Source organism: Sorex fumeus, unplaced genomic scaffold, assembly GCF_029834395.1.
Source record: "Sorex fumeus unplaced genomic scaffold, SorFum_2.1 ptg000002l, whole genome shotgun sequence".
Lineage (NCBI taxonomy): Eukaryota > Metazoa > Chordata > Mammalia > Eulipotyphla > Soricidae > Sorex > Sorex fumeus.
Window position 1 is genome coordinate 5,223,576 of NW_026606059.1, and position 576,716 is coordinate 5,800,291.

At 43.0% G+C, this 576,716-nt stretch overlaps 1 protein-coding gene across 1 annotated transcript; it reads left to right on the forward strand.

The window, feature by feature from the left end:
• Positions 1 to 57,664: 57,664 nt before the first annotated feature.
• XKR4 (XK related 4) lies at positions 57,665 to 451,561 on the forward strand. The gene is given in 4 exon segments (XM_056109320.1): positions 57,665 to 57,875; positions 57,877 to 58,559; positions 304,404 to 304,603; positions 450,588 to 451,561. Coding segments are annotated over 4 exon segments (1,992 nt in total). The 5' UTR covers positions 57,665 to 57,740.
• Positions 451,562 to 576,716: the final 125,155 nt, after the last annotated feature.

The following is a 576,716-nucleotide window of genomic DNA, read 5'->3' on the forward strand; positions in this document are numbered from 1 at the left end:
TGCCAGGCTAATTCCCACACTCCATGGGCTGCCTACCAAATGGGCATAGAGAGAAAAAGGGCTCTTAAAAATACTCTTCCCCAGACCTATAAGGGCCAACTGCTATCATGGAGCACAGGACTGGGGCACTGGAAGAAGTTTCCACTATTGTAAACCCTAAGGACATTCCTCAGCCCTCAAGAGAAAAGAGTTTGGGGATTCCCCCTAGGGATAAAAACCAATTAATTAGCATCCTGGAGCTCCAGTCTGCTAATTGGGGCCCACAAGCCTTATTTTACATCTTCATAGATGAGAGATGCCCTTGGCCCTTCCCCATAGTCCAAACAAGGGTCCCTCTGCTTAAATGTAAAAGCCAGGTCCAGTTCTGATTAGAAGGAATGGTCAGCCTAAGAAATAACAAAGTTCTTAATTTCACTGTCACTGCCACTGTCCTCCCAACACCCCTTATTTGGTGCTCCCTTCTCTTATTGATGAACAATGGGAGGACAATGCTGAAAGTAGACTCTAGACTGAAGATGATTGCCACTCAATGCCTCTTTTGCAAACCACAACACCCAAAGAGAGAGAGAGAGAGAACAAAATGAAATGTCCTACCACAGAGGAAGGGTGGGATGGAGAGGATGGGGGGTGGGAGGGATACTGGGACCCATGGTGGTGGAAAATGGGCACTGGTGGAGGGATGGGTACTTGATCATTGTATAAATGAAACCCAAGCACAAAAATTTGTAAGTCTACAACTGTACCTCATGGTGTCTCACTAATAAAAATTTAAAAAAAACGACAACTATGAAGGCTACTCAAGCCTGAAAATTCTCCTCCAATTTATTTTATCCCTTTTCCTTTTCTCTTTATCCTTTAATTTTTTAAAATTTATTACAAAATTATTGATAGTTAAGACATATCATGTTTTAACACCAATCCCACCACCACCAGGGTGAACCTCTCCCCATCAGTGTTCAAAGTTTCCCTCCCACCCTACCAGCCTTCACCTTGACCAGCACGTTTTTCCTTAACTCGGTTATATACCTAGACCACTCCCCCACATTACTGATGTGCCCAAAGCCCCTGACCCCTACTGCCCTGTTACTTTCATTTCTCAACTTCTTGCTTCTTCCCTTGATCTTTGCCCTTCTCTGTCCTCTCCCTATTCTCTGGGGTCAAGAGTGATCTAGGCACTGCTCTTATTTATATTGCATTTCCATTCCCAATTCTTTATATAAATGAGATAACCTCTTCTGATTGTTTCTTGTTTTGAGTCCGTACTCTCAGTGCTTATACCTGACTCTGCACTCAGGTATCACTCTTGGTGGGCTTAGGGGAGCATATTGGTGATGAGGATTGAACCCAGGTCACCTGCTTGCAAGGCAAGTGCCCTAGCCATTGTATTATCACTCTGGCCCCAGGATCATCGTCTCTTTTGTAACCAGGCCCCCAAAGAGATACTGAGTATCCAGCAGGACGCATTCTGACTAGAGCTCCAGGTTGCTCAGTCCAGTCTCTAGGTTGAGCTGAGAGGACAAGGCTCCCCCATCGACGTAAGCCAATCAAGCCCTGATCCCAGAAATCTAGAATCTAAATTCGAATGATATAAATTGCCATTTTTTCATTGATCGCTTCACAGTTGGAAAAGTCCTCTTCTGTCGACTTATTACCCATTTCTCAGAGCACTGTAATGAAAAACAGTTTACGTATTAAAAGAGAGAAACATCTGATTGACTAAATTTCCTGGTGAGGAATTCTTGGTCAGTTGTCTACCACCATGTGTAGATTGAAGGAATAAGTCTCATCAAATTCTCCAGTTCAGTTTTCACTTAGTTTTCCCTTACGCCCTCCTACGCTCCCGACCATTCAGCCAAACATAGGCGCACAGCCTATGTACAAGTAAACAACCCCAAGCTCTAGCAATTTCCCTTTCTCACCAGAATGACTGGTTCTACTCACAGTTTTGCCCACTGAGGAGTTTCCCTTTTTCCACTCTCCTCAGGCATATTTCAGAAAAGAACTCTACTGCCGAAAGGAACCAGTTTCAGGTGCTAGACACCACTTCCTGGCCACGACGTACTCGTGAGACCCGAGTGGGAGAGAATGGGAGAGAAAAGGTACTGCAGAAAGAGTTGGGTTGGCAGTCGGGTTGTTTGGGCAAAGATCCCCTACAATTGTGCCTTTAGGCCTGCTTGGGTCTGCCCTCACATCTGTGACTTTCATCTGAAGATTCTGTGCTTGCTCGGATATACCTCAGTGGGTCAATACACCCAGATGATGATGGGAAGCGGAGCTTGCTTGGTAACTTAGAGACTGCTGTGGTCTGGATGATTCCGCTTCCCAGCCTCTCCCAAATATGCACATTGAGTGACTGAAAAAAAAACATAGTACAGCTGGTAGGAAGCTTGCCTTGCACTTGGGTCCTTGACACCCATATATGGTCCCAAAGTCTGCTCAGGAGTGATCCCTGAGTCAGGAGCAAGCCCTGACCACCGGATTCATATCTTGAAATTCTCAAGACCAATGTGGTAGTAATATTAGGAGCTGAAGTCTTCATGTGCTCTGATTTTATATTATGGTCACAATGCTACAGTAAGTACAACAGCTAGTATTAGTATTAAAAACAGATTCATGTTTCAGTGAAACAGAACAGAAACCTAGTGCACGCACACATACACACACAAACACACTTGCGTGCACGCACACATGGTCAATTAATTATAACAAAAGAACTGAGAATAATCAAACAGATGATGATCTTTTAAATAAACAGTGGTGGAAAAATTGAACCACTTCATATCAAAAAACCATAAAGCTGGACCATTATTTTATATAATAAAGAAAAATCAATTTAAGCTTAAATATTGGGCCTATAATATTAAAATACATAGAAAAAGTATATAGGCATTAAGCTTGTCAACACTGGCCTTGTAAATGTTGGTCCTTGTGGATTTATCACCAACACAAGGGAAACAAAAGCAAAAATAACAAATTGAACTACATAGGACTAAAAAGCTTTTGCACAGCAAACAAAATCACCAAGTCAAAAAAAGCAATTACTGAGTAGAGGATATTTGAAAATAATATATATGATGAGTGATTAATATTTAAAATTTATAAACAACTCATAAGCTCAACTATAAAAAAGCAAACAGCCAGATTTTGCAACAAGCATTTAAAATACATGTCACCAGTGAATGCATACAAATTGCCAATAGCTACATAAAAATTTTCTCAACATTACTAATCAATCAAAACCACTATCAAATATAACATAACACATGTCTGAATAGTTATTATCATAGAAGTTAAAATAAATATTGGTGAAGATGTAGAGAAAATCTACATTTCTTTATCTCACACTGATACACTATTAGAGAAACACAGATTGGTACGGCCACTATGGAAAATGGCATATTTTTTTTTAATTTAAAGAAAACTACAATATGATCTAGCAATTGCACTACTGGGTATTTATACAAGGCAAAAGGAAACACAAACTCAAAATATAACATATCATGCTCATAGTAGCATGATTCACAATAGCTAACAATCTAACAATAGGGAACACTATAAAGTTATTAACGTATGAATGAATAGTGAGCATATGCCATATATAACACACACATATAATAACTGAACTCTTGTATAGAAGCAAAAAGGAAGGAAATTAAAGAAAAAACTGCTAATTTATTTGAGAGAACTAGTATAAAAAAGTGAAACTCTCTAGGTTGATGGTCTATGTCACAGGTCAAAAGTCATACAAATGTGAAATGAAGAGTAATTCATTTCTTATGCAGTAAATGCCATTAAATATTGCATAATGAATTTTATTTCTGTCACTGAAAGTAGAATAACACTGATATCCGCTGCTTAACTTTTCTATCATCTGATTTCTTTTTCGTTATTTCTATTGATTTGTACTTTACCTACCCCCAACTTTATGAATAAATGAAAACTCCATTTATTTTTTAAGAAATGAAAGCTACAGGTGACATCCAAAACATTTTCCCTTTCCAAAAGGGCTTGAACCAGTTGGCATTTCCACCAGCAGTGAAGGGTAGTCCCTTTCTCGCCACATCCACGCCAACACAGATTGCTTTTGTTCTTTTGGAGGTGGGCCAGTCTCTGTGGTGTGAGATGATATCTCATTGTTGTTTTGATCTGCATCTCCCTGATGATGAGTGATGTGGAGCATTTTCTCATGTGTCTTTTAGCCATTCAGATTTCTTCTTTGGAAAAGTTTCTGTTCACTTCGTCGCCCCATTTTTTGATGGAGTTAGATGTTTTCTTCTTGTAGAGTTCAACCAGTGCTTTGTATATCCTTGATATCAACCCCTTATCAGATGGATATTGGGTAAATACCCTTTCTCATTCTGTAGATTGTCTTTGTATTCTGGTCACTGTATATTTTGAGGTGCAGAAGCTTCTTAATTTAAGATAGTCCTATTTGTTTATCTCTGTTTCCACTTGGTTGGAAACAGTGGAGTGTCATCTTTGAAGATACCGTTAGCCTCTATATCATGGAGGGTTTTACCAACCTTGTCTTCTTATGGATGTTGGCATGATGTTGAGATCTTTAATCCATTTTTATCTGATTTTTGTACATGGTGTTAAATCAAGGTCTAAGCCCATTTTTTGGCATGTGGTTGTCCAGTTATGTCAGCACCATTTGTTAAAGAGGCTTTCCTTGCTCCATTTCACATTTCTTGCTCCCTTATCAAAGATTAGATGTTCATACATTTGGGGTTGTGTGTACAGGTATTCCACCCTGTTCCATTGGTCTGCGGCCCTGGCTTTGTTCCAGTACCATGCTGTTTTAATTATTACCGCTTTGTAGTAAAGTTTGAGGTTGTGGAGGATGATGCCTTCCCAGGTCTTTTTTCCAAGAATTGCTTTATCTATTCATGGTTGTTTGTTGTTCCATATGAATTTCAGGATTGCTTGTTCTATTTCTTTGAAGAATTTCATGGATATCCTTATAGGGATTGGAAAACAGCATGGACAATTCTCAAAAAAATTAGAAATTGAGCTCCCATTTGACCCAGCTATACTACTTCTGGAAATATATCCTGGAGAGGCAAAAAAGTACAGTCAAAATGACATTTGTACTTCTATGTTCATTGCTGTACTATTCACAATAGCCAAAATCTGGAAAAAACCCGAGTGCCCAAGAACAGATGACTGGTTAAAGAAACTTTGGTATATCTACACAATGGAGTACTATGTAGCTGTTAGAAAAGATGAAGTCATGAAATTTACATACAAGTAGTACTACATGGAAAGCATCATGTTAAGTGAAATGAGTCAGAAAGAGAGACAGACATAGAGAGATTGCATTCATCTGAGGAACATAAAGTAACAAAATAGGTAGAAAGATTGCATTCATCTGAGGAACATAAAGTAACAAGATAGGAGACTAACACCCAAGAATAGCTGAGTTAAGTACCAGGAGGTTCACTCCATGGCTTGGAGGCCAGCCGCACACTCTAGGGGAAAAGGCAGATCAAGATAGAGAAGGGAGCACCAAATAAAGGATGTTGGGAGGATCCTCTCAGGATGGGAGATGCGTGCTGAAAGTAGACTATAGACTGAACATGATTGCCACTCAATGCCTCTTTTGCAAACCACAGCACCCAAAAGGAGAGAGAAAACAAAAGGGAATGTTCTGCCACAGGGGTGGGGTGGGATGGGGATGATGGGGGTGAGAGGGATACTGGAATCACTGGAGGTGGAGAATGGGCACTGGTGGAGGGATGGATACTCAATCATTGTATATCTGAAAACCAAGCACAAAAAATTATAAGTCTACAACTGTACCTCATGGTGTTTCACTAAGAAAAATAATTTTAAAAAATTAAAAAAAAAACATTTTCCCTTTCATATTCTCCTTTTGCTGAGTTATGGACACTGTGTTTCATTCTCCAAACTGATGTTATCTAGGACCTTTAACTCATTCTTTAAAATTCAGATCAACTTAATCCGATTCCTTTCATGCCTTCAAAACTGAAATCAGACTTGCTAATGCCATTCCATTTCCACTGGTCAAGTTTTAGTAGCTAAGGGAACGTTCAGTGTGGATTGCAGCCACCAGCCCATGTTAGATGCAAAAAAGGACAAAGCCCTAGAACCTCTGTAGTCTGTGTACACGAAGAGCCTCATGGAGAAGGCTCTTTCCAGCAAATGGGGCTCTTCCGGAAGACCAGCTGTGCTGCAAGGGGCCTGTTTGCCATTATTAGCTGTAAGAGATAACAGACATGAGGCCAAGAGGAGGAAGGACCTAGGTAGAGAAAAGGGAGAAGAACAAAAAAAAAAGGGCAAAAATGACATTTTAGTTTCTGTTTATGCCAGTTATCAAGATTCTGTCACCAGAAAATTTAAAATGCATTTGGAGGAAGTTTCCCATAAATAGATGAGCTGCAAAAATATTCCCACAACTATGCAGACTGCCTCGTCTTGAAGAGCTTCTGAAACACTATTTTTCTTACTACCTTTGGAAGCATTAAACGTAGACAACACTAACCCTCAGGACTTCTTTTTCTCTCTGGTATCTTTAGTAGATATTTAAATGACATTTGAAATTTCTAGTTTCTGCAGTTCTGCTATGTAATAGGCGTCTGGTCTAGGTGAGATTTTCTAACCAGAAACTCTACACACTAAACCCAGGGCTTGTAATTTCCAGGGAAAGACCCAGGAAGAGCAACGTTTTTTCTTTCATTTGCTTTTGTCCAAGATCCAACTGAATTTCCATCTCCAGGCTCTGCCCATTCCAAGTCAGCTGATCTCTGGAGCTAGCACTCTTTCTTGTTTAACCAGATGGGACGTACAAACGCCATGACTGACCAGCCTGCAATTGCTTTTGCAGCTTGAGGTACCTAATGGGAAATGACTTTCACCCATCTGTGAACAAGCTTCCTTCCAAAGCTCTACTCTCTTGAATAAAAACATGTCTATGGGTCATCTAACTTGCTCTGCCGTTTGAAGCTCCTAAGAGATTTGATCTCAATGAATACAGTGAATTTCAGTTTGCTGAACACGGGTTTATCATTCTAAGAAATGGGGATTTGGAAGGGATTCCACATCTTTAATCTTCTTACAAAAGTCATAGTTGGATGAACTCGGGAGTTGGAACGAGGAGCTAAACGCAGTCTAACACTCAAGGCAAGAGTGCGTTCTCTGCTATCAAACTACTGATTTAGTCTTGAGTTTCTCTTTGGCCTCTTACCCCGGCGAGTCTGAGTGGGTTCTGATTAGACAAGGAAGGGTGATACCATATTCCGCATCTCTGCAACCCCATGGAACTCCCAGGAGAAAAACGAATTATCCGTCACGACCCTGTGAGAGGAAACCTATTTACATTGATTGCACTAAATTAAGAGTAAATAAATCCATTTGCAATTTCAGACTCCGTCCTAGTTTTGTTTGTCTTATTCAACAGTGGGTTAGGGTTGCCACCTTTCTGGATAAGTTGCATGCTAAGACACACACACACACACACACACACACAGATAGATAAAACCCTAAAAAATGATTAAAAGTTCTAGAAATCAGGAATAAAAAGATCTCTTGGATTAGCTTTCGAGTAGAAACAAAACTTTTTAATTTGTTGTTTGGGGACCATACCTCCATTGCTCAGGAGTTATTTCCCCCAACTACTCCTGACTCAGTGCTCAGAGGACAAGGCAGTGCAGGATGACTGCGTCTCCTATAAGCAAAGTCTCTGGCCCCAAAGCTTTTTAATTTTGGTCCATAGCAATCTTCTTTTATTAAGGCAGAACTGACTGGTAGAATAGTGGTGGGAAGGGGGAAAGAATTTTGAGCCTCCACTCTTCTTAGGTGCATAAGTAACCATATATAGCTCCTCTGTCATCATTGTATTAAAATTACTATTATCTTTATCTTAATGATTAGGATACTGACAGGCAAAATTTTCATCTCGAGGTCACAGAACCAGTAAGACTCAGAAATGTCTTAGAAAGTGACCACAACCATAATCTGCTGCTTCCACACAACTTTCAATAATCCCCTCGACACAACAGCTACCAGTGAGCACTGCTGATCATATAATCTACAAGCTAATGAGAAAGCCCCAGCCCTCATCCCACTGTCCTCACATTTTTCCTGTACCTGCCCCCCCTCGCCTCCAGCAGACAGGTACTTGGAACAATACGAAGACTCATCTTGTTAGAACAACCCATGGTTCTACTGGGAAATTTTACAAATAAAAATACCCCTGAAAATAACAAAATTCTTTTCTCATCCAAACCTTAGCTTTTTCCCCTACCTGAGAAATGGCTTTTCTCGGACCCAACTAACTTCAACTTTATTTTTTTTTAATTTTTTTTCCCTTTTTTGGGTTACACCTGGCAATGCACATGGGGTTACTCCTGGCTCTGCACTCAGGAGTTACTCCTTGCGGTGCTCAGGGGACCATATGGGATGCTGGGAATCGAACCCGGGTCGGCCGCGTGCAAGGCAAACGCCCTACCCGCTGTGCTATCTCTCCAGCCCCCTAACTTCAATTTTAGACTAGAATGAGAGAATGAGTGGAAAGGTGAGACTGACCTCAGCCTCAAACCCAAGCTATGTGCTAGCTTGCCGAAGAAGATTGTCCCATGAGGGTAGGATTGAGCCGGTTCTAGTCTCTTCTCTTTGCCTCACGTTAATGGACAAGCACCTGTGCCTATCGGGGTTGATGGCCAATTGGTATAGAGCAAACAGGATGAATCTGGGGTCTCAGACTAGAATCTTTTTTTTTCCTTGATAATTTCATTTTTTTAAAAAATGAATCACCATGAGATACAGTTACTGACTTACAAACTTTCATGTTTACGTTTCTGTCACACAATGATGGAGTACGCATCCCTCCACCGGTGCCCAATTTTCCACACCAATTTTCCCAGTCTCCCTCCCACCATCCCCATCCCATCTTCCACCCCTGCCTCTGTGGTGGGGCAATAGTCTTATGCAGAGAATGAAAGACACATTCCCTTTCATTCTCTCTCTCCTTTTGGGTGTTATGGTTTGCAATACAGGTAGCAAGTAGTCATCATATTTAGACAATAGTCAGAATCTTAAGTTGAAGTTCTCATTCCCTCTGGTGTAAGAGAAGAGAGCGAAGTTCTGCTAGAAAAACAAACCACTTCCTGAAGGCAAGTTTCCAAGCTTGTTATGGGTTTGGGGATGTTTTTTAGACAAAGAAATTTTCTTTCTTCAGACAAAGTACCAAAAAATCTTATTTAGAAATTGATTTTCCTGCTTGGAAGAAAGTTAATTATGAATAAGTTTTAAGTACAGGAAAAAATGTCTTAATTCTTTTTTCCATTATTGATTTAAAAGAAGAAACCGAACTGCCTCTGTTTCTGAAACCATTCTAAATTTTCTGAGGCACAGGAGCTGGATGCAATATGACTGAGTATCCAATTAAGTCTGGTGATGCTAAAGGTACTCCTATGACTTCGTAGTCTCAGGACATCTCAAAAGAGGAGCTTTGGTAAGCCCGTGTATTAAAAAAAAATCAGTGTTGCTCACATAGACACCGTCACTCTCTGACTTAAAAGAAGCATCTGAGGCAGTTACGTTCCTCCTCTTGTAATAGAACTCACACCCAGAAGCACAGTGTTAGGTGAAGGGGCTTCCGGGCATGTGGGTGCCATTGAACTCAGGGACAGACATGTACTCTACACAGGAGCAATGCACCTAGGATTCTTTCCCCACTTTCTAAGACAGACATGGAAGTGCCTAGCTGAGTGCAAGTAGAGGAATGCCCTGTTTTAAAAGCGTGAGTGGGTGAGCATTCACTCCTCAGAGTCAAGCTCCCATGTCTTCATTCTCTGTTCTATTCAGTCCTTGATTCTGACACCACTATTCCACTGATAATCTTACATGCAGGTAAGACTCTTCTGGGACTATTTTATTGGTTTCACTCCCACATTATACCACATTATACTGCTGTTCAGTTTCCAAATCCTTCAAGATTTTCTTTCTTTATTAGGACTCTTTACTTTGACAACCACATTGGCAGACTTCCTTTGCAAAAATCGTCTTATGGAGAGGAAACACAGAGATAATGACCAGTTAAGGGCTTCTAACCCTGCTAAGGTACTTTTAAATGTCAAAAGCACCACTGGAAAAATTTCCAGAGGAAGGGACCATAAAGAGATGTTCAGAATAGGCCACAAATACAAGCAATGAGCCCAGAGGAAGTGGTGGACAGGAGCAGGAGCTGACCTCTGAAAGAGAAATCTGACCCATCCTGAAAGTGAAGAGAATCACCATCAGTTCAGCTTGTGTCAGAATTAATAGTGTTAATTATCAATATTGATTCCCTGTGAAGACAAACTTACAGGCTTTCTTATCTCTAGGCTTACAATACTCCAGGAGACTTTCATTCTTCTTGTTATTAACCAATTATGAGAAAACGTTCAAACTAAAATGGGGAATCAACTTAAACAATATGACAAAATCCAAAGCACTTATTCTACTTACCTTTTAATGACAATGCTTTACTTTTATATTTAAAGGGTAGCAATAAGAAAAAGTGAAATATTTGATTTTATTGGATATTTTTTTAAAATTTCAATATGCCTCCCTCCCTTCCCCACTCAAAAACCCTTCACCCTGGAGTCCAAGTTCCTTCTTCCAGGGTTTTGTCTCACTTTCTCCCACTGTCCCACAACCCCCCAGGTTATTTCTTTTAGGAAATTGATAACTTTGTGGGTCATACATGTTTATTTCTCCCCTGCTATCCCCAAATCTTCATCTGCTCAAATCCTCTTAGTTCTTCAACACCCATCTCCAAGTCACTTCTTAATTCCTGTTCACTGATACAAACTCTTCTCTTCTACCCCTTTTGAATATGTGTGAGTTGATATGAGTGTGGATGTCCCCTTAATCCATTCCCCCCTTGTATTATAAATGATCTGTGAACCAGTTAACTGAGTGTGACCAGCTTCCTAGGGAAAAGATGGGCGTTTTCATCATCTGTTCTCCTGTCTGCACGAAAACTACAGATTGCACAACTTGGATAGCACCTAAGTTCCGTTTGCCAAGTTTTTCTGTCAAATTAGAGGGGGATAAAGACCTCCTTCCCCCATATACCCCAAATCCTAGTGACAAATTGTCAATTGATAATTATTTCCCCTGCTGCAAAACCATAGTAACTCCAAATACACAAACATCTTGCCATTCATCTGTGAATGCAGCCACAGACCTGAGTTCACTCCAGATCGCGATTTTGAAGGCTCTGCCTTATTCTACATTTGAATAAACCCATCTCTTCCTATTTTATGTACTGCCACATTCCACATTAAAACACAGAATCTGGGGCAACTCAAGAGAACTGAACTTGAACATAATGGAAAAGGACTTAAGTTCTCCATATGGAAAATTTAGCTGCAGTTATCCCAGAGATCTGTCCGTGTCTTTTATATTCAGAGATGCGGCACTGTCTGTGTGGCAGAGTACTGGAGGAGGAAGCTGAAAAGACCAATGTGACCAGCTGTCTCCTCGGCAGCGCGTTTGAATGAAGGCTGCTCCTTCCTAGCAGCTGTAGACGCTGTTTGCTGAGTGTGTTGCTATTTTTGATTCTGCCTTCTTCAAAAAAGAAGAAAAAGGAAAGCAAGAAAGAAAAAGTCACACCCTCTCTCGTGGCCCCCACCATCTCTGGTTTTCCTGCTGTTAGCTAACTACCTTCTCCATGCTTTGGACTATAAATTGGCATATAAGTGTTTTCTATGCCCCAGTTTCAACTCACTCCTTTATAATTGGTGCTTCCTGGGCCCAGGGTGGGACGACAATCTCCTCTCTGGAGCGGTCAACGAGTGCCAAGCATGGTTTCAGTAGAGCAAGTTTACTGGTGGTCCCCCGGGCTTCATTCTTTCCCTCCCAACTAGAGATTTATTAATGAGCAATGAAAACCAGGTAATACTGCTTAAAATATTCAGAAGGGTGCATGCAAAGCTTGAGGTGAATCCAAGCCTCTTGGCGGCAGCCCTTGGAAATCTCATCTTGCCTTGGCACTTAGACCTCGAGGCATTTAGCCACTATCTCGACCCGGGCAATGTCGCTGCTTCTGGGACATGGGGCCTCTGGGAGCACTGTGAGAACTGCTTCCGGAAAACCCTGGCTTTATGCAGATGATTACATCATTTCTATTTCCGACAAGGAGACTGTCCCTCTGTGTGACTGACCAATAGAATAGCTTCTTGCATAATCCCCCAGGCTCTAGACATTATGCCACTGGCCTCCATTTACTGAGACTCATTAAAGAACATACACTTTTAAGCACTGGAATCCTGCTACAGCCCGAAAAAAACTTAATTTCACTCAAGTGCACCGTCTCTTAGCCAAGCAGTTCAAATGTTTCATGTTGTGAGCTCTCTGCAGCTTCCCTATTCTTCTTGTCTACCAGGGTCTTGGAGGAGAGAATAAGTGGTCCCTACTATTTTCTCTTAAACAACAACCAATGGATGCAATTCTAAAACACTCAACACTCAGCTACGAAACGCACATGGTTCAATCACTACAAACATACAAGATCCCCCCAAGTCAATTCCAGTTCTCTGGTGGAGGAGATTTGTAGAGTCAGGGTGAGGAAGAGGTACGAGTTTGGTGTTCATCATCCTTCTCTGCCCCTTGGTGCTGTGTTTTAGAAATGATTTTTCTCCTTCCTCCTTTGCTTAAACCAGCTGTACAATGAAAATAGCAGTAGTATCTGGATCATAAAACTGCCGTGAGAAAACAATGACTGACCATAGGAACATCATACAAATAAATTTGAATCAGTGAAGTCACAGAAACCTCTCATTCATGGAAATAATTTTGTGCATAGCTATCATGTTCTATACAATATAATAACTCCAAATCTCTTCAGAGTGTTTCAACTGGCCAGGAACCTGCAACACTGGACAGTAGATACATGAATTTTAATCAGATTTTAAAGAACCTATTTATTAACTGGATCAGAACATTCCTGGTTGTCATCATGAGAAGCATTTCTTATCCTTTTTCCAGCAGCTTAAATATCATAGAAAACCTTTTTTTTTCTTTTTGGGTCATACCTGGCAATGCACAGGGGTTACTCCTGGCTCTGCACTCAAGAATTACTTCTGACTATGCTCAGAGGATCATATGGGAATGCTGGGAATCAAACCTGGGTTAGCTGTGTGCAAGGCAAATGCCCTACCCACTGTGCTATCACTCCAGCCCCAATCATAGAAAAACCTAGATAGAGACATCTCCTCTGTGCACAAAAGAGTCCATCAAATTGACACCTTTCCTCTCTTTCCAGCACTGTTGGTCACCGAGAACAACGACTGTGGCTGGTGCAGGGTGCAAGCTCACCTCAACCACCCTCAACAAGGTCAGTTATTAGTGACAATTTCTACTACCCACCTTGGATTCCTAGCTCCATCAAGTGAGGACAGTTAGCAGGAACATTCAGAGTTTACAGGTACCTCAAGAATTAGTAGGGGCTGGAGCGGTAGCACAGCGGGTAGGGCGTTTGCCTTGCACGCAGCCAACATGGTCGACCAAGGTTCAATTCCCAGCATCCCATATGGTCCTCCGAGCACCACCAGGAGTAATTCCTGAGTGCATCAGCCAGGAGTAACCCCTGAGCATCGCCGGGTGTGACCCAAAAAGAAAAAAAAAAACCTAGAAATTTAACTATTAAGAAAAAAAAGAATTAGCATATGGTAAAAACAAGGCCTGGGATGTTGACATCACTGGCCCTAGGGTGTTAAGCAATCAACAAGTACCTTTCCTGGATAGCATTGAAGTTAGGGTGATCTATCCTGGTGCACATTTGAAGCTCTCATTGTCTAAACCAAACTAGTTTGACCTAGGGGATTATCCTCCCTCGAGGGTTATTATTAAGGAGTATGATTTCCTACACCCTCTACTGAAGATCTGAAAGTATCAGGGAACACCTGTCTAGTTCAGAAGCCAGTATATCTATCCATACTAGATTTTACTAAAATATGAGCCTGCAGAAATCATACATTTCAATCAAATTTCAGTGAGTGTTTATACATGCACTTAAATATGCTTGGATCTACTGATTTCTTCATGTGTTTTGTCATAAGTCAAATCAGTAAATCACATGTCAGTATTTCTCCTGGGGATGGTGGTAGAAATGTATAGCTTTAGGGTTTCTGAACACAAATCAGCTAGGCTGTCACAAGTAGTTAGGCTATGAAAACAACGACTGGTTTATGAAATGCCGAAACGATGCAGAAACACTAATGAAAAATGAGCTAGTTGTGTTTAAGTGGGAGTAATACATACATTCCCTTAGGATTAATATTGGCATTTTTATTAGGAGTAAGGCATGGTGGGAGGCTCTGTAGATGAGTTAGAACAACTTTTATGGTTTTATCTATGAACTAGAGCTTAGAGGTCAAGGTTGAAAAAAATCTAGTTATATCTCACCCAAGTTCATTGTCATGCTCACTACGCTACTCAAGTCTGCAAAGTAATCCTCAGGCAGAAATTCCAGCTAGTTTGAAGGGTTCAGATGGTAATCTGGAATGACTATATAGCTACCAAAGATCTCAGTTATATTCTATGAATGAATGTAACTAAAAGACTGAAGTTCATTAAGAAGTTTCTCTGGGGGTATGGTGCTGCCAGCAGGTCAATCTGTACCTATGAGGCGAGTGCATCAGCAGCCTGATGGCGCCTTCAGACTTCCAGATACCCCCAAATTGCTACTGTGCCTTTGTCCAGACCCCAAAACCTTGGGGAAAAGTTTACCAAGAAAGTAAACAGCCAAAAGTTAGGTATGTGGGAAACACACCCACAAACCACCTCCGGCTCAGCTATATAATTGGAGGCAAGGCCTCTCTGGTTCCTGATTGAACTGCATAATGGCCATGATCCCAGAGACTCAGACACAAATCTCAAAACCCAGCAGCTTTTGGCAGAAATGCGTCCAGTCCCTGTAGTAGGTTACCGGTGCTGGGCCAACCCAGGTGGGAATAGGTTTTGTGCCTTGGCCTGTTCCTCCTGGTGGCCCAATGGCCACCATCCTTCAGAGGCCACTGGACAGTCAGGTTTGGGCCACCAGTGATGAGACACACAGGGCCTCATGGGATGGGGGTGGAGCCGGTCCTGTCCTCCCCACCACAATGAGACCCCAAGTCATTACCCACGAACAGCCTCTCTGACTACTGATCAAGCTGCTTAACGGCCTTGATCCCAAAGACTCAGAAACAAATCTTGAAACCAAGCAGCTTTGGGGAGAAATGTGTCTGAGCCCACAGTAGGTTACTGTCACCAGGCTGCCCCAGGGGGGAAAGGGTGTTGTCCCTCCGCCTGCTCCCCCTTGGCGGTTCCGGTGGCCGTCATCCTCCAGAGGCCATTGGACAGTTAGGTCTGGGCCCGCAGTGAAGAAACTTGTTGGGCTTCACAGGATGGGGGTGGAGCCAGTCCTGGTCTCCCCGTCCCAACGAGATCCCAAGTTATTGCCCACGAACGGCCTCTCTGGCTCCTGATCAAGCTGTTCAATGGCCATGATCCCAGAGACTCAGGAGCAAATCTCGAAACTCAGTGGCTTTTGGCAGAAATTCCTCCAGATTTAAGTGTTAGAATTTCGGAATTTCAAAATCGCAAGGCCCTACTGCAGCCACGTGACATCATATGTTATTCATAACCAGCAATAGAACACAAATTGTCTACTGTTGCCTTTTCAGCAGATCTGAGTGTTGGGCTAAAATCTCAAATAATAATGGTGGGTCTGGTGTCAAAATATTGAATGTGATCAAAGTAGAGAGAGAGTAATGTGGAAATCATGTACCCCACAGGTAGGAAGAGGGTGTGGAATGGGGGTATACTGGGGTTTTTGGTGGTGGAGAATGGGCACTGGTGAAGGTATGGGTGTTTCATTGTATGACCGAGACTTAGACCCGAAAGCTTTGTAACTGCTCTCATGGTGAGTCAATAAATAAAATTATAAAAAATTTAAAAAAAAAAGAAGTTTCTCTTCTTTATCTATACAGAACCTGTTTGCTGGGGGAATATTATTCTCTTGGGGCTAGCAGTCCCAGCACATGGTGAGCAAGCCCAGGGAGGGGGTGTGAGTCACAAGACCACAAGGTCCCTGGCTCACACTCGGTGTCGGCTCAGAGGCCTCCAGAACCATGTCAGGGCATGAACGACACTGCATCTTCTGTCACTGATGCTGAGCTAGTGGCCTGGTTGGGGGCCCTGGTCCTCCTGAGCACTGATTGGGAGCACCTCCAAAGAAAGGCTCTTGAGACTGCCTCTCTTTCTGGCCAGAGAAGAAACAGAAATAGAAAGTGTAGAGACTGGTCTTGTATTGCCTAATATTAATTTCATTTGATTCAGTAAACTGCCTTTTGGATAGACTTATGTTTTTGTTTGGTTTAGGGCTCACTTCAAACTGTGCTCAGTGCTTACTCCTGACTTTGTGCTCAGGGATCACTCTTGGTAGACTTAGGGGCCATATGTGATCAAACCTGGGTCAGATGCATACATGACACACACCCTACCCTCTGCAGCACTATCTCTCTCCTCCCTTCCCCTCAACTTCCACCTTCCCCTTCTTCTCCCTCCTGTCCTCTCCTCCCTCCTCTCCCCTCCCCTCCCCTCCCCTCCTCTCCTCTCCTCTCCTCCCCTCTCCTCCCCTCCCCTCCCCTCCCCTCCCCTCCCCTCCCCTCCCCTCCTCTCCTCTCCTCTCCTCTCCTCCCCTCCCCTCCCCTCCCCTCCTCCCCTCCCCTCCCCTCTCCTCTCCTCTCCTCCCCTCTCCTCCCCTCTCCTCCCCTCCCCTCCCCTCCCCTCCTCTCCTCTCCTCTCCTCTCCTCTCCTCTCCTTTCCTCTCCTCTCCTCTCCTCTCCTCTCACCTCCCCCTCCTCGCCTCTCCCCTCCTCTCCTCTCCTCTCCTCTCACCTCCCCCTCCTCGCCTCTCCCCTCCTCGCCTCTCCTCTCACCTCCCCTCTCCTACTCTTATCTCTCCTCTTCTTTCCTCTCTTCTCTCCTCTTTTCCTCTCCCTCTCCCTTCCTCCTATCCCTTCCTCCTCCCTCCCCTCCCACTTCCCCTCCTTACCTTTCCCCTCCACTCCCCTCCCCTCCCCCCTCCTTCTTTTTGCTCTTCCATCCTTTCGCTCTCCTCATTTATTTTATCAACTCCTCCATAATGTTGCAATGTTTCTCTTCTGAGTTTTATTTTATTTTCACAGCATGGAAGGTGAACAGGACCTCAGATTCACAACTTTTCACATCTCCAGTCAGAATCCTGGCTACAAAGAGACTTAATTTCTTACCCCTACAAATATCATTGCAAGGAATAAACCCTGTCCAACCTTCTTGAATCAATTCCCTAGACAGAGATCAATAACTGCTGCCCCTATCTTTCAGAGAGAGATTAAGATTTGGCCCCTCATCTGATAACCTCATTTAAACTTCAAGGACTTCACAGAGGCCAGAACATGTAATCAACCTAAATTCTTGTCAACAAATGGCTGGATAAAACTCTTTAATATCATAATCTAATGGCAAATGAATAGCAAGCCAAAGCCCAAACCCTCCAGGAATGAGAAGGGGTTCTGCATACAAAAGAAAACTATAATCACAAGAGGAAATTTGGCCCCTGAAAGGCAGTTGTTAGAGTTCTGCATATCTGCTCTGTGGTTCAGCAGGAATCTGAAGCCAAGATGCACACAACCTTCAGCTGTTTATCTATCTCAAATGACAAACCCTCATCTGAGAAATCACCACATTCCTTAGGCCCTCCTGGATTTTTTGATTCTTTGATCACTTGCCCTGATATGAGTCCCCACACTCTTTTATCCCTTGGGGAATGGGGTGGTGGTGCAGTTTTCCTGCAAGATTCTTTTTCTTTTTGGGTCACACCCAATGATGCTCAGGGGTTACTCCTGGCTCTGCACTCAGGAATTACCCCTGGTGGTGCTCAGGGAACCATATGGGATGCTGGGAATAGAACCTGGGTCAGCTGCATGCAAGGCAAATGCCTTACTTGCTGTGCTATCGCTCCAGCCCCAGACCACAAGATTTTATATCAGAGATAAAATCAGTTGTTCAAATCCCAATTTGACAACCTCATGCTTTTGTGACCCAAACTTTTCTGACTTCAATTTCTACGTTATTGACTTGTCACTGTCACTGTCCTCCCGTTGTTCATCGATTTGCTCGAGCAGGTCCAGTAACGTCTCCATTGTGACAATTGTTACTGTGTTTGGCATATCGAATATATCCCGGGGAGCTTGCCAGGCTTTGCCGTGTGGGCGAGAGGGCGAGATACTCTCGGTTGCTTGCCGGGCTCTCTGAGAGGGGCAGAGGAATCGAACTCGGATTGGCCATGTTGGCCGCTTGCAAGACAAACTCCCTACCCGCTGTGCTATCGCTATTGTAAGCATTTATTAAAACTAATTCTTCTTATTAGTTCCCTTCCTTTGTTTCTCAAGCTGAGTAATTTGGGATGATGGGTCCCTCTTTGATTAAGATCCCAGAGTCACAGTGATCTCTACATTATTATGTCGGTGCTAAAAACATTTCCTAGGAAAGCACCATATTCTCCAATCTAGCCTTCAAAGCCCCCACTGACTTAGATGTCATTAATATCTGGTTTTTAGGTAAGAAGATAAAATCTCAGTGGGACTGTGATTTTTATCAGGTCACATAACTTGTAAATCATTGACATGAAATTCAAATGCAGCTTTTCGGACCCCAGATTCTGCTCTCTCTTAATTATACCACATTGTAAAGACCAATTTTTCTGAGGGCCCAGCATGACTTGGAATATGGGCTTGCTAATCAGATGCCATTATGGGTAAGAACAGTGGCCTGACAAGACCCTGAGATTTCTCCTTTGGTCACCAAAGTTTTGAACATTTTGCTGGGGTTTGTCTCCAAAGGTGATAATGACTGGCAAGCTGTGACCTGTTTGAAAGAAAAAGACAGAGGAAAGTTAAAAAGGAGGAAGAGAAGCCGAGCAAAAGAAAGAAAAAGATAAAGGTTGGGGCGAGGAAAATTAAAGTCTGCCTGATTTTGGAACTCAGGAAACCAGAGTTGTTATTCGAAATTGTTGTGACATTTTTAATGAAAGAAAATAATTGATCTTTCCTGCAAGATCCTTGCCCACAGAAAAGGAGAAGGTGAAATGATATTGTCCATTAAAACAATACATTTTCTCTCTGAATCTTTTAGATTTTTTTTAACACCCAGAAAGCTCAATCCTTGAAGATTTCTATAATTGCAGATTTACTTTGTGTATTTACAATGTGTTTCCCTTTTCATGCACAATTATCAAATTTTAGCTTTATATTCTATTACTGAAAATGTCTCTGAGAATTCTACCCAATATTGACCTAAAGATTTTCTTTTATTTACTGCCAAGTCCCAATGTTCACCTTCCACTAGCTTGATTCTTTTTTTTTTTATTTTTATGGTATTCCCACCCTCTTTTAGGGTAGGGTGTTGAAAATCTCACAAAGAACAAGCATATAGATGAGATAAATGCATAACTTGAACTTTAAAAAATGTCAAAGATTAAATAAATAAAATAAAATAAAAGCAAGATAAAAATTTTTTAAAAATCTGTTACCCGGACTATTTATTTGCACTTAATTTCATTTTTACCTTTTGATACGTAGCTGTCCTATTTCCTACTTCCACAGGTAAGAGCTAGAGGGGACCATATGGGATGCTGGGATTCGAACCCAGGAGAGGAAAACAAGACAGAGATGTAGACTCTCTGAAATGGAGCAGTATGCTCTAGAGTGAGAGAGAGGCATTGGGAAATGCAATTTGGAAGTGGACTTTTAAGCAGTGCTCAGGGTACCCTGGAACATAGCCAGTGATAGCCAGTCAACCAGGCCACCCAGTTCAATACTTGGGCATGGTAGTCCTGGGGACTACCAGGACCACCCTATCAGTGCTCAGGGGTCTTCAGGCTACACCTGGCTGTGCTGAGGGTAGCTCTGTGGTACCAGAGATCAAACTTGAAGCCGCCTACCTGCAAAATATATACTGGGGCCCTTTGAACTCACTCCCTTGACATGTAATTTTGAGATTAAAAAAAAAAAAAGAAATCTTCAAATGAATGTCTGGGTTTGCTATTGGGACCATACCTTAAAGAGTTATTTCAGGACTGGAGTGATAGTTTAGCAGTAAAGTTGTTGCTTTGCACACGGCAGACCTGGATCCCTGCATCCCATAAGGTCCCCTCCACCACTGCCGGGAGGGACTTTGGAACGCAGAGCAAGAAATGACTCCTGAGCATTGCCAGGTCTGGTCCTCAAATCAAAAATAAACAAATAACAAGGAATTGTTTTCATGATTTTGGAGAAGAGTGTTTATAAAAAACAAAGGGCCAGCTTCCCTTCTGGTTGAAGTGACCTGTCATTTGAGAGTTGAGGTAGAGGTTAGAGAAAGAGTTTGATTGCAATCAGCAGGCAGTATAACCTCACAAGAATAAGTTTGCGTCGCAAAGGGTCTGGAAAATCTGTCCTTAGAAGGGGCAGGTTAGAAGGATTAGTGGCACTAGGGTAGTCAATGCATTCCTACAGGGCTGGGCAGGTCTTCCGAGGCAAAGGTTGTAACTAACTACACATTTTCCTCCTTGTCTGGGAAGATAAGGTAAACATTCTTGATAGTCTCAACAGGTCCAGCCCAGAATATTTTCCAGACTTAATTTTTAGTCCTACTCCTCATTCCCTTGGAAACAGTTTCAAATTCCCACTTTCACTTGTTCTTTTCCACAGTCTTGAGAAAAACAAGGACCTCTCCTCAAACCCCGTTACTATCTGCTAGCTTTGGTTCTTTTTTCTTTTCTTTTTTGGGTCACACCTGGCGATGAACAAGGGTCACTCCTGGCCCTGCACTCAGGAATTACTCCTGGAGGTGCTCGGGGGACCATATGGGATGCTGGGAACCAAACCCAGGTAGCCCGCATGCAAGGCAAACTCCCTACCCGCAGTGCCATCACTCCAGCCCCAAGCTTTGGTTTTTAAGTAAAATGGAGTAGAATAGATGTCTAGCTGTGGAAAATATCTTTTCAAAGGTTATTTCCATTGTGCCTCCAGGACACCTTTTATGAATTGAACTTTCAACCTGCTCTTTCTTTAAAGTCATCTTTATTGAGGATAAACAATAGAGCTGATCACTCTTTTCCATATACCATTCCAACACCACGCCAGAGAGACCACTTCCCTCCAGCAGTGTTGGACTATAGTTCTAAGCATTTTAATAAGTGACATTGGTTTGTCCTTGCTCCTCCCTCAGGAAGCTTAGTTTATTGAGTTACTCCAAACACAGTGTTCCCAAGTCACACCCAATTCCATCAGGCACTCCCAATCTTCTGTGTTTATCTTTAAACCTCTCTTTTGTGTTCTCACCCGCTGTCACCTATATCTCCAAATCAGACCCTGTAACTTGTAAAGTCAAATTCTTGTGAGAGCTCTGTATTTTGTATGTGTAAGCGAGATATTGCTCTTCTCTTTCCTTTATTTTCTTCGCATCGTTTATTTTGTATAGATGCAGGAAGACAGTTAATACTATGCTTTTGTAACCTGGGAATTAATTGACTCCAAATATTTACTCCTGGGTATCTGTCATATTTATTTGACTTAAGCCTCAGTTGCCCTTAGTTCTTAACACCCCAATAGAGGGGTCCCCATGAGGGACAAGGATTAACCCAGGGCAAACCTTAAATTACCTTGGCATCAAAAAGAGACAAGCTAAGTGCCATAAAAAGTATAATAAGTAAAGAGCATGATCATGGATCAAACTCTGTCGTGAACCAAAAAGCAAAACAAATAACTGAATGAAGACCCTGCTGGGGTTAAGAAAGACTAACCTGGTCTGAGGACTGTGGTCTGGAATATATAGTGAGATGTTCCCAGGAGGAGCCCACCTTTAAGCTTAATATATCTCTTACTGTGTCCATACAAAATGACTAGAAATATTATTAAGAAGTAAATTTAAGATGAATATTTAAATGAATACTGGCTAAAGAAAGGAGAAAGCGATACACCCTTGGACATACCTCCTAGCGGAATCTAAAGTGCGGAGCACTTAGATGAGAGTTTGTCCCTGAGTAATTCTCCAGAAGAAGTTCCCCTGACAGCAGGTCTTTACATCTGTTCATCGTTTATGATATCGTTCAGCCGCACCTATGTGAAATTGCTCAATAGTTCTGAATACTTTGACTGTTTGTTGTTCTCCTACTCTGTTTCTTTATTTTCCCCACATACGGGAGAGTTTTCTGTGTGTTTGGAGGAAGAGATGCCTACACACATATAGATGAATAAAGCTCATATAAAATTCCACAAAAGAGGAAGTCAAAAAAGTATTCTTTTCAAAACGGTATTATTTTTTAGAGGCATATAAATTTAAAGACTTGATATTCTAGATAGTTCTGTGTTGATACATTTTACTATATAAAAATAGGCAAATTCTGTAAAATATGGTAAAATGAAGAGAACTGAGAAAAGTTAAAGGGGAAATCCAGCAAAGGCCTAAAAAGTACAAAGTGTGTTTTTTCTAATAAAGAAAATATTGGTGCTATATTAGATAATATTACATTATAGATACTGTTTAAATGTATAATAATAAAATATTGCTATAAAAATGCATGTGTTATAAAAAACTTAATGAAACATAGTGCATTCAACATAAATGAGATGTTAATTCATTATTGAAAATGTATAAAATTTCTAGAAGTAAACCAGCCTTTCTTGATCGAATAGAGTATACCATGAGTGAGTACCACACTCAATCTCACTTATTATAAAGTTTGTCTTGTCCTTTAAAGAAGCTTCTTTAGCACTTCTTATAAAACTGGGTTCAAGGTTGAACGGTTTCCTGTCTATGAAATTCTGTATCATTCCTTCAAATCTGAGGGATAATCTAGCTGGATAGAGTAAACTTGGCAAGGAGTCAATTTTACTGATTTTTTTACTACATCCCTCCATTCTCTTCTGGCTTCAAGAATCTCATTTGATAGGTCTGCTGTGAATCTTCTCGGTTTTTCTTTGTACATAAGTTCCTTTTCTGACCTTGCTGCTTTTAATATGCTTTCTCTGTCTTTGGTTTTTGCCATTCTGAGTACAGTGTATCTTGAAGTTTGCCCAGTTGGTTTTGCCCATTCATCTTGGTAGATTTCTATGTCTTGGTGTGCTGTGGGTGAGCCTTTGTGAGTCTAGTTAGACCCACTAGAGACGGAAAAGGATTTGGCTTGGAATGCTCTTTTCCTTCATTGACCATCTTCATCCAGCGACAGGAAGTATACTCGGAGCTGTGTGAAAACTTGCAAAGAGTCTGGCAAACTCCCTGTGGTGTACCAACATGCCAAATACCAGTAACAATGAGGGGTCTCATTCGCCTAAACCTGAAAGAGCCTTGAATATGGCACTTTTTAAAATCTCAGGGCTAAGGCAAAGGAGACGTTACTGGTGCCTGCTTGAGGCAATCGATGAACAGCATGATGATCGTGATTGTGATCGTGTGAAAATTTGCAGGGTCTTCAGGAACTGTGGTGTGGACCCATTGAAATGGCAGAGGTCAGGGTGGAAGATGCAGGGACTTAACCTGAAGGTAGGAGTCCTGCTTTCAGATGTCAGTAGGACCAATAATGTCAACCAGAAATTAATCTCATCTGGAAGTGTGGAACAGCAAGCAGCAAACTGTGATGTGGGCCCATTAATATCTACCCATGATATTTTGAAGGTGGTAGATATTTTTCTTTTATAATTTTGCCTATAGAACTTTTGAGAAGTTCCATAATTCAGAAGTTGATTTGTTACAATTATTTCATAGGAGCAATTCTGAAAATAGATGAATCCAATTAAAGAGCTGTAGCTGGAAAGGGGGAAAAAAGGTGAAACAAGCCCAAAAAAATCCAGTTGAGAGCTCAAAGATGCCTGTGGAGAGTTATTTCTAAAAGAAAGCCTTTTTCAATGGTAGGTTCTCCTGGATTACAGTGTTATAGATAGTCCAAGATAGTTAAAAAACAGAAATAGCACAACATTTGTCAAGGTACAAATCCTCTCATGGGCTTTCTGGGCTCTATTAGAGCCATCCACAGCATGTTATATTTTGGGAGGTCAGCCTCAGTTCTTAGTCAACATAAGTCAACAAGAAAACAGTTTGGAAAGTTAACATTAGATGTTAGAAAAATTTAGAATGCATTCTATTTCACCAGTAAAAATAAAAAACTATCAAAATGCATAAAAGATCTAGATGCCAAGGGTCTGTGAAAAGGTCTGTAACTATGCCGGAGAGATCGTACAGGAGGTAAGGAACTTACCTTGCATACAGTATAACTCCCCCCCTCATTCGATCCTCAGCACCACATAGCCCCCCACATCACTAGATACAGACATGGAGACCCCCAAGCACTGTCAAGTGTGATCCTGGAGGTCGCCAAGTACCACTAGGGCATCCAGGAAATGCCTTATCCCAAAGGGTCGCATCCATGGACCCTTGCATCGAATCACCAGCCAAGTGGGCAGATAATCACCAGAGAGAGCCCCAACTTTTTCTGAACACTTGGGAACTCACTCCCTGTCCACAACAAATTACTTTTAGGCTCAATAGTTTTCTCAGGCCCCACACAAAAAATCTTGGTCTCTTGTAATTTTTAAGGTTTCACTTCTGCAATTACATTGGATAGGTCTTGCCCATCCAATGATGTGGGAGAATTATTCCAGTGCAGGGAGTCTTTGGGTCCAAACATGAAAGCTAGCTAGCTTCCAGATTACCCAGAACGAATCTATCCAATGGCTCTCCAGAAATGACCCATCTAGCTCTATTAGCCAGTTAAACCAGATAAACTGAGCACCAATGTTTCTGCTTTCAGACACATCAGGTTTCAACCTTCCATAGCTCCAGAATTTCCCTTTTCCATAGGGCATTTTTGGGACTAGTGGCTCAGAGTTACCAGAATAGCAGACAAGATAGTGTACAATGATAGGAAGTGGCACACATCAACTGATGAACCAGTTCCTAGATTCCAACGATAAGTTCTGCAATATGAAGAGAGTTCTCCATCTCCTAGGGGTAAAAGAAGTTCAATGGAGGGGAAGGACAGATAGCACAATGAGGAACGTGCTTGCTTGGCATGCAGCTGATCTGGGTTCGATCCCTGGTACCACCTCTGAGCAACGCCAGCAGTCAGCTCTGAGCAGAGAGCAGAAATAGTCCCTGAGCACTGCTGGGTGTGGTCCAAAAGACAAATAATGTAGATAAATTTAGAGGGCTCAGTGTTGGAGCACATGTCTCATATGAGTAAGATCCTGGTTTGATTCCTGGCATAAGTGACACGGTCCTCCCATTGTTCATCGATTTGCTCGAGCGGGCCCAGTAACGTCTCCATCGTGAGACTTGTTGTTACTGTGTTTGGCATATTGAATATGTCACGGGTAGCTTGCCAGGCTCTGGAGCGCGGGCGAGATACTCTTGGTAGTTTGCCGGGCTTTCCAAGAGGGGCAGAGGAATCGAACTCGGGTCGGCCATATTGGCTGCATGCAAGGCAAACGCCCTACCGCTGTGCTATAAAAACACATAGAGTGATATCCTACTTAATACATATACTTACTACATGCATCAATATGATCTTGAAGGAAACACTGTTACCAAAGCAGATTTAAGAGCTTAAGCTGAGCAGTTAAGCCAGAAGCTACACCTAAGAATGTTGTCTGTTAACCCAAACATGAAAACTTATAACTATCTCACGGTGATTCAATAAAATCTAAAAAAAAAAAAAAGAATGTTGTCTGTTTCTGATTCTTCCAGCAGTGCCTTCTTTAGATACGACATAAGAGTTGCTATTTGCACATGAAATGCTCTTCAACTTTTTTCTCCAATGAGGTTCTCAAATTCGCATTGATTGTCTCTTCTGATTGCCATCCAAGAAGTTTATGAAGCAGAAATGACGCCTATAGCTCAAGGACTTTCTCATTTATAGGATGCATAAAAAAGGAACTTTTCTCTTGTCCTGAAATATAAAAAAAATCCAATCTCCTGAAAACAAAAGAGAGAGAGAGAAATAGTAAATCTCTCCCTTGCTTCTTTGCTTTTTTGTTTTGTCTTGAGTTTCACACATCAGTTATCTTACCTTGGTACAGATGTATCAAAATTAGAAAATAATCTATACTTGGATGAAATACAGGAAGGAAGGGAGTGAGCATTTTAATAGCACCTTAATAACAGACAAATCAGATACTTGATAGGTTTTTCATTCAAAAACAATAAATATTTCTGCAGAGAGTGTGTGTGTTTTCACTGGGCAAATGGGGAAACAGATTGTGAGTTTATCTGAACTCTTGGACAAGTCAAGAAGCCAGCTGGCGTCAGGCTCCTGGGAGCATTGTCAGTCCCCTCGGGGCATCATCAGACCCCGGGAGCATCATCAGGCCTCTCAGAACATCACCAGTCCCCCCCACCCCACCCCCCGGGGAACATCACCAGGCCCCTGGGAGGATCATCAGGCCCCTCGTTTCATGGGTCCCCAGAAAAGTCACTAGTAGGTGTCAAAATGTACATTCCACATCTACTCAGTTATTGGTTGCTCCTGGACTCTAACTCTTCTTCTGCTCTTTGGCATAATATTCCTATATTTTTTAATTTGTTGACTTTTTCTCCCTCTTTCACTATCTTCACCCTTGGTCTGTACTTGCTGTCCACCAATATGATGAACACTATTGAGGTGTTAAAGGAGCCAGATACTTACTCAAACTGAAGAATTTTATACCAGTCTCTGTGTGTTTTTTAAAAAGAACAAAAGCAGGGGCTGGAGCAAAAGCACAGCAAGGTAGAGAGTTTGCCTTGCACAAGGTTGATCCGGATTCAATCACCGGCATCTCATACGCCCCCCCCACCCCAGCACCGCCAGGAGTAATTTCTGAGCAGAGCCAGAAGTAACCCCTGAGCATTGCTGTGTATGACCCAAAAATCAAAAACAAATAAGTAAATAGCACTGTAGCACTGTCCTTCTATTGTTCATCGATTTTCCTTGAGTGGGCACCAGTAACGTCTCACAACAAATTGTGAGACTTGTTGTTACTGTTTTGGTATATTGACTACATCACGGGGAGCTTGCCAGGCTTTGCCCTGCAGGCGAGATACTCTTGGTAGCTTGCTGGGCTCTCTGAGAGGGGCTGAGGAATGGAACCCGGACTGGCTGTGTGCAAGGCAAATGCCCTACCCGCTGTGCTACTGCTCAGCCAAATAAGTAAATAAAAGCAAAAAAGATGTTTTCCCCCTTCTAGCTTCTCCTGGGTACCTAAAAAGACTAGAAGCAAAAGATCTATGACAGGAATCTGTTGCATGTGTATCTTGGGGAACATCTAGAAAACAATTAATGATTTGTTTCCTAGTGTGGAAAATAAATAATAGGAGTAGCAACTAGCTTTATTTCAGATTTGCAGAATGAATGTGTTTATGATCAGGGGGGTGGGGGTACTTCTTAAAATTTCTGGAAGTGTGCGCTTATTGCCCAGGGTTTATGTTGTGTTGTTGTGAGGGAGGGCTGTTTCTTGCCCTGCCCTCACACAGGTTGGTGATGAAGTATGATAGCAAAACTCTTTGTAATGAATTTTTGCCAGTGAATCTGCTTTCAATTTTTCCAATGTTCATCCTCTAGCTCCATTCTTATCTCTATTTTAAATAAGTGCTGATCTTATTACCCAGATTTCTTCATCAGAATGTATAAGGCCACCACTATTATTTATGATGAATATCAAGAGCGGGTTGAGCTTTCCTCCCTGCCCCGACCAGGGCTCCGGCAGCCGAAGACCTCCAGGACCAGCCACCACCATGCTGAGACCACTCTCCGCACACATGAAGGTACTGGCAGAGGGACAAAGTCACGCGGGTTCCGGGGCCGAGATCTCCAAGCCTACTCAGATTTGGGCCGAGCATCCTCCACCCAGATCCTCCATCTTCCAGTAGGCAGGGGTCACACCCACCAACTGGCCCCCTGGCGACGTGTAATCCCATCAGTGGCCAAGACTCAGAGACTATAAAAAACCAGCTCATTCGCGGCCGCGCGACATCTTATTATGACATCTTATTATCTCATTCCTACTTTGGACAAACTGGCAGGCCACCAAATGTAACCTGCCCACAGGGCAGAGTCTGGCAAACTCCCCGTGGCGTACCCAATCTGCCAAATACCAGTAACAATGATGGGTCTCATTCTCCTAAAGAGCCTTGAATATAATCTCAGGGCTAGGATGAAGGAGACGTTACTGGGGCCTGCTTGAGGCAATCGACGATTAACAGGATGATTTGTGATTTGTGATCAAGACAATACATTAATAACACTGTGAAGTTTAAAACCCTTGAATCAAAGCTGTCCATAGGTAATTCCAATTGATTGGCCAGAGTGATGTGTAAAGAGCACAAATATTTATGTTGTGAGCCTCTTATCTCTGCATATTTTGGGCATGATTAAAGTAGCACATATGAACTAGATAGGATTAATCCAATCAATGGCCAAGACCCAGAGACTATAAAACCCTGCTCCCAGAAGAGGACAGCACAGAGTCTCCTGCCTCCGAGCCTGGCTGTCCTCACCGGGGCTCCTTGGAGGAGGGTGGGTTGAGTTTCCCTCTCTGCCCCGAGCAGAGCCCCGGCAGCTGAAGACCTCCAGTTCCAGCCACAGCCATGTTTAAGACCACTCTCCACACGTTCGGACAAGCCTCAAGCATGGAGAAACTGGCAGAGGAACCCAGGCGTGCGGGATCCGGGGTGTAGATCTCCAAGCCTGCTCGGACTGGGACCGGGGCCTCCTTCACCCAGATCCCCCATCTTCCACTATGTAGGTGTTACACCCACCAACTGCCCCTGGTGCTGTGTAATCCCATCAATGGCCAAGACCCAGAGACTATAAAACCCAGCTCCTGGAAGCATGACATCTTATTATCTAGTTCTTACTCTGGAGAACCTGGCAGGCTACCAAAAGTATCCTGCCCACACGGCAGAGTCTGGCAAACTCCCCGTGGTGTATTCAATATGCCAAAAACCAGTAACAATGATGAGTCTCATTCTCCTGATCCTGAAAGAGCCACTTTTTAAAATCTCAGGACTAGGACAAAGGAGATGTTACTGGGGCCTGCTCGAGGCAATCGATGAACAACAGAATGACAGTGATACAGTGATATGAATAGATTATTACCCCTTCATCTATTATCTGATTACTCATGTGGTGTTTAATGAGATGATCTGAGGGGCTGGGCAGGTAATTCAAGTGCTAAACAGGTTCAAGGCCTTAAGTCTTATGCTGGAAACCATGTGGCCCCATTCAGAACTTCTGGCTGACTCCTGAGCACTGAATCTCGGGCTCACACAATGCAGCTAAGCATTGCCAGAGGGGCTCCTGGTCCCCACTGCACTTCTGGAAATTGACCCTACTCAATGAAAAGATTAATATGAGAATGATGAGCATAGGTAGGTAAAAATGAAAATATTTTCCCAATTTTACCAAGTCTATATATAGAGAGAGCTATTAAAGTACATTAAATTTCTCAGATTGTTGCGTGAATATCCGTTCAGTCAGAGGCTCTGAGACACGGAAGACGAAAGAAATTTATGTCATGGAGGGCCCCGGTTCTCTCTGAAGAGCCACCAAATCTCCTTTTATTACCATCCTACAGTTCATACTCTGTGTAAACACACAAAAAATAAAAGGCCGGCGGTCTTGCCGTTTCCCCACTCCAGGGAGGTCGAAGGCGATGGTCAGGTGAAGGAAGGAAACGAGGCCAAGCTAGTTGGTCTTAGTAGCCGTTTATTACACGGAAGAGATGTATGTCATGGAGGCCTCAGGAATCCTCGAGCATGTGCGCCTTTGTTCTCTCCGCTTCTGTCCTCAGCCCCATCTTCCCAGGTCCTCTGATGCACGTGTCCCCCCAGAGAGCCCTGAAATCTCCCTTATATAGATCATAGTACCTCTGAAGGGCGCAATATAGTGATGTCATCAAAAGGAGTTACAGAAAGAACATTGAGGTGGCAAACATACATTGTTTCCTTACATCCGCAGGCCAGTAATCCTGGCCTCACCTTTTCACAAGCTACAAGCACTTAGATTAGCACAACAAAGACCAGTCTGCTAGAGCTTGGAATCTACATCTCCAAAAAAGCAGTCTCATCCAAGCTAGTCAGGACACACAGGAAACTGCTTCTAGGACGTGTTTCTCCTCTCCTTGTCCAAACAACATATAAGCATACATAATATTAATCATTTTGTATGGACACAGTAAGAAATACTTTGAGCTTATAGAATTGCTCTCTTAGGGACATCTCGATCTCAGACTGCAGTGCTCAGGCCAGATATCTTTCCTATTCCTAGCAGCAGGGCCCTAGTCTCGTCGTTACTTTTGGATCATGACATCATTTGCCTATGATCAAACTCTTAACTTATAGTTAAGAATCGTGGCACCTTGGCCTGGCCCATCGCGATGCCAGGGTAGCACATAACTTACCGGCTTGCCCTGGTTCCATCCAGTCCCACGTCGGGACCCTGCCCTTGGAATGCTAAGAAGTGAGGGCAACTGAGGCTTAAGTTGAGAAGGCAGATGCCCAGGAGTGAATAATATTCAAAGCCAATCAATTCCTAAGTTATAAAGCATAATATTAATTAATTGTCTTCCTGTATCTATACAAAAGGACATTGCATTAAAGTAAACTGCTCAAAGACATAAGGAGAGGAGAAAGGCAATATTGACTTACAGTACAGCTTCAGTGTCTAAGAAGGATGAGACCTTACAAATTGGTTGGGGAAGAGAGCATAGAAGAGGTTTCAGACAGACAAAGTAATGGGAGTGACTCGGGAGCACTGTGATGGGTACAATCTGATAAACCTAAGCTCCGTGTACTCCAACAATACTCTAAAAGGCTCAGTACAGTGAGGTCATCAACAAAGGAGTTACAGGAAGAACACACAGAACAGACCGCTTTTCTGCATACTAAAAACAAACAGGCTAAGTACCTAGGATCTGCATACCGACAACAAACCAGCTAAGTAAGCACCACGGATCTGTGAGAAAAGGACAACTGACAGTTTCAGTAGACCGAAATTTATGAAATTTACTAAGGCAGCCGAAAGAAAAAGATGTTCAGCCTCATCCAAACAGGTCAGGACACACGAGAAATCTCACCCATTTTCATGGGTTCCGATGTTTCTGCCTGTTGTACAGTACAGTCTACATGGGTTCACCTGATGACTCAGTTCAGTCCCAACATCAGATTAATAGCTGAACACTTACTTGAAAACCTTTTCTCCTTCGCTTTTCATGAACTCCCAGCTGTGTCTTTGAGTGTGACTATCCGTGTTCCCCTGATGCAGTGAATGTTAATTCCGCTCGCTATAGATAAATGTCCAACTGGGGATTGTTCTGAATGACAAGGCTTGCAAAGCCCATCGATGCCTATGGAAGGGACTCTGCTAAAACTAGCCATCTCTTTCTTCTTCTGGGGTCTCAGAAGAGTGAGAGTTGATTTCTCTGAATCATGTGCTGAGGATTTGGATTTCTGCCTATTTTGAGGCTTGGAGGTTGCAAGCAGGCTCTGAGGTAGTGACCACAACCAGAGGAAACCAACACTGACCTTAAGGAAGCCCAAACTCAGCAACCCGAAAGCCTTTACATTAAGTCTCTTCTGAAGCCAAATAAACTCTTATAAAGTTATAGTAAATGATATAGTACCAGTTTTGTTTAAATTAGCCTCCATGCTTTTTATTTCTGTCAGCCAAATCATGCCAATGAAAGCATCAGGCTCCTAGGAGTCACTATCTACCATAGTTTAGTGTAGTTTTCTAGAAACTACACTCTTCTTTGACTCTTTTGTGTAAAAAAAAAGCTTTCATTTTTTATTAAGATTGAAAATTAATATTTTATCTAAGATGCTCTGGATTTATATATCTTCTTTCAAGGAATTTGAGTTAGTAAATTAATTTGTATGATATTAATTTCAGAATTAGATGAAAAATTTTAATTACATTCAGGAACTATTATTGATTTATTATTATCTTTAGGTCACATTCTTCCTTCCAACAGCAAATCTCACTGTTTTCCCAGAAAAAGGTGCAATGAATGGTCTTCCTTGCATATTTCTGTGCCCCAGTAAGTAACTTGAGAAGATCCAAGAAGATAAATTATGACATAATGTTAATTATTCATGAATTGTCTTTGGGGTAGTAGCTTTAGGTTTTTAAATACATTGAGGACCTAATTTTGAACAAGTTGTCCTCTTTTCAAAATTACTATACTTTTATCTATTTTGTTACTTGATATTCATATGATATTTATCTGAGTAGAAAAAACTATTAAACCCTTACATATTATGGGATATGAAATTTCATTAAAAGATTGCAAGGTTAAAAAAACCCTTAAATATAGTAACTACTAAATAAGCCTTTCCTGATCATCTTAAAGATTATAAATTGTGTATAAAGGTGACTTCTCCAAGTTATCATATTCAATTTTATAGTGAGAATTTGTTCCTCATTTCGTTAGCTTTTACTAAATCCATACATTTGTTTCTACCATTTGATACAAATACAATATTATGGCTTTCCCCAAACTTTAGTTATCAAATCACTTTGGTCTGCAAATAATTGAAACAGAATGCTAACAAGAACTGATTTTCCTGCAAAATTTCTAGCACTTCCTATTTTCAGCAAGGCTACAAATACCCTGTGAACAGAAGATTTGGCATCTGCCTCTGACTGTGATAAGAAGTATAAAGTGTAGAGATGGGAGAAAATTAACCAGAAAAATATACCTGAAAAATCTGAGATCTCTATCCATATGAATGAAAGTTTCCAAATATCAAACTCGAGTTCTCTTGATTTTTTTCTATAGATTGAATGTTTATTCTGACCTGATCCTGTTGTTACAGTTGTCATTTGCTTCATTTGTTTACTATATATATAATCTGCATGTGGTATGATATTAATTTCAGAATTAGATGAAAAAATTTTAATTACATTCAGGAACTATTATTGATTTATTGATTATCTTTAGGTCACACTCTTCCTTCCAACAGTAAATCTCACTGTTTTCCCAGAAAAAGGTGCAATGAATGGTCTTCCTTGCATATTTCTGTGCCCCAGTAAGTAACTTGAGAAGATCCAAGAAGATAACTTATGACATCATGATCACGATCATGATCATGATCATCCTGTTATTTGTCGATTGCCTCGAGCAGGCCCCAGTAACGTCTCCTTCATCCTAGCCCTGAGATTTTTAAGAAAGTGCCATATTCAAGGCTCTTTAGGAGAATGAGACCCATCATTGTTACTGGTATTTGGCATATTGGGTTCGCCACGGGGAGTTTGCCAGACTCTGCCGTGTGGGCAGGTTACATTCGGTAGCCTGCCAGTTTGTCCAAAGTAGGAATGAGATAATAAAATGTCGCTTCCGGGAGCTGGGCTTTATAGTCTCTTAGTCTTGGCCGTTGATGGGATTACACGGCGCCAGGGGGCCAGTTGGTGCGTGTGACCCCCCCTACTGGAATTTGGAGGATCTGGGTGGAGGATGCTCAGCCCCAATCCGAGTAGGCTTGGAGATCTCAGCCCCGGGACCCTCATGCCTTTGTTCCTCTGCCAGTACCTTCATGTGTGCGGAGAGTGGTCTCAGCATGGTCGTGGCTGGTTCTAGAGGTCTTCGGCTGCCGGAGCCCTGGTCGGGGCGGGGAGGAAAACTCAACCCGCTCCCCTCCAAGGGGCCCTGGCGAGGACAGCCAGGTGCGGGGGCAGGAGACTAAATTATGACATAATGTTAATTATTCATGAATTGTCTTTGGGGTAGTAGCTTTAGGTTTTTAAAGAGAAAGAAAATTTTTAAGTATTTTGTAAGAAAGGATGTTGGGGGTAAAATCAGTTGAACAAAAAAACTAAAAGGTTTCATCTGAAAAGGGGACTGGAGGTACAAAAAAAGATTGGGCGATTCAATTTTAACACAAGAAAGAATATTTCTCCTCTTGCTTCCTAAGCTTTCTTATGCCTCATGCATTAGATATTCAGTAAAGGAGAATTTGACTAGGTGAAGAAGTAGGTAGATACTCCCATAAACATCTTTATATATTTAACTATGAGGAATTATTAGTAAATAAATCACTCTGGAAAGCTATTCTAAGCCAGGAAGCAAACTGGATATTTTAAAATTCATCAGGGACAATGATCCACAGAGAAATGAAAATGTATTTGTATACTGACAAGTATTCATTGAACTAATTACATTCCCTTTGATCCTGTCTCCATTAGCACTCATTGCTGCATGAGGAAGTTGCTTCCACTCTTGTCTATAATATTTAGATGATGAATCAGATGCCACAAGGAACTAAGTTTTGTTCAATTGAGCTTCTTCCAGCAATGCACACTTGTACATATTCATGTTAGTTATATTACAATTATTACAAGAATTGTAATATAATATATATTATACATTGGTTATATTGCAATATAACACTTTGGTTGTATTACAAATATATTACAAGAATTATATTACAAGAAAAAATGAGCATGACTCAAGTTTTCTAAGGATGAAATTGTGCCAATCATGTATGGCATAAGTGTACTCAGGTTTTCCCGACACAGCTTTCGTGCAAACTAAACTCTGTTCCTGATACTGTTTCTGAATTCTCATAACACTCATCCACATCACTCATAGGTTGACCTCAATCAATTGTTGAATGGTAGCATGGCCATCGCCAAATCATGCTTCAGAGTTGAATTGACAATTTTGATTTTTTTTCATCCTCATCTTGGTTGGATTCTCTTTTTCTTTTTTTGTTTTTTTTGGCTTTTGGGGTCACACCGGGCGATTCTCAGGGGTTCCTCCTGGCTCTACACTCAGGAATTACTCCTGGTGGTGCTCGGGGGACCATATGGGATGCTGGGACTCGAACCTGGGTCAGCCGCATGCAAGGCAAATGCCCTACTCGCTGTGCTATTGCTCCAGCCCACCCGGATTCTCTTTTTCTCTGTGAAATATCTCTTGTACCTGTAACTATCTTCTATAAAAACAATAAAAATAGTGTTGAGTGTTGATTTTCCTTTTTTTTTTTTGAGTCAGAGAAATCAGCTAAACATTTTCATATTCTGAGAATGGGAAATCTAAGCCTAGTTTCTGAAGAACAAAATCCTCTGGCCACTGGGCTCCATGAAACTCCAGGCTCAACAAGAATCAGATTCTTTGTGAATGAAGCACAAACCAATTTTGTTTATTACTAGCCTGTTCAAAGACATATTGTTGAATATACAATAGGATATGTACTCAAATTAGTTACTTTGGGGACTTTGAAGTTAGAGACACTATAATGAGTGAATAATCCACAAAATATCTTTTATGTATCTCTGATATGATTTAGCTAAATCTCTTATTTGTAAGTTATCTCAAAGGAGATAAAATTTCTTGGATTTTTGTTTCTAGGTGAAATAGAAAATTCCATTTAACACTTAGAAATTTAGAAAATAAAAATCTGCATTTGGGTAAAGAAGTCATTTTCTAGGGTTTTAGTGCTATTTATTCATTCACATTAATCCTATGTACATATCAAATATATTTATGAAATTACCTAAGATCTTCTCATTGACAAATTAATATCTATATTTTCCAGTGGATATTTTAGTAGTAATATCTACTTATAGTCACCTTAACTTTTTTCATGATACAACTTAATTCATATTATCCTGAGATTTTTTATGTAAATAATTATCACATCTTTATTCTGTCTGACACATGATTTATTATATTCTACAATTTTTTTTTGCTTTTTGGGTCACACCTGGCAATGCACAGAGGTTACTCCTGGCTCTGCACTCAGGAGTTAATCCTGGTAGTGCTCAGGGGACCATATGGGATGCTGGGAATCGAACCCAGGTTGACTGCATGCAAGGCAAACACCCTACCCACTGTGCTATCTCTCCAGCCCCTATATTCTACAATTTATCCGTAGTATACTCTAGAAAATTTTCATAGCGGCACAACTATTAAAGCATTTAAATACCTATTATATTTTTGACTGAGAGTTGCTGCATATTTTTGTTTATTTGCTTGTTTGGTTTGATTTGGATCATTTTTTGTTTTGTTTTTGCAGATGCAGCATAAAGTTGAAGATGAGAGATAAAGTAGAATTAGTCTGGCATTGTTCATACACCTAGTCACATATTTATCAGAATAACTAAAATAATTTCTATTTCTGTCAATTTATGAAGAAGTAAGTAGAAGCATAAGTCACTGGGTTTTTAATTTCTTCCAGTTTTATTAGAAAAAAAATAGGGAATTTTCATTTCCACCACCTTCCACACCTTCATGTTTTCAAAACCAGTCAGGAATCATTTCAGTTTGCCATAAGACCCTTCTTCAAGGTACTTGGAAGCTTAATTAGAATGGAATTCAGCAGCTACTGGATCTGGGCCCAATTCCCTCTCAAACTTCAAAGGGAGCAGCACCTACACAGGAGTGATTGGGGAGGATTCAGGGGATGAGGGTGAAGTGGATCTCTGGACACCCAAGATCTGTTCGCTATACCCCCTTTAAGCAACCTGAGACTCAGACATCCCCTCTAGGGGAGGGATGAAGGGAGGGATCTCAAATTCGATGGGATAGAATCTGCTTGTGTCAACATCTGTAGTGTGAACATTAAGATACTGGTGGACCATTTTTTTCACTAGTGTCTTGATTATATTCGGCTTAGAATCTGTTTCCATTGGCTATATTCCAAACATATCTGTGGTACTAAAAATTCTTTTGTTGCCATGTATACTTCTTACAAACTTTAATTGCAAATAGCCTGGGAGAAGTGCCTTGCTATTTCCAGTCTTTGGCTTTGGAAATTGTATGTGTTCTGCATGGAAAGCAGCTCCCCATTGCATGCGTCTTAGGAATTCCCGCTACTTGGTAAGGTAGCGTCAGCATCATCTCCCTTGATTCCAACGAGGATTTTTGCGTTTGGTTTTAAGGTCACACCTGGTGGTTCTTGGGGCTTTTCCCTGGCTCTGCACTCAGGAATGACTCCAGGTAAGGCTCTGGGGATTCTATCTGGTGCTGGAGGTCAAACCTGGAGCAGTAATGTGCAAGTTTCAGCGTCTCTACTTCTTATGGAGAGATAGCACAGAGGGTAGGGCATTTGCATTGCATGCAGCCAATCCCGGTTCGATTCCTCCACCCCTCTTGGAGAGCTGGGCCAGCTACCAAGAGTATTTCGCCCGCATGGCAAATCCTGGCAAGCTACCCATGACATATTTGATATGCCAAAAACAGTAACAACAAGTCTCACAATTTGTTGTGTGACGTTACTGGTGCCCGCTCGAACAAATCGATGAACAATGGGAGGACAGTGCTACAGTGCTTATGCTCATTTTATGCTATCAAATTTATTGAACACGTACCCAAAAACTTTGTTTATAGACAAGTGTTTTCTTATATGTAGTTTTGTATGTGGACATATATATACATTATATATATATGTATATAGTAGTATCATCTCAAATTTTTACAACCCTTTTACAGCAATCATATGAAGAATATACAGTATCTAGTCGAAGTGACATCTGCACTTGTTTGTTCATTGCAGCACTCTTTACAATAGCCAGAAACTGGAAGAAACCTGAGTGCCCAAGAACAGATGACTGGTTAAAGAAACTTTGGTACATCTACACAACGGAGTACTATGTAGCTCTTAGAAAAGATGAAGTCATGAAATTTACATACAAGTGGTACAACATGGAAAGTATCATGCTAAGCGAAATGAGTCAGAAAGAGAGGGATAGACATAGAAAGATTGCATTCATCTGGGGGATATAAAGTAACAAAGTACGAGATTAATATCCAAGAATAGCTGAGATCAGCACCAGGAGGATTACTCCATAACTTAGAGGCCAGCCGGGTATCCTAGAGGAAAGGGCAGTTCAGATAGAGAAGGGAGCACCAAATAAAGGGTGTTTGGAGGATCCTCCCAGGAGGGGAGATGCATGTCGAAAGTAGACTATGGACTGAACATGTTTGCCACTCAATGCCTCTTTTGCAGACCCCAACACCCAAAAGGAGAGAGAGAACACAGGGGATTGCCCTGCCACAGAGACGGGGGGATGGGGGGATGGGGGTGGGAGGGATATTATCCATGGTGGTGGAAAATGGGCACTGGTGGAGGGATGGGTATCTGATCATTGTATAATTGAAACCAAAGCACAAAAAATTGTAAATCTACAACTTTAAAAAAAATAAAATAAAATAAAGGGAAAAAAAAAGAATATACAGTATCTCCAACATTACCATAGATAAGCAACCAGAATTTCAATCTGGAGCAAAATTAGGATCAGTTGAACTTCAAAAGCCCAAGTTCACTTAAGGCACATTTATGCTCATTAGCATAATTTCAGACACCGAGAAAGCACGCTATAAGTCTTTGTAGAACCAGTGAAATTATTGACTTGAAGAATTCCGTCCACTATTGATATTTGTGATTTGCAAGAGGATCCGTTTTGCAGTCCCTACAAGTGACAATCCTCTTTACAAATGACAGAGACCAGAGGGCGGTGCTACTGCATTTTTCTTGTTCCCCAGAAAGTTCTGGAGTTAGATATACCCACACATCACTGAGCATCACCTCTCTGTGTTCGCTTAACACAGAGAGAGCTTTCCAGGCTTATGTGACTTGTCTCGCGTTAACCAGCTGACTAACAGAGGAATTAGGGAAAAAGTAGCTTAGACCCAAATTGACATGATCTGTCTGTCCTGTGCCAGATATTTCCATCATGAAGCCAATGAATGCTATGGTTAACACTTATCCACCCTGCTCTGCCTCACTAGGCAAAGATTATCCTTTTATTTTCTTATATTTTAGGCTTTATTAAAGGGGATCAACCTGTCACCACTTTTCTTAGAAATTGTTGTGACTGGCTTATGTCCTATGCTCTTAGACACACACTTGGCTGTGATGCTACATGCTTGGTTGTGGTACTTGGTTGTGGGGTGCAGCCCAGGTTTGGGTGATCACACATTGGGCCTTGATGCTCGCAAGAGGCGCTCCTTCAGTGGGGTGCGCATACACACCCAGGATGCAGCGCTGGCTGGAGGTCACACCAGGACACTTGAGTGGAGGTGATCTCACACTTTTTTCAGGGACTCTCATTTCTAACTCCAATGCTATTAGTTGTGGGACTCACTTTGTGTCATGTCCTTCACTTGTACTGCTCACACTAGCCTAGCATGTGCAGACAAAAATGACACTTCCTGGAATTCCCAGGAATTCCAGGAGTGATGAGTCAATCACTGGAGTTAGCCTGGTACATGCTGAGACTCTGGGTTTGAACTCAGCCACATGCTGCCCGGCAGGCAGGTGAATCGCTGATCCACCTCCCAAGCCTTCAGGCACTAGCTGGAGAGGCTTGGGGTTTTGTTTGACTCTTTGATGTTCAGTACAGGGATCGGAGGCCAAGACATCTCACCTGACCTCTGTAGGTTCCAGATTGTAAAATACAACCCAGGTTCACTGCCAGTATTTCTGAGCTCCAGGTGGTATATGATGGCAAGAACTCGCAAGAAGAATGTACAATAATGTGTCCAAAGCAGACTCCACAGTGCACTTGGTATTACCTGACGGGTTCCAGCTGCTGGTTACAGGTATGGCTTGCTGTGTTTACAGGAGGCCATGTGCAGGAGGGCAGAGAGAAAAGCCCTGTAGCTCTCCAGCATCCCTGGATGTGTCCCTGAGCATCTCGGACAGCACAGGGCCTGAGACTGTGGCATCCTCTGGTCCTCACAATAAACTACCTGTCCCGGAGTCAGCAGAGAACTGTGGGTGGAGCTTCCGGGACCCCTGAGCATCACATGGGAACCTCCCCCCCAGAATTAGAAAAATAATTTTAAGGATATATTCTTAAATGTAATTGATATGCATTTTTTGTTTAATTGTATGGAATTAAGTTAGATATAATAGACTTAATTCTAAGTCAGCACTCTCCTTAAACATTATTGATGTCATTTTTTATTAAAAATTTACTTTTGTATTTCTATTAAAATGTTCTACATATTTTAACAACGTTATCCTTATTTCCTGTTTATCATTTTTGTTTTAATGATTTCTGCTCAAAAAATTTTTTTTGTGGAGCTTAGTTATTATTACATGACTTTGAAAGTTCAAGACAAGTCATTATTTCAAGAGCCAAACTCTGGCCACAACCTGTGTCTCCAAAAACAGATGACAGGTGAAGGAAACCTTGACACATATACACAATGGAACACTACTCAGGTATAAGAAAAGATGATCACGATCACGATCATCCTGTTGTTCGTTGATTGCCTCGAGCAGGCCCCAGTAACTTCTCTTTCGTCCCAGCCCTGAGATTTTAAAAAGTGCCATATTCAAGGCTCTTTCAGGGTTTGGAGAATGAGACCCATTATTTGGCATATTGGGTATGCCACGGGGAGTTTGCCAGACTCTGCGTGTGGGCAGGTTACATTCAGTAGCCAGCCAGGTTGTCCAAAGTAAGAATGAGATAATAAGATGTTGCTTCCGGGAGCTGGGTTTTGTAGTCTCTGGGACTTGGCTGTTGATGGGATTACACGGCGCCAGGGGGTCAGTTGGTGGGTGTGATCCCTGCCTACTGGAAGATGGAGGATCTGGGTGGATGATGCTCAGCCCTGATCCGAGCAGGCTGGGAGATCTCAGCCCCAGGACCTGCATGCCTTTGTTCCTCTGCCGGTACCTTCATGTGCGTGGAGAGTGGTCTCAGCATGGTTGTGACTGGTTCTGGAGGTCTTTGGCTGCCGGAGCCCTGGTTGGAGTGGGGAGGGAAACTCAACCCGTTCCCCTCCAAAGGGCCCTGGCAAAGACAGCCAGGCGCAGGGGCAGGAGACTCTGAAAAGATGAAGCCATGTAATTTATTGCCACATGGATGAAATTAGAGAGAATCATCTTGAATGAACTCAGACAGAAGGAGGAGTCAGGCACAGAATAATCTGTCTCATATGTGGGATACAAAGTAACAGTAGGGGAATAACCAGAACCCCAAAGCAGAAGGAACTGAAAACTTGTCTATAGAACTGAGATTACCAAGGCAGGGAGCAGGGGTGAAGTGGGTTTAGGAAAGGGGAGGAGTGACACTCTGATGGAGATTGTGGTATTGCAATGTTATATGCCTAAAACCCGATTATTAAATCAAGGTATCTCAAATGAAAAATGGAAACATGTTTACAAAAGCACACAAGGATGAAACAAGCAATTACTTCAACTGAATGGGATGAACACAGTACAGGGAGAAGGAGAAAAGTATATGAAAAACACATTATCAAGTGAATACAGGAGTGCTTCAGAGAATCTGACTGACTTCAGTTTCTTGCACAGACCAACCCCCGGATGTCTTCAGGGTGATGGCTCTTCAGTTATAGCACAAATAGGAACAGCTCTGAAGACTGATGAAGTCAACAGCAGCAAGAATAATTAATGAGTTCAACCAGAGTTCTACAACAGGCACCTCCAGAGAAGCCTACAAATCAATAGACAGTGACCTACAGGGTCTGACATATATCACAGCATCCTCACTCCTGAAATACTTGGTTACAGCTTCTCCCCAACTCTGCCGATTGGTTACAGATGTAATGAGGACTTGTGGGACCAATAGGGTCAGCCTGTAAAAAAGTTACCCATGGTTATCCCTTCCTTCTCACTTCCTCCCTAACTCAGGAAGAATAACCACAATAAGACTCTGCAACTGATCATCAAACTCTGTTCTGCTATATTTATACAAAGGGGGATGGGGTGTGGGAGGGATGCTGGGACCCGTGGTGGTGGAGGATGGGCGCTGGTGGAGGGATGGGTACTGGATCATTGTATAACTGAAACCCAAGCACAAAAATTTGTAAGTCTATAACTGTACCTCGTGGTGTTTCACTAATAAAAAAAAATTTCTGAAGAGATTACAAACAACAACAACAACAAAAAAAATCCTATAATCAGGTGTTATTTCTTAGCATTATGTAAATATAAGTAGGGATTAATGTAAAATGACTTTTCTGACATTGGAAGGCCTAGAAAATATATTGGGAAAAGTTGGTGATATATGACATTAAAATGTTATACCTAATGATATAAGTGGTTCTGAGATTTCACCTTTCATATAGAAACTTATGTGTATATGGAAGGAAATTACCTGACTCTGAATTTATTTGTCTATCCTATGATATAGGTATGGTGATGTCAAAATGCAGCATGTGTATTCACTCAAGAGCACACATATGCAAATAAGTTTTAGTTTGATCTTTTCTGTATTCTTTGCTTCTTTATTCAACCTATCTTCCCCGTGTTTTTCTCGTGCATGTAAAAACACGTTTGACCCAATCTACATCAATAAAATTTGTGGCCCAGTGAATGCAAGAGTTTAAACGGTAATTAATTCCAGCTTCTGACACATCACCAAAATGCCAAACAAATTCAGTTTGAAGGAGTCAGCTTCAGTATCCTTCCAGTGCAGTTCTGGTTTCTGTGCATTTTGGATGACTCCGGTCTTGAGCTGCTCAGGTGGTTTTTAGAATGCCCCTCCAAATGCTCTTTGATGTTAATTGCAGGTGTTTGGGGGGAAGGTCCTCTGAGTTCTGTCCTCGGCCACATTTTCTGGGTTACTTATTATCAACGTGACTGCTGGCGCCGACCCAGATCACTGGGCCACAGGAACACCTGCCAGGTCCCTACACGGGGAAATCACTCCCTCACACCGCACACTTGGCTCTTCAGCAGCAAATTCATCTACTCACTGTGGAGTATAGAGAAGAATTCAGCTCCTCCTTCAGATGAGGTCACGTGCTGATTCTTGGGCCTTCTCTGGTCTTCGTATCTAGTCGATGCAAAGCTCATTCTCATCCAATACCATTAGATTTTTAGAATTCATCAGAGTGCTAGTCTGAAAATGATACTTTCTTCTTTTTTTTGAATGGCAAACGACTATGTCAATTATATTAGAGTCAAATAGGTTTTCATTGGCTGGTGTAGGGATTTCATGACTATTGTGATTTCATATGAGAAGCTGTATTTTAAGACTTAAGTGACCCACAGACATACTTCAGAAACAAGCACACATTTATCAGCCTGAGGCTGTGAAGTGGAAGAAAATGTTTTCTCATGAAGTATAAGAAAAAAAAGGCCAGGATACTCCGTCGGTCTTTTTGCATCAAATCTAACTCTACGTTCTCATCTTCCAGACACTTCATTTTGGTCCCACATTGCATCTCTTGGTGTTTTCCTGTTCTCAGTAGGTGTCGCTATGTCAATTTGGAAATTAAGACGCAAAAATATTCCACCTTCAAATTTCTTTAATGGACATTTTGTCCCAATCCCTTAGCTCTTGTCTGCTCTTCCACCAATTTGCTTCAAAACTTTAAAGTCCTTCATATGGAGCCGGAGAGATAGTACAATGGATAATCTGATTGTCTTTCACTCAGGCAACTGAAGTTTGATACCCAGCACCACCAAAGGTCCCCTGAACCCCACTAGGAGTGATCCCTGAGCACAGCCAGACCCAAAAATGAAAAAGAAAAATTCCTTTGCAATACTCTAACTTTTGTTTGTTTTTTTTTTGTTTTTATTTTGAAGTCATTTTGGAAATTTCTCTGCTTCTGAAACTCTAGACTTTTGAAATTTACAGCAACATTTTTGTTGGTTTTCTTTATTTGTTTTGTTTTGATTCAATTTGGAGGCCTCACTGAGTTTACTCCTGGCTCTGTGCTTAGGGATAATCCTGGTGGGACCCCGGGGACCCTGTGGGGTTCTGGGGATTGAATCAGGGTAGACTGCATGTAGGCAGGCACCTTACCTGCTGTCCCATCGCTCCAGCCCACCATGTTTACGTTTTAATGGAGCTCAGAGTCCTTTCCAAAGGCCTGTTGTTGGGTCAGACCCTGTGTTAGGCTCCAGGCATAGAGCATGCATGAAGGATTTATGAAGCACCGTTTAATCACAAAGGGTGTACATAGAAGATGTCCTTCTACTTCTCCAGTGCTGCTAGAAAGTTCATTCAAAAAAGTAATACAAATCCCATCATTTAAATTTTTTTATTTTATAGGGGTGTGTGTAGGGTGTTTGCCTTGCATGTGGCGACCCAGTCGGCCCAGGTTCGATTCCTCCACTCCTCTCGGAGAGTCCGGCAAGCTACCGAGAGTATCACACCCGCACAGCAAAGCCTGGCAAACTATCTGTGACATATTCGATATGCAAAACACAGTAACAACAAGTCTCACAATGGAGACATTACTGGGCCCGCTCGAGCAAATCAATGAACAATGGGAGGACAGTGGGACAGTGCTACAGGGGTGTGTCCAGAAGTTCTGGGGAAGGTGAACCAGAGTCCCCTTCTGAACCCTTCCATGGCCGGCTGCAGGATTGATGGTCCAGTGCTCAGACCAGGCAGGACTCACACTCTGGGGGCATCAGGAGCAAATCCCATCCACCTGTCGGGGGTTGGTGCACGTGCGCGCAGTGTGCAGAGACTCTGCGATGCCAGGGGTCAAACCAGGGCCTTCCAGAAACCAGACTTTTAAGACCTTCGGGGGTTATTGGAGTTGGGGCAGGGAACTTGCACGTTCTTAACATATTCAACTACACCACAAGGCATTGCCCCGACCCGCGAGGTCTCCCTGCACTCTTTCACAAACCGAGTTGGATGCTTTTATCTGAGATCTCTCGCAAACAGGGTCTTAACAAAGTGGTGGTCTGGAAGATGCAGGGCCCAGTGACATTTTATTTCCTCTGGCTTGGAAACTTTTCCTTTCTAATTTTATGTGGTTAGTCTATTGATTTCAAAGGAAATCCGAAGCATCTGTAAGAGTTCCCTGGGAATATGGATCTTGGGGCATTAGCTGGAGCAGAGTGTAAAGCATCCCCTATCGCAGATGCTGGGAGTGAAGACATTGAAATGAGAATCACTGGCTGAGAGCAAATAAACCTGGCACCAAAGGGTTCTATAAACTCTCAATACATCCCAGAGCACAGCTGTACAAACCCAAAACGACTAGCTGAAGGCCTATGCAGTTCTCAGAATTTTGATCAATAGTTAAATGAAGGACTATTGATCCTTCACAGCGGGTAGGGCATTTGCCTTGCACATGGTGGACCCGGGTTTGATTCCTCTGGCCCTCTCAAAGAACCTGACAAGCTAACGAGAGTATCTGGCTTGCACAACAAAGCCTGGCCAGCTACCTGTGACGTAACAACAAGTCTCACAATTTGTTGTGAGACGTTACTGGTGCCCGCTCAAGCAAATCGATGAACGATAGGAGGACAGTGCTACAGTTAAGTGAAAAATCGGTGACTCCTACCATCTGGATTCCTTCAGAGAAAGATGCTGGAAAGTGTAGTACTGACTTAATCATTGTGGCAACTAAGTACCATTGTTACTTCAGCAATGTTGGGCAATGTTTTTAGAAACGAAACTAGTAAGTGAACAAAAATATCACAGCAAAAATACCAATCTATGTAGCTACCCTGTCTTAATTTGTTCAGGATGCTATTAAATGAACAAACAAACACAACATTCATGTAAATTGGACAGTTTAAATAGCAAGTTGGTTTCTCAGAATGGTAAAGGCTGGGGAATGCAAGAGCCAAGTGCAAGAGGTTTGGTTCTGATGAGAGTCACTCCTGGCTTGCAGACAGGAGAGAGTAAAAGAGAGAATGGAGAGAGAGAGAGAGAGAGAGAGAGAGAGAGAGAGAGAGAGAGAGAGAGAAAGGAGAGAAAGAGAGAGGAGAAAGAGAGGGAAAGAGAGAAAGAGAGGGTGAGAGAAATTGAAAGAGAGATAAAGAGAAGAGCATTTACTCTAGAAAGCTCTTGTTTCTCTTCCTCTTCCTAGAAGACCATGAACCCCATCATGCCTTCTGGAGAATTTCATCCTACGGTACAGTTTGGGTGACACAAACACCAACTTGAACCCTTAATTTGCTCCAATTTGTGCTTAAACAAGGAATTTTCTCGGTTCATTATTGACAGTTGAGTACAGTTCTTTCCTCCACTCCTTCGTTTTTCAAACCAAAATATTTTGGAGGGTATCTCTTGAGGGTTTGGAGGGTATCTCCAGGGGCCAACTCTTGCAATACTTGCCTGGGAATGTGGTCTCTGAGTTCAGTGAGGTGAGGTGACCATGAGGTGCTATTCAGAAGCAGCAAAGCTGCACCTCCCAGCGGGTGAGAGGTGGATGGGGTCAGGGATCAAATTTGGGGCTTGGCACATACAGACATATCAAAGCATGTGCCTCGAGCTGTCTCTGGAGCCAGGATATTTAACATTGACCTTTCATGCCCTAACTCTCCCCTGCATTCAAGAGTGAGGTCCCAGTGAAATCAAATCTGTTCTCTGTCTAAACTTGGTTTGTGAGAAAGGAGAGGTGTACCCAAGGTTGTACCCTTAAGAAATCCTGCTTGGGGCTGGAGTGAGAGCACAGCGGGTAAGGCGTTTGCCTTGCATGCGGCCTACCCAGGTTCGATTCCCAGCATCCCATATGGTCCCCCATATGGTCCCCTGGGCACCGCCAGAAGTCATTTCTGAGTACAGAGCCAGGAGTAACTCCTGAGCATCGCTGGGTGTGACCAAAAAAGCAAAAGAAAAAAAAAGAAAGAAATCCTGCTTGACAAGCATCCCCAAATTTACCTGCTATGATTTCATGGGGACTCATGTTAGCATGGGTCCATATTCTTATGTTGTGTCTCTGCTGGATAAAGCCTGGGCTCTGGTGGTGGTAAGTGAGGGGGCATTCAGCAGGAAAGAGAAGCCGTCCTGTATGGCCAACTGAGGCACCGTGAGGCCAAGACAACTCTTGGGTGTGAAGTCAGGATGGAGAGTTGGGACCTTGAGGGCCAGACAAAGAGATGCGGGATTCCTTCCTTGATCTCAGGTGAGATTGTGTGTGTGTAAGGAAGGGGAAGAGAGCCCTCCCTCTGCCCAGAATAAGGATGCTCGGGCTGCAGAGAAAGCTTTTATGAAGAAGCATTTCAAGACTTGAAGCAGCCTGTGGCTGCGTGGCGACGGGGGGTGGGGGGAGGTAGCCCAGCATGGAAGAACAGCGCATGCCAGGCCTGAGCTGGAGACCTCCGTGTGTGCGGGAAGGTTGAAAACAGCACACCTGGGGCAGAAGCGAGAGCACACCAGTGAGGGCATGTGCCTAGCCTGTGGCTGACCCAGGTTTGATCCTCGGCCCCACATCCGATCCCCAGAGCCTGCCGGGAGTGATGTCTGAGCACAGAGCCAGGAGTCAGCCCTGAGCATCGCCAGGTGTGCTTCCCCACTTACACAAAACAACCACAACAATGAAAATAAAACAAATCGAGCCAAAATAAAACGAAGAGGAGCTGGAGGAGAGGTCAGGAAATGGGCCTCCCCGAGGAATGAGGACACTGGGCCACGCACGTCCAGGTGAACTTTCTCTTCTTTTTTTTTTTTCCTTAAATTTTTATTAGTGAAACACCATGAGGTGCAGTTGTAGACTTACAAATTTTTGTGCTTGGGTTTCAGTTATACAATGATCGAATATCCATCCCTCCACCAGTGCCCATCCTCCACCACGAAGGGTCCCAGTATCCCTCCCACTCCCGATCCCCCCGATCCCACCCTACCTCTGTGTCAGGGCATTTCCTTTTGTTATCTCTCTCCTTTTGGGTGCTGTGGTTTGCGAAAGAGGCACTGAGTGGTAATCTTGTTCGGACTATAGTCTACTCTCATCACGCATATTCCATCCTGAAAGGAATCTCCCAACACCCTTTATTTGGTGCTCCCTTCTCTATCTCAGCTGCCTTTTCCCCTAACGTGTGCGGCTGTCCTCAAAGCCATGGAGTAATCCTCCTGTTACTTATCTCGGCTATTCTTGGGTGTTAGTCTCCTATTTTGTTACTTTATGTTCCCCAGATGAGTGCAATCTTTCTATGTCTGTCCCTCTCTTCCTGACTCATTTCGCTTAGCATGATACTTTCCATGTAGTACCACTTGTATGTAAATTTCATGACTTCATTCTTTCTGACAGCTACATAGTACTCCATTGTGTAGATGTACCAAAGTTTCTTTAACCAGTGATCTGCTCTTGGGCACTCGGGTTTTTTCCAGATTCTGGCTACTGTAAAGAGTGCTGCAATGAACAAACAAGTGCAGATGTCACTTCGACTATACTTTTTTGCCTCTCCGGGGTATATTCCCAGGAGTGGAATTGCTGGGTCAAATGGGAGCTCAATTTCTAGTTTTTTGAGAATCGTCCATACTGTTTTCCAGAAGGGCTGAACCAGTCGGCATTCCCACCAGCAGTGAAGGAGAGTCCCTTTCTCGCCACATCTGCGCCAGCACTGGTTGCTTTTGTTCTTTTGAATGTGGGCCAGTCTCTGAGGTGTGAGATGGTATCTCATTGTGGTTTTGATCTGCATCTCCCTGATGATTAATGATGTAGAGCATTTTCTCATGTGTCTTTTAGCCATTCGGATTTCATCTTTGAGGAAGTTTCTGTTCATTTCGTCACCCCATTTTCTGATAGGGTCGGATGTTTTCTTCTTGTGGAGTTCAACCAGAACTTTCTCTTCTTTATGCGGAGGTGTAGAGATGGATGGGTGCAGACCAGGCCTGCCCATGGGTGCCCAGGAGGGGAGCACAGGTCCCTTACAGGAAGCTTCACTCATGCCTGACTGCTCTGCAGTGGCTGTCCTGGCATCTGTCCCTTAAGACAGTGAAGTGAGCATGTGGGGGTGGGGGCTGGTGAGTCACTGAGCCCCCTGCTGTCCTGCTTACTGAGACATGCCCCCTGACGCCCATCTCCTGCTCCCACAGTCCTAGGCCGTGCTGCCCTTCCCCTCACTTCATTCCAGTCCCATTGTCACTGGCCTTTACCTCAAACGACTGGAGCACAGAGCAGAGATGCTGGCGTTGGCCAAAGGCTGTTGCCGTTTCAGATGAGGCCAGGCAGGGCCCTCTGCTCTGTGACTGGCAGTGCCACGGGGGCTACGTGCAAGGCATGGCTGGACATGCAGCCGAAGGCTCCTCAGAACTCACCCTAAGCACGCTGCCCTTTGGAGGCTGCCCAGGGACCCCTTGGCCACGGAGGATTGAGGCCCAGGCCAGGGAAGACTGGCGTCCCTATCCTCAGCCTAGCTCTTGCATTACATTCCCCACCAGACTCCACAGACGATGCAGCCAATGCAAATTAAAATAGATGGCCAGACTGGAGCGATAGCACAGTGGGGAGGGCGTTTGCCTTGCACACGGCCGACCATAGTTCGATTCCCAGCATCCCATATGGTCCCCTGAGCACCGCCAGGAGTAATTCCTGAGTGAAGAGCCAGGAGGAACCCCTGAGCATCATTGGGTATGACCCAAACAGAATATATATATGTAAAGGCCCTCCCGTTGATCGTCGATTTTGCTCGAGCGGGCCCAGTAACGTCTCCATTGGAGACTTTGTTGTTACTGTGTCTGGCATATCGAATACTCTCGGTAGCTTGCCGGGCTCTCCGAGAGGGGCGGAGGAATCGAACTCGGGTCGGCCATGTTGGCCGCTTGTAAGGCGAACGCCCTACCCGCTGTGCTATATATATAGCACTCAGGCACAATCTGTTTCTCTCCGGAAAGGCAATCTCTGAGGGGGGCGACATAGGACAGGGCAAGACGCTTGCCCTTGCACAAGGCTCACCCTGATTTGACCCTGGCACTGAGCCCCCAGGAGTGATCCGTGATTTCAGAGCCAGTAGTAAGCCCTGAGTACCCCCTGCATGTCACCCCCAGATGAAACAAACAAAACTAAATAGAGGAAAAACACTTTCTGATAAGCATGTCAGCCACAGGCTAGCCAGACTAAACACAGCAGGACGGCAAGAAGACAAGGATCAGGAGGGAGATTAGACAAATCAAACCAGTATCAGGGACAAGAGGAAGAAAGAGTCCAGCGGAAATAGATTTTGAAAGTAGAAACAGGATTTTATGGCATGTTAGATGTGGAGCATTCAGGGGATAAAGTGGTCTATAGTGATTCTGCCTTTTCACGGGCTGAGAAAATGAAGGAACGGAGCACTGGGGAGTGACATGAGGAAGGAGAAATGGATTATTTGGGGGCGGGGGCAGGCCAGGCGTGTCATTGCTAAGATGTGAGACTGTGTTGCCTCTTGATGCGGGGCAGGGAACACCAGGGCCACCAAGCAGACTAACAGCCTCCGGTTCCCAGGGTTCAAACACTGGGTCCCCAGAGAGTTTTGAGGGGGTAATCTACAGTACACAGTTGCATCCACTTACATGTGAAATGTCTACTAGGCATTCAAGTACTAATGTTGGGAAGATAGTTGGATACAGTCTAGGGTTCAGGGGAAATAAATATGGGAGTCATTAGCATATTGATACTATTTTTAAACATCCGCTTTTATGATATTACCAAGGGAGTGAGAGTACAGAGAGAAAGATTTGAGGGCTGAGATCATTTTAAGATAAAGAAAATGAGAAGAGCACAGAGCCCAGAATTAGCAAGTGAACAGTTATGGAGACAATAAAAATCACACATACGTGAAATGATGATAGGACAGCAAAGAGTTTATTTCAATGAGCGAGAGCAGACAAATGCTGTCGAAGGGGCTTAATAAATCAGAGACTGATGCTCGCCAAGTGAACACCAGGTAGGATCGAGCTGGTAAGGGCAGATGCAGAGAAGTAGTTGTCAGTTCACTGGAGTGTGTTCAAGAGGAATTAAAGTTAGCCAGGTTAGGTAACTATCAAGGAAGTTTGTTTCAGAGAAATACAGCGCTGGCTATAAAAAGAACAGGGAAACACAAATAAAAACAACAATGACGTAGTACCTCACACTAGTGAGAAGGACACATATTTAAAAATAAAACCCTGAAGACAACAAATATTGGTGGGAATGTGAAAAAAGAATCTTTATTCACTGCTGGTAGGAATGTCACCTGGTCCAACCTCTATCGAAAACAATATGAAGATTTTCCAAAAGAGGAATAAAGCTGTTACCATTTGACCCAGCCATCCCACTTCTTGGTCTCTACCCCCCAAAACACAAAGCCATTCATTTGGAAAGATAATATATACACCATGTTCATTGTAACTCTTTTTCTTTTTCTTTTTGGGTCACACCCAGCGAAGCTCAGGGGTCATTCCTGGCTCTGCACTCAGGAATCACTCCTGGAGGTGCTTGGGGGACCATATGGGATGCTGAGGATTGAACCCAGGTCGGCCGCATGCAAGGCAAATGCCCTACCCGCTGTGCTATCGCTCCGGCCCCATCATTGCAGCTCTTAGGACAATAGCCATGACATGGAAGCAACCCAAATGTCCAAAGAGAGATGAATGGATAAAGAAGTTGTGGCATAGATACACAACGGTCTACTATGCAGTCGCTACAAAACACAAAGTCACACAATTTGCAGCAACTTGGATGGGATTGTGCTGAGCGAAACAATTCAGAGACAGAAGGACAAGTACAGGAGAACCACTTGTTTATGGTACACAGAAAGGCAAGTCAAGGGTATGGACCATATCCACTGATAACAGACGTTGGATACGAGGTTACAGGCCTACAAGTGCGGGTGTAGGGGAGGAGGGTGAGGGGAATGGACAGGCTGGGAGGAGGGTGAGGGGAATGGACAGGATGACTGGAAGCAATGCAGGGTCAGAGCTCGAGGGTCTAGGGCACATGGGTGGGGGTAAGAGAGGCAGTCTACACCAGAATTATAACTGTCAACCCACAGAGAATAGGAGGGGATGGGATGGGAGGAACATTGGACATGTAGAGGTGACATGGGATGGAGGCAGGGAGGAGGGAGGATTTAGGACAGTCTGGTGGTGGGGATGTGTCTCACCAAGCAGCGGTCCTAAAGACTCAAATACTACTGTAGCCGTATCACATAACTTGCAGCACTGTAACACTGTCTTCCCGTTGTTCATTGATTTGCTTGAGCGGGCACCAGTAACGTCTCCATGGTGAGACTTATTGTTACTGTTTTTGGCATATTGACTATGCCACGGGGAGCTTGCCAGGCTCTGCCGTCATCACATAAATTATTACAAAAAATTAAATTAAGCTTTGAGGTGTAAGAAAAGAGAAGAAGAGGAAAAGGAAGAAGAGACAAGGAACAAAAGGGGGGGGGGGAAGCAAAGGAAAGAAGAGGAGGAGCCCAGGCCAAAGGGACCTGAACGGACCTTATCTTTGCTTGCAGCTTCCTCACATGACCTGGGCCGCCCGAAGGGAGGTCAGCCCCTGAGCACTGGCAGGTGTGGCCCTCACGCCCAATGCCACAAACAAAATGGAAGCAAGAAGGCCTTTGTCCTTGATTTTGGCGAGTGGTTGAAGGAGAAAGTGCTGACAGACTAAGAAGTTGCCTTGGCGGGAAGGAGAAATGATGGCCAGGGAGCCCAGTGTGAGCTGCACTCCTGAGCACTGAGAGAAGAGCACCTGACAGGGTTCTCAAGGCGGGAGGCGAGGACATGGATAGAGGGACCATGGGCACACAGGGTGCAGGGCTCGGGTTTGATTCTGACTGCTTGCCTTCCCCCAGGGAAACAGAGGCATAGACATTGGCACCTTTCTTTCGGGAAGGACCGGGGAAGTTCAGGGTCTGAGAGGGAAAAGAAGAAAGGAAATAATCTCCCCACAGAGCAGGAGAGCCGGGCCAGTGTGATTTAGTACAGAGGTTATGCCGCTTGCCTTGAAGGAGGTTGATCTTGGCCCAACCTCTCCACCAGTGAGTCCTGAGGGCAGAGCCAGGAGGAAGACCTGAGCACTGCTGGCGGTGCCCCATAAACACATGAACAAAAAGCAGTAGGACAGAAGCAAAGGTTGAAGGGAAATAGTGCTCGTGGCTTCCGCCTGCCGGCACAGACTCTCACCCTGTGGCTGGTGGAGAGTAGGGCGAGGCAGGGTTGGTGTTTCGTCAGGTTGGGAAGACAGTAGACAGATGGAGAGGCATGGCAGGGAGGGTGGGAGGTGGTTAGTCTTGACATTCAAACAGCAGGGAGAAAGAGGAGGGTAGGGAGGGGTGAACGGATGGGAAAGGAGATGTAGCTGATTCCTGACAAATGCAGATTCTGACCGGCTGCACACCAACAGCCCTGGCCCAGAGACTCCCAGTGGAATCCCCAAATGGATTAGTGCCATACAGAGATGTCTCTGGAACCCAACCATTGACAATCTAGAAATTTACATTTACAATCGTGGCTGTGGGAGCTCTCATGATATTCAGAATGAGCAATGGAAAAAAGAAACTATCTAGCGTCTGTCCCTGGCAGGTAGGCTTGAATGATGTTGGGAAAATTCAAGCAAAACTTAATGCCTAAAATTAGAGAGAGTATTGGGAAAGTTGTCTGCCATAGAGGCAGGGTGAGGACTGGGACTTGGGGGGTGGGAGGATACTGGGGACATCGGTGATGGAAAATGTGCACTGGTGGAGGGATGGGTGTTCCATCATTGTATGGCTGAATCTCAAACATGAAAGCTTTGTAACTCTATCTCACGATGATACGATAAAATTTAAAACAAAGTAATGTGGATTCATGCCCAATTCAATCAGCTTAATCAATGGCTGAACAAATAACAGTACTCCTACATTATTTTTTTAAAAAAATGCAAATTCTGAAGGTTCAGAGTATTGCTGAGTAATGACATTTGAAAGATCACAACAAAGAGAGGCAAAGTAGAGATATAAACTCTGGATTAGGGGCTGGAGCAATAGCACAGCAGGAGGGTGTTTGCCTTGCACACAGTCGACCCGGGTTCAATTCCCAGCATCCCATATGGTCCCCTGAGCACTGCCAGGAGTAATTCCTGAGTGCTTGAGCCAGGAGTAACCTCTGGCTGGGTTGCATTGCTGGGTTTGACCCAAAAGAGAAAAAATAAAGAAAAAAAAAACAACCAAAAAAAAAAAACAAAACACAAAGACAAACAAAAAAAAAACCCACGTCTGGATTAAAAACAAAGAGAACGAATTCTGACAGGGGGTGGAGGGGGTTCTGAGGACTATGGTGTGAGGAACTTTTGTTTTAGGGAAAATCAGTTAGCTAAGCATAAAGGCTTAGAAATACACACACACACACACACACACACACACACACAAATTGCTAAAAGGAAATGAAAGATACGTGAATAGTATTAACATCAGGGTCAGAAAGATTGTACAGGGGCTAAGGCACTCGCCCTGCATGCAGCTGACTGTACTTCAGTCCCGGGCACTGCAATGCACCCCCACCCCACCCCCTGCAGGGGTGATCCCTGAGCACAGAGTCAGGGATAAGTCCTGAGCACTACCCAGGGTTGGTATAGCTTCCCCAAATCAAAATGACTAAATAAATCAAATTAGCACTCTGTGATGTACTGGCTGTTTTTGACACAATATTACCAACTCACATGCTTCATGTTTTTTTAAAAATAATACCATTTTGCTTATTCTTCCGAACACCAAATGCTGGAGATTGCTATCATTTGTATTTTCCAAATAATAAACATGCACATGTGTGTGTGTGGTGAGGTTTTAGGAATATGCCCGAGACCTGACTCAAACTTTGAGCTCTCAACAATTCTGTCTGTCGGTCTTGACAGGTAAAGTGAATTCCACAGTGCAGGTGATATGTAGACCTGCACCCAGAGAGGTGAATCATACATTTAGGGGATTAGAGACTCCCTGGAACAATCTTATACACAGGAACGGGCATGATTTTATCTGCTCCTCACTTTAATCCTGGGTATTAAGTAATTTGCTAAGGTCAGACACACGGCCGCAGCAGAGCGTGGCCGCGACACTCATCCGTGACCTACTTGGCTGTGTCCTTCCATTCACTCCCATGCCCCTTTCCAGAAAACGCTTCCAGACAGAACCCAGAGACAAACTGCATGGAGCCGGAGTTTTGAATAGGTATTTTCATAGGGAAAGAGTTACTAGTCCTTTTTTTGCTCAGTACTTAATAGGATAAGTCTTATAATTCCTATGTTTCCATGGAAACACTAGTTAGTACAGCATGTAGTATTCCCCCCTATGGTGGAACGTTCTGTTCGTAAATCCGTGCCCTTAATTCAAGTAATAGTTATTGAGCAAGAAAGTCTGGGCAGGTGATGTGCTAGGCACTGGGGCTGCAAGGGAATAAGAAACACCCTGTTCCAAGGAGCAGGGTGAGTTGGGGGCCCCAGAGCCTGGCTCCTTTGGGACCTTTTCCAGGCCTCTAACTGCTGCAATTGCATCGCAGTTGACCTAGAATACACTCTGGCCCAGGGGGCTGGTTACCTAGAGATCATTTCTCCCCAGGGGTTTAGCGCAAAGAGCAAAGGGAGTGCCCTGGAGAGAGAATCTTCTAGTCAAACCTGGGGGATGGGAGATACGAGTCAGCAGTCTGTTTCCCCCCCAAATTTTCCTCCTTCCAGAAGACAGTTCTGTTCGAATGCGTGAGCTGGTATACGGAGTGGATCAGAGATGACGCACTGACCCTTCGCCTCTTGGCTATGGCAACGAGAAATAACGGATTTGCACACGCAATGCCAGGTTTCCTGGCTCTAGGGTCCCACATCCTCCCTGGCAAAGGACTTCTCTCAAGCAAAGGCCAAGGACTGACCACAATGCCCAGGGCCTTCAATCTGAAAGCAGAAGAAGGGCAGACTAAAAGACAAACAAAAAGCCCCAGACTGTGCCCCTGGACTACGTCTGCCGCTACCCTAAGGGAGGTGGCAAGGTCCAGTATGTGTCGCAGGATTCACAAACCCACCTCTGGCGCTCTTATTGATCTTGTTGCTTGTACAACACGTGTTGTGTAGCTCACTGGCCTCTGGTGTTTGAAAATGTGGGTCACGGTGTAATTTAGGATTTACGCTCCCTGGCTGACGTTTGCAAAACTTCAGTGAGACAAATTTATAATTTTTTTTACAGGGGGAAGGATGTTTGTATTGACTTGTAAATGGAATCTTCCCAAAGGTTGAAACTCTTTATATTCTTTATTTTGAATTTAATTCTGCTTCGCTTTATTTGGGGGGACACACGCCTGACAGTGCTCGGGGATTTCCCCGCCCCCCGCCTCTGTGCTCTGGGGGGTCTCGCCAGGAAGGATGATTTCCACAGGACCACGAGGGGCTCTGAGCCGGCTCCCATCCGCAAAGCTGAGGATTACGCTGTACGGTTCTCTTCACGCCCTCTGGAACCACAGCTGGACCGGGGATAAGGCTCACCTCTGTGCTGGCTGGACCTCACGCGGTGGCAGCTTCTACAGCTTTAAGAGAAGGTAGCGCCGAGGGGTGTGTGCGGGACGTGGCACCGCCCCCAGCCCCGCCCGCCCAGTCCCTGCCCCCGGGCCGCCCCGCCGCCCACCTGTCGGGGTCCCGGGGGGGCCCCAGCGCCCTGCACCCCGCGGTGCCTGCCGCTGTGGCAGCATCCCCTGCTGCGGGAGCAGATTGCGGGATCCCCCTCTTCTCTGTGCCTGGGCGTCCCGGTCTGTGGGCAGAAGCCGGGCGCGCCCGGGGCCGGATTCTGGGATCCCGGTGGGGCCTCGGGTCCCCGGGGGCGTGCGTGGCTCGGGCTGGGCACACCCACCGGCAGCTGGCCAGCCGCTCTCAGCTCGGCTGTGCGCGCAGACCCCTGGCGCCCCGCGCTAGCCTTCGTAGAGCCCCGATTCTCCCTCATCCTCCTGCCCCCACCCCCGGGAGTACCCACTCCATCCTCCGTGCGCACTGCACGCGCGGAACCCCGAACTCCGTGCGCGCTGCACGCGCGGACCCCATTCTTCCGTGTGTGTGCCTTGCACGGGCAGGACCCCCGTTCCTCCGTGCATTCATTGCACGCGCGGAGCCCGTTCTTCAGTGTGCATTACACGCGGGGGGACTCCGTTCTTCCGTGCATTCATTGCACGCGCGGACCTCCTTCTTCCACGTGCCTTGCGCGTTACGCGTGGGACCCCGTTCTTCCATGTGCCTTGCACGGGCGGGCGGGACCCCCGTTCCTCCGTGTCCTTGCACGCGAGGACCCCATTCTTCAGTGTGCCTCGCGCGCGCGGGACCCCGTTCTTCCATGTGCCTTGCGCGCGCGCGGGACCCCGTTCCTCCGTGTCATTCCTTGCACGCGCGGACCCCCCTTCTTCCACGTGCCTTGCACGGGCGTGCCCCCGTCCCTCCGTGTTCTTGCACGCGCGGACCTCTTTTCTTTTTTTTTTTTTTTCCAGGTGCACGGCACGCGAGGACCGCCTTCCTCCGTGAGCACGGCACGGGGCGGACCCCTTTCCCCCGCGCGCGTCGTCTCACGGGCGACCGCCCGCCCCCCGCTCCTGCGTGTCACTGGCCCGGGCGGCCCCCGTTTTCCTCCGCGTGGCCCGCGGGACCCCCTTTCTGGGCGCCCTGCCCCACCCCGGGGTGGGAGGGAGGGACGGAGGGCGGTGCGTGGAGAGGGAGGGATGCGCGCGCGCGCGCGCGCTGGGACGCGGGGTGGGGCGTGGAGCGGGGCGGCGGTGCTGGGCGCGGGGCCCCTCCTCCTCCTCCTCCTCGTGGTCCTCCTCCTCCTCCTCCTCCTCCTCCGCAGCCCCCCTCGCCGTCGCGGGGCGGGGGCGCGGCTGGCGGGAAGGGATGAGGTCATCCTCTCCCGCGGAGTGCGCTGCTGCTGCTGGGGGCGCGCGCGGGCACCAGGGGGCGCTCGGCCGGGCGCGGCGGCGGCGGCGGCGGCGGCGGCGGGGCGCGGCGGCGGCAGCAGCATCCTCGCGCGGAGGAGGAGGAAGAGGAGGAGGAGGAGGCGGCGGCGGCGGCGGCGGCGCGCGCCCAGGTGCGGGCTGCGGGCGCGCGGCCGGCCGCTCGGGAGGCATCATGGCCGCGAAGTCGGACGGGCGGCCGAAGCGCAAGAGGAGCGGCGGCAGCGACGTGGCGTTCACGCCGCTGCAGGACTCGGAGCACTCGGGCTCGGCGCCGGGCTTGGCGGCCGTGGGCGCGGGGCCGTCGGGGCCGGGGGGGCGCGGGCGGGCCGGCGGGGGGCGGCGGCGGCTGCTGCTGCGGCGGCGGCGGCGGCGGCGGCGGCTCCTCCTCGCCGGGCGCCGCGGGAGCAGGCGGCGCGGGGGGCATCGGCATCGGCGCGGGGGGCATCGGCGCGGGGGGCGTCGGCGCGGGCGCGGGCTCGGCGCTGTGCCCGCGCCGGGGCCGCGAGCGGCGGCGCTACTCGCCGTGGGACGGCCTGTGGGTGCTGGCGGCCGTGGCCGTGTACCTGGCCGACGTGGGCACGGACGTGTGGCTGGCGGCCGACTACTACGCGCGCGGGCAGCGCTGGTGGTTCGGGCTCACGCTCTTCTTCGCGCTGCTGGGCTCGCTGGCCGTGCAGGCGTTCAGCTTCCGCTGGTTCGCGCACGACTTCAGCACCGAGGACAGCGCCGCCGCCGCCTCGGCCGGCGCGGGGGACTGCAAGGCGCCCGGCGGCGACGGCGACTCGCGGCCCGGCACGCCGCAGCGGCCCGCGCCCGGCGGCCCCAAGGCCGGCCTGGCCACCCCGGCCGGCGGCGGCGCAGGAGGAGGAGGAGGAGGAGGAGGAGGCGTCGGCGGGACCCCCCGGCGGCGGCGCCGCTCGGCGTCCTGCGCCTTCTGCATCTGGCTCCTGCAGTCGCTCATCCACGTCCTGCAGCTCGGGCAGATCTGGAGGTAACTACGCTCATCATCATCATCATCATCGTCACCCCACCGCCCCCGGGTGGGGCGGGGGGCGCGGGGTCCGCTAGGTTGCGATGCAAAACGAAACACACACACACACAAACAAAAAATGATGTGTGTGGGTTTCCATGTGTGTTTGGGTGATTTTTCTTTTTTTTTGCATTGGACATCCCCGGCGCAGGCTGGAGGAGGATGCAAGTGAGAGACGCGAGACACGGCCAGGCTGGCCCGAGCTGGTCCCTGTGAACCGTTCCCGAGCTGGTGCGCCTCTCTCTCTCTCTCTCTTCCTCCTCTCCAGCGGCACGTTCCGCTGGGTCCCTGGTGCCGCTTCTAGAGGCCTTTTTTTTTTTGATCCCTGTGTTGGATTTGAGGTGGATGTGGCAGTTTGCCTGGCTTCTTTTGCCCCCCCCCCCCACCACCACCGAGCCAGAAAGTGCTAGTTCTAGAAGGGAGTGAGCTCCTGAGAAAGTCCTTGTTCTGGAAGGGAGGGAGCTCCTGAGAAAGTCCTTGTTCTGGAAGGGAGGGAGCTCCTGAGAAAGTCCTTGTTCTGGAAGGGAGGGAGCTCCTGAGAAAGTCCTTGTTCTGGAAGGGCGCTCCTGACTTGCTGAGAAGCGCCCACTTTCAGTAACCGCTGCTAGCTCAGGGCTGTCCTCCCAGTGAACTTCTCTCAGGACGTGGTTTTTCTCCCGAAGAAAAGAATATCCACCTCCCCCAGTGAGCAAGTCCACTACCTGGGACTCAGACTCACCCTTAGGCTGCGCTGTCTGGTTTTTCGGTGGTGGTTGCAATACTGCCAAGCCTGGTGTCTCCCTTTGGAAGAGGGGATCTGGTAAACTTCGATCCCACCCGGCATCTTTGGCTGCTCTGCTGACTGGCGTCTCATCTACCCAGTGGTTCCTTTCGCACAGATGTTGGTTCCACTCGCAAGGTGCCATCCAGGGCTGCACTGGGTAGGTGAGAACCCTGACGCGAGCAGCTGCAGGCTGAATTTGGGAATAGGATGGATCGAGATCATGGTCCTCAGAGTTCTCGGTGCTTTTCTCTGAAGCAACAGTTTGCATCTGCAGAAGTTCTTTCGTGATGTGCTTAGGTGACATACGTCTTAAGGCTTTTCTGATTTTCAAACGACCAGCTCTGTAGTGTTAGTAAAATGAGGCCATTTCCTGCAAGTCCACTCACTGCGACTATATTCTGCTGTGCCTGTGTTCTTTTAAACTCACTGGGAGTTATTTTTGTGATAAGAGATTCTAAGTCAGGCTGCAGAGACAGGACATCTGGTGAGGCACTTGCGTTGCACACAGCTGACGGAGACTTGATCCCTGACACCTCATATGGCCTTTCACGCTCACCGGGAGTGATCTCTGAGCACAGAGCCGGGAGTAAGCTCTCAGCACCGCCGGGCATGGTCCCCAAACAAAACAAAACAAGCAAAAATCTTCTAAGCTCTTAGTTCTACCAAAGTAGATAAGACCCAAATTGGAATGGAACTAAATACTAAATTCTTGGAGCCCTGCTCACCACTGGGTGTGGTTCAACACCCCCAACAACAACAACAAAAAGAACTTCCTCCTACGTTTGTGATCATAATGTTTTCATCTGGCAAGGTGCTTTCCCAGGACCTGTGCTTTGAGTTTCACCGTGAGCCTCTCCGGGTGGTGGCAAACCTGACAGAGCCTCAGAGCAGAGGAATCATCAGCAGAGAGAGTTTCTCTGCATCCCTGCTGGTCCCTACCAGGGAGGGCTGAGCTCACCTGCTCAGTCAGTGGGGGATGCTGGAGTTTTCACCTTCACCCACATTTCCGAGCTTGTTTTTACAAAATGAAACTAAGTTTTGCAAAATGATCAAGAATGATGGTGAAGCAATTTAACTTTGATTTGGTAAATGATAGAACTTAGGAGAGGAGAAAGTCGCAGAAGATGAAAGAAAGGGATCTCACATTCCTGCACCCCAAAAGGGAACAAGGGCAGCCCTCAGACTGGAAAGCACCATAAAGGAGAAGAGGGAAGTTGCACCCCAGACTCAAGGACTCTGGCCAGTCCCGGGAAGGCGAAGTTGCTGCTTGCTTTTGTTGAGCTGATTTTAGGAGCTTGCCCCCAAACCTGGGGCTCTCTGTGCTGGTTAGACTTCTTGGCCAGGGCCTTCCTTGCCAGGGAGAAAGGACTTTGTCCTTCCACATCTTTCTCAGGCTCCTGCTGGAATGGTCCTTTTTATTTATTTATTTATTTATTAACTCTTAATGGGAGTTTTAGAAGGTCTGTTCTATTGCCTCAGAAAAGATTAAATCAAATGCAGGATCTCTTGGTGAGACTTTGACAGCCTTGGAATGGTCCTTTTCAGAAGGGGCGTCCAGTCTCCTCTCTGTAGTCTAGCGTCATTCAGTCATTATCAGACCTCCACGTCTGTAGCAGCGTTTCCTAATGGGGTCTGACCTGTGCCCTACGGGGCTGTCCAAAGGCTGTGACAGCAACTCTTACCAGATCACATCTTGATTGGATGACGTGTGGAAACTACTCGTTGCCTAAGGGTTTCACTCCTTGACTTCCTACTTTCCCTTGCCATGGAGAGTGACTTTGAGTTTTGAAGCAGAATGTTCCCCTGGTGACCACAGCCAGTCGGATTGGCACCTTGGATCGCCATCCAGCAGGAAACGGTTGCAGAGGGTCTGGGCAGCAGGCTGGTCTCTATATATTCACTATAAAAGTCCCCCGTCTGCATTACCAACGCGTGAACCATCATTTAAGTTGAGAGGGACATTCGGACAGATAGTAGTTACATCCAAATTCAGTGAGCACAAGAATCGCAGAGCTGCGCTATCTCACTCAGCCCATCAGCCAGGCTCCTTCAAAGGAGGACAGTTTCCTAGTCTGTTTTTGCCCGAGTTGCCTTCTCTATCTAGGAAACCCCAAACTGCTTCATTCTTTTCTTTCCTGGGCACATTTTGGATGCCCATTTATGTTCTAAGATCTAAATCATTTTTGCCCAGAGGACTATCCTAGACCTTGGGGTTGGGTTTTTTTTTTTTTGGTAGGGGGACACTCTCCCATACCCTCGTAGATAATTTCCAGGAAAGTTGCGAGATTCTCAATTAGATCGATACTGAAGAGCTCCGTAACGTGGATTCGGGACTTTTGAAATGTTAGTTAATATGATAGTTGTGCCTCATGAGGGTGACTGTCATCAGGACATAGAGCTTGCTGCTCTTCTTCGAGTTTGATGAAAAACTCCAAGCGTTGATGGAATTGCAGTCACTGTGTATCAGCTGGGATGCAGCTCGTCAGCAATTTTAATCCGATAATGTGGTCAGTGGAGCTTAACGATCCACTGTTAGCTGTAGAAAATTTGGATGCCAAATTTGGAAATCACTTTCGAGATGTTTTGTAAATTATGCAAGCACTTCTTCATTCTCTTGACTGAAAACTAGACATATTTCTTGAAGATTGCTGCTTTATGAAAAATTTGATGGGGGATTTTGTGAGCTGAAGAAATCGTTATTTTTTAATGCTTAGTTGTTTTAGTCAGACCTCCTAAACCAAATATTTTCCTAATTGAAACATGTTGCTTGATGATATCATGATATGTGCTACAGAAAGTGTGAAATAGTTAAGAAGAAAAAAACGGGGCTGGAACACATTAGTGAGACTCAGCTGGACACTGAGGAGAGTTGTGCAGGGCTAGAGGGCTGGAGGAAGAAGGGGAAGCCACAGACTGTCAGACAGATGCGTTAGTCAAACCCTACCCTGGAGCACCTTGGGTCACACGTGGTCCATGATGTTAAACCTGTCTACATTGCTTTGTTTTCCTTAGAGTTTAAAGTTTATTCTGCCAACACATCTTAGAGTAATTTTGGAAGTATTTTTAGATGTTTGTCTCCATTTTCAGAGTCACCTGGTTATCATTTAAGTCAGAATTATCTAGAGTCTTTCAAATTTATTTGGCTGATTGCCCATTTTTAGTAAAAGAGCAGTTCATACCATACCCACCCATGACATACACTATGTTGAAGCAACATGCAGAAACACACCCTCTCCCAGGGGCCCAGGAGGACAGGATAGCCCGCTTTGGGACAACTTCACCTGACAGAACTTAATGCACTCTGAGGAAGATACTGGAGGGAGGAACTGAAGAGATCTCAAGGGACTGAGCGCAGGCTTTGCATCTGAGGGGGGGGATCAGGTTTGATTCCCAGCACTGCAAGTTCCCCTAGCACTGCCTGGAGTGACCTCTGAGCACAGAAGCCAGGAGCCCTTGCAAAGATATTTGAAAGATGATAGAATATTAGTGGCAGCACCCAGACTCAGCCCCATTTTCTCTTTATAAAGTACATTTTAAAAATAAAGCAACTTTAGCCTGATGCAGAAAATTGAAAAGGGGCCAGAACATTCATAGAATTTAACACTCTGAGGCTTTCTAAATTGGTTCGACTTCTCTGAGTGTAGCATCTCCGAATGGAACTTTGGGGGAATTCATCTCCGATTATTATCTCAGATAAGCCATTATATGAAGCCATTATGTTCCTTACTTTAGGAATATCCTTGTGCTACTTCTAGATTTTTATTTTCTTTCTTTTTTCTTTTTCTTTCTTTTTATTTTTCTTTGGATGGGGGGTGCCTGGGTCGGTTGGGGTGGTGGATTAGTGGGCCACACCCAGCCATACTTGGGACTCAGGGTTTCCTTCTGGGTCTGTGCTCAAAGATAATTTCTGGGGGGGGGCTCTGGGGACCATATGTGATGCCAAGGGTTGAATCTGGGTTGGCTGTGAACAAGCCTGGTATCTTTCTTTTTTTTTTTTTTTTTGCTTTTTGGGTCACACCCGGCGATGCTCAGGGGTTACTCCTGGCTCATGCACTCAGGAATTACTCCTGGCAGTGCTCGGGGGACCATATGGGATGCTGGGAATCGAACCAGGGTCGGCCATGTTGGCTGCGTGCCAGGCAAACGCCCTACCCGCTGTGCTATTGCTCCAGCCCCAACCCTGGTATCTTACCTGCTGTACTATTGCTTCGGCTCCTGGCTTATCTTCTCAATGCACTGTACACAGATGTTGCAGAAACATTAAGGAACCAAACGTTTCAAAGCTCAGAGACCATTATTCATATGTTAGCATGCTACTTTCTAAGCTCCATAAATGGATTTTAGCCAGGCTGTGAACTGTTCATTATATTTCCATGAAATTCAACTTCTGTTAGGTAAAGCCAAATTCTAAAAGTTTTTCTGCAGATAGAATTATTTAAAGTAACAGCAAGGCATTTGCTTGTTGAGGAATTGCTATTTGTAATAGTTTGGACAAGATATGAATTTTTTTCATTACAAATGCAACTGCTGGAAGCAGTGATACTTGTACTGTCACTGTACCACTGTCCTCCCATTGTTCATTGATTTGCTGGAGGGCCCAGTAACGTCTCCATTGTGACAGTTGTTACTGTGTTTGGCATATCGAATACGTCAGGGGTGTTAATTAAGTTTACTAATTAGAAATTAATGCCAGCTTTTAAAGTTGCAATAGTTGGTGCTAGAGAAAAAAATATTTGAAATTAGAAATTGAACTTTGGCTTTAAAAAAAGTAAGCATGACTTTAAAGTGCCTGCAAATGAATGAGAAGAGGACTTCTTTCTCATTCACTCACATGATTTCAGAAGTTACAACGAGTGCATTTAACCAGTGGATTTCACGGATAGCCAAGGAAAGCAGCTTTTAGTCTTCATACCTATGATCAGTCATAGCTAGATACAGATTTTTCCTTAGAACTTCATTTCATTTCATTTCATCATCCTGTTAATCGTCGATTGCCTCGAGCAGGCCCCAGTAACGTCTCTTTCATCCTAGCCCTGAGATTATATTCAGGGCTCTTTAGGAGAATGAGATCCATCATTGTTACTGGTATTTGGCATATTTGGTAGGCCACGGGGAGTTTGCCAGACTCTGCCCTGTGGGCAGGCTACATTCGACAGCCTGCAAGTTTGTCCAAAGTAGGAATGAGATAATAAGATGTCATAAAAGGATGTCCTGATAAGATGTCGCGCGGTTCCGGGAGCTGGATTTTATAGTCTCTGAGTCTTGGCCGTTGATGGGATTACACGGCGCCAGGGGGCCAGGTGGTGGGTGTGACTCCCACCTACTGGAATTTCGAGGATCTGGGTGGAGGATGCTCGACTCCAATCCGAGTAGGCTTGGAGGTCTCGGCCCCGGAACCCGCGTGGCTTTGTCCCTCTGCCAGTACCTTCATGTGTGCGGAGAGGGGTCTCAGCATGGTGGTGGCTGGTCCTGGAGGTCTTCGGCTGCCGGAGCCCCGGTCGGGGCGGGGAGGAAAGCTCAACCCGCTCCCCTCCAAGGGACTCCGGGAAGGAACACCCAGGCGCGGGGGCAGAGACTGCACTTTTCTCGTCCGGGATCTGGATTTTATAGTCTCTGAGTCTTGGCCGCTGATGGGATTACACGGCGCCAGGGGGCCAGGTGGTGGGTGTGACCCCCGCCTACTGGAATTTGGAGGATCTGGGTGGAGGATGCTCGACTCCAAATCGAGTAGGCTTGGAGGTCTCGGCCCCGGAACCCGCGTGGCTTTGTCCCTCTGCCAGTACCTTCAGGTGTGCGGAGAGTGGTCTCAGCATGGTGGTGGCTGGTCCTGGAGGTCTCCGGCTGCCGTAGCCCTGGCCGGGGCGGGGAGGAAAGCTCAACCCGCTCCCCTCCAAGGGACTCCGGGAAGGAACACCGAAGCGCGGGGGCAGAGACTGCACTGCTCTCGTCCGGGACCAGCCACCACCATGCTGAGACCACTCTCCGCACACCTGAAGGTACTGGCAGAGGGACAAAGCCACGCGGGTTCCGGGGCCGAGACCTCCAAGCCTACTCGAATTGGAGTCGAGCATCTTCCACCCAGATCCTCCAAATTCCAGTAGGCGGGGGTCACACCCACCACCTGGCCCCCTGGCGCCGTGTAATCCCATCAGCGGCCAAGACTCAGAGACTATAAAATCCAGATCCCGGACGAGAGCAGTGCAGTCTCTGCCCCCGCGCTTCGGTGTTCCTTCCCGGAGTCCCTTGGAGGGGAGCGGGTTGAGCTTTCCTCCCCGCCCCGGCCAGGGCTACGGCAGCCGGAGACCTCCAGGACCAGCCACCACCATGCTGAGACCACTCTCCGCACACCTGAAGGTACTGGCAGAGGGACAAAGCCACGCGGGTTCCGGGGCCGAGACCTCCAAGCCTACTCGAATTGGAGTCGAGCATCTTCCACCCAGATCCTCCAAATTCCAGTAGGCGGGGGTCACACCCACCACCTGGCCCCCTGGCGCCGTGTAATCCCATCAGCGGCCAAGACTCAGAGACTATAAAATCCAGATCCCGGACGAGAGCAGTGCAGTCTCTGCCCCCGCGCTTCGGTGTTCCTTAGAACTTATGACGTATTTTAAAAAAATGCATCTGATTTTTTCCCCTTCCAATGTAAATACAGAGTTAGATTTCTTTTTCTTTTTAGCCCAAAATCTCCTCATGAATAAAGTTAGTGGATGGTCAGGTTGGGAATAGTTTGACTTTTATTTCGGAATATTTGGCTTGAGGGCCATGTAGGAAAGCTTGGTGTAAGAGCAGTTGGCCATATGCTTCTCTGCTTGGTATTCCACTTGGTATTAGCCCGTGTCCAAAGAAGTTGGAAAAAGACAGGCAGAAGCACTTAAACAGACCCCCTTATGCACAGCAAGACACTTACTAACTGAATGCAGAAAGACACCTAGTTAGGAAGCACCGCAGCCCAGGGGCACAGGAACTGGAGATTTTTGCCTGCAGTGCTGAGCTTACCTGAGAGTGGGGGGAACTGGGAGAGACCCCTGGGACATTGATGGAGGGAGAGAAGAAGGCTGTCTGCTCTCTGGCATGGCCTTGGAGTGATGATGCATAAAAGTATAATTGACAGTATTGTAAATCCTGATTCTTCAACAAAAATTCTAAAAAAATTTACAAGTCTTAGAAAGCAAAAAAGAGTTATCAATAATTTTTTAAAGGATACTTATTAAATATTCTTGTTAAAATGTGGTGCATTAAATGTTTTGAGAATCACAAATGTTCTGTGCTCTTCTTTTTATTTTCCTTTTTCTTTTTGGATCACACCTGGTAATGCACAGGGGTTACCTCCTGGCTCTGCACCTAGGAATTACTCCATATGCTCAGAGAACCATATGGGATGCTGGGAACCGAACTCGGGTCGGCTGCATGCAAGGCAAATGCCCTACCCACTGAACTATCGCTCTAGCCCCTCTGTGCTCTTCTTAAACCGTTGTAAGACACATGTTTGACTTCTGCCTCATCCCAGTTGTCTAACAACCTAAGTGGAATTCAATAATATCTCTGTATGTTGAAATATGACTTGCAGAAATTAAGTAACGGGCACAATTTACCCAACTATAATGTGAGACACACAGTCATCAGGCCTAGATAAGCTTACAGTCTAAGCTTTCAGGCTGTTACCTATGTCCAGTTGGCCACTTGAATGATAAAGAGAACAATTTATAAACATGCGAATTAACCTGCAGTAAGCTTGGTAAAGTGGGAGAGGGAGCTTCAGTTTAAACACCTTAGGAAATCTTTCCAACAAAGCCCGAGAAATGAAATATCAAGGAAGGGATTGTCTAAATCCAGTGTGTCCAGATTATAACGTTGGGACAGGCTGAGGTGGTCACCTTCAATCCTTTCTTAGGCAACATGACTTTGTGGTGGCATTATTGATTTTCTAACATTGTGTGTATGGACATGCAAAAAAAGTACCTTGCAAATGATAAAGAAGTTCTAGATGTAAGGAATGCGTAGAAGAATAGCAAGCATATAGATTACACCTTCAACTGTTGAAAAAAGTATCTTATTGATCTAAATTCTGTATAAGTTTGGTGAGATGAGAACCATTTCCAATGTTTATTGAATGTTTATTTTTCTATATGTTTCTGTTTCTTCTGCTCCTAATTCGTAAGTTTATACTGAGCTCCTATTCTAAGCATATAAATGCATTTGTAAGTTTACACTGAGCACCTATTCTAAGCATATACTGTGCTAGTTACTAATTATTCTAAGATAATGTACACACACATATGTACATATATATGCTGTTGAGGAGAGCAGGAGGGCAAAGAACAATTTTAGTATAGGAATGCAATTACTGTGATAGAGACATGAAGTTCAAACTGTCGGAATGATGCAAATAAGACGCAGGCCGGGATTCCCTGAACAAAGTTTGAAAATGAGGAGATCATCTGAATGCAGGCAGGCATTGGGTGTGGAGTACTGGGAACTATGTCTGAAGACAGGAAAGAAAGAGCAATGCATTTATGGCAAGTGCCTTGAAGAGAAAGGGAGGAAGAAGCAGTTATAAATGAGGATGGGAATGATTGTACTAGGCAATGAAAAGACTCAGAATTTATTTCGAAGGTATTAAGGAGCCACTGAAGGGATTATAAGGGAGAAGGGGTTACTAACAAGTGTTAACGCATTGAAAGTTCAAGTTTTATTTTGTTTTTATTTTTTTATTTTTGCTTTTTGGGTCACACTCAGCGATGCACAGGGCTTACTCCTGGCTCTGCACTCAGGAATTACTCCTGGCTGCTGCTCAGGGGACCAAATCGAACTATGGTCGGCCGTGTGCAAGGCAAATGCCCTACCCGCTGTGCTCTCGCTCCAGCCCCGAAAGTTCAAGTTTTAGAGGATTTGAAATCACTCCCTCTGCCCAGAGGAATTTCCACCAAGCCCATTCATGAAAATTCATTGATTCCTACGAAGATTGAGTTGGATGTAGTTGAGTGCCTGTAACTAAGTTCAACGTGGGCAAGTAGGGAGAGTTGTTTTGCAGAAAAACAGATTGGTTGGAATTTTCTCTTATATTTATTAGGTAAGCTTTGGGCAAAGGTTGATCTGTACATTTCTGGAAGAAACTTTCCACAAGGATCTTCACCTTATTGGCCTTTGAGTTTCCTGGGCCGTAGTAACTTGTTCTTTTTGTTACTATAACATTTTACAATGTTCAAGAACATCCTTTCATACTCCCCCCCCCCCCAGTTTGATTTTCAGAATAATTTTTCAGTAACACTTTCATTTGAATCTGTGGGAATTGAGGCAGAGTTTTAACTGTTTCCCTCCTTAGGTAGCATAATTCTGTGAAAACTCTGAGCTAAAATTCAGTATTGATGTGTGTGTGAGGGGGTACATGAAAGTTGATTTTTGAGATCAAGGGTAAGTAGCTATAAGTGAAGCATGAGGGTTCTTTGGTATGTGCGAGAAGGTTCTAATATGGAGAAGGAATGGATGTTTGTATAGGCTCTGTGAGACACAGGAATGGAACTTGGAGGAAGAGTTTTTGAATGGACTCAAGGAAGAATTGTTTAAGAAGTCTAAGGGAACCAAAGAGAAACTCAGATCCCTTGGAAACAATGAGTTTCTCATCACAGGAATCTCATTGGGAAAACTGTTGTCAGATTGTGAGGACAATAACTATCATATGTAGTACTGGTTGAATTTGATCATCTTCTAGCCCTGAGAGTATATGACAGTTTCCATCGTGACATTTTTCTTAAAACGCAGTGGACTAACCTTTGCTTTTTCGTGGGCATGAAAGAAATAGGAGTTTTCATGAAATACTGTAGTTGTGTCACATGGAAATAAATTCACCGTTTATGGACCCAGTTTCTTCCCCGGAGTATCACAAATCTACGTAGCTTTCTTGAGTGCTAAGCTCGGTATCTAAATCTCCAAGTTAGCAGATATAAATCCACATACCGTCAGAAGTTCTCTGTGCACTTATTTGTATTTCTGTAGGAGCTGAAATAATTTATGCAAGAATCTATGTGACATATGTGTGTTTACATACATACATATACCTATTGCAATGACTATATTGCAATAAAAAGTTATTTTACAGTAACTATTACAAAAGTTGTGATTTTATTTAAATTATATGCTACTTGTAGATCCAGAAGGGTGAAAAAATTTATATTTCTTATGTGCCAAAGAAATTGCAATCTTCACAGAATAGTTGTGAGTAGTAGACAAGTATATATTCTCATTTAAAATTCTGTCCACAAATCAGAAGTTTTGAAGGTCTTGGCTCAAAAAAATTCCTTAAAATTTGAAAATTCAGATACACATACAACCTTCTATTCAATATGTCCTGCACTCAGAAGTTTGAATGTGATAGCCAACGCATGAATTTAAGGAGCACCAAATCATGAACAGACAGATTTCTTTATGTGGATTCACAGGCTAACTTGATCATTTCTTCGACTTACTTTAGAAATTGGAACGGCACACGAGGAAGGCCTACGGAGGGAGATTAGATATTAGAATTAGATGGATTGTTCTTACGCATCATCTAATATAAGGTGCAGCTGTAACAAGGTGTTTGCCAGGTGTTACAAAAAAGTTGCGATGTGCTAACAAGTTTCAGGGAAAATTACATTCAGGGATTCTCACCCTGGAGTATTGACTAGAGTGGCACTGAGTAATCTGATACTCCATCCTGTGGCTTTCTCCAGTCCAGTGGTGGGGCTTTTGGTTTCCTACAGCACAACTGGTCAGAAGCAGACTGGTCGGAAGGTCACAGGAAGCTGCAGTAGTAATTGCGTGGCTTACGTTATGGGAGTGCACGCTCGCTGACTCTGATCTGTGGTTGAAGTCTACTTAGGCTCTGTCTTCTATATGAGTGTAGCTCAACTTGCAAGGCTGATTTTTTTATTAGTGTCGCTGAAGTGCTTGGTTGATCTTGCGGGGGGGGGGGGGGTGGACGGGGGGCGGAGTGGGTTGGAGCAAGCCTGGTGGTACTTAGGGCTTACTCCTGGCTCTGTGCTCAGGGATCATTCCTGGAGGAACTTCAAGGACTATATGTGGCATCAGGGGTTGAACCCAGGTTGGCCACATCAAGATAAGCACCCTGCCCACTGTACTATCTCTCGAGTCCAGAAAGGGGTCAATGTTTATCTGGAAGAGATACCACCAATAACTTTTTAGACTGCTAGTGTTCAAAGGAAGTGAGACTAAATTTCACAAAGAACTATCTTAATTAATTGAGAAGCCCAGCTTTATATTTTTATTCCTGTGGAAAGTCAGATGGGAGAAGCTTTGGGATACATGTTTGACCTGCTGTACTTGTTCATCTGAGAACAGAGTTATAGACAGAGTTACTTTTGATGCTTTTGTCTACTCAGAGACAATGTGTAATCTACTAATACTACCACCACCGTGAACTGTCCCTGACAATGATCAATGGACTAAGACATTAATTACATGGCTCATATATGTAAAGATTAATGATTACTAAAGAAATTCTTTGGATTAACTTAGTCTTCTACATATGCTTGATTCTTTCCGGGTCTGTACTTCAGATCCTTCTCTTACTATAAATTTTCTTTTCTTTTTTTTGGTCTTCAACTCTCCAGATTGTAGCACCATAAATCTGTATGTGTTCTTCTAAAGCTCCTATTTCTCTGATTTCTATTTCTCTGATTACGTAAACCAAAGACATACAAAGGATTTTCCAAAGTTGGTAAAACTTGAATCTAAACCCCAGGAACTGGTATTGATACATAATGCACAAATCCTAAGTATATTTGTATAAGCAGCTCTGTTATTTTCAAATTTTGGTCATGAGTGAATTAAACCATTTCTCTGAAGTGCATACACGAGTATTTGAAGCTGCTATTGTAAGTGTTCCGTATCATCGATTCTAAGATAAATACCTCACAGGCTTAGGAAGCCAGAATTACCATCTGCATTTCATGTAGTAAGGTGTGCACAGCTGAATGGCTCTAATTAGCAGCTAGGAGAGATGCTTCCTGGACTGAAACAGTACTATCCATTATGTCGGCGAGAAGCTGTTGTCAGAGCTAGATTTATTTTTCAATTAGAAGCTTGTCCTAGGGTACATCGTCACTGATGGAATACTCTAGACATTGCATCTAAACTCTGTGCGGGCTGCTGTCCAGGTGTGGGCTTGTGTGTTAGGGATGAGGGGTGTGTCACGCTCTGCTCGCAGAGGGCATTGAGGCATTCTCTTTTTCACAGGAGAATTGCCTGCATCCCGGAGATGTTGGAGATCTGTCGTGAAGTGCAACAATTTTTCAACCCCCTGGAGAACATTCAAGACTTGAAAAATTAAAAGAGAGAAATTTTAAGGCTCTATTTTAAAATTCTCTGAAGTCTGTCAAACTATTTTCTCATCTCCGTGATTCATAAGTAGGCTGTTTGAATCAGCTCTGCTTCTTTTGTTAATTTATGAACTTGCCCTGCTTTTGCTGGGGGGGAATCCTTTTATATAAACAGAGCAGTGGGCAGTGTGTAGGGAGGCTGAGGATGAGTCACACCCAGACGCTGCAGATGCAGAAGAAGGTCTACAGGGAGCATGAGTCCAGGAAGCCTGGAAGTGACTGTGCTGACTTCCTGTCCAGAACACTGTGTCAAGCCGGACTGTTTCTGACCACTTGTTCTGGGAGATCAAATATGTGTCAAAGCTGTTTGAGTTCTGATTTCCACTCCCTCCATCTTAGGTGACCATCTGGAGAATGTGGTTTGGAGTTGAATTCTTGGTCTTCAGATTTTTTTTTCAGTAGCAGGGAGAGTCTTAATCAAAATCAGGTTGGCCATTGTTGCAGTAGTAGTAACAGATGTCTTGCCCGTGAGGGAGTTTATCCCTTAGCTCAGGGCACCATCACCACATCAGTGTAGCAGTGACAAAGAGAAGGAGATGAGCTGGGAAAGCAAGGGAAAAGATTGCTCAAGCCTTCTTTTGTTTCTGTGGAATTTTTGCTCATCACTTAAGTTCCTGCTTTACAAAAGTGAAATTAATATCAATCATGAAAGCCCCAAAGTAGGTCAATTCCAGAAGACACTCCAAAGCAATTTACAATGCTCGGGTTTATTATCATCACAAATTAGGAATCCTGTCCCGTGAGGGTTGATATTTCCAGGGGATACAGGACTATGAAGAGCAACCACTTTTTTTCCGAATTTAGAGATGATCAGATTGAAAATTGAGTTTTAGATCAAAACATAACAAAAAAAACAGTCCTAATATAAGCATAAATTGCCATGGTTTTGCTATATCGGTTTTTCTACCCATAATTTCTATTATGTATTCATACTTACACTATACTTATAATATCAACTTTCCAAAAACAATTAAAATCAAGTGAGCCAGGAGCAGAAGACGTCAAGTTTAGTGTCAAGGAAGCAAGTGCTAGTATTGGAACCTATCACAAAGCACCATTCTCTGATGGAAATGAGTGTAGTAGCTAATATATATACATATATACACACATATTATAATACACATGTCTAATATACATGACATATATATGATACATATGATATATAACATGTTTATGACATATACATGACGTATATACATGTCTATACACACATATATACATGCATGCATATGTATTAGCTCTAGAAAGAAACACTTATAATCATATGAGTAAAGAACAAAAATGGAGAACTCATTTCAGTATCAGTGGATGAATTTTTTTAAGTGCTTGTTAGTAGGAGGGATAAAATTAGACTGACCTCTATCATAAAATAAATCACAAAGAAGCTTAAAGTAGAACTTCAATGGCAATACTCAGCTTCCATTAGATGACTTTGACTTAGAGGTAAACAAGATAAAAGTCAAATTATGATAATATTGAGGTTCTTGGAATCGACTTTAATATCAAAGGAGCCGGTGAGCTCAGCAGTCTGTGTTGGATCTGAAAGTTTTGTTTTATCACACAGGTCAGAAACAAGCAAAGTATCAGTGGATTGAGGTTCAAGGCCAGGACACAACAGAACAAACAGGATCCCAGTGGTACTCGCAAGGATCAGAACTTAACTGACTGCTAATAAAAGTAGGAGAGAATCTGAAACCAAGGGTATTGAAGTCAGCTGTGGCATTCATGCTTCAAAATACAAAAGGAAAAGGAAATCCATTTTATTAATTTTCTCATATGATATATATGCATCTTGGAGAGCCTGACAAGCTACCGGGAGTATCCTGCCCACATGGCAGAGCCTGGCAAGCTATCAGTGGCATAATATCCGATATGCCAAAAACAGTAACAATAACAGGTCTCATCCCCCTGACCGTGAAAGAGCCTCCAATATGGCAGTGTTGGAAAGACGAGTAAGGAGAGGCTGCTAAAATCTCAGGGCAGGGATGAACAGAGACGTTACTGGTGCCCACTCAAGTAAATCGATGAACAACAGGTAGACAGTGATACAGTGATTTCTGCCAGCCCATGTATTCAGAATCAGGCCTAAATCTTGAGCTAGAAGGCCAGGAAGTCACTCTGAGGGCAGGAGTACAGACTCTGCATATAGGAGACCCAAGTCTCATTCCTAACACCAACAACCTCTGGGAGCTACACACACCATCATCATCATCATCATCCCACAGGTGTGGTCTCCAAACCAAGAAAACAATCCCCCAAGATACAAATGTGTGCTCGACTGTTTTTCCACGCTATCCTGGTGTAATGCACAGAATCACGGGCAGTTCCTGGTGTGGCCCATGATGAAATCATTACTTGGTCCCTTTAATGAACAGCCAGAAGAAAATGACAAAAATAACTGGTCAATGGTCATCTTTTCATCAGCATCCCATAAGCTCCTTCTTAAGTTCATAGGAAGGAGAATATATTAAAAATTTTTTAAATGCACTCTCAAAGCATGAGCGTCTAGGGAAGGGGATGGGGCACATCTCCGATGTTGATGCCACTCACGCTCAGGACAGGCAAAGAAGGGCTGTGAGTCACAACTCTGGCCGACCCTGCATCTTTCAAAGCTGTTCAGAGATGTAGCACAGCGGGCAGGCATACCCCACCTGCTGAGACCCATCATGCATTTCAACACGATCCCCTGGGGGTTACTACGTAGACTCTGTTTAAGAGGCAGCAGCAGTGACTGTTCCAGAAGGAGAAATCCCTTTTCTCTGAAAGGCCAAGCCAATGTGAGATGAACTTGAAGGAACAGCATAGTTGCTGAGGCTGGAGATAGGCTTGGCCACGTGTCTTCCTCATGAGGAATAAGCCATCGCACGGAGTGACAGAATGTGTCAGAATGTGCCCAGACTAAAGAGAGCATGGAAACGGTCCCTTACTATGTGCATGTACAGAGGTACTATCCGTTTCCTTCTTTTACATTCGGAATGTAATGCTACATTTTCCAAGAGTTTTGTGAGTTCCTCTTTGTAGAACAGCTGGCGTTGCTATGCTGACACTTCTGTTGCTAAGGTCCCTCCCCCATCTCTGTGCGAGGAGGTGATTGTTTGATTCAGTGTTCTTAAGTGTTTCCATGGAGAGGTACCAAGTTAATTTATCTCCATCTGCTTTGTCAGTGGTGCGGTCACAAACCCTCAGAGCTTTCGACCTGATCAGTTTTCCAGGATGCTTCTAGCATCAAGTAGCCAATGAACATTTGAAAACTGGCCATTTCCTGTGTGAGGTGTGTAAATGTTTAATACCCAGGATACTTTGAAGATTTGATAGAAAAACACTAATTTTTTGCATTAACTAGATATCGAATGTATAAAGTTTTGGATACACAAAGTCAAAATATATTATTATTATAATTTTCCCTATCTTGCCATTTTTTTCTATTTCAAAACAACTATCCAGTGTTTAAATCACATATGTGGTAAGAGCTGAAGATACAATAAAACAGTTAAGGCCTTGTATGCATCTTTTATTAATTAACTTCATAAAGTGTTCTTTCTGACCAACCATTCTGAGAGAACTTATACCTATATAAAGTCATTTGATTTCGTATTTCCTCTCCCTACAGATGACAGTCATGAAGAAAAACTGAACTCATATGTTATGCTATGACCTATTGTGGTTACCCCAGCACCCCATAAGGTCCCCTGAGCATCATCCAGACCAATCCCCAAAAGCAGATTCGGGGTAAGCCCTGAGCACTGCTGTCCCCAACCTCAAATAAATAAACTGCGTGTGTGGTTGTGCATTATATTTTTATTGGACTAGACTTGTTCCAGTGATGTCAGAACATAGTTCTCAACCAGTAGTAAAAGGAAATCTAAAGGAAAATGCTTCAGAATATCAAGATGAGGATTTGCTGGAAATTCCCAGGGAAAGTAGGGATTCCACTGTGGAGGCAAGTAAGTTGACTTAGTGAATTTAGCAAATATGATTGCCTGCCAGTAAAAATGTGAGTTTTTAGAAAATAATATCTCTAATGTGAATAAAGTTCATTGTCTCTCCTATTCCTGCCTTGCAAACTCAGCCAAGTAAGAAGCAACAGGAGGGATAGAAGACAATTGAACTTGGACTTACGACCTGGGAGACTTAACTCTGGGAGGGAGTTAACATGGTGTTTTATAACATTAAATGGAAAGACTTCTGCTGGACAGCTTTCTTCACCTAAACCAGCTCCTCACCCGTAACACATGTCCGGCAAAGATAAACCATGGGAATCACTAGGTGCTTCAGCCTGATTTCGGAGTGATGTGCTCTGTTTATTTACTCATAGTATTTGAGGATGCCGTTTGGGGTTAAGCTTTTCTAAGTACCATTGTAGCATATCAGCACATCACTCATATTAAAACATCCAGTCTTCTCATCAGCCTCTCAAGCTAGATTTTATCAGTTTCCATTTGCATCACTGACTGAGAACCAGGGAGGGCAGGAGACTTGTTAATAAGGAGCGAATGTCTGCATTTACACCCATTACTTCAGCTCCCAAATTTCTACCCTCCCTACTCCATGTTGCTACAAAATTAGTGAAAGAGAACCACCTGCAGACATAGTTCCTGACCTTTTAGACGGGGCACTGTGCTTATAGCTAGAAAGAGTCCGATTCTACCGTGACATTAGTGGGATGTAGTTGAGACCAAGTGTTGAATTTTCACAGACTCATGAGAGAAGACACAGCTGGTGGGGACATCAGATCGGTCTCTGTCTCTTCTGTGAACATTTGAAGGGAAAGGTGATGGGTAGGACCTAACAGCCCATTTCTGAAGTCCCTTCTGACTCATTCTGTGAATCCTGGGATCTGGACAGAACAACTCAGTGCTTCTTAATATGCCTCCTGGATGACCATTCTTGAGCAGTGCTTGTGTGTTGTTGGCCCATGCTACATTTCTGATAAACTACCCTAGGATGGATATTTCTACGCCAGACTTCAACCACAGAGGCTATGGAGTCTCCGCATCTATAATGTGTTGCTCTTAATTGATGCATTCTGGTAAAATACATGTTATTTCCTTTGAGTGCATAAGACCCTGCTGAATATTAAGTAGGCACGAGTCCCACGCGAATAGTGTGTAATTAACCTGTGCTTAAATCCTCATTTTGCATGCAGTCATGCTTTGCATACACAGCGTTCTAGCTCATATATGTTCATGAATTATGAATGTCACTGCAAGCATCCTCTGCCAGCTGTCTGTCTCAGAGACCTACATGGAGTAGGGAGGGTAGGACTTGCATCGATGTGCTGTTTACTCCTAAGACCTAGCTCCGAGGACCTGCTCCGTATTAGTTTAGCATATGCAAGTGCTAGAAAATTCATTAGCAAAGACCCACGATTCATAATGCTCAGAATTTTTCTTAACGAGTTGTTGTAAAAAGTGATTGCAGAATGCTCAGTTTTGAAAAATGAATCCACCCATACCCATTTCAAAGATGGTACCCCAAGGTGATATGATTTGCTTTGAAGACTGTACAGAGCACACAAATCACAAATCACAAATCATCCTGTTATTCGTCGATTGCCTCGAGCAGGCCCCAGTAACGTCTCCTTCATCCTAGCCCTGAGATTATATTCAAGGTTCTTTAGGAGAATGAGACCCATCATTGTTACTGGTATTTGGCATATTGGGTACGTCATGGGGAGTTTGCCAGACTCTGCTGTGTGGGCAGGCTACATTTGGTAGCCTGCCAGTTTGTCCAAAGTATGAATGAGATAATAAGATGTTATCATAAGATGTTGCACGGCCGCGAATGCAGACTGTACAGAGCACAGTCTGGTCATTATCATCATTATTATCAATCTTTACTGATTCACTGGCTGGAGCATCAGCACAGCAGTAGGGTGTTTGCCTTGTATGCGGCTGGCCTGGCTGACCCGGGTTCGATTCCTCCACCCCTTTTGGAGAGCCCGGCAAGCTGCTGAGAGTATCTTGCCCGTGTGGCAAAGCCTGGCAAGCTACCCATGAAGTATTTGATATGCCAAACTCTGTAACAACAAGTCTCACAAAACAGACATTACTGGACCCGCTCGAGCAAATCAATGAACAAAGGAAGGACAGTGCTACAGTGCTACTGATTCACTATGAACTGCCAAGGTCTTTGTGATTGGGTTTCAGGTATCTGGACACCAGTCCCTTCACCAGTGTCCCCTTCTCCGTACCGGTGTCATGGTTTCCCTCCTAATCCCCAGCCTGCCTCTATGGAAGGCATTCTTTCCTTTTTTTCCCCATTTTTTCCATTTTTCTTTTTTTTTTCCATTTTTTTTTCTTTTAGGTACTGCAGTTTTCACTGCTGTTGCTGAAGCCTGTCACGCATATGCACCCAGTTCTCATCCAGAGTGACGGCTTCCTCCTGTCTCTGTTGCCGTCCCTTCCCTGTCCTCACTTCCCTCCCCGCACAGTGGCAAACTCCCTCTGCGGGGCCAGTTCTCCAGCCCGTCTTTGATATTGTCTTGGAGCGTTATTTTCCACTATGTTTCTTTCTATCTCACAAAGGAGTGAGAGCATTCAGTGTCTATCTTTCTCCCTCTGACTCATTTCACTCAGCATGGTCCTTATTATTAACATTTTCAGGAGTGACATTCCAAGAAAGGTCTGCGGTGCCATTTTTCTTTTAGTCCAATGATGTCTTTGCCAAATCGTTTTTCTAGACAGACTGAACAATTTCCAGATAGATTTTTAATGTTTGTGACATCAAATATGTTCAGCTTTACTGAGTAATTATCCCCAGAAATATTTTCTAGGAAACACACATATCTCGACCATTGCTATTTTCCTCATGATTTTCTCCTTATGATTGAATGGATCTGAATGTTAAGATACGCTTAAAAAAGTAGATATAATTTTTTTAAATTTTATTGAATCACTGTGAGATAGTTACAAGTTTTCATGTTTGGGTTACAATCACACAATGATCAAACACCCACCCCTCCACCAGTGCACATTCCCCACCACCAATATCCCCGGTATACCCCCCCCTTCCCACCCTCTCTCTGCCTCCATGGCAGACATTATTCCCCATAATCTCTATCTGTTTGGGGGCATTGTGGTTTGCAATACAGACAGGATAGATATAATTTAATTGAACTCAGAGAGGCTGAGTTGAAAGTGCTTTCATTTATCCATTTACGTATTTATTAAACATTAGCTATGCACAGGTTTTGGATACGCCAAGATTAACTAAACACTCTTACAGGAGTTTAAGTCTTGGAAGAGAGTGTCTGATTCCAGACTCCGGGCCAGAGGCCATGAGAAGGGCAGAAATAGAATTGTTTGAAAGAGTAGGGCCAGAGTATTTCACAGAGGCAGTAGTATTTGCATGAGGCTTAAGGGAGTTCCAAACAGAAAAGGAGAGATAAAGGAGAGATATCTCTGTAAAGGCTGAGATAGAAAGTGTGAGCTTAAGAACTCACCGGGTTAATAAATAAATAAATAAATAAGTAAATAAATTTAAAAAATAGCACAGCGATAGGGCGTTTGTCTTACAAGTGGCCAACATGGCCAACCCGAGTTCGATTCCTCTGCCCCTCTCGGAGAGCCCGGCAAGCTACCGAGAGTGTCTCGCCTGCACGGCAGAGCCTGGCAAGCTACCCGTGATGTATTCGATATGCCAAGCACAGTAACAATAAGTCTCATGATGGAGACGTTACTGGGCCCTCTCGAGCAAATTGATGAACAACGGAAGAACTGTGACTGTGACCGAAATAAAAGAATGACAGCGGGTAATTTATATGTTTGGGGTCTAACTTGTGGCAGGAATTCTTTCCTGAGTAATTGAGACTTGGTCCCAAAGGCAGATGGAGACTTTGCGGATATGTTCAGGCAAGGACTTTGAAATAATTTAGCTGGGGACAGATTGTCTGGCATCCTGGAAATACTGGAGAAGAAAGTCCTGTGCACTTTTCAGAGTGTGGGAATGTGAGTGTGAGTGAGGAGGGGGCTTGGAAAATACTCGAAACTTAAAAAATGTCCTACAGTGAATGAATGAACTCTGGCATTTTGATGTGGTCGGTTCTCACAAATCCAGAAGTACTGGTTAAGACCTTTATTTAGTGAGCTATTGGAAAAAGCATAAACATAAACAGAGTGGGGAGAATGTTAAATACAGATGCTCTGTAAATGCAGGCTGGGCAATTAAGAGAGATTTAGCCGAGTAAAGCTAAATACAGTATAGTGGATAATTAATGGGCCCGTGACAACTCAGTAATAACTACCCTGAACTTTTACAATAGTGCATTAACTTACGCCTTGTCAGAGGGAGGGTTTGCTTTAACAACCAACAAGAGTTAGCTGGAAATTTCCCCACAGAAGCTAATGAGGGATTTCTGGTAACAGGGCCTGCTGATTAACCCCCAGAGCCAAAGGTGACGGCCGACTCTTTATTCCTGGGTTTTCTATGGAGTCTAAAAGGAATTTGGTTGTAAATTTCCTTCTCCCTCTCCTGATAGTGTCTCCAGATGCTCGTTTGTCTTTCGATAGGATTGACCTTTCTTACTCTGGAAATGTACTTCTCTTCTTGCTGTCGTAGGTGAATTCCAGCCAGGGAAAGGCCAGGCCACTGTAGGTGAGGGCCACAGTGCCCAGTTGGACAGGAACCCCCCAGCCCCGCATTGGGAAGAACCGAATGGTCCAGCTTTGAGATATGAGAAGACTCAGTAGAAAACTCAAGGAAAGGTTTTCTATGTAATTTTCCTTAAGAGAGCGTTGCTCTGTTAATTTCAATTTATCTTGGCTCAACAACTTATAAAGCTGTTTAGTTTTTATTTAGTTAATAGTTTTTACCTATTTGTTAATTTCAGACAAATTTTTGCTTGTTTGGGGGCCGCACCTGGCAGTGCTTAAGGTTTACTCCTGGCTCTGGGCTCAGGGATCACTTCTGGCATGGCTTGGGAAACTGCATAGTGTGCTGAGGATAGAACCTGGCTAGGTTGCATGCAGAGCAAGTGTTGACCCTGATTTCACACTCGTTAGGATTGTAGGCAAACCAGGATGCAAGGTGCAAAGATCCCACATACTCCCCCACCTCCAGGTTCCCCTATTTAATTTTTTTGTAGGATCTTCAGTACAATTCATGGCTCAGTAATTGTACACGGCGGTCATTTTTGACTGGTAATCCACCCTCCGTATTATTTGTGTCCTGAAGTCAGTGAATTCTAGTGTGTAATGGCATCTCGACCTTGACAGCGTCCTGCTGGATCTAGTTTTCACTGCTTCCAAATCTCTACTCCACCAATTTGTGTCTGCCTACCCTGTCCTCCCTGGAAACTCATCATCATCTTTCGTTATTTTGGGGGCCACACTCAGCTGTGCTCAGGGCTCATTCCTGGCTGCTTGCACAATATCATCGGGGACCATAGGAGATGTCAGGGATTGAACTTGGGCTGGCCGCATGCCAGGCAAGTGCCTTACCCACTCTCCCTCCCTCTGCCAAACATCATTTTATTGTCTCCATGCTTTGGTTCCTTCCATAATGCCAAGTTGTTGAAATCACATTGTAGGTAGCTTTTTAAGATCGGCTTGGTCTATTAAAACATTGTTCTTGGTTTTGAATTTTGGCAGTCTGGGGCCATATTCAGCAGTGCTGGAGGCAGTTCTATGCTTGGGGGTCCCCCACAGTGCCACTCAGGGCACCATGCCATGCCAGGAACCACGCTGGGTCTCTGACGTGCAAAGCCCGTGCTCCGACCCTTTGAGCACTTTCTGAGTCCTAAGGCTGGCTTGTGCTTAGCAAAGTTCATTTAGGATTCCTGCACATAGATTTCTGTGACTCGACAGTCCTTTTCCTTTAAGCTGAATCATGCTCGTGCATATGGGTTTATTCCAGTTCATCCATTTGCCTACAGGAGAGCATCTTGTAAAGTTCTAAATTCTGACAACTATGAATAAAGGTGCTATGAGCAGCTGTGTGCAAGTACTGTGTAAATAAAAGATTTAAGAGCATCTGAATAAATGCCAACAAACATGATTGTAGGACTCATTGTATTTCAAGACCGCACCCATTGTGCTTAGGGCTTATTCCTGACTCTGTGCTCAGGGATGACTCATGGGGTGCCAGTGACTGAAACTGGGCTGGCTGTCTGCAAGGCAAGTTCCCTCCTTGCTGTACTATCTCCAGTTTGGTTGTTAGATCTGATTGGAACGGTATGTTTTGTGTTTAATTTGGTAAGAAACCACCAAATGGGAATGAACAGTAAAGGAACACGTATGTATATATTTTTGCAATTAAAAAAATACAAAGAATTTTTTTTCATCAACTCCAACAGGTTTACCTGACTTAAATATTTAAACTTTGAAAAACATCCAATTTACAGGAACAATAAAGAGGAAAGAAATGTCTCATTCTCACGGAAGCTTTATTATTTTTTAAAAATTATTTATTTATTTATTCATTGCTTTTTGGGTCACACCCAGCCATGCACAGGGGTTACTCCTGGCTCTGCACTCAGGAGTTACTCCTGGCGGTGCTCAGGGGACCATATGGGATGCTGGGAATCGAACCCGGGCCGGCTGCATGCAAAGGCAAACATCCTACCCGATGTGCTATCCCTCCAGCCCCTCTCACGGAAACTTTAAACGCTGTGCTCTCTTCTTGTCAGGAAATAATCCAACCTATGGGGAAAGGGAGATGGCATGGATCCTGCCTGGGTCAGCTTCACTGGATGCTTACACACTACTTGGGGGGTTACACCCCAAAGCCAAAACAGATTTCAGCCAATTTTTCCCCCTTTAAGTGAGGTATGGCCTATTTCTGTGCAACATGTTGGGGAAACATCCCAGCTTGGGGCAGCATTTGACACTCAGTCTGGGCTTACCTGGCAGGGTCAGGCTAAGTCCATGGAAGGGCATTGACTGCCAGACTAAGGCCTGGGCTTCGGGTGAGCTGAGAGAGACACAGGTATTTCTAGCCAAGCAGGCAGTAGTTTTGTCTGCCTTGCTCATTCCTTTTGTCCAAATACACAGCCCTAACAGTGAGAATGATCCCTGAAAAAGAGCACCAACTTTATGGGAAAGGGAAATGGTCTAGATGAAGCACTGCTTAAAAATAAGAATGGCTGAGATTAGTACCAGGAATTTTACTCCATGGCTTGGAGGCCAGCCACACATGCTAGGGGAAAAGGAAGCTCAGATAGAGAAGGGAGCACCAAATAAAGGTGTTGGGAGGATCCTCCCAGGATGGGCGAAGCACGCTGAAAGTAGACTATAGACCAAACATGATTGTCGCCCATAGACTCTTTTGCAAACCACAACACCCAATGAGAGAGAGAGAGAGAGAACAAAAGGGAATGCCCTGCCACAGAGGCAGGGTGGGATGGGGGAGGATGGGGGTGAGGGATACTGGGATCCGTGGTGGTGAGAAATGGGCACTGGTGGAGGGGTGGTTACTTGATCATTGTATAATTGAAACCCAAGCACAAAAATTTGTAAGTTTACAACTGTACCTCATGATGTCTCACTAATAAAAATAAATAAATAAATAAATAAATAAACAAATAAAAATAAGGCTACCACAGAGGGGGCTGGAGCGATAGCACAGTGGTAGAGCGTTTGCCTTGCACGCAGCCAACATGGCCGACCCGAGTTCGATTCCTCCGCCCCCTTGGAGAGCCCGGCAAGCTACCAAGAGTATCTCGCCCGCATGGCAGAGCCTGGCAAGCTCCCCGTGATGTATTAGATATGCCAAACACAGTAACAACAAAGTCTCCAATGGAGACGTTACTGGGCCCGCTCGAGCAAATCGATGATCAATGGGAGGGCCTTTACTTACTTACCACAGAGGGCAGATACAGGGTGAAAGAACAACTTACTTTACACGTTTCCGTGGCTTGAATTGCTGTGCAGAGAACTTAAAGCGGTCAACACATAATTGGCTTCTCACATCACATGTAAGCAAGTTTTACTGTATAAGGGCACTCCAAATTCAACACATTTAGACCTTCTGGAAATGAATGTGTCATATATATGATTTGGCTGTGAATGGCGAGTTTCATAGATTTGGTGAAAGGGTAACTATGAAATGTGGACTGAGGTATTTGGTGTTTGTCTGTAAGTACAGGGTGACTGATTCTTGTGGCAGTTGATAGAGATTACGGAATAATAACACTCCAGGGCATCGGAAAACTAAGAATGTCTTTCCTAGCCAAAGTTGTCAAAGTCTTGAATTAGGTATTTTGATACATAATGGATGACGTTTGCTCCCCTCAGTAACTGTCATCAATTAAAAGAAGAGATGGATAGGGAGAATTATGTTGCACTTAATTTTGTCTGAATATTTAATCACAAATAATGGAGATAAAGATTTATAAGAGATATTTTGACATTCTGGAAGATGCAGCAAAGTTAATATGGTTGGAATATTTTCAGTTATAGATTGCTGAGAAAGTGAGCAAGGCCACAAGAGCTAGACTTACCTGAGACACAAATTCAGCCTTTCGGGGGTTTGGGGAAATGTTGTTCCCAGATAGAATCTCTGCCCCCCACCCCGCTCCCCACCCAAAATTATTTTGAAAGGAAACAGATCTGAAGGGAAACAAAAGACTTTGTCATGCTCGTCCAGGGGAAATATTTCCCTCCATGACATAATAGACTGATAGCTTTAATACACATCCAGACTTTTCTCACAAATGAGAGTAACTTTGATCAGTATGCATCCACTCTAGTAGTAATTGAGCATAGATTGTTGGAGGTAATTTGAAGTGGGGATGCTCTTCTTCCCTCTCTCAAAATTCATTGGATTTGTCTAAAATATTTCTGTGGTTAAACATGTCTGGGATTATAGATGACCGGTTGTGCTTGTTTATATAGGTGCAGAGCTGCAGCTTTAATATTACATGGGAATCACTTGATCACTTGATCCCCCGTTATTCATTGATTTACTAAAGCGGGTGCCATTAATGTCTCCATTCATCCCTGTTGCGTGCTAGCATGGCCCAATGGCATCTGTTTGTTCTAGGAACATGCAGAGCCTCAAATCGATCATTCAGGGTCTTGACGCAGAAGTCTGACCATCTTGTAGGTGGGCGTCCACGTGATCTTTTGACGTCCCGTGGAATCCAGTCAGTAATGGCTCTAGTCCAGTGGTTGTCTGTAAACCTCATTAGGTGTCCAGCCCATCTGAATTTTGATGCCTTGGCAAATGAGACAGCGTCCCTGATTCTTGAGCATTGATGGAGATCAGAACTCCGGATTCTATCTCTCATTTGAGTGAATCGTGATATTCCAAGCATAGTTCTTTCGATTCCTCTTTGAGAGACCCGAATAGCATTCTCATTCTGTTTTCGTAGGGCCCAGGTCTCTGAGGCATATGTTAATGCAGGAAAAACAGTGGAATCGAAGAGATGTGCTCGGAGCTGGAGGTTCTTTGTCCTCTTAGTTATTTCTTCAATGCTCTTGACGGCATTCCAAGCCGCTCTCTTCCTCCTGCGCAACTCAGGTGCCAGGTCATTCATCATGTTGATTACATGGGAATAATATTTAATATTTTAAATATTACATGGGAATGAATATGGTTTCCCTCAGCAGATCCTTCCTCTATTTGTAGCTGCAGAGAGTGATGATGACATCTTGAGATTTTCTGGTGACTCACTGCTGCAACCTCCAGGCCAAGATCAGGAAGGTGCAGGAAGAGAAAGGTCTTCAGCGCTGCTGGTCAAGCTCCCTTGACCCCAGGCCTGGAGGCAGATTCAATCAGACACTTCCGGTGTGTTGGCTTCTCATTCTCACTCTCGAAGGAGACAGAAAGCTCCTGGGGAAGAGATTGGGTATGAATGTTTCCCTTAATTTTTCTCCCGGGTTTTTTTTTCCCCACCATGCCTGAGAGTTTGCCTTTACATCAGTCAAATCACATGATATTTGTATGTTGCTATTTTATAATTGGGTATATTATTGGCTATGACTATGGTGAATGGATTGTTTGGGGCATGAGCAGTTGTAGCCGGCATTCTTTAGAGAGAATGTTCTAGAATTTCTAAATATTCACTTGTGGATTAGAGATGAATGAATTGTCCTTCAAGTATCTCTTCTGTTTAACTATTGCCTCGGAGCTTTCTATAAATGTATGCAGTTAAAATAAAGACTATGCACTTTAATTTTCTTTAGCACATCAGCAAATGTGTGTGTGTGTGTGTGTGTATGCAAGCTTTGAGTAAGTGGTAGTATGTGGGATAATAGTACATTAAAATACCATGAATGTTTCCAATAATAGCTTGAAAGCATTTACTGTGTGTATTATCAGAAAGGTGCCACAGTAACCTGAGCATAATAACTGGAGTAATTCAGATCTATAGGTCTTGCTAATTTTTGTTCCCTTAGATTAAGTAAATTGTAGGTTTTCCTTTGGACAGATCTTGATGCGTTCTAATAGATAAATTATAGGAATTATATTTCTTTAATTAACAATAGAGACTTTAAAGTGGTGGTTATAAATAGGTAAGGTAAGGTAAGGTAAGGTAAGGTAAGGTAAAGGCCCTCCCGTTGATCATCGATTTGCTCGAGCGGGCCCAGTAACGTCTCATGTGAAAAATCTTTAAATCACTTTAGCTTAAGTTTAAGGGACTTTGAGCTCCTAAAATAGCTTTCAGGTCTGAGATCTTGGAGGCCTGAGAGATAGTTCCGCAGGGAGGACACTTGCCTTGCACTAGGCCAACCCTGGTCTGACTGGCACTGCATATGGTGTCCTGAACACCACCAGGAATGAGCCCTGAGCACTGTGCCAGGAATAGCTCTGACCGCAGCTGGGTGTGGCTCCCAAAAGCAGTAAGTAAAATTACTCTCAGATCAGAGACATGGTTCAAGTAGCAGAGCCTTCCCTGGCATGTGAGGTTCTGAGTTGGATCCGGACACACATGTCCCTGGAGCATGGAAAGTCTGACTTTGAGAGGCCCCACCCCAAATGCCAGTGGGTGGCTTGAGCATTGAACTGTCACTGTCACGTCACCAGGCCAAGCGTTGCTGGGACTGACCCGATCCCCCTGGAGCACTGTTAGGTGTGGTCCCTATATAAAGTTGCCTTGTGGGGCCTGAGACATAGAGTGGGTCGGGCGTTTTTCTTGCCCAGGGCCAGCCCCGGCTTGGTCCCCAGCACCCTGTATGGTCCCCTGAGCTCTACTGGGAGCCATTCCTGAGCAGAGTCAGGAGTAATGAACTGCCGGGTTTTATCCTCAAAACAGCAAACAAGGAAAAAACAATAAATAGAAGTCAATAGGGAACAGAGGAAGATAAGAAAAGGAAGTAATAGGGGACAAGGTGAAGGACCTCAGGTACTTTGGTAATGGGGCGGGGGGGGGGGGGCGGGGGGAGATTATAACTGTAGATCCAAACCAGCGAGTCAACAACACTGAAAACAGGAGACCCTAACTACAACCACCCAGCTTTCAAGAGTGCCTTTGAAGGTAGCAGGCTGGGGCCCCTGGAGGAGCAAGGAAACACAGGTTGATACACATGGTGGGGTGGGATTGATCTTAAAACATCATATTTAAAACTGAAACAGCCACCACCATGCTGAGACCACTCTCCACACGCATGAAGGAACTGGCAGAGGAACACAGGCATGCAAGTCCCGGGGCTGAGATCTCCAAGCCTGCTCGGATCGGGGCTGAGCATCCTCCACCCAGATCCTCCATCTTCTAGTAGGCGGGGGTCAGGAACCCACCAACTGCCCCCGACACTAGGTAATCCCATCAACGGCCAAGACCCAGAGACTATAAAACCCAGCTCCTGGAATAGACATCTTATTATCTCATTCTTACTTTGGACAACCTGGCAGGCTACTGAATGTAACCTGCCCACACGGCAGAGTCTGGCAAACTCCCCGTGCCATACCCAATATGCCAAATACCAGTAACAGTGATGGGTCTCATTCTCCTAACCCTGAAAGAGCCTTGAATATGGCACTTTTTTAAATCTCAGGGCTAGGGCGGAGGAGACGTTATTGGTGCCTGCTCGAGGCAATCGACAAACAGCAGGATGATTGTGATCGTGATTTAAAACTGAACTATCAAAACTTTGTAAATCATAGTTCTTTAATGAAATATATTTTTTAAATGACATAGCCTTGAGCTTCTTCTTGAGTATTACAGATTGGATTTCACCATAGTTTCTATTTCTTGGGAAGAATATATACTAAAGAGAGCTTTAAAGGCACTCATCTTTGAGGAACAGCGAGCAGTACATAGCACTCAGTACAATAATAACATTTTAAAAGTCCCTTATTGCTATTGAGGACTTCACTGGAATCTCTGAAAAGTTAATTCCAGACCTCTGAGATCAAGTTTGAGGTCCTGGCGCTGAGCTCGCTATGTGAGCAGTTTATGTTTAGATTCTTTGAGACGAGGCTCTCATCTCAACTCCTGGGAAGGTTGCCAGAGTATCTGTTATGAAATAAGATTGGAAGGATCTCCGTGAAGTCAAAAGGAAGATTGTGGGGCTTGGAAGTGCTGGTGAGGAGGGGTTGGAAGGAGAGGAAAGAAGGAAGTCAATTGAGAATTTCTGTTTGGAGGCCTCTAAATCTCTCCCAGAGATCTTAAAATTGACCTTCAGCAAAGTGTGGAAGTCTCCTGCCCCCGCACCTGGTTGTCCTCGCCAGGGTTCCTTGGAGGGGGGCGAATTGAGTTTCCCTCCCACCCTGAACAGAGCCCCGGCAGCCAAAGACCTCCAGAGCCAGCCACAACCATGCTGAGACCACTCTCCACATGCATGAAGGTACCAGCAGAGGAACAAAGACATGCGGTCCCGGGGCTGAGATCTCCAAGCCTGCTCAGATCGGGGCTGAGCATCCTCCACCCAGGTCCTCTATCTTCCAGTAGGCGGGGGTCACACCCACCAACTGCCGCCCCCCCCCACCTCCCCCCACGCCGTGTAATCCCATCAATGGCCAAGACCCAGAGACTATAAAACCCAGCTCCGAGAATAGACATCTTATTATCTAGTTCTTACTCTGGAGAACCTGGCAGGCTACCAAAAGTATCCTGCCCACACGGCAGAGTCTGGCAAACTCCCCGTGGCATATTCAATATGCCAAATACCAGTAACAATGATGGGTCTCATTCTCCTAATTCTGAAAGAGCCTTGAAGGTGGCACTTTTTAGAATCTCAGGGCTAGGGCGAAGGAGATGTTACTGGTGCCCGCACGAGGCAATCGATGAACAACAGGATGATCATGATCGTGATTGTGATCCAAGTGCGAAGGTGTTTCTAAAACATTGTCTCAGAATTTCCCCAATAAAGCAAAACAAACAAACAAATAAATTTAAAAAAAAAACACCCCAAAACCATAAAACCCCCAACCCCTGTCGATGTCATAAGATAGCTGTCTGCTCTGCTTTGTGACTTACCCCTGGGTTCTGCTCATCACCCATGTACCCAGCAGGTGCTATTGAGAGCGTGTCATGTGCATCCATCATGTTGATGGACAGGAGAGAGAAAATTTTCAGCTGGGGTCGCAGGGGTGGGGACGGTGAGGATTTGCTTACGTTTCTTTCCATAGAGAGGACAGATTGATACTGATTGTGAAGGCGTCATGATAGACGGTATGTTTGACGTCAGTGGACCCCGCGGGTGGCTTATGTGAAGCGGGGAGGAGAGAGATGGACACTTTTCTGATCCACCTCTGCCACCTGGGACCCAGGGTTACTGGGTTCTTGTCTCGCCTCGTAGAAAAGAATTTCAGGAGCAGACAAGCAGTGAAGTAAAACAGATTTTATTTGGAGGTTCTGAAGGGGAGGAGGAAGAGAAAATGGGAGAGAGGGGAGAGTAATGTGCTCTCCAAGGGTGGAGAGAGCCCGTACAGAGATCCCAGCAGTAGATATGAAAGCAAGAAAATACACGTTTCAAGAGGGGAGATGCGGGCGACACATGTGCTCAGACACCACCTGTGCTCGGCCACATGGGCACAAGCAGCACGTGGGCTCGGGCAGCATCTGCACGCCCTTTTTCGCTACATCCCCACCGACACAGATTGTCCCCATTGTTTTGATAAGTGCCATTCTCACTGGCGTGAATGGTCTCTCCTTGTCACCTTGATTCGGATTTACCTGGTAATAAGTGATAATGAGAATTTTTTTTATCTGTCTATTAGCCCTAGCCATTGGTTTTCCTGAGAAGTCCCTGTTCATTTGCTGTCCCCATTTTTGATGGGCTTTTTGTGATTGATCATTGTGAGAACTTTCTGTGTCCTCAATATAAACCCATTATCTGATGTGTTGGCTGCAAATATATTCTCCTACTCAGTTCTCTTGTAATTTTAATTTTAAGAGACAATCTTTTTTTTCAATATCAAGATTTTATTTCCAGTGACTGATTTTCATAAATTCTTTTTTTTCAAGGTTAGCTCTGTCTTTTTATTTTTTTTAATTTTATTGAATCACCATGAGATAGTTACAAGCTTTTATGTTTTGGTTACAATCACACAATGATCAAACACCCACCCCTCCACCAGTGCACATTCCCCACCACCAATGCCCCTGGTATACTCCCCCTTTCCCACCCTCCCCCTGCCTCCATGGCAGACATGATTCCCCCATCCTCTCTCTCTACTTTTGGGCATTATGGTTTGCGATACAGACCCTGAGAGGTTATCATGTTTTGTCCTTTATCCACTTTCTGCACACATCTCCCACCTGGACCGATTCCTCCAGCCATCTTTTTCTTAGTGATCCCTTCTCTATTCCAGCTGCCTTCTCCCCTTTGCTCATGAGGCAGGCTTTCAGCCATGGAGCAATCTACCTGTCCCATGTATCTACTATCCTTAGGTGTCAGTCTCATGTTATGTTGTTTTATACTCCACAAATGTGATTCTCATAAATTCTTGTGTGGTGCTTTATTGCTGCTCCTGGCATTATAAAGGTGCAGGCAGATAGATAGTTTGGCACTTGTTTTCGTATTATTGAAATCACACGAAAGTGTTTCTTTTTATATTAGAACAAGGACAATTGAGCGACTAACAAGTTATAAACCTAATTTTCTTCTTTTTTGAATTTATTTTTTAGAGCATTACAAAGCAGTTCATTATTGGATTTCAGTCATACAGTATTTCTGGATGACCCATCCCTCCACCAGTGCACATTCCCCAGCACCAGTGTCCCCAGGTTCACTCCCATCACCCCCACAACTCTCCCTGCCTCTTTGGCAGGTGCTTCTCTCTCTCTCTCTCTCTCTCTCTCTCTTTCTCTTTCTCTCTCTCTCCCTCTCTTTCTCTCTCGACAGTCTTTTACACATTTACTTTCTTTGAGAAAATACAGAAAGAAATACTAAATTCATCATTCACAGTATTTGGCATTCCACTAGGTTTGAGAATACATTTCATGAGCTTGTATACTTAGTTTGTTAGTTTGCCTGAAATAGCATAGAATGTTTAGCCTTATTTTTTTTGTTATCTACATGAATTAAAAAAAAACAATAAACCCTTTACTTAATTGAATATATATCCCATTAAAACTAAATTCTTAATTTACCAAATTATGTATAATTAAAGTTAATGTATTTGCAAATCACTGACTCTTCTCCATTTCTATTAGCTAACAGTTGGTTTTTAAGCTGGCAATAGTTATGGAAGTCTTACTGCAAAATTCTCATTTTCAGGGGGAAAGAGATAGGATAGTGGTTTCTTTGCGTGCGGCTTCCCTGGGCTCAATCCCTTGTATCCTAACTGGTCTCCTGAGCACTGCCAGGGAGACCCTGAGCATGAGAAGAAGGAGGTCCGAGCACAGTTGGGTGCAGCCCCAACAATAACACAACTACAGCAAGTTCACATCCTCAATTATGTTAGAATTTAGATAAGTTTTTCTTATTAGAAGAGATAGTTTTGCAAGTTTGTGAAGTCTATCCTGAAAATAAAAGTTTTCTCTCAATTATTCCAGCTTGGTTTTATCTTGACAGAGTATCTTTTACTCTATAAATACCGCAAGGTTCAGTTTCATCTGCAGGTTTCAATAAACCATAATTAAATTTTAATGACAAAGTCCATTTCAACTCCCAGGAAAGGAATTGTGAAAATTCAGGAATCTGGGAATGTGGAGGTCTATAAAATTCTTTGTTTGGGTGTCATTATTTTGTTTGCAGATTGTTCTTACTTCAGATCGTGGTGATAAAATGAAGACGCAGTGATACTTTCATTTTGCTTATTAGGAAAATATTTCTGTTGCTGGTCTTCATTGTGTCAACAATTCAAGATCTCTGGTCAGCAAATGGCCTCACCTTAAGGATTAGTGCTATAGTCCCCAGCCCTTCACCCAATCCACCCTCTGTCCTCTTCTTCTCTTCACCAACTGCTTTGAGGATTACTGACCCCTTGGCCCCAACAACTGTGCTTAAAAAGCTGTGTTGTTCTGGGAGCTCTCAGCTTCTTTCTCCTGTATTACTTCATACAGAGCTGGACACAGTGTCTCAGAAGACACATGCATGTCAAGAACTTGCTGGAATACAGACCTGAAAGTGCTAGAATGGGGCACTTTTGTGCTCGATTGCTAAAAAGTAACACAGGAACATAGGTGGAGGGTGTGGAGTACACGGCTGATGCTAAAAGAGGTAACAGTTTGCACCCAAGCCATAACTATTACTCCACAAAGAATGGAAGCAAGGTGGGAGGGAAGGAATGTTGGACCAGAGGTGACATGGGTCAAGAAGGGCATGGGAGAGACTAGAGCAATGGTACAGCGGGGAGGGTGTTTGCCTTGCATGCGGTCAACCTGGGCTCAATTCCCAGCATCCCGTTTGGTCCCCGGAGTACCACCAGGAGTAATTCCTGAGTGCAGAGCCAGGAGTAACCCCTGACCATCACTGGGTGTGACTCAAAAAGCAAAAAAAAAAAAAAAAGAGTGTAGGCACATTGGTGGTGGAAATTGACTTATTTGTGGACATGTTTCTGGCAGGAATGTACATAATACCAAGAATTTGAATACTACTGTAACCCTCTCACCTAAAGTGTAATAATGAAAAGAATTTGTTCAAAAAGAAAGTATTCCTGTATTTTAAGATATTAATTCAAACCCTTATACTCAAATATATTTAGAACTTTTAATTTTGAGTGCCTCATAGGCAGATTTTCCCCTTAAGTCTTAGATTTGGAGCGTTAAAGTCCAGAGATTGAAATAAAGAGAAATTAAAAAAGCAGGGCCTCTTTTTTTTTATATCATTCTTAATATTCCATGCATTTTCTTCTGTCGAAATTCCCATTTGGGGTATGTAAATCCACAAATCTTCTGAGCTAAGAAGCTCTAGAGTTTGGATTTATTTTTTTCTGTGTGTTTTCCTAGTAGTCATTTATTGCATGCAAATATACATGAAATGAATAAAACGTAGCATATGTGCACAGAGAAATACAACTTCGACAATGCTCCCCAGAGGGACCGACTCTGTGAACAGTATTCCAGGAAACAAGCAGACTCTGGAATCCCTTTGCATCCCGATCGCACTCACAGGGCGACTGCTTGTGAAGTGGGACCTCCAGGGATGCGAGCACAGGGTCGCTAAATGAACTGACCCTGTAGAGAGGTGCTTGGGCAAGAGTGAAGACAGTTTATTGAAGGACACTCTGGTCAATTACAAAAACTGTGGAGACCCGTAAAGAGGTTCCAGGGAGAGGTTGGTCAACTTTGATGGTCTCTTGAGGAAGCTTCATTTCAGGAATGTCGGAGTTTGTGTTTTATGTGGGAATGTCACTGGTGACTGGTAACTGAATGGGAACCCTAGGCTTGGGGTCTTAAGTGCCCAGAACTTCACCTTCTTCAGCTCTTTAAGTGAGGATCTAGGCTGTATTGATGTCCAGCCTTCTCGGAACAGTGTTTCTGAGTGGTCCAGAATCTCTCACGCTTTATCTGTGTGGGATTTTCAGACCCTTCACAGAACCCACAGCCAAGGCACATGTAAGGGGGGGATTTGACCACTTTCCAGCAAAACTCCTGACATTCTGGGTTCATTTTGACTGTTTTTTTTTAAACTTTATCAAAATGGGTCATGTAATGTCCCTTTGTCGTGTCGGCTCTCTTTCATTCACCATGACGTGGGGGAGATTCATCCCCGTTCTGCGCTATCATACGTGATTTCTCACCGCCTTGTGGCATTTCACCTTACAGGCTGGCTATAGTCACTCAGTTCCTGCTGGTTGCTGGAAAATTCTCTCCCCTTTGGAAATACACTGTCAGCCAATCCTCAGTCGTGTCTCCTGAGAAATATATGAGCATGTTTCTCTTGGGAATTTCTGAAGGAAGCAAAGTATGGGCCCAGGGATGGGAGTCAGTTGGTGGAGAAAGTGCCTCCCCTCTGGGAGACCCTGACTCTGATTGTCAGGGCCGTGAGGCTGCCTGGGTGAGCCCTGCAGAGAAGGGCATAAGGCAAGTGTAAATTCAACCGTAGCTTTAATGGGCACTGGCCAGTGGCTCCCAGAGTTGTTTTACCTACTACTAATAATTAATTTTATTTTTAGTTTCTGGGTTGTACCCAACAGTGCTCAGAGGTCACTTCTGGTACTTGTTTGGGGATCACTCCGACAGTGCTCAGGGAATCACAGAGTTTTGGGAACAAACCCGGACCTCCTGCTTGCAAAGCACATGCTCAGCCCATTGACTCTGACCCTTAATGAGCACTTGTAAGTATGAAAGGAAATGAGCTCAGATATGGGAATTCTTTTACTTTGGCTTTTAAAATGTCAGCATTTTTGTGATTAGAAAAACTGAATTCTGTTCACTTTCATGAGAGTAGAAATCATTATTCAGACATGAAAACAACACAAAACACATTAGAATCTTTCAGCGAAAAGTACCATCGAGGTCACTGCAAAATAGAAAACACACAGCCAAAGGTTTGGTTGTATCCTGGTCATACCCTGAACATGTCCTCTTACTTGAAGGAGTAGCACGGCACCGCTGGCCTCTAAGTCCCTTTATCTATATGTTCCATGTTCTTTTCATTGTCATTTAATTCTCTAAACAAAGTTGGTATTTTCCTCTGTGAAGATTAATGATGTGGGAATTCCTAGTAAAGACGGACATGAACACAGTGGTGGAAAGTGTAAGTCTTAGTGGGAAAGAAATCCCTGCAGTATTGTTGCTGGAGTACTTTGACTCTGACCTGACTTTCATCTCTGGTAGCTACTCTATCATTATACAAAATGGATTTTTCTTTTCCTTTTTCATCACCTTTCCTTTAATTCAGAGCCTCATCACTCCATGACTAAACTATTGCAACCATTTCTTAGGTGCCTACCCTATATGTATCTTCTGCCCACTCTATTGTATTGCAGTATATTCCCGATTGCATTCGTTTTTATGAAACTAGACATTCATGTTGCATCTCTCCTGGCCAAAACTCTCTAATAGGAGTGACACACCATGAATACCCTTGGGTCCAGGTAATGCAAGTGCATGAAAAAAAAAATCAAATAATGGCCTTTGCACGTTACTTCCTTAGATCCTTAGATCGATGGTCCTCTTGGTCTAGATTTTATTATTTTCTAATCTGATAAATACTAATGGAAAAAGTCACTGCTCTTTAAATCCCACCATAAGAAAATGGCAATCCCAGCTAGAAATTGTGAAGGACACTAAGGAAATATCCAATTAAGTATAATTGTTTGTGGCTCTTCAGCCTTTGATAATTGTTGCCATACTAGATATTGGCTAAGTGCTTGAAGGTCTTCCAATTTTTCAAAAGTGATAAAGTGTTCCCCCCCCCAAAAAAATCTCTTATATCTATATTTCAGGATCTAAATCATTGTTTTTTCTTTTTGGGTCACATCAGCGATGCACAAGGGTTACTCTTGGCTTTGCACTCAGGAATTACTCCTGGCGCTGCTCAGGGGACCATATAGAATGCTGGGAATCGAACCTGAGTCGGTCATTTGCAAGGTAAACACCCTACCCTCTGTGCTGTCACTCCAGCCCCAACATCTAAATCATTTTGAGGGCAAAATCTTGCAAGTTGAAAACAAAGTAAGACAGCTTTTTGGGCTGCAAAGATTGGATACCAGGTAAAGTGCTTGCCTGCATATGACCAATCCTAGTCATAGTTTTCTTTGTATAAGTCTTTTATCTTTTTTGTTAAGCTCTCTCACAGGTACTTGATTTTCTGAGAGGCACAATTTTGAGTGGGATTTAAAAAAAATTTCCCTCTCTTCTATCTCATTATTTGCATTTAGAAAATTAGGATTGCAGTGCATTGATTTTTTTTTTAGTCCGCCACCTTACTGTACAAATCTCTTGTTTATAGGAGTATCTTTATCGATGGATTTCTAAATATGGTCTTATGTCATCTGCAAATAGTGAGAGTTTGACCTTTTTTTTCTGATCTGTGTGCCGTTAATATCTCTTTCCTACCTAGTTGCTATGGCTAGGTATTTCAATACTGTGTTGTATAGTAGGGGAGACTCAGCAGCCTTATCCTCTGCTTCATCTTCAAGGAAAGACTCTCAGTTTTCCCTGTTGAGTATGATTAACTCTTACTTAGAGAATTATCTGCTTTACTTCAGATTCATCTTTTACCCTTCCCTTGTGATAGTAGGCATGGCTTGTGACACACAGATTGTTCAAAAAGTGTGGGTGCTTATTTGTTGAATAAAATGTGAGGTAGCATCCACAGTTCCTCAAAATGATTCAATGAGTTTAGCATCTATTCAGGTAGTTGTAATGAATCCTTACTTTAATTCACAGTGTGTTTTATTTACGATTGAAGAACCTGAAGCAGTTCTTCAGGTTGAAATAAACTCTCTTAATTGTATGTAAGCTCATGATGGTACATTCCCTTAAGAAGTCCCTAAAAACAAGGTCATCAGTTTATCCTTCCATCTATTTTGCATTCAATGGCTGACAAAAAGAACAAGGAATACATACTATCTGGTTAGTTCATTCCAGTAGTCTTTTAAAGAGATTGAATGGATTTATTGTTGAAAACATCTGTTTGTGATACAAAGTTGCTATCACTTATTTTGGAGTAAAATTAGTTTTATGTTCCATGGTTAAGTAGACTTTAGCTTAGATTCATTTTCATTAGTTAAGGCAGGAAAAGTAAAGCTAAAACTTTAGAAATGTGTATCATGAATCCTCAGTTTTGAGTTGAGATGTTGGATGCATGAGACCCTCTTGTCGACAGTATTGTAAAGTAAAACAATTAAAAGATAAAGACTGGAGTGGTAAAAAGGACAAATAATCCAAGACTACCGTGTTCTTGTATCTTTCATAGTCTGTAAAATGGCTTAACTCCTTGGATTCTAGGGAACCTGGATCAGTTACTCCAAAGTCTTTCCCTGAGAGCACTTCCACACGGAAAATGTAAACTCAGCAGACAGCCATCTTGGGTCACTTGGAGTTTAAGATGAGAAATAAAGACCTTCAGTTTCCAAAACGTGGACGAAGGAGACTCTGTGAAACTGCCTTGATGATGTGCAATCACTCCAATGAGATGCAGACTTACTTCCCTTGTAACAAGTGGCATCCAATTATTACAGAGTACTACATTGCCTAGAGGTGCCCATTTCACGGCAGGATTTTCTTCCATGATAGAAAATTTTCTTTGTCTGTGGTGAACAACATGTGTGTTGATATAGCACTTTATTCAGCACTCGGAATAAGGTCAGTGGGGCCATTTTAAGTGAATACATTGAAAAGTTTTGTTTGAGTGTAACTGCTTATAGATGGAACTGAAGAGCTTTAGAGAACATCAATCCTTTTGCTTGTGTCTTTGCATTTCTGAAATTAGGGGTGTCTCCCAGTCATCTCCCAAGGAAGAGTGTCTCCCAAACATCGCTCAGGAGGCCCATACACTCCCCCTGGCAATAGTTGGGGTGCAAGGCAGTAGAATGCAGTGCTGTTCAAGCCTGGTCCTGCTGGGAGTGACAATGATGTGCAGGGAATTGAGCAGGGACCAAGCGCAGGCAAGACTGTGCCTTAAGCCTCCCACTGTCTCTGTGGACCCCGATGGTCTGCTCGCAGTAACTTTTGCGTTCCCCTCGACATCAAGGACCCCAGATGCCTTTATGGGTATCTTTGCTTCTGGACTTTTCATGCAGAAAAGTAGGGAGAGAGGAAATGAGTAGGAGAAACAAGAGACAGGAATGACACTGAGCAGGGCAGAGGGTGGTGGCATTTCTGTTGTCCCTCTGCTCAGACGCCTCTGGGTGGTAGGAGAGTGTCACTGTCCTTCTTGTCCCCAACAGCATGTCTTGGTTTTTTTTGTTTGTTTGTTTTTAATTTTTATTAGTGAAACACCATGAGATACAGTTGTAGACTTACACATTTTTCTGCTTGAGTTTCAACTATACAATGATTGAATACCCATCCCTCCACCAGTGCCCATTCCCCACCTCTAATGCTCCCAGCGTCCTTCCCACCCTCCAACCCCCCATCCCACCCCATCCCTGTGGCAGGGCATTCCCTTTTCTTCTCTCTCTCCCTTTGGGTTCTGTGGTTTGCAAAAGACACATTGAGTGGCAAACATGTTCATTCTATAGCCTACTTTCAGCATGCATCTCCCATCCTGGGAGGATCCTCCCAATATCCTTTACTTGGTGCTCCCCTCTCTATCTGAGCTGCCTTTACCCCTAGAGTGTGTGGCTGGCCTCCAAGCCATGGAATAAACCTCCTGGTACTTATCTCGGCTATTTTTGGGTGTTAGTCTCGCATTTTGTTACTTTATATTCCCCAAATGAATGCAATCTTTCTAGGTCTGTCCCTCTCTTTCTGACTCATTTCGCTTAGCATGATGCTTTCCATGTAGTAACCACTTGTATGTAAATTTCATGACTTCATCTTTTCTAATAGCTGCATAGTAATCCATTGTGTAGATGTACCAAAGTTTCTTTAACCAGTCATCTGTTCTCGGGCACTCGGTTTTTTCCAGATTTTGGCTATTGTGAATAGTACAGCAATGAACATAGAAGTACAGATGTCATTTCGACTGTACTTTTTTGCCTCTCCGGGATATATTCCCAGGAGTGGTTTTGCTGGGTCAAATGGGAGCTCAATTTCTAATTTTTTGAGAATCGTCTGTACTGTTTTCCAAAAGGGCTGAACCAGTCGGCATTCCCACCAGCAGTGAAGGAGGGTCCCTTTCTCACCACATCCATGTCAACACAGATTGCTTTTGTTCTTGTGGATGTGGGCCAGTCTCTGTGGTGTGAGATGATATCTCATTGTTGTTTTGATCTGCATCTCCCTGATGATTAGTGATGTAGAGCATTTTCTCATGTGCCTTTTAGCCATTCGGATTTCTTCTTTGGGAAAGTTTCTGTTCATTTCATCACCCCATTTTTTGATGGGGTTAGATGTTTTCTTCTTGTAGAGTTCAACCAGTGCTTTGTATATCCTTGATATCAACCCCTTATTGAATAGGTATTGGGCGAATATCCTTTCCCTTTCTGTAGACTGTCTTTGTATGTTGGCTATTGTAGCTTCTGAGGTGCAGAAGCTTCTTAATTTAAGATAATCCCATTTGTTTATTTGTTTCCACTTGGTTGGTCAATGGAGTGTCATCTTTGAAGATACCATTAGCCTCAATATCGTGGAGGGTTTTGCCGAAATTGTCTTCAATGTATCTTATGGATTTTGGCTTGATGTTGAGATCTTTAATCCATTTTTATCTGACTTTTGTGCATGGTGTTAGGTCGAGGTCTAAGCCCATTTTTTTTGCATGTGGTTGTCCAGTTATACAGGTACCATTTGTTGAAGAGGCTTTCCTTGTTCCACTTCACATTTCTTGCTCCCTTATCAAAGATTAGATGTTCATACATTTGGGGTTGTGTGTACAGGTATTCCACCCCAACAGCACATCTTGTGATTCAGAGATAAGCTTTTCACTGAAGGTGAAGCCACGCCATGTCTAATATGATGAAATGTTGCTTTCGACAGTCACTCGGGTGCTTCTTAAAGTCGAGGCAATACTATTTTATAAGTTACTGGGGTAAATATGGTTGTGCTTTTCTTGAGTATCTTGGATTTTCAAAGTTGAGCAATTACATTCCAGTACATACATCTTGATAAGTTTGAAAAGCAAGTAGATAAGAAATCAATTTACATCTGCTTCATTTTGTATTGTACAGCTTCAAAGAATATTGTCTTTCATTTAAGAAGAAAAGATTACATTTGGATTTGGAAAAACCACTGATCAGAAAATCACCAGTAATGGGTCAGAGAGGTTAGTACAGTGGGTAAGGCACTTTCCTTGCACTCAGTCGACTTGAGTTTGATCCCTGGCATCTCATTTGATCCCCCAGCACTACGAGGAGTGATTCCTCAGTGCAGAGCCAGGAGGAACCCTTGAGCATTGCTGGGTGTGTTCCCAAAATGAAACCATACCAAACCAAAAAAAAAACCAATGAAGTGATATATCAAATAGCAATTTAAACATAATAGATTGGGAATGCCCTGAAAGGTGAGATTTAAGAATGAGCAGAAAATGCTGCAAACAAGGAATAGCTTTCCTATTTGTAAGACCTGTTAGAAAAAATTCTAATAACCTCTTTTGGATTTTAATTATGAGACACATCCTTTTGTATGCTGAGCCTCGTGATTCAGAATCTAATTTACATGCTTTCCAGTTTCTCCAAACTCTAAAATGACAAACTAAATTATTTCCACTGCATCAGCAACAGACTGTGTGGCTTATCCAAGTCCCAGAAGCTCTGGTTCAGAATAGGCTTCGCTCATTGTTTTGAAACTCCTGCTGCGAAGAGGCAAGGGTCTCCTCTACAACCTACTCCTTTCTCATTCTCCTCAGCCCATGGGTTGGATTAGAAATGGTCTGACTATTTGAGCACTGATTCTAGAGTGTGGAAGAAACGGTCGACTGGCATGGCAGCTCGGTAAATGACGGGCATGAAGTAAAACCACAAGTCCTTTGGAGCCTGGTATTTGGGCTCCAGTTTGCTTGATTTATACTGTTGTGTCCTAAATAGAAAATCATGCTGAAGGGAAAGATATATCCAACAATGAAAATCCAGATGGTTAAAGCCAACTACAATTTGTGAGTCAGGTTCTCCTTGGAGAACTAGCTGACGAGGACCCCAGAGAGCGGTTCTGTGGGTGGGAAGGGAGGGATGGCTTTGAGCTCTCATTCATTCTTTTGTAATGTGTCTTAGAGGGTGATAGAGTTGTATGACAGGGCCTGGAGAGCTAGCACAGCAGGTAAGGCACTCGCCTCACATGCGACTGACCTGAGTTCAATTCCCAGTGCTGCATGCCTTCCCCTGAGGCCCTCCAGTCATTCAAGCAGTTTCAGAAAATCAAACTCCTGTGAATAAATGTTAAGAGTTTTGGTTTTAAGATGACAACATTTCACCGAGTCACGTAGCCTCTATTTCTTTGGATCTCTTGTAAGCTAGGTTATTCAGGAGCTGACTATGGGGTCATTATCAAACCATCAGTCCAATTTATGTAAAATAAACACCAAACTTATGGACTTCTACTTCTACTCCCAACAAACTGTTAGTTTCAATAAAATTAAATTATCTGGAGACTTGTAAGTCTTCCCATCACACACACTTTTTACCTTCTTTTGCAGTTCACACTTAAGCCTCAACCCACAAAGTGGTGGCTTAGTTTAAACATAGGTTTAAATTAGGTGCAACTACCTTAAAGTTGGCAATTTATTTTTCAAAACTGGTCATGGACTTCCTTGGCCCTGTCAACAAATATCCTTTAATAGAGAATGGGCTTTCCTTTGAAAGGTTTTCTTTCTGATTGTTAACCCTTTAATTCTTGAGAATGAAGGTGGTACTGATGATGCAGTTACAAGTAGACCAAATTATTGCTTACTGGGTGACACTCAGATATGCTTGGTGATAGATGCATGCACTTTTCCACTGTCCTTGAGATGTAATCCATTTTAGTTTTTACTCTGGAAAAGTGTGCAATGCATTCACTTGGTGTGTCTTCTCCTGGAGCATGGGCAATGTGCATTTACTGTTCTGTGTCTGCACCCACAGAACAGTAAGGTCCCGTGTCTTCTTTGTGACATACCTGGCCCGACCACTGATTCTGTTTGCCCAGGGACCGTTGAACTCACCTTTCCCTTCATGAGCCTTGGCCAACAGATGAGTCATCTTCACTGGGATTCCCTTTGTCCAAGTGCTTGTGAGAGGGAAGTTGTCGCCCGGTGGGTAGGAGCTGCTGAGAGCAGGCTGGAGTGGAGGAGAAGTAGGAGGCAGAGGTGGGAACAGAGCACAGAGATGGAGCTTTTGAAACATTGAACACACATGTGTAGGAGAGTGAGAGAACAGAGGGGAAAAGCGGGCCTGGATGCAGTTGGTGGAATTGAGAAAAAGCTTAAAGTTAAGCATTTTGTAATGCTTCTTGGAGGCGGGGAGGGAGTTGACAGCACAGGGAGTGTCTGATGACTTACAGGAGATCACCGTCAGCACGGCCACCCAATGGAGAGCTCATGCCAGAAGCATCTGGGCTGCCCTTTGCAGTATTCACAGCTGATGGGGGCTGGAGGCAAGGAGCAGCCGAGATACTGGAATCTGGACAGGATCGGTCTTTCTTTCCAGTCGACTGTGGGAATCAGGTACTGCCTTGAGGTGCAGGTATTGAGAAACCACTACCAGTGGCATGTGTGCCAGGGCGAGAGACGTTCATGGCCAAACCCAGACAGGAAACCACTCCATGCAAGGAGAACAGACCTAATATGGATCCTAGAAATACCTCCTCTGAGTGGTACTTTGTTTTGTTTTTTTGTTAGCACCACAGTAGGGTATTTGCCTTGCATGCAGCCGACCTGGCCAACCCAGGTTCGATTCCTCCGCCCCTCTTGGAGAGCCCGGCAAGCTACCGAGAGTATCTTGCCTGCACGGCAAAGCCTGGCAAGCTCCCCGTGACGTAATTTATATGCCAAACACAGTAGCCACAAGTCTCACAATGGAAACGTTACTGAACCCACTCGAGCAAATTGATGAACAATGGGAGGACAGTGCTACAGTATTGTTTTATAACAAAACGAAAGCTCCCAGATGACCTCTTATTGTCTAGCCCACTAATGTACCTACAGCAGCACACATGTGTTTGGTTTTAACATACTTGCTAGTATTCTCTTATATAGTCTCCGTCCCTCTTAGAGAGCATAACAAGATACCGAGAGTATCTCACCCACACAGCAGAGCCTGGCAAGCTCCCTGTGGCGTATTCGATATGCCAAAAACAGTAACAATAATGGGTCTCATTACCCTGACCCTGAAAGAGCTTCCAATATGGCACCGTTGGGAAGGATGAGTAAGGAGAGTCTGCTAAAATCTCAGGGCTGGGATGAATGGAGACATTATTGGTGCCTGCTTGAGCAAATCGATGAACAATGGGAGGACAGTGATACAGTGAGTGGTGCTATCGGCAGAAGCTGCCTTATCGAATCTGAATTTCATTTAGTTTTATTTTGGGGGCGGTCACACTCATGCTGTTCAAGAGGCCTTATGCAGTCTGGGAATCACCCGGGGGTCAGTCACTTGCAAGACAAACATCTTCTTTCTGTCTATGTCTCCCCCTCAAGCCCTGAAATCTAATGTTCAGAGCCTGTTCTACCTTTGGCTGTACAGTCTTGAATAATTGACTATAAAGCTTCCATTTTTAAATTTGTCAAATGCAGAACAGTATGACCAAGAGTATGCTTTACTCTTTTAGAATGATAAAAATAGCATTTCCTGGGTTCCTTGCTAAGCTTGTCATTGGTTTCTATAAATGAGTCTTGAAGTTTTAACAGAGAAATTGTCTCTTCATCAAAGACTTTTTTCCCTTTCTATTTATTTGAAATTAATTAAGGTGCCACGGTGCACAATGTCGTTGATAGCTGAGTCCTAGGCGTGCAGTATTCCAACACCTCTCTCACCGGCTCTGTCAGCCTCCCTCTACCAGAGTCTCCCACCCCTCCCGCCCCCTCCTGGCACCTCCATTGCCCACCAAGGTTTGGTGGTTGTGGTGTTGTGGTTGTGTCTGTGCTTTGGCTAAAGAGCTACACTCCCTCCCACATCACTGCTTTACCTGAGGCACTGGGCTCCTGTTCCCTTTTCACTCCTACATCTCCTCTTCTTGCTTTCCTTGGTTTCTTTCCTTCTCCATCTTCCTTCTTATATTGCAAGGTCAAGGGTGATCAAGGCATCCCTCCTTTATTATATCCTATCTCCTTCATCAGTGATTCTTTTGTTTTGTTTTTGCTTTTTGGGGTCACACCCGGAAATGCACAGGGTTTATTCCTGGCTCTGCACTCAGGAATTACCCCTGGCGGTGCTCAGGGGACCATATGGGATGCTGGGAATCGAACCTGGGTCGGCCGCGTGCAAAGCAAATGCCCTACCCGCTGAGCTATCACTCCAGCTCCGATCAGTGATTCTTTATACCACAGGGAAGGGATGTCGTCTTGTGTCTGTCCTTCTCCCGGCTTACTTCATGCAACAACGGTATCTTCCAGTTCCAACCAGAGTCATCATTCCTACAGATTCGGATCATATTCATTACACACACACACACACACACACACAGAGAGAGAGAGAGAGAGAGAGAGAGAGAGAGAGAGAGAGAGAGAGAGAGACTGCATCTTCATACTCCATTAATCTATTGTTGGACACCTAAGTTGATTGATTCCATATCTTATATCTTAGCTATCATCCCAAGTGCTGCAATGAAGAATAATGTGCATAGATCTTTTGGAATGAAATTTTTTTTTGTCTTGGGGGTAGAATTGTCTGGTCATTTGGAAGCTCAATCATTAGTCCACTAAGGATGATCTGTACTGTTTTCCACAGGGATCATACCAGACCATGTTCCTACCAGCAGTTGACGAGTTTCCTTTTCACCACCTCTGCACCTACACAGAATGTTCCCAGTATGTTTGATATGTGCCATTCTCCTGGTGTGATATGGAACCAGAAAAAAAAATCCAAAAAGCTTTTCAAAAACGGAGAGAGAAAATGAACAGACACTTCCCAGAGGGAGGCAGACAGGTGGCCGGTAGGCACATGGGAACTTCACAGCATCTCTTCTCGTTATGGAAATCCAAGACCAAACAAACACTTTGTAATTGAACTTGAACACTGGTTGGAACTGCATTTCCAGCCATTCCTTCCTTTTTTGTTTTGTGACAGTTTACACTGAAAACTGCGCTTCTAAGTGAAACACAGCAGACTGGGGCTGGTATGTTTGGGTGTACTGTACGAGTTGCCGAAGAAGGAAGTGGGAGGGAGAAAGTTGTTAATAGAAGGTTACATTGAGCTGTTCTAGACTATGGAGATAAAATATAATCCAGGCGTGCAGCAGTTACATGGAGATATTGGTGAAGACGTCACTCCTTCCAATCAAGATGCAGGATCCTTCTGAGACCCTGTTCCTCAGCCCTGAGCTCTGTGCCTCCTTCACTGCACATCCTCTGCCTGCAGTGTACTCTCCCACCTGCTCCTTTTTCACTCTCCACACCACTCTCCACCTGGAAATCCCAGTTCCGATATCACAGCTTTCTTTCTTTCTCTCGAGCTTGCATATCCCTTATATCTCCCGTATGGAATTGTTACCACACCACAAATGGGTGTGTTTATATTCCAGTACACTGAACCCCAGCGGAAGGGGCGTATGTCCTCTTTATAGAGATCTGCACAAAGTCTGGTGACAGGAGGTGCCCAGAGGCATTTTCATTTTAGTATTATTTCACTTGTTTGGTTTGAGGGTCACACCAGGTAGTGCTCAGGGGTTACTCCTGACATAGTGCTTTGGGATTGCTCCTAGAAGTATGCTGTGCTGTAGATCAAACCCAGGCCTTCCGTGTGCAAAACATGTACTCAGTCCATTGGATTATTTCTCTGTAGTCTTCCCTCACAAATAATTTTATTTTTGCTTCTGGGTCACACCCAGCTGTTTAAAGGGCTTACTCCTAAATCAGAGCTCAGAGGTCATTCCTGAAAGTTTTCAGGGACCATATGAATTGCCAGGAATTCAACCTGGGTTGGACTTGCACAAGGAAAGCTGTTCAATAGTACCAGCTGTACTATTGTATTATCTCTCGACCCCCCGCACCCCCCCCCCCACACAAGTATTTTTTAACAGTAGTGAGACGTACATCTGAAGAGACAATAGAGCTGGTGGGCACTTGTCTTATACATGACTGACCCGTATTCAATCTCCAACACCTGCATGGTCCCTAACCCTTACCAGGAGTAGTTACTGATTGCAGAGTCATGAGTAAGCCCTGAGAACCAGCCCTACGCCAAAAATAAATAAATAAGTGAAAGAGGTCATAGAGATGGTGCAGGGATTAAGATGTTTTACAAGTGGTCCCCCAAGTATCAGGAGTGATCCCTGAGTACCACCACCAGGTATGACCCAAGCCCTCCCTCTTCAAAACTAAAGTCAAAAGAATGAAGAACCGGATGGTTAGATGGAACATCGAGGGACTGTGTTTATCTAAGTTGAACTCAGTTATCAGGACAGCTGATTTTCCCACTCACGCTCAGGTTCATTACAACTCTGTAAGGAATAGATGCTTTAGTCCCGGAATAACAGGTCAATAAGAATCTGTGCTGGAGTTGGCAGTGACAAACTACACACCGAACTTAAGGAAGTTCTCAAATAGGACCGTCTTGTTCATTTCTGTCAGCAGGAGGTTAGCGTGTCTCAAGCCTTAGGTGATGCATGCTCAAACCCAGCATTTTTTTTTCCATCAACACCCTCACCGTTACCAACCTACTGATGTGCAGTGAAGAATAGAGTGCCCTCGATCTGCAATGCAGATCTGTTCAATGAAAATAGGGTGTGCTTTCCATCTGGACGGGAGGTCTGTGACCTAGAGAGCGTTTTCCATCTGGAATGTAGACCGATTTCAAAGTGAAATCCACAGGTGTGTTAAGAACGATCAGTTTGTGCTCAGATGCCAAACTTCACAGTCAGAGAATCTGGAAAAAGCATGAGGAAAGTGTAGTAGGAGCAAGAAGTAAGTTATCTGTTGTCTCTTTGAAGCAAAGGGTGTTCTTCCATTTGCTCTGCAAATTCCTGTCTCTCCTTGTCATGGAATATCTGCCATGACCTGGGCTGGAGCGATAGCACAGCAGTAGGGCGTTTGCCTTGCACGCAGCCAATATGGTCGACCCGAGTTCGATTCCTCCGCCCCTCTTGGAGATCCCGACAAGCTAGCGAGAGTATCTCGCCCGCCTGGCAGAGCCTGGCAAGCTACCCATGACGTATTCCATATGCCAAACACAGTAACAAGAAGTCTCACGATGGAGACATTACTGGGCCCCCTCGAGCAAATCGATGAACAACGGGAGGACCATGACCGTGAATAAGACATACATCAAAATACCTGGCCCATCTGTTTGAAAAAAAGCACAACTATCACTGGCATTGCACTTAACCTCAGCAAACTTCATATTCTGTTTGTCATGAGTATGAAAATAAGGCAGAGTTCTTACACAATTTAGAAAGATGTTTTTAAAAGAAAATTAAATTACATTATGCACTGTCAATTCAAATAATGTTATTGAAGTGAAAAAGCAGAAATGGAAGCAGAATTGGAATTGTGGGTCCCGCCTTGGACTTGGCATTACTTTCTGAGCGTTTGCTCATATTATTATTATTATTAGGGCTGGAGCATAGCACAGAGGATAGAGCGTTTGCCTTGCATGCAGCCAACCCGGGTTCAATTCCTCCGCCCCTCTCAGAGAGCCCGGCAAGCTCCCAAGAGTATCCCGCCTGCACAGCAGAGCCTGGCAAGCTCCCCATGGCATATTCGATATGCCAAACACAGCAACAACAAGTCTCACAATGGAGACATTACTGGTGTCTGCTCGAGCAAATCGATGAACAATGGGAGGACAATGCTACAGTGCAGTGCTATTATTATTTTTGTTTACGTTTATATTTTGGGCCACACCCGGCTGTGTTCAGGGCTCACTCCTGGCTCTGCACTCGGGAATCATTCCTGGTGGGCTCGGGGGAACAAAGGGTGCCAGGGATCGAGCCCAGCTCTGCCAAGGACACTGCAGGTGCTCTACCTGCTGGACTATTATTCTGGCCCCTGCAGTGTCTCACTGTTCTCAACAACTAGATTTTTATGCCTTCTTGATAGCCACTGATTTGCAGATGTGTCATGTTCTTTTTCATCGTACTAAAAACCTCTCTTTTTTACTGGGAAACGAAGGATGAATCTGTGATTTATCCTTGGTGTGTAGGTTTCCTTAGTGCAATGCCCAGAAGGGTAGTTGCGAGGTGTGGATGGGTAAGGTAGTTTTGGTTGCTTGTTGCGAGCAGGTGATGCGTCCCTCCCTCGCATGTTGTTGTTTGGGGGTACCTCGAACTCCTCTGGGGGGCTGCAGCGTGCCATCTCTGAGCACCAGTGTCAGAGTTCACACTCGGTGACCAGTAACTGGGGGTGGGGGGTGGAGGGGATGTTGCTGGGGATTTGAACCTTGACCTTCTTACATGCCAGGAAGGGGCACTAACATTGATCTATTTCTGCCCCACTCCCAAAGTCAGATGTTTTGAGCTCCTGATAGGATTTCAGTTTTCCCATCTTCTCTCAAATGTTTTCTAATAGCAACTGAATCTATTAAAATTGGCGGAGGGAAGTTGACACTGGTGGGAGGGGAAATGGGCATTAGAACATTGTCTGTCTGAAACTCAGTTGTGAATAACCTTGTAAATCACAATGCCATCATAAAAATTAAAAATTAAAATGAAATGAAAATCATCTCCATACAGGATCATTCTCTGGCACTGCATGGCCTCTTGAGTGTGCCCAGGTGGTCCCAGTACCACGGGGCCTGAGTAATACATCCACAGGCCCAGAATTGAACAGCTGCTCAGCGTGGCCCAGAATCGCCAGGAGTGGTCCCGATGTCCCCATGCACTGCTTGGGGGTCCTCTTCTAATTTTGACTTTGGCTAAAACACTTCCAAAGAATAGTAACCGAGTATGGTGCGTTCCGTGCAAGCTGTGTTTGTGAGGGAGGCTGAGCCTGAGCTTCTCCAGGGCGTCAGGAGACAGTGATTTTAATGGTTTTGTTGTCGTTTCTATCTCTACACTCTGTTTAAACTACACGATAGTTATTATGTCATTTTAAAGGACTCTCCAGAGTGTTTTAAAGCCTGATGTGTAATGCAATAAGTTGTTAATTGTGAGCCATTTATCTTGCCTTCACAAAAAGAGGACAGGTTTATAAAGAAACTTCAATGAGGTCAAAGTTATCCACATGCACAGGCTGTGAAAATGTTCCTTTGTCTTCTAGGAATGACAAACACGTGATCTGTACTTTAAATTCCTACATTCTTAATAGCTACAGAGGTGAATTAAAATGTTTTTCCCGCTTCTTATATCTGGAATTATATACCGAATCTGGCGATGATGGTACTCATTGAAACCAATGGTTAGAAAAAATTATTAGTCATGATTTATAAATTTGGAAGCATCTCGATAATTGGTTACAAGATGAAAAGAAAAATGTCGCCGGACTTGTTTTGTTGTCTATTCAGGGACATCATTGGTTGATTCCAGTGAGAAGTAATCGATATCGGAACACCAAATAGGCCCCGTAGCATCATGGGCCTGAGACTCAAGCTCGTTTCCTAAATAGAACTTACCCTTGGCAAGTAACATCCCCACTGCAGGCCTCAATTACCTCTGAAGTGCGAGGGGTACATGATGTAATGCAGTTGTGAGTCCTAACCTGAAATACAGTCCGTGTTCTTTTTAAATCTGACCCCGAGACTTGGAATAGAAATAGTACAGCTCTGGAGGTGAGAGTTCCTATTCCAGGGGCTATTTTTCAACCAGTATTTTTATGGTGCTGCTTTTAGAAAATCTGGAGTCGTCGTAGGTTAAGCTTTGTACTCTGTGGTTTGGAAGGATCAAGACTCAAGGTCCTCCCCAGAGTTTCTCTTAATTGCTGCTTAACTTATAGCCTCCAATTACCATCTCGAAGGACTCCTAGATCTAAAGGGGGAAGGTTATTTGTATTTATTCAACCTATGTACAATTCTTGCTCCAAAGGTGATACAGAAAAATGTACTGGATCTATGATTTTTAAAGGACAGCTTTTATGTTTTTGCCTGTTTGTTTTAGGAGACAAGTGTCAGTGATTTTTCAAAGCCGTGGGGTTTATAATGGTAAAAATTCAAAGGCAAGTCAATGGTCAGTGGACACTCAAAGAGTATATATGCAAAAGCTTTCGTAAAAGATCAGAAGGAAATGAGCACTGCTGTTGCTAGGGGAGAAACCTTCATAGATGCGTATCTACTTTATTGATGAAATAAAAACATATCAGATGTTGGTCAGGTTGGATTATTTGTCTCTTCATACTTTCTTATATATAGTGAGTGAAAGGGTGTTCTGTGAGTCCTGATACAAAGGCAGCATACTCAGATTAATAACATGTGCCACTCTTGAAAGACGTGTTGGACTGCTGAGCTGTAAACTAGTTGTTATATTAAATTATCTGCTTCTATTACTTTTCTGAACATAAAAACAAAGATCAAGTCCTGTATACTCACCAAGGAAATATTTCTTCCATCACTGCTAGTTTGAGTGTATGCTCGAGCTCGAGCGGGCCCAGTAACGTCTCCATTGGAGACTTTGTTGTTACTGTGTCTGGCAGAGTCATTTTAAAAAAAAAAGTAAACCGGTTTTGTTAATTCGTTAAGACATCAGACATCCAGACAAATCAAAGACACCAGGGAATTAGCAAAGTGTGTTGCCTATCCTTTCGATGAGCGTGTATTTCCAAGGAAGGGTAAACACATTGATAAACTCATTGGACTGATCTTCCAACCCTCCCTATTGACAGCTCTTAGAGCTCCGGGTACAAATTAGAAAGCATGTGGCCCATTGATCATTTAGGAATCTTGAAGACAGGGGCAAAGTTGAACTCTCCCTGATATGCAGGGAAGGTGAATTGTGTTTCCATAGTGCACTTAACACACCTCTAAATTTACAAATGAATTTTATATTATGTCATGAATTCAGTAATTATTTCTAGACTTGTTTTTACTGTGGTCCTTAAAAATATTTCCGATATGACAACTCAAGTTGTGTTTTCTGAACTTACGTACAAATGGAATTTTTTAAGATATGTGAAAAAGGTGACATCATTTTTGTGTTGTAAAATTTTCTGCATGTAGGATCTTTGGTGTGTATTGGAACCTTAAACTCTAGCATAAATAAGTTTGGGGGGTACTTTACTTGGGAAATTAAGGTGACCGGTAAAAATTAGAGTTATTATTAATGATGTCATATGTTAGTTTTCACCAAGTTAAGTACATGTTGGGTAGGAAATGGCCAACCTGCTTCTTTTGTCTTATAGATCTTCAAAACTTCCCTCTCCACCACCCCCCCTCCACTGACCTTACATATTCATGGTTCTGGGAAAAATTCTCTGGAAGGATTTTACTGGGATATTTTGGGTCCAAAGGCCTATTCATGAAGATACTGCATTAATATAGATGAAAAACTCTCATTTTCATCATTAGGTTTTTAGAAACCACAAATAACCTGTCTTCACTGAAATGCTTTAATGGGAAGTGGCATTGAGTAATTAAATTATCTCTTTATTAAGAAGGAAAATACATTGGTTAAATGGAGATTTGGGGGGGTCTCACTGGCCAAAAGGGATCCCTGTGAAATTCATATTCATGCAGTGTAGAAAATTTCTGTGGTGTGAAATGTTGGTAAAATGTGCCTGAAATTTGTAAGGCAACCTCCTTTTCCCCTCCAGATAACTTCTCTTCCTCACACTGGCAGCAGATCAGAAACTGATGTTCTGAGGAGTTTATTTAAGAAGCATAAGCTGGTGTGCACAGTTTTCGGGAAGATTAGGGTGTGAGGCGTCCGACCGAGCAGGGCGTGAAGTAGAGAAATGAAGAAGGAGAAGGGCTGGCTGCTCCCTGTTGTTCTAGAACATGCCCTCTTCTTTCTACTCTGCTTCCTTAAAGACTGCAACTCACTGTGTGCACCCTAGTCTCCGAAGAGATGAACAATCCCCAGAAAATGAAATAATGAATAGTCTTAAATGTGAAATGAGGGAAAATTGCCAGAAATTCACTGTGGGATAACACACACACACACACACACACACACACACACACATACACATACATACATACATATACATATATATGTATATATATATATACACACATATATATGAGCAAAATTACAGGACTTTTTAAAGGATAAGTTATTGCACTCTATATTTTTTTTGTATTCTTAGAACTATTTATTTATTTGTAATCAAAACACAGTGAGATACACAGCTCAAAGTTGTTCATGATTGGGTTTCAGCCAGATCACGTTCCAACACCCATCCCTTCACCAGTGTACATTACCCACTAGTGGGCATTGACCAATGTGTCCAATTTGCCTTCTGTCCCTCTCCTTGAATTGCCTCAATGGCAGGCACTTTTCTTCTCTCTCATGTGTGCACTCTCTTTCCTTATAATTTTATTTTTTACAGACATTGTACTATCAGCTTGCCCATAGTTCTTCCTCCAGCAGACAACCACGGTACTATTGATTTATAATGGATTATAAAGCAAGCTTTCTTGGCTTTTTTTTTATTAGTGAAACACCATGAGGTACAGTTGCAGACCTGCAAGGTGTTGTGCTTGGGTTTCAGTCATACAATTGATCGAGCACCCATCCCTCCACCAGTGTCCACTCTCCACCCCCACCAATCCCGGTATCCCTCCCACCCTCCCATCCCCCGTTCCACCCTGCCTCTGTGGCAGGGAACTCCCTTATCTCTCTTGAGGCGATTGTAATGAGAGGAATATTAATAAAAATACAAGCTGAAAGCACTGTATAGCACTATCCTCCCGTTGTTCATCGATTTGCTCAAGCAGGCACCAGTAGCGTCTCACAACAAATTGTGAGACTTCTTGTTACTGTTTTTGGCATATCAAATACGCCACCAGGAGCTTGCCAGGCTTTGCCGTGAGGGCACAATACTCTTGATAGCTTGCTGGGCTCTCTGAGAGGGGCGGAGGTATCAATCTGGGGTCAGCCCGGGTCGGCTGTGTGCAAGGCATAAGCTGAAAAAAAATTTTTTAAATAATAAATAACAATTTTAAAAGAGTTAAAAAAAATAAAATGATCTCTCCCCACTCAGGATTTTACCTCTGCCCATGACACTATATCCACATGTTGCTCTATATTGTTTTTATTGTTTTCTTAAGTATAGTGTTTATTAAATGTTATTTTATTTGAAAAAATATATAAGCTGCTGTAAACTTAAAATAAGTTTGAAATGTAAAAACTATTGACCCTTTGGAAGGAATAGATAAATCTGGACAGTAAAACAAAAAGATAAAGATATTAAGAGAGGAAACAAAATTAAGACTTTTGGGTGATTGATCCAAAAATTTTAACATAACTGAATTTTAAAAAACTTATAAATATAAAGGAATATGTTGCTCAAAGAAATAGCATGAAATCGTGGAGTATAAAGTTCTAAATTAAAGGAACCATCAAGTAAGAAGACCAATTATTTGAAAAACACATATATATATATATGTTAATGGTAAGTAAATCATTGTAAAAGTAATATTAAGAAAAGTTAAGAGTACAACTTTAAAATGTTAAAAAGGAAAAAAATTCATCACCCATGTGAACTCTCATAATAGCATTAGATAATAGGAAACAGTGGGACAGTATATTTGAATAAAAAATAACTTTTTAAAGTCATTTTTAAAAATAACTTTTTACATTTTTTAATGAGGACGTTATTTTCATATGAAATTCTATATTCAAGTGTAAGGACAGAACAAGGATACTTTCAGTAATGTAAGGATACACACTACTACTACTACTACTAACTACTACTACTACTACTACCCACTATTATCTCCCAAACAATCTACCTTAAGAAGCTGCTAGAAGTTGTTGTTCAACCAAAAGGAGAATTTCCCAGGAAGAAGTAGGATACAGATGCAAGAGACGGAGGGGAACGCAGAGAGAAGAGCATTCGCTATGGCTCTTATAATTTGGAAAAGTAGGGTGCTAGTCATTTGACAAATATGTTGGGACACTTGGGAAAATCATCAGTAGACATATAAAAAAAAGAAACCCGTCTGAAAGAGAACATTCTCTTCCATGTCCAGTTGCTAGATATGTATGGAAGAAGATGTGTAGTTGAAGTGTTGAAGAGCGGAATTATATCATCACCGTAGGAGATGATAAGGATGGAAGAAATACACAAAAGTATCAGACTCAAATACTCACTTTCTGCAATTAATAGATGTCTCTTTCTATAACAATGTCTAAAAATCCATACGGTGCTGAATAGAAAAAGATTTGAGGTAATTGCTTGAAAAAATAAAAGGATTGAAAGTATTTATCTCTTGAGTGCAGGTTGGGTATCCAAACAAGAAAACACTGGAGCAAAGGAAAATCTTATACTATTTTAAAACTCTTCTTATTGTTTGATTTTTAAAAAACGGTAGTGTTTAAACTTAATTTAAAAAGAACTAAATAAAGGTGTTGGGAGGATCCTCCCAGGTTGGGAGAAGCATGCTGAAAGTAGACAATAGACCAAACATGATTGTCACCCATTGCCTCTTTTGCGAACCACAACACCCAATAAGAGAGAGAGAACAAAAGGGAATGCCCTGCCACAGAGGCAGGGTGGGGTGGGGGGATGGGGGGTGGGAGGGATACTGGGATCCGTGGTGGTGGGAAATGGGCACTGGTGGAGGGATGGGTACTTGATCATTGTATAACTGAAACCCAAGCACAAAAATTTGTAAGTCTGCAACTGTACCTCATGATGTCTCACTAATAAAAATTTAAAAAAAGAACTAAATACTTCAACAAAGAGATAGGAAAAGAGTTAAACCAAACCCTCATATCTCCCATAGACATGGGTTGTGGTATATCCATTGGAAGCCCCCCTCAGATATATAAAACGTTTGTCCTAGCTTGTCTCCATAAGCATTCTGGGTAAATGAGGCTCGAAATTTTCATCAGTAGATCGAATGAGATCCAGAATTCCGAACATGGGATCAGACCGTCAGACACAAAGCGTATCTTTGCAGGGGAGCTTCACATCATTTTCTAAAGTGGTGCTCAGTGGAGATTATGTAATCATTTCCTTTGTGTTGGGAGGTGCGTGCTGTTCCTGCATATAATTCATTGTTCTGTCACCTTCACTCAGAAACTTCACAGAGGAGAACTGAAAAATTAAATCATCCCTGTTGTCATTCAGCCAAGTCCCCTTAGCGCATGCATTCGGCGTTTCTGCTCTCTTTACCTGCGCTTTCATCGTGTCAGAATATAGTGCAAGATCTGTTTCCTGAATCCCACCCCACCCCACTCCCACTGTTTGTTTTTCTTCAATGTTACTTCCTAGTCAGCTTGCAAACAAATGACGCTGAAGGTTTGAATTCTCACCGATGTTCAGGCAGTTACTTATTGCTGCTGCTACCAAGGACACTTGATCATTTCTCTTTCCCTAGTCTGGTTAGAACTGATGTTATTGCCACCACATTGCTAATTCCCATTCCACCATCACCGATGCCCTATTCCAACCCTCTGCATCACTGCCTACTCTGTAGATTCCATAGCTACTTTCCAAGACCTGATTGTCTTGTGGAATTCTAGAACAAGTCACCATTTGCATCGTGTGACATTGGGCAAATCGTGAACTTTACTGACTTTTAAAAATCTGTTGACTGACTATTGATCTTGCCCTACATTATTTATCGAGATATTTATGGGTAGGTTTTAAAAATAGACATAGCTGGAAAATTGCAAATCGAGTGTAAACAGCTACTGTGAATAATAAAGATCACCGTGAGCCAGATGAAAGAGCGAGATCATTGGGAATTTCTTGAGTTTCCTTTCACCTATTCATCCGAGATATATTCGTTTCGGATATTTCTAGTATAAAATGTGGAATTAACAACTCTGTCATTATCCTCTCTGTTAGACTTACATCACTCAGGAGCTTTTCTCTGTTATTACTGTTTTAATCCCATTGAATAATAGGAAGCTAAGTTCAGGGCAGCTGGGACTATTGGCATAAAAATATTCAGGAAAGAGTTGTCTAAGACTAGACACGCACATCTATTTTGACTGTCTAATTCTGTTGGAGCCAATTTCTTATTGTTTTCTTTCTTGGTGGTTCAAAATGAAAGTTTCCAAAGATTTTAGTTTGCAGTAGGAGGGGAGGAATAGGCCTTTGTGTAATATAGGGTATAGATGATCTTAGGTCTAATCTTAACTAGGCATTTTCTACAAATATGTCTCTTGTTTTGAGGCTATACTCCGCAATGTTCAGAGCTTATTCCTGGCTTTGTGCTCAGGGATCACTCCTGGTGGGCTTCGGGGACTATATGAGCTTCCAGGAACTGAACCTGGGCTGGTCGTTTGCAAGGCAAACACTCTGCCTGTTTTCTATAGCTCCAGCCCCTCTGCAAATATTTCTTAGTTGACAGAGAGCAACCAGTCCCAGAAAGAGGCCTTCAGATGACCTTTTTAGACTAAGTGCTCATGCAAGAGGCCTCCGAAAATGCTTAAGCAGTGGGTGCACAGACAGAAGCGCAATTGTTAAATTGTCTGTATAATGGCATAAAGTCCAATTAGGATTCAGGGATCTATTGGAACATAACAATTGTACCTCTACCCTATTGCAAATTTACTGTACATTCATTAGAAGTGGAATGATAAAGAAAAAGAAGAAATAACATAATAACATAATTAACCTAAGTAACGAAGTAACCTAAGTTACCTAAGTAACTGTTCTTTAGAGAGCATCTTGACTACCACTTCTTCTAGGAAGTCTTCCCTAAAGTTCACAGGGTCTGACTGTGGCCTTTCGCCTCAGAGCCCCAGAGAAGCTGGACAATCATCCTTCCTTGCTGGTCCTGACACTCTGAGAAAGTGTCTCCAGCCTTCTGCAGCCACTGCTCCTGTGTTCCAAGGCTCTGAGACTGTCCCTCTGCATCTTTCCACTGTCACTCTCTTCCTCTCTTCCGGGGGGTATAATGGCCATGTGCAGGGGAGACGTGCCCCGGGACAAAGTAGCCAGTCACCTCGGTCAAGCTAAGGTGCGTGTCTCCTGGAAACTCTAAAAATGTCAAATTTAAGTACTTTGAGGACAGAGAATGAGTCTTCTTGTTGTTGTTGGGACCATAGCTGGTGATGCTCCTGGATCCACACTCAGGGCTCCCTCCTGAGGCCGGGGGCTCCAGGGACCATACGGGATGCCAGGGATCAACCCTGGTCGGCCCTTTGCAAGGCCAGCTCCCTACCCATTGCACTGCCGCTGCAGCCTCAAGGTTGAGTTTTTTTTTTTTTTAATCTAAGCCCTGAGCACCATTCGGCATGGCCCCCAATCCCCCAAACATAAAAAAAATGAAAAGAAAAATTGCAGAGAAATATAAAGAGCAAGATCAGGTCATAGCAGATCCATATATCAACACTATTACATTAAAAACGGTGCATATATACATATATTTACATATATATAATGCTCAGGATGAAAATATAGGGTCTTTTTTTTTCATCCACAAAGCAGCACGTTCTGGTTGTTGGTTAATTCCCCTGAGACTGTTCTTGTCAACTGACTTTCTTGACACCCCACTTGCCCTGTCTCTTTAGTGTCCTTCGTGCCTGGGGTTCAGAACCAGTCCCTTTGAATTCCCATGAAGCAAAATGCTCATTTCTTGTCAAAGACAAGATCTGCACAATTATGGCTTTCGTGGGACAGAGGAAGTAGGATGGTCCGGTTGCGGGTTGCATGGAAAGTGAGACAATGAAGATTCAAAATGCATTCCCCCCCCCCATCCTTCCCTTTTGGGTGAAGACACGAAGTTGCTTAACTGGTCTTTATTTAAAATTAGTGTGCTGATTTGTAAGAACCCTCTCATTGCTAGACTAATGACATGCTAGAGGTGTATTAATGAATCCATGTTAGGGAAGACAAAAGAGGAATCAGAGCTAATCAAATGGCAGCTATTTTAAGATCTTTCCTTGACCATGTAATGACCTTCATAAATATTATGCACCATTAGCATTCGTGACAAATCATATATTTTTAATTTTCTCAATGTTCTACAACATTAATCATCAGTACCAGCAAATAAGATATTTTTGCTTGAATCATTTATATAAATTTTTGGCAGTACTAAACTTGCAAATTTACTGAAATATGTTTTTTATGGCCCTGAAATGAAAATCAACAAAATATTCACTCCATTTTAAACATTAGCAATATTGGTGTCATAATTAAAGTCAGAAAATAGGCATTTCAGAATCAAAGTGAGGTAAATATTCATTTTTTTCATCTAAAGTTCATAAAATACAGTGGTTAAGAGTCGACTTTATGGAAAAATAGGGGTTGATGAGTTTATGACCCAAGGTAAAGTAGCTACAAATATTTAAATACAAATAAAATGAATCCAAATATTTTTCTACTTTGCTCTTTGCATATTTTTCCCACTCAAGATCAAGTATGATATTTTTCCATAATCATACTTTCATAATCATAATCATACTTGCAGCGTTACTCTGAATAGCATTAGTAGAGAAGATGTATTTATTACAAGCTCTGTGCAGTTGACCGCCTCTGTGGAGCAAGTGAGTTGGAGAAGGGAGGAAGTAACTCCCTGGTGTTTCCCAAATGCTGGCTGAATATCTCCATAAATGATCAGCCACTCCAACTATCTCTCTGGCCATAGAAGTGATCCTCTTTTCTTTTGTCATGATTTGTGATACTGTGGTAATATTTAGGAATGTTTTACCCCACGTCTCTAGAGGAGCTCTGGCGTCTTCTACTGGTGATGGAGGATGAGAAAATTGGCCGAGTGAACTGCCAGTAGATACCCAGCCTGAGTTTGTAAAGAGAAGGTTTCCTTTCTGCCACACATCACCCCAACTCTGCAGCATGTAGCTGCAAAAACTACAAAGCTTTTGTCTTTCTGGAGCTGACTTTCTAATGGAAGGAAACAACTAAATGATTAGACAAGAAAATTGCCTAATGTGAATGATGATAAATGCTCTGCATAAAAAAAAAAAAACAAAGAACAGCACACAGAATTCTGTTCGGGGTAGGAGCAGTGATTTAAATCTGCCCAAGAAGATGTGATTTAGTGAGTTATGTGATATCTTGGAAACGTGCCAGTGGAGATAGAAGGCAGGTCTGGTACAACATGCTCAGAAGCTGTGAGAAAGCCGAAAGTGTATTGCACAACTCACATGTGAACCATTACAAATAAATATCTGTAAATGCTGAAGTGGATTAACCACTAAAATCCCCATCCAACCTACACCATAAACTTAATCCGTTTCACCATACTTACCAACCCCTTTCCTCTTTCCTTCTGAAAACCAGTAAATTGGTTTTGAAATCTAAATTTTTCTTTCCTTTAGTTTATTTGTTTTGTTTTGTTTCTGTATATCATAGTTGAGTGAAACTGCCATGCTTGTCTTTCTTCATCAGATTTATGTAACTAAGCATAAGATTTTTGACATTCCTCCAAGTTGTTGACAATAGTACAGTTCATCTTTTTATAGCTCTGTAGTATTCCGTTTTGTGTTCTTTGTCTAATCATCTGTTGACATTAGTTTAGGCTATTTTCCAAATTATGATTAGTGTGTTTAATACTGCAACAAAATGAGTATTCACAAATGTGTTTTTGAGTATTTAAAAGGGTATTTAAAACAGGTGTTCAAAGTATACGAAGTTATTTAAAAAAGAATAGAAACAGAAAACGTTCATCAGAGTTATAAAGGAAAAAGGATAAGAGCTTAGATTTTTGAGACGTGGTCTTCTTCTGTATGTATCTTGACAATAGAATCAATGTTTGTCTAGATGTATTGACTCTAAGTTGTGAGAGAAAAGAATCTGGGATGAACGTTTGTCTGGTCTAAGCAACTGGAAAAAGTCCATGAATATGACGGAAAAGATTCTGGGGGAAAAGATTTTTGTGTGGAGGAATGTTAACAGTTCTTTAGTAGACACTCTTTTATCCTTAATCATATGCAGCTCTGCTGTAATTCTTCACTTTTTAGAATTTTGTCTGAGTTTGTGGTGGAACTCTGGCCTTATATGTGAACACTCTAGATGTCTGTGACTTCCAGGCTGAAGCCATGGGAGCCTCAGAAACATAACCACAGCACCCAAAAGGAGAGAGAGAACAGAGAAGAATGCCCTGCCACAGAGGCAGGGTGGGATGGGGGGGGGGGGGTTGGGGGATGGGAGGGATACTGGGATCCGTGGTGGTGGGAAATGGGCACTGGTGGAGGGATGGGTATTTGATCATTGTATGATTGAAACCCAAGCACAAAAATGTGTAAGTCTACAACTGTACCTCATGGTGTTTCACTAATAAAAATTTAAAAAAAAAAGAAAGAAACATAATGCCCTAGCTCCTTCCCTCTCCTTGGAGACTTTTGTCAGCACAGGGTGGAACTGCAGAGAGCAAAACTTTTCTTGGTCTCTGAATAACCAATTTCAGGGCTTCCTGTTAGTTTCCACTTCTTGGGAAGCAAGAAATAAATTTGTTTATCTAATTAATTCATTTAGATATGTGATTTTGCCACTATAAAAAGTAGTGTTATTCTACATGGGGAAATGGGGCTCTGTCCTGGACTTTGTGCAGCCTCTTGAAGTCACAAAACAAGGAAAGAGTTGTTTCTACAGCCTCAGCAGAAATATAGCCAGGATGCTGGCTTGGTTTGACTCAGAGACTTGCCCCCACTGGCTGACCTATAACACCGGAGATGTTTTTTGTTGATTTGTTGTTGTTGTTGGTTTTTTCTTTTTTTTATTTTTTGAGTCACACCCCGGCGATGCTCAGGGATTACTCCTGGCTTTGCACTCAGCAATACTCCTGACGATGCTCAGGGGACCATATGGGATGCTGGGAATTGAACCTGGGTCGGCCGAGTGCAAGGCAAATGCCCTCCCCGCTGTGCTACTTGCTCCAGCACAGCACCAGAGTTTTCAACCCCGTGTTTCAACCCCGTGTGTTATCGCAGCAATGGGAAATTAATAGAGACACTCAGGAGACGTACGTTTATCAGTTTCTATATCTATTGATTGCACTCATTTTATTTTTAACACGACAACATTTATTATGCATGCATGAATATTTTAGGGACATTTCAGATCAAAGAAAGCTTTCTATACTGGCTTAATAAGAGGTGTATTTTAGGGTGCATGATTAGAGCTTCAGGTGATGTTTGCTTCGATTTGTTTGGTTTTAAATTTTTAGTTGAGGCACCATGATTTCTAATACTTTCAGTGATACGGTTTCATGTGTAAATCATTCCAATACCACCCCCCCCCCCATTTTCTGTGGCCTCCTAAACTCCCCACAAAGATGCCATCTACCCCCATGATGATACAGTTCTGTAGACCAGTTCTCAGGTTCTGTTTTTAGCTTTTGACCTTCTGGCTGACTTCACTCTGCATGATAACCCTCTGCTTTCATCCACATGACAGGGAACTGCACCATTCTGGGGAGCATCCCATTGTCTGCGTGTTCCGTAGTCTCTGTGTCTAGTCCTTTGTTCTTGGACATCCAGATTCTCGTAGATCTTGACTATGGTGAAGAATGATGCAGGGAACATAGGAGTGACTCCATTCATGCAGATCTCTGTGAAGACACAGAGACCAGGAAGGAAACATTTCAGTCAGTTGAGAAAAAAATGGGAGCATTTGGGGAAACAGCCTTTCTGCCATAGTCTGAACTTTGGGACTCCAAACTTTCTGTGTATTGGTGAATACTGATTGCTTGCAATGGGTGAGATGCTGTGATCCTTTCCCCATTCCTCCAGATCTGCTTCTCGGCAGTGAGTGTTCTGGTTCCTGGCACTGTGACCCATTATTTTTTTTCTTCAATTTCTTTGTGGTATTTTTGACATTCTGCTGGTCCGGCTGAGTCAGGTTCCATTTCTCCGCCCCTCTCGAAGAGCCCAGCAAACTACCGAGAGTATTTCACCCGCGTGGATATGCCAAACATCGTAACAACAAGTCGCACAATGGAGATGTTACTGGGCCCGCTCCAGCAAATCGATGAACAACAGGAGGACAGTGCTGCAGTGCAGTGCTTCCTTGATCTGTTCATCTTTGATTTTTGACATTACACATATATGATCTTGTGGAAATGGACATTTATTGAACATTGCTAATCTATTGCAGTGTCTGTATTTCTTTTCTGTTGTGAAGGCAGAGAAAGAATAAAATACTTATATGTAGATGCACTGGATAATGAAAAATAAACCAAGAAATAGTAAAGATAACTTCCAGTCGCCTTGATAAAAAAATTAAAGTGAGTTTCTAGTGATAAAAGAATAATTTTTTTGTGACAATGCTTTTTTTTAATATTTGAAAGAACATGATTTTTTACAAGCATCTGCTCTTGTGTTTAGTGGAAGTTAGGCTAGGGGAAGGCAAGAAAGTGTGGCTTGGAGCCAGGCAAGCCTGGGTTTGAATGTTACATTTAATACTGAGAAGTTTACATTGTGAAAGTTCAAGATCTCCAGGGACCCACCTCTAAGAATATAAAAGAAATGGAATATGATATGTAAGGATTAGAAAAATGCAATGCAGCTGGCTTTGGACATGGGGAAGGGGACCATGAGTCATGGACTCTCCCTCCTTTTAGTCACAACACAAGGCAACAGTTCCTTGAATATACTTCAGTGTAAATCACTTCACTTGTATCATCTCTTGTTCCATTGTTCAACTATTTGCTCAAGCAGGTGCCAGAAACGTCTCTATTAATCCCTGTCACGTGCTAGCATAGCACAGTGGCATATTGGGGGCTCTTTCAGGGTAAGGGGAATGAGATCCATTATTGTTACTGTTTTTGACATATCGAATATGCCACAGGGAGCTTGCCAGGCTCTGCCTTGCGGGCAGGATATCTCGGTAGCTTGCTGGGCTCTCTGAGAGGGAGAGTAAATATGTGTGTATAATTTTTAAAATACTGCCTTTTTTACACTAAGAAGATCAATGCTCAGTCAAAAACACTTGCAAAATAATCAAAACTAAGATGCAGAAATACAGGGGCTAGTTACATTTAAAAGAACATTTAAAATGCTTTGTGTTACAAAATTGATCAAGTTTGCTGTTTGTTCACAAGAAAAAACTCCACCCCCCACAATCCCCCGCCATCCGATTGCCATATCTATCAAGTCTATGACACAGATTCAGTCATCAGCAATGGAAAAACAAGGGATTAATGAAATGGCTTTGATTAGAGTATTGGCTTGTATAGGAAATGTTCACTCTCTCCTTTATTGTGGGAACTCGAGGGAGATTGGTTATGCCAACATTGGAGGGGTTCTCTTCTTTGGTTGTGTGGGTTTTAAGTACAGTGAGAGAAGGAGTCTTCCCACTGACTGCAGAATGCACTTTATTCAGGATGGCAGCAAGGAAAGATGTCAGTTTTTCCATCCCAGGTTTTGCAGCTGTTTGAAATACATTTGATACTTGGCTTCCTGGGGGTGCCCACCCTGTACCCTTTCCTAGGGTGACTTGTCACCAGTTCTCAATCTTGGTCCTGTGTCCCCTCCCTCAGCCCACAGCCCACCTGCACTCAGTTTAGCACCGTCTGAACTGTATTTTGGAGTTGCCGATGACAGTGAGATAGATATGGGGGTGTCTGTATGCCTTTCAGTGGTGATTTGAAAGAGAAATCATTTCATTTGCAGTATGTATGTTGTATAAGAATACAGGGATATCGGGATAAAAGGATATCATTAAAATAATGAGGACTGAGGTGCAATCACATTTGGCTTCAAATATGTCAGAAGATAACCTTTGGAACGTTATTAACATCTCCAGGGGATGAGTTGAGAAACCCAGGGAGGGATGCTAAGAAGAATTATAGATTTAGAACCAGAATTTCACCTGATGGTTAAGGAGGCTTTTAAAACTTTTATTTTATGAGAAGCTTAGGTTTTGTAATTCAAAGCCTTAATAGAAATTGACTTTGACAGAAAGCAGTTTTGTATCCAATATTTTGGTTTCTCTGGAATCCATTTGTATGGATATTGAATAATATAAGAATAATATAAGCTCTGACTTCCAAAGTCTTGGAACCATAGTTAAGAGGTGCAACTATTTTACCAGTGAATGTCAACTAATATTTTTAATGTACATGTTTATAATGAAAAATTCCTGCTGAAAAACATAGATTTATGTTCACTAGAACTTTAAAAATCAGCTTTAAGCAGTATCTTATGGAACTCTGAAGAAGCATGTCAGGATGCAAGGTCCATGAAGAAGACATTCTATTTCAAATTTGTGGGGTTTTATAAGTACGTCTATATCATTACTTTAAAAATTGTTTAAATGACTGAGGTTTTTTGTTTGTTTGTTTAGCTTTTTGGGTCAAACTCTGTGATGCTCAGGGGTTCCTCCTGGCTCTGCACTCAGGAATTACTCCTGGCAGTGCTCAGGGGACCATATGGGATGCTGGCAATTGAACCAGGGTTGGCTGCGTGCAAGGCAAACACCCTGCTATATCTCCGGCAAAAATAAATTTAAAGACAAAGAAGAAAAAGAAGAGGAGGAGGAGGAGGAGGAGGAGGAGGAGGAGGAGAAGGAGAAGGAGGAGAAGAAGAAGAAGAAGAGGAAGAGGAGGAGGAGGAGGAGGAGGAGGAGGAGGAAAAGAAGAAGAAGAAGAAGAAGAAGAAGAAGAAGAAGAAGAAGAAGAAGAAGAAGAAGAAGAAGAAGAAGAAGAAGAAGAAGAAGAAGAAGAAGAAGAAGAAGAAGAAGAAGAAGAAGAAGAAGAAGAAGAAGAAGAAGAAGAAGAAGAAGAAGAAGAAGAAGAAGAAGAAGAAGAAGAAGAAGAAGAAGAAGAAGAAGAAGAAGAAGAAGAAGAAGAAGAAGAAGAAGAAGAAGAAGAAACAACAACTTGAGATCTTTCCTGTGCTGAGCACAGGCATGTTCTGGCTGGGTGTGGCAGGGGTCACTGTGGCACTCACAGATGCGCTCCTTGAGGCTCATGCACCAGGGCAGTCAAAGGTTGCAGACTTCCACTGCCAGGCTTGTAACTGCTAGAGTAGCTCCATCACACACGTGGCTGTACGAACAGGTCCTGGGTACCAGGGCAGCAGGAACCAGCCCTGGCTCATGTGGGCAGCCCTGGAGAGTAGACTTGGACTTCAGACTGGAGAGACTGGTGTTTCTGGAATCTCGGGTCACTGCCAGACCTCAGAGTTACCTACTTTCTGAAGAGGCCAATCCTCTCTCATCAGAATTTTTGCTCTAAAGAACTTTAGCTTCATCAGAAGTAAAGTTGCTTGATTCATTGTTCTTTTTTTTTTCAATTTTTATTAGTGAGACACCATGAGGTACAGTTGCAGGCTTACAGATTTTCTGTGCTTGTGTTTCAATTATACAGTGATCAAATACCCATCCCTCCACCAGTGCCCATTCTCTAAAATATCAACTGCCCGGGGCCAGGAGGGAGGGTATGGCAAGGAAGGTGCTTGCTTGCACAGCGGCTGACCCAGGTTCAATCTCCAGCATCTCTTGTGGTTCCCTGCCAGGAGAGATCCTTGAGAAGAATCAAAAGTAAGTCCTAAGCACCCTTGGGTATGGTTCAAAAACATAAATAAATCTCTCTGATTTATCATCTAATTTGACTCATTAGTACCTCACAAGAACACACCAGTGCGTACAAGTATTTCAGACAAATGGTAAATAACCAACACCACTAAAGCATCATCTCTTTGTCTGGTACAGAAGTTCTAGGAAATGTCCGCATGTTTAGATGTTTGTGGGTTTGGTACTGCTTTCTATGAGTTGCTGTAGGAGGAAATAGGCTTAAGTGATCAAAAAGTCAGGACACACTCCTTAGAATGAAGTTCCTAATATCTGGGCACATGTGAGATTGTTTTGCTGTCTGTAGTCCGCTGATAGGAAGTTGAGACTCCTAAAGCTTGAGATAAGCGAACATCCGATTTCTAAATTTCCTGATACGGTAAATCATAGAGATGCAGGTGGTCCGGCAAAAAATGCAGATCTCTGTTGGCAGAATGAAAGAACAAATTGTGCACAACCACTCCTATTTATCTCTGGCACAGAAAAGTGACATAGCATCATTTTTCAAGGAGTGCCGAAGCGTGCACTCTATAAATATAGCATCTTGCATTGGGGATTATCACTGTGACACAGACATCACTGGTCCTTCAAGACTGAAAATACTCACTTGAGAACCAGTTCTGCAGACCTTGCTCAGTCTCTCAACCTCTAACGAGATGTGATGAGTAGGAAGCCCAGCTCACAGGTGGGGAGATCTTGAGAGAAAGAGAGAGAGAGAGAGAGAGAGAGAGAGAGAGAGAGAGAGAGAGAGAAAGAGAAAGAGAAAGAGAAAGTGTCCAAGTCAATTCTGAATCCCTGAACATTCTGGAAGGCAGCTATTTGAGTGATGGTCAGGAGTGGACATTCTCAGGGACTTACTCTCAAAACCACTATAATTGTCCAGATTCTCCAGTACAGAAGGTTCTCGACTTTGCTCTTACCTTCTTTTTGGTTGAGGATCCTGGATTATTTCCTGTTCATCAACCTCATAGTACTCCTTGCTTTTCTTCCCCTGGGTGCTCATTTTTCTCTCCCTCTCCCCCCCACTGGTGTTTCGTAGGAACCAGGAGCCCAGGGTGAGGGGAAGGGGTTGAGTTCCAGGAATGTTAATCTCACTCCCTGGTGAACTCACTTCTGCATGCCAGCATCAATGTCAGTGTGCATAAGGCAGATTTGTTCTCAGCCAAATTACAAAATAGCAGATGTAATTGCCTAATAATTTTTAAATAACCTCAAGCAGAAATGTGGCATCCATAAATGTCAGTTGTATGCCCTGCTTAACTCTCAGTCAACATGCTTCTCCTTGACTGTCTCTTACATTTCCCAGATACCCTAATAACACAGTTAAGCGTCGGGCTCCTATCCAGGGGTCGTTTCAATGACAATTTGGCAGACAAGATCTGAGTGTGGCAGAGCATAGAAATAGCAGGAAGAGGGACCCATGCCATCTTTAAGTTTCTGTCATCCCGAGCTGATCTTTGTAAAGCTAACCCAGGGCTCCGTCTCCTGCCGGCTTGGACAGCTGTTTCCCCTGACCAGGGTTAGTTTTGTGGGTCACCGAGCAGGCAGGCTCTTTAGCCTTCATAAACTGCTGCCTGCTGGGAAAAAGTATTCTTGCTAACATTCTTTGTAAGGAGCGTTCACTGATAACGTCTTCTGAAGTTATAAATGTTACATTGCCTCTTACCCAGAGGGCTTTTTTCCCCACATTTTAATTTAATTTAATTTTATTGGGTTTGGGGCCACAGGAGCACTCCTGGTGGTGCTGTGTGGTGCCCAGATTCAAATCTGAATTGTTCATGTGCAAGGCAAGTGTCTTATTCCTCCATGTGTTATTTCTCTGCCCCCTCAGATTTGGTTTGAAAGCAAGGCCATTGTGGGCTTTGACACTGTTCTTCCATTTTTGTGATTTTCTTGTTGCTTTGGGCCATATGCAGTGGTGCTTAGGGATTACTCTTTGAGGGCTTGGAGAACCATATGCGGTCCCAGGGGTCAAACCCAGGCCAGCAATATGCAAGGCAAACTCCTTAACCACTGTGCTATCTCTCTGGCCTCTTTGTTGTTGTGATTTTTCTTTTAAAAGCAGAATGAAGTCCACATCTTCCCTAGTCAACTCCAATCTCCTTCACTCCAATTCCACTGGCTAGAGTGATGGAGATAGCCAAGGACTGCTTATTGCCTTGGCTCACTGAAGCACACTTGCAGGACCAAGCCACTCATTCTATTTTTTTGTCTCATCAAGTATTAAACCTAGCCCATTAATTGCAGTGATTTCCCATAAGAGAAACCACTGCTAGCAGATTTTCTGTTACTCACTGATGTTTTTTTTTTCATGTTCGCATGCATTTTTGTTGTTGCTGTTGTTGTTGCTATTTAATTTTGAGGTTACACCTGGTGCTGCTCAGGGCTTAATCATGGGTTTGTACTCAGGGCTCATGCCTGGTTATCCCCAGAGAACCATATGCAGTGCTGGGAATTGAACTGGAGTCAGTTGTGTGTGAGGCAAGCACCTTACCCACTGCAGTGTCTCTCTAGCCCTTGATGCGTTTTTATGCTTGTGAGCACATGAATAGATACATATAAAGATTCATTAGGGACTTCCAAGAAAATGTATAAGAAGTGGAGAATGCTATTCCTTACATTTATGTCACAAACTTTGCGGCCTTATATTCCAAGTTCCTTATGGTTTTAGCTAAGTAATAGCTGATGGATACTAAATGACCTGGTGAGGTCAACTTCAAGCACAAACTATGCCAACTACTGTAGAATGTTGGATAAACAACTTAAGTCCGGTAGTTCAGTTTCTTGAGCTGTGAGACAAAACAGCAATATCATCTAAGTCATTGAGTTGTTATAAAGGTTCAAATGCAAAGACACAGAAGCCTCCAGTGCTGTGGCTCAAACAGTAGAAAGTCTGTCAGGCATGAGTGACGTCTGGGGTTCAGTCCCAGGTACCACATGGATTGACCAATCACGAATCATGACCATCCTGTTATTCGTCGATTGCCTCGAGCAGGCCCCAGTAACGTCTCCTTCATCCTAGCCCTGAGATTATATTCAAGGCTCTTTAGGAGAATGAGACCCATCATTGTTACTGGTATTTGGCATATTGGGTACGCCACGGGGAGTTTGCCAGACTCTGCCGTGTGGGCAGGCTACATTCGGTAGCCTGCCAGTTTGTCCAAAGTAGGAATGAGATAATAAGATGTTGCTTCCGGGAGCTGGTTTTTATAGTCTCAGAGTCTTGGCCGCTGATGGGATTACACGGCGCCAGGGGGCCAGTTGATGGGTGTGACCCCCGCCTACTGGAATTTGGAGGATCTGGGTGGAGGATGCTCGACTCCAATCCGAGTAGGCTTGGAGGTCTCGGCCCCGGAACCCGCGTGGCTTTGTCCCTCTGCCAGTACCTTCATGTGTGCGGAGAGTGGTCTCAGCATGGTGGTGGCTGGTCCTGGAGGTCTTCGGCTGCCCGAGCCCTGGTCGGGGCGGGGAGGAAAGCTCAACCCGCTCCCCTTCAAGGGGCCCCGGCGAGGACAGCCAGGCACAGGGGCAGGAGACTGCACTGTTCTCTTCCGGGAGCTGGTTTTTATATCCAGTAGGCCGGGGTCACACCCACCAACTGGCCCCCTGGCGCTGTGTATTCCCATCAGCGGCCAAGACTCAGAGACTATAAAAAAACGGATTGACCAATATTGCCTCTAAAAACACATTTTAAAACTCTGAAAAATAGATGCTGACCACATCTGCATTTCTTGCAGTGTCTGTCACATTTTATCATTTTCTTATATGTTTCGCTAACCAGATTATCTTCTCAGGACTTATGGAGAGAGGGAATCCCATGAGAATCAGAAAAATTGTCAATCTAGTCCCAGCAGGACACTTACTAGTCACAGGACCTGAATAAATTAATCAGATTTATTTTGATCTCTCCTCAGGTACAATACAGAGACCAGGAAATAGATAAACCTTTCATTACCATTATGTGGCAGTTCTGGGTCTGCAAAAAATGTGAACATAGGGTTTGATCCCTCGTACCCCTGAGCACTACCAGGAGTAATTCCTGAGTGCAGAACCAGGAGTAGCCCCTGAGCATTGCTGAGTGTGACTCCCAAAAAACAAACTACCATAATAATTTGGAATTCTGTTTTCTCTAATAAATTAGACAGGAGGAAGGACGCATAAAGGCAGCAGAATGAATCAGAAAGCTTGTCCTCAGAGATTAATGTAGAATAATAGTATCCTAAAGTTCGTTAGTAGAAAAAGTCTTAACTATGAGAACAGAATTGCCAGATGTTATTTGGAATGTCTACCCTTAGAAACTTTGAAGTGAAACAGATTGATTTCCCTGATCCTCCGAGGACAAATCTCCCCAAGGGCTGTGCCAGGAAGACAGCCAAAGACTATTGTCTTGGCAGGACCAGTGTTGGCTCACCCAAGGACACCATCGCTGTACTGGGACCAGTGTTGGCTAACCCAAGGGCACATCGCTGTACTGGGACCAGTGTTGGCTCAACCAAGGAGACCTTCGCTGTACTGGGAAGCACATAGTGGCCTGTTCATTCTTCTTTGAACTATATGCAAGCCTGATAGGCAGGAACTCTTGTAATTCTGATTGGTCCTATGGTCTTATTACAGCTACATTGGCTTTCCAAGAAGATTTGACTCTCACATGTTAAGATTAGAAACTTAATCTCAATCCTTTGTGGATTTCTACCAAATTAATTGCATTTTGTGCTATGCAGCTGATCTTCAGATAGTTTGACATTTCGAGCTCAAAATAGTGATTTTAAAAAATCTGATTTACCGATCAGCTATTCGTAATGACTGGGAGAGGAAGCTTCACTTTGCATTTATATCAGCAAATATTAAACTCACACATAACTTGAGGTAGAATATTTATTTTTATACACCTTCACTGGAGAATATGAGTTTATTTTTATTGCATTGGTAATAATATCACTTTGCTTCTACCTCCTGGATAGGCAGCAGTACTATAAAATAGATTATAATAAACAGCCAAGTGACGGGTGGGATGTAGGAAAACTCTCAGCTATGCCTTTTTATACTATTCCATTATTATTATATTATAATAAAAATCACTGGTAATTTAAATAGATCGCATTTTCCTTTCAATGAAAATTGGAAGTTTCTGGTAAGTTTTTGAAGAAAAGTTTCTTCTCCTAGCAGAGACTGGAATTATCCAGTATTCTTCAAAAAGTCCTTGACTTTAGTAATTCTTCTGGTGCAGTAGTGTTTAAATAAAATGTGATTATAAGCATGTGCATAATGAGATCTGTCTTATTGTCAGCACATGGGTTATAAATCTTTGTATTTGAATTAAATACTGGTTTTTATTTGATGCTGGTTCCATGTTAGATTTGAATCACGATCACCATCATCTTGTTATTCGTCGTTTGCCTCGAGCAGTTCCTAGTAACGCCTCCTTTGTCCTAGCCCTGATTTTTTAAAAAGTGCCACGTTCAAGGCTCTTTCAGGTTTAGGAGAATGAGACCCATCATTGTTACTGGTATTTGGCATATTAGGTATGCCACGTTTGCCAGACTCTGCTGTGTGGGCAAGTTACATTCAGTAGCCTGCCAGTTTGTCCAAAGTAAGAATGAGATAATAAGATGTCCGGGAACTGGGTTTGGGTTTTATAGTCTCTGGGTCTTGGCCGTTGATGGGATTACATGATGCCGGGGGGCTGGGGGGGGGGGGGCAGTTGGTGGGTGTGACCCCCACCTCCTGGAATTTGGAGGATCTGGGTGGAGGTTGCTCAGCCCCGATCCGAGCAGGCTTGGAGATCTCAGCCCCGGGACCCGCATGCCTTTGTTCCTCTGCCGGTACCTTCATGCATGTGGAGAGTGGTCTCAGCATGGTTGTTAGATTTGAATAGCTGAAAGTATTTTTAAGTCAAAAGGTACTTTATTAGGACCACCAGTGGCACCATATTTTCAGCAGTTGTTGACCAGAGATTTGGATAGGTGTGGTTACATGGAGTGGTGTGTGAATATGCTGTAGGTGTTTAGTGTAACTGGTGGGGTTTGGCTCAGAAAACGGATACACAGAGATCATCACTGTACTGAAGACTACCTACCTGCTTTAAATCAACTCATTCATTATGCATCTCTTGTGCTATTTATAGCACGGGGAGGTCCACGTGGCTAAACTTGGAAGTCATCTTTTAAGCAATACTACATATCTTGCATATTCACTAGATTGTTTCTTCCTCCCCAGGCTTGTCTGAAAAAGAAGATTTATTTTGCACTTGAATAATGAGAAGTTACCTGACACAGATCACAGTACCCTTCCTAACAAGTAATATTGATGAGCGGGCCAGTGTTAGAGGACATCAATTCAAATTGATTGATAAACCAACTGAATAACAACCTTAAAGTAAATCTGAACTCAGAGTGTCGTGTGCAAGTAGAACCAACTTTCTGCAGTGTGCTGAGGTGGCCTTTCCAACAGAATTCTGGCAGTGTTATCCATTATCCGTGTGCTTAGATTTGATTATCATTGAATGCTCTCTAGATCATTCTGTATGAAATTTAGTTCCTTGGCTTTAAAACGATGGCTTTCAGGGACCTGAGTAGTCGCTCACAGAACCGTAGCACATTCCTGGCATGTAGGAGGTGACCGGGCACTACCTGGTCCCTTGAGCACTGCCAGGTGTGGCCTGACACCCTCCCGCCAGCCCTGGACAGAAATGAGTGCTTATTTTCTCTCTCTGGCCCTAAATGTTTTACAGTGTCATCTCCTGGCCTCCCCTGCCAATTCTGCCCATGCAGGGCATTCTGGTGACTGTTGCACACGTTTCTACCCCTTGTCTTTGTGTGCCTGCTGTTTTCAGCCCTCCCTTTGCTCTTTCTCCACTTTCCCTTTCTTCCATTCTTTTCTGCTTCTCTTGTCTTTTATCCTGCTTTAAAATTTTATTGAGGAATTTAAGCCAGCTGAGCACCCCTGCGTGACATGTAGTGGGCATATGATCAATATTTGTGAAGCAAGTGAGGAACAGTTTGAGCCTGTTTTGTTTATTTATAATTTTTTATTGAGCCACTATGATTTACAAACTTGTTACAATAGGATTTCTAGCATACAGTGTTTCACATCTTCAACCCCACCACCCCTGTCCCCATATCTCCACCAGTGCCCGTCCCTCAATCTAACTCCTTGACAGATATATTTTAATTTGGTTTGGTTTATTTATTGTGCCACCTAGGGCTTATTTCTGGGTCAGGCTCAGGTATCACTCCTGGCGGGGCTCAGGACACCACGTAGGGTTCTGAGGATCCAACCTGTGTCAGCCTCATGCAAAGCAAACATCCTATCCTCGGTACTATTTCTCTGGCCATATGACAAATATATTTTAAGTTTAAATATTGCTGGGTCCCGCGCTTTCAGTAGTGTTGACTCCTGTGGTTTAGAATCAAGAGATCTCTCCCTTCTACACCACAGTGAGCCCCAGGCCCTGGGCCTTTCCCCCTGTGGTGTAGTTTCATTTTTTTGTTTTTGTTTCTGTTGACTTTGCCAGTGGAATCATATCATTGAAAATACCTTTGAGGCTTGCTCTCCCGTGAAGATGTGTCTTGCTTGCTTGTCTGTCTGTTTCTTTGTTTTCCTAGTTCCACTCTGGAGAAGCCTGTGTTCTCTCTCCCTTTCTCTCCCCTCATATCTTTCTAAATAAGTTTCAATAAAAATGGTCTTGTTTCACTAAGAAAAAAAAGTGACTACATATGAGGTTCAAATTCTTGCCAGTTCTGCCAATATTTTTCTCTAATCTGGTGAGATCGATAGCACAGTGGTAGGGCGTTTGCCTTGCACACAGCCAGCCCGGCAGAGCCGGGTTTGATTCCTCCGCCTCTCTTGGAGAGCCTGGCAAGCTACTGCGAGTATCTCGCTCTCACGGCAAAGCCTGGTAAGCTCCCCGTGATGTATTCAATATGCCAAAAACAGTAACAACAAGTCTCACAATTGAGACATTACTGGGCCCGCTCGAGCAAATTGATGAACAATGGGAGGACAGTACTACTGACCATGCTGTTGAAATCTTAAGTCTTTGAGAAATCAACTTTAAATTGATGTCTGTGTTGGGTAATTGGGGGCTGTTTTGGAAGGGTCGCCAGGGCACCATCACGAGCACAGAGAAGTAGGTTACCTGAGCAGGAGCCTCTGCATCTGTCAGCTGATGACTAGGACAGTGACATTGGGACGCTAGACAGGGGATCAGTGAAAGAAGACTATTTACGTCGAGTATAAAAATGAAGAGGACTTGGAGGCTGAATTGTGGGCCTAGGAGGTGTGCATTAAGTCAGCGGATGGGAAATAGAACCTCAGCATTGACTGGATTAACTCAAGACCCAACCAGATTAAAGGTGTTCTTCCTTGTGATTTGCTGAAAAATTGTTGCCATCTCTTGATTTCCTCCTTGACATGTGGAATTAAGATTATCGATTTGTCTTAAGCACGTATGGTCTGTGCTCACCTTAAGGTTGGGGCTACACTTGAGTGAGCCTGTCATCCAAGCATCGCCGTGTGGCTGGCAGACCACATACCCACACAGACACCTGGAAACTGAATCCTTGTCCTTCTCCATGCTCTGGATTGCCCTTTTCTTTACACTGACGGGCACACGCTCCAGTTCTGTGTATTGAGGGGATGGCGATTACGTTCTTACTTTGGAGCGTCAGCGAGATGCTCCAGGTTCCTCTAACGCTTTCCTTGTCTTTGTTCTACAGTCAGTGGTTTCTCTAATTCATTTGAAAGATTTTCATCATTTAGTGTTTTAGATGTGGGTACCGGATAATCTGGTTTCTACTTGGGGGTCACTGCTTCTTGGTCTGTTTTCGGCAGCCAGGAAAGATGTGTATGGTTCCTAATTCATGTCTATCCCTTGTCTCGATGTCTGTTTGTGTGTCTGTCTATATATTAAAACAAGCAGGAGTTCGTACTGGCAGGCTGAGCTCTAATCCAGCATGACAAGTTTTGTTCCAGCATTCCCCTGGCGCTCATTATACACACTTTCTATGATTTGCTCAGCCATAATGTGTACATGAAAGTCACTGTAGCATTGCTTATCTGAATTCTTTGAGAGACAAATTGGAAAACTACAATGCAGTGTTCTGTGCATGTACTCAGAGTCGAAACTGTTTTCCAAAGTTACCAAGTCAGCATTTTTCTTCCCCATCTCCCTCCCTTAGTGTGGTGAGGTAGGTACATCTGCCAGACAGGTTCATTTATCTCAGTCCCCATGTCATCTTGTGTTGCTCCCAAAGCAACGTCTCCTTTCCGTTTCCATTTAAATAAAGTTCAGGCTTTGCAGTGGACAGTTCGGTGTTTTTGTCAGATTCAGTTGTGTGTCCACGAGCTTGTTCTTGCACAGGACGTACTGTCAGCTCGAAAATCTCCCCTTTCTACTTCTCCACAGTAAACTCCTCATTCCACCTCTTCTGGCAAAGACTGATCATTTTGTTGTTGTTGTTGTTGTTGCTAGGATTTGCCTTTTCCACAATCTAAACAAACGAGATAATCTGGTATGAAACTATTTGGATTTAGTTTCCTTTACTTAGGAAAAGATTGCATCCTATGGTATGTAAGTTACTCATTTCGTTTCGTTGTCATCTTCCATTGGATGTGTCGATGTACCACAGTTTACCCATTCACATACTGAAGGACATTTGAGTGATTTGTAGTTTCAGACAATTATGAATAAAAATTCAGTTATTAATAAAGCTGCTTGTAGGTTTTTGCGGGCCCAGTAATGTCTCCATTGGAGACTTTGTTGTTACTGTGTTACTGGGCCCGCTCGAGCAAATCGACGATCAACGGGAGGGCCTTTACTTTACTAGGTTTTTGCATGAACATGTTTTCATCATGTTTTGGTGAATATCTAGAAGAGCATTTTTTTAGTGACTTTTTTTTTGTTGTTCAGCTGTGTGACTGAAGTTTTCTAAGAGACTTCCAAGTGAGTTTTCAGTATGGATGTAAAATTCTTGGTAAGGTATGAGAGTAAGAGCTGCTTCATTTCCAAATCTGTATGCGCTATAGGCATTTTTGTATTTGCATGTTTATTTTGAGTTGTATTCCAATAATGGTGTCTTATTCTATTTTAAAGTTGAAATTTTGAAAAGATAGTACATATTTCATGGCACAGATCTTCTTTTATATTTTCTTCTAGAAGTTTTATAGTTTTGTATTATATATTTGATCCACAATCCCATTAATAAACATAAGCATTGTGCCTTTGTTTTGCCTATGGATGTTTATTTTTTTCTACTTAGTGTAAACTAAAGGTAAAGGTAAAGGCCCTCCCGTTGATCATCGATTTGCTCGAGCAGGCCCAGTAACGTCTCCATTGGAGACTTTGTTGTTATGTGTTTGGCATATCGAATACGTCACGGGGAGCTTGCCAGGCTCTCCTTTACCTTTAGTGTAAACTACTTCACTCCTCCATAGAATTGCTTTTTCACCTTTGTCAAAAGTCCCTCAAGTACATTGTATGCACCTATGGTGGGGGTTTCTATTATTTTCCATAACTTTTGTGTAGCTATAGTTTACCAATATACAGTTTTTATAATGTATTATAAAATATAATAAGATGTCAATTAACATGAATATTAACATTTCTAAAAAATATAAATACATATGACATAATAACATTATAATTGCCAGGAATCTCTCCTGGGAGTACTTGGGAGATGGGATTAAACTTAGGTTGTCCACATGTAAAGCAAGTACCCCACCCATTCGGTAGGGTGGGGGGGGTCTCTCCAGCCCCTTATTATATATTTTATACTGTTATGGATTTGTATAACACAAATCACTTAACTTTGTTCTTTTTTGTAAATAATAGTTTGCCTAATCTGGGTAATTAGCTATCCATATACATGTTTTAATTGGTTTGCTTGTCAATATCTATGTAAATGACTTGATTGGATTTTGAGTAGGACTGTGTAGACTCTCTGAATCAATTTGTGAAAAATTGAAATGTTAAGTTCAACTGAAATGGGTTTCCCAATCTATGGGTATACATCTGTCCTTACTAAAAACTTTAGAAAACTTAACAAGTATTTTATAATTGTTATATCATAAACTAGATAGATAGATGATAGATAGATAGATAGATTTCTTCTGGTTGCTTGCTTGATTTGTGCTCACATTGAATTATGGTAATGAATGTTGTTTTTTGTTTGCTTATCTTTTAAAATTTTGATAAAACTCTTTGTTCTTTCTATTGGAATGATGATCGATCATGAGAGAAAGAGTGTTCTCAGTTGAAGATTCCTTTCCTTCAGAACTCTATATGTTGCATTGTTTTCTGCCTTTGTATGATTTCTCTGAACAAACTCATGGGGAATCTTACAGGGGTTTCTTTTGTATCTGATTTTTTGACTTACTCCATGCTTGTAGTTTTTAAATTTTTCAGTCTATAAAACTTATTATGTGTTTTGAGGAGTATATGGGCTATTTTATCTGAGGCTCTGGAGGTTTGTATTTGAACGTTTAATTTCTTTCTGAAATTATAGAAGTTCTTGTCTATTATTTTTTCCAAATACTGTCTTTACCCCTTTATTTCTTCTCCTTTTGTGACCCCTAAGATGCAATTCTTGTTCTTGCTGTGGTCCCATAGTGCTCATGCATTGCTTTCACAATCCACAATTGCTTTATTCCATTTAGTGTATATTTTCCATTACTTTAGTCTCCAGCTCATTGATTCTATCAACTGTTTCTTTTTATTTACTATAAAGTCCCTTTATTTTATCCTTTTTGTTCAGCGATTACATTTTTAATGTCTATACTTTGTTTTCAGCTTTATAAAGAGTAGTTTCCTTATCTTTGTCATATATATTTTGTTTTCTATACCCATTAGTTTTCTTATTCCCCTTAGTAGTATTTTATAACTGTTGTTTTAAGTTCCTCAACAAGCTATTCAGTTCCACTACATTGGAACATTTCCCTGGGTTTGTTTCTGTTTGCTCTGTCATTTGTGGTAAATTCTTATGTTTCCTCAGGCTATTTCATTTTGTATGTTAACTACTTTGTGTTGAGTTGAGCGCTTGTTTTTCCTTGGCTTGTTGTGAAGACTCTGTATGATCTGTAGAATGCAGGACATACACAGCTATTTACTCAGGACACTGTAGTGGCTGTGACAACATCTCATACCTATTTCTATGGTTAGAGGTAGAGCAGGACAACCCAAAGATATCACAAATTCAAGAGTCCCACTGGCTGTATCTTGGCTGAGACGAGAAGACCATCTCTTTCTCCTCTCAACTTGACTTTCCCAACCCCAGGCGAGTACCATAGTATCTTCCATTCTTAGCTGTGTCCTAAACTGTAACCATTATTACTAATAATTGCTGCTTTACCTATCCCCCACAAATTGTGGTTTGTTTGTGTTTGGGGAGCCACACCCAGCAGTGCTCAGAGCTTATTCCTGGCTCTGCACTCAGGGCTCACTCTGATAGGGCTCAGGGAAGGGCGTATGGGGGTGGGGTGGGAAAGGTGTCCTTATCAGCTGTGTGCAAGGTAAACACCCTGCCTGCTGTACTCTCACCCTGGCCCCCAGTGTCTTGACTTCCTTCTCCAGTGTCCCAAGATTCCCTATCTCCGACATCGAGCCTGTCTCCTTGACAGAAACTTTTTTTTTATTAGTGAAACACCATGAGGTACAGTTGTAGACTTACAAATTTTTGTGCTTGGGTTTCAGTTGTACAATGATCAAATACCCATCCCTCCACCAGTGCCCATTTTTCCACCACCACTGATCCCAGTATCCCTCCCACCTCGATATCCCCCATCCCACCCTGCCTCTGTGGCAGGGCATTCCCCCTTGTTCTCTCTCTCCTTTTAGGTGTTGTGGTTTGCAGAAGAGGCATTGAGTGGCAATCATGTTCGGTCTATAGTCCACTTTCAGCATGCATCTCTCATCCGGGAGGATTCTCCCAGCACCCTTTACTTGGTGCTCCCTTTTCTATCTGAGCTGCCTTTTCCCCTAGCATGTGCAGCTGGCCTCCAAGCCATGGAGTGAACCTCCTGGTACTTATCTCGGCTATTCTTGGGTGTTAGTCTCCTATTTGTTTACTTTATGTTCCCCAGATAAATGCAATCTTTCTATGTCTGTCCCTCAACATTTTTAAGTTTAATAATTGTAGTTTGGCTCCAATGCTTACAATACTTTTGGTTCCGAGGTTTAGATATATACAGATGCGTCACCTTTACACCACAGATAAGGTCAGGAACACTGACCTTCACCCTCTTTTACCTCCAGACCAATTTTCTTGTTCTCCATTTCTTTCCTTCCTCGGTATTTTCATTTCTATAATCTAGGGTCAAGGGTTTTCCCATATTTGATATTCTACATTATCTCATCTTGTTACTCTGTGAACCACAGATAAAGGAGAGCATGCAGTATTTGTTCTTCTGGATTACTTCTCTTAGCAAGATATCCTCCAATTCTGTCCAAGTTTCTGAAAATTGCATGGTTTCATCTTTCCTTGTGGCTGCATAGTATTCCATTGTGTACATACTCATAGCTTCATTCTCTATCCATTGTCCTTTGGGCATTTGGGTTGTTTCCATATCTCATTATCTTATCAAGTGCTTCAGTGAACATAAGCATGAATATATCAGTTTTGAGTAAGCGGTGCACTCGCACGTGTGTGTGTGTGTGTGTGTGTGTGTGTATGTGTGTGTGTGTGTGTTGAAAGTATAAACCAAAAAAAAGGAATTACTGGGTCAAATGGGAAAGCTGGTCTTACTGTTTTGAGGACACTTCATGCTGTTTTCCACAGAGGTTGAACCAGATGACAATCCCCCCAGTGGTGTATAAGAATTCCTTTTACAACACGTCCCCACCAACACTGGCTGGAGCGATAGCACAGCGGGTAGGGCGTCTGCCTTGCACGCAGCCAACATGGCTGACCCGAGTTCGATTCCTCCGCCCCTCTCAGAGAGCCCGGCAAGCTACCGAGAGTATTCGATATGCCAGACACAGTAACAACAAAGTCTCCAATGGAGATGTTACTGGGCCCGCTCGAGCAAATCGATGATCAACGGGAGGGCCCACCAACACTAGATGTTTCTAGTCCTTTTGATACATGTCATTCTCACTGGTATTTTCATTTCTACTTAATTCAATAAAAATTTTAAATCCTTCTTGGTACATTCTCTTTGATCTATGAGACAGTTCAAAGTGTGCTGTTTGATTTACAAATGCTTGCGAGTGTTCCATGTATTATTACTGGTTCGGATCTTTTATCCCATGAAGAACTGGGAACACAGTTCATGTGATTTCTGTTCTAAATTTGTCAAGATTTGTTTCATGCCATAGAATAGGTTGTGTGTGTGCTCGGGAAGAATGTCTTATCCTGCAGTTGTTGGGTGAGATGTTGCTCCTATAAATGCCAGTGAAGCCCGGCTGGCAGTTCTTCTCTTCAGTCAGCTTTATCCCAACTTAATTTTTAGCATACTTGTTTTATCACAAAGTATGCATGCTAATAACCTTTGAAGTACAATTTTGGATTTTTTTTCCAGTTCTGTCAGTGTTTGTTTCCTGTAGTTTGTATGTAATTAGAGGATGGTTTTCCTTCGCTCCAAGTCAACTCCATCATGATAGCTTTCTCCGGATTCTCATTAAACTTGAGGGGAGGAATTTTCCATCTTGGAATGCTTGTTCCAGCTAAGCCAGCCCCTGGCTCTCTGAATATTGCCTTTTCCCCCCAGATCATATTTTGGTTGATTCTCCAACCTCAGCTGTCTCAAGAATTTTTAATAAGTTACTAATTCACTGTTTGCCCAGACATTTCCTTGTTATAAGAAAGGGATTGCTGTTGCTCTTCTCATCTCGGAGTGAAGTCAGAAGCCTCATGAGTATTTTTGAGATTGAAAATGAACAATTGGATTGTAACCGACACCAACTCAATGATAGCAATTTATGTCATTTTGCTCTTTGGTTCTCCGGAATAATAGGAATAATTTTCCCTGAAGTTCTCTGTTGGCAGAATGTTACTTAGACCTTTCTGGACATTTCTAAGCTTTAATTTCTCACAATGAAAATTGGGTGTTTTTCTGCTTCTCTTATCAGCATTCATGTGTATCTATTTTATGTGTCTGTGTGATTTCACTGGTGCTTTTCGAGAAACACACTACTTACAAATCTTGTTGCCACACATAGGCCAGAAAAAAAGAGGGTGTTTATTACTGAACCATATTTCTTTTTGGAAAATGCTTTACATATATATATATATATATATATATATATATATATATTTGAATCACTGTGAGATACAGTTACAAAGCTTTCATGTTTGAATTTCAGTCAAACAATGACCGAACACCCATACCTCCACCAATTGCTTTATATTTTTAAGCCACTGAATGATAACTTAACTGTAAGGAGATATTAGAATTAATACATCAATATAAAATAATGAACTTGATCAGTAATGAATGACTATACCTAAGTACAGTTCATCTAATCTTATGCCATTTGAGATTGTTCAGTTTAAAATTATAAAGCACAGGGATCAGAGTGACAGTCCAGCGGGCAGGGCACCTGCCTTGCGTGCTGCCCACCTGGGCTTAGTCACCAGCATCCCGTATGGTCTCCCGAGTGGTATGGTCACCAGGAGTGATCTTTGAGCACATTGCCAGGAGCAAGCCTGGTGCACCACTGGGTGTGGCTGCCATACCAAAAATATAAGGAATGAAATAAAATTGTAACTGGCCAAGGAGAGAGCTCAAGGACTGGAAGATATACCTTTCCTGCTAGTGCCCCATGGTCCATCCACGACACCATGTGACCCCTTGCACCTCCCAGAGAGGATCCCGAGCACAGAGCCAGGAGTACCCATCAAACACCACTGTTGTGTGTGACCCCTTCAAGATTTGTTTAATCAAACTGAACATTTTATTTTATATCTTATTTTTTGATTTTTATTTGTCTATTTATTTTTGCTTTTTGGGTCACACCTGGTGATGCTCAGGGGTTACTCCTGACTCTGCAATCAGGAATTACTCCTGGTGGTGCTCGGGGGACCATATGGGATGCTGGGAATCAGACCCGGGTCAGCCACGTGCAAGGCAAACACACTACCTGCTGTGCTATTGCTTCAGCCCCATTAATTTTATTTTTTTAATGTTTATATTATTATATTTAGGTAACAGGTTTACAATAGTGTCCAAGTTTCCGGTATTGCTGTATAAGGTAACAGCTCAGCCCCACCCACAAAGTGCGCCTAACCCTTTAACCCTGTCCCTATGTCTCCCTACATCCAACTGTCCTCCACCCTCCCGCCGCAGCCCCGTTACATGTTGATGTGTTGATTGACAGTTAGGTTTCAGACACTTGCTCCCTCTTAGCACACCAAAGTGCTTGCCTCCCTCTGTTGATGGTGTGTGTTACTTACACATTTTCTGCTGTGTCTCTCTCCCTCCCCCAGTCTCGTTCTCTTAGGTCTGTATTCCAGTATTCGAGCTTGATTATAGAGTGATAGTGCCCATACTCAGTCATCTGTAGTATATCACTGCCACAGCCATCCCGTTAATTGTCGAATTACTTGAACGGGAATGTCTCTATTCGTCCCAGCCTTGAGAATTTAGCAGTCTCTCCTTACTCATCTTTTCCCAATGATTGGAGGCTCTTTCAGGGTCAGGGGAATGAGTCCTGTTGTCGTTACTGTACTTGGCATGTCGAATATGCCACAGGGAGCTTGCCAGGCTCTGCCCATGCGGCAGAACACACTCTGTAGCTTGCCTGGCTCTCTGAAAGGCATATATTTATATATTTCTTTTTATGATTTTTTTTTGCCTACTGTCTGAACCCCATCAGGTATGGTGTAGTAACTGTGGAAAAGGGGTAGGAAGTGTCTTATAATGTGTCTTATAATGCGGCCGCACAGTCCAGAAAGCAGCCTGGAGCGTGGCAGTGGTTGGAAGTGGAGGTCGTCTGCCGGGGCTGGGTCCTTTGGGGTGGGGAGGGCTCTCACCCACCCCACAGCCTGGCGTGGAGTCTGGTGGCATGGTTCTGGGAGCCTCATTTTATACTCCTATATCTATATCTGTAGTATAGAGAGGACAAAATGATTTTAGGAATACATTGAAGTAAACCATACATAGACTTCAGTTTCTACATTCTAAAACTGATCTGAGACATCCTGTTTTTAAGTAGCAGCTCAAAGCACATTTGCCTTTCAGTAGTTTGGCTTAATGAAGGGGTCAGAGAAATACGCGGTTCTTATTTTTACTCATTGAGGCAATTTTATTTGCGAACCATTTCAAATCAAAGCTTGTTGGTAAGGATGCAAATGACAGAATGATTTTTTCAGTATTGATATGTTTGAGTCTAGAAATCAAGAGCTTGTGATTCTATCTGCTGGCATCAAGGTAGTAATTGCTAGTGAGAAGTTGCCTTCTGTAGCTTAACTCCTCCAAAAACAAAACAAAACAAAACAAAACAAAGAGAAGCACCACAATTTGAAAGGCCCAATGGTTATGAGCTGATTCAGAAGCTGTGGTCTTCTTCCTAGAAAGCCCACGAGTGTAATATTTAGTTTCCTCGAAATGAAAGTAGGTGACCTTGTGATAAAAAAAAACAGTTGTAAGGCCTGGAAGAAATGCACAGGGATTTAGCACATGTGTCTTGTAAGCACATGATCACACGTTCAGATTCCTGGCGGCTCACGTGCATTAAACATGACTGGGAAAGCTGTGTGGTCCAGGAACTGTGCACGCACCACAGCTGATGCATGACCCTGGATTGCACCACAATTGAAATGATGCACACCGTGTGTGTGTGTGTGTGTGTGTGTGTGTGTGTGTGTGTGTGAGCTCACACCATCACAACCATAGCAGTACTATCAACAGCAAAATAGAAGGTGTTATAGCATATCTGACTTACTTTGGCTTCTTATGAACAGTGAGTACAGCCCTCCAACTGCCAGATGTTTTCACCATTCAACTCCTGAGGGTGTTCCCGAGAAGGAAGTACAGCTCTCCGAGCGCCGGCTGGCTTTCTTAGGCGTCAGTAGCCACAGTAAAGGTAAAGGTAAAGGCCCTCCCGTTGATTTGCTCCAGTGGGCCCAGTAATGTCTCCATTGGAGACTTTGCTGTTACTGTGTCTGGCACATCGAATACGTCACGGGGAGCTTGCCAGGCTCTGCCGTGCGGGCGAGATACTCTCGGTAGCTTGCCGGGCTCTCCGAGAGGGGTGGAGGAATCGAACTCGGGTCGGCCAGTAGGCACAGTAGTAGCTGCAGAAGTGGATTTCCTGTTCGCTGTGGCCTGAGCTTGTATATAGAATGGTATTATATTAGCATAATCTACAAGCCTGAACATCAATCCCACCTCTGAGCTGTTTCCGCTGCTCAGGCCTTGTGGAGCCAACCAGATCCTTTCCGCATATGGAAATAAGGGACCAATCAGAGCTTGTGATTATCATTTAAGTCACTTACGCCTAACAAAGGGAAGTGGGTGAGAAGGAAAATAAGAGAAACCCGGTGTAGCTAGTTAAGCTTTACTTGGAAATCCAGAGTACGGTTCATAAAGGTTTGATCATCTTTCTGCAGTTAGATGAAAAGGTGTCTGGTTGAGTAGATATTTCTGGTTATTAAAAGGTATTCAGTTTTAATGCTGCAGGTCTTGGACATGCAAATTGTTAACTTATTGACAGTAGAAAGTCCCCCAAAGAGGATGGAAGAGTTTACTTCTAAGAGGTCAATTGACTGTTAACTCCCAGCAATATTTGCCTACTCTGAGACCTTAATACAGTTCAAAAGCCTTTCCGATTTGCCATTAACATAACAAAAAACTAACCTGGATGCCAATGGGACAAAAATGCCCTTGATTTTGATGAAATTGATCATCAGCAAGGATTGGTAATTGTGATTTATGTGTATATATTTTTGATGTCACACTTATGTTTACAAGAATTTCTCTGGGACTCTAGATCTCAGTTTACTCCAAATAATGTAATAAAAATGAATTGCAAGCTCTTTAGTAGAGTTTTCCGGTCCCTGTTGGCAGTGGACTTTTTCATATCTCAAAACAATGCCAAATAACCACAAGTTTCACCCTCATAACGTTGTCTTTTTCTTCAACCATAGTCATATGATAGTTTGAATTTAAAAGGCCTTCTCTCCGGATTTCCTATAAAAGCATGCTCATAGATTATGTTAATTGAGTGCTTATGTAAGACAAGGAGATGCCAATATCGGTAGGAATTTGAAAACAGGATTTCACTTTAAAAATCCAATAAGAAAAATCTACCTGAAGTTTCTTCTTTACGAAATAGGTTTTTTTTTTTTTGTCCTCTCTCAAATGTCACATAGCCCGCTTTTCTGGAAGGAAATTATGCTCCCTTAAATAAAGATAATAATAGTAATGGAATAATAAATTGTTATATTTGTAATCAGTAATTATGTAGTCACCGAATAAGTGGCCAATATCTAGGGAAAAGCAATTATATGAGCTATGATTACTAAAGAAGCAATTATGATGAATAACAAACTCTTTTAATGATGCCTCTTTCTTTCCTTAAGACTGGCATTTATAGAATAGTCCCTCAACAACAGAGAGTGTTTGTTTAGGTGTGTGTGTGTGTGTGTGTGTGTGTGTGTGTGTGAGAGAGAGAGAGAGAGAGAGAGAGAGAGAGAGAGAGACAGACAGACAGACAGACAGACAGACAGACAGACAGAATTGAATCCTTGGTGTTGATAGACTGACATTCCCACTTCCAACCCTGCACTGGAAGTTTGAAGTACAGGGTACGGGGCTCCCTCTATAGCACCAATGACCAATGTGAGCCATTTGCTGTGGTGCTTTTCTGCAGGAACCCAGAGCACTTGACACTGTGCTTTGGTATCAGAACATGCAAATTGATCCCCCCGTGCAGTCAAGAAAAATTTTGTGTCTAGGACAAATAAGAAAATACCTGTCATTGATAATGGAACAAAGGAGGTATGGTTGGGATTAACTCAAGGTTTTTTTTATCCGCCCAGGTCTGTGTCAAAACCCCACCCCAGAGACCAGGATATCAGTAGATGAAATTTGGGACACACTTAAATCATGAAGGTGGCATCCTCATTCACAGGATCAATACCCTATTAGAACAGGCTCTGCAGAGCCCACTGGCATGTGATCTAGAGGGTCTCCACCGGACCATGCTGGCACCCTGCCCTCTCAGATCTCTTTTCCCATCTCATCAACTCTTTGAAGTCATTCCCTGCACTTTAGAAGTGACCTAGTCCCCCGGGGTATTTTGTTTGAAATTTGAAACCAGAATGAACTGAGATAGGGAACATACATAGAAGCCAAGCCGCTGAGGATTTTTGATGTTCCATCCTTAGTCTGATAGCCCAAGAAGTCCTTATTTTGATTTGGACAGTGAGACAGGCTTGCATGCGGCCAGTCTGATCTGAGTTTGATTCCTGGCACCCCCTTGGATAACCTGAGACTTGTCAGGAGTGATCCCTGAGCACAGAGTGAGGGCTAAGGCCTGAGCACTTTGGGGTGTGGTCCCTCAGCCAAAACTAAAACTTACTTACCATAAACACCCATTTTATATACATGTAAAGACTGTATTGTTCTGTTTCTGGTTCATATTTCTCAGTTCCTAGATAAATTCTCTCTGTGTATTCATTCTGCACGAAGCAATAGCAGGAACTGGGAGAGACACAGAAATGATAATTGAAAATAATTTTGTGGATCAAAACTTGCAAGAAAGTTCTATGAAACATAACTAGGGATTATTTTATCTTAATTTTTTTAAAGTCTATTTAAATTTAAAATGCCTTTTGAGTTCAAGTTAATTATAGAAGTCACCCTTTCTCAAACATTTAGGGATTGAATTTTCTCTGTCTCTTGGGAGTGTAAGAACTTTCTGAAGTATGTATATCTATTTTGTCTTTTCAACTCAAGACAACTCACAACTTTTTCCTGATTCCCATATAATTTTCTTAAAAGCGTAAGAAATATGAGTGCTCATAATTTTGCTCTAGAAACTTAATGCTGATGAGCTTCACAAATATCTTTTGCCATCTTTTAGGAGCTGGGAATCCAAATATGCAACTATAATCCTACAGGATTGGGGTCTTGGATTATTCTTACTCCTCTTCAAATTTTCTTCTGGATTGATAAGTTAATTGATATTTCAATGGAAATATAATCCATTCCCCTTTAGCTACTTTAGAGCCCGGCAAGCTACCGAGAGTATTCGATACGCCAGACACAGTAACAACAAAGTCTCCAATGGAGACGTTACTGGGCCCGCTCGAGCAAATCGATGATCAACGGGAGGGCCTTTACTTTACTTTACTTTATCTTTTTTTTACAAAAACTTATTTATAACTAAAGGAAGGTACCATAATCAGGAAAAGGCAGAGCTTTTCCTGTCATCTGACAATTTTTGTAACTTCTCAAAGATGCAAATGTCCTGAAGCTTCTCAAGAAATATTTGCCAGGGCTGAAGAGATATTACAGCGGGTAAGGCACTTACCTGGCATGCAGCCAAGTTGGATCTGCTTCTGGGCACTTCTGGGAGTGATCTCTGAGCATAGCGTTGGGAATAAGCCCGAGTGCAGTCAAATGTGTTCCAAAAAACTTAATAAATAAACAAAAAGAAACATGTTCCAAAGTACATCTCATGTATGAACATTGTGTTTTTGTTAGCATTTATGTTGCCTGCTCATTATAAAGCCACCCTTTTTGCCATTATTTAATTCTGATACAATCTCTCCTAGATTCATTTCATTTGAATCTACTATTGTAAAAAAGAAAATTAGAAGCGTGTGTCCAGAGTTTGAAAATCTATGGAGCAGGGATTTCTTTCACCTTTCAAAGCATCAGAATTGGATGTTCCTTAAAAAACTTTGGTCTACTTAGAAAGATTCATGAACCGGGATAAGCATTCCCACTCAGGAAAGAATCACTAGCTCTTTTAGCGACCGAGACCAACATTAAGGAAATGTTGCTAGACCAAAAAGTTCTAAATCAGCCTAAAGCAGATTTCCGTTGACCTGTATCTATATCAGGAACATTTGAAGTGGCTTTTTCTGGATTATATCTAGAGGGAGCCTGTGAAGGTTTTCTCTCTGTGACTGCTCATGCATGCGTTTCCTTTTCTCGAGGCTATGGGAGTAGGAGTTCAAGGCTAGAATGTCTGAGCTCAGAGCAAGTATCAGCAAGTGTCACTTGCAAGTGTTTTTCTCAACATTTATAATTTCCTCTGTCCAGTAAACTAGTAGAAGAAATGTAGAGCTGGGAGAAAGTGTCATGTTGTACTTTGTCTCAGGCACTTAAGTAATTTAAATGGTGGTGAAAAATCAGAAATGATTGAATTTGTTGATTAAAACAAAGAGTCAGATGAAACAGTTCTTTGAATGCCTAGATTTCTCTTAGAAAAGCAGGAGTGAATCAGAAAGAGGGATAATTGGAGTCTATACGACAGCATAACATGACTGAAAAGAGGGTGGCTTTCTCTGACACATCTGGGCTACTCAGGGTTTGGACCTTGTGGAAATTAAGAAGCATTAATCCCAATTGTTTTTCCTTGTCATCAGATTCAATATACTGTTAACATGTATAAAATTATAGTAATTTTTCCCTGTTTTGGGGCACCCCGCCTGGTGGGGCTCAGGGCTTACTCCTGGCTCTGCATCCAAGGATCACTCCTGGTGGGACCCAAGGGACTAGATAGGGCACCAGAGAGTGAACCCGGCAAGCATCTTCTCTCCTGTCCCTCTGGCTCCTAAAAATGCTGATTTTTATTCTAAAAATTACACTTGTTTTCTAGAAGATGTTAGACAACTATACTCCTCTCTGTCAAGAATGTGTCACAACAGATACTATTCCAATGTGAATGACAGGCACCACGGGAGTTTTATGATATATATCCTCATAAACACAGACAGTGACCCAGACTCTGTTTGCAGTCTGAAGCCAAATATAACAGTAACATATCAGTCCTGTGTATCCTGGTGTCTACGGGAAAGTAATGGAATTCGACCTTAGCTTTAGCAAATTGATAGTCTAACATTTGAACCGTGTATATACATCTCAGTTTCCTGTGGTGAGAAAGCCTATGGAAAGCACTTTTCAAAGATAAAGAAAGTATTCAGTTCACGTATGAAGGAGCTATTAAAAACATATCTCCATGTAGGTAGCAGGATTAAGGCAATAAATGCATTTGTAGTATGACTTCTTACATATTAATGTATGACTGTCAAATGGGCCATAATGGGCTGATGGTAATAGCACAATAGTAGTAGGGCAAAGGCATTTCCCAGAACTGCAGAGGGCTGGGTCTAATTTTGATTTTTAAAAACTATAACAAGATAAAGGAAGAGGTCACCATCAGCAGTTCAGCTATTCATAGACTGTAAAACTGCAAAATTCCCTTTCTATGATTTCAGATTACACTTCAGAATAGGAAATAACGTGTCCAAAATGCATTGTACAGATTACACTGTGTCTGTCTCATGATACGCACAGAATAATTGTTTGTTATCGTCATTAATTCATCATCATTTCCTTCTGTTTAAAGGGCCTATTAATAATGACTGGCATGTTTTCGATGCCATACAGTTTCCCCAATGTTTCCACATTGGTTATTTTTATTTATAGTCATCAAATATAACAAATTTTAAGGGCCTGATCCCCATGGTGCAGCTAAGGGGGAGCAAACCCAGGGACATTGACGGCCACCACATGGTTTCAGAGTTAATCAATGTCAGGATTTGTGTAGAGCCTTTGGCCTCCTGATTCAATGGCATCTACTATGTACCATTTGTCCTGATAACATCTCTATATTGTTGGAGAAAACAGAGCAATAAAAACTCCAACTCGGTCATTGACTGATTTAGTATTGGCCTGCACATAAAATCGCTGTGTAAAAATCCCCCCTGGTGCTTTTCAGGGGCTTACAATGAGAGTCATACCGTCTTCTCACTTCACCCAAATGGCCCTTTAAATGCCTCTCAGTGACTTTCTGAAGCAGGGCTGCCATGTCCTCCATGTGTCAGATGAAGTAACACAGGTTGCAAGATTCACCGGTCTGACGTGTGTAGCTGGCAAGTGTTGAACCTTGTATCAGATATACTGATGATTCCTAACCCCAACTCACACTTCCTTTCTTTTCTTTTTTTTTTTTCATTTAAGGTCACACCCAGCGATGCACAGGGGTTACTCCTGGCTTTGCACTCAGGCAGGAATTACTCCTGGTGGTGCTCGGGGGACCATATGGGATGCTGGGAATCGAACCCGGGTCGGCCGAATGCCCTACCCTCTGTACTATCGTTCTGGCCCCTCATGCTTCCTTTCCTTTCACTCATTCTTCGATGACACAGTGTGGGTCGTTCTTCACCCCTGCCCTGCCAGAAAGAGGGTGAAGATAAAGGTAGCACTGTAGCACTGTCCTCCCATTGTTCATCAATTTGCTCGAGTGGGCACCAGTCTCCATTGTGAGACTTGTTACTGTTTTTTGGCATATCGAGTACGCCATGGGGAGCTTGCCAGGCTCTGCCATGTGGTCGGGAATACTAGCCAGGAAAATGATGACAGACACAGAGACATAAACAGAGCTTTTGGGGAAGATCTGATTCTAAGGTACCTTCAGGATCACCACTTGAAGGTCAATTCAAGAGACAGGAGTTATTGTGACGAAAACAGGATTGTTCAGTGACTGAGAACCTGATTACTCAGTGACCTGAGAACATGGTGGACTTGTCACCCCCAAAGCCACCTTGCTGTCAAGCTGAGGTCTATGGGATATTGACAGGTAGCAGAGAATTGTGTGGAGTAGGGGAGTGGGAGGTTGGAAACTGAGTGGCCTCTTGTCAGCGGGCGCAGTGCCAGCTCTTCCTGGAGGCCAAGAGGGAAACTTGGGCATGAGGACTTCAGGCAGCCTGTTCCTGTCCCTCCCCCTGACCCCAACAGACCCGGGGCTGCATCAAACAACAAAGGCTGAGAACATCCTTCTTGGGAACCAAGGCAGGAGCCAGAGGAGGGTGTGAGGCTGAGAAACAGGCTGGTGAGTCCCTCCTAGTTGTTCCTTTGGATGCTCTAGGCCGTCCTGAAGTTTCCATCGCATCAATTTGCCGAGAAACTTTGGCATCCACGTGGTTGGCGTCAGCGATTAGCAGTGTGTGTTTGGAAACAGGAGTTAATCCCAGCTTTCTCGGGCAGTCCAGAAAGATGGGTTAAAACTGTTATGTTTTTTAAATAAATCAGGCAATTCTCGAATTGAGATTGGTAATAATTCATCGACACAGAGGTCAGTGGTGTGATTTTTGTGACTGAAAACAGGAAAAGCTTGTTTAAGGAAGTTTAAGGAATAGAAGCTCTGAACAGCATGATTTGCTTCCTTAAATCCCAGTGTTAAGTGAACAAAAGCAGCGACATTTTAACTATGGCTAAGCAAGCTGTTTTAGTCTTAAACCTAGTTAGCAGTAAATTAGTTTAATCTGTTTTTTCTTTTCTGGGGCAGGAAGGGTCTGACTAATAAGCAGCAGTGCTCAGGCCTTACTTCTGACTCTGTGCTCAGGGAGCACTCATAGCGGTGTTTGGGAGGCCCATATGTGGTTCTGGGAATTGAATTGGGGCTGCCTGTGTGCAAGGCCAGCGTCTAAATACCTTGTGCTGTGTCATCTTTCCTCAATCTCTGTTTTGTTTTTCTTTTTGTGCTAAGTCCTAACAACAAGATGTTGCTTTGTGGGTAGCATTTCCTGTCAATTGAGTAGAATCCGATGGGTCAACTTTGGGATTTTGTTTCTGTTCTTCTTTCTTGTTTTTTTTTTTTCCTTTGGGGCTTGGGGCTCCGCCCCAGCTGTTCTCAGGGCTTTCTTCTGGCTCTGTGTTCAGGGATCACTCCTGGCAGTGCTCAGGGGCCCATAAATCCTGCCAGGGGTGTGTCTGGGTCAGCTGTATGTGAGGCAGTGTCTTACTCTTGGGCTGTCTCTCCAGCATGATCTTTATTTATTTATTTTAAATTTTGTGTGCGTATGTGTGGGTTTTATGAGTAAGTCTTGACTCCAGCACACACAGTGGAAGAAAAGTGGATATTGAAGCAAACCAAATTAATAAAGCCGACTTTATCTTCCTTAGTTGACAGTCTTGAAGAAGCCAAAACTAACCTGTACTTTGTCTTTTCTATGTTTATCTGAAAATACCCAGCACTCAAATATTTGTGACTGCGGTTGAGTGGAGAAGACGACGCATCTGAAAAATTGCCAAAATCTCTGTGACATTTCTGTGCCACCAGTTGTCACCAACTGCAGTGGCGCAAACTTGGTTTATCGTGAAGAGTAAGGCGGATGCTGTTTTACATGTATACACTCATGCCCTCTCTTGGCTCCAGAGTACTGTAAAGTACGCCGTTTCTCTCATAGCATTTCTGGGAAAATTGCACTGTATCACTGTCCTCCCATTGTTCATCGATTTGCTCGAGCGGGCACCAGCAACGCCTCCATTGTGAGACTTGTTGTTACTGTTTTTGGCATATCAAATACGCCACGAAGAGCTTTCCAGGCTCTGCCGTGCAGGTGGGATACTCTTGGTAGCTTGCTGGGCTCTCTGAGAGGGACAGAGGAATCGAACCTGGTTCGGCTACGTGCTAGCCAGGATATTAAATGCCCTACCCGCTGTGCCCTGGGAAAATTGAGACCCACAAAATCTGAGAAACCCTCAGTTGCTGTGCTAAATGCCTCCTCTTCGTACCATCTCCTCTAACCCTGTAAGTGACAGAGCTTGCCAGAGGGAGAGCTAATGGGAGAGACTTTGTAATCATGAGACATAAGGAATGATGTATTCGATCTGATTCCGGAATTTTCCAGTGGTCTGCGAAATGAGGAAAGACTGCTTGGTCAAATTGGAAGCAGCTTTTCTGATGGCCCAGAGAGATACTGAAATGGCTCATGGATTCCCACTGAGTGCACAGGCCCTCGTGACTGCAAAGTTGGGGTTTTATAGGAAGAGACAGTTTCCAATCGATATCTTGTTGTCCAATCGGTCCTTTGAGTTAAGAAGAATGATATTAAATCAGATGGCCTCAGAATGTTCAGAAGAGAAGTGCCGTTCTTTGCTTGGTGAAGCTGTAACGTGACTGCTTTCAAAACAGAAGGTTTTCTATTAGTTTTACTCAGTTTTATCTTCACTAAAACATAGCAGGAGCTGGAGCGATAGCACAGCGGGGAGGGCATTTTCCTTGCACGCGGCCAACCTGGGTTTGATTCCCAGCATCCCAGATGGTCCCCCGAGCACCGCCAGGAGTGATTCCTGAGTGCAGAGCTAGGAGGAACCCCTGAGCATCACTGGGCATAGCCTTTCCCCTCAAAATAAATAAATAAATAAACAAATAAACAAGTAAATCACAGCAACTGCTCAGGATTTTTCTTCATTCAGGCCAGTGGCATGAGGAGAAATATATGTGGAGTATGTTCCAGATTCTAACAAGGCTGAATCCTTATTAGGGAATTGGGTCCGAATTGGAAGGATGCTCAATAGCTTGAACTTGCTTTTTTTTTATTTTTTAATTTTTATTAGTGAGACACCATGAGGTACAGTTGTAGACTTACAAATTTTTGTGCTTGGATTTCAATTATACAATGATCAAATACCCATCCCTCCACCAGTGCCCATTTTCCACCACTATGGGTCCCAGTATCCCTCCCACACCCATCCCCCCCATCCCACCAAGCCTCTGTGGCAGGGCATTCCCTTTTGTTCTCTCTCTCTCTCTCATTTTGGGTGTTGTGATCTGCAAAAGAGGCATTGAGTGGCAATCATGTTCAGTCCATTGTCTACTTTCAGCGTGCATCTGCCATCCTGGGAGGATCCTCCCAGCACCCTTTGTTTGGTGCTCCCTTCTCTATCTGAGCTCCCCTTTCCCCTATCATGTATGGCTGGCCTCCTGAATATGTAACCTGTCTGGAGCAAGGGGCGCCTGACGTTTTATAGGTCACTGTAGCCAGTTGCCCTGTGTCCTTGTCAGAGAAGTGAAATGAGTTGTACAGTTGTGGCGGGGTATCTGGCTGGCACCCTGGGCATGTTGGCAATTGCCTTAGGAGATTTTTAGGAAAGGACCAAGTGACCAAATGGTACATATATGGCCTGTAAGGACGCGCAGCTCTCTAAGGGGCCCCTTTGTAGACTTGGTGCCTTTCCAGTGTCTTTCCCAAAGGTTCCACACCAACAGGCATCGTTTCCAGATTCACCAGCGTGTCATCGTCATACTCCTGCACACTGTACTGTGCAGAGCTTGGGGTTATAGCTTGTCTGGGGAGTATAGGTCTTCACACGGTGCTTCCCGCTGCTTCCTCATCATAACTCACCTGAAAATGATGACCAGAAATAGCCAGGATGACTGGAAGTGCTGGGCAGGACTCTGCTTGGATTGTTAGCAGAGCTGAAGTGCCTCGTTGGGCTAAGACTTAACTCTACTTGCAAGCAAAGGGCAGACAGCCTGAACTGTGTGCATCACTGATAAAGACTTGAATAATGTGATTGTTCCTAAGCTCAGCCACAAATGAGATATTGGACTAGGTCCTGTCAAACAACCTTTATTTTGTTTTGTTTTTGGTTTGTGTTTTTGGGGGGTGACTTTTTGGGTCACAGCTGATGATGCTCAGGGGTTACTCCTGGCTTTGCACTCAGGAACTACTCCTGGCAGTGTTTGGGGGACCATATGGGATGCTGGGAATTGAACCCAGGTCGGTCATGTGCAAGGCAAATGCCCTACCTGCTGTATTAGCGCTCCATCCCTTCAAACAACCTTTAAAGATAGTCATTTGCATCATATGCAAAAAAGTTAGAACCATGTTGCCCATATGGACCTTCAGGAGCAGTCTTTGAAGTTGGAGCGTTCATTATCTCAAAGTTGCGAGTCACTGGGAGCACTGACAAGACACTTCATTGAGTGTTTGTTCCTTGTAAAGAAGCATTTCAATAGTTTCAGGCTTGCATGGGGCAAGAAGCTTGGTGCAGGGGCTGGAGCAATAGCACAGCAGGTAGGACATTTGCCTTGCACACGGCCAACCCAGGTTAGATTCCCAGCATCCCATATGGTCCTCTGAGCACTGCCAGGGGTAATTCCTGAGTGCAGAGCCAGGAGTAACCCCTGTGCATCGCCAGGTGTGACCCAAAAAGCCAAAAAATAAAAAAATAAAAAAAGAAGCTTGGTGCAGAAGAGTTCTCAGGGTGTTTGAGTAAATGACAGCTATGTAGTGTGCATGTTGCTGTTGTGTTACCTTTGACACTAACTGTGACACATTGTCATGATGAAGCAGACAGGAACATCTTCCACCCATTGTCTCGTCTTCCCAAAGCTGTACCATAGCTCTGGACCTCGGGGGCAGCCTGCTGACTGCCTCCCCTGCCCAGGTAGCACCTTTGCACACCTCCTGTCTGCAGGCACTGGGGAAAGGAGGCAGGAAACATCAGCTGTGACCCAAAGCAACGGGACCAATGGATGTGTGCTGGGAATCATGCACCTCGGTACCTTCAGGGTATGCTTGAGTGATTTGCAGTGCCTTCCCATTCCCCTAAAGGGGAAGAGAAATGGAGCAAGTCTAGTTAGTTTATATAGGAGGCTTCTAAGAGCCATCCAGTGAAGTTAGTTGTATAGGCTGGGAGACTTACACGAAAAAGTTTCCAGCAGGTGTCAGGGATGTGTGAAGTGTGCCCAGGGCCATGATTCTCAGCCTGGACTTAGCCAACACCAAGGAAATAGAAGAGACCCAGTTTCCAGACTGGATCCAGAGCTGAGAACTCACAGTTCTTGGTGAGGGACCCCCGGCATCAGGGTCTCAGTAGTCCCAACCGGAAGTAGTCCTAACCGGAAGTTGGCCACAATTGAGAATCACTGAGATGAAGGGAGGAGCTCCTAAGGTAGTTTGGTTCTCCAGGAACAACTGAGTCCTGACACTCATTTGCTATGTGGGTACCTGTGTGTCACTGGCAAGTGCGAAGTCACATGGGCTTCTTCTTAAGTGCCATGACAAACTTGCCCTTCTCACCCTCTGCTTTGTTGGAAGAACTCTAACGATGAAACAGTTTCACATGATTTTTGAGTAATAAATTACAGCATGAAGCAGTGGTGTGAAAAATGGAAAGATACAAATCTGGGGGCAAAGGGAAAGTAAAAATCGGAAATTGGAGTGCAGTCAAGAAGGTCCTAGAAGGTCCTAGAAGGTCCTAGAAGGTCCAGCTGAGCTGGTTCTCCCCTTGAAATGCTGTATCAGAGCATAAGAGAATGTGTTCTTCATAGTTGGACATGTTTAAGGATTAGAGAAGGAATAGAATGTCCAGACACTGATGATTGTTTTTTAATGTTTTCAAAAGCAAATAAAATAGATGCCGAGACAGATCTCGCTGCCAGGGTACAGTGAGCTCAGCGTCTGGTCAGACCAAGGGGCCTGTGCATTATTTAGGTGTCATTCTTTCCAGAAAAAGTCAAGGCTAAGGACAATATGGCTGGAATCACAGAGAATTCTCATGCTAATATCTACCAAAATGTACACGGAAAAAGCCAATATCTAGAATGCCAGTTTTCTTGATTAAAGTAAAGGAATTTACCATTATCCCAGCTTTTGTAGATAGGCCTTCCTTTTTAAGGAGTCAAAAATCTTTTCTGCCTGTTTGGTCCCATTTTAAAAGTTGAATATCTTATAAAACACACTGTTGGGCTTTCAGAGTTATCTCCTGGGGTACCAGTCAAGAACGTGATCTCTGATTTCTTCTGAAAAAATAATTATTAGTGAAAGATCTAATCAAAATAGTTCAGCTGCTTAATTTGTAATCTTTGAAGTACAATTATTGAGTGATTTTAAGGAAGAGGTAAGTCTATAATTGTAGTTTTTATGTTGGAGTAAAAGAACAGCTGTGAAATTTCAAGTGGATGGTTGTCTCTGGACTTCTCATGGTGAGGATTTTGTGTGATGTGTTTTCCTATGGTAAATGACACATGAAGAGTTTAAAATGTCCTTTGTCTGCAGTAGACAATAACACTTTTTTATTTGTGTGCATTTTTGTGCATGTGCAATGAGGCATGTCTTAAAGAGAGTAAAACCAAATATAGAAAATTGGTCAGGAAGCTGCCAAGCCTTTGTAAAATAGAAACTACCAAATAGACCATATGAAAATTGGTGCAAAAAGACCTAGATTCTTTACTTTAATAGCAATTATATTGTTATTGCTATTTTTGATTTTGGAAAAAATCAATTTCTGTTGAAAAAGTACAGCTTGGTATACCTTATTTTTATGATCAGCAGTAAGGATTTAGATTTGAAGATGTGAAAGAAATTCTTTATAGTCAATACAAAAAGCTGGTAAGTAAATACTAATGAAACCAAAGCTTATCACAACAGAACTGTTTCGGCAATAGGTAAATTGGAGTTGTTCTCATTTAACAAAAAATATTTTGTTAAATGAAACATATTAGCATGCCAGTCAGCACCTGAGGAATGGTTTGCTTCATTAGAAAAAAACATCAGTAATGTGCAATACTCCCAGAATTACAACTAGGAATAGAGACTTGGAAAAACTATTCCACCACCTCCCAATTTCAAACTTCTCTGAAGTTTCACTTAGCAAGTAAACAGAGATAAAATTAGGAATAGCTTGCTGCTTTGGACTCTTCCTTGTGCTTTCATAGTCTCGCTATTAGCAGGGCACATTTCCGGTGAGCATCACAGACCCATGGGGCAGACAGGTGGCCCTCTTGTCTAAAGATGACCTAATTGACAGTTGACGTCTTTGACCTCCATCCAACATGGGTCAGTCACAAAAAATAAGATAAACAGACATAAGAAGACAAATACACACACATGGACTATCTAAGCTTTCAGGTCACCTGGGCAGCCCTAGTGAGCCCAGAAATCAGTGAGCTCACTGGCTGGCCGTTTCCAATATAATATTGCCTCCACCTCATCCCAAACACACTATTTATTGTTTAAGTTGCTAATGGCATTGAGAGCAGTTTGTAAGCGCGTAAAAATTCAGTTGGTACTTTAAGAGCAGAGGCTGGGATATTGCACACTGCGCTCAGCAGGCAGGTTTAGAGTAAGGCTATGATGGGCCCCTGTTCCATTTTTACCTCTGCTGTCCTTTATATCCAGAAAACCATAAACTCTTTTATTCTGTTCTTTCCTGCGTGCATTTTTCGCTTTTACATTTTATACCTGCTTATATTCTATACTTCCCTGACCATATTTTTGCAGCCAGTTTCTATTCTGAGAACTAAGGCCTATTCCACCTTGGGGTTCTAGTTAGGAGATGATTTCTAACCCGAACCTGCTCTGCGGGGAACGTCTGCCCGCCTCCATCCTTAAAGCTCAGCCGCACCCTTGTTCTGCTCATCCTTTGGATCCTGTTTCCTAGCTCTGGCTCGTCTAGGCTTGCGTGGGGATTTCTTTCATGTTTTGTTTTTGCCAACCCCAGTACATTTTTTCTATATCTCCCCCATCATTTTTTATTGAAGGACCATGATTTGCGATAGTATTAATGATAATTTCGTGCATTCATCATTCCTCCACTACACCCACCACCAAATCCCTGCTTTCCCCCACCAGGGTCCTCGGAACCCTTTCACCCACTCCTCTCTTCACACGGAATCCCAGTCTGTTTTGAGTTCTGCCAGAAGAAGTAGCACTGGAACATAATAGGAGACAGACACCCAAGGACAGTAGAGACAAGGGCCAGAAAGATTGCTCCAAAGTTGGAAGCCTGCCTCAAGAGCTGGGGGAGAAGGCAGCTGGGATAGAGAAGGGATCACTAAGAAAATGATGGTTGGAGGGATCGTTCGGGATGGGAGATGTGTGCTGAAAGTAGATAAAGGGCCAAACGTGATGACCTCTCAGTGTCTGTATTGCAAACCATAATGCCCAAAAGTAGAGAGAGAGTATGGGGGACGCTCTCTACCATAGAGGTGGGGGGAGGGGGTAGATGGGAGGGGAGTACATGGGGAACATTGGTGGTGGAAAATGCGCACTGGCGTAGGGATGGGTGTTCAATCATTGTATGACGGAAATGCAAACATGAAAGCTTTGTAACTAGCTCATGGTGATTCGATAAATAGAAAAAAAAAGGAAAGAAAAAAACATTTTTAAAAAGTAGCATTGCTATCATCAGTTCTCTCTCTCTCCTTACTCCTCCCCTTTTGTTTCCTCCGAAACACAAATTCGCCTGCCATCCAACACTTCTAGGCACACCTCATGGTTTCTGCCCCGATTGAATTGCTTTGCAAGTGGGAGCAATGCCTTTTCGTCTTTTTAAAGTGGGTCAGGCCACACAAGGAAAGTAGGCCCAGGAAGGCAGGGAGGGAGAAAGAAAAGCAGCTCACACTGGCGTATGATGGCTCTAAGCTACAGAGAAACTTCAGTTCTGGTCCTTGACCCTTCCCTCCACCCGGACCTCTCCAGGAGCTGCCTTCCGTGGTCCTCTCTTCCTCAGCTCTGTAGCCAAGCTGCTTTGGGGAACATCCCGTAGAAATGCTGATACACTCAGGTTTCATTTCAGCAGAATGAAGGTGGGGCCTTCAGAGTGAGCCTCTGGTCTGACTCTGTTCTCTGAAAGTTCAAGGAAAGTTCCTCCTTTGGTATATGGCAACTGGACGCAGGGGGAGATGATAAAAATTCATCCTATATTGGATTTTTTTCCAAGACAATGCTGCCATATTGGTGACGCCTTTAGGGTCAGGGGAAGGAGACCCATTGTAATTACTGGTTTTGACATATCGAATACACAACGGATAGCAAATCGTTGAGCAAATCCACGATTAACGGGAAGTCAAATGATCAAGTGATCCAAGACAATGCCTAACCATTCAAGAAACACTTTTTGCTTTTTGGGTCACGCCTGGCATTGCACAGGGGTTACTCCTGGCTCATGCACTCAGGAATTACTCCTGGTGGTGTCCAGGGCGGTGGGGGCGGGGGGGGGGGGGCGGCATATGGGATGCTGGGAATGGAATCCAGGTCAGCCGTGTGCAAGGCAAATGCCCTACCTGCTGTGCTATCGCTCCAGCCTCTCAATAAACACTTTGAATTAGGCCAAAGGCCAGGATTTCTAATTATGATATTCCTATTATATGACTAAGTGCAAACAAAACTGCCCATTGCTGTCTAAAAGGACCCTAAACCCTGGGAGGGCTCCTCCCTGCTGCCCTCCACAGACCTGGCAGAGCTGACACATGTGACTAGACAAAGTGCTCCTTGATCACGTTGGCCATGAGGGTTCCACACATGGACTCACATAGTGCAGATTTGGTGTCAGAGATAAAGAGGAGAAGCGTCTGCCTGCAGTGTGCACCGTCATTGGTTTTGTTTTCTCCTCATTACTGTGTCAAAATTAACGTCTCCCCCGCTAAATCCACTTGAGATTCACGGGGCACCGGTGTGTAATCAGTGCCCAGCGGTAAGCCTGTGGAAGCATCAGCGAACGCCAGGAAGCCCCTACTCTAATGCCACCCTCGCCCTGTGGGAAGTGGTCCCACTGTGCTGTCAACAGCTTCAGCGGACAGTGGTCCTATTGTGCGTGGGAACGGTCCTACTGTGCTGTCCATGGCTCCAGCAGCTAAGCTCTTTCACTCGGTGACTCAGTTGGCGCAGGTTCTCGGGACGTCCCGGGAAAGAGGAGTGTGATGGACAGAGCACTGTGCACACACGTTACCTAGTTCTCACCCACCCAACTCCTTCCCTAGATGTGGCTCAGCGCTGGTGACTGATGTCAGCACACTCGAGCCTGCTGATCGGCTGTGGGCGTCCCCGAGCCTGGTATTCAGGTGAGACGCTGTGTTATTGGGTCTTATTTGGGAGTTGGCATCTCCCAAGCGGGACCAAGATGTGTGTGGGGCAGAGATCTCCCTGTGAGTTGGCCAGCTTGACTCGTGTTCAGTGTGTGGGCTCCAGGAACCGTGGGGGGTCCCTCAGCTCAGGGGGCACCTCAGCCAGGCAGGTAGCACTTGAGGACCTCCAAGGCCACCCCTGGACATGCGTGGGAACCTCCAGGACTGCAGCCTCTGGCTCTCAGGAACCAGGAAGGGCCAGGGTAGAACCAGGCGTGACCCTTTCGCCCAAAGTGGACTTCTCTGTGCTGGCGGGTTCCTGAGGTGGCGTGGAAACGCTGCACATGGAACTCGGAAGGTTGAGTTCATTTAGTCTGCAGGAAAGGTAGATGGTACCAGGCCCCTCCCCAGATGTCCAGGCCTCTCCCTTACCCGGAACGATGACCTGTCCCTGTCCTGTCCCATGATGTCCACTCACCTGAACTGTGGCCGGATCCTGCCCCTGTGCTGATGCTCTCCCTCCCCCCTTCTCCCTTCCCTTCCACTCACCTCTCTCCCCTCCCCTCCCCTCCTCTTCTCTCTCTCTCTCTCTCTCTCTCTCTCTCTCTCTCTCTCTCTCTCTCTCTCTCCTCCTCTCTTTGTCTCTCTCCTCTTTCCCATGTCTCTCCTCTCCTTTCTTCTCTCTCCTGTCTCTTCTCTTCCTCCCTCCCTCCCTCCCTCCCTCCCTCCCTCCCTTTCTCCTTCCCTCTCTCTCTCCTCCCTTCTTTTCTTCCTCCCTCCCTTCCCTCCCCATGCTCTTTCCTACTCTCAGGCCCAGCTGCACATACAGACAATCTCACTTTGCTCGGACCCTTGGACCCTCACTGGGCCTCCCAGCTGTCCCCAGCAATCCCTGCTGTCTAGTCTCTGGTTTCCTACCCTCAGGCCACGGGAGAGAGTTCAAGCTCAGCACTTTATGCCCACCCTTCAGACCAGGCCGTGTGTGGGGTCTGCCCCTGTTGGCCCTGAGACGCCCACAGTGTCTTAGTCCCTGCCCAGGCCCTCGCAGCCACGCCTCCCCTGGGGGCCCAAGAGAGAGGTGGGTCAGGGCAGGGACAAACTCACTAGGGCCTCCATTGACCTCTAGCCAAACCCCACCCCACCATCCCCTCTACGTGTTCCAGAGTGGGCATTTAAAGTGACCCGGCGCTCCCCAGCTCAGGGCCTGCCTCATCACCCCAAGGGAAGAACCCCTGACCCCTTTACCATCCCTGGCTCCCGTCTGCTGGGTCTGGGAGGCTTCACATAGGCTGGTGGTATATCTGGAATTCTCACTCTGGCACTTAAGCCCAGAACCGGTGCTCTTACGAGTTACTCCTGTCTTCCACCAGAGCCTGTTGGAAGCTGGTGAGTGGGTAGATGATAGGATGAAATCCTAACTAGAGTTTGCAATGCAGAGCGTGTGGAAACGCCTGTTCCTGAGTGTTGGGCAGACATTGGGGTGGGGAGGTGGGGTTGATTGTTGAAGCCCGTGTGTTGCCTGCCGGCCCACTCATGGCTTTGAGAGTGGAGAGACAGTGGCCCTTTGTGTGTGTCGCTGGGCATGGCTGCTGCAGGTAGACTAGAGCATCCTGTCTTCCTCTTCCTGTCTTTGCAGGACACAAAAGCTTCCAGGTGTGGCCATTGGCAAAAGCCGACCCCTTCCCTAGAGCACCAATGGGTGGGTTAGGTTTCTGCTGGGCCTTTAGGTAAGACTTAAATAGTCAGTGCTAGAACCCATTTCTTTCTTTCTTCTTTTCTGATTCAATCCCACACTTCTCTGATTCGTGACTCCAGATATATTTAAGCTTACAGAATCCTTGGTAGAACTTGCTCTTTTGACACTTGTCACTTTAGGATGATCCAGTGATTTAGCCAGATGTTCAATAGTGAGCTCATCTTACAATGGGCCACAAAACATAGGTTTCATTTTTCCTAGTGTCTTGGATCTTCATCTCCTGTATTCATTTGCTCTGATCTTGTAGCTGGAATTTCTCTTGGTTGACAAATCTGCCACTCCTAAGTGTGATCAAGATTAACTAAAGTGGTAAATTTAAATCGTTCTCTAATAGGCTCATCAGAACTTTTGAATATTGTTTATGTCTCTCAAGAATAAACTGGCAGGTTTCTAAGTAATTACTGAAAAGTTAGAGGGATTCAAAATTATAGCCCAATCATAAATCCTGTCAAAGTCAAACACTTGAACAGTTAATTGATCAGAGACAACTTCATTAGAAGATTTTTAAAAAATGTTTGGGCCACCCTCAATAGTGCCCAGGGCTTACTTCTGAGTCTGAGCTCAAAGATCACTCCTGGGACACCATATGGGATGCCGGGGATTGAATCCAGGTCAGCTGCATGCAAGGCAAGTGCCCTGTCTGCTGTACTATTGCTAGATATTTGTAAGCATCCAAGCATTACTCACAGTACACTTACAACAATATTTCCTTTTTGTTATTTATGCATGTGTTTCACAGAAGAAGAAAATTGGGCTACCCCTCACATTTGACTTGGATTGGCGATTAGGTCATTGGATTCATTCGATCAAATACTTTTCCCCAATGAAATAACACCGGTGAGGCTGGAGCAATAGTACAGTGGGAAGGGCGTCTCTGCCTTGCATAGGCTGACCTGAGTTCGATTCCTGGCATCCCATATAGTCCCCTGTGTACTACCAGGAGCAATTCCTGAATACAGAGCCAGGAGTAACCCCTGAGCATCAACCGGTGTGAACCAAAAACAAATAAAAAACAAACAAATAGATTTCTAGCACCATTCCTTCCACTGAGCACCACTAAGTAGCGCCAAAACACAAAACCAAACGAAAGCATAACCAAATAAAAAGTTATTAAAAAGTAAAATTGCGTGTGTATGGGAGGCAGACTGGAGATGACAGTGGCTTGGGGCACGTGCTCCGTGTGCAGCCTGCTCAGGCTCTGGCCCACATGCTTGTTCCTCGGAGCACTGCCAGGAATCGGCACTGGGTACCAACAAAGGTGGCCCAAAGATAAGAAGATTGATCAACCAATGCTGAAAAACTCGTACAAGAAACTTATTTATTTACTTATTTATTTATTTATTTATTTATTTAATTTTTAATAGTGAGACATCATGAGGTACAGTTGTAGACTTACAAATTTTTGTGCTTGGGTTTCAGTTATACAGTGATCCAGTACCCATCCCTCCACCAGCGCCCCTTTCCCACCATCACGGATCCCAGTATCCCTCCCACTCCCCATCCCCCCCCATCCCACCCTGCCTCTGTGGCCGGGCATTCCCCCTTGTTCTCTCTCTCCTTTTGGGTGCTGTGGTTTGCAAAAGAGGCGATGGGTGACAATCATGTTGGGTCTAGAGTCTACTTTCAGCATGCTTCTCCCATCCTGGGAGGATCCTCCCAACACCCTTTATTTGGTGCTCCCTTCTCTATCTGAGCTGCCTTTTCCCCTAGCATGTGTGGCTGGCCTCCAAGCCATGGAATGAAATTTATGGTACTAATCTCGGCCATTCTTGGGTGTTAGTCTCCTATTTTGTTACTTTATGTTCCCTAGATGAATGTAATCTTTCTATGTCTATCCCTTTCTTTCTGAGTCATTTCGTTTAACATGATATTTTCCATGTAGTACCATTTGTATGTAAATTTCGTGACTTCATCTTTTCTAACAGCTGCATAGTACTAGATTGTGTAGATGTACCAAAGTTTCTTTAACCCGTCATCTGTTCTCGGGCACTCAGGAAGAAACTTTTTTTTTAAATCCCTAAAGCATGTCTACAAAAGACCTATAACAAGCGTTAGCAATATTTCCTCTCAAATCAAGAGCAAAATAAAAATGCTCACCACTGCTTATTCACAGTTGCTCATGAGGTGTTCGTTGAATAATGCAATCAAAGAAGAAAAGTGACTATGATCATTTAAAAGGGAAGAAATCAAGCTGTTTTTCTTACGGTTAACACAATACCTGCATTATAAATTCTCTCCAAAAAGTAGTATATAAACATATAAATCATTAATACATTCCTTCATATCCTTATATTTATTTATATCCATATGAAATCTTCCTACCCATCTGTTTCTATTTATTATAAAGAACCATGTGGAAAAATTCATAAGTTGCAGAAGTTTTTAAAGTAGGGATTGATAGAGTGGAAAATATATAGTATTCATACAAATAGATTAATAAAGAATCAATTCTCCAGAAATTAGTCCCTAAAGGTTGATTAGAGAAATAAAATTAAAATCCATGGAGTACTTTCACAGAAACTAGAGAAAATCATTCTATTACCACAGTAAAGTAAATCATTCTGTTACTACAGAATTTATTTATTTCCACCAGGAATTCAGGATTTAAATATTAAAGGCAAACTTTTTAGTAGTATCTACTAGCAATATTTATTTCCCCTGGCTTTCCAGACAGTGGTCAGGGAGCCATGAGACTGCATGATGGAATGTTGGACCCAAGGCTTTGGTGATGCTTGATCAGACTTTGCAGGGCTCAGGTCGCTCGGGGCTATCCTGCGGGAGCATGAGTATATATTAAAAATCTCTGTATGGACTCAGAGCAGGGAAATATGTTTTCAAGCAAGGGAACAATAAAGCTAGTCATCAAAGATCAATGAGTTAACCTCAAAATTAAATTATTACTTTTTGTAATAAGTGATAACTTCAGTCAGTAAAGTTACTATAAATATAAAGTACAGAAAGTCAAATAAATATAAGTACAGAAAGTCAATCTGAAGTATGTGCCACTTAAAAGATAAGAAAGTCTTAGAACTGAAGAGAAATGTATTTGGCCAAAGGTCCAAAAGATTGTGCCCAATGGACATGGTCATTTTTATTAAAGGTAAATTTATGTCTAATTCAAGTGAAAACCTGCTCAACTCCACTAGTAATCTGATCATTAAAATGAAATTTACAAAGCAGTGCCATTATAGAGATTCTGGAGTCACAGTAATTAAGAGACTCAATATAACAGTGAGAATCGGAGGTGATCTTCAATGGAATGCAAACTGGTGTCATCATTATAAAAAGTAACATGATATTGTAAAGCCAGACATGTGAATATACTATCACTTACTCATTTTTCCACATTTGTTGCCCAGAAATTCTCTTGCACTTTTCTGGTACTTTAAAGTAATAAACTATTACTCAGAAGTTTAAGTGAATCATCAAGCAGTACAAACAATAGAGTTGTAAATATAAGTCAGTTGCAGAAATCAACATAATACGATACTGTTGTTTGAACAATGCAAAAATACATAGGTCGTATAGTTGTTTAGATTAATGAGATAAAATGTAGGCAATTTTATTGCAGAGAACAGTTTCAGTGTTTTCCAAAAACATTGAAGTTGTGAACACAAATCTTAGGATTGTAGCTACCTCTAACTCTGTTCAAAAAAATAATAAGAGGAACCAAGATAAAAACAAGATTTTATTCTGCTTAGGGCCCAAGCTATAGTACAGCAGGGAGGGTGTTTGCCTTGCATGCAAAAACCGAGTTCGATCCAGGCATCCCGTATGGTCCCCTGAGCACCACCGGAAGTGTTTCCCGAGTGCAGAGAGACAGGAGGAAGCCCTGAGTACCACCAGGTGTGCCCTCCAAAGCGAAACAAACAAACAAAAGATTTTCTTCTATTTAAAAACAAGTGAAAATGAGAATAGATTCTCTTTTCCACCTCTTTCTCATGCCTTTCTCCCTCTGTCACTAGATGGGAACGGGAGGTGATGGGGGCATTAACCAAATGTTCTCATTTTCTCTCTACAAGATCCAGTGAAATGCACTTTTCATTACTTGCTCAGACACACACACACACACAAATGATGCTAATAGAGTCTGATCATCTGCATGATGTCACACAGCTCTGGAGCTGGAGAGTCATGTTTTGAATCCACACCTGGGTTATGAAAGCCCTTTTCGTAATAAGTGATTCAGCTGTCATGTGGTGTGTGGTTATTATCGTTTGGAACTGAAGGATATTTTCCCCCCAGGAGGCCTTTCAGCATGCACTTATCAAGAAGCATATTTTTGTTTGAATTTTGTATTTTGAACGTATTTATTTCATATCTTTATGAACCACAAGGTAAGTTAAACTAAAATCTATGGAAGAGTTATCTACATGTCAGAAGAGAATTAGACACCATCGCATAATATATATTTATTCTAAGTAGATTTTGTGATTAAAAAAATAAACAAATATCATCAGTGTTTAGCTCCAGGGTGAAAGATAATAGCAATGTGTACTCAATTTCTTTGAAGTTATAGAAAATAAATTTTTAGATCGCTTTTGAAAACTGATTTTTTTTTTTTGCTTTTGTTTGGGCCACACCTGGCAATGCACAGGGGTTACTCCTGGCTCTGCACTCAGGAATTACCCCTGGCGGTGCTCAGGGGACCCTATGGGATGCTGGGAATCGAACCCGGGTCGGCCGCGTGCAAGGCAAACGCCCTACCCGCTGCGCTATTGCTCCAGCCCCTGAAAACTGATTTTAAAAGTCACAGTATTTATGGATTCATAAGTCTCATTTTCCTTTACGATATAAACCATCGTACAGAACAGTTTCTAGTCCAAGACAGCTACCTTTATTGCATGTTATCATATTCTCCGGAGTATAAATTTGAAGAGCAATAGATAATGATTCTGTAGTTCCTGAGATGTTGTTACATTTTTGCAAAGATGATCGGTCCCCTCTTCTGCTTTGAATCATGACATGGATTATTGCGGACTATTAGCATCCTGAAGGGATTGTTTACCCAGCAGAGAAGGGTAAGATGCAGCCAGTCTCAAAACCTCAGAGCTCAGAAAAATATTTTTACTCTTGGAAAAATATTAGGAAAAAGAAAAGAAAAATATGTATGCTCTTGAAGACTATAAGATACACCTCATAGAATCTTAGCTCTTCAGACCAAGCTGTAGAAGGTTTTTTCTTTTTTCTTTAGACAGAGACTTTTACTCTGGCATGAACCCTACAAAGAAGAATCCTGTACCCCTTCTTGGAGTCTGTATCAAAAGCCATTTTTTCAGGCAATCTGGGTGCTTCTTTTCCATATTCTTCCGAGTAATTATGGGAATGCGAACTGGCCGCAGTTTCGAAGTTCCCATCCAAAAGCACTGTTGTTTGCCTGGCCCATAAATAGTTAATGAGGCTAATTCATTCATAGTTCTGCCCTGGAGCTCTGTTCCTTGCTCATTCAGAACTAGCCCTGCCCACTGCACTCTGCACACTTCACAGCTCCTGCTGAGAGTAGCAATTCATTCTTGGCAAAGACTCCCCGTGGCTTGGATTTCCTCCCTCCTCTGCGGTGAGGGCGGGCGAGGGAGTGTGGTGGAAGTGGGCCTTAGTGGTTTTTCGTCCTTTTAAGCTTTCTCAGAATTGATCTGCTTACTAAGAGACTCTGAAAACGAAAATATCCCAGTTATTATGACTAGACTCTGAGAGGCACGTTTGTGGATCTTGTCTAATGAATGGCAGCCTCTCCTGTCAGTGTTTGATAAATCAGGACAATACCCAAATCCTGGCTTTTTACACCCAGAAATGCTCCCCATTCTTTTTCAGAGCCTGCTACTTGCATATTGTTTCAACCTGCATATTTTTAAAAGAAGTTTAATGCTAGAGAGATAGGGAAGACACTTGCCTTAAAGCCCCAGGCCCAGGTTTGACACCCACCTTCCCCCCCGCCCCCGGCACTGCAGAAGGTCCCCAGAACGTCCCTGAGCACAGAGGCAGGAGAAAGCAACGAGCTCTTCTGAGTGTGGCCCCAAACCAAAAACAAAAATGCAAACATAAAAAATGCAGGTATAAGCTGTTTATTCAGTGCTTACTTTTTTCATAACCTTCACTTTTATGGAGGTGGAGCTGTAGCACAGCGGGTAAGACGTTTGCCTTGCGTGTGGCCGACCCAGGTTTGATTCCTCCATCCCTCTCTGAGAGCCCGGCGAGCTACTGCTGAGAGTATCCCATGCCACGGCAGAGCCTGGCAAGCTCCCCGTGGGGTGTTCGATGTACCAAAAACAGTAACAAGTCTCAGGATGGAGACGTAACCGGTGCCTGCTCGAGCAAATCAGTGAACAACGGAAGGGCAATGCTACAGTGCTACTTACAGTTTTATGACAAAGGTAGAGAAAAACAAGCTTTTAAGATATGTCCTTCTCTGGTGGGAGCTTTAAGGAAGAATAATCAGAAGTTCCATTATTGTTTCTCCGCTGCATTTCTTTACAGGGTTTGCCTTAGATATCTAAAAGACCATACGTTTACAAAAGCCAAAACCATATTTTCTTATTTGAATGTTTCTCCTATTACATTATCAATGCATGCTTTGTACTTAGCATCTGTATTCTGAGGGAAGAGCTTAATGAATTGATTGCTCATTGCCATTTTATAGCAATCTGTTCAAGTAGGTCATGATAAATTTCCTGATGACTGGATAGAAATCGTGAAGTTAACATCACGATCATGATCATCCTGTTGTTCGTCGATTTCCTTGAGTAGGCACCAGTAACGTCTCCTTCTTCCTAGCCCTGAGATTTTAAAAGAGCCATTTCAATGCTCTTTCAGGATCAGGAGAATGACACCCATCATTGTTACTGGTATTTGGCATAGACTCTGCTGTGCGGGCAGGATACTTTTGGTAGCCCGCCAGGTTCTCCAAAGGAAAAATAAGATAATAAGAGGTCGCGCGCACTTCCGGGAGCTGGGTTTTATAGTTTCTGCGTCTTGGCCGTTGATGGGACCAACCTGGTGCTGGCGGCAGCTAGTGGGTATGACGCCTACCTACTGGAAGATGGGGGGTGGGGGGTTCTGGGTGGAGAAGGCCCAGTCCCAATCCGAGTAGGCTTGGCGACCTCAGCCCTGGGACCTGCATGCCTGGGTTCCTCTGCCAGTTCTTTCATGCATGAGGCCCGTCCGGACGTGTGGAGAGTGGTCCCAGCATAGCCGTGGCTGGCTCCGGAGGTCCTCAGCTGCTGGGGCTCTGCTCGGGGCGGGGTGGGGGGGAGAAACTCAACCCTCCCCCCTCCGAGGGGCCCCAGTGAGGACAGCCAGGCGCGGGGGCAGGAGACTGCACTATTCTCCTGAGGTTAACATGGACGCAACAAATAGTATTGTTTAAATTAAGAATCTTAAGAATATAAACAGGAGTCAGTCTCACATAAAATCCCGTAGCATATACCCCCACCAAGCCCCCCCTTTTTTTTCAAATAGGATGTCCTAGAAAAGTTTCAGAGTTCATAGCACAGTGGGTAAGGCGTTTGCCTTGCATGCGGCCGACCTGGTCGGCCCAGGTTCAATTCCTCCACCTCTCTTGGAGAGCCCGGCAAGTATCTTGCCTGCACAGCAAAGCCTGGCAAGCTACCCGTGATGTATTCGATATGCCAAACACAGTACCAACAAGTCTCACAATGGAGATGCTACTGGGCCCACTTGAGAAAATCGATGAACAATGGGAGGACAGTGCTACAGTGCTACATACTTAACTTGACCTCTGCCTTTTCTCCCAGATTACTGGGTTTTTCATTTTCTGATCAAAAAGTTACAGTAGGACAGGAGAGAGCAAGAGATTGAGCAGATGCTTTGTACGCAGGAGGCCTGGATTTGTTCTCTAGCTTCACCTGGCCCCCAAGTACCACCAGAGCAACACTGAGCACAGAGCTAGGAGTAGCCCCTGGACACCTCTGAGTATGACCCAAAATCCAAAGGAAAGAAAAAATACATAGTGATGTCGAAAAATACAGATTTGAAATCTTGACCTGTGTTATCAAGTGATCAAAATAAAGAAGTTTGAAGAGGAACATGGGCATACTCTGAAAATATTGAGTTATATCCTGCAAGGGAAAGGAAGCACAGGGGTCTTCTTGGACAATAAATGCCCTGTACGGATATGGCAGTGTCAGTGAAATTGATCATACAAATACCTCAATGTCAGTGAAAATGATCAGAAATATTTAATTTTCTTTGGATAGGAAATATTTTCATGCAAAATGGATATAGCAGGATGTACTTTGCAGGACAAATTAGCAGTGTCCATTTGAAACCCTCTATTCTTCAGACTCGGTAGAGAGAGAGGGTAGGGCTCAAAGACCGTGGAACCCTGAATTTTAGCAATTGAATATGAGTTTTTATTACCGTTGGACGTTTCCATCTGTTTTCTCCATGAGCTAAAGCCCTACTCCCTGCATCAGATTCTAGATTAGTTGTTTACTAACTAGTTATGTTTTTGAGGGAGTGAGGGGGCTCCCAAGAAACTTTCAGGGAGCCCAGAAGGGCACTGCTAGGGTACTTCACCAGCCAGGTCGGACAATTCACTGCTCAAACTGGTGATGTGGACCCAGTGCTCAAGCGGCTACTTGGGCCCAGCATTGCTCAAACCTCCAGGGCTAGCTTCCTTCCAGTACCTCAGGGTACCAGGGCTTGGTTCTTGCATAATCTTGGAAACCAAAGCCAGGAGAAATCCCTGAACGTCGTTGGACGTGGCCTCAAAATTAAATTTAAAAAAAAATAGTGCTTCCCAAAACATGCTATATGGAATACTAGTTTTGTGAGAATTTAATGAAGGGAAAGAGAATGGAATAGGATTTCCATTGTATTAAACAAATTTATGCAAATTTCCTCATGGTTTTTAAACTCATTGAGGCAGAATGTATTCTGTTGTGTTTATCAAATTTCTTTAACAATGCAATCTTTCTTTTTCTGAAAGAGATGTATAGTTAATTTTTCTGTGTGAAATACTTTGAAAAATAAGAGATTCTGTTTTCTATACATTGTTTTATGGCGATTTTTATTTTATGAGAAGCACTGGTTTTAAGTATTGACATTTATTTTATATTATTTTATTTTATATTTATTTTAAATCATCTCAGTAGCACTAAGGGAACTATAAACTCTAACAAAAATATTTGGTTTCTGATGTTGATGAACTATTATTTAGGATATAAAGATCAATACTCATCCTGATTGAGGATAAAGTATTCTATTTGTGAACGAAATAAAACTGAAGGTTTGTAGCACCTAAGATGTTTTTAGAATAAAATATGATATAAGACTTAGCTGTTTCAGTCTACCTTCTTGTCAGTAGCTCTGTTCCCCTTCATCTGTTCAGCCGACCACATTATTCTCACCAAGCATTTATGCAGCATAAGGCCATATACTCTGGGATGATGCAGAGTGCACATTTCCCAAGCTTACATCTGGAATGGGCTGGAGCGATAGCACAATGGATAGGGCATTTGCCTTGCAGGCAGCCATCACAGGTTCGATTCCTCCGCCCCTCTGGGAGAGCCCGGCAAGCTACCAAGAGTATTTCGCCTGCACAGCAGAGCCTGGCAAGCTCCCCGTGTCATATTCAATATGTCAAAAACAGTAACAACAAGTCTCACAATGGAGACGTTACTGGTGCCTGCTTGAGCAAATAAATGAACAATGACAATGGGAAACCAGTGCTACAGTGCTACATCTGGAATTAAAACAAAAATGCTTTGCCTCCTCCCTTGGATATTTTTGACAAGTATACAGCATATCAATTCAAAATTTGTATTTTTATTTATTGTAATTTTGGTCTTTGGGCCACACCTAGCAGTGCTCAGGGCTTGCTCATGGCTTTGTGCTCAGAGATAACTCCTAGCATTGCTTGGGGGGTGACATGGGGTACGAGGGATCAAATCCAGGTCTGCCGTGTGCAAGACAAGTACCCTGCCAATTGTATTATCTATTTCTCAGCACCCTAAAAGTTGTATTTTTGTAAGCAATAACTAGCAATAAGTTAAACAGGTATTTGTAGATACCAAAATAGAGCACAAGTGTGATATTTTAAAAAGTCATTTAAAATGGTATAACGTATATGATGAGCTATGTGGTGCTCTTTTGGTCTTTAAGCATTTTCCTTGGCCTCAATATGCTGTTGTATCAGCATATTGTGACAAGTGGCTATACCGTTCTGTTCCTGGAAAGGTTGACAGATCATTCCCTTTCTACGGACACAGATGGTGGGACTAATAGGGACCTACAGTGCTCACTCCCAGAGTCATGGTTTCATTTTCATGCTATTCTGTGTGTGTGTGTGTGTGTGTGTGTGTGTGTGTGTGTGTGTGTGTTGGGCTCCTCTCAGTTGTGCTCAAGGCTACTCCTACTCTTCACTCAGGGACCACTCTTGGTGGGGCTCGGGGGACTCTCTGGGAATTGAGCCGGGGTCAGTTGTGTGATGAGTGAACACGTGTCCACTGTGCTATCGCCCCAACCCAGCACAGGCTGGTTGTTTTGAATAAGTGACACAACACTATATGTTATTGACACTTGTTCTTATTTTCTAGAAATGGGCACTAACCAGCAAGTGAAATTAGACACTCTACATTATATCCACTCTTATAATGCCTTAGTGTTTTTCTTAACTTGTTCTTTTCTGGATAGGCTTTGTTTTCTAAGTGGCAATACAAGAGACATTTAATGATCAAGTTGGCAGGACTGAGATGTCCAGAGTCTTAGGATCCACATCTCCTGATGAATCAGATACCTCTGCCCCTTTTCTGCCAGCTGACCCACTCTGCATCTACCAGGGCCTGTGTCCTCATGAATGATTAGGGCAAAATGCAAATCAATGAAGCGGTATAAGACAAGTCCTTTGGAATAGGACTATGAATCTCAACAAACCCTGAGAAGTCTAGGCCAGTATCATCTTTCTATGCATAGATTAGCATAATACCATCTATTCAAGGTTTATTGATAGTATGCAGAAAAGCAGGAAATGTGCTTTAAAGAACTTCAAAATTAAGGAAAGGGATTACTCTTTTCTCTTTTTTCTCATATCTTCAAGAAGGGTGCGTCTACTCATGAAAGTAAATGTACCCAGATAGGGCAGTTGAGCTTATAAATTAGTCTGCAGGAGAAATTTTGTTAGGTGTGAAATGGAAAGAATGATAATAGAGGACTTTCACACAGTCTGTGACCTATGAAATGATTGTCTAGTCACAGACAAGAGAAAAAGACTGTGTTCACTCTGAATGAGTCAGGACCTGGAGAGAGTGCGTTCTGATGGGGAAATGGCTTCCCAACTCATTTCTTGACGATCTCCTTCTATATGGCTTCAAGTTCCTCAGAACTTCTGATGTCCAATAAAACGTCCAGGATGCCCTGCCCTGCTTCCAAGGTAGCTTCCAGGAACACCTTCCTGTCCATTCCCACCGTCCCTGCAGTAGATTCTGCCCTCAGCACTCTTGCCTGGGCGCCACACACCTTACAGTATTGTGCTCTCACCTTCATTTCATTATGCCTGGCTTAAAGAATTCTATCCCACAGAGTAGTCTTTTTCAGATGCAAATTGGATTATGTGGTTCTATTACTGAGCATCCTTTTCTGGCCAACCATCACCTTCAAGATGAAAATTAAGTACCCAAACAAGACATATGAGGGCATTTGTTACTTTAATTTGCCTCTCCGGCTGCTGTCTCGGAAGTATCCCACAGTCTTGGCCTATTTTAACTTAACCTCTCTACAGCTTCAAACTCAGTTCATTCAGCAGTCCTTCCAGAAAGCCTGAACTGGATCATTTATCTGGTCATAATTCTGTCATGACATTTATCACTTACGTAACGACTGACTGCTCCTATCTATAGCCTTGCTCCAACAATAAGCAACTCTGTCACCTGACAGACCTCAACTCTCTCTATTCTTTTTGTTTGTTTGGGGGCCACGCCCAGCAGAGCTCAGGGCTCACTCGAGGCTCTGCGCTCCGGGATTACTCCTGGCAGGTCTCTGGGGATCATATGAGGTGCCAGGGATCGAACCTGGGTTGGCTATGCAAGGCAGGCATCCTACCTGCTATACTATCTCTTGGGCCCCTCAACTCGCTATTATTAATTATTAAGTATATGATCTCACTGAATTGTGAAGAAGGATGGCCTCTTCTTCCTCAACTGCAATTTCTACACCCTGATTTCAGTCAACAGACAGCCATTGAGGATTGACAACAGGCTCAGCCATGAGGGTGTTGCATCTACCTCCATCTGCTCGTGTCCCCATCGGCTCTCTACTCGGTGAGAGTGATGTTCCTTTCTTTCCATGGGAAAGGAGGCTCTGTCTGGCCTCAGGTCTGAGAGGAAATGCCCCAAACCAGGTCAGTCTTGGTCCACACTCTTTGGATTGAGCATGAATGATGCCTCTTGGCTAAATCAGAAGCAAATGAGCTGTCTGCCTCAGTCATCCCTAAATGAGCTCTGGCTACCTCCTGGTGGCTGTGGCACAGGTTATGGCACTTCTGCAGAAACAGGCAGACCCTTCAGGTGACAGATGCATAGGCAGAGAGCAGCATGCCAACTGTTGAAAGAGCCCTGGTGAATGCAGGTTGTGCCACTGAAACCTGGATCACCAATCGCATTCACTCGTTCACTTATCATGACTTAGCGGGTTTCTGTGTGCCCTGCTTGTGCCATTCTTGCTTTTAGTATGTCTGACGTGTGGAAACCAGGTTAATAAAATATGGGAGATGGGAAGCCTCCACGGATCTGAAGAGGGAAAACGTGACATCACGCACATTAAACACAAATGTCTGTGAGTGTTAGATCACAAAGAAACACTTAAAATAATAACTTCTCTTCTTCTCAAGAGGATGGCTCTGTGGTAAATGGGAACATTTAAATAAAGCAAAATTGCATGCAGTGTTGTTTTGGAGAGTCTTTTATTTATGTATTATTTATTTGACTTATAACCACTGTCCTCATTTCTCAGAGATGGGCACATGTGTGAACAGTAAATAGAGCAATAAAATCAATCTAGTCATTAGAATCACTAGAAAGGAACAAATTTATTGCGTACAATTTAATTGAATCATTTAAAATGTGAAGTAACTTGAGCCTAAAACACAGTGCAGAGGCTAAACCATTGCCTTACAAATGGCTAACCTCAATTTGATCACAGTCACCATATGTGATCCCCCGAGTGTCTCCCAGGGTGATCCCTGGTACAGAGCCAGGAGTAAGTCTTGAATACAGATGAGTGGAGCCCCACTCCCCCTACAAATATAACAACCTGAAAGAATGTAATAGGATGATTACCTCAGCTAAAAATGAAATAAAATCTGAGGCTGGAGTGATAGCACACCAGGTAGAGCGTTTGCCTTGCATGCGGCTGACCCGGGTTCGATTCCCAGAATCCCATATGATCCCCTGAGCACCGCCAAGAGTAATTCCTGATTGCAGAGCCAGGAGTAACCCCTGTGCATTGCTGAGTGTGACCCAAAAAGCAAAAAAATAAAAATAAAAATGAAATAAAATCTATGTAGATTTCCTCCCCTAATCCTTATACAGTATATCATATCTATATTCCTTATAGTTTTCCACAGTTGGGATGATTTTGTTTTTAATTTATTTTGTGTTTTCACCAGATATCTGTTGTGTATGTGGGAGCATATGTGCATACATATGTGTGCAGACATGTGTTTATGGATGTGTCTATGTGTACACATTTTTATTTCTATCTCTAAACCGTGACTCTGGAACTGGGAATATATACAAGTAAAGGTTGTTTCTGAATAGCCACTAGCATGGGGCTGGAGGGAGGCACTCCCCGATCATTTGTCTCATGTCTGGTTTAAAAATAATCATTTCCTTTCCGTCAGAAACCTTTATGTGCTGATTAGAACAGCTCCTCCTTTGGAGGAGCTGAATAGAGCCTTTGCAAAGGAGTGGATCCACAGCTCCCCCAGTGAAATGAACCCCCCAGATTCCAATTTAGCTGACCTGTCCTGGGTAGGGGCTCCAGAGATACCCATTCCGTTCCGTACTAGTTCTGTCCCACCGTGACACAGGCAGCGATGAATATTTCCCCTACCCTTTGAAGCTCTTGGCAGTTAGCATTTGTTGTCTGCATTTTTTTTTTATCTTAGCATTCTGACTGATTGTTCTGGACGGGACCAAAGGCTGTGGAGCATCAAAGGGCTCCACAAAATGGGAGAGCACAGAGGGAGATTGAAGTCTGAAATGATAGAAGTGAAGTCCCTCTTCTATTTTGTGTAGCTCCATTTTGGGAACTTGGTCAGTACATTCTTCGTTTCAGTCCTTTCCGTACCAAGACTGCAGCCTTTGACATATTCAGAGTCAAGTTCAGAATCTGCAACTTAGTAAAAGGCTCAATAAATATTTGGATGTACAAAGACTGAATAGAGAATGGATGGATGCATGCATGGAAAAAGGGAGGGAAGGGTGGAAATGAAAATCAGAATTCTTCCTGTGTTTCTTTTCTCTTGGTTACTTCTCTATCTTTATCACGGTCTCCGTAGTCTTCCATAATGGATGCATCACCTCAGCAGCCCACGGTCTTCAGTGGATCTCTAATTTCTCCATTATTATGACTCTGGGACTCTGCGCCAGGTTGTTTGCACTCAGTGCGCCCCAGAGGGGGGTGGGCAAGAGCCCTCCCCACTCCAAGAGACCCAGCCCCGGCAGCTGACCTCCACTACCCAACTGCCTCCATGGTACAGGCCTGCTTTCTGAACCATGTGGCCTCTTTGCGGCTGCGCGACACATTATAAGACACTTCCTACTCATTTTCTATAATTACCATACCATGTTTGATGGAGTTCAGACAGTAGGCAACAAATCATAGAGAGAAATATGTATATAAAATAAATAAAAATAATAAAGGCCCTCCCGTTGATCATCGATTTGCTCGAGCGGGCCCAGTAACGTCTCCATTGGAGACTTTGTTGTTACTGTGTCTGGCATACCGAATACTCTCGGTAGCTTGCCGGGCTCTCCGAGAGGGGCGGAGGAATCGAACTCGGGTCGGCCAGGTTGGCCGCTTGTAAGGCGAACGCCCTACCCGCTGTGCTATCGCTCCAGCCCATATATATATATATATATGCCTCTCAGATAGCCCGGCAAGCTACCAAGAGTATCCCGCCTGCACGGGCAGAGCCTGGCAAGCTCCCCATGGCGTATTTGATATGCCAAAACCAGTAACTTTAATGGGTCTCATTCCCCTGACCCTGAAAGAGTCTCCAATTGTTTAGAACGAAGAGTAAGGAGAGGCTGGACTGAATAGACACGTTTCTGGCGCCTGCTCGAGTAAATCGATGAACAACAGGATGACAGTGATACAGTGATACAGTGATGACACTGAGGATCTCTTATTTGTCCATTTTTGTGACTCTGACATTTTGGTGGATTTTCATAGGGATTTCCTTAGGTTCCTTACAGTATCTCAGTTCTGCACTATCCAATTTCAAATGGACACTGTTCAGTATGCATTAAATATATTCAATCAAATATATATCTTCTACAAATTAATCAAGCTTTATTTTTTCCTAAATAACCCAGTTCCTCGTACTAGGTAAACTGTTACTTGGAAGGAGGGTGCTGTGGCTTGAAATCTTAGCTTTCTTTGCCTCTTGTCTCTCCTCTGCTTCACTCTTTTTGTTTCAGACCCTGTTGCCTCCTGCCAGCTTCTTGCTCTCGTTCAATGCTGATTACGTTGCAGTTGTTTTCTAAGCAGGCTTCATGGCTCCACTTTCTTCCCACTAAAGTTGATACTATCCACTGAAGAACAATTAATTTTCCCAAATTACTTTTCTGTTCATGTTACTCTCTGATTTAAAAATCTCCAGTGACTCGTTATGGCTTAAGGCAGTGATTTCCCAGAATTTTAGATATGATAGAGCACTAAATAAAGCAATTAGGAGGGAGGAACTAGGAAGAAAAATCAGGGAGGGAATCCTCTTTTTTCATTTTTCCTAGTAAAGACATTTTTTTAAAATTGCCACCCGTGATTGCCATGATCACATTTAGGAAAAGATATTTTAATTATAAAAAGTGAGACTATCTATCTCAGAGTAGAAGACAACCTTTCAAAGAGGAAACATCACTCTGTGAGAAGCGGAAATATGGCCACGTTCTCTTCTTGCACTGGTGGCGGTGTTCCTGCCGCAGCCGAAGTGGCTTCTGGTCCTGTGCTACCACCAAACGCTCTTGTTCTCCTCGTTGAGGGTCTTTCAGTGGCAACTGTCCACTCGGTCACAACTGAGCTCTGGGAACTGAAGAGGCCTGTGACTCGTTGCCTGCACTCTGGGCCTTATTTTCCTTCTCTTTAACTGGAAAAATGGAAATGATTGATAATGAGCTTTTTTCCAGGTCTAATGTCTATATTGTTGATTGATTTAGTTAGCCTGTAGCACTGTTCTTCTGTTGTTCATCGATTTGCTCGAGCGGTCACCAGTAACGTTTCCATTGTGAGACTTTTACTGTGTTTGGCATATTGAATACACCACGGGTAGCTTGCCAGGCTTTGCCTTGCGGGCAGGATACTTTTGGTAGCTTGCTGGGCTCTCTGAGAGGGGCAGAGGAACCGAACCTGGGTCAGCCATGTGCAAGGCAAACGCCCTACCCTCTGTGCTATTGCTCCAGCCCATTTACTTAATCATAGGTGATAATTATATTCATTTAAATTTGATTTTCTGTTTTATAACAAAAACATTGGAGGATGATTGGTAACTCTTTTCCCATCAGAGGATTAGGAAGAAATCAGTTTGAAATTGAAACTACTTTTTATTTATACCTGGTATCACAGCATCTATAACTCAGGTAACTAAGAAACATCGTGAGTAAAGTGAGACAAACAATGGGAATACTCATTCTGTACACATCATTTAAGTGTGCTGTGAAATATAAAACCTTACTTTTGTCTTAGGAGTATGTCTTCCCTCATTTCATTGAGCTATGACAGAATCATTGATTTAACTCACACGAATGCTTTTTATTCCTTTGATTTTTTTTTAAATCTCTAAACTGCTTCATCCTTTTTTATTCTAAATGAGTCAGAGTTCAACTTGAGGTAGCCAATGTTAGACAAACAGAAGAATGATCAATTAATCATGCTATTTTTTTTTGCATAAGGAAACATGAGACTGTGATTCCTAATCTTGAGGGATGAATATGATCTCATCAGTCTGGTTTGTAACCCGTATGGACAGAGTTAAAGGAAAAGTGAGTGGAGAAAAGTTTGGTCATGTGTCTCACTAGGAAACCCACCCAAAACAGAATCACCATAACCCCTCTTAATTTAACAGCAGTTAGCCCGGCAAGCTACCGAGAGTATTCGATATGCCAAACACAGTAACAACAAAGTCTCCAATGGAGACGTTACTGGGCCCGCTCGAGCAAATCGACGATCAACGGGAGGGCCGTTGACGTTGACGAAAATTTATTCTGAAGAACTCTCTAGCACCCTGAACGGGGGGAGGAGAGAGGTGAGAGAGCTCCACATACCTCACTGTAATATTTTTCACGTGCACATTTCCAACCCTAAAAGCCAGTGAGCATTTCAGATCAATGTAGGATAATGGAGGGTTTTACAAATACTTCTTTGATATTGACATTAGTATGGAATTGATGAATGGGATCCAAAAGGAAGAATCCTTTTTGGTCCTTACATTTCTATGTCCTTACATCTCTCTGACGAAGCAGTATTGGTTCAAAATCAAATTCTGTCTCAGTCTTGTCATTCTGGACCACAGGTCATAGCTTTCCTCTCCATGTCATTTCCTGTTACACTATGCTTCTTAGTCCCCCGGTCCTTGTGGCCAAAGGCAGGGTGTGAATGGCTCTCTTCAGCTCTGAAAGTAGCCTGCTGCTTTCGGTGTGGGGCAGGCAGCTCGCAGGTCATTAGTGATGCTTGACCAAATGCCAGGAAGAGGCCATTAGCGGGGTGCACTGCTGGGAAGAGCCCATTAGCACCCAGCTGCCAACATGGGCCGGAATATGCAACCTGCTGTATGTTCACAGCCTGATAACGGTGCTCTTCTCAGTATCCTGCAGATGGGCTGGAAGGCATGCAGCATGAATCATAGCCCAGAATCACCCGGATACTTCATCCCTAAGATAGAAAAAGAATGGAAGAAGGCAACATTTCTGGCCAGCTCTCCTCCCATCAGCTTGGTGTCTGTGGGGCTTATCTGAGAATATTATATGAATGGTCAGCGTGTTGTTTACTTGTTTTCAAAACCTGAGAAAAAGCAACAGTCTTCCATGTTCAACCTACATAGCTGGACATTCTTCTTTAAAATGGAATATTCACATTTTATTAAAAAGCAATGTAAACCCATATTTTTGAAAACAATACTTTGTTCTCTATCTTTAATCTTTCATATCCACCTCAAATATACTCTATTTAAAGTAAACATGATTCCACTGTTCTTCCTGCATTAACATATGCCTCAGAGACCTGGGCCCTATGCAAACAGGATGAGGACGCTATTCGGGTCTCCCAAAGAGGAATTGAAAGAGCTATGCTTGGAATATCACGCTTCACTCAAATGAGGGAAAGAATCCGGAGTTCCGACATCTGTAGACGATCAAGAATCAGGGAGGGATGCTGTCTCGTTTGCCAAGGTGTCAAAAATCAGTTGGGCTGGTCACGTAATGAAATTTAAAGACAACTGCTGGACTAGAGCTATTACCGACTGGATTCCATGGGATGTCAAAAGACCGTGTGGCCGCCCACCTACCAGATGGTCAGACTTCTTCATCAAGATCATGAACGATCGGTTTGAGGCTCTTTATATTCCTAGAGTGAACAGACGCCATTGGGCTACACTAGCATGCGACAGGGACAAATGGAGACGTTACTGGTGCCCGTTTGAGCAAATTGACGATTAACGGGAGGTCAAGTGATCAAGTGATGATTTTTAAATTTTGTTTTGCGGCCACACCTAATGGTGCTCAGGGCATACTCCTGGCTCTGTGCTCAGGTAACACCCTAGTGGGCTCAGGAGACCATAATGGATGCTGGGGACTAAACCCGGGATAGCCATGTGCAAGGAAACACCCTACCCACTATACTATCTTTCTGGCCCCCAAACATGAATGTTGACAGGAGAGGCACTGGTTTTCAGTTTACCTTAAAATAAGTATTTCTGAAGACTGAATCTAAAATCTGCCTCTGAACTTAAATGTTTTGGGTCTCAATCAGATATTTCTAAATGTCTTCTCCTGCAATCACTCTACATTACACATTTCACAAGACTTATTACTTCTAAATTCAAAAGTTGTTAACATTTGTATCACTCCAGTAGTTCTATATCAGCAGGAACGCCAGTGATGTTGAGTGATTTTTTAAAGTAACTGAAGCATATTTATTTTAACCGAATGTAGCCTGCCCACATGGCAGAGTCTGGCAAACTCCCCGTGGCGTACCCAATATGCCAAATACCAGTAACAATGATGGGTCTCATTCTCCTAAAGAGCCTTGAATATAATCTCAGGGCTAGGATGAAGGAGACGTTACTGGGGCCTGCTCGAGGCAATCGACGAATAACAGGATGATTTGTGATTTTGTGTGATTTATTTTAACAGGCATTCTAAGTTGGCAGTCAGTGATGCAAACATGGGGACATTGTACTAGATGAGAATATGGAAAGGTTTATCCCCAACAGTATGAAATCTAGATGCATCAAAGATGCATGGCGGAAACCAGGTCTCATGACTTCAGGGAATTTCTCTGGACAGCCACGGGGATGACCCGACAGAGTAACTAGATTACCAGAGTAACACAGAAGTGCTGAAATCACATTGTTCGAGTAACTGCTTATTGCGAGCCTGTCCTGGACAAGAGTCTGCTCCAACAGATTCCTGTGACTGCTCTCACCGATTTGACAAACTGCCTTAAGACACCTTAAATGTGCACTTTTTGGCTGAATAGCACCCTGCAGTCTAGGTGCTCACAGGGTGGGCTCCTTTTGAATGCTCTGGGAGACGATCACCCACCCTGTGCCTCTCCTTGGGGTGTCCAGGAGTCCGAGGTAACATGTGACTTGGTAAGGTTTGACCCCACCTGTGCCTCCATTTTAGCATGACCCCCTCACGTTCCTCTGCTCTTCTAAAAATGTCATTAGGTCCAGGACCTGCTGTCAAGTAGTATTCATCCATCTTAGTCCCTTATTATTTCACTAGAGATGTCATTTTCAATACAGTTAGATTCTGAGGTCTCTGGTTGACATTGGAATTAGTGATGGTGGGACCCTAAGCCCAATATAATTGCCTTCACTGTGAAATGTGCATGTGGAGAATAACTGTCCCCAGAGCTGAAGAAGAATTACAGTGGTTAAGATGCTTGCCTTGCATGCATCTAGGCTCCCATGGCTTAATCCCCAGCATCTCAGATAGTCCCCTGAGCATCTCCAAGAGTGACTTTAGAGCACAGAGCCAAGAGTAAGCCCTGGTATTGCTGAGGGCAACCCCAAATAAATTTTAAGAAAGAATTGCCCCATTGATTATGATAATATATCAGCCAGTAGAGATTTAGTACTTACAACAGTACTTCGTACATGGTATGTCATTCATTGTAAAAAACTATGCACGCTGAAGGTTGTGTGTTCGCGGGCTCTCTGGACGGCTCTATCTCACCTCCCGTGTTCAGTGCCCTAGAGCCGCTGTGTGTGGCCTGGACTGGAACGGCTGTTGGCCAAGGGTAGACGAAGGAAGAGACGAGGGCCAGGCCGGTTGATCTTTGTAGCAGTTTATTACAAGGAAGTTTATCCCATAGAAGAAATTTATGTTATGGAGGGCCTAGATTCTCTCAAGCACAAGTCCATCTTTCAGCCCTGCTCTTTCATTCTCTAGCTCCCTTCTAGTCTGGGCTGACACTCCACCCAGTCAGGTAGCCAAATCAACATAAGAAAGCCCTTCCTGACTGCTCAAGGGCAAGATACCTCTTAAGGTGTTTTTCTCTTTTCCTCAGTCCAATAAACTATCAACTATTCCTGAGGTTATGCAGGAAGGACACTTAATCACTTAATCTAGTTACTAATTTTAGTAATAATCAAAATGATCATAACTACAAACACACGGAAGCCTGCTTTTATCTGCCACTGGACCTTTTGCATAGGTATTTAGAAAAACATTACCTTTCCTCACACCAGTTCTGTCCCCTTCTTTTCCTCTCCTTGACAACAAACCATTCCTGTTTGCCACTAAGAACCTGAAGGCAAACCTTGGCATGAAATGCTCCCACAGTAAGAGAAGGTTAAAGAAAGCCGACCCAATCCACGGTCTGATCCTGCCTTCAAAGCATGAAGAATCCATCAAAAACCCACACAGCTGCTGGTTGCCAAGTCACAAATTGGCAAGCCACGTTGGACCTGGGTAACCAACTCCCTTTAATTAAATTGCCTCTGATTTTGCTTCGGGCCCTGATTTTTCATATTGAGTTTGGCACTGTGATACACCTACTTAGGCTTCTTGGCATAAGAGTGTGGTCTTCTCATTGTACTCCAACCCTCAGTGCCTGTCTCACTCCAGTCCAGTATGGTGGATAAATGCATCCTGCATGGAATTATGGGAATCAGGGATCCAAGTTCAAGGACTCATAGTCTACTGGCTATGTGGGTGGACATAAATGCTAGTTTACCATCACCCGAGTATGTGCAGAAAGCAAGGCGACAACATGACAGTTAAACTGGAATGCTGTGTCAGGGAATAGGGAAGGGATGGCACCATGATTTGTTGTATCTCCTTTATCCTTCATTGTATAGAAAATTCTGTTGACATAGAACCTGACATGCACCCATGTCTGTAATTGGTCGACCCCCCCACCCCCGCCAGTAGTTTCTGACCATTTTTTCCTCAATTGGTCCACACGAAAGAGCTTTCCCTATGTGTATTACTATACTGAGCCTGTCTCCAGGACCAAGGATGCTGGAGACCATTGCAGGTGTGGATGTGAAGGGGATTGCCAGAGGCGGGTGCCAACAGATGCCCCTTGAGCTGTCCCAGAAGGGGTCTCTGCTACTTTCTGTTGCAGGACTGACAGATCTTGTCCTCATGTTATGAATACACTGAGAGGCTTAGATCAATTCACTACCCTGGATGAACCGTCAATTTATACTTCCTCCCAAGCTGTCTCCCTGTCTTCCTTCCTTTCTGACTCCACATAGCTTGGATCTTTCTCTGAATTTTTTCATCTGTCTTTGTCCACTTTCCACCTGGGAAATTCCTGCTTCTATTAAAAACCAAAGCAAGGCCAGTTTTGCCATGGAGGAGAGGCGTGGTGGTTAGGAAAGCACCTATCTGCTCTTCCCTTTTTCTCTTCTCTTCACTGCATTCCCATGGCTTCATTCGTGAGGACAACCTTCAACATCTCACGATGGCTGTCACCTGTTCACTGCTGAGGAGTATGCACCCACAGGGTGAGCTGGCTTCAGATCTTTAAAGTACTCTCTGCTTGCTCTTTCAATACACTGTAGCACTGTCCTCCCGTTGTTCATCTATTTGCTTGAGCGGGCCCAGTAACATTGTGAGACTTGTTACTGTGTTGGGCATATCAAATACATCACTGGTAGCTTGCCAGGCTTTGCCATGCGGGCGAGATACTCTCAGTAGCTTGCTGGGCTCTCCAAGAGTGGCAGAGAAATCGAACTCGGGTCGGACCTGGTCGGCCACATGCAAGGCAAACACCCTGCCCGCTGTGCTATTGCTCGAGCCCTTCAATACAAGGTGTAGTTAAAATTTCAATGCAATGGGGATTAGGAGATGGGGCATTCCTAGTCGTAGTCCAGAAACACAGTTTCCCCTGAGTACCACATGGGCCCTGAGCTCTACTGGGTGTTGCCCAAGAATCCTCAAGTTCCTGTGGGATGGCTGGTGGCCTGGAACTACAAGGCTTGAGCACTATTTCTTCCTGAGCTCCTTGCATTGAACTCCCAGCCCGGCTGGAATATAATTGTTTCACTTATTTAATGATCTGCTTTTCTTTTACTTCTTGTTGTCTAATTACTCTGGCTAATACCTCTAATGCTAAAACAGAAGTGGTGATGATAATGGACAAAATTGTCTCCTTATGATTTCAAAGAAACTTTATGTTTTTTTTACCACGACAATATTAGCTGTGGGTTTATAGTTTGTAACCTTTATTATGCTGAGATACATGTCATACACAGACATTCTTCTCTGTCTTTTTTTCTTGGGGATTTTAGTTATAAATGGGTATTGAATCCTGCCAGATGCTTTCTTGGTGTCTATTGATCTTATCATAAGATTCTTTCTTTTATTGATATTGCAGATCACATGATTGATTTGCATAGGTTGAGCCATTCTTTCATGCCTAAATAAGCCTTGTTTCCTCATGATGTATGATCTTTTTGATTTGTTGTTGAATTCAATTTACTACTATTTTACTGAGAAGTTTTGCATCTGTAGTCATTAGTGGTAACCATTTGTCATTTACTTTTTGCATGTGGCTTCTAGCCAGCAGGGATCAGGAAGCAGAATTCAGGGGCTCTGTGGCTGAGGTGATGAGCTCACCACTTACCACCTCTGCTTGGTCCCTTTGTTCCGAACTCAATCTGACTTCTGCATGGCAAGCAAGATGCAAGCAGGAGTCAGTTCCCATATGTCAAGCTAAAAGTCCAGTGGAAAAAGTGTTTTACTAATTAAAAAGAGGACAAATTAATAGCAATACCCAGTAAACAGTCTGCCACATGCAAGAGGGAAAAATTGCATTAATTAAACCTTCAAATAGTGTCCAATTATTTTAGCAGCAAAATTATTCTCATTCCATTTTAAGGATTGAATAAATGAGGCTCAGAGATTGTGAAAAATTTGTTTGGGTTCACATTGATTGCAAATAAGTAAATGGTAGAGGTATGATAATCTCAAATCCTCTAATTGTGTACATTTCCCTGTATTCTACTAGTTATTGGTTATATCTGAGTGAATGCATTTAAAATTACCTTACAGTTTCCATAGTTAACTGGCATATTTTCTTTTGTCATATTAGCCCATATGAAAAATGTAATAATTTGGGTTCTGTTCTAATGCCTGTATTTCTTTAAAATTATATATTGTTACAGTGATCTTTGAAATATCAATAGGCTCTTGACTGTTTGAGCCTGAAAAGCACTATTAGCCTCACTACTCGGTTTTAGGTAGAGAAGTCATGAATTTGTGTCACTTTATACATGAAGCATCTTGTTGTTTGGTCATGGGTGAGAGACCAAATTGTGTTCAGATAGAAAAGGAAGGCTGCAGATCAATATCAATAAACTCCAGGCTCTCCCCTGTGATACTTTTTAGATGCAAAAGACGTGCTGCCTGCAGCTCAGAGCAACTTCGAAATGCCTCTTGCTTGTTGAAAACCAAGCCGCCTCTTTGTACTGACACTCAGCTCCCAGGAATCGAACACATCTGGTGCACCTCCTTTCCTGCATTGCTTTTGACTTCTGCGCTGCTTTGCTTCTGCTCATTTCCAGGTGTCCTTATAAATTTATTCTTCTCATCCACTGCACTCCTGCTGGCTCGGACTCAACATTTGGACTATCCTTCCGATGCTCCGCTAAAGAGAATTCTTCTGGGACTTTGTGCTCTTTTTTAGAAACACATATAGGCCCTTCTCTTCAATGACTTAGAAAATTGCCCAATGGATATTTCTGCTCATGATCTCTCCTAGAATAATGTGGTAATTTCCCCCATACCCTCTTTAATATTTCTACTTCCGTTCCATTCCATTGTACATCTTTGAGAAGTAGCCAGCTCACTGCTAGGGACATGAGAGTTGGTAGCTGCAAGCAGTCTCAGAGAACACTGCTCTTGCTGTAAGCCTTTCCCCCCAAATTCTTCCTATTTGCACTGAGCCTGATGTTCTTCCATATCTTTCCATGTGTTGCTTCCAAGTTTTGATAACTGGGAATAGAGCTACTCTAAAGATCTGTGGGCAGTTGTTTTTGGACGGACGTGAGTTCTCAATTTATTTGAGTGAGCACCCAAGAGCTTGATTTCTGAATTGAATGGGAAGAGTATATTTAGCTTTGTAGAAACTCCCAAATTGGCCGCCCAAGTGCCTGCATCCTTTTGCTTCCCCATTAACAATCAGTGAGAACCCCTGTGCCCACTTTGCACATTTTAAGCGCAATTCTCTAAGGTTCAGGACATGAACAAGCAACATCAAAACTCTGCAGTCACGAAACACGAGCTTTGGTCACAGCTTTTTCATGGGGACAATTCTAGGAGGAAGATGATGGTCGGAGGTTCAGGGTCAAAGGGGAAGGGGCAAGACAGAGCATCTCCTCCACCCATGATGCTTACTCACTATTATAACAACAGTCTATAGATGTGCATGCATTCTCACTTGGGATAAAGTAATCAATGGTACACACTCAGCATTAAATCTTCTGATCCTCGACCTAGAGAGAGATAGTCTAGCGCCAGTGGGTGAGGCACTTGCTTTGCATGTTCCACACCAGGTTTGATCCCCGCCATCCCAAGCACAAACAGGAGTGATTCCTGAGTGCCAAACTAGACCTGAGCATCACTGGGTGTGCCGCCCCCTCAATGTTTTCCTTTTTTAAAATCTGATTCTTACTTTTATTTTTTTAGGTGGGTATTATGTGTCTTTCCCTAAATTCTCACATAATCCTTTTAAAAGTAATAAACATATCTATATAGGGGAAAGTGCGTGCATTGTGGTGCAGTAGCGTTAACTAAACATGATCATGTTTCCCAGCTAGCCTGTCCCAGCCCTCGCTTGTCCTTGGCCTCACTGGACCCTCCTTTCAGTTTTCTTTCTTGGTCCCAGGTCGGCTCTAGATGCCTGTATAGAATCTCTCCTTAGATGCTAGGAAAATACAGGAAGTTACCTGGTTCCAGAATGGAACTGCTTCATTTTCCACGGAAACTTGCTGGCTCCAGAGCTTCCTGTTTGCAGCGAGTGTGTGCTGGGTTTCTTGACTTGCTCTGCGTGTCCACGAATGTTCCTGTCTGCCTTGATCTATCTCTTCCTTTCTCTCTCTCTTCTGTCCCTTTGTCTCTCTCTTTCTCTCCTCTCACCCTGTACTCCCTCCTCTAACCTCTCTCCCCCCATGACCTCTCTGCTTCTCTTCTCTGTCCCCTAACCCTGTGCAGTCTCTACTCTGCCCTTCACCACACTGTTCTTCACTAAGAGAGAAGCATTTCAATCTCCTGTTGAATCCATGCAGTGAAAGAAAAAAAAAATCAAAACCATTCCCTATCTGCTTATTTAGAAAATTTAATTTCCTAGATGAAACTCAGTCTTTCCCACCACTTACAGGTCTTACGTCCTCTCCACAGCAAATGACCATTGCCCTGACATTTCGCGTTACTTTCCCCTTTTGGTTTGTTCTCCAGCCTTCCTGCCTACCATCTCTGTGGACACAAGTGTAGCGTGGCTGCCATGCCGGAGTTTTACTTCCACTATACCTACACCTACAACACTCAATCCAGGTACCCACGTGGCTTTCCCTTCACTTTCTCTGGGACTTCCAGATCTCATTTATCTTGACCGCATAGAATGTGCACATGAGCCTTGCATGTGCGCATGTACACACACACACACACACACACACACACACACACAAGATCCCTTACTCCACAATCCCTTTTCCCTCTTTGATAGCTACTAGCTTTTCTACTTTTATTTTATAGCTACTATCTTTTCTACTGAATTCACTTCCGCACCCTTAGCTCTTGACAGCATTGTGCATGTGCTTCTGAATTCGATGAATGGTTGAAGGCCAGAAGGAGTGCTCCAGCAAGGTTGGAAAGCCAAGGTGTCTCCTATCCTTGGTAACTTAGTACCTGTGGATGGAATCAGGCAAGACATTGTGGTGCACGCAGAGTGAAGAGGAACAGGAAAGAGCTGATTTAGGGAGAACAAGACTGTGCGTTCCCCAGCATAGCAGCAGGCAGAATATAATTTGGGAAAAGGAATATCATGGTCCCATCTCTTCATGACCAGTTGTATCTACAAAAGAAATGAATGGAATGATTACCTGTCAACTTTTCGAATCAGTAAACAAGTTTCCTTGTCTCAATTCCTTATAAGCGTTCAGGATATAATTGTGTTTATATGTAAGTAAAAAGGTAAAGGTAAAGGCCCTCCCGTTGATCATTGATTTGCTCGAGCGGGCCCAATAACGTCTCCATTGGAGACTTTGTTGTTACTGTGTCTGGCGTATCGAATACGTCATGGGGAGCTTGCCAGGCTCTGCCGTGCGGGCGAGATACTCTCGGTAGCTTGCTGGGCTCTCCGAGAGGGGCGGAGGAATCAAACTCGGGTCGGCCATGTTGGCTGCGTGCAAGGCAAACGCCCTACCACTGTGCTATCGCTCCAGCCCTGTAAGTAATACTTATATGTAAGTATATATATATATAGAGAGAGAGAGAGAGAGAGAGACATATATACACACACACTCATACGTATGTGTGTTTATACGTAATTACTATTAGACATATAAATTTTCTTTTATTCCTCAGTCCATGAGGTATGAGGTGAAATCCTTTCAAAGACACTGAGGGTAGTAAAGCATTCTGGGAGGGTTTTGGGCTTTATGAAGAAAGGCCTCTTGGAGTTTTGAGTCCAGATTATAGTGGTTTGGATCACATTTCAGCACTCCCCATGTGTCAGTGTGATTGTTTGTGTCATTCACTCAACCTGTTAACCCTTAGCCTTCCTCTTTTGTGTCACGCGAATGGCGGTGGCCACCTCCACACCCCTGAGTGTCGTGAAGATTCCTCTTTATTCACCGTGCTCTGGATTTCTGCGAGAAGGACTCTGAGGGATGTGCGAAGTGCTCATCTCGAAGGGAGAATTGAGAGACATTAAGATATAGTAGTGTCTGACTGTCTACAAAGAGTCACGTAAAATCTAAGTCAGGAAGATTAGGGAAAGAGGCTTTCTAGGAAACCAAGGCTAAGGAAAATAATTCCAAGCATTTCTCCCTTTCCTATCTCCTCTTTCCCTTAATAGTTTAAGCCAAGAGGAAAATCTGAGTTAATATTAATAGCAAGGAGAGTTCTGAAAGTGAACTTGAGCTTCAGGTATCAAATGAAGTCTGAGGTTTTGGTGGGGTACTTGGGAAGTTCAGGAGGCTTTCCCGCCATCCCAGACCATCCCAGATGGTTCTAAGACAGTTAAAAATGTCTTTGCCTGGACCTTCAACTACAAATTCTCTAACTGACTTAGAACCACCTGGGATGTGACCCCTTTCCCAACTGTGTAAACTACTTGCCATACTTCCTGAGCCCAACCTTACCCTAAAACTCTACAAGGAAAATTTTGTAATGATGATATATATATATATGTATATATATATAGTTTTAAGTGCTTTTACAAACTTAGCTTTTTGTATTTTTATAATTCTTTAGTACAGAAGTTTCATTAGCATCATTTCACCAATGAAGAAACTAAGAGACTAAGAGACTAAGAGAAATGATATTGTTTTTGTTTTGTTTAGTTTGTGGACCCTATCCAGCTGTGCTCAGGGCTTCTTCCTGGCTCTCTGCTCAAAGATTATTCCTGGAAGTGCTCAGGGCACTGTGTGCATTGCTGGACTTGGGTCTGCGGCGTGTAAGGCAAGTGCCTTACCCTCTGTACTATCACTCTGATGCTAAGTGAATTTCTTCTAGCCAGTGGGTGATGCAGTAGATGGAAGTCTGGACCCACCAACTATAAACTCTCTATTCCCTTAGCACAGAAAAGTTTCTTAATACTTTGGGCTAAACCCCCCATGGCTGTACTTCCCCATCCTTTTCATTCATCCTTTTCATTCTGCTTCCTGTGCACTTTTAGTGAAACAAGCTAAAGGTCTGGTCTCACCTGGTCCAGTTTACAGTGCTTTACTCTGTCCCTTGTGTGTTACATACACAGCCCTCCTGGGAGACTCTTTGAGTGACCAGAATGAAATTCATTTATTATAATTATTGTTCTCAGCATTGTTAATACTCGTCCTACAAAAAATTCAGTGGAGGGGCTGGAGCGATAGCCCAGTGGGTAGGGTGTTTGCCTTGCATGCGGTTGACCGAGGTTCGATACCCAGCATCCCATATGGTCCCCCAAACACCAACAGCAGTGATTCCTGAATGCAGAGCCAGGAGTCATCCCTGAGCATCTCCAGGTGTGACCCAGAAAAGCAAAAAAAAAAAAAAACAATCCAATGAAGAAAATCTAGAAATCTAATCTTGAGCATTTATTATCCTTCACAGGAAGTCCAGTTTCCAATATTTAAAAATTTTTCATAGGTATATAATGATGCACTTATGAACTAGCTGATTCATCCCCACTGAAGAGTGTTCATCCTTTGCTCTATAAGTTAATTTGTCACTTGACATTCATAGATACATAGGGTCACTTCTGCTATCTTCACATCTCAGAATTAGCAGCCGTGTCAGCCAAGTTTGAAAATCAAATTGCACTACACACATCTTTCCCTCCATCAACAATGAATATTTTATTGTATATGAAAATAATGCAGGGCAGTGAGAGTGACTTGTGTTTATAGAGAATCTTTCTAACTTCTCAAAATACCCGCATATTCATTCTGTCTCATTTGTCTCAGGGTTTGTTTTTCTTTTTGCGTGTTTCCTAGGAATATCAACATGTAAATAAATAATTTAAAAGTTCTTGGCATATATATATATGTATATGTAGCAGAATATTTTCTTTTTTTAAAATTTTTATTAGTGAGACACCATGAGGTATTTTCTAACATACTATTCCTTTGCACGCAGACAACCCAGCTGACCCAGGTTCTATTCCTCCACCACTCTCCGAGAGCCCAGAGAGTATCTTGCCTGCACGGCAAAGCCTGGCAAGCTCCCCATGACATATTCGATATACCAAACACAGTAACACCAACAAGTCTCACAATGTTACTGGGCTTGAGCAAATCGATGAACAACAGGAGGACAGTGACAGTGACAGTGACTATTCCTTTAAAATAAAATAAATAAAGGCCCTCCCGTTGATCGTCGATTTGCTCGAGCGGGCCCAGTAACGTCTCCATTGGAGACTTTGTTGTTACTGTGTCTGGCATATCGAATACTCTCGGTAGCTTGCCGGGCTCTCCGAGAGGGGTGGAGGAATCGAACTCGGGTCAGCCATGTTGGCCGCTTGTAAGGCGAACGCCCTACCCGCTGTGCTATCGCTCCAGCCCCTTTAGAGAGTGAATATTTTATATCCAGCCCCTTTAGAGAGTGACTATTCCTTTAGAGAGTGAATATTTTATTTACTTTCTGTCCTCACTTTTTCAGGAGATATGGACTAAATGTGATCTCAGTGATCTATGAACCTTTCATATGTCACTTTTCTGTCACATCTTAAGTGGTGACATAAAGGAATGTAGAGGTGAAGAATTAGGATAGCATTTTATTTATTTATTTATTTATATTTTGGAATTTGGGGCCACAGCCGACGGTGCTCAGAGCTCACTCCTGCCTCTGCAGCCAGGGGTTACCCCTAGCAGGCTCAGAAGGCTGTATGGGATGTCAGCTCGAACCTGACCAGCCTATCTGCTGCACTATTGTCTGGTTTCCAAGGAGAGCATTTTAAAGGGGTGGTTAAACTTTGAAATACAGCCGTTTCCTTCCCACCTTTTAAACCTGCTCCATTAGCAGGCACAGAGTAACTTATTTTACATTTCTTGGTACAACTAAATGCCTAATGGAATTATTTTAAAAAATACTTCAATAAAAGAAAATTTGTGAAAAGTATTATAATTCGTGGTGAGGCCATGAAGTCCTTGCCTGAGGGTTTGCGAAGGTGTTGCTAGTTGAACCTTCTGTATCACTGTTGTTTATTGAGCTTTTTAGTTGGCTTCTATGCGACTTTCGCCAGGAATCTATTCTGCTCCTGGTTGGCCATCACTCCTGTGGAATTGGGAGTTGTAGCGACTCCAGGATCTGTAGAACTGGGCCAATGAGTTTGCATAGCAGCATCTGTGGAATGTGGGCATAGCTTCTAGAACTTCCTGAAGTCCAAGGGACAGGGGAAAATTTCCCACCTCAGTCTGAGAAGACCCCAGAGTTTTCAGTCTGGAAACTGGTTTGCCTGCAATTTTTGTAAGTTTGGGATCTCTGTAGAGATTTTTCATGAAGCGACTGTGGGATGTGGGTGCAGTGTCAGGACTAAGGTGGGGGGGTGGGACTCAGCATGCTCCCTCCCACCCCCTTCCAGGGCATACTGAGTTTCTGCCTGGAATCCTGGTGTATCTGTGTATTTTAGAGACTTGACTTGCATTGCATCTAAGATTTGTTGTGAATCTGTAAGGCTGGCTGTGCAATCCATTTTCATTCTGTTTTTATATTTATATCCTATTTTATCATATTTATTTATATTTGAATATTTTCTAGTTGGCTCCCAATGTGTAATTTATTTTAAAAACGTCCATAGTTGGTGATCTGATAAGTAGCCTACTTCTTCACATTGGCTTCTTAGGATATTGACCCGTATTAGGTAATTACTATACAATAATTGCTTTATTTTTTTAAAGCTTGAAACAACCAGCAGTTCTTCTTTTACCAATATTCCATTTGTACCACTTCCAGGAAGAAAAATGTTCTGTTGTAAAACTTGCTCTTAGCAGTAGTACAGAATTCTATGATGTCATCTACAAATACTTACACTGTGAACATTATTACTTCACTCAAAACAAATACAATTTTATTATAGCCTAGGTAGTACTTTTCTTTAGAAAATGTGCCTGTTGTTAAATGTTAAGTATTTTTGGCTTTATCGTATTTCTTTAGTATAAGGGGATATTTCTTCTTTTGTGTTTTAGACTATATAATAAAGTATTTTAAAAATAATGGGATCTATAAAAGATAAGAATAAATCATCTGCTTTTATTTCTTTCAAAATGGAAGTAACTTAGATATTTTTTCCTCACAGCAGCTAGTTTTAATTAAGTTTCAGCCAGTGAGAGCTGTTGATTTTAATGAAGAAAATGGAAAAATGGGTATGGTGACTTCTTTTTTGGTTTTCTGTATACTAACTAAATGCATAAAGTAAAGCAATAACAAAGAAGAAATCTATACTGGAGTGTCTTTAAAAACAGGCCAACACTTCTTTTATTTATTTTTCACATTCTTGTTTTAGATACTCTAATGCTATTTCTTTGACTGTGTGGTTTGGAGCTTCATAAAAGATCTTCCTATAAGTGCAATGGATGAATTCCCCAACTCCTCTGAGAATGTCTAGAATCATTTAGCATCGACCCACCCTACAATTATCATGTTAGTTCATCCAATACATCCCACCTGACACAATGGTTTGTGCTCTTAAGTTAAAAAGATTTTAATGGAGAACATTTCACCATTTCTGCTTTCTATTATTCTTTGATTTGTTTTTTTTCCCATTTTGTTTGAAATAGGGAGGAATGTAATGTAATGTAATGTCAATAGTGAATATTAATATTAGAATGTCTAAGTGACAACAAGACTTTGTACATACTAGGTTTTAACTTTCTGGATGATTTTAATATAAATTATCCCATATATATATACATATGTATGTGGGATATATATCACAACGACCACGACCATCCTGTTGTTGATCGATTGCCTCGAGCAGGCCCCAGTAACGTCTCCTTGTCCTAGCCCTGAGATTTTTTTAAAAGTAAAGTAAAAGGCCCTCCCGTTGATCGTCGATTTGCTCGAGCGGGCCCAGTAACGTCTCCATTGGAGACTTTGTTGTTACTGTGTCTGGCATATCGAATACTCTCGGTAGCTTGCCGGGCTCTCCGAGAGGGGCGGAGGAATCGAACTCGGGTCGGCCATGTTGGCCGCGTGTAAGGCGAACGCCCTACCCGCTGTGCTATCGCTCCAGCCCAGAGATTTTTTTATAAGTGCCATATTCTAGGTTCTTTCAGGGTTAGGAGAATGAGACCCATCATTGTTACTGGTATTTGGCATATTGGATACACCACGGGGAGGTAGCCAGACTCTGCCGTGTGGGCAGGTTATATTCGGTAGCCTGCCAGGTTGTCCAAAGTAAGAATGAAATGATAAGATGTCCGGGAGCTGGGTTTTATAGTCTCTGGGTCTTGGCTATTGATGGGATTACATGGTGCCAGGGGGCCAGTTGGTGGGTGTGACCCCTGCCTACTGGAATATGGAGGATCTGGGTGGAGGATGCTCAGCCCCGATCTGAGTAGGCTTGGAGATCTCAGCCCCAGGACCCGCATGCCTGTGTTCTTCTGCCGGTACCTTCATGCGTGTGGAGAGTGGTCTCAGCATGGTGGTGGCTGGTTCTGGAGGTCTTCTGCTGCCGGAGGCCTGGTCAGGGCAGGGAGGGAAACTCAACCCACTCCCCTCCAAGGGGCCCTGGCGAGGACAGCCAGGCTAGGGGACAGGAGACTCTGTGCTGTTCTCTTCCGGGAGCTGCGTTTTATAGTCTCTGGGTCTTGGCCATTGATGGGATTACATGGTGCCAGGGAGCCAGTTGGTGGGTGTGAGCCCTGCCTACTGGAATATGGAGGATCTGGGTGGAGGATGCTCAATATATAATATATATATATATATATATATATGTGTGTGTGTGTGTGTGTGTGTGTATTACCTACTTTAGGCTATTCCTGATGGAGTTCAGGGCTTACACCTGGCTTTGTACTCATTGAACTGGGTTGACCATGAGCAAAGCAAATGCCCTCCCCACTATACTATCAGCCCAGCCTCAAAATATACTTTATCTTAAGATAATACAAACAAGTCTCTTAACACTCTGACAACAAACTGGGATTAATGTCTTTTTCAGATGATATCATAATTCATAATTATGAGAAAACAATATATTATAGATTCTGCAATATTTATTGCTTATGCACTGTCAATGTCAAACATATAACAATGAAACAGACAAACTCTTAAGAAGCTAGAGAAGATTTGCTCACCACTCATCTGATAAAGGGTTAATATCCAAGATATACAAAGCACCGGTAGAACTATATAAGAAAAAAATATTCTCATCAAAAAATGAGAAGCGATGAGTGAAAGCTCCCTCAAAGAAGACATGCAAGTGGCCAAACAGTATCACTGTTTGGTGATGAATGCAAATCAGAGCAATGATGGGATATTACCTCATATCACAGAGACTGGCATACATCGGAAAGAATAAAAATGACCTGTGTTGGCATGGATGAAGGAGAAAAGAAACTCTTATTCACTGCTGCTGGGATTATCGACTAGTCCAACCTTTCTAGAAAGCAATACGGACATTCTTAAAAACAAAACAAAACAAAAAGAACCTATGAGGTAGCTTCCATTTGACCCAGAAATCCCATTTCATGGAATATAATACCTCAAGTCCCCCTCCAAAGAAAACAATAGAGAAAAGATATTTGCACCGTATGTTCATTGTAGCAGTAGCCACAATAACCGAAGTCTGGAAACAACCCAAGTCCCTAAGAACAGTTAACTGACTAAAGAAACTATGGTACATTTACACAATGGAATATTACTCAGCTGTAAGAAGAAATAAAATCATGCAATTTGCTGCTATGTGGATAGACCTGGAAGGTATCGTGCTGAGTAAAGTTAATCAGGAGGGTAATTTAATACTAACACAGAATGAGCTCTCTTAATTGTGGAATATAAAGAAACATGACTTGATCACTTGACTTCCCGTTAATCGTCAATTTGCTTGAGCGGGCGCCAGTAATGTCTCCATTTGTCCCTGTCACGTGCTAGTGTAGCCCAATGGCATCTGTTCTCTCTAGGAACATGAAGAGCCTCAAACCGATCGTTCATGATCTTGATGAAGAAGTCTGACCATCTGGTAGGTGGGCAGCCACGCGGTCTTTTGACGTCCCGTGGAATCCAGTCGGTAAGGGCTCTAGTCCAGCGGTCGTCTTTAAATCTCATTACGTGAGATCAGGGACACTGTCTCGTTTGCCAAGGCATCAAAAAAATAAAGAAACATAATAGGGGAATAACAAATGCAAAAGGCAATAGAACTGTTTTTTGTTTTGTTTTGTTTTGTTTTTTTACTTCTTTAAAAAGACAATAGAAATGAAGACCATGAGAACTGGTCTTCAGTAGGAAGCTCTTTGGGTGTGGGGGGCACAGATAACACTACAACAATAGTAGTCGGAAGTGGAAGAGAAGGGGGTGCTAAAAGGTACGATCACTATCATCACTTGTACCACTTGTCATCCAGTTGTTCATTGATTTGCTCAAGCAGGCGCCAGTAACATCTCCATCCGTCCCTGTCATGTGCTAGTGTAGCCCAATGGCGTATTGGGGGCTCTTTCAGGGTCAGGGGAATGAGAGCCATTATTGTAACTGTTTTTGGTATATCAAATATGTCACGGGTAGCTTGTCAGGCTCTGCCGTGTGGGCGGGATACTCTCGGTAGCTTACTGGGCTCTCCAAGAGGGAGAAATTGCGTTGCTCTCTTCCGGGAGCTTTGTTGTATAGTCTCTGGATCTTGGCAATTGATGAGATTACATGGCGCTGGGGGCAGTTTGTGGGTATGGCTGCCAAGCTACTGGAAAATGGGGGAATCTGGGTGAAGGAGGCCCAGCCCTGATACAAGCAGGCTTGGAGATCTCAGCCCTGGGTCCCACATCTCTGGTTTCCTCTGCTGGCTCCTTCATGTGTGAGGGGAGGCTCATCCGAGCATGTGGAGAGTGGCCTAGAGCATGGCTGTGGCTGGGTTCTGGAGGTTTTCGGCTGCTGGGGTTCTGCTTGGGGCGGGGAGGGAAACTCAGCCCACACCCCTCCAAGGGGCCCTGGTGCTGGTACAGCTTACAGTACCAGTACTGTAAACCATGGTGACAATTTTTTTTTTAAGTCACACCTAACGATGCTCAGGGGTTATTCCTGGCCCTGCACTCAGGAATTACTCCTGGTGGTGCTTGGTGGACCAAACGGGATGCTGGGGATCGAACCTGGTCCAGCATCGTACAAGGCAAATGCCCTCCCTGCTAGGTAAAGCTATCTCTGGATGTCCTGGTAGGTATAATTATAATCTTTTTCTATCATCTGCTTCCACTAATATTATCCTTTTCTAGTGTCATCAGAAGCTGAAAATAATACAAATTCAAGGTTAACATAAATGCAGTCAAAACTGCTTTCAACTGCTGAATCCTAAAGGGAGTTTTGAATTTCAAATTGCATGTAAGTGACAGCTAACTCTTCAGCTGGGTTTCTATGGAATACTGTCTTTGTTGCCACTATTGACCTATTATTCTTTGAGACATAAAACACTATTAAATAAATTAGTTATGCAGCTGGTAAATGAGGTATATAATCCTCATTTGTATATAATACAAAATTGTGAGATATTAAGTGACTTTCTTATTAATCATTTGAAAACTGGATTAGTGAAAATATTCACTTTAAAAAAAGATAAATCCAAATCTGAATATCAAAGCCATGAACGAAGTCCACCATCCTACAAGTGATTTTAATAAAATAGCTTAGGATGATCAGAATGAGTATAAAGACATTGTTAAAATGCTTCTGCCCCTCACATATCTTATCAAATGTGAAAGATGCATTAAAACTATACAAAATGAACGAGAATTGCTTGCTTTCAGGATTTTATAGATGTTTTGCTCAAGTCACCATTAAGGAAATATGCCAATGCAATGTGCTCATCTCTAAAACAAATGTATTGTTTTCTCTTTCCAAAGCCTGCTTTGCTTGAACACCTGATACATTTTTATATTGTGTACTAGTTTTCCTTGTCATTATTAGTTAGGGCAGTTCTTTTTCCACAGCCTGTAGTACTACCTGGCAATCCAATGGGTATCAGAGCCTTTGAAATTCTGTAGAAGTATCGGTTTCCTCCCACATGAAAAAAATCCATATTTGCCCCATATAGAATCAGAGTAAATAAACCTTGAAAAAAATGCCTTCCTTTTCGAACATTTAATTTCTGCACATTTGTAGAAATTTTTGACTTAATTCACAATGTCCAGTGTCTTTTTAAGAAGAGAACTCTTTAGAGCAACAGCAGCTGCTCGCATAATCATAGCAAAAGAAATGGTTCCATGGCATCATTGTAAAGTTAGAGCCTTGACATTAAGAGAGGGAGGTCTGCTGAAATTCCTATTCGGAGAGAGGGAGGGAGAAGAGGCAGAAAGGGAGAGAGAGGGAGGTAAGTGCAGGACCTACTTGCCTTTAATCTGCCTGTTTTCTCAAACCAAAAAGTCTAAAGCATGCGTTCTGGGAAGCAGGGACTTTTTGTTCGGTTCCGTGATTTGAGCTGTCTATGGGACCATAAGTCATTTCTGAGTCTATAGTAGTGGACTAAGGAAAGAGGTCACAACACGATCTTTTGCCACAGATGCCGGGTGAGGAAATGATAAAAAATCATCATTTGAAGATCATCAGGAAGATCTGTCAGTTCTGTCTTTTGCACAAATGGCTAAGTTTCTGTCCTCTCCAAAATGGCCATTTCCCCAAGATGAGTTGCTTTATAACTACAAATCAGTGAGGGTTAAATTGCTTATGCTTGAAAAGATTGTTGGTCATTGATGAATGATAGTAGGTCTACATGAAAGCTTTCTTTGAACGAAGAAACTCCTCTCAAAATCTCTGGGGCAACATGAAAAGTGGGAAGCTCGTGTCCACACCCAGCAGGATAATTAGAGGCAGAAGATATAGGAGAGAATGAATGTGAATAAAACCAAAAAAGCAGGGCCCAAATGAGTTGAGCACAAGTGATTTCTGATCTCAGAGCCTTCAGCCTACCTTCTCTTGCTATATCCAGGCAGGAGGCAGAAAGGAAAGAGTCAGCCTTGTCTTCAGTTAACTAAAATTGAACCAATAAAATATGACATTATATGACATTAAAGCATAAGGGAGAGTCGAAAACAAAAGTCAAATCAATTTGTTCCATTTTTACTACCTTCTACAAGAGTTTTAAAATCATTTGCAAAACATGGAGTATTGGATGATCTAAAAAAATTAGTTACTGTGCTATATTTTTCTTTTGTGTGCATATATGCTATTCTTTTCTCAGTTGAATGGTAGCAGTTGAATTATCACTATCTTTCAATTCATCATGAGACCACACAAGAGGCAACGATGGAAAGGTTCTTTCCGAGTGCTTCTCTCCCAAACAATCAGTTGCGTACCATGGACCACATCAATGGTACGGAAGCACACTTCTGCAAATAATTTTACTGGATTTATTTTACAGCAACAATTAAAATGCCAGTAGATGAATACCGAACCTTATTAGTTTTTCAAACTAATCATTAAAAGGTAAAAGGCCCTCCCGTTGATCGTCGATTTGCTCGAGCGGGCCCAGTAACGTCTCCATTGGAGACTTTGTTGTTACTGTGTCTGGCATATCGAATACTCTCGGTAGCTTGCCGGGCTCTCCGAGAGGGGCGGAGGAATCGAACTCGGGTCGGCCATGTTGGCCGCTTGTAAGGCGAACACCCTACCCGCTGTGCTATCGCTCCAGCCCAAACTATAAAGAACTAAAACCAGAGAAATTCTATCGCATTTATTTTAGGGCAGGATAAGACTCTTCCCACAGGGAATTCTGATAAATTTTAATGCCAGTTGCGGGTCACTTGCTCCTGAAAAAAGATCAAAGCCAGCAAGACCAAGGCCCTTGTCTTTGTGACCCAACGCAGTGCTTGGTGACGACCCCTCAAAGGTCATCTCCTGTTCTGCTGTGAGTCATGGCCTGATCTCGCCTCTCCCACTTCTGCTTCGTCTTATCATTCTCTTCAACAAATGAAAGTGCTTTCAGCCCAGACGTTGTTAAATTGATAAAGATCAAATTTTTCACTCTACTTCTCTCCATCAAGAGAAAGAGAGGGAGAGATTGTGCTCTTTCTGTTCTTACAGATTTGCCCTTCTTTTCCAAAACAAAATGTATTATATCCCCTGTGAGGATGGACCTCAACAAATTCTAAACACACTGAAACTTCTTATTAATAGCCAAGTAATCAGTGTATAGAATCCTGTCACAGTTGGTCCACGCGTCTCCGCCACACACAGTGGTCGTAGATGAGGATGTCAGCGGTTTAGAGTGCTGTATAAAATGCGCCCTTCAAGTGCTTTCTCTGTGTTACAGGCAAAGTCTGTAAATGACTCTCCAATGCCCTTGTCAAACATTCTTACAGGGCAGGTGGTCCTTTTCTCAGCTAGGAAGGAATATTCACGCATTGATCAACACAGCATCACCACCAGAAACGCTTCTGGAAAATCCCATCCCTGGTGTTGGAAATGCAGGTTGGGGTCCAGGTTGTTCTGTGAAGAAAGGGTGTGTTAAACGTGTTCTAAGGACACATACATGGCAATCACAAGCTGGGAAATCAGACCACACCTGTTCTTCTGTTTGTCCCTGCACTGAGGGTCCTACCCTAGGGAACTGAATTTTTCGCTACCTCAGTTGTCCTTGCAAATCTCATGACTACCAAAGTTTGCTGCTTTTTCCCATGGGCCTCCCATAGGGAATATTGTTTATGCCGGGAAAGTAGATTCCTAGTCAGAGACTCTCCACACATTCTCTAATAGCCAGTGTCAGAGGCGACAGCTTGCTTGAGATTCTGGATGTCACAGAAGAACCACACTACTGCAATCTGTTTGAAGAATTCAAGCTGAAACCAAACACAGTTAATAGATTTCTGATTACTCTGCACAACTTCCTGGAGTATAAAATACAACAATTCCACTATATGCTTACATGCTTTCATATTCTTAAAGTTTGTAGGGGAAAGAAAAAAAAAACACTCACCCACATGCATGTTTTTTGTGCTGGAATTCTGACAGTCTCATTTTAAATTTTACTAGTTGTATAAATGTTTTATGCCTCAGAGCCTATAGTGAGAACAGAAAATACTTAGTGTTTTATCAAATAAGTAAGTATTGATTGTAAATGAATGTCAGGAGAACAAAGACTGCATCTTCTGTTATGTATTTGCAGCAGCACTTCCAGTTTAAAATGAAAGAAAAAAAATCAGCACTGCTTAGGGATTGATTTTAACCAGAAATAAACTCACATTTAGCACTGTAGCACTGTCCTCCCATTGTTCATCGATTTGCTCGAGGGGGCACCACTAACATCTCCATCGTGAGACTTGTTGTTACTGTTTTTGGTATATCGACTACGCCACGGGGAACTTGCCAGGCTTTGCCGTGCGGGCGGGATACTCTTGGTAGCTTGCCGGGCCCTCCAAGAGGGACGGGGGAACCCAGGTCGGCCACGTGCAAGGCAAACGCCCTACCCGCTATGTTATCGCTCCAGCCCATGTTTTACTTCTGAAAAAAGATCTCAGACCATATAGTGGAGAGAGAAGAGTCTCTTCAAAGTGTTTGGAGTAATTGGGTAGAAGGAAAAAGAATGACAAAGGGATACTCTCTCACAGCACATTAGAAAATAAATCCCAAAGGCATTAAGGCCCGATCTAGAAGATCCCAAACACAGAAGATTAATATAGAAGATTAATTACCTACGGAGGAATGTTTTGTGATATTAGCCTTACAGGTGATTTGGGAAACTTCACCTCTACAGCAAGTGAAATGAGAGTAACCATTAACAGTTGGGAGCATGTTAAATTGAAAAAGTTTTGTGCGGTGGGCAAAAGTAGACCAGATGGAAAAGACCGCCTACTAAATGAAAAAACATATTTGCACATGATACATCCGATTAAAAGTTTATATCCAAGTTCTGTGAAGAAGTCATGCAAGTTAATAACAAAGACAGCCTAGTAAAAAATAACTGAGTAGAATATTTTAATAGATATTTCTACAGAGGAGAAGAGTGGTGAGATTAAGATCCAGTGATCTAGATCGATATAATTGACTTAGAGGTATTGAAAGCATTTTTCTGATAATTAGGAGAGTGACTCTTTAGTGCTTCTATCATTAGACTTTGGCCATGTGAGATTTTAGAGAAACTATATTATATTAAAGGTTGGAAAAGAGAGGGAAAATGTATAGAGAGAAAAGAATAATGCACTAAGAATCATGATACCCAATTTCCGGTTGTGATGTTTACTGATTGTGTAGCTCAAGGAAAGCTTTGAAGTTCTCCATAAAAAAAAAAAGTTTCCTTCTCTGGAAAATGAGTGTGTCAGATCGGATGAGCTCAGAGCTCTCTCTGACATTATGTCCAATGAGATATAGGTCAAACTATATATAGGTCTCACCAGTTCTACAATTCTATGACTCAAGGTAACTTAAAACATGTTTTCTAATGTTGAGGACACTCACTGGGTCTTATTTCTAGGACCCTAAATTATTTGTCTTTCTTTCACAAATGTAACTATTGCCTCAATAAGTGTTAGTTTAAAGCTCTTCTATTTTGAGTTCCTTTGCACCTAAGCCAGCCCTCCATTGTTTGAAGAGTAATAGAAACAAAACTGTCAGGATTTTCAAAACTGATGGAAAATGGCCTTTGGCAACCTTTAAAAATTGTTCTCTGGGCTCATGCAAAGCAGGCAAAGTAAAGCTTCAAGCTCTCTTTGAAAATAAAATTGGTTGGAAACAGGCAGCTAAGCAGATTTTCTTCTATAAATGCTACATTGACTCTCCATGGGGTGTAGGAAATTCAAGAACTTTAAATATAAGTTTTGGTCATTAATAGGCTAAAAGGCCATTCCTCTGAAGCAAGAGATGTTTCTGATAACATTAAATTCTCCCCACTGGAGAATAGAGAGCCTTACAAAACAAGTATATTTTTGTGAAGTCTGTGTTTTTTTAGATTGCTACAGATATCTTTTACATGCCCTGGAAAAGAGCGATATTAGTATTCATATAATGAGAGCTAATGAGAGCACTAGGTTGAGAAACTTTGATGAACAAGGTCAAAACCAAAATTTCCCATATGTCATCTGAAAACCATCTTAAGATTTAAAATGAGTTTGACTGCATAATATTACCGGAGAACATGCAGTTGTTTCATAGAGATTAATAAATAGGCCAGATATTGATAAATTGTTTCACTAATGAAACATGTTAAGTAGTCTGGCACTGATATTTCTCTGAACAAATTTTCCATATAAATTGCCAACATTTATCCATGCAAAAAGAGAAATTCACTGAGAAACTCCCAGGGAAACAGCCCAAAGAGCTTTGATAACTTGCCTGAGACTGAGTAGTTAATGATCGGTTTATGGTTTTCATATGGTACCTTCCTTTAGCCCCTGTGATGCACACGGAAGCCCATCCTTTAATATGATGGTATTGGAGTTGGGGGATCTTGGGGAGATCAGTAGGTTCAGATGCGGTCATGAGCGTGGAGCGCTGAGAATGGGCTTAGCGTTTTAGGAAGATGATGAAGAGACCGGAGCTCTCTCTGACTGAGTAGACACAGGTATGGAAAGATTATGCGAACACTCAGTAGTCAAAGAAACTTTGGCAAGGCAGTAAGAGAATCCTTCCTGGAACTGTATCCAGCGACACACGGATCTTGAATTTTTCATCCTCCAGAACCATGAATGTTGGTTCTTCTGGTGGTTTTCAACCCTTTCACACCTTCAGACCCACCTCAGTTTTCGGTCTGGAGCGTGAAAGCCACTGGTTGGAGCCGCCAGCCTGCCGTACTCGTTCTAGCAAGCTGGGGCAGATTACACAGTAGCCGTGTGGCATCAGAACCCAATTGTTCCTCTGCAGTCTCTGGGACCCAGGATGGAGAATCACAGAAACTGTCTTGGGCAAGGGGGGTACTGTGTGAGCCAGATGCCTCAAACAACTTCAGATCCTGTGGTCAAAAGGCTCCAGCCTCCTGGGGATAACTTCTTTCTCACCAAAATAGAGGCCTCCTAGATTGTTCTCTCGTCAGAGACACCAGTACACAACTAGTGTCTCAGACCCTCTGCAGCCCCACATCTCGTTGTGTTGGTGTGAATTCTCAACTCAGTCCTGCTCTCCCAACATCTTCTCTCCCCACAGAATTGGCTGCCTCAGTTTGCTTCTCAGGCCATTCTGCCTCTGAGGTTCTTGTTTTAAATCTTTCTCAGTGAAAGGGGGGATGGGAGGATTTTCTTGCCCTTCTGAAAGAACAGCATCTGTGAAGGCACTGAGGGCAGTGCTCTGACCCCTGTCCTCTGCCACCCACCTCTCCTGAGCTCAGCCTCCTCCCCTCAGGCTCAGCCACTTCCCCCCAGGCTCAGCCTCTTCCCCTCAGGTCCAATCTCTTCCCATCAGGGTCAGCCTCCTCCCCTCAGGCTAAGTCTCCTCCCCTCAGGCCCAGTCTCCTCCCCTCAGGCTAAGCTCCTCCCCTCAGGCCCAGCTCCTCTCCTCATACTCAACCTCCTCCCCTCAAGCTCAGCCTCCTCCATCAGACTCAACCTCCTCTTTTCAGGCTCAGCCTTCTCCCCTCAGACTCAACTTCCTCCTCTCAGGCCCAGCTTCTGCTTCCTCCCCTCAGACTCAACCTCCTCCCTCAAGCTCAGCCTCCTCCCCTCAGACTCAACCTCCTCTTCTCAGGCTCAGCCTCCTCCCCTCAGACTCAACCTCCTCTCCTCAAGCTCAGCCTCCCCCCCTCAGGCCCAGTCTCCTGTCCTCAGGTTCCGCCTCCTCCCCTCAGGCTCCGTTTCTCCCCTCCAGTCCAGCCTCCTCCCCTCAGGCTCAGCCACCTCCAAAGAGCAAACGATTTTCTAGGAATAAGACGGAAATAAATACAGAAATATATCATTAAGTTTTCGAAACTGAAATTATATGTGAATATATAATGCATATTCCGAGCAATCACTGTAATGCTATTTATATTACACCTTGTCACCCGAAGATGGGAAAGCATTTTGCAGATATTCTCTCTCTAACCCTCGCCATTCTTCATTAAGGTGTGCAATCACTGTTCTTCCAAAGCATGGGTTTCTCCATTCCTTGCACCGTGCAGGTCAGCCGGGGTAATTTGTTGAGTTAGTCAGTACCAGGCGCCGCCGGCTTACTGTGGGGGCCGCATTCTGGAATGGGCGCCTTCCCGAATCCAGACTAAAGTGCCCTGCGCACCCAACACGTCTTTCCCAGTGCAACCACCATGCCTCACTCAAGTGTGCAGAAAGGTACCAAAGGCCCAGGAGGGCCCTTTCTCCTCCTCCTCCTCCTCCTCCTCCTCCTCCTCCTCCTCCTCCTGTCAAAATCAGGAAAAGACTAATGGGCTATCGGGTAGGAGGCCAGAACATCCTCCACCCTGAGTGATTCTGTGCAGGTTTCTGTCCTTTCCCCTACGGGACTGTTAACTGGGCAGAAGCCCTGAACTGCTGGGCTCTTCATGGCCCTCGCATTTCTTGACCTTCTCATGGTCCTGTTATCCTTTGTACCTCTTTCTCATCACACTCCGTTTAACTCTGGCCTCACCTGCTGCATGAGCACCTGAGGATCATGTGACTCAGGGCATTGCTTTGTTCACTCCCCGGATGCTCTACCCCACCTGCCCTCCCGGCTCTCCCTCTCTCAAAATCTGCCTCATCCAGCATCCGGTGCCATTCCTGACCTCCTTCCGCTCCTTTATGTGTCTTTCCTTACTTTGCCAGTGCGGGCAGATTTTCTGCTCATTTGTTTATTGTTCTTGTCTCTTTCCCGTAGAGGAAGCTCCGTGAGAAACTTTGTTTTTTTCCCTTATTGTGTCCCCTCGTGCTTAGAACAGTGTCTCAGACACGGAGGCCCTCAATATTTGACAAATGAAGAAGTAAGTGGATAAGTGGACGCCCCCTGACTGTGAGCTGTGATGGAATAAGAATGATCAGCATATTTATTTACACCTGTGCCGAGATGTCTCTAGGGTAAACTTAAAATCAAGGTTTTAGCTCTGTGAAGTTCCTTTCTATAGAAAGCTGATTTCAGATTTCTGTTTGTTATTTTGCCTAGGAACCATCTTAAAGGAAAATGGTCTCAGAATCCACAAGCTGTCATGAAGGCAAAATCTGTTACATGAGCAATTAACCAGGGAGAGGACAGTGGTACTTGAATGGTACTTAATCACTTCTGTATGTGATTGGTGCTGCTCCTGTGGGGTAGAGATGCAATATTTGTATGCTCAGAGAGGTCAAGAGTGTAGCTGTGATTTGTTTCTGAAGACACAATTTTGAGACTTAATGATATATATAGATATATCAGAGTTATTTATGTTGCTATATGTATAAAATTGCATTTACTGGTTTTGGCATATGGAATACACCACAGATAGCTTGCCAGGCTCTGCCGCGCAGGCGGGATATTCTCCATAGCTTGCCAGACTCTCCGAGAGGGATAGAGGCTTTTAGGGTGGCCTCTAATCGCCCTTGAAGGTGTTCCCTGGTTCAAACCATATTTGAGCCCCATCAAATATGAAGATGGGTATTAAGTATCTTATGATGTGTCACGTGGCGCTTTGTGGCCGCACAGTCTGGAAAGCATCCTGGAACATAGCAACAGCTGGGTAGTGGAGGTAGTGGAGGTAGTGGAGGTCTGCTGATGAGGTATTTATCTGGTACCGGTAGGGTGGGTCTTCTGTGTGTAATCCCTGGGTCCCTGGAGATTAGTGGAAGCAGACATGGCAGGGTAGGGTGGGGCTTATGGGTTTAATCCCTGGGTCACCGGAGATTGGTGGGAGCAGGCAGAGGATCTTTGTTCCTGGGTCCCGTTGAGTCTGGAGTCCAAGGTCACAGAGTTCCACTTACCTGGTTCTGTGGGGCTTCACTCGTGTGTCAGTCACTGCCTGAGCGTCCAGAAAGCGTCCTGGAATGTGGCGGCAATTAGGTTGTGGAGGTAGTGGAGGTCTGCCGATGAGATATTAGCCACAAAAAAAATGCCTGTCTTCGAAAACTCTTGAGCTTATTCGCCAACGTGGTTTGGCGCATGCCTCAGGCAACCGCAAGCAAACATCTGAGCTTGCAAAGCAGTGCAGAGATGCGATCAAGGAAGACCTCAAAGAGAGAAGAGCAGCAGTGCTGGTAGATGCAGCAGAAGCCGGGAAAAGTATTCATAATGCCCGCCTGTCCTTCGCCAACTACAAGACCAAGATGACTGCCCTCTGACGTCCTGATGGATCTATCACATCTTCCAGAAGGGCAATGGAGAAGATTATCCATGACTTCTACTCAGATCTCTTAGATAGACACATCCATCTGCTCACATACCAAATTCTGCAGGATGGATATGTCATTCCCAACGTTCTCCCTTCCAAAATCTGACATGCCATTTTGTCGGTAAAGAAGTGTACAGAACCTGGCTCAAACAAGGTCAGACCCGAACACCTAAAGAACCTGCCATCAGTACTCATCAATACACTGGCTCAACTCTTCACGCACTACCCGCACTACCTGTCTGAATGCAAGGTTCTGTCCCAATGGAAAACTAGCAGGACTGTACTACTATAAAAGAAGGGAGACTTCCACGACATTGGAAGTCTCACCCAATCTGCCTGTTCTCTGTCGTCTACAAGCTGTTCACTCGAATCATCCTGAATAGGACTGGCATAACACTAGACGAAGGACAACCATGAGAACAAGCCAGGTTCCAAAAAGGATTCAGCAGAATCGACCATATCCACATGATAACCAACCTCATTGAAGTTTCTTGGGAGTTCAAGATGCCACTCTGTCTAATGTTCATTGATTTAGAGAAGACCTTTGATTCTGTTGAGACTGAAGCAGTCATCAAAGCCCTAGCCAAATAGGGCATTCAAACTCAGTACATCAGGATCCTCCGTGAGCTGTATTATGGATTCACTACCAGGATCTCACCATTCTGCAAGGAAGTGATCATCCATTCAAGAGAGGGGTTTGGCAAGGTTCGCTGAACCTCTTCAGTGCCACCCTTGAGAACGTCATGCGATGACTGGAATGGGAAGGAATGGGAGTGAAAATAGATGGTCGGCAACTACACCACCTCTGTTTTGCTGATGACATTGTTATAATAACACCAAACATTAGCCAAGCAGCAGAAATGCTGGCCAACTTCGACCGTGACTGTGGAAAGGTCAGACTATAGCTAAATCTCATGACGACAATGTTTATGAGAAACGGGCTCGTTCCTGACATTCCATTCACTCTCAATGGAACAAACATCTCTGAAAGTAACAGTTATGTGTACCTAGGTTGAGAAGACGAATGACCTGGCACCTGAGTTGTGCAGGAGGAAGAGAGCAACTTGGAACGCCTTCAAGAGTGTCGAAGAAATAGCTAAGAGGACAAAGAACCTCCGGCTCCAGGTACATCTCTTCGATTTCACCATTTTCCCTCCATTAACATATGCCTCAGAGACCTGGTCCTTACGAAAACAGGATGAGAACGCTATTCGGGTCTCCCAAAGAGGAATCTAAAGAGCTATCATGCTTCACTCAAGTGAGAGAAAGAATCCAGAGTCCGACATTCATCGATGATCAAGAATCAGGGATGCTGTCTCGTTTGCCAAGGCATCGAAAATCAGATGGGTTGGACATGTAATGAGATTTGGAGACAACTGCTGGACTAGACCATAACCGACTGGATTCCATGAGACGTCAAAAGATGGCGTAGCCACCCACCTACGAGATGGTCAGACTTCTTCGTCAAGACCCTGAATGATCGGTGTTCCGATCTTCTCTTCGTGTTCCCAGAACAAGCCGACGCCATTGGGCTACACTTTCACGCGACAGAGATGAATGAAGATGTTACTGGCACCCGCTCGAGCAAGTCGATGAGTAGCAGGATGTCAAGTGATCAAATGATCAATGTATATAGTATATATTGTCTCTCATCCCCCAAAAGTCCCATCTGCTATGTGGTTCTATCCACTCTGACCACTACTCCGGATTGCATAGACTGTATTAACTTCAATGACTTTGAAGCATTTCTTTTGAAATAATTTGTACACCCCCACACCTCCATTGGATACCAGTTTGCATCAGCTGATCTCTACCTTTGTGCTGCCAAGCAAAAGCTACTAGAGAAAATATGACTGGAGCTGAGAGATAGTAAGGGGTAAGACATTTGCCTTGCATGCAGCCAACCCAGGTTTCATCCCTACTACATTATGGGCTTCTCCTGAGCACCACTCACCAGGAATGACCCTTCAGCGCAGAGTCAGGAATAATCCCTGAACACCACCAGGTATGACCCCCAAACAAACAAATCCTATAGAGCAAGGAGAACTCCAGTTACTGGCAAGAGAATTATATTCTAGACCTTTGGTCCCAGCGGTGAGTTATAGCCTCCAGAGAGATCAAGACTATTCTGAATGCAGAGGTGAGTCATATCACCAATGGTAGATAGAAGGTGAGAGATAAAAAGATTTAGAGATATAGACACATTAATAGCAAGTGACAGAGATAAAAAATAAATTAATAGGCAAAATTATTATGACTACTTGAAAAATCCACTCAGTTATGACTGACATGTAGCAAGAACTAAAGGAGTATGATAGACTATATTGTTTTCCCTTTCAACAATTTTCTACTTTTCTATTATATTCTAATTAAAATTTTTAAGGCCACTGTAAATACCATTACAGAGGATGATCCATTAATAGCTTTTTAAACTTGAGAGGGAAGGGACGTCCCAGAATCTCTTCCATTTTTGCACTTCACATGACACCTTTTTCCTACTGCTATAACAAGGTTCTGCAGAGGGAATAATTTTGTAAAAAGTTTGTTAGCATATTGTATATTCTGCTGTTGTGTATATATGCAGACAGCTCATTTTCTCTTTAATGTTAATTTAAAAAGCAATAGTTTAGGCTAAAGAATAATTAAATGTAAGAGATTAGAGTCGATTCGTCGATTGCCTCAAGCAGGCCCCACTAATGTCTCCTTCGTCCTAAACCTGAGATTTTTTTAAAAAGTGCCATATTCAAGGAGAATGAGACCCATCATTGTTACTGGTATTTGGTATATTGGGTACACCACGGGGAGTTTGCCAGACTCTGCCGTGTGGGCAGGCTACATTCGGTAGCCTGCCAGTTTGTCCAAAGTAGGAGTGAGATAATAAGATGTCCGGGAGCTGGTTTTTATAGTCTCTGAGTCTTGGCCGTTGATGGGATTACACGGCGCCAAGGGGGCCAGTTGGTGGGTGTGACCTCCGCCTACTGGAATTTGGAGGATCTGGGTGGAGGATGCTCAGCCCAGATCTGAGCAGGCTTGGAGATCTCAGCCCCAGGACCCGCATGCATTTGTTCCTCTGCTCGTACCTTCATGTGTGCAGAGAGTGGTCTCAGCATGGTGGTGGCTGGTCCTGGAGGTCTTCGGCTGCTGGAGCCCTGGTCGGGGTGGGGAGAGAAACTCAACCCGCTCCTCTCCAAGGGGCCCCAGCGAGGACTAGAGATTAGAGAAGAAAGAAAAAAAAAGAAAAAAAGCAGCACAGTTTGGCTCTGTCCCTACTAGCTGTTCATGATATCAACAAATGGGTAATGGATAATTATAAGAAGAGGTTGTTAAACCATCCACAAGTCTATTGATTTTACCATCATGAGTACATTATGTTCTTGCCTTTGAGATATTAAAATGATAGGAAGGAATGAAAAGAGACTCCATAAATTAGTCATTCACATTTATGTTGAGAGGACTTGCCATATTTTCACCTTTTTTATTTGAGATTTAGCAGATGAGAACGTTACATGATAAGTTTCAAAGAAATTTATTTGCGTCTAAGTAAAGCAAGTAGGTAAAATGATAGTCATAGTAGCCCCACAGGAAAATGGTGAAGATGTTTAGCACCATAAAGAAAAGACAGTTTTCAACTGCAGTTGATTCTTTTGTGCTATCATAGATAGTGTAATATGTAGTATGTGTAACCAGGCTTTTAAAAATTGAAGAGATATTCATTACCTAATGACCAGGACCAATACTGTGTCTTTTGGGGGAGGTGCATGGGTTGGACTGCACCAAGTGTCAGTGCTCAGGGGTCACTCCTGGCAGTCTTCAGGGGGGCACGTGCCTTACAGAGAACCAATGCCGTTTGGCTGCAGGCAAGGCCAGCAACTAACCATTGTGCTTTCTGGCCCTAACACCCTAAGTGGTAGAGTAAATTTTTACAAAGTGTTTAGCATATTGCCTTCCAAACATTAAGTGAGGTAATTACGGATGCAGTTCTCACAGACAGCGATCAATACTGATCAGCAGCGCTACGTTTATTGAACACAGACTGTGCCTCGCACGAGACTAATTCTTATCGGCATTAATCACAATTCCCACAACAATCTGAATGGGCCCAAATTCTCTTCTGAGTTTATGGATGAGGAAACAGCATCTCAGAGAGTTGATATGGCTTTCTCGGAGTATACGTAGGTCTACACAAATTTGTAGAAAAATGAAGAAACATTCAAAGTCCCTGCACTGTGTTAATCATTTTGGATGAGTCCACAATCTGCCATGTGAGATGCAGTACTGAGGCTCGGTCCTTGGAAGATTGGTTTTCCTTCAGCTTTCCAGCAGTGACCTGCAGATATTTCTTTTTTTTTTTTTTTATTTTATGCCTGTGGGCTCACAGCAAAGCCTGGCAAGCTACCCATGACGTATTTGATATGCTAAACACAGTAACAATTGTCACAATGGAGACGTTACTGGGCCCACTCGGGCAAATCAATGAACAACAGGAGGACAGTGACAGTGACAGTGACTGTGGGCTAAAGCCCCTATCTTGAGTGATATCAGACTAAGAAGGATCAGTATAGTAAGAATTATGTGTAAAATATCTCTGAACAAGTCTAGATGTAGAGTATCTCTGAATGAAATCCAGATGAAGTTAAAGAAAAAAAGAAAAACAAACCGAAAAAGGAACAATCTTTTGAAATAAATTGTATTTGGGCTGCTCTGGGCTTTCAGTTAATGGTTTCACTTGTTGTGTTTGGTATATACATATATATGTATTTATATGTATGTATGTATGTATGTAATTTTGTCTTTGGGGGTCATACCCAGCGATGCTCAGAGCTTACTCCTGGCTTTGTACTTTTGTACTCAGGAATTTTTCCTGGTGTTATTCAGGGGACCATATGGAATGCTGGGGATCAAACCTGGGTTGGAAGCATACAAGGCAAGTATTCTCCTCACTGAACTAATTAGCTAATGCTAATTAAAAATGAACTCTGAGAGATTATGCTCTTTGAACTGAGAAAGAAGCAGTGATGGAAAGAACACTTGGTACATCTGGAACACAGCGGCTGATGACCCCCATCAATGGGAAGAAGTGAGAAAGAAGAATCACATATTAAAGACGGCCAGGGTGTGTTGAATCCCAATGATGGGAAGTACAACCAAACTTTTAAAAGGAAAGAGTTGAAGTTTGAAGAGAAGATGGTCAGAAAATGTGTTAATGCTTTGTTAGTTGAGATAGGTTGGCTTCTATGTTACATCTCATCCAATCTGGTATGCTACTATTGAATTCTCATTGTTATAAAATTTGGATCTGTCACTCCAGAAAATCCAGAATAATTAATTGTGTGGTACAGCTGGAGTTAAAATTTTAACTGGGCAGCAGTGGCTTTGTGGTAGGGTGTGTCCCCTGGAAGTACAGGGAGGTGTGGGGAGGTAGCCCACCCCAACACCAAGAAGGGCTTCAATTTTAACTTCTCTGACAAACTAGATGAGGGTAGGAGATAATTGAATGAGCACTGAATAGATGAACTCAGAAACAAGTATGTAAAATGACTTTCCTTGTGGAAGTAGCTACAGATCAGAATGAATTTTTAGAATTCTGGAGCCAGAGTGTTAGTATGATGGATATGATGCATGTCTTGCATGCATTCTACTTGGAGTCAATTCCCAGCATCTCTTAGAGCCCCCCGAACCCTTCCAAGAGTGGTCCCTGAGCCTGGAGCCAGGAGTAAGCACTGGAAACTGCAGGTGTAGCTCCAAAACAAAACAAAAAAAAATAGAATTTGTTTCTCATTCATTCCCTGGTGGTCCCCCCAACAGCAGAGGCTGAATTAACAGTCACCCAAAGGAATCAATCCTGCAGTACAGAACCTAGAGGTTCTGCTGTTGTGGGTTTTTGCATCTTTTCTTACAGATAAAGACACACAGGCACCCTATAGAAGTTGGGAATTCCGGGGAAACCTACTAAAAAAAATTGTCAGTCGAGTTGTCGTGAACTAATCCGGTAGAGGAGTAAGCTCACCTACGATACAGTCGTGCTAGGTTTGGGGACGTCATTCAGGGCTGACCTTTTCGTTCTCTCCGTAGCAATTGGCCAACCGTGCACTGATAATGCTCACTAGAGCACAGACCACTTGCTTTCTCACGGTACAAATGAAAGTATCCTGCACCTAGGCATATTATCCAGAAAACGGACAGTTTGCAACAGCAAATTCCCTGTGCTTTTAGTCAGTACTGCAGAGATGGGTGTCACATACCTGTGAGTTGAGTATCAGATAACTGGTGGAACAATCCACCGATAAAACCCTCCTCAGTGCTTGGATTCTCTTGTTGTCTTATTTTTCACCTCCTGTCTTTGCTCCTTGCTGCGCTATTGCCAGTGGCCACCTTCGAATCATCCTTCAGGTAACTCTAACCTGCTTCCAAACCTGAAATCCCTTCTTGCCGCCAACCAGAATTCCTGTGTTTCTCCACACATAGTCTCGGTGCTTCCAACCAGCTCTCCTGGGGTGTTGATTATGGGGGTGTCTAGCTGATGATACCCTTTGCAGGCTTCTTAAACAAAAGCCCCTTGTGTTATCCAGGCTTATGTTCCTGGGGTCTGATGTAACGTCTGGAGCACAATGCATACTCCAAAAAGCCTTTATCATGTCCCTTGGAATGCAAATGGCTGAGTAAATTATATGAGCTAGGCTAAACCGTATTAACAGTTATTCAGAGTGTCAGAGTATGGAAGAGATAATGGACAGTTTTGTTGATGGGTCTCTTTAGAAGGGCATTCATTTCTCTGCTAGACCCATCATCCGGAACGTCATCCTCAGGCCTAAAGGAAAAGGAGTCTTGGAGGATAGTCTGTTTCTGTGCTCAAGAAGAGGAGAGAATATGTTTGTGTGTGTTTGTGGACAGGACCATTTTCTGACCATCTTCTCTTCAAACTTTAACTCTTTCCTTTTAAAAGTTTGGTTGTACTCCCCATCATTGGGATTCAACACACCCTGGCCGTCTTTAATATGTGATTCTTCTTTCTCACTTCTTCCCATTGATGGGGGTCATCAGCCGCTGTGTTCTAGATGTACCAAGTGTTCTTTCCATCACTGCTTCTTTCTCAGTTCAAAGAGCATAATCTCTCAGAGTTCATTTTTAATTAGCATTAGCTAAGAGTGTGGGTGCAAGAAATCAACAAGACAGTAGCAGCTATCACCAAATGAAGGAAATCGTGAGTCATCTTTGGTTTGTTTTGCGATAAAGACTCCAAAAAGTCAACACTGGAAGAGAGGAGACAAAAAAAGAAAAGACTGGGAAAGTAAATGAAGACCAACCTAATAAGAAAAGCAACAACTCTTTATTTTGAGCGTTGCTAGACCAAGAGGGCAGGAACTTAAGTTGTGGTAGAAACTCAAATGCAGGTGGAGGCGCAGGAAACTTTTCTTTGTTTAAATTTTAGGCACCAGTGATTGACGGAACCTTATGATTGGCTTCATGGATGGATGCAAGGTTTCCACGCCCACACCCTCTGCCAAACTAACCCCCATCCCCCACCTCGCCCCACCCTACCAATTGGAGCTTAGTCCCGTAGAGCAGTTCTCAGGCTCTACTGCCTTTGGCCGTTCGTTGTTCCGTTCTTACCCTGAGAGTGAGCAGGGAAGGGACCAGGAAGTTGGCAGGAGGGTGTCGGCCTGCAGAGCTCTCAGGGCCTGAAGGAAAGCAGAGTGTGGCACAAAGTGACTGCAGCTGTAGGGTTGACTCTCATGGCTGATTCTAACTAGGAAGCCGGGACAAATATTAGGCAAATTCTCAGCTATTATTTCAGTCCTGGACATTTGGAACTTCTGTTATCAAAAGTTATCGGTTAGTTCTTGGTTCTTTAAGATGTGTGCCAATATCACTAATGAGAAATATCTCATTGCTGTTTCTATTTGCATTTTCATGATGATTTCGTGGTGCAGAGAATCTTTTTTTTATCTATCTTTTGGCCATCTGGATGTCTTCTTTGAAGAAGTTTCTGTTTATCTCTTCTTTTTGATGGGGTTGGTTGGTTTCTTGTAAAGTTCTAACTGTGTTTTAAGTATTGTTGACATAGATATGAAGAAAAAGGGACCCCATTCACTGCGGGTAGGAATGCCCACTGGTCCAGAACTTTTGGAAAGCAATATGAACATTACTCAAAAAACTAGTAAACAGGCCTATTCAGGGACCCAAAAACTCTATCAGTAAAGATGTTTGCACTTCTCTGTTCACTGCAGCACTATTTACAATAGCCAAAGTCTGAAAACAATTCAAATATCCAGGAACAGATGACTATAAAAAGAAACTGGTACATATACATAATGGAATACTCCTCAGCCTTAAGAGATGAAATCATGCAATTTCCTGGTATGTGGCTGCATCTGGAGTATCATGCAGAGTCAGAACAAGAGGGAGAAACACAGAATGATCTCTCATATAAGTGAGATATAAAGAACAAAGTATGGGTATAACAAACACCCAGAAGCAATAGAAAATGAGAAATGATCTTTAGTAGGAAGCTGGCCACAGAGGAGGTAAGTGGGGGTTGGTTTGGGGGACACTGACCATGATGGAGGGAAGTGGACACTGGCGGAGAGTGTGTGATGGAATGTGTGATGCATGACGCTGGTAGTATAGACCGTGGTGCCTAAAATAAAAATAACTTTAAAAAGAAGTTATTGCTTAGCCTCTCAAATGGTCACCAGAGAGAGCTTTGACCATTTTATAAGTCTGATTCATAGAAGAATAAATTTTGAGGTGGTTTACTATAGATAGGGGTTAGGTTTGCTGCAAGCTCAGGTCCCAAGCTTTGTTTTCGATATATATATATATATATATATATATATATATATTCTGGTTATTGTCCATGTGTATTTTTCTGTTTCTTGAGATGTATGTGGACTAGTTTGCTGTTTGCTGTTTGCTGTTTTGTGCATAGGCGTGGTGGCAGGCATGGGGGTGGGGGAGAGAGACAGCTGTGAGTGTTTGGGTGAGACTGAGAACAAGTGTTGGGCTGGAGCCATAGCACAGCAGGGAACTGACCCGGGCCCCATCCCTGGCACTGCATTTTGTCCCTTGAGCTCACCAGGAGTGATCCCTGAGCGCAGGAACAGGAGTAAACCATGATCACTGCAAGGTGTGGTCCCCAAACAAAGAACCAAAACAATCAGCAAGAACAATTTAACAGAGCAAGAAATAAGAAATTATGTCATTTTCCCATTGGATCAGCAGCCACTAAGTAATAAAGGAGTCATCTTCACACCCAAAGAAATCAAGTACCTCTGCTAGAACAATTAGTGAATTAAAGTATTGATTTGGTAAATAAAAGTTAGAAATCCTAAGTGAATGATTGGATAATAAATGTGTATAAATAATACCTTAAAGATGCTTCTAGGTAAGTCACTGCGGAACAGAAAATAGTGACAAGGGAATAGCCTTCAGCAGAGTGGCTTGAGGTTTCCTGATTTCAGATTTAAACCTGATTCCTAGAATGCAACATTGGTGCCAGATTTCTGTTAATTGTGCATCTGCCAGCCTTAGCTCTGCCCACAAGATCTCTCCTGCAGTCTGTCTCTGTACCACCGTAGCCTTGTCAACCTGCCTTTGCCCCAATTTATGTCTCCACTGCTTCCAATTTCTACTACTTCCAATTTGTCCAGTCTGTAAACAGAAGTAGAAAGTTATGCTTAGGGTCTATCTGGATGGGTAGCACAGAGGTGTTTGCCTTGCATGAGGTTGGTGGGTTTGATCTCCTGCGGTACCCCAAATCCTGTTAAAAGAGATCCCTGAGCACACAGCTAGGAGCAAGTCCTGAACAACCAGAAAAAGGGGAGAGGAAGGAAGGAGGGAGGGAGGAAAGGAAGAAAGCAAGAAAGAAAGTGAAAGAGAAAAAGGAAAAAGGAAAAGAAAGGAAGGGAGGAGAGAGGGAGGGAAAGAGGGAGGGAGGGAGGGAGGGAGGGAGGGAGGGAGGGAGGGAGGGAGGGAGAGAGGGAAGAAAAAGAAGGAAGGAAGGAAGGAAGGAAGGAAGGAAGGAAGGAAGGAAGAAGGAAGGAGGGAGGGAGGGAGGAAGGAGAGAGAAAGAAAGAGAAAGAAGGAAGACAGGTTATGATTAGATATAATTATTCTCATCCTTTCAAAGTTTATTGAAGATGACATTTTTGTGTTCAGCTGTCATCATACTAAAATGAGTTACCTTATCCCGTTCTTTAAAGAAGGAGTTTATAAAGAGTTCCAAAAATTTAGTCTTAGTTCCAAAAAAATTCTGTTAGTAAATTTTAATTCTCTTTAAAATAACCTACTTTTGTCTATTAATCCTGTCTATCGAAATTAAACTATAGGTAAAGGTAAAGGTAAAGGTAAAGGCCCTCCCGTTGATTGTCGATTTGCTCGAGCGGGCCCAGTAACGTCTCCATTGGAGACTTTGTTGTTACTGTGTCTGGCATATCGAATACTCTCGGTAGCTTGCCGGGCTCTCCGAGAGGGGCGGAGGAATCGAACTCGGGTCAGCCATGTTGGCCGCTTGTAAGGCAAATGCCCTACCGCTGTGCTAAATTAAACTATATAAGCTAGAACTACCTAAACTATTAAACATAAACTCTTTTTATAAATACTATTGCCCAGTTAACTGAACTTGGACCAGTTAACTGAGTTTCAGTGAAAATCCCTAAATTGTGTCTATCTGCCTCTTGGAAGACTAGGAGGAATGGCAAAATAAGACAAGAACACATGATGAAGGCATATATTACAGTATGTGCTCAATTTTTCAAGTGTAATAGAATAAAATAGAATGAAATAAATACAGTACTGGGGAAAGAGGACCATGTGTTGTGTGTGTGTGTGTGTCACTGTATGTGTGCTTGCACATATGTGTGTGTTTTTGTGTGTGTTGCCTTGACTGACTAATGAGGCCGCTGTTAGATTTTTTTCATGAGTCAGTTCCATCTAATGAAGCTCAGAGAGTGTGTGCAGTGCTCTGTCATGCTAAATTCTCAGCCTTCAAAATAAAAAACAAAGAGAGCCTGCCTACATTCATTTATTTTTGCTATCTTCATGCATAGAAATTTCATCAAACTGAAATGAGGCCACTAGACAAGTTCAGGACCTGAAGCATGATAAAGATGATGATTATGGGAATCATAAATCCAGAAATGTGAAAAACAAAATAATATCAGTGTCACTGTCACTCATAAATCTCGTGTTGTATGTTCATTTCTAGGGCTGCCATAACAAAATATTGCAGACTAGGTGGCTTAACCAGCAGACATTTATTTTCTCATCATCTCGAGGCCAGGAATAAGGTGTTGTCAGGGATGGTTTCTTTTGAGGTCTTTCTGTGTCTCCCTGTCTCCTTATCTGTGCCCCTGTTCCTCTGCTTTTAAGGAAATCTCTTGTTGGATTAGGGCCTTATTTAAAAATCTCCTGTGAACTTAAAGCCCTAACATGGATAGCTGTATTCTGAGAAACTGGATGTTAGACCCTCAACCTCAGCTAATATAAGTGTCATGCCTATTTCAGTAAAATCAGGTTCCTTTATTACATGTTTAAGATAAAAAAAAAATAGAGCTCCTACATTTTGAAAGTAGCCTTTTGGAATTCCATCTTACCTCCTAGAGAAATATCAGAAAGCTAGAATTCTAAAGTCTCACTTGACACTTTAACGAGAAACTTAAGTATCTTGAAGAAAGTTATTTCAAAATATATAGGCCCATATATAGGCCCTCCCGTTGATCGTCGATTTGCTCGAGCGGGCCCAGTAACGTCTCCATTGGAGACTTTGTTGTTACTGTGTCTGGCATATCGAATACTCTCGGTAGCTTGCCGGGCTCTCCGAGAGGGGCAGAGGAATCGAACTCGGGTCGGCCATGTTGGCCGCTTGTAAGGCGAACGCCCTACCCGCTGTGCTATATACTTTGTATGATGCTGTTATTATATAGTGTGATACATTTTACAATAATAAAGAATAATGTGAAAAAGTTCAGTTTAAATAAACTATTGCATATATATTTATATTCATGAGATTTTATTTTCTATTATTTAGGGAAAACTTACCTCATATAGATGCATGGAACTCATCCAAGATATTGTTTAACAACACTAGGACCAAAACACACACACACACACACACACACACACACACACACATGCACCATTTTGTTAGTATGACTATCATTAAGTTAGAGAATATCAGGGAAGATCCTGAGTTATGCTGAACATAATGTTCTTTGCAACTGGATCATTCTAAGAAGAGTTGAGTCCCCAGATTCTGTGTAAGCAGCATTGAGAATCTCAAATGAAAGGGAACTTTGAAAAATATTTCAACATAATATTGCTTATAGGACTTAAGAATTTCTCTTACACTTCTTGAACAATTTTCCCACTCAAGAAAATTTCATAGCGTCTATCAGCTAACTGGGTTCAAAACAAGTTTCTCTAGTTTATACTAGATTAGTCTGAATTTCCTGGAGCCAAGGGTTGCTCTTAAGTAAAATTACAAAGATACTTTTCCTTTGCTGAATTCCTCTTCCTCACAGAAGGTCCTCATTGAGCACAGTCCATCTGGGACAGCCTTTCTAAGATATGCACCTTCTCCCAACTTCCTCCACACTGTTCAAATACTAAATGTTGTTTATGTTAATACAGAGGTGCTTCATTTACATTTTAATTTCCCAAACTTTCCTCAGTTTTGCCCTGAAGAGTAGAGATTTTGAGGTTGTCTGAGTGTTTGGGGCCACACCGGGCATGAAGAGGGTTTACTCCTGGCTCTGTGTTCAGAGATCACTTCTGGTAGTGCCCAGTGGACTAGTGAGTAGCAGGCATTTTAAGTCCTCTAGAAAATTGGACAAATTTGGACTGAAAAGTCCCAAAGGACTCCACACTGTGCCCCCTAGTAATTGAACTGCACTTTATAAGACATTTAAAAATGTCATTCATTTCCCTGTGTGAGTCTCTTAGGTAGTATTTAAGCAAATCATCCTTAAGTCTTAGTATCTGTGAAGATGATATTTTTGTAATGAATAGTAGAGAGCAGAAGATTGCTTTTAAGTGGAAGAAATCAGGCTTATCAATAATGAACTTCACTTCCTCCAAAACAGCAAATTTGGGACAAGGTTGTTAGAGTGATCTCACCAAAGTACACAAGTTTCCGAGTTCTCATAACACTGACAGCTAATGTAGCAATTGTAATACCAGTGAGTAGCTTCATAAAGAATGGCCATCACTCATGTCTCTTTTTACAGAAGATAACTAAACACCAAGTAAGCACAGTGAGACTCTTCATATAAATTTATAGAGAGGCAAAGATAAAATCTAGTCATTTCTAGTTTCTCTTCGTTCCTTAGACTCCCACAATTTCTATGAGTCTTGTTGTGAAATAGCCATCCATTATTCTTAAATGTTTTCTAAATAAAAGATCACAGATAAATTTGCTTTATCCTGCTTCAGAAAATATTGGACACATTAATTGCTATTTTTGAAATGTTCAGACAGAAACAAGCCATCGACTGTTTTTCCATTTTGCAATAGTTTTTTAGAGGCAATTTTATGTTTTCTTGCAAATTCCAGAAATACATCAACAACCACTATCTGGACTGCAAAGGGAAATAATAAAATAAATCCAGTCAGACAATAAGTGAAAAAATGTATATATTAGGCAAAGCCACATAAACCATGGTAGTACCTTGAAATATGTTTCATGTCACGGTCATGGTCCTCCCGTTGTTCATTGATTTGCTCGAGCGGGCCCAGTAATGTCTCCATTGGAGACTTTGTTGTTACTGTGACTGGAGCGATGTTTCATGTATTTCTTGATAATTCAAACTAAGAACTAGATCTTACTCTTTGCCTCTGTGCATCGCTGAGATTTGACAGCTCTTGGAGAAGCCAATTAAAAACTAAGTTGGATTATTGAACAATGCTTGATAGCATGATTGCCTCCCAAGATTTATGTCCAGAATCTGTCCTTGAGAACGTGCACTCAGCCCCTGTGGAAGTCAGGGTGAGTTATAGACATATGAGACTCCAAATGATTATTTTCTTGGATATGTGCATCTCTCAGATATGATCATTTGTTTATTATAGCTCATTTATAAATCCATGATGCAAAGGTGCTACTAATGTAACGTAACATGCAATGTATTATGTTTAAACATTTAATAGCCAGAAACCCGTCTCATAGACCGATCAGTGAAATACTTTCTATTGTGTTCATCCTCCTTACCTTGATAAATATACTTTCACAATGTCAAGATAAAAAACGTACATGGACTGGGAGATAACCCAGTGGGTTGGAGCTCTTGCTCTGCACATAGCATTCTTGGCTTAATCACTGGCACGGCATGGTCCCTCACACGGCTGGGAGCAATACCCCGAGCACAGAGCAGGGAGCAGCACCTTGAGCACAGAGCGAGGAACAACACCTTGAGCACAAATGAGGAGCAACACCTCGAGCACAGATTGGGAAGCGACACCTTGAGCACAGAGCAGGGAGCGACTCCAGAGTTCGGAGTCAGCTCTGAGCACTGGTGGGACCCCAAACTCACAAAAATTGTCTGTTGCTTCCACGCAACTGAAAGCGAAGTTTCAGAGATGACTGAGTTGGTTAATCATACACAGATCGCTAGCAACATTCGAGCAGTAAAAATAAAACATGCATAATTCACAAATATTATTCAAAATATCTCTTGACTCACAACAAAATCACAAAATATATCACTATCATCTACATCTTCACGCTTTTTTTTTTGTTCTAAAGCCAGTAAAGTAAGGTTAGCAGTTTTTCTTGAGTCAGTTTACCTTATAGGTTCTCCTTTGTTCATTTCAGTGACTGGAGCATTTATTCGAGAGGCCTGGGGATGCAGCTTGAGGGACCACCTGTATGCGTGAGGCCTGAGTTTCTGAGTCTTATTCCAATAAGTGAGACAGATAAAAAATCTTCATTCTATAAAGTACCAGCTGACATTCTATCAATAAAAATTTTAAAGCAATACTTATATTCCAAAATCATGTTAATATCCAAAATGGTAGTATATGAAAAGTTATCTTTTTTAATATTTTACTTTCATCATATAAATAACCTCCACAAAGTATGAATTTTAGCACCCTGGAATTGATAACTGTATCTATATAGTTAAGTAAAAAATTGTCCCGCACTTCTCTTGTGTTACAGCAATACCTACATACATGCAAATTAAATTTATATAATGACTTGTTTAATATTTTAAAATGTTCTTCAGTTTTTGTGGGCAATTCTTGAGGCACTTTCCTACTTTCTTCGTATCAAAGGGACTACAAACTAGAACATGCAGAGAGCTTTGAAACAGAAAGTAAGATGAATTTGCAGGAGTTAATGGTAAATGTTTCATTATTCAGTGACCCTTTGTATCCATGGATTCCAAGACAATGATTTGAAACAATATATTTTCCTCTTTTTATATGATTCCTCTCTTAAATCCTCTTACTATAATAAAGACCTTACAGGTTTAGCATCGAATTTAACAACACCCAAAGCATTCACTCATCCATGGTCTCCATTTCTCTAAAGAACACCGGCCAGAGATTGAAACAGAGAGAGAGAGAGACAGAGAGAGAGACAGAGAGAGACTGTGAAGTAGCTCCCTGAAGTTAAAAATTATTAACCTAGGGGCTAGCGAACTTATATGTGGAGTAATGTGGTAGCAATTCTTGCAGTCAATCCTAGTCTTATTCCTGGTCCTTATGGTCCTTTTAGGTTCCCTGGGTGCATCCCTGGAAACTTGGAGCTCCATCCAGGGTGACCTGGCAAACTGGTAGGCTGTGATTGTGGGGAGGGGCTTCCAGGCATCCTGAGCACCAAGTGGAGTCCCCAAGCCCCAAAATATAGTAAGCAAAAGTGTCTTTGTGAAAAGCCGGGTGCAAGACATGCTCCTTGGGGGTGGGTGAGTTCCCCTCCCTGCCCTAACAGAGCCCGGCCGCCAAAAACCTCCAGAATCTAATCAGTGCCATGCTCACAGCCACTCTCCATAGGCTTGGGCAAGCCTCACCCTAGAAGGAACCTGCAGAAAAACCCAGGTATGTGGGACCCGTGATTGAGATCTCCAAGCTGGCTCAGAGCGAGACTGGGCCTCCTGTCCTCATTTTCCCCGTTTTCCAGTAGCTTGGCAGTCATACCCACAAACTGTCCCCAAAGACTCAGAAATAAAGCTCCCAGAAGAGAGCGACGTAGGCCTGACCCATGAGTGAATCTGCTCTATAAGCGTATTCTAAATTTCAGAATTCTTGGAGCAACTTCTCATATGCTACTCCACTGATGTACAAGGGCAGCACACATTGGATTGGGTTTAGCAAACATGTTTGTAATCTCTCATACGAGGGCTTAATGGCTCCAGGAAGAAATATAAAAACTTCACACACTTTCCTCTTATGGTGGCGGGACTGGTGTTTGAATATTAAAATGTAATGAATTATTGTGAGCAGCTGTATAAGAATAGCACTGTAGCACTGTCCTCCCATTGTTCATCCATTTGCTCGAGTGGGCACCAGTAGCATCTCCATCTTGAGACTTGTTCTTACTGTTTTTGGCAAATCAAATATGCCACCCCCGTGTACTCAGCTTGCCAGGCCAGGCTCTGCCATGCAGGTGAGATACTCTCGGTAGCTTGCTGGGCTCTCCGAGAGGGACAGAGGAATCGAACCCATGGCAGCAGTGTACAAAGCAAACGCCCTACCCGCTGTGCTATCAATTCAGCCCGGCTTAATAATACATACCACTTCAAATTCACCAACATTCAAAGGGATGCAGACAGGTGACCAAGAATGAGTGCTTGGACTCTTATTGGCGTCTCCTAGTAAAGTTGAGTAATTCATTTTCTCAGCGGTGATTACCAAACTAGGTTCTCTTTTTAAACGCAGAATTATTATAGTGCCTGTTATAGCACCTGAACGAATGAGCTAATACCAAAGGTATTTTGAGCACCTCCAAGGAATCCATCGAGAAGTCAGACCTGAAAATGTGTTATGGTGCCATATCATCATTCAATAATGAGGGCTGCATTTGCTTGTTTTTTTTTTTCTGATGAGAGTCAGTAAACTGAATTTTCTTATCATTGTAATGGTCTTTAATTTCTTATTTATCTTGCAACAATACTTAAAAACCTTTGCTAGATTGGGTGGTCTAAACTAAAAAATAAAAATCAATCAATAAAATGATAGGACGAGACAACCTTTGTACTGTAAGTACATGCCAGCCTATAAGAGGGCAGAGTTATGTCCAAGAGTATGCCCAGCTATAAGAAAAGATGATTTTTGTGTTAAAAAAAAGACTTGCTCCTTTTTCTCACATCTAGAGTGGGCTCATGGGAAGTTGGGGAGCTAGCTCAGAGGGCTGATACTCCTGGCTTGCATGCCAGGGGTCCTGGTTCAGTTGTTGGCACCACCTGGCATTCCCAGCAGCATGCAGACTAAGCCCCAGCACCCACGGGGCCTGGGCTCCTAACTCTCAGTCCTCAGAGCAGGTTCTGTGTCTTCCAGCTATGCCCTGGGCACTTTGGAGGTGCTGGGAGGTCACCTACCCATTAAAGAGATTAGTTTGTTGCTCTAAAGTACTGACTCTGAGCCGTTGGTTTCACTGTATGTCTGCCCATAAACTCACATATGAAGCATAGGGGGGGGGGGGGGGCGTGTTCATTCTCTCTTCGCTCAGTTTTGCAGAACTTACTGGTATTATTTCCATCCTGATGTGCTCTTTGCTTCCCTCTTAAGTGGACGAGCTCCTGTTGAAATGAGCCTGTAATCCCTGATCCCATATTTAGGTGTAACAGCAATTTTAAGAATAAATGATGGTTGGAGGGCTCGCTTGGGATGGGAGATGTGTGCTGAAAGTAGACTGGACCAAACATGATGGCCGCTTAATACCTATATTGCAAGCCATAACACCCCAAAGGAGAGAGAAAGAGGGAATGTGCCTGCCACAGAGGCAGGGAGTGGAAGGGGTAGGCTGGTGGGAGGGAGATGGGGAACATTGGTGGTGGAGAATGGGTACTGGTGGAGGGATGGGTACTGGAACATTGTATGGCTGAAACGTAATCACACAAGTTTGTAAGTCTATAACTGTATCTCCCAGTGATCCATTAAAATAAAAAAAAGAATATTCCATACTTTGGTAGACCAAACATAGTTTTTAACTTGCTCACGTTCCACTGGTTTGGAAGGCTGCGACTGTCCAAGAGAGCCTTTCTTTTCTGACTGGGACACTTTCAACTGCTAGTCAAGTGAAGAACATGAGTGTGGTACTGGGGAGACCCCTAACACTAACAGCTGCATTTCTTAGCACTTCTTTTCTCCAGAGCAACTTCCTTGTCTGGGACACTGTTCTCCAAGAGACTTCTCTGGAGACTGACCTTGAGATGGCTTAATACGGGTGGAACAGATGTGAGCAGTTGCAACTTTTTGCAGAATAAAGCTATGCCTATGTTCTTCTCCAAGTGCAAGTCAATTATTTGGAGAGTGTAACATGAAAAGGAGTTGAAGCATCTTTCTAAATTGATGTTGAAGAGCCGCATCAAATTTCTATATTTTTTGTTAAAATATCATTCATGATGACAAAGTTGGTTTTTTTTCTTTGATTCAATAGTATATTTTTGTGTTTTATCCAAGTATGAGGTAACTGATTAGAGGACTGCTCACAGTTGAGATAGCACCAAAGCCATTTTTTAAACCTGGGTGTCAAGAAAGTGAAGAAAACGTATTCAATATACCTGATTCATGGTATATTTAGAGTCTAAGAGTTAGCCAGTATTATATCTGGAAGAGTCATTGTTTCTCTTTCCATCTGGCACCAAAGGGAAGCCGCTATGTGTGAACTGAGTCAGTAATCAGATGTTAGTGTGAGAACACCGTCTGAATTTAGAAATTGTGCGATGCCCACATCCATTCGCAAACCCATTGAGTAAGCTTATATTAAACCAATGTATTCTTTCATCGAAACATGAACATTTGAGTAGCCTGTGTTCTCTTGAGTAGCCTGTGTTCTCTCTTAAATATGTCTCTCTCTCTTTTTCTCTCTCCTTTCACACTTAAAATTTCCTTAAATTAAAAGTAGTTGCTTCTAGAGAGAGAGTATGGGGAATATTGTCTGCCATGGAGGCAGGGGGAGGGTTGGGATGGGATAGGGATACTTGGGGACATTGGTGGTGGGGAATGTGCACTGGTGGAGGGATGGGTGTTTGATCATTGTATGACTGACACTCAAACACGAAAACTTGGTAACTGTATCTCATGGTGATTCTATAAAAAAACAATAGTTGCTTCACTAACAGAAAAAAAATAAACAAGTAAACACAAATATTTGGTACTGAATTCTTGATAAGAATAAGATAATGAACGTATTATTTGAACTTTCTTTCTGTAGCTTTCTAATTTTTTATGTTAAGCTCCAGGCTTCTTTGATATTAAAAACAGTATCGTATAAATAAATCCCAACCTACTCTGATCCTTTAATTATATAACATGTATAGTTAATTAAAGTATTCAAAGTAATATTTTAATATCCCAATGTTGACTCTGTGAAGTGATTGAGCACCTGAGAGTGAGTAAGAGTCAGAATCATCAATATCCAAACAAATACTTGAATTCAGTATGACCATTTAAATAATATATTTTAAACTAAATATTTTTATTTTAGATATTAAAATGAAAAATTAAAGGCTATTTAATAATTACACTGTAGCACTGTCCTCCCATTGTTCATCGATTTGCTCAAGCAGACACCAGTAATGTCTCCATTGTGAGACTTGTCACTGTTTTTGACATGTCTACTAAGCCATGGGGAGCTTGTCAAGCTCTGCTGTGTGGGCAGGATACTCTCGGTAGCTTGCCAGGCTCTCCGAGAGGGATGGAGGAATTGAACCCTGGTCAGCCGCGTGCAAGGCAAATGCTCTACCCACTGTTACAAAGTATAAATGTTTTCATTAAAATTTGTTTAATGTTTAGAGAAGGGAACAACATCACGTAAGTCTATAGCACTGTCCTGCCCTTGTTCATCAATTTGGTCCAGGAGGCACCAGTAACATCTCACAAAAAATTGTGAGACTTGTTGTTACTGTTTTTGGCATATTGACTACTTCACAGGGAGCTTTCCAGGCTTTGCTGTGCGGGCGGGATACTCTCGGTAGCTTGCCGGGCTCTCCAAGAGGGGCGGAGGAATCGAACCCAGGTTGGTTGTGCGCAAGGCAAATGCCTTACCACTGTGCTATCACTCTAGCCCAATGTAAGTCTATGAATAAAATATTTTAATGCACAGAACTTTGAAGACTGTAAGAGTTTAATTTTTATGAACATCAAAAAAAAATCTTCTAAATTGGTCTAAGAAGATTTCATCTTGAGTTTGAATTAATTATTCAAATCTGCACATTCTACCACTGTCTGTTTTCTCTCATGTTTATTCAGATTTCAAATAACAGTTGATATCCATGGAAAAATAAAATTCTGATTTGTACTTCGAAAAAAATCAGAAATTTAAGTTTTAGTGTTTTCTGGTTGTTGGAGCTGGCGATGAGCTAATAAGAGAATTTTGTATTAATTGCTCGTAATTTTGGAAAATTTGATACATTCATAATCATGTTGATGTGCATTATTTACAATGATCCACTGACCCCAGTTGAGCTGGCCGACATGATTAGGTAGTAGCAACCACTAGACATGCATATCCATTCAGTGAAGTTGATTATCTCACTCTGGAACATTCTCTCTCTCTCTCTCTCTTTTTTTTAATTAAATCACGGTGCCCAAAAAAAAGCAAAAAAAAAAAAAAGCGGGGCTGGAGCAATAGCACAGCGGGTAGGGCATTTGTCTTGCACGCAGCAGACCCAGGTTCGATTCCCAGCATCCCGTATGGTCCCCCGAGCACCGCCAGGAGAGATTCCTTAGTGCATGAACCAGGAGTCACTACTGTGCATTGTCAGGTGTGACCCCCCCCCACCAAAAAAAGCAAAAAAAAAAAAAAATCACGGTGAAATACACAGCTATAAAATTGCTTGTGTTGGGTTTTAGTCTTATAATGTTCCAACATCCATCCCTTCACCAGCGTATATTTCCCACCACCAGTGCCCCCAATCTCCCTCCTGCCTCCACCCTCTTCTCCATGGCAGGCATTCTTCTTCTCCTTGTCTCTCTCAATGCTCAGCAACACGGATACTCTTTATCTTTTTCCAAAAGGATGTGAGGAGAGAGAGAGAGAGAGAGAAAATTCTGGGTTTGAGGTTTAAGCAACAAGTCGGAAAGCCCAAAAGTTAATATTTGAAGGGCTTCAAACAAACAAACAAACAAACAAAAACATTTGTTTCAGGTGGAAACTTTAGAAATACACCTGTCACCCATATAAAATTGCTAAAATATCACAAAGGAGGAATATATATATATAAGTTTATATACATATATATATTTCATGGGGAAAATGGTTTTTTGATTTTTATTGTTAACTTGAGAGGTGTTTAGAGGATGATGAAGTGGGGGAGTTTTAAATGAACAATTTTCTTTATTTACACTGAGGGAGTTTTCAAAAATCACCAAATACAAGATAATGCTCTGTCTCATGGTGATTCAATTAAAAAAATGATAATAACACTTCTAAACTTTTTATTTCCCCAATATGTGAAGATATAAGATTATATATTGACAGGAATGTCTTAGATATGGTCTTCTTGCTTAAACCTATTTATTTTTTTATGTAGGAGTACTGCTATTTATTCAGTCACTGATTAGCTGATTGAATTGGGCATGAACACTGTACTTTTTAAAAAAAATTATAATTTTGTTTATTGAATCCCTGTAAGAGCAGTTACAAAGCTTTTGGGTTTAAGTCTTGGTTATACAATGAAACACCTGTACCTTCACCAGTTCCCATTCTCCACCCCCAAAAACCCCAGTATAGCCCCATCCCACACTCTACCCCTACCTGTGGGGCAGATGATTTCCACATTACTCTCTCTATACTTTGATTATATTCAATATTTTGATACCAGACCCACCATTATTATTTGGAATTTTACCCCAATACCAAGATCTGCTGAAAAGGCAACAGTAGACAATTTGTTTTCTATTGCTGGTTATAAATAACGTATGATGTCGTGTGGCTGCAGTAGTGGCCATGTGATTTTGAAATTCTGAAATTTTAACAATTAAATCTGGAGGGATTTCTGCCAAAATCTGCTGGGTTCTGAGACTTGTTCCTGAGACTCTTGTATCATGGCCGTTAAGCAGCTCGATCAGGAGCCAGAGAGGCCGTTCATGGGCGGCAACTTGGGTCTCCTTGGGATGAGGAGGAAAGGGCTGGCTCCACCCCCATCCCATGAGGCCCCACATGTCTCGTCACTGAGGGCCCAAACCTGACTGTCCAATGGCCTGTGGTGGATGGTGACCAGGAAACCGCCAAGAGGGAGCAGGTGGAGGGACAACACCCTTTACCCCCAGGGGTGGCCTGGCAACAGTAACCTACTGCAGGGACTGGACGCATTTCTGCCAAAAGCTGCTGGGTTTCAAGATTTGTTTCTGAGTCTCTGGGATCATGCCCATTAAACGGCTTGATCAGGAGCCAGAGAGGCCATTCATTATTGGTGACTCGGGGTCTCATTGGGGTGGGAGGGAAAGGGCCGACTCCACACCCATCCCGTGAGGCCCCACGTGTCTCGTCACTGTGGGCCCAAACCTGACTGTCCAGTGGCCTCTGGAGGATGGCAGCCAACAGGCCACCAGGGGGAACAGGCCAAGGCACGAAACCTATCCCCACCTGGGGTGACCCAGCGCCAGTAGCCTACTGCAGGGACCAGATGCATTTCTGCCAAAAGCCGTTGGATTTCGAGATTTGTTTCTGAGTCTCTGGGATCATGACCATTAAGCAGTTCGATCAGGAACCAGAGAGGCCATGCCTCCAATTATATAGCTGAGCTGAAGGTGGTTTATGGGTATGTCTCCCACATACCTAACTTTTGGCTGTTTACTTTCTTGGTAAACTTTGCCCCAAGTTCTTGGGGTCTGGCCAAAGGCACAGCAGCAGTTTTGGGGTATCTGGAAGTCTTACGGTGCCATCAGGCTGCTGATGCACTCACCTCGCAGGTACAGATTGACTGCTGGCGTCACCATACCCCCTTATATCTATTTTATTCCCAAAGTTGACAAGGGTACTTGAGGATGTCAAGTACCTCAGTGTCTCCTGAGACCATCCCAGTTGAGCTCAGTAGAAGACACAGCCCAGTGCTGACTCTGAAGTGATTTTCTGAGGGGTAGGAGTCACACTCATCATTATCCAAACTAGCGACAGAATTACAACCACACTGTTTCTTAGAGCAAGGAATCACTGTTGTTCCTTCAATGGTAATAATCACTTCCTTGGCCATTATTATATGTTTTCCCTGGCCTGGAGCTAAGTGCTTTGGTAATAATCACTTCCTTGGCCATTATTATATGTTTCATCTGGCCTGGAGCTAAGTGCTTCTCTAAACAAACCTGGATGGTTTAGAGAAGTAGTTAAGAACTGAGAGAAAACTCACTTTCATATGCCAACTCAGCTCCCCATTTCTCTGTGGCCCAAGGCAGTTCCAAACTCTCTGGAACTCAGAATCCCATGTTGGCCACTTCACATACCAACACTTTCCTCAAGGACTACGATGTCGATTGCAAATTCCTTAGAATGCATGAAAGCACCTAATAAAATGTAAAGTGCTGTCCAAATATCAGCTGGGTTTTTCGATTAAAGTCATTCAGCAAATGAATATTGACTAGAACTCCCGCACCTGATGATGCTAAGGATTGAAGCCAAGATCTCACACAGGCAGGGCATATCTGGACCACTGACTCATATCCTCAACAGATAATATCTTCCATTCATTTATGTGTTTTTTGTGGAAATAACAATAAGGTAAAGGTAAAGGCCCTCCCGTTGATCGTCGATTTGCTCGAGCGGGCCCAGTAACGTCTCCATTGGAGACTTTGTTGTTACTGTGTCTGGCATATCGAATACTCTCGGTAGCTTGCCGGGCTCTCCGAGAGGGGCGGAGGAATCGAACTCAGGTCGGCCATGTTGGCCGCATGCAAGGCGAGCGCCCTACCCAATAACAATGGTTTACAATAATAAAAATGTTTACATTTTAGATACAATAATGTCACTTTCGAACTCGGGTCGGCCATGTTGGCCGCTTGTAAGGCGGATGCCCTACCCGCTGTGCTATCGCTCCAGCCGAGTTCGATTCCTCCGCCCCTCTCGGAGAGCCCGGCAAGCTACCGAGAGTATTCGATATGCCAGACACAGTAACAACAAAGTCTCCAATGGAGACGTTACTGGGCCCGCTCGAGCAAATCGACGATCAACGGGAGGGCCTTTACTTTTACTTTACTTAATGTCACTTTAATTGCTATACCATATCCACTGCCAAAGTGCCAATATTCCTCCACCACTGTCCATAAACTCTTTTCTCTTTATCCCCACCGCCTTTTCTCCCCATCTCACCCTCCTTTTCTCCCCATCCCCCACCCCCCTTTTCTCCCCATCCCCCACCTCTCCCTTCCCAGTTGGCCAACTCTGTTGTGTTCTCAAAGTCTGAGAGTTTGTCTTTGGTGGTGGATACTGTGCATCCCCTTGCATAGTTTCTTTGAATGCCAAACATGAGTGTGATTATCTGGTATTTGTCTTTCTTCTTCCCACTCATCTCACTAACAGAACACCCTCCAGATACATCCATCACTTCACTTGACTTGATCACTTGACATCCCGTTACTCAACGATTTGCTCGTGCGGGCACCAATAACGTCTCCATTCATCCCTGTTGCGTGCTAGTGTAGCCCAATATCATCTGCTCATGTGCCTAGAAAGGAACATGAAGAGCCTCAAACCGATCATTCAGGGTCTTGACGAAGAAGTCTGACCATCTCGTAGGTGGGCGGCCACGCAATTTTTTGACATCCCGTGGAATCCAGTGGGTAATGGCTCTAGTGTTCTGGTCGTCTCCAAATATCATTATGTGTCCAGCCCATCTGATTTTTGACACCTTGGCAAATGAGACAGCATCCTTGATTCTTGACCTTTGACGGAGATCGGAACTCCAGATTCTTTCTCTCATTTGAGTGAAACGTGATACTCCAAGCATAGCTCTTTCGATTCCTCTTTGGGAGACCTGAATAGCAGAATAGCGTTCTCATCCTGTTTGCATAGGGCCCAGGTCTCTGAGGCGCATGTTAATGCAGGAAGAACAGTGGAATCAAAGAGATGTGCCCGGAGCCAGAGGTTCTTCATCCTCTTAGCTATTTCTTCGTCGCTCTTGAAGGTGTTCCAAGCTGCTCTCTTCCTCCTGCGCAACTTAGGTGCCAGGTCTTTCGTCATGTTGACTTCTCAACTTAGGTACACATAACTTGCATTCAGAGATGGTCATTCCATTGAGAGCAAATGGAACATCAGGAATGAAACTGTTTCTCATAAACATTGTCTTCGTGAGATTCAGCTGGAGTCCATATTGTAGGAAAATTTTTTTAAATTCTGGTTTTGTTTTTGCTTTGATTTGGGCGCCTAATTAGAGCCCCCAAATGCTTGGGGCGACTTCTGGATCAATAATTGGAGACTCCTGGGAGTGCTCAGAGGACTGTGCTATGCCAAGCATCCAGCCTCCAGCATGGAAAGCATTTGCTCTGCCCTGTGAGCCACTCCCTGGCCTGAGATCTTATCTTTCCTTAAGCTAAGTAAATATTCTATTGTGTATCTGTTTCACAAAATTGTATTCACTCACCTATTGTTGGTTACTGGTGTTGTCCCTAGATATTGACTGTTGCAAATAGTGCATCAGTGACATGGATGCGCACTTACCTTTAGGGGTTCGTGTTTCTGTGTTCTTGAGGTTGATGTGGAGAGGAGAGCAACTGTTGGTTTTCATGCGATATGTCTATTTCTAAGGCAGTCTTTTCTTAAGCCTAAAAAAGCATTCTAGAGCCATCTTTTAAATAAACTGATTTCAATAAAATTATGTAATTGGCATATTTTATTTTTAAACACCCAAATGCACACGCATATCTCTGTTCTTAGGAGACAGTCACTAGGGGCCAGAATGATAGTACACCAGGGAGGGCTCTTGCCTGGCATATGGTAACAGGGTTTGATCTCCAGAATCCCAAGGGGTCCCTCCACCTCACAAGGAGGGGTTCCTGAATGCAGAGCCCGGACTGAGCCCTGTGTAGCTGGTTGTGGCCCCAAACTAAAAGCAAGTCAAAATACAGGAGCCAGAGAAATAGTACAGTGGGTAAGGCACTTGCATTGTATGTCACTACCTGGGTTCAGTCCCTGATAGTCTGTATGATCCCCTAATCACCACTGGGAGTGATCCCCAAGCACAACCAGGAGTGATCCCTGAGCATGGAGCCAGGAGTAATCCCTGATAGTCACCAGGTGTGACCCCAAATGATTGTCTTTTGTATTATTATCATTATTATTGTTACTTTGATTTGGGGATCACACCTGGAGGTGCTCAAACATTACTTCTGGATCTGTGCTCAGGGGTCACTCCTGGTGGTGCTCAGGAGACCATATTCTGTACCAGGCATTGGCAAATGCGCAAGGCAAGCATTTTAACCCCGTACCATCTCTATGGCTCAAAAGACATATTATTTCTTTGACACAGTCCTTCAAGTCTGTAGATAGCTCCCACCCATTCTCAGTTTTGATATGAGGCCAGACTACTCTGAAGTTGCTGTTCCTGAGAAATTACTAGGAAACAAAAAGAAGGTCCCAGTGTCAGGTTTGCTCAGGATTCTGCCTAGCCCAGCTAAACTCCCGCCAAGTTTTATGGGCACGTAGGGATACTTGCTATCAGTCTGTTTGTAACCTTGATGTCAGTCTCTCGAACTTCTCTTCCCTGATTCAAGGCAGTGTGATCGACATTGAAAAACAAATCTGGACTTCTTCTCTAACAGAATGGGGTTTGCAGGGATTTTGCAAGACATTCTTGATTTTTCACTCTTCTTTTTTTTTTTAAAATGGACTCTTTAGAACCAGGATGGAGACTAAACAGCCACATTCATTTCTCACAAGAATCAATTGCCAATGATATTTACTGTAAGATAAAGAAGACATCTCTGGGGGGTTTCCGAATCTCAGGATGGGGTTTTTGAAATGAGTAGTGATTCTTAAAATGCAAATGCTAGAGAAAAAGAAAGAAGTCATACCACCCCAGTGATATTTCTCTGGGATGATTCATTCATTCATTTCATTTCATCATCCTGTTATTCGTCGATTGCCTCGAGCAGGCCCCAGTAATGTCTCTTTCATCCTAGCCCTGAGATTATATTCAAGGCTCTTTAGGAGAATGAGACCCATCATTGTTACTGGTATTTGGCATATTGGGTACGCCACGGGGAGTTTGCCAGACTCTGCCCTGTGGGCAGGCTACATTCGATAGCCTGCAAGTTTGTCCAAAGTAGGAATGCGATAATAAGATGTCATAAAAAGATGTCCTGATAAGACGTCGCGTGGTCCTAGAGGTCTTCGGCTGCCAGAGCCCTGGTCGGGGCGGGGAGGAAAGCTCAACCCGCTCCCCTCCAATGGGCCTCGGCGAGGAACGGCCAGGCGCGGGGGCAGAAGACTGTACTGTTCTCGTCCGGGAGCTGGATTTTATAGTCTCTGGGATGATTACAAGTGGATAATTGAGACCTAGGCTCTAAAATATATATGAAATTTATAAAAATGGGAAGAGAGAGGGGCTGTAGAAAAAGTAGAACAGGTAGGATGCTGGCCTTGCAGATGCCTGACCTGTGTTTCACCCCATCGTCACGTATGGTCTCCCTGAGCCCTGTAAGGAGTGATCCTTGAGTGCAGAGCCAGAAGTAAGCCCTGAGCAATCAGAGCAACCCCCCAGACCCAGATGGGTAAGAAAGAGAGAAACTGGTTCAGGAAAAGCACTTCCGTGTCAAGGCCACTATTGAATACGAAGAGGTATCTTTTCTCTCACTCCCTGTTGAGAATGTAAAGGACCAGGAACTTCCCAAGACATTAAGCCCAGTGAGAGCCTCCTAACTTCCCTGGGGAGGTGTCTTGGTGCACAGGTCTCATGAGGACAGGAGCCGTCTTTTGAGTGGTGTGCCCACGTGAAGGGAGAAGTGGGTATTATTGGAGAGAGAGAGAGAGAGAGAGAGAGAGAGCGAGAGCGAGAGAGAGAGAGAGAGAGAGAGAACCAGGCAACAGCAGGGCTGGCACAATTCCCTGGGTGGTAGGCTGGATGCCAGTGCTGTCCAGGAAACAGGTCCAAGTGGCTTTCTGAAAAATGCGCCTGTACCTGAAAGCTGATGACTTCTTGTCTTGTGCTCTTTAGAAGTGAACATGAGCCTTTAGGTTCATCCCATCATTGAATATACAATTCTGGGAATTTTCTTGGATGCATGTGATCAGTGGCCATCTTCCAATCAAACAAAAGATTCTTCTAAATATTTAGATTTTCAAATAATCAAAGTCTAACATTAAGGTGTCCATGCTCTAAGGAAAGATACATGAAACGATCTCAGGAAGATTTTGGCTCGAAACCAAATGAACGCTCTCACAGAAAAAAAAAATCTATCATTATACTGTATGATAAGCTCAATGAAATGAATTAATCTAGGTTAATCTAGATAACTGAATTAATCTAGGGTGTTATTAACTTTTGAAAAGGCAACACAGTTTTATGATACTTTTCATTTTCAGTATCCTCGGTTTCCCCCTCAAACATTGTAGACTCTTTTAAAGTTAATTGCTGTAGTTCACCCTATTCATAATATGTGGAAATTGGGCCAAAAAGTCTGATTGTCTCAGGACCCTGTGTTTGCTTTGCTGAAAATGAGTGAAACTGCAAAAGAGAAAGTTATACTTGGAAGTTTTGTGTTGAAAAGTTATTCAAAATATTTCTTGGAAGAATTCAAAATGTTCCTTGGAAGAAAAGTATTCCAGGAAGTACTTAAAATACAAAAAGCAAATTACCAAATGCTTTCAACCAATTTATGTTCCTCCAAACACCTGATTTATACACAAAAGTCAGAATTTACTTAGTTTAACTGATCAGACACCAGGTCCCAGATATTTTAAAGGAGCAACTTTATATGGTAGTGTTTAAAAAAAACAGTTATATCTAACTACTTTGCACAGTAGAGACTTCAGGTACATAAGAATTCTCGATATCTAAGATGTTTCTATTTCTCCTAAAGGCCTTAGAAGTCCATCCAGGGATCCAGAGTGAAAGAAAATCTTTAACCTAATGAGAAAGGGGGAAAACTGCTCTGTGTGCATTATTCTTTCTACATGAACCTAGCCAGATACATCTAAGATTCTTGGGCAGACAAGAAACCCTTTGACACCCAAGGAAAGGAACAGTCTCTCAACCTTGATTCCCATCCTCCGTCTCTCTAAAAGTATTACCTATAACTGAGAGAGAGAGAAGAGAGACAGAGAAAAACAAAGACATTGAGAAAGAAAGAATTAAAGGCACAGAGACAGAGAAACACAGAAGATCCTGTTGGGTTACAGTTCCAACACTTTAGATTTGACATTGGGTTCCTTTCTCCTCCTGCAGGGAGCTTAGGTTAATTGAATTACACCCACCACAGTGCTCCCGAGGCATACCCAATTCCACCGGACACTCCCAATCCTCTGTGTTTATCATTAACCTCTCCTTTGTGCTCTTCTTCCCCTGTTTATCACTTAAATCCTCAAATCAGAGCCTGTAACTTGTAAAGTCAAACCTTCTGATGGCTCTGGGATTTTGTATAAATAAGTGAAATACTGCTTTTCTCTTTCTTTTATATCCTTTTCTTAGTTTACTTTAGAGTAGTGTCCTTTGTGTATAGACACAGGAACACAGCTAATACTATGCTTCTTTTATATCGGAGTTCATTGACTCTGGATAATAGTTGCTTCTGGGCATTCATCATATTTGCTTGACATAAGCCTCAGTTAACTGCTCTTAGATTGACCTTAGTTCTTAACACCCCAAAAGGTGACTCCTTCCAAGGGACTTGAACGGACTTGGCAAGCTGTAAGTTACCCTGGCTTTGAGAAAGGGATAGCCTATGCACCATAAGAAATATGATAAATTACGAGCACAGTCTCGAGCAAATCGACGATCAATGGGAGGGCCTTTACCTTTACCTTTACCTTTACGAGCACAGTCATGGAACAAACTCTGTCATAACCCAAAAATAAGTAACTGAATAAGGACCCTGCTGGGGTTAGGAAAAACTAACTTAGCCTGAGGACTGTAGTCTGGGATATATAGTGATAAATCCCCCAGAAGAAGTCACCCTTTAAGCTTTAAGCTTAATCTAGAGTATAGATAAAAAGACTTTATCTCTTACTGTGTTCATGTAAGATGACTAGAAATATTTTTTTCTTTTGTTTTTTTTTTTTTTTTTTGCTATTTGGGTCATACCCAGTGATGCTCAAGGAATACTCCTAGGTCTGCACTTAGGAATTACTCCTGGCAGTGCTTGGGGGACCATATAGGATGCTGAGATTGAACCCGGGTTGTCCGCAGGCAAGGCAAGTGCCCTACCCCCTATACTGTCACTCTGGCCTTAGAAATATTATGAAGTAGTAAATTTAATATGACTATTTAAATGGATGACCAGCAAAGAAAAGAAGAAAGCAGTATGCTCTTAGATGGAATTCCACCCTTGGTCAGATCTCCTGGGAAGAATCTAGAGTGCTTGAGCCCCTAGATGATGTTCTGTCCCTGGTGGAACTTCCCAGGAGGACTTCCTCTCAAGGAGGGGCTTTGCATCTGCTTGTGGTTTCTGTTCATGTTCAGCCACACCTCTGCCTAACAGCTGTCCCCAACCCTTCATGATTCCTGAATAATAACACTGAGAGATTTGAGTAAGTGGCCACTGATTACCAAGCAGCCTGTGGACATTGTTCCTTCATCCATCTGCCCTGAATGCACCAGGTGATGCCTGGTCACCACGGGATGGTGACAAAGACAAGACACAAAGAGAAAAAAACAGAGACAAAAACACACCAGAGATGGAGACCCAGAGAGGAAGAGACTACCTTTCTCTGGGGACTGCTTACCCAAGTTAAAAGGATTAGATTCTATTGGAAAATGAGCTGGTTTTTATTGCACAAGACAAATTGTGTTCCTTTCTTCCTGGCATCTGAGGTTAGAAGGGATATTATCAGTTGTCGGGGCAGCAGGTCCCAGTGTTCGGGCAAAGACAGTAACTCGACTCTTATGAGGACTTTGGGAAAGAGCCTTGTCGCTTATGAAGACTGCAGTGCCTTCAGTGACTTCAGGGTCTTCTGTTTTGCTGTAATTAAAAACTAGTGGTTTGAGGTATTGCCAAGAAAATTAAGAGATGTAAAATGCATTTAATTCACTTAAGAATCATTTGCTTAAAAACTTTTACATAGCAGCTTCTACACTGGATCTTGAAAGTGCTTACTAAAATGAAACGAGATATTTTAATTCTCTTGTAAAAGTAATTTTAATCTGTTCCTCCCTGTGTGCCAAATAATAATCAATTTTGTATTCAGAATATGAAAACTCAATACAGAGCAAATGTTTTCTTTTTTAAAAAAATCACATAATAATTGGTTCCTCCAATTGCTGATTTTTCTATTTCTTTTTTTGTCTATTTCTTAATTGAATATCTCTTATGAAAATTGTAAATTGGCATGCCATTGTAAGAAAGGACAGAGAGAATCTTACCAGTTTTCCCCAAAGATAAAGTCTTATAAAATCTAAGTGCAGTGTCACAAGCAGGCTACCAACACTGTCATAGGCAAGACCTCTCGAATACCACGAGGACCCCAAATGATCGTCTACTGCCTTTCTCTTTTCCTTCCACTCCCGTTCTAATTTGAATACCGACAACCACTAATCTGTTCTCTTTCCAAGAAGGCTGTGTAAATATGGAAGCACACAGTGTGTTATTTTTGGGAACTGTTTATTCTTTATTTGAGTGTAGTCACCTAGAGACGCAACCAGGTTATTCCATGTATTGATAGTTGGTTCTTTTTTAGAGTTACTTACCTCACAGTTTGATTATCATCAACCTTTTAAGATTCCTAGGTAATTCCACAGTTTTTGCTGTTATGAACAAAATTACCATGAATATTTGTATAAACATAGTTTTTATTTTTTCTATAATGAACCCCCAAAGAATGCTATGGATAAATCATTTAGAACTTGGATATTTAGTCTTATCTGAGAAACTAAAAAATAAATTACACCTGTAATACTTTCTGGGGTTTTTTTTTGTTTTGCATCCTTACCAGCAATTGATGTTGTTGCTGTGTTTTTACTTGAGTATCACATATCCAGGAGAGTAGGAAAAGGACTAAACATTTGTACCTCTGTAGTATCTTCAAAGTCTTCTATAGACTTATTATATGCCAAATTTTATTCCTTTTGTCACACCATGACCACTCTTTTACACTGCCAACCAAAGTCTTCTGCTTCATGATTTTTCTCAGTATTGATAGTTTGTTTCTTTTCTATTTTTTAAATTTATTTATTTATTTTTAATATTGAATCACCATGAGATATACAGTTACAAAGTTGTTCATGGTTGGGTTTCAGTCATACAATATTCCAGTACCATTCCCTTCACACCAATACATTTCCCACCACTAATTTCCCACCACCAATGTCCCCAGTTTTGCCCTCCCACCCCACCCCCAGCCTGCCTTCTCTCTCTCTCTCTCTCTCTCTCTCTCTCTCTCTCTCTCTCTCTTCCTCCTTTCATCTCCCTTTCTATACCCCCTCCTTCTCTCCCTCCCTCCCTCCAGCATTATGGTTTGCACTATAGGTACTGAGCAGTTATCATGTTTTATCATGTTTGTCTCTTTACCTGCTTTTAGCACTCAGTTCTTGTCCAGGGTCAAGGGCTAGGAGGACTGGTTGACTGTTGAAAGCTTGGTGCCTGGAGCACTAGCACAGTGGGTAGGGCCTTTGCCTTGCATGTGGCCGACCTGGGTTCAATTCCCAGCATCCCATATGGTCCCCCAAGTACTGCCAGGAGTAATTCCTGAATGCAGAGCCAGAAGTAACCCCTGTGCATCTCCGGGTGTGACCCAAACAGCAAAACAACAACAACAACAACAACAATGACGACGACAAAAAGACAGTTGAAAGCTTGCCACAAGTGGTGGGAACAGAGGGAGGGAAGTTAGAATAGAGAAGGGACCACTAGTTTGTTTCTTGTACCAGGATTTCCTCCCAATATTCTCTACCATTTTCATATAGACTTAAATTTTATCTTCACAAAACTAGAGACATCATGATCCTTGGCTTCAGACCAGACTACAAAGCAAGACATGAAAGCAATGTTACTGGAACAGAGACAGTCTTTAATACCAACTTCAGCTACAGATAACTCAGAAGTGAACCCTACATATATGGACGGCGAAGGAGTCAAGACTATGCATTGGAGAAGGAAATCTTTTCAACAAATGATTCATCCAGCCTAGAGTTAATTTCAGAGATATCAAGTGAATGTTCCTAAGTCAACCACAAAAAGCAAGTCTAAACAAGATGAGCAGAATCAGGAATAGACACTTTTCCGGAAAAGGCACATGGATGTTCTACAGACACCTAAAAAATAATAGCACAGCGGTAGGGCGTTCGCCTTACAAGCGGCCAACATGGCCGATCCAAGTTCGATTCCTCCGCCCCTCTCGGAGAGCCCGGCAAGCTACCGAGAGTATCTTGCCCGCACGGCAGAGCCTGGCAAGCTCCCCATGACGTATTCGATATGCCAAACACAGTAACAACAAAGTCTCCAATGGAGACGTTACTGGGCCCGCTTGAGCAAATCGACGATCAACGGGAGGGCCTTTACCTTTACCTTACCTTACCATTTATTATTAGAAAAATACAAGTTGAAACCATAGTGAGATATCACCTCACCCTGATAAGAATTACTTTATGTAATTGTATCACTTAATCTGATCTTTAACAAAGGAGCAAAGAGTATGAAGTGAAACAATGAAAGCCTCTTCAACAAATGGTGTTGGGCAAACTGGTTAGATGCATGTAGATGAATGATCTCCGAGCCCTCTCTCATACCATGCACAGTCATTTCAGGGTAGAAGTTTGTCTTCTGAGCTCATCGGCAAAAAAGACAATGAAATGCTCTACAGAGTATATAATCCTTATCTGGCTCATCTTGATAGCTTATGCATTGGTCAATATATTGATCACATTCATCCGCTGTATGTTGAAGTGGTTTTAGTTGACGCTTTATCCCGTTTCTATGATGTCATAATCCACAAGTCATATTAGGATTTTGAATAATATTAAATAAATATTTCTTGCATTAACATTAAATTTTTAATGTTAAAATTAAAATCCAATGAACATTATTAGGATTTTGAATAATATTAAATAAACATTTATTGCAGTTTTCCTTCATTTTGATTTTGAAATCAAAATTTCAAAATCATGGTGGTAGAGCTAAGAGAGAAGGTTATTTCTCTCTCGCTAAATGGAAGGAAAGTGGCCCCAGGCACCGAGACACCATCTGCACTACGGTCATTGCACTGTCCGCAGAATTCCAGCCCTTTTGGTCTTGTTGCTCTGGTACCCTTGTGGAACATCCTCCATCCCAAGGAGAAGATTTCCTTCTATGGTGATGGCATATTAGAATTCTGTCTAGCACAGAGGAGAGAAACAAGTAAGGTCAGTGGCTTTCTCTTTAGAGGAATGAACCAGATATTGCACAATCATGTCTCTTTCTTTGCACTGTCTAGAAGTTAGTCATAGAGCCATGAACAGATGCTGTTGAGAAGACTACAGAGTGGATGTGCTCCTACCACTGAGCTGAGCTCCATCTCTTTCCTTGGAATCAGTCTGATGTATCAGGGAAGTTCGAGGTAGAGGAGTGGTGATGAAGTGGCAGAGCCCTTTCCTGGTATCTGGGAGGCCGTGGGTGTGACCAAGAGGACAGAGCGTGCGATCAGCCTATTCTATAAGATGGAAAAGGCAGAGAAATTAACTCCCCTGAGAATCTCTGGAAAAGAACAAAACCAAGCCAGCACCTCCATGGGATACCCACACAGTACTTCTGACCTGTAGAACTAGAGGATACTATATTTGTGCTTCTTTTAGCTGCTGCCTGTGTGGTAATTTATTACGAGAGACCAAAAAAAATAACAAAAGAAAATTTGTTTCAGAAATCTCAGGAAAAATGGCAAGCTATAGAGGAAGGGAAAGTGGGAAACAGCGTGATTGTCATACATGCAGTAATTTCGATTAATTTTCAGAGGACGATACTGGAGAAGGAAACCAAACAGTACGTGTTAGAGATTCTGTTTGATTCCATTTAGTTGAGATTTTGATGTTGGAGAATTTAAAAAATGGAGGAAAGATAGAGTCAGTGCCAAGAGTTTGGAAAAAATGAGAAGGAGATATGGAAGAAAGTGGGCGTGGTGGTAAAGGAATCATGTAATTGGTCCTAGGAATCATGGAAACTTTCTCATCTTGACTGCTGCAGCATAGTCGTGAGTCTATCCAGGTGGTGATATTGTGTGGAACTTTTCATAAGATGCAAAATGAAACTAAGAAAATATGAATAGCAATGGTAGATCATATCAATTTTCTATTATGACAGCAATATTATTCTACAGCTTTACAAATTATCATTGGGGGGAAGGAAGGTGAAGTGTACAAAGGATGAGGCTATCATTTTTTACAGTTACAAGTGAACTCATCACCATGTCAATAATTTTTTCATTATAAAATATTATAGAGTTCTGTAATATTTGCTTTGTAGCACGGCCATGATAGTGAATAGTAAAACATAGTAGGTAGAGTTAATGGAATCTTATTACTTTTGACCAAAGACCACTTAAATGCTTTTGTTTAATAATGTGTGAATTGATCTGAGAGAAGAGGATATTAACTCATTCCAGTAGGGTCTTAATTCACTGGGAAGCAGTGCTCTTGTCATGTATATGGGCGTGTGTGCATTTTTCAATGGTGTGAGGGACCTTGGGATAACTCCATGATAGAACACCTCCTTGCATTCATGATGCTGAGGGTTCCCAAACTTCCTCACAGGACATGTGCAGCCCTGTAGAATCACCATGTGTGGTTCTTGACACCATGACCAAGTGTGCGACTCTAGCAAACTGTCTGTGAGCACCACAGCCAAGAGTCTGTGACCCCACTCACCACGCCAACACCAATAAAAGGAAGGGTAGAGAAAGGAATATACAAAATGAAATGCAGAATTAATAGAATAACTGTAAAAAAAGGCAATATGAAAAAAGGTTGTTTTTACTATTGTTGTTTTAGGATCCTCAGGGTTGACTCCTGGCTCTGCACTTAGAGTTTACAGTTAAAAAGACTCAGGGGACAACCACTGTCCTCCCGTTGTTCATCGATTTGCTCGAGCGGGTCCAGTAATGTCTCCATTTTGAGACTTGTTGTTACTGTGTTTGGCATATTGAAGACATCATGGGTAGCTTGCCAGGCTTTGCCGTCCAGGCGAGATACTCTCGGTAACTTGTTGGGCTCTCCAAGAAGGGCAGAGGAATTGAACCTGGCTCTGCTGGGCTGGCTGTGTGCAAGGCAAATGCCCTACCACTGTGCTATCTCTCCAGCCGTAAAGGGACAACATGTGATCAAATTCTGGTTGGCTGAATGCAAGCAAGGCAGGTGTCCTACTAGCTGTACACTCCAGATAGGTTTTTAAAAATTATTTTAAAACTGAGACACAAAGTGATTCAATTCTAAGAAAAAATTAAAGGCTTACATTACAGGAACATCTGCAAAGTTCTGGAGCAGTAGTTATTGAAATTGAATTGTCTAAAGAGGGCTACTTTGTGAATTGGAATGATTCTGTGCAGTAATTACCAAAGTATATTAATTCACTGAACTAGTATTTAGAGGGAGTCCACTTGGCCCATAAGTCGAGTTCCCCAGTAGCAGGTCTTCGGCAAGGGATTCAGAAGGCAGTGTTTATTCCAGAAATCTCAGGAAAAATTGCATGTGGTAGAGGAAGAGGAAGTGGACCAGCGAGAGCAAAGGTGACCCAGTAACCCACAGAAGTTACTGAATGTCAGTCCTACGAAGAGCCCAGGACAAAGGTCTGTTTCTGCCATTGCAGCACTTAGCACCTTGGGTTTATCAGGGCTAGGGAATGAGGGTCTTGATACCCCCATACCTGCTGGTCATTGTTTAAAGCTGTCCAAAGCTCTGTAAAGTTTCCAGTCACTACCTCATCTGTGGTGGAGACTGTTGCCAAGAGACTTGACAGAGCCAAGCCGGTTGCCTCTGGAAACCCTCTGGAAAAAGGTGTGAGTGTTGTTTTTATTTTTTTAAGAGCCTGAAAGGTCAAAAGTCAGGCCGGAGGACAAATATCAGCTGTTCTCACTTCCATGTTATTTGCTGAGTAACAAGACATGTGGGATATAGAATACCAGAAGGTACCAAATGATGGCAAACCCTTGACCCTGATCGGGGGAGACAGGCAGGAAATGAGGTGGACATAAGGACATTGGTAGACATATTGGACGCTTGGGTGGAAGAGAGGTGGGGTATCCGTACATCAAAATCACAGGCGTCTGGGGGTTGGAGATATGTGACCCGAACTATAGAGTGAGGTTGCGAGGGAAGAGAGTTGGAGAAGGGAGGGACACTGAAATTGGCGCTGTGTGGAGAGTGATCACCAGAAGCTTGGTGCTAGTAGGAAGGCTTCTCAAGTCACAGTTCCTAAATACTACAGGACCATTGCTGCACCATATTTGATAGGGTTCAAATATGGTTTGAACCATGGGAACACCTACAAGGGCGATTAGAGGTCGCCCCCAAAGCCTCTATGCCTCTCAGAGAGCCTGGCAAGCTACCGAGAGTATTCCCCCCGCAAGGCAGAGCCTGGCAAGCTATCCGTTGTGTATTCAATATGCCAAAACCAGTAAATACAATGAGTCTCATTGCCCTGACCCTGAAGGAGTCACCAATACGGCAGCGTTGAGAAGGATGAGGAAGGAGCGGCTGATAAAATCTCAAGGCCGAACTAGGCTGCCAAAACGAAGAAAGACAAAAATGATTGTCTGTACTTTCAATGCACATACACTAGCATCAGATGCATCCATCGAGGACCTGATGGTACAGTGAAATACTAGAGGAAAGAGTGAAAACCCCACAGGGAATAGGTTGCTTAAGTGGGAGGAGGAGCCCAAGGGATGGGCAGTCCTGACAGCAGTTCTTGGTTAGGCTTTTAGGTCTAAGTGGTATTTAAAATGGAGTCATAGTAGTAGTAGCAGTAGCCCTGTCCTCTTATTCATCTATTTGCTCGAGCGGTCACCAGTAACGTCTCACAGCAAATTGTGAGACTTGTTGTTACTGTTTTGGCATATCGAATACGTCACGGGGAGCTTGCCAGGCTCTGCCATGCGGGCGAGATACCCTCAGTAGCTTGTCGGGCTCTCTGAAAGGGGCAGAAGATTAAAATAGAGTAGGGAAAAAAGCAAATAGGAACCCAGTTATGACAGTGGGTGAAAGAGGAGTGACTGAGAACACGAGGTGTCCTCACTCCAGCCTTGGGGTGCACAGGAGGTGAGGGAGATGTTTCAAGAGCAGAAGAAAGGATTCACCTACTAAGTAAGAAAGTGCTGAGAGGGGAGCTGAGGTCTGGTATGTAAAGAGAAGCTGACCCCCAAGAACTCCAAGTGGGCCTGGAGTTAATTGGAGGAAGGTCTGAGATAAGGCGGGAAGTGGCCCAAAGCAGGTGCTGAAGTGAACTGCTCAGTGAATTTGTATTGTCTTGGTTGTTTGGATGGAGATGATCCACTGTGGGGCTGGAGAGAGAGTCCAGCGGGCAGGGTTCAATCCCCAGCACCACATGTGGTTCCCAGAGCTCCACTCGGAGTGATTCCTGAGTGCAAAGCCATGAGTAAGCACTGAGCACCACTGGGTGTGGCTCCAAAGACACACACACTCACACACTCACACACATTCACACACACAAATCAGCTGGAGCCCCAAGTTTCTAAACTTACAATGAGAAGATAAACTCAAATTAGGTCTTATTTATCTGATAACATCCACATAGGTTATAAAGAATGAAGTCAGTGGGATTGTAAAATTACATAATTTGAAAAAAAAGTGGAGTTCATGCACAATTCAACCAGCTAATCAGTGGCTGAATAAATAGCAGTACTCCTACAAAAAAAATTACAGGGGCCTATCATGGAAGTTCTTGTGTGAGTCTTTATTTCTTAGGGATCAAACTCTGGGCCTTACCTATGCAAACAGGTGTTCTACCACTTGAGCTGTATTCCTATTTCATATAATAAGGCTTATGGAAGTTAGGCTCATGATAACCAAGCTCATTGAGGTTTCTTGGGGGTTCAAGATGCCGCTCTGTCTAGCATTCATTGATTTTAAAAAGGCCTTTGATTCTGTTGAGATGGAAGCAGTCATTGAAGCCCTAGCCAATCAGCGCATTCAAACTCAATACATCAGGATCCTCCGTGAGCTGTATTATGGATTCACTACCAGGATCTCACCATTCTACAAAGAAGTAATCATCAATGTCAAAAGAGGGGTTTGGCAAGGTGGTACCATTTCACCGAAACTCTTCAGTGCCACCCTCAAGAACATCATGTGATGACTGGAATGGGAAGGAATGGGAGTGAAGATAGATGGTCGGCAACTACACCACCTCCACTTTGCTGATGACATTGTTTTAATAACACCAAACATCAGCCAAGCAGCACAAATGCTGGCCGACTTTGACCGTGAGTGTGGAAAGGTAGGACTACAGCTGAATCTTACGAAGACAATGTTTATGAGAAACAGCCTCGCTCCTGATGCCCCATTCGCTCTCAACGGAACGACCATCTCCGAATGCAACAGCTATGTGTACCTAGGTCGAGAGGTCAACATGACAAATGACCTGGCACCTGAGTTGTGCAGGAGGAAGAGAGCGGCTTGGAACGCCTTCAAGAGCGTCGAAGAAATAGCTAAGAGGACTAAGAACCTCCGGCTCCGGGCACATCTCTTTGATTCCACTGTTCTTCCTGCATTAACATATGCCTCAGAGACCTGGGCCCTATGCAAACAGGATGAGAACGCTATTCAGGTCTCCCAAAGAGGAATTGAAAGCTATGCTTGGAGTATCACATTTCACTCAAATGAGAGGAAAAAATCTGGAGTTACGATCTTCATCAACGATCAAGGATCAGGGACGCTGTTTCATTTGCCAAGGCATCGAACATCAGATGGCCTGGACACATAATGAGATTTGGAGACAACTGCTGTACTAGAGCCAAAAGCAACAGGATTCCATGAGACATCAAAAGACCACGTGGCCTCCCACCTACAAGATGGTTAGACTTCTTTGTCAAGACCCTGAATGATAGGTTTGAGGCTCTTCGTGTTCCTAGAACAAGCAGAGGCCACTGGGCTACACTAGGATGCGACAGGGAAGAATGGAGACATTACTGGCACTTGCTCGAGCAAATGATGAGTAAGAGGATGTCAAGTGATCCAGTGATGGAAGTTAGGCAGGCTAAAAATTCTCTTTATATCCTTTGCATGCAAGAAGCCAAAAGAAAATTTTTAATGAGCCAAAAACAACTGGAAGTGTCTGTAAATTTTTTTAAGCTAGAAAAAAACTCAACACACTAAGAAGCTCCATGGTTATGATTATGTTTATAATGTTATGAATTTTCCTCATATTACCTAGTCTACCATCTACTAAATTAAATCTGTAGGTTCTCTTTGAGATTTTCTCTGAAACAGCCTGTTCTAGCACAATTTAATCTCATGGTCAAATGAGGATCATTATTTCAAAAAGCTTTCATCCATGAGCCTCTTGTAGTTTTTAGTTGCAAATATAACCACTTCAGAACCTGGGGTTTTCAGGTGTGAGTACAATGACACTTTTTCTCGTAGTCTCTCTGAGTCTATTGGGCTTTTTTCCATTTGTTTGTTTGGATTCTCTACCCCTAACTTGGAAAAATCAGAGATTTCTTTAACAAAATAGGAGACCACCCATGGCTGTTCTGTTGCTACAGATTGTTAAACTATTTTTTCAGATTGGTGGAAGGTCATGCCAGTAATTCATATCTTGTTAGCATACAATCAAATCTGTCTTTTTTGAGATTTATTACATTAATTGTTAAGTGATAAAATGGCATTGCAGTTTCCTGGCATATTTGATGACTTGATGTGAACTCCCAAACAGAGATTTTTATCTGCCACCTCAAAGATCCCTATCCAAGGATCAGAATGTAGCACATTAGTTGATAACTGAACAGTGAGTCTTTCTTTAATCCGTGCTATCGGCATGTCAGGGTGTGATGATTGGAATTTAATGTGGGTGCCTGTAGTCCTGAGAATACTAGTCAAATACAGATCATTCAGCAATGTAATTCATGCCTACCAGGTTTATGTTTAGAGGCAGTCTCTTTTTCACGGCTCTTACTGTAAAGGGAAGATTAAAAATATATAGCTTTATTCTTCTGGAATTGATTTTTTCGCATTCAAATGAAGCTCTAACAACTGGAATTCCCAAACCAGCTGCAATTAAAACTCCAACCATAGTCAACTCATTGGAAAAGAGAGGCTAGATCGACCTATATTCATGTAATTCTTAGGAACTTTTTTGTCTCGTCTCAGGATATTTTCCATTCTGATTCTTTAAACAAGATCCAACATTGATTAGTTTGGGGTTCTTTTCCTGGAGAACTTCATATGACACAGTTGTTTGGCTAAATTATTTCCCTTCCTTCCTCTGGGTTTATAGCATTTTAATTGCTGTTTTAATCATGTTCTTTATATAAAGCATACATAATTCCCTTGGTAGATAGAACCCATGGAAGTTAAAGTGTTGTTATTATCATTTCCCAGTCTGTTAGTGCTTTGATAGATTCCCTAATTCACTCTTTGAAATAAAATTGCTATATACATCGTGTTCTTTTTACAACATTACTATCATGAGTAGGAGGAATATTTTAGGGTAGGATAAACAGTAATTGGCAAAGAACTATAACATTGATTTGTACAAGCTTGGTATCCAACCCATTCTGAGAGCAATGGGTGAAATGAAGGGAATGCTAATTCGTAAATATTTGCTCCAGAAAAAGATCAGCGTGCCATTTGGGTTTGGAGAAAGTACCTTTGGCTGTTTCTTGAACCGTCTGGCAGCGGAGAAACAAGTGAACAGACTCCATTTCAGCTAATGACGTTCGGGCGGAATTGAGGGCTGTCCAAATGGGGCCAGAGAGATAGTACAGGAGTTAAGGCAGCTGCTTTGCATGCAGCCCACCGAATTCTCTCCCCAGCACCACATCCAGCCCCTCAAGCACTGACCAGGAGTCATCTCTGAGAAAAGAGCCAGAAGGAAGCCCTGAGCACTGTTGGGTGTGGTCCTCCAGACAAAAGAAAACTGAGAAGAGGCCTATGAGATGCTAAGGAAGAGTAAGATGGTATTGAAGCCACTAGGTGGGGATATCTGCTTATTCAGTCTGGCCAAACACCCCATAAGTTCGGTGACATGAAGGAAGAATAGAAGATGAATGCCACTTCCTCAATGCTCTCCTCAGCAAAAAGGGCAATATTCTGACAGCTAAAGAAACTTCCGGTTGAGGGGATCTCTTCAGCCTCTGGTGTCTCGATCCCGGAACTGTCTCTGCTCCAATCTCCGGATCTCGGGGCTCCAGGAGAGAAGGGCATTCCTCGGGGGTCCAATCAATACAGAATGGCTAATTAGAACAGATATGAGGCATTCCCTCAGTTTTTACCAATGTTATGAATGACTCTGGCCTACTCATTTCAACCTAGGCTGCCTGCACTTTTGTACCTTTTCAATTAATTGATGTGTCCTTGTTAGTCTCAATCACCAAGAAAGACATACGTTAACCAGTATGCTTCATCCTTAAGTAAGTGAAACAAAGGTAGAAGAGAATGGGGCTGGGCAGATAATATAGGTGCTTGGTTTGCAAGCAAGACTGTTTGATCATTGGCAGGATATTTGGACTCCTAAGAACTACCAGGAGTGCCTTGTGAGCACAGAGATAGGAGTAACTCCTGAGTTCCTCTGAGGGTGGGCACAAAACCCAAAACAAATATTTTTTTATGATGGTAAAACGAGGGGCTGGAGCAATAGCACAGCAGGTAGGGTGTTTGCTTTGCACGCAGCCAACCCGGGTTCGGTTCCCAGCATCCCATATGGTCCCCTGAGCACTGCCAAGAGTAATTTCTGAGTGCAGAACCGGGAGTAATCCCTGTGCATCGCCAGGTGTGCCCCAAAAAGCAAAAAAAAATGCTTAAAAAATATAAGAAACAGTGATTTCAGGATTCAGTCAACACCAGATGAAAATTCCAATCCTTGGTTACAATTCCAGGAAAAACTTGAGTAGCTGCTGAGATTCAATTATCACAGCAGTACAGATTTTAAAATATGACTCAAATGATGGGCCAACCTTATGCTAAAACTTGGCAGACAGACACCCGGAATTTAGGTCAAGAATACTATTCTCTCTGTTAGAGGGAAGGCTTCATCCTCATCCCCAGAATGCAGGAGCCCTTAAGGGAGCTGGTGGTGGCAGTAGATCTCCCTGGAAATGCAGTTCCACTGGGGAGCCATTTCTGGTCCAACCACCTCTGCACCAGCCTTATTGGGAAAGTCAACTCCCGGGGTGGGGGAGGATTTACAGTACTGGCCTGTGATGGTCAACTTTCATCTTTGCTGCATTTATGACAAAACTGGTAGACGAGTTTGATTTCTTATAAGGTCTTGAAATGAAAGTGTCCTTTTTTAAGGAATTGAATTTTTAGTGTAGCGTTTCAGTATTAGGTATTCCACCTTTTAAAATACTATGACCTACTGTTCTTATTATACCACCAGTGTGGTAATGGTTCACATAGCCTAAGAGCTCCACATTCATGTATTAAAGGAAGGTGTGTCGACATGACAATGAGTACAGAGCTGGTATGGCACTTAGGAAATGATATTAAGGCATAGTTAAAAATAAAATTCATAATCTTCTTAAGTTTCTATTTTTTTCTTCCTTTTGAAATTCTTCATCAGATATTTTAAGTCAATTTGCCATTATTTTTCTCAAGATTACAAAGAAAAATAGAAGCTTGCCTTTTTATTAAATTTTACTCTTTCCCTCAAAATAACAGAAACCAAAAAGAAAAAGAAAAAGATTTGAGATAGCCAGAGCAAGAGAGAGAGAGTATGAGAGAATAAGAGATAGAGGAGGTAGGCCACTCAATCCAGAACAACTTGCCAAATTCTGGGAGGTTAATCCCTCTCCCACAATCTTTGAGACAATCTTCAGAGATTTGGAACTTCGGATTTCCCATACATAACATCACTGTATCACTGTCATCTTGTTGTTCATCGATTGCCTCAAGCAGGCCCCAGTAACGTCTCCTTTGTCCTAGCCCTGAGATTTTAAAAAGTGCCACATTTGAGGTTCTTTCATGGTCAGGAGAATGAGACCCATCATTGTTACTGGTTTTTGGCATATTGAATATGCCACGGGAAGTTTGCCAGACTCTGTCGTGTGGGCAGGATACTTTCGGTAGCCTGCCAGGTTCTCCAGAGTAAGAACTAGATAATAAGAGCTTCCAGGAGCAGGGTTTTATAGTCTCTGGGTCTTGGCCATTGATGGGATTACATGGCGCCAGAAGCAGTTGGTGGGTGTAACGCCTATGTACTGGAAGATGGGGGATCTGGGTGAAGGAGGCCCCAGTCCCAATCTGAGCATGCTTCCTCCCTAATGGTGAGGATAAAATAGATTCAAGAGAAAAGGCAAATTCTCCCTTATGGCCGGCTCAGTGCTCCATAGGACATGAGGTCTACATAGAAGGAATGTTCTTTTGACTTTCAAGAAAGGAGAACTGAACTTCCATGCATTTGCTGTTGCAGAATTGCTTGCTTTCATTACTGTTTTTGACTGAAAGTGTGTTTTCTAAGTGCTGTACTGAAAGAGTGGTTTTAGGTTAATATAATGGATTAATCAGTTCTATACTGGAGTGGTATAGGTACTAGTTTTCGAAGGAGCGTGTTTTAGCATTTATTCATGGACCAGCTGCCAGGTGTCTCGAACGCTGTTGAACTCCAAGCCCTGAGAAATGAGTGCTTCAGGTTCTCAATGCCGGGAGGTTACTTTCTAATAGAGCATTTCTGAAATGCTTCCATTGAGATTCATCTGTCCAAGGAGAATTTTCTGACTAATGCTTAGAGTGATTGGGAGTTTTGCAAGAAAGCCTAACTGGTCTCTCAGTGGGAGACCCTTTGGAAAGATATGTTGCTTGTAAACAAAACCTTGGACTGTGCCCTTCTTATGAGTGATGTGGGACTCTTCAAATGGAAGGAATTTTGTATTTGACAAAACTCAATCTTTAAGATTTTCAGTGCAGAAAACTCCCCAAAAGTGTTTAGTTAGCATTCAATGAAAAGCAAAATGTTGGGGCTGGGGCGATAGCACAGTGGGTAGGGCGTTTGCCTTGCATGCGGCTGACCCAGGTTCAATTCCCAGAATTCCATATGGTCCCCTGAGCACTGCCAGGAGTAATTCCTGAGTGCATGAGCCAGGAATAAACCCTGTGCATCTCCAGGTGTGACCCAAAAAGAAAAAAAAAGAAAAGAAAAGCAGAATGTTGCTTTGATCTTCCTAAATAAAACGAACAATTGAGTTTCTAATGTATTCTCCACATTTTTTTTTCATTTTCTTTTTTTAATTATTTTTATTTTTGGTTCACACCCAGTGATACTCAGAGCTTACTCCTGAGCCTGTGCTCAGGGATCACCGTTGGTGGTACCTGGGGGTGCCCATATGTGGTACCAGGGACCTCTACTGGGTTGACTGCATGTAAGGCAAGAGCCAGAACCCCTGTATTATCTCTATGGCCCATGTATTCTCCATGATTTCAGCACTCTTCACTGAAACCTTAACCTACAGAGACACTAAAATATCTCAGAAAAATCTTGTCAGTTTGGGCTCATGCCTTTGCTGACAATGAGATCATTTTAGTTTTGCAGCTGCAAAACTAGCAGGAAATCTTTGGTTTTGAGAACATCTTTCCCCAACTTACGGTTAGCCTGAATCATGGGTTCATCATTTTGGAATCATAGAAAATTGGTTCAAAAATGAAGATAATCCTAGGGGGCTGGAGCAATAGCATAGCGGGTAGAGCATTTGCTTTGCCAACCTGGGTTCGATTCCCAGCATCCCATATGGTCCCCTGAGCACTGCCACGAGGGATCTCTGAGTGCAAAGCCAGAAGTAACCCCTGTGCATTGCCGGGTGTGACCCAAAAAACAAAACAAAACAAAACAAAAAACAAAGTGAAGATAATCCTGAGCTTGGTATAGTTGACAGTAACATTGAAGGTATCTTGATCATCAGTAAATACCTGTTTCCATTCAAGTCACTTTTTTATTCACCTGTCTTCTTTGAAAAGAGCAGGAGGTGATGATGTCATCAACACTTTGATCTACTGAATATTCCTTTCTCACCTTCTTCCTCTTCGTCCTTTCCTCTGTGTCTGTCGTTCCTGTGTTCCATGCAGTTAACCCATCTAAACATCGATTCCTCCATCTGCTTCTTCCATCCCCGGCCCTGCTCAGGACCAGCCATCTCACTTGAGCCCTTAGGAGGCATCAAGGCCTAGATTAGAGGTGCCAGTGCTAAGGAGTATTTAATACAACTCAGAGGCCCAGGGGTTTGGTCTGAATGGAAAGAATGGAACATAAAGGAATTCTTAGACTATGTATCTAATGAATTTCTTCAGAGCAAATTCAATATTAAGTGCAGATTGCAGCTACAATGGTCCTTAAGGGAATAATAGAGAGATACGGGATCTTAAGGGGACTGCTAATTGAAAGGAGTGGCTGACTGGGGAGGTTTTAATAAACATATACTTTCTGTGGCTTAAAATATAAGGCTGAGGTGGGGGTCGGGTGGGGTTTGGAGCTATGGCCAATGCAGATGGTCAACTAATCTTTGTTCAAAACAGCCTGAGGTTGAAGCTTATCTTTCTTTCCTGGCATGGAAGTGTATACTTGGTCCATAAAATTTATAACAAAACTTTCTTTTCTGTCTGTTTTTGGGCCACACTTGGCTGTTTTCAGGGCCTACTCCTGGCTCTGCTCTCAGGGACCACCACTGGCAGGCTCAGGGGATCGAACCCAGACCCGCCTGTACAGGGCAGATGTCCTACCCACTGTATTAACCCTCTAGCTTCAAATGTAACCAAATATTCAGAGTAAAGATTGTTTGAGAAGGACTTAAACTAGTGACTGGAGTTTAGTGCAGAGCTCTTGGAAGTTCTCTGGAATTTTGTTTTCTATTGAAAACACTTGCTTATTCCACTAATTTTTTGTTTTTATTTTTGTCTTTAAGCATCACTTACATTCTAGCAAGGGTCATATTCCTTGACAATTTTCTTCTCCCTTTTCTATTCTGTCTTTTCTGATCCATTGTTTAAAAAATAAAACACTTTCTCCTTGAAATATGACTCACCGCATAGAGGTCAAGATCATCAACTTTTGCTTTATCAGAAGTGGGCTGCTTTTTCAGTGAATTTTTATGTAATTCCCCAAAGAGCTTTAACTGACATGATGAGCAGGAAGTCTACAGAAGATCCTCAGGATAAAGTAAGGAGATGGCCTTACAAACTTTCTAAAGTTTCCGTGAAAAAAGTCTTTGTGGCCCTATTATATCATCTTCTTCCACATTAAATATTTTCCCTTAGTATGCAAAACAGAATAATGAATACCTTAAATTGAGGAAACATAATTCATTGGATTTAAGTATTATTTTTTTCTCCTGTTCTTCCCCTTCCCAGAGTATATGAAGATATATTTTCTGGAAAACCACAGAGTTGAGAGGGGGGGGGGTGAAATCATCTTTAGCTTATTTCTGAAATATTATTTAGTCTGCCATTTCAAATGTTTATCTAATTACTTGACATACCATCACAGAAGATGAAGTACTAAAACTATTACTTACATCTAAAGTGCATTGAATTACTTGGTTTGACATCCAAAGATCTCTGAAGGATTAATTACCAATAAGTAAATAAAACATCTAACATTTGCCCCACCCTTGAAATTATCATTTTTTTCAACTCAGATTGATTGATTCATTTCATTTGAGACTGAAGTTTCAGATTAATCTCTCTGAAGTTTGAGAAAATAAATAAACCCTCATTATTTAATGTTTATTAGAAAAACATTTATACCAAATATGAAAAAAACAGGATTTGTATGATAGCAGGTTTCCATGTTGACTGTTAATGTTGACTCTAATGTCTTTATGGATTAACAATGGTACTGTAAAATTCTCTATGCAGAGTTTATTGAGAGTCAGCCTAGTTTCCTGCTAATAATCAAGTCATACCTGGACTCCATCCACATTTGGGTCTTGGCAGTGATATGGGCAGACACCCTTGTGGACAGCCTGGGCAATCGGTGGAAATGAAAGTAGGGATGTCAGGAAAGCACAGTGGGATTCACTCACCACTAAAGAATTGGTGGGATGCAATGAGGTTCTCAAGAAGGATCAGGGTTCAAGCCACATGGTGGACTCTACATCTAAGGAGTCCAATGGTGGCAGCTAAGATCTTGAATTCTAAGAATTCAGAAGAGAAAGGGGAAGAGAGATGGGGAGGATGAAAATATATTTCCTATGATTTATTCACAAGGACCAGGTAATGATCCTGTTTACTGTAATTAATATTCAAGGTCTATCTAAAGCTGGCCTGATGCTCGGTGGTCTCAATTGGCTTCAGTTTCTATCTCTGCTGACATTGGATCATTTTAGCTTTTCATCTATAGGACAGGCAGGATTATCATGTTTCCAAAGCATCTTCTTTAAAATTTATCTTGAATCATTGACCCGCCTCTTCCATCTAATGGAAATCATAGCAAATCTGTTCAAAAGAACTAATGTTCCTGAGATTGGTGAGACCAAAAGTAGTATTAACGAATATCTTGATCATTGGCCATGTCATAATAAATGACAGCTCTCAAGCCCAGCAAGATCCAGTGAAATGTTCCATTCACGTCAAGCGCTTTCTGACAGAATCACCTGTAAAAGGGATCTGATGGCGTAAACAATTTATCCTCAGTGTCTCTGATTCTCTTTAAGAATGTCTAACTGCAAACAAAATCCAAAGGATAATCAATACACGGCCCAAATTGTGGAGTAGAGCGGGCCAAAGAAACATTTCTCTTTCTGTGAAATAAGAGGACTCAGAACTATGTAACTTAAGTTTTACGTGTCACCCTGAAACCTTTGCTGAGAATATATCTGTGTCCTGTCCTGTCAGGACCCTCAGAAGAGGTGCTTCATTGAGTAAAGTGCTTCTTGCTTTGTTGAAGAGTTGTGATAAGTTTCTCTATTCTCATTCTTGACAGATTAACAAATCGGACATTATAGATTCCCAATGTGAAAAAGCCTTTGGAGGATAATAAAATTTAGGCTAAGAATGTGCTAGTACAATTTATGCTGTCAACACAGAAGAGCAGAGCCTTCTAAGAAATTGGAAATTATCTGACTTGTGTTCATTTTTTCTTCTGTGGCATCTTGCTCTCTCTGCATCTAATTTGTTTCCTGAAAGAGCTTTAAGGACACTGTGACCTCTTTTGCTCCAAAATGAGAGAAAAGAGAAAAATATGCTGGGAAAATTCATAATCAAGTCAGATCAAAGGAACACTTCGTTACTTTTTTCTCTATGATGTTTTTCTTTAAAATTTCTAGAGAAAAGCAAAAGCTAAAATCAGAAGACTCTACTTGATATTGAAAAGTAAAATACATTCTATAGTTTTTATTCATTTGTGAGTTTTAAATAGTTTTACTATAAAGGCAAAGGTGTTGATCCATGGTCACTAATATAGAACATCATAAAATACAGGAATTTGAATTTATTTTATATAGCAAGTTTATTGCTCTTTTGGTACTTGTCATATTTGGCTCAGAAAATTGCTACAATGAAGATATTTTTAACACCTAAAAACTTTCTAATGGCAACAACAAGCAAGTGGAAATGATCACTTCCTAATTAATATTAGTTTAGGGGCAGGATACTAGTCTGTCCTAGCACTTATAGAAACTTCTATAATGATGATCAATCACGGCCCCTTCTTTAAATATTAGTCAGCTGGAGGGGAACAGTATAGACCCACTTTAGTAAGAAATTCAAGGTGCCTTCTGCTACATGCTATAACATATAAGACACATACACTAATAAGAAAAAGTCTAGGTGCCTTCATTAAGCAAAAGTTATTCTTCACTCTCATTGTTACTGGGAATGAAGTCATTTTAATTTTAGAAGCTGGAAAAGATGAAAGAAATTCTCCTGGTTTTTCCAGTTAGACAGTGACAGACATGACGTTCATGCCCATATGATTGCATGATCTATGAATGATATATCTCAACAAGGCAGTCTGATTCAAGAGGAGATGCTGCTAATTAAATGAATGAAAAAATAGAGCCTTAACAGCAGTTTTTTATGATTTCCCCAAATTCTTTATTGGAAGTGTGAAACAGTGGGCACCTTCTCATTTCTGTACTTAATCCTTTTATAATATCTCATGCAGAACACAGGGTTTAAAAACCTAGAAGCCAGTGCCTTGCTGTGTATTATATCCAGCTTAGCTGTCTGGAAAGAATTATCCTATATTCATCTGAAAAACCCTGTCATTTAAAAGTACTGCTTAAGGGGCTGGAGCAATCTTACAGTGCCTTGCTACAGCCGACTCAAGTTCAATCCTTTGCATCCCATATGGTTGGTCCCTTGAGTACCGCCAGGAGTAATTTCTGAGTGCACCGCCGGAAGTAGCCACTGAGCATTGCCGGGTGTGACCCCCAAAAAACAAAACAAAAGTACTATTTTAGAAAAATAGGACGAAATCACTCTTCCTTCTTCTAAGGATCAATCATCCTACCTAACTTTGCTTTTGATTGCTGCCTCTCCAGCTCTTCCAAAATATCAGAACCCCTCTCTGCCCCAGGCTCTCTTTTGTAGTTCCCAGGTGACTGTTCCAGTGTGCTTCTTGGTTTGGAAGGAGCTCATCTCCCGTGACAATAAATAAAACCTTCCCTCAGCAACGGATTTTGTCTCCATCAACTCAGTTCTCTCTCAAGCCTTCCTCGTTGTGTAACGTTTTGAAAGTGTGGCTGCACTGGTTCTGATCTCTAACTTTTGCTTTTTACTCAGTCTCCCTGCATAGTCGTTATTTTGTCAGCCTTGTTCTCCTGAGTGAACTCAGTGGAAAGTTTTGTCCTCATTTAAAAAAAAATAATTCTACATGTGTTGAAGCCCACTGGCAGTCAGCCTGGTTTCTGGAGCACCACTCTTTGCTTTTTTCCCTGTCAGGATATTCTGGATGTTCTCTGTCTGCCTGTAGACCCTTATCTCACCACCAGTCTTTGAACTTTGCTTCTTATTAAGTATGAGAAAGGTGAAAAGATATTTATAAAACTGGTGGATGACATAAACCACAGTGATTCAGCTTACATTTGTGAAGCTACCACCTTTTGGAAATACAGATGTCTTTGTAGTCTTTGGAATCATCTCTTGATTTTCTCCAAACTCAGTATTTCAAGATGGAAATCTTTTAATGTTTCTTATTTTTCTCTAAGGTTTTTGGACACGTCCTATATTAAGTTAAGAACTTTCTCTTTATAACCCTACTTTGCTAAAAATATTTTAAATTAGAAAGAAGTTTTATTTTAACAACTTGGTTTTTTAATATTGTTTTACTATTTTAATTTGTTATGTGGTAGGTGAGAGTCAATTTTATCTTTATCATTGGTTTATTTACACATTTATTTATTTATTTGGTGTTTTTCTTCAAAGAACTAATAGCTTCAGCCAAGCAATTCTTCATTAACATGAGGAGTGATGTCCACATGATGTGTAAAGTCATTATGTCAACGTCATGACGTGTAAAGTCATTATGTCAACATCTCTGTCTCCTCAGAGAATGCCCCCTCATCCTCTGAGGGGAGAGAGAGGCAGGAGAACAGTGACCAATCCGTGAACAGTAAGATGTTTAGCAGTATCCGTGACTTGTAGCCGTGAAATTCTGTATCAGTAAGATACCTTCTCCAATTGGAAAAACAAAAATGTTTCCTCACACTGACAACTTGCCCACACCTGGAGGGGGTTAAAATCACTCCCAGACTGAGGACTACTCTTCTAGTCCAAGCACCAACGTGAAACTGCCTCTCTGCTATCAGCATTTGCACTCTTGATAGGCCTTTGAGTTTCATCGTCTGAAACTCTCTCGTCCAGTAGCATCTGTTCTTGCTTGCACATGGCTCACCCAGTTGCAGTTCCAGGAACTGCATGAGATCCTGGAGTACCACCGGTATGAAGTAGGCACTGAGCACAGCAGAGCATGGTCCTAGGACAACAAATATTATTCAGACTCCTCTCTCTACACTTGCTCGTCTGAATGGGTTTTCTCAGGGAAAGGTAATAATACTCTGCCTCCACTTGAGTGATTCTGGATATTTCCTTCCTCCTCTGTCCTCCTCTCTAACAAACTATTACTTAAACATGACACAAATTTAAACCTCACTCGAAGCATTATTTCGCCTCTCGTTGTTTGGCTTTTCAAAATGTTTTTCCATTTTCTCCTTATGCTACAAAAATTATTTCCATGTGTCCTCTCATCTGTACTTACCACGAATATTTTTTTCCCGAAATCTGTTTTTTTTCTAACGTGATTTAACACTGTGATTTACAAAGTTGTCCACAGTAGAGTTGTTCTGGGCATTCAGTGTTCCAACACTGATCCCTCCCTTTCTTCCCTCCCTCAGTTTCCTGCCCAACCCCAAGCCTGACCCCTCAGCAGGCACAGAATAATTTATTTTATCTTACTTGTGTACAATAAAATGGTAAAGGGAATTTTTAAAAATATGTTCAGTAAAGAAAATTTGTGAAAAAATTATTGCATCTTACCATGGTGTTATCTAAGTCCTTGTGTGAGCATTTACTGAGCTGTTTGTTCCTGGTTGAGCCTCTGTGTTATTGTTTTTGCTTATTGAACTTAGTGGACTTCTGTGTTTCCCACCTTATTTTCTGTGTTCTTACTTTTGAAGCGATTCCCCTTCCTTTACATTTTAGGTTATAAGACAATTTAGGCAACAGATTAGCCTTAACTAGAGATTTTTTTAAATAATAGTAATATGAGCTTTCAGATATTTCTTAATGTAAAGCTTACCTCTTTAAGATCTTGGATTGTTTAATAGCAAGATGTCTCCCCTGCTGTTTTACAAATTCAGATTTATAGTGGTCCTCACACATTGCTCCCCATCTTGCCTAATGCATTGCCGGTGTCTCACTCACACCAGTCTGCTGTTCCCCCACCCTGAAGTTCTGCCCTGTTCTCTGAAACTCCATCACCACCCTCTCCCTCCGCCCCTGTATCTCTCCTTAGTTCTGTTTTACAATGACTGAACTCAATGCGGAGAAAACTCTTACTACCTGGGGATCTGATGTATTTCGGAACATCTTTTAGAAAGCAGTGCCCCCAATTAGTTTATTAAATGTTTATGTTCACAGAAGGGAGTTGAAACGAAGGGACTTTACTAAGGTCATTTAGTAACGGGTGACTGTCCGCAACAGAATTGAAAGTCAGGGCCTAATATACAAATCTGTTCTTTAACCGTGACCTTTCACAACTTCATGAAGCTGTCTTACACTGACAGATTTCGCAAAGGTTTTAATCCTATCTCTTATACGGAGATATTATTAACTACGTTGGCATTAGCTGGAGATTTCATTTCTCCAAAGAAAATTAAAGATTCATGGAGTCAGAACTCACTCTTCTATGTCTTCATGTATAGTTCAAACTAGAGAATGCTTTACCTTATGTATCCCACGAAAGATATCTGGGAAATTCAAATATTACTCTTGGGTCAGAGAAACAGGACAGTGGGAAAAAAATTCTTGCCTTGTAGGTATCTGAGCCAGGTTCATTCTCCAGACCCCAGTAGGGTGCCCTGACTGTCAGGAGAGATCCCTTAGCACAAAGCCAGGAGTTAGCTCTAAGCACTGCCAGCTGTGCCCCCCAAACAAACAACAAAACATCGCTGTAATGTTACTGAAGGGAAAGCTGTGGAATGTAATTATTCTGCTTCTTGATCAGCAGCCATAAATAGTTTACTTAGAAGATAGTATTTCTATGTTGTAATCAGAATATAAAAAGAGCAAAGAACTTTTCATAAGTTTCTCCTGTACATCTTCTTGGATATTTTCTTTGTACTTCATAGATCAGGTTTCATTTATCTACTGGAGTAATTGTTGAATCTTTCTCTGAGGGCTTCCTGATCTTAGGAACTCTTTTCACTAGTTTTGAGTATCCAGATATTAAATAAAAACTGGTTCCAATTGCAATTTCCATTGCATACTATGTAGACATGAGTTAAAAAAAATTCAAAGACAGCTTTGTGGGGCTGACAGTTTGTTTTCAGATGAAAAGAATTTCTCCTTTGAATTTGAATACAAATAAAATATGTTAAAGTCTAAAATCTTTGAAGGCTTTGTAAGAAAAACAGTATATAAACTATATTTATGTCAACTTTAAATATTATTTTTTCTGCTTAATTAATTTCAGAAGGATTCAAGTAGAGGTGACAAAATACAAATGCACACATTACTAAAATACTACTGCTCATATAATTGCTTCTATTCCCAGACTGCAGTTCTTATCACTGTCAGGAACAACTTTTTAGATATTTTCTATGTCAGAGACGCTATACAAACATATTCTGAGGAAATTTTTATGAAAGATTAAGCCATGATAATTCTTTTGTAAGAGATTAATATATGTGGGAAGATAAGGTTTGTTCAGAAGGGGAAAGATCTATTCTGCAAGATGGAATATGAATTTCAAGTCAGAGCATAAATACCAGGTTTCAGAGTAGAGAATAATTACGGATTGAGACAAACTGTCCAACATGTGACTTTGAATGTCAAACCAGACACCCTGAGTCTGACCCTGCAATCAGCATCTAGCATTAAATGTATCTGTGTTGCTTTTAAGACCAGAAGTGGCTGATGTTTAGCAAAATACGTGCAGAGTGAAAACGCTGGTGTGATACAGACATAGGAGGTCCACGCAGGAAACTACACACAACTGAATGAGGACGTTGATAATGGTACTGAACGCCACTTGTCTAATACCAATTTTTCTGGCCATGATGTGGATGCTTTCTATTTTTGACTTCCAATTCTCGCGATCACTGTCACTGTCACTGTCCTCCCGTTGTTCATCGATTTACCCGAGAGGGCCCAGTAACGTCTCCATTGTGAGACTTGTTGTTATTGTGTATGGCATGTGGAATACATCACAGGGAGCTTGCCAGGCTTTGCCGTGTGGGTGAGATACTCTCTGTAGTTGGCTGGGCTCTCCAAGAGGGGTGGAGGAATTGAACCCGGGTCGGCTGGGCCGGGCTGGACACATGCAAGGCAAACGCCCTACCGCTGTGCTATCGCTCCAGCCCAACTCTCGCAATAACCAAGCGAAATCTGTATTGTTGTCTCCATCTCAAGGATGAAGAGAATTTCTAACTAATAGTGTGACTCTTAAAAGCAAAAATAATAAGTCAGGAGAGATAGTACAGCAGGTGAGGTGCTTGCCGTGCACTTAGCATCAGTCCCTGGATTAGTTCCTTGAGGCCCCTCCAGGAGTAAGCCCTGAGCACCGTTTCGTGTACACTCAGAACAAAGCAAAATTATAAATCAAGTCGTGCTGGGTTCTAAGAGTTGTTGAACATCGATCCCATGACTGGTTTTTGAAAATGAAGTAGATTGGGATGATGGAGATAATAAATTAATGCCTTTTTGTGTGTGTTTGTGTGTGTGTGTATTGTGTGTGTGTTGTGTGTGTGTTGTGTGTGTATGGGGGGGGAGGTTGGGCCATACATGGCAGTGCTCAGGACTTACTCCTGGCTCTTTGCTCATAGATTGCTCCTGATGGGGCTCAGGGAACTATATGTGGTGTCACAAGCATATACTGAAGTCATCACACGCGAGGCAAATTTACCTGTTATGCTATCACTTCAGCACCACAGAGATATGGTGAATATAAAAAAAAATTAATATGGCCAAGAGCAGAGTGAGGGGTGGCCTGTGTAAATTTAGAAAGAATAAGGAAGCCATATTGCTAGTATCTCCAAGCTTAAAATTGTGATCTAAAAGCTAAGTTCAAGGGCTGGAGAGATAGCACAGGGTTTCAGTGCTCACCTGGCATTCTGCTGACCTGGATAAGTGATCCCCAGCCTTGCGTCTCCACCCAAAAGCACAGGGTGAGAAGTAAGTGCTGAGCACTGCCAGGTGTGGTCCCCAAACAGAAACAGACAAGATGCAGATAGGAGTTGCCTAGGACAAGAAACACAATTCAGTGCATTCCAAACCACATGTGAAAGATGGCAGCAATTCTGCCATCCACCAAAGCGCAGCCAGTAGAGGCCCAAAGGAGGGAGGGAGATCCCAACTGCACAACTGGCCTGAAGTAACCTTCAAATCTCTTTTTAAAAAGAATTATTATATTTCAATATCCCTCCCACCCCACCCCCCACCGCAACATCCCACCCTGCCTCTGTGGCAGGGCATTCCCTTTTGTTCTCTCTCTCTCCTCTTGGGTGTTGTGGTTTGCAAAAGAGGCATTGAGTGGCAATCATGTTCGGTCTATAGTCTACTGTCAGCATGCTTCTCCCATCCTGGGAGGATCCTCCCAACACCCTTTATTTGGTGCTCCCTTCACTATCTGAGCTGCCTTTTCCCCTAGCATGTGCGGTTGGCCTCCGAGCCATGGAGCAAAACTCCTGGTACTAATCTCGGCCATTCTTGGGTGTTAGTCTTCTATTTTGTTACAATTGAAACTCAAGCACAAAAATTTGTAAGTCTACAACTGTTTGCTCGAGCGGGCCCAGTAACGTCTCCATTGGAGACTTTGTTGTTACTGTGTCTGGCATATCGAATACTCTCGGTAGCTTGCCGGGCTCTCCGAGAGGGGCGGAGGAATCGAACTCGGGTCGGCCATGTTGGCCGCTTGTAAGGCGAACGCCCTACCCGCTGTGCTATCGCTCCCTCATGGTGTCTCACTAATAAAATTTTTTTAAAAAGTCAACAAAAAAACTTAAAAAAATTATTATAGTTCCCATTCACGAAAATAAAATGTTTTTATGTTCAGAGTCTTTTTCTTGCTTTGAAGATCCCTTGATAAGATTTCTAGTCCATGATAAAGTGCAACTCAGGAAGGAAACGTTTCAAATGCTATGTTTCAAGCAATTCTTCTTTTTGTTTCTTGTTTGTTTGGAGGCTTCCAGGGGTGTTACTTAGGAACGTACTCCTGGCTCTGTGCTTGGGGGGTTGCTCCCACTGGAGCTTAGGGGACCCCATGGTATTGGGGATCAAATATCGGAGCCTCCCTCATGGAAAGCATGCACTCAACTCTGTGAGCTATCTCTCTGGCTCCCATTTCCAATGGTATTATTTGTCATCCTGTTATTCGTCGATTGCCTCGAGCAGGCCCCAGTAACGTCTCTTTCATCCTAGCCCTGAGATTATATTCAAGGCTCTTTAGGAGAATGAGACCCATCATTGTTACTGGTATTTGGCATATTTGGTACGCCATGGGGAGTTTGCCAGACGCTGCCCTGTGGGCAGGCTACAATCGATAGCCTGCAAGTTTGTATAATTAATTAATTTTCTGGGGTCTGCACAGAGGTCAAGCTACAGTTCAAATCAACCACCCCACTGCAAGATAATTAAGATCCTCGTTAGTTTGAGTTGTTTCACATTTGTGTTTTGTTCAAGTCATTCTGTAATAAAACCTGGCAATCAAATCATATCGGTGCCCTTTAATAAATACAAATATAGGGACAGTATCTTTTCAAGTTTCTCTCAAACTTCATTAACATTCTTTAGTAATAAAGAACCATATTTGACATAGAACTCAGCAAAATATCAGGGTGAAAACAAATGTTCCCTATAATAACTTTGACTTTTGTGACATTTTAAATAGAGAAAAATAAATCTGCCTGACCTTTTAGCCAGAACAAATAAGACACCAATTGCCAAATTCACATGGTTAACTCTTGCTGCAGAAAATGAGATACAACTTTGCAATCAAGATGCTAGTCGGATGTGGTGATGGGGTCTTAGACATTTTAGAAAAGTTCACGTCCCAATTTCCATGGATTGAAATTTCCATACGCAGGCTTCAAATGAAGGTCTGGAAGGTTACTGGACCAGAGTAAGTGGATAAGGAAGAAATAGTCCCCATCTTTCGGAACCCCCTTCTACCAGGTGACTGTAAACACAGAACACTACCAGGACACAGCTTCTGTGCCCCGGACGTGGTCATAAAAGAACCCTTGGATTGTGTCTTCATGTTTCTAAATGACTTAATGATGCATCTCTGTTTGCAACATGACTAGTCCTCTGAAAGTAATGTCACCTTGTCTCAGAATGCATTTCTAGCCCAGCTCCTGGCTCTACCCTCATGGCCATAGTCTCTTTAGTCAAGCAAAGAGCCCAACAGCCTCCGCGGGTCCTTTCTGCAATCCAGTCCCTGTAAGGGAGCATTTAAATAGGTTCCCAGGAGCAAGCAACCTGCCTCAGGAGCTCAGACCTACCTGGCCTGGCCTGGCCTGGTGCCCTTTCTAGCCGCATCTTGTCACTTAGGGCTTTCTAGTTGCAGGAGACTTCCTTATGCAAACATGCTAAAGTTATTCTTCCCCCAGGGCCTCAGTGTCTATTACTCTGCTTCCTTCCGGAAACTGCTTGGGCTAGCACTGCCATTATGATCAGATCTAAATTCTAATGTCCTTCCTGTAAAAAACTCACCCATACTCAATATTCACTATTCAGTCACGTCTATCCATTGTTACCACCACACACATTCACTGTTTTCTCCATGGAAATCACTATTCTCTGAAAACGCTGTGTTCATGTATTTGCTCACCATCTCTCTTCCGTGACTAATAAACACCCTCGATTCAGTCCCCTTGTCCTCTTGTTCACACTTTTTATAGACAGTCCTTGGAATATTGTAGATTCCCTAATGAATATGAGTAGCATATTTCGCAATAACTCTGATTTAATAGCACGATATTTTCCTCTTTAGCTGGGAAAATTGGGTTACTAAGCCTTCTTATGCTCCATCCCTGTCCAACAAAATTAGAATTCATAGTTGATGCATTTAATGAAGAAAATTAGAATAAAGAAACAGTTGAAAGAGGTGTACAATCCAAAATTAGCCTACATAAATATACTCCATGAACTAAATCTGAACAATAAAAGCAATACATTCATATAAAAGAAGAACATAATTATATTTGGCATATACATTAACTTATTATTTATGGATTCCAAAGATGTAATTTCTGTTTGCTAACGTATACTTCCAAGACGTTACAGATTCCTTCTGTTGCTCCTTTCTTTAAAAAGATGCATTAAGGTTTCCAAAAATTCTATAGGAAGCATGGAAGTTAAATGGTAGGGCTTTTGTCAAGCCAAGCACAAAAATAAAACCTCTTAATTTGTAATCAAGAGTATGCTTTGTATTTCCATATCTGAATACGTTTTTAAATAAGTAGAATGCCCAGTACATAAAGTAACATAATAAAATGGAAGACATTAGACATGGAGTACAAAAGTTTGGTTTAAATATGAGTGCTGTCATGTTCAGTTTTAATCTGCAAACTCTCAGGAAAATGGGGCAATAGTTCAGAGTTTGATTCCTCTGCCCTTCTCGGAGAGCCCGGCAAGCTACCGAGAGTATCTCGCCCGCACGGCAAAGCCTGGCAAGCTACCCGTGATGTATTGGATATGCCAAACACATTAACAACAAGTCTCACAATGGAGACGTTACTGGGCCTGCTCGAGCAAATCGATGAACAACGGGAGGACAGTGCTACAGTTCAGAGTTAAATCTGGGAAGAAATGAAAGTTGTGTGCAAAGGGCTTTATGAACTGAGTCTGGGTATAAATGATAAGATACACTATCCTTGGACTGGTTAGGGCACTTGCCTTGCATGCGGCTGACTTGGATTCAGTCCCCGGTACCCCATATGGTCCCCCAAGACTGCCAAGAATGGCCCCCTGAGCCAGAAGTAAGTCCTGAACCTAGCTGGGCAGGGCCAAACAAACAAGCAAAATAGATATGCTACCCTTGTTATCATTAATATCATCATCATCACTGAACCAAGTTAGACATTATTCGTGCCTTTTAAAAATTAAAATAATGTTCTTCCCTCAGGATTTGTCACAAAAATAAAAGGGCCATGTGAGTAAGCCATTGAAAACAAAGACCCTAATGTGAATAAATCTACTGTAAAATTCAATATGCACTTCCTATTTATCACTTTGCTCCGCTTATCCTAAGATCTGCTGCTTCACATGAAAAAAAAAAATTCAGAGAAGTAGTAATTTTACCCCAGAGCATGGAATAAAGACTTAATGGGCAAATGGCCATAAGGGCTGAATAAGGTATTTTGCACCTGAGAAGCTGTCAATCATCATTTGTAAATTCGTTCTGAGTGGGAAAGTATACTGCCCTAAAAAACAAACAAATCCAGCTACAATCTATGAAGAGTCAGTATTATTTAAATGAGCTAAACGTGATATATTTGAAGGGTTTCTCTTCTACCCAAGGTGACCGGGTTTAGCTGTATTGAAATTCTGCTCACTCAGCTTTTTACCAAGTTGCTAAGTTCCCTACAGTTCTGATGCCTCTAAGTGAATCCTCCTCTTGCCCTCTCTCATATCTGACACTCACATCTCCTAAAGGAATCCTTGAGGAAAAGAAGATGGGAGGCAGCACCTCCCCCAGCTTTAGGTCTTTGTAGGGATTTATTTGTTGGAGTTCTGTATATAACTAGCATTCCAGGAAGTTATTATGTTATTCGAGTCTTTTATTTCCTCTTTAATATTTTCTCTTATCTATTTTTAGTGAAGTAAAATTGTTTCATTTAAGGGTGTTACTTAGAGAAATGTGAGGGAGAGAGAAATAAAGATTATTGTGCAAGAGAGAACATGACTTCTTCATAGGGAGAAAGGTCTCTTCTGCTCTTTTCTATATAGAAAGTGGGACATTGAGCTCTTTGTTGCACTTGGCATATCTATTTTTCTCAGCATTTCTGTTGAAAATTGACATGTGTTCTTATAAATTTACCCTTTAATTATTATATGATACCTTGCTTTGATTCTTATAAGTTTTTAATCTAATGCCTGCCTAACATTATTTTAATCACTCATGACCTATGGGTCACTATTTTCCAGGACCATCTTGTTCCCAAGTTTCCCTTTTAATCCATGTGTGTCTTTAGCTGTAAAATGAGTCTGTTGTTGATTTTTTTTCTTTTTGGGTCACACCTGGCAATGCACAGGGGTTACTCCTGGCTCTGTACTCAGGAGTTACTCCTGGCGGTGCTTGGGAAACCATATGGGATGCTGGGAATCGAACCCAGGTCGGCCGCGTGCAAGGCAAACGCCCTCCCCGCTGTGCTATCTCTCCAGCCCCTGTTGTTGATTTTTATACACTCTGCCACTCTGCTAATCTGTCTCTTTTGGATAGAGCAGCTTAATTAACTTTTATTTAAAATTATTATTGATGAGGAAAACCTTATTAGTGTCATGTCATTGTTTTCTGTCTATCTCATAGCTTTTTATCCTTCATTTTTAAAAGTTCGGTCTTTTATTTAGTTGACTTTTTTACATGATGTTTTCGTGTGCTATCATGTAACATTGAAGATGAAGATGGTACATTTTGAGAAGCATATTATTAGGTGACTGACTTAATTGTTGATCGGTATCATGGAGAGTGATTTTACAAACCTACATTATATTGTCTAGAATGCAGCTAGGATATGTGGAATAGAAATTGGAGCCGGCCTCTGACATGCAATTCACCGCTGTCCAAAATATCGCCGTGAGATGCATGACCATATTCTGTCAAACAAACTGTCCTCCCATTGTTCATCGATTTGCTCGAGCGGGCCCAGTAACGTCTCCATTGTGAGACTTCTTGTTACTGTGTTTGGCATATTGAATACTCTTGGGAGCTTGCCAGGCTCTCCGAGAGGGGCTGAGGAATCGAACCCGGCTCGGCCGGGCTGGCTGCGTGCAAAGCAAACACCCTACCGCTGTGCTATCACTCCAGCCCATATTCAGTAGGCATTTTCTTTGTGATTCCCACATGTGAAGAGAGGTGAGCTACTTCTCAGCAGTGGAGCAAAGAGACAGGGCCCTCACTGTTGGCCAAAATGATCCATTCACTTCAAAGCTAAATAGCACATTTCTATCACATGTGAGGGGGTTTGAGGTATAGGACTGCACATTGGTGTGATTGACTATTTACAGAGGTAAAACGTTTTGATGGAGACGGTTCTTTGGGGAGATTAACTCAAGGAGTCACTCTGAGACTGAGAAATTCACTCTTTCCCTTGCTTCTAAAACAATTAAGTTTGAATCTTATTAATACGTGCAGTTATCTGGATAAATACAGTAAGAGATGCAGATTCTAAACTTCTCTGATCTGGCACGGTGGGGAGGTGGAGGGGTGGAAGGTAAGCCTGCTGGGCTTTTACCGTCAATCCCAGACAAGTCCTCAGGCCAGTTTGACTTTTCTACTCCTTGGGACCCTCTTTCTTATGTCATTACAGCTTGCATCAAGACTGTGCTTTATGCTTTTCTAGACTGTTCCATCGATGACAGGGTAGCTTTGCTGCTTTACCTGGATCTATCCAGAGATCTCTCGGTGGGACCCAGCTTTGGGGGGTGTTAGGAAATACAGTGACTGAAGCCTGAGTCAATTAATTATGACAGATACCCAGGAGTAAATATATTTTTTCTTAATATATTTAAAAAATTTTTATTAGTGAAAGCACAGCGGGTAGGGCGTTCGCCTTACAAGCGGCCAACATGGCCGACCCGAGTTCGATTCCTCCGCCCCTCTCGGAGAGCCCGGCAAGCTACCGAGAGTATTCGATATGCCAGACACAGTAACAACAAAGTCTCCAATGGAGACGTTACTGGGCCCACTCGAGCAAATCGACGATCAACGGGAGGGCCTTTACCTTTACCTTTACCTTATTAGTGAAGCACCATGAGGTACAGTTGTAAACTTACAAATTTTTGTTTGTGCTTGGATTCCAGTTATGATCGAGTACCTAACCCTCCACCAGTGCCCATTCTTCACCAACACTGATCCCAGTATCCCTCCTACCCCCCAACCCCCCCATCCCACAAAAGGGAACAGGGCACTCTGTTTTGTTCTCTCTCTCCTTTTGGGTGCTGTGGTTTGCAAAAGAGGCATTGAGTGGCAATCATGTTTGGTCTATAGTCTACTTTCAGCATGCATCTCCCATCCTGGGAGGATCCTCCCAATACCCTTTATTTGGTGCTCCCTTCTCTATCTGAGCTCCCTTTTCCCCTAGCATATGTGGCTGGCCTCCAAGTCCAGGAGTAAATATATTTTATTACAAAGTCAATTAACTCCCAAATGTTGGGAAGACAGCATTAATGGCCTTTCTGTGTTTAAGCCAAGAGTATTGCTCTATAGTAAAATATGAAAAGGCTATAAGGGAAAGAGAAAAGCACATAATTCATTACAAATATCAAAATCCAGAGTCATCAGAAGGTATGACTTTGTAAGTAACCAAGCCTGACTTGTAAATTTAGAAGCTAACAGAATGAGAGGTAAAGTACAAAGAAAGGGTGAAAGATAAATTCGGGGGATTAGGGGTGCTCATAAGAGCACTCTAATATTTTTCTTAATTTTTTTTAAATATTAAGAAATTTTAAAATTTTAAAATTCTCTGTGGGTGGGGAGAGAAAAATAGGAAATTCACTGATGAAACCTAACACACTGGGTTAATATCCAACACCTCTGGGTAATATACATGCTCTCCTAGTTTTAACAACCTATTTTACACCAATACTAACCTAGTTACATTTAAAACTACTACTTTATCTGATCCCCTTCTTTTATTATTATTGATATCGCAAACATTTATACATTGTGTACCCATCAACAAAGATTTGTGTTTATTTTTCAATGTTTTGGAGTTGGTAGATGTGGCTTAGCAACAAAGGAGCTACCTCAATTGTGTAAGACCCTGGTTTGATGGCCAGCACTGAAAGACAAAACAAAATAACAACAAAAGCTGCATATTTTTATGCTTTTGTCTTTTAAGAACTGCAGAAGAATAAAAAGTGGCACTACAAATCAGTTTTTGAGAATATTTTTTTTAGTGTCTTTCTATCTTTATAGAGGGTTGATATCTTTATCTTTGTTATCCTTTTTTTGTATTTTCATATGACTTCAAGTTACTGTAATGTTTCATTTAGATTTAGTGGAAATGACCTGCCTCAGTTTTTATTTATCTGGATTTGTTTTAGTATTAATCTAATTTTTAAAGGACAGTATTGCTAGAGAGTGTATCTCAATTTATAGGTTATTTTTCTTTCAGTGTATATATATATATAAGTTTATATATGTATCATGTGGTCATATTAATGTATCTTTGAAAAATGTGTCTGAAGAAATCTTATAAAAATTTAGTGAAAATTCCTTGAACACGTGTTACTTTTTATTTTGCTGTTTCAAGATTCTTCCTTACCTTTGAATTTCTCTTTGAATATCCTATATCTCAGCATAATTTGAGTCTTTGCGATTTTTTGTAGTTGAAATTTGTTGAATATAGTGCATTTGTTAACATATGTCTTTCCTAACCTGCCCACACAGCAGAGTCTGGCAAACTCCCCATGGTGTACCCAATATGCCAAATACCAGTAACAACGATGGGTCTCATTCTCCTAACCCTGAAAGAGCCTTGAATATGGCACTTTAAAAAAAAATCTCAGGGCTAGGACGAAGGAGACGTTACTGGGGCCTGCTGGAGGCAATCGATGAACAACAGGATGGTCGTGGTCGTGGTCGTGGTCTTTCCTAAGATATGGGAAAGTTTGGGCCATTGTTTAATTATTCTCTTTACTTTTTTCTTTTGCTTCTTCATCTGAATTTTCATAATGCATACTTTGTCTACTTGATATTACATTTTTTCCATCTTTATTCCTTTTTCTTCTTAGACTAAAACAATTCAAATGACCTGATTTCAATTCTGCTAATTGTTATACCTTTTTGGAATCTGTTTTTGAATCCTTCTCATGAATTTCTGAATTCACTGTTATACTTTCCAACATAATATTTTGTTTTGCTCTGTTTTACAATCATTATCTCCTTATCAATATTCTTGTCACTGTCCTCCCGTTGTTCATCGATTTGCTTGAGCGGGCCCAGTAACGTCTCCATCGTGAGACTTGTTGTTACTGTTTTTGGCATATCAAATACATCACGGTAGCTTGCCAGGCTTTGCTATATGGGCCAGATACTCTCGGTAGCTTGCCTTGGCTCTTCGAGAGGGGCAGAGGAAATGAACCTGGGTCAGTCGGGTCGGCCGCTTGCAAGGCAAACACCCTACTGCTGTGCTATCGCTCCAGCCCATCAATATTCTTATTTAGTTTGTTTATCACTTTTCTTCTATCTTTTATCCAGGGTCAAGGCTTACATTTTTACTCAGAACTTTTCTGGTTAAGTGCCTTGCATGGCTCCTCATGTTTGCTTTTGTTATGTTTCTTCTATACGCTTGACTGCATTTAAATGTCTTAATTGCCTTAGAATTCCTACCACTGCTTCTTCTCAGGGCCTTTGCTGTTCTGTGGAATCCATCCGTATTACCTGGCTGTAGTCATCTGTGGCTCTTTGGTCTATTTTAGTCTTCTTTACCTGTCACCACAGCCTGCCATGTCTCCTGATAGCCTGCGCTACACTGCTTCTAGCACTCTGTGAGTTGAGTTAGCAGAGACCAGTCCTTCCAACTCCCCCAGTCCACAGGCAGGAACTTGACAAGTTTTGTTTGTTCTTCTGCATTCAGTCATCTTCCTCCAAACCATGCTACACTCTTTCCGGAGGAGGTATAATAAGAAAAAGTACCACAAAATGTCCCACAAATGTTGATGTGGCATTTTCTTGATTGAGAGTTAAATTGACTTGGCTACTTTCCAGAGTTTCTATAAAGTTTTGACAGTTATGACAGTCTTTCTTTACTCATTTGGTGTTTCTATTGAGAAGTTAAAGCCTGCGTTTTCCTTATTAGCCATGTTTCTGAAATTACTCCATACATATTTTTTAACAAAGGGGAAATGATAGATAATTAAACCTATGAGACTCCTTCCTAATCTTAAATACGTAAGCACAGAGAGGAAAACTGAGAAATGCTGGGGAAACTGATACCAGTGAATATTCTGGAATGTTGAGATTGTGCGTTTGGTTATCACAAAGTGACTCTGTAGAAAGACAGAACTTGCTGTTGATCAATTGCTTCACAAATATAGTTGGGAATTTCATTTTTGTTGCTTGGTTTTTGGGGTTTTTTTTTGCTTTTGCTTTTTGGGTCACATCTGGCAATTCACACGGGCTACTCCCGGCTCTTCACTCAGGAATTACTCCTGGCCATGCTCAGGGGACCATATGGGATGCTAAAAGTTGAACCCGGGTCAGCCGTGTGCAAGGCAAACACCCTACCCACTGTGCTATTGCTCCAGCCCCCCTTTTTTGTGGTTGGGGGTGCACACCTGGCAGGATTCAAGGCTTACTCCTGGCTCTACACTCAGGGATCACTCCTGATGGGGCTCAGGGGAATGTTGGTGGTGCTGAGGATTGAACCTGCATCAGCTGCATGCAAGGGCAGCCCTACCCATTGTACTATCACTCTGGTCCCCTGGTGAGGACATTTTTGAATCTGAAAAGTTAGGAAGACTGACACAAGAATGCATATTATTCCAACTTTATTGGAGCCCAGAGCTGGATTCTTCTCCATCTGTAGGAGAATTTATCAACATCGGGGCTGGAGTGATAGCACAGCGGTAGGGCGTTTGCCTTACAAGCGGCCAACATGGCAGACCCGAGTTTGATTCCTCCGCCCCTCTGGGAGAGCCCGGCAAGCTACCAAGAGTATCTTGCCAGCACGGCAGAGCCTGGCAAGCTACCCGTGATGTATTTGATATGCCAAAACACAGTAACAAGAAGTCTCATGATGGAGTCGTTACTGGGTCCACTCGAGCAAATCGATGAACAACGGAAGGACTGTGACCGTGGTCCTCAGACTAGCAAAATCAGCAGATTCTGGTTTTTATCAATGACCTTCTATACCAGAAAGTCTTGGGGAGGGTCTGAGATCAGGGTTTCAATCAACCCTCTGGGCAGTTAGGATAGAGAAGGGACAATAGTTGTTGGAAATGATCCCTCTGGACAAGAACAGAGTGCTGAAAGGAGGTAAAGGGATAGACATGATAACCTTTCAGCACCTGTATTGCAAACCATAATTCCCAAAAGGAAACAGAAAGGACGGAGAGAAAAAGAGAGTAGAAAAGTACCTGCCATAGATGCACGCAGGGGAGGCAGGGAGCGGGGTCGGAAGGGTGAATGGGTGTTTAGGTGGTGGGAAATGTACACTGGGGAAGGGAAGGGTGTTGGAACATTGAATGAAACCCAACCATGAACAACCTTTTAACTGTGCATCTCACGGTGATTCAATTTAAAAATAAAAAAGTCAACCTCTACTTGTGTTTCAGATGTATGCTTATGTTTTACCATCAGAAGTACAGCAATATTCCTGGAGTCTTTTCTACACACTCCCTCCTTCTAATCACCCAAAACAAGAGCCTCCTATATCCGTGGCTTTTGGAACTGTAAAGTATTTTTAGTGACCTTAATATCCTAGCTGTGTATGGGTATAGGTCTAAATGCTCTTTGAGATAGTTAATAAATAAATAAATAAATAAATATATATATATATACATATATATGTTGATCTGGAAATGTCACTGATATATCTTGGATTAAGCCTGTTTTATATTTTATTTATTTTTTTTTATTTATCAAGTACCCATCCCTCCACCAATGGTCATTTTCCACCACCACGGGTCCCAGTATCCCTCCCACCCCCTATCCCCCTGCCTCTGTGGCAGGGCATTCCCTTTTGTGTTCTCTCTCCTTTTTGGGTGTTGTGGTTTGCAAAAGAGGCATTGAGTGGCAATCATGTTTGGTCTATAGTCTAAACGATTAAGCCTTTGTTAAAGGTAAACCTTTAAAACCTTTATTTTTTTTGTTTCTTTGTTTTTTGCTTTTTTGGGATCACACCCAGCGATACACAGGGGTTATTCCTGGTTCATGCACTCAGGAATTACTCCCAGCCGTACTTGGGGGACCATATGAGATGCTGGGAATCGAACCCAGATCGGGCATCGTGCAAGGCAAACACCCTACCCGCTGTGTTATCACTCCAGTCCCAAACCTTTAAAACCTTTAAAGGTAAACCTTTTACTTGACTTTCTCAGCTCTGAATTCTGTGGTCCTCAGAATAGGCTATGTAGTTGTTCTTATTCTTTTTTTGGCCACAGTGGTGATGCTCAGAGCTTATTTCTGGCTCTGCGCACAGGAATCACTCCTGGCAGGGCTTGGGGAACCAGATGGGGTGTTGCGTATCAAACACAGGTTGCCTGTGTGCAGGGCGAATGCCCTACCCACTATACTATCACTCCAGACCCACTTTCCTTATTCGTGACAGAAAAAAACAGTTTTTCCTGCCTCTGTTATCAGGAAGTCAAAGAGTGACATTTGATTACTATGCTGCCACTTTCAATATGAAGTGTCTTCCTTCTGCTAGGAACAATGTGTCTTCTGTATTGTCTTGCCCTAAGCTGCCTGGAAACAAAAAATCAGTTACAGAAATAGTCTTGTTTGGCATGCCCTGGATGACAAAGTTAATTGAGCAATAAGTCAAAAGAAAATGGAAGGATTTTGTCAGTCATCATGTAAGTGGAAAGTCACGTGCAATTGAGAGAGATCTGCTCTTAAAACATCCTTTGAAAAGGATGCTTTTTGCAACTCTAATTGCTTTCCTGAATTTTGGTATAAAATTTGCATCTTTAATTTAGGCAACTGTCACTTGCCTCATCCCCATGCACACTCCTCGATGAGGAAAATAAAGCTTTGGATGGCAGCCAGCAGGTGCTTGCCTGGCCTGCCGCTGACCCAGGTTCAATCCCCGGCGTCCCGTTTGGTCCTCTGATCTCTGAGCACAGAGCCAAGGGTAAGCCCGGACAACTGCCGGATGTGGCCCCCAAACCGTTGTGCTGCCTGCTCACCCCTGTGCAAAGTCCATGGATTAGACAACAGCGAGAGCCTAGGAGCTAAGTCACAGGACGTGAAGCCACAAGAGGAATCAGCGCCTGGGCTCCGGGAAGTCCTCAGTCGTATCACACCCTGAGGTGTGATTAGGGGCTATTTTAGTTTTTAACTAGACAACAAAAAGAAGACTTCAAAAAAAAAAAAAACCCTCTATGCTCAGTTGTAACCAAGTTAATCGGTCAATCAGAGCATCTCATGCAGCGGGTGCCCAGAAGGTGGTAACCTGTGCAGAGGATGTCAGCCTTCACTCCGAGGAATTCATGCAGTGAAGTCTGCTTTGGACGGCCCTGTGGCAGGTTCAGCTCTGGAAAGGAGGCTGGCTCGTTCTGAGACAACGAACGTTTTAGCAGAAGAAGACCAAGTGGCAATCTGGGGCATGGGAAGCTGATCCTTATTCCCGACTGGACTTCCAGGGTTGATTGATGCTAAGGGGACGTGGCACTGTGTCCCTGTGTCTAGGTAGCCTGACTGTGGAAGACCAACTATGTGGCGCTGAGGATCATCCTCGCTGCTCACAAGTTCATCATCTTCCTTGGTGACCTGAACCTCTTATAGATGTCTTATGGGCCAGAAGGGCTCAATACCATGTTGCCTCATGGCTCTGCAGTTTAGACAGAAGGGTAATTTCCATTACTTGATCCCGTGCTTCTGTTCCTTAGAGGGGGGGCAAGCAGAACTTGGAACTGTTCTTTGATGGGGTCATACCTCTCCCCAACCGTGTCTGTGCTCCTCAAGGATCATTCCAAAACAAGCTGGATGTTCGAGACTGAGCTTGTCACCTCCTTTTTTTTTCAATACGGCAAATTTAATTTCAATTCTTGCCTATGGTAAAACAACAGAAGGGTGTAGGCAGTCTTTTGTTATTTATGCATAATGCAAAAAAAATTATGTGGTAGACAGTAAATTAAGAAAAGCTGCCCTATAAATTTCAATTTAGTCTCACATTGCTTTTAATATTTAATGAATCACCGTGAATCACATTTCCACAAACAACAATAGAAATTCAGAGAGTTATAAGATTGTGTGAGATTTTTAGTAGCCTTATTTTTCTTCAATTAAGTCATCCTCTAAATAACATAAGAAATTGCTTGGATGTTTCTCTATAATATAAAGCATAAAATCAAGTCTCGTTGACCGCTGATGTTGTTGAACTGAGTCCAGAGCACAGTATACGTTAGTGCATAAAATACCGAACAGACCAGGTGTTATCCTGAAAGGAGAATATATATACATGTCTGTTTTCTCTTGATTTATCTTGTGACTTCAAAGAAAATTAGCTAGGAGGCACTGGTTGCTAATAAACTATTACGTAGCACAAGACAAATATCTTAGAGCAGAATGTTCAAAAAATGAGAGAAAAATGTGTTTTAAAGTTTTTTATATTTGCCTATATCTGTGAGATGCATTTTCAGCTCAGCTTGTATTGTGTAAGGCATATGCATGCTGATGGTTCTTGGCATTTATTATGTGTGTGTGTGAGTGTGAGAGAGAGAGAGAGAGAGAGAGAGAGAGAGAGAGAGAATTGATGTGTCTACATTTAGAGTGATGAGGTTGAGTTTAAATTGAGAGATAAATCATATAGCATGACCTTGAGGAATTTATACTCTGGTAAGAGTCAAAATTAAGCAGCTTATGAGTCAGGAGGAACAAATACCTGTTGGTGTGCTGTAACCCAACCAATGAGGTGTCACTAATCGATGACAACGCTCAAAGACAAGATTGGAACTCTTCTCAACAGTTACCCCAATAGATCAGAGTTATGGTGCAAAATAATGTCTATTTTTCATTTTTTAAGAAGAGTTCATTGGGCATTAAGAATGAGTTCAGCAGACTCTAAGACGATAATCTCCGTTTCAAGACAGTGGCTTGCAAAAGCTTGAGCTAAACCTCAAGAAAAGGCACTGGGGGTCGTCAGACACTGTGCAGGGAGAACAAATGTGAGACGAAGCAAGGAAAAGGGACTTGAGGATTCAGGAAGACCTCTCAGGGCACTCCCACACCTTGTCACACAGTGAGGTGACTTGTGATGTGGAGTCCTTGAGGGCTGAGCAGAGGAAGCCAAACACAACAGGAAATCAGGAGCCATCTGGGAGCTACTGAGCCTGAGGCTGATGTGATATCAACAGGATTTTCGTGGGATTTCTGTCCAGGAGAGGAGAGGACAAACTGGGAGTTCTGTTCTGAATTTGTGCTGTAAGGAAAAGATTTGTGGGGAAGTGACCTACTTATTTTTAGTATGTTGGTTTCGAAGAGCCTGGCAAGCTATGGAGAGTCTCTTGCCCACATGGCAAAGCCTGGCAAGCTCCCCGTGACGTATTCCATATGCCAAACACAGTAACAACAAGTCTCACAATGTCACTGGGCCCGCTCGAGCAAATCCATGAACAACGGGAGGACAGTGACAGTGACAATGACAGTGGTTTCGAAGACACATCTGGGAGTGCTCAGGTCTTACTCTTATCTCTGTGCTCAGGGATCACTCCTGGCCCTTTCTCAGGGAAATCTACATTAGGGATTATGGCAAGGGATTAAACCCCCATCAGCTACATATAAAGCAAGCGTCTTCTTATCTGTTGTACTATTGCTCTGCGCCTTTATCTTATGACTTTATATTTTTTAATTGAATCACCACAAGATATAGAGTTACAAAGTTGTTCATGATTGATTTCATGTTGCACAATGTTCTAACACCGTCCCTTCACCAGTGTACATTGCCCATCACCAGTGTCCCCAGGCTCCCTCCTGCCACAGACCCTTCCCCAGCCCACTTTTACAGCAGACACTTTTCTTCTCTCACTCTTTCTCTACCTCTCTCTCTCTCTTTTATTTGGGGCATTACATTTTGCAGTCCACTGTCCACTGTCCTCCCATTGTTCATCGATTTGCTCGAGTGGGCCCAGTAACGTCTCCATCGTGAGACTTGTTGTTACTGTGTTTGGCATATCGAATACATCATGGGGAGCTTGCCAGGCTTTGCCGTGCGGGCGAGATACTCTCCATAGCTTGCTGGGCTCTCCGAGAGGGGCGGAGGAATCGTGGAGGAATCAAACCCGGTTCGGCCGACAGTCTGGCCGGCTACACACAAGGCAAACGCCCTACCGCTGTGCTATCACTACAGCCTTCATTTTGCAGTACAAGTACTAAAAGGTTATCGTGGATATCCTTTTATTTACTTGCAGCACTCAGTTCTTGTCCAGAGTGATCATTTCCAACTGTCATGGTCACAGTGGCCTCTTCTCTGTCCTAACTGCCCTCACCACCGCCCACTTGTGGCAAGCTTCCAACTGTGGACTAGTCCTCCTGGCCTTCTCTTTACTGTCCTTGGGTGTTAGTCTCCTACTGTGCTTTTTAATATTCCACAGTGAGTGCAGTCATTCTATGTCTGTTGTCTTATGACTTTATTTTTATTTATTTATTTTTGCTTTTTGGGTCACACCCAGCAATGCTCAGGAATTATTCCTGGCTCTGCACTCAGGAATTACTCCTGGCTGTGCTTGGGGGACCATATGGGAAGCCGGGGATCGAACCTAGGTTGGCTGCGTGCAAGGCAAACGCCCTACCCGCTCTGCTATCGCTCCGCCCCCAACTGTCTTATGACTTTAATGCTTCTAGATCATCCTTAGACTTAGCCTGAATTGCACAGTCATCTCTAGCTATGCATTCAAGACTTCCACTTGAATGCTTAATAAGAAATTTTAAATTAACATGTTATCTACGAGTACACTCAACTCCACTTCTTTATCTCAATAAATGATAGCTCTGTTTTGCTAGGAGCTAAGTGAAGACATCTTGGAAATGACATTGCCTCCTCATTTCCTCACATACACGTGTCATCCCACAGCAAACCCAGTAGCAACAACTTTGAAACAAATACCCAGACTCTTCCAAATTCTTCACCACCACCACAACTAAGATCAAAAGAACCATTGTTGCTTTCCTGGTTACTGCAGTTACTTCCCTGTTTCTACACTTGCTTCCTTCCATTCTCTCCTCTGTACGGCTGTGAAAGGATCTTCCTGAAGTGTTAACCGTGGCACTGTCTCTTCAGAGTCTTCCAAACTTCTCTTCACTTGCACCTCCTGCCCTCCCAGAACCTCCATGTCTTTCGTACTTAGATCCTCATATTTCATTTCTGACAGTATCTCCTACTATTCCCTTCTCACACATGCCTGTCTTGCAATGGACTCAGCGTATGACCATTTCAGCCTCTTGTACCTTCCTTCCTTTCTCTTCGGGAATTCTTCCTTTGATTTTATAACTAGAGGGTTTGCTTCGTTTCTCTCCTTCAGCTTTTGACCCAGATTTTATCTCTCCAGTGAATTCTCTGGCAGTCTCTCTAAATGTTCAAGCACTGCAACGCTTTCTTATATAAGAAAGACTCCATCCTTTCTTATTTTCACCTTGGAAAAAATAAGAAATAACGTGTATGTAATCTGCTGCTTGTTTATCTTGCTTATTGTCTGTTTTCTCCTGATAGAATGAATGCACACATTTTATTTGGGGCTATATTTCCAGACATGAGAGGAATGCATGTCTCTGAGTAACTAATCAGTAGGTACTTGTCGACTGATTGAATGAGTAAATACATTTGTTATTGTAAGTCAAGGGGACATTTCTTTGGAAAACACTGAACTCTTTTGGACTTGGATACAAAATTCCTAGGCAATAATCTATTGTTACTAGCTTAATAGGTACTGATGGAAACTCTGACTGTGGTCTTTCTGGATAGTACTCTACATGCTGTTAAACTGTTTGGATGAATCACACCACCAACACACCATCATATTTAGCACATTTTTTACATTCTGTTTGCCAAATTCTTACAGCCAACTGTAGTATAAAAAAATTTCCCTGGAGTACTGAAAACAGTTGAGAACACAGATTGCTGAGCAAATAGACTAAGGAAATAAATGTCTCAAAGGATGGAAAAGGTCTTACTCTTTTTGGTAATCACTTCCAAGAGCTATTCTCTACTCTGTTACTGGGTGGGGGAAATGTTCGATCTTGGGGCAAGGACTGATTTTTAGTACAGGAGGGTCTTGTGCGTTTCTTCTGCTAAATTGATGGCAGAATTTAGCTCAAGCGGGCCCAGTAACGTCTCCATTGGAGACTTTGTTGTACTGTGTCTGGCATATCGAATACTCTCGGTAGCTTGCCGGGCAGAATTTAGCATCAATTCTAAATGCTGGTGGTGGAACCTCTCGGTTCTCCATTCTTAGAAATGAATTCCACACTACACAGGACAATTTAGGTTTGGAGAAGGCAGGGAAAGAAAGTATTTTAAGCTCCAAACCTTGCTTTATAGGCACAGCTGATGTCCTCAAAAGAAGGTAAAGCCTACCAGTCTACGATGCAAGAAGAATAGCTGCTGATAATAAAGGCCTTGCGTTCAGGCAGTAAAACAGTTCAGATGGTAACTCTCCAGTTCTTCAGTTTTGTTTCTTGAGACCGCACCATATTGTGTGTTGCCTAAGGCTGCAAGGCATTACCTTACCCTTTAAAGAAAAAATAAAACACAATGCTATACCTCCCTCTCCCCCCCAACACACATGCATGCATACATACGTGGCACTTTATCATAAAACAACTTCAACAGGATTTATGATAGTTCTGATTTTATTTACATAACAGAAACAGATATTCTGCTGCTTCTTTAAAATATGACTAATGATACCTGTCAGTAGTCTCTTAATTGTTAGAAAAGATGAGTTATGCCATGTGAATATGAGATAAAATATTTCTGAGTATATTTGCTTTAAATGACTTATCTATTTTAACATCTATTTTTATATTACAATATTGGTATGCTGCAAGTGTAAAGAAAAGGATGACTTAGAAAGAGCTCCTCCTTTATTTTCTCTGAAGGCCTAGGACCAAAGGTTCTTAAGAGTGAATGTCTGAGGGCCAGAGTGTTAGCGCAGTGGGTAGCACACTTGCCATATTTATAGTCGACCCAGCTTCAATCCCCAGCACCCCATATGGTGCCCTGAGCACCACCAGAAGTTACTCATGAATACAAGTTATACATGAATACACAAATCAGGAGAAAAACCCTTAGTATCTCCGGGTGTGCTTCCCACATACAAAAGAGTGAATAGTATAGAATCTTTCTTCCAAGTTCAATGATCTCTCACTTGTTTCTCTTTTGTTATTAAAGTTACAAATTTTGGGGTACATCACTGAAAATCAGCATTTCTATAGAATGTATTAAATTTCCCACAAAAGTTCAGTTATATTCATCATACAGTTGACTTCTTTCATTTTCTCTCCCCTTTTCTTCAAACAACCACTAATTTCTCTTAAACTCACAGTTTTTTTTAAATTCAGTTCATTTTACCACCATATATTATTTCGATCTGTTCAATTTAATAAGTTGATCTTAGTCATCAAGTTATTCGGCTTATCAAGTTGCCTGGGAAGCCCTGGTCATATTGGCTACCATTAGGGAATTTTTTTTTTGCTTTTTGATAAACAACACCCAGCGATGCACAGGGGTTCCTTCTGGCTCTGTCCTCAGGAGTTACTCCTGGCAGTGCTCAGGGGACCATATGGGATGCTGGGAATCGAACCCGGGTCAGCTGTGTGCAAGGCAAACATCCTACCCGCTGTGCTGTTGCTCTCGCCCTGAAATTTTTTAATTAAGGGAAAAACCCTACTATTTCCTACTCAGAGTGAAAGGAAATAGATGAAGAGTACCTCCATAAGTGATAGGTGTCTTTAGGATAAATACACAAAGCTTGAAACAACTACCTTCTAGTTATATTTTACTTTCACAAATGAAATGTAGAAAGAGGCTCTTACTAGGTACGAGATGTCAACTGAGTATGACTTGGATCCTGGCTGTCAGGGAAAGTAGCTCCAGGAGTGCAATTCTTCTCTGACAAGCCCAGTGTAGTCTCGAGAGCTTGGTGGGCGTCAGAGGAGACAGAGCTGACAGGCACCAAAGCCGTGGGTCACATACACGCAGAGAAAGTCAAAGCTCATTAGTCTGAAAAAGCAGAAAAGTGCGGCAGATGAGGACAAGAGGCTCAGATTTTTCTCCCATTCAGGATATTCCAAAAGATCCAGACGATGTTTTGCTCTTTCTCCTGCACCTGGTCCCAGGCTCGGAGCACTGTGGAGTTTCTGCCGATGGCAGAAAGACCTGAGTGGTGGCGACAGCTCAGATGGGCCGTGAGGGTCTCCACTCAGCTCCTCCGTCATGTGGGAGCTGCTTCTCTCACTGTCTCCTAAAGACACAGGCCTGGAAACTGCATCCTTACAGGGGCAGTTGAGTCCTTCTTTCCCCCTTGACACATGCTTTTCATCCTATGCATGATTAATTGAAAACAGAATCTAATTTCAAATTAATGGCCACTAAGAAAAGTTTCCACCATAGAAATATAAGCTAGAATTTTTAGCCATTTTTCAGTATTACTCAGCACGAATGGAAATGGCAGAAATCTGATATTCTGGAGTTAAAGTTTTATGAATTTTGTGGAAAGTAACAAAGAACTCTTTCTCATTTTATTTTTTATGCACCGTGATTAATAGCACTGCTCACGATAAGGTTTATACATCTGATGTTCTAATGCCAACCCCTCCATCAACGCGCCCCCCCCTTACCCTATCCCCCACCACTCTCCTACCCCTCATTCCACCCCCCACCCCCACGACACTCCACTGCCTGTCTTATCCCCCTTCAAGTTAAGCTCGGTTCTGTAGGGCGAATCTCAGGTTCTGTGGCTTTGGGGTGTGTGTCACTCCCCCGTATTTCTTTTAGGCCACATTCTGCATCTGTCCCTCTCCTTCTGACTGACTTTATGGTACTCTGCAGTTCCACCCCCATAGCACAAATTGCCTGATTTCACCTTCTTTTACCCTAGTAGTCTTCCATTGTGTATATAGCCACAGTAATAGAGCACTGTAGCACTGTCCTCCCGTTGATCATTGATTTGCTCGAGTGGGCCCAGTAACATCTCCATCGTGAGACCTGTTGTTACTGTGTTTGGCATATCGAATATGTCACGGGGAGCTTGCCAGGCGTTGGCGTGCGGGCGAAATACTCTCGGTAGCTTGCCAGGCTCTCCGGGAGGGGTGGAGGAATTGAACTCCGGTTGGCCAAGTTGGCCACATGCAAGGCAAACGCCCTACCACATTATTTTTGTTACATAGAAGTGTCTACTGTTAAAGATAGACCCACAGAGACAGGCACACAATGCACAAGAGTGGAAAGTTTAGTAAAGGAAAATGTTGCAGACAGGTATGTGGGGAGGGGGTGAGGTTGGTAATGAGTTTTGGGGACTAATAAAGCTTGAGGACAAATTACCTACTCTTGAAGTAACCCAAAGAAGTAAGGACCACCTCCCTTTGAGATGCAAATCTTGAGCTCTTTGGAGATGAGGCAATAAAGGCCCCACCAGGACAAAGGTGACCCCTCAGAAAAGAAGCAGCTAGTGGAGGATCTAAGGGGTTCTAGTAAGTGTATGAAAGAACCAGCTAGTGGGAGACTTCAACACTGCTTTGTCACCTCTTGATAGATCAACCAGACTCAAGCTTAGCAAGGACATACTTCATTTGAGGGAAACAATGGAAGAAAGGGACTTAGTAGATATATATAGGACACTTCATCCACAAAAAGCTGAATACACATTCTTCTCAAGCGTCCATGGAACATTCTCCAAGATAGACCACATGCTGAGCCACAAAACATGCCTCCATAAAATTAAGAAGATAGAGATTGTATCAACAATCTTCTCAGACCATAATGCGCTGAAATTAGAAGTAAATCACACACAAAAACAGAAAACTAAATCAAACACCTGGAAATTAAACAGTGCACTATTGAACAACGAGTGGATTAGACAGGAAATCAAAGAGGAAATCAAAAGATTCCTAGAAACGAATGAAAATGAGAACACAAGTTACCAAAACTTATGGGACACAGCAAAGGCTGTGTTAAGAGGAAAGTTTATAGCTCTACAAGCATTCCTCAGGAAGGAGCAGCGAACACACATAAGTAACCTAACCTCACAGCTTAAGAGCTTGGAGAAGGACTAAAAAAAGGAGCACAACCCGAACAGGAGAAAGGAAATAATAAAACTCAGAGCAGAGATTAATGAGATGGAAACCCAAAAAACAATCCGAAAGATCAATGAAACCAAAAGCTGGTTCTTTGAGAAAATTAACAAGATCGATAAGCCGCTAGCAAAACTCACAAAGAAAGGGAGAGAGAAAACCCTAATAAACCGAATCAGAAATGAAAAGGGGGTCATTACAACAGAAACTACAGAAATTCAGAGGATCCTCAGGGAGTACTTTGAGAAGCTTTATGCCACGGAACATCAAAACCTCGAGGAAATGGATAAATTCCTAGACTCCTACAGACTCCCAAGGCTGAACCAAGAAGACCTGGATTACCTGAACAGACCTATCACCATCAAGGAAATTGAACTGGTAATAAAAAGTCTCCCCAAGCACAAAAGTCCTGGCCCGGATGGATTCACTAGTGAATTCTTCCAAATCTTTAAAGAGGACTTACTCCCAATGCTCTTTAAGCTTTTCCACGAAATTGAAATATCAAAAACACTTCCGAACAGTTTCTACGAAGCAAATATCACACTGATACCAAAAGCAGACAGAGATACCACAAAGAAAGAGAATGACAGGCCGATATCCCTGATGAACACAGATGCAAAGATCCTCAACAAACTACTAGCAAATAGAATCCAACTACTCATTAAAAAGATCATACACCATGACCAAGTAGGATTCATCCCAGGGATGCAAGGATGGTTTAACATTCGGAAATCAATCAACATAATCCACCATATCAACAAAAGAAAAGATAAAAAGCATATGATCATATCAATAGATGCAGAGAAAGCATTTGATAAGATCCAGCACCCCTTTATGATGAAAACCCTAGCCAAAATGGGTATAGCGGGGACCTTCCTCAACATAATTAAAGCCATCTACCACAAGCCTACAGCAAGCATCATCCTCAATGGGGAAAAACTGAGAGCCTTCCCTCTAAGATCAGGGACGAGACAGGGATGCCCAATCTCTCCACTTCTGTTCAATATAGTACTGGAAGTACTTGCAATAGCGATTAGGCAAGAAAAAGATATTAAGGGCATTCAGGTAGGAAAGGAAGAAATCAAGCTCTCACTATTCGCAGATGATATGATACTCTACTTAGAGAACCCAATAACCTCCACCAAAAAACTCCTAGAAACAATAGACTCGTATAATAAAGTTGCAGGTTATAAAATCAATACCCAAAAGTCCATGGCTTTCCTATACGCAAACAGTGAGAGAGAAGAAAGCAACATGAAAAAAACAATCCCGTTCACAATTGTGCCCCAGAAAATCAAGTACCTAGGAATCAGCTTAACTAAGGAAGTAAAGGACCTGTACAAAGAAAACTACAAAACGCTACTTCAGGAAATAAAAGAGGACATGAGGAAATGGAAAGATATCCCCTGCTCATGGGTCGGGAGACTTAACATTGTCAAAATGGCAATACTACCGAAAGCATTGTATAAATTCAATGCAATCCTTATAAGGATACCCATGACATTCTTCAAAGAAATGGAGCAAACACTCCTGAAATTTATATGGAACAATAAGCCCCCACGAATAGCTAAAGCAATTCTTGGGAAAAAGAAAATGGGGGGAATCAACCTCCCTAACTTCAAACTGTACTACAAAGCAGTAATAATTAAAACAGCATGGTACTGGAACAAAGGCAGAACTGCAGACCAATGGAACAGGGTTGAATACACTGACATCTCCCCTCAATCATATGATCATCTAATCTTTGATAAAGGTGCAAGTAATGTGAAGTGGAGTAAGGAAAGCCTCTTTAATAAATTATGTTGGCATCATTGGACGGCTACATACAAAAAAATAGGCTCAGAACTCTGCCTAACACCATGTACAAAAGTAAGATCAAAATGGATTAAAGACCTCAACATCAGACCAGAAACCATAAGGTACATTGAAAATAAAGTTGGCAAAACCCTCCATGATATTGAAGCTAATGGTATCTTCAAAGATGCCACGCCACTGGCCAAGCAAGTGAAAACAGAGATAGATAAATGGGACTATCTTAAACTAAGAAGCTTCTGCACCTCCAAAGAAACAGTGACCAAAATACAAAGACAGTCTACAGAATGGGAAAGGATATTCGCCGAATACACATCTGACAAGGGGTTGATATCCAGGATATACAAAATACTGGTTAAACTCCACAAGAAGAAAACATCCAACCCCATCCAAAAATGGGGCAATGAAATGAACAGAAACTTTCTCAAAGAAGAAATCCGAATGGCAAAAAAGCACATGAGAAAATGCTCTACATCATTAATCATCAGAGAGATGCAGATCAAAACCACAATGAGATACCATCTCACACCTCAGAGACTGGCCCACATTCAAAAGAACAAAAGCAACCAATGCTGGCGTGGATGTGGCGAGAAAGGGACACTCCTTCACTGTTGGTGTGAATGTCCACTGGTTCAGCCCTTCTGGACAACAGTATGGACGATTCTCAAAAAATTAGAAATTGAGCTCCCATTTGACCCAGCAATACCACTCCTGGGAATATATCCCAGAGAAGCAAAAATGTATAGTCGAAGTGACATCTGCACTTGTTTGTTTATTGCAGCACTCTTTACAATAGCCAGAAACTGGAAGAAACCTGAATGCCCAAGAACAGATGACTGGTTAAAGAAACTTTGGTACATCTACACAATGGAGTACTATGTAGCTGTTAGAAAAGATGAAGTCATGAAATTTACATACAAGTGGTACAATATGGAAAGTATCATGCTAAGCGAAATGAGTCAGAAAGAGAGGGATAGACATAGAAAGATTGCATTCATCTGGGGGATATAAAGTAACAAAGTATGAGATTAATACCCAAGAATAGCTGAGATCAGCACCAGGAGGATTACTCCATAACTTAGAGGCCAGCCGGGTATCCTAGAGGAAAGGGCAGTTCAGATAGAGAAGGGAGCACCAAATAAAGGATGTTTGGAGGATCCTCCCAGGAGGGGAGATGCATGTCGAAAGTAGACTATGGACTGAACATGTTTGCCACTCAATGCCTCTTTTGCAGACCACAACACCCAAACGGAGAGAGAAAACACAGGGGATTGTCCTGCCACAGAGGCAGGGGGGGATGGGGGGATGGGGGTGGGAGGGATATTATCCATGGTGGTGAAAAACGGGCACTGGTGGAGGGATGGGTATCTGATCATTGTATAATTGAGACCCAAGCACAAAAAAAATTGTAAATCTACAACTGTAAAAAAATAAATTAAAAAAAAAAAAAGAACCAGCAAGTCCATGGCTTTCCCGAGGACCACACCCATGTATGAAGAGAGCAAGACAACCAGGTGAAATTGAATCTCCCCAAAACTGTCCTCTGCTTTTGGTACTCTGAGAAGCCCGTGTCCTCTCTCTCTCTCTCTCTCTCTCTCTCTCTCTCTCTCTCTTTTCATTTTTTAAAACTTTTTAAAAAAGTTTTGAAATCCAATCATGAACAAAGCTGTTCATGATTGGATTTCAATCATACAATGTTCCAACACCCATCCCTCCCCCAGTGTCATATCCAAGTACCAGGGTCCTCAGGTTCCCTCCCTCCCATCAACCCTTACCCCACCCCCACCCCTGCCTGCCTCTATGGCAGGAGCTTTTCTTCTCTCTCTCTCTCTCTCTCTCTCTCTCTCTCTCTGCATTGTGGTTTGCAATATTGATACTGAAAGCTTAACGAGAATATCCCTTACCTACTTTTAACCCTCAGATCTTGTCCAGCTGGGTCATTTCCAGCTTTTATTGTCATAGTGGTCTCTTCTCTATCTTACCTCAACAGGATACTTCCATGTCCATCCATTTATAGGCAAATTTCATGACTTCATTTTCCTGACAGCTGTGCACTATTCCATTGTGTAGATGTACCATAGTTTCTTTATCCATTCTTGGGCACTCAGGTTGTTTCCAGATTCTGGCTTTGATGAATAGTGCTGTCATGAACATAGCATGTGTTCTCTCTTAAACTCATATATCCCTCTCACATTCCTCCAAATTCCTTTTAATAAAACTATTTTACTTCACTATTTTGTCTTCTCCTGGTGACTGAGTGGGTTAGGGAAAGATGTGGGACCACTGTTTATTTTTTTTGATGCTATTCCCTTGCTCCCCATGTCACCAAGTCACGCACAACAAAAATACTACATTCTAGAACCACTGTTTATTATTATTTAAAACTCCAGCACAGATTTTACTCTGCATTTTTAAAGTAGTATAATGAGAGTTGCTAACACCTAAAATGTTTAATGTGCTATTTAATATAAAGTAAATTCAGCATTAGATTATCTGCATACGATCCTCACAGTTATTAATAATTTCTAATTCAGCTATTACTATAACAGTAACTCATATTTGATCAACCGCATTTATCATAAATAAAGACTATATAATAAATTGGAACATCCCATCACCCAGCAACTGATGAAAAGATGTTCTTGTTAAATTCTGTGTTGGGCATACGACTATCTATACAAACTTTGACATGTAAACCACTTATAATGTTCGTCTCAGGTGCTGATTCTTTGGTTAGATCTGAAGTTGGTAGTGTTGGTGCTGTGACTTTATTTTAGGCTGCTCTTTGCACTTGAAAAATACTGATAGAAATCTGCTGAGCATTTATGTATATAACTTAAATTGTTTAGAAAATCACTGAACCTGATTTTATATCTATATGTGTAGAAAGGATGGGTTATGTGTGGGTTCATGTGTGTGTAACGTGACAGGGAGTGATGCTTGCTTGTGCATGGTTGTTTACATAGATTCAGTCATTCTGTGGGACTGAAAAATTCAAGATGTTTTGGATTGAGAGTTTGTTCATTCAGTTGGTGCAGAATTCCTCGTGACCTTTTCTGATGTAAGGAAAACCATATCTTCCATTAGCAGGCTTCCCAAGGCAATAAATAATAAAAATGACCCTATCCAAAACTGAATTAGTCACACAACAAGGATGGCAAAAGTCTCTGTGTCTATTTGTCTTGGAGGGGGAGGTGGAACACAGTGACATTTCAGAGTGTTTTATTATTTAAAAAAATTAGCCATTAGCACTAATGAGAGTTGTGTGTTTCACTGACTTTCATACTCTGGACAACAATCCTTGAAACCATCCTTGGTTTCAAAAAAGGCTTCAAAAAAAGCTTTGAAATGTGTTTTCTCTCTTAAATGATACTCTTTGGTATTCATGCGAACTTTTTTAATTGCAGCAATGATTTTTTATGAACCTTTCCTCCCACCTATATGAATATCTAAAAAGAAATGTAAGTTTGCATTTCTGTGGCATTTGCTGGTCACCTATGCTCTCTTCAGAGAGAATTGCCTTGCATCAACAAATCAAAAGCAGACAATCCTGTTATCCATCGATTGCCTTGAGCAGGCCCCAGTAACGTCTCCTTCAGCCTAGCCCTGAGATTTTTAAGAAAGTGCCATATTCAAGGCTCTTTAGGAGAATGAGACCCATCATTGTTACTGGTATTTGGCATATTGGGCACGCCATGGGGAGTTTGCCACACTCTGTCGTGTGGGCAGGTCACATTCGGTAGCCTGCCAGGTTGTCCAAAGTAGGAATGAGATAATAAGATGTCCGGGAACTGGATTTTATAGTCTCTGAGTCTTGGCCGTTGATGGGATTACATGGCGCCAGGGGGCCAGTTGGTGGGTGTGACCCCTGCCTACTGGAAGATGGAGGCTCTGGGTGGAGGATGCTCAGTCCCGATCAGAGCAGGCTTGGGGATCTCAGCCCCGACCTGCATGCCTGTGTTCCTCTGCCGGTACCTTCATGTATGTGGAGAGTGGTCTCAGCATGGTGGTGGCTGGTTCTGGAGGTCTTCGGCTGCCAGAGTCCTGGTCGGGGCGGGGAGGAAAACTCAACCCACTCCCCTCCAAGGGGCCCCGGCAAGGACAGCCAGGCGTGGGGGCAGGAGACTCAATAGGAATAAGAAATCTCCACTCCAGCCTGGATCCTTATAATTCTCAGCAAGTCTAGAAACGGCCTTGGTGAGCTTCCGCTGCACCTTTCGGAGATGGGCACAGAGCCAAATCCAATGTGTCGGAAACTTTTCCTATAATTAAATTTCTGGGGGGAAAACTGAAACATAAAACTACCTTTGATTATTAAAGCCAAAAAAACTTCTTTCTAGAGGAACCTAGAACACCTGTGATAGTGATATTAGAATCTTGCCTTCAGCAAGTTTTTTTTTATTAGTGAAACACCATGAGGTACAGTTGTAGGCTTACAAGTTGTTGTGCTTGGGTTTCAGTTATACAATGATCGAGTACCCATCCCTCCACCAGTGCCCATTCTCCACCCCCACCATTACCAGTATCCCTCCCACCCCCCCATCCCCCATCCCACCCTGCCTCTGTGTCAGGGCACTCCCTTTTGTTCTATCTCTCCTTTTGGGTGCTGTGGTCTGCAGAAGAGACATTGGGTGGCAATCATGTTCGGTCTATAGATTACTTTCAGCAGGCATCTCCCATCCTGGGCAGATCTTCCCAGCACCCTTTATTTGGTGCTCCCTTCTCTATCCGAGCTGCCCTTACCCCTAGAGTGTGCAGCTGGCCTCTAAGCCATGGAGTGAACAACCTGGTATCAGCAACTTTCTTTTCATGAACCAAACTGGCTCTTTCTCCTCCTCTTTAATGCTCAAGGTACTCCCGGGAAACAAAATTAGAAGCTAAGTACTTGTATAAAGGAGATGGGGAAGAATAGATCTCCCTTGGCCCCACGGTAGGGGAAAAGGCGAATGAGAAAGGAAATCGAGGAGGTAAGGAGAGATAGCTGGGAAGTCAAGGGGAGCATTTAGTGAATCCCCACATTAACAAAACATAGTGTTAAAATGTAGAGCTTCAATGATGAGTGGCATCTTCTAGTCTTGGAGAACCCAGAATGGAAGTCAACAGATAAGCAAGTAATTCCAACACAGTAAGATTTGTGTCGTGTTAAAGGTGTACACAGAGGCAGGGGAAGGCAATGTTCCTCTTTCTCTCATCAAGGAAGTCTTTTGAAGTACAATTTATCAGCAGACTTTTAAACCAACAATAAGTTTCCTTGGTGGAGAAAATAGAAAAAGCCACTATACTTAAAGGGAAAATTAATGTGAAAAATACACTTTCAGGTTGAAGAACTACATTTGCAAATATCAGAACACAGAACTCTTTTTTCAAGTTTGTCCCATCATATTCAATACCTTGTGGCCTGAAATCTCTGAAAAAAAAATAGCATGTTTTAATTTTGAAAGTTTTGTGTCTATTCAAACGAATAGCTCTGAGACCTCACCAGGAACAGACAGAGGGACAGAGATAAGTGAAGATATAGGAATGTTTATTGGGACACACTGCTGGGTGGCCCCTGCAGGCCCCTGGCGAGGTTGAGGTAGAGCTATGCCCTAGGAGAGAAAGCAGAATTTTGAGTTGTCTTGGTGGCGAAGGAACAAAGTCCAGTGGGTGTGTTGTGCTTCCCAGGCAATGTATCCTGGGGTACAGGCCTGGGAGGCTCCGTGAGCCCTGTCTGTTGTGCCTGCTGGATTGGGCGGGGCTGATCTTTGACTGACTCTGGCCGCCAATTGGCCTGAGCAACCCTTACACAAACTATGTAGCGTTATGGTTGTACACAGTACACAGGGAGCATTCCACATGTACACCGACTTTTTGAAAACGCACGTCATGCTACTTTTCTTCTACAAAAGACCTTTATCAGCAGCTATTCTCGCTAACAAAATAAACTCCAGAGATTTTTCAGGGTTTTTTGGGGAGGTTTTTTTGCTTTGGTTTTGTCTTTTGTAATTGTTTTTGGGGCCACACTGGTGGTACTCAGGACTTTGTCCAGCCTCTGTGCCCAGAGATCATTCCTGGTTGTGCTCATGGGACATTATGGGATATTGGAGATCAAACCTGGGTTGGCCATGTGCAAAGCCATGCTTTAACCCCTGTATTAATTCTCCACCCACCCCTGAGGTTTTCACTTTGATGATGAAAGGGCAAACTCAGAAGTGGGGTTTAGCACTGGTTTGTAGCAGCGTTTGTAGAAATAACATCCACCCCTTGCGGTGCGAGTGTACACTGCCCAACCAGGCTCCTACCAGCAGCTAACGTGCACAGACTGTGCATATGACAGCATTCCTGCAAGTACCGTATGTCAGTCTTGCCATAAGCTTTCCATATTACCTTGTGTGATTTATTTAGGGAATGTAGAAACACTAAAATTTTTTTCATAGCATTAATAGCCATTGCTTTTGTACGACAATCTTACAAAAGGTTCTATAGGAATGTTTAATTGTTGAGTAATGGAAGAAACATGTGTATGTGTGTGTGTGTGTGTGTGTGTACATGCAGTGGCTAAGTTTAGAATTTAAAATAGAGAAAAATATTCAAACTACATGAATAGTATCTGAGTATGTGACTGTGGAGGGGTGTGAGGACCATACTAGAATGGAGGAGAGATTTAGTGACACAGTGAGGGTTGTTGTATTTGGCATAATAGTCTGCAGTAATAAACTAGCAACTTCAGTCCTATCATGAACTATATCGCAATTAAAAATTTTGTTTTTGTGTTTGGACCACACCTCAGGGTTTTAATCCAGGCTCTTCACTCAGGGATCACTCCGGTCAGTATTGAGGAGACCATATGCCAGGATTCAAACCTGAGTTGGCCACAGGCAAATGGCCTGCCCAATGTACTATTACTCTGGCGCCAATTAAAATTTCTTTAATTAAAAACATTTTAGTTGAAACATCTAAAAATTATTCTATGTACTTCAACTTTCTGGCCAGCCTTCTTCACACAAGAGGACAGTACTTGTTGTCTTTCCGGGTTCTGTTCTCTGGAGAATTCCTTGCAAGTCAGGGACTTATTAATTGCATGATAGTCAAGAGGAAGTTTAGTACTAGCTCACTCATACAGGAAACAGATACAGGCTTTTAGCAGTTCTTCATGAGACATCCAAGTCTGAGAGTTTCTCACCAGCGATACCACTGGCGCCAACATCTAATCAAAGTAAACACCTTTCTCACTTGAAGTTCGCCATTCATCTCCAGCTTCTGGATGGAAAGACATGGGCGTGGTCACAGGCCAGAAAGGAAGTTAGCTTAGAAAGGATAAAGTTAATGCTTAATAGAAGAGTCCTCTACCCACCGCCCCAGCTTCTCACCTGCCCTACTTCCTTAGGTTTTCCAGAAAGTTCAAAAATATTTTTAATGCAAGCCCAAGTCCCCTCTTCTCAAAATGGCCAGTGACTTTCCATCAGGAAAGGTAAAGGTAAAGGTAAAGGCCCTCCCGTTGATCATTGATTTGCTCGAGCAGGCCCAGTAACGTCTCCATTGGAGACTTTGTTGTTACTGTGTCTGGCATATTGAATACTCTTGGTAGCTTGCCGGGCTCTCCGAGAGGGGCGGAGGAATCAAACTCGGGTAGGCCGACCCCGACCCTTCAGGAAAATAATATAAAATTACTCTTGTCATCTATTCTTTGGATACATGAGATAGCATGAATTGAATGTCTTTTAATCATCAGAAACTGTGCCAAAACTGAGACTATAAAATAAATAACATCCCTCTTTTTTTTTTTTTTGGAGTGCATGTTATTTGATCTGAAAAACTCTCAGCTACCAAAATAATGTTATTTTAGTACCAAATAAATAAGCAATATTGAAGAACCAAAATGTTATTTTTTTCTCCTGTTCAAGTATGAGTAATGATCCTTGGAGGGCAAATAGTGGAATGGCTATTTCTACCCAGGAGTGAAGAATGTGTGGGCGAGAGGTGATACTTTAATCTTATGAAATAGTAGAAATTTGAAGGTCTAAGTGGAATGGAGAGACATTCCGCACAGATGAACCACAAGAATAACTGTGAGTGCAAAGAAACACAGAGTTGCCTGTTCAATACGGCAGGACATGGGCAGGGGTGTAAAAAACTAAACACGTGGAAGGTTGTATGTTTGCGGGCTCTCTGGACAGCACTGTCTCACCGCCCGAGTTCAGTGCTCTAGAGTTGCTGTGTGTGGCCTGTATCGGGAGGGCTGTTGGCCAAGGACAGACGAAGGAAAAGATGAGAGCCAGACTGGTTGGTCTTAGTTGCGGTTTATTCCAATCTTCCCATCATTTCTCTCCTAGGCTCCCTCGCTCTCTCACCTCTCTCCAGCTCTCTTGTCTCTCCAACTCCCCTGCATTCTGGGCTCACACTCCACTCAGTCAGGTAGCAAAATCAACATAAGAGAGCCCTTCCTGAGGGCCCACCTAAAAGGGATGGATTCTAAAGCCCTTCCTGGCTGCCCTAGGCAAAATACCTCCTTAAGGTGTTTTTCTCTTTTCCTCAGTCCAATCAACTATCAACTATTTCTGAGGCTATGCAGGAAGGACAGAACAGTGTTATCCTACACAGGGCCAGGGAGGATGAGACCCAGGGTGTGGTTAGAAAAGACAGACCAAAAGCCTTGCATGCGCTTGCATGGTCTGAGCTTACGGCATCTTTTAGAAAGTGGGGAGTCACTGAAATATCAGGTGGGAGAGTTCAGAGTAATGAAGCAATGGACAGGAAGAATGTATTGGCATTGAAAGTTGGTTAGTGGTAAGAAATATTAGTAATCCTTAATTCTAGCAAATCAGGAGACGGGACTGTGGAAGGAAAATTCAGAAAGCGTTTTGCATGTGCTCGTTCTCAAATGCCTGCAAGAAATCTAGAAAATACGTGGGCTTATGGTAGAACAGGTGGACATACAGGTGTGAATACCAGGGTAGAGTGGGTGAGGATGCAGATTTGGAAATCACTAAGCAGGGGAAGAAAATTTACAGGAAAAACAAGGTCAGACTTTGACAGAAGAGTGTGATTAGTTGAATTTCTCTTCCCCCAAAGGCATCACCTTTTACTGCTGATGGTGACCTTTATTGAAAACAAACCAAAGAAAGGGTCTTTGTAAACGATTTAGTTAAGATGAATTTACTAGGATGAGTCCTAATCCAGTATGACTGTGTGTTTATAAGAAGGGAAATTTGAACACTGAAATGGGTATGCACAGATGAAAGATGTCATAAGAGGAGGAAAGCAGAGCCTGAAGTGATGCAGTGACAATCCAAGAAATGCCAGAGAAATGGCAGGAAACTTCCAGAAGCTGGGAAGAGGAAATGCAAAAGGCACTCTCACAGCCCCAGAAGAAACTGCCCTGTGGTCCCTCGATCGTGGCTCGATCATGGACTTCAAGCCTCCAGAGCTGAAAGGAAAGTTCTGCTATTTGTCCTACCAGTTTGCGATACTTGAGAAAGCAGTGCTCGGAAACCAATGCAGAGCAGGGACCTTGCATGAAAAAGTAATCCTCTTTAATGATTGAATGAAACTGTCAGCGCAAAAGTAAGTTTTCCTTCAAAGCAAAAGAAAAAAAGAAGGAAAAGAATGAGCTAATGAAAAGGCAAGGAAAACTATTCAGAAAAGACATCTGCGCTCCCATGTTCATTGAAACACTATCCACAATAGCCAAGATCGGGATATTGAAACTGTGGTATATGGACACAATGGGATACGACGGGGCTATAAGAAAAGACAAAACCATGAGATTATCTGCTGGATGGGTCTTAAGAATATGATGCTGAGTGAAACCCATCAGGAGAGTGACAGACACAGAATGATCCCCCTCACATGGGATATAAAGAAATACAGTAAGGTGGTGGAGAATGGGCACTGGTGGAGGGAGGGCTTTTCAATCGTTGTATGACTGAAACATAATCATGAAAGTCTGTAAGTCTGTAATTGTATCTCACAGTGATTCATTAAAAAAAAAAGTATAGTAAGGGACTAACACATGCCCAAAGGCAACTGGACTGGAGAACTGGCTTATGGAACTGTGTTTATGGGACTATGGGCGGCATGCTGGAGGTGGACATGCGAGGGGTAGGGGGATGTGTGAAGGCAGGCAGACGTTCTGATAGAGGGTGTGTCATATACAGGAAACCCCATTGTTAACAGTATTGTAAATAACAATGCCTCAAATTGAGAAGTACTTTTTTTTTTAAAAAAAAAAAGGGGGAAAGTATGAATTGCATAATTGCAAATTGTAGCTGAGGAATGGAGCGGGTAGAGCGTCTGCCTTGCACGCGGCCAACGTGGCCGACCCGAGTTCGATTCCTCCGCCCCTCTCGGAGAGCCCGGCAAACTACCGAGAGTATCTCGCCTGCACGGCAGAGCCTGGCAAGCTCCCCGTGACGTATTCGATATGCCAGACACAGTAACAACAAAGTCTCCAATGGAGACGTTACTGGGCCCGCTCGAGCAAATGGACGATCAACAGGAGGGCCTTTTACCTTTTAATCTGATTGTGAGGATCCCATTCACCTTCCCCGCAGCAAACTTCAGGGTCCTGTGGAATTGTGGATTCCATTTTTATATTTTATGTCTGCAAATAACTTTTTTTCTGGGGACAGAGAGAGAGAGAGAGAGAGAGAATATGCAAGGAGCAGAGTACTTACCTTGCATGTGGCCAATTCTGTTCAATCCCCAGCACCACATAGGGGTCCCTTGGGAACCTCCAGAAATGATTCCTGAGCACAAAGCCAGGCCGAACCCCTAAGGTCTGCTAATCACTGTCACTGTCCTCCCGTTGTTCATCGATTTGTTTGAGCGGGCCCAGTAACATCTCCATTGTGACACTTGTTACTGTGTTTAGCATAGCGAATACGTCACAGGTAGTTAGGACTGCTAATATGGACAAAAAAAGAAAAGGAAAAAATAGTGGTTTTTTTTTCTATAAACTTGATAGTACTGACAGAGTAATTTTAATTAAAGTTAATTTTTACCTTAGGCACTATGATTTACATACAATCTTGTTAACAATAGGATTTTAAGTATACCCCATCCACTGATGTTAGACTCCCTGCACCAAAGGCCCCTCCCAAACCCCTTTCATAAACTTTTCTTAATTAATCACTGTATTGGGACCGAATGTTTACAAAAGTGTTGGCATGTAACCTGAGGACCGCATAGATTTAAATCTACCAAGTCCTATTGAGTCGTCAGATCACAATTGAAGATTCATGCATAAAACATGATTAAAAACTCAACTTCCCCGTATGACGAACAAGGTTCAATTAATGGCAGCTTATATAAAATCTTGGTGGTATCAGGAAGAAGCAGATGGAAGGTCTTGTGAAGATAAGTGCCTCTGAAGGCCCAAAAGACACTCACTACACAGTGCACTGGGCCGGCCTCAGAGGAACCAGGGAGACTGGAAGGTGGTTCTTCAGGGGAGTTCAAAGGGAGCCTGATGCTCTTGAAGCACTCCAGTGACTAACACACTGAAAACTCTTCAAAGACAAGGCTTCAAACTGAGTAGTCTTCTGGGGAAAGGTTTCAAATTGAGCAGGACCAGAAACACGAAGAAATAGAAAAGGAGACACAGATTAAAAGGAAGTGACACAGAGACAGCTGATCTCCAAAAGTGAACAAGTTTTGATCAATTCTGTGTGGAAACGGAAACCTCCTGAGTTATCCTAGCCCACTCACCCCTCCTAGAGGATGTGAAAGCTAAATTAATAAGTTTAAGTCTTACCAACAGGAAACAAATCACGGTTCTTCTATGGAAAATGAAGTAAGAAAACACAAGTAGTCGTCAAGGCACAGCAGGAAAACTCCTGTATACTTAACACAAAAACCACAAGCAAATATTTCAAAGGAAATGAAGAAAAGAGGAATTATGAAAGCTAAAAAGAACATATAAATTGGGGCCCAAGGAGATGTCTCAGAGGACTAGAACACAAGCTTTGCATGTGGATGCCTTGGGTTTGATTCTATATATCCAGAATATCAGCGGGAAAGATCCTCAACCACAGAATGGATATGAACAAAAAGAAAAAGAAATGAAAAGAAAGAAAGAAAAAGAAAACTAAAGAGAGAAAACAAGGAAGGAAAGAAGAAAGAAAGGATAGGAAGGAAGGAAGGAAGGAAGGAAGGAAGGAAGGAAGGAAGGAAGGAAGGAAGGGAAAGAAAAAAGAAAGAAAAAAGAAAGATTATGGAATAGAATTGAACTAAATCTAAATCAAAAACAGAAAAATAATTGGGGGAGGATCGCAGCCACATCCAGTGGTGCTCTGGGCATTCTTCTGGCTCTTTGGTGAGGAGTCACTCCTGGCAGTTCTCTGGGTACCATATAGGGTACTGGGGTCAGCCGCTTGCAAGCAAAGTGCCCTAAAAGCTGTACTATCTTTCTGTCTTAAAAATAATTTTTTTGTGTGTGTTGCACCCAGCGATGCTCAGGGGTTACTCCTGGCTTTTGCACTCAGGAATCACTCCTGGCAGTGCTTGGGGAACCATATGGGATGCTGGGAATCAAACCTGGGTCGGCCACATGCAAGGCAAACACCCTACCCACTGTGCTATTTTTCCAGCCCCCCAAAATAAATATTTTCAAGAAAGATTATTGAACCTAACATAGAAACCTAATTTCTTTAAAAAATGAGCTCAAAAATAAAAACTTAAGCAAAAAAGTAAACTATTCAAACACACTATTTGAAAATATGTAGCAGTTGTAAAAAAAAAAAAAAAGTACTGTAGCACTGTCACTGTTTTCCATTGTTCATCAATTTGCTCGAGTGAGCACCAGTAACATCTCTATTGTGAGACTTGTTACCATTTTTGGCATATAGAATAAATCATGGAGAGCTTGCCAGGCTCTGCTGTGCGGGCTGGATACTCTTTGTAGCTTGCTGGGCTCTCTGAGAGGGATGGAGGAATCGAACCCTGGTTGACCGCATGCAAGGCAAATGCCCTACCTGCTGTGCTACTAGAAAATATTAAGATCGAGAGTATTCAAGGAGCATGTAGATAAGAAGATGAAAGGACTAGAGGAAGAGTACAGTGGGGAGGGCATTTGCTTTGCAAGTGGTCAACCCAGATTCACTCCCCGGCATCCTGTACGGTCCCCGGAGCCCCACCAGGAGCCATCCCTGAATGCAGAGCCACTAGCAAGACCTGATACAGCCAGGTGTGGAGGAAAAAACAAAAATTAGAAAATGTGGATGCAACAAATATAAATAAAAAACTCAAAGGGAAAAAAATACCTCTCCCCTCTCTCTCTCTCTCTCTCTCTCTCTCTCTCTATATATATATATATATATATATATATATACACACACACATACATATATATATAGCTACACATACATATATTTTAAATGCTACAATTCAAAAATACTGAATTTAAAGGTATTAAAATGAAGTGAATAATGAAGAAGCAGAGATATTTCTAAGAAACATTATACAGAATGACCAATATCAAGATCTGTTCTAACACATTTTATGCTCTTTGAAATGAAGCAGAATATTTTTTGGCCACTAAAGCAAAAACAGCAAGAAGATCTTGAGAGAAAGACTGTCAGTTTTCCAGATTTTCCATGAAAATAATTTATGCTTATGAGCAACAAAGCATTATATTTAATATATCCAAATAAGTTTAAGATCTCCAGTTATGCATGAATATCCATGAATTATATAACCATCCAAACAGACCAGTGAGAATATACCCAACTTTCTGCATTTCCTTGATGGTTGCTACCATCCTTGCGATCTCAGAATTTTTTCATTAGCCTAATGCAGACCTTTCACATACCCTAGAATTTGGCAGGAATCTGTAACAAAATGGTGCATGTCAAACCAGGAATTTAGCGCAAATGGCAGAATGTATGCCTTGCATGTATGAGGCCTTGAATTCTAGCTCTGACATACCCACAAAACACACGTGTCATGTAGAGTTCACTTGGGAAAAGGAACCTTTTCCCCATCAGGGAAAAGGTTGAATTCCACTTACTGTTATAAATATGCAAAAATTCAGAGACTGTCATTCTTGTGTACCTTTGAGTGATCTGCTTTAGAAGAAGTTTCAGGGAAGCCAGTATACTGTGGAGATGCTGAAATAGGCTACAGCAGTATTCTAATTGATAAAAAAGGTGACAGCTCTAATACTATTTCACAACTTCTAATAAATGGGTGAGTCTAGGAGATAATTAATGAATGATGGTATCATTAAAGAGGATAACTGTTGGTGAATAATATACCTCCTCAGGATAGTATACACCATCACTTTCTCCAAGCACTGTAGCACTGTCCTCCCGTTGTTCATCAGTTTGCTCGAGCAGGCCCAGTAACATCTCCATTTTTTGAGATTTGTTGTTACTGTGTTTGGCATATTGAATACGTCACGGGTAGCTTGCCAGGCTTTGCCGTGCAGGCGAGATACTCTCGACAGCTTGCCAGGCTCTCTGAGAGGGGCAGAGGAATCGAACCTGGCTCGGCTAGGCCGGGCTGTGCGCAAGGCAAATGTCCTACCTCTGTGCTATCGCTCCAGCCCATTGACTCTCATTAAAATCTCAACACTACTCAATTGTAAAAAGCACAAAACAGATTAATAATACCATGCAAATAGACAATCAAAAATATGCAGAAACAAAGAATAATAAAAAGGGAATCTATGGTGCATTAAAAGTTATGAAGATATCAAATTATCTTCAAACAGATCTTATTTGGATTATATTTCAAACAAGCTTATAAAATGGTGATAACAGGAAATAGGAAATCTTAGACTTTTATAAGAAGCTAATGCAAATCAAAACAGCAATGAGATATCATTTTACACCACAGAGACTGGCGGACATACAAAAGAACAAAAGCAACCAGTGTTGGCGTGGATGTGGGGAGAAAGGGGCTCTCCTTCATTGTTGGTGGGAATGCCAACTGGTTCAGCCTTTTTGGAAAACAATATGGACATTCCTCAAAAACCTAGAAATTGAGCTCCCATTTGACCCAGCAATACCTCTTCTAGGAATATACCTGGAGGTCCCAAAACACACAGCAGAAACACCATCTGCACTCTTATGTTCATTGCATCACTACTCACCATAGCCAGAATCTGGAAATAACCTGAGTGCCCGAGAACAGATGACTGGTTAAAGAAACTATGGTACATCTACAGAATTGAATACTGTGCAGTTGTTAGGAAAAATAAAGCCATTGAATTTTCCTATAAAACAAATTTACCTATAAATGGATGAGCATGGAGAGTATCATGCTGAGTGAAATGAGTCAGGAGAAGAGGGGCCGACAGAGAATAACTGCATTCATTTGTGGCATGTAAAAAATATATAGTAGAAGATGAATGTCCACACCAAGGAAAACAGGGGCTGGTAGGAGAGGTCAATGGTTAGAATCAACCACAAGTGTGTCTAAGGCGGAGGGTAGGTGAGATAGAGAATAGACCAGGATGACCATAATAGCTGGGAATGATCACACTGGACAAGAACTGAGTGTTAAAAAGTAGGTCAAGGAATATTCCTGACAAACTTTTAGTATCTGTATTGCAAACCACAATACCCCAAAGAGGGGTGGGGAGAGAGAGAGAGAGAGAGAGAGCGAGAGAGAGAGAGAGAGAGAGAGAGAGAAGAGAAAGAGACAGAGACAGAGACAGAGACAGAGAGAAGGATGGTTGTTAGAACACTGTATGACTGAAACTTAATCATGAACAGCTTTGTAAGGGTCTGTCTCCCAGTGATTCAGTTCAAACATTTTTAAAGTGAAGTTAGCCTTATTTGTGTTTTAAAGGCATTGCATTTATGTTTGTGGATTATTTTATTAAAATATTTATAGATTAAATAATATGATGCCAGGGATTTGCTTCAAAATAAACCAATGGGAGTTTGTAAATGGAAGCATAATTAGAAAAGATTGGCAATTATTGATAATAGCTTAATCTGAGTGAAAGGTAAATTCAATTTTGAATAGGTTTAGAATTTTCACTAATAAAATGACTTTGAAAGCTATCGTGAGGGTTTATAAATGCAGACATGTTAGTATTTCACAGTTGCATTGTACCATCTTCACACTTGCATTGAGCCATCTCAACAATAGTGAGTACCTTGAGAAATTGAGTAGACAGGGGATGCACTGATGATCAAAGAAACAAGTCTTTCCCAATGCTAGAGTTTCCAAACATATTGTGACTCAACCTCATACCGAGAATGAGGACACCGTGACTTTTCCAAGTGAAGATTTAAGGGGAGGGGTAGCATTGTAGTACTGTCCTCCCGTTGTTCATCCATTTGCTCGAGCGGGCCCAGTAACGTCTCCTTCGTTGTTAACTGTGTACTGGCGAGATACTCTCGGTCGCTTGCCAGGCTCTCCAGTAGTTATAGTTGAGCTCTGAAACGTAAGGCAGAAGCCATTTGGGTGCTAGCTTCGTGTGTGTATGTGTGTGTGTGTGTGTGTGTGTGTGTGTGTGTGTGTGCGTGCGCGCTTTTAGGAGGCAGCTTTCAGAGAGAGAACGAGCTCTGGTCTTTGAATTCTAAATCATGACTCATCCTGTTCTTGTTTTTTTGTCCTCTTCTCTCCAGATACTTCCACACCATCTACTTAGGTATTCGGAGTCGCCAGAGTGGGGAGAATGAGCGCTGGAGGTTCTACTGGAAGATGGTGTATGAGTACGCGGACGTGAGTATGCTGCACTTGCTCGCCACCTTTCTGGAGAGTGCGCCCCAGCTGGTGCTTCAGCTCTGCATCATCGTGCAGACTCATAGCTTACTGGCCCTCCAAGGTAAGGGCTCGCAAGTGGGCTTCCAAATTCGGGGAACGCGCGGCCGGCTACCTTGGTCATAATCCCATAATCCGGAGACCCCTTCTAAGACCCTTGGTTGCTAACCATCTCCTCTGTGCGTGTGTGTGTGTGTGTGCTCTTTGACACATGCTCTATGAATGGTGCGTGTGTTCTTCACCATCACTTGTCATGACTAATGCATGCAAAGATGATCCCCATTTTGCCCTCCCACTGCCTTCCGAATGGGAAGAATTATTGTTTCTTTGGTTCCTTTTATATTTTTTTGGAGTTTTTGTTTGTGGGGGAGGAGGCAGCACCCACAAATGATGCTCAGAAGGCTTTAAGGGCTCTAGCCTGCTCCTGTGTGTGTGTGTGTGTGCGTGTGTGTGTGCGCTCTTTGACACATGCTCTATGAATGGTGCGTGTGTTCTTCACCATCACTTGTCATGACTAATGCATGCAAAGATGATCCCCATTTTGCCCTCCTGCTGCCTTCCGAATGGGAAGAATTGTTGTTTCTTTGGTTCCTTCTTGTATTTTTTTTCAGAGGTTTTGTTTGTGGGGGAGGAGACAGCACCCACAAATGGTGCTCAGAAGGCTTCAAGGGCTCCAGCCAAGGTGTTCACAAACCTGGCTGGTGGTTCAGTGCCTGGGCCCAGCATGTGGGTTGGGGATAACCCGGGGTCACATCCGGTGGTGTTCAGGGGCCTTCCAGGCTCATTCAGGCCATGTTCTGTGGGACCATCTGGTGCTGGATCAAACTGAGTGCAACCACATTCCTTCCAAGTATGATCCTGTACTCTCTCTCCAACCCCAGGGGAAAAAGTCTTTATCATTATATTTGAGCAATGTAGTTATAGAATCAACCGAAGTGTTCCTTTTTTGTGTAATCATTTCCAAATTTTTGAAAAGATGAACCTTAATGTGTATCCTCTCTCTCTTTTTTGCTCTTTATTATTACACAATATGTATAAAATTATTATCTACTGTAGAGCCATACATGTAATTTGGCTATTAGGTGACTCCTACCATTTCCTTTAGATATTAATAATGACAATGAAAGAGGGAGTCTTGGAGAGAGCTAACGTGGTGGAACACATACCTAGCCTGTGGGAGGCCCTGAGTTTGATCTCCAACAGTATGGTGGTCCCTGAGCAGCACTGACCACCAGGTCTGAGAGCACTGACCACCAGATATGAGCAGCAAACCACTAGACCCACTGAAGTCCCAAGATTCATCGACTCCCTCCACCTCAAACCTCGCTAGTAGCTGCCCCTATGGAAAGAGTTAATGAAAATAGAGTCATTCTCTTCATTTTTGAAAGATCACATGAGAAAAATGTTATGTAAAATATATTTTAATATAGACATGAAGTTTCATAATATAAATATGAGCAGATGAATGTATTTGTGTTTGACCATCTGATTTGCTAATTGCATCAGTGGAGGAAATTCTCATCAGTGTAAAGCTATGCATAATAGAGCTTGGAGTTTCCTCAGCACTTGCTGTGGTCTTTACTGGATACAGAAGGATTAGACAGGTCAGGGGGTCTGTCAGTAAACAACAGGTAGATGATGAGGTAGCATTTGTGGGAGATTGTCCTGTTGGTTTGTCAGTGTTGTCATGAAGCAGATTCTGTGAACTGGTTTGCACATGGCCATCTGCTCCTTTTTTTCCCTCTCAGCAGAGTCCTGCTCTGAGTTCCTTGTGCAAAGGCCTGGCTATCCTCCATGGCCTTACTCTAGCTGTGACATGATTTCAATGAACCTCTTCAGTATGCTCATACTCTGGAAAGAGGCGTGGTGCCTTACACTGCTCGCCTCAGTTGTGGGGACAGGGCGGAGACTGATCAGGGAAGGATAGAGCATGTGCTGTGCCTAGTGACCTCTTTAGTTAGCGATTCTTCACTAACTCCAGCTCCTTGCTACAATCACTTTGCTCCAAGAACTTGGAGAGTCAATAAAATACCTATGGTGTGATTCCCAAAAGTTCGGGAAAAAAAAATGGAAGTGGGATATTTTCGGATCACAGATCATCCTGTTATTCGTCAATTGCCTCGAGCAGGCCCCAGGAACGTCTCCTTCATCCTGGCCCTGAGGTTATATTCAAGGCTCTTTAGGAGAATGAGACCCATCATTGTTACTGGTATTTGGCATATTGGGTACGCCACAGGGAGTTTGCCAGACTCTGCCGTGTGGGCAGGCTACATTCGGTAGCCTGCCAGTTTGTCAAACTAGGAATGAGATGTCATAATAAGATGTTGCGCGGTTCCGGGAGCTGGTTTTTATAGTCTCAGAGTCTTGGCCGCTGATGGGATTACACGGCGCCAGGGGGCGAGTTGGTGGGGATGACCCACGCCTACTGGAATTTGGAGGATCTGAGTGGAGGATGCTCAACTCCAATCCGCGTAGGCTTGGAGATCTCGGCCCTGGAACCCACGTGGCTTTGTCCCTCTGTCGGTACCTTCAGGTGTGCGGAGAGTGGTCTCAGTGGGATATTTTAACAAAAAAAAAAAAAGAAAAGTCTAAAGAAATCCATCCTAATTCACTTAATCACTTAACTTCCCGTTAGTCATCGATTTGCTCAAGCGGGTGCCAGTAACGTCTCCATTTGTCCCTGTCGCGTGCTAGTGTAGCCCAATGGCATCTGTTAGCTCTGGGATCGTTCATGATCTTCACGAAGAAATCTGACCATCTGGTATGTGGGCAGCCACGTGGTCTTTTGACATCCCATGGAATCCAGTCAGTAACAGCTCTAGTCCAGCGGTTGTCTTTAAATCTCATTACATGACCAGCCCATCTGATTTTTGACACCTTGGCAAATGAGACAGCGTCCCTGATTCTTGATCGTCGACGGATGTCGGAACTCCGGATTTTTTCTCTCATTTGAGTGAAACGTGATATTCCAAGCATAGCTCTTTCTATTCTTCTTTGGGAGACCTGAATAGTGTTCTCATCTTGTTTGCGTAGGGCCCAGGTCTCTGAGGCATATGTTAATGCAGGAAGAACAGTGGAATCAAAGAGATGTGCCCAGAGCCGGAGGTTCTTCGTCCTCTTAGCTATTTCTTCGACGCTCTTGAAGGCGTTCCAAGCCTCTCTCTTCCTCCTGTGCAGCTCGGGTGCCAGGTCATTTGTCATGTTGACTTCTCAACCTAGGTACACATAGCTGTTGCATTCGGAGATGGTCGTTCCATTGAGAGCAAATGGGGCATCAGGAACGAGGCTGTTTCTCATAAACATTGTCTTCGCAAGATTCAGCTGTAGTCCTACCTTTCCACACTCACGGTCAAAGTCGGCCAGCATTTGTGCCGCTTGACTGATGTTTGGTGTTATTAAAACAATGTCATCAGCAAAGCGGAGGTGGTGTAGTTGCCGACCATCTATCTTCACTCCCATTCCTTCCCATTCCAGTTGTCGCATGATGTTCTCGAGGGTGGCACTGAAGAGTTTCAGCGAAATGGTATCACTCTGCTGAACCCCTCTCTTGACATCAACGATCACTTCTTTGTAGAATGGTGAGATCCTGGTAGTGAATCTGCAATACAGCTCAAGGAGGATCTTGATGTATTGGGCTTAAATGCCCTGATTGGCTAGGGTTTCAATGACCGCTTCCATCTCAACAGAATCAAAGGCCTTCTTTAAATCAATGAACGTTAAACAGAGCAGCATCTTGAACTCCCGAGAAACCTCAATGAGTTTGATTATTGTATGGATATGGTCGATGCTGCTGAATCCTTTGCGGAACCCGGCTTGCTCGCATGGTTGTCCTTCATCTAGTGTTCTGCCAATCCTATTTAGGATGACTCGAGTGAACAATTTGTAGATGACAGGCAATAGGCAGATCGGGCGATAGTTGCCAATGTCATGGATGTCTCCCTTCTTGAACAGTAGTACGGTCCTGCTGGTTTTCCATTGGGACGGAACCTTGCATTCAGACAGGTAGCGTGTGAAGAGCCGAGCCAGTGTATTGATGAGTACTGATGGCAGGTTCTTCAGGTGTTCAGGTCTGACCTTGTCTGGGTCGGGTGCTGTTTGTTTCTTTACCGACGAAATGGCGTGTCAGATTTCGGAAGGGAGAACGTTGGGAATGACATATCCATCCTGTGGAATTTGGTATGTCGGCAAGTGGTCATGGCTATCAAAGAGATTTGAGTAGAAGTCATGGATAATCTTCTCCATTGCCGTTCTGGAGGATGTGATGGATCCATCAGGACATCGGAGGGCAGTCATCTTGGTCTTGTAGTTGGCGAAGGACAGGCGGGCGTAACGAATACTTTTCCCGGCTTCTGCCGCATCTACCAGTACTTCTGCTCTTCTCTCTTTGAGGTCTTCCTTGATCACATCTCTGCACTGCTTTGTGAGCTCAGACGTTAGCTTGCGGTTGCCTGAGGCATGCGCCAAACCACGCTGGCGAATTAGCTCAAGAATTTTCCAAGACAGGCATTTTTTTTTGTGGCTATCTCTCTCTTGGCGTTCCTCACACATTCATGGAGGTGCTGAACCAGTCGATCGTATTCCTCCTCAATGTTGTCAACAATGGCATCTTCCCATGTTGCCGCAATGGTGCTAAAGAGTTCCCAGTTGGTGGTTGTTCTGGGAGTTCTCTTTTTGAACTTTGCAGCCCTTTCTCCCCGCTCTGTGAAGTAGAATTTTGCACGAAGGAGACGGTGGTCCGATGCCATTCGAAATTTTGGGACAACAGCGACATCGGTCAGGCAAAACTGTCGATTGAATGTGATGTGGTCTATTTCATTGTGGAATCGTCCACTGGGAGACTCCCATGTCCAATGTTTAGATTCTGCCTTCTGGAACTGTGAGTTACCATGGATGGTCTTGGGCGACATGATGAACTCAGACAGTCTCTCACCTTCTTCGTTCCAGGCCATGCATCCCGATGTGAAGTTCTTCAGCTGATCTTCTCGGTTCTATCTTGGCATTAAAATCACCCACAATGATCTTGTAGAAGGTGTGGTCTTCTTTATAGAACTTCTACAGCTCCATGTAGAACTTCTCGATTTCTCTTTCATCATAATGAGATGTTGGTGCTTAGACAACGAAGATAGAAACTGCAGGCAGTGAGCCACATCTATTCAAATGTAAACGTCTGATTCGGGTTGTTAGGCATTCGAATGAATCAATGCTCTTGGCCAAGTTTGTGTTGACAAGGACGCCGACGCCTCCGACACCTCTTTTATTGCATGTTCCGAGGAACAATTCTTCTCCAGTGTTGAAAATGGCATAGTGAGATTCGTGCCTTCTTGTCTCGGTCAGACCAATGATGTCGTACTTGATCATTCGCGCTTGTACCATCAGGTCCTCGATGGATGCATCTGATACTAGCGTACGTGCATTGAAAGTACAGACGATCATTTTTGTCTTCCTTCGTTGTGGCAGCCTAGTTCGGCCTTGATATTTTGTCAGCCTATCCTTTCTCATCCTTCTCAGTGCTGCCATGTCAGTGAAGCTTTCAGGGTCAGGTGAATGAGACCAGTTGTAGTTACTGGTTTTGGCATATTTAGTACACAACGGATAGCTTGCCAGGCTCTTCCGTGTGGGCGGAATACTCTCGGTAGCTTGCCAGTCTTTCCGAGAGGGATAGAGGCTTTTGGGGTGACTTCTAATCGCCCTCGTAGGTGTTACCATATTTGAACCCTATCAAATATGGTACGACAATTCCTGAAGATGGCAAAGTGGCCGCGCGGGTCCGGAAAGCGTCCTGGAGTGTGGTGACAGCTGGATAGTGGAGGTAGTGTCCATCCTAATTATTTTTTTTTAAATTTTTATTAGTGAGACACCATGAGGTACAATTGTAGACTTATAAATTTTTGTGCTTGGGTTTCAATTATACCATGGTCAAATACCCATCCCTCCACCAGTGCCCATTTCCCACCACCACGGATCCCAGTATCCCTCCCACCCCCATCCCCCCCTCACCCCACCCTGCCTCTGTGGCAGGGTATTTCCTTTCATTCTCTCTCTCCTATTGGGTGTTGTGGTTTGCAAAAGAGGCAATGGGTGACAATCATGTTTGGTCTAGAGTCTACTTTCAGCATGCTTCTCCCATCCTAATTATTTGTGGTTGGCCAGGGTTCCTGGTTGGTTAGCAGAGAGTTGCGCCTGCAGGGGTGTCGGCCAGGTTGCTTCCCTGCCTTCCTGCCTGAAGCTGTGCATGTGACTTTATTTCTCTGTTTCATGGTTTTGCAGATGTCAAGATCACACTCTAAACTAGGTCCTCACCCAACGCCATAGCAACTCTGTGTTACTTTTGCATCCAAAAAATTCCCAGTAAGCTTCTAGGGTCAGATAGAGGCTTGAGAAAATAACCTGCAGATAGTGATCCATATGAAATTGGAAGACAGAACTGAAATAACCTCTGTTGAGAAATCTGGCATTCATCTCTGTCACAGCTTCTCCGGCCCTTAGAATAGAATGGAATTGAGAATGCTCTGAAAAAGGAAAACCCAAGCATGGTTGTGGAGGGGTGCAAGTCGGAGTTGTGGCTCCAGTAGTATACACTAGTGTTCTAAGATGAGGAAGAGTTGGAGAAGTTTTTGTCCGGAAGAGTACCCATCCCTCCACCAGTGCCCTCAAGGAAAAGGAATAATAAGAGAAATATAAGAAAGTGAGATCCCCTTTGCACTGTGAGAATTTCATGTCTAAATTTTAGAGGGCAAAAATATAGCCAAAAGGCAATTCTCAGCCTTTGTCCAGTGATAGGAATCAAAAGGTTTTTTTCTTGTTGTTCTATCCTGATTCCCAGCGTCCCTGCTTCTCTGCAAAGTCTAATGGGTTAACATGAGGCTTATTATGAACTGTGGGAGCCAGCCTGCATCCGGGGCCAAAGCAAGTCTTACCTGTCAAAATCAGAAGTATCAGGATATCATGTTCTCTGACTCTCTGGAATGATCTAGAAGAGCTTGGACGAAAGATCACCAAAGCCAGGCAAGAACGATAGGACAGCAAGGACAGCGTTTCCCTTGCATGTGGTTCCCCAGGTTCAATCCCTAAAATTCCATACGATACCCTGAGCCCACCAGGAGCAATGCCTGAACATAGAGCCAGGAATAAGCCCTGAGCATTGCCAGGTGAGGACCTCAAATGAAACAATACAAAAAAGATGAATAAAAGGTTATTCATTCACCATACCACGAGGAATAATTCCCAGGTATTTATCTTATTTTTTTCATTTGTTTTTCAAAAGGATGGAGCTCACAGATAGTGAGGATGTGGAGGGCTGTGGTCAGTGACACTTTGCCAGCAAGTCCAGACAGTTGTGTGATGAGCTGATGCAGTTCTCCCTGGTCCAAGAGGCTCCCGATCCCATCTTAGAGGTGCTGGGGGAGCCTTATGGTACCAGGGACTGAACTTAGAGCCTTGAGTTGGCAAGGTGGGCATTCTTGACTCCCTGAATGACTTCCCTTGCCCAGATCTTACTGCTTTTTATCAAAAGAGGTGGACAGAAACTTGCGTTAAAAAACCCGAGTGGAGAGAACTGAAAGCCAACAAAAGCTCCAGCAAATGAAGATGGGTCCAGCAATATTATCTTAATCCCTTTTCACTTTGATGACACCCAGCAGAGAGATGACCCTACTTGCCAGTGAACCAGCTTATAAATTAAATTGATAGGAATTACAACAGAACTTCGCCCCTTATTTAGCAAAATAAGATGAAAGAACCTAGTCAAACAAATATTTTCATGCCTCTTCATGACAAAGGCAAAAAAAAAAAAAGATTGTGACTAATATGAGAAAATAACAAATGTTTGAATACAATAAATCATGAAATATATATCAACAGCTCTGAATTCAAAATATGTAAGGGTTCTTATTTAGCAGGTAAAGAGTGGTCCTAAAGCTGAGTCATTTCCATCTATAATGTCTAAAATTAATATATTTAGGTCAGGAAGATTGTTGCTTTTTTTAAACTCATTTTTAACCATCTACTCCTCTTGAAGGAAAAGTCTCTTAAAAACAGAAGCCAAATACAAAATCTAGCATTCTGAAGCAGATGCTCAAATCTCTGTTCTCTTTCTGGAAGTTAATTTAGCCCTAAAACTCCTTTCTCGATCTTCCTGTCTTATTGAGTGACTGAGCCAGGTAGCCCTTTGTTCTGGAGGCCAACAGACTTGGAACAGAAGTGGCCGGTAAAGCATCATTGCTTCTCAGTCTGTCCAGGAAGGACTGTTAGTCCCCCATCCTCAGACAGGAATTAGAACAGATGGAACCTGGAGTAGGAACATCCCATTATTTTCAAGTGCTGCTGTCACCTAGGACACAGCTGCTGTTCTACTGGACTGGAAGTTTCCCCAGAAACATCTCTCCAGTGTAAGAAATGCTCAAGGGGGCTGGAGCGATAGCACAGCGGGTAGGGCATTTGCCTTGCACACGGCCAAACCGGGTTCGGTTCCCAGCATTCCATATGGTCCCCCAAGCACCGCCAGGGGTAATTCCTGAGTGCAGAGCCAGGAGTAACCCCTGAGCATCGCCGGGTATGACCCAAAAAGGCAAAAACAAAATGCTCAAGGTGGCCCAGCTGCCTGCTCGGACCAAAGGTGGTACTTCGTTTCTGTGATACCATATAAGACAATAATGTGACCTGTGCTTAGAGATTTTCTCAATCACCCTTATCCTGGATTTCAGATAAATTCTCATTGCCTCTAAGGGCACTGAGGCTGGGGGCAGAGGGAGGAAGAGCACTGTAAGCAGAGAGGGGGGATCTAATGGAGCCTCTGTCACTCTCTTGACATTGAGTTCAGTGTCAAGGACATTAGGGTGTGGCCCGAGAGCTGTCAATCTTTGTGAGCAGCTTCTCAAACCTGCCTAGTTCTTTGGATTCCATCTGAATGATGCAAGCAGCAGTCGAAGGTTCATGCTCTGCTTTCACGGACATAAGTTGAAGTAATTTGGGTGATCCTGGGAATCCTTTAAATGAACAGACTGGGCTCAGGGGTCTCTAAAGTCTCGTAGCTTTGACACTGTCATCCTTTGAACATTGTTCTTTTGGTTTTGTTATGTATGATTGGGTTTTCTTTTGGTTTGTTGGTTTCTTTGGTTTGGGGGCCACACCCAGAAGTGCCTAAGGCTTACTCTTGGCTCTGGACTCAGGGATGACTCGTGACAGGTTCAGGTGTCCATATAGAGGGTACCAGAGATTGAACCCCAGTTGGCCGAAAGCCAGGCAAACGCCTGCTGTACTGTCACTCCAGCAAGCGGAGCTTCGGACTCCGGCCAGAACTTCCATGTTGTCAGAGACAGTCCTGATTCACCCACAGAAGTGGGTCCACAGGCCTTTCCAGAAGCAGCAAGGCCCGACCCTAGGGTCCGTGTAGTCAGCAAACCTGAGCTACAGAGTGGTCTGAGACCCCGGGGCAGGCCACAGACAGTGGTTCCCCCAATGGGTGCCAGGACATTGCTGCTGGCATACAGAAATGTGGCTTCCTCCTGAGCAACACTGCAAGGCACACGAAAGCTTGGGCCTCCACTCGCTGTGAGTATGTGCCAGCCCGGGAACCCAGGCGCCTCCAGTGCTCCAAGTGACTCCCTGTCTTCACTTCTAGCTTCCCATTGCAAGTCACGATTGGGAAATATCAATTTGCCCCATCAGTCGACCCAGTTATGAAGTAGGAAGTGAGTTTCCGGCCTTCCCGTGGGCCACAAGCCCAGAAACGCTTGGTGGGGCAGGGAGCAAAGGCCACTTTGATTCTGGTCTTTTTTCAGGTCCCCAATCACCATGCGTCGTACCCTTTGTCAACATTTTGTCCCGTCTTCTTTATGAGAATGAGAGATAAAGAGGGGCCATAAGAAATTTTGAAATGTTCTATTCCTGCTCTGTATCCCTGGAGGCTATTGGAAAAGTAAGAGGTGAGGGATCCCTTCGTTGCACTCCTGGCTGTGTGAGGGCAGGAAATCTCAGGCTAACTTAGCATTACCGGGGGCCAGGCAGTGGGTTTCAGAGCTGTCAAAGTCTGAAAGAGAAATCAGATAGATACAACAGCATTTTTTTTAAAAAAATGATATTTTAAGCCCTGGAGGGAAACAATAAAAAACTCTCCCTGGGCAAAGGAGGGCAGAGTGTGAAGGAAAAAAGAGAAAACAGTGACTGGTGTATTAGCATTTGTTCCTTTTGAATTCTGATGCGAAACTGCTTTGTCTTCTGGGCCCTGCACTATTTAAGACTTATTATTATTATTATTATTATTATTATTATTATTATTATTATTGACGACCCACCGTGAGATACAATTACAAAGCTTTCATGATTGAGTTTCAGTCATATGATCGAGCACCCATCCCTCCACCAGTGCACATTTTCCACCACCAATGGCCCCAGTATCCCTCCCGCTACCCCCACCCCATCCCACCACCTGCCTCTATGCCCGGCACCTTCCTTCTTACTCTCTCTGTCCTTTTGGGCATTATGGTTTGCAACACAGATACTGAGAGACCATTATGCTTGGTCCTTTGTCTACTTTCAGCACACATCTCCCATCCCGAGTGATCCCTCCAACCGTCACTGACTTCGTGATCCCTCCTCTATCTCTATCCCAGCTGCCTTCTCCCCCAGCTCCTGAGGCAGGCTGCCAACCGTGGAGCGATCCTCCTCCTAGCTCTTGTCTCTACTGTCCTCCTTGGGTGTTAGTATTATGACATTTTCTTCCTAACTCTTTTTATCCACAGACTGTGTCTTCATGTTGGGGTCAAGCTCTGCCTGGCTGACCAGTTAGGGCTTCATGGTTTCCTTCCTTGCAGCAGCTGTGGCATAGGACCAAGGAGATTTCGTGCAGAGGGCATCCAACTGGTTGGCTGCATGCAAGGCTGGCACCTTGATCCCTGCAAGGTCTCGGGGGTCCAGGGTTTAAAGGCTAGATCACGTTCTTCAAGCACTTGCTTGTTTCTTCACACCAGATGGTTTCGTTCAGCTGACTTCTGTTCTCCTAACATGACCCGGAGCTGTTTGGTTGTCTGTTCTGCAGCTGAACACATAACAAGAGTCATTTCCATTTCTGAAGCATGACTATTTTAACAGGTGAATGAGACCAGTTGTAGTTACTGGTTGTAGTTACTAGTTGTTACGTTACTGGCGCCCGCTCGAGCAAATCGACGACTAACGGGAAGTTAAGTGATTAAGTGATTAAGTGACTATTTTAACATCGTTGTCATTGTGACCATGTAGTTTAGTTCAAGAGCATAATAATGGAAGAAACAAGAGTCAGAAAGGAGAGTTGTTTCTCTGAAATCCATGGTTATAACTTTGGAGCAAGGAAAGTGCCGGCCACAGAGATGGGCTGGGGGATTGGGGGGAGGGTGGCAGGAGAGAAACTGGGGATATAGGTGATGGGAAATGTACACTGGGGAAGGGATGGATGGGAGTTGGAACACCATATGACTAAAACCTAACCCTGAATGGCTATGTAACTGTGTGGCTCACAGTGGTTCAAGACATCAATCAATCAACCAGTCAATAAAAACTGCTTCTTAAAAAATGCATGGGGTCAGAGCGAGGAGATGCCTTCATTATTACTTTATCTTTGGGCCACCCCTTGTGGTGCTCAGGGCTTATTCTACGCTCCTGGAACTCCTGGGGCCATGTGAGGAATCCAACCCAAGTCAGTTGTTGCAAGGCGAACACCCTACCTTCTGCACTATCTCTCCAGCCCGAGAGGCTGCTTTCCTGAGTGCCAGGGCCCCCCGATGTCCCTGCATGGGGCCCTGGCAGGTACTTGTACCATACAGCAACACCATGAGGCCTGAGGCTGCGTCTCCGTCTCGCGCCCACCAGCATCGAGTCTCAGAGAGATCTGTAAGCATATTTCTGCAGTGTCCCTCGGACTCTCTGGGCTGCTTGGTGCCCTCTCTGATCTCTGGCTGATTTTTTTTCTATTTCTAATGCTGTATCAATTAGGGCACAGCCCACAGTGAGGATGGAAGAATATTCTGAGCATTTCGATCCACTTTGAATGCCCAGGATAGGGTTGAAAGCAGGGAACTCCTTAGATGTGTGCAGGCTGGGAGGGAGTGCAGTTGCTGCTGAACGGAGAGACTAATTGAGAGAGCAGCTCAGGGCCTGCAGGTGGCTGGGGGGCTATGGTGAGGCTCTTGCCTTGCACGTGGTGGTCCCAGTCTGCCCCCCAGTACTGCACATGGTCTCCTGAGCGCTGCTGGGAGCAATGTCGGAGCACTCAGCCTGGAGGGCCTTGCAGCACTCCTGGGTGTGCCCTGCCCCTTCATGCATCCCTAAAGGAGCATCTGCAAAGTCAACTGCATGCCAGGCGAGCATCCTCCCTGCTGGACTACCCAGGACCTTTTCCCTGAATCCGGCTTCTAAAGTGACCTCCCGGCTTCCCTCATTTCCCCGTGGATGGAGGCACTCACTTCTCCACACACCTCATCTCATTCTTCCAAACTTCTTAAGCAGCCGGTGCATGAAACTCTCCGCTTTTCCCCTCCTGCTTTATCAGATGTACCTTCCCGTGGGCTCATGGAATGATGAACGATCCTCATCTTAAGCATGAAAAATATTTTCCCATACCACTTAGCGCCCTGTTCCTTTCTTACACTTCACACGCTGAGTCCTTCTCTATCCGTTTCTATTGTTTTAAGCATTGCTTTTTAAGTGTAACTCACTTACCGAACATTACATTATTCTAAGAAACTACTCCTGGTCTCCCCAAAAGTACCCCAGCACGCATCACTGCTCTATTTGTCTCTGTCCTCACAACATGATAACTCTCCTGAGTCAATTCATTTTGCTCATTTGTGAATGGAATCAATCTTACTGTGTGTCTGTGGATGTGTGGCTTCTGGGTTCTCTTGACAATAGGGTTGTGGAATGTAGTTCTACTCGACTATGACTTATTCATCTTCATTACTTGGTACGAATTCAGTGTCATATTAAACCTCAGTTTATTTAATCTACTGCTATTGTAGATGGATACTTGGTTTGCTTTCATTTTGGGGGTATTACAAAGTATTTTTTAAAATGGCAATTTCAACCTACAGACCTCCAAGAGCACATGTGTTTATTGAAATTACACCCAAATATCTCCCAATTTTGGCATTGCCATTTTAATCCTGACTATGAATCACATCTCCGTGTGCTATTAACTTGAATTTCCTGATAACTCTCAAATGAAAAATTATCCTTGATTCCTCTTTTCCTTTATAGCCTTACTTAATCCATCAGCCAGTTCACTCTGCTCTGCTTTCAAAGTGCATCCCAGGTACGGTCACTTCTGTGACCTTCATGGTAACACCCTGCTCCTGCCCCTGCCCAGTTGACTGGTCCTGTCTTCTTGCCTCCTCTGCACAGCCTGTTTGCCGGGATCAGCCTCTGCCATTGTGGAAGATCCTTTAATAACCCTCTTTCACTCTCTACAGTGACCCCTCATTACAACAGAAATAAGGACCACATTTCTAAAAAAAAAATCACCGCGAGATAGTTATAAAGCTTTCCATTTTGAGTTTCATTCATACAGTGATTGAACACCCATCCCTCCACCATTTAAAAAATACTTTGTAATACCCCCAAAATGAAAGCAAACCAAGTATCCATCTACAATAGCAGTACACTAAATAAACTGAGGTTTAATCTGACACTGAATTTGTACTAAGTAATGAAGATGAATAAGTCATAGCTGAGTAGAACTACATTCCACAACCATATTGTCAAGAGAATCTAGAAGACACACATCCACAGACACACAGTAATATTGATTCCATTCACAAATGAGCAGAACGAATTGACTCAGCAGAGTTATCAAGTTGTGAGGACAGAGTTTCAGTCATACAGTGATCGAACACCCATCCCTCCACCAGTGCACATTCCCCACCACCAGTGTCCCCAGTATCCCCCCATTTTCTCACCCTCCCCCTGCCTCCAGGACAGACAATGTTCCCCATACTCTCTCTCTACTTTTGGGCATTATGGTTTGCAATACAGATATTGAGAGGCCATCACATTTTTGTTTTTGTTTTTGTTTTTTACATATCTAGCTTTATATTTTAAGATAAAGAATCCATTTTTTAAAAGTCTCATCTTGTCTATGACATTTTGGCTTCAATGTACAATCTTGGAAGTACAATGAAAGTTGCTGAGTATTTTGCACGGGCAAAAGACTGGTACTCAGGTAAACTCACAAGGACAAAGCCAGGATTTGAGAGGAGTGAGAAGAATATTTCTTTTTTTAAAAAATTTTATTAGTGATACATCATGAGGTACAGTTGTAGACTTACAAATTTTTGTGCTTGGGTTTCAGTTATACAGTGATGGAGTACCCATCCTTCCACCAGTGCCAATTTTCCACCATCATGGATCCCAGTATCCCTCCCACCCCCTATCCCCCCCCCCCCCATCCCACCCCGCCTCTGTGGCAGGGCATTCCCTTTTGTTCTCTCTCTCCTTTTGGGTGCTGTGGTTTGCAAAAGAGGAGTGAGTGGCAATCATGTCCGGTCTATAGTCTACTTTCAGCATGCTTCTCCCATCCTGGGAGGGTCCTCCCAACGGACCCTTTATTTGGTGCTCCCTTCTCTATCTGAGCTGGAGAGGCCATCACATTTGAGGACCACATTTTTGTAATGACTATGAACTGAGGCCCTGGTCTGCTCCCTCCCTTGGGATCCTTCTCCTCTTCTCTTCTTCCAGTTGCTTACCCAGCCCCCACACTGGCCTTGCATTGTTTCCCAGTGTGTTTGGGAGGCTGTGTTTGGGGGCCTCTGGGGCTATTGCTGATGGTCCCAGGTGGGGGAAGAAGATGGTAGAGGGCCACGGCATAGGCATGGAGGGTCACCCAGTAGGCCAGGGGTCCAACTCAGGCTCTTGCATATGCAAAGCATTCCTCCCAGCCCCTGAGCTGTGTCCCCAAGCAAATATTTTGGGTTCTTTTAAATGTAGATTTCTCAAACAGATTGGACAATCCAGATAGCTCGTTGAGCTCCCATGGAAAGGACTGGAGAGATAGCACAGACCTAGGGCACCTGGCCCTGTTGGAATCCTGGCACTGCACACCTCCAAGCATCACTAGGTGTAACTCTGGAGACCTGAGCACACAGCAGGGTAGGCCTGGTGGTGCCCAGCGGCACAGGGACCAAGAAGCATCCTCAGACCCATCCTCAATTCCATCCTTAGGCCCTTGCACTGAACAGTCTCCTGGCTGACTAGAATGGCTGCCTGGGCACTGCTTGGGAGCACCCCCGAAATAAGTTTCCTTCAATGGAAAAAATAATGTTATTTCATCTGAAAGAAGTTATCCACTTCCTCCACAATTTTGTATTTGTAGAACTTTTTCATATTTGAATATTCTGCACATTTGATGTCAACCTGCTGTTGAACATCACAGAGAAAGCACAACATGAGCAAAGGAGAAAATACTAGTTATCCAACGAGAAGCTATTTCACACCAATGAGAATGGTACCAACCAAAAAACATCTGGCATCAATCTGTGTTGGCAGGGATGGCGGGATGGCGTGGTGTGTGGGGGTGGGGAGTCTCTAACCACTGCTGGTGGGAATGTTATCTGGTCCAAGCCCTTTAGAAAACAATATGGATCGTTCTCAAGCAAGTAAGAAAAATGTTGCCACATGGTTTCACTTCTTGCTATATACCCCTAAGACACAAAAACATCCATTCAAAATGACATATGCACACTGTTACTCAGTAGCATTTGGCACAAGAGCTAGGATATGGAATCGACCTAGGTGTCCAATGACAGGTTAGTGGATTATGAAAGCATGGTATATACATACAATGGAATACTATGCAGCTTCGAGAAGTAATAAAATTGTGCAGTTCACGGCAACTTGTTTGGGAGTGAAGGATATCATGTTAAGCGAGTTAAATCAGAAGAACAAGGACAAATACTAGATAATATCACTTACTTGTGATATATCAAATAACAGGACAAGAGAATGCAAGGTATCAAAGGGGAGGTACCTATTATATTACCCATAACCCTAGATTATAGTAAGGAAAAAGATAAGGAAGAAGCACATGGGAAGTATCAGTGTCAGGGGCTAGTAGCCTCGGACACATAGGAAGTATAGAAATGTGGGATATATATATATTTATATATGTAAATATATAAATATATTTCCATAGAGCTAACAACACTGAAAGCAAGTGACAAAAACTACAATAACCAAGCTTAAACATGTTTCCGTTAAAGAGGCAGGTTGGAGGGTGGAAGAGTATCTGGGGACATTGGTGCAGGGAAGTTGATACTAGTGGCCGAATTGGTGTTAGAAAATTGTTTGCTTAAAATTCTATTATGAACAACTTTGTAAGTCATAGCACCTTAATAAAAAAAAGAAAACAGCAACCATCCCGTCCCACCACTTGGAAAGGATAAATATCCTATCACTGAGAAATAATCAGGGATCACAATTTGTTTCATCCTTATTGATTTCTTTCATGTGTATTATTCCATTAGAATAGAATTAAGATATATATATATATGCTGTTTTGCTTATGCCAACATATGCATTATCTTTCTCTCCAGATTTACCCATAGAGCAGCAAATTGCTTGATTTTACCTTTGCTCGTAGCCAAGCAGTATTCCATTGGGTATATAGACCACTGTTTCTCTATCCACTCATCTGTGCTTTGACACTTGGGAAAGAGCTCTTACCAGTGCCCGTTCAAATATGAAGGGCTTTATGCCAACAAGTGGCTTAATTTCTTCCCTTGTTATCTCATTGTATCAACCTTTATATGGTTTATAAGATCTGTTCTATTAAGTAGCACCAGTTCGCTACTGATGAAATCAATTTTTAACATGAGCTTCATTCAGCTCTTGATTTGAACTCAAATTATGAGACAAGCAAACCATATAAAAGAGCACAGGATAGTTATTTCTGTTGGGGAGGTGGGGGACCCCCAAGTGGTGGTTGGGATGCCCCTAGTCTCACCTGTCAATCCCTGCCCACCTACTGATGCTTGTGGAACCTCATGACGCTGAAAATTAAACCTAGGCCAGGTTCATGCTAGGTATGTGCCGAAAAATGCTCTACTCTCTCCAGACCCCAGATGTTATTGCTTTTGATTTTATTTCTTTGGGGTAAGGGGCGCATACTCTGTGGAATAGTAGAAGAATCAGGAACATTTTCATGGGGCAATTGGCCTTTGGGTCTTAGAACAAGGCCTAAACAGGCTGACACCCTGATCTTTGTCACAGTCCTGCAGGGCTCAAGGACCATATAGAATGCTAGGGATCAAGCCACATTGCCTGATTGCAAGGCAAGTCCCCTCCACCCTGTACCATTGTGCCTGCCCCAAACAAAGCATTGCCTCAGTCAGCTTCTTTGATTCTGCAAATTTATTCCATCTACCCAATAGTATTTTGAGAAATGCCCAGTCTCAGGAGAGACTGCCCTCCCTCTGGGCATCTGGCAGCGGCAGAGGCTGCACAGATGAGGGTGAGAGGAACCTTGAGTCTGTCTGAAAACTATTACCCTCCTTCCCGTCAGACCCACTGCGCTTGGCACACAGCAGGCAATCAATGGATCCATGTGGAGCTCAGTGAAGAGTGATGCCTGCCGTGTGACAAAGCTCCATTAGCTGTGATGGATGCAAAAAGCCTAAACCCAGATCACTTGATCACTTGACATCCTGTTACTCATCGATTTGCTTGAGCGGGCACCAGTAATGACTCCATTCGTCCCTGTCACATGCTAGTGTAGCCCAATAGAACACGGAGAGCCTCAAAACAATCGTTCAGGGTCCTGACGAAGAAGTCTGACCATCTCGTAGGTGGGCGGCCACGTGGTCTTTTGATGTCCCATGGAATCCAGTCAGTAATGACTCTAGTCCGGCGGTCGTCTCCAAATCTCATTACATGTCCAGCCCATCTGATTTTCGATGTCTTGGCAAACGAGACCACATCCCTGATTCTTGACCATCCGATGGAGGTCGGATTCTTTCTCTCATTTGAGTGAAACGTGACACTCCAAGCATAGCTCTTTCGATTCCTCTTTGGGAGACCCAAAAAAAACCCCAAGATCAGGCATATTTAATGGAGTCACAAGACCAAAATGTTTTTATTTTATCAAAACTCAATTTGCTATGATACAATTGGTGCCTTTGCCAACTCTGTTGCTGGAATGATTCTGAAGAAGGTGGAATGCTGTGTTCAGAAGAGGAACATATCAGGGAATAGTAGAGAATCAGGGAAGTTTTCATGGGACAAGTGGCCTTTGGTTTGGGTCTCAGAACAAGGCCTAATGTTTTATCAAGTTTTATAAGGAAAAAGATAAATCAGAGGGGGAAGGCCACTGGTCTAGTTTAAGTCTCTGTGTTTGGCATTGCTTGTGATAATAGCCTCCTTAAAACAACCAGGATCCCTTGTTTTATTTATATGGCATCATTAGATTTATACCTCGTGCTTGACAGGTCTCTCTGGCAGCAGAATAAATCCTTACAAAGAAATACAACCTGTTTACCAACACTTTTTTATTTTTCTGCCTGTGCTTTTGCATTTAGTACTTGGATGATCAAGAAATATATCAATGCAATAATAAACCACCAAATCTCCTTCATCTATGCTTGTATGGAGTTGAGTATTTCAAAACTGTTTTTTTTATTTGAAGCATTATGGTTTACAATCCCATTAGTGTTAGTTTCATGCACACGGTCATGCACATGGTGTTACAGCATCACACCTTCTGCTACTTTGTCCTTTTCCTTCTATGTGCCTCAGACTCTTCCCCATACGTCAGCTAAATTCAGTTGTCGACTAATCCTCCAGTTCTGTTGCTTTTTGTCATTTGTTGTGGAGTTAAGGTTTCATTGTTGTTTAGTTGGTTTTGGTTTGGGTGCCACACCCACAGTTCTTACTCCTGCCTCTGTGCTCAGGGAGACTCCTTGTGGAGCTCAGGAGGCCATATGGTATTCCAGAGATCCAACCCGGATTGGCGGTGTGCAAGGCAAACACCCTATCCACTCTACGATCATCCTGGTCCCTGTGAAATTGAGTTTTAAAGACTGAACACCACAGCTCTGGAAGGAAAGACTAGGAAAACTGCCGTGGTGTATTAGCCATGTTGCTTGACTCTACTGAGACTGTTGGCTGGACACACAGTGAATATCATGGGATAATGGAATGATTGATCTCTCTGCTTCAGATTCAGTAGCCGTTGACCCATGTTGCCACCCTGAGCTCTACCTGGAAAGACATAGCAAGCCTTCATCCACTTATCATCAATTCTTGTGCTTGAAATCAGCTCCGTAGTGTAGATAAGCCCTCTGCACAGCTGGGAAGAGTTTTGAATTTGAATCATTTTCCACATAATATGAAATAAGAGGCCTGACTATTTTTAGGTTCCACTTAATTATCTCTGATCATCAAGCGCAAATCTTGGTATTTTTCCACTCAACCTTCCTACTTTTTCCCTCTTTTTTTCCCCATAAGATATTAGTTAAAGGGTATTTAAGTTCTACCGCAGGTTGTTAAACTGGGTTTTATGTGTGGAGGAATAGGTAAGACTCATGCATCTCTATGGAGAGGAGAGGCCAGGCAAAAAGGTACAGAATAGAGATTCAACCGCTGGGGTCACAAAAAATGTACAGAAATTGAAGCAGTATCTCCCATCCCGAATGATCCCTCCAACCATCATTGACTTAGTGACCCCCTTTTTAGTCCACCTGCCTTCTCAATGCCCAAAAGGAGAGAGAGGGGGAAATCATCTGCCATAGAGGCAAGGTGAGGACTGGGATGTGGAGGTGGGATGGGGTTGAGGGGAGGGGGGATACTGGGGACATTGGTGATGGGGAATGTGCATTGGTGGAGGTCTTCGATCATTGTATGACTGAAACTCAAACATGAAAGTTTTCATGGTGATTCAATTTAAAAAAAAAAGCACTCACTTCAAAAAAAATTGAAGCAAATTGTCACTACTCCTTGCCTTTCTCATGACTTCTTCCTTTGCCAACCTCCAGCCTCTTCACCGTTCAGTAGAATTCAGCCCATCAGGCATTCCAGAAAACAGGCCCATGTTTATGTTCCATAAACTAAAGAGGTTTATATTTTGACTGAATCATGACATACTGTAATTACTTTAAGCAATAAAAGTGACTACTGAGAATAGCAGTAATCAAGACTCTTGCTGAGCACAGACACTGGGGGTCGGGTCAGGTTAACTTCATAAAAAAAATGCCAAAGTGGCTTACTCTGGTGTTTTTTTTTTTTTTTCACAAATTGCTTTCTCTTAGAGAGCTGCAGACAGTTACGTGTTAGGAGTCTCTAACCCAGTTCTAGTTAGATGAGTGAACGAGGAAACACCCATAAACAGGGAAATAGTTTTCACGATGAAACCCGCTCTCTGGAGACAAACATTTGCCATCAACATTTGTATACCCCAGTCAAGAAATATATTTTGCAAATTCAACAGAACTGAGTTTTCAAGCATTCTTTAGTCTTGTAAGCTAATATTTTCTTGATGATTTGGCAGGAATAAAGAACTAGGATCGTTTCCTGTTGAATAGTTCAAGAATGCTCTGTTCGTGCCTAAGAGCGTAGAGAAATATATATGCAGCAGAGAGCTCTGTGTACTGTCAGGGCCAGATGCAAGCAGGACAGAGAAGGAGAGAGTGATGCGATTGGTGTGTGAATGTTCCTTAGCATTAAACTGCACCGAGATTCACTCCTCAGAACTCACAATGAGCTACTGATTGCTGAAGGGCAGGGCGCACTCAGCACTGCCTCGCTAAGATTTTGTAAGCACTTCCTTTGTGAGTCTGAATTTGCAAAGCGTCTCACTCAGCTGTAGGGAGAGCCTGTCAAGCTAACCAGGCTCCGAAACTCCAAAACTTTTTTAGAACATCCATAAAATTAGCAATTAAAATGATGATGAACAATCTATAAGGTTTGAAGTTCTCTCTGTAGGCTTGAGATGAAGGCAGTCCCAATGTCTAGCCTCCTCTGCAACGAGGTGTTTGCAGGTAATTGTTGGCTAAAACGACGAGTTCAAATTTTGATGTAGGGGCCAGGAATGTGGTTCAGTGGTAGGGCACTTGCCTCTCAGGCCTAAGGTCCTGTGTTTAACTTAAGAATTAAAGTCACGTGTAAGAAACCTAAAACACACCCTCTGATGTTAACAAAAAATGATTAACAAAGTCCTTTGGAAGAAATGACTCTGAATGAATGCACAGATTTTTTTTAATTGCAGATTTATTAAGTAAACAGAGAAAAGTGAAACAGCTGCCACAGGCATTTGACTTCCTTTTAATTTCTTTTTTGTTTCTTTGGGGGCCACACATAGGGATGATCAGGGCTTGCTCCTGGCTCTGCTCTCAAAGATCATTCGCTATGCGGCTCAAAGGACCGTATGGGATGCAAAGAACTGAACCCTGGTCAGCCGCAGCAATTGCACTATTGGTTGTACTATCCACCTTTGCTCCGTCAACAGAAGGAGAGGGTCTGAGAGAGCACAGACATCAGGCTTGCATCAGACCAAGGTACATCCTTCAAGCCCCTGGCTCCTTCCTCTCCCCAGTCTCCCACAAGTCTCAGGCAATTTTTTTATTTTTATGTTGAAGAATGCTAGGAAGTTTTATGAAAGAGGGAATAAATGTTGGACTTGATTTGAAGGACTGGAGCACATGATTTATAGGTAGGAGACCCTGATTCACTCCCAGGCATCATATGGTCCCCAGAGCACCACCAGGAGCAGCCCCAAGTCAAGGGAAACCTCTAAGGACTAGTGGGCTAAAGCATCTGTTTTAGCATTGTCAACTCCAAGAAACTGTCAACTCCCAAGTCATGTGCACCTTCTCCTGAAGCATGAGGGGCCTGAGAATCATTTTTTATTATTACCTTGCATTGGCCCATCTCTCAGTGCTTGGATGCAGTGTCTTACTTAAGACCTGAAGAGCATCCCTCTGAGGTGTGAATATTCATGTAGTCATTGTGCATTAATAACCCATCCAGGACAGGCATTGATTTGGAGACTAGAAACATGAAGGTGAGCAGGACATTTTACCCTTGAAGGGCATACAAAGATTGACAGGAGCACTGAGACGGGAAGGGATCAGAGGAGAGTGGCCACTTGTAGAACACAGTGTATCACTGAACCTGGGAAGAAGGACCCGATGGTGAGCACCAGGACTCTTTCAAGTAGAGAAGTGAATCCAGACACGTCAGAGGAGCTCTCCGTGGAGGAGAAAACGGTCAGAGGTGGGATCCTGGAAAGCATTGTCCTTTTCCTGTCTGGATTAGAAAAATTGCCAATGAAAGGGAATGAAATGAGAGAGGTGGGAAGGTCAGAAGAACCCAATTACATGGTAGCCTAGGGCAGTTGTTTTCCAAGAGTTACCAGTCAAGTAGGAAAGTGAAAAAAATAGTCTGTTAGATTTGGCATTTGGGGTACTGCTGACACCAGGACACATCAGGACAAGATTGGGGGAGAAAGAATGTAACTGCAAGAAGAAATGGTGCCAACAAAAGTAGAATTTCTAGACTCCCAAGGAAAGAGTTAAATGAGTGGCATGATTATGACCACACGTGTCAGGAGAGAGACCTAAGATCAAGCTATGGTGGGTGAACCATTCTAGACATGAATCAGTGAAGAAACATCTTTCTATAATGCACTTCCTGTCCCTCCACCCTTGCAGTAACTCGGGTTAGTGTGAGTTCACAGAGGCAGCATCACCAATTAACCCATGGAGGTACGGATGCCATCCTAAGTAAAGAACCTCACTTGAAACTCCTGGGTGTGTAGTGTCACTCAGACCTCCATGGGCTTCTTGGCGTTGCTACCTCACACTGACCCAAGGCACATTTCTGTGTTTGGTTTGAGGGACACATCCGGAGGTGCTCAGGGCTTCCTCCTGACTCTGTGCCAGGGCTCACTCCTGGCAGGTTTGAGGAACCATATAGGGCGCCAGGGATTGAACACAGCTCGACTTCATACAGGACAAGTGTCCTGTCCACTGCATAATTGCTCCAGCCCCAAAGTGGCACATTTCGCTACCTCTGTGTATCTGTTTATTCTTCGCATTACCCAGTAAAGTCAGGTGGATTGGGAGCACATCACTGCTTTTTTTTTTCTGGAATGAAGGGCTGAAGGAACTAAAGGAGTTCATTATTGCCCGCACATGCCTGGATTTGCCTTAATTCTTGCTTCTCACTCGGATGCCCGTGTGCTGCACTCGGACCTACCTTGCGGATATAGGGGAAAACGTAAAGTCGAAAGCCAATCTCCTCAGACCCCAGAAAGGTGCTTCTGGAAATTCTAATTAGATTCTCTGCAGCCTTTTTTAATTTAGTGAGTTCTCGGAGCTCACACCTCTCTTAACACTCTATAGAGATTGTGTCGGGTAAAACCTCTCTGATGCTGAAGGCAACACGTTGTCATGGTACCAATCAGGTCTTATCTTCTTCAGAGAATAGAAATGAAAACTGACAAATGTTAGAGTGTAACTGCCTTTGTATGTGCCCCTCAGGAAAGAGAGGAGGTCTTGTTTGGTTTTTGTTGTGTTCTGGTTTTGAAACAAACAGTAGACAAATTGCATCAGATAGGAAATAGTGCACCGAGTTTTTAGAGAAACATAGAGTCCCCCAAAGGAGCTCATTACTCTTACAAATTTACATTATCAGAGGACAGGGAAATGCCAAAAAGCAAATTCTTCATGGTCAGAAACAGCAGTGGCATCTCCGAAACGAAGAGCGGTAGTCAGTGACAAATGGAATGTAAAAGCGAGATTGATCTGGAAGCTTAATTGGCTATTTTTATGACTTTAAAATTCTGATCTTCTATTAGAGATATAAAATATCCATTGTGCTGTAGGGGAACATCTGTCCATTTGACTCTCATTAGAAAGAAATATTGCAAATCAAAAGTGGTAGTCCGCCATAGCAGAAAGCAAGAGAAGGATTAACTTGAAATTCAGGGAAGTGGTTGCCCATGGGGCGAGGTGGGGAGAAGAAGTGGCCTTAGGGAAATCGGTAACGCTCAACTTCTTAACCTGAACAAGATTTTATTCTTCTTCCCGCAACTCTGCATAGACGTTGCATGCACCTACAATAAAATTTTATCTGAAAGGTATAGAATAAGCTATGACAAGTTAATGAACTGGAGCTAGCAGAACGAAGTCTTGACTCTACGACCAGCTGATTGGCATCTTGCCTTATCTAAGACTTGACTTCCCCTGCATATTCTTGATCACTTGACTTCCGGTTAATCGTTGATTTGCTTGTGCGGCTGCCAGTAACGTCTCCATTTGTCCCTGTCGCGTGCTAGTGTAGCCCAATGGCGTCTGTTCATTCTAGGAAGACGAAGAGCCTCAAATCGATCGTTTATGATCTTGGTGAAGAAGTCTGACCATCTGGTAGGTGGGCAGCCACACGGTCTTTTGACATCCCATGGAATCCAGTCGGTAATGACTCTAGTCCAACGGTTGTCTCTACATCTCATTACGTGTCCAGCCCATCTGATTTTTGACGCCTGCATATTAAGTAAGACTTTCTTCAGTGGTAACTCTACTCCTTCCAACCATTCTCTATTTATCACTTGGAACACAGTTTTTATGTTTTAATTACTTGGTAGTAATACTGTGGTCATGCAAAAAATATCTAGTTCTTAGTGTATGGTATAAGGTTTATGGTACAAGGTCTATGGCATTTTAAGATCGGCAATTCCAGGGAGAGAGAGCACTGAGTTCAGAACGCATGCCTTGAATGAGCATCACCCATAAAACTCAGTGCACTATTTCCTATCTGATGCATTTTGCTACTGTTTGTTTCAGTTCGATATCTCCCATCCCATGGCTCTCCCCACAGCATCACTAAGTGTGGCCCTGGCATACCATCCAGTTGTGCTGTCAATGAGCTTTGAGCCCTGTTAACCAAGAATGGCCAGGCGTGGCACCAGCACCCTCTGTGTACCACTTAAGAGGCCCCCTCAAAAATGATAATTCTCGCTATTAAGTGGATAGTTTTCACTTTATGACTCGGCCAATTGCAGTATGACTTTATTGTAGGGGGACCACATTCTAACCATATAAGCATGTGATTCAACTAGCATTAAGTTGTAGATGAGGGCAGAGAAGGGGAGAACTCTTAAGACAGAGACTCAGAACACAGGCTGGCAACAAGTCCCAGGGGTCTAGAGATTGATTCCTTTGCAGCCATCTGTTTCCAGGGCAGAAGGGATCGCTTCTCCTGAGCGAGTACTCATTGGCCTTTCCTGGAGAAAGATTGTGGTTGTAGAGTCCAAAAATGGTACCTCAAATTTGACTCAAGGCAATACCCAAATATAAAACATGTTTCACAGATGTGTGATCAGGGCCACCTTTTTGTTTTCTCACTGAAGTTGGGTCACATGGCCAACTTTTTATCTACTCTTGCCTTTTGCATGCCAGTATATTATACTGATAATCTAAGTCACTCTTTTCACCAGTGGGATGCCACTCGCTCATTGACTCCCACCTTTGCATCAGCCAAGGTTATCGCAGCGTTCCATCTGCGTTATCATTACAACAGCAATGCACAAAGCACCGTCCCAATCTAAGACAGCGAGTTGTTCTCTCACCCCAGGTGTAACTCTATAAGTAACTCTGCTATTACTTGCATAAAATGTGGGGATTAATTATAAAGGCAAGATACTTTAAAGACAGCATTGGGACTTAGGATTTGAGACTCATACATAATGTCTGATGCCAGACCTCCACACTTCTTTCTCTGTGTCCATGCAATTCAGTTACTCAACTAAAGAACCTGATAATTCTTTCATTATCATCGAATGCTATAAGAAACTTTGTATTTTGCTCCAGGTGACCATTTTTTTTTTTTTGCTTTTTGGATCACACCCGGAGATGTACAGGGGTTACTCCTGGTTTTGCAGTCAGGAATCACCCCTGGCGGTGCTCAGGGGACCATATGGGATGCTGGGAATCAAACCCGGGTCAGCTGCATGCAAGGCAAACGCCCTACCCACTGTGCTATTGCTCCAGCCCCAAGTGACCAATTTTTATGTCCATGCAATTCACTTACTTTCTCTATGTGCATGCAATTCAATTGCTGAATGAAAGAAGAATGTAGTTCTTTCATTATCATGGAATGCTGTCAGATACTTTGCGTTTTGCTCCAAAACAAAGCAACAGTGCTTTTCAGGACTGGACTAATTACTATACAGACCTGACTTCAAAGAAATGTTTCCCTTGGGCTTCAGAATTAGGAGGGTTAAAGGATCCTTTCTTCATTTTTTTCACTAGTGTGTATTGTAGACAGGGCTTGCAGCCAGCCAAGGCCACATATGCTGTTGGTTCAGTCTTAGTTTCTCCGTGCACAGAGAAGAGGTGCCATTATTATAAATATGCCCTGGGGCAGGAGAGTCAATTGCCCCAGGCAATGGTGTTCAGCTCACCCTCATTTGTACTCAAGTGTCCAAGGAAAGCATGCGGATTTTGTTTGAAGCTCTAGTATGCTTAAATCAGGATAAAGTAAGTAAGTAAGTAAAGGCCCTCCCGTTGATGGTCGATTTGCTCGAGCGGGCCCAGTAACGTCTCCATTGGAGACTTTGTTGTTACTGTGTCTGGCATATCGAATACTCTCGGTAGCTTGCCGGGCTCTCCGAGAGGGGCGAAGGAATCGAACTCGGGTCGGCCATGTTGGCTGCATGCAAGGCAAACGCCCTACCCGCTGTGCTATCGCTCCAGCCTAAATCAGGATATACTTTTATTAACCTAAACAGGATCCTTGGCCGTACCCCTGGAGACCACTGTCTCACACCCTAAGGTGGAGCTCTGGACAGACCCTGGGAGAAAGCTGATTAGAGCCCTCCATTTGGACTCCCAAATAGAACCCCACGTTCTGAAAACTGGAGCAAACGTTTCAGTGTATTATTACTCCTATTGATGGGCTAGAGCAATAGCACAAAGGGTAGGGCGTTTGCCCTGCATGTGGCCAACCTGGGTTTGATTCCTCCATCCCTCTCGGAGAACCCAGCAAGCTATCCTGCCCACACGGCAGAGCCTGGCAAGCTCCCCATGGCGTATTCAATATGCCAAACACAGTAACAACAAGTCTCACAATGGAGATGTTACTGGTGCCCGCTCAAGCAAATCGATGAACACTGAGAGGACAGTGCTACTGAAAAAAAAAAATTATTTGGCTAATACTCAATGTTTTGGTTTGGCTGATCCGATATTACAGTAATAATTTCTCCTTAAAATCATGTTGTATCTGAAACCCAGTTAAAATTGTTACATTGAAAATGTAATGCCAGATATTGACAGTACATAGAATATATAGATTGACACTAAAGTCAGATATTCTAAAACTTCAAATTTATCAGATGTGGATATTTTTATTGTTAAAAAATTTTAAACTATTTGGAGTCCAGAGAAACAGTGCAGCAAGGGGGGAGTTTGCCTTGCCTGGACTGATCCTTGAGCACAGAGCCAGGAGTCAGCCCTGAGCCCTGCTAGGTGTGTCTCCCCCTTTTCAAAAATTTATTTAAATGCAATGAACTTCAGATTTCATCTCTAATAGTTTATGATTTTATTATTGATTTCCATATGTGTTTTTTCTGATTTTTAAAAAAACTTGTTTATTTCTCTTAACAACAACAAAATTACATTTTCTTGCCAAGGCAAAAGAAAATAATTTAAAACCAAGGGCCAGAGAGCTAGCACAAAAATCAAGGCTCTTGCCACAGCTCTCCTGGGCTCAATTCCCAGCACCAGACTTGGTGACCTGAGCACCACCAAGAGTGATTCCTGAGCACAGAGCCAAGAGTGAAATAGCAGCCGGGAGAGATTCACTCCCCACCCCTGCAGTACATAATATCAGTAATTTGGAATCAATAATAAGATGCCTTAGTTTCTGAAATTTACTTCCTTTGTAGATATTCATCAGGCTTTCAAGTTGACTTATTCCAGTGATAAGCTGGTGAAAAGCATCATTTCGTTAAAGTTCGTCTCTGAACTTTGTCTTACCTCTGCCCCTCCCCCCTCAGGTGAACCCTCATCAGTGCCTTTTTCTGAATGGTTAACTGAGGCAGAGGCTAGCTCGGAGACTGGGGGGAGAGGTCAAACCATGGTCAGAGGAGATTCGTAACTGTTTTTTTCCATGTACGCCGTATATCTGTCATGAAAATGAATAAAACCGCCCTTACACAATATTGCACCGGTTCTAAATACTGCAGGGGAAAGAGTTGTTCTTGTAATTGGAAATGACTTTGTCGACTTTTCTCATCTTAAATGATCTAGAAAGGCAATAATTATTTGATGCTGAGGTTTGATGTTTTAGTAGAACTCCAAGTCGGGATTGTCTCTTCCTGTGTTCCGCAGGAATACACATTAATGAATGGAGTGGCCGGTGACCTGCAACAAGCTCGCTGCAAACAGGACACTCCTGCACAACCTCTCGTTTACCTCCAGATTGCCACTTTATGAAGGCAGCTGTGACTATATATATATATATATATCCCCAAGAAAAAAAAACCTGCTCATCACTCGGTTTTGAGTAGCAGAATGGAATAGGAGACTGAGTTACCGAGGGGTGATGTGCTTTGGCTGATCTGCCTGAGGTGGTTTGTTTTAGAGTTTCTAGCAATAAAGGTAATCAGGTGATTCTTAACGTTGCCGAAAGTGCTGCAGTCAAGTCGTTACAGGGAGGAGAAGGCAAGGGCATTTGGACGGTCGGGACTTCCATTCTGCAAGATTTCAAATGGGGATTGATTCCGTGGATCATCCCAGAGGTGAAAAAAATAGTTTGTGTAAAAAAATGAAAAAGAAAATTGCTTTGTTACAGAAGATTGGTGGGTTCCCAACACTAGACTTTATGACCATCTACTCCGAAGTAAGCTGCTTTCATAATCGCTTGATATTTGTGGGGGAGAGGGGGCTTGGGGGTTGGGGGCCACATCCAGTGTATTTAGGGCTTATTCTGGCAGTGTTCGAGACACGTGTGCCAGGTATTGACCCAGCGCCGTCTTCGTCCAAGACTAACCCCTAGAGCCTTATGTTCCGAGACCAGTGTCACTTGGGATCTGGATGGTGTCAGTAATTCCCTCGGTATTACAGTGGACGTAAGTGATGGGGAAGTAGAAATGTGTTACCACAGACCAAGGTGAACAGTGAGTGGGTGAATTAAAGAGGCATTTCCGGGAGGGATGCTGGGATCCATGGTGGTGGGAAATGGGCACTGGTGGAGGGATGGGTATTTGATCATTGTATAATCGAAACCCAAGCACAAAAATTTCTAAATCTGCAACTGTACCTCATGGTGTTTCACTATTAAAAATTATTTTAAAAAATTAAAATTGAAATTAAAAAAGAGGCATTTCCTGGGCAGACTCGGGGAGAGCATCATGTTCCGGCCTTTGTTCTGCCTAACCACCCATCTGTCCTGAGGAAGTTTCACTATCTCAAGCTTCTGGGCACCCTTTACCCGAGGAAGGGCTTACGCACCAGGAGAATAAATCACTTTGTCAAGTGTGAAGAGAACTAAGTTTAGGCTATCTGAGCATTTAAAAGAGCAGGCATTTTTTTTTTTGGCCGGGGTTTTGAATTTTTGGCTATGACTGGCATTTATTTTTGGCTAGCGGTTAATTTGATTTGGAAATTTTCTAAGGTGGGAAGTATGCAATGGTTAACATTTCTGAACTGACTCAGAATCCCTACTCATTAAACAGTGTTCAGACTGCTAATGTATTCATGTCATGTAAGAACTCCCGGTGGCTTTTTACATCCTTAATGTTATCTCCCGCCTTATATGTGAGTGTGGGGATGATCGTGAGTAGACTCTGTCCTTTATTACTTTTATGTCACTTCAGAGGAAATGGAGCAGCGGGAAAATAACGTGTCTAAAGTATAGGAGGGGAAAATGACAAAACCAGGATTCAGACTTCCACCAGCTGTCTCCGTCAACAGCACATGTACCCACCCACTGGACTGAGAATCCTCGTTTTGTTTTTTTTTTTTCATTTTTGTCTTAGACTTACAAATTTTTGTGTTTGGGTTTCAATTATACAATGATCAAATACCCATCCCTCCACCAGTGCCCATTTCCCACCACCACGGATCCCAGTATCCCTCCCACCCCCCATCACCCATTGCCTCTTTTGCAAACCACAACACCCAATAAGAGAGAGAGAACAAAAGGGAATGCCTTGCCACAGAGGCAGGGTGGGATGAGAATCCTCTTTGGCCCTAAACAGTCTTGTATTTCCTCTGATACTTCCTATGTCCTTAGCAAGGAAGTGAGTGAGAATTCTGAGTTCTAACTCCACAAGTGTGTCAGGTAAGAAGCCGTTGGTCCGAACACCTCGATTTTGTACGTGCAGAATGTGACATCACCGTGTGTGGATATTGGGAAACATCAAAACTCAGGATCTGAGGGCATAGTTCAGGCAGAGCAAGGTGCTCTCTGTGTCTTGAAACAAGTAGGGCACAGATGAAAGGTGGAGGCCTCAATTTGGGAGACAGAGTTGAAGGCGGGTCACCCTGTAGGAAGGAAAGGGTGTGAGCAAAGCAATTCCAGAAGGACGGGTCCTCTGATGGAGTCCGCAGAACTGAGCTTCCCACCCCAGTGGAGAGGTTGACGGGTGACAGTGGTGGAGAGGTGGGCTGGAACACGGCAGGCATGGAAATTATCATGAAGCATATTGTAGATCAACAGTGCCTAGACATTTATTAAAATCAGCTCTTACATAGTATAAAAAAAACGTATGTTTCTGTATTTGAAGAATGAGTTGATTATGGTATAATTCTCAGAGAGTCTAGTCTTCACTTGCTAAAAGAGGTGCTTTTATCACCAGAAACGTCTAAAGGCTTAGTCCTTGCCTAACAAGCAACAACTGCCTTCTTTTTCTCCATTTTACAGAGCACAAAATTACAAAATCATTTTATAAATTTATATTAAGTTAAAGAAAATGTGATACTAGAAAGTTGTAAAGCTGAAAAACAGATTGTTCACACTCATTGGACACCTTTTCTAAAAGCTATGGTTGGGTGGTTATGGAATTCGCTTCATAACTTGCACCGAAACCACCTTTAGGCAGGGAAGCAAGGAGATTTAAGTATTGAAAGTCAACATATACCCAACTAGGCAATCAGCAGAAATTGCATCCCAGATTAGGGGTACAGAGCACTTTATATAGGACTATTTCTGGCAATTATAGTAAATTGTGGGACAAAAAGGAAGGCATAAGAACAGAGTTTCCCAGTTGGATCCTTTGCCATAGCTAACCCCTGGGAGGGCAACATAGCAGAGACTAGTAAGAAGCCCAGTTGCTCAAAATCTTTGTGTTTAGTGCATTCTGTTTTAGGCTCAATATAGACATCTATTAATTTACTAATTGTTTTGATGGCCTCGTCCCCTTACTTCCCAGAAAACAGGTTGGTCTGAGTCGTTCAGTTCTGTTCTAAATTATGACGTGATTTATGGCCCATTCATCACTGCCCAGTTCCCAGAAAGGGTCACTCAGAGTTCCTGTCTCCTAGTTACCTCCTTAGCAACGTTTTTATGCTCCTACAGTTCCCACGATGCTCAGAGAGTGGCGATTTAGATCGACAGTGCATTAGGATAAAACATTTCCCAAGCAAAAAAAAAATAAAAATAATGATATTTAAAAAGTACAAGCAGATCAGACTGCAATGTTGATTGTTCTCATATCAACCTCACTGGTGCTAGCAGCCCATGTTTGGTAAACATGACCTTAAATGGAATCGTGTTGAATATTGTTGCCATTTCTATACTGGCAAACCTAAAGTATGAATGGAATATGACATGTACAATAGTAAACTTCTTGGCCCCAACAGGAAAAACAAAAACAGAGAAAGTTTTGCATTTTCATGGTGGAAAGTTAAGTGTCTGGTAGGGAAAGAAATCAATATTAAGGGGTTGACTTATCTATTTATTTAGGTTTTGAGCTATCCCCAGGTGTGCTCAGGGCTTACTCCTGGTGGTACTCAGGGGACCAGATATGCTGCTGAAGATTCTACTGGGGTCAGCTGTGCAAGAAAAAGTATTTTGCCTCATTTTTATCTCCTGAGGTCCCCGAGTGGATTTTTTTTAATATATTATTTTTTGGACTGTGTTTCGCTTGGATCACGGTTAACAATGGAATGGCTACGTAGCAAGAACAAATTAGTTCCAAAAATAGTAGCCTGGAAAGTATTATTGCAAGTCGACTTGAACTGCTGGTATATTTTTACCAAGGGAAAAAAAAGGATAGCCAAAAGGTGGGAGGAGAAATGCAATTCCAAGTGAGAGGGTTGTGCATTTTGCTGTTGGCTTCTAATGGAACCCGCAGCTAGAATTTCTAGGAGCCAAGTTTACTCTGACTCTAGAGGAAACCCCCTGAAAATAGTCAAGCAGCAAACCCCACTGGGGATATCTGCCTATTAGCAGGAAGCAGGCATAATAATAGTAAATATAGACTCTCAAAATCAATGTTCGTAGCCAGCAGTGAGTAAATGAAAGGTGCCTTTGAAAGCGTCTACCTGCCCACACAGTGTTTATTAGACTTATTAGTCTGTTTCTTTAGCAGATACACGCAACACACACATTTCAATTAATTTTTGACACCTCAAAAACAGATTTCATGCGTGAGCTTACTCAGTTATTATCATGGCTAAAAATACACCAAGAACTCTTCTTTGAGAATCATAGAATTACTAGTGACCATTCTTAGGAGTTATAGTCACGAAACAATTAGTAGATCTTTTTGCTTTGAGTGTAGAAAATGTCAAAAAAAATCACAGAATTAAATTCGATAAAAGCATGCTCAAATGTTCTATGTGCTTGAGGATAAAAAAGAAGACTCTAAGTGGGTGTCAGATAGTGTAGTGTGTAGGACACTCAGCTTGCACGGATCTGCCCTGAGCTCTCTGCCTAGCACCATAAGCCCCGAGAACACCTCCCAGGGTGAACCCTGAGCCCAGAGCCAGGAGTAAGCCCTGAACACCGCTGGGTGTGTCTTAAACCAGGCCCTTCCCCCTCCCCACCCCCAAATACTATAAAGGAAGACAAAAAAGGAAAAAAATATAGGTGGTGATAGAGTCTCTCCAAAGCCAGCCTACTTTCTGGGCAGACCTCTGTGCATCCCATCCCGCTCACCCTGGAAAGCCCGACCTACTTGGCCACCAAAAACATTTCAGCACTCCATTTCTGTGTTGTTTGGTTTGGTTTTGTGGTGACACCCAGTGGTGCTCAGGACTCACTCCTGGCTCTGTGCTCAGGGATCACTCCTGGTGGGGCGCAGGGGACCATGTGGAATGCCAGGGATTTTACCTGGGCCAACAGCATCTCAAGAGCATGCAAGACAAGTGCCCTACCTGTCCCCGCTGTCTACTACTCTGGTCCCATACTTCATTTCAGTGTGGGCTCTCACGGACTATACTCCAGGCTTCCTTTCCAGCACTTCCTTGTTTTTTTTGAATGTGAAGAATTCTTCACACTCAAAATGAACCCTGAAAATAAATCCTGAAACGGTTTATCCAGATGTTCCCTTCATACTCTGAAGCTACCTCTGACACTTAGAACTGGAAAGAGGCTTGGCCCATTCTTTCCCCGCACACTGAGACCTACACTTTTATTATTCTTTTTATCAGTAGTTTCTGCAGATCCCTTGCCATGAATGATAAGAAGTACTCGGTAAACGCTTACTGAGGAAATGTGTGAAATAAGTCAATTCCCAGAAAAGGTTGAGCAAAATAGCAACACAAGAAAGGAGATAAGAAAATAAAGAAGAAAGGAGATAAGAGTAGTCTAGGCTGAAAAAACAATTCTAGCTTTGACATTGTTTGTTTTTGAAAATTGGTCTTGCAGGAAGTCCTTAAGTTCACTCATATATGCTTAGCAATAGAGTGTCTCTTGTACCAACAAAAAGAACTGATAATGAATGAGATTGGGACCAAAAAAAACGTGTTCTGTGCCTTTAAACTCTGTGCTGCTTTATTTGTCTCCATTAGAAGTTTAGATCTTCCGATACTGCTCAAAAGTAATTTAAAGAGACTAAAACATGAGAATACTCTCTCTGAAAAAGAATTATTTCTAGGGGCCAAAGCAATAGTGTAGAGAGTAATGTGCTTGCCTTACTCACAGGCAACCTGGATTTGATCCCTGGCACCCATAAGGTCCTCCCCGCCCCACCAGGAATGTCCTCCAGGAGTGATCCTTGAGCACAGAGCTAGGAATAAATCCTAAGCACAGCCAGGTGTAACCAAATAACAAACAAAAGAGAAGTCCCACTAATGAAATGTCAAGGCGTCAAAGTGCTTATTTATTTTGAGAGGACTAAGAAAAAACAAACAATCACCTGCATGAGCTCAAAAGTCCAGGATGCCAAATTAAGTAGTATTCCAGTCAATAAGGGCCCCTTCCAGGGTTCAGGGAAATGCATCACCCCCGTTACAAGTTCACTGGTGCTCCCCTGAGCTTGCTCAGAGCCGCACTGCACATGTGACCTTCACCCATGATATGGAGAGGCTTGTCGTGCCTGGAGAAGGAACTGTTCCCCTCCCCTGTCCTCAGAGCTGCCCGTCTCCTCCAGCCAATTAGCACACCTCACAGAGCTCTGACGAAAGTCTTTTCATAAAAACCCCACCGAATGGTCTGACTAGAGCTGAACCCAAAAGGCGTTCATTCAACTAATGGCCAGTCAGATTGACATTCTTTGCAAAACGTATTCACACTTTCCTAATTGCTTTCTCAATAAGAAGTTTCTTGGCTGTTAAAATCCCATCCATTAGTGCTGAAACGGGAGTGATGGTGAGGGCTTTCAAGCCGCTTGGCAGCTGGGTTGGGATAAATCTTGGGATGCGGCATGAAGAGATTAGTGTGCCAGTGGGTAAGAAAACCCCTCCCTCCCTGGGTTCCACACTGAGCGGTCAGAGTAGCAGCCAGTGGAATCAAGCACTTCATTTGAAATCAGTAGGGTTTTTTTTTAATCTAATATGCTTATTTCATTTTTTTTCGAACAATGTTTAACTCTTATAGTTGCTCTCTTGATCACACTTGATCACTTGACTTCTCGTTACTCATCGATTTGCTCGAGCATGTGCCAGTAGTGTTTCTATCCATCCCTGTTGAGTGGTAGTGAAGCCCAATGGCCTCTGTTCGTTCTAGGAACATGAAGAGCCTCAAACCAATTGTTCAGGGTCTTGACGAAGAAGTCTGACCATCTCGTAGTTGGGCGGCCATGCAATCTTTTGACGTTCCGTGGAATCCACTCGGTAACGGCTCTAGTCCAGCGGTCGTCTCTAAATCTCATTACGTGTCCAGCCCATCTGATTTTCGATGCCTTGGCAAATGAGACAGCATCCCTGATTCTTTTTTTTTTTAAGTAACAGATTTTATTTGAAGGTTTTTTATTTTGTTTAAATTTTTTTCATATTTTTATTAGTGAAACACCATGAGGTACAGTTTTAGACTTGCACATTTTTGTGCTTGGGTTTCGATTATACAATGATCAAATACCCATCCCTCCACCAGTGCCCATTTTCCACCACCATGGATCCCAGTATCCCTCCCACACCCATCCCCCCCCCCATCCCACCCTGCCTCTGTGGCAGGGCATTCCCTTTTGTTTTCTCTCTCCTTTTGAGTGTTGTGGTCTGCAAAAGAGGCATTGAGTCTTGACTGTCGACATAGGTTGGAGCTCCAGATTCTTTCTCTCATTTGAGTGAAATGTGATACTCCAAGCATAGCTCTTTGGATTCCTCTTTGGGAGACCACAATAGCTTTCTCATCCTGTTTTCCTAAGGCCCAGGTCTCTGAGGCATATGTTAATACAGGAAGAACAGTGGAATCGAAGAGATGTGCTCATGAGCCCTTTTTGTTTGTTTGTTTTTCTGTTTTAAGAGGCAACTGAAGGAGTTGCTCTCTTAAAACAAAACAAAACAAAAAACCCCAGAACTAATATGTTCTATTTAGTGCTTTTTTACTAACAACACTATGGGTTGCATACAACACCACGTGAAGTCATCTTGGTTATAAAGTTGGCAGTTTGAACGGCTCGAGGTAACACCCTTGGTGTGTCCCCAGTCGGCCCCAGGGTTCAGCCTTTCTGCCTTAGCTAGTATCCCATTGGCTGGTAGGCTCTTGTTCTGATTACTAAAAAAATACTTTCTGGCTTTTGACAATACCGGTGGCCCCAGCATTTGGGCTCATTGAAGTTCTCCCTTACGGAGGCAAAGTGTTGTTACATGGGGGTATCCTGGCTCAGACTCCAGAAGGGCTGGTTCTTGGTTCTCGGCCAGACCCTGTCCTCTGGCTCTAAAGCTCACGTCCCTGACTTCTCATTACCAACATCACAGGGGCTCTTGCCAGTACCTGTGACCTTGACTCGATTTGAATAAAGTCCCACCCTGTTCTGCAGAGAAGCTGGAGGTCGCAGTGCTCATTGCTCAGTTCTGCTCCTAGGAAGAACCACTTGCTACTGCACGAAGTTGAATCAGCTACACGTTTCTCTTGGGGGTTCCAGACCAGAAATGGCTCTGCAGTCCAGAGCGGGGAGGCGGGGCTGAAGAGTGGGGTCAGCACTGTGACGCTCCTAGATTGCACCTCTCTGTCCAGGCAGGACAGGAAGCGCCCCACTGAGGGTAGACCCTGCATGGTAGACACGGGCCAAGGAGGGCTCATGGGAGCAGAGCCTCAAAGTCTCTCCATTTGGTACTGGACCTTAGAATAATCTTCAGAGACTTTGAGTTGGTATTAAAAACATTATTTTCAGCTGTAAAGCATTGTTTGAGCGGGGAGAGAGGTTCTGCCCAAATCCTAACTGTAAGCTTGCTACTTAGGAAGCTAATGTTTTCTTTCTTTTTAAAAATTATATCACGATCATGATCACGACCATCCTGTTGTTCGTCGATTGCCTCAAGCAGGCCTCAGTAACGTCTCGGTCATCCTAGCCCAGAGATTCAAGGCTCTTTCAGGGTTAGGAGAATGACACCCATCATTGTTACTGGTATTTGGTAGATTGGTTACGCCACGGGGAGTTTGCCAGACTCTGCCGTGTGGGCAGGTTACATTTGGTAGCCTACCAATTTGTCCAAAGTAAAAATGAGATAATAAGATGTCGCACGGCCGCATTTGCGGCCGTGTGCTTCCGGCATCTGGGTTTTATAGGCTCTGGGTCTTGGCCGTTGATGGAATTACATGGCGCCAGGGTGCCAGTTGGTGGGTGTGACCCCTTCCTACTGGAATATGGAGGATCTGGGTGGAGGATGCTCAGCCCCAATCCAAGCAGGCTTGGAGATCTCAGCCCTGGAACCTGCATGCCTTTGTTCCTCTGCCGGTACCTTCATGAGTGTGGAGAGTGGTCTCAGCATGGTGGTGGCTGGTTCTTACATATAATTTAAATTATATATAATTTTTATTTTAACGAATCACCGTGAGATACAGTTACAGGCTTACAAATTTCGTGATTACATTTCTATCAATGACCGAGTACTCATCCCTCCACCAGTGCCTTTTCCCCAACACCAATGTTCCCAGTGTCCCTCCCTCCACCCTCACCCCTTTCCACCCCCCGTGTTTGTGGCAGGGCATTCCCTTTTATTCTCTCTCTCCTTTTGGGTGTTACGGTTTGCAGTATAGGTACTAAGTAGCTATCATGTTTGGTCCACATACTTTCAGCACACATCTACCATCCTGAGTGATCCCTTAGTGGTCTCTTCTCCATCCCACCTGCCTTTTCCCCCAGCACATGAGATCAACTTCCAAACCATGGTGTGATCCTCCTGGCCCTTATCTCTACTATCCTTAGGTGTTATTCTCCTACTATGTTACTTTATATTCCACAAATGGGTGCAGTCATTCTGTGTCTGTCCCGCTCTTTCTGACTCATTTCGCTTGGAAGCTAATGTTTTCTTCCTTCTAAATTTTTACAATCATCACACTGTAAATATTTGTATTTTATTTCCATTGTAGAAGAATGTCATTTGCTCTGAACCAATATATTGTGTTATAAATTCCAACATTCATATTCAGACATTCTGATTGAACAATTTCCCTTTTTTTAAGAACAGATACTTAACTCTTCATCCTTTTAGGACACTCTGAAAATACACCTTGTCAAGGAAGAAAAACAGCCCTTTTTTTACTGACAAACTTTCTATGTTGACAGGCTTCCTCGATCATATCTAGTTCAAAAGACAATGAGAGGAAAATGAATTCCGTTAGTACCATATTAACTTCTCCCAACCTTAGATTGCATTCATGCATTTAATAGCAAGTCATTGATTTTCATAGATTATGTTGAAACTGACATCTCTTATGAGTTAAATCTTGACACCTAGAAATTTATATGTCGAAGCCAACACCCAATATCTTGGAATGTAGCCTTATATATTAAAATAAGATGAATCAAGCTATAACTTATTAGATGAGGTCATTAGGGATCTAATCCTGTGTGTTACTTTAAAAGAGGTGGGAATTTGAGGAGGGGTTATGGAAACTTGGGGAGAAATTTTGGATATACTTTAAATGGGGTGACAGTTTTGGAAAAGGGCTCCCAAATGATGCTCAGGGGGCCTGAAGAACACCCACAAGGATTCTGTCAGCTGTTTGGTAGTCTCAGTGTTAGGACCTGGTGAGGTTTCAAGATCTCAGAACTGAGATGGGGCAGCATCAGGTGCCAAGGTGGACCAACCCAAACCCTGGACAAGCAGATCCTGGAGTCCTGTCCTGTGCCAGCTCTCCAGTCAATAAAAGGGGGTTGGTTAGTGCTGCAATGAACACAGGAATGCAGATGGTGTTTTTGCTGTGTGTTTTTGGGCCCCAGGGTGTATTCCCAGAGTGGTATTGCTGGTCAAATGGGAGCGCAATTTCTTGTTTTTTTTTTTTGTGGAATGTCCATATTGTTTTCTAAAAAGGCTGGACCAACTGGCAGGCCCACCAGAATCTGAAAACAACCTGAGTTCTCGAGAACAGATGAATGGATAGAGAAACTATAGTATATCTATATAATGGAATACTACGCAGCTGTTAGGAAAAATGAAGTCATGAAAATTTGCCTATAAATGAATGGACATGGGGAGTATCATGCTTGTGAAATAAGTCAGAAAATGATGGGCAGATTTAAAATGACTGCATCCATTTGTGGTATATAAAAAAATATATCATAGAAGACTAATATCCATGACCTGGGTAAAACAAGGGCTAGGAGAACTGATCATTGGTTGAAATCCGCCACAAGTGTGTGTGGGGGTGGAAGGTAGGGAGGATAGAGAAGGGACCAGTATGACAGTAATAGTTGGAAATGATCACGCTGGACAGGAACTGAGTGTTAAAAGTAGGTAACGGGATATACCTCGTAACCTTTCAGTATCTATGTTGCAAACCACAATGCCCAAAGGAGAGAGAGAGAGAGAGAGAGAGAGAGAGAGAGAGAGAGAGGAAAATTGCCTGCCAGGCAGTGCGAGGTGAGGTGGGGTGGGGTGGTGGTGTTGGGCAGAGGGAACTTGGGAACATTGGTGGTGGGAAATGTACACTGGTGAAGGGACAAGTGTTGGAACATTGTATGACTGATACCCAACCATGAACCACTTTGTTACTGTATATCTCATGCTGATTCCATTTAAGAAATTAATTAATTTGTAAAAAATATTTATTGTCTCTAGTCTGTCAGGCTTGTTAAGTCCCAGGACTTACTAAGCATCCGTTGAGATAGAATAATACTATAAGCCCATGCTAAGTCCCTGGCACCCTCGCTCGCGTCTGCTGTGTCCCTGGGACTTCTGCTCTTGACTTGCTTTTGTCGTTGCTGTCTGGGGGCAGTCACACCTGGCTGTGCTCAGGGCTTACTCTGGGCTCTGAGCTCAGGGATCACTCCTTGTAGGCTCAGGAAGCCAGATGGGGTGCCTGGGATCAAACCTGCATTCTGTCGCATGCAAGGCCAACCTCCTACCCACTGGACTATCCCTCCCGCCTTTGAGGAGGTAGGTTGGTGCTTTGCAAGCAGACTTGTTTCTGCAGCTTCCACTGCTTGTAGCAGCTACCATACGGCATTTCTCTCTGCTCTGTCTCACCCACATTCACCACCCAGGTCTCTGTCGAGCTGTCTTTCTCTACTCTGTGCTCAGGTTGAGTGGGAACCTCTGCAGGGGTCCTTGATGCCAGGGGAACTGCTCAGGGTCAGAACCAAGTTCTGACAGAAGGAGACTGGACTGGGGTCGACTCTGTTTTCAGAGCATTGCCTGTAGGTCACAAGATCAACTGAAGAGCACATTTGTAAGCACCTGGAAGCTTCTGGCGTTATTCCTGGCAGTACTTGCGGTAACATGTGGTATCAGGAGTCAAACCCAGGGATTCTCATGTGCAGTGAGGCAAGAGCTCTACTGATGAGACACATCCCCGGCCCCAAGAGTCATGACTCCTAAGTTTAAATGACATTCTCTCCTCGAAGGGAAGATGGGGCAGGAATACTGATTGTCAGTCTAACAAAGAAGTAATAGAGAGATAGAATGTCCTGACCCCGTGCCAGCTCTCATCTCCAGGGCACCTTGGAGGGGAGTGGGTTGAGTTTCCCTCCCCACCACAGCAGAAGAGATCTCCAGAACTCAACCACAGCCATGCTCAAGGCCACTCTGCAGAGGCTCAGATGAGCCTCACCTGTGAGGAAAACCCAGGTATGCAGGACCCGTGACTGAGATCTCCAAGCCTGCTTGGATCAGGACTGGGCCTCCGCCACCCAGCTCCCAAGCTTCCCAGTAGCTTGGCAGTCACACCCACAATCTGCCCCTGGGCACCATAACAGCATGTAATCTCACCAATGGCGAAGATCCAGAGACTCTGAAATAAAGCTCGTGGAAGAGAGTGACATAGGCCTCACCCATGAGTGAATCTGCTCTGTAATTGTATTCTGAATTTCAGAATTCCTGATGCGAACCTCTCATACCCTATCCCACTGATGTACCAAAAGTAGCACACATTAGTTTGGGTTTAACATACATGCTTGTGATCTCTTATACAAGGGCTTCCAGGATGAAATAGAACAAACCTCACACACGTTCCTCTTATGGTGGTGGGGATTGGTGTTTGAATATTAAATGTAATGAATTATTGTGAACGACTTCATAAAAATAAAATAATTTTTTTATAAAAAAGAAGTAATAGAGATCAGAGCTATTTTGTTTTTCTAGGAAGGAAACCCCTTACCAAAGATTCATAGGCCATACAAGAAGAGACTAAAACATCACAATGGAATTTCCACTGGCAAAAGATAAAATAACTGTAATCAAAATAGCAATTAATGCAGTGGATTGACTGTTTTAAGATACGAAGACCCTGTTTGAAATTCTCTTCACAGATGAAAGAAAGAAGTCCCAAAGAGAAAAATAGCTTATGAAGCATTTTCTAAAAGAGGATGGCAATTTCTTGCTCTTAGAGTTTTTACTTAAAAATAAGGAATAAGCATTTGTCATCCTATTTCTACAAGAATTGCATTTCAGAGTAGCCAAGGGGCCCAGATTCATGAAGTGACATCTTTTTTATTTTAATTGAATAAAAGCTTTATTACATAATATTTTTATTGTATATTTCTTTTTTAAAAAATTTTTATTGAATCACCATGAGATACACTTACAAAGCTTTCATGTTTGAGTTTCAGTCATACAATGATCGAACACCCATCCCCCCACCAGTGCACATTCTCCACCACCAATGTCCCCAGTATCCCTCCCTGCCATGTCCTACCCTCCCCCTGCCTCTATGGCAAACAGTTTCCCTCTAACTCTCTCTCTCTACTTATGAGTATTATGGTTTGTAATGCAAGTAACAAGAGGCCAGCATGTTTGGTCCTTTTATCTACTTTCGGTCCGCATCTCCCATCCCGAGCAATCCCTCCAACCATCATTGACTTAGTGATCCCATGAAGGGACATTCAAAAATAAATCTGTTTAAAAATATGAGATGAGGTATGTATCACAAAATAATATTAGAAATTATGTGGTAGATAAAGAGAAGGTTATTCTACTAGAATGTCCACTTATATTTTGATTTAAAAATTTTGTGATTAAAAATGAAGAGGCTGTTTCCATTATACTCTGACCCCTTGGAGCAGTTTGACTTGTTCTGCTCTCTTCAATCAGCAATCCTGTTGTATATGACTCTATACCTGGCAAGGAAGTTATAGGAGCTTCCTACTTGTTTCAGCTGAATACCGAAAGCACAAAGGCTTGGTGATAATTTTTAAAAATTCCTTTTAGAGTGAGTGAGCCATAATAAAGCAGTAGCCATGGCAGAAATATTCTTTTCACAGGCAGCTCAGATAGAAAAGGGAGCACCAAGTAAAGGGTGTTGGGAGGATCCTCCAGGATGGGAGAAGCATGCTGAAAGTAGACTATAGACCGAACATGATTGCCACTCAATGCCCCTTTTGCAAACCTTAGCACCCAAACGGAGAGAGAGAACAAAAGGGAATGCCCTGCCACAGAGGCAGGGTGGGATGGGGGAGGATGGGGAGGTGGGAGGGATACTGGGATCATTGGTGGTGGAGAATGGGCGCTGGTGGAGGGATGGATACTCGATCATTGTATAACTGAAACTCAAGCACAAAAAGTTGTAAGTCTACAACTGTACCTCATGGTGTTTCACTAACAAAAATTTTTAAAAAATACATTCTTTTCACTCCTCTCAAATCCTGGCTTTGTCCTTGTGAATTTACCTCAGTAATAGTCTTTTGCCCATGCAAAATACTCAGCAACTTTCATTGTACTCCAAGATTGCACATTGAAGCCAAAATGTCATAGACAAGATGGGACTTTTAAAAAATGGATTCTTTATCTTAAAATATAAAGCTAGACATCATGAAATCTCTTTGTTTTATTGTATTTTTCAAGGCAGAGTTGAGACCTACACTGTGTGCTGATTTATGGAACAGGGTTCCACATATCGATAGGGAGGGCAGAAGCGTAATGTTACCAGCAAGCTATAAAACAGTGTGAAGTAACTACTTTTCACTTCCTGTGTGATTTCCAGGGCAGCCTCGTCGAGAGTTATTTAAAAAACAAAAATTCATAAGTATCGCTAGATTCCCAGTAGACGTCTCTTAATCAGTTTTCTTCCAATCATTTTCTCTAGTAACATGCCATTAATTATCAGTTTATTTCCCTTCTTCCATTATCATGTTCTTGTTGGCTGGCACCCATTTTTTCCTGTGTATGATTTAGAGTTCCCTCATGCCATTTCATTCACTTCACAAAGTTATATTTTTTTTACATCCTGGTTGTATAATCACTTTGCATTGCATCATCATTCCCAAATCAACAAGATTAGCCAAGAGCTGCCTCCAAAATAGACACTGGCGTTAATCAGGAAGGCATAATTGAGGAAGCTAATCCTCAATAATCACAGTAAAAATGACAGTTTTCGTCATGTCGTACTTCTCCATAAAATGGCATGACTATAATGACTTGAGCTGCACCGATTCAGCTAAGGAACCCTAAATTAAAGCAATAGAGTGTGACCTCCACCCCTCAGCCAGGTATCACCTGAGAAGCTTTCTGAGGTCTTCAGGAGGAAAAGGGAGGTGAAAGATCACTGAGCGTGCTCCTCGGGTCATTGAGGCAAGCTCCTCTTTCCATGGAGGAGTGTGAAGGGAGAGTGTGATTACAGGGGCACAGGCTGAACCTCTTTCCCCGGAGAAAGAGATGGGGGAGCTGGATTTGAGACTTTGGGTCTTTGCAGGCAGAGAGTGGAACGAGGTATGGTTCATGATTCCAGCACAGGGAAGGTGTGGGCAGGCAATGAGATTAAAGCAGAGGACTTGTGCTGTGGGATGAGCTAGAGGCCCTCTGGGAAAGTGAGTGCAGCCTGCAGATGCATGCACATCTGGAAGGACAGAATAATGGGATGTCAAGATTTCTTGGGTAAGTGATGGGAGCCGGTCAAAGTTTGCTGCGGCGAAAGTGGCCTGATTTTCAGGGCTCAGAGGTGATCACACATCAAAATGTGCAGGATACGTGGGCTCAAGAAGGCAGAGATGAAGGCAAAGACCAAGTGAGGATTTTTTTTTTAATAACTGCCAACTGCTGCATGAAGCAAGAAAGCCATCCTGTTGATTTAAGGGACTAGGTATTTCACCACTCAGAAAATATTTTCTCCTCAGCGGGTGCTGACGATTGATTCTTCTTTGACTCCCAGCTCCAGGCCACAAGGTCTTTTTGGAGATGCAGGTGTTGCTTACCGGGGGAAATCTGCAGCAGCAAATCTTTCTTGGCTTTCTCTTGGTTTGCCCCTTGCACAGACTCTACAGAAGTTTGGGAGCGGGGGAGGTTGTGAATAAGGAGTGAGAGCTCATCCTTTTATGAGCTCAGTGTCAGGAAAAATCTAGAGCGGTTGAGAGTGCTCTGAGGGTACCAGCTTGCTGAAGAGAAGAGGGAGGAGATAGAGCACTGTCTGCCCAGAAGGGACAGGTGAAATGGGACAGAGAGCACCCCCCATGCCTCGTGGCTTAGCCAAAAAGCATCTCAGCCCTGATTTCCTCGCATGTCCCGTTTCTCTAGGATGTCAATCTTCAAGAAGCAGAGTAACACAGCACTGAACCGTGTCACCGTGTCATGTCAGTTTATTTAAAGAAGAAAGTACCTTCAGTGCCCAGACCTGAGCTCAGCCTTGAATTTTATTTTTAAAAAAATTGTCTGTCAGGACTTCAAGAACTAGACTATATTTCAAAGAAATTATATGGATTTACTTTCAGACTTTCTAGCTGCTGTAATGGGCAAGGCTGTGGTATAAGCTGAAAATCCAAAGATCTTCTTGAATGTGTTTCTGACAATGATTGTTGCCCCATTTCATCTCCAGGAAGTAGTGTGTATGTTGCAGTCAGAACCAGTATAAGATAATGGACATATAAGCTGATTGCTTAATTGTCTTCTTCTTCAAGTGCTATCTTTTCAAAAATTGAAATGACTGCCTTTGTTTTTGGCAGCTGGGTCACCTAATTCGACATCTGCATACATAAAGTAGAAAACAAGGCAATATTCTAAGTAGTTCATTGCAAAATTAATTTTTTGCTTCGATTATTCTGTTTCACTTTAGAATTTTAAGAGGTCAGTTGTATGCATGCCTAGGCATACCTGTGGAGACATAGACATGAATTTTTTTCTTATATATGGGCTTCGTGGTCTACAGTCACAGGATTGCTGATGTATAACTTTTAAACCCCACACCGTCTATGGTGTCCACTTCCTCCAACATTGTTTTCCAGTCCAATCTCCCCAACCCTTCTCCCCACCCTCCTTTGGTAAGCTCCATATGAGAAAGACCATTCTACATTATCATCATAATCTAGTTTTGAACCAAGTCTCCGGCTTACAGGAATCACCAGTTCTCATTACTTCTCAGAAACGCCTGTCCTCTCGGCCCTTGACCTCGATGCCCTGCTTGAGTGATCTGACCCTGTGGAGCGTCCAGTGGCTCCTGCTCTGTTCATCCCGGGGCTCGCTCGGGCAGGAGCATCCCTGAGATAAGACCCACCTGCCAGATACAGAGCAGGAAGCCCCCTGAGGGTGCTGGCTGGTAGTGGAGTTGGGGTGCTGACTTCCTCTTTCAACCCCCCATGTATCTTCTAAGGCATTCCTTGGTGTCATGCCAACTCACTAGAGCCCAGTATAGTGCAAACCAAGCAGGCTTGTTCAAACTCACAGAAGCTAGTTTTTGCTGTTGTGAATTTTCCAATATTGGATTAACAGCAGGATTTACACAGCTGACACTGGGAGGGTTGTGTGTCCTTCCAGGCTGTACCCCCAGTGTCTGCTTTCCCCCCACTACTGTCCCTGGGGCTCCCCATCCCACCTACCACCCATGGTGAGCTCAAGCTCAGTTCTGTAGACAACTCCCATAGGCTGAAAAAAAATTTTTTTATAGATAAAAATCATGTTTATGGACTGGAGTGATAGCACAGCATGTAGGGCGTTTGCCTTGCACGCGGCCAACCCAGGTTTGATTCCCAGCATCCCATATGGTCCCCTGAGCACTGCCAGGAGTCATTCCTAAATGCATGAACCAGGAGTAACTCCTGTGCATCACCGGGTGTGACCCAAAAAGAAAAAAAATCACGTTTATGAGCAATTTGAGAGGATAAAGAATTTCTCTCTCCACAAAGGGATTTCCTGATTTAGAAGGAATGTCCAGCAGGAGTGACACTGACCTCAGCCCTCTGTATATTCACAAGTCACACCACACCAGTACAGGGCATGTGATGACATTCAGGGGACACCACAGCCTACTCCTGCCCCTATCTGCCTAATTAGAAGCTAGCACGGGCTTTTAGTGGCTGAAAGTCTGACTTACATCTTGCTTAAACATCATCCGCTGTTGATGCTCCACAGATACTGGTGTCTGCAAATTTCCGTATCAGTCCGAATGAGCATGCCATACACATCAGAAGAGATTTGTTCTTTTGTGTTTGGATTTCTTGAATGAAGGCAAGGTAGAAACAGATGATGAGAGCAGACACAGTGAAAACGCAGAGGAAAGGAGTGTCCCTGTTCTCTCAGCTCTGTGTTCTTCGGAAATTCACTTCCTCTTTCTTGAGTCTTCAGTTTTAAAATGAACACACACATACGCACACAATCCAGCACCAGATTTATAAGTTTCAGAAGACAAGGGGAAAATGGAAAACATAGACTTTTTATTTATTTTTTAACTTTTTTTTATTGAGTCACTGTGAGATAAACCCTTACAAAGCTGTTCATGATTGGATTTCAATCATACAGTGTTCCAACATCCGTCCTTCCACCAGGGCACATTTCCCAGCACCAGTGTCCTCAGGTTCCCTCCCATCAGCCCTTACCCCACCCCCATCCCTGCCTGCCTCTATGGCAGGGGCTTTTCTTCTCTCTCTCTCTCTCTCTCTCTCTCTCTCTCTCTCTCTCTCTCTCTCTCTCTGTTTCTCTCTCCTTTTGGGCATTTTGATTTTAGAATTGATACTTAATGGTTATCAATAATATCCCTTAACCTATTTCTGACCTTCATATCTTGTCCAGCTGGATCACTTTAAAAACAGACTTTTTAAAAATCAAGACTTGAGAAAAATTTAAAAAATAAAGATTTGAGCAAAGTGTTAGTGTTAGTGTAGGACACTTGTCTTGCACAGAGCCCCAGAGAGTCCCCTGAACATTGCCAGAAGTGACTCCTAAGCACAGAGCCAGTAATATGCCCTGAGCACAGCCGGGTGTAACCCCCCCCCCAACACACACATATACACACACATACACACAACACACACACACACACCATACAACAGGATTATAAAGAAATATGATTTGAAGACTGTCACTGTCTTCCCGTTGTTCATTGATTTGCTCGAGCGGGCCCAGTAACGTCTCCATTGTGACAATTGTGACTGTGTTTGACATATCAAATACGTCACGGGTAGCTTGCCAAGCTTTGCCGTGCTGGTGAGATACTCTCGGTAGCTTGCCGGGCTCTCCAAGAGGGGCTGAGGAATCGAACTCAGGTCGGCCAGGTCAGCCATATGCAAGGCAAACGCCCTACCCGTTGTGCTCCAGCCCATGATTTGAAGACAATCTGAAGATATTTAAATGTGAAATTTTAAAGACAAATAATAATTCTGTTGTCTAGAATATCCCTTCGTAGCAGGTCTTCACATTCATATTTCCTTCAAATATGTTGTGAAGATACTGGTGTTTGGGAGCTTTATAGAAATGATAACAATTTTCTACAAAATAAATTTGCCTGCTGAATTTCATGATCTTTCATATCCAAATTTTATTATGCACATGACAATATTTTTGCATACAAAGTACTGTTTTCCCCATTCCTGTACCACCAACAAAATTTTCCAGACTTAGCAAATTATTGAGTTGTTTTCTTGGTTTTCCCACAGAAAGGGATTTCCTCAGTAGGATAGAATCTGTTTTCTGCCCCTGACTTCCTGGCAGGGAATTTAAGTTTTCCATGACATATGTCATGACACAAATGATGGCATAGACACTTCTAACTCTCCAGGTCTGCATTTGCCTCAGTTGTTATTATCCACGTGAACAGAAATAGATGTGAGAAGTGGGGAAAGGCAGGATGAAAAAAAAGGAAAAAATATAAAATTCAGCCTCCCTTATGTGTGACATTTCAGCTCCATTTTCCTCAATAGGCTAGTAGCTGGACAGTTACCTTGTGACTGTACTTCTCACTGATGACATCTCATATTCCCTGTAATTGTGATGTGAATCTTATTTAACTAAGGTTGTTATTTTGATTGGTCATTAAAAATAAAGTTCCTATTCCCAATTCTTTTTTTAATTGAATCACCACGGTATACAGTTACAAGCTTTCAAGTTTGCGTTTCAGTCACACAGTGATCAAACACCCATCCTTCCACCAGTGCACATTTTCTGCCACCAATGTCCCCAGTATACCCCTCCATCCCATCCCTCCCCCTGCCTCTATGGCAGACAATTTCTCTCTTTCTCTCTATACTTGGGGGCAATATAGTTTGCAGTACAGATACTGAGAGGCCATCACGTTTGGTCTATTCCCATCTCTATCCCTAAAATGTATAGCACTACACCACAAACCATGAGATCGTAGAATAAGTGCACAAAAAGGAATTCATATATGGGAACCTGGGTCCCTTTGGAAGAAACTGTCACGCCCCAGGAAGTTTCCACAGTGATGGACACAAGCCCAGTTTACAGGGGTCTCCCAAGTGCCATAGACTGGGGCAGACTTACCTATCGCTCTCAGCCCTGCAGTGTTTTTCCCGGGTATTACGCTCTCAGGTACTTCCCTTCCTGCGTGCACCAGCCAGGAATAGACCTGAGCATTGGCCTTGGACAGCAGTGGAGGGAGAGGTGGGCGCATGCCTCCCCCCCCACCACGGTGTTCAGAACCCCCCCCCCCCCAATCAGTCCCTGCCCACCAGCCTGGAGTCCGCAGCCTCTGCCCTGGCAGGAAGTGTCATTTGCCGGCAGCTGACTTGACCCCGTGGCTGGTGTCACTGCTGTTCAGGTGCTTTTTGCTTGTTCCACCTGTAACGTGGAGGGCGTACAAGCTGAGCTAGTTTCGTGGGGCCATCCTGAGTGCAGCTCCCTGGGAGAGGAAAATGATCCGTCTCTTACCATCTGGCACCCCAAAGGTGCGAGCAGGAGGCATTTTAATAAGCAGGAATCTTCAGGAGATGAAAGGAGGGGCTCACCAGAAATGAATTGGATCCTTAAAGTGCACAGAAGCAGCCTGCTGGGGCTGGAGCGATAGCACAGCGGGGAGGGCATTTACCTGGCACACGGCGGCCGACTCGGGTTCTTTTCCCAGCATCCCATATGGTCCCCTGAGCACCGCCAAGGGGTAATTCCTGAGTGCATGAGCCAGGAGTAACCCCTGTGCATCGCTGGATGTGTGGGTGTGACCCAAAAAGGAAAAAAAAAAAAACACCACCTTGCATCCATGGCACTTTCCTGCCCGATTGTTATTATTTTTATTTTCATGACCCACGCTTAGCAGTTTCTATGTCAGGGCAGAAATGAGGCCAGCAGCCCTCGCAGGCCATGCACCAGCCTGGAGTCTGGATTCTCTGTGCTCGGGGTCCATTAACACAGACTCGCCTTTCTGCCCCCCAGAGTAATACGCATGGATCACATCTCTGTTGCCGTGTTGTGCTGTTGCATTATGCCAGTTGACAACTTTGCCAAACTCTCTGTCTCCTCCACAATGCAGAAACTGTCTGTTACACTCTGTGCGAGAATTTGATGCCTTAATATCCTGAGTGGTTTAGACATTTCTTTAAAAGTCTTTCCCTGCTTCCTGAGAATGAAGAGATGCTTACCAAGGATATTTCATTTCTAGTTCCCCCAGTGCTCTTTGCACCGGTGAGGATACACTCTCCCCCTCCAACGAGGTCAAGTTATCAGCTATCTAATGGTCAGATTAGACACATGTCACAAAGAATCAGGCTTGACAGCCCAAGTGAGCACGCTGAGAGAAGCACAAGAGAAAGAACCAGAAAACGTAACAGCAACAGACAGCCAAGTTGCTGCCCGCACTGAGATTTGCTCCCTGAAAAAGTTTGAATTAAATTACAGTTGTGATGGCAATTGTCATCAGGAAAGCAAGCGGAGCTAGCAGGTTTTCTTGTTTGCTTCCTAAGAACTTCAAAAATCCTATCACTTTTGTCGGATGCGAAGATCTGAGGTAGCAGCACGTCACCACCTCTTTGCTTCAAGATCTGATCAGTCCCAGAGCAGCAGGTTAAGAGAAAAAGGTGTTGCAGCTCCCACGTGGAGGGTCCGGGCTCCAGAAAGCCCCTGCAGGCCCCGGGAAGCTGATTGGAACCCACGGAATCTATGGGTGCCCCACAGCCTGGAAGGTCTCCGCTTTCCACATTCCTTTAATTTGGGAAGATGGTTTATTTCCAGAGAGTTCCTTCCTTCCTTCCTTCCTTCCTTCCTCCCTCCCTCCCTCCCTCCCTCCCTCCCTCCCTTCCTTCCTTCCTTCCTTCCTTCCTTCTTCCCTCCTTCCCTGCCTTCTTTTCCTCAGCCTCTGAAACAGTATCAGAATCAGGGATTAAAACTAGTAGTTCTGCATAAAGTAACAAAATAGGAGACTAACACCCAAGAGTGGCCAAGATTAGTACCAGGAATTTTACTCCATGTCTTGGAGGCCAACCACACATGCTAGGGGAAAAGGAGCTCAGATAGAGAAGGGAGCACCAAATAAGGGGTGTTGGAAGGATCCTCCCAGGATGGGAGAAGCATGCTGAAAGTAGAGTACAGACCGAACATGATTGTCACCCATTGCCTCTTTTGCAAAACACAACACCCAATAAGAGAGAGAGAGAACAAAAGGGAATGCCCTGCCACAGAGGCAAGGGTGGGTTGGGGGGATGGGGGGTAGGAGGGATACTGGGATCCATGGTGATGGGAAATGGGCACTGGTGGAGGGATGGGTATTTGATCATTTTATAATCGAAACCCAAGCACAAAAATTTGTAAGTCTACAACTGTACCTCATGATGTCTCATTATTAAAAATAAAAAAATAAAAATATAAATAAAATTTTGTAATAAAAAATAGTAGTTCTGGGGACTGGAGCAATAGCACAGCAGGTAAGGCATTTGCCTTGCACGCGGCCGACCTGGGTTTGATGCCCAGCATCCCATATGGTCCCCTGAGCACCGCCAGGAGTGATTCCTGAGTGCAGAGCCAGAAGTAACTCCTGAGCATCGCCGGGTCTGACCCAAAAAGCAAAAAAATTAAAAATAAATAAAAATAAAAATAGTACCCAGAGAGAGAGAGAAAGAGAAAAGTGTGTGCATAGAGGCAGGCTGGAGGAGGGGTAGCAGGAGGGAAACAGGGGACATTGGTTGTGGGAAGTGTGCACTGGCAGACGTACGGGTGTTGGGACATAGTATGACTGAAACCCAACCATGAACAACTTTGTAACTGTGTATCTTATGGTCACTGTCCTCCCGTTGTTCATCGATTTGCTCGAGCAGGCCCAGTAACGTCTCCATTGGAGACTTTGTTGTTACTGTGTTTGGCATATTGAATATGTCACGGGGAGCGTGCCAGGCTTTGGCGGGTGGGTGAGATACTCTCAGTAGCTTGCCGGGCTTTCCAAGAGGGGCGGAGGAATCGAACTCAGGTCGGCATGTTGGCTGCGTGCAATGCCCTACCGCTGTGCTTAAAAAAAAATAAATAGTCGCCATCACCCATGAGCATGACCTGTACAGACAAAGACTATGTGTACAACTTCCAGAGAGGCCCAGACGAAACAGGCCCCAGAACTAGTCACACCTACTAGTTGCCCTCCTGTCAAGGTACTTTCCTCAGTCCATCTGCCAACAAATACGAGAGGGAAGCCTTATCTTTTAATGAGCACTGTGATTTGGGGAAAATTAGGCCATGATCCCCAAATTTACTTGTCCCCATAGGAAAGCAAAGACAGTGACGCTTATCCATGACTGGAAGATGAAGGGAGAGACAAAAGTATCATCAGATATGGTATTTGGTGCCTCTGAATCATTCAGTGTCTCATGAGGGAATAGATGAGGAAATAGATGAACAAGTGAATGAGACTGATTATTCATTTCTTTTGTTCTTTCGGAAAGTCAGGAAATACAGAGGGCAGGACGGAAGATAGAGAATCACTGTGAATCAAAATATTTTACAAGTTCTTGGCTGAAACTACATAAGTAGCTGATTGGAGTTCTTAGTAGAAAAGGATTTCATCATTTTTGTGCATGTTACCATATTCTGCACCCTTAGAGCCAGTTGATCATCACTTGATCACTTGATCACTGACATCCTGTTATGCATCGATTTGCTCAAGCAGGCACCAGCAATGTCTTCATCCGTCCCTGCAGCGTGCTAGTGTAGCCCAGTGGTGTCTGCTCATTCTAGGAACGTGAAGAGCCTCAAATCGATTGTTCAGGGTCTTGACAAAGAAGTCTGACCATCTCGTAGGTGGGCGGCCACACGATCTTTTGACGCCATCAGTTGATCATAAAGATCATAAAGTACATTTATCTCCTTGGTGGTTTATTTGGCCATTGGTACCTCCTCATCGTCACTTGACAGGGCTGAGTCCTGGTGTGAGCAGATCCCACCTCCCCTCTCCTTCCTCCCAGCACATGGAGCGTACTCAGAGAGGACATTCTGGGCCTCACAGAAGAAACCAGGGCTGTTCCGAAGTATATCCGGAACAGAAAAGAGGGGTGTGGGAATTGTCAAGATTCAGTCTGAGCTTTCAATATTCATCTCCTTAAATCACTGCCCTGTGTGAAGCAATGGGTAGTCTTTCCAGGTACCCATTATAGAGTCGCAGTTGTTATAAAAACATTTTTAAGCATCCCATTTGCCCATTACTAACTCGAAGTGCAATGATGTCATACCTGAGCCCCTTTCTCATAAGCTCCCAGGGTCATCGGTCATGTCTGCAGTGAAGGGCCGACCCCAAAACAGGGACTGGGGCATGTCTTTCCACTTCAACCTCTACTCTCCACTGACTTACTTCCAGTCTCACCAGAGAATTTTGTATGCCTCTTGATCCTTAGTTTCCCTTTTTGAAAAAGGAGCTTTAAAGCATTTTCTTCTCCATCTCTGGTGGGCTGAGTGAGGCCAGATGCATAGAGTTCCAGGTGTCAGGGGTGCTGGAGAAACTCCCGAGAAGCTCTGGATCTCCCTGTTGGCTGCTGCTTCTTCAACATCTCTACCAAGAGACCTCCTCAGAAAGGCCTTCGTGGGACTTGGAAGCGGGGCAGCCAATTCTGTACCATGACAGATGTATCGGATACCCAAGTGTGTCCAGTCTGAAGTCTTGATACCGAACTCAAACGCATTCCCACTGCCTGAACAGATTAGTGGCTTTAGGGAGTGAAGCACCAGGGAGTTGTTACTTAAGCAGCAAGGCAAAATGGTGCACAAACATTAACACCAATGTTCAGTGCATATCTCCCCATGTAGTACTGAGCTTGGCCGGAAGTTACCCAGTTTTTCCATTGTGTCCATGGAGAAAACACAGATAATTTTTTTAAAGGAGTGGTTTAAAGGTCCTTTGGTTGACATAAATTACCTTTTGAGAGCAAGTGTAGAATCAAACTCTTTTATATCATTTAGGCTTCCTAGTGATATTGTCATTCCAGTTTTTCCACCAGTGATAACAATGTCCAGAGAAATGAAAGGATCAAATTTACACAGCTGATAAGTGAAAGACCTAGGCTGGTCCTATGAGAAATGGAATAAAGCCAAAACAGTTGGCTCTGAAGTTGAGTCCTGGCTTTGCAGCTCACTAATTCAATATAATCCCTCAGAACATAGCTTCGATAACTGCGCCCAAACGGGGAAGACTGGGTGTGGGAAGGAACTCTGAGTAGCATCTCCCAGTGCAGGGAGAAGGGGTGCATGCAGGAAGCACAAAGACAGCCCCAGAAGGACCAAGACTCTGGACATCTGGTGGGACACAGTTCTGAAGACCCCTGGCACGTTCTGCAGGTGGTTGTGAGTAGACGTACTCACAGCCTTGGGAAGGCTGGTGTGGCCCTGGTACCCCTGGATGAGATCAAAGCTCTGGCAAAATGATGATGGGGTCTGGTGTCCAGGAGGGACTAAGGTACGCGACAAAGGAATGATAGAAATTAGGGCCCAGAAACATGCAGAATCTGTTACCTCAGGGCTGGAGCAATAGCACAGAGGAGAGAGTGTTTGCCTTGCACGCGGCCGACCAGGGTTCGAGTCCCAGCATCCCATATGGTCCCCCGAGCACCACCAGGAGTAATTCCTGAGTACAGAGTCAGGAGGAACCCCTGAGCATCACCGGGTGTGACCAAAATAGCAAACTAACAAACGAACAAAAAGAATCTCCATGATCTCAGCTGGGAAACCAGGGATGTAGCCAGAAGACTAAGGTGAAGATGCACCAGGGCGGGGCACTGTCTGAGAGGCTCTGCAGGTGATTTGCTGGCTGGGTTTCTTAGTGCCTCTGCCCTCGCCAAGTTCACTCTAGGAAGTGGATCAAAGTCTGCTGCTGGCTGGGGAGGAGAAACTTCAAGTGCAGGGAACTGAGGGCCTTTGCAGGCAATGACTAGGTAGATCTCACCAAAGGGGTCTGGGTCACTCGTCCAGCCAGAGTGAGGGTCTGTCAACAAAATGAAGGGGGCAGGGTAATCACTTCCACTGTTCCCTGCAGTGCCAAGTCTGAGATTCTAAGTGCTATAAATCAGTATTGAAATGTGATTTGTCTGGAAAGACAAATCACATTTCAATGAAACAGAACAACGGGCCTATTTTTCTTGATGCTGCTTAACTTGGAATATTTAATTTCATAAAAAACCTTTTGGTCTGATTTGTTGGGCTATAAATTGGGAAGAGAGTGGTGAGTTCTTAGGCCTATGAAAGTCCATTGGATCAAATAAAGCCACCCCCCACCCCCGCATAGCTGATACTCAATTTGTAAATACTCAAGCCACTGTCACTGTCACTGTCCTCCCGTTGTTCATCGATTTGCTTGAGTGGGCCCAGTAACGTCTCCATCATGAGACTTGTTGTTACTGTGTTTGGCATATCGAATACGCCACGGGGAGCTTGCCAGGCTTTGCCATGCGGGCGAGATACTCTCGGTAGCTTGCAAAAATAATGACAATCTATGATTCTGGTCTCTCTGTAAAAAAAAAAAAAAAAAAAAAAAAAAAAAAAAAAAAAAACCTGTTGGAAGAAAAGAAACTGCTTCCATTTCCAACCAGCCAAAAGAACTGAGAGTAAGGAACTGAAAAAGCAGAGAAGGGCCAGCTGCAGAAGAAACTGAAACTTAAATACTTTTGCTGCAGTTGCTTTTCTGCCTTTAATCTCTGTAATTGACTGCTGTTGGCGAGGCTGAAACGCAGCTTCGTCTGTTGGAAATGATCCTGCCCAAGGGCCTGGAGCAGCCAGGTCATGGAGAACCACATCCTTTCTCTTTGTCCTGGCTGGGTGATTCCTCTCTATCACGGCCTTAAAAATAAGAATCCCTTGTTCTCTCTTGAACGGGTGTTTTTCTCCTTCCCTCTCCTCAATTTCCGACTGTCACTGTCACTGTCCTCCCGTTGTTCATCGATTTGCTCCAGCGGGCCCAGTAACGTCTCCAATTTTCGACATCCATTTATTATACTTCAAAAGTAATCGTAATAAACGAGGACTTCGAAATGGAGATGGTGAAACCTCTCTCTCCATTCCGGCCGTCTTTGAGTGATCCCCTCCTTGCCGCGTGTGTGGATCAGCACCGCTCCTGTCCCCCCATCCGTCCACTCCTGCTCACTATTTTCATCACTGTGTCCCCGACGGAGTCCTGACTACGCCCGGGCTTCGCGCGCCCCCTGTGGCCTCCGTCGGTATTGCAGGTACCCTGCAGGCTGCATCAACTCTGATGCTCTTAAGTTGGAGCTTTAGCTTTCATCACTGTTGGGTTTTTGTTTTGTTTTGTTTTTCTTTTTGGGTCACACTTGGTGATGCGCAGGGGTTACTCCTGGCTCATGCACTCAGGAGTTACTTCTGGCGGTGCTCAGGGGACCCTATGGAATGCTGGGAATCGAACCCGGGTCGACGGCGTGCAAGACAAACGCCCTACCCTCTGTGCTCTCGCTCCAGCCCCTATTTTTCATTACTGGTCCTGGAACAGGGAAAACACTGTGCTTTCAAGATGGAATTTTTCAAGAAAACGTTTTCTAAAAGGATAAATTTAGATCTCTGCGGACCATGCAGACAAATAGAAAAAATGCTGCAAATGGAAGATTCCTGCGCTCCCAGAATGGCCTGGCCTGGGGGGCAGGGGCACCTGGGGCAGAGCGCGAGGTCAAGCAGGTGACACCTGGGTGACCCAGGGGCGTGTGCCCACTAGGCCCTCCGCCCTGTCCTGCAGCCGGGTCTGTCCGAGCCAAGGGCCAGGGTACCTGACAGGCAGCGCAGGTGTGCAGAGGAGCCAGCACAGGGGTGCCCCAGGCGGGAGTGACCTCATCCCCTCACGTGCCACTCACCCCGCACTCCTGCCAGCAAGCACAGCGTGTTGTCACCTCACCCCAAGGAAGCCACTTCCCTGAAGCGTGCACGCACACACGCACACACATACACACACTCACATGCTCACACATACACACACTCACACACTTACACACACTTGCACACACACTCACACATTCACACTTGCTCACACACTCATGCACACTCGCACACTCAGACACACATACAGTCACACATTCACACACTTGCACACACTCACACTCATACCCACATACTCACACACTCAGACACACACTCACTCGCACACTCAGACACACACACTCACACATACACTCACATGCACTCTCACTCACATAAGCACTCACACACATTCACACACCTTCACACACTCACTCACACACATACACACACTCACTCACACACATACACACATATGCACTCACACACTGTCTCACAAACACACAGACATACACGCACTCACATTCTCTCCTCTCTCTCTCTCTCTCACACACACACACACACACACACACATACATACACACACACGCGTGCTACCCTGTTCCCTCGAAGATGCTGCTCTTTAGAAATGTGTGTACATTTAGTCTTCCAGAATTCAGGGAGGCCACTGCTCAGAAGTGCTGCATACAGCCTGCCAAGAAGGTGAAACCCTGTAGGGCTGTGACAGACCCTCCCTTCCCGAGCCGCCATCATTCAGAGGGGCCACAGTGTAGACTAACTCACCAAGGGGGCTGCGGAGAGAGCCCTTGCCTGGGCACTCGGGGGAGAGAGGTTGCGCAGACTTGCATACTAAGTGGTTTGTGGGCTGAGCTTCCCCTGTGACCATGAAGATAGAAATCCCCCTGCCATCCGCTGGGGAGGAGAAAAGAATGGATGAACACGGTTTACAGAGACCTTTAGCTCTGAGGTTGTTGCCGTGTAAGCTGTCAGCCCAGTCAGCTGTGCTCAGATAAGTAAAGGGGAATGTAACAACTTCTTATTTAGAAAGAAAAGTGGAAGGATCGTTCTGTGTGGGTCTCCCTCCCTCTCCCTCTCACTCAGCATGATACCCTCCGGGTCCCTCTATGTAGCAGCAAATTTCATAAACTTCCCTTTTCTTCGGCCAAGTAATATTCCATCGTGTATATGTGCACAGTTTCTTTTTTTTTTATTAAAATTTTTATTAGTGAAACACCATGAGGTACAGTTGTAGACTTACAAATTTTTTGCGCTTGGGTTTCAATTATACAATGATCGAGTACCCATCCCTCCACCAGTGCCCATTTTCCACCACCATGGATCCCAGTATCCCTCCCACCCCCATCAGCCCCCATCCCACCCTGCCCGCCCTTTCCCCTAGAATTCCCGGCTGGCCTCTAAGCCATGGAGTAATTCTCCTGGTACTGATTTCGGCTATTCTTGGGTATTAATCTCCTATTTTGTTACTTTATGTCCCCCAGATGAATGCAATCTTTCTATGTCTGTCCCTCTCATTTCGCTTAGCATGATACTTTCCATATTGTACCACTTGTATGTAAATTTCATGACTTCATCCTTTCTAACAGCTACATAGTACTCCATTGTGTAGATGTACCAAAGTCTCTTTAACCAGTCATCTGTTCTCAAGCACTCAGGTTTTCTCCAGACTCTGGCTATTGTAAACAGTGCTGCAATGAACAAACAAGTGCAGATGTCACTTCGACTATACATTTTTGCCTCTCTGGGGTATATTCCCAGGAATATGTCCACAGTTTCTTTACCTAGCCATCTCTGTAGGATAGAAAAGAATGTAATGGTGAAATAATGAATACTCAAGTAGGATGTAAACAAAGCACATGAGAAATGTTATTCAACAGGAAACATGCCATTTGAGAGGGCTGGAATATAGGACAGGGAGGGGGCTGCATCTATGTTGGAGGGAAGCTTTGTGTGTGTGTGTGTGTGTGTGTGTGTGTGTGTGTGTGTAAAGTGCCTCTCATAGCAGCAGACTGGTGGATAGGAGGCATATGGGAGTAGGGGCATTGGTGGAGGGCAGTGGACACTGGCAAAAGAATAGGTGTGGAAATATTGTACACCTGAAACCAAATCATAAATATCTGTGATTTCGTGGTGACTGATTTCAAAGAAATAATACAAAAAATAAAGAAAGAAAAGATAAAGGTGAAACCCAGAGGGTGCGAGAGCAGTAGCTGACACTAGTGTTCGTGTTCCCAGAGTTCGGTGCAGGTCTGCTTGCTTGTAGCCTTCGTACTGCATTTTTCTTGGCTTCCCCAAAATATGCCATTCCATCGCAGAGTCTCACGGGACCTTGTGACTCAGCCAAAGTTGAGACAGTTGGAAAAGAGACTTGAAACAAAATCCAAAGAATCCAACACTTTCTGGCTCATTAGCCTGCTTCTAATCTGAGTGTCTGACTCAGGAGGGGCTGACTTTGGGAGCGAGGATAGGAAAGGACTCAGAACTCCTTTTCCCTTCTGCTCCCACTGTGTGCGTTCAGAGCGCCTCAAAAAGTTGGCGAAACCAAAGGGTGTTCTGTCATGTCCAATGAGCCACTGAGGGATGGGACTTAGCTAGACTGTGCAAAGTCCTGTGGGTGGCAAAGGCAAGAACTTTGAAATTGCCTGGTGTGGTTTTGATGGGGAGGTAATCAAAGCAAGAAGCAGGACGAGCCCCGAGTCTGAGTAAGATCCCATCATCATGAAAAGTGACAGGCTGCAGGGAATCTCGGGCAGTGAAATACGGGAAACCAGATGCACCCTGACATTTCTAACTCCTTTAGCCAGGGATATTTAATCCCAGCTCCTGGGTCTGTATGATTCCAACTACGCACAGGGAGGTCGATGTATTCAGATACCTGGCGATGTTCTCACTGTCTCCTCTTCCTGGGAGAGGAGTCTCTCGCTAGTCCTGATTCTCTGACAATGATGTGTTTTACTTTCTCCCTGACAATCTGGACTTCATGAAATTTCTTTTCCTTACGATTGCCTTTTGCAAAGCCAGCTTATGAGCGCACAATAAAACGAGTCTGGTTCTGTGTAAGCCTTAAGAATGGCAGATTTCTTTTTCTGTGTTGTCTGAGTCTTTGTTTTGTTTTGTTTTGTTTGGGCCACACCCGGCAGTGCTCATGGCTTACTCCTGGCTCTGAACTCAGCAAATACTTCTGGCAGGCTTGGAGGACCCTATGGGATGCCAAGGATTGAACCCAGTCTAGCCATGTGCAAGGCAAACCCCCTACCTGCTGGACTATCTGTAAATCTCACTGTGTCTGATTCCTATCTGAGTATTTAATAGCCGGAGTGTCACATTCTCCGTGGCTCAGGCCAAAGTTGTCCCTGGCCTCAATCACCACTTTTCTCTCCAGTATCACCTCAGTTTTAAACAACAGCAGCAACAACAACAAAAATCTAGTACAGGGCAAGAAAATTAAAGTTTTAATAGAAAACATTGCTTTGAAGCTTAATAATAATAATAAGCTCATTTTCAAATGAGTATTTTAAAATAAAGTATGTCCTTTTTATAGTTGAAACAATGATTATGATTTATAGGTATGCATTATAAATTTCCTGCATCGTAAGCAATAATGAAATTATGTTACTGGAAATGATAGGCCAAATATAAGTCCTGTCTAACTAAAAAAGTTATGCAGCTCCTTCTTGGTGTTGCTAGGCAAAATTTTGATATATTTATTAGTCAGGTACTTATTCAGCATTTGTTGTGTACAAAGTTCATATCCGGGAACCAGAACAATTCAAAACTCAGTCGCAGTGACTTTCTGTTTTCCAGAAGTTTGCAAACAAGCAAGAATAAAGACATATATCTTTAGCACTGGTTAAATGTGGTAAACACTTCAAGAGAACCCATTAATAATTTTTTCACAGAGGATATGCAATAGCAGTAAGCAACTGGGAAGGCTTTTGTGTCTATCGCCTTTGCAATATCACAATTCATTTTAGCAAATTATCCCCAAACTCAGAGCGTCAAAACAAAAATTTCTTACCATGTATGTAGTTGCTTTTGGGAACCAATCTGAGTGTGTTTGAGTGTTAAGTTCCTCCGTCTCAAGGTCCTTCATGGGTGAGAGTAAAGCTGTCAGTGGTGGCCAATTTCCTGCAGTGCCCCATTGTGTGGGGACATGTCTACTACTGAACTGCCCAGTGTCACTCAGCTTCCACCTCTGGTCCCACAGGTGTCCTCTTTCATAGACCCACCTCATGGTATGACAAACTGGCTTCATCCATGACAAGTGGCCTAAGAAAGCACTCAAAATGGAAGCCAGTTCTTCATAACCTAGCTTCAGAGTATGTATGCTTTACCTTGAATTCAGCCCACATCCAAGGACAGGACATTACAGAAGCTCATGAGGACCAAAGATGGGGTGATTGACGCCACCCCTTGGGACTGTGTGTCACATATACACTGTATTTTCTGAGAAAATAGGACTAGAAGATTCAGTATTGTGCAAGAGTGACCCATTCAATATTCCAAATGCATCTTAAAGAAAAAAGTCTACGAGTACCTGGGGAACAACCAGACTATGTTTCTCTTCCTCTGTCTTTCTAAATTATGCATAGATCATTAATTATGTTTTTCTCAGCTCTCTAGAGGAAGGTTCTGGGAAGTAGTGTGGGTGTGTGAACGCTCTAGGACTGGAGACTTCTTGGCAGGACAGCCTCACACTTCTCTTCCTGCTTCCTGCTCGCAATGTTTCGTCCTGTCAAAAGAGGCAGGGCCCATCTTGCTTAGCTAACAATAGTCTGCGATCACACAGCAGACAGAGCTGAAATCTCAAAGAGCGCTTCACAAAGACATGCCAGATAATAACAGGCACTGCCTTTTCAAAGTCATGATTTTTGCCTCCGATTGTTCGTATCAGGAATGAGGAGAAGGCTGTTCCCCTCAGAATTTCTGCCTACCCTGCAAAATTGGTGTCAAGCTGGAACCCCACAAAGAGAAGAGCCAAGTCTACATCTACAGAGAGGTTGAATAAAGAGCTTGTTCATAGAATAACTCATACAACAGTTGTAAAAAATAATGTTGAGAGCACTAAATGCCCAAGAGCTAAGCCATCTTCATGTAATGTTGAAAATCAAATACGTCTCTTAGGCCTAACCTTTCATTCTGTAATCATTTTTGAGCTCCTGCTATGGATGGGGTGCTAAATCCTTGGGTGAAAAATGGGGGGTACAGGGGGTGGGAAGAGCAAATCTGAATATCCATCAGTATTTTATTGCTATAGGACACCAGTATCCTTCAAGATTCATTAGGGGGCTGGAGCAATAGCACAGCGGGTAGGGTGTTTGCCTCGCACGCGGCTGACCCGGGTTCAATTCCCAGCATCCCATATGGTCCCCTGAGCACCGCCAGAGGTAATTCCTGAGTGCAGAGCCAGAAGTAACCCCTGTGCATCGCCGGGTGTGATCCAAAAAAGAAAAAAAAAAAAGATTCATTAGAGTACTACTGTTAGCATCCCTCTTTGACATATGTTTTTATTGTTTTGCCTTCTTATTTTCAAACAATTAAAACAACATTGAAAATTTAAGTTATTGAGTCAGAGGGACTAATAATCGCCTATAACTCTGAAGCTGAGAAAACAAATTAAATTAATACTTCTTTTAAATTGTTTTTGTGCCACACTTAGTGGTTGCTCAGGCCCTACTTCTGGCTCTACACTCAAGGGTCCTTCTTGGTGGGTTCCGGGGACTCTTGGTAGGATGCCAGGGATCGAACCCAGGTCAGACGCATACAAGGCAAGTGCCTTACCTGCTGTCCTGTCTCTCCAGCCACTAAATGATACTACGCTTGAAAATTCCCCAGTATCATATTTGACATTGAGTAGTGCCATCATAAATGAAAGCTATCATTATTGTTAGTAATAACTTCATAGCTTGGAGTGACTTGGAATTGAAGCTAACAGAGACAAAGTGGCAACGTCTTCAGAAGAAAGCGCAAGACAAAGCAATATGAGGTAATTACGCTTCTCCCCCCCATCATCATTTTAAAATTTGTAATTAAAGTCTGGTCTGGAACCCTGCAAGTTAAATAAATGTGAGGAACTGGGAGAGCTCTCTGGGGGAATGCACTGGGTGATTAAAGGGCTGGAGAATTGAGCCAAATAAGAAAACTCCACAAGAAACAGAGTATATGGAAAAGAAAGCTTCCAGGGATTCTGAGTTTGCAACCAGAGTTGCTACTCATTTTAGACTCATAATCTAGAAACTTTGGGGTCAGCATATGGAAGATATTTTAGTGGTGATTCTGAATTGGCACTTCTTATTCAGAAATTATTTGGTTGGGATCAATCTTATTGATAGAAGGTGGGTTGATATTAATTACTTCTGAATGTTATTGGAACAGTGTGTAATGAGCAGCAAACTGCTTTTTTCCTGGTTTATTCAGGAATCCAGCATGGCCATAGGCAGCAGGAAGTTGATGGGTGAATGAACTCCAGCCTAATCATGTCTTCCTTCCCTCACTTCCTTTTGGCTGTCATGTGCGTGGAAGATCCTTCCCATCTAGTTGATTTTAGTCAAAAGTCTGTTTACTGAGAAAGCAGTGATTCTCAACACATTCCTAAATACTGAAATCACTTGTAGGGTCACTTGATCACTTGACTTCCCGTTAATCGTCGATTTGCTCGAGCAGGCGCCAGTAACGTCTCCATTTGTCCCTGTCGCGTGCTAGTATAGTCCAATGGCGTCTGTTCACTCTAGGAACACGAAGAGCCTCAAACCGATCGTTCATGATCTTGATGAAGAAATCTGAACATCTGGTAGGTGGGCGACCATGTGGTCTTTTGACATCCCGTGGAATCCAGTCGGTAACAGCTCTAGTCCAGCGGTCATCTCCAAATCTCATTATGTGACCAGCCCATCTGATTTTTGACACCTTGGCAAACAAGACAGTGTCCCTGATTCTTGATTGTCGACGGAGGTTGGAACTCCAGATTCTTTCTCTCGTTTGAGTGAAAAGTAATATTCTAAGCATAGCTCTTTCAATTCCTCTTTGGGAGACCTGAATAGCGTTCTCACCCTGTTTGCGTAGGGTATAAATTTAAAATATTCCAACTCCTGGCTTGTACCCCAAACCAACTTCAAAATCTTGTGGGGTGGGGCCTCAGGCCGTCAAGATCATAAATCTCTCCACTGGTTACTGGGGCAACATTGGCTAATAACCACTATAATTAAGAGTGTTAGACTTCACAAAGAATGTTATTTAGTCACTGTGGATTACAAAGTTATTCATAATTAGATTTCGGGCATACTATGTTCCCACACTAGTCCCTTCACTGGTGTCTACTTTCCTCCACCAATGCCCTTGATTAAGATTATCACTTGTATCACTTGAATCACTTGTCATTCCATTACTTATCAATTTACTTGAGCAGACGCCAGTAACATCTCCATTTGTCCCTGTCGCGTGCTAGTGTAGCCCAGTGACTTCTGCTTGCTCCAGAAACACGAAAAGCATCAAGAGTAACATACTTAAATGCTAGACCCCCACGAAGTTATCAGCATAAGATGAGCACTCAATAAACTCTACTTTCCCCCAGCAAACACCTTTTTCCTCCCAGAAAACAAGTTTTCAGGAGGCACAAAAACTTCTCCTTAATGAGCATTTTGAGAACGAGTGATGCTCTGCTCTAAGGGTTATTTTCTACCCACCAAACAGACTTATGATTAATGTTGTTCTTTTATTTTCTTTATAGGTTATCTACATAATTAAACACTTCATTAGTTGGTTAATTTAGCTCACATATAAGTTAATTCAAAAGGATACCATCAGCTAGGATGTTTTCAAGCATACAATTCACACACACACACAAAAATCATTGTTGTCTAAATTTTTCTGTTTTCAAATTTTAGATAGTCTTTAAGTCCAAATATAGATTAGAAGCCTGTGAAGAAACCCAGTTAACCACATATCGGTTATCACACTAACAGATGAGTAACACTAAAAAATTTTTCCAAAGAAATAATACTATAAGTTTTACTTTATATATGTGTATGAATCACAAAGAAAAGATGATATATCTAGTCTCAGCCTAAAAAGTTACTTCTTTTTTTTTTTTTCCCCCCTTTATTTTATTTTATTTTTTTTAAAGTTGTAGATTTACAATTTTTTGTGCTTTGGTTTCAATTATACAATGATCAGATACCCATCCCTCCACCAGTGCCCATTTTCCACCACCATGGATAAAAGTTACTTCTTAAGTTTCATTTTTCTTCGCAGTTGCTTTTCAGAAGTATCCCATTTCTCTATTGTTCACTTAATCACTTAATCACTTAATCCCCGTTATTCATCGATTTATTCGAGCGGGTGCCAGTAACGTCTCCATTCATCCCGGTTGCGTGCTAGCGTAGCCCAATGGTATCTGTTCGTTTTAGGAACATGTAGAGCCTCAAACCGATCATTTAGGGTCTTGACGAAGAAGTCTGACCATCTTATAGGTGGCCGTCCACGTGATCTTTTGATGTCTCGTGGAATCCAATCAGTAATGGCTCTAGTCCAGCGGTTGTCTGTAAACCTCATTACGTGTCCAGCCCATCTGATTTTTGATGTCTTGGCAAATGAGACAGCGTCCCTGATTCTCTATTGATCATACAACAAATATTCATTCCATGTGTATTTAGAGTAAAGTACCGGAAGAAACATAGCATAGTGCCAGATCTAATGGACTGGATAGCACAATGGTAAGGCGTTTGTCTTGCGCGCATTCAGCCCAGCCGAGCCAGGTTCGATTCCTCCACCCCTCTCGGAGAGCCCCCTCTCAAGCTACTGAGAGTATCTCGCCTGCACAGCAGAGCCTGGCAAGCTACCCGTGACATATTCGATATGCCAGACACAGTAACAACAAAGTCTCACGATGGAGACGTTACTGGGCCTGCTTGAGCAAATCAATGAACAATGGGAGGACAGTACCAGAGCTAATATAATCTAGTTGGGGAGATCATTATGGGTATTTACAAAGCAACACTGCTTAGAAGGGATAGGAGTAACTACACCACAAAGATAGACTACTTTCTATTCAAGGAATCCACAGATGGTCCCCTGAAAATAGACTGATACTTGGGTGGAGAAGATTTGTTGGAGAATGTTCTTAGTAACACTACTGTGAGGGGTGGAGGAATAGGACTGGGTCATTGGAATAGTTGATGTATTTGCCACAGAGACTTAAACCAGTGGGATCCTTCATTAATTCATTAAGACAATCCCCATTGGATTGAATCTCTGCTGACTTCATGGAGGAGGGCACAACCCTTGGCAAGGCGGCACGTCTCAAAGGATGATGCCCAAGAGGAATTAGGCTGAGAACCATTTGTAGCAATCGCATTTCAAACCTGACAGGTGCTCCAGATTGTTCGACCCCAGCCTGTTCATTTCAACACTTCTCCCTTGTATTATTCATTCTGCTAGTGGTCCCAGTTGAAAACCTTGTTGATGTCCTTCTTTTAATTGTCTTTTTCATACCACATCTCCCACCAGCAAATCTGATTGATTTCAACAACTTAAAAAATAGACTCACAATGCAAGTGTGTCTCCTGCCCTCTGCTGCTATCATTCTGAGTCAGTGATTTTGTTCAGTTCCTCCCAATCAATTTAGGAACAGGTTTAATTCATCACTCTTTTACCTTTGACCCCTCACCAATTCCATTTTGTAAAATATGAAACGAGATCCTCTGACTCCTCTATTCAAAGTCCTTGAGTCTCTTCCTGGATCTTCCCAGGAACTTCCTGGTCCCTCCAAAACTCCTGCTCCAATTTTAGTCAACAACACCCAAAGCATTAACCTCCCTGCATCTGTGGAAGAATTTTCTGGTTGGATCTAGTTGGTGGGCTCTTGCTCTGGACCTGGAAAGAAGAACTAGAGCAAATTAGACATTGCAAATTGATTTTATTTCTCCAAGGCAAGGGGAACACAAATCATTGAATAAGAGAAGCCATTATTAGTTGTGACAGTACAAGTAAATTCTTGGAGTAGGTGCCTCTGTGTCCTGGGTTTATGTCACCTCCTGGCTCGGCACATAGCCAGTGAAGACTGAACCTTGCAGTGACAAAGCCTCTCTCTGGTCCTAAGGGTTGGCTGGGGAAAGAGAGCAGTGACCCTCAAACCCTGTTCTGGGATGGGAATGTGGGCAGTGAGTGGGGGGAGTGAAGCTGTCAGAACTATAAACGGTTCTCTTTCCTTGGTCTGAGGCCAAAGCAGTCACACACAGTATAGACAGATGGCCGGAAGCAGAGTGTAGAACTCTGGGAAGAGTGATATGGGATAGCAAATATTAGTAACTCTAACGGAAATAATGTTGTAGCTGAATCTTACGAAGACAATGTTTTTGAGAAACAGCCTCCTTCCTGACGCTCCATTTACTCTCAACGGAACGACCATCTCCAAATGCAACAGTTATGTGTACCTAGGTCAAGAAGTCAACATGACGAATGACCTGGCACCTGAGTTGCGCAGGAGGAAGAGAGCGGTTTGGAACGCCTTTCAAGAGCGTCAAAGAAATAGCTAAGAGGACGAAGAACCTCCAGCTCCGGGCACATCTCTTTGATTCCACTGTTCTTCTCGCATTAACATACGCCTCAGAGACCCTGGCCCTACGAAAACAGGATGAGAACGCTATTCGGGTCTCCCAAAGAGGAATTGAAAGAGCTGTACTTGGAGTATCACGCTTCACTCAAATGAGAGAAAAAATCCGGAGTTCTGACCTCTGTCCATCGATGATCAAGAATCAGGAACCCTGTCTGGTTTGCCAAGGCGTCAAAAATCAGATGGGCTGGACACGTAATGAGATTTAGAGATGACCGCTGGACTAGAGCCATTCCCAACTGGATTCCACAGGACATCAAAAGACCACGTGGCCGCCCACCTACCAGATGGTCAGACTTCATCAAGATCATGAACGATCGGTTTGAGGCTCTTCATGTTCCTAGATGAACAGATGCCATTGGGTTACACTAGCACACGACAGGGACAAATGGAAACATTACTGGCACCCACTTGAGCAAATCGACGATTAACGGGAAGTCAAGTGATCAAGTGAACAGAACTAATGTAATAAACTAGTAATAACAGTAACACCTGGGCCGAGCTGCTCCCACTACTACTCCCTGTCTGCATGGACCCCAACACTCTGTAGTAGGAAATGCAAATATTTTCACATATTTCTATGAAAGTCACCCCAAGAAGGGCTTCTTGTCATACATCCCTCTGATGCTCAGCTGTCAGTTCTCATCTTTATTTTCCTTATTCCTTATTTCCACTGATATACCCAAAGCAGCACACGTGTTTGGTTTTAACATACTTGCTTGTATTCTTTTTTTTCCATAGTCATTTTATTTTATTTATTTTATTTTTATTTTTTTATTAGTGAAAAACCATGAGGTACAGTTATAGGCTTACAAATTTTGTGCTTGGGTTTCAGCTATACAATGATCAAGTACCCATCCCTCCACCAGTGCCTGTCCTCCACCACCACGGGTCCCAGCATCCCCCCCACCCCCCATCCCCCCGTCCCACCCTGCCTCTGTGGCAGGGCATTCCCCCTTGTTCTCTCTCTCTTCTTTTGGGTACTGTGTTTTGCAAGAGAGGCATTGAGTGGCAATCATGTTTGGTTTATAGACTACTTTTAGCGTGCTTCTCCCACCCTGGGAGGGTCCTCACAACACCCTTTATATGCATTCTTTGTCCCTCTCGGAGAGCCCAGCAAGCGACTGAGAGTATCCCGCCCTCACGGCAGAGCCTGGCAAGCTCCCTGCAGCATATTCGATATGCCAAAAACAGTAAAAGTAACGGGTCTCATTCCCCTGACCCTGAAAGAGCCTCCAATACGGCACCATTGGGAAGGACAAGTAAGGAGAGGCTGCTAACATCTCAGGGCTGGGACAAATGGAAATGTTACTGGCACCCACTCGAGCAAATTGATGAACAATGGGATGACAGTGATACAGTGATTCTTTATTTCTATCAAGCACACATGTTTTTCCCCTTTTGAGGTATTTCTCTTTTATATGTCTTTCCTGCTGGAATGAAAATGCCCATTGGAGTAGGCAGAGATTTTTCTACTGAATCTACTGCGTTTCTCCAACTACCCAGAACAACCTCAGGCATATGCCCAAGCTAAACTAATTGTATAAAACCAGACGTTGAATTACAAAACCTAGTCTTTGTTACACAATCCCACACTGACGCTCTGATGCATCGGTCTTATCTTTTAAAACAAACCCTTTAGGGGCCAGAGATGTAGTGCAGTGGGCAGGGCATTTGCTTTGGATGGCTGACATGGGTTCAATCCCCAGCACCTAGCTGGTCCACTGAGCAGAGCCAGGAGTGATTCCTGATCACTGCCAGGACTGTAACCCCAAGACAAAACAAAAGAAGTTCCATTCTAGATTCCAAGATGCAATACGTAGTGTTAGTTGTAAGAATTTTTATTTTAGTGTTCTGCTGTGCCTTCTATTGTATTCAACTATTTTGTGCATGATATAATTAAATTAGACCCCCTGAGGCTTTTTCAAGGGGATGTGTGTTCTTAAGTAGGTGATGAATCTATACAGTGATTCCTGAGATGGAAGTCAGGGTCCTATAATGTAGCAAATTAATGATAGATTAAACTGTTCTTTGGTCATACTTAGTTTATCATTCGTTTCAGTAACTCACCATTCCTTTCATTGTACAAAATTTGGAACCACAATTCTATAATTTTCATCAGCATCTTCAATTTTCCTGGTATATCCAACTATCATAATAATACAAGGAAAACACAAATTTCTTTGGAAGTTATGGTGAAATTGTGCTGTTTAATTTCAGCTGAAGGAGTCACTCCTATAATTTTAATTTTAAAAAGGCCTTGATATTTTCTCAATAACTCTCACAAATATAAAAATCTCTTTTTTGTTTTGGTTTCAGTGTGGTTGCTTGTTAGGTGAGAACACCAAAGATTATAGATTATAAATGGGGCTCGTCTCTCTAAATTTTTTAATGCTGTGCACAGAAAGAAAACAATGTCATCTTTCTAATCTAGATAATAAAAGCCCAGAAGGGTGTTTATAACTATCTGTTTTTTCTTGGTATTCAGATAATATGCTAAGCTACATTTTTCTTTTTATATTTAATTATCTCTATAATTGTGAAAGTTACTACTCATTTCTTATGGTTCAATTATTAAGTCTGATTAATGAAGTTGAAAATATAAAGTATTTGTAATAGCTTCCTTAGAATAATTTGGCAAGCTGTATGCTACCTTGACTTTATAAAGTATTTTACAAAAAGAAATGTAGAAAGACTAACTAAACTTTTAATTGAAACATTTTTACTCGGCTGAATTGAAAGTCTTGCTCTATTTCCTTCTTCTGGGAATGAACCTCAAATACTTTGAAGCTTATAAAGTGATTTCCCATATGTTATCCAATTTCATTCTCATAACAACTTGGTTCAGAGATTTGGTAACCAAACCCCTGCTAACTTCAGAGATTTACTCAAGATCACCAAGCAATGATGAAGCGGATGAAAGATGAAGAGATATCCTAACCTTGTCAGTCTTCTTATCAGACAGCTTGTTTGTATCTATAGAGAGCGATTTGGATCCAGTGGGCCGCAGTGATGACCTGGAAATATTAGTGGTCACGGTCACTCACTGCAGAAGACTGATGCAGCACCCACAAATTCTCGTGTTGTCATGGCACCTTCTCTACCCTGCAGTTTGCCTGAATATCAGCCTGAGATGATGAGTTCCTCAACTCTCTCCCCTCTGGAGAAATTCATGTTCTCTTTTGAACATCTCTCATCCTCTCTCTCTCTCTCTCTCTCTCTCTCTCTCTTTCTCTCAGCTTCTCTCTCCCTCTCTCTTCTCTCTCCGCCTCTCTCCTTTGCTTCCTCTGTCTTTTTCACCCCTTCACACCTTCCTCTGTCTTTCTCCTCCACTTCTCTGTTCTCCCTCTCTCTCTCTTCCCTATTTCTCTGTTTCTCCTACTTATGCTCTCTTTTCAGATTTCTCAAAATAAAGCTATTTTTTCTCAAACAAATTGGAGTGCCGTAAAAGAGCCATCTGTATACATAGCTCTCTATCTCTATCTCTGTCTCTGTCTCTGTCTCCCTCTCTCTCCTCTCTCTCTCTCTCTCTCTCTCTCTCTCTCTCATTCTCTCAGGTCTGATAGGTGAGTATCATCATTGAAAATTAAGTAATGTAGTGACTTAGCAAATTTAGGCTGCGGTAGACACTGCGTTAATTTGTGCTAATCATCAGCTTTTGGAAGGACTTGGGCCCCCCACGAGCGGCGCGATAGCACAGCGAGTAGGGCGTTGGCCTTACAAGCGGCCAACATGGCCGACCCGAGTTCGATTCCTCCGCCCCTCTCGGAGAGCCCGGCAAGCTACCGAGAGTATTCAATATGCCAGACACAGTAACAACAAAGTCTCCAGTGGAGACGTTACTGGGCCCGCTCGAGCAAATCAACGATCAACGGGAAGGCCTTTTTAGGCCATCAGCTTTTAGACTGGCATTTGACCACCTCACAGGCTTAATTACAATTCCTTCTTTCAAGCTGCTGTAGGACCCATGTTCAATCTTAATTAATATCTCTGCATAGTGAGAAAGATAGTAATTCTGTAACAATTTCTACATTGGAATGTGTCTTCAGAAGGAAGAGATGCCAGCAAAGCAGTTTTGGGTGGGAGAAGGCAGAGTCCAGAAGGGAAGAACTTGCTTCCAGTGCTTCTGCTCCTCCTGACTAAATCCCTGAGCCCACAGAACCTCCTCATTGTTCTGTGCTATCACAAAGAGAGATCCAATATTTGCACTTGTAAAGTACTCTAGAAAGTGTCCGGGATGTAGTTTAGCAGTAGAATGCCTGTCTTGCATGAGTGAGTTCCTATTTTTGATCCTAGCATTTCAAATAATAATAAAAAATAATGTTTAAATGCTTGTGAGCCTTAGGGTATAAAATAAACTAATAAAGACAAAATATTTGTAAACTTGACATTTAAAATGTACCAGAATATAAAAGAATGGTTCTATGAATTGAGATAATAACAAGTACATAAGATCATATCTTTTTCAACTGTCACTGTCCTCCCGTTGTTCATCGATTTGCTCGAGTGGGCCCAGTAACATCTCCATTTTGAGACTTGTTGTTACTGTGTCTGGCATATTGAATGTGTCACGGGTAGCTTGCAAGGCTTTGCCATGCGGGCGAAATACTCTTGGTAGCTTGCCAGGCTCTCTGAGAGGGGTGGAGGAATCGAATCCAGTTTGGCCGGGCTGGTTGTATGCAAGGCAAACACACTACCTCTGTGCTATCGCTTCAGCCCATCTTTTTTCAAAACAAATAAAATTCGTAGTGGAAAACAATGATGTACTAAACTAATAGAACTGATTAGCCTCTGTAAATATTTTTATCACCTATGATGTGATAGGTTCCATGTTACAAGACGTAAAGATTCAGAGTGAAAAAACAAAAAACAAAAAACATAGTCCTTATCCCTACCCACTGGGAGAGCAACACACACATTATTACACACGGTACACTGATGAAGCATGAGTTTACAAATGCAACACAGAGATGCCCACAGAGTACTAAGTATGTGCCATAATACTACAGCTTCAAAGGAAGGAGAAAACTGTCCTAGAGCAAGTGAAGAGGTTGGGGACAAACTCTTAATGGAATATTTGAATTTGTTCATGAAGTCAATATTTCAACCTACACAGCCCAGAACTGTAGGCTGGGGCTTGTGTTCAGAACTGAAGGTGGTTATGAGAGACGCTAATAAGGCGGGCAAACAGCACAACCAATATGGTGTGTTGACCCCCGAGAGCGAGTGCAAGGAAAGCCTAGACAGGCTGGGATCCGACGCGAGGTTTGGAGGCCAGCTCAATGTTTTAGTACTAGTATCTCGTGCTGTACAGATTCCATGAGAAACTTCAAGCACAGGAATAGCAGGATGAAAGTTGAAACTCAGGAAATTCAATTTTGCAGTGAAGCATAAAAGAAATTGAAGTGGGACAAGACCTTGAATTAAGGAAATCAGTGATGACAATATTGCATCGTTCCAGTACAAGGTAACACACTCTAAATAAGAAAAATAGCGGGTCTGGGAAAATAATACAGCAAATAGGGGCCTTGCTTTGCAGATAGTCAACCAGCCAGGTCCTGTCCTTGTCGGTACATATTGTCCCCCAAACCCCATCAGGAGTGATCTTTGCATGCAGAGCCAGCCAGAAGTAAGCGCTGAGTGCAGTTGGGTATAGCCCTCAAAATAGCAAGAAAAGGAAAACTAGAAATTTCAGAGAGAGAGAGAGAGAGAGGAGATATGGATTATATATCTCTGAACCATTGATCCACATATAAATATATTTTAATGTATGATGCTTACCTGTATTTTTAGAACTTTCACTTCATTGAGATGTGAAGATTTTTCTTAATTGTTTTTTATGCATAAAGAAAAATGTTAACTCTTTAACAGCACAATCCATGTGCCATCACACAGGCATGAGTCTAAGATCAAGATTATAGAATAAATTACGTTAACAACTATGTATGTATACTTTGCTGGGTGATGGTTTGACTAGCTTTTATTTATTTGTTTATTAATTTAGTATGTATGGTAGGAGTCATTGGTTTCTTTTTTTTTTTAGATTTTTATTAGTGAAACACCATGAGGTACAGTTGTAGACTTACAAATTTTTGTGCTTGGGTTTCAGTTATACAATAATCGAATACCCATCCCTCCACCAGTGCCCATTCTGGTTCTGCTTTCTTTTCTTCCACGTTTCTTTATTAACGCACCATGATTTACGAAGTTATTCATAGTTGAGTTTTAGACACACACTATTGCATTGATGCCGCCCCCAATGTCAACTTCCCTCCACCAGTGTTCCCAGGTTCCCTCCCATATTCAGCTCCACCCAACCCCCCACCCCAGCCTGACCTCTTGACAGGCACCTCAGTTTGGTTGTTAAAATTCGGGTCTCTTGATTTTAGTGTAGTTGCCTGTGTGGTTTGGAATTTGCTCTCACATTCCTTAACACCACCTTGGTACCTGACTGGCCCCCATTCCCTCTCATCTGTCTCTTCTTCCCCTTCCCTTCACTCTCTTTTCCTTCTCCTCCCTATACTCTGGGCCAAGATTAATCAGGACATTCCTTTAAACCATTGCATTCCCTCAACCAGTTATTCTAAACGCCACATGTGAGTAACATCATCCTGTGTGTATCCTCCTTCTTCTGGCTTACTTCATTTAGCGTGACATCTTCGAGTTCCATCCAAATTGCCACAATTGCGTGATTTCATCATCCCTTACAGCTATGTAGTATTCCATTGTGTCTATGTATGATATCTTCATGATCCATTTATTTGTCGTTGGACCTCTAGATTGATCCCAATGGATTGGAAGAATCAGCATTGTCAAAATAACCATCTTACCTAAACTACTGTATAGATTGGATAGCAATCCCTATCCAAATTCAAACAACATTCTTCAAGGCCTAAGAACAGTCAATTATAAAGTTTGTGTGGGACCATAAAATACCCCACATAGCCAAAACCATAGTGGAAAACAAGAAACTGGGAGGCATCTCACTACCTGATTTTGAATCTGTACTCTAAAGTCATAGTGATCAAAACAGCATGGTTTGGAATAAGGACTCACTGATAAATGGATCAGAATGAAATATCTCCATAAATTGGTCAGCTAATTTTTTTTTTACTTTTTTTTCCCTTTATTTTATTTTTTTTTAAAGTTGTAGATTTACAATTTTTTGTGTTTTGGTTTCAATTATACAATGATCAGATACCCATCCCTCCACCAGTGCCCATTTTCCACCACCATGGATAATATCCCTCCCACCCCCATCCCCCCATCCCCCCTGTCTCTGTGGCAGGGCAATCCCCTGTGTTCTCTCTCTCCTTTTGGGTGTTGTGGTCTGCAAAAGAGGCATTGAGTGGCAAACATGTTCAGTCCATAGTCTACTTTCGACTTGCATCTCCCCTCCTGGGAGGATCCTCCAAACATCCTTTATTTGGTGCTCCCTTCTCTATCTGAACTCCCCTTTCCTCTAGGATACCCGGCTGGCCTCTAAGTTATGGAGTAATCATCCTGGTGCTGATCTCAGCTATTCTTGGGTATTAATCTCATACTTTGTTACTTTATATCCCCCAGATGAATGCAATCTTTCTATGTCTATCCCTCTCTTTCTGACTCATTTCGCTTAGCATGATACTTTCCATATTGTACCACTTGTATGTAAAGTTCATGACTTCATCTTTTCTAAGAGCCACATAGTACTCCATTGTGTAGATGTACCAAAGTTTCTTTAACCAGTCATCTGTTCTTGGGCATTCAGGTTTCTTCCAGTTTCTGGCTATTGTAAAGAGTGCGGTCAGCTAATTTTTGACAAAGGATCTAGAGCATGAAATGGAATAAAGACAGCCTTTCCATCAAATAGTGTTGGAAGCATAGGATAACAACATGCAAGAAACTAAAGCTGGATCTCACACCTTACACAAAAGTCAACTCAAAGTGGATCAAAGGCCTTGAGATCAGACCTGAATCTATAAAATACATTGAAAAAAATATAGACAGAATGCTCCAAACCTACATCTCAAAGGAGTCTTTGGTGATATTGTGCCATTGGCAAAGGCTACAGAATCAAAACTAAACTAATGCAACTACCTCAAACTCAAAAGTTTCTATATGGCAAAAGAAACATAGGCTAAAACTAAATACCACCTAACTGAGTGGGAGAAAATATTTGCACTCAACATATAAGATAAAAGGTTGACAATCTGGGATCTATAAAGTACTCACAAAGCTGGCGCAAATGTGGAGAGAAAGGGACTCTCATTGTTGGTGGGAATGCCAACTGGTCCAGCCTTTTTGGAAAACAATATGGGCATTCCTTAAAAAAAAAACTAGAAATTGAGCTTCTATATGTCCCTGCAATACCACTTCTGGAAATATATCTCAAGGGTGAAAAAAAGCGCAGTTTTTTTCATTTCTTGACATCTGTACCACCTGTATGTTCATTGCAGCACTGTTCACAATAGCCAGAATCTGGAAACAACCCGAGTGCCTGAGAACAGACGACTGGTTAAAGAAAATGTGGTACATCTACACAGTGGAGTACTATGCAGCTGTTAGGAAAGATGAAGTCATTAAATTTGTAAGTAGATGGTCATGGAGAGTATCATGCTAAGTGAAATGAGTCAGAAAGAGAGGTACGGACATAGAATGACTGCACTCATTTGTGGAATATAAAATAACATAACATGAGACTGACACCCAAGGACAGTAGACACAAGGGTCAGGAATATTGCTTCATAGTAGCAGGAAGCCTGCCTCAGGAGCTGGGGGAAAAGGTAGCTGGAATGGAGACGGTATAAATAATATAATATTTTTATATTATTATTTTTATATTAATTATACAAATAATATAATAAAATAATATAAATAAATAAGTCAATGATGATTGGAGGGATCGCTCGGGATGGGAGATGTGTGCTGAAAATAGATAAAGGACCAAACGTGATAGCCTCTTCTCAGTATCTGGATTGCAAACCATAATGTCCAAAAGTAGAGAGAGAATACGGGGAAAATTGTCTGCCATAGAGGCAGAGGGAGGGTTAGGATAGAGGGGAGTGGGATACAGGGGATATTGGTGGTGGAAAATGTGCACTGGTGGAGGGATGGGTGTTCGATCATTGTGTGGCTGACACTCAAACAGAAAAGCTTGTAACTGTATCTCACGGTGATTCCATTTAAAAAAAAAAGAACAACAACAAAAAATAAAGTCCTCACAAAGATCAACTAAGAAAATCTAAAAGGCCACCAAAATTGGGGATACAGGGGGCTGGAGCAATAGCACAGCGGGTAGGGCGTTTGCCTTACACGCAGTCGACCTAGGTTCGATTCCCAGCATCCCATATGGTCCCCCGAGCACGGCCAGGAGTAATTCCTGAGTGTGTGAACCAGGAGTAACTCCTGTGCATCACCGGGTGTGACCCAAAAAGCAAAAAAAAAAAAATGGGAATACAAAATGAACAGACACTTCTTTGAGTAAAACCAATGGATGGCCAACAGGTCACTGTCATTTATTATTATGGAAATCCTAGTCAAGACAACAATGAGATACCATCTCAGGCCATTGAGAATGGCTGGGAATGATCTCTGTTGGCCAGGGTGTTGTGAAAATAGAACCCTCAACCCCTGCTGGTGGGAATGCTGGTGTCTGGTCCAACTTCTGTGGAAAAGTGTGGAGGGTATTCAGTAAAGTCAAGATTAAAATCCCATATGACTCAGAAATTCCACTATGGGGGGCTGGAGCGATAGCACAGTGGGTAGAATGTTTGCCTTGCACGCTGCCGATCCGGGTTTCGGTTCCCAGCATCCCAGATGGTCCCCGAGCACTGCCAGGAGTGATTTATGAGTGAATGAGCCAGGAGTAACCCCTGTGCATTGCCGGGTGTGACCCAAAAAGAAAAAAAAAGAAATACCACTGTGGGGTATCCATCCCCATAAAAGAAAACATTCATTCAAAAGAACATATGCACACTTTTATTCATTGCAGCACAAATGAGTATCTTTAAGATCTATGAAAATGACAGATAATATGCTCATTTAAAATTGGAGTTAGGATGCCCTTGTCAGTGTATAGTTTATAATATAACCTGCTAAATCAACAATGCATGCCTTGAAGATTATCCTAAACAAACTCTTGACATGTAGTTAGGAAATGATTACCAGATGAGTTGAAAGAAAGACACTTTATTTGACTTTGTGATTTAATATAGAGTTGCTCCTGCTCATCTTTTTGTATTCATCATCTTCCTTGTCTGATTTACTCTGCTACTCAGTTTTAAATGTCAGTTATCACATCACTTCCCTTGGGAGGCCATGATTTCTCCCCCAGATTAAGTTTTCATTCTATACTAAATAGGAGTCTAAACTTTGATGCTATAGCTTGCATATAGGCTGACGTCGTCATTAAGCTATAATCCCATGAAGGCTAGAAAATTGCACATCTTGTAGTTATGCACAGTACCCAGCACATTGCTTGTCTCTGAGAAATTTAAATTAATATTCACCAAAGTTAGAAATGCTCTATGGTTCATTACTTTACTGTTCACCATAAAAATGCATAGATTACAAACTTTGAGATAAACTCTGGATTCTTTTTTCAGTGGGGATGGCACATCTGTGGTGCTCAGAGCTTATTCCTGGCTCTGCACTCAAGGATGCTGGCGGTACTCAGGGAACTATATGGGATGCCAGGGATCAAACCCATATCTGCCCAAGATGAGGTAAATGCCATACCCGTTATACTATTGCACCAGCTCTCTGGATAAACTCTTTGATATGCATAAATAATCCTTGATACCCAACCACGTCGACAAATTCTCAAGTTAGCCAGACCCTCAGAGAGTCAAGAAACAAGTTTTGTGTAAATTTGGTTCAAAGAGAGATCAGGCTCTCTCCATGGCAGCCAACGTCTGCACAAGTAACCTCCACTGTCAAGAGCAACGCCACAATCCCTGTGGGCTTCAAGTCAACATGTGCCTCCGAGGAGCAGAGCTCAGGGGATCTTTTCTGCATCAGCACATGTAACTTCTTGGCAGATAATTTGATTTTGCGACCATTTAGTATCACCTCGGGGATTGCCTTGTACCTTAGGAATTGATTTATTTAAAGTACAGCAATCAAACTGTAGGGTTGCCTCTCAAACAGCTACTTACGCCTTCTTTAGCAAATATTACATTTCCATCCTCTAAGCATTATAGAATAACTTGTTTCAAAACATGGGCAGAGTTTCATGCCATGCATCCTGATTATTATTATTAGAGCTAGCACCTTTCGTAGTTGGCATGAGTCAGAATGAAACCTTCTCACCCAAGACTTCTTCTCACTCCGTTCTCACAATAACCCTTATAGTGGATATTATAATAATGTACATTTACAGCAAGAAAGCAGAGGCAGGGCCAGAGCCATAGTACAGTGGGTAGAGCATTAGCCTTGCACGTGGCCAAACTGGGCTTAATCCCCAGAATCTGGTCCCCTGAGCATCCCTAGAGGGGTTATTCCTGAGTGTAGAGCTGGGAGTAACCCTTGAGAATCACCAGATGTGGCCTAAAAAAGCCAAAAAAAAAAAAAAAAAAGGAAAAGAAAGCCAAAGCTCAGCCAATTCAAGAAGCAAAATTGAAGAATCGATCATAGTTTGCTTTTAGTACTTGCGGGCTAAACAAATGTGTGACCTCAGTGACTTCAATATCCAAGTGCTGGCCAGCTTCTTCCAGCTCTGTTATTTAGTCGTTTATTTCAACTACCTGCCATTATCACACATAGAATAATCACAGGAGAGATTTTTTTAAGTCCTTTTATATAGAATTCCCTTTTTTAGATTATTTTTCCTCTCTTACCCAGCACTCACTCCCTTGAGCCTGGCACATGTTCAGCATGAAGCGGGAATTCATGATGGAATTGTGTCCCTGTGAATAAACAGGATCTCACAACTTCCGCCTCTGAGCAATACTGTGTCACTCCAACTCCAGTCTCCTCTCCTTCTCAGGAAGCACGGTAAATCAGGCATTTTTATTTTCCGCTTCATCCCTACAAAGAAGCTTAGCCTTTAACTCACTGCCAAGATGGGAAAAATTAGAGTGTTTCACATGAAAATCTGGGTTTCTTCACCCTCGTGATAAAACTGAAAGATCTGTCAACCACCACCTCGTTCTGCAGTGGCAGCAGCTCTGGTGAATCAGAGTCATCCCTTTAGACAGATGCACCCCGGTCCCCTCCACTTCCCTGTCGTCCTTATTTATTTATTTTTCTCTTTCGGTGCTGTGATTTGCAAGCCTGTCAGTTAGAGAGTTTCAGACACAGTATTTCAACTTCCGTCTCTCCATCAGAGTCTGCATCCTTTTTGCTGGCATCCTATCTACCACCCAGTCCACCTCCTTCACAGCTTTAATTGTTGAGGTTTGTTTGCTCTAATGATTTCTTCTGTTACTTTGGTTTGGTTTAGTGGACACACCCAGTGGTGCTCAGGACTTATTCATGGCTCTGATTGATTCTCAGGAATCAATCCTGGCAGTGCTCAGGGAACCATATGTGGTAGTGGGGATTGAATCTGAATTCGCCACAGGCAAGAAAAGTGTCCTGTCTTTTGTACTATCTCTCCAGATCTGGGTCCTTTAAAAAAAAATGTTTTCATTGTAATTACTGTGATTAACAGCTCTGATAATTGTAGGGGTTTATGCATACAAAGTTTCAACACCACACCCTCTGCTAGAGTGTCACCCCACAAGCCACTCCCTTGTTCCCACATGGTGAACTCAATTCTGCAGACAACTTTTCAGTTTCTGTTGCCTTTGGCCACTTGTCACTTCCTTGCTATATCCCCTTTTATCCCACATATGAGAGCTGGAGCGATAGCACAGCGGTAGGGCATTTGCCTTGCATGCAGCCAACATGGTCGACCCGAGTTCGATTCCTCCGCCCCTCTCGGAGAGCCCGGCAAGCTACCGAGAGTATCTCGCCTGCATGCAGAGCCTGGCAAGCTCCCCGTGACGTATTCGATATGCCAGAAACAGTAACAACAAGTCTCATGATGGAGACGTTACTGGGCCCGCTCGAGCAGAATCAATGAACAACGGGAGGACTGTGACTGATGAGGGAGACCATTCTGTGTCCATCCCTCTCACCTCCTCAGTGACTTAATTCAGCGTGATACCCACATGCACATCCACATGGCAGCAAATTGCATGACTCTTACTTCTTTCTTATAACCAAGTAGCATCCCATTACGGTGTATGTAATGTAGCTTCTTGATTTCCTCATCTGTTCCTGGACACTCGATTATTTCCAGAATTTATTCATCATGGCTATCATGAATAGTGAATGCAATGAATATAATAGTGCACATGTCTCTGAGGGTTGATACTAATAAGTGGAGTTGCTGTGTCAGATGGAAGCTTCATTTTTAGTTTTTTGAGATGTGTCCAAATTGTTCCCCATAGCGATTGAGCCATTCAATATTCCCACCAACAGTGAATGAGGGTCCCTTTTCCCCCAAATCCACAACCTATTATTCTTAAATAAGCATAATAAGGCCCTCAAATCTCTGGTTATTTATTTTTTTGTCTCAGGACCACACTGCTGCACTGACTGATGTGATATGCCTGGCCACGAGAGCCTCGCAGTGAACTCAGACCTTAGAGTAATGAGTCTGGAATCTTCATCACTAACTTTCCCTGACTTCAGAGTCACGGGAAGTAGCATCAGTGCTAATTCTGGCATGCATGTGCTCCCCCCATCCCCCCGGCTTCTATGGAAACTTCATCTTCTCATCGTCATTGTCATCCCAGTTGTGAATTTCTGTCTTTTCATTCTCCTGACCTCACTGAGCGTTTGCATTGCGACTAGTGACCATGAGACCTACGGCCATCAGACGGAGCCCTCCCAACCTGTTTTCATCTGTTGTTTTGTTAACATCTCCACCCGTAGTTCTTGGGGACACCTTCAATTCAGCATTCCAAACTTGAGTGTGCTTTCCTCCTTCCTTTTCTTCCATACTGCAGGAATGACCATTTTCCTTTCCTCTCGATTCCTCAGTGGCAACAAATTGCTTTCAGTTCCCTGGGTAAATAGTACATGCATGATGAAAGTTCTCTCTGGGGTTATCGAAACTCAGATAGGTAGAGACTTTCTTAAGTAAAACATTCGTTCACAACTATAGCAATGGAAATCTGGTACTTAGTTGAAAAGAAATTGCCCTTTCACTGTTCGCAGTGAACAATCACAGTGTCTCTGTTGATTTGGGAACAATCACAGTGTCTCTGTTGATTTGGGAATACTAACTGGGCCTGCCTGGTTGTCTCACTTTCTCTCCTCCCATGTTACCTGGGTGATCCCCACTTAGTACTGAAGACTCGGTGCAGGTGACTTCTAGAGTATTCTGTGGAGTCTCTAGTCCTCTCTCGCACCCTTTTCTGGGGGAGGACTGAATCCCAAGTGATGCTCAGGTGGCCAGCGGGTCCCTCCCAGCAATTGTTAGCCAAGGCCAGATGTCAAAGGTGACGGTCCATACACTGCTGTGTCTGGGCCGGCAGGTGCTGCCTGGCGATGTGGTGATGCTTGATCCTAAGGTGCTGAGGCTTGTCCCTGAGATGGTACTGGGGTCTTCCCTGAGGATGCTCAGGCCTGAGGTGCTGCTCTTGAGGTGCCAGGGACCAGCAGGCCACACTGGCAGGGACCTGGGCCTTCAGAGCTGCAACTCGCAATGTGCAAGGGACTGTGGGGTGCCAGGGGCAGGACAGGGTCTACTGGGTGCTACACACCACCAGCACTGGGCTCTTTCAGACCTCCTCCTCTTGTTGTAAGGGCCTAGCCATATGTATCAAGGAATTTAATAAGCAGTACTAAAATAAAATCCCTTTGGATTCAAATAAGTCCCTTACTGCATCTCTACTTGCTTAAATGCAATGATTGTATGTTCTTTTCCTTGAGTGGGTGGGGAGGGCACACCCAGCAGTGCTCTGGGGTTACTCCTGACTCTGTGCTCAGGGATTATTCCTGGTGGTGTTCCAGGGACCAGATGGGATGCTGGGGATTGAACCCGGATCAACCACGTGCTAGGCAAGAGCCCTATCTGCTGTACTATAGCTCTGACCCCAAGGGTTGTATACTCTTCTTTGTTTCAGAACCAGAGTAGTTTGATTCTAGATATTCTAGCCCAGATATCCTGAAGGAGTCTGATATTCAAGATAAACTGGGCTGGATGGAACTCTAAGCACCCTCTGATTTTGAATCAATAACATTCTATAGCTCCTCATTATGAAACCAATACAAATCGTTCAAAACATTAAGTAGCTGGTTATATTTTCTTTTTCCCCCCAAATATCTTAGTATTTATATACAAATGAATAATATCCCTCTATTTTAGGCATAAATTGAATTTTCCATATGGGTTGAGTTTCTGTAAATTCAGAGGTAATATAATAATATTTAGGAAATCATTTTTCCCTACAGTATTTACCATTGCTATTCACAGAAAGTTATTTACCAGGAACTCCAAGAGGTATAAACAAATTAGGTCAGTACCACATATGAAATACAACCATTGCTCATAGCAGTCTTTTAGATTATTACTGTAATACTACATTTAGCATTTATATAAGCATATATTTGTATAATAGCAGCATGATTGAATTTGATCTTCAGCAATTACCTTAAAACATTTTATAAATAATACTGCACTGTGTATAGAACAGATATACAAAGATGTTATATATGTTCCGAATTAGATGATACTGCTAAAATAGTTTTTGGAAAAAAGATTATGTTAACTCAAAAGTTTCTATAGTCCAGATAGAACAATTATATGAACCATGGCATTTTTATGTTCACTGTATCACTGTCATCCCGTTGTTCACACATTTACTCGAGCGGGTACCAGTAACATCTCCATTCATCTCAGCCATGAGATTTCAACAGCCTCTCCTTACTCGTAATTCCCAATGGTGCCGTGTTGGAGGCACTTTCAGGATCAGGGGAATGAGACCCGTTGTTGTTACTGTTTTTGGCATATCGAACACACCACGGGAACCTTGCCAGGCTCTGCCGTGCGAGCCGGATACCCTCGGTAGCTTGCTGGGCTCTCCGAGAGGGACAGAAAATGTATATAAGAGAGTACAAGCAAGTATTTTAAAACCAAACACTTTTGTGCTACTTTAGATCCATCAGTGGACTAGGCTATAAGAGGTCGTGCAACCGCGAATTTTTATGTTATTAGAGTAAATTCTAAACTATAAGTTAAGGGGCTGGAGTGATAGCACAGCGGGGAGGGTGTTTGCCTTGCACGCGGCCGACCCGGGTTTGATCCCCAACATCCCATATGGTCCCCTGAGCACCGCCAGGAGTAATTCCTGAGTGCGGAGCCAGGAGTAACCCCTGTGCATCACCGGGTGTGACCCAAAAAGCAAAATAAATAAATAAATAAATAAACTATAAGTTAAAATTTTTCTTACAAGCAAGTGTTTCAAGGGAAGTTCCCTTTGTTTAAACAAACATAAAATTAGCCACAGAGGCAGACCTATGGCACACACACTAGGAAAAGAGGTTGCAGTTGCCAATTTTTAGTTTTGATGGACCAGTCATCCCCAGTAAAATAGGTTGGGCTGAACAAATAAGCTTCAGCGTCTTACTTCCAAAGCTTTTTACTAAATTGATGGTCGTATAATAACAGGAAGGGCATTTGTTTATTCAACTCTCAAATCTTTACCAGTCCCTTGATGTTCTCCTTGTCCATAATGGCAAAAATGAAGCCTTGTCCCTTTTTATGTGGCTTGGAGTCATGATTTCAGTCCTGCGGATGAGTTAATGGAGAGGCCAATGCTTGGTTTTCATAATGGAGCAGCTAATCACAGTCTCCTAAGTGTACATTATCATTTGTGTGAGCTAGACTCTATTGGGCAGATACAATATTATGTAATTTTTCAGTCTTTGAAAATTAGAAGTGGTTTATGTAACTGCTGTGCCTTAAAATTATTTGCAGAAATTAGTTTGGGAAGATAGAATATATGTTCATTTCCTTATTCTCACTAACTATAACTAAGAACCCTGAATATTATATTTAAAAACAAACATGGGAAGACTCTGGGTGTAATAGTGGATGAGCCAGAGAGACCAGATGAAGAGTGTGGTCCTTCGTGGACAGCATCATGCTGAGTAAAATGAGTCAGGGGGAGAGAGACAGACATAGAGTGACTGCACTCATTTGTGATACATAAAAGAAAACATAGCATGAGACTAACACCCAAAGACCAGGAGGATTGATCCTCAGTTGGAAGCCTGCTACAATTGGTAGGCAGTGGAGGGAGGGGGGAAGGAAGTTAAGATAGAGACGGGACCACTATGACAATGTATCGCTGTATCACTGTCATCCCATTGTTCATTGATTTACTCAAGCGGGCACCAGTAACATCTCTATTTGTCCCAACCTTGATATTTTAGCAGCCTCTTCTTACTCGTCTTTCCCAATGAGGCTCTTTCAGGGTTGGGGAATGAGATCTTATATTATAGTTACTGCTTTTGGCACATCGAACACTCCACATGGAGCTTGCCAGGCTCTGTCCATGCGGGCGGGATACTCTCGGTAGCTTGCTGGGCTCTCTGAGATATATATATATATATATATATATATATATATATATATATTTCTCTCTATGATTTGTTGCCTACTGTCTGAACTCCATCAAACATGGCGTGGTAATTATGAAAAATGGGTAAGAAGTGTCTTATGATGTGGCATGGCAGGAGTTGGGTAGTGGAGGGACTGGGTCCTTTGGGACGGGGAGGGGTCTCGCCCACTGGGGTGCTCTGAGTGAGAACAGCCTGGCACGGAGTCCCTATGACAGTGATAGTTGGAAAAAATCAATCTGGACGAGAAGTGAATGCTGTAAGTAGGTAAAGGGATATACACGATAATCTTTTAGTACCTGCATTGTAAACCATAATTCCCAGAAGGGGACAAGGGACAGTGGTGGGGAGAAAGAGAAAGAGAGAGAGAGAGAGAGAGAAAGAGAGAGAGAGAGAGATTGGCCTCAAAACATTTTTTAAAGAGTTGAATAGGAGAATTTAGTCTACGAAATTTTAAAACATTATATAACAATTATGATCAAGACTGTGTGGTATTGACAGAGAGAGGATAGGTTTTTCTTTAAGTTCAACAATTTATATAGAATATGCACACAAATATGAAAACTGGATTTTTACAAAGAAGCAAAGAAAAAAATCAATAGACTAAAGATAGACTTTTCAGCAAATGGTACAGGAGCAAATGAACATCCACAGGGAAAAACATATTCAACCTGGGCCTCAACTCCTTTACAAAAATGAACTCCAAATAGATCACAGACTTGGGTATATTGTGAAAAACTGTAAAAATTTCGGGAAAAGAAGATAAAAATTCTTGATAATATAAAGCTAAGCAAAGAGACTTTAGACACCACTATCTACTAAAAGAAAATTTGCAGGCCAGACAACTAGTACAGCGGGAAGACAGCTGCCTTGAATGTTTCTGCCCCTATTCTGTCCCCAGCTCTGTATATGGTCCCTGAGCACTTCCATAAGTGATCCCTGAGCACAGAGTCATGAATAAGCCCCCAAATTTTGGGACAGTCCCTCCAAAAACAAAATAAATAAAGCAAAAAATAGGTAAACCAGGCTTGATAAAAAAAAAAAAATTAGAAAGAATTGCCCTATGAAAGTCTCTGGTCAGGAATGAAAATGAAATAAGCTGGAAACTGAGATTTTTTACAAAAATAAACCATATACATGACATAAAGGAAAGAGAAAAGCAATATAGGATCATTAGTTGTGCCTCAGTTGCTCTGTTGTATGAGTGGTTCAATAAACCTTAAGCTCCCTGTGGGAGCAGCAAAGTGTTATCCAACATCAGATAGATAGATAGATAGATAGATAGATAGATAGATGAAAGTAGTAGCATCTAGACAGTCTCTCAAAACTCAGCAGTAACAAAAGCAAACAGGACTGAAGAAATGATACTGGCACCTACCTTACATATGAATAACCCAGATTTGATCGCCAGCATTGCATATGGACCCCAGTTGTCTTCAGAAGTGACCCCTGAGCGGAGTCAGGAGTAAGTCCTGAGCACAGCTGGGTTTGGCTGTCCCCCAAGAAAGACACTTAAGAACAAAACAAACCAAAAAATCCAATTAAGACATGGTCAAAAGACAAAAGAGCGTTTTACCAAAGAGTATATCTAGATGGGAGATTAGCAAAATGAAGAGGTGTTCACGTCATTGGCGATTGAGGAAATATAAATACACATGAAAATGACCAAAATAAAAAGTTCTCACTACAGAGAAAATGGTTTGACATGCATGGTGAGTGGAACCACAGAGCAAGCCCTGGGGAGGAGTTTGACCATTATTTGCAACTTAATATTTAAGTCTCGTATGACCCAGATAGTGCTGTCCTTCCTCCAATTTAACTTAGACAAGTGAAACTTAGATATGAAAACTTAACATTATAAAAATCTACATGTCAAATATTCATAAGAGTTTTTTCACAATACTCAAAAACTGGAAACATTTCAGACTTCCTTTAATAGATGAATGGCTAGATCAGCTTATAGGACTATTAAACAGCGTTTAAATGACGAGATGAAAGTCATAGGAACAAGACCAGCAGGTAAGACATTTGTCTTGCTCATGGCCAACCTGGGTTTAATTCCTGGTGCCCCATATGCTTCCCTAAGTACCACCAGCTTGAACGCTGAGCCCAGGGCCAGAAGCAAGCCCTGGGCACCCCCGGGTGTGGTCCAAATCCACAATCTGAAAGAGAAAATATTGCATGGATAAAGAATAGATTGGTGACATGGGGATAATCCAACAATTGATAATCCAGTCTCGCCCATGTAATATTACAGATGATCACTTGATCACTTGACATCCCATTATTCATCCATTTGCTCAAGTGGGCGCCAGCAACGTCTCCATTCATCCCTGTCACATGCTAATGTAGCCCAATGGCACCTGCTCATTCTAGAACATGAAGAGCCTCAAACCGATCGTTCAGGGTCTTGATGAAGAAGCCTGACCATCTCATAGGTGGGCGGCCATGTGATCTTTTGACGTCCCATGGAATCCAGTCGGTAATGGCTCTAGTTCAGTGGTCGTCTCCAAATCTCATTACGTGTCCAAACCATCTCATTTTCGATGCCTTGGTGAATGAGACAGCATCCCTGATTCTTGACCGTAGATGAAGGTCGAAACTCATTACAGATGAGTTGTTGTGATTACAGATGATAACATTTAGTTTTTCTAGAACCCTTAAAGAAGGAGAATCAGAGGAGGATGGGTGTGGCTAAAAAAGGAGGGGTAAAATTGGGGGAACTAGCTTGTATGAACTTCCTATATCTTGATTACCTTGTTGTATCTGGGTTATGGGTTTTGTGCTATAGTTTTGTAAGATGGTGCCATTGGGACACACTGAGCAAAACTTATATGGGCCTCTGTGTTTTATTTCTTACAACTGCATGTGAAATTATAATTATCTCAAAATGAAAAGTTTAATTAAAAAAGTATTCGCAAAGGTGCCTGATTAAGTAATAAGTCAAATGCAGTGGATGTGACTGGGCCTTGATTAAGTAGAGAAGTAATTAGGGTTGCTCACTCTGAAGTTTCGTCTTTCCCCAAGATAAAGCAAAATGTTATTAGAAGGAAAAAAGACCATCTAAGTACCTCTGTTTGCCTTATATATACAGAGAAGCTTCTTAGTTATTTTAATTGACAGTATTTCTTTAATCCCCCAAACATCATTAGTATAGATTGAATGAGAATTCACTTCAAGTTAAAAGGAATTTAGAATCAAAGTTCAAAAAGCTGTAACTGCCATTATTTAATAATATCGGTAACTACTACTGAACGTCAATTACTGAGCTCTGCCGAGGCTTCAGGAATTCGAGTTCTCTCTAGTTGGATATGTTCCCACATTGTTCCTACCATTTTGAGTGTGAACTCTCTACTGTTACATTGTGAGCTTTTGCTTACTATTTTGATTAACTCTTTGCTTTTTTTGTTTTGGGGCCACATTCAGCTGAGCTTACTCCTGACTCTGTGCTCAGGAATTACTCCTGGCCATACTCAGGAGACTGCACGTGAGGACAGGATTGAATGTGAGGCAACCACATGCAATGTAAACACTCTACATACTGTACAGTTAAAGTAAATTTTAAAGATGAGATAGGTAGATTAGATGCAACTTTTCAACTCTGTGAGTGACTTGTAATTTCATCACAAAGAGAGATCTAAAATCGTGTACTTCAATTCCTAACATGAATACTTTTCATATAAAAGTGTTCTTCATTCTCATATGCTATCTTCTATATATATTTCTTTCTCAACTGTGTTCAAAGTTCTCAAGAAAAACTTATTATCATTAGAAAAGGTAAATTTCTGGTGGTGTCTTTCAAATGAACTATTCTGATACCAGAATGTGAAGTGGGAAAAAAGTGCTTTTTAAAGCAAAACCATTACCCCAATACTAGTGTACGAACCAACAATGAATAATCCCGTCATCCTTGCATAATGTCACAGATGATAACATTCAGGTTTTTCTATAACCCCCAATTCCACTACTCTATTGTTTGGAGGGTTCAATTTTATCCAGTAGGGGGATCCTGCAGGAAACACTAATCCACGTGTGTAGTTGGCCAGGGGGGTCAGGAGGAAGATGGTCTTTGTAGCGCTTCCCAGCTTGAGTTCTGGAGAAGGCTGTGTGGACAAGAATCTTTAATCCACGCTGTTTGCCTTGTCACTTGAGGTAACTGTCTTAACCTCTATGCCCTCAGTTGTCTCATCCATAAAATAAGCACTGTTATCAAGTTGCCCTTGTAAACTGTTTAACATGAAGTATTATTCAACCCTCAAACCAGAAAGGACCGAGTAAGTAGAGCATAAGTACAAGATTTCTTGCTTGAAATTGTGGTAGCTAACTACTTTTTTAAAAAGTAGAAGTCATTAGAAAAGATGAAGTCATGAAATTTACATACAAGTGGTACAACATGGAAAGTATCATGCTAAAGCGAAATGAGTCAGAAAGAGAGGGATAGACATAGAAAGATTGCATTCATCTGGGGGATATAAAGTAACAAAGTAAGAGATTAATACCCAAGAATAGCTGAGATCAGCACCAGGAGGATTACTCCATAGCTTAGAGGCCAGCCGGGTATCCTAGAGGAAAGGGCAGTTCAGATAGAGAAGGGAGCACCAAATAAAGGGTGTTTGGAGGATCCTCCCAGGAGGGGAGATGCATGTCGAAAGTAGACTATGGACTGAACATGTTTGCCCCTCAATGCCTCTTTTGCAGACCACAACACCCAAAAGGAGAGAGAGAACACAGGGGATTGCCCTGCCACAGAGGCAGGGGGGATGGGGGGGTGGGGGTGGGGGGATATTATCCATGGTGGTGGAAAATGGGCACTGGTGGAGGGATGGGTATCTGATCATTGTATAATCGAAACCCAAGCACAAAAAATTGTAAATCTACAACTTTAAAAAAATAAAATAAAATAAAGGGGAAAATTTTTTAATTTATTTTTTAAAGCATTACAAGACTATTCATGGTTGGACTTCAGTCATACAGTATTCCAACACCCATCCCTCCCCAGTGTACATTTCATAGCACCAGTGTCCCCAAGTTCCCTCCCATCACCCCCTAATCTCTCTCTCTCTCTCTCTCTCTCTCTCTCTCTCTCTCTCTCTCTCTCCCCCCCCCCCATTTTTGGGCATTTTGGTTTGCAATATTGATACTGAAAGGTTATCAGGAATGTCCCTTACCTACTTTTAACCCTCACCTCTTCTCCACTGTGGTCATTATTTTAGCATCCATCTTGGCTTGTCCTCCAATATAAGAAGAAAAGCCGACAGTAGTGGAAGGGAAAGGTCAGCATGAAAAAATTTCATTGCTGCTGAGAGCAGTCTTTTGTGTAAACTAAGTTGAGGGTATTTGGACATATATTTTGCAAAAATACAAAGTGTTTATTAGGAAAATTACAAGTTCTCATAAAATTCCATTTATCAGAGAAATCGGGTTAATTGCATCTTTATTGTTTCCTTTTCCAACAGAAAGTCTTGTCTAACGACTGCTCTTGACCTTATTTTCATCAGCTTTTTACAGAAAGGTCATCCTAGGACTGGGAAAGGAAGTCCAGGCGTTAAGGCACGTGCCTGGCATCAGGCTGACCCTGACTGGGTCTCAGCACCACAGGGTCCCTTGAACATCACTAGGTGCAGCCTTAGAGGCTCTGCGGACCACGAGGGTGGCCCCGGTCATCCCTGACACCACAGGTCCCAAGTTGACCCACACACATGGGCTCTCCCATGGCACTGTCAACCAGGTTGACTGAAACTCACCCAAATCAAGTCTTCCTGAGAAACACTAGGGAGGTGCCCTTCCCAAGGGAAGGACATTGTTGGCCCTTTGAAGTATAAACTGTCTCTGCTGGATGTTTCTCTCCATCCTGCTATCAGGAGAGCAAAGACAAGGAAGTCCCAGTACCACGTTTCCATTTGGCTCTTTCTGTGGCTCATCCAAGAACTCTCTCAACAAGGTGGCGAACAGATTATTCCTCCACTTCCTCTCCCTCCTGGCTGCTCTCAAATCCCGACCCAAGAGTCCCACTTTCAGGGAAATAAATGAGCTCTTAAAGAAGCAGTGCTTTTCAGTTCATTTGAAATATTTTAAATTCAAATGTATTTTTTGTAAATATATTTGAAAACTTTATTTGTTTTCTCACAAAAATCATGGTTCCTTTTCCTATCCCAAGAACTTTTTTTCTTCAAAAATATTGAGACATTGGGGATTGAGAGATCCTCCAGTGTGTAAGGGGCTTGCCTTGCACGTGGCCAACCTGGTTTGATCCCCAGAACCCAATATGATCCCTTCAATCCCTACTAGGGGTAGGGTGCGCTCTCTCTCTCTCTCTCTCTCTCTCTCTCTCTCTCTCTCTCTCCTCTCTCCCTCTATGTATTAATCTATAGATTATATATACATGATCTACATAATAGATATGTATTTCTTCATAATATATTTCTCTTTTTACCTCTCTGTATAGGTATATACAGAGAAAGGTATAAAAAAGAGATAAAACATACATATTTACAAGATCTATATAAAATATATAGATATATAGAAAGAGAGAGGAAAGACAAATACATCACGGAGGAAAAGAACTAAATATCTATACATGCAGTTGGTTCATAATTTCTAAAATATCCACTAAACAAACTGCCTTAGAATACTAACACAACATACAGGGGAAATTTGCATTGATGATAAGTAGTATTAGTGAATCTATATAGAATTCACAGAGTGATGGTGTTTCTGTTATCTGCCAAGAGAATAAAAGAGTTTCTTTCTTGTTTTATATTTTATTATAGGTAAAAGGTAAAGGCCCTCCCATTGATCATCGATTTGCTCGAGCGGGCCCAGTAACGTCTCCATTGGAGACTTTGTTGTTACTGTGTCTGGCATATCGAATACTCTCGGTAGCTTGCCGGGCTCTCCAATTTATTATTGGCTCTCCATTTTATTATAACTACAAGAGTGAACAGTGATAAGAAACAGACAATATTAGAAAGTCAGTAATTGCTGTTCTATGTATTTTTGTACTATTATATTAAGACTATTGGTGAAATGCTTTACAATGATCTACTAATGGTCATTGTAAATGATTAAAAAGTTGAGTTTCTATGAGTTTGGATTTCATGCTTCAGGGAAGATGTGTTGTCATCTGTCGGGAAAAAAAATTCCACAAATGAATGAAACCATTTGGAAAAGCAAGTGTCTTTAAAAGTACTAAAGAGGAAAAGGAAATTAGATGCCTGATAGTCAATGCTCTGAAGTGAAGAAGGGAAGGGAAGCTTGGAGAGCAGAATCCCAGTTCTTGAAGGAATTTCCTGTCACCAGAGAAAAGTGCAAGGTGGCAGAAAATGCTCCCTGGTTATATAAAGCAGTTTATTTTTTTTGTGTGAATCAAGGTTGATTTTATTGAGCAAAATTTGCTTAGAAATATGTGAGAGAAGAGAAACAGGGGAAACGTGTTCATAGAGAACACAGGCTTCTGCAGAGTGGAAGTCAGGGAGCTACGAAACATGGAGAAAACCAAGAAAGATGAATGTTCAAGGGAGAATATAGGCTTGAAAAACAAGCCAAACAGTTTACTTGAAATATATATATATATATATATATAGATGTATAAATAGCAGTACTCCTACATAAAAAAGAAATATATATAGATGTGCAGATACTTGAATTGCAATCAAATCACCTATATATTAGATCAAATTTAAAGGTGACCCATTCTATAATTCTACAACCTATTTTCTTTCTCTTCTCTAAAACTTTCAACATAATTGAATCCGCTCTGCAGGGATCCTCGTAAGTTAAACTTTTTGGAGATGTGACTAGTCCTACAAGAGGAAAGAATTCAGTGCAGCTGTGGAGATTCCTCATGAGAGAATTGGGAATTTGAAAGCCCACATTTCAGTTGGGTTTTGCTCATTCTAAATTTATGCCTGTAAATGGCACTAAATATATAAATTACAGATAAAAGCTGAGCGTAAATAGTTGTGTATTAATAATGATAGTATAAGTGTTGTATCTTAACAAATGGCATTCTAAACTGTTTATATATTGGTTAATTGGATGAAATCAATTACATTATACAAGCCAGATTGAAAATTAAATTCTACAGTTGGATTGGTGATATGAAGACAAAAGTTATGCCTTCTTAATATACACAGAATAAACAGTCCTAAGGATTTAGCTTATTATCTGTCATACAATGTTTGTGGTCTCCCGTGGCTCTGTAAGCTTTCCATGTGTAAATCTCTTCACAGCAATGAGATTTCTGCCCACTCGGTTTGAGTAGGATTACCCCCTGTGTTTACACTTAGCAGCTCTTTGTTCTGTGAAAGAACTGTTTACTTCGAAAGTTATTTGTACAGTTGCACTGTTCCTTCTTGTTTAAGCTCCGGAGCTGTTGTGGGCTGCCTCTGAAGACGGTGGTCACTCAGGGCAAGCTGTCCCTCTCGACTCTCCAAAGTAGGATGTTGCTCTAGCCCATATGCCATTCAGCAGTCCACAAACATCAGTAACCATGTTCTGCATGCTCTTAGCTCCAAGCATGCTTCTAGGGATTTTTCAAAACTTAAGAAATGACTGGCTTTGGCGGCAAAGCTGCTCACATAGGCAGGGAGGCAGTAGCGGAAGTCTGAGCTGCTTGAGTCACACCCACCAGTCTGCCCAGGTCACTAGTGACCCCCAGCATAAGTGGCACTGCTCAGGACTTTGAGAAGATGTGCCCCGTTTTAGTGGGATTAAAGTGGTTTTTTGTATGGGGCCAAGTATATAGTACATATACCCTGGGTTCAATCCCCAGAAACCCCCCAAATAAAAAATTAAGCACCAAACATGCACTTCTCTTACAGGGTTGATGTGTTGGTTAGATGATTTAATTAGTCTCAGTTGAATCGCTGATTTCTTAGTACCTACTGTGTTCTAAATGGGGGGTCCACCTCAAAACAGACTATAATAAAGGAAGTAGTTCTCAAGATGAGAAAAGGAGATGAATGAGAATCTTAGGGAATATTTTTGTGGTTTTCTCTTTTTGGATCTTGAGAGTCCTTTGGAAGAGGGTCCTGGGGGGGGGGTGGAGGGGAGGTGTACTGAGCAACATAGGAATATCCAGGCAAAGTGTGAAAGTTGTCCATTTCTTAGTTTAGTCAATGGCTGTACGTAACAGGCATCCTATTGGCCCTCTTAAACAAATCCTTAGAGGTACATTAGCTCTCCCTGAAACCTTTCAGCCACTCACCAGTGGACTTCTAGTGTTCTGTGTGAGGACAGGAAGACGACCTGCTACTCTCCAAAATATTGGACATTGAGTTTCCCAAATCATCTGACTCTTAACAAATAACATTTCAATGCAGAACAATCTCTCAGCTGCTATAAATTTATCAAGTACAGTGCTTTCCAATGTCCATGAATCTGTTTGCTCCATGTTAATTTTTAGACAAGACTATCTGTGGTTTTAAGATGAACTAGATATTCAATCAGAAACATGTTTACTTATTAATGCAAAAGTGGGTTCGAAAGTCTCATTTTGTACCTCAGTGCTTTGCTTGGCTATGCCTCCATTTTCTTTTCTTTTTTTTTTTCTTGAATCACTGTGAGATACAGTTACAAAGCTTTCATGTTTGAGTTTCAATCATAGCACTGTAGCACTGTCCTCCCATTGTTTATCGATTTGCTCGAGCGGGCCCAGTAACGTCTCCATTGTAAGACTTGTTGTTACTGTGTTTGGCATATCAAATACATCACAGGTAGCTTGCCAGGCTTTTCTGTACAGGAGAGATACTCTCGGTAGCTCGTCGGGTTCTCCGAGAGGGGCCGAGCAATAAAACTCGGGTCAGCCGCGTGGGCTACGTGTAAGGCAAATGCCCTACCCACTGTGCTATCGCTCCAGCCAAAGAAGGACACCCGAACAGGGATGTTTTAATCATACAATGATCAAACACCCATCCCTGCACCAGTGCACATTTCCTACCACCAATGTCCCCAGTACCCCCACCGCTACCCCTTCCCAACCCTACCTCTGCCTCCATGGCAGACAATTTCCCCATACTCTCTCTCTCTCTCTCTCTCTCTCTCTCTCTACACTTCTGTGCATTATGGTTTGCAATACAGACTCTGAGAGGCCATCACATTTGGTCCTTTATCTACTTTCAGCACACATGTCCCATCCCGAGGGATCCCTCCAACCATCATTGAATCCCTTCTCTATTTTATGCTTCCATTTTCTTTTTTTTTTTATTTTATTGATTCACCATGAGATATAGTTACAAGCTTTCATGTTTGGGTTACAATCACACAATGATCAAACACCCATCCCTCCACAGTGCACACTCCCCACCACCAATATCCCCGGTATACCCCCCTTCCCCACCCTCCCCCTGCCTCCATGGCAGACAAGATTCCCCATAATCTCTCTATACTTTTGGACATTATGATTTGCAACACAGACCCTGAGAGGTTATGAAGTTTGGTCCTTTATCTACTTTCTGCACACATCTCCCATCCCGACCGATTCCTCGAGCCATCTTTTTCTCAGTGATCCCTTCTCTGATCCAGCTGCCTTCTCCCCTTTGCTCATGAGGTTGGCTTCCAGCTCTGGAGCAATCTATCTGTGTTTCTACTGTCCTTAGGTATCAGCCTCATGTTCTGTTGTTTCATACTCCACAAATGAGTACAGTCCTTCTATGTCTGTCCCTCTCTTTCTGACTCATTTCACTTAGCATGATACTCTCCGTGTCTATCCACTTATCCTATGCTTCCATTTTCAATGTCATTATTCAGCAGCCAAGGTTTAACCCTCCAGGGTCTCTCTACAGTCAGTTCAGAACAGAGTGTGTCACTGATGTTACAGTTCTGCTAAGAATAGTCCACAGATGTGTTTTAAGTAACGAGGGATTTAAAAATAAATGTATTTGACAAGTTGCTGATCAGAAGCCTATATTTACCACAACTCAATTAGAATAGTGTCATGCAGAAGTTGAGGTTTATCCTGGAAAATTACTAAGATGTGTTCGGATTTGACCTCAAACATAATTTTCCATTACTTTGGAAGATATTTTGGGTTCTTGGTGCATACATATATATCTATATCTATCTATATATAAATACATATATAGATATATATGTGTGTATGATATATATAGATATAACTTAAAGAGGTTTTATATATATAACCTCTCCCCATGGTGTTTGACCTACAACTTTACATACTGACAGTTTGTTTCCAAGTATGTCATCAGCCATTTGTCAGTCCGTAACATTGTTCATATTTTAGCTGCTAGGTACCTACAACAGAAAGAAAATTTTTTATTCTAAAATCCAATAGGTAGAGTTGGAGTGATACTACAGCAGGTAGGGTGTTTGATTTGCATGAGTTCGACCCGGGTTCGATTCCCAGCATCCCATATGGTCCCCTGAGCACTTCCAGGAGTAATTCTTGAGTGCAGAGCCAGGAGTAACCCCTGAGCATCACTGGGTGTGACCCAAAAAGAAAAAGAAAAAAATAATAAAATAAAATCCAATAGGTAACTCTACCAAATCACAGCACACAGGTTTTTTTAAAAAAATTAATGAATAAAGTAGAGAATGTTTAAAGTTGTATAGATTGGAACCAGAGAGATACTGCAGAGGGCAGGGCATTTGCCTTGCAAGTGGCTGACCCAAGTTCAATCCCCAGCATACAAGGTGATCCCCCAAGCCCTGTCAGGATTGATCCCTGAGTGCAGAGCCAAGAAAGAGCAAGCCCTGAGCACTGCTGGCTGTGACCCCCAAAACCAAATAAATGAAGAAATAAAGTTGTACAGTTAATAATAGGCCAGATAATTCTGTCTTTAAATTATAGAAGTTATTCCAGAGCTCAATGATGATAGTATGGGTAAAAATCTAGCATTAAACCATATTAAGTAATGTTTTAGAATCAGCATCAAAGAAAATTCTTGGGGCTTTGGTCCTACTGAGACTTCTGAGCCCTCTGGACTCCAAATAATTGGATGCATGCATCTTGAAAATTGTTTTTCACAATCATATTGCTATTAACTAGTCAAACATTTTGTCTCCATTTTGGAAGCTAAGTCTTCTATCTCTGGCCCAAGTCTTCTATGTATTTCTTCATCCTGAAGGAAAAAAGAGAAAATAAATGCAGCACAGACTGTGAGAAAAATAGCAGCAACAAACAATTTGTATGCTAAGTCGTGTTCCGCTATTTATAAAACAAACAGGGAGTTTGCCAGACTCTGCCATGTGGGCAGGTATACTCAGTAGCCTGCCAGGTTGTCCAAAGTAAGAAAGAGATAATAAGATGTCCGGGAGCTGGGTTTTATAGTCTCTGGGTCTTAGCCGTTGATGGGATTACATGCCCCCATGCAGTTGGTGGGTGTGACCCCTGCCGACTGGAAGATGGAGGATCTGGGTGGAAGATGCTCAGCCCCGATCTGAGCAGGCTTGGAGATCTCAGCCCTGGGACCCGCATGCCTTTGTTCCTCTGCCGGTACCTTCATGCGTGTGGAGAGTGGTCTCAGCATGGTGGTGGCTGGTTCTGGAGGTCTTCGGCTGCTGGGGCTCTGCTCGGGGTGGGGAGGGAAATTCAACCCGCACCCCTCCAAGGGGACCCGGCAAGGACAGCCAGGCGGGGAGTGGGGGGGCAGGAGATTCTGCACTGTTCTCTTCTAGGAGCTGGGTTTTATAGTCCCTGGGTCTTAGGCAAATAGATCCATGTTCATTCAAATTTCTCATTGAGGAGAAATTGTTTATATATGGTTCACAGGAAGGTTCAAGTGGTGATTTAGATGGTGGATCAGAGAAATGAGAAACATTTTCAAGAAAATATTAAGTGAACTAAAAAAATAATAAAAGGAAAGAAGCAGAAATAAGAATTATGGGCCCTCCATTAAAGAGACTAGGAAGGGGTGGGAGAGAAATGAATTGGCCTGGAACACAAAAGGTCTGAGTGTGACCGTGTGATCACTGGGCGACTCAATAGTGGAAGAGAATGTATTGGAGAGTGGCACACAGGGGCAGGTGGCCAGGCTCAGGGAAAATAAAGTGAAGTTGGAAAGAAAGTCCAATGGGAACACCTAGAACAATGTGCCCAATAGCCTTTCATGTTCAGTGAGAAGTAACCAGCATGAAGGTAGGTAAAAGGTGGAACTAGGAGGAATGTTCTTGCAAGGAGGAAATGGAGAAGAGAGAGAGGTTTAATGTTATTCTCTTTTTAGTAAAGTAAAAGAAATTTGTTTAAAGATTTATAAGGGGAAGGGGGAGAGAGAGAGGAGAGAGAGAGAGAGAGAGAGAGAGAGAGAGAGAGAGAGAGAGAGAGAATGAATAAGAGATTCATTCAAGAGGAAAGATGGAGTTCCCCAGAGGGGACAAAGCTAAGAGTGAGGTGTGGCCAGACCCCTGAGTGGAGAGTGATCCCTGCATTGCGAGTTTGTTTGATTGCAGGACTTCTGCCTCACAGCCATGGACTGCAGTTCTCTGCATGTATAAGTTAACCCTGGTGGTGTCACAGGGGGAAAGCCTTGGACTTTCCGTGGTCCTTTTATAGTCTTATAACATCCCTTTGATTTTCTTCTCTGGGTGGGCCTTCGTTTCTCCATCTGGGTCATGCCTCACTTTCTTCATCTTCGAACAGCTCAGTATCAGTGTCAGCCATAAAGACAGGCTGAGGGGTGGAGGGAGGGGAGAGACAGGACCTGGAACATTGGTGGGAAATGGACACTTGTGAAGGGATTGGTGTTGGAACATTGTACGACTGAAACTCAGTCACAAACAACTTGTAGCTCTGTATCTCATGGTGAATCAATTAAAAACAATTTTTCAAAAAGAGCTCAGTATTTGCATCTCAGAGGGATGTCATCCTCAGGGCCTCTGGGCTCCTTCAGGACTAGGTCATCTCTTCTTATATTTTCTCAGTTATCTGCCCGCAGTATCACCCCTCCGTTACCAGAGAACTAAAATGATGGCGCATGAATAAGAGTCAGTCACTATAGCAAGATCAAATAGAATGCTTAGAAGTAAAACTGTGATAAACTAAAATTAAAAAAAAAACTCACAAATAGATTAAATAACACTGTCTGTAGCACTGTCCTCCTGTTGATCATCGATTTGCTCAAGCGGACACCAGTAACATCTCCTTGTTGTTACTGTTTTTGGCATATCGAATATGCCATGGGGAGCTTGCCAGGCTCTGCCATGCAGGCAGGATACTCTAGGTAGCTTGCCAGGCTCTCCGAGAGGGACGGAGGAATTGAACCCAGGTCTGCCGCGTGCAAGGCAAACACCCTACCCAGTGTGCTATCACTCCAGCCAGGGCTGAGGTTGGAAAAGATTAAATAGCAAAGAAAATAAAGCCAAATAAGTGATTAGTAGAATGGAAAAGAAATACAAGAAATTCAGTACAAAGACGCCAAGGCAAAGAATAGAAAGTATTTTAATGTTTAAAAGTATATAATATCCACTCCCTGCCCCTGGTCCTAAAAAGTCTATTCAGGCATTTGCTTTCCTATCTTCATTGCAGTCCTATTCACAAAAGTCAAAATCTGGAAACAACCAAGAACAGATGATAAAGAGAGTACTGCTCGTTTATCAGAAAAGACACAATCATGCAACTTGCTTCTGTGTGAATTGATGTGGAGCGTATCATGCTGAGTGCGGTTAGACCAGAGAGGCACCGATAGAGAATGACATCTCATATGTGGTATATACAAATATAGTAAGGGAATTACAAATAGCCCAAGACAACAGAATCTGAGAAGTGGCCGACAGAACTGAGCTTACTGTGACAGGGGATGAGGGTGTGGGGTCGTGTCGATAGAGGTGCCCTGAGACTGGTCTAAGGAAGTGGGACTCTGCTGGAGGGTGTGGTGTTGGGGCACTGTGTGTACGAAACCTCGTCATTCACAGGATTGTAAATCACAGTGACTAAAATGTAAAATTTTAAGTGCAGAAAATTAAAGTAGTTGGAATATTTCTTTGCAAGGCCATCAAAAGACAAAGAAAGCCAAATGAGCACTACTTGACGAAGTAATGACTGAAAATAGTTGTGAAGTCCCACAGTCTTCATAGGCACAGCATAATGAAGAGCTCTGTGAACAGTGGTGCAGAAATATTGACTCTCTGGTGGCAGTTGCATTCTTAGAACAGACATTTACATATCTACATTCTTGTAAACTAATGTTACCTCAATTTAGTCAAGGTGCAGTCAGCAGGGTGTTTGTCTTGCGCACAGCCAGTCTGGGTTCAAAACTTAGTACCCCGTGTGGTCTCCTGAGCTCTCCAGGAGTGATTCCTGAGTCCAGAGCCAGGAATAAGCCCTGAACACTGCTCGATGTGGCCCCCAAAACAAAAAGATGTAACTAGAGAGGAAGATTCATAAGTGACGACCATTCCGCTATTAGATGTCTACACGTCTAATTGGAAAAAAATTCTTTACACATATCAGGAGCTAAGTGTAAAGATTGTTTGTTGCGCTGTAAATATGTAACAGGTCAATAAAACAAAAATTTAATGTTCACTGATCTGTAGATTTTGTTTGGGGGCCATACCCAATGGTTCTCAGAACTTACTCCTGGTGCTGCACTAATGGCTCACTCCTGACAGTGCTCAGGGAACCATAGGGTACCAGGGATTAAATCCAGACTGAACGCATGTGAAGCAAATGCCCTACCCACTGTACTCTCATTTCAGTCCTGGTCCATAGATTCTAAAGTATGAAAGTGGAAATTGTGATATGATCATGGGTGGAGTCTGGTACTGCCCACAAAGCTTGGTGATTAAGTATGCTAGCCCTTGCCCAAATGAGTAACTGCTAGCACAGTAGGTGTAGTATCAACATTATTCCCAGTATCCTAATTCTTGTGCCTTGGTTGCTCAACAGCAAGCCTAAATAAACATCATCCTACACACGCTTTGCCAGCATTTCAGGCCCACGTCTTCTGGCAGAAAGGGCTTCCAACTGTAAAAGTATTCCCATGGCAATTGTCCTGATGTTCTCTACAAGCTCTGGACCATGTCCACGGGAGGATAAATAAATTCTGAGAGCCACTGGTCAGATGCTCTCCTCAAACTTCCATTTCAGGACTTTGTCCTGCTAGACATGACCCCACCCTAAATGCCTGTCTTTAGACCTAGAAATGCAGAGTCAAGGTGTGTGCTGAAGTTCCTACCCATCCATCCCGCATACACCAACCCTTCCCCAGACTGACCTTGGGTCTCATGTTCACACATTACTGTGGCTGGGCTGGACCCAAGCTTGGCCAACTGTGCACATTCTCCAGGGTCACCCCAGGGTGACTCAGACATGGTCAGAAGTAGGCCTGCTTTGTTTTCCCAAGGTATCAGACTTTGATTTTGCTGTAAAGATTTGGGGCTTCAAAATACCATGGGGACCCAGCATCCCCCTTGTTCTCTCTCTCTTCTTTCTCTCTCTTCTTTTGGGTACTGTGTTTTGCAAGAGAGGCTTTGAGTGGCAATCATGTTTGGTCTATCGACTACTTTTAGCATGCTTCTCCCACCCTGGGAGGGCCCTCACAACACCCTTCATTTGGTACTCTCTTCTCTATCTGAGCTTCCTTTTCACCTAGAGCCTGTGGCTGGCCTTCCATTCATGGAGCAAAATTCCTGGTACTAATCTCAGCCATTCCTGGGTGTTAATCTCCCTTTTTGTTGCTTTATGTTCCCCAGATGAATGCAATCTTTCTGCTGGGACCCATGGGGATGGATGACGGGCACTGGTGGTGGGATGGGCACTTGATCATTGTATAACTGAAACCCAAGCACAAAATTTGTAAGCCTATAACTGTACCTCATGGTTTTTCACTAATAAAAAATATATATAAAATAAAATAATAAAATATAAAAAAAATACCATGGGGACAGTGGTTCTGCATCATCATCACTTTCAAACAAATACTACTTACAGGCCACCAACCCTCCTGCTGCTTCACATTTTCTGGAAGTGATACCTCTGATCACCCAAGGAATTGTCTGTGAATCAGTTAAATCTACCAAAAAGAACAATGGGTGTTCAGGGAACAGATCTCCCAGAAACATATGGTATTATTTAAGGTCATGGTATTACTTAAGGTCATGGTATTACTTAAGGTCATGGTATTACTTTAGGTCATGGTATTACTTTGGGGTGGAAAATTAGGTGAGAAACAAACCTAATTTCCAGGAGTCTAAGAGAAATGACAATATTATCTCTCACCTAGATTTTTTAAAATTATCATATAGCATAGCCTATCAGGTTGGAAAATAAATAAATCCAGGGTTAAACTAGGAAAGAAAGCCCAGAGCAATAGAAAAATTAAACAGATACAGATATTTGTGGACATGGATTTTGTATGATATCCCAGTGATAAATCAATAGAAGCTAAATCTAGGAATGTGCTGATGCTTAAAAGCACAGAAAAATATCAGAAACTCTTTGACGTAGAAGAATGGAAAGAGGGTGTGAGTTAGATCAGGTCCACAGTGGAAGCCAACGCTTGCCTCATTCCTAGGTTGAAATCATCTGTGCACTTTTAGTCCAGTGCTCTTGTTAGGAGCTAAGAGTGAAGGAGAGGAAATAGCAGATGCAGAATAGTTTTCCAAGAAAGAAAAATCAAAGGTAACTGCAAGAGTAAAAGCGAAGGTTCCACTTAACAAGTCCTTGACAGTTTTTTCTTTAATGCTTCCTTAGTCTAACCAGCCACATTATCCTTACTCTTTCACTGAGAATTTGTGGAGTGTCATGGAGTAAATGGCATTTGTCAACCACTTACTCGAAGAAAGCTTCACACATCTCCCTCACAGCAAAGAAACTGTCGGCCCGCAACCATTTTTTAGCCTACACTAGCATTCAGAGGACTTTTTTTTTCTTGAGGTCTTTTCTAACCTGCAGAATTGTAAGGAAAGACTGTAGCACTAAGCACAAAATTTGTAAGCCTATAAATGTACCTCATGGTTTTTCACTAATAAAAAAAGAAAAAAAAAAGACTGTAGCACTATACCACTGTCCTCCCATTGTTCATCGATTTGCTCGACGGGCACCAGTAACGTCTCCAGGGTGAGACTTGTTGTTACTGTGTTTGGCATATCGAATACAGCACAGGGAGCTTGCCAGGTTCTGCTGTGCGGGAGGGATACTCTCGGTAGCCTGCCGGGCTCTCAGAGAGGGATGGAGGAATCCAACCCGGGTCGGCCGCGTGCAATGCAAACGCCCTACCAACTGTGCTATCACTCCAGTAATAAGGAAAGACTATCCATAGGTTATTTGCATTTTCATTGTTTTGTCTCTAGCAAATTAGAAGTGTCAGACAGGGGAATATGACTTTAACTTGATGGTTGGTTTATTAAACTGTTTGTTTTGAAGAAGGGTAACATTAGCCCTCCCAGTAAATGTGACCATCATCAGTCACCATCAGCTGCCATCCTCCTGAGACGGAAACAGTGCAGGTACAAAGCTCCCAGGCAGGCAAGCCTACCTGTCAGTTCTGCTAAAAAGAACAGCTCAACACGTAACCTCCAAGCTTGGACAAGTTTGAAGCTCTATTCTTCCTTCAGTGTACAGATCGGTTGGCAGAAATCACTTTCCTTTTCTCTGCTTTCTACATTTGTATTCATAAATCTGGCAGATAATTTATCAAGCTTCATTTTATTCACAGAAAATTGTCACTGCTCTGGAAAACAGAGACTCAATAAAGTGCTCACCTGTCCATGAGTTATGGCAGACAGCAGGAATCTTTGTGTACGGTGAACTATCAATGGTATGAAAACAACCTTGGACAGAACAAAACTTAATCTTAAAAACCTAAACTTTTCTTTTCCCTGTAATTGATTGAAGGAATCTTTGCAATCCAAAGGAATCCAGAAAACCCAGGCGACTGGGTTCAACTAATTAAACCAAAATCTACCCCTCCGTGTAATGTCTATCTCATGCGTGAGGTGTTTTAATCAGTAGAGAGATTGCACTTTGAGGATAGGCTCCTGGTAGGATTGCAAAGTAGCATGTTGTGTTTATTTTTCTCTTACTGGCATTCTGCTCTTTGCTAAGATGATCATAAACTTTGGTTTTCTGATTTCCTGTCCGCCATTTATCTATTCTGAAAATCTCCCATATTGGCTGGAGAGAGAGTACAGCAAAAAAGAAAATGTAGTTTAAAAAATCAAGAATAAAAGAAGGGAAAGTTGTCATAGACCATGCCAGAGAGTGTAAGGAAATATGATGAACAACTTCATAACTAAAAATTACATCAAATGAAAGAAATATAGACCATATCAGCAAAATGAAGTACAACTTAAGAGTGAAACTTCTGTGTGGAAGAAAGTGGGACTGTGGGGTAGAAGTGCCTGGGTGCTTGAGCTTCCTATTCTAGTCTTTCCTTAATAAAGATCAGCGGAGTTAAGTCAACTTACCCAGATCACTTGAATACTCAGCCACAAACTTTGAGCTATAATATGAAGTTTTCTCTAACTCTAGGACTGATCAAAGCCCACATTTGGTTTTGTTTATTTGTATATGTTTTTGACTATTATAGTTTATGTCACATGGTTATAATAGTGTCAGCATACCATTTTGATGTTCACGGTTACTGCATCTCACCAATATCAATGCACCTAACCCCTTCCACCAACGTCCATATGTTACTTCCAGCCCATCTCATCACTGCCTCCGCCCACTGCCCTGACTTGGTATTTTCAGTTCTGTTAACTCCAGGGTCAAAGATTTTTTTTTCTATCATATGACTCTATCGATTCCTTTGCTTTGCTTCTCCATATACCACAGAGAAGCCTGGCTGTCCTTGCCGGGGCCCCTTGGAGGGGAGCGGGTTGAGTTTTCCTCCCCGCCCCGACCAGGGCTCTGGCAGCCGAAGACCTCCAGGACCAGCCACCACCATGCTGAGACCACTCTCCGCACACATGAAGGTACTGGCAGAGGGACAAAGCCACGCGGGTTCTGGGGCTGAGATCTCCAAGCCTACTTGGATCGGGACTGAGCAACCTCCACCCAGATCCTTCAAATTCCAGTAGGCGGGGGCCACACCCACCAACTGGCCCCCTGGCGCCGTGTAATCCCATCAACAGCCAAGACTCAGAGACTATAAAACCCAGCTCCCGGAAGTGCGCGGCCGAATTTGCGGCCACGCGACATCTTATCATCTCATTCATACTTTGGACAAACTGGCAGGCTACCGAATGTAAACTGCCCACACGGCAGAGTCTGGAAAACTCCCCGTGGTATACCCAATATGCCAAGTACCAGTAACAATGATGGGTCTCATTCTCCTAACTCTGAAAGAGCCTTGAATATGGCACTTTTTTAAAAAAAATCTCAGGGCTAGGACAAAGGAGACGTTACTGGGGCCTGCTCGAGGCAATCAACGAATAACAGGGTGGTTGTGTTTGTGATTGTGATTCCACAGATGAGTGAGATCGTCCAGTATTTATCATCCTCCCTCTGATTTATTTTGCTTGACATGACACCTTCCTATTCCTATCCTAAGCTGTGGCAATTCTATTATTTTATCGTTTCTTACAGCTGCATTTTATTGTCTTTGTGTGTATAAGACAACTTTCTTACCCATTCATCTGTTGTTGGACATTTGCATTGTTTCCATGGTCTGGCTATTGTTCTCAGTGCTACAGTGAACATAGGTGTGCATAAAATTTTTCTGGTTATTGTTTTTGGAGAGATGTATGTCAAGCAGTGGAATCACTGGGTGACACGTGAGCTTTAGAACATGACCCATCCACCCTCTATAAATAGGTATTTAGTGTCTGCACTGTGTGATATACTAGATCATGATTATACAAAAATGAAAAGAAAATGACCTAGGAACACAGTCTCTGTAGGGAAAGGGGGAATATGTGAATAGATGAAGGTCATGAAAGCAATAGGTGTTGTCCTGGGAATTGTGCATTGCTCAGAGAAGAAGATAGTGAGTGCTTCCTACTTGATATGATGGGAAAAGCAGAGGTTTTCGTTATTAAGGTAACCCCGTTGGCAGAGGATAAAAGGAAAAGTCTGCTCGCCCGGGGAAAACCAGGACAGAACAAAAGTATGGTCCAAAGCACAAAAGCATAAATTAAGTGGAAGTAATTGGGGAAACGCAGGCAGCATTTGTGGAAATTTTCAGGAGTCTAGACATTAAGAAAGAAGGCATGGGACCTCCAGAATAAAATTAGAGAACAAAACCCAGAGCGTGAAAGAACTCGTATGCCATACAAAGAGATATGAAATAATAATAATGGTTACTGAGGTTTCTATATTTTTATCATTAGTGACTATCAATTTCTCACTATAATTAGTGAGCTCTATTTATTGATCGCTTGATTACTATGATTACGACGATAAGTGATTTACATTAATGGAAAGAAAACTGAGAATCAAATAATGATACACTTGCCCAAAGAAATGTAGCTAGTAAGTATTGGAACCAATATTTGAATCGGATCCACATGAGTTCAAATCCATTGTGGATCTTATTTTAATCCATTTTTAATCCATCGGTGGATGATATGAGAGCATCAAATTTTAATTAAAAATACAAATGAATTTTTGTCTTGATACGGTCTTGCAACCAACAATTTACAGTTACAACGAACAGAAGAATAGCCACTGGTCACATTGAGTTGAAATAATAATTAAGATTTTAGTTCATGGGAAAGGGGGCAGCGGTGGAGGGAAGGTCGCACTGGTGGTGGAACTGGTATTAGAACACTGAATGCCTGTAACAGCTGAATTATGAACAACTTTGTAAAGCGTGGGGTTTAAATAAACTAAAAAAAAATTTTTTTAAGAATTCACTTCCTGGGGCTGGAGCCATAGCACAGCGGGTAGGGTGTTTGCCTTGCATGCAGCCGACCCGGGTTCGATTCCCAGCATCCCATATGGTCCCCCGAGCACCGCCAGGAGTAATTCCTGAGTGCAGAGCCAGGAATAACCCCTGTGTATCGCCGGGTGTGACCCAAAAAGCAAAAAAAAAAAAAAAACGAATTCACTTCCTCACTTGCAAAAGCTACTTTATTTTTCTTTTGGGGTCACACCCAGTGATGCACAGGGGTTTTTCCTGGTTCTGCACTCAGGAATTACTCCTGGCAGTGCTCAGGGGACCATATGGGATACTGGAAATCAAACCCGGGTCGGCTGCATGCAAAGCAAACACCGTATCCACTGTGCTATCATTCAAGCCCCCAAAACTACATTTTTTAATGTGCCTGCAGCCAAATGCCTACTTATTATTGCTCAGCTCCGAATGAACATCATTGTCATCAAAGAACATTGTGACATCAGATGAGGGAAGGGAGAATATAGAGACTATTACTTAGGACAAGTGATAGAGAAAAACTTAAAGCACTGATAGCAGACACTTAAAACGTGAGGTTGTTCTTCCTGCTCCATTCCTCCACCTAGGAACTTGTTATAAATGCAAAGTCCCAAGCTCATCCCAGATTACTGAATCAGAAACTCTAGAATAAGTAACAAAACTTGAAGGCAATGCTTCAGTGAAGAATGATGACCACTGATTTAAGAGAAGAAGCATATTTCTTTCTAAGCATATTTTAGTACAGAGCATGACAGAGCCTGGCAAGCTACCCGTGGTGTATTTGATATGCCAAAGACAGTAACAATGACAGGTCTCATTCCTTTGACCCTGAAAGAGTCTCCAACATGGCAGTGTTGGGAAAGACGAATAAGGAGAGGCTGCTAAAATCTCAGGGCTGAGGGGCTGGAGAGATAGCACAGCAGGTACAGCGTTTGCCTTGCATGGGGCCGACCCTGGTTCGATTCCCAGCATCCCATATGGTCCCCTGAGCACCGCCAGGAGTAATTCCTGAGTACAGAACCAGGAGTAACCCCTATGCACTGCCGGGTGTGACGCAAAAGAGCAAAAAAACAACAAAAACAAAAACATAAAATCTCAGGACTGGGATGAATGGAGACGTTACTGGCACCCACTGGAGTAAATCGATGAACAAAGGATGACAATGATACAGTGGTTTTCATACAAAAACACAAACCACTTTGTAACTACATGTGAATGGTACAAAGGAAAAAAATGAACCTAAGAAAGCTGTAAGTGAGCTGGTGAATAAAGAGAGAAACATATTCAGGAGGAAAAGATAACAAAGATTTGAGTTTGTTTTCCTGGGGACCCTCAGTATAATTACCCTGTTGGCAGCGTTATTCTAGAAATCCAGGGAAGCAGTTCAATGGAAATAAATATTCAGAGTTATTGGGCTGGAGCGATAGCACAGCGGGTAGGGCATTTGCCTTGCACGCAGCCAACATGGCCAACCCGAGTTCGATTCCTCCACCCCTCTCAGAGAGCCCAGCAAGCTACCGAGAGTATTCGATATGCCAGACACAGTAACAACAAAGTCTCCAATGGAGACGTTACTGGGCCCGCTCGAGCAAATTGATGATCAATGGGAGGGCCTTTGGAATTTAGGTGATAGATAACTCAGAAATGGATTTTATGGCAATATTTTAACAGTTTCTCTACAAAGACATATTTATGTCCATAAATGCTGAGATAAGAATGTAGACTGGGGTAGAATTATTCATCTGTTGGTTGTTTCTCATTCAACATTGTTACTCTGAGTATTAGTGCGTATGGTTTTTAAAACAGGATGCATGCAACCCTAGAGTAGAGAAGTGAGGATAATTGTCAAGGCCCTGCTCTCAAGCATCATTTCTATGGGCAGAAGAGCTAGAAGGACAGAAGAAATCTCCTTACTACCTCAAAAGAAGAGGTAACAAGATAGTATCCCCCAGGTCAGGCAAGGAGCATTTCCAAAAGGAAGAGATAAACATTACCATTTTCCAGTGAAACCAGTCAGACAAGATCTTGGACTTTGCTTTAGTCAGTCATTGTTGAACTGTCTCAGTCAATTTTATATAGGACAGCTGAGACAATTTGGTTGCTCAACCAAGAAGATTGAAGTTATCAGAGAATGAGTAGATGAGGAAATGAAGGCAGCAAGGGAAGATTTATGCTTTGTACTGTTTCTTGGTTATAAGGCAGTCTCCTTAAATTCTTATAGTATCTTACAGAAATGTCTTATAAATTCTGTACTTTTTACCCCAGGGCTCTGGCATAAATATGGCATGAAAAGGCTAGCATACTGTTTTTGTTAAAAAAAATTATTCCACCTGCTAATATGAATTTATTGATCTTAAGTTTGTCTTAATCCTCTCTTCAACTCTGATACATTTCTTTCTAGATGATTCTTTCTTGACTAGCCCCATCTACCTTAATGATAAGTTTAAACTTCAGATTTCAATGCAGCTTAAACTCAAGTTCCAGCAACAGTTCATTCGAAGCATTAAGTTTAAAATCAACACAAGCATACATACTGATTTACTTTTCGCCAATAGGAAGTCTCACAAAGACATAAAGTTCTTCTTGAGGTAATCTAAATTTTCACTTGTAGCTAAATGCTCTATGGTAGAGTATGTTGTCTCCTCATTAGAGCTAAAAATCAAGTAGGGAGTGTGGTAAGTGTCCACGCTATCTTATATACACCTCTCTCTCTCTCTCTTCATTTCTTTCTTGCACACCTTAGTAATTAGAAAAATAGTATGAGTTGTTTTATTAAAAAGTTTTCTGGCAATTAGAAATACGAATTGCCTTAAGGGAAATGTCATCTAATATGCCTGGAATAACTGTACTTTGAGGTGACTGGAATATAGGCAATATTTTTGACATTTAATTTATAATTAGAGCAGATGCTAGATAACATTCTCCCCTGACTCTTAGGCACTGATAATCACTAACATTTTCAAATTAATTACAAATCCCTCTTGGATGCTAATAAGGCTATATAACAAAATGGCCTCTTTCCCCCTCATGAGATGCCAAGTGAGCCATGCATCAAATTCTGTCTCTGTATATTTTGTTAGGTAGTCTATTCAGGGATATTTCATTAATGCATTACCATAGAGCTCCCAAGGCACACTTGCCTTCTAAAACTGAATATGTGTGTGCAGAAAGGCAGTCTGTTAAGATGAATTTAATGAGTACCTGCAAGAACTCAGAGTTCTGAGCAAGAAACTCCTTCAGAATATTAAAGAAAACAAGTCATTCCTTCTATCTTCAAGGACTTGAATATCTGATTGAAGAGACAAAACAAAACAAAACGAAGTTGTACAACTAAAAATGATAGCCTAACCTATAAGCACATTACAAATAATAATGTACATGATCAATAATACTAAATATATATCACTTGATCACTTGATCCCCCGTTATTCATCGATTTACTCGAGTGGGTGCCAGTAACGTCTCCATTCATTCCTGTTGCGTGCTAGCATAGCCCAATGGCATCTGTTCGTTCTAGGAACATGCAGAGCCTCAAATCGATCATTCAGGCTCTTGACGAAGAAGTCTGACCATCTTGTAGGTGGGCGTCCACGTGATCTTTTGACGTCCCGTGGAATCCAGTCAGTAATGGCTCTAGTCCAGCGGTTGTCTGTAAACCTCATTAGGTGTCCAGCCCATCTGAATTTTGATGCCTTGGCAAATGGGACAGCGTCCCTGATTCTTGAGCGTTGAAGGAGATCAGAATTCCGGATTCTATCTCTCTTTTGAGTGAATCGTGATATTCCAAGCATAGCTCTTTCGATTCCTCTTTGGGAGACCCGAATAGCGTTCTCATGCTGTTTTAGTAGGGTCCAGGTCTCTGAGGCATATGTTAATGCAGGAAGAACAGTGGAATCTAAGAGATGTGCTTCTAGCTGGAGGTTCTTTGTCCTCTTAGTTATTTCTTCAACGCTCTTGAAGGCATTCCAAGCTGCTCCCTTCCTCCTGCGCAACTCAGGTGCCAGTTCATTCATCATGTTGATTTCTCGACCTAGGTATATATAACTGTTGCATTCAGAGATGGTGGTTCCGTTGAGAGTGAATGGAGCATCAGGAACGAGGCTGTTTCTCATAAACATTGTCTTCATAAGATTCAGCTGTAGTCCGACCTTTCCACACTCACTGTCGAAATCGATCAGCATTTGTGCCGCTTGGCTGATGTTTGGTGTTATTAGAATGATGTCATCAGCAAAGCAGAGGTGGTGTAGATATATATATATATATATATATATATATATATAGTTATCAAGACAGTAGGCATTCACAACCATGCGACATCTCACACTCTACATCACTGATCAATCAGGATTAGCACACCATATTGGATGGGATGTGAATTAGAAGGCAACCAATCTTGATTAAGAAAATATTAACACACAGGCTTAACTGGTAACAACATGTTAGTAATCTCTTCTACAAGGGCTTAATGGTTACACAATGAGATACAGTACTATTCACACACTTTCTTCAAATGAAATATTTTTGGTCATTTTTAGTGAATTATAGCAAGCAACGCAAACTAAATTATCCAGGGCCTGCTTATGGGGCATATTTTCGGGTTGGTTGGGAAAACTGGAAATAATGGTGGTGGGAAGGTGTAATGGTGGTAGGGTTGGTGTTGGAATATTGAATGTAAGAAATCATGAACAATTTTATAAAAAAATTTAAAAAATTTTTAAAGACAGTAGGTAAGAATGATGGTGATAGATAAGAGGAAGAGATGGGTAATGACTTCTTTCCCCACTAGTTATTATTTTGGTTACACTGGTAACGGAAAAACCATTTCCAAAGTAATAACTGCTCTGTAGCACTGTCCTTCCGTTGTTCATCGATGTGCTCGAGCGGGCACCAGTAACATCTCACAACAAATTGTGAGACTTGTTGTTACTGTTTTTGGCACATCAGATATGTCACGGGTAGCTTGCCAGGCTCTGCCTGTAAAGTAATAGCTAGTAGAGATAAAATTACCAGGTCTGGAGAGTAACAATAAATAGAATTATTACCATTTTGTACTAATGTCCCAGTGAAGTAGACAAGTGAGCCAGATTATGCTATGTACAGAGACGTTCCATGCCGACAACATGGGCAGTCTTGTTATAGGTCAGTGTTTTCATGAACTTTAATTTAGAACACTTTCTTAAAGCAGAGTTCAGGATCACTTTTGGATATTCCGATATAGTAGCTATGAGGGAGAGGTTAGGAAATTCATTTTCATAAGTCTACCAAAGATAGAGTCCGTTTGAGGACCATAGTCTGAGGGTCAAAGTCTATTACTTAGAGTTCTGGGACCAGCCAATGTGCAACATAGAGGAAAGAATTCTGGAATGTTCCCTCTCTGTAGGTCTGAATAGCCCCCCAGGCATGAACAAGATAACAGTTTAACTGGTGAAATTTCATCTTATAAATTATAATCAGGTATACAAACCTACACAGGAAAAGTATCATTCTATGATTCATTTACTGGCTAGTCAATTTTACTGGGTGATTATATGCTAGGCTTTGTAAAACTACATTTAATTAAATCCTTTGAACTTTGAAAGGAGTACAATATAAATTCCGGGCTTACAATAAATGGAATTGTTTGCATTAAATTTTATATCTAATGATTTTCTGGGATGTGTTTTGAGTTTCTAGAAAAGAATTTTTTGTTCTTCATTATTGAACAGATCTCAAATGTTTTTGTTTGCTCAGATTAAATGCTATAATAATATTCTATAAAATCTTATGCCAGCACTGCTATTAATTATTCTTTGTAAAAACCTTTGCAGATATGAGTCCCTCTTGCCTTAGGCATTTTTCAAATGATTCATTATTAACCCCGTTCAAAATAAAATTTTTAAGTATGAGGTGTTTACTGAAACTTTTAGGACAAATATATTGACTAGCAGCAATTGAAATGACAGTTCTCAAGGAATGTTGCTCACTGGTATTTGGTAACATGTTGGGAATGTGGTTAGAAATTCAACTTTGAACATGAATACTATTGCTCTTTTTTGAAATATTTTTCCAAATTCTCATTATATAGTATATTTCCATAATTTCGACTACGTAAAGTTTCTGTTGTAAACTGAAAAATGAAATAGACTAAGATGATTTTGCAGCCATTAATCAGGAAATTCATCGATAACCTAATCATCAAATAAGCTAAATAAAACAAACATTCAAGGTCAAGAAGACTCAAGATATTATTCAGAGAGGTATGCAGCATTAAGTCAGGATGGAAATAAGTTTTCTTGAGTGGTGCAAGCAGTCAGGAGAAATAGCTGTAAATGGAGCCAAATAGTGGAAGATTTCAAGTGAAGCTGATTCTTGCACTCTTGCCTGTCTTTATGGAAGCCGGGTTGGAATTCCTGGAAGTTGAACAACTCCTCAAAATGGTCAAAGGCAAAGTCTCAAAGGAAAAATCTTTTATAAAACATTTAGCAAGGAGACAGAGGGACAGTATAGCGGGAAAAGCACTCACCTTGAATGCAGCAGACTCTGATTCGATCCCTGGCAATGCATCTGGTCTCCTGAGCAGCACCTGAAGTGACCCTGAATACCAAGCCAGGAGTAAGCTTTGAGCACAACAGGGAGTGGTCCAAAACTCCCTCTTCAAATAGATACAGCCAGAAATCCAAACAAAAGGCAGACTTAGAGAGTAAGTTAGAAATCCCCAAACCGAGGAAGTTGATGAATATCGTATAAAGAGAACAAGTTGGAGGCACATGGATTATAACATATGGAGGGTCAGCCTGAGTCGGCTTCTGAGAAGGAGGAATCTAGGCTGAGGAAAGGGCTCTAGCAGAGGTGAAATGCTGATCAAGGCCATTTGGGGGTAGAAAAGGAAACATGGGAAAGAAATTAGACATATCAGAGTGGCGTGCACATTTCTAGGAGTGTATCCGCAAAAGGAATGGAAATAAGAATAATATGTTGATGAGGGAGCAAGATCAAGTGAGGGGACAAAACTTAATTATGTTTGTCTTTTGTAAAAAAACAAACGAGAGAACTGACACACTGACACGTTATTAACGGAAGGGGAAAAAGCATCTGGAAAGAGAAATTGAACATGGCTGTGTGAGAGAGGATACAATTAAAAACATAAAAAAATGAATCACTGTTGTGAGAAGGAATAAATTGATCTTAGAAGCAAGGATACATTTTCGTAAAGTGGAGTCCATGGGAGGAAGAAGGTAGAAGGGAAAGAACGATGTTCTGCAATAGCCAGGAAGGACAGTGAAGTGTGCCTACAATGGCATCTCCAAGCCTGAGAACTGGGAACTGGAGAGAGTTCGGGATATTGATCTTCAAAGTTTGATGCCAGGAGTTCTAGGAGCATAGGTCATGGAGTGTTTGCAGGAAATTGATTTCTGGATCCTTCCGTTCTTAGTGACTTGCTGAAGACAGCCTACCCTGCTGATCTCTGTCATTTCCCTTTACCACATTTTTTCCTTCTCATCCTTGAAAGTAAATCTCTCATCCATCCAATATGTACCCGGGGTATAAAAATCTCTGGTACACACTGGTGAGGGAAGAGCGCAGGAGGAGAGCAGTTAGGATAGAGAAGGGACCACTATGACAATGATGGTTAGAAAATGATCACTCTGGACAAGAACAGAGTGCTGAAAGGGGTATACATGAGAACCTTTCTGTACCTGTATTGCAAACCATAGTACTCAGAAGGAGAGAGAGAGAGAGAGAGAGAGAGAGAGAGAGAAAGAAAGAAGAAAATGTCTGCTATAGCGACAGACTGGGAAGGGAGGAGGAAAACTGGGGATACTGGTCGTGGGAAATGTGCACTGGTGAAATGATGGGTATTAGAACATTGTATGACTGAAACCCAATAATGAGCAACCTTGTAACTGTGTCTCATGGTGATTCAACAAAATTTTAAAAATAAAGAAAAATGAAAATCTCAGATAGACAGAACAAAACAAAATCCAATACTTCTTTTCATTCAGTAATGATGCTCGTATCTGTCTAAGAGACTGCTCTCCCATAAACGCCCATAAACATTTCTCAAACTATTCTATATGTTTATGGTGTTCTGAGAAACTATTGGTATTTTCTTGGTAACTTATTCTAGAAGACATGTTTTAATGCATATTCTCTTTGTCATAGTAAAAGAAGAAATTGATTTTTAAAAAACCTATGCATTTATTATATAAAAAGTCTACAGAGTGGAAAAAAAGAAATTAAGCATGGACATATATTAGTATAAAATTGGGGAGAAGGAGAATGGAAATGAACTCAAGAAATAAGAGTCATGGTATAAAATGTCTCTCCTCATAAAAAGACTTCATGTGTTAGTTTTTAAATGGATGTCAAGTGTTAAAGTAGATGGCAATTCAGTTACTCTAAATTCCTTTAAAATAACAATGCAACCTTTTCTTTTTAAATGTTAGTCTTCTAATATACTAGAAATAAAATCTTTCAACCATTTTGACTTTAGCCCAAAACTGGTTTATGTGCAATTTATGGTGTTTAAAGGTCTACATAGATTTTTCTCAATCACTTTAGGACATACATCAGTTTTTTTCAGATTATTGTATTGCAGGGGCTCAGATGGCATGAGTGATGGCATTAATAAATAGAATGAAGGCCCAGATTGTGCTTTGTTGCATGAATGTGCGGGTCTGTGGCTGGATTCAGTATTTCCTGTGCAATGAGTGAATGATATACAGCCCAGAAGTAGGAATGAAGAACGAAGATAGCAAGGACAGAGAGTTGGGCATTGGCAGGTACTACAAAGACCCTGAGTATTTATGTAGGTTAGACCCTGAGTATTTATGTAGAAAAACCTAAGTAGTTGGCCATAGTATAGAAATTAAATATGGAAGCAAACTGGAAGCTATTGAGTCAATGTGACTGACAAGTTCCAATGACTAAAGCCTAGTAGGGTTTGTAGAAAGGGAAAGAGAATGAGAGGCCATGTGAAACCCTAACTTCTCAAACAGATGACTGTGGTATGACAATAATCTTCTTACTTGTTGGTTGTAATTTCAACCAGAGATATTGTACTGGGGTTAAGGGATTTGCCTTGACCCTGGTTCTCTCTCTGGTACCACCCAGAGATGCCAGAGGCAAGGAGTGATCCTGAACACAGAGCCAGGACTAAGCCCAAGAATCACCATGTGTGGCCCCCAAACAAACAAAAATACCCCCAAATTTAAAACTCAAGAACATGATTCTATCACTTGTTTTATAACATGTAAATAAGTCTTCAAAGTCATAGAAACCAGTGAGTCATTCTGCACATTTATTAGAACTCCTGAAATCAGAGCATTGGTGGGCCAGAGCGATAGTGTGGTGGGTAGGGTGTTTGCCTTGCACGCGGCTGACCTGGGTTCGAATCCCTGGCATTCTATAGGTCTCCCAAGTATTGCCAGAAGTAATTCCTGAGTGCAGAGCCAGGAGTAAGCCCTGAGCATCGCTGGGTGTGACCAAAAAGAGAAAAAAAATAAAAGAGGAACATTAGTGACGCCAAACCTGACACGAGAGGGGGTACATGAGGCTGGCTGTGTAGGTCAGTGGGAGAGCACTGACCTTGAATGTGGGAAGACCTGGGCATGATCCTTGGTATTGCTTAACAAGAATGTGTCACAAGAGGATTTCTCATTCAGTGCCATTCATTCTAAAGGGGATGCAAAACAAAACCCAGGTAGAGTCTTACAAAGTAAATATAGTCACATCAAATGGTCTAGCAATCACACTTACAGGTATTTATCATAAATGAATCAAAAATAATACAAAACCTTCACTTAGATATTTGCAGTGACTTGACTCATGATGGTCAAAATTAGCAAGCAACCAACTTGTCCCTCAGTAGGTGAGTGAAAAGTAAATTGATGCATCCAGGCAATTGAATATTATGATTGTTATTCCGTGCTAAAAATCAATTATTACGCCATGGAGAGGCACGGAGGCTTCAAACGTATATTGCTAAGTGAAAGAATCCAATCAGAACAAGCTACATGCTGAATGGTCCTGATGACATGGCATTCTGGAAAAGAATTGCTATGGAAATAATAAGACAACGGGTAGTTTTCCTGGCTAGGGTCTGCAAGTGGAACAAAGGGACACAGAAGATTATTAAGGCAATGAAACTACCATGTCTGACAAGGATTGGTACTATCATTATCAACCTATCAAAACTCACAGTGTATACAACCAAGAGTGAACCTGTGCATAGACTATGGACTCTCAATAATAATTATGTGCAAATACTGACTTTTCAGTTGTAATAATAAATAATAAATATTATGTGAAAATGTTGACTTTGTATTACTGAAACATGCAAACAAGTATCAAAGTGTATGATAGTACAGTGGATAGGGTGGGTAGGGCACTCACCTTGCGTGTGGCTGACCCTGGTTGATTCTCCAGACCCTGTAGGGTTCCTGATCCCTGCCACAAGTGACCTCTCAGTGAAGAGTCAGGCAGAAGCCCTGAATACTGCAGGGTGTGACACAGAAACCAAAACTGGCATTCTATTATCTCGTCCTTCTGTTGACTTTGGGGCTCTATAGTCATGTGAGCATCTTACTTGCCTGGGCTTAGAGAGTTATGGTCCAGATAGGGCAAGTGGGGGCCTCAGAAGCCACAATGAATGGTGACTATAAAAGTAACAGCTCTTAAGTGAAATGAGTCAGAAAGAGAGGGACAGACATAGAAAGATTGCATTCATCTGGGGAACATAAAATAACAAAATAGAAGACTAAAACCCAAGAATAGCAGAGTACCAGGTTTTAAGTACCAGGAGGTTTACTCCATGGCTTGGAGGCCAGCCGCACACGCTGGGGGAAAAGGCAGCTCAGATGGAGAAGGGAGCACCAAATAAAGGGTGTTGGGAGGATCCTCCCAGGATGGGAGATGCGTGCTGAGAGTAGACTCTAGACCACAGCACCCAAAAGGAGAGAGAGAACAAGGGGGAATGCCCTGCCACAGAGGCAGGGTGGGATGGGGGGACGGGGGATGGGAGGGATACTGGGATCAGTAGTGGTGGAGAATGGGCACCGGTGGAGGGATGGGTATTTGATTATTGTATAACTGAAACCCAAGCACAAAAATTTATAAATCTACAACTGTACTTCATGGTGTTTCACTAATAAAAATCTAAATTAGAAAAAAAAGTAATAGCTCTTGGGGCCGGAGCATTAGCACAACGGGTAGGGCGTTTGCCTTGCACGCGGACGACCTGGGTTCAATTCCTGGCATCCCATATGGTCCCCCAAGCACCACCAGGAGTAATTCCTGAGTGCAAAGTCAGGATAACCCCTGAGCATTGCTGGGTGGAACCTAAAAAGCAAAAAGCAAAAAAAAACCAAAAAAGTAACAGCTCTTTCTGGCAATATATATATATATATATACATATATATACATATATATATATATACATATATATATGTCCAGTTCAGTCCAGTCCTCCCGTTGTTCATCGATTTGCTCGAGTGGGCCCAGTAACGTCTCCATTGGAGATTTTGTTGTTACTGTGTTTGGCATATCGAATACGTCACAGGGAGCTTGCCAGGCTCTGCCGTGCGGGCGAGATACTCTCAGTAGCTTGCCGGGCTCTCCTAGACAGGCAGAGGAATCGAACTCAGGTCAGCCATGTTGGCCACTTGTAAGGCAAACGCCCTACTGCTGTGCTATTGCTCCAGCCCTAATATATATATATATATATATATATACATATATATATATACATATATATATATATTTGCTTCCTGTCCACACTCAAACTGTGAAGCGTGAACTCAGGAGGATAATTAATAGAGACCAAATGGGATGCTATGTGTTCATTTAGGAGAAACGCAAACCCCTCTAGGTATCTCAAATAGAAATTTCTTCAAATCTGTGAATTAAGGAATAGAATCTAGGACTAAAGAAGAGGAAAATGGGAATGTGGCTGGTCCCCGGAGATCAGAAAGTCTGATCTCCTGCAGAAAGACATAACCTCCTGGAGGAAGTAATGTTCCTCATAACCCAGCGCCTGCTTCTCTGATCCAGCATTTAGGCTCCAGAAGGTTTAGGTTTTATGAGCTATCGTCTCGGCGGGAGTTCGTCCTCCTCTTCTAATGGTATCAGAGCTTCTGGCAACTACCGCAGAGGTAGCAGTCCCTCCTATAGCCAGAAAGTGAGCTGATTCTATTTTTGACCTACATTTAATTAGTTATGAGTGCCTTCCGCCACCTCCCATGGATTCCAGTTAAGCAGAGAAATCTAGAAAATGAAGTTTGCAGGTTTCAGCCACCGTGATTTAGGGGGAAATATAAAAGCCTGGGTGTGAAGCTGTGTCAACAGAATACCTCACAGTTTATTGAACCAGCCACGCCACTTACCAAGATCCAGTCTCTCATCTATAAAATAGTGATGATAATATTACGTGTATCCCTTTGCAAGGACTAAAGGAGCTAGAATTTATAAAGCTCTTGGAAAAGAGTCTGGCACAAAGGAAATTCACAGTCAGTCACTGTGAGTGTTGTTATCTTCAGTTAATAAATGAGGGGCCAGCCCTTGTCTGGCAAAATGTGCCTTTTGCCGATGGAACTACCTGTTCGTATGATCCTCACTTTTCCATGCAGGAAGGGATGCAATTAAAATCATATTGATTTCTGGCTCACCATAGTATTAATGACTCATGATACCCAAATACTGTGTAAATTAATAACCTGGTATCTTGTTCTTTAAGTTCTATAACAAATGCAAGTTTGCACACCTTAAAAGCACCACAACGCAAATATTTTAGAAGTATAATGCATGGGTCAAATGAACTTGGGAATATTTTTTTTCAAATGTTTGTTTAATTCAGTTACTCAGTCAGAACTTCTCTCTGGCCTGCTCAGAAACTTGAATGAGTCTGGGCTAGCCTTAAGTCTGTTCTTCCTAGATTGTGAGGTTTGGAGTGCAAAAGAAACCATTTGCAGGCCATAAAGTAAGCCTTTATAACCGTACCTGCTGGCATTTGAATCAAACATATAATAAATAAAGGCCCTCCCGTTGATCATAGATTTGCTCGAGCGGGCCCAGTAACGTCTCCATTGGAGACTTTGTTGTTACTGTGTCTGGCATATCGAATACTCTCGGTAGCTTGCCGGGCTCTCCGAGAGGGGCGGAGGAATCGAACTCAGGTCAGCCATGTTGGCTGTGTGCAAGACAAACGCCCTACCCACTGTGCTATTCTTTTCCCTTTTTTGTTGTATATTTTGTCTTTTGGACACCCCCAGTGATACTCAGAGGTTACTCCTGGCTCTATACTCAGGAATCACTCCTGGCAGTGCTCAAGGGACCATAAGGGATATTGGAGATCAAACCCAGGACAGCTGCACGCAAATCAAGCATACTCTCCTCTGTACTATCTCTTCTGTTCCCAAAGCCCATGTCTTTTTCACTTGGTCATTTTCCCCTGGTCAGATGAAGAGACTATAACTAATATCAGCAGAATATTGAGAGGGGTCTACGGGCTGACAGTCTTATGGAAATAACATGCTGTAACAGTATACATTTAATGAGCTCCACATATGCAGTGAGCCAGCCCCTGGGACCCATCGGGGCACAGAGCTGAGCTTGCAAAGATGATGGGAAGAATTCAAAGCAACTGATTGCAGCAGCTTGTCAGAAAGAGCCATCATGTGCTAATAATACTAATCTGGTCTCTAATTATGTATTTGCACAGTGGTCTGCTAACTAGCCAGCTGTTGCTTGGTCTTTAGCTCACAGTTCCTCTTCCTGCTTTTGTTTTGTTTTGTTGGGGGTTCCAACTGGAATTCAGGATGGAGCCTAGAGATTTGCCTCCAGGTGTACACACTGACCAGAAGACCCTGGGCACACCTTTCTGGTCTCCATATAGAACAGCATGTGTATTTTCCAAAATTTAGAGAAAAGGGAATTTTTCGGCAGTGTAGAAATCTGATAATGTTCATTTTTCTCTCGTGTCTTTGGTTTTACTTTCCTTGAATTTGAGAGGAACAAGTGCTGTTGTTATCCAAAATATGTTCGCTGAACTCTGCGTGAAGCAGAGGGGACCGGTGGATTTAGAACAAAGTTGGTCAGGCACCCTGGGGAAAGCATCTGTTTCTGAAAACTGAGCAAAAGAAACTTTAAAAACGGGCTGAAGCAATAGTGCAGTGGGATGCATGCAGCCGACCCCTGCTCCACCCCAGACTTTACATATGGTCCCCTGAGCACCGTCCATATGTAAAGAAGTGGTCCATTAGCACAGAGCCAGGAGGAAGCACTGAGCACTGCCCAATCCCTCTCCCCAAATCATAGCATTTCTAATAAATCTAGAAGGAAAAATAATTAATAATCTCATCGTGACCCTTTTCCTCTACACTTTTCCTCCAGATTTCTGTAAGTGTAACTTATTATCTTTACCAATATTGCACTGTTCATCGATTTGCTCGAGTGGGCACCAGTAACGTCTCCATTGTGAGATTTGTTATTACTGCTTTTTGGCATATCAAGTATGGCACAGGGAGCTTGCCATGCTCTGCCTTGTGGGCAGGATACTCTCGGTAGCTTGCCGGGCTCTCCGAGAGGGATGGGGAAATCCCTGGTCAGCCACGTGCAAGGCAAACGCCCTACCCGCTGTGCTATCGCTCCAGCCCAGTATTAAAATTTTTTTTACCAGCATTGAAAATTATATTCTATTCCCAAGATTCTGATGACCTATTTTTTCTCTCTGAGATTGTCATCAAACTAGCTAAATGCTTTTTCTGATTATTATTTTACCATGTTGACAACATTCAATGATTGTTCTCTAAGCTTTAAACAAGCAACATGTCTGACCTATAGATAAAGAATAATCAATCTTATCTAAGAACTTACTATTTAATTTATCCCATTAGACCTTTAGACTGGATACCAAAACCACTCTTCCTGTGCTTTTCCATTCCTAATCTATGGAAACTCTGTGGCACAGACAAGGACCAGTTATGGGAGGCCAAGAGAAGGAAAATCACAGTGTTCAACCTTCTGATGAGCAAATGGAAAATCCTTTTCCAAGCCCTGTGAAACTAATACAGTCAGCAGAGTTCTACAAGTAAGGAAATTGGTAATCCACATGTCTTAGGACTGATGAGGACTGAGCTCCAAAATTTAATCTCTTAATGACTGCACTCACTGGTGGAATATGAAATCTCATAATATGAGACTAACAACCAAAGACAGTAGAGACAGGGCCATGAAGATTGCTCCATGATTGGAAGCATGCCTTTTGAGCTGCGCGCGGAGATTGGGATAGAGACAGGATCACTAACACAACGGCATCTCAGTATCTGTATTGCAAACCATGGTGCCCAAAAGTAGAGAGAGAATAATCTGAAAATTGTGTGCCATAGAGACAGGGGGAGTGGTGGGATGGTGGGCAGCGGGGACGGATACTTGGGACATTGGTGGTAGAAAATGTATACCGGTGGAGGGGTGGGTGTTCGATCATTGTATGACTGAAATTCAAACATGAAAGCTCTGTAACTGTATCTCAGAGTGATTCAATTAAAAAAATTCAATCTCTTATAGTTTTACCTCACATCCTAAGAAGGAGCTCAAAAACACTATTCCCCCTAAGAGTTACATGTTGGTGGGGACTGGAGCGATAGCACACCGGGTAGGACATTTGCCTTGCATGTGGCCAACCCAGGTTCGATTCCCAGCATACCATATAGTCCCCTGAGCATGGCCAGAAGTAATTCCCGAGTGCAGAGCCAGGAATAACCCCTGTGCATCCCTGGGTATGACCCAAAAAGCACGAAAGAAAGAAAGAAAGAAAGAAAGAAAGAAAGAAAGAAAGGAAGGAAGGAAGGAAGGAAGGAAGGAAGGAAGGAAGGAAGGAAGGAAGGGAAGAAAGAAAGAAAGAAAGAAAGAAAGAAAGAAAGAAAGAAAGAAAGGAAGGAAGGAAGGAAGGAAGGAAGGAAGAAAGAAAGAAAGAAAGAAAGAAAGAAAGAAAGAAAGAAAGAAAGGAAGAAAGAAAGAAAGAAGAGTTACATCATGCTGGAAAGCAAAACAAAAACTGGACCAATGCAAGATGGAGTTAGCTATGTCTCAAATGCAAAGAATAGTGCCTGGCAAGTAATGAGTTAAATGAAGTCAATGGTAGAGAAGTTTGGAGCATGTGCCTGTCTGGAGTGATCATTCCATCTCAACCAATAATTCATATTTTTAACTAGGTACAAAACTAAATAGATCCACTTCAGCATTTAATACTTAGAAAGTGTAATTTTCACTTGAACTCTTCATTCTAACTAGGAGCAGCACTTGGTTTTGTTAATATGATAAAATATAAGCGAGTGGCTTATGGGTGTAATCCCTGGGTCGCAGGAGACTGGGGGAAGCAGGCAGGGGATCTCTGCTCCCGAGTCCATTGAGCCCAGAGTCCAAGGTCACAAAGTTCCGCATTCCTGGGTTTTGTGGGACTTCATTCATGGTGAAGCTCGACCCAAGCATCCAGAAAGCAGACCATAGTTTGGCAGCGGTTGCTGGCGCGGAGTCCAGTGGCATGGTTATGGAAGCTTCATTTTATGCTCCCTTCCGGAAGAAACAGCCATGAGTTCTGAAGGGTGGCCGATGAGGAGATTACCCAGGGGTCACACGCATAAGCCACTCTCTGTTGGCACCAGATAATCTCCTCATTGGCCACCCTCCAGAACTCATGGCTGTTTCTTCCGGAAGGGAGCATAAAATGAGGCTCCCATAACCATGCCACAGGACTCCACGCCAGGACGTTTTTCACTCGGGGAGCCCCAGCGTGTGGAAGGTGAGAGCCCTCCCCACCCCAAGGGACCCAGCCCCAGCAGCCGACCTCCACTACCCAACTACTGCCACGCTCCAGGTTGCTTTCTGGACTGGACGGCCATAGGGACATTCCCTACCCATTTTCCATAATTACCACACCACATTTGATGGGGTTCAGACAGTAGGCAACAAATCATAGAGAAATATATATATATATATATATATATATATATATATATATATATCAGAGAGCCCGGCAAGCTACTGAGAGTATCCCGTCTGCACGGGCAGAGACTGGCAAGCTCCCCATGGCATATTCAATATGCCAAAAACAATAATTATAATAGGTCTCATCACATTCCCCTGACCCTGAAGAGCCTCCAGTCATTGGGAAAAATGAGTGAGGAGATGCTGCTAAAAATCTCAGAGCTGGGAGGAATAAAGACGTTACTGTCACCCATTCAAGTAAATCAACAAACAACAGGATGACAGTGATACAGTGATAAAATACAAAAAGCATAAGATGTATCATCTTGGTCAGTTTTCTATTTCAGTGATCTGTCTCTGTGTTATACCACATCATTTGTAATTGCTGTAGCATTTTATTAAGTCTTGAAAACAGGAAGAGTCCTTCAGTTTTACTTTTATCAAGATTGTTCTGGCTTTTCAAGAACCCATGCAAGATGGGTCCAGGATGACAATACAGTTTAGAGGGCACTCACCTTGCATGCTACTGACCCAGGTTCAATCCCCAGCACCACAGGGCCCCCAAACCCTCCAGGAGTGATCTCTGAGTACAGATCCAGGTATGTTCTCCCCACTTCAAAGGAACTCATAGATTCCATGTGAATTTTTTAATGCTATTTATATTTCTGCAAGACAAAAAATAAATCATGGTGATGCTGATAGCTAGTATATGGAATTTCAAACAATTTAGGATAGGTTGATATCTTACCAATACTAAGTCTTTACTCCATTGTATATATATATATATATACACACACATACATATATATACATACATATATATGTGTATGTGTGCATACGTGTGTGTGTGTATATATATATGTGTATATATATATATATATATATATATATATATAGAGTCATGGATCTTGAACCACTTTTGTACCAGTACATCCAAATTGTGCTTTTTGTGTGTGCTGCATTGTTCAGAGTTTCTGGATTTAGTATAAGTTTGTCTAGGTTTTCCCATGTCAATAAACAATTAATTATTGGACAATCTGTTGGGATCTGAGAATCACACAGATTCTGCGCTTGTGACCAAATGGCTGTATAAATCAGGTGTTCCAAGATCACTCCTCTCTCCAGCCACCCTTAGTTTGCTCAGGTATATCATAGACCTCAAGAAATCAGTTTACTCGCTGAATTGCCAATCCATCACAAAAGACAATAGCTAAAGAACATCCAGATGGAGGAGAGACGCAGTGTAAACCCCAGAACTCCCGTGCTCTTTCCTGGAATGTTATTCTCCCTGTCTCCACATGTTCACTAACCTGGAAACTCCCCAGAGCCCCGCCGCCCCCCCTGGGATTTTTAATGGAGACTTTATTACATAGGCAGATTGGCAAAATCATCAGCGATGAACTCAACCCAGGCTCCACTTCCCTCCCAGGGAAACGGTCCTTATTGGTTTCCCTGGCAACTGACCCTTCTTCCCAGGTGTTGTTTTTTAAGTTATCTTTATAACTGGGTATACCAATATCATAATATTTGGAAAATACAAGGGTTTGAGGAGCTTTGGGCTTGTGGATAAAGACCAAATGCATACATGAGAAAAATACCTGTAATTGGTTGACTGATCAAAATTACTATTTTGTTTGTTTGGGGACCACATCCAGAGATGCTCAGACTGTGCACTCAGGAATTACTCTGAACTGTGCTCAGGGAACCATATGGGATGCAAAGAATTGAACCCAGGCCAGCTGCATGCAAGGCAAACATTCTGAGATATGCATAAACCCAGAGCTTTGGGGATGCATAATATTCCACTATATCTCAGAACTCAAATTTTTCTTAATACAGTTGAAATAACCTCTCGATGTGTCTTAGAGAGCTTAAAATGGCCTATTCTCATAGGTTTGGGAAAATTTGAAGAGAACCTTGAATCTGGAGTTAGTCATTGTCTTTAGAGGTTTCTTTTAAAGGTAAATTTATGTTCTTTTCTTGCTTGCTAGCATACAAAACCCTAATTGAAAAGCCTTTACATATGGTTATGGCATGCATTTAATTTACATATGTTGCATTAGAAACACATCTTACTCAGGAAGGAATGCACATTGGAATCTTGATGGTTTATATTTTATAAATTGTCCCTCTGAGCTAGCTCAGCCCAGGACACTGATATATAGTTTCAGATGCAAGTCATTTGTATCTCTTTACTACAAGTAAGACGGACATTCCCAGCAATCTCTAATTTAGAACCTCTCCAAATTCATTCACTTCCATTCATTGGAGTTTATCAAGTAATTATCAGGTATGACGGGAATGTCTGGGCATAGAGCAATGAGGAGAACTCAGCCTCTATTTTAACACATTTTATAACAAAAAGAAGGTGCACTAAAGAAGTTTTCGTTAAAATCTCAGTTATACATGAGTGCTATGGAACACAGAAGTAACTGTGGTTAGAATCAGATCAGCTTTCCAGAGGAACTCAGGTCGCCTCAGAGCTCAGAGCACAGCTTCCCTTAGGGACACTGATGCCTGCAAGGCATGTTACACTGAGATGTTCCGTTTCCTTCTGCTGCAGGAAGAAACACCATCTCCTTGCCCATAGTTTGCTGATGAGTGCGTGAACACTCTCCTCTTCCCGCAAACCTCATTTAAGTAAAGTTTCTCACATTCATTTTCTTGGGGGAAAAAAAAACAAGTCTTTGGAAAGATAGAGGATTGAGATTTTTCTTCCGTGCAACCCTCGCATTGACTCTACTTGGCTAGGAAGGCACCAAGTAAATGTGGAATTGATTGTGTGATTGTGAAGAAATCTCAAAAGAGACACAAACGTGGGGTTTATGGGGAATAATTTCCACTTATTCATTCTAGGTCTGAAAACTGTGTCATATGTGCCACACATGCTCATTTGGATGTAAGAGGGGTTTACTTAGCTATTGGGGTTGGAGCCCTTCTTCACATAATGACACCCTCTCATTTTTTCAATGAGAGGAAAATGCATAGAGAAAGCTCTGAAGTCAACTTCAATATTTAAACTTCAAGGGATGGGAATAAAAATGTTCATCTCTATTCATACTGGTCCGTGCACTGAATTTACAGGCAAGTGCCTATCAAATAAAGCAGATTAAGAGTCATTCCTTTTTCCTTCCACACCGTTCTGCAGGCATCTGGGACGATAGCTGGGCCCCAGCACCCCTCTCTCACTGAAGAAGTTGCAGTAGATTCCTTCCAAACAGGTCTTCCTTGGCTCTTGGGTGTCACCTGAGAAGCATTCCCGTTGACTGTAGGTGACCCTCCTAACCACTTACCAAGCTATGAAAAAGGAAATGAAATAGCGTTTCCTTCTACAGGTGTGAGTTCTGCGCTAGGAAATCCTTGTAACAGTAGACAAGAATGGAAGAGACGTCTCCAAAGCTATTGCACGCCATTTTGTTAGAGTCTGAAGTCGACCACCCCTCAAGGATAGAGGACAGAGCCAATAATGCAAATCCCATAGCAAGGTTTATTGTTCCAGCCAGCTGGGGTCCGAGTGTCCGCCCGGCACAGCGGGTTTCAACAAGGACCTCACCCCCCAGCACTAGGTTCAGCAAGTGCTTATACTTTTGTTTTGCCAAGTCAGCATTACTCAGCAATTTTCGATTACCTACAGAGTACACATCTATTTTGTTGTCGTCGTTGTTGTTGTTTTGGCCCACAACATCCAGCTCACCTCCCTGACATTCCGGAGACCTCGTCTCATTCTGGGGATGTAATCTTTGACAAAAGCATCTGCTTTTTTCTGCTTTTCTTGTTCCTGGGAGAGGCCTAAGTCACTCAGAAGGCCACAAAGCCTGTCATGGCAATTCTCTGGCTAAGTGAGTCCTAACAGTTTCCCCTGGCAACGGAGATTTGAGAAGGAAGCAAAGACTCGAATGAAGGCCCCAGCTTGGAGGCTCCAGGCACTGCAGCTGCTGCTCCCATCGCCTCCTAGTGAGCTGGAGCCTCTGATTGCTCAGGCACATGCTAGAGAAGGCCGGAGACAGGAGGGTGCTCCACGGCCCCGAAGCCAATCCCATGTGCTGTGTAAAAGGCAGCTGGGATAGAGAAAGGACCACTAAGTAAATGATGCTTGGAGGGCTCGCTCGGGATAGGAGATGCGTGCTGAGAGTAGACTATGGACCAAACATGATGGCCGCTTAGTATCTGTATTGCAAACCATAAGACCGAGAAGGAGAGAGAGAGAGTAAGAGGGATGTAGCTGCCACAGAGGCAGGGGTGGGGGTAGGGAGCGTGGGGAAGTAGGAGGGTGACGGGAAGGATACTGGAAACATTGGTGAAGGAGAATGGGCACTGGTGCAGGGATGGGTACTCGAACATTGTATGACTGAAACATAATCATGCAAATCTGTAACTGCATCTTATGGTGATTCATTAAAATAAAATAAAAATTTTAAAGAGAGAGAAGGCAGGAGATCTGATAGCAAGGTAGGGTGGGCTTGAACATGGCTGCTTTGGGAAAGATTTCTTCCATCTCTTTATTTAGTCTTAGGGCAGTGCAGAACCCGAGAGGGCTTTCAGTGGGGGGAGAGGGGCCCATCTCTTTGGTGAGCGCTGCACTTGAAGAACACAGTGATAGGCGATTGGAGCCAGAGGAGGGAGATGACGAGGAGGTTGGAAGGGAAGTACCTGATGGGTTCTCACTGAGAAGAAGGGAGAGTGGGAGGGGGATGCAGAAGCATCTTCTTACACCAAGCTTTGCAGGGCCCCACAGTGATCAACCCATCTTGCCTCCTCATTCTTCACCCAGGGACTTTGCTGCCAGTGCCCAGGAGAAGGGCAGTTTCTCTTCTTTCCGTCCATCCCAACCACATCCTTAGGTGCTCTCCTCACCTTTGGTCTGCAGGAAATGGCATTTCTATCTTTCCCCAAGGCACCACGCCGCCCCTAGAGTCAGCCTCAAAGGACTATGGTCCAGAGAGCCCCCTGAAAGCTGAGGTCACAGGATGTAATACTAGGGGCGCCGGAGGAAGGACCGACAGAAGCCTCCACCCTGGCTTCTGGGTTTTGTGCTGCTTTGTAAACTCTCCTGGGTCCTCCTCGCAGACTTAACTTCCTTCCAGCCAGCTCAGGCATAAGAGCAAACACATCTCGGTTAAGGACCAAACAGTATCTCAGCCTCTCAGTATCTGTATTGCAAACCATAATGCCCAAGAAGAAAAGTGCCTGCCATAGAGGTAGGAAGGGGGGATGGGGGGGGGGATACTGGGGACATTGGTGGTGGGAAATGTGCCTGGGTAGGGGGATGGGTGTCAGAACATTGTATGACTGAAACCTGATCATGAAAGCTTTGTAACCGTATCCCACGGTGATTCAATATTTTTTTTTAAAGAGCAAATGTATTTCTAGGCATTGTGCCTTTTTTCTAGTAAATTACAGATCGTGGCATTAGGTAGCAGAAAGCAGCAAATCACGTTCTTTTGTCAGAGTAACAATAAGACTCCCAGACACAAAAAAATAAAATTGAAGTTGAGGGTCCCTGGCCCTAGCCCCAAAACTCCTTTTTCTGCTCTATTAATCTTGCAGGCCAGGGAGACAACTATGTTTTTGAGTTCCTGGGAGAAGCTGCCTCATATACCGGCAAAGTATCGTTTTAATCGTTAGTTATCAATGTCTTGGCATTTCAGGGCTATGGCTTTATACTAAGCTGTGTGTGAAAGTCCCACTGTAGTCACCATCAAAGTTTCAGTGCCATCTCCACGAGCTAAAGACCCTCCGCTCACTCCCTGTCCCTCCCATAACCATCATCGTTATTAAGTCTAGTCCTCAGTTTGCATCAGTGGTTCAAAGTGTACATCAGAGTGAAGCCATCTGGTAATTGTTTTTCATTTTCTTACTTATTTCACTTAGCGTGATTATTCCAAGCTCTATCCGTATTCGTGTGTGTGTGTGTGTGTGTGTGTGTGTGTGTGTGTGTGTGCCAGGCATCTGTGCCCGTCCCTTTAGGCTGATTGTTTGATTGTTTGTATGTTTTGACTACTGTAAATAATGATGAATAATGTTGCTGTGAGCATAGGGAGGCAAATGTTCATTTGAATTTATGTTTTCAAGCAAATGTCAAGGAGTGGTATTTATTGCTGGATCATACGGAATATATGTTCTCTCTCTCTTTTTTGTTTTTTCAAAAAATCTTCATACCATTTTCCATGGAGACTGCATGGATTTACATTTCAAGCAAGAGTGTGCCTTAGTGCCTTAGTGCCTTAGTTTGTTTTCTCCACATCCTCATCAGCTCTTGGTGTTTGCTATTTTCTATTTTTTTTTTTTTTTGGTTTTGATGTCACAGTCAGCCATGCTCAGAGTTTACTCTGGCTCTGTCCTTAGGAATTATTCCTTGCAGTGCTTGGGGGGGGGGGGGGGGGGAATGACCGTATAGGATGCCAGGAACTGAACCTGGATTAGCAGCAGGCAAGGCAAATGCCCTCCCCACTTCACTGTCTCTCTGGCCCATTGTTTGCTATCTTCTTCACATGCAGAGTCCATTCTCCACTGTGTGAGGTGTATATAATGGTGAGCTTTACTGTCTGTCTGTTTTCCTTTTTTTCTTTCTTTTTTTGACTGAAGTGGGAGGTTACATCCAGGGGTGCTCCTGGATTACTCTTTATTTTTTTTAATTTTTATTAGTGAGACACCATGAGGTCCAGTTGTAGACTTACAAATTTTTGTGCTTGGGTTTCAGTTATACAATGATCAAATACCCATCCCTCCACCAGTGCCCATTTCCCACCACCACGGATCCCAGTGTCCTTCCCACCCCCCCATTCCCCCCCCCCCCCATCCCACCCTGCCTCTGTGGCAGGGCATTCCCTTTTGTTCTCTCTCTCCTGTTGGGTGTTGTGGTTTGCGAAAGAGGCAATGGGTGGCAATCATGTTTGGTCTATAGTCTACTTTCAGCATGCTTCTCCCATCCTGGGAGCATCCTCCCAACACCCTTTATTTGGTGCTCCCTTCTTTATCTGAGCTCCCTTTTCCCCTAGCATGTGTGGCTGGTCTCCAAGTCAACTTCTGGATTACTCTTGGCTCTGTGCTCAGGGATCATTCTAGCAGTGCTCAGGAGAGGATGCACAGTGTGAGAATCACATATGCCTTACTTAACCTCATGTGCCTTAACCTCTCACCTCTGGCCTTTTATTTGGGAAATTGCTCAGCATCTTTTTAACCTGTGTTTAGATCAGATTCCTTGATCTTTTTGTCACTGAGTTGTATGAATCCCACTCTATTTTGCACATGAACCCCTTGTCAGACGTGTGATGTAGAGGAATCTTCTCCTGATTGCATGATTGTCCTTCGTTCTTGTGGTGGATTCTTTCGCTGTGTGAAAAGATTTTCAACACCATGCAGTCCCTGTATTCTTGCTTTTGTTTTTCTTAAGGTCAGGTGTTTTTTTAAAAAGCATGCATGGGGGGTTAGTGAGGGGGGGGAGTGGCGAAGAGATAGTATAGTGAGTAGGGTGGTTTGCCTTGCATAGGGCGGGTCCAGTTGGATCCCTGGCATCCCATATGGTCCCCTGAGCACCACCAGGAGTAATTCATGAGCACAGAATCAGGAGTAACCCCTGAACACAGCCAGGTTTGGCCCCCAAAACAAACAAACAAAAACATATGTTTCTGCAATAAAGGGAGGAATGGAGCAAGGAAAAATAAATAATCATAAATTGTTTATTTTTTTTTTCAAAGACAAGTTTTCTCAGACTTATTTAGTTTATTTGTTTGTGTTTTGTCTGTTTTCTTGGTCGGAAACAGGATCTCTGGGATGGATTCAGGCATCCCTCCTGAATTTCTCCTGGTTTCATCAATGGCCTACAAAGTGTTCATGACTATAGAGCAAATAATGAAGGCTTTTAAATAAAAAGTTAGAGGTATAGACCATAATTGTGCCACCTATTTAAGCATGTTTGTGGATTAGATTAAGGTTTCCTGGAGAGCTCAGAGCTCAGGATGGCCTGCCCCCAGGGACCGCGGGAGGGATGGAGCTGGGGCCCAGGGGATACATGGAGAGGCTCTTCCTGTTTGTCCCTGAGCTGAGCGGGACTGTTGGAGCTGGAGCGAGAACAGCCAGCAGGACACTTGCCTTTATGTGCCTGATCCCTGTTTGATCTCTGGCATCACATTGGTCCCCAAACCCCAGCAGGAGCACAGAACTAGGAGCCAGCCCTGAGTACTGCCGGGTGTTACCCCAAAACCAAAAAAAAATTCTTAAAGAATGTAGATTTTCAGGATGCACTGAGTGAATTTTGGGTCGTTTTCATCTATTTATTTATTTTTGCTTTGGGGGGTCACACCCGCCAATGCACAGGGTTCCTCCTAGCTCTGCACTCAGGAATTACCCCTAGCAGTGCTCCGGGGGACCATATGGGATGCTGGGAATCGAACCCGGGTCGGCCGCATGCAAGGCAAACGCCCTACCCGCTGTGCTCTTGCTCCAGCCCCAGTGAATTGTTTTTATGAGAAGGGATGGCAGTGTCAGGAAACTAAGAACAAGGCCCATGAACCAAATTCTTCCATTGCCTCTTGTTTTCCAGCCTTTGAACAGAGTCTGTGTCTGCTCTTTTGCTCCAAGTAAAAAATTAAATGATTGGAAAAAATATCCACGTGAAATGATCATTCTGGATGAGAACTGAATGCTGGAAGGAGGTGAAGGGATAAACATGATAACCTTTCATAACCTGTACTGCAAACCATATCCAAACTGAGAGAGAGAGAGAGAGAGAGAGAGAGAGAGAGAGAGAGAGAGAGAAGAAAAATGCCTGGCATAGAGGGTGGTGGGAAGGATACTGGGACATTGGTGATGGGATGAGTGTTGGAACATTGTGTAACTGAAACCCAATCATGAACAACTTTGTAAGTGTGTCTCTCACAGTGATTCAATTAAAAAAAAAAGAATAGACAAAAAGTAAATAAAGCTGTGTTGACATGGAAAAAAATATCCTTAGGGCCCACAAATATTTACTATCTGGTCATTTATAGGAAAAGCTGGGTTAGATTATTTACCTCTTTAAACATCAGTTTTGCTATCTGTAGAAATGGGGGAGATCAATATATTAAAAAAGTGATGCTTTGAGATATAAATTTGATGGAATATTGTGGAGAATGAAAGCCTAGTGCAATGATACACGTTAAGACTTTGAAAATTGTTATTAATTTATGCTAATTTTAGTCGTATTCCTTTTTGGCAGATCAGGGGGCACCTGCTGTTTGCTGGTCACTACCTCTGATTGCCTCTTGGTTTCTTAATTTACTGTCTAAAACCCCCTTATCAAAGAAGAAAACTGTTACGACAACAACAACAAAATAGCGATTGTTTAAAAAATAATAATAATGGGTGAGTAGGTAGGATTTACTCTAAAGGAGATTTTGACACTCTTGGGCATCTCATTCTTAGTTATTTTGCCCTTTGAATAGTAATTTCATCATTCTTTTCTTTTTAATGTAAATTTAACTGTGCAACTTAAAAGTTGTTTAATGGAACGGACTTATATAAAATCATCGGAGGATACTTGCCCAACCCAGAGGAAATAGCTTTCAACATTACCCTAGAAGTTTCTCCACTATTTTCAAAGTAAAACCTGTTCTTTTTATTTCAGTTCAGTGTTTCCCTTATCAACTCCTTCGCAGCCTTACAATTTGCCTTGCAAAGAAGTTGAAACCCTCAGAATGAATTACAAAGTGAATTCACATCCCTACCCAAACTAAACATATTAAAGCATTTAAATATTTTAATCAGAATTATTACAAGGTTTAAAAGAGAGATACAATGGTTTCAATGCCAGGAGATTTAGACCAGCTTAGCCCCACTGGGAATTCTGTTACTCTCCTCACACTCACTATATTCAACACATACCTGAGCATGAAGATTGGGGAAGGGGCGGGGGTGGGGGGTGCTTTGTCATTTTTCAACTATTAAGTTCTTCCAACTAGATACACACTGTTTAAGTCCAGCCAAGTGCGTCTACTGTTTTCATACCCATAATTAAAAGACAAGCCCTAAATATGTTGAAGAGATAGAAAGCAGTCATGTTTCTGGACGATCGTTGGAAGACTGCCACTCTCGGGTCACATAATTGAACTGAAATTGGGAAACATTTTTCCAGTCCGGGACAATCAGGGAAACTGCTTGCAGTTTAGAGAATGGGAAGAGGAAACCCGCACGTGCTCTTCTGCTGTTCTAAGAGCTTGTGCTTCCGGCCCATTTTATGAAAATTCAGAATGGGGCCCTTTGTCCTGGGAACAAAGATAATTGCCCAAATCTGAAGGGGTAAGTGGAGAAACCCTTTCAGAGTCAGATGGCTGGAAAGGGAACATGTTTTTTGTGTGTTTTTTTTTTTTAATTTTTTCTTTTTATTAGTGAAACACCATGAGGTACAGTTGCAGACTGACAAATTTTTGTGCTTGGGTTTCAATTATACAATGATCAAATACCCATCCCTCCACCAGTGCCCATTCTCCACCTCCAATGCTCCCAGTATCCCTCCCACCTCCCAGCCCCTGCCCCATCCTGCCTCTGTGGCAGGGCACTCCATTTTATTCTCTCTCTCCTTTTGAATGCTGTGGTTTGCAAAAGAGGCATTGAGTGGCAATCATGTTTGGTCTGTAGTCTACTTTCAGCACGCATCTCCCATCCTAGGAGGATCCTCCCAACACCCTTTATTTGGTGCTCTCTCAGAAAGAGAGGGACAGACATAGAAAGGGAATGTGGTTTAAAGGATGCTCCAACCTTATGTACGGTTCCTCATGTTGGTCCCCAGGACTTGGGACTGTGGAAAGTTAAGACTTGAGCTTATCTGAATTTCTCTCTCAGTTGTTGCTCCCATTGTTGGGAAAATCTGTCATCTCGGCCATCCACCTACCCTGCCAACTATATGAAATTCAACAAACAACTTTACTTCTCTCTTGCTGTTTCCCAACATGCAAAACTGACTTTGCCTCCAAGTTTTATCAAGACTTTAAATTGAACAAAGGTCCTTAGCAACATCATTTTTCATAGAATAAGGGCCAGAGAAATGTTTGTCCGTTTTTCATTGTTCAATGATGATGAGACTTGAATTAACTAAGGAAACAATACTATTTTTATTATAATAAGTCAGTGGAGTGACTTATTATTATATGACTTATTATAATAAGTCCGTGCTATCGGGGCTGGAGCGATAGCACAGCGGCAGGACGTTTGCCTTGCACGCAGCCAACATGGCCGACCCGAGTTCGATTCCTCCGCCCCTCTTGGAGAGCCCAGCAAGCTACCCAGAGTATCTCGCCCGCTCAGCAGAGCCTGGCAAGCTACCCGTGATGTATTCGATATGCCAAACACAGTAACAACAAAGTCTCCAATGGAGACGTTACTGGGCCCCGCTCGAGCAAATCGATGAACAACGGGAGGGCAGTGATACGGCAGTGAAGTAAGTGTTCAAGGGTCATCTAAAATTCAATAGTTTATAAACTCCTAACTTTAAGGCAACATTTATCTTGTTAGAGTTGAAAAGACTGTGTGCTATAATGGTTTATAGGATATTTTTTTTCCAGGGAGAAGGGTTATGTTGTAACTCATTTGTTCCCCAAGGTATTGGTGAAAAAATACAAAATTTCCTTCAAAATGACAAAAGCTAACAGACTAGATGAAGAAGTCCCATTAAAAGAAGAAAGGTCACGTAATTTATGAGCAAGTTGGGGGCAGAGCGAGAGAGAGACTGACAGAGAGAGAGAGAGAGAGAGAGAGAGAGAGAGAGCGCCAGTTACTTCCCATATGACCAACACATTCATTTCAGAAACTGATAGCAAGAGAACTGATGGATTTGTGTCCAGATGAAGCAAATCATGTTATCCTCATCAAACATGTCTGTGGGCACCCATGGGGGCTAGCAGCTAAGGTCAATGCAGAATTAGACTATGTGAAGAACAAGGCAGGGGTCTAACTGTATCTGGCACGTACTTAACACAGGAGGCAAGATTTAAATTGTAGCCTTGGAATGAGTTCCCCAAGGAAAGGAATGATGCTTATATTTTCGGACCGTGAAGAATATGGAGGACTAGCTAAAGGATGGTACTTTGCTCTCTTTGAAGAAGAGCACTGTGTGATTGAGCTTTTGAGGGATAGAGAGGTGACACAGTGTTAAATGCAGGAATGAGATGAACAAGGGCCTCCAGGTGTCCTTGGCAACTCACATGTCAGAATTTCCTAGATGTGCTAGTCAGACCTCAGTTCACAGTGAGTTATCTCGAAGCCCAGCTCTGCTGCCTGTCAGTCCTGTGTAAAGAACATTCAGGAAGATGTAAGACAGGAAGAATCAGAAAGGAATGTTTCCATCAACTCCACCCAACCCAGCCCTGCTGGCGGAAGGTCCTGCTTCCCTGGTGATGGACTTCAGAACTCAGACCCTGTAGCTGGTTCTGCATTAAAGCATATATTTATCACATGAGTTGCTCTGGTTCCCATATTTAAAGTTTTTCATAGTAATTTTATGGTTTTGTTTTTCAAGAACCCTTTTTCACCAGTTGCAGTGAGATGAGGAGCAGGGGTCAGCGAAGAGGTATTTTCCTGTGGCTATCACCTTCGGAGAGTCTGTGGCAGGAAGAAGGCGTTATGCCCTCCCAAGGGAGAAGGAAAGAGACAAGTTCATTCTATTTGTTGACAATCAAAGAATTAGAGTACTTGGTTCAATCCCCTGAACCTCCTCCATCTGGGGAATTGGGCTATAAATCGCATAAAATGTTCTCTGGTGGTTTCCAGGAATTCTTGTTTTTGCCCAGATCACAACAACACGACAGGAATACAGATTTTATTTCACAATTGTTTGGCATTTGCAGCTCAGAATTAATTGCAAAGAAGCAGAGTGTAAGAGCAGTGAAGAATTGTGGAAAGGGCTTGAATAGCTCATTAGCTCTGTGATGCCTCTTATGCTCTCTATTTAGAATTTCTTCTTTTTTCTCTTATTCTTTATTTCTTCCCTTCTTTATTCTTCCTTTCTTCCCTTACTCCCATCTTTCTTTCCTTTCTTTCTTTCTTTCTTTCTTTTAATTTCCAATTCTTCATTTATCTCAGCAGCCACCAAGGGTAAACAGGATAAAAACTTATCTTTCTTAAAGGTGACTCCACTCCAGTGAGAAAAACAATAAGAGAACACAATTACAAACTAGAAGAGTGCTCTGAAGGAGAGAAAAAAGGAAGATTACTTTATAGGAAACATGTTTTTGGAGAGAAATAGTTTGCATTCAGACATCAAAAGTATCAATCTAGATAAACATCCTAGTCTACGAGTTTCTTTTTTTCACAAAATCTCTCAATGGCATATTTAAGAATCTTACATCCCATGCTAATCCTTTATCCATTATTTCTGTGAAGAAGTGACATTTAAATTGAAAAGGCGAGTGCACAATTCTAAATAAAATGTGAAGAAGTCTCCACGTCTCTCATTAAGATTGCATTTAGATCTGAATCAGAGGGAGACTGGAGGAAAGCAAGTTACTTGTGCTGAAGCAGGTTAGTGGTGAGAAACCCCTTCGTGGCAGCTGCAGTGACTGTTGAAAGCAACCCTGGATCGGAAGCACAGCCAGAGGACTCAGAGGAAAGGTGAAGAATACGCGGAGCATTGGAGGACTGGTCTGCCTCTACAGCCACATCCTGAACTCCTAAAACGCTGTTTTTTAAATTATGAACTATGGTTCCATATTATGTTCAGTGGAAGCAAGATACATGGAAAATGGCAATGAATTAAAGCAGAGGCAAGGTAGGAAGAGAGAAGAAAGGGTAGGGGGAAAAAAGAACCGAAGGAAAGAAAGAAAAAGAAAGGAGAGAAAGAAGGAAGGAAGGAAGGAAGGAAGGAAGGAAGGAAGGAAGGAAGGAAGGAGAAAGAGGGGAGAAGGAAGAGAGGAAGAAAGGAAGGAAGGAGAGAGAAAGAGGGAGGGAGGAAGGAAGGGAGGAAGGAAGGAAGGAAGGAAGGAAGGAAGGAAGGAAGGAAGGAAGGAAGGAAGGAAGGAATCCATAACAAGGAAAAAACAAAAAGAGAAGAAATTCAAAACTTTGTATCTGCTCCCTTTCAAATGTTAATTAGACACTACCCTCTAGAGAAATTGTGACCCCTTGCTCTAAAAAAATAGTATTCATTCAAAATGAAAAGGAATCTTAGAAGCTAAGATTCCTCCTCTCAGTAGCAAATCTGAGTACTAAGCAGCATCTATAAAAATTCAAACACAGTCTGAGAAACTACAAATAGCTGCCTCCAAGTCTAGAGATTTGAAAATCAAAATTCTTGGCTTATATTACTTAATAGCAGAAGTCCAAGAAATAGTATAATCTAAGAATTTCTATTTTATCTAGGTTAGGAAGGGGTAATTCCTTACTATTCATATTCATGGATTAGATACATGGATGGATGGTAAATAGAAGATTAATACATGGATACACAGATCAGTTAGATAGATGGAAATACATAGAATCATCAACTCAGAATTATGGAGTAAATTGTCATACGAAATTTATGTTTATTGGGGCTGGAGTGATAGTACAGTGGGTAGGGCATCTGCCTTGCATGAGGCCAACCTGGGTTCTATTCCCAGCATCCCATATGGTCCCCTGAGCACTGCCAGGAGTAATTCCTGAGTGCAGAGCCAGTAGTAACCTGTGTGCATCGCCAGGTGTGACCCACAAAGCAAAAAAATAAAAAAAATTATGTGTGTTAAATTCTTATTCAAAATCATATAATATGTTTGGGCTGCAGTATAGTGAGAAAGCAAGGAAACCTTAATCCACTGGTCTGCATTCTAGAAGTCTTCTAGGAGATTCTTTTCTACCTTAGGTTAGTCATTTAATGCATGCAAATTAAGCTGAAAAAAGTCATTTTGGCAAGACTAACAACACATGTAATTAAGAACTGAGACCATCCTTATGTGTTTACGTAGTTATACACAGCAATTCACTCTAGAAGGTAATTTGAATTCGTAGTTGGGAGAACCAATAATTTAGAAGTGAAGCGGAAGGCATTTATGGAATAACAACTGACTTTCTTGACAGATGATAGACTCAGGAGAAGGTTATCATGATTTTTGTCTTGTTTCGTTTTGATTGTTGGCTTATTTATTTTAGGGAGGGGGGGTTGCAACCAGCAGTGCTCAGGACATACTCCTAGCATTTAGAGATCACTCCTAGTAGTGCCAGGGATTCTGTGCAGTGCTGGGGGTCGAGTCCAGGTCAGCTGGGCATGAGGCAAGCACCTGACCCATTATACTGTCTCTCCAGCCCAAGGGTATCACGTTAAGTGAAGTGAGAAGGAAAAAAAGACAAATACCAGGTGATTTCCCTGTTACACAGAGTATACAGAAACAAAGCAAGGGTAGATAATCCCCCATGAAAACAAACCATGAAATACGGCAGAACGCTTTCGTCTAAGAATGCTCAATGAGGAAGCAAAGGCACCTTGGAATGATGTTCAAGGTATCTTTGGACTCTGGTAGTGTGTGTGGTGTAGCAGTACTGCAAGTCTAACATGATAATGATAATAATGATAGTGGGAGAAGTGGTAAAGTGGGAAAAAACACTAGCCTTGCCTCTGGCCGACCTGGGGCCAATCTTTGTCACCTCATACAGTCTTCTGAGCTCTGTGTGCCACTGGATGTGGCCCAAAAACAATCAAAAAATCCAAAATTATAAAATTATAATATTGGAGCCAGAGCGATGGTTACATTCTGTAAGGTTTGTGAACTAATTGGGTTCAATCCCTGGCACCACATACAGTCCACTGAGCACTGTTATGTGTGGCCCCAAAACCAAAACATAAAATAAAATAATATGGAAACTGATACTGTTATTAAGGATAAAATAGAATAATACTTAATAAAACTCCTGGGAGGCTATATGAAAGGTCTGATAGTTTTGTGACAGTGTCTGTTTGGATATTGTTCAGATGTCTCTCTCAAAAGAGACTATTAGAATTTCTCCCCTATGTAAACACAAAAAGACAGTGGCGGTCTGTCTTTCCCCGCTGCCTGTGCTCGGTAGTCTCAGGCCATTTCCCTCACCCCGGGCAGGTCGATGGCAATGGATAGGCGAAGGAAGGAAACGAGGGCCAGGCTGGTTGGTCTTAGTTGCAGTTTATTCCAATCCCATCTCCATTCTCCTCTGATTCTCCTCCTGCCTTTTCCTCCCCCATGCTACTTCATTCTCCTTCTCGATCCCCCTTCATCCTCCTTCTGAATCTGGAATCTGGATCTGGATCCCCTTTCTCCTTCTCCTTCTGGAGTCTGGATCCCCCAGCCCAGTCTAGTTAAATCCCAAAACCATGAGGGATTCAATATGCTAAGTTACACATAGGTTGTGGTCACAATCAATAGGGGTAAAGTTCTTTCCCTCAGGGGGTACTTCTTCTAGGACAGATACCCTCTCAGCAGGACAACCCATCCTAGAACGAAATCCCATGGGCGTGTTTCTCCTCTCATCATCCAACAAATATATGAACATTCATGATATTAATCATTTTGTATGGACACAGTAAGAGATACATTAAGCTTATAGAATTGCTCTACTAGGGCCATCTCAATCTCAGACTACAGTGCTCAGGCCAGACAGTCTTTCCTATCCCTAGTAGGGTCCTAGTCTCATGGTTACTTTTGGATCATGACATCATTTGTCTATGATCAAGCTCTTAACTTATAGTTAAGAATCGTGGCACTTTGGCCTGGGTAGCTCACAGCTTGCCCTGGGTCCATTCAGTCCCTCGTTGGGACCCTGCTTTTGGGATGCTAGGAACTAAGGGCAACTGAGGCTTAAGTTGAGAAAGCAAATGCCCGGGAGTGAATAATATTCAAAGCCAATTAAATCCTAAGTTACAAAAGCATAATATTAACTGTCTTTCTGGCTGGAGTGATAGCACAGCGGTAGGGTATTTGCCTTGTGCCCAGCCATCCCGGTCAACCGGGTTCGATTCCTCTGCCCCTCTCGGAGAGCCCAGCAAGCTACCGAGAGTATCTCACCTGCACGGCAAAGCCTGGCAAGCTATCCGTGATATATTCAATATGCCAAACGCAGTAACATCAAGTCTCAAAATGGAGACGTTACTGGACCCGCTTGAGCAAATCAATGAACAATGGGAAGACAGTGCTACAGTGCTCCCTGTATCTATACAAAAAGGACATTGCTTTAAAGTAAAATATTCATAAGACATAAGGAGAGGAGAAAGACAATATTAACTTACAATACAAGTTCAGTGTCCTAGAAGGATCTGACCTTACAAATTAACAGAATCTGATTATGGGAAAAGCTGATTAACTGGTCAGGGAGGAGAGCATAGGGAAGAGTTTACAGATAAACACAATGGAATAGAAGTGCCTCAGGAGCACTGTAATAAGCCTGAGTTCCTTGTGGCAAGAGAGAAAGGACAAAGCAATGTTATCCTACATCCCCAAGCAGGATTGCTTTTGGGGTAGATGAGACTTTTCAGAAGCTTAAATGTGTTCAGCTGAAAATAAACTTGAGGTCACTGTGGTTTATTCTGGACCTCTTCAGATGCAATGTGTCCAAATGGCACACACTTATCATTTAGATTTGGGTGGTTTTGCAGAATGGAATTTCATCCAAGCTGCACATAAAGCAATCTTCCTAGAACTATGGCAAGCCTGTCTGGAAATTTATGTTCCCTCCAGTTCTGAGAAGGGCAATACAACAACAGCAGGAGGCATTAGTGAAGGCACAAGCTCATATTTCCATGAGAAATCAAATGCCCTGAGCCAGATTGCTTCTGAATATTTGATTAGATATACATGGAGCCATAAGACTGTGTGGTCAGGTAAATCGTCACAACACTGGGGGCTGAAAATGACTGGATGGTGGCAATGCTAAGGAGGAGGAGAAGCATCAAGGCATGGGGTGAATGCAGTCTCTCTGAGAGACCGAGAAGTTATGAAAATAAGAAATAGCATATCGTATGGAGTGCTATTTCAGTCCCAGCTCAGGGGTAAGAAAATAAAAATGGAGACACAATAAACTAAGTATAGGAGGAAAGACAAGTCTAGATTACAAGAAGGAGAAGAAGGAGGAGGAGGAGGAGGAGGAGGAGGAGGAGGAGGAGGAGGATCAAATGCCAAGAATTAAAGAAGAGAAGAGATCACAAATCCCAAGAAAGATATTTCTCGGGATAGGTGAGGCTTGTAGTTCCTGGGGAAGGAGTTCTTAGAGAGAATGATATAGATAAAAGCTAAGAAAACTAACTTTGGAAAGGAAGGACAGTTTTCAGCAGAGATAAGATGGGAGGAATGAAGGAATATAGACTTATTCTTTAGGGTCTCAATATGAGACTCAAATTCTTTCTATAAAGTAAGACTGGTTCTCTAGGTAGAGCTTAAGATCTTAGCTATTTTGACATTCTGATTAATAATATGATTCCACTGAGTCCTAGGTTTAGTATTTTGTAGTTCCATTTTGGAGCAAAGTTTTCATAGGCAACATGCTATTATTTTGCAATAAAATATCATTCAACACATTATATGCTTCCTGGGACTGAGATAATTCTTTTATTTTATTATTTTCAAGATGTGTGTATTGTTCAGGTCGTATTCCAGGTTGGAATGTATAACATGAATCAAAGTGTGAGAAAACAAGAGATTAACCCAAAACGGAATTTTTTTTTTGGCTTTTTGGGTCACACCCCGCAATGCACAGGGGCTACTCCTAGCTCTAGCTCTGCACTTAGGAAGTACTCCCGGTGGTGCTCTCGGGACCATATGGGATGCTGGGAATCGAACCCTGGCCGGCCAAGGCAAACGCCCAACCCACTGTGCTATCACTCCAGCCCTACAGGGAACATTTTTTAATTTTAAAAAGACCCCTGAACTTATAGAAGATCCCCTTTATAAACAAAACTGCCAGTGTCCAGAGAGCCAAAGTCTATGAAATGTTCTTGATGAGGGAAAATTTGAGGACAGGTCCAAGAAGGTGGGTGGGGGTGGGGGTGGATTCTGGAAGGATTGAAACTAAGCCAATGTTCCAATTCTCTTACAGATTTGTTGATGCCGTTAGTGAAATTGTTTTCCCTTTTCTCCCTGTCTTTGAAAGACAGCCTTGAATACTGAGTCCCGTGCACATCAGTGCATCTGGTGGATGCAACCTACTGTTATTTTGGTCCGTGGTTTTCTCCCCTGGCCCGCAATTCAGTCCCCTTCCTGAGGATGGCGCCTGCTTGAGTGTCTTCCTAAAGGCTACCTGGAGGCTGAAGGGGGGCGGGGGAGGGGGGTGTGTGGAGGGATAGGGTGGTTATTAGGTGGAGATGCAGTTTAAGTGCATGCAGAGAAGGATACTGGGATCATTGGTGGTGGCGAATGGGCACTGGTGGAGGGATGGGTACTTCCTTGATCATTGTGTAATTGGGACGCAAGCACAAAAGTTTGCACCTTATGGTGTTTCATTAATTAAAAAAAAATTATATATATATATAAAAAAAAAACAATCCTGGCTTTCCCAAATGGTACAGAGGAGAAACCAAGTCGGGAATAGCTTCTATGCCACATAAAACAGTGTTAAAATGAAAACAGCACAATCTTTTTGTTCTTATATTCTCAGCTGGGTAATAAGTATGTTGTTCGCATCATTATTTTCAGTTATTTTTTTCTTTCTCCCGCGTTTTATTTAAACACTGAAGTTTACAAAGGTTTGTTCCAGGCATTCACCGTTCCCACCCCAGTCCCACCCCCACGGTCACCTACCCTCCACCACAGTCTGCATTTTCCCAACCTCCCCTCAAATCTGCCCCCGTGGCAGGCCCACGGTCATTTATTTTATATCGCTTGTTACCATTAAATGGCTAACGGATTAATATTTCATAGAAGAAGAGCTGTGAAAATGTTTGTGTCCTGAGCTGCTGTTCCAAGCTAAGCTTCTGTGTTTGTGTTTTTGTTCGTCGAGATGAGTTGGCTTCTGCGTTGCATTCCCATCCAATCTGGCATACTTGTGCAGGGATGTCAAAGTTCTAGATTTTGGAGATGGCACTCCAGAAAATCCAGAATATTTCACTGGGCAGTCGGGCGTGAGGCAAAGTGGAATCTTGGGGTGTGGGAGCAGCTATGGGGCTTTTTGGGGGCAGGAACTGGCCCACTCCGAGACTGCCCTGAAGTCTCAGCCAGGAATGGGTGTCCAGGACATATCTGCACCCTTCAATTATTTTTATTACCCATTTTTACCTTTCTTTCTTTTGAAACTTTTCCACCTTTTCTCTTTCACCCCTGAATTTTCCTTATAGTATAATTTCTTGCATTGAAGTTAAATTATTCTAAACTCCTTTGCAAACTGATCTGCAGAATATCGTTCTGGGAATAGAAATATTTTGGGGTAATAGACATTTACATAGATGTAGACTCTGCCGCGCGACATCTTATCAGGACATCTTTTTATGACATCTTATTATCTCATTCCTACTTTGGACAAACTTGCAGGCTATCGAATGTAGCCTGCCCACAGGGCAGAGTCTGGCAAACTCCCCGTGGCGTACCCAATATGCCAAATACCAGTAACAATGATGGGTCTCATTCTCCTAAAGAGCCTTGAATATAATCTCAGGGCTAGGATGAAAGAGACGTTACTGGGGCCTGCTCAAGGCAATCGACAAATAACAGGGGTAATAGAAATATTGTCAGAATTGCCTAGGAATTATGGCATAAGTGATTTGTTTGTTTGTTTGTTTGATTTTTGGTATCTGGTATAAGTAAAGCTGAAGGTTCCATGTAAGAGGGGGCATTTTGCTGGTTTTATTGGGAGTGGTTATAAGAAACTAATTGGAAAGCATTTTCTTTATTAATCATTTCTAGATTTTGTTTTAATTGAGGAAGTGTGTAAGAGGTTATCATTTAAGTTAAATGGTTTTCTTTAGTATGAATTAGTATGAATTCAAAATCAATTTCATTTACTTTTTGCATACTAATTTTAATTTAAAGAAATTTTGGTAAATGTGAGGGGAGAGAAAGAGAGATATGTATTGAAGAGAGTTTGAAAAAACCCAAGATTCTTTTCTTATATTAATTTTCTTTATAATTTTTTGAAAGTTCACATCCTGGGGCTGGAGCAATAGCACAATGGGTAGGACATCTGCCTTGCACACAGCCGACCCGGGTTCGATTCCCAGCATCCCATATGGTCCCTTGAACACTGCCAGGAGTAATTCCTAAGTGCAGAGCCAGGAGTAACCCCTGTGCATCACCAGATGTGACCCAAGAAGAAAAAAATTAAAAGTTCACATTCTTGGCCTCCCCCCTTCCATTACTCCAGAGGAGAGAAAGATTACAACATTGTTATGATTAGTAATAAATCTGGTCAAGAAAAGAACCGCAATTTTAAAACTCATAAGATCATTCTTCATCTCGGTGAGTGAATTCTGTTGCAGCTTATTAAGCTGATCAGCACAAAGTGGGTCCCCAAATCCCTCCCCAAAGGCCCATGTCCTCGTATGGGCGGAGGAGATGGTGCTTCAAGTACACTCCTGGAGTCAGAGTGCAGGAAAGCAATCCATGCAATGTTGAAAATTGGAGACACGAATGTTGCAAGAATACTAACAAAATGGGTTTCCGAAAATGGTTAGGGAACTGGTTGAGAAGTGATTGCTACAGTCTCTCTTATGAAGGAGTGAGAACCAGTGACAGAGACGGTCCTTCTAAGGTAAAGGCTGTCGGGAGAGGAAAAGCAACCAGAGTATCCAGTAACTTTAAAACAAACTACATATCAGGTAAAGGTAGTAAGAAAGAAAAAACTATCAGAGTACCTGGTAAGTTTAAAACAAACTACATACCAGGTATCACGAGAAACACTGCCAACAGGAAGGAGAGAGCCTGGCTGGGCTGTGACCCAAAGAGGGAGGGAAGGAGAGAGGGAGGGAGGGAGGGAGGGAGGGAGGGAGGGAGGGAGGAAGGAAGGAAGGAAGGAAGGAAGGAAGGAAGGAAGGAAGGAAGGAAGGAAGGAAGGAAGGAAGGAGAGAGCCTGGCTGGGCTGTGACCCAAAGAGGGAGGGTCGGAGGGAGGAAGGAAGGAAGGAAGGAAGGAAGGAAGGAAGGAAGGAAGGAAGGAAGGAAGGAAGGAAGGAAGGAAGGAAGAAGAGAGAGCCTGAGAGCCTGGCTGTGCATGGGGGGGGTGACTCAAAGAGCAAGGAAGGAAGGAAGGAAGGAAGGACGGAAAGGAGGGAGGGAGGGAGAGAGGGAGGAAGGAAGGAAGGAAGGAAGGAAGGAAGGAAGGAAGGAAGGAAGGAAGGAAGAAGAGAGAGCCTGATAACCTGGCTGTGCATGGGGGGCGGTGACTCAAAGAGCAAGGAAGGAAGGAAGGAAGGACGGAAAGGAGGGAGGAAGGAAGGAAGGAAGGAAGGAAGGAAGGAAGGAAGGAAGGAAGGAAGGAGAGAGCCTGGCTGGGCTGTGACCCAAAGAGGGAGGGAGGGAGGGAGGGAGGGAGGAAGGAAGGAAGGAAGGAAGGAAGGAAGGAAGGAAGGAAGGAAGGAAGGAAGGAAGGAAGGAAGGAAGGAAGGAAGGGAGGGAGGGAGCGAGCCTGGCCGGCTTAGCGTGAGCTCTGCCTTGGCCAGCGCTCTGCCAGGCTCCGGGCCGGGCCGGGCCGCTGGCCCCACACCCGCTGGACCGCTGGACCCGCCCCGCCGCGCCGCCCCCGCCTCCCTCCCTCCACTAAGCCCCTGTGTCTTCCCTCCCCTCGCCCGCTGCAGGCTTCACGGCGGCCGCGTCCCTGGTGTCGCTGGCGTGGGCGCTGGCCTCGTACCAGAAGGCGCTGCGGGACTCGCGCGACGACAAGCAGCCCGTGGGCTACCTGGCGATGCTGATCCAGTTCTGCTGGCACTTCTTCACCATCGCGGCGCGCGTCATCACCTTCGCGCTCTTCGCGTCCGTCTTCCAGCTCTACTTCGGCATCTTCATCGTGCTGCACTGGTGCGTCATGACCTTCTGGATCGTGCACTGCGAGACGGAGTTCTGCATCACCAAGTGGGAGGAGATCGTCTTCGACATGGTGGTGGGCATCATCTACATCTTCAGCTGGTTCAACGTCAAGGAGGGCCGGACGCGCTGCCGCCTCTTCGCCTACTACCTGGTGGTCCTGCTGGAGAACGCGGCGCTGAGCGCGCTCTGGTACCTCTACAAGTCGCCGCAGATCGCCGACGCCTTCGCCGTGCCCGCGCTCTGCGTGGTCTTCAGCAGCTTCCTCACCGGGGTGGTCTTCATGCTCATGTACTACGCCTTCTTCCACCCCAACGGGCCGCGCTTCGGGCAGGCGCCCGGCGGCGCCGGCGAGGACCCGGCCGCCAGCGCCGGCGCCCACGCGCACGCCCACGCCTTCGCGCTGGCCCCCGACGCGCCCGGCAGCGGCACCCTGAGGTCCACCGGCCGCGGCGGGGCCGGCGAGCGCGACCAGAAGTTCGCCGAGCGCGACGGCTGCGTGCCCGTCTTCCAGGTGCGGCCCCCGGCCCCGTCCACGCCCTCCTCGGCGCGCGCGCCGCGCCTCGAGGAGTCGGTGATCAAGATCGACCTCTGCAGGAACCGCTACCCGGCGTGGGAGCGCCACGTGCTGGACCGGAGCCTGCGCAAGGCCATCCTGGCCTTCGACTGCTCCCCGTCCCCGCCCCGGCTGCAGTACAAGGACGACGCCCTCCTCCAGGAGCGCTTGGAGTACGAGACCACGCTCTGAGCCAGCCCCGGGCGCGCGCGGGGGATGCGGTGGCGTGGCGTGGCGTGGCGTGGGGAGGGGAGGAGGCCTAGGCGCAGGCCGCCGCTCCCACCCTGGCTGGACAGGGCCTCGGCGGCGGCAGAGTGCCCAGGCGCCCAGGGGTGCTGTGGAGTGAGGACCGCTAGCCAGTCTCAGCACCGCCCGCCCCCTGGAAGGGCATCGTGTGCCAGCCTCGTGGGGAGACTGCTGTTGCCACCAGGCCCTCCTGGGGAAAGGGGGCGGGAGGGTCTCTCCACTCATCCACAGGAGGGTCCCGTTGCCGTAGAAAATGTTGCCTCCACTCGATAGGGTGTTCTGATGGAGTTGACTGGGCATCTCTGCATCAAAAGATATTCACGCACGCACATGCACACGCGCACACGCACGCACACACGCACACATCTCAGTCCTCCGTCAGAATAGCTTAGGTGATTTTTTTCGTCGTGCAAAGCTCCGATTCCCACAGGAAAATGAAAGCGAACAGAGAGAGAGGGAGAGAGAAAGAGCAAGCAAATCTCTCCCTCCAGTGACTCCAGAAAAAAAGTATATATATATATATATACATATAGAGAGAGTCCTGCTTGGAAAAGAACTCAAAAGTCACTTCCTAATCTGGAGTCCCAGCCCAGGTGTTGAAAGCTTATCCGATGGACAGCAAAACTCAAGTGTGTTTACAAGTGTGTTTAGAATCAATGGACTGGTTCGTTTCTCGACACATTTCGGGATGATTTGGTTTTCGTTTCCATTTTAAGTTGAGAACATCCTTTATGACAGAAATGCTATGCAGCACAAGTTTGGCTTTCCACAAGACCAAGAAACTCGCTATCTTAGTGATGTCAAGTAGACAATGATCGTGATTCAGTATTCCATTGCAAAAAAAAATAAAAATTCATCCTGTGTACACAGAGAGGAAGTGGGGGTGGGGGGAGCGGGAGAAGGAGCATTAGCGTTGAATTCCCAGCCTGTGCATTCACTTGGAACCAAAAGGCAGGCATGGGAGAGATACGGGGTATCACTGGACGGTCCAGGAGGCGAGTCCTGTCTCCACACTTGCAGGTACAGATGATGCCATACCACGCCCTGCCACACCTTTCTAGTGCCAAACACCGTGCAATCCCAGGACCGACAGCCCCAAGCAAAGGAGCATTAGCGGCTCAGTCTCCCCCCAAAAACAGGCATGAGAACGAATACTCAAGTTCTCCGCTGGGTAGAGATGTCCCACCCCACCCCCACCCACAAACACTAGGTGAAAGCGACGTATATCTTAGAGATATTGGGACACTATTTAGTAAGGATGATCAGATACATGCAATGAATATGATATGAAAAAAAAAAAAAACCTTCTGAACTGATTGAGGGCTTATCCCTAGATCCAGCTAAGATTTGTATGTGAATCATTTGTAAAGTCGCACTCTTACAACAAGCTTCTGGGTTATATAAATACCTCCGTACAGTCAGTAAAGGTCCTTTCTGTTTCCTGTGTCCTGGGTCATGGTGCTTTTTGTTGCATTAAAAGTGCCGGTCAAACTTTGATAGTATTTTTTTATAGTTGGTGCAGAGTGGAATAACTCATGGATTATTTCAATATTTTTGTAATAAAATATATAGGGTACACATATAGGCATCATCACTTTTTTTATAGACCTGGAGTCATTTAAAAATACTTTCGACGTCATCATTTCTTGGGATGGCAGAAACTGGTCCACAGATTTCATCAGCCCACGTCAGCAGACTGAAAGCACATGTGTCTTGCAAGATCACCCTCCTTTGCAATGCTGGTGTCCCAGGAAGCTGGCCAGGGGTGCTATCAGAATATCAGGTGACAAGAGAAGCAGCTTCACTTTTAGAAAGGGCTTGTCAAGACTGGCCAATGTTTCCCAGGAATTCAAGGACATGAGTGAGTATTCTCATCCATCTGTTATGGCAAAGCTGACCACAGTGGAAGTTCTCTCAAACGTCCTCCTTTTGTTTTGTACTGGCCTGCCTCAAAGGTTAGCTGTTAGTCCAGTCTGGAAGAAGAGGAAGAAAGTCAGCTTTAACTTTTCAGTACTTGACTCTCCTGAATCCACTTAAAATAGTTGAGTTCCGTAGTCACCACCTGCCACGGTTGTTTCATACAAAGACTGCCGTCCCCATATTGGTGGCATAGAAAATTACAGGGGGTTCAGCTTGGGACTTCTTTTGGTACAAAGCTCCAGGACAATGTCTAAGAAATCAACCTTCCTCCCCCCAGTAGTCCTCTTTTCTTAACACTATATAATTTGATCCTTCAAGCAAGATTTCTACTAAAATGATTTTTTTCAGCTGTGGAAAATAACCTAGTCAAAGAATGGCTCAAGAAGTTACTACTCTTGTTGGCACTTGGTGAAAACATTCCCTCCCTGTTATAGAGGGTGGGGGAAGAGCTTTACTTCTGTAGAAAACCCAGGAGTTATTAGCTCCTCTTTTTCCAAGACAATTTTAATTTGATGATTTGGGGAAATTGAATTGCTCGATTGAACTCTACCTTGGCTCCATGAGTAAATAACAGATGACGGTATAATCATATCAAATCAGCAAAAACTCGCCAGCCCCATCACTCTTCAATCATGTAAGTGCTAAATCCTTTCTTGACCCAATTCTTCATTTAACATATTGAGATCAAATCAAATGCTATATGAATTTTTTAAAAAAAAAGTCCTGTGCTTTGTCTCAGAAATAAGAATGAAGTCAAGGGCCAGGGAGGGTGGAAGGTGTGTAAGAGCCTGAAGTTTTCAATGATTTCCCAAATCCTGTAAATATTCTCTTAGCCAACATTCTTGATGATAATATTTTATCCCAAAGTTCTTGGTAAGGAAATAACACTTCTCTGGGTTGTACATTGTTTTTCTGGGATTATGAGGCGGGGGAAAAAAGCACCGAAAACCACATGCTTTCAGTCTTCTGACGCAGTTGGGATAACTCATGACTTAATCTTGCTACTATGATTCAAAAACAACTGTCACCAGGCTGTATGGTGATGGCTTTCTTAGTTTCTAGATACATCGATAAAGATTTTAAAGCCTTAGGATTTAAAACAAAACTTCAATATACAAAGGGACAAAGTTTGATTTTTGTATTCTTTTTCAGTTGTTCCTAAGATTTCATTTTCACTCTCCCATTAAACACTCAAGGGAGAGCACTTTGGGCATCTGAAGGCTCAAGATTTGGGAGTGTACAAATTGGGAGTGTTGTGTCCTGTTCTGTGGCTCCTGTTCGAGCCACAGGAAATGACAGAGGATTCCACCTGTCATTTCTCATCTCCACCTTTCAACTTTCAAATGTTCCTGAGTCCATTTGAATTTCTTGGACAGAGGAGACAGGGGAATCTCCTCTTCCTACTACTCACTTTCATTTGTATAAGGCTATTACATTTTCTAAAATATTATGTTATCCTCTTTTACTTTCAAATTAGCATTTCTAAATGAAATTATATTTTCAGATGAAAAGAACAGGTATACCTTAATTGGAGTATTGTGTGGGAGAAAGCAGCTTTTTCATATCAGTCTAATTTCAGTCCTCCCAATGACTTTGCCCTTCAAATTTTCTTTACATATTTACATTGTCTTAATGATAAACTCTATAAGTTCAGCAACAATGGCTTTTTAGACACTTGATTGCTATTTATGATAACGCTATGAACACAACAAATCAAATAAATTCTTTTCTAGCATGGTAGCACTGTAGCACTGTCCTCCCATTGTTCATCGATTTGCTCGAGCAGGCAACAGTAACGTCTCCATTGTGAGACTTGTTACTGTTTTTTGGCATATCAAATATGTCATGGTTAGCTTGCCATGCAGGCGCGATACTCTCGGTAGCTTACAGGGTTCTCCGAGAGGGGCGGAGGAATCGAACCCGGGTTGGCCCAGGTTGGCTGCGTGCAAGGCAAGCACCCTACCCGCTGTGCTATCGCTCCAGCCCATAAGATATGTAATGCAAGTGTTAGCTAGGGAGAAAATGCAATGATAATCTGCAGATAAAAGTCTAATGAAGTATTTGTGCTTCATTTCTTAAGTTCTCATTTTTTTTTTACTCAATGAATAAAGTGATGGTGCTGTTAATTAAAAGTGGATGAAATATATTGAGTTGTAATAGCAATGATTTCTTTAAAAATGAAATGTAAATGACTTTATGTGTGCATATATGTGATTTTTAACATGCAATGAGTAAATACACAACTAAAATAACAGATGAAAAGGATGAAAATATCTGCTTCCCTTCCATGCCTATAAACTGATATGTTAGATTCAAGGTTCTTCCTGTCCTTCCTCACCAGAAGCCCAAGTGTACATTTCATGTCTACAAGTCATGACCATGCCTGGGAATATCTAGATATAATTCAGCTTTTTGGTTTGAACTCACTGCTCAAGGATCTAATTTTTTTTAGAAGCTGCCGAGACTATTTTTGAGTCATTTCAAAGTTTCTTTCTCTGTGCTGATTGAACTACACAAAGAAAACCTCTCGTGAGTGTCCTTATCAGGACTGTGGAAGGTTACACTTTTGTCGGTAAGTGTGCCAAATGCCTTCGAGTGGAAACAAGTTCTGACAAAATGTTTAGACAGGACTCCAGATATATATTTTTTCCTAATGAAGCATTTCCTAGACAAAATCGATGTCACCCCACATTCTCACACATCTTTGCCATTAACCACTGCTATTTCGATGGAAATCTTGGATGAGACCACTGCATTGTGGGTGGGGTGTTCTCAGAAGCAGACCTTTGTAGAATCGGCCCTGACTGTCTTTTGCAAAGGGAGCACAGAGAATGGAGGTGCCAGGCGGAACACAGCTGCCCACTTGCTGCTCTCACTCCTGCCATAGAGAGAATTGGCACAAGGTGTTACCTCCGGCAAGCCAACTTTTCCAGTCTAAGTGACTGTGTCCACAAGTGTGTGGCTCTTAATAGCCCTTCTCTTCTGAAACCCAATCAGGTCAAGATGGCTAAAAAAAAAGAAAAAGTTCCCTCTCTCCCCCATCCTCACCTCCACTCTCTTCTGCCTTTGGTTCTGAAATGATCCTAACCGTTGGGTCCCATTTTGTCCTGTCCCCCAGAGAGACGGCACTGTCTTGTCCAGTTGCCATCCTAAAAATGGACACACGGAAAGCTTCAGTGTGTCCTTGCCTCAAGAACCTCAACAGTATAATTACTCATTCAAACGTGAAACTGCAGAATGGGAGTGGAAATGCATGAAAACACAATGAGCCACTTAATTTTGCTAATTGTAGCAATTAGACTGACTCTTGATTCAGCCGGCTCTCACAGCAGAGGCAACTGAAGGAAGTGACCCATGACCACTTCCTTGGAAGAGAGAATGAGAAGTTTCAGAATCTCCCGGTTCATATTGTTTCAACAACCCCATCTAAAGCACTCAGTCGCTCAGTGCTCTCTCTCTCTCTCTCTCTCTCTTTCTCTCACTATTCACTTGCTCTCTCTCACTCTCTCTCTCCATCCTTTCTCTCTCACACACACACGTACACACAAGAAAGTTTGATGTATTTCGATATAGCCCAGAAATGTAAAATTTCACTCAACTTTTTGTGATTTATGGTCTCCTAAATAGGGATAGTTGAATGTCTGTTCCCTACATAGTGCATTGTTTTTTCTGAAATATTTTCATGATATGCTAACAGAAATCAGAATCACTAAATCCAGCGTTCACTTTGGCTTACCTTTCCCCTTGGGTTTTCTTGCAGTTCAGTTCCTTCTTCAGTTCAGCTTATCTCAATGAGAGTGAGTCGCACTTCCAATGCTTACCAAAGAGTTTTTTCTTAGTGATCTCATTGAATCATTGCAAACTATTTGCTGGAGACCTCTTGGCTAGGATGCAGTGCTTCCCAAAGAAGAACACAATTCATAACAACTTTTCACAACTCCAGTCCTTCTGGAAGACCTTGGAAAAGTTTATCCACCAAAATCAATTTTGAATTTGACCAAATCTCTGGAGAAACAAAATCAAAGTCTGCACCAAATATTTCAAAGAAAATTTTAACTTAACAGTCAAAAATGTCTTTTTAAGATGCTAAGTTGGAAGTCTGCAGTGAGAAATGGAACATTTCCTGTTACTGAATTTTATTTCAGCTCCCTAATAGACAGATCACTGTCATCCCATTGTTCATCATTTTCTTTGAACAGGCACCAGTAACGTCTCCATTCATCCTAGCCCTGAGATTTTAGCAAGTGCCACATTGGAGGCTCTTTCAGGGTCAGGGGATTGAGACCCATCATTGTTCCTGGGTTTTGGCATATCGAATATGCCACGGGGAGCTTGCCAGACTCTGCCATGCGAGACCTTTCGCTATATAAAGAAAACCACAAATAAGAAAACCGTAGAAAAACTGACTACTTTTTTCTTCTAAACCACTATGCTCCTTCCATAAAATGAGAAATATAAATTAACTCAGTAATTCTTCTCCAGTGTTCTATACATGTATGCTATTGTCAGCCAGAGAAATAACAAAACAAAACCTTACTTGTTCACTTGTCAGAGAGAGAGAGAGAGAGAGAGAGGAGAGAGAGAGAATTACAGTGGCAGGAGGAGGAGAGAAATGAGGAAAGGAAGAGCCAACAAGTTTCCTTGCTATATTACACTACCATGTTTTTTTCTCCAACATTATATTTAATGTCTTTGGGAGGTCACACAATGTAATATTTAGGAGAACAATTACAACACTAGTTGACCCAACATTCAGTCTAGACACCTTATCAGAGATTAAAAAGAATATACCAAATGTTTGTTGACTTGTTTATAAAAAAAAAAGTCATCTCCCTCACCTTAGATGTCACATTTCTTAGATCTACACGATGACAGAGTTGTCATTAAATGGGTTCACTTAATGGTGCTTTATGGTATAAGCTGTGTTTGTTGGAATTGGCACTAAACACTAAGTAGCAAATAATTAACAAAAAAATTTCCTCACTCCTGGTGATTAATCAAAATATGAAGGAATTCATCTAATATTCTAAAATTGAAGAGACCACTTCCCCCATGTTTTTGTATTATTTAAGCGAATCTCTATGAAGTAATACTGAGTAAAAGTTACACATTTTATAGAAAATAGCATCTAAGACGTATCTGTGATTTGAGCACACATTTTTCATAAATGAGGCACTGAGATTAAAAGTATCAGGCATTTTTGTCATCAGAATCCCTTGGTCATTTGGTGTGACCTAGTAACTGGCATTTTTAGGCATGGCACAGACAAATGCAGGAAACCACCACTTTCTAGCAGCTTACACTTTGCTTCCCATGGCCGATCGAGACTTCTGACTGGAACTAACTTTTTCTGTACATGTAATTCCCTGCCAGAGCAAAATAGTGACTTTCCCGAGGTGTAGCATGAAAGCTGAACTCTAAAATATTACTATCTGCAATTATAAAGAAGGTAGTCATAGAATTATAAAGCTAATTCATTGAACGAAAGGCACTAGAGGGAGTCCAGGTGGTGGAAGGGAGGCCCGCCCTGCATGAGACACCAGCCCAGGAGTCGCTCTCTCATGACCTTGAGCACTGCTGAGTGTGAGTCTACACAGACGTACAAGCAACTGATTGTCTGTAAGGAGAGGAGTACTTGTATGATTTGTTTGCATGCTGCTCCAGTTCTAGATGTTTTAAAATCAAGGTCACAAAGCACCATGATTGAAAATGCTATGTTGGCACCTAGCATTTCATTCATGGAGCGATAGCACAGCGGGTAGGGCGTTCGCCTTGCACGCAGCCAACATGGCCAACCCAAGTTCGATTCCTCTGCCCCTCTCAGAGAGCCCGGCAAGCTACCGAGAGTATTCGATATGCCAGACACTGTAACAACAAAGTCTCCAATGGAGACGTTACTGGGCCCGCTCGAGCAAATCGACGATCAACGGGAGGGCCTTTACCTTTACCTTTACCTAGCATTTCATTCAAAGCAATCATGTCCGAATAAACTGCAAAAATACTCCTGAGATCTGTTTCCAGGACAGCTGTGAATTAGGATGTCTCTTAATGACTGAAGACTTTCCTAATAAGTTACTTCCTGGATGCTCACGAAACATCATTAGCACAAACTCCATGTCTTCAGCATACTAGTTACTTAGGAGTCGTGCATTCCCGACAGAAACCTCAAGTGCTGCCACCTAAGGGGTGATTTTAAAGCCCCCTTCCAGGTCCAAAGAGCACTCCCTCCAGGAGTCTCAACGGCATAATCAGACTTGGGGAAATTCTCATGTTAGGATTGCATCTGTTGAAGAGGAAAAATTTTCTCCCTGGATCCTTTCAATAATTCTGGCAGGTCTAATAATTAAATTGACAGATTAGGTAAAGGTAAGGTAAAGGCCCTCCCGTTGATCGTCGATTTGCTCAAGCGGGCCCAGTAACGTCTCCATTGGAGACTTTGTTGTTACTGTGTCTGGCATATCGAATACTCTCGGTAGCTTGCCGGGCTCTCCGATTAAGAGGAGAGAAATTAATTAACGCACACAGAATCCCATGTATAGGGCCCTGTGGTTTGTTTGGTTTGGGACCACACCGAAGCGGTGGTTGTTGGTTACTCTTGGCTGGGTGCTCAGGGGACCCCCTCATGTTGACAGTTAAACTAAGACTCCAACATGCAAACCTTGTGCTCTAATCCTGAGACCTATCTCTCACCACCTAAGAAATCACCAAAATGTCTAAGCTTATGTATTCCTTTTAAACTCTCTCTCTATATATATATGTATATATATATATATATGTATATATATACATATATACTTTTGTGAACAACAACTAACTAACCCAACCAAGAAACTTTAGGCTTGGGTAAAAATTTAGTAAGAAATTACTAAATTATGCAACCTACAAAGACCCTGAATTCCTTCTCTCTGGTGTTAGGATATCTTTCACTTGTGCCAGGGTTTTTACACGGAAGATCTATTTCCTGCTTTCTGGAGTACAGATAAGGCCAGAGTAGCATTCCTGCATGAGCACTTTTTTAAGTAACTTTAATTCAATATAGTCAATATTCCACTTTGGCGTATTTCTGGTGCCCGGCCTAAGCCCCAACATACCAAATCTGAATGTCTCCTGCAATATGTTCTAGACTGATTCACTTTTCTACATGCGAAGGGAATGGTTTAAAGATCACTGTTAGCTTACATGACAAATTTTCTTTAACTGAAGTACTTTTGGTAAGGGAATATAAAACCCACATCTTCTCTATGAAATAAAAGGAAGGAGAGATGAAGCATATTAATTTTTGCTGGCACATAATCATTTGAAGACTTCCCTGGTGAGTCTCATTAAGTATCAATTAAAAAGCTGACCTATAAAAATATGCTTATGTCCCAGGCATAATTCTAAGTCCTGGCCACCATTAGTAGTTCTATTGCCATGGTTACTGATATGTTAGTTGATGCATCATTCAAGAAGTGTATAGTTATTGATATATTTGCGGAGCAAAATTCATGTTTAACAAAACAGATCAACATCAAATACAATTCATCAACTTGATAAGCAAATATTATGAGTACAATACTAACACAAAATTTTTTTTCTTGTGCCACATATTATTATCTACTCTGCTATTAGAATTTCAGAAAATGTAAGGTTTCATGTTTTTATTTTATTTCTGATCTGGTAAATTATGCTAGTGGTCCTCTCTTCTCTCTACTGCTTGATTTGCATTAAAATGGAACTAATCAAATTCTTCATTGAAGTACTACAAATATTAAGAAATGGAGATGTGTTTAAGCTCATTTAATTTCACCGTTCTAGTGTCATGGAGTTGTATCAAATCAGTACTCTTCATTATTTCAAATGAATTCATTTATCAGCAAGTTCTAAAACACCCCTGAACATGTTAGAAACTACATTTTGGCTTTCTATCATTGTAAGAAACTCTGATTTTGCTTACAAACCAGAAGAACATGTCTTAATACCAGCATGTTTGTGATGATGGACTGATTGTACCTGAGTGTTGGGCAGTGCCACAACTACATACAACAAGCCCTCTCTGTTTCTTTCCATCCCAGCTAGAACTGAATTCTTACCCTGTTTGAATCGGAAGTCATAGCATCGTCCTGAAACCGAAGATCTGTCAGCTAGTCTAAGAATTTTATGACTTTCCATCCTTCTTTCAAAGAACTAGAATATTCTATTTCCCTTATTGGCCTCACCCATCTCCTGTGCACAGAAAGGAAATGGATCTCTGGAGTGTGAGTTGAAGGCCTGCGGTAAAACACTTGCCTTGTTCTGAGACATCGTGGTGCTCTGGGAGAGAAAAAGAAAACTCGTGCAGTGAGATGAAAGGGGAGAGTCAGTCTCCCTCTAAAATGCCAGCAGTTGCGTATTGCTGGTGTCATCGATTCCCTTCTTTTACAGAAACATCTTGGAAATTGTCAAGTTTTACTGAAGGTGGTTTGCATTAATTCATTCAACAGAGTTTTTAGTCTCACAAGTTCTTGACTTGTGTGTAATATTTTAGCCAAGCCCCTGCAGGGTCAAATTAATCGATTAGTGAAAAGAAGTGATCGCTCAGTGTCGACCCATGACATGACCAGACCTGAAGACACCGACCTCGCAGAAGTAGAGCCAGAATGAATTCATTCGGCCTGTGTCCTCATCCTTCCTGCTATGACTACTCATCTGCCTCATTTGCTTTTGCCAGTATGCTTTGAGGAAATCCATGAATTCCCAGGAGCTTGTATAACTTACAGAATGGACACTGGGTTATGAAGACTCACTTTAAATAGATACAAATCTTCTTGTGTTTGGAAATGAAAGAAAAAAATCACTGTCGTCTGTTTGGTGATGGATCTGATGGAGTACGGATGCTGCCCTTAATTTCTTGAGAGTGCACTTGTGAAAAATAATTGATAAGGGAGTATATAATCCAACCTCAGAGGTTCAACATTCCTGGATGGAGAAAGAGAAGAATTTGATCCCTGCCTTCACAGCTGGTGGTGTCGTTGGTTTCAAACAGATTGATTTGTATGTGGGATCGGCTGCCCTGCTGTTTCTCAGATGCTACAAAATCTTGCTTGTGGATACTAGAGGCACTTAGTCTCAGTGCTTCAATGTTCCTTCAAAGGAAGCAGTTGGTTTCAGCTCCCAAACCCATGCGTCTATTCCCACCGTCCTGTTCCTAAAGAAGGTTTAGAGCTGTAAGGTGGGAATGAACAGACTTGAGAACAAGTTCCTGAGTCAGCCAAAGGGTCTATATGCATATATTCTTTCAAGTTTTCTCTCTAACATTTTGGAATAATAAATTTTGAAGTCGATTCTAAATAAATGAGTGAAAGGAATCCACTTAATAGAAAGTGATTTGATTAATAATCTAACAGAGATCAAGAAGCAGGGACACCCCCCTCCCATCTCAGCAATGTTTCTCTTTCCTAAGTGACCATCTTGCTGGTTATATCCAAGATGTTCCAGGAACTAGGTCCCATTCCAGTTACAATGTCACATGTCATTCTGCATTCCTGATTTACCCTGGCGAGTCATTTCTACAGCTGGCTCTTGTAAGAGCACTAAACTTTGATAGGCAAAATGTGGACTACCACTGGACTACCACCACATGACCTACTTTCGGTAGCAAGATAAGGAAAAGGAATACATTGAAGAAAATGTCCACTTTCTGACTCCCAAGCCGAAAAGGGCAGATTCTTGGCAATGAACAGCAAGTCATTTGACCATGTGGACCCAGTCAAAATAAAGCAACCCTAAAGTGCATTCGTAAGTCGAGTAAGCTAAATGGTGTTGGGACAGAAGTTTTTATTCACGTAAAGAGAGGTGCAGATGTGGAAAAACTCAGTCTTGACTTGTCAGGAATGTTTGCCTTTCACAGAGTAGAAATTTCAGACAGCCACTGCAGGTCCTGCGTGATGACGATGAATCACCCATTTATGAAAAGCCAAGGCATGAGTGTATGAAGAGAGAGAGAGAAAACAGCAGGGACTTCATGTCACACACTGATTCTGTGGTAAAGAAACTACCCCAAGCTGACTGGTCCCTAGTCTGCTGGCTAACTGCATGTGGCATGAGCTTCAGCCTGATTGCAAGAAGAGACATGTTAAGCTGCTTTACACACTAAAACCCGTAGAACATGCGTCCCTGAAGAGTCCTCATTTTAACACCAGTGAGAATCAGGGTTCAAATGGCCTTACTCACCACGCCCTTGTAAACTTAGCAGGACAGCCCAGAGGTCTCTGTGTTCAGACTCCCCAAACACAGTTTAAAAGTATTAGCTGAATCTTTGAAAGATATTTTTGATGATGGCTCTGTTCATCTCTTAGTCTGGCATTTTGAGAAATTAGTATGAAAAGTAATTCTCATGAGAAGAAAAGTAATTCTCATGAGAAAGATTTTCAGACTAATGAAAGTGAAGAGAGGTTAAGTAGGTTAAGCAATTTTTCAGTGTAAACAAAAGCCATTTTTTTTTGACCTTTGACCACTAACTCAAAAGTTCTGAATTTTCATCACGGTGAAGTTTTTTTGTGACTTGGGGGCCTCTTGGAACGTCTGAATTTCCAAAATGACTGCTGAACCATCTTCACTAAACTAAAAAGAGACTGTATTCAACTTAAAAATAGAAGCTGGTCCACATGAATGGAAATATTTTGAAGGCGTTTACTTTGCCGTGGCACATTAAACACCAGGATATATGGGGAAATGTAGATGTTTAAGTCACATGTTCTTTTCATCTGTCTGCTTGCTTCTATGGTGACAGCAAGTGTCAGTAATGGAACTGAACTGTCCACTGATCTGTCTGAACTGGACTGTCTGTTGCTAAAAGGTCTCTTTGTTGTACAAAGAGAAAGAAGTAATGCAGAGAAAATTTAATTTGGTTTTTATTTACTTTCTACAGACACTTGAACAAAGAGGCCTGGGAAGCTTTTCTGGATGTATTCTGACATAATTTCCACAGAGACTTCCAGAATGATAATTCTGGAGACCTGCCACTTGACCCTGACGGGCAAGAAAACATTTCACCAACCCCTTTCCATCCATACTAATTTCATCATTTCTCCTCTGTTCTTCACATAATCTCAATCATTCAAAGTCTACTTGATGGAATTGTTCGAGGAAAATGCAGATTTGTTCAACTTTAATCTTTATTTTAAGGAACTCATGCCTTTTGAGTTAGAGCTGGCTTAAACCATACAATAGAATTATTTTATGATGAGTTCTATTGCTCTCAGAACTGTAGAAAATATCTCTTTCCAATTAAACAATGCGTTTCGGGGAAGGAGTTGGTTTGTAGATGTCATTTCGATGGCCAAGGACTTGCTGGGGAAGGCAGACTGGAATATTAGTGTTTTCTTTGTAGTCGTGGGGAAAACAAAAGTAGATAACTTCAAAAGTAAACTTATTTTCCATCAGGGAAGTTTGAACTCTTGCATTTTTTGTTATCTCTGGGTGTTTTTTCCTGGATTCTTTTGATTTGCCTCTAGACTCATTGGTAAACATGCATATTCCTCAGCCTGTGTGCTTACCTCATTACTGTTCTGAAGCTGGGCCGAAAAGCAGACAAATTGTTCAGACCAATTTTCTTTCAAGTGCACTTATGTTGCAGAATTGGTTTGAAGCCATGACCGTATGCAGGCACACGAAGCCCTGAGAGTCAGCTATGCAAAACCCATAAGAGAATTTCCAGAGAAAATCTAGATGGTCCATACATTTGTTTAGGTTGTCTTTGGCTTGTGTCCAATGTTACATTTAGTGCCAAGTTCAAATGTTTTCATGGGGTAGGCAATGCCCTTGTACACTGCATCCCTCTGCCCCCGGAAGCTGCAGAAGTGTCCCCGAGATACGGGACACTTCACTCCATAGAGTCAGGGCCCCAACAGAGCTGCTATTTCCAGTTTCTAGAGACTTGGTCACCCATCACTTTGACTTAGCGTTTCTTTCTCCTGGGTATTCTTACTTCATTAAACTGTCCAAATCTTTTGATATTCATGTTATCTAAAAGGATGTCCAATTCAATTCAGGTGAATTGGTGACCATGAGGCAACAAGTAATTGACAGCTCCCAAATTGTTAGAAATCGTTTCCTGTTATGGCTTATGTGATGAAGAAATAGAATTTATAGGAAGTTCAAAGTTCCTATGCTAAATATAATGACTATTTTAAACACATTTGGAAGACATAAAACAGAATCCTGTCATGAAATGGTTCCTTTCTGGAGAAAAGTAGGTAGACCCCTGTTCAGTCGTGGAAACCCATAGTCTAATCTTAGTCTGTTAGTTCAACCTCAGAAACTCGACCTCCTCCTCCTCTCTCCCCTGTGCGAAAGAGTGATCAGTCTTATTTCTTACCTCATAAGAAGGATGTTGCAGGATTAGAGTCTTCAAGGACTTTAACACTTGCAAACTAGTATTAACACGAAGGAGAAATTTGTGTGTCCAAGGGTAATAAACTGGGGAAAAGTCGATGGAAACTTAAGAGCAATAACTCAACAAGCAAAGAGAAGGATTATTTTTGGTCATTAATAAAAGGGAACTCTTTATCAATGGTCTATATAGGACTTTTAAAAAATTATCAGTTTTTTTCATGAGAAAAGTAATTTTTCATATAAACACAGTGAAACTCCATATAGAATGACTATTTTCCTCTTAATTGAATAGACTATTACTAAATATTCAATATAATACTAAATATTTGCTAACTACCCAGAATACGTGATTCCTGGTGCCTAGGCCGCCTGTGTGCCTGGCCCCAAGAATTGTTTTTCCAGAATGTGTGCATGAGACTCAAGTTTGCACTAAACATTGCCCAGCTGCATTCTGAAATCCACTGTGTGGGGAGAAAATTTCAATAGTTATTACTGAGATTAGATTTTGGTTTTATTCACACAGATTTTTTTTCCATTTCTAAAACGACACATTTCTTTCCCTTTACAGCCCAGTAAAATATGTTAGCTATGTTTCTTCCTGAAACTCCAGGATTGAACAATTTTCAGATTTGAAATGTTTTGCAGATATTTCAAAGAAGTGTATGCACAAGGGTTTCAGCTACATTGTTTTGCATGCTTAGATATGCAAAGGACCAAGGGGATGGTGAGCAAACAACCACAGAGAATATCTTGCACAACTTTCGCTGGAAGTAATAACTTCTCTCTTATTTAAATATTTGGCCCTGATAAGAACTAGTGCTAACTAACATAATTTGTGTTATAATCATGTGTCATATTGAGGGAAGATTGTAAAGTAGGGATATACTCATAAAACATACTAATAGGACACATAAAGTTTCAGTGGTGTGATTACGTGAGGTAAAATGATATACATGCATTTTATCATTGTTTCCTTTTTAATAATCATTTTCCTTTGCAGAGAAACATTTTGAATGCTCTTAAAAATATGAAAACATCCGATTAACATTCTATCTCATGAACAAATTCTTCCCAGCACCCCCAAAAGGAACAATTTTCTTAAGAGAAATGTCTCTTAACTTTTTATATTCTTCTTTTTTAACCTGACATATTATTATCACAAAACTCTTTATCTAGATGATATGAGGTAGCTGAAAAATGTAACTTTGGATCAGTTCCTAATTGGAGTTTCTTCTTGACTGGTAAAGGGGCCAGAAAGAGAAACTTTCTCTGCAAATAGATTCTGTTTTTTTTTTTTCTCTCAATTACTAGGAAGTTCAGTACATAGAGAGGAAAGGATATACAAAGATAAGTATATTTGGTTTTCTCCAGGTCAGAATTAGGAGAGGCACCTAGTACCAGAGAGCGACACCCCCTTTAAAACCAAATAATGAGTTGTACTTAGGGCTGAGAAAAAAAAAATCATTGTCAGGACTGGAGCGATAGCACAGCAGGTAGGGCATTTGCCTTGCACACGGCCGACCCGGGTTCGATTCCCAGCATCCCGTATGGTCCCCCAAGCACCCCCAGGAGTAGTTCCTGACTGCATGAGCCAGGAATAACCCCTGTGCATCGCCAGATGTGACCCAAAAAGCCAAAAAATAAAAATCATTGTCAACTGTTCCTCCTTTTTACTTTGTTCTCATCTGTCACCAAATTCTTCTTAAGGTTGGAAAGGTTAAGATTAGAAACTGGAAGTTTCTAATGATGCTGATTAGTGCCATTTCTGGTGATAGTTCTGAAACAGAAATGGTGAAAGCATGCGTTAGAAAAATAATTACTAGGGGGCATAGACTTTGTCCTGACACTCTACCAAACAAATCCCAAACAAATTCTCCTGTCACTAATATTCTGGTTTAATTAATAGCACCTAATAGGAAAATATATAACCATTTTCCTCACCAGTAAACCATGCACAACGTAAACCCACTTTCCAGTGGCATGGATTTTTTGCTGTTGATTTTTGTTTTCTCATTCTACAACTACTTTCAGTCAATACGTTTCACATCTAACTACCTCAGCTACTGTTGATTTATTTAAAAAATATGCCATCACGCACTTTGTAGCCAACAAAGTTTTCATTTGACCGTTCAAAAATAAACTTGGTGCAAAGAAAAATGTTCAAACACATATAAATAGCTCGTAAGCAAACCAGCTTCCACAGGTCGTACTTAATTTTGTTCATTTCTTTCTAAGTTCCCTTCGGGGTGAAAATTCTTCTTTTTCCCTCCACACCAAGGAAGCTGCTCAACAGTTACTTAATTTGCCTTAAACGTTCTGTGGCCCCTTCCCAGTTCAACTCACTTTTTGTTTTCAGTCTCTCTCTGAATAAGATAATGTCACAGGTGGCAGATGAAAAGCACACAGAGAAGAGATCGCGATGGCCGAGTTCTCTGTCGTGGAAGCTCTACATGACATTCTGATCATGTGAAATTCCTTTCCTGTGCTTCTCCCTCCCATGACTGTACAAAACTAAGGTCTGAGAGCCCCCCTGTACCCAGTTAGGGAGGAGCGTGTTCCTCTCCCAGTACAAGTGCAGTGCCTGGACCCAAATGATCGCCTTGGCAGTTCTTGTGCTTTTTACTTTGTAAACATTGTACAAATGTATTTGGAACCTGATTTTAAATGAAAGATGAAACTAGCTATTAATTTTTTTGCCTTCTTGTAAATATATAGATTCCAACTCCATGTATCCAAACATTCCTTTAGCGTTCGGGTTGTAAGAGTGTCTTTATTGGCTGGAGGCCGTGCCCAGATGCTCTCGTGGAAAGCACAGTGTGTGAAGTATTTGATGTACTACAGAACCATCGTCATTTTGATCTGTTAAGTAAGTTGCAATTTGTGATGAAATGAAGTGGAAAGTAGTGTTTCATCATGAACAAATTTCCTTGGTTACATGATTTTTTCTTGTAAAACTTTAAAAAAAACTTGAAATTTTATATATTTGGATTTTGTAGAGTTTTTTTTATTTTATTGCAACACAAGGTACCAAAATCATTAAATAAAGTACACTGTGGTCATTTTAAAAGAAGTGTGAGTTCCTGATTCTTTCTCCGGCTAGGAAAAGAGCAGGATATCAAATATGTAAGATGGGAAGGTACTCAAGGGATAGTCAGTGCCAAGACAAGTAATTGCAACCTGAAAAAAGAGAGAGCTGTGTTCTGTCAACGCTGAAATAAAATTAAATTATATTGATTTCTAGGATAAGTTTCATTTATTTATGTCTGCAGTGTGCTAAAGAATATTTCTCTAGAACAATGATAAAAACAAAGATGTTTTGAATCACAAAGAGTCTTAAGAATCTAATTCATGTGTTTTAAACAATAACAACATTGTCAATGGCAAAAGTACTTTTTAAAGAAATGATGTATCTCGGTTCCTGGTTCTCCGACAAACTTAATTTTTTTATGATTTATATAATTGTTTACATATTTATGGCTTATATATAATTGTTTTCTCAAATGGTCTGATCTGCTCTGTTTTTAAAATTTTTTCTATGTATTTGGTAAGAGTACAATTGGTTACAAAAGACTTACTTTGTAAAATGTTCAGAATAAAGGAGACCTGCGGCTCTCTGTGTAGGAAGTGTCATCAATGACAAGTAGAAACAGAGAAGAAAACTATTTGAAGGAACAAAGGAATGGGAACACTTTTCAAAAACTCACTTGTTACTTTATTTATTTGCGTTTTTCCCAGATAATAAGAGCAACACGTTCTAAAAATGTAAAACTATTTGAAATCCACCATTTTACTGTTCTTCCTTTCAGTCTTTTCCTAGAAGAGGTTCTCTTTTGTTTTACAGTGCAATCTTATTTTTAAACACAACCATTAATTTGACCATGTTTTCTTTTTAAAAAGACATAACCTGACAGGGCAATAAGTACAGGTATACTCTAATGTTATTTGAGGGCAGAGCAAAACCAGACACACACGCAGAACATTTGGGAGTCCCCATTAGTCTGTAAAGCAGTGAGTGTAGGTGTGGCGATGTGGGTCCGAGAAGGTATGGGGGTCTGACTGGGATAGTGTCTCCAACTACCCCAGCTTAGTCAAAATGAACACCAGCAAAGTAGAACTTTCTGCTGCTTGAGCTGTACTTCTACTGTGGATGTTTGAGGATACCTGTGACACTTGTTTAGAATATTTTTATTTGTGCAGTCAGACATGAAACGGTTACCCTAATTTTTAAAAGTTGAAGCATAATTGATGTCTGATTTCTTAATCTTTTTTTTAATTGAATCACTGTGAGATACAGTTACAAATCTTTCATGGTTGAGTTTCTGTCATAGAACGATCGAACATCCATCCATCCACCAGTGCACGTTCTCCACCACCAAGATCCCCAGTATCCACTCCATATCCCAATCCTCCTCCTGCCTCTATGGCAGACAATTTCCCTCTTTCTCTCTACTTTGGGGCATTATGGTTTGTAATACAGATAGTGAGAGGTCATCATGTTTGGTCCTTTATATACTGTCAGCACACGTCTCCCATCCCCAGTCATCCCTCCAGCCATCATTGGCTTAGTGATCACTTCTCTGTCTCAGCTGCGTTACCTGTGACCTTTAATAGAGTATTCCATGAACAAGTGATACACACTTTGCCCATTAGAAGTGAGATTAGCTCAACCATCTACTATCTTGCTGAATTAAAAAACAATCTACTAATCTAGAAACACAATGTAACTACAAATACAGCCACAGATCTTTTATAAAATTTGACAAAATGAAGTTTCAAACAAGAATCAAAACACATGAATAAGCAAAGATTTTGTTTTTAGGAAAAATGTATTTTTATAAAATACAGTATAGGACTTTGCTATCCCAACAAAGTACTTTACAACAAAAATATCCTTAGGGCCATGGAGAGAGTACAGTGGGTAAAGCACTTGTCCTGGCATCCAGTATGGCCCCCCAAGTGCCATCAGCAGAGATTGCTGTGTAAAGAGCCAGGAGTAATGCCTGAGCATAGCTGGCTGTAGCCCCCAAATATACATATTTATATATAATACTTAAAATTTAGAAACAAAAATAATACACATTTCAATGAATATTGTATATTATAATGTGTGATGATTTTTAATCAGTAGAAAAATATGTTCTCTGAAAGTCACGGTAATAGTTCTAGTTATAAAGCACATTTCCAGCATATTTGAGGCCCTTCATTCTATCCCTTGCTCTGCTGCATATGGTCCCTATAAAACAATAACAATGAAACGGTTTGAAAAAAATGATCTTTTTTCATCCAAAGGACAGTGGTTATGCTGAAGGCAGAGATAGTCCATAGACAAACACACACCAAACTCTGGCCTAAAAAAAAACAATAATAAATCATGTCACTGTAAAGATGTAAAAATAGAGCCACATAATAAGTAAGAGACATTTCAATATCATAATTAATAGGACTGAGTGACCCACTGGATTTAGGGAGGAATGGTGGGAGACAGTTTAAAGCAACACCAGAATTTTTCATGCAATCTGCCATTTACCATGATGCTTAGTGAAAAAGGAGAAGCTGTTAATTATAACTGCATTCTTCATATTGACTGTCAGGTGGTTATGAAATATTTAGATGATGAAGTCTAGTAAAAGACTGGAATTATCTGTAAGGAGTTAGGAAGCTCAAGTCTAATAAACACTACTGATCGATTTAGCCTATTATTTTACTCATTTTTAAAATTCCAAATTTCAAAATAAGTGACTTTGTTGCAGTTTTCAGAGATATTAGCATACTATCACATTTTAAAAAACACAAATTATGAATTCTTAGCATAGAATCTGAAAAAAACCTGAGTTCCCGAGAATAGATGACTGGTTAAAGAAACTTTGGTACATTTACACAATGGAGTACTATGTAGCTGTTAGAAAAGACCAAGTCATGAAATTTACATACAAGTGGTATTACATGGAAAGTATCATGTTAAGCAAAATGAGTCAGAAAGAGCGGGATAGATACAGAAAGATTGCATTCATCTGGGGAACATAAAGTAACAAAATAGGAGACTAACACCCAAGAATGCCCGAGATTAGTACCAGGAATTTTACTCCATTGCTTGGAGGCCAGTCACACATGCTAGGGGAAAAAGGGAGCTCGGATAGAGAAGGGAGCACCAAATAAAGGGTGTTGGGAGGATCCCCCCAGGATGGGAGAAGCATGCTGAAAGTAGACTATAGACCAAACAAGATTGTCACCCATTGCCTCTTTTGCAAACCACAACACCCAATAGGAGAGAGAGAACAAAAGGGAATGCCCTGCCACAGAGGCAGGGTGGGATGGGGGGTGGGAGGGATACTGGGCTCTGTGGTGGTGGAAAATGGGCACTGGTGGAGGAATGGGTATTTGATCATTGTATAATCGAAACCCAAGCACAAAAAATTTGTAAGTCTACAACTGTACCTCATGGTGTCTCACTAATAAAGTTTTAAAAAAAAAGAATTCTTGGCATGGAGCTAGAGAGATAGCACAGCAGATAGGACATTTGCCTTGCATGCGGCCAACTCGGGTTTGATTCCCAGCATCCCATATGGTCCCCTGAGCACGACCAGGAGTAATTCCTGAGTGCAGAGCCAGGAGTAACCCCTGTGCATCGCCAGGTGTGATCCAAAAAAGAAAAAAAAGAATTCTTGGCATGGCATTGACTTTGAAGAACTTTACTTGGATTCTGAAGAATGTGGAAGCATTTAATATTTGTAATGATGGGAAGTCTGTAGTTGTAGCACAATCTTATGCATATAAACATGCATATACTTTTATATTTTGCTAGTGATATTCCTCTGGGAATTTTCTAGGAGTCAATGAAAAAAAGAAACATTTGGCATAGTATTCAAAACAGAGAAATGCCATTTGGAATCATAGTATCCTTGGTATTAAAATATGAAAGCATTTCTTCCTGGGTTTTCATAAAGGAAACATGTAGGACCCAGAAAGATAGCGTAAGAGGTCACCCTGCATGTGGCTGGCCCAGATGATTTCTGACACCCTAAGAACTGCCAGGAATCACCCCTGAGTTACAGAATCAGCAGTGAGTCCTGAGCACCACTGGGGGTAGCCCCCAAGAATGGGTGGTGTGGGACGTAGTCATCAGGTCATTGCAGAGAGAGCTATATTCTTAACAGTGTCCACTGAATGAATTTAACAATTGAGCATATTTGTTTAAATCGTGTTAAGTAGGCCAAAGGCGGCTCATTCCAACAGCTGGTTTGGGGGACTAGGGTAGAATTCAACAAGTCAAGGGGCTCCAACAAAAATACAATGTGGATCTAGAAAGTTGACCTGGGATTGCCTGCAGACAATGGTTAACTGATCAGCAAACATGGCCTTTTAAATGGCAGGTTTTTTAATGAATTATTTAAATAACCTTTAAAAAATTAATAACTACATTTCACACAGAAATCCTAATCAGAATTGCCTTGTTGCTTCTCTTGAACCGGTAGATTCCCGGCCTCATCAGACCTACCTTCCTCCACAGCCATTCTTGTGTAGATCTCTCTTTCCAAAGAAAATAGGCTCTTGAGTTTTCCATAATGTTCACCCATTTATGTTACTTGCTGGCTAGAATTCAAATTCTAGATATAAAATTTGAAACCTCTGCTCTAAATATGGATTGTGGAATTCTTAAGGTGTATTTTTTATTATAAGTTTAGGTGACTATCGTGTAGCAGTGAATAAAAAGGTTACGTACCATGATAAAAATTGATACTCAGGTGACAAATCTATAAACATTTTATGAGAATATGTATACTTCAACAACTTACTGACTTTGAGTTAAAGGTGATAATTCTTTATGAATTTGAAAAATTACATTTGAATAGAATGTCATTCTCTCTTCACCCAGAACGTAGAGGGAAAATGGCCTACAAATCAATACAAAAGTTTTCTTAGGGAAATAGCTTAGGGTCTCACTAACATACTTTTTAAATGTTGTTTGAAGTCCCAAATATCTAGGTATGATAATTTAGTTTTTAATATATCAAGGTTGATGCAGTCCCTAAAGAATTCTAATTTTGAGTAACATCATTTCCTAATGAACTATGTAATTAAAGAAATCACATTACAATTAAAGAAATTACGATTAAAGAAATTATATAATTGAATAAAATGACTTGCTACATGTACTTAAGCATTGCTTAATTTTGAAGACTATATGCAACATTATTATCTAGATGTATAAATCTTTGCCTAGTTCATCAAAACATAATTATCAGGTAGGTTATCTCCAAGGGCCTGACCAAGTTCATGCCAGTGAAAAGATTTTATTTACACATACAGTATTTCTTTCTAGTACATAAATTTGATCAGGCAGCATGGAAACACCCTATTCTGGTGGTGTACAGTTTTATTCTCTCCCATACTACACTCTATGGTAAGCGGGTGATATTGTTTCAGTGACTAGAGCTCCAATAAAACAACTAGTCAGAGGTTCTGAGATGGAGCTCAATGGGCTAAGCACATATTCCTCATGTGAAGGCCCATGTTCATCTCATCACCACACATGGTGACCCCAAGTACCACCAGCAGCAAATCCCAAGCACAGAGCCAGGAGTAGCCTTAGAACGCTGCTAGCTCTGACTCCAAAATGATGAACAATAAACCCAAAAAAGTGTGCTATTCAACCCATTTCTTCTCCTTCCACCTCAGTCAGGCCACTTCAGTCAGATCACCACGTCACTGGGTTGGCTCTTACCAAGTTCCCCACAGATCTTTGTGTCACAGAGGCCAGGAGGGACACTTTCCTCCACTCATCTATCAGCGTGTGCAAGGCAACGCATGGATGGTTTTGTTAACCTCTTCGTCCTTACCTCCTTGCAAAATCTAATCCAGTCACCCCAATGACCTGTTCTATGAATTCTTCCCACTTTCATAGTATCTTTACTAGATTGCTAGTCTTTATAGGAATTAGTAACATTTTCTTATTATTTATCCCAATTAAATGTTTCATTAAACATTGAAACATGTAGAAAGTAGAACAATCTAACATGAAAATATGATAAACTGTTGCTATGATAGACCACTGATTTATCAATATCTTCAAAATAACATTTTAAACTAATAACCCCAATTAAAATAGAAGGAGAGATTAATAGACCCTTTCTTTTTTTAAAAATTTTTATTAGTGAGACACCATGAGGTACAGTTGTAGACTTACAAATTTTTGTGCTTGGGTTTCAATTATACAATGATCAAATACCCATCCCTCCACCAGTGCCCATTTCCCACCACCACGGGTCCCAGCACCCCTCCCACCCCCCATCCCCCCATCTCACCCTGCCTCTGTGGCAGGCATTCCCTTTTGTTCTCTCTCTCCTTTTGGGTGTTGTGGTTTGCAAAAGAGGCAATGGGTGACAATCATGTTTGGGAATAGACACTTTCTTGTAGAGGACATTCAAGTAGCATATAGGAGGTGTTAATCACTGTCAATTACCAGGGAAATGCAAATAAAGAGATCATCTCCAACAGAGAGAATGGCATATATCAAAAAGTCTAGAAACAACCAGTATTGGTGGAGATGTGTTAAAAGGAGCCTCCGTTCACTGTTTGAAATGTTGTCTGGTTCATTCTTTTGGAAAGCAATATGGAAACTTCTCAAAACAGAAAAATGGACTTCCAGAAGACTCAGTGATTCCATTTCCTGGTGTATCTTCTATAAACACAAAAACATTTATTTGAAAAACATCTATGTTTGTTGCAGCACTTTGTAAATTTCAAGATTAGAAATAGCCAAATGTCCAATGACAAGTAAATTAAATTAATGAAGCTTTATATATACACAATGGAATACTATACAGCTGCAAGTAAAAATTGAAATCTTGCAGTTTGCTGCAATGTGGCTGTAACTGGAAGGGGACATTTTTGTGGAATAAATCATAAGGAAAAAGGACAAATACCAGGTGATCTTATTTATCTGTGGTATGGAGAAGGGATTATTTTTCTCTTGTCTTGGATTACCAAGTACTGGAGGGAAGACAAAGGGTCAAAGGAAGTGATGGACTATAAACAGAATAAGGAAAGAGATGAAAGATCTTGGGCATTTTGTTAGTGGTGATGAGGCAATGACTTTGCACATCAAAACCGCAAGCACTGGGCTGGAGCATAGTACAGCAGGTAAGGTGCTAGCCATGTACACAGCCAACCCTAGTTCAATCACTGGCACCCCATACAGTTCCCAGAGCCCCTCAGGAGTAATTCCTGAGGTGCAGAGCAGAAGTCAACACTGAACAGAGCCAGATTGGACTTTGACAAATAAATCTTTATTGTTTCAGCACTCTAGTTCATGACATTTTGCTGCAACAGCTTAAGCTGTGAGCCAAAAAAAAAAAAAACCCAAGCAAACAAAAAGCCATAAACAATTAACACTATGATAACTATGTAATCAGGCTATCATAAACTTAATAATAAAATAACCTTCAAACTCCTGTGCCTTAGAAGGCTCTGCCCAGACTAGCTGTGTGGAGCCTTTTAAGATTTCTCTCTCCAATCTGGAGTGAGAATACAGTGGGTAGGGCTCTTGCTTTGCATGTACCAGAACCAGGTTCAATCCCAATCATCCCTTAGGGTCCCCCAAACATCTCAAGGAATGATCCCTAAGCTCAGAGTCAGTAGTGAACCCTGGGCATCACTGGGTGTGAACCAGTCTCCAAAAAATACCCTTAAAAATTTAAATATATTTTTAATAAGATTTCTCTCTCATGGTACTTTCCTTAAACCAATTAATTTTTTTTGTTTTTGCTTTTTCGGTCACACCCGAAAATGCACAGAGGTTATTCCTGGCTCTGCACTCAGGAATTACTCCTGGCGGCGCTCAGGGGACCATATGGGATGCTGGGAATCGAACTCAGGTCGGCCGCGTGCAAGGCAAACGCCCTCCCCGCTGTGCTATTGCTCCAGCCCAAACCATTTAATTTTTTTTAAATGATTCTTTCAATTTTTGCAACAGTTATCTGCTTGTTTCCTTTTGTGCTCCAATCACCTTGAATCTCAGCTTTTACTGCACAAATCTTCCAGAGGTCTTAGATCTTTCTAGCCTCCACATCACTTGAACTTGCAGTCATCTGTTTCCTTGTTCTCTCTCCTCTAAGTTTATTGTGTACATCTTCTTGTCTAAGATGCGAGACACAGTGTACCTAGTGTCTCGTGGAGAATAGAAAGACAATACAACGCACTTCACCATCAAGTTTGCCGGTTTGTCTCATTTCCATCCTGCTTGAGAGATGCGAAGCTGGCTGATTGGTACTTCAGTTGAAGCTGGCAGATAATACTGTCCGTTCTTTCACAGGGACTGACTTTTTTCTCTTCAGAAAACTTGGAGCTGGAGAGTTATCCTCGCATATGACCAGTGGTAGCTGATTTAGCTTAGGCTGTTGTCACAACATAACGTGAGCTAGAAAAATTAAACATCGGAGATTTATTTATCAAAGTTCTAGAAACTGAAAATCCAAGATCAGCCACTGGAAGGTTCAATTCTCCGTGAGAAGCTGCTGCTAGCTCCCAGACTGCTGACTTCCTGCAGTGTCTCACTGGCTTGTGCTTAAAAGGAGCGAAGACAAAAAATACTTTGGTGTCTCTTTAGAAGGGACCAATCCCTTTTTCACCTCATCTAGATGTAGTTCTAGCCCATGGCTCTTATCTCCAGACATCATCAAATTGAGGGTTATGGCTCTAGCATATGAACTAGGGAGAGGAAGGAGGAGAGAGAGCAACACATTTCGTGGCATCCAGAGACACATTCCATGCCCCAAACCTGACATTTTATTCTTTTTGACAGGACCCAATGCAATTCGTAATATTTTCAGAGATCCTTTTAAACATTTCCTTGGGAGCACTGCAATGATAGGCAACTGCTAAAAACAAAAAAGTCTTTGTTAATTTTTTTGAGCTAATGAATTCAATTGTTAAACTCGTCTTTAAACTAGAAGAGATTTTAGCGTGATTAGGAAGTAAGTGAAGACTTGGCCAAAAGCAGTAATTGATTGAAACTTAAAAAAACAAAAGACAAAATTCCTGGTACTAATCTCCACCATTCTTGGGTATTAGTCTCCTATTTTGTTACTTTATGTTCCCCAGATGAAGCAATCTTTCTATGTCTATCCCTCTCTTTCTGACTCATTTCACTTAACATGATACTTTCCGTGTAGTGCCACTTGTATGTAAATTTCATGACTTCATCTTTTCTAAGAGCTACATAGTACTCCATTGTGTAAATGTACCAAAGTTTCTTTAACCAGTCATCTATTCTTGGGCACTCAGGTTTTTTCCAGATTCTAGCTGTTGTAAAGAGTGCTGCAATGAACAAACAAGTGCAGATATCACTTCGACTATACTTTTTTGCCTCTCTGGGATATATTCCCAGGAGTGGTATTGCTGGGTCAAATGGGAGATCAATTTCTAATTTTTTGAGAATCGTCCATGGCTTGGAGGCCAGCCACACATGCTAGGGGGAAAGGCAGCTCAGATAGAGAAGGGAGCTCCAAATAATGGGTTTTGAGAGGATCCTCCCAGGATGGGAGAAGCATGCTGAAAGTAGACTATAGACTGAATATGATTGCCACTCAATGCCTCTTTTGCAAACCACAACACCCAAAAGGAGAGAGAGAACAGAGGGGAATGCCCTGCCTCAGAGGAAGGGTGGGATGGCGGGGGGGGGGGGGGGGATGGGGGGAGGGATACTGGGACCCATGGTGCTGGAAAATGGGCACTGGTGGAGGGATGGGTATTTGATCATTGTATAATTGAAACCCAAGCACAAAATTTGTAAGTCTACAACTGTACCTCGTGGTGTCTCACTAATAAAATTTTTTTTTAAAAAAAGACAAATAAAATAATGTCCTGGAAACACCGAACAAGAGCTGCTGATCTCAAAAGGTTCCAAGCAGGACCCGCATAAATGTTTCCCCTACTCTTTTTATTCCCACAGCATATGTGTTTTCGTATCTAATCAATTTAAAACAGCCACACTTGGAAATAGCGGCCCCTTTACTCTATTTATAAATTGACTCTCAAGATAATTCACATAGAAGCAGACATTCCAGAATATTCTATAAAATGTATTCAACTTGGATTTAGAGAAGATGAATGCTGTGTTATTGTCATTCTTGTGTGCAGCTGCCAAGTCGGGATACGTTCCAGGGAGGAGAAAAAGAGCAGGAAGTTGACGATCCGGAGGGTGCTGAGTGCGCTGTCGCTGATTGATCATGGCCAAAAGTCAGAAAGAAGTTCCAGAAACAGCCTCCTCAGCACCCGAGGGAAGGAACCCCAAGAGTGATTCATGCCTCTCTGGGAGGATAATGATAGAATGAACTCAGGAAGCCTCAGTTTCCCCTTGCCATCTGCAGAGGGTGACTCCATTTTCCCTGTCCCCATCCTCCATGCTAAACATTCCCACAGTTTCCCTGAACGCTCCTTCAAAGTGGGAGCCCACAGTTCCCCAGGGCCATGTATTAGGCCCAGGCTTTGGGCAGGAGTGAATAGTCTGTATGTACCTAGACCAGTGGGCAAACACATAATCTAAAAGAACTTAAATAGACCAGACAGCCCTGCCGGCCCAAAGCAAGAATGCAAAATATTCATCTTAGCAAACGGGTCTTAACCAGGTGATGGAGGCTAGTGCTGTGTCTAGGCGTTTGTCTTGCCCCTGTTCTCCTTGGCACCCTCCACGGGCCCTGAGTCCCTCCCAGAATGATCCAGAATGATTCCTGAGTGCAGCGCCAGGAGGAAGCCCTCAGGACTGCCACATGTGCCCCTAAGGCAATAAAACACCAAAAAAACACTGAGAACCAATTTTCCTATTAAAAACCTCTACAAAATGAGCCGTACGAAACATAGCCCTTTGCCAAGTCCCTCCTCAGCGGGAGTTTCTTTCTCTTTCTTCTAATAAACTTTTCTCTGAGTTTAAGCATCTTTATTATTCATTTTTTTTCATTCCTGAACGTATTGAAGAACCTGAGAACCATGGACCAACACAGAGACCCACCACTACTGCTTGTGCCTTAATTTCTATAAGAACAAAACACCCATCGTTCCCTCCTTTTCTCCCTAAATTTCCTCATTTTAAACATAGTCATGTCTGCCCCATTGGTGCCTAAACACCGCCGAGATGTGTAAACTTCCAAGAACCTTCAGACTTGAGTTTCCCTGGGCAACAACCCATTTGGTGAGGTGAAGAGCGGCTCAGAAAAAACCAAAGGTAAGTGACTGGCAAGCATGAGAACAGCGCGAGAAAGACACAAAATAATCTGTTCCACCTTGTCTTTCTTCCTCTGCTAGAACACAGTACCCATCTCCTTCCTTGACACATGTTATAGGTGGAACAGACTTTCCTGACCCAGACCCCAAATACATTTATTTCCATTCCTATTGCCAGTAGAGCCCAAAGCTTCTAGAGTTTCTTGACTCTGGTTGGAAATAAAGCCCTTCAAGAGGTGATCAGGTTGAAACGAGGTTATTGGACTGGACCCCACAGTGTCAAGGAAAGTGAAGCGCAGAGTGGGGACACCAGGACTGTGTGCAAAGGTCACAACGGAAAGAACACAGAAAGCACACGGAGAAGGTGGTTGGCTACGAGAGAGGGCAAGAGGGCAAAGCAAGCTACTGACTGATGTCGGCCTTCAGAATCAGCCTTCAGAACTGGCCAGAGTATTTCAGTTATTTAGGGCCAGTCCATGGGGCTCTGCTACAGAAATCCTAGCAATCCTATAATATCTAATTTATTACTAAAAGTCCTTTAATGTTTAATCCTATAATAGTTAATATTTATCCTATTTTTTTTCTATTAAATTGCATTTAAGTTGCTTGTTTTCAACCAATGCTCATGGACCTACCTAGTCAACCACAGTCAGACATGGTGGCATGTGTAAAGGCCCTGAGGTTCAGGAAGAAGAAAACACAAGTTAGAGGTTGCTCTATCGTGAGGTGAACAGAGCAACCCAAGCCCTTTACACATGTGAGGTCTGTCTTCTAAAGACCCCAGAGAGCTTAAAACATCCCCTTGCTGAATATGCTATTTCCCCTTGTATTCACACAAGGATCATTTTATGGCAACCAATATGCATGCATTTTTAATGAGTGTCTCAAAAGACGTTTTGATTTAGACCTTACACCAGGAGAATATTATCATGCTGGATCTCCCATTTTATTAGAACAGGTAAAAAAGTGTAAAATACATACAAGACATCAGTGCGTGAGAAGATTTTGCAGCACACATTCTTAGGAGCACATGTTTCTGATTTGTAATTAAACAAATTAGTTGAAGAACAAAGTTCAGTGGTTAGAACAAACTTCAGTCATTGTCCTGACTGTCGATGAGACACATAAAAAAGTAGAATATCTAAATTTAAAAAGCAGTCAATAGGTCACTTGAATGGTGTGTTAATAGTGAATAAATGTAAAATAAAGAGAAAACTTCCTGAGGCTCTTTTCTTATCTGGATGACCTGACCATGAAAGAAAGGCTTAAATATTTTAAATCGTGATTAATTTTTTATAGAAGCAGACCAGCATGTTAAATTGAAATATGTTCCTACAATTTAAAGAGTAGTCACTATAAAAGGAAAAATGCCCATCAAAGTTCAAACTCAGAAAACAAAATCATTCTATAGATGACAAACGGTGAATGGCAAATCAGAGAGTAAGAGTAGGACAAGCCCATATAAATTTTATTTCCAAAAAAAAAAAAAGTTAAGTTTGCTATAGCACAGCGGTGGGGTGTTTGCCTTGCGTGCAGCCAGCCTGGCTGAGCCAGGTTCGATTCCTCCGCCCCTCTTGGAGAGCCGGGCAAGCTACCAAGAGTACCAAGAGTATCTCGCCCGCACGGCAAAGCCATGCAAGCTACCTGTGACGTATTTGATATGCCAAACACAGTAACAACAAAGTCTCACAATGGAGACATTACTGGGCCCTCTCGAGCAAATCGATGAACAATGGGAGGACCGTGATTATATATGTGATCTTTTTTCACTTATTCTAATAAAATGAGAGATCCAAGGTGATATATTCTCCTGATGTGAAGGTCTCAAATCACAATGTGCATATAGAGAGAGATACATAGATAGATATATATGAAAACAGTGCTTTCAAAACAAAGTGCTAGAAATATAACCTCAAAAACTATAATTCACGTTGCTGTAATTGGTGATCTCCATTGGTCACCAACTGATTTATATTAACTACGATAAGAAAGGATTTAAGGTGTTTGAGTAGTGCTACAGTTTGACACTGAAAATTAAAAGATACCAGAATAGGCAACCCCCTCAAATATGCCTATTTGGAAGGTAAATCATTTTCAGCAAATGACTATGATGAACAGGGGCCAGAGAGATAGCCTAGTGGGTAGGGCATTTGCCTCACAGGCTGCTGACCTGGGTTTTCTCCCAGATATGCCAAATGGTCCCGCAAGCTCCCACCAGGAGTGATCCCAGTCCTGAGCATTGCTGAGTGTGGTCCAACCCCCTCCCAGTGACTTACTGAGAACCAATGAACAAAGGGAAGTCTCCTCTCTGAGACCAGTATCAGACTTTTGATTGCTGTAGATTAACAGAAAGCTTGGAAAGCAGTGAGTCATCTTTTTTTTTTTCCAAGATATTTTTGGCTATGGGCTGGAGTGATAGCACAGCAATAGGGCTTTTGCCTTGTGCACAGCTGGCCCGGCCCAGAGGGGTTCGATTCTTCTGCCCCTCTCAGAGAGCCTGGCAAGCTACCCGTGACGTATTCCATATGCCAAACACAGTAACAAGAAGTCTCACGATGGAGATGTTACTGGGCCCGCTCGAGCAAATCGATGAACAACGGGAGGTCCGTGACCATGATTTTTATCTATCTGGAATCTTTCACTGTTCCATATACACTTTAGAATGACTTTCTAAATTCATCGAAATTCCTATAGGGATTTTATGAAAATTCCTATAGATTATGTAGGTGGCATGGGCATCTTTATCTTTTTAGAACTCTATAATCTGTCTGTCTTTCTTTCTTTATTTATTTATTTCTTTCCTTCTTTCTTTCTTTCTTTCATTTGAAGGCCATGCCTAGCAGTGATTAGAGCTTCCTCCTATCTCTGTGCTCAGGAATCACCCCTGGTGGACCTTGAGACCATATGTGATGTTGGGAAGTTGAACGCAGGTGGACTGTCACCGAGGTAAGCACCATATCTCTCTACTCTCTGGTCCCTGGGAATTTTAATCCGTTCTTCCTATTCCCCCTCCAATCCATAGATGATTTCCCTCTTGAAAACTTGGGCCACCCTTTTATTTCTTCTTATTGCCTGATTCCATGTTGAATCAGATATCCACACACCACTTCTTACTAGGTTTTGATATGGCTGGCGATGCACAGGGGTTCCTGGTGCTCAGGGGCTACTCCTGGCGGTGCTCAGGAGACTCTATGGGATGCCAGGAATCGAACCCAGGACGACCACGTGCAAGGCAAACCCCCTCTCCCCAGGGTGCTATGGCTCAGGCCCCCAGCACAGACTCTAGATTGGCTGCCAGATCTCTGAGCTGGTGCTCTTACCCACAGTACCCTCCCACAAACCTTATCTGTAAGACATCTGATAGCAACCCCGCCCACCACCACCCCAAGGACTAGGCCTCTACCCGCGCCTGTCTGGCAGGAAAACGTTTTCTTCGGATAAAAATGGTCCAGCGACTGCAGCACTGTTTTGTGGTTTCATGGTCCCTCTAGTGGCTCAAAGGCGTCAGCCGGCACCTGCTTGCTCGGGGATCCTGATGAGTGCATCCCCAGGAACGCTGTCAGCCTGCTGCCAAGCCGGTGGTACCCCCAAACTGCCCCCCCCCCCCCGCCGTGGGACTGTTTATGGCAGGAAAATAAGCAGACACTCTGGTGAGCGCAACACAGGCCTGGATACACACTCCACGTGTCTCCAAGCGCAGAAACCCTCAGCTCACCAGTCATCCACAGTGCTCCCCTGCTCTCCTGCACTTGGAAACAGGACACAGCACTCTGCTCCTAGTCATCTATCCAGTCTTGAGGTTCTACTCTGATCTTCGCTGATCTTCGCCTCTTCCTTCTTTCTGCATCAAGCAAGTTTGAAATATCCTTCCTTCAAAAATGCAATGAGGAACCGTTAAGTATTTCCTTAAAAAAAATTATTAAAAGGAATATTATGAGGCATCACTCAGTGATTCTAGTCCTTGGTTCTGTATTATCGATAAAAAAAAAATTTCATTCTAGTTGCTTATAAGGGGTCATGGCATTTCAATTTTAATTACTACTGTTAAATGACCAGAGGCAAATCAGTAAAGATCTTATTTTCCACTTACAATATATTGTCCTCAGATATTTCAGTTTCACTATAACAGTTAACTGCAGCAGGTTTTTCCTCCAAATTCCAGGGTTCGTAAAGATTTATGATAATACAATGGAGATAATATAAGCACAAAGAGAGAGAGAGAAAGAGAAAGGGAGAGAGAGAGACAGAGAGAGAGAGAGGGAGAGAGAAAGAGAGAGAGAGAGAGAGAGAGTTCTTCCTCCCAGCACCTAACTATTAACTTACTGACTTTTGGGGGCTTGTATTAGCAAGTTCATAAATATCCTTGATTAGCCTAAGGGAATTATACTGTGTATTCTGTTCTGTAATTTGTGTGTTAATCTGAACACACAAATACGTACATATATATCTTCCCAAAGTCAATTTATAGTAGGAATCTTGTTCTAAGAAGAAGCTGATTATTGAATCTTTTTTTCTTTTCTTTCCTTTTGGGACGACATCTGGCAGTGCTCAGAACTTACTCCTGACCCTTCATGCAGGGGTCATTTCTGCGACGCTAGTGGACCATATGTGGAGCCAGGGATTGAAGCCACGTCAGCCCAGGCAAGGCAAGCCCCTCACCTGCTGTAAACTCTCTCCAGCCCCTAAATCGTCAGTTTGTAATTCCACTTTAATTATATAATAATTTCTTTAAAGCCTCTTTATGACAGATAAAAGGGCCTTTGACCTGGTCTTGCTGCTGAAAACAATGCCACAAATTTATTTTTGGATATTTGCCCTTGTGTGAATGTTTCCTAAAAATTCCACTTCTGGGTAAAAACCTACCAGCCATCTGAAATATATTCTAGATGAAAAGTCCTCAGATAATGTGTATTTGTGACCCTATTATGAAAGTAAGAGAATGGTTTCAGCTACATTCCATCCCATTACTGAAGATTATCTTTTCCCTTTTTGTATACAGGGAAAACGTAACAGAATTTTTTTAAAGTCAATTTAAATAATGGCTTGTGGTCTGGTACTCCAGGTACTTCACAGTTTGTTGGGAGTAAGTCAGAGACGTTCCCTCTTACACACATCACTCAGGAAGTCCTGGTGATGAAATAAGGCAACGATGCTAAATAAAATTTGAAGGTGAAGGATACCTGATAGACTAGTGCCTTAGCTCAGAAAAGCAGCATCACACAGATGCTGTAAGCAGTGACTCTCTTTCTCACAATTCTAGAGGCCAGATGTGAGCACGAGTGTCAGCGTGTCTGGTCCCAGGGAGACTCCCTCCCGGCTGCAGACTGTTATCTTCCCATTGAGAGCTTGCCTAGTTAAAAGGGACAGAGAGCTTCCACTCACAAGCACCCCATCTCTCCATCGGCATGGTGGAGCACCTCCAATCCCTGACCTCCATAGTCTAACATTTTCCTGAGACATTACCACTGCACTGTAGCGCTGTCCTCCCTTTGTTCACCGATTTGCTCGAGCGGGCGCCAGTAACATCTCCATTGTCAGACTTGTTGTTACTGTTATTGGCATAGCAAATACACCACGGGGAGCTTGCCAGGCTCTGCTGTGCTGGCAGGATACTCTCGGTAGCTTTCCAGGCTCTCCGAGAGGGACGGAGGAATCAAACCAGGGTCAGCCGCGTGCAAGCCCTGCCCACTGTGCTATCGTTCCAGCCATTAAGACTTCAAAATATAAATCGTGGAGGGACACACACAGTGAGTTCAGAAATAGAGTACAAATAAAATAATCTTTTTCACAGATAACACTATCCAGGGAATCCAAAACTTGAGAAGATGCAACGAAAATTCTCCTGGAACTAATCTGTTATTATATTAAGGTTGCATGATACCAGGTTAAGTAAAAGTAAAAGTAAAGGCCCTCCCGTTGATCATCGATTTGCTCGAGCGGGCCCAGTAACATCTCCATTGGAGACTTTGTTGTTACTGTGTCTGGCATATCGAATGCGTCACGGGGAGCTTGCCAGGCTCTGCCGTGGGGGCGAGATACTCTCAGTAGCTTGCCGGGCTCTCCGAGAGGGGCGGAGGAATTGAACTCGGGTCGGCCATGTTGGCTGCGTGCAAGGCAAACGCCCTACCCGCTGTGCTATCGCTCCAGCCCTGTACAAAATGTAAAAGCAATTTAAAAGTAAAAAAAAAATTGAGGGTTTCAGTATACTGCAATAGGTAGGGTGTTTGCCTTGCACACAGTCAGTCCCAGTTCCAACCCCTGCACCCCATATAGTCCCCTGAGCCTGCCAGCACAGAGCCAGGAGTAAGCCCTGAGCACTACTGGGTGCAGCCAAGAAGAAACAAAAATGAAAGTAAAGATTTAAGCCAGAGAGATAATAGAATAGGTATGGCATTTGCCTGGCCAACCCAGATGAGATCCCCCATACTACAAATGATCCCCCGAGCACTGCCAGGAGTGATCAAAGAACCCAAAGAAGGAAGGAAAGAAGGAAGAAGGGAAGAAGGGAGGGAAGGAGGAGGGAGGGAGGGAGGGAGGGAGGGAGAAAGGGAGAAAGGGAGGGAGGGAGGTAGAGAGGGAGGGAGGGACGGAGGGAGGTAGAGAGGGAGGGAGGAAGGGAGGGAGGTAGAGAGGGAGGTAGAGAGGGAGGGAGGGAGGGAGGGAGGGAGGGAGGGAGGGAGGGAGGGAGGGAGGGAGGGAAAACTTAAATACAAACGCAGGTTTCCATTTATTTTGGTACCTCCCTCTTTACTGCTTACTGAGGTGAACTTTGTTCTTCTTTCACAAATTGATTTATTTTCTACCATAGATAAGTTTCAAGTTAAATTGAAGTCAAAAGTATTTTTTTCTTTACAATCAGAAATCATTAAGAGACTACCTCATTATCTGCCAGCCAAAATCCATCATATACTTCTCTTACTTCAAAGTATTAAATGCTTTTTGCAAAGAAGAGACATAAATAATGACCCTTTTATGTAAGTATAAAATAGACTGATAAAAATCTTAAACGAAAGAAGAGACATTACGACTAGAAAGGATGTGAGAAACTACTAAAAAAAGAATTATGTGCCAATAACTTGAATAGTTTGGAATAAATGAATAAATTCCTATGAATGTACAGCCGATCAGCACAAGATCATAAAGAAATACAAAATCGAAGCAGATCAATAATGAGTAAGGAGATGGAATCAGTAATCAAGACTTTTCAATACGAAGAGCCCAGAACCAAATTAGTTTACTGGTGAATTCTACGAAACATTTAAAGAATTGTCACTTCTGGTAGACTATAGACCGAACATGATTGCCACTCAAAGCCTCTTTTGCAGACCACAACACCCAAAGGGAGAGAGAGAACAAAAGGGAATGCCCTGCCACAGAGGCAGGGTGGGATGGGGGGATGGGGGGGTGGGAGGGATACTGGGATCCGTGGTGGTGAGAAATGGGCACTGGTGGAGGGATGGGTACTCGATCATTGTATAACTGAAACCCAAGCACAAAAATTTGTAAGTCTACAACTGTACCTCATGGTGTTTCACTAATAAAAATTAAAAGAAAAAACAAGAAAGCCAAAAATAAACTGCTCTATTTACCATTATTTTATGTTTAACTTTTTTTTCGTTATTTAGTTCTAGATTTCAAATTGTATTGCATTGTGGTCGGTGAATAGGATGTCCATATTATCTTTTATGTTTCTTTAAAAACATTGTTGAGACTTCTTTTGTGGGTCACTGTCACTGTTCTCCCGTTGTTCATTGATTTGCTCAAGGGGGCCCAGTAACATTGTAAGATTTGTTACTGTGTTTTGCATATCAAATACATCATGGGTAGCTTGCCAGGCTTTGCCGTGCGGGCGCAATACTCTGGGTAGCTTGCCGGGTTCTCCGAGAGGGATGGAGGAATCGAACTCGGGTCGACCATGTTGGCCACTTGCAAGGCAAATGCCCTACTCGCTGTGCTATCGCTCCAGCCCCTTTTGTGGGTAGGCAAAGTTATTTATTATAAATTTTACATTTGAAAAAAAGAAATGTTTTTTCACTAAAAAAAAGAATTGTCACTTCTCAAACTCTTCCAAAAACTTGAAGACAAGAAAATATTCCCAAACTCTTTTTATAAGACCACCATACTCCTGATATCAAAGCTTGACAAGACCTTACAAGAAAATAACTGATACATATCCCTGATTAATATAGGTGCAAATATTCTCAACAAAATGTTAGCCAACTAAACTCAGTTGCATGTTAAAGGATCATTCACCATGTTCCAGTGTGTTTTACCGCTGATAAAAATTTAACATGCACACATTAATAAATTACATTAATAAATGTAATATACCACATTTATAGGATGAAAGATAAAAGTCATCCGATCATCTCAACATATGCAGAGAAAACTTTTGACAAAATGCAGTAACTTTTCATAATAAAAAACACTCAACAAGTATGGCATAAGAGGAACATAACTCAATATTGTCAGGGTCATATCTAACAAACTCGAAAGTAAAAGGTTTATAGTTTTCTTCTATATCAAAAACAAGATAGTGATGCCAAGAGAACAAAGCCAGAGGTAGAGATGGCACAGTTTTGGCCTCTAATCAAGGTACATTGAGGACAGTGTGATAGTAACATGAAATCAAACACATCAACCAAAGTAGTAGGATGGAGAGGCCAGAAAGAAGCCCCCTGCATAGGGTCACCAAGGGAGTCACTGAAGGTACTAAAAGATAATGCAAGGCTTTATTTTTATTTCTTTCAAAAAGTCTTTCTGGACTTACCCCGGTGTGATTTGTTTGTTTTGCTGACTTTGGTTTTGGAGCCATCCATGACTGAGCTCAGGGGTTTACTCCCGTGTCTGTGCACAATTCCTAGGGGAACGACCATATGCAATTCTAGGGTTTGAACCTGGGTGCCATGACCCTGTTCTATCTCTCAGCTTGAAGCTGCGGTATCTCACTTGACTGAGCTATTTTTTTTAATGGAGCTCTTTGGGCCACACCTGGTGGTACTTAATCCTGGCTCTAGGCTCTGGGATCACTCCTGGTGGGAGGACTTGAAGAACTGCATGTGGTGGCAGGGATCAAACCCAGATCAACTGCATGCAACGCACATGCCCTACCCTCTGTACTATCTCTCTGGACTCCATTATGGTGGTTTTTATTAACTTTTTGATGTATTCACAGTGACCCTGGGAGTTTGCAAGGTCAGTCTTGAACTTTCAGGTTACAAGCGTTAGACTCATTGCACTGGTGTTTCTGAGAGGGCAGTTCTTTGTTCCACTCTAGACGGGGAACCCCAAAGATGTCGCAACCTCTCCCCTCAGGACATGTTCAGTCTGAGGAAGATGTGTGTGATAAGGTTCAACTCCACCCAAACCAGAGTGACTGGGAGCCTGCATTGAACAGACAGCCCACCCCTACCTAAGGCCAAAGCCCCCACAAACCCAATATTTGCCTTCTCCCCAAGACTTGTTTACCCTAAGTACTGCAGAGGTAACTGGTAGGGAAGGAGGGACTAGAAAAAGCTACAACTTCCCCAGTGAGATTTGAATTTCAGATTTAAATATATAGTAGTATTTTGTAGCATATAAATATTGGGGGGACTTCACTGTACTTTAAAGGCACATTGATCAGCCTTTGACACTTGCCTTGCACAAGGCCCATCCAGATTCTATTCCTGGAGATGAGCCTACATGTCCGCGGGGAGGACTTGATAAAGAAGTTGCAGGGCCAGAGAGGTAGTTCAGCCAGTTGGCCACTTGCCTTGCACAAGGCAAACTCAGATTCTATTCCTGGAATCCCATATGGTCACCCAAGCAACACCAGCAGTAAGTCCTGAGTACCGAACCAGAAATAACACCTGAGCATGGCTAGGTGTGGCCTCCAAACAAATAAGCAAAAAGGTGTGTACTCCCTGTATTGAAAATATTATCAACCAAAAGGAGAGGCAGAGTAAGAGGGAATGTGCCTGCCACAGAGGCAGGGGGTGGGAAGGAGTGGGATTGGCGAGAGAAATACTGGGGACATTGGTGGTGGAGAATGGGCACTGGTGGAGGGATGGGTGTTTGAACACTGTATGACTGAAAAGTAATCACGAAAATTTGTAAGTCTATAAAAACGAAGAAGAAGAAGAAGAAGAAGAAGAAGAAGAAGAAGAAGAAGAAGAAGAAGAAGAAGAAGAAGAAGGAGGAGGAGGAGGAGGAGGAGGAGGAGGAGGAGGAGGAGGAGGAGGAGGAGGAGGAGGAGGAGGGGAGGGAGGGAGGAAGGAAGGAAGGAAGGAAGGAAGGAAGGAAGGAAGGAAGGAAGGAAGGAAGGAAGGAAGGAAGGAAGGAAGATGACATGTCGTTCCACCATCAAGGAAAAAAATAAGTGTATACTCAATGGAATATTAGCCAGGTGGGGAAAAATGAAACCATGGCTTTTGAGACAATATGAATGGAACTGGATGAGATCATAGTTACTGAGAGAAGTCAGAAAGTGAAAGAGGAGCCCAAGAGATGCTCCAGGAGTCACGACACTTGCCTTGGATGCAGCCAAGCCCAACTCTGTCACCAGCAGCACACACAGGTCTCCTGCCAAGAGTGATCAGGATGCAGAGCCAGAAGGAAGCCCTGAGCACTGCCCGGTGTGGCCCCTCCCCACTCCCACCTGATAGCAGTGATAACACTAGTATTTTTTCTTTTTTTTTTCTTTTTTGGTCACACCCAGTGATGCTCAGGGGTTATTCCTGGCTCTGCACTCAGGAATCACTCCTGGCGGTGCTTGGGGGACCATATGGGATGCCAGGGATCAAACCCAGGTCAGCTGCATGCAAAGCAAACGCCCTACCCGCTATGCTATCGCTCTGGCCCTGACACTAGAATTTCTGTGGCACCAGATACAAGTGGCTCTAGAACTTAAGTGGTGGTGTGGTGAGTTGTATGCTAACAGAAGTAGGAATCCGTACTTCTAAAATTCTATAATATCACAAACCAGTGAATAATAAATATTTGTTTTAAAAGGTTTTTAAAATTTTTTTTCTGTGGGGAACAGTGGGGCCGGAGATATGGCTCAGTGGTAGAATCCAGGCTTTGCACATATGAGGACCTGACTTGGATCCCTGACACCCAATAAAATGGGGTACTGTTCTTCAAGAACTCAATATGGGGCCAGAGCGATAGTGTGAGGGTGAAACTGACGCCATGACAGCCTGCAGCTAACATTAAGGCTCAGCTAGGCCACAGTTCCTGTTTCCCCAGAGCAGGACGTGCAGTTTCTGGTAAACTCCCGATTGAGTAGTGTGCCAAGATAAGGAATTGGGCAGTTGGGTCTGGCCGGTCACGAGGGGTCACTCTCCCCTCCTTAGAAACTGTTGCTAACCGTTGCCTACTTGCTGACCACTATTGTAATAGGGCCAATGCTAAAAATAGACCAGTATATAAATTGCTTCTTAACTTTGAACCCTATATAAATTGCTTGTGATGTGGAGTCGGGGTCCTTGTCAAGACTCCACTGCGTTGGATGAGACTTGGACCCTGGCTCCAGCTAGCGCTGGTTAGGGCCAGTAATAAAGTTCCTTTGCTTTTACATTATCATGTGTGGACTTGGTTCTTTCCACAATTGGGGATCAGAAACTCGAGCACAACAATAGTACGGTGGGTAGGGGGTTTGCCTTGCACACAGCCGACCTGGGTTCAATACCCGGCATCCGATATGGTCTCCCAAACACCTTCAGGGGTAATTCCTGAGCTCAGAGCCAGGAGTAACCCCTGAGCGTTGCTGGGTGTGACCCAAAAAGCAAAATAATAGTAATATTAATCTATCTGTCTATCCTCCCATTGTTCATCGATTTGCTTGAGCGGGCCCAGTAAAGTCTCCATTGTGACCATTGTTACTGTGTTTGGCATATTGAATACGTCACGGGTAGCTTGCCAGGCTTTGCCGTGCGGGCAAGATATTCTCCATAGCTTGCCAGGCTCTCCGAGGGGGCAGAGGAATTGAACTCAGGTTGGCCATGTAATATAATAATTAATATATTACTGGAATCCAGTTTAACTGTGCTTATTTTTTGCTAAATGCAGGAACCTCAGACTTGGGCATCAAGGGCTGGAAGTGTGGGCAGCAGAAGAACCATCCTTGGAAGACAGTATGGAAGGCTCCAAGCCTTCATCAGCCAGCACGCACTCTCCCATCACGATTCATTGACAAAGGCCATTGTGACCTAAAGTTATTTCGAATGTCTAATGGTGTCCAGAGAGCATTAACCTCCCAGCCTGGGCCCGTCTGAGGACTCTGGGACCTTATTCTCATACCAGACCAGAAGAGTCTCCAGAACCCAACCTCTTTTTCTGTCTGTGCTAGGTTGATATTCTGCAACTTGCTCATAAGAGGATTCTAATTAGTATACGAAAATTTATATATGTGAACCAAAACACTTACACATTTGTAGTGGCAATGGAACCTAGTTTTGCGATAAGTTTTTATTCTCTGCTCTAGGACAATATTTCTTAAGAAGTCATCTGAAACTGTGGTGTACTCAAGAATTATTGGAAAGCCCTTACTGTTCCTTACTTCTTATCCCATTTCCATGCGGAATATCACCTTCCTGTCTTGACATTAAATGTCATCGTTAATTAGAACAAGTTTATTCAATTATATTCATATCACCTCATTGAGAATTTTTTCATGTGATTTAGGAGGCTTTCTTCCTAGTCTCATCAGTAATAAATTATCCCCAAAGGTGATTTTCTAGTTTCATTTCACCATCAGATCCTGAGGGTATGCCCTATCTGGAGTAACATCACTCTTGCATAAACTATAGATTCTGATAAAACTTCACCTATAGAAATTTGCCATTGGAAAGCCATACTCCTCCATAGTTTTCCCCTTCAGAGATAACTGCTTGAATCAAAAAGAAAAATATTGAGCAAAATCCATTTATCAACACAAATGAATAATGCTAAGTTGTAAAATCTTCAATAAGCCAAGAGGGATTTCTCCTAAGTTCACAATCCAGGGAATAATATTTTTGACTATTTAATAATTTTCCTTTTATTGTTTCTCTTTATTTTTAAGACAGCTTCCCAGACTCTTGAAAACAATTTATCCTCTTCACATTTACAAGGGTGTTCTATATTGTTGACCCTGAAACTTTCTGGTCACATGATAATAATGATAGAGTGTCATTAAAAGGTGAAGAAGGTGAGTGGAAATCTTTCGCTCCTTGATTTTATTCCCTGGGGTCTAAGGATTGATACCGAAATGAGAAAACAATGCCATGAGTTCATAAAATTAATAAGCCATCTCCAAAAAAGTTGATAGCTCTATTTTTAAGATTAACAAAATCTGTGAATAACAGGAAAACAACAGATGTTCTTATTTGAAAATTCATTAGTGTACCAAATATAATAACTTTAGGTTTTTCACTTACAAAACTATGACAATAATTAATAATGCTATCAATCATGGCAGAGACTGAAATGGCCATGGCTATAATACCAAAACAATTGAAGGACTCATTAACTCTGAGGGAGAAAAAAAAACATTGATTTATTTTACAGGCATGCTATTTCGGGATCATTGTGCAGGATTTTATCAGCGGAGGTTCCTATCATTCACTTCATCATCCTCAGTCACTGAGGTGTGTGATTCTCCCGTTACCCTTCACACCTGGTTAAACAATTTCATTGACTAACACTTTCTCGTGGTTCTCAGCTGCATTCCACTTATCGGGAATGGCTGGCACAGAGGTGAGAAAGACCGGCTGTCTTTTAAAATGAGTAAAATGAGGAACCCCGTTCATTTCTCATCGTTTTAGAGGCTGCAAAGTATGAGGCCAACTCACTGACTGACCCTATCTTAGTCAGGATCCTGCTCCCACTTTGCAGACAATTTTTTTCCTCTCGTGCCTTCCATGGGGGCAAGGGAAGAAAGAGAAGACCAACTCTCTTCTTTCCATATATTAGGGGAAAAAAAACCAACCACTAGTCCTGTGACAGCTCTCACCCTCATGGGATCGTCATATCCAAAATGACCTACACTACCCTAGGGACCCACCTTCCCTTTTTGTTTTTGTTCGGGGGAGGGGGTTGTTTTTGTTTTTTGTTGGTGGTGATTTTGTTGTTGTTTATGTTGTTTGGGGGTCATGCCTGATGCTACCAAGGCATTACTCCTATCTCTGTGCTCGGGGATCACCTCTATGGAGTTCAGGAGACGACATGGAGTGCTGGGGATAAAACCCAGGGTGACCACTTGCAAGGCCAGTGCCCTGCCCCTGATACAATTTCTCAGGCCCTGGACACACTTCAACTCTCAAGCTGAGGGAAGAGCTTCCTTTCTTCCTTCCACTGGAGCAAGAAAGCAACATCACTGGGTACTTAGTAAAAGTGCATTAGATAAAGTGTCTAGGGTGAAGGAAGTTATCTGATTTAAAACCAATGAGATATAGGTTAAAATCAAAAATTGGGGCAGGCTGATTTCTCACTATGACATTTCCCTCCAGGACAAGGGGGTTAATGTTTTAACATGGAATCTGAGGACACCCAAGCCTTCGGCTCATAAGTTGTAAAGTGCTGAAGTCGGGGCCACAAATGAAATGCAAGGAGGAAATCACAAGACACATTAAATGAATGGTTGTGGTTTATCTTAGTTTTTGGTGTTTGGGTCACACCAGGTGTGCTCAGGACTGACTCCTGGCTCTGGAATCAGGGTGGGGCTGGGGGACCCTACGGGGTGCCAGGGACTTCCACAGGGTTCTCCACATGCAAGACAAGCACTCTGTACTACTGTTCCAGCCCTAAATAAATAGTTTTAAGAGGAATAAAATCCACCTATGTAGAATTTGTGAAAATCAATACATTATATTAAGTATCCAGGTAGAAAGAAGCTATCGAACTGGAAACCAATAATATAGGTAAACAAAAACAGGGGCAACAGATTTCTCCCAAACTCCCACCCCACCACAACCCTGTGCTTGGAAGCCTGGAAGCTCACACACACACACACACACACACACACACACACACACACAGCTGACATCTTCCAGCATAGAAATGGTCCAGCTCTACAATTCATCTCAAAAAGTACATGATGCTACTGCATCTCCATAGACTGGTCTAGGCTGGAAATTCTGGGGTCTTTGAGGGGTGGGAATGAGCAGATTCCCCTTCCTGCCTGAAGGAAGCACAGCCCTCGGCCCAGTCCTTAGACAATGACTTTAATTACACCATTGTGATCTATAACGATTATCACAAATTGGCTTAATAATCTATTTTTTGATAATTTTATTTTTCTTTTTGTTGTAACAAGTAATATGAAGTGAATTTGTTTATGCCTGCCAAGGGCACAGGCTAGGGTGGTGTGTCTCTTCTCAAATGCAGTCACTGGTGGAAAACAACGTATGAGGTGAAGGGGTGTGTGTGTGTGTGTGTGTGTGTGTGTGTGTGTGTGTCGGGGGCGAGGGGGAATATTTCTTGACAAAGTGAAGAAATCTCTCAGTGGAACCAAACTAACCTCCAAGAACTGTTGGACAGGGGATTTCTCTGGAAATGGAAAAATGAAAAATGGAAATTGGAAACGGTCTTGGCCAACCCTACGGGAACCTGATGTTCTCATTGACCTCAGACAAAAGCAACCTAATTTCGCCAACAAAACCTGGTTTTATTTGGAAAATAAAATAATGAGAGGTAATCATATCACATGCACTCTTCTTAGGAAAAAAAAGTACAACTTATACAGATTTTAGGATTGCTGACATGAAAACTCACTCAAAGAAACTGAGTTTGATATTTGGTGACTTTGGGTTTATGGAATTATCTCGTTGTCTGAGTTGTTTCTGGACAAAGAGAAAACCTCCCTCTCCCTTCCACTGGGGCAGAAAAGCAACACCACTTGCCCTGGTAATCTCACCCTGGAGATGCAAGACATTTGGGTTACTGTCATTTGCTGATTGTGCATGCATTGAAAATGCTCTTCTTAGCCTTCTGGCCTCATTTAAATAGGATTTCTCTAAATTAATTTCACATGCCTATAACCTGGTCTGAACTCCCTCAATTAGCACTAGGTCATATTGGCCCAAACTTTTTTCTAAGCTCATTATTCTCCGAGGTCCCAACCCCAGGTCTGCTCTGTTTAAAAAAGCTCCTCAAAAGAAGTCTAATTTGACAGGCTTTACTCCCCCAGTAGTCAACCTGGTCACATTCTACTGGGCCCAGAGAACCTCCCTCTGACGTATTCCAGACACTGGTGCATTTTGTTCGTGCTAAGGCACTGAACAAAAATCACATGGTTTCTACTGCTGACTCAGCTGAATAGAACATACATATGCATCAAATGCTATAAAACTTAATTTACCTGCAATGAATCAGGATACATGGATGGACTTGGTCAGTCTGAAGAAAAGCGTGACCGCCACCCCTGCCACCACCATACCCCTACCCTGCCAGTAAAAGTGTCCCTGGTCTTATGTGGTCCCCTTCCCACTGGGCCAACTTTAAGCTGACCTGGAGGATGGTTGGTTGCATGCATTTACAGTTCCCTGTGGCATTTCTGTGCCAGGTTCCAACAGGAGTTGGCACCTGAGTAAGAGACTGTGCACATCTGTAGGCACTGTGCTGTAGGCAGCAAACTGCAGAGACCTGGGTGACGCATCACAGGAATCTGAGTCAGCAGGTGATGCAAGAGTACCCCCTTTATTCTTTTTAAAAATTGATTGATGATTGATTTTTATTTTGGAGACACACCTCGTGGGTCTCAGGGTTTACTCCTGGCCCTGCACTAAGATCATTTCGTGATGGGCTCAGAGAGCCATAGAGGGTACCAAGAGATCAAATCCTGCTCAATCACATGAGAGGCAAATGCTTTACCCCATGGACTATCTCTCCAGTTCATCTTCTATTTTTTTTCTTTCTACATTTTTTTATTAGTGAGACACCATGAGGTACAGTTGTAGACCCACAAATTTTTGTGCTTAGGTTTCAATTATACAATGATCAAATACCCATCACTCCACCAGTGCCCATCTCCCACCACCACGGATCCCAGTATGCCTCCCACCCCCTATCCCCTCCATCCCACCCTGCCTCTGTGACAGGGCATTCCCTTTTGTTCTCTCTCTTCTATTGGGTGTTGTGGTTTGCAAACGAGGCAATGGGTGACAATTATGTTTGGTCTATAGTCCAAGAGCTGGTTCTTCGAGAAAATAAACAAGATAGATAAATCACTAGCAACACTCACAAAGAAACAGAGAGAGAGAGAGAGAGAGAGAGAACACCCTAATAAACCGAAACAGAATTGAGAAAGGGGATATCACAACAGAAACCAAAGAAATCCAAAAGATCATCAGAGACTACTTTGAAAGTCTGTATGCCACGAAACAAGAGAACCTAGAAGAAATGGATATATTCCTGGATTCCTATAATCTCCCAAAGCTGAATCAAGAAGATCTAGAGTACCTGAATAGACCTATTAACATCAAGGAAATTGAAACTGTAATCAAAATTCTTCCCAAAAACAAAAGCCCAGGTTCTGGAGAGATAGAACAGCGGGTAGGGCATTTGCCTTGCACACGGCCGACCCGGGTTTGATTCCCAGCATCCCATATGGTCCCCTGAGCACCGCCAGGAGTAACTCCTGAGTGAAGAGCCAGGAGTAATCCCTGTGCATTGCCAGGTGCGACACAAAAAGCAAAAAAAAAAAAAAAAAAAAAAAAAAGCCCAGGTCCAGATGGATTCACTAGCGAATTTTTCCAAACATTTAAAGAGGACCTACTGCCAGTCCTTCTCAAGCTTTTCCAGGAAATTGAAAAAAACAGAAACTCTCCCAAACAGTTTCTATGAAGCCCATATCTCTCTAATACCAAAAGGAAATAAAGACACCACAAGAAAAGAAAACTGCAGGCCGATATCCACATTTTTTTAATTAAAGCACTGTGATTTACAGAGTATTTGTCGTTGATTTTTAGACATACAGTATATTCCAGCACCAATCCCACCACCTCTCTAAGGTAGACCCTTTGTTGGGTGTCCAAAATATATCCGTGTGAACTTCACTCTGCCAATGTTCCCAGGTTCTCTCCCATCACCCCTTCCCATATTCCTTTTTTTCCCCAATGGGCATAACCATAATATTTTACTCAGAAAGTTCCTGTTTATTAATTCATCTATTTATTTATTTTTGTTAAATTCCCAAGTGGGCAAGCTTTTCCCCCACTTCTGTTTGTGATTCTAATATGTTTTCAGAACATGTTCTGAGACGATGGTTGATTCTACTTCTGCTTCTTGACTTTATGAGGATCTATTTTGGACACCCAGCATGGGGTCTACCTTACAGAGTTTCCCTTATGCCCTGGAGAAGAATGTGCACTTCACTGGTGTGGGCGGGGATGAAGAACCCTCCCTATGTCTCTTCAGCCCAACTCTTCCATTTCTTCTTTCAAGTGTATGCCAAGTTTGAAGACACAGTGGGTACAAACTGAGGTTCAAGTGGGCATAAGTACACAAAGATCACCCCTTGATCTGACTGGCAACTGGGAAGTCAAGGTTCCCAGTGCCTGATAGTCCCCAGGCTGCCCTGCTTGGGTCACACAGGCCTTGTGTGTACTGGAGAAAGGGGAAATAGGAGCGAGCTTAAGAGGACCTGGAACCCCAGCAGAATGAGCACAGGGGGGCCTTGGCTAGGTAGGCATGTGTGAGCAAGCTCACAGGGCCATTTCTGACTACAAGGTTGCTGCCAGTTGTCAGGTGTGGGCTGAAGGAAGGTCATGTCTTAAACAAGGGTCTCCTAGCCCAGGCCAACTCAGCTACAAGTTTAGGGTAGATGGTGCTCGCTTCTGGAACTTACCTTCAGAATCTGGTGATGGGCAGAAAAATTCAATATGATTTCCACCATCCAATGGAGAGGGCTCGCCAAGATGGCATCTGTTGCTGATTCTGATTCTTACCTCTGCATCTGTCATGTAGTTTCTTGCCTCCTGTTTTAAGTAGGGCTGTAGGGCTGTAGGGCTGTAGGGTTGAGCCGGCAGCTATCGGGTACGTGCGCACATGCACACACACACACACACACACACACACACACACACACACACACACACATCCTGTGTCCCTGGACAATGTTGTCCCCATCTTAGTGATCTCTCCCCAGCTCTAACTTGTTTTTCTGCAGTGGGGGTTCCTGACAATGGAGTCCCTCTAACTCCAAGCTTTGGGAATGCTCCTGGAGTTCTTTGGAGTTTCAGTAAGCTTCTATGATTATTTGGGTTTAGATTTTGCAGTGATTGCAGGACAGGCCTCTCTGTTCAACAAACATCCTTACTAGGTATTTTTGCAGTCTCTGTAGACAGAAGAGTCAAGGGTGTTAAGTCTTAACAAGATTTTGTCCTGTCATTTGCCCTAATAATTTTTTCATCCAGGATTTCTCTGAAGATGTTAAAGGATTCCCCCGAAATACTTTTGATTATTCCAGGCACCTGTTTTATTTCCATTCCGATGAGTATTTGCTCAACTACTTTATCCTGGTGGGGAAAATAATTACACCCAAGAACCGGGAAAACAAACATTTGTTTAGAATGTGCTCTTTGTAAATCTCCACGCCCAGACGGGTGCAGTGAGGAACTGGAAGATGAATGAGACCCCTCCAGAGACTCAGAGACGTGTAGAAAAGACAAATAAGTACACAAGTGAGGCGAATACAAGGTCTATTGGGGTGTGGTGGGATGCAGATACGAGGCAGTGGAACAGAGGAAAGAGATTAATGATCGCTGAGTAACCTGAGCTGTGTTTGCTCTTGGAAGACATCTGCTCCCTACAAGGCTGGGGGGGCGGGAGGAGGGGGGGGAATAAGATCTTTAAGGGAGGAGTAAAATCTTGGTATATGACAAAGTTATGGCTTTGGGGAGTTCACAAAGGTTTCAAACTGCAAAGAAGCAGTTTATTTTTTGTGGCACGTCGTTAAGACATTACCCAGTGGCTTTATTTATAAACCAGGATAATAACTTCCCTTTCGAGATATACGGCTGGTTTCATTTTCAATAATGTGCTTGGTAATGGACTTTGGTTGATTTGAAAGAGTGAGCCCCCCACCCTTAAAAATTATTAAAGGAGCGAGTGATAGTATAGCATCTAGCCACTTTCCTTGTACTCAGCCAACCTTGGTTCAATCCCCAGGACCTCATACAGTCTCCCAAACCCCGCCAAGAGTGATCTCTGAGCACAGAACCAGGAGTAAGCCCTGAGAACGGCCAGATGTGGCCCCCAAAACATAACAAACTAAATCAAAAGTTCAATTCAGTTCAGGATGGAAAGAATAGTCTAGGGGTTAAACCAGCTGCCTTGCCCACAATCAATACCAGTTCAATCCTTCCAGCACTCAGAAAGCCCTGAGCTCACTGGGTGTGACTTCACTACCAAAAACAGGGAAAAGGAAACTGCATTGGTATAAAACAGAAGAAACGGGACCTCAGAGCTAGTGGAGTAGGGAGGGTACTTGCTTTCCGTGCTGCAGACTTGGGTTCCATCCCCAGAATTACATATGGTTCTCCAAGCACGGCAATGAGTGATCCTTGAGCACAGAGTTGGAGTAAGTCTCAGCACTACTGAGTGTGACCCCAAAATCTGAAAGAAAAAAATCAGAATTTTATCCTCACTTTCTATGCCCCCTAAAAAAGGGAACTCTGCAGTACCATTTAAAACCACAGACACAAATAAACACAGGGGCATGACTCGAGCTAAATTCTGAAGCAACCTTCCTGCTAAGGCAATTGGTCACAGAATTTGTGTGATGCTGTACTCCTCAGAGTTTAAGCTTTCTAAAAAGTAAAAAAAAAAATAAAGTGTAGAATATTTTTTAATTTAAAAACCATTTTCTGGTAGATAAAGGACCAAACATCATGGTCTCTCAGTATCTGTATTGCAAACCATAATGCACAAAAGTAGAGAGAGAGTATGGGGGAAATTGTCTGCCATGGATGCAGGGGAGGGTTGGGGTGGGGGAGGGTTACTGGGGACATTGGTGGTGGGGAATGGGCACTGGTGGAGGGATGGGTGTTCCATCATTGTATGACTGAAACTCAAACATGAAAGCTTTGTAAGTGTATCTTACGGTGATTCAATTAAAAAAAAATAAGATAAAATAAAATAAAATAATAAAAAGCATCTTCTTGCCTCCGGACCCCGGGCCCAGCTGAGTGCAGAAAAAGGAGCTGTTTGGAGCCAAGGAGACAGTACAGGGCGTAAGGCACTTGCTCTGCACAGACTGACCCTAGCCGGATCTGGACACCACGTGATTCTCCAAATACCACTGGGGTGATCCTTGAACACAGACCTAGGAGCTAATTCTGAGATTGCTGGAGATGTTCCAAAAGGAACAGATAAATAAGGTGCTTATCACTTCATCACTTACCAGAGAAAATCAAATCAAAACAATAATGAGCTATCATTACACAAAAGTGAGGTTGGCATAGATAAAAAAAAAAATGAATAGGGCCCAGAGAAATCGTATAGGAGGTGAGCGTAAGGTGCTTACTTACATGCTGTTGAGAATCTCCAGCACTGTGTTCTTTCAGGGCTCAATCCTGAAAACAGAGATACTCTGGGATATAACCCCCGTCCTTGCCAAAGAAAAGAACAGAAACAGCCAGTGCTGATTCAAAAGTGGAGGTAAAGGAATTCTCATCCACAGCAGGTGGAACCAGTGACGGTTCCGCTTTTATGGAAAATAGTAGGAGCATCTCAAAAAAATTAGTGTTGAGTTTCCATGTAACCCAATGATTCTACTTCAAAGCATCTAGCAAGAGCTTATCTCCCAGGGCCCCCAAAGACATGTATGTTCCTATTTATTGCAACTTTATTCACCACAACCAAGATCAGGAAACAGCCCAAACATCAAAAAAAAAAAAAACTTATGGGGGAAAACAAAACCTGTGGTACGGACACAGTGAAATACAACTATAAAATAAGATGAAATCACGCAATTCACAATACATACTTGGAACTACTGTGTTTCATGCAAAGCCAAGTTCAAAGAGGGACAGTTAGAGAATGATTTTTCTCATATGTTGGATATAAGAAGACATTATCCACTAAGGGAATGGGTAATGGCAACAGAGCCTGAGACACTGAGTCTGCCACGGTGGCAAGGGACCTAGAGGCCTTCGTGCAGGGACATTGGCACTCCAGCAGTGAGGGTGGAGTTGGAAGTTTGTGTGCATGAAACCCTATTGTTAATAGTGTCATCAAGACTGGAAGAGAGAAAAAGACTTCCTGAGTCCACTATGACCTCATCCCTTGGGCTCAAAGCGATTCTTTTGCCCAAGCAACATCCTTAGGACTGTCTTTCTGTACATTGATTGATGTGTTGATTGATCATTTCTCTGCATGTTGGTCTAGCTGATGGTTCTAGCATATTTATTTCTAGAAGCTTTTGTTCCTTTGGAGAGATGCATGCTGAAAGTGGACTATAGACCGAACACGATTGCCACTCAATGCCTCTTTTGCAAACCACAGCACCCAAAAGGAGAGTGAGAACAAAAGGGAATGCCCTGCCACAGGGGTGGGATGGGATGGGAAGGGTGGGGGAGGGGATGGATGCTGGGAGCATTGGAGGTGGGAAATGGGCACTGGTGGAGGGATGGGTACTCGATCATTGTAGAATTGAAACCCAAGCACAAAAATTTGTATGTCTACAACTGTACCTCATGGTGTTTCACTAATAAAAACTAAAAAAAAAAACAATATGCTTTGTTTCCTTGGTGTATTCTTGGTTGTTTTTTGTCAGACTTATGCTGATAAGACTCCCGTGTACTACCCCTCTCCTAAAGCCTCTTTAGCACCTTCTCATCACCTATTGGCCTCATGGATTAGCCATGTATCAACACTGATCTCACTTTCCTCCCTCGAATCTGAAGAAATGACCTTCTCTGGATTTCCATCCCAAATCTCCACTTAGAGGCTCAGCCTCAGAGTATACCTTCTTGTTCTTTTCTAAGACCTAACTTTCGCTATACCCCAGATCACTGTTCTTGGGAACTCTCCTATAAAAAATTAACACCAATTCTTTACTTGACCATCTCCGTCTTAGACATGGATCCAAAATCAGTATATTTCTATCTCCATGAAGACAAAATTGAATCAAAGGCTCTTTTTTGAAAACGAGGGCAGGTATTGTCATGGGTAGCTGAAAATACAGGCAGTTTGATCTGAAAGTACAGTTCAGGCAGTTTGATCCAAAGATCTAAAAATAAGCCTAAGACCTGAGTTCCCTTTCACTAGGTAACATAGCTTTCCCTTCCTTGCTCCACCCGTGTACACACTCCATCCCCTGGCAGCTGCTCCGTCTCTGTTAACAGCTCACACTCTGTGTTGTGGACACATACCTAAGAGCATCACCGTCTTCTCAGAAGAACAATGTCTCCCTGTTCTACTTAGATGGGGTGCCTCTGCCCCGCACACTGTAGGCTAGGAAAGAAGGAAAAGAACTAGATAATTTACTTCCTTCCTTATCCAATATCTCAGGACCAGGTGTGGTGATTCTCCCTTCATAGTTATCTCTCCAATGCCTTTAGACCATGACCAAGGAAATAACGCAAAAGCTAATTGCTCCTGAGCACTTTAACTGGAGTGACCACCTAGCACCACTAGGTCTAGCCCCAAAAGTTCAAAAAGGAAAGAAATAAAAGAATGATTTGAAAAATATTTGATCCAAGATAGTAATGGGGGAATAAGGTTGGGGGCTCCCGGTATACTGGTAACGTGGGAGAGTGAGTGTCTGCTATATATCCGCAAAGCACAGACAAAACAACACTGAAAACAGGAGATCTAAGCTGCAAGCATCAGACTTTGCAACGTGCCTTCAAGGTGGCAGGGGGTGGTTGGAGGGAGGAGATGGACTGCGGGAACACTGGCAGAGGAAAGTGGACACTGGTGGTGGGATTGGTGGTGGAAAAGTACATGTTTCAAACCCAACTATCCATCACTATGTAAATCAGTTCCTTGATTAATTTTTTAAACTTTAAATTAGAAAGAAAATATATTTGGTCCAGTGGTGGAAAGTAAGCCTTGTATCCGTGAGGCCCTGAATTTTAACCCTGTCTCCACAGGGTGCAATCCTTAACACCATGAGAAAGTGTGAAACCACTATCACCCTTCAGCAACAAAAATATTTTACCCAGTATAATTTGTTATTTTCATAAGAAGGATGTGATGTGAAACATATCTGATCATTACTGGACATAAAATATCACACAGGCATGTTTATTTCATGTAAATTCTATCATTATATTGACTGAGAAGGGCCACATTTTCCATTACAGACTAATTTGAACACAAGGATCGTAGTCGCTTTAATTCTCTACTTTGTAATAGTTTCCAGAAAAAAAATAACTCTTCTATTAGGTAGGCAATAAACAACACTTTAGATGAAGAATAAACTAGTGAATTTTTCTCTAATAGTTCAGAGTTACAGCTTAGTTTATACGATCACGATCACGACCATCCTGTTATTTGTCAATTGCCTTGAGCAGGCCCCAGTAACGTCTCCTTCGTCCTAGCCCTGAGAATTTTTTAAAAAGTGCCATATTCAAGGCTCTTTCAGGGTTAGGAGAATGAGACCCATCATTGTTACTGGTATTTGGCACATTTGGTGCGCCACGGGGAGTTTGCCAGACTCTGCCGTGTGGGCAGGGTAGTTTATACAGTTCAAGAAAAATTCTGAGTTTTCAATAGCAACAGAAAATAAAATAGCTCAAACACATCATAGTTCATTAACCTGCCTCTGCCTAAGAGACATTTGGCGTTTGGATAAAATGGAACCGACAGATATTTCACAGACAAGTCAATGATTCTATTAGGAATTATGAAGAAATTCTCAGAGGGTGGAACAATGACAGGACAGGGGCTAGGATGCTTGCCTTGCAGGCACCCAATTTGTATTCACTTCCCAGGACCATGTCTTATCCCAGCAGCCTACCGAGAGTGAGCCCTGAATGCAGGACCCTGAGCACCCCTGAATGTGGCCCCCAAACAAAACCAAACAAAAATCCCCAAAGAATTTTCAGGGTTGTTGGAAAAACAATACCACTTCCCACTAACATGTTGTCAAAAAATAATTGTTGCTTATGGAAACTTTTTCCCTGGCTTGGGTCTCCTGCTTGGCCATAGAGAAATGGACTAACATTTGCTAGACTAGTTATAATAATGAATTATGATGTTTTACCTGAGGACCAACAATCCACTGAACTTCAAGTACACATGTTCCCACACCTAACAACCTTCATGCCTTTGATCAAAAGACTATTCGGGGGGCTGGAGCAATAGCACAGCGGGTAGGGCGTTTGCCTTGCACATGGCCAACCCAGGTTCAATTTCCAGCATCCCATATGGTCCCCTGAGCACCGCCAGGGGTAATTCCTGAGCGCAGAGCCAGGAGTATCCCCTGTGCATCGACGGGTGTGACCCAAAAAGCAAAAAAAAAAAAAAATCAAAAGACTATTCGGGAATGGGGGGGGGGCATTCTTACTCCTCCACCTCTTAGTGACACTAGGAACCATTCCTTCACTATATTCATCAGAGAGAAAAGAGGGAGGGACAGAGGGAGGGAGGGAGGGAGGACGGGAAGGAAGGATGGAGGAGGGAGGAAGCAAAAGAGAGAGGTGATTCAGTTTGGTTGCATCATATATCAAAAATTGATATGTTGCTATACAGACCATCCAACTTTCTTTAAGCACACTGGAATGTTCGGTGTAAGCCACAGCACATCTGTCACAATATTCTCTCCAATCACCTGAAGACATAGAGCCCTGAATTCAAAAACAAAGGGGATCCAAGATCTGGAAGACAATTCTTTATCACCCGGACACATTGAACCAGTATGAAACTATTTTCTTCGAAAAACTGACCACAGAGCATAGTCAAATAGAAGGCACGATAGTAACTAACATTCTCTTTGGATATGACTCTGAGGTATGTGGTTCGTTTATCTCAGAGTTGAAGCATCCCTGGATGAGATTACTCTGGCATTCAGTAAAATTTTCTATTCTATAAAATTTTGATGTTCAGCCAAATGAAAATGATGCTTTAGAATCAAGCCCAGACTCGAATAGCATCATTTTTGATGCCTCTCCATAAACATCTAACACAAGTTTAAGACCTGTCTCCACCCGGCTCTCATCAGCTTTATGCCTGCTCATTGTGTTTCCTGCTCAGAGTTCTTCCGGATCCTGTTTAGGACTGCACCTTGACATGTGGTGCTTTATTTGAGTTGCTCATTCACCGGGAGACCTTGACTTTTCTCCCAGCATTCCACTCTGCTGATGGAGCACTTCAGAATTCCTTAAGAATCATCTAAAGAAAAGCGGGAGACAGACCGGAAGCACCGATGTCAGAATAGGAGAGAGATTCACTGGTGGTGTTAAGGAGAGACAGAGCCAACTATCCAACCACACTGAGATCGAATGACCTGTGGGAGGGAATCTGGGAAATTTGGTGGAGGGAAGTTGACACCGGTGGTAGAATGAGTGCTGCAATCATGCATGTCTAAAACTCAACTATAAAGAACTTTGTTAACTACGATACTTTAATCTAAAAAGGTAGAAAAGGGCTGGAGTGATAGCACAGCGGGTAGGGCATTTGCCTTGCACGTGGCCAACCCGGGTTCGATACCCAGCATCCCATAGGGTCCCCTGAGCATCAACAGGAGTAATTCCCGAATGCAGAGCCGGGAGTAACCCCTGTGCAATGCAGTGTGACCCAAAAAACAAAAAATAATAATAATAAATTAACTAATTAGAAGGTAGAAAAAAGTTTAAAAGAATGATCCTCTAAACTCCTGTGAACATGCTACCCCAGACTTTCCTCCTCAAATAGTTGCCTTTCTTCAAATACCAAATAATTTGTTGAGATGGATCACGGAACTTAACTACACATATCTCACCAGCTACTATGTGAACACTCATTGGTATTTAAACAGAATCAGACAAGGCTTCTTCCCAAACATATTACTCTGCGCAGGTGTCAGGGGGAAATTACAAGGGTGGGTGATAATCACAGCAATCCTACATGAAACTGCAATCACAGGGCCATCTTGTCAACTCAGATTGCCTATTTGGCTATTATGTTTTGTTCCAGGAACTTACCCATTATAAAACAGCTTATCCTATTTTGCCTGGAGGCCCTTTCTACCTAACAGTATTTGATCATCGAATGTGTCATATTAGAATATAATAAATGTCTTGTTTTTTGCAGAAGTTTCTATACAGGCAGGTATTTGTTTGCTCTTCAAATCCTTTTTTTAGTATGAAGTATGCTGGCATTTCTCACTAATCAGCTGCAATTGTTTTTAAGAATTCATTCACTATATTTACAAGCTTGCAGCTGCAATAAAAGCTGCATGCTTTGGGATTTTTTTTTCTCAGATTGCTTCCGATACATAATTATTGTACAATATATAAAAACTGCACCTGGTTTTGGAATTGTAAATATCTTAGTAAAATGTGATTTTAGCAACAAGAGGAAGCTATATTTTGGGTTTAATGAAAGTTTACCTGCATGATATCAAAACATTGGATAAAACTGTCTTTTTAAAAAAGACCTATAAGCTACAGGACCTGAAAGCTAAAAATACAGGCAAGTGAGGCGTTGGGGGCTGACCTTGGACTCAGGAGGGCCATTTCCCACACAGATACAAGTGAACCCCACCCACAAAGAGTGTGGCAATGGAGTTTGCATTTCTTCAGGTCTCCATAACTCACCGTAAACATAGAAAGACATCCTCATGTAGACTCCCAACCACACAAAAACACGCAAGAAACATCTCCAAACTGCAAAGGTCACAAGAGGAAAGCAACACAGAAACCCACCAGACTCAGTGAGTGAAGATGCTAGTCCAGTTGATCTAGCCAGTAATAATGAGCCATATAACCTCTCTGTTAAGGAATTCAGAATGGAACTGTTAAAGATGCACAGTGAGCTCAAGGAAACAACGAAATTCACTGTCAATAAAATACAAGAGGATATGAGAGTGGCATTCATTCTCCTAAATAGCCTTGAATAAAGAGCCTTGAATATAGCACTTTCTTAAAAGTCTCAGGGCTAGGATGAAGGAGACGTTACTGGGGCCTGCTTGAGGCAATCGACAAATAACAGGATGGTCGTGATTCGTCATGATGAGAGTAGAAATGAGGGAAATACAAATATAAGGAGAAATGGCAGATCTGGAAAACTTGGTAGGTGAAATGAAAAACTCACTAGGTGGTTTCAGCAGCAGAGTAACAGCTGCTGAGGACAGAATCAGTGAGCTCCAAGATGAGGTGCAGAGAATCTCTAGACAACAGCGGAAGACATAAAAGAGCCTCAAAATAGAACAGATGACTGATTAAAGAAACTTTGGTACATCTACACAATGGAGTACTATGCAGCTGTTAGAAAAGATGAAGCCATGAAATTTACATGCAAGTGGTACTACATGGAAAGTATCATGCTAAGCGAAATGAGTCAGAAAGAGCGGAATAGACATAGAAAGATTGCATTCATCTGGGGAACATAAAGTAACAAAATAGGAGACTAACACCCAAGAGTGGCTGAGATTAGTACCAGGAATTTTGCTCCATGGCTTGGAGGCCAGCCACACATGCTAGGGGAAAAGGCAGCTCAGATAGAGAAGGGAGCACCAAATAAAGGGTGTTCGGAGGATCCTCCCAGGATGGGAGAAGCATGCTGAAAGTAGACTATAGACCAAACATGATTGCCACTCAGTGCCTCTTTTTCAAACCACAACACCCAAAAGGAGAGAGAGAACAGAGGGGAATGTCCTGCCACAGAGGCAGGGTGGGATGGGGGGAATGGGGGGTGGGAGGGATACTTGGATCTGTGGTGGTGGGAAATGGGCACTGGTGGAGGGATGGGTATTTGATCATTGTGTGATTGAAACCCAAGCACAAAATATGTAAGTCTACAACTGTACCTCGTGGTGTCCCACTAATAAAAATTTTTTTAAAAAGAGCCTCAAAATAAACCAACAGATGACACCGAACATCAATATGAATATATGAATTCAAGAGGAATGGTATAAGAATCACTGGGGTATCAGAGGGACAGGAAAAAGTTCCTGATGAAGAAGCAACTGTCAAAATCATCATTGCTGTTGGCAAAACTCTCCACGATATTGAAGTTAGTGGTATCTTCAAAGACGTCATGCCACTGGCCGAGCAAGTGAAAACAGAGATAGACAAATGGGACTATCTTAAACTAAGAAACTTCTGCACCTCAAAAGAAACAGTGACCAAAATACAAAGACAGCCTACAGAATGGGAAAGAATATTCACCAAATACACATCTGACAAGGGGTTGATTTCAAGGATATACAAGGTACTGGTTAAACTACACAAGAAGAAATCACCCAACCCCATCAAAAAATGGGGCGAGGAAATGAATAGAAACTTTCACAAAGAAGAAATCCGAATGGCAAAAAGGCACATAAGAAAATGCTCTACATCACTAATCATCAGAGAGATGCAGATCAAAACAACAATGAGATATCATTTCACACCACAGAGACTGGCCCACATCCACAAGAACAAAAGCAACAGGTGCTGGCGCGGATGTGGCGAGAAAGGGACCCTCCTTCACTGCTGGTGGGAATGCAGGCTGGTCCAACCCTTTTGGAAAACAGTATGGACGATTCTCAAAAAATTAGAATTTGATCTCCCATTTGACCCAGCTATACCACTCCTGGGAATATATCCCAGAGAGGCAAAAATGTATAGTCGAAGTGACATCTGCAAGTGTTTGTTCATTGCAGCACTCTTTACAATAGCCAAAATCTGGAAAAAACCTGAGTGCCCGAGAACAGATGACTGGTTAAAGAAGCTTTGGTACATTTACACAATGGAGTACTATGTAGCTGTTAGAAAAGATGAAGTTATGAAATTTACATACAAGTGGTACTACATGGAAAGTATCATGTTAAGCGAAATGAGTCAGAAAGAGCGGGATAGACACAGAAAGATTGCATTCATCTGGGGAACATAAAGCAACAAAAAGGGAGAGTGACACACAGGAAGGGCTCAGATTAGTATCAGGAATTTTGCTCCATGACTTGAAGGCCAGCCACATGTGCTAGGTGAGAAGGAAGCTCAGATAGAGAAGAGAGCACCAAATAAAGGGTGTTGTGAGGACCCTCCCAGGGTGGGAGAGACATGCTAAAAGTGGTCTATAGACCAAACATGACTGCCACTCAATGCCTCTCTGGCAAAACACAGTACCCAAAAGAAGAGAGAGAGAACAGGGAGGAATGCCCTGCCACAGCGGCAGGGTGGGACGGGGGGGTGGGGGGGAGGATGGGGGGTGGGAGGGATGCTAGGACCCGTGGTGGGGGAGGATGGGCACTGGTGGAGGGATGGGTACTTGATCATTGTATAACTGAAACCCAAGCACAAAAATTTATAAGTCTATAAGTGTACTTCATGGTGTTTCACTAATAAAAAAATGATAAAAAAATAAATAAAATAAAATAAAATATTGATATAAAAAAAAATCATCATTGCTGAGAAGTTCTCAGAACTGAAGAGTGCATGCAAATCCAGGAGACCCAAAGGCTACTAATTAAAAGAAACCCAGATAAAAAGATCTAGAAAGTTCACCTGACTGTTGACAGTATATTTCTACTCTGTAATGCCATCTTCTTATAAGACAAGTGTGGACAGAGGACTGACAAGGAATGCCAAGGACCTCCTGGAATTGCACGTGGCACCTGCACACAGCAAGTGTTGCCTGATTTAGGTGGATGATTGTAAATTCCTCAAAGTCAAATGAGGAATCTGATGCTACAATTCTTCCCATTGGTCTTCTTACCACCTACGGTCCTCTGAGCTCTGTCAGGAGTGCTCCCCGAGCACAGAACCAGAAATAAGTCTGAGCACAGTCAGGTGTGGTCCAAAATTTAAAAAAAATAATAATAAGCCCCCCAAAAAATCTCAATTTGAAAGCACACATGAACATCTATGTTCAGTGTCACACTAACACAATAAGCATTCTAGGGAAACAACTCATTTAAGATGAGAAAATAAAACATGAAGACTGGGGCATGGAGACACAATGAAATATTAGTCATAGAAAAAGCAAAACCTAAACCACAGCACCCAAAAGGAGAGAGAGAACAAAAGAGAATGCCCTGCCACAGAGGCAGGGTGGGATGGGGGGATGAGGGGTGGGGAGGTGGGAGGGATACTGGGATCCGTGGTGGTGGAGAATGGGCACTAGTGGAGGGATGAGTACTCGATCATTGTATAGCTGAAACCCAAGCACAAAACTTTGTAAGTCTACTACTGTGCCTCATGGTGTTTCACTAATTTCATTTCATTTCATCATCCTGTTATTCGTCGATTGCCTCGAGCAGGCCCCAGTAACGTCTCTTTCATCCTAGCCCTGAGATTATATTCAAGGCTATTTAGGAGAATGAGACCCATCATTGTTACTGGTATCTGGCATATTTGGTACGCCACGGGGAGTTTGCCAGACTCTGCCCTGTGGGCAGGCTACATTCGATAGCCTGCAAGTTTGTCCAAAGTAGTAATGAGACAATAAGATGTCATAAAAAAAAGTTCTGATAAGATGTCGCGCGGCCGCATTTGCGGCTGCGCGGTTCCGGGATCTGGATTTTATAGTCTCTGAGTCTTGGCCGCTGATGGGATTACACGGCGCCAGGGGGCCAGGTGGTGGGTGTGACCCCCGCCTACTGGAATTTGGAGGATCCGGGTGGAAGATGCTCGACTCCAATTCGAGTAGGCTTGGAGGTCTCGGCCCCGGAACCCGCGTGGCTTTGTCCCTCTGCTAGTACCTTCATGTGTGAGGAGAGTGGTCTCAGCATGGTGGTGGCTGGTCCTGGAGGTCTTCGGCTGCCAGAGCCCTGGTCGGGGCGGGGAGGAAAGCTCAACCCGCTCCCCTCCAAGGGACTCCGGGAAGGAACACCCAGGCGCGGGGGCAGAGACTGCACTGTTCTCGTCCGGGATCTGGATTTTATAGTCTCTGAGTCTTGGCCGCTGATGGGATTACACGGCGCCAGGGGGCCAGGTGGTGGGTGTGACCCCCGCCTACTGGAATTTGGAGGATCCGGGTGGAAGATGCTCGACTCCAATTCGAGTAGGCTTGGAGTGATAGCACAGCGGTTAGGGCATTTGCCTTGCACGCAGCCAACATGGCTGACCCAAGTTCGATTCCTCTGCCCCTCTCGGAGAGCCCGGCAAGCTACCGAGAGTATCTCGCCCGCTGGGCAGAGCCTGGCAAGCTCCCCGTGATGTATTCGATATGCCAAACACAGTAACAACAAAGTCTCCAATGGAGACGTTACTGGGCCCGCTCGAGTTTCACTAATAAAAATTAAAAAAAAATAAAAATAAAACAAAAATTGGAAGAAATCGATCTTAAATTTCGAGCACACAAAACCACAACACCCAAAAGGAGAGAGAGAACAAAAGGGAATGCCCTGCCACAGAGGCAGAGTGGGATGGGAGAATGGGGGGGTGGGAGGGATACTGGGATTAGTGGTGGTGGAGAATGGGCACTGGTGGAGGGATGAGTACTCGATTATTGTACAACGAAAATCCAAGCACAAAAATTTGTAAGTCTACAACTGTACCTCATGGTGTTTCACTAATAAAAATTTTTAAAAAAAGAAAAGAAAAAGCAAAACCTTGCCTTTTGTGGCAGCATCACTGGAACTGGAGGATGTCAGGCACAGCACATCAGAATGAGAAAGACGAACGTTGGACGACCTCATTCCTTTGTGGTACTTAGGGAAGCAGGTCACAGGATCAGTCAATGTGTAACAGAAGCTCAGCTGTACAGCCCTGTGCTCCTCACCAGGAAGGCTGCCAGGAAGGAGCTGGGAGTGGGGAGAGGGGTCGACAGACTGTGGTGGGAGCTTTGGCTCTTTGGTGGCAGTTGTGAGGTGCGGTGACATAGACTTTGAAAACACATAGACTCATACCCCTAAAGTACATTCATGTAACGTGATATATCTTAGTTTTACAATATTATTTATGAGGATATTAGCTACCTAGTCTGTCACTGCCAACGTTTCAATGGCATCCGTTCACATTTTACTTTTTCTTACTGAAGTTAATCATTAGAGTTTGGCTATGAAGACAATTGTAATTGAAAGTTCTTTGTCATGGGCAGATTTGAAAATCATGCTTGAAAAACACTTTGCTTTTTTTTTTAATCAAAAGAAACTTTTGCTGTCACTGCATAAATTTCCAGGCACTTTTCATCTCGCTTCAATTACGAGTGTTAAGTAGAGGTTAACTTGGGGACTTCTGTCTGGTCGGGGAAGAGGTCTGTCTCGACTCTTGAGCAGTTTCAGTGTCACTGTCTTGTTGGGACTCATCCAACTGACAGTGGCTGTGAAATTTAAAATAGCAGGGCCAGAGAAGCTCATTTATCCTGTAGGAGATAGAAGGAAGTGAAGAGCACTATTTTTGTCACTTAATGTATTAAATTCACAATTGAAAAGAAATTGACTTATATTGCCTTATTTCATCCCTTTTTTTGCTTTTTGGGTCACACCCGGTGATGCATAGGGCTCATGCACTCAGGAATTACTCCTGGCAGTGCTCGAGGGACCATATGGGATGCTGGGAATCAAAGCCAGGTCAACTGCATGCAAGGCAAACGCCCTACCCACTGTGCTATCGCTCCAGTCTTCTTCCCATATTTTTAAATCTCCTCTTTCTCACACTGATAAATTGACTCCTAGTTACATTGTTATATTGATTTCTTTCTTCCAACAATAGTATGACGGGTTTATGATCTACTACACTGAGGTTTTTTTTTAGAAAGTAGATTATTGGAAAGTAGAAGAGAAAGGTAAAGGATCTCCCTGTCTGTGAAAGAACTTTCTATAGGACTAAGTTCTACTACATTGAAATGACTGCCAACAACTAATCCTATCAATAAAAAGCAGCAATTATTCTTCTCCCAAAAGGAGATGGGAATTGACAGACTTTCGCTGCATTAGATGATGGGGTGACTGGTTATGGTGAATCTAAAGACTTCCAGTATAGGACATCACTCCTTAGTAGGCATTTCATTGACATTTAGTTATCTTCCACTGCAGTTTTTTGGAAATTTTCTCCAAGTGATGACTACTACAGGTGAACTTCCATTTTTTATGAAAATTAACTATAAGAGACGTCCATAAAACGAAAGTTTAGTCATGATTCCTTAGGTAAAGGTAAAAGGTAAAGGCCCTCCCGTTGATCGTCGATTTGCTCGAGCGGGCCCAGTAACGTCTCCATTGGAGACTTTGTTGTTACTGTGTCTGGCATATTGAATACTCTCGGTAGCTTGCCGGGCTCTCCGAGAGGGGCGGAGGAATTGAACTCGGGTCGGCCATGTTGGCCGCTTGTAAGGCGAACGCCCTACCCGCTGTGCTATCGCTCCAGCCCGATTCCTTAGGTAAAATCCTGAAAATCCTGAAATTAAAATCCCTTATCCACACCTCATACACTGACCTTTAGGTTTAATTAACCATGTTAAGATTAACCAAGCAAGCAGGGTGGAATGGGGAGGATGGAGGGGTGGGATGGATACTGGGATCACTGGTGGTGGAGAATGGGCACTGATGGAGGGATGAGTACTCGATCGTTGTATATCTGAAACCCAAGCACAAAAATTTGTAAGTCATGGTGTACCTCATGGTGTTTCACTAATAAAAATTTTTTAAAAATAAAAATAAAGATTAACCAAGCAAGATTAGGTATTGTCAAGAAAGAGCTACATCCATGTTGACTTCTTCCTATGTGTTTTCATTTTACATGCATGTTCCAAGTGACACGGTATGCTTATCTCCAATTTGCATGACCCAGACCCCTGAAATTCTTACATACAAGAAGAAGAATGCCTGGGAAAAGTCATGGAAATTTTACAAAAACCTGTCCCATGCACGGCAAAGCCTGGCAAGCTCCCTGTGATGTATTTGATATGCTAAAGCCAGTAACAACAAGTTTATCACAATGGAGACATTACTGGGCCCACTCGAGCAAATCGATGAACAACGAGAGGACAGTGACAGTGACAGTCCTTTGTAGAAAAGAACTTTTTTCTTATGTAGCACAAGTCATTCAGAGGGAAGATTGTTATCATACTAGCGTGTCACTATGGAACTTTCATTAGATTTGGGGGCCACACCTGGCAGTGCTCAGGGCTTCCTCCTGGCTCTGCCCTCAGGGATCACCCCGGTAGGATTTGGGGGACCCTATGCAGTGCCAGGAGGGGAAGTAACTGGTCCTGAACAGGCAAGTGCTCTGCCCTCTGCATCTCTCCAACCCCTAGTTGGTTATTTTTTAGAAACTTTTCTGTTCTGGTACTATGCTTTAAAAAAAAAAAGTAGGCAAAGTAGTTTTATTGAATGAAACTTGCTTAGAATGATGCGAGAGAAGGGAACGAGGAGAACCCAGACATTTTCAAGAGAGAACAATGACTTTGTCAGAGCGGCAAGCAAGAAAACCAAGAGACAAGCAAGTTAAATACATACAGGAGAACCTGGGCTTGAAGAGCACAGTGTTCCACTTTACAGTATTGATAGACAAAGTTACTAGGCCCCACCACCACTCCTGGCTCTGCACTCAGGAATCACTGCTAGCGGTGCTGGGGGATCATATGGGATTCCGGGGATTGAACCCAAGATCAGCTGTGTGCAAGGCAAACGCCCTACCTGGTGTACTATAGCTCCGGCCTTTGTGTTCTTTTAAAGGGTCCTTAAAGTTGCACTGGTCTCATGATTTTTTTCAAAGTGAGACTTAAAATCATTTTCAATTTCCATGTCATGGGCCTGTCAGTGTTAAAAGAGCTACGAATTAGAGTATTCTACTGTCCTCTGATGTTGGTGTGGGCCATCTTTGAGTGTCTGCTTCCATGCCCTTTTCTAACTTCTATAATAATCATGTTAATAATAATAAAATAACCATCACAAATCACAAATCATCCTGTTAGTCGTCGATTGCCTCGAGAAGGCCCCAGTAACGTCTCCTTCATCCTAGCCCTGAGATTATATTCAAGGCTCTTTAGGAGAATGAGACCCATCATTGTTACTGGTATTTGGCATATTGGGTACGCCACGGGGAGTTTGCCAGACTCTGCTGTGTGGGCAGGCTACATTCGGTAGCCTGCCAGTTTGTCCAAAGTAGGAATGAGATAATAAGATGTCATAATAAGATGTCCGGGAGCTGGGTTTTATAGTCTCTGAGTCTTGGCCGTTGGTGGGATTACACGGTGCCAGGGTGTCAGTTGGTGGGTGTGACCTCCGCCTACTGGAATTTGGAGGATCTGGGTGGAGGATGCTCAGCCCCGATTCGAGTAGGCTTGGAGATCTCAGCCCCCCCCTCCCCCCGGACCCGCTTGCTTTGGTTCCTCTGCCAGTACCTTCAGGTGTGCGGAGAGTGGTCTCAGCATGGTGGTGGCTGGTCCTGGAGGTCTTAGGCTGCCGGAGCCCTGGTCGGGGTGGGGAGGAAATCTCAACCCGCTCCCCTCCAAGGGGCCCCGTGGCGGCGAGCACAGTCAGGCACGGGGGCAGAAGACTCCTTCCGTGCCCGACTCCCACCCCTCGGGCGCAGTGCTTGGGGGCCACGGCTGGCCAGCTCTGTGCTGGGCTGGGAGACCCCTGGGGACGGCGCCTGCCCCCCTCGGCATGACCCCCCAGGGGACCGAGAAGGCCAACAGAGCCCCGAGCCTGGGGCCGCGCCCCTGTGCTTGTTTCTGTGACCAATTTGGGGGGCCGTGGCAGAATATTCTCAGGTTTGTCCCCCGGGGGCGGGGGGGGGGGGGTGATGGGAGGAAGAGGTCCCCGGTGCAGGCGCCCATCCCTCACCCCCCACTCCCCCCCCAGCACAGCGCATGCACCTACACTTTGCCCCCCCTGTAGTCTGGGACCGGGCGACGGCCGGATGGAGCCACACTACAAAATAACCATATTCGTCTAAAACTGAATATGGATCAACATGGTTTGAAAATGGGTTCGGGTTTGGCCAGAGATGCTCCTTGCAGGAGTATAAATGCTCCAGTGAAAGAGCAGTTTGCTCCCACCATGCGATGGAGAGTGGCTTGGGAGCGGTGATTCCCCCGACTCACGAGGAGATCCAGGCACTCGGGGTGGAAGGGAGGGCTGAGCCCAAAACAAGAGGAATGAGCACCATGGAGAGAGTCACAAAGGGGCAGTGCTCGCCTTGTGCCAACCCCCCGTGCTGGCCAAGGCTCGCGGGGAGTGGCAGGGGCCCCAGCCACAGCTTGGGGAAAACCTGTCCATCTCCAAAATGGACACGGGAGTTTCCCACTGGAGGGGGGCAGTGAGGAGATGAAATCTTAGCTACTCCCTGCCGTGACACCAACTAGCCAGGGGGGGACTTTGGAGAGTAGAGACTGTGGCTAGCATTTCAGAAAAATAAGGATTAGGAATAAAAGCCGGGTAATACTGCAAAGAAGGGATGGCAAAAATAGAAGGTTTAGAAATAGCTCAATGCAACTCACAGGCAGATAATATCCCATGTTTGTAGCCTGGCCACGTTTCTTTACTTCTCTCTGGAATAGGAGCTGTATTATTGGAAAACTAGACATAAACACATGAGCCCTAATGAAGAAAATTGGACGTCTTTGGTTCGCAGTTTGGACTTTTACATAAACAGACAATGATTAACACAGATTTATATCTCCCAACATGACATGGCAGAGAATAAAATTTTTGTTCAAGTGTAACCCTTTTTTTAAAAAATTTTTATTAGTGAAACACCATGAGGTACAGTTGTAGACTTACAGATTTTTGTGCTTGGGTTTCAGTTACACAATGATCCAGTACCCATCCCTCCACCAGTGCCCAATCTCCATCATTTACATTTTTTTTAAATTTTTGTTAGTGAAACACCATGAGGTACAGTTGTAGCTTTACAAATTTTTGTGCTCGGGTTTCAATTGTACAATGATCGAGTACCCATCCCTCCACCAGTGCCCATTCTCCACCACCACGGGTCCCAGTATCCCTCCCACCCCCCGTACCCCCCATCCCACCCCGCCTCTATGGCAGGGCATTCCCTTTTAAGTGTAACCCTTATAAAATAAACATGAATTATGAAAGGCAAATTCAGCTACTCTTAGTCAATTTTAAAATATCTATCTCATCTTAGCTGTCTGAAAATAACATTCCAATTTTTTTCCAGTAAGGTAAGTATGCATTAAAATAAACTCTTAGAGGGTTTCGCTTGCAAACTTCTGCTTCATCTCTGCAGGGAAAGATGGACTGTTATCTCCAGATCTAGCAGTCATTGTGAGAAAATAATTAGTCTAAAGATGGTTTATTCTCCTCCCCTCACTGTCCAGAGCAAAATTGTTGCCTAAATGAAAATGAAACCAGGCTCCCACTCTCTCCAGATGGTTTAGGATATTTTATCAGTGGAAAAACTGAAAGCAGAGGTAAAGATATATACAGTTCACATGAAACGTGTGAACTCCCCTTATTAAGCTGGGTAAAGAAAATAACACTCTAAAACACCACTTTAATGACTTGTTTCTTAACTCTTTCTCCAAAGGGAAAAAACCAACAAGATTTTAAAATAGGTGTATTCTTTTAATATGCTCATCTTGTGGAAAGCTTAGAAGAAGAAATAGAGAAGCACTAAAGTCTCCCACACTGTTGCCTCAAAGTCTGCTAAAAGATTCTGTAGAAGGAGATGTATTTTACTGTAGAAAGAAAATTCACTCCAGAGATGGTAAATAAGGCTTTTCATTCTGATTTCTAATTGTATGATCTTATCCAAGTAATTTGAATTTCAAAGAAAGCTGAGTCTCTTCTTTATTAAGTGACAAGATTCCTTCTGACTCTAATATTCTTAATTCTTGGGCAATAATGCAATATCCATGCATAGGGATACATCCTGAGATCCCTAGTGGGGGCTTGCAAACACAAATAAGACCATCCCCCAGACCCCCTAGAGACTGCCTTCCCTCTATATGCATACCTATACTGAGTTGAATTTATAAAATATGCAGAGTAAGGGATAAACAATACCTAAGAACACAATAAATTATAATAATACGCTGTAACAAAAGCTGTACTGAGAGGTGCTCCCTTCCCTTCCTTTCTCACCTTCTCTCAAAATAGCTTACTGTGTGTAGTATTGGCAAGGCCCTAGTTGAAGCTGTAGCAAGAGAATTCCCAGGGGTGAGTGCTGTATTGCTCTGGCTATGTCTCTCCTACGTCTTCCCTCCTTGGTTAGCAGCTATGAGCTCTGCACCAGCTCTGTATCTTTTTTTTTTTCTTTTTGGATCACACCCAGCGATGCACAGGGGTTACTCCTGGCTCTTCACTCAGGAATCACTCCTGGTGGTGCTCAGGGAGCCATATGGGATGCTGGGAATCGAACCCTGGGTCACCTGCGTGCAAGGCAAACGTCCTACCTGCTGTGCTATCACTCCAGCTCCTGTATCTTTTTTTGTTATTGTTTACTTTGTTTTTGTTTTTTTTTTTGGGGGGAGGGCTATCCCAGAGAGTGCTCAGGGAAGCCATTCTGAGCTGTGTTCTTAGGGCTAATACAGGTGGTGCTCATGGGAGCACACGGTCCAAGGGATCCAACTCAGGCCTCCTGTGTTTTCATCCTGTGGAGTTAATCTCGCTGGTCCCCGAGCTCCGCATCTTTCCAACCTACAGTCATATTTCAGTTTAAAGGCAACTTAGGGGACTGGAGCAATGGCACAGCAGGTAGGGCGTTTGCCTTGCACGCAGCCGACCTAGGTTCGATTCCCAGCATCCCATATGGCCCCCCGAGCACCACCTAAAGTAATTCCTGAGTGCATGAACCAGGAGTAACTCCTGTGCATCACTGGGTGTGACCCAAAAAGCAAAATAAATAAATAAATAAAGGCAACTTAGTCATTCTGGTGTCCGAAAGACCTAAGTGAAGTTATCAAGGCATTTTATGGGTCCACATCTATGTTATCTGTGTAAGGTTAAGTTAAAAGAAAAATTTCTAACTTTATTTGAACACTGTGGTTTACAAAGTTGTTCATAATATACTTGTTTGGGGCATGAAATGTTCTGGAACCAATCCTACCACCCGTGTGACCTTCCCTCTACCATTGCCCCCAGTTTCCTAGCCACCCCTCAGACCTGCCCCCTTAAGCAGGTACAAAATGCTTTATTTGTTATTGCTTATGACAAGAAAATGGTAAGTGATTTTAAAAAATGAGGGAAAGAAAATTTTGTGAAAATTCTTATATCTCATCATGATGTTATTAAAGTCATTATCTGAGGATTTCCTGAGCTGCCTGTTGTGATTTGAGTTTTCCGTGTCATTGTTTTGCTGTGTTGAGCTTAATGGGCTCCCATAGTATTTCCCCATCTAATTTGCTGTGTTCCTACTGGAGGATCTGTAGAACTGGGAGGATTCTAGGCCAACCCTGGCCCCTCTTGAGGAGGCCCAAGAGCTTTCAGCCCAAAGTCTGGGATGCTTGTGGCTTACACCAGCATGGCGTCACTTCTGAGACAATTCGTGAAGCTGTGAAGTGAGGCCAATATACACAGCAGTGCCTGTGGGGTGTGGGTGTGGCAGCTGGGGCTCCCTGCAGAATAGGGGATCAGGGGAGGCTGCCCATCCCACTCCCTAGAGCTTTCAGCCCAAAGACCAGTGTATCTGGGAGTTTGTTGTCTTGGTGTCTCTGCAGAGATAATTTATGAAAGAGTGAAGCTGGGATGTCTACAGGACAGAGGCAGTGGGTGTCTGGAGTTAAGTGATAAGGAATAAATGCACGATGGAAGTGAGAAAAATCTGAAAACCAAGGCAATTCTTTTTTTTTTTTACTCTTTTTTAGTGAATCACTGTGAAATACAGTTACAAGCTTTCATGTTTGAGTTTCAGTCATACAATGATCGAACACCCATCCCTCTACCAGTGCACATTCCCCACCACCAATGTCCCCAGTATACCCCCACTTTCTAAACCCCCCCTGCCTCCATGGCAGACAATATTCCCCATACTCTCTCTCTACTTTTGGGTATTATGATTTGCAGCACAGATACTTAGAGACCATCACATTTGGTCCTTTATCTACTTTCAACGCACATCTCCCATTCCGAACGATTCCTTTAATCATCATTGTCTTAGTGATTCCTTCTCTCTTCCAGCTTCCTTCTCCGCCAGCTCATGAGGCAGAAGGCAGTTCTTCTGCCCGAAGAGTTTAGCATGTCATGAAGCCTCCATAATCAGCAGATGTGCAGCAGTACTGTATGAAGGGACATGGGCAGTCAGAACCAGAGAGAGCCCTGAAGTAAGTCTATTATTACACACCTGCATTGGAGAAGAACCAGGAGGATATTGCTCCTGGGGAGACAAGGTAAATTCTCCATCAACAAGTGGTTCGTGGGGGAGAAAACTAATAGGATCATTAAATTTCTGTTTAAACAGAATAAAGTTCAGATGTCTGAAACTCAACTTTCTGAATTAAAGTCTTCTGATTGTCTTGAGGCCACACCCAAGGGTGCTCAGGAATCATTTCTTCCTCTGCAATCAGGGTCACTCTTGGAAGGGCTCAAGGGAACATATGCAGAGCTGGGAATCAAACCCGATTGTCCACATGCAAGAAAAGTGCCCTGCCCACTGTTTCATCTCTCCAGCTCCAAAAATGAAGTTTTTCTCATCCACAAATGGCTGAGACACCCAGAGCACCTGGAGAGGTAGGTCAGCCCAGTGCCCACCCAAACAGAGGCTGGCAGTGACTGCTTCCACATACCAAAATTGCCACCATGCCCCTGGTCAGACTCCACTGTCTCAGGACAGAGCTCCACCCAGAAATTAATATGCTGAAAAAGTCAGGAATGTGGGTTCTGTGATTGAAATCTCCAGGATTTTCTCCAAATCGGGATGGACTACCTCCCCCAACTTCTCAGTACTTCTGGAAACCCTGGCGGTCATGCCCACACTCAAAAGCCACCACCCAGTTATAAATTTAATTCCAAATTCCAAAATATATTAATAGAGTTTTAAAAGCTTTAAAATTTTATTAATGACAGGTGAGACATGATTATTATCATCAGCAGATCCAGTTATAAAATAAAAATTTAACGTAATATACCTTAGATATCCAGAGTTGAAAACTTGGATATGTAAATGAGAATATTCATTTTATTATATTGCATTAAATGGTTTTATTTCCTTATTTACATAGGTCAAAATCATATAGCAATGTTATTTTCAAACCTCTGTTATCTGTGTACTGAGAAGTTATCAGGTTTGTTCCTTTACCTACTTCAGCATGCAGTTCTTATCCAGAATGATCATTTCCAATTTCATTGTCCTTTCACATTTAATTTTTAAATTTTGCAAATTTATAAGTTTGTCATATCTGTGCTAACCAGGTACCAGCTATGCAATTAGTCAGTTTTCTCTCTTCCTGGCATCTAAGAAACAGAATAAGAAGGAATAATCACTACATTTGTTTAACGCCTATCTCAAAAGATATTGTACACCCATGTTCAATCAAATATCTATCAAGCAGCCCCGTGATGTATTGATGTCTCAGACACGGGCAATGATCCCTGATATTCCAGCAAACGTTGCAGCAATTACTGTTCAGTGAGACTCACAGACCTGCAAAATGGAGATTTATTTATAACAAATGCTAAGAAGGGGACAGACCTAGGCCTTGCTGAACGTTCTAAGGAGTGGGAGGGTCGCGCTGTGCTAAGAGATGGAGAACAAGTCCAAGGAGGGAGGGAGGTGATCTCAACAAAAGAGCAGAGTGAAAAGAGCACCGGAAGCCAGAGAGGTCAGAGAGCTTAGTCTGTCAGAGTGTCAGTGAGGAGAAAAGAGGTTGGAAAAGGCATGAAGACTCAGGAAATCTGGGGCTGGAGCAATAGCACAGCAGGTAGGGCGTTTGCCCTGCACGCAGCTCACCTAGGTTTAATTCCCAGCATCCCATATGGTCCCCCGAGCACCGCCAGGAGTAATTCCTGAATGCATGAACCAGGAGTAACACCTGAGCATCGCCGGATGTGACCCAAAAAGAAAAAAAAAGACTTAGGAAATCTGCATTAGGTGAGACATTGACCTTGCATGTGATTGATTCAGGTTCAATTCCTGGGACCCCATATGGTCCCCTAGGTACTACCAGAAATGACCCTTGAATGCAGAGCCATGATAATCCCTTAGCATCACCAGGAGTGCAAAAAAAAAAAATACCTGTGAAATCTGGCATTCTATTTCAGAAGAGTGGGAAATTGTGGAGAGCAAGAGGAAACTACTACAACACCATAAATGGGAAGTAAGGGAAGAAACATATTCCAAATTGTATCTTTGAAAGGTCACTCTGGGCGTCTGCCCTGCCCTCTTCACTCCTGACCTGAGGCGGCGCCCATCTCATCTTAATTCCAGGACCCCAGGTGTCCCCCGTGATGCCTGAAGAGAAGCAGTTTTGAGCGTCTGCCCTGCCCTCTTCACTCCTGACCTGAGGCGGCGCCCATCTCATCTTAATTCCAGGACCCCAGGTGTCCCCCGTGATGCCTGAAGAGAAGCAGTTTTGAGCGTCTGCCCTGCCCTCTTCACTCCTGACCTGAGGCGGCGCCCATCTCATCTTAATTCCAGGTCAGAACAGCTGCCGGCTCGCGACCCTGGGACCTCCATCTTTCCCTGCAGGACCCCAGGTGTCCCCCGTGATGCCTGAAGAGAAGCAGTTTTGAGCGTCTGCCCTGCCCTCTTCACTCCTGACCTGAGGCGGCGCCCATCTCATCTTAATTCCAGGACCCCAGGTGTCCCCCGTGATGCCTGAAGAGAAGCAGTTTTGAGCGTCTGCCCTGCCCTCTTCACTCCTGACCTGAGGCGGCGCCCATCTCATCTTAATTCCAGGTCAGAACAGCTGCCGGCTCGCGACCCTGGGACCTCCATCTTTCCCTGCAGGACCCCAGGTGTCCCCCGTGATGCCTGAAGAGAAGCAGTTTTGAGCGTCTGCCCTGCCCTCTTCACTCCTGACCTGACGGCGGCGCCCATCTCATCCCAAACCCAGGGTTCTGTAGAGGCGTGGCCTCCTCAAAGTGGGCGTGGCCTCAAAAGTGGGCGTGGCTTAATTTCCAGCGGGCGGCCGCTAACGCGGCCGCAGGTTGTTTTCCCACACTAAGGAACCTACTACCCAAGGAATCTAGTAACCCAATCTACTCAGCAATATGAAGAAACAAAGAAAATCTCCAACACAAGGGGAGAACAACGAAAACAATCTAGACCATTCTGTCAATACAGCTCACCTAAGGGACCTCTCTGACATAGAATTCAGGTACGAAGTCATCAAGATGTTCAATCAACTCAATGAAACAGTCAGACAGACAGCCAGTAACACCACAGAAAAAATCGACAAATTACGAGAAGAAATGAGGGCAGAAATGTCACGATTAAAAGATTCCATAGATGAAATGAGAAATTCAGTTTCTTCTCTTAAAAATAGAATGACCGCAGCTGAAGAGAGAATCAGTGACCTGGAAGATCAGCTGCAACAAGCCAACACGCAACAACAAACACTGGCAAGGGACCTCAAAATGGCTCTACAGAGAATCAGAGTCCTAGCAGATGACTCCAAGAGGAACAATATTAGAATCATGGGACTACCTGAACCTCAGGGAAACAATCCCAATGAAAAAAACACCGTCAAACAAATCATTGCTGAAAACTTCCCAGAGCTGCACAATGCAGACATTCAGGTTCAAGGAGCCCGAAGGGTGCCAGCTAAAAGAGACCCCAACAAAAACACTCCAAGACATATCATACTTAGAATGATTGATACTGCCGATAGAGACACAATACTGCAAGCAGCAAGAGCAAAGAAGGAAATCACATACAAAGGAGCATCCCTTAGATTCACAGCAGACCTATCAGAGGAAACCCTACAAGCCCGAAGGCAGTGGCGAGATATAGTCAAAAAACTCATGGAAATGAATGCTTCCCCAAGAATACTCTACCCGGCTAAACTCTCCCTCAAAATCGAAGGAACAGTACATTATTTTATAGATAAACAGCAGCTCAGGAACTTCATAGACTCAAAACCAAACCTAAAGCAAGGCCTAAAGGGGCTACTATAAGAAAAGACAAACCCTACAACCACAACACACCTGCACAGAAACATGACACAAAACCCCATAACCATTCTCTCTCTCAATGTCAACGGTCTAAATTCACCAGTTAAGAGACACAGAGTGGCAAAATGGATACAGAGACAGAACCCAACATTCTGCTGCCTACAAGAAACTCACCTCAACAGCCAGAGCAAACACAGACTCAAAGTCAAAGGATGGAATACAATCCTGCAAGCAAACAACTCCCTCAAAAAAGCTGGGGTGGCCATACTAGTATCTGACAACATTAATTTCACCTTGAAAAAGATTAGAAGGGACAGTGAAGGCTATTTTCTCTTCATCAAGGGATACGTACAACAGGAAGAAATCACACTCTTAAATGTATACGCACCTAATGAGGGAACAGCTAAATATTTAAAACAACTGCTAACAGATTTTAAGGAGGACATCACTACCAACACAATAGTACTTGGAGACTTCAACATCGCCTTATCACCTCTGGATAGATCAACACGAACAAAACCCAGCAAGGAATTATTGGCTTTGAAAGAAGTAATAGAAGAGAAAGGGCTTATGGACTTATACAGGGCTTTACACCCCAAAAAGAAAGAATACACATTCTTCTCCAGTGCGCACGGAACATTTTCCAAAATAGACCATGTGCTAGGACACAAAACATACCTCAACAGAATCAAGAAGATAGAAATAGTATCAGCCATCTTTTCAGACCATGATGCACTGAGGATAGAAGTGAATCACACACAGACACGGAGAACCAAATCAAACACCTGGAAATTAAACAACTCGATGCTGAACAATGAGTGGGTCAGAAACGAAGTCAAGGATGAAATCAAAAGATACCTGGAAACAAATGAGAATGAAGACACAAACTACCAGAACTTATGGGATGCAGCGAAAGCTGTATTAAGGGGAAAATTTATAGCTCTGCAAGCCTATCTTAAGTCGATAGAAACGATGCACATAAACAATTTGACCTCACAGCTCAAGACCTTAGAAAAGGATCAACAGAAAGAGCCTAAATCAGGCAGAAGGAAAGAGATCATAAAACTTAGAGCAGAAATCAACGACATGGAAAACAAAGAAACAATCCGAAAGATCAATGAAACCAAGAGCTGGTTCTTCGAGAAAATAAATAAGATAGATAAACCACTAGCAACACTCACAAAGAAACAGAGAGAGAGAACCCTAATAAATCGAATCAGAAATAAGAATGGGGATATCACAACAGAAACTAAAGAAATTCAAGAGATCATCAGAGACTACTTTGAAAGTCTCTATGCCACGAAACACGAGAACCTAGAAGAAATGGATAAATTCCTGGATCTCTACCATCTCCCAAAGCTGAATCAAGAAGATATAGAGTACCTGAATAGACCCATTCACATCAAGGAAATTGAAACTGTAATCAAAAGTCTTCCCAAAAACAAAAGCCCAGGCCCAGACGGATTTACTAGCGAATTTTTCCAAACATTTAAAGAGGACCTATTGCCAATTCTTCTCAAGCTTTTCCAGGAAATTGAAAAAACAGAAACTCTCCCAAACAGCTTCTATGAAGCCCATATCTCTCTAATACCAAAAGGAAACAAAGACACCACAAGAAAAGAAAACTACAGGCCAATATCCCTGATGAACACGGATGCGAAGATTCTCAACAAAATACTAGCCAATAGAATACAACAACTCATCAAAAAGATCATACATCATGACCAAGTAGGATTCATCCCAGGGATGCAAGGATGGTTCAACATTCGGAAATCAATCAACATAATCCATCATATCAACAAAAGAAAAGATAAAAATCATATGATCATATCAATAGACGCAGAGAAAGCTTTTGACAAGATCCAGCACCCATTCATGATGAAAACCCTTGCCAAAATGGGGATAGAGGGGACTTTCCTCAATATAGTTAAAGCCATCTACCACAAACCTACAGCAAACATCATCCTCAATGGGGAAAAACTGAGACCCTTCCCCCTAAGGTCAGGGACGAGACAAGGATGCCCACTCTCTCCACTACTGTTCAATATAGTACTGGAAGTACTTGCAATAGCGATTAGGCAAGAAAAAGATATTAAGGGCATCCAGATAGGGAAAGAAGAAATTAAGCTCTCACTATTCGCAGATGACATGATACTATACTTAGAGAACCCTAAAACCTCTACCAAGAAACTCCTAGAAACAATAGGCTTGTATAGTAAAGTGGCAGGCTATAAAATCAATACCCAAAAATCCATGGCATTCCTATACGCAAATAGTGAAAGAGAAGCAAGTGACATCAAGAAAACAATCCCATTCACCATTGTGCCCCAGAAAATCAAGTATCTAGGAATCAGCTTAACTAAGGAAGTAAAGGACCTGTACAAGGAAAACTACAAAACGCTACTTCAGGAAATAAAAGAGGACACGAGGAAATGGAAAAATATCCCCTGTTCATGGATGGGGAGAATCAACATCATCAAAATGGCAATACTTCCCAAAGCACTATACAAATTCAATGCAATCCCTATAAGGATACCCATGACATTCTTCAAAGAAATGGAGCAAACACTCCTGAAATTTATATGGAACAATAAGCCCCCACGAATAGCTAAAGCAATTCTTGGGAAAAAGAAAATGGGAGGAATCAACCTCCCTAACTTCAAACTCTACTACAAGGCAGTAATAATTAAAACAGCATGGTACTGGAACAAAAGCAGAGCTGCAGACCAATGGAACAGAGTTGAATATACTGACATTTCCTCCCAAACATATAATCATCTAATTTTTGATAAGGGGGCAAGAAAAGTGAAATGGAGCAGGGAAAGCCTCTTCAACAAACTGTGCTGGCAAAATTGGACGGCTACATGCAAAAAAGTGGGCTCAGATCTCTGCCTAACACCATGCACAAAAGTAAGATCAAAATGGATTTATGACCTCAACATCAGACCAGAATCCATAATGTTTATTGAAGACAAAGTCGGCAAAACTCTCCATGATATTGAAGCTAATGGTATCTTCAAAGATGTCACGCCACTGGCCGAGCAAGTGAAAACAGAGATAGACAAATGGGACTATCTTAAACTAAGAAGCTTCTGCACCTCCAAAGAAACAGTGACCAAAATACAAAGACAGCCTACAGAATGGGAAAGGATATTCACCAAGTACACATCCGACAAGGGGTTGATATCAAGGATATACAAGGTACTGGTTAAACTCCACAAGAAGAAATCACCCAACCCCATCAAAAAATGGGGTGAGGAAATGAACAGAAACTTTCGCAAAGAAGAAATTCGAATGGCAAAAAGGCACATGAGAAAATGCTCTACATCACTAATCATCAGAGAGATGCAGATCAAAACAACAATGAGATATCATTTCACACCACAGAGACTGGCCCACATCCACAAGAACAAAAGCAACCGGTGCTGGCGCGGATGTGGCGAGAAAGGGACCCTCCTTCACTGCTGGTGGGAATGCCGGCTGGTCCAACCCTTTTGGAAAACAGTATGGACGACTCTCAAAAAATTAGAATTTGATCTCCCATTTGACCCAGCTATAGCACTCCTGGGAATATATCCCAGAGAGGCAAAAAGGTATAGTCGAAGTGACATCTGCAATTGTTTGTTCATTGCAGCACTCTTTACAATAGCCAGAATCTGGAAAAAACCTGAGTGCCCAAGAACAGATGACTGGTTAAAGAAACTTTGGTACATTTACACAATGGAGTACTATGTAGCTGTTAGAAAAGATGAAGTTATGAAATTTACATACAAGTGGTACTACATGGAAAGTATCATGTTAAGCGAAATGAGTCAGAAAGAGCGGGATAGACACAGAAAGATTGCATTCATCTGGGGAACATAAAGCAACAAAAAGGGAGAGTGACACACAGGAATGGCTGAGATTAGTACCAGGAATTTTGCTCCATGAATGGAAGGCCAGCCACAGGCTCTAGGTGAAAAGGAAGCTCAGATAGAGAAGAGAGTACCAAATGAAGGGTGTTGTGAGGGCCCTCCCAGGGTGGGAGAAGCATGCTAAAAGTAGTCGATAGACCAAACATGATTGCCACTCAAAGTCTCTCTTGCAAAACACAGTACCCAAAAGAAGAGAGAGAGAACAAGGGGGAATACCCTGCCACAGAGGCAGGATGGGACGGGGGGGGGGGATGAGGGTGGGGGGGATGCTGGGACCCATTGGGATGGATGACGGGCACTGGTGGAGGTATGGGGACTTGATCATTGTATAACTGAAACCCAAGCACAAAATTTGTAAGCCTATAACTGTACCTCATGGTTTTTCACTAATAAAAAAAAAGAAAAAAAAAAAATGTTTGCAGATATTAACCACAATATCCAAAAGTTTGCAAGTCTGTAACTGTACCTCATGGTGATTCATGAATCAAAAATTTAAAAAAATGAAAAAAAGTTTGCAGATAATAAAATATTTAAAGCTTTAATAGAATACCAGATATTCCATGCTATATATAGGTGTTTTTTAAAAATATGCAAGTGAAATTTTTTTCATAAATATAAACAAATATTCATTTTCTGTAAATGACATGTCATTTTTATTATTTTTATTTTATTAAATTTTACCATATTATTGTAGTTCATTTATTTTAGTATACCATTTGTTCAGGAAAATGACAGGATTACCAGAGAAAATCAAGAAATCACTGACAAGCTATCTGACCTGTTAACACTGACCTTTAACTTGGACAGTTAGACCGACATAAAGAATTTCTGCTTGGATTTTGCCTTGATAAATATTGTATAATAAATAGAAAGACACATTGTTATTTATCTTAAAATTGTCAGTATTCGTATAGACTTAAGACACTATTAAATGGTTATGAATTAGACATTTTACTGTATAAATTTATTTCCCTTTGATAAAATAAAGAAAAAAATTTAAAAAAAAAAAAGAAAAAAAAAAAAAAAAGAAAGGTCACTCTGGATATAAAGTAGAACATGAATCCATGAATAAAGGTGAGAACGGGGGAGTGAGAGTGGCCCTCGGGTCAAGAAAAGTATGACTTACACAGTGCAGCAATAGGAATAGATGTGAGAAAGAAGGGAGAAATAAGGGTAAGTAAAGGCAAGTCAGGCTGGAGCATTAGACATAAAAAGTGCCAGAAATGTTGCTAGAGAAAATACCACAGGGTCAAAATTCAGTTTATCTTCACATTAACATTGAAGAAGAGAAATTCAAGACTCAGAAAGACTCATCTTGAAGTCTAACATCACTCAGCAGTTAAGCTAATGACCACCAAGTCAATATTCCGTTTCATCATGCTGAAGGCGTCATTTCAGGGCTGACTCAATGTCTCGTTGCTACTTGGAGATACTGGGTGTCTGTGAAAGTACCAAACTCATCCAGAGTCATGCTCAGCTACTGGAAAACACAAAAACTCAGCTATGGTAAACCTTCATGAGTCTGGAGTTGCCCTGCTCCCAGTTATGCCATAGCCTCCCTTCAGCATCTGGCCTGTCCTGGTTTTCCCACATTGGAAGGAAATGGCGGTGCCTCTAACTCCAGTCCTGATCAGTTGGATGACAGAAAGGCAGGTCGTAAGTGAGGCAGCCCCCTTGGCAATGGGGTAGTGGTCAAAGAAGCTGACAGAAACTGCTCACAGTCCTTTGAAGAGAGGCTGGTAGATCAACTCTAGTTCCACAGTAAGTCTTGACTTTTATCCACTCTGTCTTTAAGTAGAAGGATTTATCCATTTAGATTTAAAGCAATTCTTGATACTTTTGGGTTTTTAATCTGCCCACTTTTTTGTGTATACTATTATTTCATATGATTTTTTGCTCCTTTTTTGACTCATGTTTTCATCTGAGTCAATAAAATCATATTTTGTTTATCTTTTTATTTCTTCCATTGACTTCTTGGTTATGTCTTTTAATAGGGTGCTTTTTCTAGAAGAAACTTCTAGCCACAGGAAACAATATTATCTAAATTTATAACAGTATCTGAAAGTGAAAAAATAGATATGAAAGAAGTTTTTACATACTGAAAATCACCAGTCTATGATACCTATTATCCAGTGTTTTCCAAAATTATTTGTCTTATGTGTTATATCAAATTTTAGAGAAGTTTAGAGTAAGAGAACAAGCCTCTTAGCTGAAATTTGTTATTAATAATAGCACATATTGAGCAACGTCTTTTGCATATTTATTATTTCTCTGTATCTATTGATTAAGTTGACTTGATTGGAGTCGTATATGAAGGATAGAATATGGAGAGGTTATGAAGTGCCTCTCCACCCATAAATAACCTACATCGTTCCAAATATCTTGTACTCTTTCCATCAGTTCCGAGAGTGTCAGATAAGGGAAATGGGACTAGGTTAGGCATGTTGTCCACTATTACTGAGGAAGCGTTCGTGGTCAGTTCCTTGGCCAGCATTCTCCTGTGATGCTCTTGCTCGCCAGCTTTATCCTCCCAACAGCCAGAGGGACTTTCAAAAGAGAAGACAATTGGCAACGTGACCAGAGTACCCAAAGTGTTTGATGCAGATGAGTTTGTCTTCAGATATGGAAAGTATCAAAATAAATGAACATCAAATGGAGCCTGTCTCTGCTGTATACTATCTATTCTAAAGGACTGTTTTCTATGTAATACAATTTATAAAGTCCACATCTGTGACAAATATGAGAACTTAAAGACTCTGCAGCTATTGCCATTGATACATGATGAAGGCAAAGTGTGAGACGAGAGCATTTTACTAAGTCATCTTGTTAATATTGCAAATGGGTCGAGTAAGCCTTCTGATGTCATTCCTTTTTTTCTTTGATTGGTTGTGATCCTCCTGCTGATTTGGTGATAGAGATTATAGTCTAGACAGCAGCTGCAAAACACACACATACTACACACACAGGAGAGCACCAGGTTTGATTGAGGAAGTATCAATATTCATCAACATTTTTCATCCTCTTATCACCCTTACATATTCTAGGAAGGCAAGAATTTCACAATCTGCTCTCTCCATGTTCATTTTTCTAGAAATTTCTTGCTGAGCACACTAACCAAAGATATATTATAGTAGTGTGGAAGGTCATGCCCTATCTATTAATAACAGGAGGCTCAAAGATTTCCCAATGGGAATAAAAGAAAAAGAACTAAGATGAGAGGCTGATGAGTTATCGCTCTTCTGGATGGTGACTGCCATTGCTTCTCTTGATGATGGAGTTCTATTTCTTGGCGTTTGGGGTGCTTCAAACAGAATGTTTATCAGATGTCACTTGGCACTAAGCTTGAAGATGACAGTAAACCTTGATTAACCGGAAATGTAAATGCATCTAAAATTTTTTTTATAGCTTATGCTTTGTGGGATAAAGCACTGGGTCATAAGGAAACCAGATTATTTTAAGAGCCATTTAAAAAAATTTCTGTGCCAGCTATGCTCTGGGGTGATAGTCGGACTTGGCTGTGTTTCCTTTGCGTTTTCCAGAAGCAAGGGGTCTGGATATTGTGACCACCTCAGGCAATGAAACAGCTTTCGCTTTCAAAGAGAGATTCCATTTTGTTCAGAACATTGTACTCACTAAATTACTAAAACAGAAGCACCCATTTTGAACAGACTCTATAGCAACAGAAAAAGTGTGTGGGCTAACCCATTAAGAAATGAGATAATTTCATCCAAACATCTCAGCCTCTCCACAATCTGTCTCCATTATTTCCCAAAAGCAAAGGGGAATTTTTAGATGTCTACACGGATGAGAGATAAACAGTTCCAAAGGGGTGAGTGTCCATGATTCACAGTGGACAGGGCTTCTGTTGGGGAACCGCCGCTCTCCTGCCCCCATGACCATGATGCCACTGCAGTTGGTTTGCGGCCAGCATCTCCGGCAGTGCTTTGATAGAGTATGCTTATTGTGTGTCATGCGTTTATTTATTTATTATCAGCAAACATGTTTTGAACTGGGATTCTGGAGAGAGCTAAATGAGCAAATGAGATGAGATCACAGTTCCAACTCACAGTCTCAATTGATAGACATCCTGGCCAGGACTAGAGCCAAGAGCTGTATGACATGATGGTCTATGCATCTCAACTCACAGTGCTCGCGGCTGAGAGTAAGGTGTGGTGGGGACAGCCTCACAGGTCACTGGGTCTGGGTCTTGAATGACAAAGGGAAGTTCTTAGGCTCATAGAAGAGCATCAGTGGTCCATCTCCGACCCGTCTCATCAGACATTCACTGGTCCTGTGTCCTGGCCCAGAAGGGTGTCCTAAGCAGATGCCACACTTCATCATCCTCGATGCTGGTTTCACCTCTTGTCCATGGAGTAGGAAGACGAGGGTTCAAGAGAAGACACTCTCAGGCCATAACCCGAAAACACAGCTATTCGTGTGGGGTCTGTCTTATATTCGGACCCAACCTCCGAAAGAGAATCGAAGAAGCTAGCCACAGTTCGGATGTCTCCCTAGAGGGACAAAGCAGGCGAAAGGACAGGCAAGAAGGCAACTCCTCGCCCCTGAACAGAACCTCTGGGTCCTTAAGTAAACCTCACAGGACTTAGAAGAGGGGACATCTTAGAGGTCTGCCTCTGAGGACCACCCACAGAGCCCATCCACCCTTCACCAGGTTATTGAGAAAAAACTTTTGTGTTCTTGAATCCAAATGTTAGCTCCGGGGCCTGGTGAGTTCCCTTTATTCCAAGTACCCGGTATGACTGGGCTTTAGATTCTGGAAGGAGGCGAAGGCACCTGTCTCCAGAAGGAACCTCCGGTCAATCATCTTTTATAGATGACCAGAAGCAGAGCACTGGGGGGTGGAAAAGGCTACAGGCAGGAGGAAGATGGGCCCCGCTGCTTCTGAGTCCAGCCCAGACCCTTACACTGACTCTGTGTGTCCAGGGCGGGTCGTCCCTGGGCTCTGCACACCAGCTCCTTCTCATCCGCACATCTCAGACACGTATGCTGCCCCAGCCCAGGGGCCGCCTGCACCCACTGACTGAGCACATGTGTCACCCGTATCTCTTCTTGAGACGTGGACTTTCCTAACTACTGCTGGGGTGTGTGTAGGGACTCCTCTGTCTCTGGGGAAGCCCGTACTCTCTCTTGAGTGCATTACTCTCCACTCTCTCTCTCTTTCTCTTCCTCCTCCCCTTCAAAAACCTCCAAACAAAATCTGTTTTACTTAAAAAAAAAAAAACAGCCTTCTTTATGCTGAAGAGACAGTACAACAGGGTCGGCATTTGCTTTGTAGGCAGCCAAGCCCAGTTGGGTCCCCACCAACAAATATGATTCCCTAAGCACACCCCAGGAGGGATCCCCAAGTTATGGGTAAGCCTTGGACACAGCTGGGTGTGGTCCAACCCTACTTCACTATATACACACACACACACATACATACATACACACACACACACACACACACACACACACATGCTCAAAAGGCTTTCCCTGACAAGCCATACTGCCCCATACCCAGAAATTATTTCTTAGCTATCTTCCTATTTTGATGATATTATTTTACAGTGCTAATGATTTTTACAGGGTGAGTTACTTCTTGTGATTGAGGATGTCTAGGGGCAGGCACTTGGCTCAACATCTCCATCACTAAGCACACAGCACCTAGTGTCTATCACTAAGCACACAGTACCTAGTGTCCATCACTAAGCACACAGTACCTAGTGTCTATCACTAAACACTGGCACATTGCAGAGCCATTGAGCCCTATGCACAGCCCTCATTCAAGAGCAGGGAGACTTGGGGCACAGGAGGTGAGGGGGTTTCTGGGGCTCCCTTTCAAGCATTGTGGAGCTGTCCTTGCTGGTGAGGGCAAATCTCATACGTAAATTTTTATCCCAAAGGTTACTCAATTGATAGCACAGCGGGTAGGGCGTTCGCCTTACAAGCGGCCAACATGGCCGACCCGAGTTCGATTCCTCCGCCCCTCTCGGAGAGCCCGGCAAGCTACCGAGAGTATTCGATATGCCAGACACAGTAACAACAAAGTCTCCAATGGAGACGTTACTGGGCCCGCTCGAGCAAATCGACGATCAACGGGAGGGCTTCTGCTCTGAAATAAAGGTTATGCCAACCTATCCAAGAGAAGCCCTGTCAGACATTGTTCCGACTGACTTTCAAAGCAGTGAAGCCCTTTCTAATTCGTTTCATTTCCACGGGGTGCTTACTGCTCAGTGTACTGTTTTATTTTTGTAGAACATTTGAAGATAACCTGGGTTTGCCAAGTACAATATAAATACAAAATTGCTTTAGACAAATCGAAAGGATGGGAGGATTACTGTAATTTAAGAACCGTGATAAAAATAAAAGGAACATGGCGTTAAAGTACTGTGACAGAAGTTATTTGAGAGAGAACACCGCTGGGACTAATGAAGGTTAAACCTTAATTCTATGAGACACAACTTTTGAGGCCCTGGAGCAAATGCTTATCTATAAATGCACAGATTGGCCAATGCTATTGAAATCGGTGTTAAATAGCCCTTCCTTAGGAAAATCCACGTTCCAGCCTCATCTTTAAAATAAGAACTTCTGGAGTTTTCTTTCAACCAGCCTCCTGTTCGTTGTGTGTGCTTGATTCCTATGTAGAGAAGTGAGAGTCATGAGTGTCCATCCCGAGGGTGTATGTGTCTCTGGGCTTCATCTTTTTGCACTCCTTGCTCTGAAGTTGTCTTTTTTGGATGTTCGCTCTGCAAGGAATTTGGCAGGTTGAGGCGAAGGGGAAACATCAGATTCAGCTGATTCTTCAGCTTGGAAGTGATTAAGAGGATTGAAACTAATTCAGGGTTCTACTTTACTTTCTTTTGGCAAACGAGCAAATATGCAGATTTGTACCAGACAGATGTGTCAGCCAGTTAGCCCCATTTCAGAAGCTGAGGTTCACTGGGCAGTGCTCCAATTAGTGAGAACATCCTAACAAGTATATAATTATTCTGGAACCTGTTGAGTATTCATCTGCTCTCAATTTCATTTCATTTAGCCCAATTCAGGCTGAACTTGCAGCGAACTCTATCATTTGAAATGGAGCTCTCTAGATTGGCACGGTTTGGTATTTGATAGACGCTTTGGGGTGGTGGTCAGAAAATTGCCATGGCAATGTTCATGATTTGTATTCTAATGGTCTCCCTGAGTGATTATGCAGATTTATTGGCACCGTGATCATGATATTTGAAGTATTCTTTACTAGCATCATAGTAAAATGCTTCAATAAGAAAATACCCTAGCTCTAAAGGAAAAGGGGTAAGTATCCCAATAGATGCCTTGATTTATCATCCTGTCCACTCATCCGTTCATGCAGTAGTCACCTGTCACTCAGAACTCATGAGGCACTGGAGACTGAGGGAAGAGTGTTAAAGAGTTTTTGTTTTGTTTCTTAAATTTTGTTGTTTTATAAGGTAGTTCACAATATTTGTTTACATTTAATATTCAAACACCAATCCCACGACCATTACACCTTCCCACCACCATATTTGGGATGTTTCCATCCCAAACCCCAATCTCTGTCCCAAAGCAGAACCAAAATAATATATTTTATATTGTTTGTTATGTAAAACCGCTGAAAATGCTACAAAAAGTATCCACAGAGGAAAGATTGTGAAGATTATTCCATTCTGACAGGGGTCATTAAGACCTTCTGTAAGATATCACTAACATGTGTTTTTTTTATTAAAAATTTTTTAATAGTGAGACATCATGAGGTACAGTTGCAGACTTACATATTTTTATGCTTGGGTTTCAATTGGTGAAATGGTATCACCCTGCCGCACCCCTCTCTTGACATCAACGATCACTTCTTTGTAGAATGGTGAGATCCTGGTAGTGAATCCGCAATACAGCTCACGGAGGATCCTGATGTATTGGGCTTGAATGCCCTGATTGGCTAGGGCTTCAATGACCGCTTCCGTCTCAACAGAATCAAAGGCCTTCTTTAAATCAATGAACGTTAAGCAGAGCGGCATCTTGAACTCCCGAGAAACCTCAATGAGCTTGGTTATCGTGTGGATATGGTCGATGGTGCTGAATCCTTTGCGGAACCCTGCTTGCTCACATGGTTGTCCTTCATCTAGTGTTCTGCCAATCCTATTCAGGATGACTCGAGTGAACAACTTGTAGATGACAGACAATAGGCAGATCGGGCGATAGTTGCCAATGTCATGGATGTCTCCCTTCTTGAACAGTAGTACGGTCCTGCTGGTTTTCCATTGAGATGGAACCTTGCATTCAGACAGGTAGCGAGTGAAGAGCCGAGCTAGTGTATTGATGAGTACTGACGGCAGGTTCTTCAGGTGTTCAGGTCTGACCTTGTCTGGGCCGGGTGCTGTTTGCTTCTTTACTGACGAAATGGCGTGTCAGATTTCGGAAGGGAGAACGTTGGGAACGACATACCCATCCTGTGGAATTTGGTATGTCGGCAAGTGGACATGGCTATCGAAGAGATTTGAGTAGAAGTCATGGATAATCTTCTCCATTGCCGTTCTGGAGGATGTGATGGATCCATCAGGACGTCGGAGGGCAGTCATCTTGGTCTTATAGTTGGCGAAGGACAGGTGGGCGTTACGAATACTTTTCCCGGCTTCTGCCGCATCTACCAGTACTTCTGCTCTTCTCTCTTTGAGGTCTTCCTTGATCGCATCTCTGCACTGCTTTGCGAGCTCGGACATTAGCTTGTGGTTGCCTGAGGCATGCGCCAAACCACGCTGGCGAATTAGCTCAAGAGTTTTCGAAGATAGGCGACTTTTTGTGGCTATCTCTCTCTTGGCGTTCCTCGCACATTCATGGAGGTGCTGAACCAGTCGATCGTATTCCTCATCAATGTTGTCAACAATGGCATCTTCCCATGTTGCCGCAATAGTACCAAAGAGTTCCCAGTTGGTGGTCGTTCTGGGAGTTCTCTTTTTGAACTTTGCAGCCCTTTCTCCCCGCTCTGTGAAGTAGAATTTTGTACGAAGGAGACGGTGGTCCGATCCCGTTCGAAATTTTGGGACAACAGCGACATCAGTGAGGCAAAACCGTCGATTGAATATGATGTGCTCTATTTCGTTGTGGAATCGTCCACCGGGAGACTCCCATGTCCATCGTTTAGATTCTGCCTTCTGGAACTGTGAGTTACCATGAATGGTCTTGGTCGACATGATGAACTCAGACAGTCTCTCACCCTGTTCGTTCCATTCTAGGCCATGGGTTCCGATGTGAAGTTCTTCAGCTGATCTTCTCGGTCCTATCTTGGCATTAAAATCACCCACAATGATCTTGTAGAAGGTGTGGTCTTCTTTATAGAACTTCTCGAGCTCCATGTAGAACTTCTCGATTTCTCTTTCATCATAATGAGATGTTGGTGCGTAGACAACGAAGATAGAAACTGCAGGCAGTGAGCCACATCTATTCAAATGTAAACGTCCGATTCGGGTTGTTAGGCATTCGAATGAATCAATGCTCTTGGCCAAGTTTGTGTTGACAAGGACACCAACGCCTCCAACACCTCTTTTATCGCATGTTCCGAGGAACAATTCTTCTCCAGTGTCGAAAACGGCATGGTGAGATTCGTGCCTTCTTGTCTCGGTCAGACCAATGATGTCGTACTTGATCATTCGCGCTTGTACCATCAGGTCCTCGATGGATGCATCTGATGCTAGCGTACGTGCATTGAAAGTACAGACGATCATTTTTGTCTTCCTTCGTTGTGGCAGCCTAGGTCGGCCTTGAGATTTTGTCGGCCTCTCCTTTCTCATCCTTCTCAGTGCTGCCATGTCGGTGATACCATTTCACCAAAACTCTTCAGTGCCACCCTCGAGAACATCATGCGACGACTGGAATGGGAAGGAATGGGAGTGAAGATAGATGGTCGGCAACTACACCACCTCCGCTTTGCTGATGACATTGTTTTAATAACACCAAACATCAGCCAAGCGGCACAAATGCTGGCCGACTTTGACCGTGAGTGTGGAAAGGTAGGACTACAGCTGAATCTTACGAAGACAATGTTTATGAGAAACAGCCTTGTTCCTGACGCCCCATTCGCTCTCAATGGAACGACCATCTCCGAATGCAACAGCTATGTGTACCTAGGTCGAGAGGTCAACATGAGAAATGACCTGGCACCCGAGCTGCGCAGGAGGAAGAGAGCGGCTTGGAACGCCTTCAAGAACGTCGAAGAAATAGCTAAGAGGACGAAAAACCTCCGGCTCCGGGCACATCTCTTTGATTCCACTGTTCTTCCTGCATTAACATATGCCTCAGAGACCTGGGCCCTACGCAAACAAGATGAGAACGCCATTCAGGTCTCCCAAAGAAGAATAGAAAGAGCTATGCTTGGAATATCACGTTTCACTCAAATGAGAGAACGAATCCGGAGTTCTGACATCCGTCGACGATCAAGGATCAGGGACGCTGTCTCATTTGCCAAGGTGTCGAAAATCAGATGGGCTGGTCACGTAATGAGATTTAAAGACGACCGTTGGACTAGAGCTGTTACTGATTGGATTCCACGGGATGTCAAGAGACCGCGTGGCCGCCCACCTACCAGATGGTCAGACTTCTTTGTCAAGATCATGAACGATCGGTTTGAGGCCCTCCATGTTCCCGGAGCAAAGAGATGCCATTGGGCTACACTAGCACGCGACAGGGACAAATGGAGACGTTACTGGCGCCCGCTCGAGCAAATCGACGACTAACGGGAAGTTAAGTGATTAAGTGATTAAGTGGGTTTCAATTATACAATGATCAAATACCCATCCCTCCACTGGTGCCCATTTCCCACCACCACGGATCCCAATATCCCTCCCACCCCCCATCCCCCCAACCCACCCTGGCTCTGTGGCAGGGCATTCCCTTTTGTTCTCTCTCTCTCTTATTGGGTGTTGTGGTTTGCAAAAGAGGCAATGGGTGACAATCATGTTTAGTCTATAGTCTACTTTCCGCATGCTTCTCCCATCCTGGGAGGATCCTCCCAACACCTTTATTTGGTGTTCCCTTCTTTATCTGAGCTCCCTTTTCCCCTAGTATGTGTGGTTGGCCTCCAAGCCGTGGAAGGATATCACTAACATGTTGCTAAAGGTTGAGCCTTGTGAACTTTCATATATATATATATATATATATATATATATTTACAGATATATACGAAAGTTAAAGATTTTTTGAATGGAAGAAGACACAACCCTCCACAATGTGGTGGGCATTAGAAAAAGAAGAATAAACTGGATAATACAAGAGCACTGAAAAATTTACCAAACAACTCATTAGAGAAGGTTGGGAACTTTACCCAGAGAAGGTGGATCTTAGCAGTCCTGAGGGTAACGGAAAAAAAGAAGTGTCCAGGGGGAAAATTCCGAATGGATATGAGAGGACCGGATCCAAGTTTTAAAGATGCAAGGACAGAAACTCATGAGAGGGTGGGACATGCATGCGTGCATGAGTGCGTGCGTGCGTGCATGGGTATGGGTGGGGCCGTGGTGTTGTCACCTCCACATCTCAGACCCTCTGCTTCTCATCCAGCTTTCCAGGCCACCTCAACTTCTTCTGAGCCACATGACCAGACAGCGCTCCGCATCACTCCTCACACTGCTCATGCATATACCTCCTGTCAACCGGAAAACGGGCAGGGACGGGAAAGAGCAGCTCCCAGCCTAATCCCTCAGGGGCTTCCAGAGGGGTTAACCACAGAGTTCTGCCCTCACAGTTCTGCACAGCAGGGACTCAGCCAACCCAGTGGGAGAAGCTTGAAGAAGCCCATCAAAGCTCAGCGAGTGAAAATAATAACACAGAAACCTCTCCATCAGCTCTGCAAACTCTCCAAGGGCTTCCGTGACACCATCGTGAGGATGTTTAATGAGTTCAAAGAAATGATGACACAGAAGTCAGTGAACACAAGAAAGCGTGAGACTGGAAATGAGAAATTAACATCAGAGCACTGGAAATGAAGAGGATGGTAGAGAGATTAATAACACAATGGGCAGGGCACTTACAGAGCCATGAAATGCCCGAGCATTGCCCAGTGTCGCCCCCAAACCAGAAATAAATTAAATTTAAAAATGAGAAGAGGAGAGAGAGAGAGAGAGAGAGAGAGAGAGAGAGAGAGAGAGAGAGAGAGAAGAAAAGTGCCTGTCATAGAGGCGGGGGCCAGGGGCAGAAGGGAAACTGGGCCGTTGGTGGTGGGAAATGGACACTGATGACGGGACGGGCGTTGGAACATTGTATGACTGAAACCCAATCATGAACAACTTTGCAACTGTGTGTCTCATTGTGACTCAATTTAAAAAAATAAATAAAAATTCGAAACAAAAACTCAATAGAGACCCACATCGCATAGCTATTGCCATGTAAATAACAGCCGAGCTTCACAGCTTCACAACTAATCTCAGAAAAGACACAAGCCAAACTGCTGAAACTCACAAAAAATTAACAGGGACAAGATAGATCAAACAGCAAGTAAGACACTTGCCTAGCACACGTCCAACCCAAATTCTATCCCATTATGGTCCCCCCAGCATCTCCTGGAGGGATTCCTAAGTGCAGAGCCAGAAGTACCCCCCTGAACATCACTAGGTGTGCCCCCCAGAAAAGAACCATCTGAAGAACAGGAAGAAAAAAATGATGAAAAAACATTAAAGATATTTCAGATAAGAATTTCCCAGAGTTGAGTGATGCATCTCGATTCAAAGGGCACCAGCAAAAGGAGACCCAAACAGAGAATCTCTGAGACACATTATACTCCTCATGACAAAAGCCATGTAAGAGACCAAATATTGAAAGTCGAAAGATCAAAAGAAGATCTTGAGGCCTGATCCCCCAGCCTCAGAGCCATCGACTCTTGCAGTTCTTAGAGTGCTGCAAAGACAGCCTCACGGCAAGCAAAAATGGGCTGGACACCAGGTGACTCTGGGCCTCCCTGAGGAAAAGTGATTAAACCTGGGCAAAGGAGAGCCTAAGAAGGCAAGGGGCAAAATCCCATCCTGGGCATTCTTTATGCAAACTTAACTTAAAGGGGCCCCTTGGAGGGGAGCGGGTTGAGCTTTCCTCCCCGCCCCGACCAGGGCTCCGGCAGCCGAAGACCTCCAGGACCAGCCACCACCATGCTGAGACCACTCTCCGCACACATGAAGGTACTGGCAGAGGGACAAAGCCACGCGGGTTCCAGGGCCGAGATCTCCAAGCCTACTCGGATTGGATTCGAGCATCCTCCACCCAGATCCTCCAAATTCCAGTAGGCGGGGGTCACACCCACCACCTGGCCCCCTGGCACCGTGTAATCCCATCAGCGGCCAAGACTCAGAGACTATAAAATCCTGCTCCCGCATTCGTGGCCGCGCGACATCTTATCAGGACATCTTTTTATGACATCTCATTATCTCAGTCCTACTTTGGACAAACTGGCAGGCTACCGAATGTAGCCTGCCCACAGGGCAGAGTCTGGCAAACTCCCCGTGGTGTACCCAATATGCCAAATACCAGTAACAATGATGGGTCTCATTCTCCTAAAGAGCCTTGAATATAATCTCAGGGCTAGGATGAAAGAGACGTTACTGGGGCCTGCTCGAGGCAATGGACGAATAACAGGATGATGAATGAATGAATGAATGAATGAATGAATGAAACTTAGAGGGAGAAGCACAAGAATGCACCCAGATGCGCCCATCAACTTTTCAGAGTCTTCTAAGAAGTGCTCAGAAAGGCAGAAGCCCATGACTGGGAAAGAGAAAGAAAAATTGGAAGCCATGGCCCAGGAAAGCAAGGCCTGTTACAAAAGAGAAATGAAAACTTACATCCCTCCTATGGGAGAATCAAATACAGGAGCTCAAGGGCTCAAGGATCCCAGGCAGCCAAGAGGCTTCCTTCGGCCCTTTTCTTGCTTTGTTCTGAGGATCACCCCCCAAATCAAGGAGAACATCCTGGCCTGGCTATTGGTTGCTGCAAAGAACCTTGGGGGGGGGGGGGGCAGCGTGGAACAACAAACACTGCTGCAGGCAACAAGTGGCCTTAAGAAAAGTAGGTGCTTGGTTTGCAAAAGAGGAATTGAGCAGTGGTGGAGAATGGGCACTGGTGGAGGGATGGGTACTCGATCATTGTATAACTGAAACCCAAGCACAAAAATTTGTAAGTCTGACACAGCAGCAGAGAAGAAAGGCCGCTGGGAGGCTCCACAGCTCCCGGAGAATGCTCCAGGTCCCAAGCAGAGCCGAGATCACCATGAAGTCCCAGATGGGGTAGGTGCCGCATCCCGCCTCCTCCAGATGGAACCCCGTGACCATGAGCCTCTACAAGCATAGCTCGGGCATGCGGGAACCAGGACTTTTATTCTTTTATACCCTGCCACAGAAGCAGGGTGGGATGGGGGGATGGGGGGTGGGAGGGATACTGGGATCCGTGGTGGTGGGAAATGATCACTGGTGGAGGGGTAGGAATTCAAAATAAATAAATAAATAAATTTGTAAGTCTACAAAAACACCTCATGGTGTTTCACTAATAAAAATTTTTTAAAAAAAGAGAGAAAAGAAAAGTAGGCGCTAAGCGGAAGGAAAGACACAAAAAGAATAGTGCTGCGGATTGAGCTAAAGGAAAAATTGATGTGCCCAAGAAGGCAATTGTTAAAGCTGAAAAAAGAAAAGAAGAAAATGAAGAGGAGGAGGAGGAGGAAGAGGAGGAGAAAGAGGAGGACAAAGAGGAGGAAGAAGAAGATAAAGAAGATGAAAGAGGAGGAAGATGAAGAGGATGAAGAAGAGGAAGAAGATGACAGAGGAGGAGGAGGAAGATGAAGAGGATAAAGAGAAGAATAGAGAAGAAGAGGATGGTGAAATAGACAAAGATGAAGAAGACGATGATGATGATAAGTCAGTTCTCGCGCAGTTTTTTTCTTGTCAAAAAGCATTTCGACACCCTTGTACACAATTCACTCCTTTTAAAGACAAAAATTGAAATGTAAGGATGTGTAAGATTTGTTTTTAAACTGTACTTTTTTATATAGTTATCACACTGCAGAATGTGTCTCTAGATAGCCCTGTCCCGGGGGTGTTTTCTATAGCCACTAGCCCTGTCTGGTACTGTGTGGGGGTTGGATATTGCCATGGAAATTTAAAGCAGGTTCTTGTTGGCACGCCACACAAATTAGTTCTATATGGGGATGGTAGTTCTTTTACACTTTCAATTTTCTCTGATGCAGCTTAAATGAAATAACTGTTGTTCTATTTACTGAATGCAACTCTGTAATTGCAAAAGAAAAGTTGCGACTGTTCTGTTGACATTCTGTTTCTAAATAAATATACTGTCATTTAAAAAACAGAACTTTCAATGATTTGAATTCATCAATATATTTACAAAAATCACAGTCACAGTCACAGTCCTCCCGTTGTTCATTGATTTGCTCGAGCGGGCCCAGTAACGTCTCCATCGTGAGATTTATTGTTACTGTGTTTGGCATATTGAATGCATCACGGGTAGCTTGTCAGGCTCTGCCGTGTGGGCGAGATACTCTCGGTAGCTTACAGGGCTCTCCGAGAGGGGCGGAGGAATCGAACTCGGGTCGGCCATGTTGGCTGCGTGCAAGGCAAACGCCCTACCGCTGTGCTGTGTGCAATTAGAAAGGTTTATATGACAAAAGAAAATAAGACTTTAACATTGAAAGATACCTATTTAATCAGAGAAAATATATCCAAGCAATACATCAGAAAACGTGGATATTATTTAAAATATATAAAACACAAAGTTCAGTAGCAACAAAACTAATAGCCCCATCAAAAAGTAGAGAGAAGAAATGAACAGTCACTTCCATGAAGAAAACATATGAATGGCTAGTAGGCAAATTAAAAAGTGTTCACTGGGGCTAGAGCACTAGTACAGCGGGTAGGGTGTTTGCCTTGCACGCAGCCAACACAGGTTCAATCCTTGGCATCCCATATGGTCCCCCGAGCACCACCAGGAGTAGTTCCTGAGTGCAGAGCCAGGAGCAACCCCTGAGTATTGCCGGGTATGACCCAAAAAGCAAAAAAAATAAAAAATAAAAAAATAAAAAGTGCTCATCATCAATCATACCAAAATCAAAAACAATAATGAGACATTACCTATCACTGGGATAGAGCAATAGCACAGCGGGTAGGGTGTTTGCTTTGCATGCAGCCAACATGACCGACCCCAGTTCGATTCCTCCGCCCCTCTCGGAGAGCCTGGCAAGCTACCAAGAGTATCTTGCCTGCACGGCAAAGCCTGGCAAGCTACTCATGACGTATTTGATATGCCAAACATAGTAACAGCAAATTCTCACAATGGAGACCTTACTGGGCCCGCTCGAGAAAATTGATGAACAATGGGAGGACAGTGACAGTGACAGTGACCTATCATTGATGGTATATATGAAAAGAAGATTGGAGTGTCTAGAAAATAGTTTAGAAGATAAGGCACTTATCTTGCATGTAGCCAACCTCATTTTTATCTCTGGTATTGCATGTGATCCCCTCCAATTCTTCTCCCCCCAAAGAAAAAACAGACTGAAAACAACCAATGCTGGCGTAGATATGGTGAGAAAGAAACCCTCATTCATTGTTAATTGGAATATCCTCAAGTGTAGCCTCTATGGAAAACAGTCCCCAAAAGTTAAGAATTGTGCTTTCATCTGATGAGCAATTCTACTTCTTGTCCTATAATCCCCCACAAAAACATTCATTCAAGAAATATCAGGAGCTGGAGTAGGTACAGAGTTTGCCTTGCATGTGACTGTCCAGGTTGGATCCCTGACTCCCATATTGTTCCCTGAGCACTACTAGGAGTGATTTCTAAATTCAGAGCCAGGAGTAACCCCTGAGTATCACGGGGGTGGCTCCAAAAAAAAAAAAGAAAGAAAATATAAGCACATCTATGTTTTTGCAGTGCCTAATATAGGATATAGAAACAACTCAAATGTCCAGCAACAGATGAATGAATAAAGAAGCTGTAGCTGATGTACCCAGGGGAATATTACACACCCAGGAGAAAATATGAAATCCTTCAGTTTGTTGTAATTTGGATGAAACTCACATTTAAAAAAAAAATTCATGGAAGGTATTGAATCTGGATTATCTCACTCATCTGTGCTATGTAGAGAAATAAAACTAGGGAATTGACTGCATAAATGATGACAACTCCTTGGCCCCTGCCTGGATTACAGAACTGAGAATGCCAGCTCAGGTGGGGCATAGGGAGGAATGGAAATGAAGAAGATTGAAGACCGGAAGTAGCAGAAGAAGAATGCTGGAGGACTATTATTATTATTATTATTATTATTATTATTATTATGCTTGAATGGTAGTGCAGTAAGCTGTGCACACACACTTCATAAACTACTGTAAGCTTGTGACTTAAACTATAATAATTGGACTTTTAAAACAGAATCAGAAACATTGGTTTTAATGGAAGATCCAGGCACAATGAGTAATAGATTGTATGATTATACTGTATTAAATATCCATAATAGAAAAATCAGGTAAATCCATAGAAATAGAAATGAGCCGGCAGGGCTAGAGGGAGGTAGTGACTATTAGGTGTGTAACCACAAAATAGAAAGGGGATGTGCTCTCTCTCTCTCTCTCTCTCTCTCTCTCTCTCTCTCTCTCTCTCTCTCTCTCTCCACGTACGTTTGGTGGTTAGGCCTAAAATATTTAGAACTATAATCCAACAGTAAGGCACATGAGGTTTCTTTCTGAGTGATAAAAATACTCTAGACAGAGGGAATAGTTGCAGACCTCTGAAACTATAAATTTAAAATTAAAAACTTTGAAATTAGGCGTTTATGAGATAAAAACTACATCTAAGGAGGGAGAACAGATGGCCTCTTCTGTTTGTGCTGGATCCTGTGTGCAAGTCAAGGAGTTTCTCTCTATTTTTTTTTCTTTTTGGGTCACACCCGGCGATGCTCAGAGGTTCCTCCTGGCTCTGCACTCAGGAATCACTCTTGGCGGTGCTCAGGGGACCATACGGGGTGCTGGGAATCGAACATGCAAAGCAAACACCCTCCCCACTGTGCTATCTCCAGCAGATTTTCTCTTACCTTCATGGAGCGCCTACGGATGCAATGTGGAATGAGGGAGCTGTTCTCCAACAGGACAGCTGCTGGGCTCAGGGTCACATCCTGAGGATTATACCCCAGCGAATGCCACATGGGGTCTAAACAGAGCCCAAGACGCTGAGAGACTAAGCAGTGCCTCCCCCAGTAATGCGGCATCATTTCCCCTCAACCCACTCCTCCCCCCTCTAGCTGCTCTGGGACACGTTGCCCCCTCACCAGGGCTGAGGAAGCCAGGCAGCCACTACTAGAGATGTAAAGTCTGGTACTTCAGCGGGTACCCCTGCCCTCCTCCTAATGTCATATTGTTCCCGACTTACAGCGAGTTAGCTGGGTGTGTCGGAGTGATTTCATGGGGTCTTCTTCAAAAGACAACGTTCGAAAATGTCGAGTCTTACTCAGCAGGCAATTTTACCCAGTCACAGTAAACCATGGTGCAAAAAAATTCCATCAAAATGAAAATCACCCTATATGAATGTCACAGATTACAGCCTAATAGAGGATCCTAAAGGCCCAAGAGATAGTATGGGGTTAAGAGAATTCCCTGGCATGTGACTGACTCTGCTCTATCCCTGGCACCACATATAGTCCTCTGAGCACAAGGAGGGGTCACTCCATAGCATAGAGGCAGTAATAACCTGGAGTACCACCTGTGGGTAGCCCAAACACCCAACCATCCCCCCAAAAGGTTACTAAAATGAGGACTCGAGTATCCTGTTCCTCATTTACTTTCTTGTAATAGTTGTTTAATTCTTTGATATTTTAGTTTTTATTGCACCACCAGCTGGGAAATAAAGATGATTTTTATTGATACGTGTTTGTCATATAATTTTTCTTTTCAATCCCCATGAGATACAAGTACAAAGGTGCTCATCACCGAGTTTCAGTCACACAATGTTCAAGCACCCATCCCTCCACCAATGTCCATTTCCCCCCACCAATGTCCCCAGTTCACCCCCACAGTCTGCCTCTGCAGCAGATGCTTTTATTCTTTTTTCCTGGTAGGCACCGTGGTTCACAATACTGTTATAGAAAGGGTATCATGCATGTCACTTTACCTCTTCTCAATACCCAGTTCTTGTTCAGCGTGATCACTTCCCGCTACCATTGTCATTGTGATCTCTTCTCTGACCTAACCACCCTTCAACCATTGTGGCAACCTTTCTTCTAAGGATTAGCCCCCCTGGTCTTTGTGTCTATTATCTTTAGGTGTTGTTCGCCGGCCATGTTTCTTTATATCTTGCAAATATGTGTGATCATTCTATGTCTGTCATGCTCTGACTCATTTCCTTCAGCATGAGACCTTCCATGTCTACCCATCACTTGATCACTTGACTTCCCGTTAATCATTAATTTGCTCGAGCGGGTGCCAGTACCATCTCCATTTGTCCCTGTCGCGTGCTAATGTAGACCAATGGCATCTGTTCACTCTAGGAACACAAACAGCCTCAAACTGATCGTTCATGATCTTGATGAAGAAGTCTGACTGTCTGCTAGGTGGGCAGCCACGCAGTCTTTTGACGTCTCATGGAATCTGGTTGGTAACAGCTCTAGTCCAGCAGTCGTCTTTAAATCTCATTACGTGACCAGCCCATCTGATTTTTTTTTCCATCTGATTTTTGACGCCTTGGCAAACGAGACAGTTTCCCTGATTCTTGATCGTCGACAGAGGTTGAAACTCCGGATTCTTTCTCTCATTTGAGTGAAACATGATACTCCAAGCATAGCTCTTTCAATTCCTCTTTGGGAGACCCGAATAACGGTCTCATCCTGTTTTAGTAGGGCCCAGGTCTCTGAGGCATATGTTAATGCAGGAAGAACAGTGGAATCAAAGAGATGTGCCCGGAGCCGGTACAGGTCTACCCATGTATTAGTAAAGTCTATGATTTAATGGCCGCACTTTATCCCATCCATGTAGATGTACCATAACTTCTTTACCTACTCATCTGTTCTTGGAGACTTGTGTTTTCAAATTTTGGCCATTGTAAATACTGTTACAATGAACATAGGAGTGCAGATGCCTTTTCTGCATTGTGTTTTGGGTCTGTTAGAGTATATTCCCAGGAGTGGAATTGTTGGGTCATATGGAAGCTCAATTCCTAGATTTTTGATTTGTCCATATTGTTATTCAAAAAGGCTGGGACAGTCAGCATTCCCACCAGCAGTGAATAAGGGTTCCTTTTCCCCTGCACCCAGGACAACACTGGCTGGTTTTGTTCTTTGTGTTAAGTGCCAGTCTCTTTGGTGGGAGGTGGTATCTCATTGTTGCTTCGATTTGCATTTTCCTGGTGATTTGTAATATAGACCATTTTTTATGTGTCTTTTGGCCATTTGAACTTTTGCTTTGAGGCCATTTCTGTTTATCTCTTCTCTCCATTTTGTGATGGGATTGGATTTTCTTTTTCCTTGTAAAGTTCTTTATCTTTATGTCTCTTGGATATGAACCCATATCAATGAGCAGCAGGCAAATAATTTCTCCCAGTTTGTGAGCTGTCTTTGTATTCTGGTCTTTGTTTCCTTTGAGGTATAGAAACTTCTTGTTTAATATCATCCCATTTGCTTATGTTTGCTTTACTTGCTTGGTCAGTGGTGTATCATCTTAAAAGATGCCTCTAGTTTCAATGTCATGAAGAGGTCTGCCTATGTACTTATGGGTTCTATTCTGCTATTAGGTCTTTTTTTAATCCATTTTTATTTGACTTTTGTGCATGGCATCTTGTAACACATTTTCATCTTTCAAATAGTGACAAGACATAAGAAGAAAAAACTAAGAAATAACTAAAGGTCAGTGTACGTAAAACACAACCGATGACAGTGACATACAGTGTTGAAGAAGAATCATAGACCATGCTCATCTGCCTCACTTCCTGTCATATATCCATATGTGAGAGTCCTTCCCAACGAAACATAGCGAGAGCCTCCAGAAGGATGGGAGGATGTTTGTACTGGAACATTAGTAACTGTGCAAGATAATCTATAGAGGTATAATAGGAAATAACAGTCCTTCATTTATGTATCCTTATGTTTCTCTGATCTTGTGCTAACATTTATACTTTATCCTGAAATTTAGATCTCTATTTACCCTCTGCTCTAGAAATTTATTTAAAATGTAACCCATCTGTATGTTTGGAAGTATTTTTATCATGTATCTTTGATTGCCAACAATGGCATCTTCCCATGTTGCCGCAATAGTACCAAAGAGTTCCCAGTTGGTGGTCATTCTGGGAGTTCTCTTTTTGAACTTTGCAGCCCTTTCTCCCCGCTCTGTGAAGTAGAATTTTGCACGAAGGAGATGGTGGTCCGATCCCGTTCGAAATTTTGGGACAACAGCGACATCAGTGAGGCAAAACCGTCGATTGAACATGATGTGGTCTATTTCGTTGTGGAATCGTCCACCGGGAGACTCCCATGTCCATCGAATTTTAGATTCTGCCTTCTGGAACTGTGAGTTACCATGAATGGTCTTGGTCAACATGATGAACTCAGACAGTCTCTCACCCTGTTCGTTCCATTCTAGGCCATGGGTCCCAATGTGAAGTTCTTCAGCTGATCTTCTCGGTCCTATCTTGGCATTAAAATCACCCACAATGATCTTGTAGAAGGTGTGGTCTTCTTTATAGAACTTCTCTAGATCCATGTAGAACTTCTCGATTTCTCTTTCATCATAATGAGATGTTGGTGCGTAGACGACAAAGATAGAAACTGCAGGCAGTGAGCCACATCTATTCAAATGTAAACGTCCGATTCGGGTTGTTAGGCATTCGAATGAATCAATGCTCTTGGCCAAGTTTGTGTTGACAAGGACACCGACGCAACATTGACGAGGAATATGATCGACTGGTTCAGCACCTCCATGAATGTGCGAGGAACGCCAAGAGAGAGATAGCCACAAAAAATCGCCTATCTTCGAAAACTCTTGAGCTAATTCACCAGCGTGGTTTGGCGCATGCCTCAGGCAACCGCAAGCTAACGTCCGAGCTCGCAAAGCAGTGCAGAGATGCGATCAAGGAAGACCTCAAAGAGAGAAGAGCAGAAGTACTGGTAGATGCGGCAGAAGCTGGGAAAAGTATTCGTAACGCCCGCCTGTCCTTCGCCAACTACAAGACCAAGATGACTGCCCTCCGACGTCCTGATGGATCCATCACATACTCCAGAATGGCAATGGAGAAGATTATCCATGACTTCTACTCAAATCTCTTTGATAGCCATGTCCACTTGCCGACATACCAAATTCCACAGGATGGATATGTCGTTCCCAACGTTCTCCCTTCCGAAATCCAACACGCCATTTCGTTGGTAAAGAAACAAACAGCACCCGGCCCAGACAAGGTCAGACCTGAACACCTGAAGAACCTGCCGTCAGGACTCATCAATACACTGGCTCGGCTCTTCACTCGCTACCTGTCTGAATGCAAGGTTCCGTCCCAATGGAAAAACAGCAGGACAGGACTGTACTACTGTTCAAGAAGGGAGACATCCATGACATTGGCAACTATCGCCCGATCTGCCTATTGTCTGTCATCTACAAGTTGTTCACTCGAGTCATCCTAAATAGGATTGGCAGAACACTAGATGAAGGACAACCATGCGAGCAAGCCGGGTTCCGCAAAGGATTCAGCACCATTGACCATATCCACACGATAACCAAGCTCATTGAGGTTTCTCGGGAGTTCAAGATGCTGCTCTGTTTAACATTCATTGATTTAAAGAAGGCCTTTGATTCTGTTGAGACGGAAGCGGTCATTGAAGCCCTAGCCAATCAGGGCATTCAAGCCCAATACATCAGGATCCTCCGTGAGCTCTATTGCGGATTCACTACCAGGATCTCACCATTCTACAAAGAAGTGATCGTTGATGTCAAGAGAGGGGTGCGGCAGGGTGATACCATTTCACCAAAACTCTTCAGTGCCACCCTCGAGAACATCATGCGACGACTAGAATGGGAAGGAATGGGAGTGAAGATAGATGGTCTGCAACTACACCACCTCCGCTTTGCTGATGACATTGTTTTAATAACACCAAACATCAGCCAAGCGGCACAAATGCTGGCCGATTTTGACCGTGAGTGTGGAAAGGTAGGACTACAGCTGAATCTTACGAAGACAATGTTTATGAGAAACAGCCTCGTTCCTGACGCCCCATTCGCTCTCAATGGAATGACCATCTCTGAATGCAACAGCTATGTGTACCTAGGTCGAGAGGTCAACATGAAAAATGACCTGGCACCCGAGCTGCGCAGGAGGAAGAGAGTGGCTTGGAACGCCTTCAAGAACGTCGAAGAAATAGCTAAGAGGACGAAGAACCTCCGGCTCCGGGCACATCTCTTTGATACCACTGTTCTTCCTGCATTAACATATGCCTCAGAGACCTGGGCCCTACGCAAACAAGATGAGAATGCTATTCAGGTCTCCCAAAGAAGAATAGAAAGAGCTATGCTTGGAATATCACGTTTCACTCAAATGAGAGAAAGAATCCAGAGTTCTGACATCTGTCGACGATCAAGAATCAGGGACGCTGTCTCATTTGCCAAGGCGCCCAAAATCAGATGGGCTGGTCACGTAATGAGATTTAAAGACGACCGCTGGACTAGAGCTGTTACCGACTGGATTCCACGGGATGTCAAAAGACCGCGTGGCCGCCTGTAAAATCTTATCACGCCGAAGGTTGTATGTTCACCGGCTCACTGGACGGTACTGTTTCACCACCTGTGTTCAGTGCTCTTGAGCCACTGTGTGTGGCCTGGATCGGAACGACTGTTGGCAAGGGCAGATGGAAGAAAAAACGGGGGCCAGGCCGGTCTATATCAATAGTAGTTTATTCCAATCCTCTTCACTCCTGTCTTTCTCTGCCTCCTTCTCTCCTGGGCCCCAGTCTTGGAAGCTCTCTCCTTCTGGCTCTGACTCTGGATCTCTGGAGCCCGAGCTCTCTCACTTCTGACCCCTTTTTCTGAGCTTACGTCTTAGTTTATATAGCAGTCACATAAGGCGGTGACATAAAGGTGGGTTGAATACTGACGAATCAACAAAGAGAGGTAAGACCACTCCTCCAGGATATTAACTCAAGGATAAAATCTCATCTACAGAGATTACTTCAGATTACTAGGAGATCCACCCAAGGGTGGGATCCCAACAAGGGTGTGTTCTTCCCTCAGTTAGTAATCTACTTAAATAGTTGTAATAAATCTACTTCTAATATTTCTAGCAATGTCATTCTGTATGAGCACAGTAAGAGATATAAATTTAGTTTGGTTCTTCCTGAGAACATCTCACTATACATTTCGCAGTCCTCAGGCCAGGTTAATCTTCCTAGCTCCAGCAGGGTCCTAGTCTCATCGTTACTTACTTTTGGATCATGACAGCATTTGTCCATGATCATGCCCTCAACTTATAGTTGAGTATCGTGGCTCTTTGGCCTGGCCCATTTCGATGCCAGGGTAGCTCACTGCTTGCCCTGGGTCCATTCAGTCCCTCGTCGGGACCCTGCTTTTGGGGTGCTAGGAACTAAGGGCAACTGAGTCAAGAAATCAGATGCCCAGGAGTAAATATTATTCGGAGTCAATCAACTCCCAAGTTACAAAGCATAATATTAACTGTCTTCCTGTGTCCACACAGAAAGGACATTGCTTACAATACAAGTTCAGTGTTCTTAGATGGGTGTGACCTGACAAACCTAAGCTACCTGAGGAAGGACAAGAGAGTGTTATCCTACAGCCACCCACCTACCAGATGGTCAGACTTCTTCGTGAAGATCATAAACGATCGGTTTGAGGCCCTTCATGTTCCCGGAGCAAACAGATGCCATTGGGCTACACTAGCACGCGACAGGGACAAATGGAGACGTTACTGGCGCCCGCTCGAGCAAATCGACGACTAACGGGAAGTTAAGTGATTAAGTGATTAAGTGATCTTTGATTGCCTATGAGCCATTGAGCTCTAGCAGGAGAAGACCTCCAGAACCAGCCACAACCATGCTGAGACCACTCTCCACACACATGAAGGTACCGGCAGAGGAACAAAGGCATGCGGGTCCCGGGGCTGAGATCTCCAAGCTTGCCCGGATCGGGGCTGAGCATCCTCCACCCAGATCCTCCAAATTCCAGTAGGCAGGGGTCACACCCAACAACTGGCCCCCGGCACTGTGTAATCCCATCAACGGCCAAAACCCAGAGACTATAAAACCCAGCTCCCGAAAGCGACATCTTATTATCTCATTCTTACTTTTGGACAACCTGGCAGGCTACCGAATGTAACCTGCCCACACGGCAGAGTCTGGCAAACTCCCCGTGGTGTACCCAATATGCCAAATACCAGTAACAATGATGGGTCTCATTCTCCTAGCCCTGAAAGAGCCTTGAATATGGCACTTTAAAATCTCAGGGCTAGGACGAAGGAGACGTTACTGGTGCCTGCTCGAGGCAATCGACGAACAACAGTATGATTGTGACCGTGATCGTGATTGCCCTAAATGAATAAAAGATAGAACCTGGAGTTGTTCTTTCCTATGAATCAAAAGCCATACATTTTATTTTTAAATCATGTGGACTAAATTATGAACATATTTATTAGTAATGTACCACTATGAGAAATTATTAAATATACTATAATGAGAAGTAGAAGAAATTTGTCAATATTCATCTTCAAAGATTTTATACGGCTCTTTTTCCCATGAGTCTTTATACTTAGATGACAATTAAGAAATGACATAGAACTGAGCACAGTGGGTAGGGCGTTTGCCTTACAAGCGGCCAACATGGCCGACCCGAGTTCGATTCCTCCGCCCGTCTCGGAGAGCCCGGCAAGCTACCGAGAGTATCTCACCCGCACGGCAGAGCCTGGCAAGCTCCCCGTGACGTATTCGATATGCCAGACACAGTAACAACAAAGTCCCCAATGGAGACGTTACTGGGCCCGCTCATAATCTGAACAAAACATAAAATAAAAATGACATAGAGCACAGTGATTCTATCTTGACCCCTTTTTAACAAAGAAAAATCCTGAGAGTCATACCCAACTACATACGTAGCTATGAAGAGTAGAGCTACATCAGTCAGCTGCTAAATCTCTGCCTTGCATTTCTCCAAATACAGCATCACTATGAATCCTTAAAAATGCATTTTCAAATGGTGTATCAACTGACAACTCAATTTCTTCAACATTTTGTAAGCCAAGAATTGGAAACCAACTGACTTTAAGAGGAGCAGTTTACTCATTAGAGTCTATCACTTTGTTAAAATAATGTCATATTTCATAATATTTCCAATGATCTCTTTGTGCCAAAGTTTTAAAATTCCAGAGCACAACAGTATATACTGCCATACAATATAGTAGATCAATATACTACCGCAACATAAAACTTCCTCAGTAATTGACGCAGGTGGCCGGAGAGATGGTACATCGGGTAAGGCATTTGCAATGCACACGGTCGATAAAGGTTCAATCCCTGGCATCCCCTATAGTCACCTCAGCCCACCATGAGTAATCCCTGAGTGCAGGCCCAGGAGTAAGTCCTGAACACCACCAGTTGTGGCCCAAAAGCTAAAACAAAACCAAAAAATAAAAATTAAAAAAGCAAAGCACACAAACAAACCCATGAATTACAGGACCTCTCAGGCAGGACTATTGTTCTGCTGTGAATGATTTTTTTTTGTTTTGTTAAAAAGACTTTTTATTTCTACGTTTTATGCCTGTTATAAATAACTTGTCCATGTAGGATGATAATTTTTTAATTTTATTTATTTTTAGAGCATTACAAAGCCATTTATGATTGTATTTCAATCATACAGTGTTCCAACACCCATCCCTCTACCAGCGTACATTTCCCAGCACCAGTGTCCCCAGATTCCCTCCCATCACCCCCACTCTCCACCCCCTTCCTGCCTCTGCTTTTCTTCTCTCTCTCCTCTCTCTCTCTCTCTCTCTCCCCCCCCCCTTGAGCATCATTGTGGTTTGCAATATTGATACTGAAAGGTTATCAAAATATCCTCCACCTACTTTTAACCCTCAGGCCTTGGGATGACATTTTTTTTACATTTTATTTAAACACTGTGGTTTAGAGAGTTGTTCATAATCCCTTTGTTTTAGGCATTCAGTGTTTCAACACCAATCCCACCACCAATGTCCCGTTTCCCACCCACCCCTCAAGCCTGGCCCACAGGCACACACACAAAATATTTTATTTTGTATTTCTTGTTACAACCAAATAAGTAATGGAGTTATCAAAAAATGCGATAGTAAAAGAAAACTTGTGAAAATTGTTCTATCTCACCATGGGATGCTTAAGTCCTTGTCTGAGGGGTTGCTAGACTGTTGCTAGTTGAGCTTTCTGGGCTATTGTTTTTGCCTGTTGAGCTTCGTGGGCTTCTGTTCTACTTTTTCATCTAATTGGCACGCTTCTGCGGAGACGTCAGTATTGTGGAATCTGGAAGTGCCATGATGCAGTGTAAGTGACTGTCCACTCCAGGAACTCCAGGAACTAATGAGTTTCCGTGGGAACTGTGGGACACAGGCATGACTTTTTTGATGATCTTTAAAAGGATTACATGAGCACTTCACATACAGTAGAACACCTACCGTACCCCCAACATTCTGGGCTGCACGGCTGTTAGGTGAGTGGACGGTAGAGATGAATCCCAAACCTGACACAGTTAGACAAGGTGACAAATGAGAAACCTCCACAGAGAAAGATCTAGAGGAGGCTTCAAGTCAGACTGACCAATGGTCTGTGCTACCTGGTTTAGCTCTGCCTATAAATTTTGTATTTGTGTGGCCCCACCAAAGCTTCTCCTGATCTGCCGCTCACAAGTGCTTTACAAGAGAGGGTGGTGGAAACAAACCAGAAACTGCATTCGCCTTCCTTTTTTTGCTTTTTGGGTCACACCCAGCGATGCACAGGGGTGTCTCCTGACTCTGCACTCAGAAATCACCCCTGGTGGTGCTCAGGGGATCATATGGGATGCTGGGAATCGAACCCAGGTCGGCCGCGTGCAAGGCAAACGCCCTACCCGCCATGCTATTGCTCCAGCCCCTGCATTCACCTTGATTGGAGAAATGCCAAGGAGAGATGAAGGGTGGATCAGGGGGAAATTCCAGAGCCCCATAACGTCAGGAACTTTGGGCCAGCACTGACAGTGCAGGACAAGCCCCCCGTGAATTGTGGAGATCTTGGAGGAAGGTGTGAAGCTTAATCCACCTTGTGAAGCAAGAGCTTTTATTAATCTTGTCTTGGTCTCAGAGAACAGAATAGCCTCAGTGAAAGCTCACTTCCTCCTCCTGAAATCAAAGCCCCTCAGCCCCATGAGCTTACGGCCAATCTCTGAACTAAAGACTCACCTATTAGGGATGCCTTAGAAAACTTTCTGCTCTGCCACTTAACCTCAGTGACCTGCGAACATCATTGTCCTCTCCACGATGTGGTGCCTTAATATGTGTTATTCTTAGTATCTGTATTCTTAGCTCATTCATTCTTTCCACAGGTTAAGTAAGGTCAGATCCAAAGTACAGGGCTTGCAATTGCTGTCAGCTATTCTTATCATTATTAACTACAGGATCTATTTTTGCATTCCTTGCTCATCTATCATATGTGCATATTTTTCTTACATTTATGGCCCATTCATTCAGCAATATTAGGTGTTCTTTGGGCAAGAGCACAACAAAAACAAATATTAAGCTGCATGTATTATTTTATTGGTAGATTGATTGCTTTATCTCTAAATAATTTAAGTAGCTAAAACGTGTATCATGTATTTAAGTTTTACACTGCAGATTTAAAAACCATGGCAAAAACACAATTTGTGTAACATACAAGATACAGAATAGAAAATATTGGGGCCAAATAAAGAATACAGAGGGTAGGGCACTTGCTCTGCAAAATCGAGGCTGACCCAGGTTCTATTCCCACTACTGCACGTGGTCCCCCAAGGTCTGTCAGGAATGATTTTTGAACACAGAGCCAGGAGTAAGGCCTGAGTACATCTAGATATGGCCCCCAAACAAAACAAAACAAAATAATAAAATAAAAAAAGAATAAGAGTAAAGACTGGCAAGCTACCCGTGGCGTATTCAATATGCCCAAACACAGTAACAACAACTAGTCTCAGAAATGGAGACATTACCGGGCCCGCTCGAGCAAATCAATGAATAACGGAGGACCGTGACCTTGACCATGAATTTTTTAAACTCTAAAAGTTATAGGCTAAAATAAACTGAAAATTTAAAAGTCTAAAATGTTCTAGGTTGGGGACCAGAGTGAGCACAGAGCATGGGGGCTCTTGCTTCACATGCAGCCGACCTAGGTTCAATCTCCAGCACCCAGATGGCCTCCTGAGTCCTGCCAGGGTGATCCCTGAGCACAGAGTCTGGAGTAAACCCTATGCATCCCCAAGTGTTGACCCCAAAACAAAAAATTTCTTCTTCCTCATTAAACTTTTCCCCTTTAGTAATAATCACCATCTGTCATTTCCTACCACAATGGTTGCCAAATGATATGGCCTATAATTTGGGGGGCGGTAGGAGGAGCTCAGGAGTAGAAAGAGAGATGGACACTCCCATAATCACTGACCAAAGTGAACCTGCTCAGAGAGGACTGCCCAAGAAGAAATTCACAGCAATCCATTTCAGAATGCTGGTCATGTTCTTACTATGAGGGAGGTCACAGTGAAAAATATCCACCCCCTCGCCACACACACACACACACACACACACACACACACACGCACGCACACGCACACATAAAGCCATCGTAGATCAACTAGCTCACAACCAAAACAACAGTTCCTTCTCTTACCATATGGTCAGACGGGTCCACATAGAGATCATTTAGCTCTTCATCATTTTTTGCCTTCCTGTCCATTTTTCACTCCGCCATCCTTAGCCTGTCAGCCTAGCCCCAAGGAGTTTCCCGAAAGCAGCTGCGTTTTCTGGATTGTGGCCAAACAGAACAGGTGAGGAAGACAAAGAATTAACACTGTCTTTGATATTAATCAGTTTTCTAGAGTCCCTCAATGTTATTCCTCCCATAGGTCTTTGAGCTAAGCTGGATCCCATGCAGTTCCCTGAGCTAAGCTGGATCCCATGCAGTTCCCTGAGTTAAGCTGGATCCCATGCAGTTCCCTGAGCTAAACTGGATCCCATGCAGTTCCCTCAGCCAATGTCTGAACAGGAAGGGATTCCCAGCACCAAGCAACTCTCTGGCAGTCCAGTGGGGTGGGTGTTCAGCCAAACTAAAGTGTGGTTCTTCATCAAGGAAGAGATAAGGATGAACAGTGATGGACAGCTGCCATGGAGAGTTGGAGCATGCATGTACCTGAACACAAGTGTGGGAAGAAGGCAGCAACAGACACATAAATGCTGTTATGGCTGGGGGCATGAACCCGAAAAAGGGTTTGGCTTCTGTTTTCCTTTGGAGAAATGGGCAAATAAAAAAATGGTGGGGCTGGAGCGATAGCACAGCGGGTAGCATGTTTGCCTTGCATGCGGCTGACCCAGGTTCGATCCCCAACATCCCATATGGTTCCCTGAGCACCGCCAGCGGGTAATTCCTGAGAGCAGAGCCAGGAGTGATCCTTGTGCATCGCTGGGTGTGACCCAAAGAGCCAAAAAAAAAAAGGTTACATGCACAGCAATGTGAAGAATACACAGAAACTTGAACTCCTTTATTAAAATAAAATAAAATTTAAAAAAATAAAGAAAGAAGTACCTTTCAAACTTCAAAGACAAAAATTACACAGAAACTTGTACCAATCTCTTCCACAGAAGCTGGCAACAGCATCAATATTAGTGAGTAGGAAGGCTAAGAGAACACAAACTCAATAATGGATTTCAGGGGATGAAGGCCAAGAAAAAGTTTTCCAGGAGAAAATGAATAGAATGTGTCTTTTTATAATTCTATCTACTCTTTTTTTAACACTTGAATTCACAACCTTCCTTTCTAGCCTGCATTAGCACTTTATCACCTTGAAGTTCAAGAAACTTAATCGATACATTCTTGCCCAAATTCAAGGTCAATTATTCTTTTTCGGTCCTAAACATGCATGAAATATAATTGCCTCTTTACAAAACTCCTTCCACACATATTTCATAACATTGATTTAATTGCATCTCGAAACACTGAAATGATCCCTCCTAATAGCATTTCAAGATGGCAGTACCAATCAATAAAAATGAACAATTCTTACACTCAATTTGTAGAAGGCTCAATACATTTTAGAGGGATATCATTTTGTTATGTCTACATCCTAGACTTGGTGTAGTACTGAACATTGTTCTCTAGGAAAACCAAGTTATTTTGATCTATCAATAGACAAAAATCTTTTGAACTAATTCTAATTTCTTATTTATTTGTTTCTGTTTGGGGGGCCATACTGTGAGTGCTCACGGGTCACTCTGCCTCTGCACCCAGAGGATCATTCCTGGCAGCATGGGGACATATGAGATGCTCAGAATGGAAACCAGGTTGGCTGCATGCAAGGCAAAGGCCCTCCCGTTGATCTTCGATTTGCTCGAGCGGGCCCAGTAACGTCTCCATTGGAGACTTTGTTGTTACTGTGTCTGGCATATCAAATATGTCACGGGGAGCTTGCCAGGCTCTGCCGTGCGGGCGAGATACTCTCGGTAGCTTGCCGGGCTCTCCGAGAGGGGCAGAGGAATCGAACTCGGGTCGGCCATGTTGGCCGCGTGCAAGGCAAATGCCCTTCCGCTGTGCTATCGCTCCAGCCCTATGCAAGGGAAGTGAACCTTATTATTATCTCTACCCTCCAAATTATCTCTCTAGCCCCTAAGTTATCTGTCTAAGTTCTAATATGAGAGAGAGCGTGCTGTGTCCGTCCCTCTCCTGACTAACTACTTGGCATGATACTCTCCCGGTCCATCCACATAGTGGCAAAGGGCCTGGTTTCGCCTTTTTCTTATACCTGATTAGTACTCCGTTATGCATATGTGCCACAGCTCACAGTTCAGTCTTTTCTCTGATCCAGACTTGGGCTACTGTGAACATTGCTGTATATTTGTGTTTTCATAATTTCTCTATTCAGTGGCTAACAGGTCTCATGATGGAGACGTTACTGGGCCCGCTCGAGCAAATTGATGAACAACGGGAGGACCATGACCAGGACCATGACCATGACCAATATGTCTCTATCTCCAATTCACAGATAGGGAGACCAGGGTTTAAAGACTGGTGTGATCAAACACCCATCCCTCCACCAGATGATCATTGTACAATTGAAACCCAAGCACAGAAAAAAAAAAAAAAACCATGTAAATGATGGAGAATGGGCACTGGTGGAGGGATGGGTAGGGGATCATTTTATAACTGAAACCCAAGCACAAAAAATTTGTAAGTCTACAACTGTACCTCATGGTGTTTCACTAATAAAAAATTTTAATATATAAATAAATAAATAAAGACTGGTGTGAGATGTCCAAACTATGACATTCGATAAGGAAGAGGAAGAGCAGATGAGGAAGTTTGCATCTTATGAGGACACTAACAGACTCCTGATTCCTGACTCAGGAACCAAGAGCCTCCAGGTAGCCTTTGGAGTGTCATCCTCTGCTCCCTGAGGACAAGAAAGAAGCTTCTGTCTGGGACAATAGTGATGCCTGTACACTGGGGATTTGCACTTGAACAGGTGTTTACAGGCCCTTTGACCCCAGGCAAATAAAGGTGTGCTTTCTTTTACACTGGCTCCTTCACGGTGAGGAATGTTTTGAAAAGGATTTGAATCCAAAGATGTTCTCACATTCTCACCTGCTCAAAAAGCCTGAGCATGCTCTCTGCTTTCTAAACCAAATTTTGACTTACAGCCTTTAGCAGGGTGTGGCCGGGCCCACCCTTAGCAGTGGCACCCAGAACAAAGTCCCACTGACCTTTGCAGCCCAGTCTCAGCTCCCAGTTTCGAAAGATTGGGTGTGGGTGTGGCATTCGGGGGAGGCTAGGTTTGGGGGTCACCTCTGGCATTCGGAGGAGGCTGAGTTTGGGGGTCATGTCAGCTCGTACTTAGAGTTCACAGCAGGCTCTGCACTCAGGGGCCATTGCTGGTCATTGCACAGGGACCTTATGTGGTGCTGGGATCAAGCCAGAGTGGGCGGCAGGCAGAAGGCAAGTGCCACCCTTGCTGTACTGCTTCTCCGGTCCAAAAGGTCAGGTTTTTTTTTTTCATTTTTTTATAATTTTATTTATTGAATCGCTGTGAGAGCAGCTACAAAGCTTTCGGGTTTAAGTCTTGGTCATACAATGAAACACCCGTCCCTTCACCAGTGCCCGTTCTCCATCACCAAAAACCCCAGTATACCCCCATCCCACACCCTCCCCCTACCTGTAGGGCGGATGATTTCCACATTACTCTCTCTCTACTTTGATCACATTCAATATTTTGACACCTGATCCACAAAAGGTCAGTTTTCTAAGGCACCTGAATTAATAGGCACCTGTTATAGTGAAATTAATAGTATGAAGAGTTAGGAGCCTCTTTCTGACCAGTGCGCTAATACCTTGTGGAGACACTCGTGGCTTACTCCTGTTGGCGCTGCTGGTTCTTGCGGTCACTGAGGGCATCTCTGCCCGCCAGAGCAAGCCCTTCTCCAGAACCGCAGCCCTCTCCCCACCCTTTGCATGTGTAGTCCTGGCTTGTTTGAGTTGTTGCTGCAGTTTTTGTTTTTTTTGTTTTCTGGTGGTGCCAGGAATCAAACCCTGGCCTCTCCATGACTTGGAGGCCAGCCACACTTGCTGGGGGAAAGGGAAGCTCAGATAGAGAAGGGAGCATCAAATAAAGGGTGTTGGGAGGATCCTCCCAGGATGGGAGAAGCATGCTGAAAGTAGACTATAGACCAAACATGACTGCCACTCAATGCCTCTCTTGCAAACCACAGGATCCAAAAGGAGAGAGAGAAAACAAAACAGAATGCCCTGCCACAGAGGCAGGGTGGGACAGGGGGGCTGGGGGGTGGGAGGGATGCTGGGACCCGTGGTGGTGGAGGATGAGCACTGGTGGAGGGATGGGTACTTGATCATTGTATAACTGAAACCCAAGCACAAAAATTTGTAAGTCTACAACTGTACCTCATGGTGTTTCACTAATAAAAAAAATAAAAAATAATAATAACAATAAAACCCTGGCCTCACGCATGAAGGCAACAGGTCTACTGCTCTCCACACCCAGTGGAGTCATGCCACTTCTTTTGCTTTTTGCTTGTTTATTTGAGCACCACACTAGGAGGTGCTCAGGAGTTCAGTACCCCTTACTCTGCTCTCAGAGTAGAGAGTAATCATTCCTAGTGGTGCTCAAGGAACCATATGGTGTGCCAGGGATCAAACCTGGCTCCACGGTGTGCAAGGCAAGTGCCCTACCCACTGTACTATCACTCCAGCCCCAACCACTCTTTCTTTCTTTACTCATGAGAAAGCTTGCCCTCGATCAATTGAAAATAGTCATAAGTTGCACAGTAGAAATGACATCTGCCCCTGTGTGTTCACTGCAGCACTGTTCACAATAGCCAGAATCTGGAAACAACCTGAGTGCCCAAGGACAGATGACTGGCTAACGAAAATCCGGTATATCTACACAACGGAACACTATGCAGGTGTTAGGAAAGACGAAGTTATGAAATTTGCTTGTAAGTGGATGGTCATGGAGAGTATCATGCGGAGTGAAATGAGTCAGAAAGAGAGGGACAGACATAGAAGGACTGCACTCATTTGTGGAATATAAAATAACATAATATGAGATTGACACCCAAGGACAGTAGACACAAGGTCCAGGAAGATTGCTCCATAGTTGGAAGCCTGCCCCATGAGCTGGGGGAAAAGGCAGCTGGAATAGAGAGGAGATCACTAGATCACTGATGGTTGGAGGGATTGTTCGGGATGGGAGATGTGTGTTGAAAGTAGACCAAAGGTGATAGTCTCTCAGTATCTGTATTGCAAACCATAGAGAGAGAGCATGGGAGACATTATTTGCCATAGAGGAGTGGGAAAGTTGGGATGAGGGTGGGGGTGTAATAGGGACATTGGTGGTCGAGAATGTGCACTGGTGGAGGGATGGGTGTTTGATCAGTGTATGATTGAAACTCAAACATGAAAATTTTATAACTGAATTTCACGGTGATTCAATTAAAAATATTAATAAGTCGGGGGAGGGGAAGGTATCATAAACAAATCGTGATGATTTGATGACGATGCCTTCATGCTCTATTGGCACATTCTTCTATTTTCCAATCACACTTGAGCTAAGATGCATTGATGAAACAGAGTTGGACATCTATTTTAGAAAATTGTGAGAACATAAAGTAAGACACATGAAGCACTTGGAAGAGCATCTGACTGATAAAAACTATTCAACAGGTGTTAGCTGTTTTTAAGTTCAGCTCCTCATTTATTTACAATGTTTAAGATGAAGCCCTGCAAGCATTCTCAAGCCTTGGAATAACACCTACACTTCAGCAGAAGATCGAGCAGTTGCTTGCTGTGTGGCTCACCTTGCTGAAGGGAGACAGTTATAAATGAGTGTCATTAGGAGAGCCAGCCGGGCCTGTACTATGGCCAAGTTGCACAGAATTAATGATGAAGAGTTCTCTGCTCTGACAGGACTTGTCATGTCTTACTAGTTAAATTCAGACTATATGAACCTCTATCCTGGAGGTATCAATTTTAGATGAGATCCTTTTCTGACCAGGGCTCAGGCAGCTGAAGACCTCCAGAACCAGCCACCACCATGCTGAGACCACTCTCCACACACATGAAGGTACCGGCAGAGGAACACAGGCATGTGAGTCCTGGGGCTGAGATCTCCAAGTCTGCTCGGATCGGGGCTGAGCATCCTCCACCCAGATCCTCCATCTTACAGTAGGCAGGGGTCACACCCACCGACTGGCCCCCGGCACTGTGTAATCCTATCAACGGCCAAGACCCAGAGACTATAAAACCCAGCTCCTGGACATCTTATTATCTCATTCCTACTTTGGACAAACTGGGAGGCTACCGAATGTAACCTGCCCACACGGCAGAGTCTGGCAAACTTCCCGTGGCGTACCCAATATGCCAAATACCAGTAACAACGAGGGGTCTCATTCTCCTAACCCTGAAAGAGCCTTGAATACGGCACGTTCTTAAAAATCTCAGGGCTAGGACGAAGGAGACGTTACTGGGGTCTGCTCAAGGCAATTGACGAACAACAGGATGGTCGTGATCGTGATCGACCTTTTCCTCTAGGGTATCGACACAGGTGGAAGGCACAGAATTGTTATTTTGAAGTTGGTGGGCCCCCACAGGTGGCTTATGTATGGCCACCTTAGGGGAGAAGACAGTCACTCACTTTTTCCTGATCTGCCTCTGCCACCCCAGAACCCGCTGGGAAGGCTGGGATCGAGAACGTCTGGAAAATCTTAGGCCTGACCCAGGGCTTCCAGGTTCTTCCAGGCAAAAAGAAATTTTAGGAGTAGATGAGCAGTGAAGTAAAACAGATTTTATTTGGAGGCTTAGGAATGGGGAAGAGGGAAAGAAAGAATAATGCACTCAAGGGAGAACCTAGACTTCTCCAAAGTGGAGAGAGCCCTACACACATCCCAGCATTAGACAGGAAAGCACGAAAGTCCACATCTCAAGAGAGGAGATGCAGGCGACACATGTGCTCACTGCCACATGAATTCCCTCATGTGGGCAAAAGTAGCACATGGGTTCAGGCAGCATATGAGCACCCTTCCTTTGTTCAAGGTGGCTTTTATAGGGTTTTCCCCAAGGTCCCCCAGAGTTGTCCGTTGCTAGGATGATTGGCAAGGGAGTAGAGTTGGGAGTGGTCAATCGTCTTTGAAATTCCTTTCCTGGACTTTTTTTTCCTGCTGAAGCTTCTCCCAGAGGGGATCCAGCCTTTTCTGGTCTGTTATTGGTGCCAGGGAGATCTTATCAGGCCTATGCCTTAATTCTTACAGTATCTGGGCTATCAGATTTGTTACAGCTCATAATTTCATTGCCATGGGGGCCCTTCCCTGTCTACTCACCTACATCAATTGGAATTCACTTAATGCTTACTTTCCTGGAAAACTGATTTGGGAATGTATTTGTCCTCTTTGGCATTCAGTATGATGGGCTGGAGCAGTGGTGCAGCAGGTAGAGCGTTTGCCTTGCAAGCGTCCAACATGGCCGACCCAAGTTCGGTTCCTTCACCCCTCTCGGAGAGCACGGCAAGCTACCGAGAGTATCTCGCCTGCTCGGAAGCCTGGCAAACTCCCCATGACGTATTCGATATGCCAAACACAGTAACAATTGTCACAATGGAGACATTACTGGGCCCGCTCGAGCAAATCGATGAACAATGGGAGGACAGTGACAGTGACAGTGGCATTCAGTATCACTGTATCACTATGTCACTGTCATCCTGTTGTTCATAGATTTCCTCAAGCAGGTACCAGTAACGTCTCCTTCATCCTAGCCCTGAGATTTAGAAAGTGACGCATTTGAGGCTCTTTCAGGGTCAGGGGAATGAGACCCATCATTGTTACTGGGTTTTGGCATATTGAATGCGCCACGAGGAGTTTGCCAGACTCTGCCGTGTGGGCAGGATACTCTCGGTAGCCTGCTGGGTTCTCCAAGAGTAAGAACTAGATAATAAGATGTCCTGCGCTTTCGGGAGCTGGGTTTTATAGTCTCTGGGTCTTGGCCATTGATGGGATAACACGGTGCCAGGGGCAGTTGGTGGTGTAACACCTACATACTGGAAGATGGGGGATCAGGGTGGAAGAGGCCCAGTCCCAATCCGAGCAGGCTTGGAGATCTCAGTCCTGGATCCTGCATGTCTGGGTTCATCTGCCGGTTCCAGCTCCCAGAAGAGAACAGCGCAGAGTCTCCTGCCCCCGCACCTGGCTGTCCTCACCAGGGCCCTTTGGAGGGGGGCGGGTTGAGTTTCCCTCCCCACCCCGAGTCGAGCCCCGGCAGCCAAAGACCTCTGGAACCAGCCACAGCCATGCTTAAGACTACTCTTCACACGTTTGGAGGAGCCTCACACATGGCATTCAGTAAAATTCTTTATTTTATTTTATTTTGGTTTGGGGGCCACACCATGCAGTGATCAGGACTTACTCCTGGCTCTATGCTCAAATATCATTCCTGGAAGTGCTCAGGGGACGGTATTTGGTACAAGAGATGGAACCCAGGTCAACCACGTGGAAGAGAAGTGGGTAGGGCACTGGACTATTATTGCTTCAGTCCCACACGTTTAAAAATTTTTAAGAGTCTAAAATCTTAGAATAGTGATACACCCTTCTGAAATCGATACATACGTACCCTTTGATGTGGGCAGGATAAGGAAGGCCCCCTCCCAAGGCAATGGCAAAAGTTGACCTTGCAGAAAACAGGGGAAATAATAGGAACTAAAGGCTTGATAAGACCCTCACCTAACTACAGCAATGGACCCAGAGAAGCTCCTGTAGAACAAAAGGCCAGGAAAGGAATTCAAAGAAGACCATCACCACTCCCAACCCCCCCCTGGTAACCTTCGTAGCAACAGACTTTGACCTAGGTAGAAGCCCCACAGGGAGAGAAACAGAGAGACAGGTGGAGAAACCCCATAAAGGCCACCTTGAACAAAGGAAGGGCATGCAAATGCTGTCCAAGCCTATGTCCTGCTAGTGCCCGTGTGGCCGAGCACATGTGATGCCTGAACACAAGTGTCGCCCAAGCACATGTGTCGCCAGTATCTTGCCTTGTGAGATGTGGACTTTCATGCTTTCACGTCTAATGCTGGGATGTGTGTAGGGGCTCTCTCTGCCCTTGGAGAAGCCTGGGCTCTCTCTTGAGCACATTACTCTCATCTCTCTCTCTCTCTCTCTCTCTCTCTCTCTCTCTCTCTCTCTCTATCCCCCTCCCTCCCTCCTTCCCTTCAAAACCTCCAAATAAAAACTGTAATTTCATTGCTCGTCTACTTCTGAAATTCCTTTCTGCGAGGCAAGACAAGAACCCAGTAACCCTGTCTTTAATGTCTTTATCCTCCCCACCCCACACGAGCCACCCGTAGGGTCCACTGACATCATCTTTAATGGTTTGATGGGATTTTTTCCTTCTTGGGCCCTCAACAGAATAGAGGGTCCTACTATTATTCCCAAACAAAAGAAGTATAAAGTATGTTTAGCAGCTTTGGTGTAGTCACTGAACACTTAGATTTCTTTGCAAGCCAATTTTTGTCAAAGAGAAAAAAGATAATCTACCATAGTTGATTATTGAATACGTTCCTGGATGCCACCAGTATAAATATGGCTTAATTAATGAAAGGTATTTATGTTATGGAATATTCTGTATCTTTTTTTAAAAGATAAATTGCATTGATATTCATTTTGAAGAGTGTTCAAGTATTTTTAGCCAATTTCAAGCTAATGTTTCCTGGCCTTTTGTTCCTACTGGGGCAAATCCAACAGGAACAAAATCAGATCCATTTTTGCAAACACACACACACAGAAGGATAATGCATGTAAATAAATCTGTGTTCATATTCAACACATTGGTTGATGAGGAGGATGGGCAGATATTCGCTGCAGACCAGGTGACATATTCTGAGGTTCCATGATGGAGAGCAGGGAGGGGGATGATTATTGTGTCTTTATACACAGTCACTCAAATCCACTCATTACAGGGAACATGCTCTACTCCTGCCTTTTTAAAATCTACTCAATTGGATTTAAATGGAGAACTGTTCTAACTAAAACCCAAACAATGATCATTGTGTGATTGTAACTCAAACATGAAAGCTTGTAACTTTATCTCACGGCGATTCAATCAAATTTTAAAAAATTAAAAAAAAAAACACAACAACAGAACCCTCCATTATACCTCCATTTCTTGTATCTGATAAGTACCATTTTATTTGTTACTAGAATAGGGTATTTCAAGCACCCAACCGCCGCCCCCCGCCCCCGACTCTCAGCCAATCAAGCCCATAGGCCAAGGCAAAGATTAAAACATGTGGTGTTGCCTGGGCTCTGCAGTGGTCCTGGGGGTGAGCCAGCCATGCAGGATGTGTCTGAGACCATGAGACGCAGGGATCAAACGGTGTTGGCGGCAGGCAAAACAAGCACCTTAGCTTCTATAAGCTCTCTCCAGACCCTTTATTTTGTTTTTATTTTATCATTCATATATAAATGATATACAAATAATTATTTGTTTTTCTTTATAGTTATTTCATCGATATCCATTTGTGATGTTATCCACATCACAAAAGACAAAATGTCATCATTTGGTATCGCTGAGTAATACTCCATCGTATCTATAAACCACATTCTCTTTACCTATTAACCAGTCAGTGGGTGTTTGGGAAATTTCATACCTTGACTACCGTAAACAACGTTGTAATCAACATAGATGAATATGTATTTCTCCAAATTCCCAAAAAGTAAAAGGAGGGAGTTGCATAATTGGGCAAAGGGAGTGAAATGCATAGTGGTAGGTGGAAACTAAACTTTTGGTTGTGGGTACACAGTGCACAGAGACACTGAATTATAATGCCTGGAATCTAGACAATGTTTTATCTATAGAATAATACTTCAATAAAAAACTATTTCTCTTAATCACAGAAGCCAGAGTTTGTGCAGTGGGTAAGTCACTTGCCTTGCACACAGTTCATCTGGGTTTGATCCCCAGTACCCCAGATGTGTCTCCCCAGGAATAATTCCTGAGCACAGAGTCATGAGTAACCCCTGAACACTGCCAGGTGTGGCACCCCGCCACCCCAAATATTTTCTTCTTAATCATGTGAGATGGTGATTTCTTTCTTTTATTTCCCCCAACCTGGCAGGGTTCAGAACTTACTTTTGGCTCTGCACTCAGGAATTACTCCTGATGGTGCTCAGGGGACCATATGAGATGCTGGGTGTTGAGTCCAGGTTTGCAGCATGCAAGGAAAATGCCCTACCTGCTGTGCTATCGCTCCAGCTCTGGGATGATGATTTCTAAGCTATTTAAGTGCGTGCGCGCGCGCGTGTGTGTGTGTGTGTGTGTTTTCATTTTCTGACCTGGTCTGGTTTCCTGCAACATGTTTGCAGCTCTCGACAGAGACAAGAGCCTGGACTTACCTCCGCTACTCAGCCTTTGTCACTTAATGACTTATAGGCAGCTGACCTCGACTCCACTCAGGCCCCTGGGGAATGAATTAGGAACTGAACCGAACTCCCTCTCCTCATGAAATTGAACCCTTTTCAGTGTTGAATCAGATCATACACCTTAGTTCATCACTCTTCCCCTCAGCAAATCAAATTTCTCCTTTAGGGGAGCCTCTCCCTCAGAGTACAGAGAATGTCAATTCTTCCTCCTTGAATCTGAGTATTTCACAGAACATATGGCCAGGACTGCAAGTACCCAGACTTCTGACTGGACATTCTCCCTTTGTGATTTCATCAGCGAACTCTGTCAAGAGATGCCCTTTGCATCGCTGTACTTTCTCTTCTTTGGGGATAGGGACCTTGGTTTTCATCGGGCCAGAGTGCTAATAGCCTATCCTACAGCTAAGAGTCATCTGGGTATGTATTGGCTTTTGAGATTGAAACTTAAGTACTACATGCAGAAATCCAGTTGACTTACTTATAAAGGAGACTTACTTATAAGGCAGAGTCACTCTCTGCCTGGCCTCCTTTCTGTGGCCTGTGTCTGAACTCAAATACAGGCAGGTCATCTTCCAGAGGCCAAGGGACAGCCAGGGAGGGGCCCGCAGTGACGAGGAATGCAGGGTCTCATGGGATGAGGGCAGAGCCGGCCCTTCCCCCGCCCCGTTCCTAAGAGACCTTGAGTTGCTGCCCACGAATGAGCCCTCTGGCTGTTGACTAAGCTGCTTATCGACCATGATCCCAGAGACTCAGAAACAAAGCTCAGAACACAGAGGCTTTTGGCAGAAATTCCTCCAGATTTAATTATTAAAACTTCAGAATTCCAAAATTGAGTGGCCACCATTGTGGCCACACATCACCATATGCAATTCATGATCAACAATAGAAAAACATTGGTCTAATGTTGCCTTTTTGGCAGATCTGAGTGTTGGGGTAAAATCTCAAATAATAATGGTGGGTTTGGTGTCGAAATATTGAATGTAATCAAAGTAGAGAGAGAGAGTAACATGGAAATAGTCTGCCACACAGGTAGGGGAAGGGAGTAGGATGGGGGGATACTGGGGTTTTGGGTGGTGGAAAATGTGTAATGGTTAAGAGACGGGTGTTTCATCATTGTATCACCAGGACTTAAACTGAAAACTTTGTAACTGCTCTCATGGTGTTTCAATAAAATAAAATTAAATATATATATATATATATATATATATAGAGAGAGAGAGAGAGAGAGGTTTTTTTTCTGATTTTTGGGTCACACCTGGCGATGCTCAGGGTTTACTCCTGGCTCAGGTACTCAGGAATTACTCCTAGCGGTGGTCAGGAGACCATATGGGATGCTGGGAATCAAACCTGGGTCGGCCTCGTGCAAGGCAAATGCCCTACCCACTGTGCTATCACTCCAGCCCCTCCCTTCTTTTATGTACCTATGTACCTGTCTGGAAGAATAAGAACCTACAGATTATGACTAGAACATATCCCCATAGCGAGACAATGGACGAAACAACGGGGAAGTATCAACTAAGGAACTAAATACTAAATGAAAATAGTATTTGAAATGGCCTGTCTTGATTATAATAGCAATATCACAGGTTTTCTACTTCATTGGCCTCTGATAAGTCTAACAGTTTTACATGGTGCCTTTGGCATGCTACTTTTTAAGTTACTTTTTTAGTTATATTACCTTTTAAGCTATGCTTTAAAAATGTTTTAGATTTATTTTTATAAAGTTATTCATGACTTACTACATTCAGTATTCCAACACCAATCCCACCACCATTACACCTTCCCGACACCATTATTTCCAATTTTCCCAACCACCATCCAAGCCTGCCCCAACAACAGGCCCTAAATCATTTATTTTCTATTGTTTATTATGAACAATTCACTAAAAATGATCAAAAAAGATTTCCTTAGAAGAAAGTGTATAAAGATTGCAGTCTCTCACCTTGGAGCCAACAATGAGACCTTGCGTAAGAGATTACTAACATGTTGTGCAGGTTAAGCCTTGTGTGCTAATATTTTCTTAATTGAGATTGGTTGCCTTCTCCTTTACATCCTGTTCAATGTGGTGTGCTACTCCTCGTATATCAGTGGTGCAGAGTTGGAGTGGTTGCATGGCTGCAAGTAGGGTCACGCATTCCAAAAATTCTAAACTTTTCAATGAGGTGACACACAGCTGGAGTTAAATTTTTAACTGGGTGGTAACTTTGGAGTCTGGAGGCATCTCTGCAGCTTGTCGATCTCTTTGAGATTTATTTATGAGTTTCTGGATCATGCCCAGTGAATGAGCTTCTCTGGCACCAGAGGCAGTTCATGAACGTGACTACCAGGATCCCAGAAGAACAGGGAGACTGGGGGGCAAGTCGCCCATTCCCAACCCTGTGCGAGCCTGCAGATTTTAGTCACAGAACCCACACACCTGAGTTTTTCAGCAGATTCACTCATAAATGAGGCTCATCTGACCCTGTAGAAATTGGCCCCGAGCATGACGGTGATTGAGTTCTGGAGATTTTCAGCTGCCGGTGCTCTGTAGGGGCAGTAGGGGGACTCACCCACACCACTCCAGGGTTTCTCAGATATAAGACTGAGCCTGGCATGGGGTTAGGAGGCATCTCTGCCGCTTGTTGATTTCATTCGAGATTTATTAATGGGTCTCTCTGCTTTTTAAGTCATGCTTCCTGAACATTCTGCAGCATTGTGACTGCTGGTTCCATCGCTTCTAGAAAGCTTTTTCTCAAGATGCAATGAGATAAATTTGTTTAAAATGAAAAACAATAAATAAATAAAAAAGAATACTCTGAAAAATGGTCATTGTAGAACTGGGCACAAGGGCATCAGGTAATCAAATATATCACTGAAGCCCTCATTGAAATTTCACCTCAGAAAGATCATTGAAGAACGAAGATATATTCTTTTCATTTTCTTTAATGTCACCAACCAGAAATATGTACTGAAGGATAGTTTGTATGAGATGTGGTAGGAGAGAAGTTTGCTTTAAAAAGTAGTTTGTGGGGCTGGAGAGAATGTAGAGGGGTCAAGGTTCTTGCCTTGAGGCAATGGTCTCTGATTCAAATTCTGGCACGGTATTTGGTCCCCTGAGCACCAAGGGAGTGATTCCTGAGCGCACACAAAGTCGGGAGTAAGCCCTGAGCACAGCCAGCTGTTAGTGGCCAAAACAAACAAACAAACAAAAAACAGAAAAAAAAGAATAGCTCTTACTCTGAAGACATTATCAACTTAAAGAAAACAAATATAAAATACAATACAAATATGGCATTTTGACAAGCTGAAGCAAACGTAATATCAAAATTAGTTTTTGATTTATTTTTTACTTCCCCTGTACATTTTATAGCTCTTTTAAAAGATACTTAGTGTATTTGAATAAAAGGAACTCAGAAGCTATAGGGCTAATACAACATAGTCTCCTGGAGCACTGCCAGGAGTGAGCACAGAGCCAGGAGTAAGTCCTGATCATTGCCAGCAAGGGTCCCAAAACAAAAAATAATTTTTTTTTTTTTGCTTTTTGGATCACACCTGGAGATGCTCAGGGTTACACCTGACTTTGCACTCAGGAACTCAGGAATTACTCCTGCTGGTGCTTGGGGGATGATTTGGGAAGCTGGGAATCGAACCCAGGTCGGCCTCGTGTAAGGCCACTGTACTATTACTCCAGCCCCCCAAAATAAAATATTTTTATTTTATTTATTTATTTATTTATTTGCTTTTTGGGTCACACCCAGCAATGTACAGGAGCTACTCCTGGCTTTGCACTCAGGAATTACTCCTGGCGGTGCTTGGGGTGACCATATGGGATACTGGAAATCGAACCCAGGTCGGCCACGTGCAAGGCCTTACCCGCTGTACTGTTTCTCCAGCCCCCAAAATAAAATTTTTTTTAAAAAAATAAGATCTCAAAACAACAGTGAAAAATAAGAACAAAATGAGTTCTCCAGAGAAACAGAATCAAGAGAGATACTACAGCAGTGAGGTTTCTACCTTAAACACAGCCAAGATAGGCTTGATTTTCCACAACCCAGAGAGGTCCCTGGGCCTCCCGGGAATAACCTCTGAGTGCAGAGCCAGGAACAAGCCCTGAGCACCACTGGGTGTGGCCAGAAAATAAAAACAGAAAAAAGAATCTATCTGTATACATATATATATATACATATGTACATATACAGATACTGTATATATATACACACACAAATATCGGTTGCTTGAGGGCAAGGTTACATATTTAGAAATTACTTATACGGTAATTTTGTTAACACAGAAGTTGATTTATTCCTGAATTCATGGATTCTTGAGAATTATATGAAAGATTGGTAGACAGAACTCAACTGCTTAAAAAGTTGAAGTTGATTTTGTAGTTTAAGCAACTGGGTCCACGTCCCTCCCCGGAGTCCAGGCCCCTCCTTTTACAATGTACAATGTCACTCGTCCTATGTACAATGTCCTACGTACAGTCCAACATCCTACGTACAGTGTCTCTCAACCCATGTCTCATGCCTGGCTTGGATGTGAATTCTGGAAGTTTTCCCTTTATCCTACATATGATCACGATCACGATCATCCTGTTGTTCATCAATTGCCTCGAGCAGGTACCATAACGTCTCCTTTGTCCTAGCCCTGAGATTTTAAAGTGCCATATTCAAGGCCCTTTCAGGGTTAGGAGAACGAGACCCCTCATTGTTACTGGTATTTGGCATATTGGGTATGCCACGGGGAGTTTGCCAGACTCTGCTGTGTGGGTGGGTAACATTCGGTAGCCTGCCAGGTTGTCAAAAGCAAGAATGAAATAATAAGATGTTGTGTGGCTGTGGGAGCTGGGTTTTATAGTCTCTGGGTCTTGGCCGTTGATGGGATTACACAGCGCCAGGGGCAGTTGGTGGGTGTGACCCCTGCCTACTGGAAGGTGGAGGATCTGGGTGGAGGATGCTCAGCCCCGATCCGAGCAGGCTTGGAGGTCTCAGCCCCAGGACCCGCATGCCTTTGTTCCATCAGTTAACCTACATATGATATGCAAATATTTTCCCCCGAGTGTTTTCTCTTTGGGGGCAGCCAAACTTGTGCACACAGAAGTTCTTGAGTTTGACGTAGCCCCATTTCATTTGTTTTTAATTGTTGCTTTTTTTTGCCAGTGGACTCATCTCAATGAAGATTCTGCCGAAGTCGGTGCATGGAGGGTTCTCTCTACGCTTTTCTCAGCACATTTCATTTATCTTCAACTAGTCAGAAAATGTAAGGAAAATAACCAAAACTATTAACAAGAGAGAAGGTAATTGGTCCGTGTACCTGGAAGTCCCCTGGAAGAATGGTTGTTTCAGAAATCTCTCTGGACTCTCCCTATGCTCACCCCATGCCAGGCAGGGAGTGAGAAGCTCACAGTAAATCTAAGACTTGGGGGTCAAGACAATAAATCCAGATAAGGAGACGGGATCGTGTGCGTAAACAGGAGAAAGCGATTTCCCCAAGCTTCCTTCCCATCACCTTCTCTCCTCTCCCTCTAGGTTCAAAGAAACAAATCGAGGTCATGCCATCATTTGTAGATCAACTGCACCACCTCTGGAATTACAAGTCAGGTCAGCACCCACGGAGACACACTGACTCCCCAAAGAAAAGGGTGACTATCTGGAGAAAATCTGAGTTCTGTTAGGAATAAAGAAAGGAAGGGGGGCTGGAGCGATAGTACAGCAGGTAGGGCGTTTGCCTTGCATGTGGCCGATCTGGGTTCAATTCTCAGCATCCCATAGGGTCCCTCGAGCACCGCCAGGAGTAATTCCTGAGTGCAAAGCTCTGAGTAACCCCTGTGCATTGCTGGGTGTGACCCAAAAAAGCAAAAAGCAAAAGCAAAAAAAAAAAAAAAAAAGAAAAATTTTATGAATTAAAAAAAAATTTAAAAAAGAATTGGGGCTGGAGAGATAGCACAGCGGGTAGGGCATTTGCCTTGCACGCGGCCGACCCAGATTCGATTCCCAGCATCCCATATGGTCCCCTGAGCACCGCCAGGAGTAACTCCTGAGTGCAGAGCCAGAAGTAACCCCTGTGCATTGCCAGGTGTGACCCAAAAAGAAAAAAAAAAAATTAAAAAAAGAATTGCCTAGGAGGCAATGGAGGGGCACTAACACCCAGAGCATGTGAGCGCTCCAGTTTCTGTTCCTAGTACCGCATGGCCCCACGTAGTTTTGTTTCTCCAAATATTTTTCTTTCTTTTTTTCTTTTTGGGTTACTCCTGGCTCTGCACTCAGGAATTACTCCTGGTGGTGCCTGGGGGACTATATGGGATGCTGGGAGTCGAACCCGGGTCGGCCGCATGCAAGCAAATGCCCTACAGGCTGTGCTATCGCTCCAGCCCCATTATTTCTTGGTCTTAGGCCTCTTTCTTCAAATGTCTTTACCCCCAGCCAGGATCCCAGCACTCGGCCCCTGGACAGCGCTGGTCCTGCTCACAGTCCTCCCAGAAAGCCAAGCAGCTCTGCTTCTTGCAGCCCCG